Source organism: Mytilus californianus, unplaced genomic scaffold, assembly GCF_021869535.1.
Source record: "Mytilus californianus isolate M0D057914Y unplaced genomic scaffold, xbMytCali1.0.p SCAF_20, whole genome shotgun sequence".
NCBI classification, from domain to species: Eukaryota; Metazoa; Mollusca; class Bivalvia; order Mytilida; family Mytilidae; genus Mytilus; species Mytilus californianus.
The window spans coordinates 5,053,015-5,612,878 of NW_026262669.1; the positions used below are offsets into that span (position 1 = coordinate 5,053,015).

The 559,864-nt window shown below is 32.8% G+C and overlaps 5 protein-coding genes and 5 long non-coding RNA genes across 11 annotated transcripts; 1 reads left to right on the plus strand and 9 right to left on the minus strand.

Annotated features, from left to right (window-relative positions):
* Positions 1-15,761: 15,761 nt before the first annotated feature.
* On the minus strand, positions 15,762-450,014 carry LOC127731813 (uncharacterized). Its single transcript, XM_052240653.1, has 4 exons — positions 449,352-450,014; positions 264,214-264,270; positions 261,704-261,769; positions 15,762-15,786 (listed from the first exon to the last, which is right to left on the minus strand). The coding sequence occupies exons 1-4, from the start codon at positions 449,828-449,830 to the stop codon at positions 15,762-15,764; spliced, it is 627 nt and encodes a 208-aa protein (XP_052096613.1). The 5' UTR covers positions 449,831-450,014.
* On the minus strand, positions 92,857-216,821 carry LOC127731617 (uncharacterized). The gene is made up of 2 exons (XR_007995634.1): positions 216,494-216,821; positions 92,857-94,787 (listed from the first exon to the last, which is right to left on the minus strand). It is a non-coding gene; the product is annotated as an uncharacterized LOC127731617 (long non-coding RNA).
* On the minus strand, positions 200,069-201,666 carry LOC127731629 (uncharacterized). Its single transcript, XR_007995645.1, has 2 exons — positions 201,423-201,666; positions 200,069-200,556 (listed from the first exon to the last, which is right to left on the minus strand). It is a non-coding gene; the product is annotated as an uncharacterized LOC127731629 (long non-coding RNA).
* LOC127731606 (transcription intermediary factor 1-beta-like) lies at positions 336,381-345,642 on the minus strand. Its single transcript, XM_052240389.1, has 4 exons — positions 344,842-345,642; positions 340,833-340,889; positions 337,469-337,534; positions 336,381-336,412 (listed from the first exon to the last, which is right to left on the minus strand). The coding sequence occupies exons 1-4, from the start codon at positions 345,606-345,608 to the stop codon at positions 336,388-336,390; spliced, it is 915 nt and encodes a 304-aa protein (XP_052096349.1). The 5' UTR covers positions 345,609-345,642; the 3' UTR covers positions 336,381-336,387.
* LOC127731598 (uncharacterized) lies at positions 349,083-353,962 on the minus strand. Its single transcript, XM_052240346.1, has 2 exons — positions 352,275-353,962; positions 349,083-349,891 (listed from the first exon to the last, which is right to left on the minus strand). The coding sequence occupies exon 1, from the start codon at positions 353,812-353,814 to the stop codon at positions 352,288-352,290; it is 1,527 nt and encodes a 508-aa protein (XP_052096306.1). The 5' UTR covers positions 353,815-353,962; the 3' UTR covers positions 349,083-349,891; positions 352,275-352,287.
* LOC127731632 (uncharacterized) lies at positions 388,216-395,072 on the minus strand. 2 transcript variants are annotated; one of them, XR_007995649.1, is made up of 3 exons: positions 394,780-395,072; positions 391,705-391,770; positions 388,216-388,240 (listed from the first exon to the last, which is right to left on the minus strand). It is a non-coding gene; the product is annotated as an uncharacterized LOC127731632 (long non-coding RNA). The 2 variants fall into 2 exon arrangements; XR_007995648.1 differs by lacking the exon at positions 394,780-395,072 and adding an exon at positions 392,327-392,382.
* Positions 443,668-447,430, minus strand: LOC127731643 (uncharacterized). Its single transcript, XR_007995659.1, has 3 exons — positions 447,359-447,430; positions 446,609-446,674; positions 443,668-443,689 (listed from the first exon to the last, which is right to left on the minus strand). It is a non-coding gene; the product is annotated as an uncharacterized LOC127731643 (long non-coding RNA).
* Positions 450,015-463,229: 13,215 nt separating the features above from the next.
* Positions 463,230-464,711, minus strand: LOC127731637 (uncharacterized). The gene is made up of 2 exons (XR_007995653.1): positions 463,821-464,711; positions 463,230-463,344 (listed from the first exon to the last, which is right to left on the minus strand). It is a non-coding gene; the product is annotated as an uncharacterized LOC127731637 (long non-coding RNA).
* Positions 464,712-470,335: 5,624 nt separating this feature from the next.
* LOC127731607 (E3 ubiquitin-protein ligase TRIM71-like) lies at positions 470,336-481,906 on the minus strand. The gene is made up of 3 exons (XM_052240390.1): positions 481,100-481,906; positions 480,004-480,054; positions 470,336-470,453 (listed from the first exon to the last, which is right to left on the minus strand). The coding sequence occupies exons 1-3, from the start codon at positions 481,732-481,734 to the stop codon at positions 470,429-470,431; spliced, it is 711 nt and encodes a 236-aa protein (XP_052096350.1). The 5' UTR covers positions 481,735-481,906; the 3' UTR covers positions 470,336-470,428.
* A 26,085-nt stretch (positions 481,907-507,991) lies between these two features.
* LOC127731814 (uncharacterized) lies at positions 507,992-508,462 on the plus strand. The gene has a single exon (XM_052240654.1). It carries the CDS (start codon positions 507,992-507,994, stop codon positions 508,460-508,462), a length of 471 nt encoding a protein of 156 aa, XP_052096614.1.
* The last annotated feature ends 51,402 nt before the right edge of the window (positions 508,463-559,864 follow it).

The window sequence follows — 559,864 nt, forward strand, 5'->3', positions numbered from 1 at the left end:
ATACCTTCTTGCAAACAACAGTGCATTTTTTTTATAAAAAAGAAGAAATATTGACATTGTTAAACAATGTGTTCAAAATATTTGCAACGTATTGCATATATTCATTATATTTTATGAACAACAACCCATTATGATGTACAAAAAGTACAAAAATTAAAAATGGTTGTTCATGAATTCCAGTTAAACAAAACAAAAATTGCATTCTTATTTCACAAAAACAAAAGTTTAGGCAACTGTATCCTTATTGTATTTAACACCAACATAAGTGTAAGCATCTATATCCTTAGCCTAATCAAAATTTATACAAAAAAAAAGCAACTCATCTAGAGGCATTTGAAATGACTAACTGAACATAAAAGTTCATTTATTTTCATATAAAAGAAGAAATATGGCAATTTTTAAACAATTTAAACAAAATGTTACTAACTTATCATTTACATTTATTATATTTTAGGACATAGAACCCAACCTGTTGTACAAAAGTACTGATACCAATGACATATTTATAATAGAATAAAGACAAAAATGGACTCCTAATCAACAAAAACAAGGGTATAATTATCTTTACTGTTATATCATTAACATTTTGTGAAAACTAATTAACATAGTGACATTTAAATGCATGACTGCTTAATAGGGTAATAATTTCAAATGATATCATTTTATCTCTTTTAAGTGGTATAGAAACATTCTGAGCATGCTATTATTCTGCTATAATGTAATTTATTTAGCAGGAAATTAAAAGAACCGATAATGAAGCAATCAGAAATATCGCATTTAAAGTCATTTATATATTTTTGTTTTATGTTATTGCGACAAGTTTGATACACATTTTCAGGTAATAGTGTTCTCTAAGAGGTCCGTGTTTATCGCATGTAAATACTGTGGAGTTCGTTTCACATAAGAAGTTAAATGAGATAGGTATTCGCCGATCCGTGCATATAATTAATTGACTGATCGATCGATGACGGTTGTCACGATAACTGCGAGATGAGTCAAATAATCTTCATTGTATCGATCGATGATCAGTCATTGATAAGTCAAGTTCGCGTCACCGATTATTCACCGACTAGCAATGTTTACGTCAAACAGTAACACCTAAGGTTTCAAATATAGTATAAATTATTTAGATAAAAAACAGAAATCATTATTCTGATTAGTTACATTTTCAAACAGAGACCAAATAAATTTCCTCGTTTGTAACAACCCAGTTAAGTTTGAAGTCTAATTACATGTCCATTCACACATTTGAATGTATATCTGTTCAGTTTATGATAAAAATCTGTAAGCAGGTAAATAAATGTATCTCAAATATGACAAATGAACGTTTATATCCGGGATAATTCCACAGAAAAAAACAAAAACATGTGAAACATTACAGCTCACCATATGGTTTTGAGCAAAAACCTATACCTTATGAAAATATTCAGTGGAAATACAAGGATTATAATTTGGTACGACAGACGCAATCTTTGTTTATATCATATTCCTCGTTGGATTTCCATTTAAATACAAAATTGAAGAGCATTTTAAAGCAATCATTGCAAAAAAAGTGAGACCTATACGGCCGAGGTCATCTATGCCTTGAAGTAAAAAGTCTTTTAGAGCTTTGAATACTCCTTGTAAACAGTTAATTTATAAAATGACCGTATCAATAATATTTCAATTCAAAACAAAAGTACTGTCTATTGGACTGGTGATACTTTAAGGAACGAAATATCCACCGCAGTCGCATAAGAAAAGTGATTGTAAAAACACCAGGACACCTGCATATGACCATACGTGTTATGGATTACAATACCTATATAAATAACAAGATGTGGTATGATTACCAGAGAGACAACAATCAACTAGTGATCAAATGAAGAGGATGTTTAGTTACGTATTAAATGTTTGAAACAAAATTATTATTATTTATTCCAAAGGTAAATGATAACCTTTAAGATTATTTTTATTCAGGAAAACCATACGTTTACATGGATCGTTTGTCTATTTATGAGCATTATATACGACATAACTATATTAACTATACGTTTACATGGATCATTTGTCTATTTATGAGCATTATATACGACATTACTGTATTAACTATAACTATAGTAAGGATGTTCTCTTCTATTTATCATCATTTCAATGGTTATTTATATATGTGAGGGCGAACTCACAGTAAGACATTCAAATTTTTCAAAAGAGGACCAAAGCTGAGATGCGGTAACGGTATGATTGTCTACGGGTTGACTCTGTGGAATTTATGAAAATACTAGCATATTGATAATGTGATGTTCTTTTGCTGATCGCCTATTAATGAGTAGATACTGCATAATCAGGAGTATATACATGGTATGTAGCACAACATTCTATTTTTTGAAAAGCAATTAAATAATAGGTATAATCAAAAAGAATAAACAAGACTAAACATTTCAAAAAGTCAAAACTTGGACATCGGTTAACTACTGTCTCCTTACTATAAAGATAAAGACATACCAAGATGTGACACTAGGAAAAATTTGCAAATTTTCACGTAATTAGCATATCCAGTGGCTGCATAAATAATCACATGATTCAAGCTTTATAAACTATTATTCGCCTGTCATAATCAAGTCATAGTATTTCATAATGTATTCTCATATTTTAATACTTGACAACAATAATTCAAAAATACAATGTCTTATAATCTTTCCAAAAGGGTTGTTTTAAAGAAAAGCAGATAAAAGTGTTTTACCAACACATTTCTAAATACTTTTTTTCGACTATTTCTCTCTTAAAATAGTATGTTTATTGTTTTACTTTACTACATTACGTTCACCATTATATAAATATTGTTATATTATAAATTGCATATATAATTGTACGCTATACTTATCTGTTTGCTACTTGACACTTACCGGCTGAAAAATTCAAATAAATATTCATAGAATACATCATACCATTTAGCAATGAATTAATACATCGAAAATGGAATTAATTGAATTTGTAGTAAAGTGATAGAACATTTCGAGATGACAGCTCGGTCTGTCAGATTATTCAATAGTAAAGTCATTAGTCATGCCAAATATTGAAATGTGATATTTGTATGATTTTAAAGTGTCGCTTTATAAATTTAGAAATTATAAAGAAACTTAGGTTTTAACACCCTCAAGTAATGTTGACGTTAAGTTGATATAATTATTTTCGTGTATGTTCTCTATGGTCATATACTTGAACAATGTTGTTTATTATACGTCCTTTGATTTAAACATTTCTGCTTTGAGCGTTTCCCGTTAAGGTAAATTTAGAAAACAGCACATGAAATCAATCCCGGTTTTTGTTTTTTTTTTGTATACTGTTGTGTGTCGTTTTGTCCATTGAGGTGCATGCCATGGCGTTGTCAGTTTATGTTCAACTAATTAGTTTGAATGTCTGTTTGGTATTTCCTACTCTTTTGTAGACGGAACGCACGTCTATCACACATCATTTTCATGGTATGTTTATTGTTTTACGTTATTATTCTACAAACACCATTGTACTAATATCGTTATATTATGAAATTGCATATATAATTGTACGCTATACTTATCTGTTTGCTACTTGACACTTACATGCTAAAAAATTCAAATAACTATTCATAGAATACAGCATACCATTAAGCAATGAATTATAGAAACGACAATGAAATTAATTGAAGAAGTAGTAAAGTGAACATGTTAAGATGACAGCTTGTTCTTTCAGATTATTGAATTAGTATTGTCATTAATCATGCCAAATATTGAAATGTGATATTTGTATGATTTCTAAGTTTCGCTTCACAGATTTAGAAATCTTTAAACAACTTAGGTTTCAACACATACAATTAAAGTTAACCTTAGGTTGATTTAACCAGTTTTGTTTATATAAAAATAAGGAGATGTGGTATGATTGCCAATGAGACAGCTATCCACCAAAGTTCAAATGAAGTGAATGTTAGCAATTATAGGCAATCGTACAGCCTTCAACAATGAGAAAAACCCATAAAATATGGTCGGCTATAAAAGAGCCCGACATGAACAATATGAAACAATTCAATTGATAAAACTGCTAATTTATAACAAAACAATTTACGAAAAATAAATATAACAGACACGAACCAACGACAACTACTGAACAACAGGTTCCCTATGGTCACATACTTCAACTGTTTCGGTTATCATAAATCCTTGGCTTTAAACATTTCTGGTTTGAACGCTATCCATAAAGTTAAATCATCAACAAACAGTACATAAAATCACATCCGGTGTTGTGTGTTTTGTATACTGTTTGGTGTCTTTTTGTCAGTTTAGGTTTTAGCCATGGCGTTGTCAGTTTATTTTCTACATTTGAGTTTGACTGTCTCTTTGGTATCTTCCGCCTCTTTTGTAGACGAAAGGCGCGTGTGGCATACATAATTTTGATCCTGCTATTTTTCTTTTATATTGTTTTATGGTTTAATATATTACTACTGGCAGTACATATTTAATTATATGCAAAGAATGAATCAATTCGAAAGCATTTGGCCTATACAAATTTAACGATTTTGTTTTTCTAACTACATTTTTCATTGAATTTGGACACTTATTAAGTTTCGGTTTGTTAAAAAAAATAAAATTACATTGAATGTTTTTATGATCGAATTTATCACTTTAACCATGCGTGTTATAGAAGAGAGAAACAGGTTGATGTCAAACATCTTTGAATTTGTATTGTTCAATTGTTTCCGTTTGAATTTAAATTACTAAGATTTTTTAAAGTATAATACTGATACCTAATTGACCAATACTTCAGGTTATTTTGACTCATCTTATACCATCACTTTATAATCTCGTTTGGTACGATATTAGGAAACCTTCTTTTCCTAAAGAACGAATGTAGTGAACAACATTCCATTACGTTCTAGTTGATAAACAAACATAACAAAATGCAAAATGCTAGAAATGTGACATTCATTATCGAAAGTGAAGAACCTCATGCAAAACACATGTATTAAAGATACAATGCGCATACTTGTGAACCCCGAGCTGTGTGTTTCTTCTAAAAAAAAATGATGCTAGAATAAAATAAAGTTGAAAGACAAACTAAAGTATGAAGTTGATGAACATTGAGGACTTATAATCTGAACAGTTTTGCAAAATACAGCTTATCAAATACCTTCGATTTTGGTATTGTAAGTTATTGATAAGTAAAATGTTTGCTCACTTACTAATGCTGAGACGTTTACAATTGCGAACATATTAGATTTAAAAAAAAATGAAATGAAATTTTAACAACGTACACAAAACTATAGGACTTACAGACTTAGGAGTTACTGTTTCAACGATCTGTCAGCAGTCATCGATCAGTCAAGTTCACACTAAACTCCCGTCATTAATCCATTAGACTAATAGCGAAAATCTTTGACTGATCGGACCGATTTACCTTTCTGACGTTTTGAACTCTACCAGGTCACATAATGAAATTTTACAAATTAAAACGGAAAAAATAGGAAGCCCGACGAGTTAAAACTAATCACGCAGCAAAGTTATCACATTTACAATGGTACGTTTGTTAATAGTGAGGTGAAATATGTTGATAGAACTAAAATTTCAATTTTATAAAACAAAAATGCGATTGTAGTTAATATAAAGGCATTTTTTCATCAAACCCGACGAGTGCTAACAACGTTGTTTATTGCGATTGCTAAAATCAACTTAATTTGCCGAAATGCTCTAAAAAATCAAACAAACAAATATTGCAAATTTCGGTGCATGATTTTAATAAATTAAAGACATATGCAAAGGAGACACTATAAAAATGCAAACAAAATATAAAGTATGGTTTCTCTTACATTCATCATCTTTTATCAAGAACAACCAATCCTGATGAGAAAATAATTATATGGTTGATGATCTCCATTACAATATAATAAAATGAAGAAATAATTATATTTTTTATTGAACACAAAAATGTTAAGGTATCTATATCCATATACTACTCACATTTGTACTAAATTCCAATGGTGGGTCATGATTTACAACAAGATAAGGAAATAATTGCATTATTTTTCAACACAAACAAAGGTTTAAGCATCTTAATCCTTATGTTATTCAAAGTATATAAAGAATAATGTACCCAAAGTTATTTAAAAAAAAACGATTGCAAACAACAGGGAACTATTTTTGATAAAAACTAATTGCATTTTTTAACAATTCGAACAACAATTCTGGAATCTTTTTTCTGATAAAATAAACAACTGTCATACAAGTGGAAGGTTTAGCTAGCTCTAAATCAAGGTTTAACCCACCATTTTCCTCGGAAGATACCTGTACCAAGTCAGGAATACAACAATTGTTTAACACTTGTTCCGTTGATTGTTAGCGATTGATTTTGGCAGTCATTATGGATTTTTCCGTTTTTAATATGCTTTTAAGTTGTTTTTTTTATTATGCTTTTTATTGATAATATCTTATGAAAACCACAATTTTAAAATGTTACTAACTTATGTGTTATATTCATCATAATTTAAGAAATACAATAGACGTTCATTAGTTTCATTAAAATAAAGAAATAATCAAGCCATAGCCATTATGAATAACTGATTGCAAACAACAGTGCATACTGTTTTTATAAAAAAAAAATATTGACATTTTTAAATAATGTAAACAAAATATTAGCAACACATTACATAATTATTATATTTTATATAATAAAATAAGAGATAGGTCAAATAAGCTTCATTGTATCGATCAACGATCAGTCATTGATAAGTCAAGTTCGCGTCACCGATTGTTCACCGAATAGCAAGTTTACGTCAAACAGTAACACCTAAGGTTTCAAATATAGTATACATTATTTAGATGTTTTTATCAAATAACAGGAAGCATTATTCTGATTAGTTACATTTTCAAACAGAGACTAAAGAAATTTCCTCGTTTGTTCTCAACCATTCAAGTTTGAAGTTTAATTTCATTTCCATTCACACATTGGAATGTATTTCTGCTCAGATTATTATATAAAACTGTAAGCAGGTAATTAAATTCATCACAAATATGACAAATGAAAGTTCATATCCGGGATAATTCCACAGACAAAAACACAAAAATGTGAAACATTACAGCTCACCATATCGTTTAGAGCAAAACCTATACCTTATGAAAACATTCAGTGGAGATAAAAAAATTATAATTTGGTACGCCAGACGCAATCTTTGTTTATATCATGCTCCTAGTTGGAGTTCCATTCAAATACAAAATTGAAGAGCATTTTAAAGCAAATATTACAAAAAATGAGACCTACAGTTGGATGCAGACCAAGCATAACATAAAGTAAACGCACGTTAACGCCGCGTGCACATATTTCATTTGTTAACTCCAATTTTCGCGTTTACCAGTAAACGCGCGTTTACTATAATTGCGTTAATGTGATCAAAATGGAAATTTCTTATGTCTACTCGAGTAAATGTCCGTTTACTCTGTGTCCGTTTAGTCAGTAGTAAACGCGCGTTTTCTACAGATTTCACATCTTTACCTGTACGTGCACTCAGAAAACATGCGTTTACTATTCCCGTTACCTATTTATGGAAATTATAAATATACTTTTTTCTGGCTTATTGGAATATTCATATATTGTAAATGATAGATAAATAAAATATTGTTAAAAAATAGTTTCAGAAATTATTGGATAAGTAAATTCTGCAAAACTTGAAAAAAAAGAAAGTTTTATATGTTAACAACAATATTCATTACAGTAGATTTAACTAGGCAATATTTCAAGACTTGAAATAAAACACACGACATAATTGATCTATGAAACTTTGTTTTCAGACAATACACTTATTTCAAAATATTTGCCGTAGTTCATGGTTTACTGAATTTAAGAATGATTCAGTTGATCGACATTTATATATACGTTGTATAATGTCAATTTTATTACACCTGTTCATCCCTGCAGACATAAAGAATTGTTTTTATAAAAAATAAATCGTTGAAATGATTCCTTCCCTTTTATGTCACACAATCCATCCAATGATATTCAAAGAGAATTCATCCCACCAGTACAATTATATAAAAAGACATCTTTTTATTTTTTATCGGTATACATATAATTAACCGTAGACTTAAAGAGCTTTCAATTTGTGTAAACATGTCCCTCATTATGTACCAAAAGAACAGAATATTAATGCTGTAACATAATATTTTTCCAAGGTTATAATACTGACACCTTATATTGATGCAACAATAAATTCAATTTAATTTCTTCATTTTTATGTCTAACAATCAATTCTGAGGTAAAAAAAAAGTACTCAAATATGAGGCCACTACAAGAATATTAATAAAAATAAGAAATGTTGTCACTTTATATTGTTATTGACATAAATATTAGTAACTGTAGACTTATAGAGCTCTCAACTTGTGTAAAATATTCATCCTGAGGGACAAAAAAAACAGAATTCTGTTTCCGTTGTATAATATTCTAACAAAATGGAAAATATTAGCACTTTTTTTATGCGACAACACTTTATGCAATTATAAACTTAAATGTCTTCACTTTTATGACTAACAATGCATTCTGAGGTATTAAAAGTACTCAATTATCAGGCCAGTACTAGAATATTAATAAAAAAAGAAATATTGTCACTTTTTACTGTTATCGACATAAATGTTAGTAACCATAGACTCATAGAGCTCTTAATTTGTGTAAAACTATTCATCCTTAGGGACAAAAAGAACAGAATTTTAATGTTGTTATATAATATTCTAACAAAATGGAAAATATTGGCACCTATTTTTTTGATGCGACAAAAAAATTTTCAATTTTAAACTTGGATTTCTTCACTTTTATGTTTAACAATCAATTCTGAGGTATATAAAGTACTGAACTCTCAGGCCAGTACTAAAATATTAATATACAAAAAAAAAAATATTATCACTTTTTATTGTTATCGACATAAATATTAGTAAATGTAGACTTATAGAGCTGTCAATTTGTGCAAAACTATTCATCCTAAGGGACAAAAAGAACAGAACTTAAATGGTGTTGTTTAATATTCAGACAAAATGGAAAATATTAGCACTTTTTTTTTATGCAACAACAAATTTTGCAATTATTTACTTAAATATTTTCACTTTTATGTCTAACAATTCATCCTGAGGTACAAAAAGTACTCAATTATCAGGCCAGTACAAGAATATTAATTAAAAAAAAAAGAAATATTGCCACATTTTATTGTTATCGCTTTTCTGATGTTCTGATGTTCTGAAGTTTTGAAATTTTAAAATTTAATTTCATCACTTTTATGTCTAATTATCCATTCTGAGGTATAAAAAATACTCAATTATCAGGCTTATTATATTTCAAATTTGAGATGAATCCTTTGAGAACTAGGAAAGTTATAAGCATTTTCATTTTGTCCTGTCATTTTTAACGTTTCTCAGGTCACGTTTTCGCAACTTTTTCAAATATTTTTCGTTTTTTTTTTCTTTTATTTAAATATCAAATGATGAAATCTTATTATATTCAGATTTGAGATGCAACCTATTATAAATAAAAAAAGTTATTAGCATTTTCATATTGGTCCTGTCACTGTCCTGTCATTGGTCCAGTCATAAGTGTAACCCACCATGCAGTAGTAAACGTGCGTTAACGTTTTACAAAAAATAGAAGACGCGCATTTTTTACGTTAAAGAGAAAGTAACCGCGGAAGTAAACGCCCGTTTTCTATGAACAACGTTAGAAGACGCGCATTTTTCGCATTAACGCGGAGGTAAACGCGAAAGTTAACGCCCGTTTGCTTTTTATATCTACTACAATTTTTGAGTTAACGCAGAGTTAACGCGACGTTACATAAAGTGATCGCGAGTAAACGCCACGTTAACTTTTTCCGTGCGTCTACATGTAATACTTGCTCTGCACCCAACTGTATACGGCCAAGGTCATATATGCCTTGAAGTAAAAAGTCTTTAGAGCTTTGAATACACTTTGTAAACAGTTAATTTATAAAATGACTGTATCAATAATATTTAAAACAAAACAAAAGTGCTGTCTTTTGGACTGGTGATACTTTAAGGAACGAAATATCCACCACAGTCGAATAAAACAAGTTATTGTAAAAACATCAGGACATCTGTATTATAATTAGGTAAAGCAGGCACGCGTTCTGTTTACAAAATACAAATCGACTAATAAGTGTAAAAATGGCATTACCTGTCTGTGAAAAGCATGATCATATACTGTGCATAACTATAGATTTTGATAAGATATATGACCATACGTGTTATGGATAACAATACCTATATAAACAACAAGGTGTGGTATGATTACCAAACAGACAACAATCCACTAGTGATGAAATGAAGAGGATGTTTAGTTACGTATTAAATGTTTGAAACAAAATGAATGTTATTCATTCCAAAGGTAAAGGTGACCTTTAAGATTATTTTTATTCAGGAATATCATACGTTTACATGGATCGTTTGTCTATTTATGAGCATTATATACGACATTACTATATTAACTATAACTATAGGAAGGACATTGTCTTCTATTTATCATCATTTAAATGGTTATTTATATATGCGAGGGCAAACTCTCAGTAAGGCTTTCAAATTTTCAAAAGAAGGCCAAAGCTGAGATGCGGTAACGGTATGATTGTCCACGGGTTGAATCTGTATGGACACTAAGGCACTGATTGTAGACCAACAAAAAAATAGTTTCATTCTTAAAAAAACGTTGGTGTAGTGTTTACGTCGTACGAATACAATGTTGTTGGTTGCTTTCCTGGCCAGCATGAACACAAAACGCTTTCCGAATACTTGTGGTTATTTCAAATGCAGATCTTTTATCTTGTGGAAATACACTTTTAAAACGATGATACCAATTAATTCAACCTGACAAAAGTGCATCAGCTGTATGTGTTTAGCACAAGAAATGGTTGATCAGAAAATATTCAAATTATAATTTAGGATATATTTGAAAAATTAGTTACAAAAATCAAAACTCTTTAAAAAACCTTTTCATTATTTACGTCGATACATTTATCTGAATGTTCACCTGTATTTGATTTGACATTTGATAGAAACGTTTTGAAATAATCTTAAAAGTATATAAAAAAAAACTGTTTTAGTAACAATACGATCTCAATATTACCTTCTCCTTTTAAAAAGTATTTATTTGATCAAACTACCGTATCAATACGCATATGATATGAGGCATTCGTTCTGCCTGACATTTTACATTAACTAAATCGAAAGGGTTGTTACTTATGGCGTATGTATTATATTAAGAAGGACAATATCTCTATGATTCTCATATACGAATAGGTTGTATTTTTACTTTTATGTAATTGCGTCTTTATTTACTGAAAATATTACAAATTTCCTAATTTTAATAAAAATACAAAATGTACTGTATACTTATCTGTTTGGTTCAAAACACTTACAATCGACTGAAAAATAAAAATAAAAATACAAGTTTAAATAAATATAAAAAAAAAAAACACCACTTCATCAATTTTAAAAATAAATGATCAATATATTGTTTTGAAGTGTTTATGGCTTTAAAATTGAAACTGCATTTTCTAAGACGTGATAGCTAATAAAGAGAAATAAATATATTCAGATTAGTGTTAAAGAAGACAATAACATATCGTTTTATTTCATTATTTTATAATGTAATTTTGGGGAAATAAAGGTGCAATACCACAAAATCATAGTACGTCACATCTCGTGCATTCGAAAAAGGGTCGAAAAAAAAATATACCATTGACTTTGATAGTTCATTGCAGTGAAAACATTCTGAGTCATCAACATATATCTTGGGTGTTTTAAAGCACCATCCTTTTTTTTTATTTGGTGTTTCTATAAACTGTTTTGGATACTTGAAGTAACATGGTTACTAACGCTTGTAAACAGGAAAGAAAAGGGTGGACATTTGATTGGTTAACTCACAGTGATGGTTATTATTTTATATGCAATGAAATGTTATGTGAAATTTTGTCTGTAGTACTGGACAGGATAAAACTTTACTCATGCCAAGTATTTCTTTATTTGAAACAAAGAAAAATTCTGCACAATTTTTTGAAAAGTGCAAATTTAACAAAGACTAATAGGGGAAAGTCAATGGTAGTATTACACCTAAAGACATCTAACAATTAATATCACATTTGTTTACATATGATTTATGAAGCCCAATGTATAAAACAACAACAACATTGAAATATTTCAGAAGTTACAAGGAAAACAAACAATCATAATAAAGAGATAAACTTTAGACTTTATCAATTAAAATAACACATCAATTGTTTATGTATCAGACTTTCATTCTACATTGTGTACGCACGTATCACAGTATACTTATCTGTCTTGTAAATAACACTTACGGGCGGCTGAACAAATAACAGTAATATAAGTTTAATATCTGGAAAAATATGTTAAGCTACTCACGATACAAAACATTATAATCTCAGAAACATCAATGCATACAATTTATAAAATATAGTAAACAGATTGTTGTAAAAGAAGTGCAGATGTCTGTCCATTTAAATTAATCATATCAACACAGACCTCGGAAAGGATAGTATGTGTAAAGGAACACTACAAGGTATGCTAGATTATTATAGTTGTAAACTGATTTTAGAGAAATTAAGCCATTTAAAGTCGTCATTACATTTAATTATATATGCTTGTTGGAGCTTACATAATTTAGTACTTTAATAACTGAATAATTACATTTGTATAATAGTTGTTAGCAAGTTGTAAGCTTGATACTTAGATATACCAAATTGAATAATGATAAAACAGAGTAAATTTCTTTTTAGTAATTTCCTCTTTTAAAATCACTCAGTGCGAATAAAATCTAGATTGAAACATATTTAACTGATGCTCAAATGTCACTTATTCATCAAGCAAAAAAACAAAACTCTGGGATTTGCATGATCTCCAACAGGAGCTAGTCGGCGTGCGTCAATGGGACAAATGATACCTGATATGCATGTATCACTCGCAATGCCAGTCCACACTTAGTCAAAACATCACTATCGGGAATACGACACAATCGGTAAATTTATAGATCAGACGACTGTTTTGATACAAAACTCTAAGACAACCACAATATGTCGTTAGTTAGTTGATAACCATCGAACAGATCAACCAATCCGTGATAGTAACTGTGAACTTCTGTAATGTCGAATCAGTATGTTAGTGCTGAGAAATTGAAAGTTGAAATCGTTTGTCATAAATTCTCGATTATGTCAATTTTAAAGAAAAAAATCAATATATTAACATGATAAAGCAGATCTGCTTCTTTCGGTATATGAGGTGTAAGCACACGCGGGTTATTGAATTACAAAACATTTTTGATATTTCCGATTGTGGAATCAAAGATTTTTGCAAGGTGTTTTTTATCATTTTCTTTGAAATGATTTTGAAAATAAAGTTATGTCTAAGGTGCTTATAGTTGGATAAGACAAACAGCAGGAGGTGCAAATCCTGCAATGTTCTCCTGTTTTATGCAAAGACATGTGACATTTAAACAAACCATCGAAATGACAAATGTGTTGTGCTCGAGCACCCTTTGATATACAACTCAAAAGATGTAATATGATTGCCAATGAAAAAAAAACTATTCAAATGACGTGGATAAACATTATAGGTCGCTGTACGGCCTTTAACAATGAGAAAACGTATTCCCCATAGCCAGTTGTACAATGAATATTCAACTTGTAAAACCAGGTTTGTATGTGTGCAACATATCTCACGTTTTTTACTTTTTTCACGAACTTTATGATTGCTTTATTAGAGGTTTTTTTTTTTATTCATATAAAAAGCAAGGATTGTTTTGTTTTTGAATAATACCAGCCGAGAGATTAAAGACAAAAAGAAAGTTAAAACGCTGTTTGGCATTTAAATTGTTTGCAAACAATTGCTAAAAATATTTAGAAACAAAAGCAAACAACTTATCTTTGAATTCATGATCCATCCCGAATAAAATAATATAAAACAACGTTTCCTAGTTCATTTATATGATTTGTATGTTAACAGCAACTATATGCACATGATTCATTTGTTTTTTTTTTCACAGTTTGATTTAGAAGAATTATTTTATTTACAAGAAAAACCATGGTTATAAAAAACAAATAAGTACACAATAACTAACACAATTCTATATAAATAGTGTTGTAATCGTTAGAAAATACATCAAATAACACAAATTTAATCCCAATTTCATATTGTATGTTTAGAAATTTAACTGTGACGTCACTTTTTGTGGCGTTGGTACATTCGTGTGACGTACAGTTCAGTATTCTATTGTGCTGTATTTGTGTTCTGTCGTAAATTAATTTTTAGAGTTCGTTGTTATTCTGGGGTTAAAACGTTGAAATGGACTATTATATTATTTATTTATGTATTTTTCTGTCCTGAATGTTCTTGCATTTATTTGTACTTTATTCCTGTCACGTAATGTTGTCATTTTAGATTGTTTAACATTGCTATATAAGCGGGAGATTTGGCTAGCAATAAAACCAGTTCAACCCACCATTTTTTCTTAAAATGTCCTGTACCAAGTCAGAAATATGGCAATTTTTATCACATAGTCCGTTTTTATGTATGTTGACGTTTGTTTTTATAGCAGTTCAATGTTTCTGTTGTTCCGTTTTGTTTCCTCTTATAGTTGATGTGTTTCCCTCAGTTTTGGTTTGTGACCCGGATTGTTCCTTTTTTGTAGAATTCAAATATTGATACAGGTTAAGAGGAAACATTTGATATATATGTATGTATTATTGCAAATGTTAAGACGACACATCACAATTTTGAATATTGATAATGTTCCAAACAAGGCAACAATGCGTTTTGTTTAAAAATTCATATAAAGTATTTCCTAATGTATTGCAGACAGGTTGAAGACATAATGAAAAACAACATCGGTCTGACAGTTAAATCGGAATACGTATAACATGCGGTTTATATCGATCTATTCAGATGGGATTCCAGTTTTCTTGTTCACTACCAGTATACTAGATGTCAATTCAAATTTTTTTTAAAAGACATTTTAGACAAGATACAAGGGGGCACTGGAAAATCCATCAAAAACAAAAAACACCTTATCAAAAAGATAAACGATAAAAGGACAAACAACAATAACAAAACTATACAAAAAAACCTAAGACCTATTCCGTCGTATTAGTCATGAAAATATCCATTGTAAGTCTTATGTGGTTAAATAGGAAAGATTGTTGTTATGACAAGTGGAACATATTCATAGTTATATTGAATACAAATATTTCAAATATGTCAACCAAACTATGATCGCGTCCGAAAAGCCATTTAAGGGATACCACTATGATCGCGTCCGAAAAGCCATTTAAGGGATACCACTATGATCGCGTCCGAAAAGCCATTTAACATCTTCAAGGGATGCCACTAACATTAGTATTTGGATTCAATGTCTTCTGTGTTATCAGTAACCCTCTATCATGAAAGTCATGATTAAGTTAATAAATGCCTGGTTGAAATAAGATAATAGAGAAAATGGAATCTAACAAAACCTAGTCAAACACCTCAACATTGAATTGAATGACCGGAGCACATAAACAAATCTGAATCATGGTAATATATACCTTAACATAAATGTTGTGTATCAAAGATGTCTGTATTTAATGGTCATTATTATATAGTTTGTCTATAGTTACGGGGTGTCTATTATCTGAACGAGCCTAGTGTTTAAATATATGTCAAAACCATGTCTGCAGTAAATAACTGTTTTGACTATTTGTCACTTACAAAAAACGTAGATAATACTTACTTATCAGATCTCTCTTCCTTTCTGAAAGACGAAACAGATCAATGGTGTCAGTTTCACATGTATAAGTGACAGATTCACAAACAAATATACTGATACATGTGTTGTCGTTTTACTCAGATAGCATTTCCAAAGCAAAACAAATGGTTTCGAATAAAAAATGTGGTTGATTTACTTCATTTTACCACCTATTGTTGAATTATATTGTGAGTTGACCACTCAAAATCGCTATGGACAAAGATAACATTATTATGATAACACTAACGGCATTACATTTTGTGCATCTAACAAGAATTTTGTTTTGCATGCACACGTATAGAAATTGCGGTTTTTATCCAACGCAATCATAGGTTTGAACGTTGTTTTCAATTTAGACTTGTTTATATTTTTTCGTTTGGGCTTGTATGATATTTGCTTTTGGGTTTATATGATCCGTTCATTCTATTTTGACTCCTCAAAATTCAAAAGTCTATCATAAATTGAGGTAAATTGTTAGACTTTCCAAATACCGTTTCGATTCCTAACATCACTGAAGAAAAATTAATTGTCGAAATCTGGATATGGTGTACAAAAACCTTTGCACCTTTTGTTTGCGTTATACCATCTTTTCCGCAAGTTTATTGTTTTCTGTTTAGTATTTAATTTATAATTAAGATCCATTTATTACATCGGTGATCCGTTTATTTGGCAATCGCCAATGGCAGTAAGCAGGGTTTAAGAACATTTGTTGTTCGACCTGTCAGTCAAATGCGTTTTGTTAAAATATACTTTATCACTTTCTTGGTCTTTTTGAAAATGTTGTTTGTGCTGTATCTAGACCCCTCTAACAAGAATTTTGTTTTGCATGCACACGTATAAAAAATGCGTTTTTTTCCAACGCAATCATAGGTTTGAACGTTGTTTTCAATTTAGACTTGTTTATATTTTTTCGTTTGGGCTTGTATTATATTTGCCTTTGGGTTTATATGATCCGTTCATCCTATTTTGACTCTTCAAAATTCTAGAGTCTATCCTAAATTGAGGTAATTTGTATGATTTTCCAAATACCGTTTCGTTTCTTAACATCACTGAAGAGACATTAATTGTCGAAATCCGGATATGGTGTACAAAAACCTTTGCACCTTTGTTTGCGGTATACCATCTTTTTCGCAAGTTTATGGTTTCTGTTTAGTATTTAATTTATAATTAAGATCCATTTATTACATCGGTGATCCGTTTATTTGGCAAACTCCAATGGCAGTAAGCAGGGTTTAAGAACATTTGTTGTTCGACCTGTTAGTCAAATGCGTTTTGTTGAAATATACTTTTTCACTTTTTTGGTCTTTTGGAAAATGTTGTTTGTCCTGTATGTAGACCCCTCGAACAAGAATTTTGTTTTGCATGCACACGTATAAAAATTGCGGTTTTTATCCAACGCAATCATAGGTTTGAACGTTGTTTTCATTTTAGACTTGTATACTTTTTCGTTTGGGCTTGTATTATATTTCCCTTCGGGTTTATATGATCCGTTCATCCTATTTCGAATCTTTAAAATTCAAGAGTCTATCCTAAATTGAGGTAAATTATATGGCTTTCCAAATACCGTTTCGATCCCTAACATCACTGAAGAGACATTTATTGTCGAAATCCGGATATGGTGTACATATTTGTGCACCTCATGTTTGTGGTATACCATTTTTTCTACAAGTTTATTGTTTTCTGTTTGGTATTAAATTAAAATTAAGATCCATTTTTTAAGATCTGGTGATCAATTTATTTTGGCAATCGCCAATGGCAGTCAGCAGGGTTTAAGAACATCAGTTGTTCGACCTGTTAGTCTAAAGCGTTTTGTTAAAATAGACTTTTTCACTTTTTTTGATCTTTTGGAAATTGTTGTTTGTGCTGTATTTAGACCCCTCTACCAAGAAATTTGTTTTACACGCACACATTTTTTATCCAACGCAATCATAGGTTTGAACGTTGTTTTCAATTTAGACTTTATATATATATATATATATATATATATACATAATTATTCTAAATACCAGCACAACAATGTTAAATCTGCAAATTTGCAGAAGGAAATTTTTGTTCTTCCCTCGCCGGAATTCGAACTCATGTTAATGGGATATCGTGACAACACCACCTGCACTGTGTCCAGCGCTCTAGACTACAGGGCCACTTAGACTGAACTAAACATTCAGCTTTCGGTGGCCTAGTGTTACATTTCCTCGTCAGTAGAATGTAGAGTTGTAACACAGTACATGATATATTAGGCATGAAGATGGAATTGATTGCAGATTAGCTAAATTATCTGTCGTAAAGGATCGTAAGATGTAGTCACAGAAATAATTATTTGGTAAGTACGTCTAAAGAAGTAACAACTTTACAACAGATCCATCTATACCAGTGAAGGAGCTGCACGGCTGAAAACACATATCATATTCAATATTACTCTAAATATCAACACAACAATGTTAAATCTGCAAATTTGCGAAGGCAAATTTTTGTTCTTCCCTCGCCGGGATTCGAACTCATGCTATTGGGATATCGTGACAACACCGCCTGAGCTGTGTCCAGTGCTCTAGACCACAAATATATATATATGTATAAGTGTTGAAGAATATGGTGTTGATGATTATATTATGTTTATTGTGAAATTTCAGTTTCAATGCTATATTAAATACATTTTGGATTTCAAATTGTTGTTCAAATTTCTAGCCAAGGGGAATAGCTGTTGTTAAAAAAGTTCCTAAATTGATAACATACAATAGATAGATACAGACATATGTTGGTTAAGACTTGGTCGAGTATGGTTTAGACTAGGTCGAGTATGGTTCAGATTAAGTCGAACATGGTTCAGACTTGATCGATAATAGTTCAGACTACGCTCGAGTTATATCAAGTAAGTTTCACACCAAGTCAGACTGGTCGAGTAAAAATCAGTACAGTCGAGTAAAGCTATAGGCCATTTCAGATTTTTTTCTGGTTTGTAGTGTATGTTGCTAATATAATATAGATATACATATTTACGTCATGTCCATAAACAAAATATTAAGGAACTTACCCACACCTGTCACATCTGTACAGGTATTTTCCTTCCTCTTTTGGTTTCGTATCCTGTACGTAATCACTGTAAAAAACAACACAATTGATTAAAATAAAATTAGACTCTTTTAAAGTTGACGATATAAACACACGGTAGCAATGAATTAATGACATTCTTATCTATATCCAAAATCCTTATAGAACTATTTCTGCTTTGCATATACTTTTCCCTCCTTTTCCCCGTCTTTCTTACAGCAAAAAACTGCATGAACTGATGAAGTCTTTAGATTTAACAATATGCAGAACAGTTTAATTGAAGAAGCTATATATATATGCAATAGTAGTATACCGCTGTTCAATAGTCATAAATCGATTTAACAGAAACAAATCCGGATCACAAACCAATACTGAGGAAAACACATCAACCATAAGAGCAAACAAAACGGAACAATAGAAACACTGAACTGTTACAAAAAACAAACGCCAACATACATAAAAACGGACCATGTGATACCAATTGCCTTATTCCTGACTTGGTACAGGACATTTTAAGAACAAATGGAGGGTTAAACCTGGTTTTATGGCTAGCCAAACCTCCTGCTTATATATCAATGTTAAAAATACCGCTAAAATGCTACATTACGTGACAGGAATACAGTACAAATACATGCAAGAACATTCAGTACAGAGAAATACATATTCAAACAATACAATAGCCCATCCCAACATGTAAACAACAGAATAACAACAAACATCTAAGATTAATTTACCACAGAACACAAATACAGCACAATAGAATAATGCACTGTGCGTCACAGGAATGTATCAAGGCCACAACAAGTGACGTCACAGGTAAATTTCTAAAAATACAATATGAAATTGGGATTAAATTAGTGATGGTGTTATTTGATGTATTTTCTAACCATAACAAGAATATTAATATAGAATTGTAATAATTACGATTATTCCAAACATTATAAAATTAACTGGTAGTGTTCTGTTAAGTTCATTCAATGATAATATACAAACAAAACAATTTTACTAACTTCCTTTGCTATTCGTGAATGTTACTGCTAAAGTCGTTGACCCCATTATCAACAGTCGATTGTGAATGTGACTGCTAAAGTCGTTGACCCCTTCATCAACAGTCGATTGTGAATGTGACTGCTAAAGTCGTTGACCACTTCATCAAGAGTCGATTGTGAATGTGACTGCTGAATTCGTTGACCCCTTTATCAACAGTCGATTGTAAATGTGACTCCTGACGTCGTTGACCCCTTTATCAACAGTCGATTGGGAATGTGACTGCTAAGGTCGTTGAACCCTTTATCAAAAGTTGATTGTGAATGTGACTGCTAAAGTCGTTGACCCCTTCATTAAAAGTCGATTGTGAATGTGACTGCTGATGTCGTTGGCCTCGTTATCAACAGTCGATTGTGAATGTGACTACTGAAGTCGTTGATCCCTTTATCAACAGTCGATTGTGAATGTGAATGCTAAAGTCGTTGAACCCTTTTTTTACAGTCGATTGTGAATGTGACTGCTAAAGTCATTCACCCCTTCATTAACAGTCGATTTTGAATGTGACTGCTGAAGTCTAGACCTATTTATCAACAGTCGATTGTGAATGTGACTGCTGAAGTCTTTGACCTCTTCATCAACAGTCGATTGTGAATGTTACTGCTGAAGTCATTGAACCCTTCAGCAAACAGTCGATTTTAGATTATCTTGTGAATCGAGAATATTTTGAAAAGAGGTGGAAAATATCAAAGAGGACATTCAAACTCATACGTCGAAGACATACGGGGAACACTATGGCAAATAATGAAAATTGACGAAAGGACAAACAACAGTTAACATAAAACTACATATACACAATTAAAAGAAGACTACGCAACATGACTTGATAATGTCGTTTGAAAACAGTATAGTGTCCTTAGCTTATATAATGCACAATTTGCCTTACTAGTGCGGATAATTATGATGAATGCCTTTTACATTCAATATCATGGTTATATCGTAAATTTAAAGTATCAATAGGTTCCAAATCTTTAACTAGACAAGCAGAAACATTTTAACGAGCAGTATATTTACGAAAATCAAATACAACCTAATTTTAACGCTATGGAAAATAAATTACGCTATACGTTTGCACATCATTATCAGTATTAATTACTTAAACGCAATCCTACTCGAGCTAGTGCTTGCTAACGTATGCAACGCATTACAAATGACATTGTAGAAGATGTAAATCAAGCAAAACCAAAATATCTTAAAACAAAATGTGAGTTGGTGATATATGTATCAAAAAAATTAAGCAAATACGGCTTAAAAAAACTGCTACTTAGGATCAATGTAATGAAGATAAGTACATACATGTAACTAGTAAATGTGTCAACAGTAAAACGGTGCACTGGTTTACACAATATAAGAAACAAATTTACCCAGAAGCATGGAGAGAGGGGCTTCATTTCGTAAAAAAAATAATTAAGGATTACATGAAGATAATGTGTAATTCACTTAAACATTTGACGAAAAGTTTACATTGTTTTAAGCGTAAATTTAACACTGTAAAATATACAAACATATTGCCCTACCTCTTTGTTTTAGGTAATTCTTTCTCTCTGTTTCCGATATGTTGTGTACGTACTCCACTGTCAAAATAAAAATGAAGTATTTACATATGATTCCTTAAATGTATAATATCAAAACAAAACATTTTGAAAATGAGGAAAACAGATATTCTGTGACAGTTTGAAAACAAGTATTCCTGAATAACTTCATAAGTTTACGTAGTGTCGAGTGCATTATGAATGCAACTTAAAATGTGCATTATCATAGACCACATGTCTATTTACTAGAGTCCATTGTTATTCCATTATAAACTATACATTGTTAATGACCACATCTTTTTATTGAATGCATTGTCTCCCCTGCGTTTGTCATGAGATTCAATTCAGAAATACATTGATATTCAAAAACAGAACATTAATTATGCAAAAATACATGTCACTTTCAAATAATAGTTATTTTAAAGGCATGTATTACGACTGCAGAATGCAGTCTACAAAACAACACTATCCTCAGGTATTTCAGTTGATTTACCTTATTTTGAAGATGCCAAACAGTTGTTTGATGTCGTTATCTGTTCCAGGCTTAGCAGTATACTGTATGTTCGGAAATTCGGGTATAGGCTCTATCGTCAGCTTTGCAATGTCATATGTAAGCTTTTGTAACGACTGTAACAATTTGCCATCGTTTCGTGTCTTGTCGAGTTCATATTTCTTCTTTTCTAAGTCGCTTCCCGCCTTCAAATCTATTTTCCTATCTGCTATGATCTTTGTTAATTTGTCCTTTTCCGTCTTGGATTGATCCTTGACCAATGCAATCATCTGTGTGATACATTTATCAACCATATCCGTTATCTTTGTACCTTCTTCTGTAATAGCTTTGACTACTCCTTCAACCTTCACATCAAATGCCTTTAAACCTTCTTCCATCGTTTTAATGTTTTGAGTTGCCTCATGTACCTTACTACGCAGGTCTTTTGTATTCTTCTCCTTCATCTGTGTTATGTTGTCCATAAGCTTTGAAAAGGCATGCCCTGTGTGACTGCCAGTCACACAACTACTGCACACTACTAAATTACATGTTTTGCATACAAAACTTACGTCTTCGTTGTGTTCCTTACATTTCGATTTACCTTCCGGGATAATGTCCGAGGAAGACTGAAACTGGTGATTCTTTGTTACTTTCTGTCTTTTATGAAAGGTTTTACAATTTTCACAAAAGTATTGTTCACACTCTAAGCAGTATTGGGATCCATAGGCACTGACACAAATTTCACAAGTTTTAGAGGCTGCCTGTGCCATTTTGTCGCGTATCGTCCTCAATGTATAATACACAGGTAAGGTAAAAAACCAATGACAACAACGTTCTACATTTAAATCAAATAATGGTTATATACGTATGTCGTGTATTTAAAGGTAGAACTGTGAAACATAAAACTTAAGTTCTAATTTGAATATATTATGAATATTTTACATATAAGACTTCATTTTATTGACTACTGTATTATTGGCTAGTGTACGGTTTTACTGATGATATTGGTTATTGACCTGGATTATTGACTTGGTGTTTATAATTTAGATAAAAAAAAAAGAAGTATAACATTATCCTAATAATGAAAAGAGTATGTGTAGATATCACACTATGGGAAATAGTATATTGTAAGTAAGATGTGTACGAGATTCTAAAACGATTTAAGTCCATCAACATACTTTACATAGCATAAGTTTTTTTTATTCGTGAGTCCAGGTGTTTTCATTTTTATTTGTTTATATTTGTAATAAACTCTACAGTCTAATTAAATCATATCTGCTCAAAAAATGTTTTAATGGAAATGGATTTACGGTTGATATTACTGTTATATTAGCCGTTGCCAAATATAAAATTGAGAGAAAAACACGATACATATGAGGGTCACAAACATTTCTTACAGATAACAAAGAGCATAGTCTGAAGTTATTTTTAACGGATTCGAAATATCCAAATAACTATTTTGAAGTTGCCACCATAAATTGTCATCAAACTTTGAAACGTACCTATACACATGATATGAAAAAAAGTGGATATTCATACTCGTTTATGAGTAAATGTATACCATAATTCTCATTTACGAATGAGTTAATATATGAAACGAATTAATTGGCTAGCTTATTTATAACTTGTCGAGAGTGACACTTTAGATGTTTCAGGAGGGTTAGCAGTTCTGGCTACACGGTTAGCACCTTTAAATCCAAGCTACATGTAAGATTAATGCTTTAAAAATAAGGAAAAGATACCAAGTATAATCATTTAACAGTAATTCAATAAACAATGACAACACTGCATGGTAAACAATGGAAACGACCAAATAAACAAATATCACTAACAGCACATTATATAGAACAATAAAGATTTAGCAAAACGAACCGTACGAGAAACCCGAGGTGAAATACTAGTATAATTGCAATCTCAGTTTGAAGTTATTCACTTCCGGTGGAAGTTGTAAAGAAGGCATTATTATAATATTAAATGTAGATTCATAACATTGATGTTTTGTTTTATAGACTAAAAGGAAACTAATTATTATTCTAATGATTGCTTTAAAGGTCAACAGTTGGAAGGTTAATTAAGATAGTTCATCTACAGTTATCACTAACCTATCAACCTTGTTGATGTAAGCTCGAAACCCGCTTCGGTAAGACAAGTTTGATGCCTGTTTTACTAAATCGTCTTGCACTATGTCCGGCGCGCTAGACCAATCGACCATCTAGGCTCGATAAAAAAATCAAGCTTTCGGTGGCCGGGTGTTACCTTTCCTCCTCAGTTTTTATCTAGCGTCGTAACACAGTACATGATATATAAGGCATAAAGATGGAATATTACAGATCAGCTGAATTATCTATCGCAGAGGACCTTACAAATTAATGACGGATTCAGTCACAAAAATAATTATATTATAAGTACGTCTGAAACCGTGACAACTCTACGACAGATTTTATCCATCGGATCACCAGTGATGGTGATACAAGGCTGAAAACACATTCTGTAAAAAACAGCCCAACAATGTTAGATCTGTTAATTTGCAGAAGCAAATTTTTGTTCTTCTCTCGCCGGGATTCGAACTCATATATAAATATAAACAGATCAGATACACATTCATTAAAGTCCTATTCATGTAAATGAAATCATGATATATCTTTAGATTTAAAATCTATTCAAGTGTGTTATTACAAACACAAATTGCAGGTTAAAATAGATGAAACGTTGTGCATTTTTTTATGTATTTCATTGCAATAGTGTATGTTATCATACTCGAGGAATACAATCTGGAGGATTTAAATAGGCTTAATGTGTTGATCAGCAGAATCAGCAGAAACAGTATAATTTTTTTAAACATAAACTAATTCATGTGCTAAATTATACATCAACGTTATCAAGTACGCCATTAAAATTTATTATTATACACACATTATCAGGTAAAATTTACAACAACCTGTAGTTAAACCCTGCGTTTTTAAATGGCAAATCTAATTAAAAAACTGCTAATTGATTTAGTTCAAAATAATTTACAAAATACACAGTTCGACGTTTACCAGATATAATCAGAAATAACTTGTAGCCTGCATTCCTTTTATGTTCAAAATTATAGTTATTGATTCATTCCATTATTTCACAAGGTGTTTCTGTTTGGTAAATAAAACTATTTATAAACAAAATATTTCGACTGAAAATATTAATTACGAAAAAAGTCAACTAGTCATTTGTGATATAACAAAGACTGTCATGATACGCACTATTTTAATGTCAATGGTAACGAAAGAAGATACCGAAACTTGAGGAATCAAATGTAGAAATTATAGTAAATAAAATTATTTGAAAATTAAAAAAAGATACTTAACTGCTATTTAATAGCCAAGGTTTTCAAAAGTTGCATATCCTATTATGCAGTGGTAAAAACTATATAACATGTAACGATGGATACGTTTAAAATGCAAACAAAATAGTCTATAGATATAATGTTCGGCTCGGATTATAGTCGTCGACTGAATCAATTCACTTTTTCGAGTGTAGACCATTCTTCATAGAGTGAAATTACATGCAACCGAATCGATATACTCTTTTAAAATACGTAATAATATCATTTGTGACTGACATTTCAGTGAATTAACGCAAATGAAAGGATCTGATTCGTGTCTTGATGTTTAACTCGATATTGACACAAATTAATACTTTATGAAAACGTGATTATTTCAACTTTCCAATTACGAACTTCCTATTTCTCAGCAGTACAGTCCCTCTACTCTAACGTTTGGTTTTTTTTACAAATTTCTATTGATACTTTATAACGTGATCGTTCTTACTCGCATTATACAGACTCCATTGCCGATATGTGCTCCTTCCACATATACATGAGACGAACGACTGAAATAAACACAAAATAACATTCACGCTCCCCATAAAAAACAAAATTGATATCGTCCATGTTTTTTTTCCAAACTAGTTAAGGTATTTCAAAGAATATTGAGAAAAGGAGAAGGCATTTAAATCCTTTAAAAATAACTGCAGTTTATGGCAGGACAAAATAAAACCCCGGGATAAAACCTATATGAATGATTTGTTCAACTTTAATTCAAACTTAATATTCTCTAACTGTTCTGTATTGTATTGTGTAATTACGGTCATTAGTTATACAAAAAATATAAAAGAAATCCAGTGAAGAAGAAACTTGATCCTTCACTATTTCACACAACACATTACTTTAACATCAAAAAACGACTTACTAATTTTGAATAATAAAGGACTTTGGTAATACGCCAATATGTTGTTATGAGTTGTTACGATACCTTCAATCTGAATACAAACATATGTTGAGGCATACTCAACTAGAAACCAACCAATCACTAATCAAAATTTCAAAATGTCAATACAAATGGAAACAATGAAACAGAATGAAAGACTACTAGCGGACCAAAACCAAAAGGCACCAAATACAATACTGACGAATATAAAAAAAGCATACAAAATTCAGTAAACAAATCTAGATGTGAACGTATGTACTTCGAACAAATAGGTACGTTCTGCTCGTAGCTAGCAGACAATCGGCGTTCCCATGGGAACCAACTGTGCCCCTCTTCTTGCCGACTTGTTTTGATTCATATGAGGCTGACTTCATACAGGAACTTCTAAGAAAGAAAGACAAGAAGTAAACAATATCCTTTAACTTTACCTTCCGCTGTATAGCTGGTGTTCTAATGATTTCATTGACAGAGGGTTGATGCTCACAAGGAAGATATTAAACCAAGAGTTCCAAATGATATTCAAATCATCCCTTCGAAAACTTTACAAACGGCGAAACGAGTTAGTTGACCGTTTAGAATATTCGTATCACAGATGATAGCAGATATGTTCCAAATGTCGCAACTACAATCCCGTCCCATTTTTCCTTCAAAATTTGACTTATTTCCGGGTTTGTAATAACATGAGCAACACGAGGGGTGCAACATGTGAAGCAGGGTCTGCTTACTCTTCCTGAGATCACTCCACATTTTGGTGGGGTTCGTGATGTTCAGTTTTTTGTTTTCTATGTTGTGATTTGTGTACTATTGTTTGTCTGTTTGTCTTTTTCTTTTTTAGCCATGGCGTTGTCAGTTTATTTTCGATTTATGAGTTTGAATGTTCCTTTGACATATTTCGACTCTCTTTTAGTAGCCGTTTAAATTTCCGTTCAGGTACCGTCAGTAGCATCCACTGAATTCCGGAAGATTTTCCCAGTTTCAAACTTTTGCTCTCCGTTCATTTAGAGATGGCCACTGTACAAGATGAAAATGTTGGTAAAACACGGGATACACCAGTTAATTTCATCATGTATTGTGGTAATGCTTTCATCAAAAATTATTGTAAGCATATAGTAACACGGATATGATTTTAGCCGAAGCATAAACATAATTACTCTATTTCTCATAGAAATGTGTGTGGCCTGCCAGTGTTACGCATGTTACGCTAAAAAAATTATTTACCATTTGTTTCAATATGTTTACAAGGGGTTCAAGTGTTTCTCCATTTGTTTGATAGAAGGAATAATTTTGAGGTAAAAATATCTTTAAAAAATCGTTTCCTTCCCAATTGTCTAAATCGTCGTCTACAATTCTATATCTTAGTTCAAGTAATGGTTCAGGAGGGGGTCTGACAAGTAATGGTTCAGGAGGGGGTCTAACAAGTAATGGTTCAGGAGGGGGTCTGACAAGTAATGGTTCAGGAGGGGGTCTGACAAGTAATGGTTCAGGAGGGGGTCTGACAAGTAATGGTTCAGGAGGGGGTCTGACAAGTAATGGTTCAGGAGGGGGTCTGACAAGTAATGGTTCAGGAGGGGGTCTGACAAGTAATGGTTCAGGAGAGGGTCTGACAAGTAATGGTTCAGGAGGGGGTCTGACAAGCAATGGTTCAGGAGGGGATCTGACAAGTAATGGTTTAGGAGGGGGTCTGACAAGTATTGGTTCAGGAGGGGGTCTGACAAGTAATGGTTCAGGAGGTGTCTGACAAGTAATGGTTCAGGAGGGTGTCTGACAAGTAATGGTTCAGGAGGGTGTCTGACAAGTAATGGTTCAGGAGGGGGTCTGACAAGTAATGGTTCAGGAGGGGGTCTGACAAGTAATGCTTCAGGATGGAGTATGACAAGTAATGGTTCAGGAGTGGGTCTGACAAGTAATGCTTCAGGATGGAGTATGACAAGTAATGGTTCAGGAGGGGGTCTGACAAGTAATGCTACAGGATGGAGTATGACAAGTTATGGTTCAGGAGGGGGTCTAACAAGTAATGCTTCAGGATGGAGTATGACAAGTAATGGTTCAGGAGGGGGTCTGACAAGTAATGCTACAGGATGGAGTATGACAAGTAATGGTTCAGGAGGGGGTCTAACAAGTAATGCTTCAGGATGGAGTATGACAAGTAATGGTTCAGGAGGGGGTCTGACAAGTAATGCTTCAGGATGGAGTATGACAAGTAATGGTTCAGGAGGTGTCTGACAATGGTAATAACTGTACAAATTAAAATTTTCAAAAAAAACAGTAACGTCCTGCAGTAGAAGAGGAAGGCGGGAAACTATCAGACGAGCAGTAGCCTAGACCTTGTGCTCAAAAGAAAAGAAAATTGAGCCAAAAATAGCTTTATTAATGCAGCGATTTAAACCGAATCAGCTCAGCAATGTGAAATTCATGGCTAAGAACATTCCCAAAAATTGACAGCCTTGGCAGTCAGCACTTCTTCAGAATCAGACGACTAAAAACAGTATCATATACTGTTAATAAATAGCTGATTTCATTTTGAAACTAAAATCCTTTCTCTCATTGTTTTCGTTTATCAAGCATGTAGCCATATCTTTATAGACATTGTGTATTTTGAAATGACCCACATATAAATATACCTGTGATTATCATCGTCAACTAAAAAGTCATTGCGAACTTTAGTTTCCAAAAATGATTAATAGTAAATGCTTTAGTATAACATTTATTTATCAATTTTTATTATGTTCTAATGTTGGTGCTAGCCCTCATGAAATGGGCAAACACAGTCTATAGGCAAGTTCAGTTGGTTGAGGCACATACTCTAGCTAAGATGCTGCGTATTAAGTAAAAGAGGTCCAATGGAATCCTGACAACAATATGAGACAAGTTCGAACAATAATCCATGTACACTTCCTCAGACCTTCTGCGTGTATGCCATGCCGGTGTTTAATCTGAAATTTGATTTATAGAATGTATAGAGATATTTTACGATCAACTGCACTTTTAGAAATCCACGTCGTTTCAATTTCTGATTATTTCTTGTTTAAATAATAATATAATGTATGATGTTATTCACATGTATAAGATTTTGTTCGCTTATGTATTACTGGTATATAATGAGGAAGACTGACTAACTTGAAAAAAACCGTGTGTCTCATTCTTTTGTCATTGTTTTGGGCAATGAAATATGTTTAAACCATCCAAAATAATATCAGCAGTCATTTAGTGATTTTTAGATTTTTAGTTATGGTATAAATCAAGCCGTTGTTTTTTCGCTTGAATTGTCACATTATATTCTTATTATAGCTGACTATACGGTATAGGGTTGCTCGTTGTTAAACACTGAACGGTTATGTGTAATTTATTAGATAAACTCTTTGAGCAACAACACTAGTGGAGCAGGATCAGCTTAACCCTCCGGAGCATATGAGATCACCCCAGTTTTTGATTGGGTTCGTGTTGCTGAGTCTTAGTTTTTCTTAGTGTTTTGTGGAATTGTTTATTGTTTCGTAGTCGTATTTTTTTTTACAATGGCGTTGTCACTTTCTCTTTGACCTATACGTTTTAAATGTCCCCATGGTAACGAAAGCCTCTTTTTGGACACTGGTTGGTAGTTGTATCATTGACAATCACATCACATCTCCTTATTGTAACATAATGGTTATTATGTGTTGAAAATTGCCCAAAGGTTGCACTGTGTAAATAAAGCTGTTTCACAAGCCAAGCCTCTTTTGGGGAGATATATACTAATCATAGATGTTTTGTTTTGTTTACGTACTAGTTCCCAGATATGATCTCTACGTTTTATCTCATAGAGACATAACTTGGGAATGTTACCAGTAAAATACACATGGATAGAGACCGAATTAAATTCTGAGGAAGACCCAAAGTGAAGAGAGGGGTAGAACAGAATTTTAGTATAAGTTTAAACTCTTAGAAGTTCGGGGCATATAAATGTGGAAAATATGCCGCACAGCCATTGACCATTGAAAAAAATAGTAGTGTATATGAATTTTCCATTCTAGAATATAATGTGTTACGAAACTTCATAGTAAAAGTGGCAGTTTTAGCCGTAATAGATGTTCCTATGGGAATTGTCTATATTTACAGAAGTGCAACCTATAAGGGTTATGTATGTCTGGAGAAAAAAAATGGTTTCTGGATATTTCTTGTTAACGTTGAAATATTTCTTGTACTAAGAAATAAACAGCCTCTCCATAGATGAATGGTTGACCGGTCAATGCTACAAACAATCATTGTCGGTTGTGACAGGTTGTGTGTCTTTACCTTGAAGTAATTAGGAGTTTTTAAACCGGAAATACTAGTAACGGGACCATCAGTGGTGGAAAAACTTAAGAACGGAATAACTATTTGTTGTGTTTCTGATGTTTTGTGAATCGCTTACTTTAAGACGATACGTTATGGTAACTAAACGACCGGATACTGTATGCAATATCGACATAATAATTCAGACTTTAATATCTTAATCGAGTAACCCAAAGGTGACTGGGTATAGAAATATGGTCATCATTGGTCTTCTTCCGACCAGCAGTCAAACCTTGCCAAAGTGGGGCATCAATTTGGTTGTGCGGGATGTACAAGTGTGCAGCCACGTCCGGTCAGAATAGGGACGTTAAATCCGATGCCTCATGTAGAAAGAACGTCATGCTTCTTGCACGTTAAGAACACTTGTAACAACTCTTTATGGGGTCCGTTTGTTGCAATGCTAAATTTCTGTCCAATATACCCTCATTTTCCATTGGCATTCCAAATTTCCCGCCAATCATCCAGGTCGACCTCTTATTGCAAGACTTATTAGTATTGTAAATTAGTTATCGTCCTGCACATGCATGTAATATTAGCCACTGGACGTAAAGCAAATTAACCAATTAATCAATCAGAATCGAATTGTGTTGAGTTTGTTACCTTGCTTCAGTATTCATCCTAAATAATTCAATACAAGAACTGCATCAAACAACCAGCATCAGTAGAACTTTCAGATGTGTTCTTTATATTTCTTGTCAGATTTTTCATGTTTGTCACAATGTCGAAGAAAGTAGTTTATAGTTTTAACCAAAGAAAGCCAACACAAATTAATAAAACAGTTTTAATAGAAATCCATTCCTAGTATATTTCTAAGTAATGTTTTACAATAAATTATAATAATATCAATAACATTTATAAATTCTTTGATTGTATGACACAAAGTAAAATCACGTGATCACATGTAGCACTAGTATCTAATCCAGTATTAGTGAACTTATTTGGAGGCATTTTGAAATAAAAAGGACACAAACATGTAAATATAAAGAACTTTTCGATGATAGTTGATTCAAACAGAAAGTAACAATCTGTCTTCTTAATGTTAGACTATTATTCCATCTGAAATTAAAAGAAAAAAATTGAATACAATTAACACAGTTTTTTGTTTATTAGTACTTTTTAATTTTTATTACCGGAAAAAAAGTCATTTTGGCATGTATTTCAAGAAAATGTCAACAAAAAATTGTGTGTATAAAAATAAGAAGATGTAATATTATGGCCAGTGCGACAACTCTCCATCAGAGACCAAACGACATAGAATTTAACAATTATAGTTCACGGTACGTCCTTCAACAATGAGCAAAGCCCATTTCGCATACTAGTTAACTTTAAAAGGCCCCGAAATTACAAATATAAAACAATTCAAACGAGAAATCCAACGGCCTGATATATGTAAACAACAATGATCAAAATAAATATATGATATACAGCAACAAACGACAACCACTGATTTACAGTCTTCTGACTTGGGACAGGAAAATACAGAATGTGACGGGGTTACACTTGTTAGCGGGCGCCAAACCCAGCCCTTAACCTGGGACATGTTTATCTTTTCCCTGGTATGCTTTAACAAGAATTGCGAAATTCTCTGCTAAAAACCTATATACTTCTACAATACGAACTCCTCTAAAACTCGGGCTTTATATCAATATTATCATTGTTGAGGATCCTCATGTATGATTGAATCATTTTTCAGATATAACCAATCAAGTTGTTAATTCGGAAAAGTAAGATTAATAAATTCTGGCTGTGCCTTAATCCACCATTTTCTACATAAGAAAATGCCTGTACCAAGTCAGGAATAAGACTGTTGTTTTCCATTTCTTTGAATTAAATGGGCCTTTCATTTTGCCATTTGATGAGGAACTTTCTGTATTTTTGTTATTTTACTTTTTTTAAATCGTAACTAGTTGAACTTCTCATTAAATTCCTGTCTATTTTTTTATTTATAGTAAGGTGGTTTGGAAGTTCAAACAAAAATAGTAAAAATGGTTTTGAAAAAATGACACAGTCATTTTGTGTGGATTATACAGAGAAGATCATTAAGTGAATGATAGAATTTTGAAATATAATATAAGAAAGATATAAGAAGATGTGGTATGAGTGTCAATGAGACAACTCTCCGTCCAATTCACAATTTGTAAAAGTAAACCATTATAGGTCAAAGTACGGCCTTCAACACGGAGCCTTGGCTCATACCGAACAGCAATCTATAAAGGGCCCCAAAAATGACTAGTGTAAAACCATTCAAACGGGAAAACCAACGGTCTAATCTATATAAAAAACGAGAAAAGAGAAACACTTATGAACCACATCAACAAACGACAACCACTGAACATCAGGTTCCTGACTTAGGACAGATGCAAACAAATGCAGCGGGTTTAAACGTTTTAATAGACGCCAATCTTCACCCTACCTGAAACAATAGTGTAACATCACAACATAGAAAGACACACAATAAAATATCAATTGAAATGGCTTAACTCAATCAAAAGACATATTAACAAAAACAACTAAACATACACTGAACGAATAAATTTGATCTATGACACAATGTAAATACAAAATTAACAAGAAATGATTGTAACAGGATACTGTTACGAAGTCTCCCAAACGAAGCTCCCATAATTCGTAATTCCAAGGGTTGCCTGACATTGGGCAAAGTCCAGTGAAATTTGGTTTGGTCAAGTAAAGTTATTATTATTAGTGATGCCTGGGGACTAACCCTGTATATCATTCAAATCATCTTGGCATGACAAACCAGAATATATATGGTTTAGGGGTGGGGATCTCGACCATTTACAAGATACTAGAACATTGGGGGTGGGGGAACCCCTGGGGACTGACCCTATACGACATTCAAATGTTCGAGACATGACGAACAGGAATATATATGGTTTAGGGGTGGGGATCTCGACCATTTACAAATTAGAACATTGGGGTGAGGGAACCCCTGGGGACGGACCCTATACATCATTCAAATGTTTGAGACATGACGAACAGGAATATATATGGTTTAGGGGTGGGGATCTCGACCATTTACAAGATATTAGAACATTGGGGGTGGGGAAACCCCTGGGGACGGACCCTATATGTCATTCAATGTTCGAGACATGACGAACAGGAATATATATGGTTTAGGGGTGGGGATCTCAACCATTTACAAGATATTAGAACTTTCTCAAATGGCAGGGGGTCGGGATGACCCCTGGGGACTAACCCTGTATATCATTCAAACTATCTTCGCATGACAAACCAGAATATATATGGTTTAGGGGTGGGGATCTTGACCACTTACAAAATATTAGAACTTTCTTAAATGACAGGGGGTGGGGATGACCCCTGGGGACTAACCCTGTATTTCATTTGATGTGCTTTATCATGACAAACCAGAATATATATAGTTTAGGGGTGGGGACCTCAACCATTTACAAGATGTTAGAACTTTCTCAAATGGCAGGGGGTAGGGATGACCCCTGGGGACTAACCCTGTATATCATTCAAACCATCCTATCATGACGAACCAGAATATATATGGTTTAGGGGTGGGGATCTTGACCACTTACAAGATATTAGAACTTTCTTAAATGGCAGGGGGTGGGGGTGACCCCTGGGGACTAACCCTGTATTTCATTTGATGTGCTTTATCATGACAAACCAGAATATATATGGTTTAGGGGTGGGGATCTCGACCATTTACAAGATATTAGAACTTTCTCAAATGGCAGGGGGTCGGGATGACCCCTGGGGACTAACCCTGTATAACATTCAAAACATCTTAGCATGACAAACCAGAATATATATGGTTTAGGGGTGGGGATCTTGACCACTTACACGATATTAGAACTTTCTTAAATGACAGGGGTGGGGCTGACCCCTGGGGACTAGCCTTGTAATTCATTTAATGTGCTTTATCATTTAGAACATTTTCAATAAAAAAGATTGTGTCTATCACAAACGGTTTTCAATTTATAATCATTTGAAAATTAAAAAAAATAAAATCCCATAGGGTTCTTTAATAAAACCCTCCTTTCTTTTTGCCCCTCCAAATACCCCTTTATAAACCCAATTACACAAACAAAACCCTAATTGCACCACTAGTCATGTTAGTCTAGCATATTGTGAAACCCTAAGTTAATCTGACAAGCGGTTTTGGAGAACGGGTGCGGACAAGTTCAAATTTAAAAGCGGCTCAAGAGGAAGAGGAAGAGGAAGAGGAAGAAGATGAAGAAGAAGAAGAAGAAGAAGAAGAATAATAAGAACAGAGCAAAAACAATAAGACTTCGCAAACTTCGTTTGGGAGACTTAATAAAACAAGGGGGTTAGATGTTTGACAATATCAGAAAGACAACCATAACCTTGGACAAATTACCGCCAAATAAAATAACATATACAGGTAAAAAAAAATAAAGTTGTTGTAAGGTATACATGGAGTACGGAAATAATGTTTACAACAGAAGTTACTTCTTATACATGCTTTCAGAATATCAAAAGAAAAAATGGGATCAACGTACGTATGTTCCTCTATAACATGCAATAGAAAAATTTATTGTAGATTCCTTTATAAATTATACTGTTCTCCTAGACCTCCATGCCTTCCCCTCAATACGCAAAGTAAAAACAAATAAGCAAAAATATTCTACCTTAGTTTGTACAATTATAAGTAATTATTAAATCAAATAATTTAAATTTTGTTCATTCAAATGAACATTTTTATCAGTAAATTGCATTCCTGCATCCAAATTTGCTGACTTGATTGAAAATCTAGACATAAGGTGTTCTGCTTTTTTACAACTTAAGATGGCGGACGACTCCCATACCACCTTTAACTTAAAATGGCCATCACTCAAAATCGTATTGCAGTTATATGTCATCAAAGTAACTGACCCATTCACAAATTGTGTTGAAAAAGAATATCAAAGTTGGTATCCTCTATAAAGTTATACTGCGGTCCCGTGAGGTTTACCAGCTCATACACATGTAATCCCTTTCATGTATGTTTCGTTGTAGTGTTTTACAATATTGTATGCACGTAGTAGTAGTTTATGATGACATTGTCAAAGATTAAACTTTTTTGAAATACTTAGGATTTTCTATCACAGGAATAGATTATATAAGCTGTATTGGCAAACCTGTCGGAATTTAGGGTTCTAAATGTTCTTCAACTTCGAACTTTAAATTGTCATTATTTTACTTTTTTTTATTCGAGCGTCATTGGTGAGTCTTTTGTAGACAAAACGCGCGTCTGGCGTACAAAATCTTAATCCTGCTATCTATGCTGAGTTTATGTGTAGTTTTCTTTACGGAATAGGTTTTATTGAAAGTGTGTTGAGACTGTGCATTGTACGATATTTGTTTACATACTCGTCCTTTTGTCTCTGGTGGATAGTGGCATAATTGGCCATCATACTTACAATCCGTATTTTGACCAAAACTTTGTTCTCTGATAAATAAATTTTATTAGACATGCTTTTATCAAATAGTTTACAAAACCCTTTGAAATCGAGAATTGAAATCGTACTAAATATCACAGTTTTATCGTCCTTGCGACATAATATATTATATTACCATATACAGTTGATTTGCTTGCAGTGCAAAGAGAGAGTTGAAAGATACCAAAGGGACATTCCAACTCATAAGTCGAAGAAAATAAACTGACAACGCCATAGCTAAAACACTATCTGTTAGCTAACAGAGTCAGATATGGTATTGGCAACTAGTATTTTCATATCGGACAATTCTTATCCATGTATTAATTTAAAGTGCAATTTAGAATTTTAATGTAAAATATAAATATAAACACAACGGTATCTCGATCCTAAAATTCGCGGAGGGATCCGAATCCCGAGGAAAAGTTATTGCAATGTTTGTAACGGTGAGTTTCCAGATTTTACCCCCCGTTGCAAACTTTTCATTTATTACTCCTCGGGTATCCCTCCGCGGTTTCGGATCGGGATACTAGGTGTGATGAATATTTGTACCTGTAACACATTTCTTGCATGAGAACACCAATCCTCCAATACATAATATGGCACCAATTCCACAAAGAACAGCGGTAGCTACGATAGCCCCTATAGCCATACTGAAATGTTTAAGTTAATATAAATCAAATATAATGTATTTAAATTCTGTTAGAAAACATGTACATGTACATGCGGCAACCGTTATGTCAATAACGAAAGAGATGATATTGCTTTTTGCGGTCTATGTCATTTTTTTTTTTAAATAAATACATTTAAACCGCAATTTTTACCTACGGTAATTTATCAATAATATATACTGACGGACTTTGGAAACACAACACCATTTTATTAGTTTTAAATTCTAACAAAAGTGATAACATAAATTTTAATTTGTCATTTACGCCCGACCTACGTCTACCTGCTGAATAGATAAAAAGCGACAATCAGCATGATATTCTTAACGTGTGATTTCTGCTAGCTTTTAAATAATCTGTACACCTGGTTTTCTTTTTTAAAACATGCTTTGCATTAATGGCATTGGTTTAATCAATTAAACGTTTTATCTATATTTCGCAATGCCGCGACTCGGTGATGAAAAACTCAATCAAGCCTCCAGATTGTCCAGACAAGGACGAGTGCCCACACCGCATGATTGACTCATTTATTTTGTTATGTAAATGAAATGAACGTGCTTGATTAGCCCTATATACCGCCAGACACATATCAATTGAACACATGTAGGGTGAGTTGAGTCCGTTCTCGCCCAAATCCCTTGATGAATTTGGAAAGACAGCAAACCATACACGCAATGTGTAGACCATTACTTAAATACGGATAATTTGCTCATTGGTTTTGGGACTATGTAAGCAAGTGTAGATGTTTACATGTAGCTGTCTAATTTGATGTGCACAATGTAACCTTAAATTGATTTATATTGCGTAAATATATGAGTTTCTGAACAACAGTAATTAACTGTAAATGCCTATAATAAATGCATTGATGGTTCATATTTTTATTCAGTATACAGGTTTTATGGTGTGTTATAATGTTACGAAGCATGCTCTAGATAGGGGGATTCCGAACGTGGAACTGGTTCAATACGGTATGTGTTTTTTTTTTCAATGTTGAAGGCTGTACAGTTGCCTAGTTTAATTGAACACATCTTCCTAATTTGAACCTTAATGGATAGTTGTCTCATTGGCAATCGTACCACATCTCCCTGTTTTTAAATTAACCCACCCAGTTACATGCCGGCATTTTGGTAAACCTTCTGTCCGTTTTATATCCTTTTATTGTACTAACCTTGTTGGTTCGTTCGACGCTGCAGCATTGTCATTTTGTATAGATCCTAGAACAGTAAAAAATACAAGATATAGATAACCTCATCTGTATTTGACAAACCTTTTGGAATTGTGGATCCTCAATGCTCTTCAACTTCGTACTTTATTTTGCCTTTTTAACTTTTTGATTCGAGCGTCGCTGATGAGTCTTGTGTAAACGAAACTCGCATCTGGCGTATATAATTTTAATCCTGGTATCTATGATGAGTGTTTTCAAAATAGTTTAACGTTAAGCTTGATACTATTACGTTTTTACTCAGCTTTGTTCAAATGATTTGCAATAAGTAGTTAAGCAAACTAGCACTTTATTTTCCGTGGATATATTATATGTCCTGTATGGGGGTTATCTTGGACTGTCACAGTAGTGTAACAGCACACCATAAAAACAAACTGGAAAGGGCCTGGGTCAACTGATCGGTACTAAACACAAATACAACTTATAGAAAAATAGATGATAGATCAAAAGTCCTTACTAGGGGATGCACACTATTGGTGTTATGGGGGGAGTTTTCTACATGTTTGATAATTGACATTGTGCAATTTGTTGTTGTCTTATATTGCATCAGATATTGTCCTCTGGACGTTTAGCAAAACACTAACGCAAGCCTATTTTGGACGCACGATTTTGGGTTTCTAATGATGAATCTATGTCAAAATTCTACAAATGATGAAATTAATATATTATATTCTGGAGGCAAAAGGTACGATAAACTCCTACAAATATTATCCTATCAAGGAGTCATAGGATTTTTTTCTAACCAATCACAAATAAGCGGTGACTGAATAAACATATTACTACATACCTTGTGCGCGTACTTGACATAAAATAACTGCGCACAAAACAAAAACAATCAACGTCAACTTCATCATACTGTTGCTTTACGTAAAATCCATCACCCTAAAAATATATAACCTGATACAGTGACTACATATGATAACGACAAAAGGGTAGTGTTTGTATACCTTCTGTTTTGTATTGAAAACCAATTATATATCTACAAAATGTTCAAATGTTAGTAGTACATAGATATATCTACAAAATGTTCAAATGTTAGTAGTACATAGATTTATCTACAAAATGTTCAAATGTTAGTAGTACCTAGATTTATGAATTAAGATATTAAGAAATAATCATGAACTTTTATATTGACGTTGACATTGATAATCATTTTTTAAAAGGACGACCATTTGATATATTTTCAATTAATTTATTGTTCAAAATTACTTTTAAATACCTGCTTACAATGTGATGTATTTTATGTAAAAAGGTAGCTACATTGTTTGAAAAAACAATATGTATCGGTTGACAAACATGACATTACACGTTCACGCTTTTATTTTAAATAAATAATTTATACGGACAAGGTTAAATAGGAATATAATCCGACAATCATCCATATGCTTACCAGTCCCCTTCAATGTTTTACACAAGGAGATCATGCTAAAGCATGTAATGTTGTTAGTTTACACAAGGAGATCATGCTAAAGCTTGTAATGTTGTTAGTTTACACAAGGAGATCATGCTAAAGCATGTAATGTTGTTAGTTTGCACAAGGAGATCATGCTAAAGCATGTAATGTTGTTAGTTTACACAAGGAGATCATGCTAAAGCATGTAATGTTGTTAGTTTACACAAGGAGATGATGCTAAAGCATGTAATGTTGTTAGTTTACACAAGGAGATGATGCTAAAGCATGTAATGTTGTTAGTTTACACAAGGAGATGATGCTAAAGCATGTAATGTTGTTAGTTTACACAAGGAGATGATGCTAAAGCATGTAATGTTGTTAGTTTACACAAGGAGATGATGCTAAAGCATGTAATGTTGTTAGTTTACACAAGGAGATGATGCTAAAGCATGTAATGTTGTTAGTTTACACAAGGAGATGATGCTAAAGCATGTAATGTTGTTAGTTTACACAAGGAGATGATGCTAAAGCATGTAATGTTGTTAGTTTACACAAGGAGATCATGCTAAAGCTTGTAATGTTGTTAGTATGCACATAATCGGCACTACAGCATATACAGGGGGGTTAATGTTTGAAAATAACTGGATTGGACCTATGTTTCAAATATTTTGGCCTCGAGCATCACTGAAGAGACATTGATTGTCGAAATGCGCATCTGGTGCAGAAAAATTGGTACCGTTTATGTTATTACAGAGGTGGTACAAGGAGGGACGGGGCTCCGACTCCCGAATAATATAGTATGTGTCCACGCTTCGCTTTATACAAGGATCTGGCAACGCTCCGCTCTACTGTTGTTTTAAATACATTTCGGGATCCTCTGGTTTTTCCAAAGTGCAACACACCTTCGAAAAATTAAAGGCTGGCTTTTAATTGGCTGATTTAATAATCACAAAAACAGAAAATAGAATAGAGTTTTATCAGATCCTCGTAAGCAAAGCGTGGACACAAGATTTGTATTTTAATCAGATTGTCAACCAACAGGATCTGATCAGAATTTGTTACAGTAACACATTATGCAAAATCCCTTATAAAGGTGAATTGACTTCTTAGTGACAATCCTCTTGGAGAGACCTTCAGTACTTAATGCAATACCTTCCTTGTGTTTTCAAAAACTTTAAATATTTAGCTCTTATTCTTTTGATTAAGCCTATTCAAAACTTAACCCCGTCCAAACATTGCTTTGTTTTCATAATTATACACACATTTCCGATGGTAACATTAGAAACAATAAAAAAAAATATACAATTTCTTTTCTTTCTTATATATCAAAAACCGTATAGGATGAATTCAATTGATGAACGAGGAATATCTGTGACGCATTTAATCACAGAGCGAATTAAGAGTGGTTGAGGGATGTGTGCCATTTCTGTTGAAGGCCGTACGGTTGCCTATAATTGCTAACATCCACTTTATTTCAACTTTGGTGGATAGTTGTCTCATTGGCAATCATACCACATCTCTTTATTTCTATATTAGCCCGACGTCCCGAAAAGGTCCTTCCACCCCTCTTACATGTATAATGGACAAATGTTTAATGCACAATTGGTTTTGATAAATATTTGCACTATGATTTTGTAACGAAGAGTTTGAATAGGTTGTGTAATATAAGAATTGCTATTCGGTTTGGCGGTCAGTATATAATATAACTGCACGAGTTTAAAATTTTAAGTTATCGAGGATTGGGATGCGACTAAACCAGCACACGTTTTATAGTTGATAGTTGAATATTTCTTTTACAAAAATGTTTCTCATTGACAATCATACCACATCTTCTTACAATAGAATATAATAGGAATGTACTGTAATAGAGGCCGGCCCGTCAGGGCTGAAGGTCTGGGACATTTTGAACAACAAGAAAATCAGGGTATATATAGGATTGGGAGAGCCATTTTAGCTGCCAAAGGCGACGTACGAACCCTTCAAGGTCAAAGTGTTGTTGCAAAGGCTCCTATACCGTGCAGAGACTCTGACACTCTCTTTACATGAGGTATCGGATTAAACGTCCCTATTCTGACCGGACGTGACTGCGCACTTGTACATCCCGCACAGCCAAACGAACACCCCATTTTGGCCAGGATTTTGCTGCCGGTCGGATAAGACCAAAGTGACCATTTTATATTTCTCAGTCACCCTTCGGGAATATTCCATAAGAAAATGAATTTCATATTCAATTGAATTTATATAACTAAATCTATAAAACTAATCTCTTCATAACGACCCTGCTCAATAGCTAATTTAGTCTAAGATTTTACGGACGCAATCACGAGTTGGGTGACCGTTATGGAATATCTGTTTCACAAATGACGATGGAAGTGTTTCAATTATGGAAACCACAATCCCGTCCTTTTTTCCTCGAATGTGACATACTGAAATAGACTTAATATCTCCCGGTTTGTACGTACATGATCAAAACGACGGATTTTTTTTCAAAAGGAAGACTAATCTACATGTTTTGACGAATTTTGAAACTAGAAAGCACGTCTTAAAAATGAGAATTAGTGCTCATAAAAGAGAGACGAACGCTACCAAAGGGGTAATCTAACTCATAGGTCGATATTGAACTGACGGTGACATAGAAAAAAAACAAAAGACGACCAAATGACAAACAGCAGTATACAAAACACAAAATAAAAAACTAAATACTAAGCAACATGAACCCCACCAAACATTTGGAGTGATTTCAATTGCTCCGGAAGAATAATCAGATCCTACTCCACATGTGGCACCCGTCGAATTGCACACACACTTATATATAGCTGATATATAATCACAAACATAACATTATATGCACTAGACAGACACGCATGGTATTCTTTTAAAACGTTTGTAATTTACTCTCATTCAAAGTAACATTATGTAAAAGATGTTAAAAATTGCATATACCTTTTAGTTAAAACATCTTTAATTGCAATTAACATTGACAGTTGGAAAGCAGGTCACGGTTTGACCCCAAGTCTATCAGCAACAATAGAGTCACGTGACCGTGAAAATTCAGTAAAACTACGGATGAGTCAAACCTCACTTTTACTCACTAAAATACCACTGTCATAGTAAAAACTTATTGATCAAAATAATCTTGAATATACATAGTTTTAACTCGTCAAAACTTACACATCAACTCAAGGTCCTTTATTCTTTATTTTATCTTCAAACTTGAAGTTTGTGTGAAAATTGTCAAGGCTCCTGATCGAAAAATCTAAATATTTTCGAGGAAACTAAAAATGATGGGCTGAATTTAAATTTAATAAAGCATCTCATTAAGACAAACACTCGATATGAATATCTAGGCAATACAGTTTTGGATACGCAAACGTCAAGTTATGTTCAACACGAAGCGGTGGTTTTTTTGCCGATTTGTGCAAGTGGTTATCTCCCCTTGATATCACCAGTCAAAAATAAAAACCCACCAAAATGAATAAAAAGGAGTTTATTTTACAAAAATCAAGAAGAAAATAATAGAAAGTCGATTAACAACTATGTTATTATAGTATTAAGACGAGATACTTCCCTACTTTTCAGAGAAGGATTACAGGTAAAAAATAAAAGACAAAAAATTGGTAAAAATTAGATCTAGAAACCTAGCTGAATTGATATAAATTAGCTCTGGCTGATGAAATTTACTTTCAGTTTTTAATTTTTATAATGGGATATGGGATCACTCCTAATGGATTTTTTTTTAACTACTTCTAACAATGTTTATTGCAATAAAACATACTGTATACAATTTAAAAAACTTTTCTGAAAAAAAAATAGTACTGACCATTTATATTTTAAAAAAGTGGGACCAAGTGTCACAATTTAGTTTCTTCAAAGTAAAAAAGCCTTTTAACTCAAGCCTATGTTTCTTAGTTGAACAGTACAGTACTGCCTAGAAAATATCATACAGAAAAAGGAAAAGTTTACCAAAAAAATGATAATTTTTTTTTTAAAAAGTAATGCTTAAAATCATACGTGAAAGTGACATAATTTTGAATTTTAAAATCATTATTGTAAAATTCAACTATTAGATTAGCTAGCACAGTAGCCCTTGTCCAATTTCCCAGGGTATTTTATAGTTTATGAAAGTAAACTTTTTGAAAAAAAAATGGGGCTTCTTCTCTTCAGGTTGCTGTATCTGCTGCTTTACATATTTATAAACAAAGTATTGTATATATTACCTGAATAATTGGATATTAATATCAGAAATGAAAGTTGGTATGACAAATATTGTGCATTTTACTTTAATAATGATCAATGATGATTAAATTTGACAAAAATTTGCCATTTGAATAAATTCAATTTTGTAAGAACACATCTCTATGAATTAATTTCTTGTTTGACTTGAAAAGCTAGTGTTTGCTCTTATTAATATAGCTTACTTAGTAAAGATATAAATAATAAGCAAGGTTTTTAACTTTTAAAATATGAATATAATTAACTGACCTTCATTTCCTTTTTTCATGTTTTTCCTCCTGAAATTTTCTTTGCAATGCATTTTCTATTGCTATTTTTGTGCTTTTGTTTATCCATAGGCCATCATTAATTTGTCATATTTGCTTCCAGTATAAATGAAATTTTCTTAGACCTATAGTTTCAAACGCCATAAAGAAGAACTTTGTGTGTTGTTTCACTTGTCCAATGGGTAAATTTTCACTATGCACATGACCCTGACACATATTTTGTAAACGTTATATGACGTATGTTAAAACAGAAAACAATGTCACCGTCAATTTGTGTAGGGGATCAAAAAGGGTTTTAATTACTTTAAAATGGAGGTATCGTATGGAATTGTGAAAAACATCAATTTTTAATAACAATTTCATTCATATTTATAATAAAATCAGTATTTTAGAGTACTTTGGAAACAGGTACAATGAAAAGAAGTTGAACTTCACTGTTTTGAACGAGAAACGCAGCCAAAACCAGGTACAAATTGACATGACTGGTGGTCATCAAAATTGATGTATAATAGTAAAAAATGATGGCTTCAAAATTGTGTAGAAATTTGAAATAGTTTACCAAGTTTCATTTAAGATTATTACCGTTCTTTTCCGTATTTGGATACGCAAACGTCAAGTTATGAAAAATCGATGTTTTTGGCGAACAAAAAAGATGGTTGAATTTTTTTTAGAACGGACAGGATAAAGAAATAGCAATAACAAGCTATTTTTGATAATGTTTGTATGACGTATTGAAACTATATTGGTCGCAAAACCTACAAATTTTAAAATTCAAATATAATAAAAACATGACAAGTTGAAATAAAAACTTTAAACGTCAATCTTTTAGCCGATTGATTTGGCGGACTTTTTGACGTCACGGACGACTGTAGCGCCACCTAATTAATTCCCCCTGCTATTGTTGCTGATAGAACTTGACGACAACGGACGTTTCCAAGGACTTGCTTTCCAACTGTTGAGATTATTCATATCTACAGTTGGAAAGCAAGCTCTTAGGAACGACCGTTGTTGCTACTTTCTTAAGACAACAATGGGACTGATATTAAAACCCGCCATTCTGAAATTGCGTTAATTTCGCGGAAAAAATAATTTGGCGCCAATTTGGAATTTTTTCTTTTTTCTGTTTCTTACTTGCCATTAGGGTCAGAAATAGATTTCTTTCGATTTTTCAAGCATGGTTCTTATTATCAAAGAAAATAATACTTAAACATGTTATAAATTGTCCGTCTTTTAAAAATAACGTAATGCCTTTGATCGTCGTTTAAGAATTATGCGAAATTGTCTGTTATTTTTTTCTCCTTTTTTCCAGATAAACAAAGAATATACAAACTATATAAAAAATTTATAATAAGTATCTCAAAGTTAAAACAAAAATCAAATCTAACGTTCTATCACCCCTTAGGAAACCCCGTTCGAACTAAATTCCAAACGAAAGACATTTTTTGACATTGTAGTTTTTTTATCTTACACATCGATGTCAACTTGCATCTTTACACAATGTACACACATTTAGTGTGTTTGTTTGAAAAAGCAATGGCGAGTTCAGCTGTGAAGATTTGACTGGATTAATTATTCTCTTTAAGTCAGTGAATTGTTTGACTTAACTAAAACAAGGTAAGGAAATCGTATACTGTCTTTACACAACCTTAACCAAAACTCCTTCATCGTTTATAATATTATAAAAACATTTGTGATGAAGTAATCCTGCAAAACTGCCAAAGGTAAATGAAAAAGTCTTGTCCTAAATATGAACTTAAAACAATCTCTTTCAGACTAGCATTTTAATCAATCTTATTCAAGGCAATTTTTTGTTCATACTGACATGAAGTGTGACTTACTTATGACTTGTGATCTAAAACATAATATTGTTGACTTAGCACTCAGAATCTGCTCTGAAATACTTTTATATATAAAGTTAAAAAAAAATTAAATAGAAGAAGAAAAATATTAGACCCAATCTTTTTTGTTCTTATCTATTTTCAAGTTCATGATTAGAACCATTTATTTATTGGTTTAGTGGTTGTTTTTTTTTATAATTTTAGTCCATTCATTTTATGGAATCTGCATGGAATCAGTGAGACAAAATTTATTGTTATATTTAGTTTGTTCATACAAGAATTGCAAACTAATTTCCTTTTATTTCAAATAATGAAGAATTTACATTCAGAATACTTTCATTATGGTCTCGTTTAAGTTTGAATGAAAAAGGTAGGATCAGGTATCAGTAATGAAAAGGAGTTCCTGTATTTGATCATTTTAATCCTGTCTTGATCCATTATTCATGAATATTTTGGCTACTCCTTGTATGATTAAAGTAGAAATTTATTTCAGTGTTGAAATAATTTGGTTACAGCAGTATAAATACTTGCCAAATATAAATATTAAATTAACTCTTGGAATAATAATATTATGGCACATACTGACATAGGGCCTATTTGAGTATATTTCACTGAGACTGAGTTCTGAAAAGTGATAAAATGTGTTTCGCTAATTTTTTTGCACATGTCTTTAGTATCCAAATATAATCAATAAAATTATTTGAATAATATCCTCATGTAAATAACAGCATATGGTGCTTAATATAATAATAGTTTGATCAGGAGAGTGTCAAACAAAGGGACGTAACTCGTAAATTACTATCGGCACCGCTTCCTCAGAAATATCGACACATCGAAGTGGCACATTTGCGTATTACAGCGTATTAAGTGGCACAAATTTGACATATCATAGTCAAAGTTATGTTACATAACATAATTTAAATTCAGCATAGCTTCCCGAGAAGTTAAGAAAGAAAATTACGATTTTAATTTCCTGTGACCGATTTTTTTGGTCAACACCTAGACTTTGAAGACACATTTTGAGAGAAAAAATTAGTTTAATCCATAATTGAGTGGATCAATATATTTCTTATATACTCAAGAATGTTCACTTAAAAGCAAATTAGTTTTAATTCATGCAAAAAACTACAAATTCCAAAAAACGGGCTTCACTTTTTTTGGTAAAAAAATGCCCATATATGGTAATCACATGACTTCCATTGTTGCTTTAAGAAATGGGGTCAAACCGGGGTCAGCTTTCCGACTGTCTACATTCAGCTGTTTTGCAATGAAAAAAAACAATAAAAGAATAGATGCGTGTTTACTAAGGCAACGATCGTTTGCCAATTTAACACGTCTAGGATTATACTTTACCAATTAAACACGTCTAGGATTCACGTCTAGGATTATACTTTACCAATTAAACACGTCTAGGATTATACTTTGTTTATCTTTTATATTTTAGGGCATGACTGGATCAGAAATAAAAACATACTAAATCTTTCATTACAAAATGTAAAAAAAAAACATTTACTTTGTCAGTTGTTACATAACTAATTGATAATTTGAGGTTTTACAGTCAGCGGCAAATATTACATGCACATTCAGAAAGATGACACTGCGATGTCCTAATAATGTAACCTTATTTATACAGACTGACAAGATAAGTCGGGATGTTTACGTGCTAGTTTATGCTGTAACAGTCAGCAAGAAACGTTATACATACATGTACTCTTACCCGGCAATACGTTGCACTTAATTCTAAGTGCTGCGTGTTTAGCAATGAAGCGGTAAACACTAAGTTCAATTTCTGAAATATAACGAGGCAGGGCTCAAGCAACGATCGCTTTCACTCGATACCACGAGACAACCGCGGTGGTTTGGACATGTATAGGTTTGATATGTTTGACAAGTTTCAATGTCCCCGAGTTAAAGTATATCTACTGCATTGGACAGTTGTTTGTTAATAGACCGGACCTTAAACATATTAAACATTCAAACTTTAACCGAAAAATAAATCGACTTTTTGACGTAAATATTACTTTTATTTGACATAAACATAAATTCGTGTTTACTTACCGAAATGTAGTCCCCATTTTTGATAAGGTTGCATGTTAACGACTTCTAAGTAAATATATCGTTACAATCAATACTTACCGAGGCCTTCGGAAGGGAAACTGTGCATACCTATCATAATAACGGTTTAAATTATCAAAATGTTTAAACAAACTGATAAGATTATATAGATGTTCTATGCGGAAACTATTTATGATGGTTTTGGGTTTTATTTTGTTGTCCCACAAATATGGGATTTAAATACTTGTATTGTACTAAACTTAGATTTAAACATTTATCACAAATCTATCTCACCTAACGTTTTGGGTCAGTTTTACAATGAATACAGTCATCCGATAGTCGCGTCTTGTTAAAGTTTGTTTTTTATCTTAATACGATACAATACGATACATTGTAAATTGTAACGAATAACATGGTAATGACTTCAATAGATCGTTTGGAGATATACACTCTAGTCTATTATTTTGTTAATTAAACGAATTAAATGTAATCACATACAACAAACACAGTCAAATACAATGAGAGAGAGAGAGAGAGAGAGAGCGAGAGAGCGCATAATTGAATTCCCATGTGGTGAGAAGAAGAGAGAGAGAGAGGCATGTACTAGAGCGATATTATTTTTTATTCTCCATGCGCTTCTCTGTTAATTAAACATTATATACTACATACAGAAAAGCCAACAGCTTGTTAGAGTACGGGAAGGTAATAATTCAGTACCAATAATAACAATAACAATATACTTTATTTTGAAACACTCAGACCCATACATACACTTGTAACAAGAGGCAAAATACACAATCATATTTATGGTTGCAACAGAAAAATGTTAACATAATCATATAATTTAGAGTATAATTACAATATTTTAGCTAATTTGTTAATGAAAAGTGATAAATTATTAATAACTTTAATATTGCAAAATGAAAGCAGTCCTTTCATTTTCTCAACACGTGGATACCTGTTGTAATATTCTGAAATATGCTTATTTCGTATATTTTTTAGCAATAACAGTCTGAATATTTGATTAAGTAAACGGATTTTAAAAGAAATTATATGTACTCCATCGATTCTAGTACACGTTTAGCATTCAAGTATACAAAATATATTCATTTGTTTTAAAAGGACGTATAATATATTAGCTGCTTTCAAATAATGCACATCTGAGTTATCTCGCTTTTCGTATATTTTTAAAAGTAACAAATCTAAATTATACCTCAGCACTCGCATATTAGCTCTGCTCGGTCGTGCACCGCAATTAAAATCATGGAGTGCGTTAATTAAACTGTTCGGAGTCATGTCGCAGAAGTGGTCTATATATCTTTATTTCTCATCAAACCAAATTACATTGGTATAGAGATACACACAATAAATAGTACATAATGTATATGTACAGACATACAAAAATTATACGGAAGCAAGAGGGAGGCACATATCATATATTACGGTATACATATTAAACTAAATGATATCAAGTACATGAATTACCCAGGAGAGCCTAAATGCATATTCGGCTTTATCGGTTTAATTCTGGTGCATTACATTTGAGCGGGTTTGCATTAGATTTATGCGAAAAAAATGTTACATTTGATCGAGAAATATCATTACGTTTGCGCGTTTTTAAAAAAAGTAATTTAGAGGTAAATATGACATTTACAAGTGTACCGTCCCTGCCAAGGGTAGTCGTCAGATGACTTTATATAGCAGAGTTCCCAGACATTACGGTGGTAGAAAGTTCGTCAGTTCTAAGTTAAGCCTTACACGACTTCTTCCTTTTATTATTAGCGATAGTTCTATTATGTCCAAATGACACCAACAAATGAATAGATGCAAAGTCGTGAAAATGTAATATATTTTTTTCTCGGGCCTTCAATTCCAAAAACCACGCAAATGTAATACGCCCCGTATACACATAGTCGATGAGGGGGAAAGGTGTGTGTGTGTGGGGGGGGGGGGGGGGGGGGGGGGGGGGGGGGGGGGGGTTAACGACCTTGAATATCTGTGCGGGTCTTGAACAGTCGGTGATGCACAGAGGTAATAAAACATACTTCATCTGTCATCTTCAACGTGTACCCAACAACTACATAATGTCTACCGAGACTAGTTTATCCTTTCTTTACTAGAGACATGGTAGCTACTAGCTGAGACTGGCAGCATTTTCACCCGAAGAAAAGTGTTAAACATCACACGATTTTAAATGAGGGGCGGTAGCTGGAGGTGTCATCCCGAATTCCAGACAATTAAAGAATTCTTTCCCGGATCCGGAAAAAATTATCATGAATTCCTGAGTCCCGATAAGGGTTAATCCCGAATTCCTGCACTAAACTGGAGAAATAGTGCTTGATTTTATATTATGAAGACATAATCTTTCAATCAGTTTAAATGAGGTCTGGAGCTGGCAAGTCAGTAAATGCTAGTAGTCCTTTGTTAATGTATGTATCATTGTCATTTTGCTTAGTTTCTTTTATTGCCTATTCTGACATCGGACTAAGACTTCTTTTAAACTGAGTTTTACTGTGCGTATTGCTGTGTGTTTGTTTATTCTACACTGGCTAGAGGGATAGGGGAGGATTGACATCTCACAAAACATGTTTAACCCGCCGCATGTTTGCGCCTGTCCCAAGTCATGAGCCTCTGGCCTTTGTTAGCCTTGTTTGTTTTTTTTTTAATTTTAGTTCATTCATATGTTTTGGAGTTTAGAATGACGTCTATTTTCACTGAACTAGTCCACAGTTTTGTTAAGGGGCCAGCTGAAGCCCGCCTCCGGGTGTTGGATTTTCTTGCTGTGTTGAAGACCTATTGGTGGCCCTCAGCTGTTTTTTGCTGTTTGGTCGGGTTGTTGTCTTTTTGACACATTACCCATTTCCATTCTCAATTTTACAATTACTTTTGCTAAATAGTTGCCATTAACTACATGTTTTTCTCTTTTGGAATATAGAATAAAACTATTACTGTTTTGTCTTTGGTATATATATGATTTCATTGAATGTTGGCCTCGGTATATATCAGTTTTAAAAAATCATTAAAACCATATTTATCCGTCACCAAAAGACAATTATTATATATATTTTGGCAAAAAGCATGCATATTTAAGACCAGTATTAGTGATACAATACGATGCAGTCTAAAATTGCCGAATTACACATTTTTTTTCTATTTACGTTTGACAAAAGATCAAATGTCAATGATTCACACATCTTTCTTTCTAGCCATGAATGCCTGCTGAATATATCCTATAACAAACTTTTTGATTGAACTAAAATTCCGTTCAATGTATCCTTAGTTCGTGTTACCAAAAATGCTCCAATCCGACATGCCTTCGATTCTCTGTGGCAGGTCCCCTTTATCTCGGTCACTCAACTAAATTTGCAGACTTTATACCTAATTAATAATAATTTGTTATCGTCCAGAAATGTATGAAATATTTGCCGCTGTACAGTAAGCAAACAACATTCAATCAACTAAAACATTATTAAGGGATTACTTTTACGCATATACATGTATACAATATATTATATCAAGAGTATAAACGCCGTACAGTTGATTCCGAACATTGCTCCGAATTTCGTGACGGTTCGTTGTCTTTATAGTTGATTTGTTTATTTTTATTCTTGTACTGTTTGTTGTAAGTTTTGACTATTCAAAGACGATCAATATGGTAGAAAAATGGAAGTAACTGCTGTGTGACAACTTTGTAAAGCTTATTTAAGCAAGTACTAAAACTTTGTAAGGAAAATTTGCCATAATGATAATGATGAGTATTTCAAAAGAAACGTCGTATGTTCTCCTCGATGTTTTTACCATCAAGGGTTCAGTACTATAAGGAAAACGCGTAACGAATGGTTTAATTAACAATAAAAAAAAATGATGACTATTCTAGAAAATAATAAAAATTGCAATGAATAAGATGTGCCTGATATATTCCGGAGGAAGATACGCTCACCATCTTCACATGCATCAGCTGTTCTTTCAAAATATTAAATGTTTGCATGTCAAGGACTTTTGTGAGTTTTGGTGACAGATAGTAGCCAGATTTGCTTCACACGTGACACCGGCATGCAAAACATGTTCTCGTTTATATATGCATAACGTAATGCATAGTTTCAATCAATTTATCCACATTCTAGAAAGTTTGAAGTGAATGAGGGGAAACTAATAATTGATTTACCAATAATGTAGTACTACCCTCTTTACACGACGGGTGCCACATGTGGAGCAGGATCTGCTTACCCTTCCGGAGCACCTGAGATCACCCCCAGTTTTTGGTGGGGTTCGTGTTGCTTAGTCTTTAGTTTTCTATGTTGTGTCATCTGTAATATTATTTGTCTGTTTGTCTTTTTATTTTTGGCCATGGCGTTGTCAGTTTGTTTTCGATCTATGAGTTTGACTGTTCCTCTGGTATCTTTCGTCCCTCTTTTCTCTTCCAACCAATCAAACTGATATGTAAATTAGGTATAGAGTGAGACAGCAATATAACAACACACATAGCAAAAGACATCTAGAGGGAAACATGCGGTCTTCAACTATAGGCATGGTCTATACAGTTTCATGAATATATTGAGCTCTAAATAGTTACTCGAGTCATTCAAGGTATGCATAATTGTTGTCAAATATTTAGTTATTAATATAGTGATACTGTGTAAGGTTCATTTATTATATCCACGAGAGAAGCCTAGATAGATAAATCGACAGATTCACATCACAAATTGCAACTGTTAAGTCTGTTTATTTTTGGTTATTAAATGTTGATGAACTGAAATTCAAATACATTGCTCATGCGACCTCTCGGTGTGCTGACCAAATAAGCACGACTTTGTTAGATATGACCTTGCACTATTTTATAGCGTCTTAAACATATTTTATTTGAAATATTTTATCAAACAACAGAGCTGCTAAAAGTGTAAAACGAACAAGGTATTTTGATAAAAAAGGAAGGCGTGGCGTTTCAGAAATAATGCAGTACTAATGAAAGGGATCCTTTATACGGAAGTTGAATAACTAAAATAAAGCTTATTTGAACGTTTGACTGCAATGATGCACTAATCTGATTCTTTTTTTCGAAAGCAAAAAAGAACTATACGTGATTATCAGCACCATATAGTAGATGTATAATTAGTCAATAGCGATCTCAATAGCCATGGGGTAAATTGGAGTTTGATGTTGTCTTTACGTCAGTTGCAATCAAAACCGATCATTTGCTTAACATCAGCAAAGGTATTTTAAGATGAAACATATTTTTCTATAACATTATATTTTTTGCGTCTTCATTTGTTGTAAGCTGTACATGTCGATCTATCCTGTGTCCTTATATCACATTAACACCATGTGTGGAACCCAACTTGTTGCTCATGTCTAGTATAAATATTCGGTAATAAGTCTCCTTCAGTAATATTACAATCGAGTTAAAATTATGACCGAGATTGTAACAACAACAAATAAGAACATAAATGTAGTCATCTATGACACTGATATTCCATAATGATCAATCAAATCATGATGGTGTCCGTACAATTTTTGGTGGGATGACTTCTATTGACCTGGCATTGGGACGTTATACTTTTATTCGGTTAAGGAATCTTTTAAAATGTGTTATATTGGAATTCAAGTTAAACTTTGTAACTATACTTTAGTACTCGCTTTGTCCTTTTATAATGAGGCACACGTATGTCCTTAGTGCGGTATGCCTAGTGCGGCCAACGAGTTAACTATTTGCGTTCAAGTCAGATTAATAAGTATGTACAATGTAGTTAGAATAGGATGACAAGAACTAAGCATCAACTACATAAATGTCACAGTATCAAAAATGACTTTGTTAATATTGTAAATAAACCTAGTCGGACAAACAGAAAATACGTAAAATATACAGATTAAAAGTAGAATTTATGGAAACGGACCAGTCAAAGCGGCACAAAATCCAGATATTCCACCAAATGAACTCCATGCAATACCACCAGTTGCTCCAGTCGACTGCAAAATGGCAAACAAGCTTCCAGCTGGTACAGCACCGGCGTATGAAGCCATCATAGAAGCCGCCCACGATCCGGCTGCTATACCACCTGATGTGAACCCAAGCATTGGCAATACAGCTGAACCTAACAGTGTACCTCCAACACCAATAATAGCCATACAAGATGCCCAGGATATAGGGCCACCTGTAAGATCGAAACATAATACTATCAAACACGCTTTGGTCTATTGTGTTAATAAAATTCATTGCTATTTTAAACATAGCTATTTATCTCAGATGCATGATTTTGACAAATAAGTAACACAGTTTAAACAAAGCTAGGAAAATCCATGTTATTATTCTTGCAATGTTCAGACACAATTTGCAAACCAAAGCTTTGTTTTAGCGGTGTTATTATTTCAGACAAACTTTATCAAATATACTTTATTTATGTAATAAATGATTTCTTTCTTGAGTCCATAATTACTGAGTACATATTAAAATAATCAATTCAATCAAATTGTTTTTGTTGGATAAGATTGAAAACGGTTGAAATGGTCATTTTTGTACTCTTAAAATCGAAATCTGCAGATAATTCGGAGTCAGATTTTGTCAGTTATATTCATTGCAATACGTATCTTGTCATGCATGGAAAGATCCAAAATGCATAGAAATATTCATTGGATATTACAATAAAAGTTTGAGATACCACGATAATCATCAAATTAGAAAACAAAAGCCTACCTTGTTTCCGAATTATTAATAAAATATTTACTAATTAATAAAATGTTCATGGTTCATCAAACATAAGTATAAGTAAGCTTTAAATTATTCTAGATTAAAGAATATATGTTTCTCATGCAATTCTCTTATTCCTTTCCAGACGTTGACTATACATTTGTCCTTTTTGGCTCATGAGCTCTTCATTTTGTTAATTACTTTCGGATTTTCAAATATTTTGAGCATCACTGAAGAAACATTTATTGTCGAAATGCCCATCTGTAACAGTAAAATTGGCACTGTTAATATTATCAAAGTCTTTGAATATACTATTATATATATATACATATATAGTGTCTAAAAATAGCAACAATCAACATTCAATGATGAAGCTAATTTGTTTAGCGAAATATTGCGTGAATATGTAAAATATAACAACTATTTTTATATCACTCATTAGCGTGTTAAAGTTACATACTTGGGCATGTATGTTCTTATATACCACTTAAAGACATTTTTCATTGAGATTAATGGGGGTCAAACTTTGATGCCTAATATCTTTGTAGAAAATGCTCAAACGGACCTGAAAATATCTGCATTCATGTTTCAAAGGATGTTGAATAGATAAACATGATAAAGAAGAAAACAAAAAACAAAAAATGATAACAATTAGGAAGGTTAAAAAAATGCCACTAACTTTTATTTTTTATTTTGTTGGGAGTGAAATGTTTGTTTCTGGTTATATGTAATAAATCATGCCATCAGATGCATAACTTTGCCAATATTGTGCGTTGAAGAAAGTTTCTTTTAAACCATGTGCAATACATTATTCAAATTATGACTTTTTAATCGTAACCCCTTTCCTCAAAGTTTGAGACCTGTGCAGCTGTCCAACAAATTTGACTAACATAACTGTAGTACTTTTGTATAAATAAATTATTGAATATTAAGAAAACACAAACTTGAAAGATAAATCGAAAATTTGTTTAATTTTATATTCAGTCAGAAGTTGTGTTGCTAAATTTGAGTAAAATACGTGTAATTTAACTGTAAATTTGGAATTAAATGGTCAATGATATTTAAAAGTTTTGTTAAGATGGTTAGGACTCAATTTTAAAACATCTAGCTTAAACTGAAACCTAAAAGACGAGATAAAAAATTATGCAGAATATACATACCTCCAACAACTGGTGGATAGGTTAACAGCAATGCACACATCAAAACCGCTAACTTCTGGGAATCCATGATTAACTGTTTGATCTATTAAGTATAAGTAGATCCTCTCTTAACATAGTATTAAAAGACGCTCATATGTCTTTTTAGCAGCTTAGGATATAGGAATTAAAAAGAGCCTTGACATTTCATAAAAATGGAAACAGTATTTATTTTATTATTAAATTGTTAACTGTATAAACATTTTTTTTTCTTAAAGGAAAATTTTATTAACATACATTTATTTACATTTGTTAATAGATACATCAAATACCGGTACCTTATCCCAGCCTCGTTAATATTAGTATAGAACATATATTATGCAGGGGCGGATCCAGCTATTTATAAAAGGGGGTTCCTAACCCAGGATAAAGGGGGGGGGGGGGGGGGGGGGGGGTTCCAACTATATGTCCCCGTTCAAATGCATTGATCGTCAAAAAAAGGGGGGTTCCAGCCCCCTCCCCCCTCCCCCTCTGGATCCACCACTGTTATGGTTGGTTGTGTTAGTACACAAATGTTCATTAATCCGGATATAATTTATGTCTTTGATATATCTGATCAAATGGATTAGCCAAGGAATTTTTCAAAATATTTGTGTTTTGCCGGATTTTCTGTTGTAATTGTTTGATCGAAATTCATATGTGTTTTACAAAATATATCTACAGTAAAATCGGATACTATTTTATCAGATCATTCAGTTGAAGATAATATTCATTTTAAAGAGACTAATGATATACAACAACAAAAATAAAACTACAGTTGTATTAAAATACAGTCAAAGCTCTATACAAAAAATAATGAACAGGTAGCTCTTTATAGCTTGCTGTTCGGTGTGAGCCAAGGCTCCGTGTTGAAGGCCGTACTTTGACCTATAATGGTTTACTTTTATAAATTTTGACTTGGATATAGAGAGTTGTCTCATTGGCACTCATACCACATCTTCTTATATCTATATACCTATATGTAATATTATTATTTTTACCAGAATAGCAAGTTTATTTTATTATGTAAACTAGGTTCACTCCGCTGTTTAATGATGGTTATAAGATGGCACAAATAATTTATCCACATATATTAAAAATAACTCAGTCAAAGACATTGCAACTGAAAACAGTGGCTAGGTACTAAGTAATTGATACTTAAGCCAATTAATATATGTATATCAAACGAAAGAAAGAGAGGAAGAAATGGGGTGAGTTATTGAAGTTCATCTAGTCTAAGGTAAAAACGTTTCTTATTCAAATACTTATTTGTGATAATGAACTATCGCGACAACGACTTCTTTATGTAGATTTTTTTGTACAAATAAATTTCTACCGTAAATCAGGATATTTCGGGTGTTGAGCATACATTGTATTTCCATTTTGTAAAAATTGAATGCATTGTGAAAATTACAACTACGATTATTTGCCAAATACAAAGACCGATATAAAACGTATAGACGACAAAACACTTTCATAATTTGACCATAAACTGCAGGTAGATAATGAAGAAAGCGTTTCGATAATGTTCAGTTAAAAATCATGGCAATAATCTAGAGATTTTGAAATAAGTTAAAATGCATTTGAATTTCTTGCCATACAGATATTTTGTAAATGCATGTAACCGTATTTTCTCACTTAAGTCACAGATATGATTATTCGCAATTTCAATAGTTATCATTTACCATTACTAATATAACCTGTCTTTAGTGGACTTAAATTAAAGAAAAAGTGGTTTACTTATGTTCAAGTTTCGTTAATCAATTAGGAAGAGACAACTCAATGTAATAAACAGAAACAGAGTGAATCGCATAAACGATACCGGGTGCTGTATACATCACCTACCATTAGAATTCACACTCGGTAAAAATGTTACAATCGAGGACAGGACAAAATCGATACAATTACATATCAGACAAGTATATTGGTATAGAAAAATCTAAGATCGCATAAAAAAACGTGTCACTAGTGAGTTCAGACACTGATAAATCATATCGTTGTACCAATTCGATATGGTGACCAAAAAATATATGTATTGTCGATTGCAGTTGTTCTTCACGCCGGAGGGAGATGCTTCATAACACATATTTTGCCAGATAATTAAATTAGCTGTATATATTATTAGACCCACTTTTGACATTCTCTATTTTACACCTATAAATATTCGTCTAAGTACACAAAATTGTAACGGAGATGAGTAATGTGGAAACTGAAATTTCCCTTGCAAAGAGTCAATGGTAGATATGTTCATACTTCTACTTCTTCTTTTATATGAATAATCTGAAGTCGTGGAATAATGTTTAATGATATTAAAAATCAAATAATTATAGATTTTGAAAGTAAAACTTCCGGAGATATTTACAGATTCAGAATATTATCCTGGTAGCACGTTGTTTGTTCGATTTTACACATTCAGTATAAAACTAAGGAGATGTGGTATGATTACCAATGAGACAACTATCCACCAAAGTTCAAATAAAGTGGATGTAAGCAAATATAGGCAACCGTACGGCCACTGTACTTAAATTAAGATTTTATTTCATGAAGAAGGAAAATAAATTCAAGACCATCCTTCCAAAGACATAAACATTTGAACTCCCCCCGCCCCCATTTCTCAAATTAAGTGGGCGTACGTTCGGCTGTGCGGGTTGTACAGTACGCAGCTACGTCCTGTCAGAATTGGGACGTTCATTCCGATGCCTTGTGTAAAGAGAGTGCCAAGTTCTTTGCACGTTAAGAACCCCTACAACAACTCTTTGAGGGGTCCGTAGATGGCCTGTTGCAAGGTTAAATTTATGTCCCTATTCAATATACCCTCATTTTTCCGTGGCAGTCAAAACTTTTACGATCTTCATTCCGGATGGCCTATATTACAAGACCTACCTATCGTATTTATTGTTTATTTATTCTCGTCCTGAACATGCATGAAATATTTGCCACTGGACGTTAAGCAATCAATCAATCAATATAACAAAACAATGCATGCATACACTATATTTATATATTAATATTCAATAAGATATTGCATCAGTAGTGGATCTAGAGCTTCAATGGTGGACGGTGAATTCAGGGAACTTTCCTGAAAGAACTTGTTGCAACTTATGATTTAAATCTTAACAATTAAGACGAGCAGAGCGATTAGAACAATCATTTATGTTTTTCGTGCCATAATGCCATAAAGGAATTGATTTTTTCAACATGAAAGCATAAAATATATGTCTATAAGTCATTATGTCATCATTGGATCAAACCTGTGTTATAGGTTACAATATTCTTAAAATATATTTTCCAGGTCTATATTCTATCAAATCTCACTCATCTCTGTAGACAAAGAATATGACACAATCTCTAGACATTTATATTGTCAGATTCAATAGGTAAATCATTGTTTCCGTTTGAAAATCATAGTTGTAACATATATTATATAACATATTTTTACTTTTTGTGAATTGAAAATTGAACATGGTTTTTCCGAAAAGAAATATACTTTATGACCTTACATTTAAAGTAAAGAAATTATTGGTGTTGATCTTAAAGTATTAAACAATATTTCTATCACCACCCTTCACCTATGTAGGATACTGATAAATATATAATGGTACATTACAATTTTCTGAAAATAAAGTCATATATACTTTTGGAAATTCGATCATGATGAGAAGATATAGATTTAGATTTTCAAGAAAATGTTTTAAAGTAATTGAAACGAATTCCTTCAAATTATAAATGCATATTTATATACTAAACTAAGTCCTCTATCTGCACGTTTTCTTAACATTTATGATGAATCCATAACATTTATATATAATGACAAAAAACAACCTCATTCAGAGCAAACTTTCCCTTCTAATTGTGTTTTATAACCGAAGTTTACCGAATGTGATCATAATAATTAACCAATAACACAGAATCATGAACCACGTGAAATTAAATGAGACTATAGACATATTCGAAGCGTTTTTATTTGTTAATAAAAATTTGTCATAACAATTGTTAAATGACTTAGTGTAATAAATGGTTTCTTTCAGAATCAATTAACACTATATAACTTCGACTTTTGTTTACGTTCTCTTTTATCGCGGTTTATTTTTTCTTGCATTTGCGTTGTGCGGTAGCCGAAGTACTAACGAGGTCTCGTGGTTAATGTCAGTGCATATGAAAAAGCTTTCGGAAAATTAGTGTACCGAAAGACAATTGCGTAATTGCAGTACATTTCTGAACATTTTGATAAGATAGAGGATTTTCGTTTTGAAAGAAAGTCCATGTTCACGTGTTTATAGTTAAATTCAAGTCATATAAGTATATAGAACATATTATTGTTTTCTATTTGAAGTATCATGTGACTTTTAAAATTCAGTAGACACGAGATCTGTTTAAAATGTTCTTATCACCAACGAAGAGCGCACGACCTCTTTAATTTCACACATTTAGTGTTTTATTCCCCTATTTTGATGAACAATAACGAAAATAAAAAGGAAATATTTTCAGTTAGATTTTTCTACCTTTTACACAAGTAATTCCTATTTCAAACTAAAAGACAAGCAGAAAGAATTGGTCCCGCTTGGTTTCAAAGATTTGCAAACATATATAGATACACGTATTTTGACTAAGGAGGGATACATCGTACACTCTGATTCAAAACAAAAAAAAATCTCTGAAACTAACATTATCAAGATGCTTGATTTTTTGATTGACAGCATATTTGTTACGTTAGGAGGATGAATTTTTTGTCGTTACCACAATCCTGTCCTCTTTTCCTATAATATGTCCTACCGAATTAAACTTATCAACGGGTGTGCTAACATAAGCAACACGACGAGTGCCACACGTGGAGCAGGATCTGCTTACCCTTTCGAGGCACCTGAGATCATCCCATATTTGGTGGGGTTCGTGTTGCTCAGTCTTTAGTTTATTATTTATTGTTTTGTGTGTACTGTTGTTTGTCTTTTTGTTATGAGTCAAAATAACAGTAAAGGATAGTCGACTTTTGAAAATAGTTATTGCCCATAAAAGTCGATTTATTTCGGTTTTTGTGGAGCCTGCGACTTCTGTCGCAGAAAGCTCGACATAGGAATAGTGACCCGGCGGCGGCGGCGGCGGCGGCGTTAACAAACTTCTTAAAAGGTTAATATTTCAGAAGGTGAAAGACCTGGATTCTTCATAATTTGTACATATATGCCTTATGTTATGAAGTTTCCGTCTGTCATATGTCCATTGTCCTTGACCTCATTTTCGTGGTTAAGTAACTACTAAAAAAAGTTAAGATTTTTAGTATTCTTTTGACAAACATTTAAATCGAAATATACATATGGCACCGTATCAATTGTATGCAAAAATCCATATTTTCGATGCCTCTAGTTTTATGGTACATGTATTTGGGAATACAAAACTACTGATGCCTCTTATTTATTCAGCTTTGCAATGCACAGTTGAGGTTTGTTTCCAATGTTATGTGGGCTTAATTCTATTAAATATTACGTAATATTTATATACGATTCTACGTATTCTTTCTTCCTTTTGGTGTTGTTATGGGAATACTTTGATAAGTCATAGATGTATAGTAGTAACATTTAATAAACGATACGAAAAAAGTGAAACAAATGTGATATAAGAAGGCCATGATATCCATTGTAAAACATGACTCAATCACCTCTACTTGCAATTGTTTCAATGCAGAGTGTTAAATACCAATGAAAAGTGATATGTTGTTCTTAAGTTCATTATTGTTTTGGTATCTTCCACCTCCTTTTTCTGAAATTGGTACTGGTAGTTTAGGATGTTTGCTACTCTGTTTCAAAATAACAAGCTTTTGAAAAGACTATTCTAAAATGATAGTATATAAATAAAGAAAATAAAAAAGCAGAGATATAAGCCATTGAAAATTTGGCGGGAAATGATTCTCTCTTGATTTTTCACTCTTTTAACGTTGGCCGCTTTATTGTTTCAAAAACTATGAAAAATAACAAGGATTTTATAAGACTTTAAAATATGGCTTTTTAAACTATGTGTAATACAATTATGAAAAGAAAAGTAGGAGTTAGTGGGCAAACTTTTTTAATGGCAATACATGGATAAAACCTGAGGATTCCGAAAATGTGGCAAACATTCAAAAACAAGAGGAGCGAACATCATTAATACCAGGAGGAGGATGAAAATATCAGATATCTTATCCATGGACAAAAGTACCAAAAACAGTCTGCAAAACACTACACAGAAAACCAAAGAATGAGCAGAATTGATCCCTACAAAAACAAAAGGTGATCTCAGGTGTCCTTTGATCATGCTGCACTGTTGTGATCCGTCCGGTTTACATGACGTACATTAAATATTCCTTATTGAATAATCAAGACACAGAATAATATTCTAAAACATAAGGAAAATGACAACAAATGATGATAATAATAGATAATAATAAACAAAACCATCAAAAAACAATGCTACTTACAATATCTAAATACTATATTAAAGCAACAAATTATATGTCTTCTATTTCAATATTGGGCAATTGGTGATTGGGTTAAACATGTATGATTTGTTTGCAAAAAGTAAACTACAGAAAAAATGCATTGGATGTATATTAACTGTATATAGAGAAAGAAAACAAATATAGATTTACTAGAATATAAGAACAAAAAAATGATCAGATAATTGTGTATATAATATATCTGCTTATTAATTAACATTTACACGAAAGGGTGTTGTGAGTTATTGTCTCATTTTGTATCGGTCGTCCGTCTGTCTGCTGTATTGTTTCAAAACTTATCAAAAAAGAGTTCTTTATTTGTCCTATGGAACTCTGAAAATTTTAAATGTTTCCATCAATAAAGTACCGTAACACCGGGAAGGTAAAAGTGAATACTACGAAAATCGAACCCAACCTTTCTTTTATGGTCCATTCATTGCATTTAAATTTCAATCCATTTCAAAAATAGGTTTTCCATTTATAATTCGGATACCAATTTATTTTTATAACAATCAAGTAGTATAAATATGGAAGAATGAAATTCAAAACAATTAAAAATTGAACTCTACCTGCCCTTATTGGTCAAAACATTAGATTAAGATTTCGATCTATTTAAAACAAAAAAGGTCTATATTCATTATCAGACATTGTCGCCTTTTTAGAAACGTAACTACGTAAAAAGGCTAAATTAAAGAAAGGAATGATCATTTGACGTCATTATTTAATTCTGACCAATCAAGTAAACCAAACGTTTATGATAAATCATCAGCTGCTCTTGGGAAGTGTAAAACATGCTTACAATTACAGAAACATGTCATAATGATAGTCTAAAAACTGGTATGCATGATTAAACTGTTGTTATGAAAAAAGTTGTATCGAACACTTAAAATATTTTAAGAAGCTGTTTGCACCATTCTGTACCTACATACAGATATTTAAAGTACTATTTATATTTATATATTTTTTTTCAATACTAATGTAGATATTTTAGAAACGGGGGAGTGAAGTACGATAAATGACCCAAAATATGACGACATCCCAAATAACAAGATAGCTCTCATTGATAATTCCTGTTATCATTGGTTAATGGTTGATATTAAGCCTTTATTAATTCCTAATGTATTTTCTCGCCTCTAAATAATTTGAAAAAAATACATTATAAGGAATTCTCACCTTAACGCGCACATTACTGCATTAATGGAAAAAACATGACATTCTATATATATGCATGTAATATAGAAAAGTCTAAATTGAAAACAACGTTCAAACCTATGATTGCGTTGGATAAAAACCGCAATTTTTATACGTGTGCATGCAAAACTAATTTCTTGGTAGAGTGGTCTAAATACAGCACAAACAACATTTTTCAAAAGACCAACAAAGTGAAAAAGTATATTTTAACAAAACGCATTTGACTAACGGATGTTCTTAAACCCTGCTGACTGCCATGACGATTGCCAAATAAACGGATCACCAGATGTAACAACATGGATCTTAATTATTAATTTAATACCAAACAGAAAACAATAAACTTGCGGAAAAGATGGTATACCTCAAACATGAGGTACAAAAATGTGTACACCATATCCGGATTTCGACAATTAGTGTCTCTTCAGTGATGTTAGGAATCGAAACGGTATTAGGAAGGCCATATAATTTACCTCAATTTAGGATTGACTTTTGAATTGTGAAGAGTCGAAATAGGATGAACGGATTATATAAACCCGAAGTCAAATATAATACAAGCCCAAACAAAAAAATATAAACAAGTAGTGTAAATTGAAAACAACGTTCAAACCTATCATTGCGTTGGATAAAAACCGCATTTTTTATACGTGTGCATGCAAAACTTAATTTCTTGGTAGAGTGGTCTAAATACAGCACAAACAACATTTTCCAAAAGACCAAAAAAGTGAAAAAGTATATTTTAACAAAACTCATATGACTAGCAGGTCTAACAACGGATGTTCTTAAACCCTGCTGACTGCCATGGCGATTGCTAAATAAACGGATCACCAGATGTAATAAAATGGATCTTAATTATTAATTTAATACCAAACAGAAAACAATAAACTTGCGAAAAAGATGGTATACCGCAAACATGAGGTGCAAAAATTTGTACATAATATAGAGATATATACAACAGATTTCAGAAACTGAAATAATTTCCACAGCAAAAAATAACATGCAAAAATTATGTTCTTAGTTCTCACTTTCCGCATCAGTTTAAAAGGCATAGACAAAGATGGGTGGTCATGAAATAATACATTATAAATAACAGACGATGAACTCAGAGACGCTGGAATATATACATTATTTACATAAGGAATGGAGTTTGCATATGAAATATTATTATAATCAAGCTTACCTGTTCCACACTTTAGTGCACCACCAGAATACTTACAACTAAAATTTATCGTAAGTATAATGATTTGAACAAGACTCGCATTCAATTTTAATACGTTTTGTAAAACGCAGGTCAGATCTTTATGAGAATGCTTTTAAAACATGTAATTTAAAACTGAATACTTTTAAGGACAAAACATATGTAAAGCAATTTGTTAAGCAATGAGTCATGCCAAATTATTCATAGCATATTGGATCTCTTTAACCAAATTTAAACATTTGATATTTTCCAGTCATGCCTTTTATAAATTCAGTAAGTAAACCTTTCGAAAATTATTAGTTGTCACGAAACGCCTTCGAATTTTCCTTTCATAAAAAGGAAATATAGATGTTAACCTATTCTTACTATTTCTTACTTTTTGTGAAATGAAAATCCCCCAAAATGTTTATTCCGGGACATATCACGATTATAGTATGAAAAAACACATTTATTTGGGGTTTCTTGTATATTTAGAAGAGGGACGAAAAAGACCAGAGGGACAGTCAAACTCATAGATCGAAAACAAACTGACGACGCCATGGCCAAACATAAAAAGACAAACAGACAGTGGTTGTCGTTTGTTTATGTGTTACATATTTGTTTTTCGTTCATTTTTTGTACATAAATTAGGCCGTTAGTTTTCTAGTTTTCTTGTTTTACATTGTCATTTCGGGGCCTGTTATAGCTGACTGTGCGGTGTGGGCTTTGCTCATTGTTGAAGGCCGTACGATGACCTATAGTTGTTAATTTCTGTGTCATTTGGTCTCTTTTGGAGAGATGATTTATTGGCAATCATAACACATCTTCTTTTTATATAAACAATAGTTCAAATGACACAACATAGAAAACTAAAGAGTAAGCAACACGAACCCCACCTAAAACTGGGGGTGATCGCAGGTGCTCCGGAAGGGTAAGCAGATCCTGCTTCACATGTGGCACCCGTCGTGTTGCTTATGTTATTACAAATTCGGTAAATAGTTTAATTCGGTAGGTCACATTCGTGAAAAGGAAAGGGTATTGTAGTTACGACATAAGGAACATATCCGATATCATTTGTGAAACGGTTATTCCATAACGGTCAACCAACTCGTGATGGCGCCAATAAAATTTACGAAGGGATGATTTCAACTTCACCATTTGGAACTCTTGGTTTAATAGCTTCCTTGTGAGCAGCAATCCTCTATCAAGGAAATCATGATAGGAAATACAAGCCCGGGAATATCGTATCAATTGGGAGATATATACTCCGTAGGCAGGCGCTGCTGGAATGTTGCTACATAGAAATGGAAGGTTCACAATTGGGCAGCTAAAATCATCTCGTTTGTCGTAAATTTTTGTTTTCAACCGACCCTCATTGTCAATTTCTAGATGTAAGTCAAGATATGAGGCTTAACTGTATCTGTAGTATCCTTTATCTCTAGTAGATATTGACCAAAATATATTGACGAGTGGAATTTTTCTGAGATTACGGAAATTAATTCGTGGAAAATGTTAAGTGTAAAAATAGATTAAGATTGTCCATATATGTTTCGAAAAGTCATTAGCAACGAGTTTGAATTTGAAAATTTCTTATAAGCAACAGAGGTAACTTGACATGAGCAGAATAAGACAAGGGGGATCTACGCGACATCCCAAATAACCATATGTACTGCATATAACAATATAGTTCTCATTGATTATTCCTATTATTATTGGTTGCCTATCGGTCCTTAACCTTCATTAATTCATAATACATTTTCTCGCCTTTAAGGAATTTGAAACAATCAGATTAAAAGTATATTTCACCTTCACATACAAACAGCTAAAAATGTGGAAAAAAACCGTGACATTCTACATAGATATATATATATGGATTTACATACAACAGATTGCAGATGCAGAGACATTTTCGGCAGCAAAAAAGAAACATGGAACTATCATTTTCTTAGTGGTCACCTTCCAAATTAAATTAAAAGGTATAGACAAAGATGAATTGTCATTAAAGAATACATTATATATTACAGACGATGAACTCAGACATTGGAATATATAAAATGGCTATATTATATAATGGAGTTTGCATATAAAATATTATCGTTGTCAAGCTTACATGTCTCACACTTTAGTGCACGACATGAATAACTGTAATATGTTTTTCCAGGTAGAAATTTTGCCTACTACATATACTAAAACAAAAATAGAAGACGGAGTTTCTGTTGAACTATTTTTAGTGTTTTCAGAAAATACAAAGGAAATAACAGTAAACTATTTGATCAGGAATTATGTCATGATAGCATGGTAGGCGAAAGAAGGGATCCCGTAAGCCGCACTACGTCACGATTCATGAATTATGCATATTCTATTTATAGGCTATTTATAAACGATTCTGAAAATACTAATGCTAAAAATAGAATATTCTCAACATGTAAAACTATCTAAGAAAACGATGCAAAATCATTAACTTTCATGTAACACTCAGGTGAATTTGCTTTATTTATTTTTTTATCACATGCTGGTCTGCGTTTAAAGAAACGAATTAATCTGGCCTTCATTTTGATAATTAAAAAAAATCGGGCCTAGTTTACAGTTGCTCAAAGACAATTCTGAATTCATCTTCAATAAGCATGTATGATGTTGAATAATAAATTCTGGCTTTGGATTGATTGATAAACAAATTGCTAGGTTTGCATTTGAATAAAAAATAAATCTGTCTCGATATAAAACATCTATTAAAGGACGTTCAAAGGATCCCCTGGGCTGTCTACAGGACCCCCTGTTGTCTGAACATTCTACTATAGGGCGTTCTATAGGAACCCTTGTTAATTGTTTATAATGAAGCTACTATTATGGCGTTCTACAGGATCCCCTGGGCGGTCTACATGATCCCCTGTTGTCTGAACATTATATATCTACAATAGAACGTTCTATAGGATCCCTTGTTGTTTGTTTTTCATGTATATACTATAGGGCGTACTAAAGGATCCCCTGGGCGGTCTACAGGATCCCCTGTTGTCTGAACATTATATATCTACTATAGGACGTTCTATAAGATCCCCAGTTGATTGTTTTTCATTTTTATACTATAAGGCGTTCTACATGATCCCCTGTTGTTTGAAAATTATGCATCTAAGATAGGACCTTTTATAGGTTCCCCTGTTGTTTGTTTATCATGTATATAAGGCGTTCTATAGGATCCCTTGGGCGGTCTGCAAGATCCCCTGTTTTTTCAACAGTATATCTACTATAGGACGTTCTATAGGATCCCCTGTTGTTTGTTTATCATGTATATACAATAGGACTTTCTATTAGATCCCCTGGGCGGTCTGCAGGATCCCCGTTTGTTTAAAAATTATGCGTCTGAGATAGGAACTTCTATAGGTTCCCCTGTTGTTTGTTTATCATGTATATACTATAGGGCTTTCTACGAGATCCCCAGGGCAGTCTATAGGATCCCCTGTTGTCTGAACATTATATATCTACTATAGGACGTTTTATAGGATCGACTGTTGTTTGTTTTCATGTATATACTATAGGGCTTTTAGGATCCCTTGGGCGGTCGGCAGGATCCCCTGTTTTCTCAACATTATATATATACTATAAGACGTTCTATAGGACCCCCTGTTGTTTGTTTTTCATGTATATACTAAAGGGCATTCTACAGGATCCCCTGGGCGGTCTTCAGGATCCCCTGTTGTCTGAACATAATATATCTACTATAGGACGTTTTATAGGATCGACTGTTGTTTGTTTTTCATGTATATACTACAGGGCGTTCTACAGGATCCCCTGGACGGTCTACAGGATCCCCTGTTGTTTAAAAAGTATGCATCTGAGATAGGACCTTCTATAGGTTCCCCTGGTGTTTGTTCATCCTGTATATACTATAGGGCTTTTAGTATCCCTTGGGCGGTCTGCAAGATCCCCTGTTTTTTCAACATTATATATCTACTATAGGACGTTCTATAGGATCCCCTGTTGTTTGTTTATCATGTATATACTATAGGGCTTTCTATAGGATCCCCTGGGCGGTCTGCAGGATCCCCGTTTGTTTAAAAATTATGCATCTGAGATAGGAACTTCTATAGGTTCCCCTGTTGCTTGTTTATCATGTATATACAATAAGACTTTCTATTAAATCCCCTGGACGGTCTGCAGGATCCCCGTTTGTTTAAAAATTATACGTCTGAGATAGGAACTTCTATAGATTCCCCTGTTGTTTGTTTATCATGTTGATACTATAGGGCTGTCTACGAGATCCCCAGGGCAGTCTATAGGATCCCCTGTTGTCTGAACATTATAAATCTACTATAGGACGTTTTATAGGATCGACTGTTGTTTGTTTTCATGTATATACTATAGGGCTTTTAGGATCCCTTGGGCGGTCGGCAGGATCCCCTGTTTTCTCAACATTATATATATACTATAAGACGTTTTATAGGACCCCCTGTTGTTTGTTTTTCATGTATATACTAAAGGGCATTCTACAGGATCCCCTGGGCGGTCTACAGGATCCACTGTTGTCTGAACATAATATATCTACTATAGGACGTTTTATAGGATCGACTGTTGTTTGTTTTTCATGTATATACTACAGGGCGTTCTACAGGATCCCCTTGACGGTCTACATGCTCCCCTGTTGTTTAAAAAGTATGCATCTGAGATAGGACCTTCTATAGGTTCCCCTGTTGTTTGTTCATCCTGTATATACTATAGGGCTTTGAGGATCCCTTGGGCGGTCTGCAAGATCCCCTGTTTTTTCAACATTATATATCTACTATAGGACGTTCTATAGGATCCCCTGTTGTTTGTTTATCATGTATATACTATAGGGCTTTCTATAGGATCCCCTGGGCAGTCTGCAGGATCCCCGTTTGTTTAAAAATTATGCATCTGAGATAGGAACTTCTATAGATTCCCCTGTTACTTGTTTATCATGTATATACAATAGGACTTTCTATTAGATCCCCTGGGCGGTCTGCAGGATCCCCGTTTGTTTAAAAATTATGCGTCTGAGATAGGAACTTCTATAGGTTCCCCTGTTGTTTGTTTATCATGTATATACTATAGAACTTTTTACCAGATCCCCAGGGCAATCTATAGGATCCCCTGTTGTCTGAACATTATATATCTACTATAGGACGTTTTATAGGATCGACTGTTGTTTGTTTTCATGTATATACTATAGGGCTTTTAGGATCCATCGGGCGGTCGGTAGGATCCCCTGTTTTCTCAACATTATATATATACTATAAGACATTCTATAGGACCCCCTGTTGTTTGTTTTTCATGTATATACTAAAGGGCATTCTACAGGATCCCCTGTTGTCTGAACATAATATATCTACTATAGGACGTTTTATAGGATCGACTGTTGTTTGTTTTTCATGTATATACTACAGGGCGTTCTACAGGATCCCCTGGACGGTCTACAGGATCCCCTGTTGTTTAAAAAGTATGCATCTGAGATAGGACCTTCTATAGGTTCCCCTGTTGGTTGTTCATCCTGTATATACTATAGGGCTTTTATGATCCCTTGGGCGGTCTGCAAGATCCCCTGTTTTTTCAACATTATATATCTACTATAGGACGTTCTATAGGATCCCCTGTTGTTTGTTTATCATGTATATACTATAGGGCTTTCTATAGGATCCCCTGGGTGGTCTGCAGGATCCCCGTTTGTTTAAAAATTATGCATCTGAGATAGGAATTTCTATAGGTTCCCCTGTTGCTTGTTTATGATGTATATACTATAGGGCTTTCTACAGGATCCCCTGGACGGTCTACAGGATCCCCTGTTGCGTGTTTATCATGTATATACAATAGGACTTTCTATTAGATCCCCTGGGCGGTCTGCAGGATCCCCGTTTGTTTAAAAATTATGCATCTGAGATAGGAACTTCTATAGGTTCCCCTGTTGTTTGTTTATCATGTATATACTATAGGGCTTTCCAAGAAATCCCCAGGGCAGTCTATAGGATCCCCTGTTGTCTGAACATTATATATCTACTATAGGACGTTTTATAGGATCGACTGTTGTTTGTTTTTCATGTATATACTATAGGGCTGTTAGGATCCCTTGGGCGGTCGGCAGGATCCCCTGTTTTCTCAACATTAAATATATACTATAAGACGTTCTATAGGACCCCCTGTTGTTTGTTTTTCATGTATATACTAAAGGGCATTCTACAGGATCCCCTGGGCGGTCTACAGGATCCCCTGTTGTCTGAACATAATATATCTACTATAGGAAGTTTTATAGGATCGACTGTTGTTTGTTTTTCATGTATATACTACAGGGCGTTCTACAGGATCCCCTTGACGGTCTACAGGATCCCCTGTTGTTTAAAATGTATGCATCTGAGATAGGACCTTCTATAGGTTCCCCTGTTGTTTGTTCATCCTGTATATACTATAGGGCTTTTAGGATCCCTTGGGCGGTCTGCAAGATCCCCTGTTTTTTCAACATTATATATCTACTATATGACGTTCTATAGATCCCCTGTTGTTTGTTTTTCATGTATATACTATAGGGCGTTTAGGATCCTATGGGCGGTCGGCAGGATCCCCTGTTTTCTCAACATTATGTATCTACTATAAGACGTTCTATAGGACCCCCTGTTGTTTGTTTTTCATGTATATACTAAAGGGCGTTCTACATGGTCCCCTGGGCGGTCTACAGGATCCCCTGTTGTCTGAACATAATATATCTACTATAGGACCTTTTATAGGATCGACTGTTGTTTGTTTTTCATGTACATGTATATACTATTGGGCGTTCTACAGGATCCCCTAGACGGTCTACATGATCCCCTGTTGTTTAAAATGTATGCATCTGAGATAGGACATTCTATGGGTTCCCCTGTTGTTTTTCTTCATGTATATACTATAGGGCTTTTAGGATCCCTTAGGCGGTCTACAGGATTCCCTGTTTTCTCAACATTATATAATTACTATAAAACGATCTATAGGATCCCCTGTTGTTTGTTTTTCATGTATATACTATAAGGCTTTCTATAGGATCCCTTGGGTGGTCTGCAGGATCCCTTGGGCGGTCTGCAGGATCCCCTGTTTTCTCAACATTATATATCTACTATAGGACGTTCTTTAGGATCCCCCGTTGTTTGTTTTTCATGTATATACTATAGGGCGTTCTACATGATCCCCTGGACGGTCTACAGGATCCCCTTTTGTTAAAAAATTATGCATCAGAGATAGGACCTTCTATAGGTTCCCCTGTTGTTTGTTTATCATGTATATAAGGCGTTCTATAGGATCCTTTAAGCGGTCTGCAGGATCCCCTGTTTTCTCAACATTATATATCTACTATAAGACGTTCTATAGGATCCCCTGTTGTTTGTTTTTCATGTATATACTATAGGGCTTTCTATAGGATCCCTTGGGTGGTCTGCAGGATCCCTTGGGCGGTCTGCAGGATCCCCTGTTTCTCAACATTAAATATCTACTATAGGACGTTGTATAGGATCCGCTGTTATTTGGTTTTCATGTATATACTGCACGGCGTTCTACAGGATCTCCTGGACGGTCTGCAGCATCCCCTGTTGTTTAAAAATTATGCATCTCAGATAGGACCTTCATTAGGATCCCATGTTGTCTGTTTTTCATGTATATACTATATGACGTTCTACAGGATCCCCTGGGCGGTCTACAGGATCACCTTTTGTTAAAAAATTATGCATCTAAGATAGGGCCTTCTATAGGATCCCCTGTTGTTTTTTTATGTTGTACAATTAACGGGTTTTCTACAGGACCGCCTTGTCGGTCTACAGGATCCCCAGTTGTCTGAACATTATATATCTAGTCGTTCTATAGGATCCCCTGTTGTTTGGTTTTTCATGTATATACTATAGGGCGTTCTACAGGATCCCCTGTGTGGTCTACATGATCCCCTTTTTCCTCTACATTATATATCTAATCGTTCTATAGGATCCACTGTTGTTTGGTTTTTCATGTATATACTATAGGACGTTCTACAAGATCCCTTGGGCGCTCTACATGATCCCCTGTTGTCTGAACATTATATATCTACTATAGTCCGTTCTATAGGATCCCCTGTTGCTTGTTTATAATGTATCCACTATAGGACGCTCTACAGGATCCCCTGTTGTTTGCACATTGTGCATCTAATATAGGGCTTTCTATAGGATCCCTATTGTTTGTTTATAATGTATCTACTACAGGGCGTTCTGTAGGTTCCCCGGGGCGGTCTACAGGGTCCCCTTTTATCTTTACATTATGAATTTGTTATAGGGCGTTCTACAGGATCTCTTGCTGTTGGTATATGATATAGCTATTACAGGACGTTCTATAGGATCCGATAGGACAATCTGCCGAGAAATTGAGTAAAATCATCTGGAATTGCAATTTTAACTCACTTTGCTTTCTGGTTTCACATGAGCATCGGTAATTGTATTCTTAGAAGAACATGTTTAAGCATGTACTTTTCAGGAATCCCTGGTGCTTTTGTCTGAAGAGTCTTTGTACACGAGCATCGCACAAGTTGGCACTACGAGGCGGGTGGGAAGCAAGAAGGTGAACTGTGTTAATCAAAAGTACTGCTTAAGTGGACGCTGGGGGCCGTCTTGACCTCATTGTAGGGTATGAATGATTCGTTCATTGTTGAAGACCATAAATCGACTGTCAAGATGAAGAACAGGAATAAAAAATCAAAGCACTGTAAGCGCTGTAGGCAGTTAACCAAAAACCAAGGGAAACGTAATTATGAAAACTGTGGCAGTGTTGCTTCAATTTTTTGAAAAGATTTGAAAGAACAAACATTAAACATTCGTATATTGTACATTTATGTTCATTAAATGAATTGATTATTAAGGCAAATTAATTAATATTTCATCAAGGTTTTAAAAAGCAACTCATATATCAATGTAAATGACCCCCATCTTCACCCCCAAGTGCATGATGTTACTCCATATCAAGTTTGGATTAAAATGACACGTGATATTAAAACAGTTGGTCAAACATTCTCGGGCTTTACACTGCTTGAAATATTTATATGTTTCCTTTAAAATGAGCCACAAATGAAAATTATTATAGGCCCAGAAATAAATTAATAAATAATTAAAGTAAATTCAATTAACCTAGACTCATTTTTTGCATCAATTAAATTTTATAATATAAAACAAGTAATAATTGTAACAGGATGCCGTTACAAAGTCTCCCAAACAAAGCCCCCATAATTCGTCATTCCCATGGTCTCTTGACATTAGGCAAAGTCCAGTTCATATTGGTTTGGTCTAGTAAAGTGATATGCATATGTGACACCTAGGAGATTGACCCTGTATGTCATTCAAATCTTTTTGAAATGATGAACAGGAATAAATATGGTTTAGGTGTGGGTATCTCAACCATTTCCAAGTTCTCAGACAGGAGGGGTTGGGGTGACCCCAGGGACTCACCATATATTTCATTTGATTTGTTATATTGTCCCGTACATGAATACATATGGTTTAGGGTTGGGGATCTCGACCATTTACAAATTCTCAAACAGGAGGGGGTGGGGTGACCCCAGGGACTCCCCAAATATTTCATTTGATTTGTTATATTGTCCCATACATGAATATATATGGTTTAGGATTGGGGATCTTGACTGTTTACAAGTTCTTAAACAAGAAGGGGTGTGGTGTCCCCATGGACTCTCCCTATATTTCATTTGATTTGTTTTATTGTCCCATACATGAATATATATGGTTTAGGGGTGGGGATCTCGACCATTTCCAAGTTCTCAAACAGGAGGGGGTGGTGTGACCTGAGGAACTCCCCATATATTTCATTTGATTTGTTATATTGTCCCATACATGAATATATATGGTTTTGGGGTAGGGATCTTGACTGTTTACAAGTTCTCAAACAGGAGGGGGTGGGTTGTCCCAAGGGACTCCCCTATATTTCATTTGATTTGTTTTATTGTCCCATACACGAATGTATATGGTTTAGGGTGGGGATCTCGAACATTTCCAAGTTCTCAAACAGGAGGGGTTGAGGTGACCCAGGGACTCCCCATATATTTCATTTGATTTGTTATGTTGTCCCATACATGAATATATATGGTTTAGGGGTGGGGATCTCGACCGTTTACAAGTTCTCAAACAGGAGGGGGTGGGGTGACCCCAGGGACTCCCACTTTATTTCATTTGATTTGTTTTATTGTCCAATACATGAATATATATGGTTTAGGGGTGGGGATCTCGACCATTTCCAAGTTCTTAAACAGGAGGGGGTGGGACAACACCGGGGACTCCCCCAAAATATTTTCATTTGATTTCTTCTATCGTCCCGTAAAAGTATATATATTGTTTAGGGGTGGGGGATCTCGACGGTTTACAAGATAAAAATACATTTTCAAATTGAATGGGGTTAGGATGACCCCCAGGGACTCACCCTATACTTTGGTTGATTTTTATTATTGTCCTGTCCTCATTACTAAAGACTGCATGTGTCTATCACTTACTGTTTTCGAGAAATAGTCATTTGAAAATTTAAAAAAAATAAAATCCCAAAGGGTTCTATAGTAAACCCTCCCTTCTTCAGGCCCCTCCAAATACCCCTAAATAAACCCCAATGCACAAACAAAAGATTAATGGCTCCACAAGACATGTTAGTCTTATATTTTATGAAACCCTAAGTAAATCTGACAAACGGTCAAAGTTGTCTTCTTAGACGGTTTGAGTGGATTCGGTCCGACTTGTCTCGGGGACGAGTTGTCCACATTACTTAAAACATCCCATCAACGTCGATTTCCGCATCTGTTTCATGACCTCGTTTCATTCATAAAATAACAACCACCTTATTTGGCAAGATGAGTTAAAAATTACCGCCCACTTATATAACTTTATTTCCTCTATCATAGAGATTTGTTGTACATGAACAATATTCCTGCGCATTTTGCCATTTGGGAAATATAAACGACTTGTAATTACCGATTTTCGGCGATGAAATATTTCATACAATTGGTCTTTGACATCGTAGCCAAAAGCACAGGGGATAATAAACTACGTACGGATTTTTATTGAGCACTACTCCCTATGTGCAACTTCAACAGTTTTGGGTAGTTCGACGATCATTTAAGGTTTTTCTGGTCATATTTTTTGTATTCCAGAAATAAAAGTATTAAAAAAAATGTCCAATTAGTTATAAATAACATAATAGCCAGCTAGATAATAACACGTATTTCAGCATTTATTGGGTAGAACACAAATCTAGGGTGCTTGCATAAGGCAGCTTAAATGCCTAAAAACCGGATTATTGATAATTTGTATCCTTTCTATGTATTTTGTGAGATTTTGTCCCATGTACATTTACTCCACATCCTTTTGTTTTACTATGAAAAGTTGTCCCTTTGTGAAACTAATCAACTACAATATGTATCAATACTTTCTTAAAGTAAAATAAAGATAGCACCTTCGTTTGAATAGATTACTCATTTGTAACATTATGCAAAATACATGACATAATTCTACTATTTAGTAAAAAAAAAACTGCAACCACAACCTATTTGGATATAAAGCTTTGATCCAATATTCATGTATTTATTCTATTTCTAAAACACTGCATGATACACGACAAAAACAAAAGGTTTTAATTTGAAAAAAAAAACAATCTGATTAAATTATTTTTAATTATAAAGTGAGTCACTGAAATTGATACAGCTTATATCTACTAATATGATTCGTACTTTTATTACATGTTTCATAATATTTTATCATACAAACTCGACCGGTTGACAGAAATCATTGACAAAGGTTACATGTTTTCCTTCATACACCTTATTTTGTATTTGTGTATCAGAGTATTTTCGTGGAAATCCTAAAAATTACAATATGGTTGAATTTGAATCAGTAGTTCTATTTAACTAATATTCTAAAAACAAATAAACCACATAAAAAAGCATCACATGTTTCATTGTGTTCATCATTAAGTATCCATCAGTTAATTATCAGTTATATGAATTAGCGTTTCAAACTCGGCAAAGGATGAAGTAACCTGTCAGCTTCAGGTACAGTTATCTTCTTGATGTGAGAAACAACTAAGATTTCAGCTTCCACAAACAAAACATCTTTGAAATATCTTGTACCACTGTTCATATTCTGAGACATCCTATAAATATGTGAAAATGATAATTCGTATTTCGCAAAACTTCAAATCTTCAAGTTTGCTATATATATATATATATATATATATATATATATATATATATATATATATATATATTTTGTAAAACTTAAAATTTTAGAGGTTCATTTCGTACATCGTTTAAAACTTAGCACATGTTATTAAGCAATAAGAGTACACAATTAACAACAATCAGTTGGCTTTCTGTTTGACGTTTTCACTATACTCTATTAATAATGTTTACATTGGTTAAATTTTAAAAATGTATCAACCTATATCAATTACCAACAATAACCCGTTTGTTGTTTTAATAATTGTCAGGTATTTTTTTTTAACTTGTTTTGTTTTTATTCTGCATTTCCTGACTACTTGTATACAATTAATAACGTTGATACTAATCTTGTAGCCCAGGTTTTCTGGTAATGTGCTGTTGTCATGAAATAGAGGTTCCTTTATGATAAAAGTTTCACTAGGGACAGATATTATGGCCCAATTGTGTATACCAAAGCTTTCATTGGAACCTCTATTACGCACAACAAATATACGTTGACACCACGAGTGAAAGTATTAAAAAAAAACCAAGAAAAACGGAGTACGGAGCAAGGAGTATTCAATAGTTTACTTGACAATCATAATGTTGAATTTAGGTGCCGAAACTATCACCACTGGAGTCTGTTGTTCAACTTGTCGATAGTGCTAATGAGTCGTAAAATTTTCTTAATCATTGGATTAAAATTAATCATATGATTAGTTTGTTGTTCGTTAATTTAAACGCGTTGTAAAAAAATGCTAAAACTGTCGTTTGATTTAATCAACCCCATGAGGATGTATTAAATTTTAATCATATGATTAAAACATTAAACATGGCTGCTGTAGCAATGCGAACATTGGTGTGTGCTGGAAAAATGAGATATATCTCCTGAAAAGGGAGTTTAGCAATGACCAGCTATAAAAGCTCTTTAGATTTGAAAAAAAAACAACACAATAGATGTGTTAGGAGTTGAGTTGAAACATAAATTGGAAACAGATTAGACAAGACAGTGTGAAGGATCGAACGGATATATATAATAGTCATCCGATAACAGAAAGAAATTGCACTTATCGACAGTTATTCGTTTGTATGTTACCACTTACCGAGCAGTGTTGATTTTAAAATACTAAAGACGGGCAACATTATTGTGCGGAATCATTCAACAGATTATGACGAACAAGCTTTTATAAATAATAAAGGTTACCATATCATTAATGTATATGCCATAATTGATTTCCAAAGCAAGTCTTTGCTAGTTTTCCCGCTTTTTTTAAGTTGAAATTTTAGCACATTTAGTAGCGCCCTTCACTTAACTGCTTGCGCAGGTAAATTTAAACGGATACATTCGGCCCTCAGATAACACGGACCAAACGAAACTAATATTTTTGCTTAGTTTTATTTTATCACACCGCTAATTATTTCCATTTAGGAAAAATTATGAGCTTGACGAGGATAAAAATATTTATAATGAAAATTTGCTCTAGTAAGTGTTTTATGTCAGTGATTAAGTATAATATTCAGATATAGTGAATAAAAAGTCTCACCATATTTCACAGTTGACACGATATACAAAAACAAGCACCTGTTATTCAGAATTTGGAAAACCTAAGTTCAGAGAGTCAGGGATTTTTCAAAACAGGAACAGATATACTGGGGGAGGGGGGGGGGGGGGGGGGGTCCGGTGGTTGACATATAATAAATTTGATATATTACCTCCGTGAAATTACAAACCATTGATATATTTGACATTTCAAAATAGTTACCCATTCCAGCGGAACGTCTGTGTATATCTGCATATAGAAAGAGAACTCCCACTCCTTGTATATATTAATCTTTCTGTATGTGCCTGTCCCAAGTCAGGAGCCTACAATTTAGTGGTTGTCGTTTGTTGCTGTATATCATATTTGTTTTTCGTTTATTGTTTTGTACATTTATCATGGCGTTAGTTTTCTCTTTGAACTATTTATCAATGAAATCGTCATTTTTGGGCCTTTTGTAGCTTACTATCATGTTTGGGTTTTGCTCATGTTTGGAGGCGGTAAGGTGACATATAGTTATTAACTTCTACATCATTTGGTCTCTGGTATACATATAGAGAGTTACTTCATGTGCAATCATATCATTTCTTTCTATTTCTTTATTTACGCACCCCGCGTGAATATCTGATACCAAAGATATATCATAGTGTCGGATAGTTTTATTCGATTTTTTTTTATTGTTTTGTAACTGCATAAAATACTTGTTCAGGGTTTTGTTATTAAATGTAACGAACAAGTCGTAAATTTATTTTGATAAAAACAAACTATGCCGTATGATTAACAATTTATGTTATTGTTCATAGTTCTGAATTTATTTTCACCATCCATAACAATCATCTAAAATGTTATCTTGGCATGCCATACTTGATGGAAATGCGGACGTGAAAGAAAGCACTCTTCACCAAAGCGTCAATTGAGATTACATTCCACGGATGTAATATTACGATAATTTCATCATTTATCAAACAAAATACCTGGAATCTGTATCGAGTTGTACTAAATGAACAACAGAAATTACAGGTTTTTAAAGGATTCGTCATCATATTGCTAAATAGATTTAACAAAGACTTCAAATTATCTGATATCAACACTCAAATTCCGCGAAACTAAAAGATAAACTTTATACAACCAACACGGTAACAACTTTAATTAGAGATTAGCCTACCGAGGACAAACACTGACAATGTTTCCAAGTTGGAACAGCCGTTGCTGCACGGTAAAACTAGTTTGAACGATGATTAAAACTTTTTATAGAAATACAATTTTACTTAATGAATGCAATTTGTTTGTTTTTTTTTTTCTACGATCACCAAGGTCCATCATTTCAGATAACAACTTCTGTGAACAAACAAATGAAAAATTTTGGGCCTAATCCATTGTAGTCATGATCAGTAATGGGTGAATGGAGATGTTTATTATTGCAAAATGTAATCGAAAGCACATTTTGTTAAACAGCATGCAGTAATTTCTGCATTTCTTAAATCATTCTCCTCTTCAAGCACATTTAATTTTAACTCCAACAGACAATTTTGATGAATCTAAACTGTGTATACATTACCATACAAATATAAACATGTTATACGATATTTATTCAATCATATATATTTGACACCCAAAAACTGGGTAAAAAGAAGTAGGTTATAATTTAAAACAGAAAAGGAAGTTATAGGTCCTGATTTACAATGCATTGTAGGAAACACTTGCTAATTATCCAAAATTAATCATATAATTACTACAGTGATTAACTAATACAATGATTACAATCAGTCGAACAACACAATTTAATCATTGTATTTACTAGTCATGCGATTAACTTTTAAGGACTCGTTATAAATAATCATATAATTAGTTTAACGCCAAGTTGAACAACAGATCCATGGTGTCGAATTAACGAGGGCCTGATTTGACTGGGTGTCGAAATAACAATCACATGTGCCGATTTGACCAGGTGCCGATTTAACCAGTGTCGAAGTTATAAGAATTCTCCTGAATGACGTTTTAGTTTTTAATTAGCGTGAACCATGTATAGTTGGTAAATCATGAAGTCAGGGATTCCGTCACCACACGTAGCTTAAAACCTTTTTCTTTAAAATAGAAAAAAATGGGTTTAAAATTTGGCCTAACGTGAAGACCTTATTTAAAACGAAATATAGCATTCTTATTTTTATTGTGATTTTGTAAATAAGTTCGGTAAATGAACATATGATCCATGAATAATTATGAATTTGTTGAATAAACTTATTTATCAGTTTACCACTATATATGTAGTAAGTTTTTGTACTTTTGAGTTCGTCAGTACTTACATTGATATTTTGTTTCAAATGAATTAAAACATAACTTAATATGTAAGACTACATGTATACTACATGTACGACACGTATGTTACTTGCATTTTACAAGGTCTCATGACGTGTGCCCTTTAAATACATATAATTATGATATATTTATGAGTTTCAATTGACTTTGAAACATTTTTCAGTAATCTAGAGTACTTTAAGATCTCTGCCTTGCGTTGTCTTTTGTTGTTGTTGGGTAATGTGTGTGTGTTAATTAGTGCCGATCTGTTTAATCAACCCTTCGAACTGATTTTCCTAGTTTTTTGTTGTGATGTTACACCAATATCTCGGGTTATGGGTTGTACAACCCGCCACATTCTGTATGTGTTTGTCAACAGTCAGGAGCCCGTGATTTAGTGATTCGAATACTATTAAACTAACATTGACAAAACCAGCGACATTAAGGAATGAATTCTACCCCAGTGCTAGGTATATATATTTCACACTCCACTTTGAATGCCTTCATTTTATTTTAAAAAGACTAGCAATTTAAAAGCTGTAGGTCTTGCCAGGTAAAGAACGAAAGATATTTACAAACAAAGATAGTCAAATCACAAAAACTCGGTCATATTACAAAAGCACAACTTTATCTGACACAAAACTCAATCAAAGAATACTACTAGATGTTGCAATTATTGTATCTGCTGAGTCTCAAAACTGTTACTAGTATTTTAATATCATAAACATTCTACTGTTTACGTAAGCTAAACTCCACACATCCTTATTTGTATTTTTACTGTACCTTGTATCTGTAGTGAAATATACCTGGGATCACTATGAACAATAGCTTGATCGTTGTGCAGCTTTTTTATTTGATATACGCCTACCAAATTAATCAGAATAAACAATCATGTGACAATACTTTATCCTGAAGGACGATAGTACTTGTACGTTCCAAAGGCGAATAACACAGGAAACAGACTTTCTAAAAGTCATCAGGTTGATTTAATCAAGTGGAGACTTATTATCATCAGATAAAGGATACCCTTGGTGTGATCATAATTAATTGTTAGCCTTTTGAGTCAAGGACTTAATACTTGACAATGAAACATAGACTGAGATGTTTATTCGTATAGAAAAACTTCAAACGTTGAATGATGATGAATATTTTAATATATGTCCTTCTTTAATTAGTTGTTTCATATACTAATTCAAGACATCAATGAAACTAATTCATTTTGTAGCAATATTATTTACAAAATATACTTAGCCCTAGTCAATCATAGTTATCCAGAAAAACAGCCCGATCAACATAATGGTATGAAAAATATCCAAAATACATTATTCCTCACCCTTTCGTTTCACAGTCTTTAAATTTTAACTGAAACTCACATATAAAAAGTCCATGTTGTTACATGTACTAGCGTCAATTTTACATATTCTGCAGCATGAACTAAAATCAAGAAATCTTCATGATTCAAATTATCAATTTGTTTGAAGATTTTTGGGCAAATATTAAGGTGGTACCTAACACTACAAGGAGATAACTCTGTAAAATATTAAATAGTTTAATCGATAGATAATGATGAATGAGAAGGACATTCTTGTAAACATTAAAACAATAACATCATTTTTTTTAGGTAAAAATTAACTCACTGAGGTTTCAACTCCCGCAGGCAAAGTTGACCTCAGATGGATTTGGTTATTTTAGGTACTTTTGGTCATATAGCTCTATAACTGTGTCGGTTCTTGAATACCCTTGGCTTTCAAATATTCGGCTTTGAGTGTCTTGATGAAGGTTAATCCAGAAAAGCGCTTCGGACGCATTGAATGTATAACGTGTTGTTTTCATTCTGTATAGCACTGGGTTGATACCTTTGCTGGTAGACTATTAATCCCCAATGGTATTTCAAGCTCAGTAGTCAGTTCTTCGGTACTCACATGATTTGTAACAAACATTTCTAAAATTGTTCGTATATAAATTTTAAATTATAAAAAAGGAGGTTTAAACTCCCTCAGGCTAAGTTGAACTTAGATGGATTTGGCTGTTTTTAGGTATAATTTTATCTGTTAACAAAAAAAAAAAAAAAAAGGTGGAAGATACGAATTGACAAAGAAATTTCATAAGTAGTTGAGAAAAGGACAAATAGATGACAAAACATGATGAACGACGAGAAGAAAAATCACAGGCGTGAATGAGGCATATTTCACATATAGATTCACGGAAACATAAAAACATGTCTTTGTCGTTTAAGCAGTATGCAATTCATGTTATCAGATAGACGATAATTTTCATGCTCAAAATTTCGCTTCTGTTACTCTATTTTCACAACATGGCATTACTTATCTAACAGAGCAGAAAATGGTTTCGATAAACAAGTTTAACACCATATATTGCATTTAGGCCTGTTATGTTATACGCACAAAAAAAATTTCTAGCAATTACAAGAATAAAACATCAACCGGACAATACAAAAATATTTGCCACTGGATGTTAAGCAACCAACAATCGATCACTTAAATCTTATGTTTAAATCAATATATCTGGTTTTTTGTCATACCCAGCTTGATATAAACCTATATAAAAATGTAAAGATGTGTTTTTGTTTTTGTTTAGTATTTGTGTTAATATATATGACATAACTATTCATAAAGAAGGGGACACTAGCTTTGCAAAGAAGGACAAATACACAAGTTAACAATCTTAAAGAGATTAGACATGTTAAATAGTAATTAACTAATATGTTGGAAAGATAACTTGAATAATTAATCCAAGGATATGTTAGATTATACGTCACTAAAACGCCCACCTGACAATAATAAACTGTCAATATAAAAGGATTTAACGAAAGAAAAAAATAAACGATAATTGATTTGTCAAGAAACAAAAGGAGTGTTAAGAATCACAAAAATGAAACATAACAAATCAGACATTACTAGCATGCAAAAAAGGCACAATTCAATACTAAAACATCAAACTAGAACAACACGAAGTTGTTTATAAAAGTAGTTGTGATTACATTGTTCAACAATTAAAATAATAGACAATTGAAAACAAACTGAAAGTGAAAGCGTTGTTTTAATAAAATTGCATACATTATAGTAATATTATCGCATTCGACAAACGACAAATTTATTTAACTCGCGTAGTGGTATTAACCATATGTGGATTCTTAAAAATTCTTAAGAACTTCTGGACAATTTTAAATCTCGGTCTATTTCTGAAATTAATTTTAACATAACTTTTGATTCTTTAACCCTGTATACCAACATTCCCCATGTGAAATTATAAAATTGTTTTGAATAAACATTGAATGACAAACTTTTTCTGACGTCAGACACGCGAAGCAATGCATGTGGTTTTTAATTTGATAGATGCTTTTGTGCTTTTTTGTAAATAATTGTTTGTTTTGATATTGTAACACAGTGATGACTGCTGTACCCATATTTTGACTATTTTATTTATAATGTCTGTTTTGTTCACGCATCGTTGTAAATATAACGGAATTTGATAAAACTGTCGTACAAGTGAGAGGTTTAGCGCTATAAAACCAGGTTCAATCTACCATTTTCTACATTTGAAAATGCCTGTACCAAGTCAGGAATATGACAGTTGTTGTCCATTCGTTTGATGTGTTTTGTCATTTGATTTTGCCATGTGATTAGGGACTTTCCGATTGAATTTTCCTCGGAGTTCAGTATTTTTGTGATTTTACTTTTTTCTGTTACGTATGTAGTAACACGCATAATGCCACGTAGTCAATAATGAAAGGGATTTGTGAAGAAAAAAGGGACTCATCGATAAAAAAAAATGTGAGACACTTATCCACCTGCAGCGTAAAAGGCAGTCATGATTGTGTTCCAAAATCATAAAATAAGGTGTACAAAGAATTATCACAACTTATAACGTGATAAAACTTTGACAATAATAGTTGTAATAAAAAATACTAGATGGAGATTGCCTTAATTACGACATGTGGTAAATTTATAATTGTTATATGAAAAAGTGTCCGGGATAGTTCCGCAACCGATTATGAGTAACAGTTACTTATTGTTTATCGAGTACAACTAGTCTTCTTATTAATACCCACAATTAGTAATGTACACACATGTGGATATGTCCTGATGTGACCTGCACAGGTACAAATTTACCAACTAATAACCCCTTGTTTTCTTTCTTTGGTTTTTTTCAGATTTGAGAAGAAAAACGGACTACTTGATGAAAAACTGTCACAACTAAATTGTGAGACACTAATCTACCAGCAGTGTAAAAGGCGGTCATCCTTGTTTTCTAAAATCATAAGGCGATAATTCTGGCCTTGCAGTTTATTGCTACTTTTGAAAAATCAAAGATTATTTTATGTTCTGATTCGCTAACATGTCTTCATGCAATACAAAATACCAAAATTAAAAACCCGTTAATTCTAAAAATCCTTTACATGATGAGAAATTTGAGTAATAAAGAATTATATCTATAGGTGCCAAGTCATACCGGCATTCACGGAAACACAGTTGTAGATCAGGTAGCAAAGAATTCCCTGACCGACCCTATATCTGAATGTGAAATAACATATAATGATTTTAAATCTAATAAAATATGTTTTAGATGTATGGAAAAACGCTTGGAGTAAAAGGAACGACAATTAATTGCATGAAATAAAACCAACTTTATGAAAACCTTTAAACAAATTTATAAACAGAAAAGATAAGTGTGTTATTTCTAGATGCCCTATTGGTCATGCTAGAAATACACACAAATATCTTTTAAAAAATGAAATTCAACCAGTATGTATACCTTGCGATTGCAGGTATACTATTAAAAACTTTTATGTGAAGGTCTTTCTACATAAAATTTCTAAATAATTGACAAGAAGCTACTTTCAGTTTACTCAGAATTACTATTGGTGTCCAATCATAAGTTTCTTCATACTGATTAAAAACATTTGGTTTTTATAAACAATTGTCTGAAATAAGAGAGATAATTTGCTACTTCTGGTTTAGAAAATGTCACTGTCGGTCTCATATGATAGCTTTAGTCACACTGATTCCAAAAATATATGGTTAATATATATTTTTGCTTGACATAAGGATGATAAATAACAGCTATCGGTTTAAAAAAAATCACTTCTTGTACCATATGATAGGTTACCACACACTGATTCCAAAATTATATGGTTCTAGGTAAATTTAAATGAAACCAGTGCAGGAATCGGCTACTTTCGGTTTACAAAACGTCACTTCCGACTGACCTTTTCAAGGTCATATATCTACCAACCTAATGCATAAGACCCTATAGCTTTATCATGTAAAATATAAATTTGTTGCAAAGGTGAAAATCTAGAACGTCATATTTACCATTGACCTTGAACTAAATTTCAAGATCATAAAGCAAGGACCTCAAATCAAAAGACCCTAGGTCTCTACTGTATATGGTTAATGATTTATATCACAGCTACTTTTAAATATAAGAGAAAACTCCTATTAAACATCAACGTACCCTTTCAACCAAAATGTATGTGTTGCAACATGTCGCAAAAAACAATTTCGTCAAATATAATGTCGATATCTTTTACGGTTTCTGAGGAAAAGCCAAAATAAGCCATAATCAAAATTTAGAACATGACCTTTAACCTTCACCGTATTTTCATTTTTGTGGACCCTGGACCTCAAATCAAAATATCCTAGGTGTCTGTCACTTATGGTTTACCAGTTACAAATACATCTCAATTATACCAAATATATAAGGGAAAATAACTCTCGTATGGAGTCTCTGGATTGCCTCGGTCAACATTGATTTTGACAACCTGAAGATGTAACGTGCAATTTGGTCAAAAAATTTTGGCAGTTTCTTTTACGGTTACGAGTAGCAATCACAAGGAAAACAGTGTTCGGGGAGATAAATCTTACAAGGAAATGTGTTCATTTAAACAGTGTCAGTTTCAAAAGCGTAAAAACTGTTCGATATCAAATAAAAAATATCAAAGCGACATCTTGCGGAATACAATCTTCTCGCAAGAAATAAAAGTGGCGGAAGAAAAAACAAATAAGAATAATCAAAACAAAATCAATAGGTCTTTCCACGGAAAATTAAACATATTTTGATTGAATGTTGACTTTTCCGATATCCGAAAAAAAAACATTGTTATGTAAATAATGTAAATAATATGTATGATTTATTTAATAATATTCCTGTTGAAATAATTGTTTCATTTTAAAAAGAAATTTGAATATATTCCAAATTGTTGTATTAGTTTAAAACGATTTAAAGTTTTTATCAGGTTATCTTATTGATGAAATTTTATTTGTGAATAAGTAATTTCGCTTTTAACTAAAGTTTTAGTACACTGAAAGACCTTTTGTTTGATTAAAAAAAAAACGTATTGTTATAATATTTAAAATAGCTCTGGACGCGATATAACCTGTTTGTGCTGACGCGTCGTAAGTTAATCAATCATCAATCAATAAAGTAGCAAAACATGGACAATGATAATTGTCTTAAAAATACAACTAGTTGCAGATTTCTTTTTTGAGTTGTTATACAAATATTGTCCTTATATGAAAATGATTGAAGTGTCCGGTAAAGTCTCGCTATCGAGGGTGAGTTACAGTTACTTAGCATTGATCAAGTACAACTAGCCTTCTTATGAATACCCAATATAGAATAATGTACACCCGCATAGTAATGTCCTGATGTGACATGCATATGTACAAATTGGCCAAATTATACATGTTGGAAATGTTTACTCCTCCGTAGCACATGAGTTTAGAACTAGGTTATCTTTTATCGATGTATTGTCTTGATAACCACTTGGTTTCTTACATTAGGTTTGTTTGGATATCGTCAGTAGTCTCCTTCGATTGATTCTTTGTGGGGATATTTGTTCAGTCTCTGTGTTCTTGTTTTCTATTTCTCACGCCAGTAATACTCTTATTTTCGGTAAAAAAAAAATATGTTTTTAAAATTTTTATTTTCGACAGTATTTTGGGAATGGAGTTTTCACGTTCAGCAGATTTTTTCTCTCATAAATCAAGAAAAAATTCAAGATTACACATGACATCATTATCATTTTGTTACTGTTTGATGCTTCATCTTGTAAAACTTACTAAATTATAAACCATTTACACATGAAGTTGTTTTTATCATCTAATTATGATATGAATGATATATGATATTAAGTCGTACTCCTTCCATGTTATAGAGCATATGAGGACGCCACAATTGTCGATATAGATTAATTCAATAAGTTTTCCTTTTTTCGTCTTTTTTTTGCCTTTGTATTGTCAGTTCTTCTCTTAAAATTACCAATTTATCATTAATATGTAGTTACATACTGTAGCGCTTGCCTATGGAACATTTTGTAAATTTCCAATATTACAAAAGGATAGAGTTCGCCAAAATAAAAAAAAATAGCATTTAAACTTAGACAATAGTATTTCCTGAAATATTTATTAATCAACAATCACAATGAAATATGCCATCATTAATTTCTGAATTCCTTGTTTACACGATTTTCAAATATTGATTTACTTGTAAGTGTCTGCTTGCAAGGAAGCTATTGAACATTGTGTTCCTATTTGAAACGATGAGAAAATTTCTTCAAATATTCAAGATTCACTGACGCCATCTTGAAATACTTTACGGTTATGGAATAGCTTTGTCACATATGACCACGCGTATGTTCCAATTATTGTACCACAATCTCTAGTTCTTTTCCTCAGACACAAAATACAACGTATTATCGACTTTTTTTACATCCTGAGCAACAAGATTCATTTATATGTATACGACAGCAAATCACATTTCTCCGACTCATGTATGTAATATCTACCCTTTATGTTCCCTGTTAGTGTTAAAGCTAGAAAGAGTTAGAAAGCCACTGAAACTTATCTACTAATGTCTACTGGAGTCTTGGTAATATATTAAAAAACATTGTTAAGCTGTTGCTAGCAGAAAAACAAATTTGTTCCAGTTGGGTTACAAATAAGAACGACCGTAATCAAGGTTACATGGCATTTCCTCTAACTATCACATTAATGTTTGTGTGTTTAAATTTTAATTTTAGATTAAAAATATTAATAATATATTTATTTTAATTTTGAAAATTCGTACATATAAGAAATGGATGGTGTGTCACTAAGTCAAAATGAAACAATCTGACATAATTAGACGATTATAATTTCATCAGAAGAACTAAGACCGTGAAACCATGTCGCTAGTGAGTTGATACACATACATACCATATTGGTCAATACATTCTTAAAATGAATGTAGAATATAACTCTATTCGAGCAAGTTTTCAGTAAAGAGCAAACCTGTGTTAATGAAGTGTTTACAGTGTGAACATGGAAGAGCTTCAAGTGTTTACTAAGATATTAAACACCATACGATGGAGCAGATGGTGTGTTACTTCTAAGAAATTATGGGTAACATTGAGCGTTTACTTTTTATCAGATATCCGAACAACTGATGCATGTGTTTGATTAGTCAATAAGTGTCTCTTCCGTGTTTAATACAAGGCCAATACCGTGTCTGGAACTGCGTCGCTGCATACAATTATTTGGGATGACAATGTTACGGCAAGAAATCACCTTTAACTTGTAGCCAATAAAAGACACAAATCAAAAATTAAATTTAACAAGATTAATTATACACAAATTTACAAGAAATATTATACAAATTGAAATGTTAACATGACTGTTAAATTATAAGTCCGATCCTTTGTCTTTTCTTTAACCGGAATTCTTCTCTTAACTGTACGGAATATGCCCAATCTAGTATGATGTAAATAACGTAAATAAAGTGCCAATCCAACAACTCCAGAGAACTTCTGTGAATCCAAGTAAATTAATGTCTAAACAATTCTAATTTCGGTATCTGTATATATAGTTGTCAAGGAAACTTCTAGAACACTGTAGGAGGGAAACTCCTAGAAAACATTAGAACGGAAACTTCTAGAATACGTTAGACGTTTAAATTACACATCGTATATCATAATCATTCCAGAATTATTATGTAAGTCAAATAGAATAATCAATCCATTAGTATCTATGGTTGTTACAGTAATTTCTTAACTGTACAATTATACCATTTTTTTTTGTAAACAACTATAAATATGATGTAAAAATATCATACATATGATAAGGCCACAAAAAACAAATTAGGCTAAGATAGATAAACATGATAATAACAATATCATAACTCCTCCCCCTTAACTGGTTTACTCTCACCTTCATTAGTACGCTCAAAATATGGTTTTAAAATATTAATATGACACACTCTGTTTTGTTTACGCCGACCTGGAGTTCTTACAATATAATTTAAATCATTGATTTTACTTTCTATTGTATAAGGCCCACAGTATTTAGCCTGTAAAGGATATATAGGGACTGGCAAACATACAAGTACCTTATCACAATTCTCAAAACCTCTGTCCCTGGCATCTTTATCATATCATATTTTTATCTTATTTTGAACGGTTTTTAAGTTTTTCCGAGCAATTTGACAAGCAGTATACAATTTTCTTTACATCTGGATACATAGTCTAGAAGATTCAAGTCAGGGTGTTCAGTTAGCCATTTTTCCTTAACCAATTTTAAAGGTCCCCTTACAGTATGACAACATACCAACTCAAAGGGACTAAAACCATAGGAATCTTGAACAGCCTCTCAGACCGCAAAAAATAGAAAGTGAACACCATCATCCCAGTATATGTCAAATTGAAGACACAAAGTTCTAATCATGTTCTTGAATGTTTATTGGAAACGTTCTAAGGCAGATTGAGATTCTGGATGATAAGCACTTGACCTATAATGAGCAATCCCTAACTGGTAAACGACCTGCTGAAATAAACCCGACATGAAATATGAACCCAGGTCGGACTGTATAGACTTAGGAAGTCCTACTAACATGAAACATATTATTAGAGCTTTAACAATAGTTGGTATCTTGATATTCCTTAACGGAATGGCCTCAGGAAAGCGAGTGGATGTACACATGATCGTCAATAAATACGCATTTTCAGTCTTGGTCTTAGGTAAAAGTCCAACGCCATTAATCAATACTCGACTGAAAGGTTCTTCAAAGGCAGAAATTGTCAGAAGTGGTGCTGGTGGTATTTTCTGGTTAAGCTTGCCAACAACCTGGCATATATGACATGATTTGCAGCATTGTGTGACATCATCCTTAAGTCTGGGTCAGTAAAAATGCTGCAACATCTTAAGGCAAGTCTTCCTTATACCTAAATGTCCAGCCAAAGGGGTGTCATGAGCAAGACCAATAATGTCTTGCCTATAAACTTTAGGCATCTCCACTTGGTATACCACTCTCCATTCCTCCTCTGGGATAGCATCAGGGGCCTGCATTTCCTCATTAAAATGCCGTCTTGATGGTAGAAGCATTCGGCCACTTCGTCTGCTTCCTCCTGTGGTTGAGCCCTCTTGCGAAGCTGAAGAACCTCCGTGTCTTTATTTTGTTCTTCTACAAATTTTCTTCTGTCTGAATGGCTGTTCACTTCTGGCCATTGCATAATTTCATGTTTTTTTAGTACTGAGTGGTCTTATCATAGCCTTTTCTGAGCCACAGGAACCGTCAATGGAAAGTGTCAGAAATTTCCATATAATCATACTGGTCTTCTTGCAAATTCTCATTTTGTTGTTTTCTTTCCAGCGCCCTAGTAACAACACAAGCTGGATACAGTTCAGCATCATCCTCAGGTGATTTAACACCCACAACCGGTTCACTGGTAACAATTGGTTCAGCAACCACTTTGTTTCTAGCTAGATCTTTCCTAGCAATATGGGAGATTAGGACGAACACCCACAGGTCCAGTAATTAAATCTGACTTCAGATAAATACGATGGAAGGGAACATCTATAAAACCTAACTCCACACCCTGTAACAAAACGGAGGTAGCCACAGAAGTCTCCTCGGACAAAGGCAGCGCACCTTCTAATAACAAAGTCTGAGAAGCTGCAGTGTCCCATAAAATCTTAATGGGCTGAGGAGTAGTATTATCAACAATAGAAACAAACCCATCAGACATAAAGGGTTTATAATCTTCCATGTAATCACAAACACTGGACTTAAAAGCCTGACTCGCAGGACATACCAACTTATAGGTAAGAAGGGGTGTCGTACACGCACTGGGTTTGGGTTTATTATCTCTTTCATTCTTCTTCTAGAGTCTAAAACAATCAGCCATCAGGTGACCATTTTTCTTACAATAATGACAAGTTAGTGACTTCTTCTCAACAGTATAAAATTTTAGACTAGACATATTATTACTGGATTGACTCTTATTCTGTGCAACATGCTTATTATCAGTACGCTCAGTACTATGATTTTTGTAATTTCCGCTCGAAGTATAAAAATTTTGACCTTTGAAACTTCTTGTATATGAAAGGGTATAATTATCGGAAATAACAGCTGCATCTTGTAATGTCTCAACAGTTTTGTCATCTAAATGTGTTTTTAAATCTTAATGAACACACTGCTTGGACTCTTCTAATAACATCAATTGTCTTATATTATCAAAATTGTTATCTATTTTCTTCGACGTAAGCCATTTATCTAATAGAACTTCTTTTCCCCTAGCAAATTCAACATAGGTTTGTGAATCAAACTTTTTATAAGACCTAAATTTCTGTCTATATGCTTCTGGCACTAGCTTATAAGCTTTCAAAACTTCCTGTTTTACAGTTTCATAATCAGAATTTTTCTCATCAAAGTCCCTCAAAAACATTTTTGCAGCATTGTAGTCCAATAAGGCTTTGGCCATTTCAAAAAATTGAGCAATTTTCGCAAACTGTGGAAAATATTTATCAATTGTTTTTTATACAACATCTGGGAACCAAACGTATATTTTTTGCTGCATCAAAATATTCTGATTTTGACTCTACATTAGTGTTGCTTTCTACTTTGACCATTTCAATTTTTATTTTCTCCATCTCTTACCTTTCCCTCATTTTAAGTTCCGCCTGTTTTAATTTAAATTATCTTTTTCTTTTTCAAATTGTTTATTTTAACTTCGTTTTCCATTTTTATTCCAATTGTTTTAATTTAAATCCATGTTCCAATGCAAGCTGTTTTAATTTGAAAGCATCAACATGTTCTACCTCAAGTTCAAGAGCCTTTTCATCTATAATTTCTGCGTAAACTTATTTGTCTATTACCAATTTTTTTATAATCTGTTTTCTCATGGATACTCTAAAATCAATTTTTAGATGTTTAGCAAGCACCACTTATTCCTCTTTCTTTAAATTATCAAACCCTTACATATCTGGCGATTTCAAAAATGTACCGGCATCAAATGCCATTTTGTAGAATTGTGTTGGCTAATTCTAATTCTATAAATACAGAAAATTTTAATCTGATATTGACGTTTTCCCGGATGAGCCCCCAATTGCTGTTACGGCCAGAAATCAGCCAAGTAAACTTTTACGAACATTGTCTTTGTACAATCAGAGTTGTAATATTTTGAACTATTGGCAAACAGAAAGTCGCCACAACTCAACATTATCAAGCTGCACATCAAATATGAAATTATTCCCTTTCAACGAAGCCCTGAAAACTTTGACGAAAGTTTTTTATCAAAGGCATGATGATGTGGGCGAAACAGGTAAAACACATTATAGTCAAACCAGTTGCAAATTTATTTCATGATTTCCAAAGACTACACATTTAAATATAATCATAACGTTTTATAAAACAAGAAAAATAACATTCATATACATATTACAGAAATATGTATAGTAGTCTCGCGCGTTGAATATAATACAATTTCAATCTACATGTTTACTAGTTTAATGGCAGAAACAACGTATAAATCAAATGTATGTATGATAATCGAATTCACATTAAGAAATACATTGTAGGGTTATAGACATAGTGTGAACAATTTGAACAATAACTTGAAATACTAGAAAAAGTCTACAGTTTTGATTTGTTTCGAATCAATTGCTTAAAGACTATTCAGACAGTTTATAATGCTTTTCAATACGTTAAGTTCTATAATAACGTTCTTTGTAGTATAAATAGAAAAGTGAAATAAATTCGAATGAGTAACGGACACTAGGATACAAATTGTAGTTATATAATACTTGATTGGTAAGAAGTGTAGCTAATTATTATGAATTTGATATAATACTCAGTCACGAGAGAGCATTAAATAATTATCTGACATAAGAAAATATCAAAGTATGAATGATTCGTGTGATGCAACACGTACGACATAATTATTTTGTGGTTAAAATAGATTTTAGGGAAACAATTGTAAAGTTTCTATTTTGATGTATCAGAATCATATATGTTTTAAACATAAAACGTGCATGCAAATACAACAAGGAAACAGTATATTCAGATTGTTCAATATTGTTTTTGCATCGGAAGGAAGTATTTGCAATCATTTCTGTGTTTCGCCAATGTTTATTACTGGCTGTCACTATTGTCTTATCAGTTTCATCCATCTGAAGAAATAAATACAATGATTGTTTTTGTTTAACGTCTAATTATACATCATACATGTTTACAAGTGATGCTATAAATTTGTGCTATCTGCTCCCTGGATGCAACTTGTTTATCCTTCTTAAAACGCATTGAAAATTAACACTTAGTTCGTCAACGATGTAAGTGGAGGTTTGCTTAAATGTTTGCAGTTTTGTTGTCCACAACATTGACTTCCATATTTTTAGTTTTTAGATATCAAACTAGTTTATCGCTGTGTTGGTGGCCTTGGGCTGTTTTCTGCTCTTTGGTCGGGTTGTTGTCTCTTTGACAAATTCCCCATTTCCATTCTCAATTTTATAATACACTGAACAACTCCTTAAGGACTGTTATTGGTTCATTTGTTTGAACTTGTGTTTAGGCACGATTTGACGCAATAGATAATGTAAATTGATGTTGTTTACGTTCAGTTTAAGGAACAACAGTCATACAAGTCGTGTTAACATTTCAACAAGAACTGCATCTCCCCTTTGTAAAAGTGTTCTATTGATTCTCTATTAACAAACAGTACATACTAGCTCTGTATTTTGATAAATATATATAGTCACTTTATTTATTGAAATTATCTGTATATGATGAGTATGTATCCGGTCTGTAAGAGTACCAATATTTTCAAATGGAACCGATTTATGTCAGAAACGACCATACCACTTAACTAAATAAAAAGTGTTCTTCATAAGAAGAAACTTGCAAACGTAAGTTACGTTATCTCTCTACAAAAACAAGTTTAAAAGATACTGCCGCAGAAAAATGCCATTTTGTGCATATCCTTATCGATCAGTTAGTAAATAGATGTATTGTACTTTTTCATGTAAATTTTAAGTATGAAACACATTAATTGAAAATAAACATGTTATACAACGTGTAAAGCTGTCAGTGATACAATATTGTATTATCATTATATGTACTTCTTTTGATGACTAATGCATATAATGTACATCCGAGCCATCGAAGAAAAATATAAATCGTAAGCTTTATCTTCAATACTTACTCTCCACAGGTACAGCTACAATGAGAACATATTATATCATCGTCGGACTTTTGTCAAAATTTATTTACCTATCGGACCTAACAATGTAAGTTCTATAGTTTGAAATGGTTCACATATTGTCATTTTGGGAATATTTTTTAGCTTACTTAATAGACGGTATTTGTATTTCTCACTATTGGAAAAGCCGGTAATGTGACTTATTGCAACTACCATCAACATAATTTACTCTATATTTCCCGTAATGTAACTTATTGTAACAACCATCAACATAATTTACTCTATATTTCCCGTAATGTGACTTATTGTAACTACCATCAACATAATCTTCTCTATATTGGGTAGCTGTCTCATTGTCAATTCTACCACATGTTGTAATGTTTATACTATTCGCTAATAGATTAATGACTGAACACATAATTTATCAAATTAAAATATTCAAGTTTATTTGATTTTTTTATAAGCAAAGTAACAGTGTTTTTAATGTATCTTGATAACAATTTTCAAACATTGCAACTATCACCTGTTTCCACTTTTATAAGAATACTGCCATTTGTCATATGATTCCTATGACAACAAATGCTCAAAGTTTTAAGTTTTCGATTTGGTACTTGACAGTTACCGACTAAAGTTAAACAATGCATATATTTGAAATAGTAATGGTATGATATATATATATTAAATAACACAAAGGACAACACATGTTTTTGTTTTGTTTTGTTTTTGTAATTCTAGAACTATGTTTTAAAAACAGATGTCATACATTTATTATTAATCGGAAACAACTTTCAATTGCGACGATTAATCAAATAACCAGGAACTCTGGTTTACAGCATAATATGTACATATCTGTATATAATACGTTGCTTAGACATATAGATATATAACAGAAATACGGACATACTAAACATATACGATATTTGGAGAACTAGGAATATCGTTACGCAATTATACCATTCCGCTTGTTGCAACCCTGAATGAATTCACTTACTTACGACTGCAAAAAAAAAATAAAATCAAGTAAATGATTATACAATACAGCATACCATCTAGCAATGAGTTATAGGAGCCACCGTAGTATAAGTGTTATAGAAGCCACCGCAGTATAAGTAGTAAAACGATATTAGAACTGACAGCTTTTTGTTGAATGTTATAATCAGTAACTATGTCAAAAATTTAAATTTTGTGTTTGTAATATTTTAAAATAACAAACATATAATTTTTTCTGAAGCACTGGTTGAACTCCAGTCTTCTATTGCCTGTTTTATCTTACTGTCATAACAAATAACAGGTGCAACTAAATTTGACGGAAAAACATGTTTGTTCTTTTATCAATTAAAAAATATAAAACTTCCATATGTGAGTGATAATTAGTAAACTGTGCATATCAAAGGTTATAAAACTTTCAAACATTGGCCGTTTACAGATACATGTATAACATTATCAAACTGATCTCTTTGATAAGTTTCTATACTGTTTTATGAAATACTCCGTTACTACTGGCAGTATATTTGTCAGGTTATTTAGTCGTAATGATTTACCTACACACCGTTTAAATCAATTTGGAAGCATTTTATCTACATAAAGTTATCAATCTTTTTGTTTCAATATATTATTTGTTGGGTTAAAGACATTTATAACATTTATATTTGTAAAAATAACAAATATTACATTGAACATATTCACGAAAGTATTTAATACTTGAAATATTTTTTGTTATAATACTAGAGAAAAAAACAAGGTGTTGTATTGTCTATTTGTTCACGTTTGAATTTAGACTACTTAGCATTTCATTTAAAGTCATACTGCTCAAAACATCGCATTGCTTCTAATATACGAATGGGTTTTGTTACTTCTAAATTGCGTCTTTATTGATGAGAACTTATGTTATATTTTTCAACTTCAATGAAAACACCATATACAACATGCACTATCTATTGTCCTTTCATTTTTCATTTTTTGTTAAATGATCACAATATACTTATCTTTATGGTACAAAACACTTACGGTACACTGAAAAATATAAATAAAAATACAATTTTAAAATACGAGGAATAATTTAAGACAATCACGATACAGCAAATACTCATCTCAAAAACACCAGTTTATAAATATTACTGAATATGTTCAGCATATTTTTTTTGAGTGTTTTAGTTTTTTTAACTAGAAATTGTGTTTTCTTGAATGTGGTAGCTATTCAAAAGAAGTATAGATATAAAAAATGACAAACCGAGTGGTGAACACGAATATCTATATCCCAAAAATAGTTGTAAAGTCATTATCTTCTCTTTTAGAGTTTATAAAAAATCACGATAGCATCAAATTTGTCAATAGGTGTTTTGTATCTATGGTGTCCAGTAGTAAATTATATAGCAATCATAGTAGAACAAAAAATTGAAATGTATATTATGAAAATACTAGCATATTGATAATGTGATGTTTTTTTGCTGATCGCCTATTGATGAGAAGTTACTGCATAATCAGGAGTATAAACATGGTATGTAGCACAACATTCTATTTTTTGAAAACATTAAATGATAGGTATAATCAAAAAGAATAAACAAGACTAAACATATAGTCACAATTTGGACACCGGTTAACTACTATCTCCCTAATACAAATATAAGGACATACCAATTTGGATATTTTCACGTAATTAGCATATCCAGTGGCTGCATAAATAATCACATGATTCAAGCTTTATAAACTATTAATCACCTGTCATAATCAAGTCATATTATTTCATAATGTATTCTCATATTTCAATACATGACAACAATAATTTAAAAATACAATTTCTTATGATCTTTCCAAAAGGGTTATTTTAAAGAAAAGCAGATAATATTGTATTACCAACCCATTTTCAAATACTTTTTCGACTATTTCTCTCTTAAAATGGTATGTTTATTGTTTTACTTTACTACACTACGTTCACCATTATATAAATATCGTTATATTATAAATTGCATATATAATTGTACGCTATACTTATCTGTTTGCTACTTGACACTTACCGGCTGGAAAATTCAAATAAATATTCATAGAATACAACATACCATTGAGCAATGAATTATTACATCGAAAATGGAATTAATTGAATTTGTAGTAACGTGATAGTAGAACAATTCGAGATAACAGCTTGGTCTGTCAGATTATTCAATACTAGTCATTAGTCATGCCAAATATTGAAATGTTATATTTGTATGATTTCAAAGTGTCGCTTTATAAATTTATAAATTATCAAGAAACTTAGGTTTTAACCTCCTTAAGTAATGTTGACGTTAAGTTGATATAATTATTTTTGTGTATGTTCTCTATGGTCATTTACTTGAACTCTGTTGATTATTATACGTCCTTTGATTTAAACATTTCTGCGTTGTGCGTTTCCCGTTAAGGTAAATGTAGAAAACAGCACATGAAACCAATCCCGGTTTTTTTGTTTTTTTGTATACTGTTGTTTGTCGTGTTGTCTGTTTAGGTTCATGCTATGACGTTGTCAGTTTATGTTCGACAAAGTAGTTTGAATGTCTGTTTGGTATTTCTGCCTCTTTTGTAGACGGAACGCGCGTCTATCACAAATCATTTTTATGGTATGTTTATTGTTTAATTTACTACTCTACTTCCACCATTGTAGAAATATCGTTATATTATGAATTGCATAAATGATTGTACGCTATACTTATTTGTTTGCTCCTTGACACTTACATGCTCAAAAATTCAAATAAATTTTCATGGAATACAGCATAACATTAAGCAATGAATTATAGAAACGACAATGAAATTAATTGAATAAGTAATAAAGTGAACATGTTAAGATGACAGCTTGCTATTTCAGATTATTGAACTAGTATTGTCATTAATCATGCCAAATATTAAAGTGTGATATTTGTATGATTTGAAAGTTTCGCTTAATAGATTTATAGAAATCATTAAACAACTTAGGTTTCAACACATACAATTAAAGTTAACCTTAGGTTGATTTAACCGGTTTTGTTTATATAAAAATAAGGAGATGTGGTATGATTGCCAATGGGACAGCTATCCACCGAAGTTCAAATGAAGTGAATGTAAGAAATTATAGACAACGGTACAGCCTTCAACAATGAGAAAACCCTATACCGTATGGTCGGCTATAAAAGAGGCCGACATGAACAATATGAAGCAATGTAATTAAGAAAAAAAAACTGTTAATTTATAACAAAACGATTTACGAAAAACAAATATAACAGACATGAACCAACGACAACTACTGAACTACAGGTTTTCTATGGTCACATACTTCAACTGTTTTAGGTTATCATAAATCCTTGGCTTTCATCATTTCTGGTTTGAACGCTTTCCATGTAGGTTAATCATCAACAAACAGTACATAAAATCACTTTCGGTTTTGTGTGTTTTGTATGCTGTTTGATGTCTTTTTTTCAGTTTAGGTTTTAGCCATGGCGTTGTCAGTTTATTTTCTACCTTTGAGTTTGACTGTCTCTTTGGTATCTTCCGCCTCTTTGGTAGACGAAAGGCGCCTTTGGCATGCATAATTTTTATCCTGGTATCTTTTTTATATTGTTTTATGGTATAATATATAACTACTGGCGGTGCATGTTTAATTCTATGCAAATAATGAATCAATTCGGAAGCATTTGGTCTATACAAATTTGCGATTTTGTTTTCTAACTACATTATTCATTGAATTATGGACACTTATTAAGTTTCGGTTTGTTAAAAACAATAAAATTACATTGAATGTTTTTATGATCGAATTTATCACTTTAACCATGCGTGTTATAGAAGAGAGAAACAAGTTGATGTAAAACATCTTCGATAAACCCCATATGAATTTTGTATTGTTCAATTGTTTCCGTTTGAATTTAAATTACTTAGATTTTTTTAAAAGTATAATACTGATACCTAGGTTATTTTGACTCATCTTATTCCATAACTTTATCATCTCGTTTCGTACGATATTAGGAAACCTTCTTTTCATAAAGAACGAATGTAGTGAACACATTTGATTACGTTCTAGTTGATAAACAAACATAACAAAAAGGTCAAATGCTAGAAATGTAACATTCATTATCAAAAGTGAAGAACCTCATGCAAAACACACGTATTAAAGATACAATGCGCAAACTTGTGAACCCCCAGTTGTGTGTCTCTTCTTAAAAAAAGTAACGCTCAAATAAAATAAAGTTAAAAGACTAAATACAGTATGAAGTTCAACAGTTTTGAAAAATACAGCTTATCAAAGACTATTGTAAGTTATTGTTACGTAGTATATCTGCTCACTTACTAATGCTGAGACGTTTACAATTGCGAACATATTAGATATAAAAAAAAATTGAAATGAAATTTTACCAATGTACACAAAACTATAGGACTTACAACCTTAGGAGTTACTGTTTCAACGATCAGTCAGCAGTCATCGATCAGTCAAGTTCACGCTAAACTCCCGTCATCAATTCATCAGACTGATAGCGAAAATCTTTGACTGATCGAACCGATTTACCTTCCTGACGTTTTGAACTCTACAAGGTCACATAATGAAATTTTACAAATTTAAACGGAAAAAAATAAGAAGCCCGACAAGTTAAAACTAATCACTCAGAAAAGTTATCACATTTACAAAGTTACGTTTGTTAATAATGAGGTGAAATGTGCTCATAGAACTAACATTTCAATTTCATCAACAAAAATGTGACTGTAGTTAATATAAAGGCATTTTTTAATCAAACACGACGAGTGCTAAAATCTACTAAATATGCTGAGATGCTCTGAAAATCAAACAAACAAATATTGCAAATTTTGATGCATGATTTTAATGAATTAAAGAAATATGCAAAGGGAACACTATAAAAAATGCAAACAAAATATAAAGTATGTGTTCTCTTACATTCATCATCTCTTATGAAGAACAACCAATTCTGATGTGCAAAAATATTTATGTGGTTGGTGATTTCCATTACAATATAATTAATTGAAGAAATAATTGTTTTTGAATTTAACACAAAAATGTTAAGGTATCTATATCCAAATACTACTCACATTTGTACTAAAATCCAATGATGGGTCATGATTTACATTAAGATAAAGAAATAATTGCATTCTTTTTCAATACAAACAAAAGTTTAATCATCTTAAGGCATTTTAAAGAAATTATTGCGAACAACAGGGCACTATTTTTGATAAAAACTAATTGCATTTTTTAACAATTCGAACATTTTTGGTATTTTTTTCTGATAAGATAAACAACTGTCATACAAGTGGAAGGTTTAGCTAGCTATAAATATAGGTTTAACCCACCATTTTCTTCGGAAGATGCCTGTACCAAGTCAGGAATACAACAATTGTTTTACACTTGTTCTGTTGATTGTTAGCGTTTAATTATGGATTTTTCCGTTTTGAATATGCTTTTAAGTTTGGTATTTGTAATATGCTTTTTATTGATCATATCTTATACACATTAGAATTTAAAAATTTTGCTAGCTTATTTGTTATAATCATCATAATTTACGAAATACAATAGAGGTCTATTAGTTTCATTACAATAAAGAAATAATCCAGCCAGAGGCATTATGAATAACTGATTGCAAACAACAGTGTATAATGGTTTTATAAAAAGAAGAAATATTGACATTTTAAAATAATGTAAACACAATTTTAGCAACGCATTAAATAATTATTATATTTTATGAAAAACAACCCATATTGATGTTAAAAAAAACTACATTACACTATTTATAATAAGAAGAAATTTTGAAATTTTTAAACAATGAGAAAAACAATCCATCCTGATGTTCGAAAGTACCAAAAACTATTAGATTAATCATATTTTATAAAATATCTCTGAGGCCTTTGAAACGACTGATTACAAAGACAGGTGCCTTGTTTTTTACCAAAAGAAAAACAAATGAACATCTTTTCTCTAATATTCAGAAAAACAACCCATGTTGTTGTACAAACAGTACTAACATGCAATGGAAATAAAGAAATAATTGCAATCTTATTCGACACACAAAAGTGAAAGAATCTTTATTCTTCAAATATCCAGTTTATATATAGTATTATCGAAGAACTAGTTTACGATTCCATAATGTTACTGAACCAACTGACGTCAAAGGCGATATTATCAAGCCTATAGACACAGATTCCCGTATCCTTGGTATTTGCCATAAGCATTTGAAATTGAAATTAGACACGAAAGATATTGGTAGATCCCCTCCCATAGGTGAGATTAAAGACGGAAAAATTTCCACCATTGTACATTTCCTGTCGTATCGTCAGAGGCAGTTAGTTTTCAGCAATAAACGTAAGTTGAAAGGAAACATAAACAAAAGTTTCATTACTGAAAACCTTACAAAACAGATACAATCTTTTGCACAGACTAAACACATTGCGCGAGAAAGGTAAAATAAATTCGTTTTGGACACATGACGGGTCCATATTGATTAAACAATCTGAGAAGTCTCGTCCGAAAGTGGTAATTTCAAGGCAGGACATATATAAGCTTTATGGGGAAGTTCATGAAGGTGATGACCAGAAAGTTTCCATCATAGTCTTTTGGCATGTTTCGGTTTAAATAACACAATTCTTAAATTGTTTTTATCAATTTAATTATACATACAGGTATAGATATACTCATTTTCTATTTATTGCTGTAAATATTTCTTTTCTCAATACACGTGTTAAGCAACAAGTGCCTGCGTTTGTTTATTTATATTCCATTTATTTGCTATTTAAAACATGTGATATGAAATTTTAACAACTCTTTACACTTGTGTGATTAATCACTTACATACACGTTCTTGTAAATTTATCAATCGTTCTTCAAACGTTTTTATAGCTTACCTGTGTTGATTAAATGAAAAGATAGATTACTCTTTTTACCTATTTATAACATTTAACAAAAGAGCTTCTGCTTTAAAAGTCTAACTAATGTCTACCCTGTCCTAAAACTTCACATTTTGTTTTCTGATTAATTTGATTTATTTATTGTTCCCCCTAAAATGACATCGAAACTAAATTTATCGTTACCAAATTAATCTCTCTGATTTCACTACAACTGCATCAAACATTCTTTTGATGTTCCAATTTTGGCTTTTGTATATTAACTTTTGTTTTCCTTTTTTTATATTTGCCTGAATTTCATGAATGATCATTCGAATTATATGAGTTTATATCTTGCATCACGTTTTACAAAGCAGTCCTATTTTCTGATTGTCATTTACATGTATTGTCTTGTATTTGACAATGGATAATGATTTCGTAGCATATAGAATGACAATAAGACTGTTTTATCACAAGAAAAGTCTGGGTTGTTTGAGAAAAACATTTGTATCTTTCCCAGTTTATGAATTACTTGCTAATTATTTACGAATGTTTCAAGACTCAAACTATGTATTTTTAATTTATACAGATCTTGTGCTAATATGATTTCATTGTACATACTGCTATTATAATTATTGCTTATATGTGGTGACATCGAACCGAACCAGGGTCCTGAGCGCACTTGCGAAAACATTGTCAATGTTTCATGGTAATATAAGAAGCCTTAGAACTAAACTGAATTATATTGTCGATATTATTGAAGATTATGATGTCGTATTCTTAACAGAAACTCATTTAGACTCATATACTACAGATTCTGATTAATATATATCCAGTTTTGACATACCAGTTCGAAAAGATAGAAATTGTCATGGTGGTGGCATTATTTTGTATTATAAAAGTTATGTTCGCATAATTCGTCGACATGATTAAAAGAATTGCCAACTTGAGAGTATGTGGTTTGAGTTAAAAACTAAATTGCGATCGATATTGATAAACATCAATTATAGGTCTGAACTGCAATCTTCAGTTTATTTCTGGCAGTATTTTAATCAAATGCTGAAAAATGCCTTGGATGAAAATAATTTCATAATTTGCTTAGGTGATCTGAATTAAAACTTTATGTCAGATCTACCGTCAAATATAAGAGATATTTTTTTCATCAATGGCTTTATTAACATAATTGACAAAGCTACTCATTTTGATACACGAACAGGTAGCACGTCGTCACATGATTCTATTTTAGTCACTGATTCGATACCTGTTTTAGATAAAGACACAATACCTTTTGATAGAAGTATTAGTGATCATGATGGGACATACGTCACAATTGATTGTGGTTTTAGTAAAAAACGAACTTATAATAGATTGATATGGGATTATAACAAAGGTGATTATGACCTAATGAAACAAAAAGTAGTTGAAACAATTGGGAATATTTATTTTCTGATGCAAGTGACGTTCATGTTGCTGCTACTAATTTCACTAGCTCGTTTCTTAATATAGCATCCCAGTGTATACCTACAAGGGATGAAACTATAAGATGTGACGACAAAGTTTGTTTTGATTCGAATTTGCGGCGTGAAACGAGAAAACGCGACAGGCTTTGTAATTTTTTTGTTTGTTCGAATAGTACATCCGCAGAAAAGAAATATAAACAACAAAGGAACTAAGTAAATAACTTGAAAAAGCAAGCAGCTGAAAAACAATTTTGTACAAGTATAAATGAAAATTTAGATGAACTAAAAGTGACAAACTGTAAACAGTACTGGAAAACTGTTAACATGTTAATTAAAAGCGATACACCGTCTCATGATTTACCTCCCATGACGGACCTTGATAATAACTTTAAACTTGCGTACGAGGGAACAGAAAAGTCCGACATTTCAAATAAATATTTTTGTTCAATTTAGATGGCGCTAGTAAAGATTTGCCGGCATTTGAAGACCGATGTCTTGAGTTTCTTTCACAAATTGTAGTTAGTGAACAAGATGTACTTGATAATCTTTCAATGCTCCTTGTTAATAAAGCTTTTGGACCAGATATCGTTATCAACAGAATGTAACTTGCTGTCAGAAATGAAATTACCAAACCATTATGACTACTTTTTAACAAATCTTTAAATGATAGAATATTTCCAGACCAATGGAAGATTGCACATGTTATTACCTTATTCAAAAGTGGTGACAAGTCATTACCTTCTAACTACAGGCCCGTCTCCTTATTGTCATGTGTGAGTAGAGTGTTAGAAAAAAATGTTTTCAAAAATATTTTTAACCATTTACATGAAAATAAACTATCATACAAGTATCAATCCGGATTTATTCCAGGATACTCAACTTCGCATCAGTTGATAGAATTGTATAACACAATTTTGAGCGCACTTAATGAAAAGCTTTTAACAAGCATTACATTTGCTGATATAAGCAAAACATGTGGTACTGTTTGGATTAAGGTTTATTACATAAACTTGAAAAATATGGTATAAAAGGAGACTTGCTATGTTGGTTGAAAAGTTACTTGTCTGGACAATCTCAGAGAGTTGTCATAAAAGATTCATTATCAAATATTGGAAAACTAAACGTTGGTGTGCCTCAGGGGTCGGTATTAGGACCCTTGTTGTTTTGAATATACATTAATAATAGCTGATGGCATGTCTGGATTCGGAAGGCTTTTTGCAGATGATACTTCAATAGGCCATACTTCACTTTAAAAAATTCAATCAGTAGAGATCTTGATTATTTAAGTAAGTGGTCAGAAAAATGGCTAGTGAAGTTTAATCCTAATAAAACTGAAATTATGATATTCAGTTTGAAAAATATATACAGTGATATTACTTTTGATTTTGGTGGTGCTACATTAAAACCAGTTAGTGAGCACATCTAGGTGTCATATTTATTAATGATTGTAAATGGAATAAGCATGTTGATAAACTGATTGAGAAAACTACGAAGCAGCTAAATGTTTTACGCAAACTAAAATTTCGATTAAAAAGGGAATATTTTGAAAAAAAATTATATGATATTTATTCGTCCGATACTTGAGTATTCATCAGAAGTTTGGGATAATTGTGGGAGAATAAATTCTGATCGGATAGAAAATATTGCTAGCCGCAACGCTAATTACAGGGAGACGGGATGGGAAAAATTAAGCGCACGGGAGGTAAACAAGTTGGCCATGTTTATTAAAATTATTAACAATCAGGCTCCAGATTATCTTCATGACTTTGTTTCAGAATTTGTATCTGATATTAGTAATTACAATTTACGAAACAGGCACAATATCACTATTCCAGTGAATCGTTTGTCAGTTTACCAACAGTCTTATTTCCCAGCATCTATAACATTGTGGAACACTTTAGATATTATTATAAGACAGATTCCTACATTTCATTTATTTAAAAGCAAATTGCATGTATTATACTATAAGAATAAAAAACCTCCGAGACATTTTTACTCTGGAGACCGCTTACTATCTGTATTACATGCAAGGTTGCGAAACCATTGTAGCACTCTTCAATCTGATTTGTTTAATGCAAACTTAGTGATGATGCCAATTGTTTATGTGGCTTTATCAATGAAGATACTAAACATTATTTACTAAATTGAAACAATTTTTCATCACAAAGGCTTATAATAAAAATTGAAATCAATGTTTTTGCTGTCAATATTACAATTGAGATATTGATCTCTGGTGATGAGTCTTTGAGTTCTGACGAAAATGATAGTGTTTTTTCTATCTGTACAAAAGTATCTAAAAAGTACCAAGCGTTTTTCTCAACTTTGACAACCTTATTCTGTAACAGATCTTACTTGAACATGATCAACATATGCTCTTAGGGATACGATAATCGAATGATCTTAATGATTGACTATTGTATTCTGAAACGTTTCAATGGATTTAATAAAAAAAAAACAACCAAAATTGATATTTACAATTACGTGGATTATTCCATTTCTCATATTAATCCAAAACAAGAAAAGCGACTTTATATGTATAACTATGAGTGTGTAATTTACATTTAAACCAATTCACACACACATGACTTGTCATGTACACTAATATATTTTATTTTACACAGCTCGGTGTGTTTGTATTTGTTTATTCTGAAAATAGACGCACTCGATTAGTTATATTAATTGGAAAATATCCATTGATGCGATTCTTCAAATGTATATGTAATCTATTTTTATATCTTCATGCTAAAATAATAATTGGTTAAAGTCAGATATATTTTATGTTCATTCATGTGCATATTCATGTATGTATTGGAGAAGACGTTACGAAGTTGAAAACTTGTGTCTAATCCATTTATCATTTTTGAACAATAAAATATGTTTAAACTAAAACTAAACATTATATCAAAATAACTCATCAAAAGCGTATACAATGACCATTTGTCTATAAAAGTGCATTGATTTTGAAAAGAAAGAAGAAATATTAATATTTGTAAGCAATGCAAACACAATTTTACTAACTTATCTGTTATATTCATCATACTTTATTAAAAAGCAATCGTGATTCATGATTTTGATTCTTAAAATGGCAAAATATCTTCTTAATTTTGCAATTTATAAAAAAAAGGTTAATGCATCTTTATGTTTCATGTTTCCACACATCATAAAAGTTACTCATCAAAAGGAGGTTGAATACAAGTGCATTTATTTTCATGGAAAAAGGAGAAATATGGGTAATTTTAACAATACAAACAAAATTTTACTAACTTATCTGTTATAATCATCATAATTTACGAAACACAACCTATCTTGATGTTAAACAAGTAATAAAACCTAATGGTGGTTCATGATTTTCATCAAAATAAAGAAATAATCTAGCTTTGATTCAATACACACGTACGTTTAATCATCTGCAATCTAAGTTTATTAAAAAAATTAACCCATCTGGAGGTATAAGAATACCTAATTGCAAAAAACAGTGCATTATTTATTTAAAAGAAAAAAAGAAATATTGACATTGTTAAACAATGTGTTCAAAATGTTTGCAACGTATTGCATATATTCATTATATTTTATGAAAAACAACCCATTATGATGTACAAAAAGTACAAAAAATCAAATGGTTGTTCATGAATTCCAGTTAAACAAAACAAAAATGGCATTCTTATGCCACAAAAACAAAAGTTCAGGCAACTGTATCCTTATAGTATTCGAATCTTTTAAAAATAATTAATTATCCAGAAGCATTATGATTGCAAACAACGATGCATAATTGTTTTATAAAAGAAGACACATTGACATGTTTAAACATTGCAAACAAAATGTGTGTATCTTTTTTCTAATATTCGTCATATTTTACGAAAAACCGTCTAACCTGATGTACATAAAGTACTAAAAAACAATTGCAGTTCATGTTTTCATTAGAATACAGAAATTGTTGCACTCTTATTTAACACCAACATAAGTGTAAGCATCTATATCCTTAGCCTAATCACAATTGATTCAAAAAAGTAACTCATCTAGAGGCATTTGAAATGACTGACTGAATATAAAAGTTCATTTATTTTCATATAAAAGAAGAAATATGACAAAGAATTCAAACAAAATGTTACTAACTTATCATTTAGGTTTATTATATTTTAGGACAAAGAACCCATCCTGTTGTACAAAAGTACTGATACCAATGACGGATTTATTATAAAATAAAGACAAAAAATGGATTCTTAATCAACACAAACACGGCTATAATCATCTTTACTGTTATATCATTTACATTTTGTGAAAACTAATTAATATTGTATTATTCATCATAGATTTGAATACAAGTAATCAAACTACTATGGAAGAACTATAGACCCTTCCATGGTACTGATTTTCACAGCTGTTGTTTAAATTCGTGTTGCTCAATTTTTTAGTTTTCTGTGTGTGTTTATTTTTAAGAACATGGTATTATGTGTCTTTCGTAGATATAGGGTTTTCGAATGCAATTTTTAAGTTTTTTTAGGATCAAATTGTTTGACAATGGGGTCAAATGAAACAATTGAGTAAATTTAACTATTTTGTATTATTCGAGTAAAATATAGTAATGACTCATTTTACGATTGATGTTATTTGTGTAAATTGGACTATAAGATATGGTAAGGTACTAAACTATTTTGGCTAGTTTGTCAGTTGTTCAATGGTGTCGTAAAAGTAATTGACTTGTTGAGGTTTATCAATTATATAGCTTGTCGTTATTATTAGAGAATGCACAATGACAATAACCGAAAACAGGTAACTCAAAAGATTAGTAAGACAACAGCAACTACACTGTCACAAAAAAAAAAATAAACACAATAAATCGAAGAAATCCCGGATTATAGATATGGAAATCGGGTATGCGTTGATTTCAGGTTTTAATACAAAAGATAACCAGAAAAGAAACTCAGACCTCTTTGAATTGTTCATAAGTGAGATATTATGTATTTTGATAACATAACCTCGTCTTAGGGGGTAATATAGTATTCATTGAGCTTCTAGTTTCCAAATTCGCCAAAGCTTCGGATTCCACATAGTAATTGTTTTTGATTATTTGTAGGTGTAATCTATCGCCATTATACGTCGACTGGAATGTAGAAGCACAGAAATACACGCCATCAGAAGGAGCAGTAAAATGCCCATTTCGGTAGTTATAAGCGTTTCTAACAACTGTTTGAGGAGAGCTCAGTCTGTTGATCGTTGATTGGATATTTTGCGTGAAATACAACTCTTTGTACTTGTCGACCTAACAAAATAAACAGTACTTTTTATGTTTAAGTCTTTTACCTGTTAAAAAAAAAACAGGCACCCATTTTTTGTTCTTAAGAATGACATGTGTCTGTCCAATATCAGTACTTATGTTTAGATTTTGTCATACGCATTTGCTTATGGTTAAAAATGTGCATTTATGATAGAAAGGCGAATGATACCAAAAGGACATTCAAACTTATAAATCGAAACTATATATCTTAAAGAGACATTTTGTAAATTTGCTTGATACGTTTTATGAATGTATATTCGATTTGAGTAAAAAATCGTTTTTATTTATATTGTCGTTACTATACAATATTACCAAATAATGTATATGAAACGGTCATTTAAGGGTGTGAAGTAATGAGGGTGGTACAGTATTATTATAAAATGTAAAATAACAAAAATACCGAACTCTAAGGAAAATTCAAATCTGAAAGTCCCTTATCAAATGGCAACACCAAAAGCTCAAACACATCAAACGAATAGAAAACAACTGTCATATTCCTGACTTGGTAGAAAATGGTGGATTAAACCTGGTTTTATAGCTAGCTAAACCTCTCACTTGTATGACAGTCGCATACAATTCCATTATATTGACAACAATGTGTGAACAAAAAAAAATAGACAAATTTTCCCGTGCAATGCCAAAAAGTGACTAACCTGTTTTAGATTAACTTCACAAAATACTGTACGATCAACACTGAACGGGAGAGCTTTTTCGCTCTCCTTTTCCTGTGACATTACCTGAAAAATTCAAAACCTTATATATGTGGTAACTTGATTGGCACTCATACCACATCTTCTTATATCTATATAATAGGTACAAATGTAAAAAATACGGGTACAGCAGTCAACATCATGTTATAATCTTAGTCACTATAAAAACAAACAAATATATCAACACAGAAAAACAAAATGGCACAAAATAGACAAAGCACATAAGAAAAAATGAAAGACAAGAATATCAAAAATTTACCACAGCACAACAACACATTGGTGGGATGCATAAGTACCGAGCCACGCGAAAAGGATATTACAAAAATTGGACTAAACAGTAAAGATTAATAATTTACAAAGACAAATAAAGGAACACTATAACACGTAATTAAGATGATAAACAGCGTCAGTAACTAGAATCTATACTTCAAAACCATCATGTATTATTTGTGATGTTGATACGGAATATTTATCAACTAGGTCTTGAACTCCAAACTCCATATTCAACAAATATGCTGTCAATAAGAAACTCCAGTATGCTGATCACTTGGTCCTCTTTGTAGCATGTTTTACCTTTTTGTTTACTATAAACAAAATATGCCGTAAGGTATCCCAAAGTAATAACATGAACTAGTTTATAGCGTGTGCTATCATTTTTATTTTGAAAAGCATTGTGGATTATTTCTTTCAGATGATTTTTCAATTTCACAATGGGAACGGTGATATATAGGGTTGAAAAATCAAAAGTCTGATAGAATTGAAATCAGAGAAAGATTGAGATTTAAAATTATCCAGAAGTTATTTAGAGTTTTTTAGAACCCACATATGGTTAATACCACTACACGAGTTAACAGTTTTACAGTATTTCTGAAGACCCTCTTTCACTGCGGGCAGAATTTTTGTCAATCTAATGGACAATTTTGTAGAACATGCAGATGAGCCGGCAATGTACGGTTTTTTGTACGAGATTTTGTGAAGCTTATGTATCCAATTCAAACAAGGTAAGTCCTCAGATTTGCTGTTCAATGTAATGTTTATTGAAGCCATGAAGGACTTATGATTCGCCAAATCTCATCCTTGTAAAATGATATGTTTTTGTATGTGGGATTACCTGAGTGCTCATTTATTCCTAATTCTTTTACAAGACACTCGTAGTAGTGAAAACAAGGTTGAAAGCTGAAACAGTTTGATGACTAATTATATATTTCCAGTTAACACATTGTACCATGCATATTCTCCAAATGAAAAATCTGGACATGGAGGTATACTTATTGAGTTGCTACTGTATACGTAATTTGGTCTATGGTGGTTGTCTCCTTCTTTTTCTTTTTTCTTTTTTCAGTTATACAACAAAACTTCTGGACTGAAGATTACTTGTCGTTGAAGAACTGAGTCTCATTGGCAATCATACCACATATATTTAATTTTATATATATTTTGCTGTCGATAAAAAATGTGGGAGAAGATACTAAAAGGAACAATAATGCATTATAAATATCGTTTCACGATCAAAAGGACAGGACGCGATACCAACGGTCTTTCGTGAACTAACTTTGCAACTGGCTTGAACTTTTATCATTCAATTTCGATTATGTCTTATATTTATTTTGAAATACATGTAATGTAAAATAAAAAACCGATCGATGACGTCACAATTCAATCAGTATGCGCTCAAGAAATCTCAGCGTTTTCATTAAATGTACATTTTTGTAAGTCTTCATTTTTGGGCAAAAAATGACAATAAGCAAATGTCCTGTAACATTGTGTAATATATACTACTAAAACTTTATACTTATTTTGTTTAAAGATAGTAACACATATGGGTTTGATATTTGGCTTTACATGTACATCTTATTACAAACGGAATATCATACCCTTATTTTGATTCTGATTTTTAAATATACCTCGTTCATTTCAAAACGATCCAAGTAAAATTATAAATTCTTTGAAAAAAAAATGTTCCTAAAGTAAATCGATTTAACTCTTGTACAATATCTTTGACTTTTGTCTTCGTCGACAATTACATTAAAACAAAACTAAATATGTATGACTATACATTTATGCACACGTTTAGTCCTACATCCTGTCGATAAGTAAGGAAAGTAGTGAGTAAATTTTATTTAGCGTCGGACATGATATGTACAAATTCAGATGGTAACATGAGCTCTGTAGAGCTCTTAACCGACTTGATATTATAATCATAAGCACATTTGAAAGAATACACAGCACACATATGAATAAAAAACATGCATAATATAATAGCTAAGCAACAATCAAAGCAAGCTAGCTAAAAAAAAAAAAAAAACGAAACAAAAAAAAAAACATATTTCACTTTAGCAGACAATAGCACTATCAAATAGTTAAAATAAAAGCAAACAATAACAGAAAACTGACTGCAAGAAGACTTCCGCTGTGGGACAGCAAAGTTATTGTCTACATGAGCTACAGTTTTCTGTAAAAACACTATGTTGAAATAAAATCTTTGAACTGTTCCAAAGATGAGAGACTCCGTGCATGGTTAAACAGGGTGTTTCAGAACTGTGTTGCCTCAAAGCTAAAGCTCCTTTTGCCATACCTTGTAGTTCTTGGTCGTGGTAAATCAACTGGGAGTTTATATCTAAAACTATATGAGTTTTCTTTAAAATTTGATATACTGTGTAAGAACTCAGGACTGAATTTTGTCACAATTTAGAAGGTTTTTAATGCCATGGTTCTCATACGTCTGATTTTAGGTTTTGGAAGTTTAGATTGTTCAAGTTATTTTTCGGATGAGTTATTGTAGTCATTGTAGATGAATCTGAGCGCTAGTTCTTGAAGTTTTTCAGTATTTTCAGTGTTACGCTCGCTACAAAAGTGCCATTTGAGTGGACACTAACTTAGGTTCGACATGATGAAAGAATGGTAATTTGTAATTTTTGCCAGTTTATTCAAGTGGGGTCCTGTTCTTTACAGAACATTTAATTGTCTGGCTGCTTTTTTTTTTACAGATGTTTGATATGTGTTGGTTAAAGTCTAGCTTAAAATCAATGGTTACTCCATGTAGCTTTACTTCATCATCGCATTTGATGTTGTTTCCATTTAAGTTGAAGACTATGTTGTTTTTATGTGTTTTACCACCAATCGCTATGGCTTGAAATTTTTCTAGATTAGCCTGCATTTTATTTAATGAGAACAATGAAATTAGTGAACCACTTCCTCCAAGGACCTAATAACTAATGCCAAAGAAGAGCCTGATTTCTAAAGAGTATTGTCATCTGCATATTTATACAAGTCACAGTTGTTTTACAAAGAGAAAATATCGTTGATAAAAACATTAAATAAAACAGGGCCTAGTATAGAACCCTGTGGTACACGTTTATATATGTCAAGCATTTGACTGATACTTTGACCAATTTTGACACATTGTTTTCTATGAGTCAGGTAACTATTTAGTAAATTTAGAGCAAGTTCACTCAGACCATAGTGTTTCAACACCATAAGTAATAAGTCATGAGGTAAGCAGTCAAACGCTTTGCTCAGATCCATTTAAATTGATGCAATATATAGCTACTATAAGGGTTGTGTGTTGCTCATTGTTGGTTTATAGTTGTTTTCATCTTCGTCCTGTGGTCTCCGGTGAAATCATTGGCAATAATTCCATATCACCTAAATTCATAGTTGTTACAAAATAGGATTGATCGGATTTCTCATTGGCAATCATTCTACATCTTCTAAATCCATAGGTGTTACACAATACGATTGATCGGGTTTGAAATCGTTTTTATAAGACATCGATGCAAAATTAAGTTAATTTCAAATTTGAATGGACAAGCAATAAAACCGCAACATTTTGGAATGAATTCCGCTCCATTGCCAGTTAATGTCTTGAAGTTGCAGCGAGATGATCATTTGCTTCTCAGTTTTTAAGGCTAACATTTTACGTTAGAATGAGGAATAGCAAATGAAAACCTCTCGGGCTTGTCAAGTGCGTGAACAATTTTTGTGATGATTTTTTTTCGATAAGATTAATTTGCGATAGAGCTAAATGGTTATTTTCAGTATTGTTTCTCTAGTCATAAGCAATGCTAACAATTAAATCAGTTGACAAAAGCTCGGTCTGTCATATAACAAAAGCACAATTTTCTCTAACATTAAACTTCTAACATACGTTAAATCACATAATACTACTGGATAAATCAAATATTTGATCTGCTGAGTCTTAAAGCTGTTATTTAGATATCATTACTTATCTCACTTTTGACGTGCAGGTCAGTTAAATACCTCACATCCTAATGTGTAAATACTGTACCTTATATCTGTAGTGTACCACACATCTTTATTTGTATGCACTGTACATTGTATCTGTAGTGTGATACCACACATCCGTATTTGTTTTAACTGTACCTTCTATCTATAGTGTATCACACATTTTTATTTGTATACACTGTACCTTTTCTTCTGTAGTGTTCCACTCATCCGTATTTGTATATACTGTACCTTGCATCTGTAGTGTACTAAACATCTTTATTTGTATATACTGTACCTTGTATCTGAAGAGTAATATAAATACCACCTATTCTCATGTGTATATATACTATTTTGCATATCCAGAAATCAACGCCACTTTGCTTATTTGAATATTATACTAAAGAAATCGGATACGGGTCACGGAAATTATATTGAAATGCTAGGGAATTTTGAAAAAATGTATGTTTTAACTTTGATTTAAGTGATAGACAGGTTGCCGGGGCAGAAAATAAATATACACAACAATATACACCATTTAGACGAAATATAATGACTGTCGTTGCAAAAATCAAGGTTCCTGAGCTATTTTAAAAATCGAAGCGAGAGGCTTTTAACATTGCAGTATAAAATACAGGCTAAAATGGCTGAAACGTCAAATTTGCAAACTTCGTGTTGAAAATTGGCTAACAAGGTCATTAGAAATACAGGTTGCCGGGGTGAAACTTGAAACTTGAATTTCCAAAGAATAAGCAAGTCCAAACCTTGTATGTGTAGTCGTTGAACTCTAGGTTCCCACGTAAAGTTAAAATGCCTCTATTTCAAGAAGAATAAACTCACGAAAACACGAAAAATTCACTAAATTCGCGTTCATTGTTTTGATTTTGACCGCCTGACAACTTTACGGAAATATCAGAGTGATTATAAACAAGGACTCTGTGACGGGCAACTTATAATATCCGTGTTTTAAAGATTTTAATGATATCAAGCCAGTCCTGATCAAACTATTATCACGTGGTACAATTCTCATTTACATATTATGAATATTAATTAGCAAAAGTGCTACTAATTTCTGGCTATGGTATCTGTAGTGTATCACACATCCCTATTTGTTGATATTGTACATTTTATCTGTAGTGTACCACATATCCGTATGTGTATATACTGTATCTTGTATTTGTAGTGAACCCACATCCTTATTTGTAGATACTGTACATTGTATCTGTAGTGTAATACTAAATATCCTTATTTGTATATACTGTACCGTGTATCTGTAATGTACCACATATCCGTATTTGTATATACTGTACATCGTATCTGTAGTGTACCACATATTCTTATGTGTATATACTGTATACTGTACCTTGTATATGTAATGAAATACCACACATCTTTTTTGTATATACTGTACCTTGCAATTGTAGTGTAAGATAAATACCACGCATCTTTATGTGTATATACAGTACATTGTATTTGTAGCGTGCATCTTTTTTGTATATATTGTACATTGTATCTGTGGTGTATTAAACCTCATCATTTGTATATAATCTACCCGCCATCGGTAGTGTACCGCACATCATTAGTTATATATATACTGTACCTTGTATCTGAAGTGTACCACACAACCGTATTTATATACTGTAACTTGTATCTGCAGTGCACCACACATCTTTATTTGTATATACTGTACCTTGAATATGTAGTGTACCACGCATCATTATTTGTATATCTTGTATATTATTTCTGAAGTGCACCACACATCCGTATTTGTATAACTGTACATCGTATCTGTAGTCTATCACATATCCTTATGTGTATCTACTATACCGTGTATCTGTAATGTATCACACATCCTTATTTGTATATACTGTACATTGTATCTGTAGTGAACCACACATCCTTATTTGTATATACTGTACAACGATCTGTAGTGTACCACACATCCTTATTTCTATATGCTGTACCTTGTATCTGTAGTGTACCACACATCCTTATTTGTATATACTGTGCCTTGTATCTGTAGCGTACAACGCATCATTATTTGTATATATTGAACATTATTTCTGTAGTGCACCACACATCCTTATTTGTTTATACTGTACCTTGTATCTGTAGTGTAATACCACACATCCTTATTTGTTTATACTGTACCTTGTATATTGTAGTGTAATACCACATATCCTGATTTGTTTATACTGTACCTTGTATCTGTAGTGTAATACCACACATCCTTATTTGTTTATACTGTACCTTGTATCTGTAGTGTAATACCACATATCCTTATTTGTTTATACTGTACCTTGTACCTGTAGTGTAATACCACATATCCTTATTTGTTTATACTGTACCTTGTATCTGTAGTGGTATACCACACATCCTTATTTGTTTATACTGTACCTTGTATCTGTAGTGTAATACCACACATCCTTATTTGTTTATACTGTACCTTGTATCTGTAGTTTAATACCACACATACTTATTTGTTTATACTGTACCTTGTATCTGTAGTGTAATACCACACATCCTTATTTGTTTATACTGTACCTTGTATCTGTAGTGTAATACCACACATCCTCATTTGTTTATACTGTACCTTGTATCTGTAGTGTAATACCACACATCCTTATTTGTTTATACTGTACCTTGTACCTGTAGTGTAATACCACATATCCTTATTTGTTTATACTGTACCTTGTATCTGTAGTGTAATACCACACATCCTTATTTGTTTATACTGTACCTTGTATCTGTAGTGTAATACCACACATCCTTATTTGTTTATACTGTGCCTTGTATCTGTAGTGTAATACCACACATCCTTATTTGTTTATACTGTATCTTGTATCTGTAGTGTAATACCACACATCCTTATTTGTTTATACTGTACCTTGTATCTGTAGTTTAATACCACACATCCTTATTTGTTTATACTGTATCTTGTATCTGTAGTGTAATACCACACATCCTTATTTGTTTATACTGTACCTTGTATCTGTAGTGTTATACCACATATCCTTATTTGTTTATACTGTACCTTGTATCTGTAGTTTAATACCACACATCCTTATTTGTTTATACTGTACCTTGTATCTGTAGTGTAATACCAGACATCCTTATTTGTTTATACTGTACCTTGTATCTGTAGTGCACCACACATCCTTATTTGTTTATACTGTACCTTGTATATTGTAGTGTAATACCACACATCCTTATTTGTTTATACTGTACCTTGTATATTGTAGTGTAATACCACATATCCTTATTTGTTTATACTGTACCTTGTATCTGTAGTGTAATACCACACATCCTGATTTGTTGATACTGTACCTTGTATCTGTAGTGCACCACATATCCTTATTTGTTTATACTGTACCTTGTATCTGTAGTGTACCACACATCCTTATTTGTTTATACTGTACCTTGTATCTGTAGTGTAATACCCCACATCCTTATTTGTTTATACTGTACCTTGTATATTGTAGTGTAATACCACATATCCTTATTTGTTTATACTGTACCTTGTATCTGTAGTGTAATACCACATATCCTTATTTGTTTATACTGTACCTTGTATCTGTAGTGTAATACCACACATCCTTATTTGTTTATACTGTACCTTGTATCTGTAGTTTAATACCACATATCCTTATTTGTTTATACTGTACCTTGTATCTGTAGTGTAATACCACATATCCTGATTTGTTTATACTGTACCTTGTATCTGTAGTGTAATACCACACATCCTTATTTGTTTATACTGTACCTTGTATCTGTAGTGTAATACCACACATCCTTATTTGTTTATACTGTACCTTGTATCTGTAGTGTAATACCACACATCCTTATTTGTTTATACTGTACCTTGTATCTGTAGTTTAATACCACATATCCTTATTTGTTTATACTGTACCTTGTATCTGTAGTGTAATACCACACATCCTTATTTGTTTATACTGTACCTTGTATCTTTAGTGTAATACCACACATCCTTATTTGTTGATACTGTACCTTGTATCTGTAGTGTAATACCACATATCCTTATTTGTTTATACTGTACCTTGTATCTGTAGTGCACCACACATCCTTATTTGTTTATACTGTACCTTGTATATTGTAGTGTAATACCACATATCCTTATTTGTTTATACTGTACCTTGTATCTGTAGTGTAATACATCATATCCTTATTTGTTTATACTGTACCTTGTATCTGTAGTGTAATACCACACATCCTTATTTGTTTATACTGTACCTTGCAATTGTAGTGTAAGATAAATACCACGCATCTTTATGTGTATATACAGTACATTGTATTTGTAGCGTGCATCTTTTTTGTATATATTGTACATTGTATCTGTGGTGTATTAAACCTCATCATTTGTATATAATCTACCCGCCATCGGTAGTGTACCGCACATCATTAGTTATATATATACTGTACCTTGTATCTGCAGTGCACCACACATCTTTATTTGTATATACTGTACCTTGAATATGTAGTGTACCACGCATCATTATTTGTATATCTTGTATATTATTTCTGAAGTGCACCACACATCCGTATTTGTATAACTGTACATCGTATCTGTAGTCTATCACATATCCTTATGTGTATCTACTATACCGTGTATCTGTAATGTATCACACATCCTTATTTGTATATACTGTACATTGTATCTGTAGTGAACCACACATCCTTATTTGTATATACTGTACAACGATCTGTAGTGTACCACACATCCTTATTTCTATATGCTGTACCTTGTATCTGTAGTGTACCACACATCCTTATTTGTATATACTGTGCCTTGTATCTGTAGCGTACAACGCATCATTATTTGTATATATTGAACATTATTTCTGTAGTGCACCACACATCCTTATTTGTTTATACTGTACCTTGTATCTGTAGTGTAATACCACACATCCTTATTTGTTTATACTGTACCTTGTATATTGTAGTGTAATACCACATATCCTGATTTGTTTATACTGTACCTTGTATCTGTAGTGTAATACCACACATCCTTATTTGTTTATACTGTACCTTGTATCTGTAGTGTAATACCACATATCCTTATTTGTTTATACTGTACCTTGTACCTGTAGTGTAATACCACATATCCTTATTTGTTTATACTGTACCTTGTATCTGTAGTGGTATACCACACATACTTATTTGTTTATACTGTACCTTGTATCTGTAGTGTAATACCACACATCCTTATTTGTTTATACTGTACCTTGTATCTGTAGTGTAATACCACACATCCTGATTTCTTTATACTGTGCCTTGTATCTGTAGTGTAATACCACACATCCTTATTTGTTTATACTGTACCTTGTATCTGTAGTTTAATACCACACATCCTTATTTGTTTATACTGTATCTTGTATCTGTAGTGTAATACCACACATCCTTATTTGTTTATACTGTACCTTGTATCTGTAGTGTTATACCACATATCCTTATTTGTTTATACTGTACCTTGTATCTGTAGTTTAATACCACACATCCTTATTTGTTTATACTGTACCTTGTATCTGTAGTGTAATACCAGACATCCTTATTTGTTTATACTGTACCTTGTATCTGTAGTGCACCACACATCCTTATTTGTTTATACTGTACCTTGTATATTGTAGTGTAATACCACACATCCTTATTTGTTTATACTGTACCTTGTATATTGTAGTGTAATACCACATATCCTTATTTGTTTATACTGTACCTTGTATCTGTAGTGTAATACCACACATCCTGATTTGTTGATACTGTACCTTGTATCTGTAGTGTACCACACATCCTTATTTGTTTATACTGTACCTTGTATCTGTAGTGTACCACACATCCTTATTTGTTTATACTGTACCTTGTATCTGTAGTGTAATACCCCACATCCTTATTTGTTTATACTGTACCTTGTATATTGTAGTGTAATACCACATATCCTTATTTGTTTATACTGTACCTTGTATCTGTAGTGTAATACCACATATCCTTATTTGTTTATACTGTACCTTGTATCTGTAGTGTAATACCACACATCCTTATTTGTTTATACTGTACCTTGTATCTGTAGTTTAATACCACATATCCTTATTTGTTTATACTGTACCTTGTATCTGTAGTGTAATACCACATATCCTGATTTGTTTATACTGTACCTTGTATCTGTAGTGTAATACCACACATCCTTATTTGTTTATACTGTACCTTGTATCTGTAGTGTAATACCACACATCCTTATTTGTTTATACTGTACCTTGTATCTGTAGTGTAATACCACACATCCTTATTTGTTTATACTGTACCTTGTATCTGTAGTTTAATACCACATATCCTTATTTGTTTATACTGTACCTTGTATCTGTAGTGTAATACCACACATCCTTATTTGTTTATACTGTACCTTGTATCTGTAGTGTAATACCACACATCCTTATTTGTTGATACTGTACCTTGTATCTGTAGTGTAATACCACATATCCTTATTTGTTTATACTGTACCTTGTATCTGTAGTGCACCACACATCCTCATTTGTTTATACTGTACCTTGTATATTGTAGTGTAATACCACACATCCTTATTTGTTTATACTGTACCTTGTATCTGTAGTGTAATACCACATATCCTTATTTGTTTATACTGTACCTTGTATCTGTAGTGTAATACCACATATCCTTATTTGTTTATACTGTACCTTGTATCTGTAGTGTAATACCACACATCCTTATTTGTTTATACTGTACCTTGTATCTGTAGTGTAATACCACACATCCTTATTTGTTTATACTGTACCTTGTATCTGTAGTGCACCACACATCCTTATTTGTTTATACTGTACCTTGTTTCTTGTAGTGTAATACCACACATCCTTATTTGTTTATACTGTACCTTGTATCTGTAGTGTAATACCACACATCCTTATTTGTTTATACTGTACCTTGTATATTGTAGTGTAATACCACATATCCTTATTTGTTTATACTGTACCTTGTATCTGTAGTGTTATACCACATATCCTTATTTGTTTATACTGTACCTTGTATCTGTAGTTTAATACCACATATCCTTATTTGTTTATACTGTACCTTGTATCTGTAGTGTAATACCACATATCCTTATTTGTTTATACTGTACCTTGTATCTGTAGTGTTATACCACACATCCTTATTTGTTTATACTGTACCTTGTATCTGTAGTGTAATACCCCACATCCTTATTTGTTTATACTGTACCTTGTATATTGTAGTGTAATACCACATATCCTTATTTGTTTATACTGTACCTTGTATCTGTAGTTTAATACCACATATCCTTATTTGTTTATACTGTACCTTGTATCTGTAGTTTAATACCACATATCCTTATTTGTTTATATTGTACCTTGTATCTGTAGTTTAATACCACACATCCTTATTTGTTTATACTGTACCTTGTATCTGTTTACAATGCATGATGTATCCCTCCAAACGACAAGGACCAACTCTTTCAACTTGTCGTTCAGTTTGGAATTGGTTATACTTATGTAAAGCGTACGAAAGTCAAATGTTTTAATACCATTGCAAGATGACAGAAAATCAAGGAACTTATATACTGGAATCTTAATAATGTATTAATGTAATAATGTAATAATGTATCCAAAACATTTGTTAAGCTTTTAACACAATCCATATCTATGGTAAGGTTAACACTACTCCTGGCAGAACAAAATCTGTTCCAGTTGGTTTATAAATAAGAACGACTGTAATTGACACTACATGGCATTAAGTTCACCATCACAATTATGTTTTGTATTTGAACTATTATTTACCGCGAAAACATGTCTCTAGCGAGTTGAGACACAAACATATCCTATCTGTCAACCAATTCGTTAAACTTATGAAGTGTTGATTTCATTTGTTCTTTCTCATAACTTTGTAGGTTTTCAATAAGAAGCCCACCCGTGTTAAAGAAGTCTGTATAGTGTGAACTGCATACAACAGATTGAAGTAATATGTATACTGATGCATAACTAACCATTCCTCTCAATCAAGCCAAGAAAAATCTGACGAAAATATTCTTTTTACCATGAGGTATAATATTTCGAAATATCAGCAAATAGAAAGTAGTTGTGTTTTACACGATTCAAATCAACAAAATCAGGCTGGAGACCAAATTTAAATATTCCCCATTAATAGAAGTCAAAATTAAGAGTTGTAAAATGTAAATATATCGGGAAACAGGATGTGACCATTACGGCAGATATTAAGAATGCTCACATGGTTAAACTAAACATCATCAAGCTGCATACTAAATATAAAATAATTTTATTTCAAAGAAGCTACTCAAACGATATTTTTCAACCAAAGGTTTTTCTTTTGGACGGACGAACAAAATGATGGAATGTGTAATGACAGACGAAGTTAAGCGGTTACTTGACCTGTTTTCGATGTTGGCAAAGTAAGCAAAAAACATTTTAGTAAAACCAGTTGCAAAGTTTATTTCATGATGTAGAAAGAATAACACATGTTTCAATATAAACATACCATTCTATAAAACAAGAATATTAACATTCATATACATATTACTAAAATATGTATAGTAATTTCAAATGAAGAAATATGGTGTAAGGTAAAACATTCATATTGTGTATAATTTAAAAAAAAGAGTTTAATGCAAATACAAACAAAATCATTATATTCAGATTGTTTTCCATTGTTTTTTCATTAGAAGGAAGTTTTTGGTAAATTTCCGTTTCTGGCAAATGTTTGTTACTAGCTGTCTCTTTACTGGATACGGTTCATCGCTCTGCAGAAATGAATAAAATGGATGTGTTGATGTTATTGTAATGAATGCATCATAATCGTAGTATTTGCTTTCCAAAATACATGTATATTGAAGTTGTTATAAATGTGTGGTCTTGCTGTTTAAATACAATGTATTTATCCTTTTGAAATGCAATGCTAGTTAAAAACTTAATTCGTCAACGGTGTGGGTGCATGTTTTGCTTAGATTTTAGTAGTTTTTCAGTTTTCAAAATTATCTTCCGTGTTTTTAGTTTTTAAATAACAAATTGGTTTACTATATTAAACAAATCATTAGAGACTTGTGTTGGTTCATTTGTTTGATCTTGCATTTAGCCACGATTTAAATCTATGAATAGCGTGGATTGTGTTTGCTTTCGATTGTTTTATTGAACAGCAGTCATACAAGTCAAATCTTCCAATGTATTCAAATGTCAACAAAAACTGCATCTTTCCCTTGTACTAGTGGTACTATAGAACATATGTTAACAGTACATGACAGTTCTATATTTTGATTTCAAGACATAGAAGAAAAAATGGATCGTAAGTTTTATCTGCAGTACTTACCTTCCACAGCAGCTGAAATGAGACATATTATATCACTTCAAAAAGTCGTTCGGACACACCTATCGGACCTATCACTGCTTGTTTTTTCGTTTGAATTATTTCACATGTTGTCATGCAGTCATGCAGGAATCTAGTTAGCTTATGATACGGTATTCGATTGTCCACTATTGAAGGCTTTTCGGTGACCTATTGCTACGAACGGCATTAGATCTCCGCATCGTAGCTGTCTCATTGTCAATAATGTAGCACTCTTCCTTTTTACTTCTTTTTGGATGAAGAATTAGTAATGAAAGCGTTATTTATCTAAATATTCACGTATATTTGATTTCATGTAATTTAAAGTGACCTTGTTTTGCATTTTGAAATCAATTTTCCACAGTGCAACTACACATGTACCACATCTACATATTTTTATCCAAAGAATGCAATTTGTCATATATTGCCTATTACAATAAATGTTTAAAGCTATTATGTATACTTATCGGTTGGATAAGTGACACTTACCGACGAAAGGTTTTGAAAATTGATATGTTGAAATTGTTAATGATATTATACTTGTATTTGATAATTTAAAGGACAAACACGTTGTATGCAAAGACAGTAATAGGTCACACATGTATTATTATTTGAAAGTTTATTTTAGTCGTCATTGAAATGAACCGACTTCGAATGGCGAAGATTATTAAAATAACCACAAACTCAGGTTTAGAGCATAGTATGTAAATGTGGAAAATTGTTACATTTTTAAAGGCACATAGGTACTTGTATTTAACGTTATACGCATACTAAGTAGTCGAGAGTGGTAATATAACACTTAGAATGGGATATACCACAGAGGATAATAATGTGAAACGTTGTTAAACGCCATGCAATCACATATACAACAGATCCTACACATGATTATAGAGACGCTCAGGTTTAAATCACAGAAGGGCACTACAAACTCAATTCAAATATTAGATACTATTAAATTTTCCGACACTCTTCTTTCCATATGCATGATATGTTTACGAAAACACTGGTAATACACGACCCGCCATTGAAACGGATATTGTTTGTTTTTGTCATAAGGTAAACAAATGAATGCAGTATGTTTTTAAGGAGGTTTGACAAGCCATAAAACCAGGTTCAACCCACCATTTTTTCTTAAAATGTCCTGTACCAAGTCCGGAACATGGCAGTTGTTATCTACAGTCCGTTTCTATGAATGTTGGCGTTTGCTTTTGTTGTAGTTCAGCGTTTCTGTTGTTCCGTTGTTTTCCTCTTAAAGTTGATGTGTTTCCCTCGGTTTTAGTTTGTTACCCGGATTTGTTTTTGCTTAATCGAATTATGACTATTGAACAGCGGTATACTATTGTATTTATTTAAGTAACATACGGTGTGTTATACATGGGATGTGTATTTTCAAAATAGAGATTTATCATTGATTATGACATCTAACAAGCTAAATAATAATGATTTATAACATTCTTTTGTAATTGAATTATCCGCTTGATGGAAAGAGAAATTAATAGTATGTCGATAGATATACATATTGGGTTTTGAATTGTTAGGGCAAAAATATAAAAAAATAAGATAAAATGAAAATATATTGCTAATTTGATTTTCTTTTGGGGAGCACCCTTTAGTAAATGTCATAGTCAGGAGTATTTCTATTTAATGGAACACAACAGTTAGTTATTCGAAAACGCAACTATCGTCTGCATTGATATAGAAAATAAAAACTGTAATGAGAAAGAAGAAACTAGATTAAACACGTTTTTACAATTTGAACATCTGTAAACTACTCTCGCTTTAATTTACAAATAAGGAAATATAAAAAAAATGCGATATTTGGAGAAATTAGAATATCGTTACATATTTAAACACATTCAGTTTTACAGCAACCTGCATCATTAAGCACATGATTTCTTGCTTAAAAAACTGTATCTCTAATGTCCAAATCATGTGAAACTGGCAGGATGTATTATCATATTTCAACATGTTCAATAGCTCACTTCATAAATTTATGGAATTTCTCGCTACATTGAAGACCTGTTGGTGACCTTCTGCTGTTGTCTGTTCTATGGTCGGGTTGTTGTCTCTTTGACACATTCCCCATTTCCATTCTCAATTTTATGAATACAAATGCTGTAATTTTTCTGATCATCTCTCAAAAAAGGTCATAATAAAAACGAACATAAGGGTGTTTTACAATCCGATTTTGAAATATTTGTTCGCCTATTTCTTTTTTACATTCATACCTTGAGTGTTTTACTTTGAAATATTAGTAGGGGGTCTCTTCTAATAATGTTTAATAGAACGTTAAGTATGATACATATATCTTATTATGAAACAGCTCAACAATGGACGGTACTAATACCGATGTATAAATATCGATATGTGAATGATTGCGTATTAAATTGTAAGCTGTACTTCTCTGTTTAATACTTGACACTTACTGGCTGAAATATACAAACAAATAAATCATAAAATACAGCATACCATTTAGCAATGAGTTATTGAAACGACAGTGGATTTAATTGAATATGTGATATAAAGTGATAGTAAAAAATGTTGATGTGACAGCTTCATTATCAATTTTACCAAAGATTGAAAAGGGATATTTGTAACATTTTATAATATCGGAAATAAACTGTTGTCTGAACAAAATGTGGTACTTCAGTTTTCTAGTGCCTGTTGTGTTTTACTGTCATAACAAATGACAAATGCAATTTATTTGATGGAAATACGTGGTTTTTGTTTTATAATTTAAAAAGATGAAACCCTTTGATGTGTGTGTGTGTGTGTGTTGCGTAATAATCAGTTAAATGTGCCTTCCTTAATTGCCCGTTTTTTAATTAGGAAATGATAAAGGAGCTAAGGTTTTACCGCCTTCAGTCAAAGTTGACCTTAGATGTATTTGATTAGTATTTTACAATCGTTTTGGTCATATAGCTCTTCAACAGTTTTGGTTCTTATACATCATTGGCTTTGAATATTTGGCTTTGATCTTTCCTGATGAAGATAGATAAAAAAAAACGCTTCGAACGCATGCAATTTATAAAGTGGTGTTTTCATGATTCAATTTTCATTATATTTAACTTCGATCTTCGAATCGTTTTTAGTTGAGCCTCATTAATGAGTCTTTTGTAGAACGCGCGTATAGCATAAATCATTAAAAGCCTGGTATCCTAAAAACTTTTACACTGTTTTATGCTGTAATCTATTACTACTTGCAGTGCATTTTTCTATCGATCAAGACTAAACGGTTTACTTACACAACTTTTAAATCAACACGGAAGCAATGGTTTACAGAGTTAGCGATTTTTTTTTTCAAAACATTATTCATTGGACACTTATTAAGTTGCAGTAAAAAAAGGATATTACATTGCACATTTTTATGATAGCATTTATCACCTTAACCATGTGTTTGTAATAATAGAGAAACAAAGTTGATTCTAAACATATTTGGAGATACACATTTGGATTTGTATCATCTAATTGTTGATTCATGTTAATCTATTGCTTTATCATCCCGTTTTGTACAGTTTTAAGGAAACCTTATTCTCAAAAACTCAAAGGTAGTGGACAGTGTTCAATTACATTCCAAGTACACAACAAACATAAAGTATATTTTACATTCCAAGTACACAACAAACATAAAGTATATTTTACATTCCAAGTACACAACAAACATAAAGTATATTTTACATTCCAAGTACACAACAAACATAAAGTATATTGTCGTGTTGTATTATCACTTGTTGTCTTCTATATCAGGTCTATGACAGAATATCTGTTTTAAAAAAAATAATGTTGTTCGGATTAATCGTATTCACAGTTTATTGGTATACACATAAATAGTTCTTAAAAAGACGGACTAGTAAATTAATGAGGTTGTTTTCGGAAACATTCAGCGAAGCGTTCGTTCTGTCTGACAGTTTGCATTAACCAATACAAATGGGTTGTTATTCAGTTGCGTCTGCATTATATTAACAATAATAATTTGTGTAATTACGATAAACACTAATGACAAAGACTATATGATAAACAAAGTCTTAATAACTGTACGGATTTATCAGACAACTGTCATGACAGTCTACAGTATTAAAGATAAGACATATATTGGCGTTAATTTTGTTTTTGTGAAGCTAAATGTATGAACTTACTTACATTAGTTACAATAAACAAGTACAATAAAGTGCAGAGACTTGTGTTTTATGTGTTATCATATGTTATTGATGTGATTCTTCAATTAAACACGCTTTAACACTTATTAAGTCAAAATATCATACTGCTTCTAATATATGAATGGATTTTCTTCCTTCTATATAATTGCGTTTTTAGTTTTAGAACTTTTTTTTATATTTTCCCATTTCAATAAAAACACCACATACAACATTCACTATCTAATTTCCTTTCATTCTTCATTTTTTGTAAACTAATCACAAAATACTTATCTGGTTGGTACATAACACTTACGGGCAACTAAAAAAATAAACAAATACAGTTTTCAATCTGAGGAATAACTTAAGACAATCACAGCAAATACTTATCTCAAAAACATCAGTTTATTAAATGTTACTGAAAATGTTCAGCATATTGTTTTAAAATGTTAGGTGTTTTTTTAGTAGAAACTGTTTTTTCTTGAATGTGCTATTCAAACTGAGTAAAGATGACAAAAATGACAAACCAAGTGGTCAACATGAATATCTACCTCCGAAAACATTGTAAATAAAAATAAGAAGATTCGGTATGAGTGACAATGAGACAACTCTCCATCCAAATCACAATTTAAACCATATTATTATCTTCTTTTTTGGAGATAATACAAATCATAATATCATCAACCTTTTCTATATGTGTTTTGTTTCTATGGTGTTCAGTAGTAAACTATATAGCAATAATAGTAGAACAGAACATAATTAAGTATGTCTGATTTGCTCCGCTTTGTCAGGTGCACGTCACTTTAATCGAAAAAGCGCTTCGGACTAATATCTGTACTCTTATTAGGAATGAGGGATGGATAAATACCCTGCCACCTCCAGTCTCTGTTTTTGTTTGATGTTTTTCTGCTTTGTATTGAACTGATGAGTTCAGCCTTTTTCAACTGAATACTATAGTTTGTTCTTAAGTTGTGCTGTTACACCAATGTCCCAGGTAAGAAGGAGGGTTAAGCGCTCACAAATATGTTTAACCCCACCACATTCTTTATATGCCTATCCAAAGTCAGGAGCTAGTAGTTCAGTGGTTGTCGTTGGTTCATTGTTTGTCATAATTGTTTTTCGTAAATTGTTTTGTTACTAATTAGTCCGTTAGATTTCTCAATTGAATTGTTTCCTATTTATCATGTCGGGGACATTTATAGCCGACTATACGGTATGGGTTTTTCTCATTGTTGAAGGCCGTACTGTTGCCTATAATTGCTAACATATACTTATCTGTTTGGTACTCGACACTTACTGGCTGAAAAATTCAAATAAATATTCATGGGATACAGCATACTCTTTATCAATGAATAATATAAACGACAATGAAAATAATTGAATAAGTAGTAAAGTGATAGTAAAACATTTTGACATGACAGCGTGTTCTGTCAGATAATTGAATAGTATAGTCATTAGTCAAGCCAAATATTGAAATGTGATATTTGTATGATTTCAATGTGTTGCTTTATAAATTTATAAATTATAAAGAAACTTAGGTTTCAACACCCTCCAGTAAAGTTGACTTTTTTGGGGCCCTTTATAGCTTGCTGTTCGGTGTGAGCCATGGCTCCGTGTTGAAGGCCGTACTTTGACCTATAATGGTTTACTTTTACAAATTGTGACTTCGATTGAGAGTTGTCTTACTGGCACTCATACCATATCTTCTTATATCTACCTAGGTTGATTTAGACAGTTTTGTTTATGTTCTGTATGGTCATAAAATTCTTCGAGAGTTTTGGTTACATCTTGTAATATACTATTATATTATTTATTTATTCATCAGTATTTATAAAAAAACAAGCCATCTTGTAACACAACAAAGTACTAAAATCCAATAGCGGTTCATGATTTCCAGTAACATAAAGAAACAATTGCATATTTATTAACACAAACAAAAGTTTAAGCATCTTCATCCTGATGTTATTCAAATTAAAAATAAACTTATCTAGAGGTATTTCAAAGAAATCTTGCAAACAACAGGGCATTAATTTTGATAAAAAAAGAAATATTGGCATTTTTAAACAAAACGAACATCATTTTTAGTATCTTTTTTTCTGATCAGATAAACAATTGTCATGCAAGTGGAAGGTTAAGCTAGCAATAAAAAAGGAAATAACAAAAATACCGAACTCCAAGGAAAATTCGAAACGGACAGTCCTTTATAAAAAGGCAAAATCAAAAGCTCAACACATCTGGAAAACAACTGGTACAGGCATTTCCTTTTGTAGAAAATGGTGGATTAAACCTTGTTTTATAGCTAGATAAACCTCTTACTTGTATGACAGTCGCATAGAATTCAATTATATTGACAACAATGTGTGAGCAAATCAAACAGACATAACAGGTAAAAAACGTAAAAAATCGGGGTACAGAAATCAACATTGTAATATAATCTTAGTCACCATAAAAACAAATAACTGTTTCAACAAAGAAACACAAAATAACATATAGACAAAGTACACAAGCAAAAATGAAAAACAAGCACTCAAAATTGACCATAGCACAAAACACAATGGCGGGATGTAAAGTCCGATCCACGTCAAAAGAATATAATCAGATATGGATAAACAGTAAAGGTTGAAAATATACAAGGACAAAAAAGGGGAACTTTAACACGTAATGAAGATGATAAACAACGTCAGTACCTATAATCTATACTTCAAGACCATCATGTATTCTTTGTGAAGTTGATTCAGAACATGTATCAACAAGGTCTTGGTATCTTGCAATGAACCTTTTTATAAACAGGAGGAGACGTTCTTTGACATAACCTTGGCTCATCAATTTTCTGCTCAGAAACTGGTGACGTTTTATATAGTCAGAGTAGCAGCTGCAAACCAGGTTTAACTCGCATTTTTTTTTTTGGAAGATGCCTGTACCAAGTCAGGAATACGGCAGTTGTTTTTCACTTGTTCCGTTGATTAAAAGCGATTGCTGTTGTCAGTTTTTATGGACTGCCCCTTTTTGGAGTTCGGTATTTCTGTTATACTTTATTATTGATCATACATTATGAAACCCAATCAATTCTTATGTACAAAAAATACTAAAACGAAATGATTTTTCATGAAGTACATACTTTTAAAATAAAAAAAAAATAACTGCATTCTTATTCAACACGATTAAAGTTTAGTATTCAATTTTGATAAGAATAATAACTTATCAAGACGCATATATAATAACTGATAAAAAAGACGATATTTTCGGCATTTTTAAACAATGCGAACAACATTTTAGTAACTTTTCTGTGATATTCATCATGAACAAAATATACTTAAATCCAATAGTTGTTCATAATTTTCATTAACATAAAGAAATAATTGCATTCTTATTAAAAACAAACATAAGTTTAAGCATCTATATTATTATATTTTTCACATTTTATATCAAAAAGACTTATGCAGAGGCATTGCATTTTTTTTATAATTAGAAGAAATATTGCCATTTCTAAATAATGAAAAAAAAAGAAAATGTTATCATATTTTCTTTAATATTCATCAAATCTTATGGAAAACAATAATAATGATATAATTCATGAAATACATCCTTGATATTCAAAACGTATTAAATACCAATGGTGGTTCATGATTTTCATTAAAATAAAGAAATAATTTGACTCTTATTCAACACACACACACGTTTAATCATCTAGGTCTTTTGATCATTCACATTTAAAAAAAAAACATTTAGAATCTTCAGAAATGTTTGCAAATACAAGTCCATTTGTTTGTATAAAAAAAAAAATAGGATAATTTATCAACAATGTGAACAAAATATTAGCAACTTATTTATTATATTTTATGAAAAACAACCCATTCTGGTGTACAAAAATTAACTAAAAAAAATAAAAGCACTCTTATTCAACACAAACAAAAGTTTAAAGGTTCGTTATCCTTAGACTAATCACATTTTATAAAAGTAACTTACCCAGAGGCATTCAGAATAACTGATTAAAACAACAGTGCATTCATTTTTATAAATATAAGAAATAATGACATTTTTAATCAATTCAAATTTTATTGAAAAAGCAAGTCGTTCAGAGGCATTTTAAAAGACTGATTGCATATATAAGTTCATTAGTTTTCATTAAAAAGCATTTGGTCGGGTTGTTGTCTCTTTGACACATTAACCGTTTCCTTTATCAATTTTACTTTTAATCGACACAAGTAGAGCTTTAATTATGTCTACTGTTTTGTTTCAAGTATTGTATACATTATTTATGATGTTCTTCCAGTAAACAGAAATCATTATTCTGATAAGTTATATTTTCAAACAAAATATAAAACAAATATCCCCACTGTTCCTCAACCATTTAATTTTGAAGTTTAATTACATTTCATTACACAAATTACAATGTGTTTTTTTCAGTATGATACAAAACTGTGACCGGTAATTACATTTATCGAAAATATGAAAATGAACGTCCATATCCGGCTTAATTCCATAGACAAACAGACAAACATGTGAAACATTACAGCTCACCATACGGTTTTCAGCAAAAACCTATACCTTATGAAAAATACTCAGCGGAGATACCAGGATTATAATTTGGTATGCCAGAAACAGTCTTTTTTTACACAGTACTCCTCGGTGGCATCCGATTCAAATATAAAATTAAAGAGCATTTTAGAGCAAAAAAAAAAAAAAAATAAGAAATACTTAGTGGCGTCTGTAATATATTAAGACAAACGTTGGTGTTATGTAGTAACGATCAAAAACCAATTACAAAGATAATTTAACTAACACAGTTTTCATAACTGTACGGATATTTCAGAAAATTGACATGGTAATAACGAAAAAACAGTATTATTGATGCTAAATGATGCATTTTTATGTTGTAGCTATAAATGCATTAGTTTAAACGTTTTTGTGAAGGTTAATGTATGAACGTACTAGCAATACAATAATCAATTATTACCATGAACATCACAATCATTTTTGAAATGGGGAGATTAGATATTTATGTTCATCATTTGTATTTGATATGCTATCCTTAAAAAAAACACTATTTAACATTTATCAAGTCAAAATATCTCTATGATTATCATATACGAATAGGTATTATCTTTAATTTTATCTAGTTGTGTCTTTATCTACTGAAAACTTTATATTTTCCCAATTTCAATAAAACACTACATACACAATTTACTGTGTATTATCCTTTCACTCGTCATTTTGTGTAAACTAATCACAATATACTTATCTGATTGGTACATATCACTTACTATTGACTGAAAAATGAAAAAAAAAATACAAGTTTAAATAATTATAACGAAACATCACTTGATAATTTTTTAAACTATGATCTATATATCATTTTGTAGTGTATATGATTTTTTTAGTTGAAACTGCGTTTTCTTGGATGTGGTAGCTATTAAAAAGAAATTATATATATTCAGATTTGTGTTAAAGAAGATTATAACATATCGTCGATTTTGTTTATTTGATAATCAAACTTTTTGGGGGAAATAAAGACATCTAACAATTAATAGCACATTTGTTTAAATAAGATTTCTGAAGCTAAATGTATAAAATATTTTAGAAGTCTGTAATAACAAAAAAATAAGATACAGCAAAACAATCATAATACAGAGATACCTTTAAACTTTAGATTTTATCAACTAAAACAACAATTTCCCATGTATCATGCGCTTTCATTCTGCATTTTGTATGCACTTATCACAGTATACTTATCTATCTGGTAAATAACACTTACATTAGGCTGAAAAATAACAGAAATATAAGTTTGATATCAAGAAAAATATGTTTAGCCACTCACGATACAAAACATAATTATTTCATAAAATATAATCAACATATTGTTTTGAAAATTAAATGATTTCGGCTTTAAACATTATAAGAAGTGCATATGTCCAGTTATATTAATAATATGAACTGTTTTGAAGACTTCATAAAGGATATTATGTGTAAAAGAGCACCATAAAGTATGCCCGATTTTTATAGCTATAAACTATTTTTAGAGAAATTAAGTCATTTTAGATCGTCGTTACATTTGAATTGCTATGCTAGTTGAATTTAAATGTATAACTACAGATACATAGTATAGAGTTTCGTTACAGTGGCAAAACAGCTTACATAATTCAGTACATTCAATATTAAAATAGGTTCTTTGTTTAATGGTTGTTAGCATTTGCTTGATACTTAGATATAGGAATATTTTGATTAAACAGAGATAACTTCAAGTTTGCATTTTCCTCTTTCAAAATCACTCAGTGCGAACAATATCAAGATTAAAACGTATTTAACTGGTGCTCAAATCTCATTAATTCGGCAAGAAGAGGCAAATCAAGGCAAAAACAAAACTTCCTGATATACATGCATCACTCGCAATCAGCATGACAACCGGATGTGCTATTTGGCAAAAATGTGGTTCGGCGGCGGTCAGTAGTCCAACGCGAAAAAAATGGACTATTTTGCGTCGGCCGACGTCAACTGAAAAATGGCGCGTTCTCGTTTACTTATGTCATTTGTTTAAAACAAAGTACTGACGATTATGATTGTTGATTATTACACGTTTATACGTGAAAAATATATGAAAATACGTATTATCGTCATTCTAATATTCTAAAACAACAGAAAATCTTTTTTTTTTATATCTGAACATAGAATAAAGGATTTTGATTTTCTGCACTGAAAAATTAAATGGCCGTATTCAAAATGGGTACAAAAAATACATATCCTTCAATTTTCTAAAACAAATAACATACTGTTCTTGCTAGTATTTCACATCGAAATTCGTAACCAACAGGGGTTGTCAAGCCAGGGCAAAAATGTGTACTCATTTTAAAGTATGGGTCTCAATTTTTTATAGATTGTTCTTTGCATGTGCGGTAGATTTAGAAATTGGAAGAGTTTCTTTTTAGAAAGTAAATAGTCGTTCAAATCTCACAAAAAGGTGAATCCCTAAATTATTAACCCCTTTATGAATAACAATATGTATAAATAAATTGTAGATTTATAGATTTTTTTCGGGATTGAAGGAGGCACTATTTTTGTCTTTTTTTTCTATTACGTCTATAGGTCTGCTATACTTATCAGCTGTTCTCCACCTCGATTGTTTTTTGACTTTCATATAGAAATCTTTGGTACATAGTGAAAAAAAAAATTAGGCAATTAAATCGGGTAGAAATTGAGAACAGTCATCTTTATTTTGTTTGTCCCCACTACGGTGGTGGGGGGTGGTCCTACCGCAACCTTATTTCCGAAGTACATGATAGCTATTCATCTTTCGAAATTAATGATTCGATAAAAAATAAAAACAAAAACATAACAAATATATTTTAAGACATTAATACGTGTTAACTGCTAGTGACATTTTGAAGCAGAATTGCCGGAATCCACCTAACCCGAAGTTGTATCAGTATATAGACCATTGTTGCAAATTTCCGGCACCGAAAATGTCAACGTAGAATGTCATTAAATGTTGGATCCTTTTCTTCTTTTCAGCATTTTTTTTTGTTTCTAGATGAAAAGGAAGTTATGCGATATGTTGAATCCATACCAACGATTTTTTTCCCGGATTGATTAATTGCTACACATGTTTATTGTTTTCTAAATTTATTTACACTTTTGTATACAGTTGTATCCTGATCTCTCATGTATATCCTGCATTTTGAGATGCAGAATATTCATTTTGAAGCTGTCTTGTGTCAAGTTATTTATTTTCAGTTTTTACCAGGGTAGGTTATTTATCTAAAAAAATCCTCCTGATCCATTGCTTCTAGTTGAAGGCTGTCAGTCACCTGTAGTTGTTAACCTCAACGTCATTTGGCATCTGGTGGCAGGGGTTATGTTGTATGGTTGGCTGTATCATAGCTTGTGATATGATTTAGTTGTGCAGTGTTGAATGCAGGTGGCATAAACCCCTTCCCCCTCCCCCGATTGATTGGGATAAAATAACTAAATTGTTTCACTCAATCTCAACAACGGCAAACAGTGAAGGAAATCAATCCAAGCAATAGCTGCATACTAGATTAAGTATGATATGTGATACATACTCAATTCTGTATGAAATAAGTACCATAACTCTGGAATGACAAAAGTAAGCTTATTGTATCAAATATAGCCTTGTGATACAATTTCTTGAAAAAGTATCAAAGCAAAGTTGAGTTCTTGTACACCATTTGAGTAAATGTCCAATAATTCTGAAATTACAAAATTTGAATTCATCAAAAGCAAAATGAAGCTTTGTTGCGTCAAGTCTAATCTTGTGTTAAAATGTCAGGATATCGGGTTTAAGCATTACGCTGCCTCCCTGGTGCTAGAGTCGGCCACACAGGATCACACAGAAAAAGAGAGTAAAAGAGTCTATTTTGTCTTAGGTTCGACGTGTAATGGTTACCGTCGGACCAAAACACGTTACAGAAAGGGAAAACGTATATTTGTGAATATTTATATATTCTGAGTTATTAAAAAAATATCTGAATGAATACAGTTTCATATTTTATTAATACTAAATAAACAACGGAGGAGAGAATGGCTCTTGCAGGCTCTGTCATTGTTCTGGTCAGGTCCCTGTCAATGGTTGGTCTTTCATTAGAAAAACGAACTTTTGTAATTACAAGCTACTAGTATATAGATCAACAGTTAAGTAACAAGGTTGTCCATTATTTAAAATCTGTAACCCCAAATTCAAAGTTATTATTACCACCCAACATTATAAAACATCCACTTAGCATAATAAAACCAATACATATTAAGTACCTTACAATCTAAGGACTGTTTCAACCTCATCACCGTCACCGACACACATACACTTAATTTGCACCGTCAATAACTACGTTAACACCGTCCTCGGCAATCGTAAATAGCACAGGCAACTACAAACATATTTAGCACCGCCAAAAACAACTTAACCACAACCACTAACAACATAAGCACCGTCACCGACACACTTAATATGCACTGTCAATAACTACATTAGCACTGTCACAGGCAACCGTTTTTAGCACCGGCACCGACAACCTTAAATAAAAGTTAAATAGTATTATATACAGTATTAACTAACTTTCAACGCTTGGTTGTAATTATCAGACATAATTTAACTTCTACTTAAACCGTCGGTTCTGGTGTTGTTTTTGCTTTCATACTTCCGACTGACCATGCAATGACAGAGCTTTTTACATGTTGTTTACCAATCAGGAATCATGGATCTTCAAAGGGAAATTCCCGTAATGTTGATATTGTTTGTAAACATGGATTTATCTTCATCAATAAAGATAAGATTCGACTTTAAATTAATTAGTAGATCATAAGAGTTTTATTTGAGTTGATAGTAAAATCCGGTAACTACAGAGAAAATATGGAGGCAGTACGTGAAACAAAACTTCCTAACATACACAAATCTACCGCTTTTTAGTAATCACACCTTGAAAAAAACAGCGAAAACAGTAAATTGAAATTCTTTATATTACTTTCAACATTGGACATCTCACTAACATCGACCCCATATCGTCAATAATTTTAAGAAACTATACAGACATAAGTTTACCAAAAAAATGGAAAAGGCCGGCATTACATTATTGTAAGCAGTGTTGACCTTGTATGTCGTAAAACTTGTGCAGGATCATTCAAAATAAAAGTGAAACACTTGTGAGGCCAAAGGGTTGATTCACCAAAGCAATACCATTGTTATATAATTAATGTGATTCCTTATGTTTAATTTCGTTCTTTTTACAACTAACTATTTGAGTGCAAAATTGAGTGTTTTTGAAAAGTACATAAAATAAAACTCAGTGAATAATCTGAATTTATTACAAAATACATTTCACTTATCCACATCGCTATTTAAATGTTTTTGATGTGTCTCACATATCTAAAATTCCTCTTCTTACAACACTTTTGTTGTTAGTAGGAGCCCATAGTCTGCTAACGTTTCATTTATTAAATGCTGCATTAGTTCAACAAAATGTTCTGCTTATAAATACTCGTACAGCCTGGGTTATTCGGTAGGGTTACCCCCCTTTAGAAACAATTCTGCACATAAATTTATATTTCATATAAATTACTGATTCCAGGTATTAAAACTTTAACATCCAGTAAAATTATTCCTTTGACAGGATCTGTTGTTTACTGATAATACGAAAATATTTGGTGATTAAAGTAAGATTGTTAATTCAATCAAAAGTTATGAAGAATGATAATTATGATATTGTATTTCATTGTAATGTTCATCTATCACCCCAATATGTATAAAACAGAAGATGTTGTATGATTGCCAATGAAACAACTCTCCACAAGAGACCAAATGACACAGAAATTAACAACTATAGGTCACCGTGCGGCCTTCAATAAGGAGCAAAGCCCATACCGCACAGTCAGCTATAAAAGGCCCCGAAATGACAATGTAAAACAATTCAAACGAGAAAACAAATATGTAACACACATAAACAAACGACAACCACTCATGGTCTGCTCAAGTAGATTTCTTATGTAAGAAAAAAATTCAAATTGAATAAATTTTCATTCATTTTGGATAAGGTTGTTAGCAAAAATGTTTAAATTAAAATCTTTCAGAAAGCTCATTTTAACACTTCATCAGGATATGATATGATGCACATCATGTAAGAGTTACCTCCTTTATATTGTTTTCACTCATTAATATATCTATTAAATTGTAATTACTGTACCCTTCATTCTTTGCAATTAATTTTTAAATCTGAAGGAACCAATATCAAAATTTACAGAACATAGATAATAGAACAAAAAAAGACCATTGGGCCTTGAATCTGTGTAGGATTACTTGGCTCATCCTATACATTTTAAGTGCCAGCCCAAACTTATTTAATTTGGAACTTTCATGTCTGGCAGTTAAATGCAGAATATTTTCACAATATGTTTCCCTAATAAAAACAGTTTGAATGCAATGTATATTATATTTTTTTCATACTTTGGGAGATTGAAATCATAGTACATTGTAACTAGCCAACTTGTGTTACCCTAAACAAACACTTTTGGTCACTTACCCCTACTATGTTGTAGTTATATTGTTTTCAACTAACAAACATAGTTTTGCTTCCAACATGTACAAATTTTTATTATTTAATTAAAATGGGTTGTTGCAATCACTTAAACATTCCATTTCCATCTTCTTGTTACATCTATATGATAAATGTACAAACAGTTTTGTTTATATATATAACAATTCTGTTTTAATCTATTAGTGAACACATTTTTTCCATGCTGTAATACAAAGTACATACAATTACTAAATTTTTAATATGCTCGTTTGGTACGTGTACATGTAATCATGATGATAACTGAACATAATATAAACATTGCTCAAGAGTGCTGACACAGGATTGAAATGAATATTCTGTCCAATAAAGGCAGGAAATAATTGTCTAAAGTGTGTGCAGATTGAACATAAATGTTCACGTGGCAAGAAAAACTTTTTAAAATAGCCCAAGAAAATGAATAGTCTGTCCTCTTAAATTCCTCCTGCCCCACCCCGAGAAAATCAAATGGTCATCCCCTTAGGTATCTCTTGCCCTTTGTATTCTATATCAAGTTAAATGTTTGATTAAACTTTTCTATTGCCTTCATGGAGATTTTTATAAATTTTAGTGTATACATGTAAATGTATGAACTAGGGCAAATAAGAGTTATATAAGACCAGGTATACAGTAGTCAACAGTCAGTAAAGCGAATATGTCTTACATTCTTATGAGTTGGTACATGGACTTCTGAATTGAACATGAGACGTTCAGCAAATTAAAAAATAACAAATGTCCCCCCCCCCACCCCCCTTGGCATCAGAGGTGATCACGGGTGCATTCAAATTTGATTCATTTTGGTCGGTATTTGGTGTTTTAGGCTTACAAGAATGTACTATTACCTGAGCACCAAGTAAAAGTGGTAAATAATTTCCAGGGAGATAGTGAAGAACAATTTGAACAGTTTGAAAACGGATGTTGACAACTTGTGTGGGTATAATATTTCCGGAGATGAGGGCGGATATTTTAGGCCGATATCCGGATTTATTTTACCAACTTTGGGTGTAAATAGTAGATTCAATATATGAAGGGGAAATGATGATGAATGGGATTTTATATTTCAAATAATTTTACACTTTATTTTTTGCCGTTTAAATAATTTCAAGAGATAACACGTATTTGAAAATAATTAGCTAAATATCTGGAATGAGCCTTTACCTTGTATATTGTGTAGCATAAAGATAATGCATCCTAGAATGTCATGAATGCAACTTTACAACTTGGAATGCCAAAAGCAACGTCAAGCAATGGCCGCCACGTGTTGACATCGTCGTCTAGTGACCGTATCACTGAGCACAGACGCTTCCGGTTGTCCTACTGAATGCGAATCTACACTTAGTCAAAACGTCATCATCGGAAATACGTAAAAATCGGTAAATGTAAAGATCAGACGACTGTTCTTATATATAAAGACAACTAACATGTGTCGTAAGTGAGTTGAGACCAATCGAATAGATCAACCAATTCTGTGATTGTGACTAAAAACTTATGTGATGTCGAATCAGTCTGTTAGTGCTGAGAAATAGAAAGTTGAAATCGTTTGTCACAGATTCTGAATTGAATTTGTCCATCTGTGTCAATTTTGAAAATAAATCAAGATATGAAGCAGAACTGCTACTTTTTGTATCATCCTTAATTTCAAGTTTACTGGGGTTAATGTAAAAACTCATTAAAATGTAGGTGTTTGAATGACAAAACATCAATAATATATCCGACTTTGAAATCAAAGACCTTTTGAAGATATTTTTTTTTTTAAACATTGTCTTTGAGAAAGTTTTGAAATTAAATTGATGACTAAAGTGTTTTATCGATGAATTAGACATACATAGCAGGAGGTGCAAACCTGCAGTGTTCACCTGTTTTATACATAGATATGTAATTTTTAAGCAGAACATCGACACGACACTTCTATAATTGTCCTCAGTTGTATACCTCAATATGTGATAATAAAGCAGAACATCGACATGACACTTCTATAATTGAAGCAGAACATTGACATGACACTTCTATAATTGAAGCAGAACATCGACATGACACTTCTATAATTGAAGCAGAACATTGACATGACACTTCTATAATTTTACCAGAACATCGACATGACACTTCTATAATTATCATCAGTTTTATGTTTGAACACCGATTGATATAAAAATAAGGACATGTAATATAAATACAAATGAGACGACTATCCCCAAGAGTTCAAATGGCGTTGATAAAAATTTTAGGTCGCCGTACAGCCTTCAACGATAAGTAAACTAATTCTTCCTATCCAGTTTCAATGGCTATTCAACATGTAAAACCAGGTTTTAATTAATAACATTAATTTCGTAATTGCTTCATTGCATATGTTTTTTTGTTTTCTTCGGATAGAAAGCAAGGATTATTTTGTTATTGGTTAACATAATCATTTAGGATAAAAAAACGGACAACATAACTTTTTATACATGAACATCCCGAATAAAAAAAAAACAACTCAAAGTTAAACTTGGACTTAACTGTTGTCTCTGAAATGTTACCGTTTCTGTAGAAATTGAAATAGGCTTAGAGGTAAAGAGGAAACCTTTGATATTTACTTAATATGTATTAATGTATTTGTTAAGACACATATCAATTTTGAATATTGATAGGGTTTAAAACAAGACAACAATGTATTTTCTTTTTATATTTTCATATGAAGTATTCTCTAATGTATTGCAGATACGTTCACGACATGATTAAAACAATATCAGTCCGACAGTGATACAAATTTCAAAGAATCAACCAAACCATAACGACGTCAGTGAAACATGTAAGGGATGCCATCAACATTAACATGTTGGTTCAATTTCTTCCGTGTAATCAGTTACCCGATACCATGAAAATCATGATGTAGTTATTAAAAACCGGGTTGAAATAAGATAATAGAGGAGATGGAATCTAAAAAACCTAGTCAAATACCTCAACAATTGAATTGAATGACCGGAACATATAAATAAATATTAAGCATGATTATCTATAACCATTTCATAAAGCTCTTGTTTTGATATTGTATTATTACTATGTACTTAATGTTCATTTTAAATATTGAACCTATTTTTACATGTCTTTTATCAGAACGATCTAGTGACTAAGATACATTTAGAAACCTTGTTTGCAGTAAATGACTGTTTTGACTATTTGACTATAGACGTAGATAATACTTACAAATCAAATCTCTTTTCCGTTCTGAAAGATGAAGCAGACCAGTAGTGTCAGTTACACATGCATAAGAGACAGCTTTCTAAATAAACGTACTGCTAGATGTGCTGACGTTTACTCATTAATTTTTCCAAGACAAAACAAATGGTTTTCAATAAGGAGCAAAGCCCATACCGCACAGTCAGCTATAAAAGGCCCCGAAATGACAATGTAAAACAATTCAAACGAGAAAACAAATATGTAACACACATAAACAAACGACAACCACTCATGGTCTGCTCAAGTAGATTTCTTATGTAAGAAAAAAATTCAAATTGAATAAATTTTCATTCATTTTGGATAAGGTTGTTAGCAAAAATGTTTAAATTAAAATCTTTCAGAAAGCTCATTTTAACACTTCATCAGGATATGATATGATGCACATCATGTAAGAGTTACCTCCTTTATATTGTTTTCACTCATTAATATATCTATTAAATTGTAATTACTGTACCCTTCATTCTTTGCAATTAATTTTTAAATCTGAAGGAACCAATATCAAAATTTACAGAACATAGATAATAGAACAAAAAAAGACCATTGGGCCTTGAATCTGTGTAGGATTACTTGGCTCATCCTATACATTTTAAGTGCCAGCCCAAACTTATTTAATTTGGAACTTTCATGTCTGGCAGTTAAATGCAGAATATTTTCACAATATGTTTCCCTAATAAAAACAGTTTGAATGCAATGTATATTATATTTTTTTCATACTTTGGGAGATTGAAATCATAGTACATTGTAACTAGCCAACTTGTGTTACCCTAAACAAACACTTTTGGTCACTTACCCCTACTATGTTGTAGTTATATTGTTTTCAACTAACAAACATAGTTTTGCTTCCAACATGTACAAATTTTTATTATTTAATTAAAATGGGTTGTTGCAATCACTTAAACATTCCATTTCCATCTTCTTGTTACATCTATATGATAAATGTACAAACAGTTTTGTTTATATATATAACAATTCTGTTTTAATCTATTAGTGAACACATTTTTTCCATGCTGTAATACAAAGTACATACAATTACTAAATTTTTAATATGCTCGTTTGGTACGTGTACATGTAATCATGATGATAACTGAACATAATATAAACATTGCTCAAGAGTGCTGACACAGGATTGAAATGAATATTCTGTCCAATAAAGGCAGGAAATAATTGTCTAAAGTGTGTGCAGATTGAACATAAATGTTCACGTGGCAAGAAAAACTTTTTAAAATAGCCCAAGAAAATGAATAGTCTGTCCTCTTAAATTCCTCCTGCCCCACCCCGAGAAAATCAAATGGTCATCCCCTTAGGTATCTCTTGCCCTTTGTATTCTATATCAAGTTAAATGTTTGATTAAACTTTTCTATTGCCTTCATGGAGATTTTTATAAATTTTAGTGTATACATGTAAATGTATGAACTAGGGCAAATAAGAGTTATATAAGACCAGGTATACAGTAGTCAACAGTCAGTAAAGCGAATATGTCTTACATTCTTATGAGTTGGTACATGGACTTCTGAATTGAACATGAGACGTTCAGCAAATTAAAAAATAACAAATGTCCCCCCCCCACCCCCCTTGGCATCAGAGGTGATCACGGGTGCATTCAAATTTGATTCATTTTGGTCGGTATTTGGTGTTTTAGGCTTACAAGAATGTACTATTACCTGAGCACCAAGTAAAAGTGGTAAATAATTTCCAGGGAGATAGTGAAGAACAATTTGAACAGTTTGAAAACGGATGTTGACAACTTGTGTGGGTATAATATTTCCGGAGATGAGGGCGGATATTTTAGGCCGATATCCGGATTTATTTTACCAACTTTGGGTGTAAATAGTAGATTCAATATATGAAGGGGAAATGATGATGAATGGGATTTTATATTTCAAATAATTTTACACTTTATTTTTTGCCGTTTAAATAATTTCAAGAGATAACACGTATTTGAAAATAATTAGCTAAATATCTGGAATGAGCCTTTACCTTGTATATTGTGTAGCATAAAGATAATGCATCCTAGAATGTCATGAATGCAACTTTACAACTTGGAATGCCAAAAGCAACGTCAAGCAATGGCCGCCACGTGTTGACATCGTCGTCTAGTGACCGTATCACTGAGCACAGACGCTTCCGGTTGTCCTACTGAATGCGAATCTACACTTAGTCAAAACGTCATCATCGGAAATACGTAAAAATCGGTAAATGTAAAGATCAGACGACTGTTCTTATATATAAAGACAACTAACATGTGTCGTAAGTGAGTTGAGACCAATCGAATAGATCAACCAATTCTGTGATTGTGACTAAAAACTTATGTGATGTCGAATCAGTCTGTTAGTGCTGAGAAATAGAAAGTTGAAATCGTTTGTCACAGATTCTGAATTGAATTTGTCCATCTGTGTCAATTTTGAAAATAAATCAAGATATGAAGCAGAACTGCTACTTTTTGTATCATCCTTAATTTCAAGTTTACTGGGGTTAATGTAAAAACTCATTAAAATGTAGGTGTTTGAATGACAAAACATCAATAATATATCCGACTTTGAAATCAAAGACCTTTTGAAGATATTTTTTTTTTTAAACATTGTCTTTGAGAAAGTTTTGAAATTAAATTGATGACTAAAGTGTTTTATCGATGAATTAGACATACATAGCAGGAGGTGCAAACCTGCAGTGTTCACCTGTTTTATACATAGATATGTAATTTTTAAGCAGAACATCGACACGACACTTCTATAATTGTCCTCAGTTGTATACCTCAATATGTGATAATAAAGCAGAACATCGACATGACACTTCTATAATTGAAGCAGAACATTGACATGACACTTCTATAATTGAAGCAGAACATCGACATGACACTTCTATAATTGAAGCAGAACATTGACATGACACTTCTATAATTTTACCAGAACATCGACATGACACTTCTATAATTATCATCAGTTTTATGTTTGAACACCGATTGATATAAAAATAAGGACATGTAATATAAATACAAATGAGACGACTATCCCCAAGAGTTCAAATGGCGTTGATAAACATTTTAGGTCGCCGTACAGCCTTCAACGATAAGTAAACTAATTCTTCCTATCCAGTTTCAATGGCTATTCAACATGTAAAACCAGGTTTTAATTAATAACATTAATTTCGTAATTGCTTCATTGCATATGTTTTTTTGTTTTCTTCGGATAGAAAGCAAGGATTATTTTGTTATTGGTTAACATAATCATTTAGGATAAAAAAACGGACAACATAACTTTTTATACATGAACATCCCGAATAAAAAAAAAACAACTCAAAGTTAAACTTGGACTTAACTGTTGTCTCTGAAATGTTACCGTTTCTGTAGAAATTGAAATAGGCTTAGAGGTAAAGAGGAAACCTTTGATATTTACTTAATATGTATTAATGTATTTGTTAAGACACATATCAATTTTGAATATTGATAGGGTTTAAAACAAGACAACAATGTATTTTCTTTTTATATTTTCATATGAAGTATTCTCTAATGTATTGCAGATACGTTCACGACATGATTAAAACAATATCAGTCCGACAGTGATACAAATTTCAAAGAATCAACCAAACCATAACGACGTCAGTGAAACATGTAAGGGATGCCATCAACATTAACATGTTGGTTCAATTTCTTCCGTGTAATCAGTTACCCGATACCATGAAAATCATGATGTAGTTATTAAAAACCGGGTTGAAATAAGATAATAGAGGAGATGGAATCTAAAAAACCTAGTCAAATACCTCAACAATTGAATTGAATGACCGGAACATATAAATAAATATTAAGCATGATTATCTATAACCATTTCATAAAGCTCTTGTTTTGATATTGTATTATTACTATGTACTTAATGTTCATTTTAAATATTGAACCTATTTTTACATGTCTTTTATCAGAACGATCTAGTGACTAAGATACATTTAGAAACCTTGTTTGCAGTAAATGACTGTTTTGACTATTTGACTATAGACGTAGATAATACTTACAAATCAAATCTCTTTTCCGTTCTGAAAGATGAAGCAGACCAGTAGTGTCAGTTACACATGCATAAGAGACAGCTTTCTAAATAAACGTACTGCTAGATGTGCTGACGTTTACTCATTAATTTTTCCAAGACAAAACAAATGGTTTTCAATAAAATGTTGTTTGTTTACTTCATTTCAACGCTTCTTTTTGAAATATATTGTGTGTTACCCACTCTAAATATTCATGGACAAGGATAAATGTGATAATAGCACAACATTTACTGCTTCCAACGCCCATCAAGAGAAAACAATGCTCTGCTCAAACTTTTTGAATATCTAAAAGTTAGTCAACACATAAAGTGTCTAAATTTGTATTCATTTACTGTATAGATAGCTATGCAATATGTTTTTATTTCGAATTTTTTTATCAAATATGTGGCTTATTAGCGTTTTAATGGGCATTAGCTGTGAAATTAATGTTCACCAATTTGACTCACATTCTTAAATGTGATTTATACTAAAACGTATATCCGAATTATAAAAAGTCTAAAATAAACAATTTACGATTCATGGACTCGATAATATGTACCAGCATTCGTGTGCATTTTAGTCTAGATGCCATATAATTAACCAACAAGGTGATCTCTAAAGACTGCCGACGGTCATATATGTTAAAAAATAAATATAGATATAAATGAAGAGCAAACACATGCAATTTGATTTTTCTATGTAAGTTTGATTCATATTACAGGTTTTAAAACTATGTTAATCATCATTTTCATCTGTATAAGAATGTTGTTTGTGGAACCAGTCGACCAAATGGTCTACCCTTGTTTCACGTTCAATGTTGACATTTTTGTCCTTTTAATAGCTGAACGCGCCTAGTTTATGCGTAATCCATCTCTAGCTAAGGGGTTAAATTGAAGGTCACATGCATATGGATTCAATGAGGTCGAATTATTCACTTGCAAGTGAATAATTCATCATCGATGTGTATTTGCTTATTTTTCGACAAAATTGTACCAAACTGGCTGCATTTAGCGAATTAGTATTTCACAATTTCACTTTCATTAAAGATTGAATAAAAAAGAAATACTTTTTTTTAGATATCGTAGCTAATGCCCCTTTAAATATCTGAAATATAACCGTAAAAAAAATGACGAATGTCGAATTGTAGGAGATAATGGTAAAATTAATCGTAATCGTAAATTTAATTTTGTACGAATTGCGTTCATTGTATTGAAAAGCAGATTGTAGTTAATGTCCAATATTGTTCAGGAATTTTCCATTTTGCTTAATCTTTGAAACGCTTTTCTACAAAGTATTAAGTATATTGTTTGTATGTCCTCGTTCATTTGTTCTTTAAAATTTCATTGTCGTTCCCTTAACGAAATTGTGAGACATTAAGAACGTTAGAAAATTTTAGACATCCATTCATATGACAGTTGACACACGAACGTACTGAAATCGTTTCCTACAAAACAAAACAGGTGTTACACTTTGTTAACATATCAAAGTATTCATGCGTTCTGAAATGTAATTCTACTCCAAACATGTTCCAGTAAACTAAATTGTTTACGGGTTCCTGAAATAGTGCAAACATATTGGTGGTCTAAACTTAGAAAATCAACTTCAAAGTACATTCCAAGCTCAAATTACAGAACTTACTTTATTCGAAGAAAATGTGTATGACGCATTTCATGGAAACTGAAATCAATCATTTAATTTGTACTTGTGACCTACATTTGATGAATACATAGGTTCCTAGATCCAAACAATAAACAACCCTTATTCATCAAACATTGGATACACCATACATTAAAAATATCATAATCAATATTTAGTAACTTACCCACAAGTGGTACATCTGTACAGGTATTGTCCCTGCTCTTTGGTTTCTTTATCCGGTCCGTATTCACTATAATGAACAACATATTTGATTAAATCAAAATTAAACCCTTTTTAAATTGACAATACCCGCAGTCATCTTTAGTTCACTAACAAGTAGTTATAAACGAGATACAAATGGCACTAAAATAAATTTGAGGAAACCACCTCTTTCGTGATTCGCGAGTTCAAAAAAGCAGCAAAAAAGCAAAAAAAAAAAAACAAAACATACTTTAGCCAAACTTGGACATTTATCAAAGATATACACGAAGAAGGTTTTGACATTATTTTTTAAAAGAAAACAATATCCGTATGTTGATGTTAGTACCGAAGTTCTAGCTACAGAGCTGGTAGCACACTCGAAATCTAATAGTCCACCAACTGATGGAACGACCAGGTATCAATGTATTCATTGCATTAATTTCTATATTTTAATTCCCGTCAAAGTGTTTGGTTTTAAGTGACGTTATTTGATGTCATTTGTGCGTTTGTTGGTTATAACATCTACATCAGTACGTTGAGCTAAGGGATGAATATTCCAATGGGGATACATTCCATATGACTGCTTCGATAACTGTTTTTAAAAGATAAAATTAATATATTTGTTTAGGCAGGGCTGGATTATGTACATAAGAATAAAGATGGGTGCTTTAAATATGTCAGGCAGACACAATTACTTTATCAGTTTAAAGATACAGGGATCCAGTTATCCCATAAAACGTTTAATTGACGTGAGAAATCAGCGTATAGTAAAAGAGTATTCCTGAGAATGGAAATGATATGGATCAAACGTATTAGCAGCTTACCAAAATAAGTAAAAATGGGTTTAAGTATATCTCTTTCAACATTGTTCAGTGCATTACTTTTGTTGTTTTGTTTGCATTCGATGTTTTTTTTTCGTAATGCCTATTAGTATCAGTGTAAGCCACTTTGATGCAAACATGCACTGAGTTAGTATTAAAGTATGCATTACAAATGGTTTTTATTGTTGAAGATTAAGAAAAGAAATTATTGATCTGCTTTTTAAAACTTGTAAAAAAACAACATAAAAACACACAACAAAAAACAGATGTGAGTTGGTGAAAATATATTCGTTAAAACAAATACGCCTCTTAAAAACTCAAAAACAATTTGATGAAGATTAGTACTTAGTAAGTAAATGTTGCAACGATTAAATCTCTGCATTGGTAGGTACAATATAGAGAAACATACATGTTATCAGAACAATGGAAGGGTAGACTGGATCAAAGTAATGTGTATAGATTTAAATATAGATAATGTGTGAAAGATACCAAAGAAACATTCAAATTCATAAGTCAAAAATAAACTGACAACGCCATGGAATAAAAATTATGTAAGTACAAACCCGGTGATAAGTATAATTCTGTATGTTACATTCAGGGAAAAGGAAAACGGAATTATGTCTACGACGATTATAACTTGTTCGTCGTCATCTGTGAAACAGATATTCCATAACGGAATCAACTCGTGATGGTGTCCGGAACATTATCCGAAAAAATGATTTCAATGTAACCACTTGGAACTCTTGGTTCAATAGCTTCCTTGTTAGCAGTTACCCTCTAACAAGGACATTATGATATAAAACGCAAGCCCTTGAATCGTACATGTATTAATGGGAGATATAAGCAGCTGGACTGATGCTACATAGAAATTCAAAGTTCACAACTGGGAAGCTGACGTTATCTCTTGTGTCGTAAAATTGTGTCTTTATGTGACTTAAACAAACAATAGACGAAACGATTTCATCGTTAAGAGTATACATTTAACACTGTAAATTATAAAAAAAAAGATATTGCCCTCCATCTTTAGTTTAAATAGCTCTTTCTTAGAATCTCTGGTTTGTCGTGTACGTACATCACTGTACAAATAACACATTGCAATGTTTATATATAATTAAAAAAAGGATATGAGATTTCCATTCATGACACAAAATCAGTACATGAACAGCAAAACAAAACACAAAAAACAAAAGAACATCGCTTTTATAGGTTTTTTTTTTTTATCTTTATCATTATATGTTTCCTTTTATTGATGATATCAAAACAAAACATAAAACAATTGGGAAAACAGATTTGTCTGTACAAGTTTGAATACAAGTATTCCTGAATTGCTTTATAATTGTACGGAGTGTCTAGAGTGCATTGTTAAATGAATTTGACTGTGTCCATTGTTATTGACCACATCTTTCATTACTGAAGTGCATTGTTAATCCATCAGAAATAATACACTGTGTATGACCACTTCTTTTCTTATTGAATTATCTCCACTGCGTCTTCATTCGAGATTAATTCCAGATATAAGGTATTAATTTAAAACAACAAAATTTGATTAGGAAATATCTGAAGCGGATAGAAAAAAACTTGCAAGAGTAGGTGTCACATTAAAATAATTTAAACATAATAAAATATGTGTTAGCTGTTTAGCTAGCCACAAAACCAGGTTCAACCCACCATTTTGTTTTAAAATGTCCTGTACCAAGTCAGGAAAATGGCTATTGTTATCTTATAGTTCGTTTCTGTGTGTTCGCATTTTAGTGTTTCTGTTGTGTCTTTGTTCTCCTCTTATATTTGATGTGTTTCCCTCAGTTTTAGTTTGTAACCCGGATTTGTTTTACCTCAATCGATTTATGAATTTCGAACAGCGGTATACTACTGTTGTCTCTATTTACGACTGTAAAATGCAGTCGACTAAACAAATATCATCCAAACTTACCTGATCTTGAATGTACCAAAAAGCTGTTTGATGTCATTATCTGTTGCGGACTTAACAGTATACTGTACGTTGGGAAACTCAGGTATAGGCTCTATCGTCAGCTTTGCGATGTCATCTGTAAGCGTCTGTAAAGACTGTAACAATTTTCCATCGTTTCGTGTCTTGTCCAGTTCATATATCTTCTTGTCTAAGTCACTTCCTGCCTTCAAATCCAGTTTAGTATCTGCTATGATCTTTCTTAATTTGTCCTTTTCCGTCCTTGATTGATCTTTGACCGATGCAATCATCTGTGCGATACATTTATCAACCATATCCTTTATCTTTGTACCTTCTTCTGTAATAGCTTTAACTACTACTTCCACCTTCACATCCAATGCTTTTAGACCTTCTTCCATCTTTTTCATGTTTTGAGTTACCTCTTGTACCTTTCTACGCAGGACTTTTTTATTTTTCTCCTTCATCTGTGACATGCTGTCCATAAGCTTGGAAAAGGCATGCCCTTTGTGACTTCCGGTCACACAACTGCTACAGACTGCTACATTACATGTATTACATAAACAACTTAAGTCTTCCTTGTGGTCCAGACATTTCGATTTACCTTCCGGGATGATGTCTGAGGACGATTGAAACTGGTGATTGTTTGTTCCTTTTTGTCTTTTATGAAATATTTTACAATTTTCACAAAAGTATTGTTCACATTCTAAGCAGTATTGCGATCCCGAAGCACTTATGCAAATCTCGCATGTTTTGGACGCCGCCTGAGCCATTTTTTTCGGAACGAAAATATACTTATCAGACAAGGATGATGAATAACCAGTGAATCAAAAGTCTATATCTAGATTGAAAACGATTATATCAATATATGTTATATATTTGAATCTTTAAATAGACATAACAGAACCTCTGTACAAATAAAAAAGAAAACAAACAAATAAAAAGCTGTCGAAATTAATTTAGCAAAAATAAGTAAGAAATCAATGAAACCTTTACTACAGCGGAAGACACATGGAGTGCACATAAGTAATCTAAAAATGCAAAAATCAAAACATAAAAGTTATTACAGGTTTTATACATATATAGAATGATTTTTGATGGAAACTTGGAACATAAAAAGTGATGCGTTGGTAATGTCTTTATAACAAATACTGTCCATAAACAAATATATGGTAACTTCCAGCGATTTTGTTTTATATTTCATATTTATGTTTTAATGATATCCATATGTTTCTAACTTTGTGATATTCAAATTGATATACAGGTATTATATCTTTAAAATAGACACAGTGAATTACTTATATCCTGGGCCAACAAACTATACTCTTCTTCAAATTATCCACATAAAGAAATATAATTATTAAAAGAGGGACGAAAGATACAAGAGGGACAGTCAAACTCATCGATCGAAAACAAACTGACAACGCAATGGCCAAAAATAAAAAGACAAACAGACAAATAAAAGTACAGATGACACAACATAGAAAACTAAAGACTAAAGACTAAGCAACACGAACCCCACCAAAAACTGGGGGTGATCTCAGGTGCTCCGGAAGGGTAAGCAGATCCTGCTCCACATGTGGCACCCGTCGTGTTGCTTATGTTATTACAAATCCGGTAAATAGTCTAATTTGGCAAGTCACATTCGTGAAAAGGGAAGGGTATTATAGTTACGACATAAGGAACATATCCGATATCATCTGTGAAACGGTTATTCCATAACGGTCAACCAACTCGTGATGGCGTCCGTAAAATTTACGAAAGGATGATTTCAACTTCACCATTTGGAACTCTTGGTTTAATAGCTTCCTTGTGAGCAGCAATCCTCTATCAAGGAAATCATGATAGGAAACACAAGCCCGGGAATATCGTATCAATTGGGAGATATATACTCCGTATGCAGGCGTGGCTGGACTGTTGCTACATAGAAATGGAAAGTTCACAATTGGGAAGCTGAAATCATCTCTTTTGTCGTAAAGTTTTGTTTTCAACCGACCCTCATTGTCAATTTCTAGATGTAAGTCAAGATATGAGGCAGACTTAATTGTATCTGTAGTATCCTTTATCTCTAGTTCGATGGGATAGATTCGGTCAACATAGTCACCAAATTTTGTATTATTTAGTGAGAGAACATCATCTATATAGCGGAACGTAGAGTTAAAGGATATTGCTAACTTCTTATCTTTCTTCCTAAGAAGTTCCTGTATGAAGTCAGCCTCATAATAATAAAGAAACAAGTCGGCAAGAAGAGGGGCACAATTGGTTCCCATTGGAGTTCCGACAGTCTGTTAAAAAACACGTCCTCCAAACGTAACAAATATGTTGTCAATCAAGAAATCAAGCATCTTGACAATGTCAGTTTCAGAGAATTTTTTGTTTGAATCAGAGTGATTCTTTACACAGTAGGATTTATCCCTCCCCAAGACAAGATACTTGTATCTACGTTCGCCATTCTTTTTAATGAAACAAAGTAATACCAACTCTTTCAATTTGTCTTTTAGATTGGAATGGGGAATACTTGTGTAAAGTGTAGAAAAGTCAAGTGTTTTAATACTATTGCAAGATGAGGGAGTCTTATATTGTATGTACTCTAAAAGATCTTTGGAATTTTTTAGTATCCACATCTGATTCACGCCACCTCTAGAATAGGCAGTTTCACAATAACTTTGGAGTCCGGCTTTGATTGCTGATAAAATAGATGTTAATAATTTAGAAAAAAGTTTCGTGGAGCACTTGGAAAACACAGCAATAGACCGTTGTTTGTAAGGACACTTATGTAGTTTAGGTATCCAATACAGTGATGGAAGATCCAGTTCTTCATCTTTTGTTGAAATTCCAAAGGAACATAGAACAGACCTATGATTATCCAGGATTTCCTCTTTGGTAAGTGTCGTGCGGGTATATGTTGAGTTTCCAAGTGAAGTGTCAATACCTAATTCATTTATCAAGCAGTTTATGTAATGATATTTACACACAAAAACGATGTTGTTTGGGGCTTTATCTGCGGGGAGAACAATATATTTGTCATTGAGGTAGGTCAAGTGTTTTGCAACATTTGGGTCTTTAAAAATTGATGTAGCGTGGGTATTGATATGCCCATTTAGTTTCTTAATTCGGATTTGTATCAACGACCTCACAGCCTTAATCCATTCGGAAAGAGTATCTACGTCTTCTTTCTCGCGTTTAGCCCATTGCCTGGCATAATCCTCGACTGAATCCATCAGTATTTTGAAGTTGTATTTCCAATAGATGGATTTAGGCTCACGATAATTCGAACCTTTGGTGAAATTTCGCAGGGAAGTATTATTGACAATGTTGAGGTCTCAGGTAATAACGTGGCCAGCCGGATTATATATGAATTTGGAACTAGCACATGTGCAATCAGGAGGTTTAGACTTGAAGTCGTCAATGTTGAGATCCTGCAAAACGTGTTTGTAATTGAAAATTTTGGTTGCAATTGGTTTGGTATAGGTATAAGACATTATTGGTACAGACTGATCTTTAAAATAAGGAGGTATTTTCAACTGAACTAATTTATGATGAAGGATATTGCCTAAGTTGACGCCATCGAGACCTTTGTTGGCAAAGGAAAGTTTAAGAAAAGATCTTTTCTCTTTTTTATCTTTTCCAATGCGAACTGGTTTGAAAAGTCTGTAACTTGCAATATCCGAAATGATAGCTGTATTGGTTTGAATGAGGGTTTGAAACAGTGGTTTCCAAACATAAATTGAACAGAGAATGAAGTTTTGAAAGGGGCAATGAATACAGTGTCGTGCGAATGTGATGAATACCTAACGGCTTTTGTATAAATTGCAGCAAGTCATTAATAGAGACATCATGCAAAGTAGGTGATGTATAATGACGATGACCATGACTGCATCTACGTCGAGGAGTAGAGTTGAAAATATTCATCACATTCACCGAGTTACAGAAAGTACTAGATAGAATACCTATACCATCAATTTTGTCATTGCAACCATATGGTGTTGCAGTTCCCAATTGTCGAATCCAGTAGTCCTCTTTTTGTCTAAGGAGAGGTGTTGTAAATTGAGGATTGTTAGTCTTGTGGTATATCTTTTCGATTATACGAACTGTCATAGAAACGATGGAATGATCAGGCTGATTAAAATGCTGGAACAGAATGTCATTTGCATTGAGGTTGATATCTGATATATGGCCGCACATACGTTTGTTTAACCTTTCTCTCGTTTCACCGACGTAAACCAATCCACAAAGGTTACACTCTAATCCGTAGACGACATTTATAGATTTACAATTCAGATCATCGTAACTTCTAGTAAAGTAAGACTTTTTAGTTAAATTGCTAGTGAATTGAGCGTCTGTTATTAAAATTTTACAAGTTTTGTAGCCATTAGTTCCACATTTCGAAATGAGACAGTGTTGTTCAGAGTCATCAAAATCCAAAATGTCTTTAAGGAGGACTGAACATGGCTGTGTATGTGTACTATTGCTATTGTCACTAGTATGATGATCTGAATGAGTCATGTTTGGGATATTTGTCATGTCTGGTGATGAGGGGACACCTGCCTTAACTGCTACCATTGCCACATGCTATATCTGAAGTTATAATGATATTAAGATTTGTGAGAGCAATGCCAGCTTTATATATTTTATTGACACTTGTCGTTGAAAGATGACCTTATATACATTTTATATAAGCAGGTCTATAGACGATACTTATATCTAGGACGAACATCTTTATCATTGATAATAAGGGCACGTATTTCAAGCGAGAAGAGACTTCAGGATCCTTAAAGCAATTATTGTAAAAAGAGGACAATAATTTTGACGCAATCAATCAATAAAAGATCTTTGAATCAGAAAACTTCATATAATGCCTTTAATTTTGTTCCGAATAACCGGATCGGAAATAATGTTTCAACATGTATATTACAATCTTATTGATAATATAGTGGATGCATTAATGTTTGTAATCCAGATATATTGATGCTGACATAGCAGCAGTTAAATAGAAACAAAGATGTCATATTATACCACGAACGCCAAAATGTTTTGTACATTAGCATGTTTTGTATGTTAACATGTTTTGTATGTTAACATGATTTGTATATTAACATGTTTTGTACATTAACATGTTTTGTACTTGAAACATGTTTTGTACTTGAAACATGTTTTGTACATAAGTTTTTTTTTTAAACTAGCATAATTGTTTGTACAATTACATGTTTTGTACACTAGCATGTTTTGTACATTGTACAGATTATAATAGTTATCAAAGGTACCAGGCTTATAATTTGATACGCCAGACGCGCGTTTCGTCTACATAAGACTCATCAGTGACGCTCAGATCAAAATAGTTAGAAAGACAAACAAGTAAAAAGTTGAAGAGCATTGAGGACCAAAATTCCAAAAAGTTGTGCCAAAAACGGCTAAGGTAATCTATGCGTGGGATAAGAAAATCCTTATTATTTCGAATAATATATATATAAGACAGTCCAAAATACCAACGATATGTTTAAAAATTTAAGAAGTAGAAGAACATTGAACTGCAACTAAACATAGTAAAAGTTTACAACTATTGCTTCAACAAAATACAAAAAAAAAATGTCCACCTGAAGTAAACAATATGTTCTTATTCGATCATTAAAGTGTAAAAGAGAAACGCACTATCTTCCAATTTAACCGTTGACATACTGTTTCGGATAACTGAACATGCTTATATATAATAAATCAAACGAGAACTAAAGGTATAGCCTAGACAATTCTCATTTCCCAAGTCAATACGCTTTAAATATTTTGACTTTTTGAATAAATCAAGCTGTCAATTTGCAATTCTTAAAAAAATGTATCTCGAACCAAATGACATTTTAAAATATTTTATCGACAATGTTTATCGATAGGTTCTTTCAGTATATTCGAATTTTACCCGATTTGAACTCTGAACGTATAATAAATATAACAGTACTTCTACCCTTGAGTCTACCTACGTATATTACACGGGAGGGTTTATGCTGTATTCTCAGAAATAATTAGAAAATGATACTCATATTTCACCTTTTGATAAAAAAATACTTTTATGACACCTTAATAGCTTAATTTGCTACATTATTGTTTTGTTTTGCTAGTATGTTGAAAATATGAACTTTCGTTTACCAAAATAACATTTACAATTTATGATGTGGTAATCATGTGTTCAAAATCTATGTATAACAGAGTGAAAACAGAAAACTCGAAAGTGCTAGCGTGTATACAGTGTTGATTTTCTAAGCGTCTATGAACACATAAGGTACCAAAGTAATAGAGAACTTCTATTCGCCTCTTTGAATAAAACGATTAAGTTAATAAACTGACGTTTTCGTATGAACTGCGTCCTGAATACTATAACTATAACAGATATTATAACGTCTGATACTTATATGGCATAACCATCATGAACAAGATAGAAGTTGTCGTAAAATATTGTTATTCAGCTTTCTATACGTTCCTAGGACTTGAAAATGCATCATTTGTACACGCTAGCACTTTTCAATTGAACTAAATTTGTTGAACAAGTTTCTGTTCCGACATCGTCTACGAACGCACAAGCGACTTCCAAAAGGAAGTAATTCTATAAAAACAAATCAAACTTCAAACAACGTCATGGTCTTTTTTTAAATGTTCTTTTTATTTTACCTTTTCTAAATGAGTCAATGAAATTAAAGAAGCAAACTGGTTTTTTTTTTCTTTACTCAGAGAATGGATCAGATAACACAGTACACAGGCGCTTAGGGTATGAAGCCCCCTTTTCTTTCAGTTAGGTGTTTAATATTTTACAATAACTTATCTTTCTCTACAGACACTCCGGCTTCCTCCACAATTAAAACATGACCGCCATGAAATAGCACAATTGTTCTGAAAGGAGTGGTAAACACCAATCAATCAATCTATCCATTCTTTGAATAGTGTTTTATATTTTGTAAGATGAGGGTCCTTTTAAAGATAACTCTCAGGTTTGGGTTCAGTTCATTGTTAAAAAGTCATACAGTGACATCAATCGGTCTCTGTTCTCCTTGGAATGCACACCACATATATATAAAATGACAGTTTAGAATGAACCAGTCCATGATTATTTCTGTCTTAATACATTCATGACATTCTCAATATAACTGCCCTTGAATTTTTACTAGATAATTTGTTTCTTCGCTATGGAGATTCCGTATATCAACAGGTTATCGGAATTCCCATGGAGACTAACTGTGCACCACTGATTGCGGACCTGTTTCTGTATTGTTATGAGTTACAATTTATGACTAAAATCAGCAAAGACCCATCAAAACAACATCTGATTCAAAATTTTAATAACACTTTTAGATATTTAGATGATATATTGGCTCTCAATAATGACGACTTCAGTATGTACACTAAAGAGATTTATCCTGCCGAACTGACTTTAAATAAAGTTAATACTAACAATAAACACTGTCCTTTCCTGGATCTTGATATTTATATCTTAAACGGGAAGCTTTATACCAAAAGTTATGATAAAAGAGATGATTTTTCATTTCCTATTTTTAATTATCCATTTTTAGATGGTGACGTTCCCTTGTCACCATCTTATGGTGTTTATTTATCTCAAATTTTTCGATTCGCTCGTGTATGTAACAATGTATTTGATTTCAACGAAAGAAATCTCTGTATTACTAAAAAATTATAACACCAGGGTTTTCGATATCACAAACTAGTCAAAACATTTACTAAATGTTATCATCGGTACAAGGACATCATTCGTAAATATAAATCAACATGCAGACATCTTATACGTTCAGGTATTTCACATCCAATCTTTTATGGTAATATTCTTTACAAAGCACAAAAATGTCGGCATTCAACTCAAAAGCTAACCAAACTTTTAAACAGACTAATTCGGAAGGGATATAGCTACGATACTGTTGTCATGTCGTTGAGGATTGCATATTGTGTATCAATATTTATTCACTCATAGGGTCTGTGCATCGGAAATATACACATTTATTCTAAAACCAGTTGTTGGCATGATACGGGTTATGTTATTCTCATATATTTTATGATGGTATGATTCTAAACCCCTAACGGGAGGTATTGTTCTTGATTTTCATATGATGAAGACATAATCTTTCAATCAGTTTAATTGAGGCCTGGAGCTAGCATTTCAGTAACTGCTAGTTGTCCTTTGTTAATTTATGTAGCATTGTCATTTTGCTTAATTTCTTTTGTTACCTATTCTGACATCGGACTCGGACTTCTTTCAAATTGAGTTTTACTGTGCGTATTGCTATGTGTTTCTTTATTCTACATTGGCTAGAGGTATAGGGGGATGGTTGAGATCTCACAAAATATGTTTAACCCCGCCGCATTTTTGCGCCTGTCCCAAGTCAGGAGCCTCTGGCTTTTGCTAGTCTTGTAGGTTTTTTTAATTTTAAATCATTTATATGTTTTGGAGTTCAGTGTGACATCTATTTTCACTTAACTAGTACACAATTTTATTTAGGGGCCAGCTGAGGACCACCTACTATTACATGTAAATCAAGTTATACCAAGTATGATGGTCCAAGAGTAAGATAAATGAAGATATTAGGTCATATTTCCCGCCTCCCTTTAATACAGGAACCAACCCTAAATTTTACCTCTACCCTTACACAATCAAAAATCACTCTGTGTCAGAATAGAGAATAATATTTTTTTGAATAAGATTAAATAGCAAACAATAGAAAAAAGTCCAAACAAAAACATGAAAACCCTCTCCAGGAAAGCGCTGTTCCTTTGCTTTTTGTGTGTTTTTTGCTGTGCATAAACTGGTTTTGTGTTATAGATGGAAACCCCTTATCCTTTGTTTTCTATTAAATTAAAAACTGTAACTTAAACACTTTAATTTGGAAACAGTGACTTTTGAGCTACATACATTATGTAATTCTAATCTTTTTCCTTAAGGAATTTGTTATTATGATTTAATCTGTTACACTAAGGTAGAACACACATAGAATGAACCAATAAAAAACGTGTTTCACAAAATTTACATTCAACATGAATCAATGACTTTTTTTCAATCCAGGTGAGGTATTGTGAAATTTAAGGGTTTCAGATTGATTGTACAAATTTAATTTATAGAATTCTATTCAGACTATATGTTAATATCCCTGTTGTAAGGACTGTTTATAGAATAGAAAAATCACGAACTTGGACAACTTTTGTTAATGTTTCGTATTTATTGAAATTTTTAAATTTCAATGAGGTGTTAAGTTTTAAGGCTGAACAACTTGAAATAAGTAGACATCAGTATGATTAAATGTTGAATAGAATTAGACATGTTATATTATTTCTAATCTTTTTAAAGCTTAATGTAATTAGATAATAAGATTAATGATTATGACACTTACATGATACTTACTTGGTACTATCTGAAAATTCTGAAAAAAAGGGGGGGGATTTTGTATACATGGTATGATCAGTGATAGAAAAAATCACCTGGTAATTTCGAACTTGTTTTAATTAACCAAAGTCATTAGTAAACATTCACTGCTAAACACATGGTTAAAATTTATAGAAATTTGTTGAACAGTGACTTAAATTCCAAAGTTTGTTTTGTTTCCAGTACATTATTTTAATAGCAATTTCAAATTTTGAAATTGTTTATAAAATGCAGAAAAACTGACTTCCTTTCCTACATGCATAAACATAGGGAGATGTGGTGTAATTGCCAATGAGACAACTCTTCACCAGAGACCAAATAACATAGAAGTTATTGTTTTACAAAAACATGTTCCAGGTTCATTGTAGTTAGTGCATGTTTGAAATCACAATTTCCCACACATCCCCCTTTCAGTAATCCAAAATGAACTCAATATTATAGTCAACTTTTATCAAATATATTGGGATGCTATTAAGGACCAATTTACTGATTTAGTAAATGAAATTTTTGAAAGGGGTTCGCTTTGTAAATCACAAAGTAGAGGGATGACATCCTTAATGTTTAAAGGACGAACGAGAGAGCTTAACAAAATGGAGACCATTATCTGTACTTAATTGTGACTATAACATAATAGCTAAAATGTTAGCATTCAGATTAAAAGATGTCTTACCCGATTTAATACATCCATATCAAAAAGGTTTCATAAAGGGTAGAAATATCAGTGAAGCAAACAGATTAATCCAAGATATAAGACACTACATTGATGTAGAATAAAAAGAATGGGTTATTGTTTTCTTAGATCAGCAAAAAACTTTCGATCGTACAGAATGGGGATGGGTCCCAGCTTGTTTGCCAAAATCAAATTTGGACCGAAATTTTGTTTGTCGATAAACATGTTATTAAAAAATTCAAAAACATGCATTAAAATAAATGGGTCTGTTTTTAAACATGTTCCAATTTCACGATCAGCAAGGCAAGGCTCTCCAATATCACCTCTGCTTTATGTTATTCAAACTGAGCCAATGGCTTGCTCAATAAGGGCAAATAAAGACATTGAAGGCATTAAGTTACCTTCTAATACATATACTCATGTAACAAAAATCAGTCTCTTTGTGGATGACACTCAATTATTGAATAAAAACGAAAAATCGGTTGAAAGTAATTTGAAATTTTAACAATATACGAACTTGCTTCTGGGGCAATAATTAACTACGATTAAAATAAAGGTATGGTTTAGGAAGGTTAAAAGGCTAATCAATAGGTTTACTAAAATTAAACGGGCGAAAAACAATATTAAAACTCTAGGGGAACACCATGAATATGAAACAGACGATAATATGATTTAGAGTGATAAAATCAATAAAAGAAAAAGTTGTCTGGATGTCTGGAAAACCAGAAATCTGAACTTCACCGGCAAAGCTCTCATTGTAAAAAGTATGATTTTGTTCATAATAGGGTTTGAAATTGACAAGTGTGGGGTTCAAAACCAATATTTAAACGAAATTAACAAACTCATTTGAGCGTTTATTTGGAAAAATAAAGTTGTTTTTTGCTTAGACACTTAAAAGGGAGGGATTGGTATGATTAACATTTTTTTCTTTTGTAAAGAGTAGACAAATAAAATGTTCATACAAGATCATTCACTCAGATGAAGAAACTTGGAATATTTGGGGTAAAATCTGGTTAAAAACATGTGATGATATAATTGATCAGATCTTTCTAATTTTAGTCTGTCATCAATTCCACCGTTCTATGTAAATGCCATTAACTCTTTATCAGAACTAAGAAAAATGTATACTCCAAATACGAAGGAAAAAATACTGAAAACTATACTTTTTTGTAACTCTTATTTTAAATTTAAAAAAAAATCTATATATTTTAAATCGTTCATCAGGAGTAAATTAACAACTATTAGTAACATATGTAATCTTAAAACGAATACTTTTCAAAACTGTAATTGTATATATAACTTATTGATAAAAGAAATTGCATAGCCAAATATTCGAAAAATAAAAAATGCTATACCTAAAATGTACATAGATATACTGCAAACCTTTTACCGAGTCAGCAGGTTAATTTTGTTATTGAATTAGACAACTTAGATCTGTACACAATTTCAGGTATTAAAATAACTCACAAAAATATCAAACCGAAAGAGATTCAACACGTACTTAATCAAAATACCATACATAAGGCACAATTAAAATGGGAAACTGAGTTTGCTATAAGTATTGACTGGGAATCGGTTTTGGGTAATTTAAGAAATCCTTTGGAAGTCCATTCTTATCATTATGTACACCAAATCTAGATTACATCGATTTGAGCGTTCTTTGGTTCAAGGTAACTGCCTTTTTTTGCAAAAATTACATTGAAACACACAATCATCTTTTTTTTATAATTGTAAAAAGATCTACCTATTAATATTAGAATTCAAAACTGTATTCACAGAAGTACACTTGACACATGAATTAATTCTACAAGAGAGAAATATAATCCTAGGTATTTATGACAGGCCTTTAAAGGAAATTATATTTGGCAATATCCTAATATGCATAGCCAAATGGACAATATGGAAACTTTAAATCTAATAAAGTTTGAAAACATCATTTGCAATGATAATAGAATTATTAGACAATTTTATTGTGAACTAAAAGAAAATATCGTTTTACGTTTAAATCATTTAGAAAAAGAATAACCAGATACCAATAATGATCTGGTACACTTATTAGATCAGGTAATAACTAGATCATGTGTACTTTTATATTTTTAAGTTAATGTATCGATATATTCAATTAGAAAAAATAGGCGATTACAACTACTTACTTATTAATTTTCCATTGTTTATAAAAAAAAACTGATTAAAAACTTACCTTGTTGTAGACAGGTATCACTGTTTATATTTCTATTGCAAAATACCAAACTTGTGTCAGTCCTCTGAAAATTATTGGTGGTCAAAACCTTCGGACAACCACTTTTTGAGAACTGATTTGTTAAAATAAAACCCTACACCAACCTTTGTTAAAATATATATCTAATATAAAACCGCGGCAACCATAAATAATTTCCTAATCAAAACATTGAGGTAACAACATGCTTTATGTTGATTTTAGTTTTTTGTGTTGTTGGGTTACTGGCTAATAAAAAAAAACTTATAAACATGTATATTCAGAATATTTTCAATATGGTTTCAGATGTTTCAGGCTCCATTCTGTTACCTTACATATTCATCAAATACAACCTATGCAAGGTTATCATAAAAATGTGTTTGAATATACCATTTTATTCTTATATTTATATATTCAAAAAATAGTGAGTGAATATAATGTAACATAGACATCATGATTATTCTATGACGTTTTATGGCTCATAACAAATTGAAATTGATATTGACAATGAATGTTGTGTAACTCTGCAATTAAAGAGCAGAAAATAAAAAAAAATTGAGAGGTAGCTTCCTTTTATCAATGTGAACAATAATGTAAACATGGTTAAGTACATGCATTGAGCATACTAGAGTTAGTGCATATGTGAAAAATTGCCTTAATTCAAACTGTTAAAGGAACGTATGAATGCTTTTTATCGTCAAACGTCTGTTTTTCGCTACCATTAGCGTCAAATGAGTCTTAATGTTGTATCCTCATATCTTATTTTGTAGTTACCGTAAGCGTCAAAAGGAGTAATTTTTTTTTTATCTTTAACGTTATTTAAACAAATATTTAATCGTCATTTGTCATGTGGGGTACCCCATTAATACCCTCCTAAAGCCCTGTAGCTCATGAATGACACCGTCAACATTTTTCAAAAACAAAAATCCTGATGTTGTTATCAAATTTCATCAAATTTAAGTTATCTTACAAAGTGTTGACAGACAGAAGGACATTGGTAGACAATTAATATGTCCCGTCTTCGACAAGCGTATACAAAGTCATGTGTTTGAAAATTTGGTAACAGGAAAAAGTAAAATCACAAAAATACTGAATTCCGAGGAAAATTCAATCGAAGAGTCCCTAATCACATGGCAAAGTCAAATGACAAAACACATCAAACGAATGGGCAACAACTGTCATATACCCGAACCATGTCTATAGAAATCATTTTGGAACAAAAATCACACAATAAAAGAAAATTGAGTCTGAGGACACGAATGCCCCCGTTCAAGCTTTGCAATTTTCTTAGTTAAAAAGGGGCATAACTTGAGAACGGTAAATTACTTACAACCCAAATTCGAACTCTGTCTTGGTGTTGTGGTTCTTAGCATTGTGTATGAGTTTAATGACATGTGCATGAGACAAACTAAAGTTAGAGCGCGGAAACGAAATTTGGGATTGACGGACAGTCAAGGGTAACACTTATTGCCCCTGTTTACTAGGACGGGGGCATAAAAAACACCCACATATATATTTGCAATTCCTGTGTCCCAAGTAATTATTATGTTTTTCGGGAACAACCTTTACTAAGACGACGAAAAACTCCAAGCACCTATAAACATTTATAAACAAGAACTACATTTTCTCAAATCATTTAACAAAAAATTAACGTACACACTTTATGTTTCATAGTAAGGTCCAACATTGTCTGACTTTTGTCTTATTATATGGCAGCACACAATGCATTTAAGGATAGTTCCAGGCCTCATGATTAAGGACATTTTAGCGCCTGATTTTTGTTTTAATATAAAAATAATATGTGGTTTAATTACCAATAAGACAACTATCCACAAGAGACAAAATAACGTAGATGTTAGCAACTATATGTCACTGTATATCATGTACTTGTATACATTTATTCTGTAATTTTGTCGTTCTCTAGGGCTTATAGTGTTTGAGATTTTCCAACAACTATATAAAATTAAGAAGAAAAAGAAAACTACAAGCAATGTTAATTTACAGCTACCTCAAATAAAGCAAGCATAGATTGTTTGTATTGAAACCAAGACTTAACAAGCTCTGCTTCATGATTCGATCAAAAAGAAATTTGTATTGTATATACCTAGTAAAAATTGATTGTACCTAGATAGAACCCCCCCCCCCCCTCCTTCCCCCCAAAAAAATAATAAAAAAATGAATGATTGGTGTACCCAATACTTGTCAAAGTAAAATAATAAAGCTTTCTCCTGACCTTTCCTGTTAATAAATCCTGAATTTTAGTGCCCTATTTTTCCAATTTAATATCAGATATAGAAAGTTGAACATAACTAATCATGCTAGTTATAATAGTTGTTTCTTAGAATTTTTACTGTAAATTCTTAAATTATTTTGTATATATTATTGTTATGTTTGAAAGAAAGGACAAAAGCTGAGGTTTATTATTGCAAATTTAGGAAAATCTGCATATAAATACATGCATCTGATACCAAAATGTGAGTTATTCGCAATCATGAAAACCTCGCAATTCTTTCTGAATTTACAGTACTAAACAATTTACTGCGTTTTCAATGTCGGCTATACCTGAGGTACATACATTTACATGTATATAGATATCATCTACATGCATGCATTGTTCTTTTTAATTTAAATACTGATGATAACCATATCTAAAAAGAATATGTCAAGGTGGACAGTCATGATTAGCAAATTACACATTTATTAGTCCAATATTATTTTGTCATGAAAGGCTTCTTTAATTGTTTGCTGTGATGCATTCCTAAGATGGACGGTCATATGAAGGCTTCACATATTCCAAATACGTATGACGTCTTGAAAGGCTATTTTAATTTTTTTCTGTGACGCCTCCCTACGTGATTTAATTATTTTCTGTGACGCCTTCCTACGTGAATAAATTGTTTGCTGTGACGCCTTAATACGACAAGGCGTCACAAAAAAAAAATAGCCTGTTAAGACGTCATAATTATGTTTATGAGATGTCAACCCTCCCCCTATACCTCTAGCCAATGTAGAAAAGTAAACGCATAAAAATACGTACATTAAAATTCAGTTCAAGAGAAGTCCGAGTCTGATGTCAGAAGATGTAACCAAAGAAAATAAACAAAATGACAATAATACATAAATAACAACAGACTACTAGCAGTTAACTGACATGCCAGCTCCAGACTTCAATTAAACTGATTAAAAGATTATGTCTTCATCATATGAATATCAGGCACAATCCTTCCCGTTAGGGGTTTAGTATCATACCATCATAACATATATGAGAAGAACATAACCCGTGTCATGCCAACAACTGATTTTTAAATAAATGTGTTTAGTGCCGATGCAAAGACCCTATAAGTGAATCAATATTAACGCCAAAATATGCAATCTTTAATGACCTGACAACAGTATCGTAACTATATCCCTTCTTAATAAGTCTATTTAAAGGTTTTGTTAGCTTCAGAGGTGAATACTGACATTTTTGTGCTTTATAAAGAATATTTCCATAAAAAATTGGATGTGAAATACCTGAACGTACGAGAAGTCTGCATGTTGAGCTATATTGACGAATGATGTCCTTACACCGATGATAAAATTTAGTAAATGTTTTGACTAGTTTGTGATATCGAAAACCCTGGTGTAATAATTTTTCAGTAATACATAAATTTCTCTCGTTAAAATCTAAAACATTGTTACTTACACGAGCGAATCGTACAAGTTGAGATATATAAACACCGTAAGATGGTGACAAGGGAACGTCACCATCAAAAAATGGATAATTAACGATAAGAAATGAAAAATCATCTCTTTTATCATCTCTTTTAGTATTAAGCTTTCCGTTTATGATATAGATATCAAGATCGAGGAAAGGGCAGTGGTCATTGTTAGTATTAGCTTTATTTAAAGTAAGTTCAACAGGATAAATTTCTTTAGTATACATACTGAAGTCGTCATTATTGAGAGCCAAAATATCATCCAAATATCTAAAAGTATTATTAAATTTGTGTATCAGATGTTGTTTCGATGGGTCTTTGCTGATTTTTGTCATAAATTGTAATTCATAGCAATACAAAAAAAGGGTCCGCAATAAGTGGTGCACAGTTAGTCCTCATTGGAATTCCGATAACCTGACGATATACGGAATCTCCAAAGCGAACAAAAATGTTATCTAGTAAAAATTCAAGGGCATATATAGTATCAAAGCATGTCCAATTGACATAGTTTTTTTGTTTATTGCTACCAAAAAATGACCTTAAAGAGTTTGAACATATATATTCACATTCTGACTTTTTAAATGCCCATTTAATTAGGTGTGTGAATTTTTTCTTAATGAGAATGTGAAGCAATGTGGTATATAGGGTAGAAAAATCAAAACTTTGAACAGATTCAAAATCACCAATATATGCATGCAATTTTTCAAGTACTTCCAACTAGTTCTTGACACTCCAAAAGTAATTAATTCCACTATTTTCGAAGGCCTTATTTGAACAATTTATTATCAGGTTTTTGATTGTACCAAGTGTACTGGTAAGAATAATAGACAATTTAGTAGTGGAACAATGGCTTGAAGACGAAATGAATCTATATTTGTAAGGTGTTTTGTGTAGCTTCGAAAGCCAATACATAGTTGGGACTTTCATTGTATTTGGTTCTGCTTGTAAAGCGGTAGCTAAAAGTTTATGTTTGTTACAGATGTCGTTTTCTGAAAATGGAGTCAGTTGGAATGTTGGTGAATTGGTGATTTCTTTTTTCAGAACCTCAATGTAAAATTTACGTCAAACAATAATAATATTATTAGCAGCTTTATCGGCCGGGACAAAAACAAATTCCTTGGCTAGTTCTTTTAGTTTATGTTTGATACGAGAAATAGGTTTATTGTGGTTATTGTTAAGAGTAAAACGTTCTTTAAAATGTTGAATACGTATATCAACTATGTTCATTACTGATTTAAAAAAAGAGTCCAAAGATTTTTTGTCAGCTTTTTCCCGTTTTATCCATTTCAAACAGTAAGTATGGAGTGAGTCGTGGATGATATTACGACACTCATTCCAATTAATAATTGACGGGGGACGATATTTAGGTCCTTTACTGAGGAATGATTTTAACTCTCGGTCTTGAACGATGTTTAGATCTCCTGTTATAACATGGGAAATGGGTCCATAAATGTATTCGGAATTACTGCAATTACATGAAGTAGGTGTATTTTCACTGATATTAACATCTTTACACATTTGGCTATAATTAAACACAAATTTCCGGGTAGATTTCTTGTAAATATAACAAATAAGAGGGAGCTCAGTATTATCAAAATATCCCGGAATTTGTTCTTTAACAGAATGGTCGTTAAAAATACCGGCAATATTTACAAAATCAAAACCTTTATTGACATACTTTATTTTAATAAACTGTTTTTTATGATCTTCAGGGCGATTAATTTTGGGAAACAGTTTAGAATAACAATATGCCATTATAATTTGAACGATTTCATACTTAGGACTGCTATATGAAATTGTGTTGCAATCCTCTAAAATTTTATTTAACTTATTAACCGGTAATGAACAGAGCTTTGTTAACAGATAATGTCTGCCGTTGTTTTTTGAAATAGAAATTAGGTCCGAAATATTGGTATGATTGGTCCGAAATTTTCTTTGATTGCGATTTTTTCTACGACCATGAGAACGGTTTTTACGAACAGTTTTAGAAACTTTATCCAAAATGTTAACAGAATCGGTTTTTGATATATTACCAATTCCCATGATATTATCATTAAGACCGAAAGGGTAGACTGTCTGTAATTTTTTAATCCAATTTAATTCAATTATTTTCCGCGATCGTACAAACTTTGAATGAGATTCACCAGGCTGCTTATTTACTACTTCTAGAGTAGGTAGTTTACTATGCGGTTTGGTCACATTAATATGACACGTACATACGCTCATTGTTATGTAAACGTTTACAATTATTTGACAAAGTACAATGTTGGCGCATAATTCACGGTTCAATGAACATAGGATTATGCTATGAGCCATTGTGACGTTGGAGGACATAGTCTTAAAGTTCTCTACAAATCTCAATTTGCATGTAGGTTTGTTGTTTAAGCATTCCTTTTGCATGTAATTTTCGACTTTGAAATCATACTCAAAATAACGACAGACACTTACAGTCATCAATTATTTCTCTGTTTTACTTGAATTATAAACTAACAAAGTATTTCGTTTGTGGGATATATAAAAACTCGACAGCATCCAAGCAACCTAAATAACTAAAAAGTCATTAAGATTGCAGCATATTGTCGTTAATACTAGACAGTTGTGCATTCAATATGTCAAGCTCTATATGTCACCGAACCATGCAAGTTGTTACAAATTTTAACAGGAACAATACAGGATCCGTCATCAACACCAAATTCTTATTATTTGATTTAACAAATACGTGTGTTTTAACGGAGAGGTCTACTAAAACATTTACAAGGATGTTATGATAGAGAAAAATATCGTAGAAAATAGAGATATCATGTTCAAGTGGAACAGTCATTTGGCGGGACCGAAATTATTGTCATGGTTTAACATTGTGGCAATTAACGCAATCAAACAATGCAAAACAGATTATTTGAAATTTCAACTGGTGCGGAAATAATTGTTTGTGATCTTTGAACTTGCACAATGTCAAAACAATTGTATAACATACTTTAACTTTGAAATTTGTTTAATTCACACGATAAAACCACTCGACAAACAATATATTGAAATTACATATAAGTACTTATAGACGGATATTTAATAAATATAACAGACGTTTTTGTATGAGATTGATTACTTAAATCATAAACTAACAATTGTGTTCGTTTCAAAGATGTAGGGTATATACAAACTTGACAGCAACCTAACGACACACATAACTAAACGACATCTAGAGTGCAGCATACAGTCGGCATCAATATACGGGTTTCTCTTCAATGTGTCAAGCTCTACATCGCACCGGGTAAGCAATGTCTGGCATTATTTAACAGGAACAATAAAGGATCTCTAATTACGACCAAAGATTAACTTTAACAAATACATGTGTGTTACCGGATACATTGTTTACAAGTACATATTTATAATCTACTTAAACATGTTAACAAATTACAACGATTTAATAATAGAGAGAAATATCATAGATACTGGAAAATCAGGTCCTAATGTGATGTAAATTGTACGGCACCAATAATGTAGTCATGTTTTCAACATTGTGGCAGTTAACGCAATCAAACAATGCGAAACAGATTGTTTGAAATTTCCACTGGTACAGAAATATTTGTTTTTGGTCTTTGAACTTTCATAATGTCAAAACAATTTTAGAAAATACTTAAACTTTAATAGCTATTTGATTCAAATAACAAATAAACCCCTAGACAAACAATCAATTGAAATCTTAAGATTGTACTTAAGGACGGACATGTTATAAGTATATTTCTCAATGAATAACAAAAATAGAATTCCACAATGATACATAAAAGAAAGGTATTGGGTTCATATATAATAACTTCCTAACACAAACAAAAACTGCTTTCTAAAATAATGAAGAGATTGATGTTGTTGTAATAACAATATGTATGCCCGACTACGATAATAAAAATGGATTAATTGTTGTTATATATGTGCATCTGTTCGTTCGTCCGTTTCATATCTGGTTAAAGTTTTGGTTGGTAGTTTATCATAAAGCTGTGGTCACAACAACTTGTAAATTAGGCCTTTTGTTAATTATGCTGTGAACAATCGATATTGTTAGGCACTTTTTGGTTCTAACCCTGTTTGCACCGTTCACTGATATAATAATGTCGTAGTTTGAAATTAGTACATTTGCAAATTGCAGTTGTTGGTAAAGATAGTTTACCATGAATTATGGTTCATACCAATTTGAAACTTAGTATGTTGTGTTTTGTATATTTGTACCTTCTTTGTTTTTTTGCCATCACATTGTCAGTTTATCTTTGACTATGAATATCCCTTTACAGTATATTTCGCCTCTTTTTGAAAAAATAATTTCATTGTAGGGAAAACGTTTGAATTATTGGACAAAATAAAAATTTGACGTTAACTTTGCGGTTTACCGAACATGGAAATATGATAGTGCTATGGAGGTCAAATTCCTGTAGTTCTATACAAATGTCAGTGTCTATCTAGAAGGACAAATTCCTGTAGTTCTATACAAATATCAGTGTCTATCTAGAAGGACAAATTCCTGTAGTTCTATACAAACATCAGATTTCTCTTCCTTGTTTAAGCTCTGATCCTGCAAATAATTTATTGAATTAAAAATAAATCTAAAAATAACGACAACAGACACTTGCAGTCATCAATTATTGCAAAGTTTTACCATGCGTCAAAATCAAAGCAAATCACATAGCCAATGACGAATGTTTGTCAAATAGAAAGAAGCATGAACACTTTCGTGAAATGCGGTTGAAACAAAAATTTGAAACTATTGACGAGCTGTGTCTAGCCTTTGCAACTATTGATGACAGTTTACCGTCTTGCAAAAAGTAAAATAACAAAAATACTGAACTCCGAGGAGAATTCAAAACGGGAAGTCCCTAATCAAATGGCTACATCAAAAACTCAAACACATCAAACGAATGGATTACAATTGTCATATTCCTGACTTGCAAACTATCGACTGGCAGTTAATTATCTTTTGAAACTATTGACTGGCAAAAAGTCTGTGAATTAATTATAGAATATGTAGAATATGTAGAAAATTGCACAACTATACTTACTTATGTTTTTTTTTGTTGTGGGAATGCATAAGGACCCTGCCACGTCCACTCCTTGTTCTTGTTAGATGTATTTCTGCTTTGTATCGATCTGATGAGTTAAGCCTTTTTCAACTGATTTTCAAAGTTTGTTTTTATGTTCTGCTGTTACAACACTGTCGCAGGCTAGGGGAGGGTTGGCGCTCCTTCAAACTAGTTTAACACCGCCACATTAAGTATGTGCCTGTCCAAAGTCAGGAGCCTGTATTTTAGTGGTTGTTGTTGCTTGCTGTATATCACATTTGTTTTTTGTGCATTATTTTGAACATAAATCAGTCCGTTATTTTTCTTGTTTGAATTATTTTACATTTGTCATTTCGGAGCCTTTTATAACTGACTATGCGGTATGGGTTTTACTCATTGTTGAAGGCCGTACGGTGACCTATAGTTGTTAATTTCTGTGTCATTTGGTCTCTTGTGGATAGTTGTCTCATTGGCAATCATATCACATTTTCTTATTTTCATAATTAGGTATATTAATATACAAGTATTCTCTGGTTATGAAGGTAATAGCAAGTTTGTTTATTCCTTGATTTAACAATTTGTACTCGAAGCAAAGCAGAGCACATGAGGAACTTAAAGAAGGCATTTGTGTCCTTGTGTTATTGGTAAGAATCAAATATACAGTACATCAAAAGCAGAGAACCTTGTGTTAACATATGATATATGATTGCAGGTTTTGGTTTAGGTAGTTCATCATGAAAATGTTATCACAAATACTTAAAAATAAGGACTACTGTTTATACAATGTTCACCCCTTTTATTTTGAACGTAGAAAATGTGATACATTGTAGTTTAAAATTAGTGTGTTTGCAGGTTAAATGTATGGTTCAGATAGTCTACCATGTAGTGTTGTTTCCATCAACTCGAAATGTAATACATATGTTCTTTGTGAGCTGAACTTTCAAAATTACAATACATATTAAAATGTTACCGTTGATACCATGGTTAACTGAACCTGGATATAGGATAGTGCTATGGGACATGGTGTCCTATGCAGACATGTTCTTATAGTTCTATAAAAATGAAAATGTTCATGTAGAGTTGATTTTCTTTTTGAAGCAATGTTTCTGCTAAGTTATCTATCAATTTGAAAGCAGACCACCTACAAATACCAACATACAGAAAGTTATGGAAATATGATTGCACCACAACTCATATGCTTTATAGTCTTTGGAATAGTATTAGTTTTACTGGCGAGTAGTCTGTTAAAGGATTATGGAATGAAATAGCACAAATGATTCATTCTTTTCTACATTGAAGAAAAAAAAAACAGATTATGGTATACTTATTACTTAAGTTGCTTTCTTAAAAAAAAAAGAAAAATGCAATCGTGAACTTGTTTGTCTGTTTGGTTTGAGAGATCAGATAATTGATATTAAAATTGCAATATCAGACCTTATTTTTGCACAAAAGGGAACCTTACAACATGAACATTTAGCGGCAACCACTGAATGTTCAATTCTCAGTTACTGCTTTGGGAATCAGAATATCTCCTTGAAGTTAGACGAAATGCACATGTGGAAACAGTAGAAATAACAAGGCTAACGCAGTATAGCATTTGTCTAGTACGCAATTTAAAAATCCTGTTTTTCCTATCTCTTGTCCTCTAAACACAGATATTGATTTTGAACAATTAATGTTGTAAAAAGTCTTTTAAACTCGAAGATAGATGTGCTATTCTTTTTCAATTTAACAAATGTGTGTAATTAAAGGAAACTCTCTTTTTGTCTTTTTAAATATCCTCTACGGTCATCGAGACCTCTCTCATCGTATAATAGGAACGTAGGTTTTCTTTATGAAAATTTCTTAATTTAATGAGTAACGGTATTTGATATTATTTAAAAAAAATCTTATCTCTTTACATTTGAAACTATTTTAAAAACGCATACTTCATTTTCATTTCATCAACTTTTTACCGCGTAGATGAACTCCGAATGGAGCCGTTTTTCGAATGTCCCTGTTGACTATAAAACGCTTATGTGTATTCCGAAATTTGAGATTCCAAATGACTACAGTAGCTTTCGATACATATGCAATAAATGATATCCTTACAAACATTGCAAGCTTAATTTAGAGAAGGAAAATAACTTATATTGTAAATCTTTAAAATGAAGAAATAAATGATATTACAAAATGAGATTTAGCGATTACAATGTGTTAGTAGTAAATTGAGGGAATTTGTCCTTTGTGAAGCAGACATTAAAATTATAAACAGGGAATTATTATAAGTGTGTTTATATTATATATGAATATGTTGTTTTTTTTTCATTTTATGATTCTTCGGGATATGCCATTTTTTGTGTTTTGATTTTTGTTTTTTTGAAGGTTTATTGTGTAGTATGTTCATTATACCACACATCGCATATAATGGATAGGACAATTAAGAATTTAAATGAAAATTATTGAAGTGAGCAGTGAACTAAGTACAATTTGGCGGAGAATCAAGTAAAAAGAGGAGACAATGTGTGTGTTTCTTCACAGTTCTTTTAATTTAAATAAGTTTGCATTTGCTGTTTATATATTTGTATCCCTATCAAAAGAAAGAAAGATGTCATTTCTTTTTTCTGTATACATGTATTTATGTTAGATAAGGATATGTCTTTCATGTGTTTCTTCGTTTTAATTTTTATTTTGTAGTTTGTTCATTATCCCACAAACCGTAAATGATGCATAGAACAATTAAGACTTTGAATTAAAATGTATACTAAATTAATGAAGTGAGAAGTGAATTAAGTACACGAGAGCGGAAAACCAAGTGAAAGGAAGAGACAATGTTTGTGTTTCTTCATGGTTCTTCCGATTTAAATAAGGATTGCATTGACTGTTTTATCTGTTGTACCTTATCAACGAAATATTACAGAAAGCGCATCACATCCGATTAAATGACATTTAGAAAACTGAAAATATAACGCACTGTTCAAGAAAGAATTTCAAATGTTAAAACTTGGATTTGCGATATTGAATATCGCATTTGCAGTTTGAATTATAGGAGTTGTGATAATTTTTCGTTTTTTTATGATGACATTTTAGTTGCATTGTTCTGCCGCACAGCGCGTTGTGAAATCTTTAATGTATAGACAGGTTTTTCCGATTATCTGCCTTAGTTTGTGACGCGACTCCTAGGCGTCATCGTAGTAGCGTCGCCATTACAACCGTGAAAAAATGTAAACTAGATATACATCTATTTCCCAGACCGCATATAATTTAAAACGTAAACATAAGAATGTGAATGCGTACTTGACCTCGGCAAAATTATAAATGCTATAAATAATAAAGTAATTAGATAAGGAATGGACATTTAAATTATTATTGTATTGCAGGCCAGGTGTTGTCCTTAAAATATAACTGTATTTGATACGTTACACCCGGGATATAATATATACGAATACTAATCCCAGGCTACATATCGATTATTATCATTATTGATTATTATAAACACATACATAAATAAAAATAAATTGTCTTGCCGGGTCGAATGTGATATATTAGAAAAACCAGGTGCAATTTTATCAAATCATAGAAATTTCTGTAGTCAGACCTATAATGAGACAGTCCTAAACAATCCTCTAATCCGACGGTCCTATCATTCGACAGCCCGTTTTCTCCGACGCGCAGTTACTTGTCTCTGCTGAAAAAAATATACCTATAGACATGTACTGTTTGATGATAAACTTTTTCACAGAGACGAGAGTATTGTGCTTGTGGTCCGTAGGTTTTAGTAAACTATTTGATTACCAAGACCTTTGAAAAATTCTTTCTGATGTGTAAAATTTTATAAATCATGCACAGAATAATCTACTGATGAGGAAAGTTCAAATCAAGTTTCAACAGAAGTTACTGTATACGTCGTATAAAGAAAGTCAAGTGAATATATACCTTAAGCACACAGGCCTACGTTTATGGACCATTAATTAAGATGAGGCTTATAGGGAAGGGCCCTTAATAGAAAGTTTTGCTAGGATTTGTCTATGGATGCAGCTGTTTGTAAAACCTTTAAGGTTTTCAACAAGAACTGGCACCCAGGAATAAAATATTTTACAAGCCTTTCTTTTCGAAATATGAAAGCGCCGTCCAAAATAACCAAATATCATACTAAGTGTTCACCTCGATCATCAGTACGATCGAGCAACAGCTAATCTGTATATCGTAGTTGAAAATTAAATGTGTGTAGTAATTCCACTAAAGTAAAGAAAACTTATATATATATATATATGTAGTTACATAAGTATACAATAAGGCGTCAATGTCATTCATAATATTTCTATACGCTGACGTGGTTTCCCCCTTTTATTTAATTTTGAACTCCTTACTCCTCTGTTTACAATATTTTTGTCTGAGTTGATGTTGTCGGAATTAATGTCTATCCATTTTGCCGCAGCATAAAGATAGTCGTCATGAATAAAAAAGTTCGTCTCTTCATACTGGGTTGATTTACTTACAATTAAAACTACATATGTAGCCTCGGGGTAGGTTTCATTGTTATTATCTAAAGAAATGTGCAGCGGCGGATTTAGGGGGTGCCCGCGCACCCCTTATGGAGCTACATTTATGGTTAATCGAGACTTCTTACCGCTTCCAGTACGAATTTTGTCTAGTTTTGGGGCCCGCGGCACACCCCCCCTTTCAAAATCGTTGATCCGCATCTGATGTGTGGATCTTCTATACAAAAAGAGGCAGATGCACTGTAGTCATCGGATTGATTTTCACAGATTAATATAAGTTTTTTTTTACAGTCGTTTCACGACGTGTCAACATTCGTCTGCCAGTGTAATTTTACTTTCATAAATTTTACTTAAAAAAATAAACGGATTGTGTGCAGTCGGTGCACCATCCAGAAAATAAATGTCCGGACCATACAAAAACCTGTTTATTCAAAGTTTTTCTGCTTAAAGCTTTGATCCACTCAAGTTTTGTTGGCTCGTCAGAAGGCATCAAATGAGACTTATACATGTTATATGGAATCAAACAAGGGCAGAGAGGCAGTCATTGTGCAACTCGTTGTGTAATTAAAATATTGTTTTTTTTCCACATCTACGATTATTTGTACAACTATAAACAGCACAAGAAATGCCTCCACATTTTCATAACTTTCAGCAGTATCCATAGTAAAACAAATAAGAAAATGAAAGAAATACAAATGTAAACAGAAAATCGATAATGTTTTGATTAATACACGTGCGTTATTTTTCACGGTTGTAATGGCTGATCGGTCACGTGAGAGGTAAATGGATGCGTCCATGTTTTCTAGGTGAATTATAGATAAACCCGTTTATAGAAGGTTTTTAAAACCTTAAAGGGAAGTACCACATACGCAAGACAGGAAATCGTCATTAAAAATTATAAAGATTAACTTATATTTCTGTGTACGGTGAAGAGTTTAAAATGAAGAAGCAATCACTTTTTATATTTTATATTAAAGTTTTAGCTTTAACTCTTTACCGCTTGTCACACATTTGCGTCTAAGGTAGATCGAAAAAAAAAACATGTCGTGATGTGAAGGGAATGAATGTGGGTTTATCTATTAGATATGTATTCTAATTCGTTAACTATAAAGGTAAAATTAAAACATTATTGTGACGTCATTGTTATATTGTTCCAGTTCTTTATTTCAGTGATTGGACTTTAATTACCTTTTAGAAACCCTTATGTAACCTTACCTGTCCAAAAAAATCAATCAATTATCATACATTCTTCTTCATTTTGAAACAAATTACAACGAAATAACAAATGACAATTACACAAAAACCTGTTTATTAAAATCACCTTCTCATACAATAATTCTATCACTCATCAATACGGTTTCCCGAAGAGACCTAGACTATTACATTGATTTTTACACTGTCAGCGACAATACTTATTTCATGGCCATTTGTTTCAAGCTTTGAGATTGTCTTCTTTATCAACGATTTGGTTGACAATGCTCGTTGTAAGTTTTGTTTTTGGTGTGTTTAGTGTTTTTGCACACGATTTTTGATGTCCTCGTCCGTCTTTGGATATACAATTCTACCTTTGTTTTAACTCTCATTCTGTCAAACTTCATTTTTCTGTTTGATCAAGTGTTGATGTGCAAGCCACACATTGTTCTTAAGTCAAAACTGCTAATCAAGAATGTGATTAACAACGGTAACATATCCATGTGTACAAAGTGGAAATCGAGAACTTGCTTTATAAACTAGGAGGCTACAACAGGTTTTTCATAATTTTAAGGTGTCGGTTTAAATATGCAAGTTTTTTGTTTGCACATCTGATATAATGGCCTATATAGGAATATAATCCAAATATTTGCGTATCAACGACGATGAACGTAAGAAGCAGTAACAAGGAACACGTTACCGCAGGTTACAGAAATAAATCGTGTGTCCGATACACACTTCGAAGTGTTTTTTTTAAAGATCTAGTCTTTTGAAATTAAAATAACCGTAGGTGCTAGATTGAAATATATGTTTCTTGAATAGGCTTTCCGACAGTTTAAAATTGTGTTATATAATTTCGAACATTAAACCCTTTCCTAATTGACTGAAAAAGGGATAGTTATTAATAAAGGTGATTTTACAAACGCTTCACTTAAATTTAGATCTAAACAGAGAAAAATTGATTAAATACAAAAATTATATATTAATCACAGAAACAAAAGAGGGACGAAAGATACCAGAGGGACAGTCAAACTCATAGATCGAAAACAAACTGACAACGCCATGGCCAAAAATTAAAAGACAAACAGACAAATAATAGTACAGATGACACAACATAGAAAACTAAAGACTAAGCAACACGAACCCCACCAAAAATTTGGGGTGATCTCAGGTGCTCCGGAAGGGTAAGCAGATCTTGCTCCACATGTGGCACCCGTCGCGTTGCTTATGTTATTACAAATCCGGTAAATAGTCTAATTCGGTAAGTCACATTCGTGAAAAGGGAAGGGTATTGTAGTTACGACATAAGGAACATATCCGATATCATCTGTGAAACGCTTATTCCATAACGGTCAACCAACTCGTGATGGCGTCCGTAAAATTTACGAAGGGATGATTTCAACTTCACCATTTGGAACTCTTGGCTAACAAATATATGTACTTTTACAATGCTTTGTTTTGAAAGAAAAAAGAAAGCGTTTTTTGAAAAGGGAAATCGAGGGACACAAATATATCGGTAATATGAAAAAACCCACAAAGGAAAGCAATACGCAAATAAACTAAAACAAGAGAAAAGAGAAACATCACTCCACCTGTGTGCTCACAGTTAATTAGTTGAAAAAAAAAGAATTACAAATTTTAGATAATTATGTTAAATGCATGTTGTACTGGTCAAAATTTTACTAATTCACAAAAAATAGAAAAAAAAATAATTCTCCGGAATAGGAATAGCAAAGGTAATGTAAACATGATGATTATTGATACTGTACTTGTAACTACAAAATTGATAATTTGAAAGTATAGGAATGTTGTCAAATAGCAACGAAAGATACTTTCACAATCAAATATAGTTAGCATGGGTAAACGTGAAATCAAGTTTTTATATCAAACGTAGATTATGTGATGACGTGAATTCAAACATTCCAAACATATTTTGCGAGTTAATTAGTTGTGTAATTATAACAATGAACAACATAATTTAAAACATAGATGTAATAATTGTTTACTCACCACCATTAGTCTCTTTCACAAGTTCAATTCCATAAGAAGTATATAACAACATCACATAATTCGTCTTTGCACGTGTGACCTAACACACTTTTTATTCAACCGATACAATTAATAAACTTAGCAATGAAGGGCTATGTTGATTTCGTGATTTCAAGCTCTTAAATTGACTATTTGGCACAGTAAGATAACATATTCAGAATTTATTTTAGAATATTAATAGTAGTGTATTGCAAATAACGATTACACATGATTTTAACTGATCAAATTACCATCTACATAGATTTCAAGTTAATATGACCGAAATTGTTTCATTTCACTGGAAGCACATGTACCCCATTTAATGAAATAATAAATCATTCGAATTCTGTTTAACATTTTTTGCCCATTTCTACACTTTGACATCATGTCTATAGTAATAATTTCTGGGAACTAACGCACATGTTGCAAATCTGAAAAGGTATCTTCTTTTCACTTTAGAGTGTGTGTCCGGTCAAAAAATGATAAAAAAGTGAAACAAATCATCCCATATCCTAGTTAAGTAGAAATCAAGATATAACATTTGTTAATACGGAAAATGCATCTTTGCATGATGACAACTTATTTAAAAAACACAACATGCACACATTTGAAGAACATCTTTTGCTGGCGTATTTGTAAAATTAATTTGTTTGTTTTGTTTTCATTTGTTCTTATTCATTTGTGTTGTATGTCTGTGATGTATATTTTCACAGTGTTGGCTGCAGGGCCCCAAATTTTGTCACATTAACCAATTATGTATGTTGGGTTGCTCACCAATTTTTGTCAATATAACGAAACTGTAAACAACTGTCAAACAAGTTGAAGGCTTAGCTAGCTATAAAACAATGTTGAACCCACCATTTTCTTCGGAAAATGCCGGTACCAAGTTAGGAATAAGGCAGTTTGTTTTCACTTATTCCGTTGATTCATAGCGTTTAATCATGTCAGTTGTTTATGGACTTCCCATATTTGAACAGGAGTTCGTTATTTTTGTTGTTTTTTTTGAATTTTCTTAAAAATTCAGATAGACAATAGATCAACAGCAATTTAAAGAATGAACAATTGTTCGGAGATTCATGCGCTATTGAAACTACAATCTACAAATGATTACAGAAAACTATACACTACATTTCTTTTCTTTATTTCATATCCGGTCATCACTAAACAAATTAGAACTTTTCTCAAACGTTTCCATTCACATTTCTCTTGTTTTTTCAAAGTAACAATGTTATGCATATTGAAAGCAATAATCCAATATTGCATCTATCACATTCTTCCTACTTTATAGAAATACTACTACATGTCATGTATTTCCTATAACAATACATGTTCAATAATTTAAGTTACACGTATCGGGTTGGTATCTAACACTTACCGACTGAGATTTACACATTGTTAAAAGAAATGGATATTTTGAAATTGACAATGATAAGATTCATATTTAAATAATTTAAAGAACAATGAAATAGAGAATGGAAATGGGGAATGTGTCAAAGAGACAACAACCCGACCAAAAAGCAGGAAACAGCCGAAGGCCACCAATGGGTCTTCAACACACCGAGAAAACCCCACACCCGGAGGCGGGCTTCAGCTGGCCCCTAAATAAACATGTGTACTAGTTCAGTGGAAATGGACGTCACACTAAACTCCGAAACATACAAATGAGCTAAAATCAAAAGAAACATACAAGACTAACAAAGGCCAGAGGCTCCTCACTGGGGACAGGCGCAAAAATGTGGCGGGGTTAAATATGTTTTGTGAGATCTCAACCCTCCTGCTATACCTCTAGCCAATGTAGAATAAACAAACACACATTAATGCGCACAGTAAAACTCAGTTTAAAAGAAGTCAGAGTCCGCTGTTAGAATAGGTAACAGAAAACATACAAATGAGCTAAAATTAAAAGAAACATACAAGACTAACAAAGGCCAGAGGCTCCTCACTGGGGACAGGCGCAAAAATGTGGCGGGGTTAAACATGTTTTGTGAGATCTCAACCCTCCTGCTATACCTCTAGCCAATGTAGAATAAACAAATACACATTAATGCGCACAGTAAAACTCAGTTTAAAAGAAGTCAGAGTCCGCTGTTAGAATAGGTAACAGAAAACATACAAATGAGCTAAAATTAAAAGAAACATACAAGACTAACAAAGGCCAGAGGCTCCTCACTGGGGACAGGCGCAAAAATGTGGCGGGGTTAAACATGTTTTGTGAGATCTCAAACCTCCTGCTATACCTCTAGCCAATGTAGAATAAACAAACACACATTAATGCGCACCGTAAAACTCAGTTTAAAAGAAGTCAGAGTCCGATGTTAGAATAGGTAACAAAAAAAAAAACTAAGCAAAATGACAATGATACATAAATTAACAAAGGACTACTAGCAGTTTCTGACATGCCAGCTCCAGACCTCAATTAAACTGATTGAAAGATTATGTCTTCATCATATGAAAATCAAGCACAATCATTCCCGTTAGGGATTTAGTATCATATCAGCATACAATATATGAGAAGAACATAACCCGTATCATGCCAACAACTGGTGTTAGAATAAATGTGTTTATTTCCGATGCAAAGACCTTGAAGATGAACATGTTTTGTGTTTACTGCGCTTTGCATGAGTCACACCGGATGGTATAGAGTCACACTGGATGATACAGAGTCACACCGGATGGTATAGAGTCACAACGGATGGTAGAGAGTCACACCAAATAGTATAGAGTCACAAAGAATAAGCGGAAGTGTGCATGCTTGTTGATAAATGATTGTCCACAGTGTACCTCAGCGTGCATATATTCAATAAGACATGACTCTCTAGGTATCTTTTCGACTAGACATCGCATTGTATCAAGATAACATGAAATATCAGGGGATATGACAAAGGTTTATTAATTTTTTTGGGGTGGAGGGGGGTTTGCTGTATGAAGAAATAATAAGCAGTAAATACATCTGCCACTATTTTGTCTACGGGTATGAATATAATTATGATGATATCTGTTAACAAGAAAAGAGGCGGAAGATACCAAAGGACAATTAATTAAGTCGAAGAGAAACAGATAACAAAATAACAAAACACGATTAACGACGAGAAGACAAATACCAGGTGTGTATGAGACATACATTGTATATTAATTCACGGAAAAATAAAAGCAAATATCTTTCCCGTATAATCTGTATGCAATTCTTGTTGTCAGATAGTCAATAATTCTCATGCTCACGATTTCACTTCTGCTACACTATTTTTACCACATGACATTAACTATCTAGCAGAGCAGAAAATGGTTTCGATAAACAAGTTGAGCACCACAATTTCAAAACCCTCACATACAGATATGCAACCTCCATTTCAAACTGTATATGTATATAGTCCATTTATAGTATACGCACAAAAAACAAACACATTTCTAGCAATTACAATTACTCGAGTAAAGGAATAAATAAAACATCCACTGCACTGTTGTAAAATTTGGTCGTTTTGGTTTAGTTGCCGGAAATGCTAGTTTTAATTCAACACAAATATTAAGTATACAGCAGGACTGTTTGTGAGGATATTTGTTCAGTCTCTCTGTTCGTCCACGTCTTAAGCCAGTATGAATCTTGTTTTCGGTATAAAAGGAAAACTCATTTTTTAAATGTTCATGTTCCACAACGTATTAGGAATAGAGTATTCACGTTGAGCATATTTATTTCTCATAAATCTGGTAACGAATTAAAATTACACAAGGCCTTGCTATCATTTCGGCACTATTTGATGATAAATCTTGTTAATTAACCTAATTAATTTTGAAGATTTTCTTTAACAGCTGATTGTCATGAATGACATATGATATTTTGTCGGTACTCCTTCCATGTTCATGAGCATATAAGGCCACCAAGATTTTTGTTTTTGTTTCATGTTCATGAGCATATAAGGCCACCAAGAGTTTTGTTTTTGTTTCATGTTCATGAGCATATAAGGCCACCAAGAGTTTTGTTTTTGTTTCATGTTCATGAGCATATAAGGCCACCAAGAGTTTTGTTTTTGTTTCGTCTTTTGTTTCTTTCGGTTGTTTTGTACATTCTTCTTATTCATCATCTTGTCTTTTCTATGAAGTTATATACAGTAGCGCTTGCGTATGGGGAACATGGCTGTACATGTAGAAAACTTATTTCAAACGGATTAGCACATCAATAATTTTACAGTGATGTTGTTAAGCGAGCCCGGAAATTTAGATACGATCCATGTAAACTTATCCATCCTTTAAATAAACTTATTCTGCAAGGTTACCTATTCAACAATGTAATTAAATCTTAAATGTTGTTTTTATTTGTTTAATTATTAATTTTGTTATCGGTCAATTAAACCATACTAAATATAACACACATGTACTTTTACGGTTCTACAATCTGTTGATACCTATATGCCAAATGTTGGCATTGCAATAGGTCATGTTTTTCTCTGACTGTCTGTATTTGACGTCCTTACACTAAATCACTAAAAACACAACATTGGATGTTGCATGTGTACTGATTGATATGTTAGTCTTAGATACATGATTGTTTTTATTAGTTGCAATTGGCTTTGAAACTTTGTAACTGCGTTTACTTTCATATCTGTACTTAGTTTCTTTTTTGTTGTTTGGGATGAGGGATGGATATATACCCTGCCACGTCCTGTCTGTGTTTTTGTTTGATGATTTTTTCTTTGTGCCGATCTGATGAGTTCAGCCTTTTTAAACTGATTTTTATAGTTCGTTCTTGTGTTGTGCTGTTACACCACTTTCCAAGATTAGGGGGAGGTTGAGTGTTCACAAACATGTTTAACCCCGCCACATTGTTTATGTGCCTGTCCCAAGTCAGCAGCTCGTAGTTCATTGGTTGTTGTTGGTTCATGTCTGTCATATTTGTTTTTCGTAAATTGTTTTGTTATAATTTAGGCCGTTAGTTTTCCCAATTGAACTGTTTTATATGTTTCATGACGTGGCCTTTTATAGCCGACTAAACAGTATGGGTTTTTCTCATTGTTGAAGACCTTACGGTTGCCTATAATTGCTTTCATCCACTTCATTTAAACTTTGGTGGATAGTTGTTTCATTGGCAATCATACCAAATCTCCGTATGTTTATATACTGTAAATTCAATTATTACAAAAGCATAGAGTTTGCAAAAATTGAAACTGGCGTTTAAACTTTAGATACTAATATTTGGATGCAGAATTTCCCGAAATCTTCATTTTTTAACAATCGCAATAAAATCTGTTAGCAATAACCGAACTCCTTGTTATACGAATTTCCAGGAAATGTGTTTTCCTATCACGACTCGCTTGATAGAGTGTTGCTGCTTGTAAGGAAGATTTTGAGCAAGTTGTTCTTATTGGTAAAGATGAATGTATCTCTTCAAAGATTCAGTGACGTTATCTTGATAAAGATGATGGTTATGGAAAATATTTGTCACAGATGATCATGCGTGTATTCAGACTGTTGGACCTATTATCCCGTGTTCTTTTCCTTGACCACCAAATGCAACGTATCATCAGATTGTTACATTCTGAGCAACACGATAAATATATGTTAACACTGTAATAAGTCACGTTTTTTCCGCCTGATGTATGCTATCTGTACCCTTCATATAATTCTTAGTGTAAAAGCCGGTAAAATGAAACGTATATTATGTAGTGTTGATAATGTGTTTCAAACATTTCCTAATATTTTGACACAATCCTTATCTTTGATGAGTTTTTGCACTACTCCTGACAGAACCAAACCTGTTCTATTTAGTTTATAAATAAGATCGAAAGTAATGGACACTGTAACTTGTGTTTAAACTTTTATTTCAGATTCAAAATGTAAATCACACATATTTGTTTGGGGAAAATCAGTAAATGTAAGAATTGAATGCTGTATCACACAGTAACAATCGGACAAAAAAGACTACTATACTGCTATAAAAAAGATCTAAAACATATTATCAAGTAGGTTGAGACAGGAACATATATCGGCTAACCAATTCGAAAAACTTATAAAGTGTCGACTTCAGTCACTCTTGCTCGTTACTGTGTTGAAGAAGGTTTTCAGAAATTAGCAAATTGTTAATGTTAATGGAGTCTATACATGTAAAGTGTGAACATGGACCAGCATCAAGTGTTAACTAAGTAATGTAAACGCATAGGTATATGCATACATGGAACAGAGGTATGTTGCTGGTGAGAAATGATTGGTAGCTGACAACATATTAAGTTATCATCCGATATCAGTAGATAAAAAAGTACATCCAATGCATGTCCTTGAACGATTAAGTAACAATAATTTTTCGTGTTTAAAACAACATTCATACCGTAATCGATATGCGTCGGTGCATACAATTGGTTGAGGTGAAATGTATACTGTTTACATTTTTCTCGTACAACGACAGTTATAATATTTCACACTATCGGCAAACATGAGGTGGCTTCACAGCAATTATGAAAAGTAAGTTATATGGTATAACTCAGAATTAGCAAGCTGCAGATCAATTATAAAATGTTTCCCCATAACATGTATATTAGACGACAAGAAATGTTTGACGAAAATTTTCTTCGTTTTTCGATGTTTTTTTAAGAACTACCTTATAAATGTAAGTGAAGTCATACGTTATCTCTTTATACAGCAAGTTTAATATATGTTAATGCAGACACACACCATTATCTGAATATTCCTGTCATCTGTTTTGTATTTATATTAATTATAATATGGAAATTGGAAGTACGTATGTTATACTTCGTTAAAACTGATACAAAGTTTTATAAAATAAGATATATACTAATTTTCATGATTAACTCATGGCATACACTACCAAGCCATTCAAGAGGAAACTCATTTGTGTGTTTTCTTTTTAGTAATCACCCTCCACAGAGACATCTAAAATGAGAATTGTTTATAGACATAGCTAGATACTACAATTAATTATCTAATTACTACCATTTGATATTAATAAGTATTGTTATTAATATATGTAATGTCAGTATTACAAATCTAATCTTTAATCAATCCTAATCCTATCTTATTTTTGGGAAATATTTTTACAAATTCAAGTGTGACGTCACTTTGTGTGTTTTTTTAGAATTTCAAATGTGACGTCACTTTGTGCGTTGAGGCTTTGGCTAAATTGACTGTGTATTTTTTTATGTGTTGGATTAAGTTGTTTTATGTAATGTATTCGTTTTTATTCTGTAGTTAGTCCCCACTTTGGTTTTATCATGTATATCTATTATATAGTCATTTTATAAAATTTACTGTTTGCAAAATTATAAATGATTCTAAATGATAAGGATGTTCTTGTCCCAGGCAGAAAACCCTGGCCGTGTTGGGCGCAACTTTTTTGGAAGTTTTAGTCCTCGGTGATCTTCAGCTTTGTACTTGTTTTGGCTTTCAAACTTTTTTCATCTGAGCGTCACTGGTTGGTCTTGTGTGGACGAGACGCGCGTCTGGCGTATTGAATTTTAAGCCTAGTACATTTTGTTAGCTATTATTCGTGTGTTTCTTTGTCCTATATGTTCACCCATTTATTTGTATTGTGGTCCTGTCATGTGATGGTGTCGTTTTGGTGTTGTGTTTGACGTTGCCAAAAGCGGGAGGTTTGGCATGCCACAAAACCAGGTTCAACCAACCATTTTTTTCTTAAAATGTCCTGTACCAAGTCAGGAAAATGGCCATTGTTATATTATAGTTCGTTTCTGTGTGTGTTACATTTTAATGTTGTGTTTTTGTTGTGTCGTTGTTCTCCTCTTATATTTGATGCGTTTCCCTCAGTTTTAGTTTGTAACCTGGATTTGATTTTATCTCTATCGATTTATGAGTTTTCGAACAGCGGTATACTACTGTTGCCTTTATTTATATCATTTAAAACTAACTCGCCCAGACTCTTGCCAACATTTAACTACATATCGGACCTATCAGTGTGAGTTTTCTCGTTTAGACTGTTTTGATATTTTATGTACGGACTTTTTTAAGCTAACCATACAGTATTTCTAATGCGCACTCTTGAATGCCACACGGTGACCTTTTGTTATCACATGTACCACCAAGTCATTTAGTCTTTCCTGGATATCTGTCTCATTGCCAATTATACCGCAACTTCTTTTTATATTTCTTTATTAGTTGATGTATTAATTGTGAACAATGGTGAAAGCGTAATTAATCTAATTAAAGTTATCAAGTACATTTGATTTTTTTGTAATTCAAAATAGCATTGCGATGCATTTTGAAAACAATTATCTGACATTGCAACTACTCATGTACCACATTTTACTACAGTCTAACCTCGTTGTGTCGAAGTCGAAGGGACCGGACCAAAGTATTCGACTCATCCGAGCGTCGACGCATCCGCGGTCGAGTGTGTCGTCATAAATTTGGAATGCATGAAATACGGTATGAGATTTGTGAAAACAAGATACTTTGAACAGTGTGCCTTTTTTTTTAAATGACACTTTATGACTGTGTATTCAATCTTTATATTTTTTGTCCTTCATAATTTTACACACAAGTACAGATCTATTCAAATCATAAACAAATAAAATTAATAGTCTACACAAATATTTACAAAGGTCAGTCACTATAAATGATGAATTCACTTGCGGAACGAAATATATTCTGAACGGTCTCTGATGACGTCACGTGCGTCTTAAGTTCTTTAGAGAGGAGCATGCTATGAATAATTTTCACAAAAAAAGCTCAGAAGGAAACATGCACAAAACAGCACTAAACAGATCCATTTCCTTTTGTTTTGTTTTGTTTTTTTTTTCAAATAAAAAAATATACTATTATCACTGTTTGCGTTAAAGTTCAATAGTCGGAACCCTCAGTGACTGTGTGTTTTTATTACAACCCACACAGCCAAACGAACGCCCCACTTTGGTTGTGCGGGTTGAGTGAATTGAGACACACATACAGCATATCGGTATACCTATTCGTAATTGTGACTGTTAAACTAATGTTATGTCGATTCAAGTCGTGTTTGTGTCAGAAGCACAACCCTGTGAATGATGTCCGTATAATGTCCACATACATTGAGATAAGTAAACGCCGTAAGAGGGAAACAAGTACATTGCTGCTAACAATTGGGAAGTTGAAAATTGGAATGTTGAAATCTCCACTTTTTTCACAGCAATTGATTTAAGTAATTCAAGTTTGTCAAAATCAAAGACAAGATCAAGATATCATGTAGATCTTTTGTTTTCCATAATTTTCTTAAACTCAAGTTCGCTGTGTTGTTATTTACGCCGTGTGTTACATTTCACTTATTTTAGCGGACGAATATGAAACCCCAAAATAAATTCAGCCAATTCGTATGTCATGTTTATATATTATAAAGATATTAGGGACAGTTCTTTATGTAAAAGTCGGAAGGTCTATAACGGTACCTCTTTAAGCATTACCAACCACAAAACAATTCAATCAGTACCAAATTTAATTACAGTTGTTTGTCAAACATACTATACTAAAACAAAGCATATTCGTAAGTAATTAACCGTCACAATTGTACGTGTTATTTTACAAAATTGTCAAAAACCCATCCATTAACAAACTATACACGCAATGTTAAGACGGGAAATTTATCAGATGTTAAATTTGTATACTGTGGATTCATTAACATTCGTTGGATACCAATTTTCGTGTATTTTCTTGGTTACCTTGTAACCACAAATTCCAATGTCAAACTAACTACACATTTTGTTTTGGAATTTATGCAGGCTTTGGCAAAACCACGAAATCAAATATCCACGAAAATGCAAGTTTTCCTCAATCCACAAAAATAAATGAATCCACAATATCATGTATATTAAACTCAATCTATATTCATCTATATTGTTAAATAATTTACAATGAAACGTATGCGGACTCCTGCGATGTTCATGAATCAATATTGTAACTTATCCCATGTTCTTATTTCTCTCTCTTATAACAAAAAAGATCGAAGATGTATACGTACGTTTCAGTTTTTTAAACATTTTTTGCTCTGCATATGAAAAATAATTTATTAGAGAAAAACGCGAAACTTAACAGCTGCGAATGATACCATCTCTACAATATGAGATGTAGGCACCCACTGAGAGTTTGGTTTAATGAATGGCATTAAATAGTCGATTTATTTGCAAGTAAAGCAAACAATTTGCAAGCTATATTTTTCTTAAAGTAGTAACACGCCTAAATACTCAGCAGTTTGAATATTATTCGTGTGTTCTCTGTGTTTTGTTCAACATCTTATTAGGAGATTGAAATGTACAATTTTATTTTTATTTTCTAATATCCAAGACTGATTGATTGATTTTAAATGGTTGCTTAACGTCAAGTGGCAAAACCTATTGTACATTCAGGACGAGAACAAATTTACAATAAAACAATACAAACAATAGGTAGATTTTGTAATAGAGTCCGTCAGTGACGAAGGTCGGGGAATTTGGACTGCCACTCCACTGAAAAGGGTATATTGGATAGCTCTCATTTGATATACACTTTGTTTACGACTGGTTTACTAGAAAGTATGTTAAATTGTAATTTTTTATTAACTGTGTATTTGCATTCAGGTGTCACAGGTCAAATTTATTCGTTCATTGTGTGTTAATTTACGTTTTTTAATTGAGTTAAGCCTTTCAATTGATATTTTATAGTGTGTTTTCTATGTTGTGATGTTGTACTGTTGTTTCAGAAAAGGGAGAAGGTTTGGTACCAGTAAAACGTTTATTCCCGCTGCAAATGTTTGCACCTGTCCTAAGTCAGGAATCTGATTACAGTAGTTGTCGTCTGTTTATGTAGTTCATACGTGTTTCTCGTTTCTCGTTTTTATATAGATTAGACCGTTGGTTTTTCCGTTTGAATGGTTTTACACTAGTAATTTGTTGGGGCCCTTTATAGCTTGCTGTTCGGTGTGAGCCAATGCTCCGTGTGGAAGGCCGTACCTTAGCCTATAATGGTTTACTTTTATAAATTGTAACTTAGATGGAGAGTTGTCTCATTGGCACTCATACCACATCTTCCTATATCTAAATATACCTACCTATTTACACGTCTGTCTGAGGAGCAAAATACTTAAAGGGAGTAACTATTCACAAAAAAGAACTGATAAGATATGCTTAAAAATTGATGGAAAACGTTGATGTGTATTTAGGACGTGAATATGTTCATGCCAGATGCATCAAAAAACATGTTTTTCTTATAATGGCACGCTGGATTTTCAACTTGCTGACACACAAGGCAAAGCTAAGCAGGAAGAAATGCCACCAAACGCTGACACAAAAATTCACTCTTGGCCGACCAGTCTTTGCCATTACTCCTAAAAGCTGCGTTTGTTGCGGGTTTGTTCAAGCTTAGGATTGAACTACGACCTCCGGATCTAGATATATATGCAATTCTATACTTCAAGAATCTGCCACGATTTATTAACAAAGGGTGTTTTATATGTTGTATACTTTTATACTTTTATGTGAATGTGTTTTTATCAGTCTCTCATAATTCTTGTTCGAGTGGTTAGTGTATACGCTGTTGTTTACCTTTTGTATTTGATATATATGTTCAGAAGGTGTGATGTTGTTAGATTCTTTGTTAGAATTACTTGTATGTTTGTTTGACTCTTTTAGTCAGTTGTGCTGTATGTCTGTCATGTATGTGTACATATTTCTTTGATGGATGCCAATTATTGTCACATTAACCTATTATGATTGTTTGGGTTGCTCACCCAATTTTGTCAATATAACGGAACTATAAACTGATGTCATACAAGTAGGAGGTTTAGCTAGCTACAAAACCAGGTTTAATCCACTATTCTCTTTGGAAAATGCCCGTGCGAAGTCAAGAATATGGCAGTTTTTTTTTCACTTGTTCCGTTGATTGATGACGTTTGATTTTGTCAATTTTTACGGACTTCCCTTTTTTGAATTTGACTTGGAGTTTAGTACTTTTGTTATACTTATTAATACAGTATGTGTCTTTTCATGTGTACTATCTGTGAATAACAAATACATTACCTGATAGGTCTAAAACTGTAATCTTAAAAACAAGTTAGTATCTTGAAATATTAAAACAGCTAATGAAATGAACAAACAACAGAGATATTCAATTATATATAATAGTCAATAATGTATTACGCAATCAGTATTGTACTGGTACCACCTTCTCCGTAATTCGAATAATTTGAATGAATTAACTTATCCTGCATAGATATTGAATAATTCTTGGCCTTGAAAGTCCTGATAAATACGTTAACATGTTGCTCATTACTGCTATCAGAGCATTGGTTATTATATTCATTGATTGAGAACAATGTATTGCAGCAAATTGAATTCAAAGGTTTTGTTCATGTTAACTTTTCTTATGCAGCAACATATTGTTTTAAGCAAACCGTGTAAGGCTTCACAATGTAATTCTGTAAAGGTGCCGCTCTTAAATAATCAAAAGGCTTACCTCTTTGCAGAAATGGATGTTTCATCAATGAATGAACAGCTACAGGAATTTATTCAGAAAGAGATAAATATGTCCTGCAATACGTACATACAGAGAGAGATGAACGAGAAAATAGTTACTGGTTTGCATAATCTGAACACAACATTTGAAGAGATGTTTGAAAAATTAACACGTAACAACAACAATGGATTTGAGATGTTATCAAAATCGTTTGAACAGGAAATAAAGACTTTAATTCGAGAGGAGATAAACCATAATGTTAGAGGATCAGAAAAAGGTAATTTAATGAAGGAAGAGGAAAACGTAATAATCTATAAGAGAAATTTTGATTTTCTTTTTTAATAAACAACGTCATAAGGAGTGCTTCGTCTATGTTACAAAACGGCATTAAGTATCAGACTTTTTTACAGACCCCATGTTCTTTACACATGAACGTTTAAATTAAAGCCCGATTGAACCCTATAACTGATAAAAAAAATCCAACATTCATATGTGATAGCTTATTTTATATCCAATCTTTTTCGTACTTTTATTCGAACTTTATGTAAATATATCAAATAAATTATCAAAAACGTTCCCCAAAAGGTCTTATAGTAAAACCGCATTGTTCAAGCCGAGAAGCTGAAGGGGGTAAAGTATTGTTTTCCTCTCTACTATTCTTCATTGAACTTTAAATAAATTACAGAAATACAGACACATCACTAAAATGAACCATTTGGCGGTTGATATTGGGTTATTTTTTTTTTTTATTTTCAACTATTTTTTTTTATCAAAGAGACAAATAGGATCGGACACAAGTTTTATCACCTTTTAACGTCTTCTTTACATAATATAACATAATAATTACAATAATTATTACAGAGCATGTGTAGTTGAGTAGATCAACCTTAAGGTATATGCAAATAGACACAATTACACACAATGTGAAAAAACACAATTAGAAATTAGAATTGAAATGATTTTTAAGTATATAAATATGAAACAAGCATCTGGTAAGATTTGTCATCGTCATTTAATTCACTACATTGCCCATTATTTTTTTAATATATTTTTAACAGCACAATTTAAAAACAAAATGTTGTATTTCTCAACTATTACAGTTCGTTAGATCATTTTGGAAGGTAATAAATCCAACTAATTTCAATTGTCACCGGACAAATTCAAATACACAATTCATGAAAGATACAGTTTCCAAATGTTCAGTAATAATTGTTCTTTTAGTAAATATAACCTGAGTAATTACCCCGTGAACAGTTACTGGTGTTATTGATTTTTTTGTCCTCCATTCTACATACTAACAGTTACCATTTAATAAAATGTTTCCCTGGCGAATATTCATTGCAATGATTCTCTTGGGAACACGGATAAAAGTTATCACTTAGTCGAAAGTTATAAATGAGTCAACGATTTCTTTGTTGCACCATTCTCCTCAGAAATTAACAAGTCTTTATTCATGAAATATTTACTGCTAGGAGGGATATCATCTTTATCATTTTGTTATTTAAAACTTTTGACCAAATGGTTATGTTTATATGTGGTCCTCAGAAGAAAATGTTCCTTAGTTTAGAGTTCAATGTTTCCCAGGGGAATATTTCAGTAAATGGTAACCTTAATATGTGTTTTCCAGAGGCACATTAAATTGTGTGCTCCCCAGAGGAATATTTCACTTGATGGTAACTTATATAATGTTTCCCAAGATGAACATTACAATGTTCCCCGGGGTAATATTACTCTGTTCGAAGGGGAACATTTACCTAAATGGTAATATCCTTTATGTGTTCCCCAAGGAACCATTTCACAAAACGATAAAATAGATATGTATTATTACACATACAAATGCACTATTTTATATAGCTTTTTAGAGTGATTTTCATCTTGGGTCATGTTTTCTGAATGTTTTTTTAATTTAATGCAAAAACAGTCAAAATGTTATGAAAAAAAAAATATGGGTTATCGTTCATATTTGTGATAAATATACGAAATTCATGTAGAATATAAAAAACAAATTCAGCGATTAAAACAGAAAAATATATTGATACGATAACAATTTCAAAATATAAATCAAATTTACTTCGTGCATTCCTAACACATGGTTGTATACATAACCTTTGTTGTAACAAAACAGATATAGGTATAACAGGTGATAGTTCCTGGATGCTTAATTGTGAGCTGTCACTTATAGGTAGATGAAACGATGTCAACTGTCATTTCAATAATCTTATGTTTTATTTTCAGATTCGCACCCGGCCTTCTTAGCAATATGGACAGAAGATACAGTTACTTTGAGGAGAAATGACATCATCAAATTTAACCATGTTGTCACAAACGTAGGCAATGGTTACAGTCCAATAACAGGAAAATTCAAGGCCCCAAAACAAGGTACCTACTTTTTTGGAGGTACAGTAGTGTCTGCTCCTCCAAGTTCACTTCGTATGATGTTGATGAAAAGTGGAACATCTATAATGATTCCATATGCAAGCGAAACACAAGGTGATAGTTACACATTTACCGCCGTCCTGCAATTGAATGCTGGAGATACGGTTTATGTCCAGAAAGATAATAGAATGGAGAAGGCCTTTGGTCGTGACCATTCGACATTCTCTGGATTCATGATATAAAAAGCTGTAATCTGATCAGTCTGTAGATTATATACTGGACATTTGAAACGCAAAATATATATTGCTTATTTTTTCCTGTAGCCGTTAATTATTTATGTCAGTGGATAGTAATTAAAAGCAAAATTCAAGATAAACTGATACAGCTAACTGTCAAACACCTGATAATGGAAATATGAATTAGCCATTCCAGATAACAAACATTTCAAATCAAATTTAAAAAACCACACATCAGATAACAGAGATGTCAAACTGCCGCATACTAGATAATGGAAATGAAAATTGTTACTCGCCTTTAACTGAACTGGATACATCTGGATACATGTTACGTCGCTTATATATTAATACACAAATACATATTTTATTCGAAATGTGCCTGCTTGATATTTTTATAACAGCCCTTGGATGGTGTAAACTTCCCCAAAAACGTGTATGGTGTAATGGTGTATGGCATATGGTGCAATGGTAGAAGGTGTATTGTGCTATGGTGTAAGGGGAATGGTGTAATGGTGTAACGTGCGATCGGGAATGGTGTGAATGAATATAGTACGACATTTAAAACTATGCAAAATATTGATAAGAACTGATTTTTAATTTTATACATTAATTTACAATATTGTGATCAAAATTCATTTTTAAAAATAAATAAATAATTTTGTAGTCGCCCCCTTTCATTGAAATTAAATTGCATTATGGTGTAATGTGTAAGGTGTATGGTGCAAAGGTGTACCGTGTCTGGTGTAATGACACAGGGTGTATGGTGTAATGGTGTATTGTGAATGGTATAATGGTCTATGGTGTTAGTGGGAAGTTTACACCATCCAAGGACTGTAGCTGTTGTTAATTGTTCTAAATTCAGTCTTGATTAATCATTTTTGCTCTCGACGAACACAATTTTCAAGCATAAGGTTCTGTAACTTGTGTAATAATATGAATAAGAATGTACCAGTAGAAGAGATGTGTTCTCTTATTGTTTGACATGTCATTACCTTGGATGATAACCCGGACAAAAAATTATTTATTTTTGCGCGTACGTTTCACTTTATTGTCATAGATATAAGAAGATGTGGTATGAGTGCCAATGAGACAACTCTCCATCCAATATATATTTATGAGCGCATCCCACTTCCCCGGTCTAATATCTTTAAAGAACTTAAAAGTTGTCTGTTCTGTAATTCTAACCGATTGTGTCATATTTCTGATTGTGACCTTTTGCTTTATTTGAAGGCGGGTATTGCATGTGTAGCAGGATACTGTTGCCCTGTCGACGCTCCTGGTCTCACTCGTTTTAGAGTTCATGCGATTCCCTCAGTGTTTGTTTGCTGCCTTGATTTGTATCTTCCTATTCGATTTATGATAAACTACTGTTCCTTAAATATATAATATTTATTCTGTGATTGCGTTTAGCAAAATATTTCTTCAAACATATATACGTTTTTCCATAACATATCAAACGTCTTAGGGAAAAATCCCGAGTTTTGTCAGCTTTTTGTTAAAATTGTTATTTCGATTGTAAAAGCAACCATGATCCAGCTTATTTATAAATAAGAAGATTAAGTATGAGTGCCAATGAGACAAGTCTCTATACAAGTCACAATGTATAAAAAGTAAACAATTATAGGTCAAAGTACGGCCTTCAACACGGAGCCTTGTCTCACACCGAACAGCAAGCTATAAATGGCCCCAAAATGACTAGTGTAAAACAATTTCTAAAGGCCAGCATTTTACGAGGGGCTATCAGTAGAAGTTAGTTTGATCAATTTCAGCTGACATCAAGAGAAGCTTTTATGACACCTTAAACTTAACCAATTTCTGGCAAAAGCTATTCGACCATAGGACAGTTCTGGATAGGTCTTCCCTACAACATATTTTAATTTGACAGCCTTAACCTAGATACTTTTTACATTTCTACTTATTCTGTATTTATTCATGTATTTTTTATGATCATTAGGAATTTATCTTTAGTATTTCCAACAAAATAATCTTTGATATCGTTTGTGAGCTATTTTTTTTTTTTAGATTCATTATAAAATTATAAACAATGTTTTTGTTTTTTTCATGACCTGTTATTATATTATTTTAAAAAGTACAAAAACATGTTGAATTACATGATCATTACATACAAATGTGAAATATACTGAAAACCAGTCAGGATAACTCCGGTATTAAACCACTCGCACTACATTACAAACTACTTCTACTATTATACACCAAATTAATTTGATTAAAAAGATGATTTTTACGATGTAAAAATATATATCCAAGTCCAAGGAGTTTTGTTTTCGAAACAAGAAATGGTGAAGGTTCTTTTCATTTCAAACATTAGATATATACGTTAAAATAATTCTAACAGGTAATACCCATTTTTGTCCTGACTTCCACGACGACTTGAATTGTTCTAAATTTGTTATGGAACTGAACCTAACAGTTTTACATAGGAATAGTTTCTGACAGTAGTATTCTAAAACTGTGTAGAACAGTTTCTGACAGTAGTTTCCTAGTACAGCATACAATAGTTTGACAGTGGCATCCTAGAAATGTGTAAAACAGTTTCTGACAGTGGTATTTTAGAACTGTGTAAAAATGTTTCTGACAGTGATATCCTAGAACTGTGTAAAACAGTTTGTGATAGTGGTATCCAGGATCTGTTTGAAACAGTTTTTGACAGTGGTATCCTAGAACTGTATATAACAGTTTCTGACAGTAGTATCTTAGAAATAGGTAGATCAGTTTCTGACAGTGGTCTCTAAGAACTGTGTAGAACAGTTTAGCCAGTGGAATCCTATTTTCTGACAGTGGTACAATGTATCATAAAACCATGTTAAACAATTTTTGACAGTGGTATCATAGAACTGTGTAGAAAAGTTTGTGACAGTGGTATCCTTGAATTGTGTAGAACAGTTTGTGACATATCCTGTGTAGAGTAGTATCTGACAGTGGTATCCTAGAACTGTGTAATACAGTTTCTGACAGTGGTGTTCTAGAACTATGTGAAACAGTTTGTGACAGTGCTATCCTAGAACTATGTAGAACAGTTTGTGACAGTGGTATCCCAGAACAGTGTAGAACAGTTTGTGATAGTAATATCATAGAACCGTGTAGTACAGTTTCTTCTTTTCCCGAATGTGACCCACCGAAGTAGACTTATTACCGGGTTTGAACTAACATGAGCAACACGACGGGTGCCACATGTGGAGAAGGATCTGCTTACCCTTCCGGAGCACCTGAGATCACCCCAAGTTTTTGGTGGGGTTCGTGTTGCTCAGTTTTTAGTTTTCTATGTTGTGTTTTGTGTGCTGTGGTTTGTCTGTTTGTCTTTTTCTTTTTTGGCAATGGCGATGTCAGTTTTCGATTTATGAGTTTGAATGTCCCTTAAGTATCTTTCGCCCCCCTTTTTGAATAAAGGCAACAGTAGTTATCGCTGTTAAAAAGTCATAAATCGATTAAGAGAAACAAATCCGTGTTACAAACTAAAACCGAGGGAAACACATCAAATATAAGAGGAAAACAAAGAAACAACATAAAAACTGAACTGCAACAAAAACAAACGCCAACATACATAGAAACGGACTATTTGATAACAACTGCCATATTCTTGACAGTGGTATCTTGGAACTGTGTAGAACATTTTGTGGCAGTGGTATTCTAGAACTCTGTAAAACAGTTTCTGGCAGTGGTATCCTAGGACTATGTAAAACAGGTTCTGACAGTTCTATGACATATTAGTTTAATAGTTCTGAAGAACGATAAGAGATGATGGTAATTTGTCAACACAATAAATATCAGGAGACAACATTAATCTAACTAACCTTAAATGCAAGACATTACATAGTCAATAGCTGGATTTATAATACTTATATTGTTAATTATTTGAAATCCTTTTTTTTATTTTGCAATACGATATATATTATTATCTTGTTAAAAATGTTATCATCATAAACACAATCCAAAAAGCAATTCTCATCTTGACATTACCGCATCGTGATCGATAAACACAATGCAACTATTATCATCATACCTCATTCTCATCATGATATTACTGCATCGTCATTGATAAACACAATGCAAATAGCATCAGCCATTTTTATTGTGTTGACTTTATATAGTTTTTTTTTCTTTTCTAATGCATCTTTCATTTTATACTTGTATGCCAGCATAGCATCTGCTACGTATTGCACGATTACATTAAACTTTTGTTCACTCTATGCATGTACGATGCACACTGGTATATCTATAGTTATCTACATCTCAACCTTTTAACAAAAAATCGATTGCTTTACAGGCGAGTTATAAGTAACAACATATTAACATGTCAAGTGTTTCCCACTTTTAGTTGTGTCTCGATTAGATCCGGATATTGATGAGTATTATATTTGATGAAAAAACGGTATTAACGTCCATGTATTTTATCTAGTTAATATATTTGATGATGTAAGATATATGTATAATAGAAATTTCTTTTATACATTATTTTAAACTAATAGACGACATACCTCGTTATTTTGAGCATTTCTGGTAACTTCCGAAAATACAGTAACTTAAAATGACTGTTATTGGTAATTAACAGCTGGCCTTTTGATGCGCAGTTCTGATAGTTTTTGTATGATTGTGCCAAACCTGTAGTGATTTCATCTCAATATATAAAAGGTATTAGGTTAAATCTACCCTTTCCCATCTACCCTTTGCCAACTGTTTTGATTCGAGCGCCACGTTTGAGTTCTGATAGATGAGACGCGTGACGTACGTACTATATTATAAACCTGGTATATTTGAGAAACTTTTACAGCAATAAATTGTTATTTAACCTATTTCATACCGTTGCTAGTGGACTGTTAGTTGCCTATGGTATCACTAACTCAGTAGTCAGTGCTTCAGTACTAACATGATTTATAAAAACTTTATTTAAAATACGCGTTGACAAACTACTTAATTATTAAGAAACTAAGATCCATATATATATATATATTGAATATATTGCTATATTTGATTAGTTTTTGATATGTTAAAAGAATTCATTCCAAACTTAGAATTTTGAAACATTCCGAATATCCTTAGAATTTATCACAATTTCAGGTTGATTTACCACGTCAGGAATATGACATTTGTTTTCCATTCGTTTGGTGTGTTTAAGCTTTTGATTATTGCCATTTGATAAGGGACTTTCCGTTTTGAATTTGCAATGAGTTCGGTATTTTTGTTATTTTACTTTTTATATATTTTGGTTAACGAGGAAATAACCGAGATATGAACACGTGCTTATAGTTTGTATTCGAAAAATAAACCCATTGATCACGTGTTATGTCTTGATGATTCATTTTCTTAACATTTAAGTGCAGTATCTACTTATGATTTGTTTATCTGAATTTTAACCTGATATGAAACTTACCCTAAACCCTACACATTTTCAATTTTTCTGCTAAGTCCTGAAAGAATTATGATTTTTACATATATTCTGATAATATCTGGCTTTCCTCATTGGTATTGAATATACAAAATGAACATGATGAACGTAATCCATGAAATAATTTGTACTATTATCGTAACATATTGTAATGACTCATTTTACAATTGATGTGATTTGAGTCTATTGGACTAACATATATGTTAAGGTGCAAACTGTTTAGGTTGAGTTGTCATAGTTATTCAATGGTGTCGTTGAAGTAAATGATTTTGTTTATGTATATCCTTTGTATACCTGGTCTTGTAATGTTTGAGAATGCACACTTGCAATAACTGAAAACAGGTTTCACAAAAGTTTATTACAACAATACAAATCAAAGTAATTTAGAATCAACCGTATGGAAATCGTGTATTATGTGTGTTCTGGTTTCAATACACAGGATAACCAGAAAAGAAACCCATACCTTCCTGAAATGTTCCTCTATAAATTGGATTATTACGTATTTTATAGCATCATCTCGTTTTAGAGATACTATTGCAATCATTGAGCTTCCATCACTTCTTGCGCCAGCTGATGCTTCTGATAAAACATAGTTGTTTTTGACCATTTGTAGATGTAGACCATAGCTATTATATAGCATCGAATGAAATGTAGAAACAAAGACATACACCCCATCATAAGGAGCAGTAAAATGCCCATTTCGATTGTTATAAGCGCTTCCAATGTTTGTGATAACGTAATCAAATACCATTGTCGTTGAAGGCAACATAGCTTCAATCCTTGGTTGTAGTTTTGCATGAAATGCAACTCTCTTATCTTGTCCACCTGATAAGATAAACAGTATTGATCGATTGGCGGTTGCTTAATTTCATGTGACAAATTAATAAACAGTATTTATTATGTATACGTTGATAAACTAAAAAATAAACATGCACCAGCAATTATTTATTCAAGGGACATTTGTCTATCAAATATCAGTAACTATGTGTTAAATTTGTCTATCACATATCAGTTACTATGTGTTAAAATTGTCTATCACATATCAGTAACTATGTGTTAAACTTGTCTATCAAATATCAGTAACTATGTGTTAAATTTGTCTATCAAATATCATTTACTATGTGTTAAATTTGTCTATCAAATATCAGTAACACGTGTTTAATTGTCCTACGCATCTGCTTAGGGTTACAAATTTGTATATTAGAACTATAATTCAAAAAAAGAGAAATGTTGCTATTCATCTAGATATACGAAAAAAAATGATTTAAGTAAAATATATGTTGTTAATAATATTGTAGCTCTTACACCAATTTACCAAACACTGTGCATGACATGGTAATTAAAGTTGTGATGTGTGAAGTATAACCCACATGTGCTAGTTGGCTGACCATTCAATGTCATCAAGCTTATTTAATATCAGTGTCTGAATTTTAATCTGTATTCATCGTTAAACGTTTTGCCATTAACTTACTATTCTGATTGGAAAAAATACTTTACAAATTCATTGCGTCGCAGCGCTTTTCTGAATTTGTCTCAACTCAAGCCTAATGATTTGAAAGCAAGTAATGTGAAAAAAGGAAACAACCGTTGGAAGCTATATGAACTAAAATAATAATCAGATGGCTTCCATGGTCAATTTTGTCATAAGTAATTGGAACCCTATTTTCTTAAAAAATTAGGGCATTTCTTACTCTGAAGCTTCGACTTTATAGATGCTAGTTCAGACTTGATATCCTGTTTCAACTTAGTAAACTCTGGACATAGATCCATAACTGATTGATCTAGCTGCAAGGCGGGACATCCCAGGAAGTTCAAAGCGAATATTGCAGCAAAGACGTGAACTATCAACGCCATGACCTTTGGTGTGAGATTATGCAGGTGGTACAGGGATTTTTTATAAAAACGAGGTTTAAAGCTGAAATAAAAGTTTTATACATTATTTGACAACACATTATACACAGTATATTCTCTAAGTCAGACAATGTAGACATGCAGGTATAATAACTGACTTTATATTGATGTATAACTGGTAATGTGCTGTTGTCATGAAATAGAGGTTCCTTTATGTTAAACGTTTCACTAGGGACAGATATTATGGCCCAATTGTGTATAACAAAGCTTTCATTGGAACCTCTATTACGCACAACAAATATACGTTGACACCACGAGTGAAAGTATTAAAAGAAAAAAAAAACAAGAAAAACGGAGTACGGAGTAAGGAGTTTTCAATAGTTTACTTGAAGATCATAATGTTGAACTTGGGTGCCGAAACTTTCACCACTGGGGTCTGTTGTTAAACTTGTCGCTAGTGCTAATGAGACGTAAAATTTTCTTAATCATTGGATTAGTGTGTTGTTCGTTAATTTAAACGCGTTGTAAAAAAATGCTACAACTGTCGTTTAATTTAATCAACCTCATGAGGGTGTATTAAATTTTAATCATATGATTAAAACATCAAATATGGCTGCTGTAGCAATGCGAACATTGGTGTGTGCTCAAAAAATGAGATGTATCCCCTGAAAAGGGAGTTTAGCAATGACCAGCTATGAAAGCTCTTTAGATTTGAAAAAAAACAACACAATAGATGTGTTAGGAGTTGAGTTGAAACATAAATTGGAAACAGATTAGACAAGACAGTGTGAAGGTTCGAACGGATACATATAATAGTCATCCGATAACAGAAAGAAATTGCACTTATCGACAGTTATTCGTTTGTATGTTACCGCTTACCGAGCAGTGTTGATTTTAAAATGCTAAAGACGGGCACCATTATTGTGCGGAATGATTCAACAGATTATGACGAACAAGCTTTTATAAATAATAAAGTTACCATAGCATTAATGTACAGGCCATAATTGATTTCCAAAGCAAGTCTTTGCTAATTTTCCCGCTTTTTTTTAAGTTCAAATTTTAGCACATTTAGTAGCGCCCTTGACTTAACTGCTTGCGCAGGTAAATTTAAATGGATAAATTCGGCCCTCAGATAGCTCGGACCAAACGGTATTAATATTTTTGCGTAGTTGTATTTTATCACACCGCTATTTATTATCATTTAGGAAAAAATTATGAGCTTGACGAGGATAAAAATATTAATAATGAAAATTTGCTCTAGTAAGTGTTGGTTATGTCAGTGATTAAGTGTAATATTCAGATATAGTGAATAAAAAGTCTCACCATATTTCACAGTTGACACGATATACAAAAACAAGCACCTGCTCTTCAGAATATGGAAAACCTAAGTTCAGAGAGTCAGGAATTTTTCAAAACAGGAACAGATATACTGGTCCTAGTTCAAAAGAAGTCAGAGGCTGATTTGGAGATTTTTTAGGGAATTACTGAAGCATGACTAGAGCGGGCCCCCTCTTAGGCAGTCAGTGCCCCCCTCCCTTATGAAAATTTCAAAATCCGCCATTAGAAGTCTTATACCGCGTGAGGTGAGGGGTAGGGGGCCTATTACTAGTAACTTCAGGAATCAAAACACTTTCCAATCATTCATATCACCAATATATGTTTGATTTTTTTTAAACTGAACACTGCTTCTCCCATGTCTCTGGTAAAGAGACCAAGGTCCGGTTTAGATATGATAAAATATAAATTGCAGCAAATTCATTGAGCATCCTGATAGTATATAGTATCCAACATATAACTTTCACCATTTAATATTCTATCGTTATGTGAGTAATGATCGTTAAAGTTGAGATAAAAAAGAGTCAAAATGAAACGTCGTTTTTTTTCCTTTGACGTCGTTATCTGATAATGTGATTTTAAAAAAATAAAACAAATCTGAAACCTTTATAGATTCACATAAACATGCGTGTTTCTTGTGAGTTGAAAATAAAGAAATATTCAGCCATGTCTGCATGATTATACAAATTTCTTCACAATAAATTCTGACATTAGACAAATAAACACCGACTTGGTTGCAATGGCGGATGATCGAGGGATGAGGGGAGGGGAGGGGAGGGGAGGGGTGGGGTGCCGGTGGTTGACATATAATAAATTTGATATATTATCTCCGTGAAAATACAAACCATTGATATATTTGACATTTCAAAAAAGTTACCCATACCAGCGGGACGTCTGTGTGTATCTGTATATAGGAAGAGAACCCCCATTCCTTGTATATATTAATCTTTCTGTATGTGCCTGTCCCAAGTCAGGAGCCTACAATTTAGTGGTTGTCGTTTGTTGCTGCATATCATATTTGTTATTCGTTTATTGTTTTGTACATATATCAGGGCGTTAGTTTTCTCTTTGAATTATTTAACAATGAAAGCGTCATTTCAGGGTTTTGCTTATTTTGGAAGGCGGTAAGGTGACCTATAGTTGTTAACTTCTACAGCCTTTGGTCTCTGGTATACATATAGAGAGTTACTTCATGTGCAATCATACCATATATTTCTATTTCTATATTTACGCACCCTGCGTGAATATCTGATACCAAAGATATATCATAGTGTCGGATAGTTTTATTCGATCTTTTTTTTTTATTGTTTTGTAACTCAAAAAATACTTGTTCAGGGTTTTGTTAATAAATATAACAAACAAGTCGTAAATTCATTTTGTTAAAAACAAACTATGCCGTATGATTAACAATTTATTTTATTGTTCATAGTTCTGAATTTATTTTCACCATCCATAACAATCATCTAAAATGTTATCTCGGCATGCCATACTTGATAGAAATGCGAACGTGAAAGAAAGCACTCTTCACCAAAGCGTCAACGAAGATTATATTCCACGTATGTAATATTACGTTAATTTCATCATTTATCAAACAAAACACCTGGAATCTGTATCGAGTTTTACTAAATGAACAACAGAAATTACTGGTTTTTAAAAGATTCGTCATCATATTGCTAAATAAATTTAACAAAGACTTCAAATTATCTGCTATGAACACTCAAATTCCGCGAAACTCAAGATAAACCTTATATAACCATCACGGTAACAACGTAAATTAGAGATTAGCTTAACGAGGACACACACTGACAATGTTTCCAAGTTGGAACAGTCGTTGCTGCACGATAAATCTAGTTTGAACGATGATTAAAACTTTTTATAGAAATACAATTTCACTTAATGAATGCAATTTGTTTGGGTTATTTTTTCTACGATTGCCGAGGTCCATCATTTCAGATAACAACTTCTGTGAACAAACAAATGAAAAACTTTGGGCCTAGTCATGATCAGTAATGGGTGAATGGAGATGTTTATTATTGCACAATGTACCCGAAAGCACACTTTGTTAAACAGAATGCATTAATTTCTGCATTTCTTAAATCATTTTCCCCTTCAAGCACATTTAATGTTAACTCCAACAGACAATTTTGATGAATCTAAACTATATATATATTACCATACAAATATGAACATGTTAAACGATATTTATTCAATCATATATATTTGACACCCAAAAACTGGGTAAAAAGAAGTAGGTTATAATTTAAAACAGAAAAGGAAGTTATAGGTCCTGATTTACAATGCATTGTAAGAAACACTTGCTAATTAGCCAAAATTAATCATATGATTAAAAATTACTACAGTGATTAACTAATACAATGATTACAATCAGTCGAACAACACAATTTAATCATTGTATTTACTAGTCATGCGATTAACTTTTAACGACTCGTTAAAAATAATCATATGATTAGTTTAACGCCAAGTTGAACAACAGACCCCTGGTGTCGAATTAACGAGAGTCCGATTTGAGTAGGTGCCGAAATAACAATCACATGTGCCGATTTGACCAAGTGCCGATTTAACCAGTGTTGAAGTTATAAGAATTCTTCCTAGTGACGTTTTAGTTTTTAATTAGCGTGAACCATGTATAGTTGGTAAATCATGAAGTCAAGGATTCCGTCACCACATGTAGCTTAAAATTTAAAAGCTGTAGGTCTTGCCAGGTAAAGAACGAAAGATATTTACAAACAAAGTTAGTCAAATCACAAAAAGTAGGCCATATTACAAAAGCATAACTTTATCTGACACAAAACTCAATCAAAGAATACTACTAGATGTTGCAATTATTGTATCTGCTGAGTCTCAAAACTGTAAGTAGTATTTAAATATCATAAACATTCTACTGTTTACGTAAGCTTAACTCCACACATCCTTATTTGTATTTTTACTGTACCTTGTATCTGTAGTGAAATATACGTGGGATCACTATGAACAATAGAATGATCGTTGTGCAGCTTTTTTTATTTGATATACGCCTACCAAATTAATCAGAAATAAACAATCACGTGACAATACTTTATCCTGAAGGACGATAGTGCGTTCCAAAGGCGAATAACACAGGAAACAGACTTTCTAAAAGTCATCAGGTTGATTTAATCAAGTAGAGACTTATCATCATCAGATAAAGGATACCCTTGGTGTGATAATAATTAATTGTTAGCCCTTAGAATCAAGTACTTAATACTTGACAATGAAACATAGACTGAGATGTTTATTCGTATAGAAAAACCTCAAACGTTGAATGATGATGAATATGTTAATAGATGTCTTTCTTTAATTAGTTGTTTGATATACTAATTCAAGACATCAATGAAAATTAATTCATTTTGTAGCAATATTATTTACAAAATATACTTAGCCCTAGTCAATCATAGTTATCCAAAAATACAGCCCGATCAACATTATTGTATGAAAATTATCCGAAATGCATTATTCATCATCCTTTCGTTTCACAAAAGTCTTTCAATTTTAACTGAAACTCACATATAAAAAGTCAATGTTGTTACATGTACTAGCGTCAATTTTACATATTCTGCAGCATGAACTCAAATCAAGAAATCTTGATGATTCAAATTATCAATTTGTTTGAAGATTTTTGGTCAAATATTAAGGTGGTACCTAACACTACAGGGAGATAACTCTGTACAATATTAAGTTGTTTAATTGATAGATAATGATGAATGGGACGGATATTCTTGTAAACATTAAAAAAATAACATCATTTTTTTAGATAAAAATTAACTCACTGAGGTTTCAACTCCCCGCAGGCAAAGTTGACCTCAGATGAATTTGGCTATTTTAGGTACTTTTGGTCATATAGCTCTTCAACTGTTTCGGTTCTTAAACACCCTTGGCTTTCAAATATTTGGCTTTGAGAGTCTTGATGAAGGTTAATCAAGAAAAGCGCTTCGGACACATTGATTTTATAACGTGTTGTTTTCATTTTTTATAGCACTGGGTCGATACCTTTGCTGGTAGACTATTAGTCCCCAATGGTATTTCAAGCTCAGTAGCCAGTTCTTCGGTACTCACATGATTTGAAACAAACATTTCTAAAATTGTTCGTATATAAATTTTAAATTATGAAAAAAGGAGGTTTCAACTCCCTCAGGCTAAGGTTGACCGTAGATGGATTTGGCTGTTTTTTAGGTATAATTTTATCTGTTAACAAAAAAAATAAGGTGGAAGATACGAAATGACAAAGACATTTTATAAGTAGTTGAGAAAAGGACTAATAGATGACAAAACATGATGAACGACGAGAAGAAAAATCACAGGCGTGAATGAGGCATATTTCATATATCAACTCACGAAAACATAAAAAAATGTCTTTGTCGTATAATCTGTATGCAATTCATGTTATCAGATAGACGATAATTTTCATGCTCAAAATTTCGCTTCTGTTACTCTATTTTCACAACATGACATTACTTATCTAACAGAGCAGAAAACGGTTTAACACCATATATTGTATTTAGGCCTGTTATATTTTACGCACAAAATAAAAATTCTAGCAATTACAAGTATAAAACATCAACCGGAGAATAAAAAAAAAATATTTGCCACTGGATGTTAAGCAACCAACAATCGATCACTTAAATCTTATGTTTAAATCAATATATCTGGTTGTTTTCATATCCAGCTAGATATAAACCTACATAAAAGGGTAAAGATGTGTTTTTGTTTTTGTTTAGTATTTCTGTTAATATATATGACATAAATATCCATAAAGAAGGGAACACTAGCTTTGCAAAGAATGACGTATACACAAGTTATCAATCTTAAAGAGATTAGACATGTTAAAAAGTAATTAACTATTATGTTGGAAAGATAACTGGAATAATTAATCCAAGGATATATTAGATTTTACGTCACTAAAACGCCAACCTGACAATAATAAAATGTCAATATAAAAGGATTTAACGAAAGAAAAAAATAAACGATAATTGATTTGACAAGAAACAAAAGGAGTGTTAAGAATCACAAAAATGAAACATAACAAATCAGACATTACTAGCATACAAAAAAGGCACAATTCAATACTAAAACATCAAACTAGAACAACACGAAGTCATTGAAACAATTGAACGCACGGACTAATCGATAGTTTATACTCTACTGGTGTCATCCGTCGATTTGTTTATGATAGGCAAAATATAGTGACACATTATTAACAACATTATTAAATGTTATACCTAGCTAAAAACCCAGCTTGTATGTCAGTTGTCTATAAAAGTAGTTGTGATTACATCGTTCAACGATCAAAATAATAGACAAATGAAAACAAACTGAAAGTGAAAGCGTTGTTTTTATAAAATTGCATACATTATAGTAATATTATCGCATTCTGTTACGTATGTAGTAACACGCATAATGCCATATAGTCAATAATGAAAGAGATTTGTGAAGAAAAAAGGGACTCATCGATAAACAAAATGTGAGACACTTATCCTCCTGCAGCGTAAAAGGCAGTCATCATTCTGTTCCAAAATCATAAATTAAGGTGTACAAAGAAATAAAAAATATCAAAGCGACATCTTCCGGAATAAAATCGTTTCGCATGAATCAAAAGTGGCCGAAGAAAAAAACAAATAATAATAAAATAGCTCTGGAAGCGATATATCCTGTTTGTGCTGATGCGTCGTAAGTTAATCAATCATCAATCAATAAAGTAGTAAAACATGGACAATGATAATTGTCTTAAAAATACAACTAGTTGCAGATTTCTTTTTTGAGTTGTTATACAAATATTGTCCTTATATGAAAATGATTGAAGTGTCCGGTAAAGTCTCGCTATCGAGGGTGAGTTACAGTTACTTAGCATTGATCAAGTACACCTAGCCTTCTTATGAATACCCTATATCGAATAATGTACACCCGCATAGTAATGTCCTGATGTAACATGCATATGTACAAATTGGCCAAAGTATACATGTTGGAAATGTTTACTCCTCCGTAGCACATGAGTTTACAACTAGGTTATCTTTTATCGATGTATTGTCTTGATAACTACTTGGTTTCTTACATTAGTTTTGTTTGGATATCGCCAGTAGTCTCTTTTGATTGACTCTTTGTGGAGATATTTGTTCAGTCTCTTTGTTTGTTTTTTTTTACTATTTCTTACGCCAGTAATAATCTTGTTTTCGGTATAAAAAATATATGTTTTTTTAAATTTTCATTTTCAACAGTATTTTGGAAATGGAGTTTTTAAGTTCAGCAGATTTTTTTCTCTCATAAATCAGGGAAAAATTCAAGATTACACATGGCATCATTATCATTTTGTAACTGTTTGATGCTTCATCTTGTATACCTTACTAAATTATAAACCATTTACACATGAAGTTGTTTTTATCATCTAATTATGATATGAATGATATATGATATTAAGTCGTACTCCTTCCATGCTACAGAGCATATGAGGACGCAACAATTGTCGATATAGTTTAATTCAATAAGTTTTCCTTTTTTCGTCTTTTTTTTTGTCTTTGTATTGTCAGTTCTTCTCTTAAAATTACCAAATTATCATTAATATGTAGTTACATACTGTAGCGCTTGCCTATGGGAACATTTTGTAAATTTTCAATATTACAAAAGGATAGAGTTCGCCAAAATAAAAAAAAATAGCATTTAATCTTAGACAATAGTATTTCCTAAAATATTTATTAATCAACAATCACAATGAAATATGCCATCATTAATTTCTGAATTCCTTGTTTATACGATTTTCAAATATTGATTTACTTGTGTCTGCTTGCAAGGAAGCCTTTGAAGATTGTGTTCCTATTTGAAACGATGAAATTATATCTTCAAATATTCAAGATTCACTGACGCCAGCTTGAAATACTTTACGGTTATGGAATATCTGTGTCACAGATGACCACGCGTATGTTCCAATTATTGTACAATCTCTAGTTATTTTCCTCAGACACAAAAAACAACGTATTATCGATTTATTGTACAGCCTGAGCAACACGATACATTTATATGTACACGGCAGCAAATCACGTTTCTCCGACTCATGTATGTAATATCTGCCCTTTATGTTCCCTGTTCGTGTTAACGCCAGAAAGAGTTTGAAAGCCACCGAAACATTTTTACCATTATCTACTGGAGTCTTGGTAATATATTGAAAACCATTGTTAAGCTGTTGCTAGCAGAAAAACAAATTTGTTCTAGTTGGTTTACAAATAAAAACGACAGTAATCAAGGTTACATGGCATTTCCTCGCACTATCACATTAATTTGTGTGTGTTTAAATTTTAATTTCAGATTAAAAATATAAATAATATATAAAATGTAACAATCTGACGATTATAATTGCATTAGAAGAACTATGACTGCGAAACCATGTCGCTAATGAGTTGATTCACATACATACCATATTGGTCAATAAAGTCTTAAAATTTATGTAGTATATAACTCTATTCGAGCAAGTTTTCAGTAAGGAGCAAACCCGTGTTAATGAAGTGTTTAACTTGTGAACATGGAAGAGTTTCAAGTGTTTACTAAGATATTAAACACCATACGATGGAGCAGATGGTGTGTTACTTCTAAGAAATTATGGGTAACATTGAGCGTTTACTTTTTATCTGATATCCAAACAACTGATGCATGTGTTTGATTAGTCAATAAGTGTTTCTTCTGTGTTTAATACAAGGCCAATACCGTGTCTGGAACTGCGTCGCTGCATACACTTATTTAAGATGACATCACCTTAAACTTGTAGTCAACAAAAGACACAAATCAATAATAAAATTTAATAAGATTTATTATACACAAGTTTACAAGAAATATTATACAAATTGAAATGTTAACTCAACTGTTAAATTATATATCCTTTGTCTTTTCTTTATCTGGAATTCTTCTCTTAACTGTACGGAATATGTCCAATCTTGTATGATGTAGTTAACGTAAATAATGTGTCAATCCAACAACTCCAGAGAACTTCTGTGAATCCAAGTAAATTAATGTCTAAAAAAGTATAATTTCGGTATCTGTATATATAGTTGTCAAGGAAACTTCTAGAACACTGTAGAAGGGAAACTCCTAGAATACGGTAGAAGTTTAAATTACACATCGTATAATTATAATCATTCCAGAATTATTATGTAAGTCAAAAAGAAAGTTCTAATCATTCCCTCAGTATCTATGATTGTTACAGTGATTTCCAAACTGCACAATTATAACATTATTTTGTAAACAACTATAAATATGATGTAAACATATTATAAATATTATAAGGCCACACAAAACAAATTAGGCCAAGATAGATAAAAATGATAATAACAATAACATAACACCTCCCCCCTTAACTAGTTTACTCTCACCTTCATTAGTACGCTCAAAATATGGTTTTAACATATTAATATGACACACTCTATTTTGTTTGCGCCGACCTGGAGTTCTTACAACATAATTCAATCATTGATTTTACTCTCTATTGTATAAAGACTACAGTATTTAGCCTGTAAAGGATATTCAGGGACTGGCAAACATACAAGTACCTTATCACTAGGCTCAAAACCTCTGTCCCTGGCATCTTTATCATACCATATTTTCATCTTATTTTGAACAGTTTTTAAGTTTTTCTGAGCAATTTGACAAGCAGTATACATTTTTTTTTAAATCTAGATACATAGTCTAGAAGATTCAAGTCAGTGTGTTCAGTTAGTCATTTTTCCTTAACCAATTTTAAAGGTCCCCTTACAGTATGACAAAATACTAACTCAAAGGAACTAAAACCAAGGGATTCTAGAACAGCCTCTCGGACCGCAAAAAGTAGAAAGTGAACACCATCATCCCAGTCTCTGTCAAATTGAAGACAAAAAGTTCTAATCATGTTCTTCAATGTTTGATGAAAACGTTCTAAGGCACCTTGAGATTCTGGATTATAAGCACTTGACCTATAATGAGCAATCCCGAACTGGTAACCGACCTGCTGAAATAAACCCGACATGAAATTTGAACCCTGGTCGAACTGTATAGACTTAGGAAGTCCTACTAACGTGAAAAATTTTATAAGAGCTTTCACAATAGTTGGTATCTTGATATTCCTTAACGGAATAGCCTCAGGAAAGCGAATGGATGTACACATGATCGTCAATAAATACGCATTTCCAGTCTTGGTCTTTGGTAAAGGTCCAACGCAATTAATCAATACTCGACTGAAAGGTTCTTCAAAGGCTGGAATTGGCAGAAGTGGTGCTGGTCGTATTTTCTGGTTAAGCTTGCCAACAACCTGGCATATATGGCATGATTTGCAGTAGTGTGTGACATCATCCTTAAGTCTGGGTCAGTAGAAATGCTGCAAGATCTTAAGGCAAGTCTTCCTTATACCTAAATGTCCAGCCAAGGGGGTGTCATGGGCAAGACCAATAATTTCTTGCCTATAAACTTTAGGCATCTCCACTTGGTATACCACTCTTCATTCCTCCTCAGGGATAGCATCAGAGGCCTCCATTTCCTTATTAAAATGCCGTCTTGATGGTAGAAGCATTCGGCCACTTTGTCTGCTTCCTCCTGTGGTTGAGCCCTCTTGCGGAGCCGAGGAACCTCATTGTCTTTATTTTGTTCTTCCACAAATTTTCTTCTGTCTAATGAATGGCTGTTCACTTCTGGCCATTGCATAATTACATGTTTGTTAGTACTAGGTGGTCTTATCATGGCCTTTTCTGAGCTACAGGAACCGTCAATGTCGGCAAGGAAAGTGTCAGAAAGGTCCATATAATCATACTGGTCTTCTTGTAAATCCTCATTTTGTTGTTTTCTTGATAGCGTCCTAGTAACAACACAAGCTGAATACAGTTCAGCATCATCCTCAGGTGATTTAACACCCACAACCGGTTCGCTGGTAACAATTGGTTCACCAACCACTTTGTTCCTAGCTAGATCTTTCCTAGCAGTAAGGGAGATTAGGACGAACACCCACAGGTCCAGTAATTAAATCTGACTTCTGATACGATGGAGGGGAACATCTATACAACCTAACTCCACACCATGTAACAAAACGGAGGCACCAACAGAAATCTCCTCGGACAAAGGCAGCACACCTTCTAATAACTAAGTCTGAGAAGCTCCAGTGTCCCATAAAATCTTAATGGGCTGCAGAGTAGTATTATCAACAATAGAAACAAACCCATCTGACATAAAGGGTTTATAATCCTCCATGTAATGACAAAAACTGGACTTAAAAGCCTGACTCGCAGGACATTCCAACTTATAGGTAACAAGGGGTGTGGTACAAGCACTGGATTTGGGTTTATTATCTCTTTCATTCTTCTTCTAGAGTCTAAAACAATCAGCCATCAGGTGACCAATTTTTTTATTTTATCTTCGTTTTCCATTTTTTTTTCCAATTGTTTTAATTTAAATTCATGTTTACAACAATTTCAGAGAACTTCTGTGAATCCAAGTAAATTAATGTCTAAAACAGTCTAAGTTCGGTGTCTGTATATGTAGTTGTCAGGGAAACTTCTAGAACACTGTAGAAGGGAAACTCCTAGAATATGAGGGAAGTTTAAATTACACATCGTATATTATGATCATTTCAGAATTATTATGTCAGTCAAAAAGTTCTAATCATTCCATCAGTATCTATATCTATGATTGTTCCAGTGATTTCTAAAATGCACAATTATAACATTATTTTGTAAATATGATGTAAGCATATTATACATGTTATAAGGCCACACAAAACAAATTAGGCCAAGATAAATAAACATGATAATAACAATATCATAACAACATGTATACTGAAACATAACTAATCATTCCTTTCAATCAAGCCGAGTAAACTTTTACGAACATTTTCCTTCTACAATCAGAGTTGTAATATTTTTAACTATTGGCAAACAGAAAGTCGCCAAAACTCAACATTATCAAACTGTACACCAAATATGAAATAATTCCCTTTCAACGAAGCCGTGAAAACTTTGACGAAAGTTGTCTATCAAAGGCATGACGATGTGGGCGAAACAGGTAAAACACATCCTAGTCAAACTAGTTTCAAATCTATTTCATGATTTCGAAAGACTACACATTTAAATATAATCATAACATTTTATAAAACAAGAAAAATAACATTCATATACATATTACAGAAATATGTATAGTAGTCTCGCGCGTTAAATATAATACAATTTTAATCTACATGTTTACTAGTTTAATGGCAGAAACAACGTATAAATCAAATATATGTATGATAATTGAATTCACACTAAGAAATACATTGTAGGGTTATAGACATAGTGTTTACAATTTGAATAATAACTTGAAGTACTAGAAAAGACTACAGTTTTGATTTGTTTCGAATCAATTGCTTAAAGACTATTCCGACACTTTATAATGCTTTTCAATACGTTAAGTTCTATAATAACATTATTTGTAGGATGAATCGAAAAGTGAAATCAATTTGAATGAGTAACGGACACTAGGATATAAATTGTAGTTATATAACACTTGATTGGTAAGAAGTGTACATAACTACTTTGAATTTGATATAATACTCAGTCATGAGAGAGCATTTAATAATTATCTGACATAAGAAAAAATATCAAAGTATGAATGATTCGTGTGATGCAACACGTACGACATAACTCTTTTGTGGTTAAAACAGATTTTAGGAAAACAATTGTAAAGTTTCTATTTTAATGTATCAGAATCATATTTATTTTAAACATAAAACGTGCATGCAAATAAAACAAGGAAACATTATATTCAGATTATTTAATATTGTTTTTGCAACGGCAGGAAGTGTTTTCCATCATTTCTGTGTTTCGCTAATGTTTATTACTGGCTGTCACTGTTATCTTATGAATTTCATCACTCTGAAGAAATAAATACAATGGTTGTTTTTGTTTAACTTATAATTATACATCATACATGTTTACAAGTGATGTTATAAATTTGTGCTATCTGCTTCCTGGATGCAATTTGTTTATCCTACTTAAAACGCATTGAAAATTAACACTTAGTTCGTCAACTATGTAAGTGAAGGTTTGCTTAAATGTTCGCAGTTTTGTTGTCCACAACATTAAATTCCATATTTTTAGTTTTTAGATAACAAACTAGTCTATCGCTGTGTTGAAGACCCATTGGTCGCCTTGTGTTGTTTTCTGCTCTTTGGTCGGGTTCCACTCTCAATTTTATAAAATACTGAACAACTCCTTAAGGTGGATGAGTGGTCTTAATTAAAAGCCATAGAATATTTCAATAATTTGTCAAAATGTAATTTTTATCATGCTTTTTTCCAAAATATAATAAAAAAGTATGGGGACTGCACTTTTTTTCACGCTACAGGTTGTGCAAAATTGTCAGATTTTGTATAGATTATACATGGAAAATCCAATTTTGTGTCATAAAAAGAAAACTACACCATAAAATTGTAATATAAAATGTGAGAAGATAGCTCTTATCACATGCTTTCAGATAAGAAAAAGAAAAAATGGGGTCACCGGACTTGTTTTCTTGCTACATATTAAAATAGGTAAATTCATAACACTTTCTTTAATAAAAAATTACTTTATCTGAGTTATCTCTCCTTATGTGGCAAAGTTGAAAAAAAAAATGAATCAAACAAAAACAATGTGTTTTTTTAGAAAAAAAACAGCCGTAAATATGATAAACCACATAATTTTCTATATTAACATGAAAAGTCTTACACATGAATTACATACTACTCTCAAAATTTGCACATATCATTAAAGATCTAGACCAACTGTTATCTGCTGCTTCAAAATCCAAGATGGAGAAAGTCACCACAGCCACCTTTAGGACTGTTATTGGTTCATTTGTTTGATCTTGTATTTGGGCACGAGTTGACGCCATAAATAGTGTGGACTGATGTTGTTTACGTTCAGTTTTAAGGAACAACAGTCATACAAGTCGTGTTGACATTTCAACAAGAACTGCATCTCCCCTTTATAAAAGTGTGATATTGATCCTCTATTAAAAAACAGTACATGCTAGCTCTGTATTTTGATAAATATATATAGTCACTTTATTTGTTGAAATTATCTGTATATGATGAGTATGTATCCGGTCTATAAGAGTACCAATCTTTTCAAATGGAACCGATTTATGTCAGAGACGACATTACCACTTAACTAAATAAATAGTGTCCTTCATAAGAAGCAACTTGCAAACATGAATTACGTTATCTCTTTACTCAAACAAGTTTAAAAGATACTACCGCAGAAAAGTGCCATTTTGTACTTATCCTTATCGATCAGTTAGTAATTAGATGTTTTGTACTTTTTCATGTAAATTTTAAGTATGAAACAAATTAATTGAAAATAAACATGTGATACTACGTGTACAGCTATCAGTGATACAATTTTGTATAATGATTGTATGTACTTCTTTTGACGACTAATGCATATATTGTACATCCGCGCCATCGACGAAAAATATAAATCGTAAGCTTTATCTTCAATACTTACTTTCCACAGGTACAGCTACAATGAGAACATAATATATCATCGTCGGACTTTTGTCAAAATTTATTTACCTATTGGACCTAACAGTGTAAGTTCTATAGTTTGAAATGGTTGACATATTGTCAATTTGGGATTTTGTTTAGCTTACTTAATATACGGTATTTGTATTTCTCACTATTGGAAAAGCCCGTAATGTGACTTATTGCAACTACCGTCAACATAATTTACTCTATATTGGGTAGCTGTCTCATTGTCAATTCTACCACATGTTGTAATGTTTATTCTATTCGCTTATAGATTAATGACTGAACACATAATTTATCAAATTAAAATATTCAAGTTTATTTGATTTTTTTATAAGCAAAGTAACAGTGTTATTTATGCATCTTGATAACAGTTTTTAAACATTGCAACTATCACCTTTTTCCACTTTTATAAGAAGACTGCCATTTGTCATATGATTCCTATGGCAACAAATGCTCAAAGTTTTTAGTTTAAGTTTTCGATTTGTTACTTGACAGTTACCGACTAAAGTTAAATAATGCATATATTTGAAATAGTAATGGTATGATATATATATATTAAATAACACAACGGACAACACATGATGGTTTTTTGTAAGTTTAGAACTATGTTTTAAAAACAGACGTCATACATTTATTATTAATCGGAAACAACTTTGAATGGCGACGATTAATAAAATAACCAGGAATTCTGGTTTACAGCAAAGTATGTACATATCGGGAATTGATACATTTGCTTGGACATATAGATATATAACATGAACTGAATAATAAGAAAGAAGACACAACATAAAAAAATATTGTTACAATTTAGACATATTGTCACCTTTTTCGGAAATACGAACATACAAAACATATACGATATTTAGATAACTTGGAATATCGTTACGCAATTAGATCATTCCGATTATTGCAACCTGCATAATTAAGTAAATTATTCAAGTTTCAAAGACTATCGTCATGTTATAAATTGCGATATAATTGTAAACTATACTTATCTGTTTGAAACTATTCACTTACATACTGCAAAAAAAATAAAATAAAGTAAAGGAACATTCAATACAGCATACCATCTAGCAATGAGTTATAGAAGCCACCGTAGTATAAGTGTTATAGAAGCCACCGTAGTATAAGTGTTATAGAAGCCACCGTAGTATAAGTGTTATAGAAGCCACCGTAGTATAAGTAGTAAAGTGATAGTAGAACTGACAGCTTTTTGTTGAATGTAACCATACCAATTAATCATGTCAAAAATTAAAGTTTTGTGTTTGTAATATTTTATAATAACAAACATACAATGTTTTCTGAAGCTTTAACTTCAGTCTTCTTTTGCCTGTTTTGTCTTACTGTCATAACAAATAACAAGTACAACTGAAAAACATGTTTGTTCTTTTATCAATTAAAAAATATAAAACTTCCATATGTGAGTTATAATTAGTTAACTGTGCATATCAAAGGTTATAAAACTTTCAAATATTGTCCGTTTACAGATACATGTACAACATTATAGACCTGATCTCTTTAATAAGTTTCTATACTGTTTTATGGAATACTCTGTTACTATTGACAGTGCATTTGTCAGTAGATTAAGACCTAATGATTTACCTTCACAACGTTTAAATCAATTTGGAAGCATTTTGTCTAAATAAAATTATCAATCTTTGTGTTTCAATATATTATTCATTGAGATAAAGACATTTATAATATTTAGATTTGTAAAAATAACAAATATTACATTGAATATATTCAAGAAAGTATTTAATACTTGAAATATTTTTTTTATAATACTAGAGAAAAAACAAGGTGTTATTAAAGATATTTATAAATAACAATACGAATTGTATTGTGTATTTGTTCACGTTTGAATTTAGACTACTTAGCATTTCATTTAAAATCATACTGATCAAAATATTGCATTGCTTCTAATATACGAATGGGTTTTGTTACTTCTATATAATTGCGTCTTTATTGATTGGAACTTTTTTTATATTTTCAAATTTCAATAAAAACACCATATACAACATTCACTATCTATTGTCCTTTCATTTTTCTTTCTTGTAAACTAGTCACAATATACTTATCTTTATGGTACATAACACTTACGGTGGACTGCAAAATATAAATAAAAATGCAGGTTTAAAATCTGAGGAATAATTTAAAACAATCACGATATAGAGAAAAAACAAGGAACAATATGAATTGTATTGTCTTATTGTTCACGTTTGAATTAAGACTTCTTAGCATTTCATTTAAAATTTTACTGATCAAAAATATCGCATTGCTTCTAATATACGAATGGGTTTTGTTATTTCTATATAATTGCGTCTTTATTGTTTAGAACTGTTTTTAAATTGTCCAATTTCAATAAAAAAAACCATACACAACATTCACTATCTATTGTTCTTTCATTCTTCATTTTTTTTTAAATGATTATCTTTTATGGTACATAACACTAACATTGGACTGAAAAATAAATAAAAAAAAAAATACAGGTTTAAAATCTGAGGAATAATTTAAGACAATCACGATACAGCAAATACTCATCTCAAAAACACCAGTTTATAAATTTTACTGAATATGTTCAGCATATTGTTTTGAAGTGTTTGGTTTTCTTAACTAGAAACTGTGATTTCTTGAATGTGGTTGCTATTTAAACTAAGTATAGATATAAAAAATGACAAACCAAGTGGTGAACATGAATATCTATATCCCAAAAATAGTTGTAAAGTCATTATCTTCTCTTTTAGAGTTTAAAAAAATCACGATAACATCAATTTTGTCTATAGGCGTTTTGTATCTATGGTGTCCAGTGGTAAATTATATAGCAATAATAGTAGAACAAAAAATTCTGATCGCCTATTGATGAGTAGTAACTGCATAATCAGGAGTATATACATGGTATATAGCACAACATTCTATTGTTTGAAAAGCAATTAAATGATAGGTATAATCAAAAAGAATAAACAAGACTAAACCCAAAGTCACACTTTGGACATCGGTTAACTACTGTCTCCTTTATGCAAACATAAGGACATACCAATTTGGATATTTTCACGTAATTAGCATATCCAGTGGTTGCATAAATAATCACATGATTCGAGCTTTATAAACTATTAATCGCCTGTCATAATCAAGTCATATTATTTCATTATGTATTCTCATATTTCAATACTTGACAACAATAATTTAAAAACACAATTTCTCATAATCTTTTGCAAAAGGATTGTTTTAAAGAAAATCAGATATTAGTGTTTTACCAACCCATTTTTAAATACTTTTTTCGACTATTTCTGTCTTAAAATGGTATGTTTATTGTTTTACTTTACTACACTACGTTCACAATTATATAAATATTGTTATATTATAAACTACATATATAGCTGTACGCTATACTTATCTGTTTGCTACTTGACACTTACATGCTGAAAAATTCAAATGAATATTCATAGAGTACAGCATACCATTTATTAATGAATTATTACAACGAAAATCGAATTAATTGAATTTGTAGTAAAGTGATAGTAGAACATTTCGAGATGACAGCTTGCTCTGAGCGTTTCCCGTTAAGGTTAATTTAGAAAACAGCACATGCAATCAATCCCGGTTTTTTTGTTTTTTGTATATTGTTGTGTGTCGTATTGTCTATTGAGGTTCATGCCATGGCGTTGTCAGTTTATGTTCGACTAATTAGTTTGAATGTCTGTTTGGTATTTCCACCTCTTTTGTAGACGGAACGCGCGTCTATCACACATCATTTTCATGGTAAGTTTATTGTTTTACTTTACTATTCTACTAACACCATTGTATAAATATCGTTATATTATGAATTGCATATATAATTGTACGCTATACTTATCTGTTTGCTATTTGGCACTTACCCACTGAAAAATGCAAAAAAATATTCTTAGAATACAGCATACCATTTAGCAATGAATTATTACAACGATAATGGAATTAATTGAATGTGTATTAAAGTGATAGTAGAACATTTCGAGATGACAGCTTGGTCTGTCAGATTATTCAATAGTAAAGTCATTAGCCATGCCAAATATTGAAATGTGATATTTGTATGATTTTAAAGTGTCGCTTTATAAATTTAACACCCTCAAGTAATGTTGACGTTAAATTTATATAATTATTGTATGTTCTCTATGGTCATATACTTGAACTATGTTGATTATTATACGTCCTCTGATTTAAACATTTCTGCTTTGAGCGTTTCCCGTTAAGATAAATTTAGAAAACAGCACATGAAATCAATCCCGGTTTTTTTGTTTTTTGTATACTGTTGTTTGTCGTTTTGTCCATTGAGGTTCATGCCATGGCGTTGTCAGTTTATGTTCGACTAATTAGTTTGAATGTCTGTTTGGTATTTCCGCCTCTTTTGTAGACGGAACGCGGGTCTATCACACATCATTTTCATGGTATGTTTATTGTTTTACTTTACTACTCTACTAACACCATTCTATAAATATAAATATCGTTATATTATGAATTGCATAAATAATTTTTTCTGTTTGCTATTTGACACTTACACGCTGAAATATTCAAATGAATATTCATAGAATACAGCATACCATTAAGCAATGCATTATAGAAATGACAATGACATTAATTGAATAAGTAGTAAAGTGAACATGTTAAGATGACAGCTTGTTTTTTCATATTATTGAATTAGTATTGTCATTAATCATGCCAAACATTGAAATGTGATATTTGTATGATTTCTAAGTTTCGCTTAATATATTTAGAAATCATTAAAAAGGTAGGTTTCAACACATGAAATTAAAGTTAACATTAGGCTGATTTAACCAGTTTTGTTTATATAAAAATAAGGAGATGTGGTATGACTGCCAATGAGACAGCTATCCACCAAAGTTAAAATGAAGTGAATGTAAGCAATTATAGGCAACCGTACAGCCTTCAACAATGAGAAAAACCCATACAGTATGGTCGACTATAAACGAGCCCGACATGAACAATATAAAACAATTCGATTGATAAAACTAACTGCTAATTTATAACAAAACAATTTACGAAAAACAAATATAACAGACACGAACCGACGACAACTACTGAACTACAGGTTCTCTATGGTCACATACTTCAACTGTTTCGGTTATCATAAATCCTTGGCTTTAAATTGTTCTGGTTTGAACGCTTTCCATGAATGTAAATCATCAACAAACAGTACATAAAATCACATCCGGTTTTGTGTGTTTAGTATATTGTTTGGTGTCTTTTTGTCAGTTTGGGTTTTAGCCATGGCATTGTCAGTTTGGGTTTTAGCCATGGCCTTGTCAGTTTATTTTCTACCTTTGAGTTTGACTGTCTCTTTGGTATCTTCCGTCTCTTTTGTAGACGAAAGGCGCGTTTGGCATACATATTGTTTTATGGTATAATATATTACTACTGGCAGTGCATGTTTAATTCTACGCAAAAAATGAATCAATTCGGAAGCATTTGGTCTATACAAATTTAATGATTTTGTTTTCTAACTACATTATTCATTGAATTTTGGACACTTATTAAGTTTCGGTTTGTTAAACAAAATAAAGTTACATTGAATGTTTTTATGATCGAATTGATCACGTTAACCATGCGTATTATAGAAGGGAGAAACAGGTTGATGTCAAACATCTTTGAAAAACCCCATATGAATGTGTATTGTTCAATTGTTTCCGTTTGTATTTAAATTACTTAGATTTTTTTTTTAAATATAATACTGATACCTAATTGACCAACATTTTAGGTTATTTTGACTCATCTTATTCCGTCACTTTATCATCTCGTTTGGTACGGTAATAGGAAACCTTCTTTTCATAAAGAACGAATGTAGTGAACAACATTCGATTACGTTCTAGTTGATAAACAAACATAATAAAAATGCAAAATGCTTGAAATGTGACATTCATTATAAAAATTGAAGAACGTCATACAAAACACATGTATTTAAAATACAATGCTATAACTTGTGAAATCCCAGCTGTGTGTTTCTTTTTAAAAAAAATGACGATCGAATTAAATAAAGCTGAAAGACTAAATAAAGTATGAAGTTGAATAATATTGAGGACTTATAATCTGAACAGTTTTGCAAACTACAGCTTATCAAAGACCTTCAATTTTGGTATTGTAAGTTATTGATAAGTAGAATGTTTGCTTACTTACTAATGCTGAGACGTTTACAATTGCGAACATATTAGATTTTAAAAAAAATGAAATGAAATTTTACCAACGAACACAAAACTATAGGACTTACAACCTTAGACTTACAACCTTAGGAGTTACTGTTTCAACGATCAGTCAGCAGTCATCGATCAGTCAAGTTCACGCTAAACTCACGTCATAAATCAATCAGACTAACAACGAAAATCTTTGACTGATCGGACCGATTTACCTTTCTGACGTTTTGAACTGTACTAGGTCACATAATGAAATTTTACAATTTAAAACGGAAAAAATAAGAAGTCCAACAAGTTAAAACTAATCACTCAGCAAAGTTTTCACATCTACAGTTTTACGTTTGTTAAATGTGAGGTGAAATATGCTGATAGAACTAAAATTTCAATTTTATAAAAAAAACAATGCGATTGTAGTTAATATAAAGGCATTTTTTCATCAAACCCGACGAGTGCTAAAAACGTTGTTTATTGCGATTGCTAAAATCAACTTAATTTGCCGAATTGCTCTAAAAAATCAAACAAACAAATATTGCAAATTTCGGTGCATGATTTTAATGAATTAAAGAAATATGCAAAGGGGACACTATAAAAAATGTAAACAAAATATAAAGTATGTTTTCTCTTACATTCATCATCTTTTATTAAGAAGAACCAATCCTGATGTGCAAAAATAATTATATGGTAGATGATTTCCATTACAATATAATAAAATGAAGAAATAATTGTATTTGAATTTAACACAAAAATGATAAGGTATCTATATTCCATATGCTACTCACATTTGTACTAAAATACAATGGTGGGTCATGATTTACATTAAGATAAAGAAATAATTGCATTCTTTCTCAACACAAACATATGTTTAAGCATCTTATTCCTTATGTTATTCAAAGTATACAATTGATAACGTATCCAGAACAATATTTTTAGTATCTTTTTTCTGATAAGATAAACAACTGTCATACAAGTGGAAGGTTTAGCTAGCTCTGAATCAAGGTTTAACCCACAATGTTCTTCGAAAGATGCCTGTACCAAGTCGGGAATACAACTATAGGTTTACACTTGTTCCGTTGATTGTAAGCGATTGATTTTGGCAGTCATTATGGATTTTTCCGTTTTGAATATGCCATTAAGTTTGGTATTTTTATTATTCTTTTTTATTGATCATATCTAATGAAAACCACAATTTTAAAATTTTACTAACTTATTTGTTATATTCATCATAATTTACGAAATACAATAGAGGTTCATTAGTTTCATTGAAATAAAGAAATAATCCAGCCAGAGGCATTATGAATAACTGATTGCAAACAACAGTGCATAATGTTTTTATAAAAAAGAAGAAATATTGACATTTTTAAATAATATAGACAAAATTTTAGCAACGCATTACATAATTATTATATTTTATGAAAAACAACCCATATTGATGTTCAAAAAACACAAATCAACTGATTGTTCATGAATTCCTTTTAATTTTGAATAAAACAGTAATTGCATTCTTATTCAATACAAACAAAAGTGTAAGCTTCTGTATCCTTAGCATGCTTATAGTATTCAAATTTCATCAAAATAATTACTTATCCAGATCATTTAAAACTACATTACCCTATTTTTTATAATAAGAAGAAATTTTGAGATTTTTAAACAATGAGAACAAATTGTTAGTATCTTTTCTTTGATATTCATAAAATCATACAAAAAACAATCCATCCTGATGTTCGAAAGTACCAAAAACTATTAGATTATTCATATTCTATAAAATATCTCATCCTGAGTCCTTTGAAAAAACTGATTACAAATACAGGTGCCTTGATTTTTATCAAAAGAAAAAATATGAGCATTTTTTCTCTAATATTCAGAAAAACAACCCATGTTGATGTGCAAACAGTACTAAAATGCAATTGGAATAAAGAAATAATTGCAATCTTATTCGACAGACATAAGTTAAAGAATCTTTATTCTTCGAATATCCACATTTTATCAAATTAACTCATCAAAAGCGTATACAATGACCATTTGTCTATAAAAGTGCATCGATTTTGACAAGAAAGAAGAAATATTGGTATTGTTAAGCAACGCAAACACAATTTTACTAACTTATCTGTTATATTCATCATAATTTATGAAAAACAATAGTGGTTCATGGTTTTGGTTCTTAAAATGGCAAAATATCTTCTAAATTTTGTCATTTATAAAAAAAAAAAAACAAAAAAAAACAAGTTAATGCATCTTTATTCTTCGTGTATCCACACATCATAAAAGTTACTCATCAAAAAGCATTGATATGTTGATTTGCGAATAAAACTGCATTTATTTTCATGAAAAAAGAAGAAATAAGGGTATTTTTAAACAATACAAACAAAATTTTACTAACTTATCCGTTATAATCATCATAATTTACGAAACGCAACCTATCTTGATGTACAAAAAGTACTAAATGCCAATAGTGGTTCATGATTTTCATCAAAATAAAGAAATAATTTAGCTCTTTTTCAATATACACGTAAGTGTTATCATATGCAATCTTAGTTTATTCAAATAAAAAAGTAACTCATTTGGAGGCGTAAGAATACATAATTGCAAACAACAGTGCATTATTTTTTTGATAAAAAGAAGAAATATTGGCATTTTAAACCAATGTGTTCAAAATGTTTGCAACGTATTGCATATTCATCATATTTTATGAAGAAAAAAAACCATTATGATGTACAACAAGTACAACAATCAAATGGTTGTTCATGAATTCCAGTTAAACAAAACAAAAACTGCATTCTTATTCCACAAACAAAGTTTAGGCAACTGTATCCTTATAGTATTCAAATCTTGTAAAAATAATTAAATATCCAGAAGCATTATGAATATCTGATTGCAAACAACAGTGCATAATGCATAATTGTTTTATAAAAGAAGAAAATTGACATGTTTAAACAATGCGAACAAAATGTGTGTATCTTTTTTCTGATATTCATATTTAACGAAAAACCGTCTAACCTGATGTAGAAAAAGTACTAAAAGACAATGGCAGTTCATTTTTTCATTAAAATACAGAAATGTTTGCACTCTTATTTAACACCAACATAAGTGTAAGCATCTATATCCTTAGCCTAATCACAATTTATATTAAAAAAAGTAACTCATCTAGATGCATTTGAAATGACTGACTGAATATAAAAGTTCATTTATTTTCATAAAAAAGAAGAAATATGGCAACTATTAAACAATTCAAACAAAATGTTACTAACTTATCATTTACATGTATCATATTTTAGGACAAAAAACCCATCCTGTTGTACAAAAGTGCTGATAACAATGACAGATTTATATTAAAATAAAGACAAAAATGGACTCTTAATCAACACAAACAAGGCAATAACTATCTTTACATTTACATTTACATTTTGTGAAAACTAATTAACAAAGTGACATTAAAATGCATGACTGCTTAATAGGGTACTAATTTCAAATGATATCATTTTATCTCTTTTAAGTGGTATAGAAACATTCTAAGCATGCTATTATTCTGCTATAATGTAATTTATTTAGCAGAAAATTAAAAGAACCAATAATGAAGCAATCAGAAATATCGCATTTAAAGTCATTTATATATTTGTGTCTTATTTTTTGTGACAAGTTGGATACACATTTTCAGGGAATATTGTTTTCTAAGAGGTCCGTGTTTATCGCATGTAAATACTTCGTAGTTCGTTTCACATAAAAAGTTAAATGAAATAGGTATTCGCCGATCCGTGCATACAATTAGTTGACTGATCGATCAATGACGGTTGTCACAATAACTGCCAGATAAATTCTGTGAGATGAGTCAAATAAGCTTCATTGTATCGATCAACGATCAGTCATTGATAAGTCAAGTTCGCGTCACCGATTGTTCACAGAATAGCAAGTTTACGTCAAACAGTAACACCTAAGGTTTCAAGTATAGTATACATTATTTAGATGTTTTCATCAAATAACAGAAATCATTATTCTGATTAGTTACATTTTCAAACAGAGACCAAATAAATTTCCTCGTTTGTTCTCAACCATTCAAGTTTAAAGTTTAATTTCATTTCCATTCACACATTGGAATGTATTTCTGCTCAGATTATGATACAAAACTGTAAGCAGGTAATTAAATTTATCACAAATATGACAAATGAACGTTCATATCCGGGATAATTCCACAGACAAAAACACAAAAATGTGAAACATTACAGCTCACCATATGTTTTTGCGCAAAAACCTATACCTTATGAAAATATTCAGTGGAGATACAAAGATTATAATTTGGTACGCCAGACGCAATCTTTGTTTAAATCATGCTCCTAGTTGCAGTTCCATTCAAATACAAAATTGAAGGGCATTTTAAAGCAAATATTACAAATAAATTAGACCTACAGTTGGATGCAAACCAAGCATAACATAAAGTAAACGCACGTTAACGCCGCGTGCATATATTTCATGTGTTAACTCCAATTTTTGCTTTACTAGTAAACGCGCGTTTATTACAATTGCGTTAACGCGGTCAAAATGGAAATTTCTTATGTCTACTCGAGTAAATGTGCGTTTACTCTGTGTCCGTTTAGTCAGTAGTAAACGCGCGTTTTCTACAGATTTTACATCTTTACCTGTACGTGCACTTAGAAACCTCGCGTTTACTATTCCCGTTACCTATTTCTGGAAATTATAAATATACTTTTTTTCTGGCTAATTGTAATATTCATATATTGTAAATGATAGATACATAAAATATCGTTAAAAAATATTTTCAGAAATTATTGGATAAGTAAATTCTTCAAAACTTAAAAAAAAAGAAAGTTTTATATGGTAACAACAATATTCATTACGGTAGATTTAACTAAGCAATGTTTCAAGACTTGAAATAGAACAGACGACATAATTGATCTATGAAACTTTGTTTTCAGACAATACACTTATTTCAAAATATTTGCTGTAGTTCATGGTTTACTGAATTTAAGAATGATTTAGTTGATCGACATTTATATATACGATGTATAATGTCAATTTTATTACACCTGTTCATCCCTGCAGACATAAGGAATTGTTTTTATAAAAAACAATCGTTGCAATGATTCCTTCCCTTTTATGTCACACAATCCATCCAAAGATAAAAAAAGAGAATTCATCCCACCAGTACAATAATATAAAAAGACAATTTTCATTTTTATTGTTATACATATAATTAAAGAGCTTTCAATTTGTGTAAAAATGTCCCTCATTAGGTACCAAAAGAACAGAATGTTAATGCTGTAACATAATAGTTTTACCAAGGTTATAATACTGACACCTCATATTGATGCAACAACACATTCAATTTAATTTCTTCATTTTTATGTCTAACAATCCAGGTAAAAAAAAAGTACTCAAATATGAGGCCACTACAAGAATATTATTAAAAATAAGAAATGTTGTCACTTTTTATTGTTATTGACATAAATAATAGTTACCGTAGACCTATAGAGCTCTCAATTTGTGTAAAACTATTCATCCTTAGGGACAAGAAGAACAGAAATTTAATGCAGTTGTATAATATTTTCACAAAATGGAAAATATTGGCACCTTCTTTTTTTTTTTCACCAACACTTTATGCAATCATAAACTTAAATGTCTTCATTTTTATGTCTAACAATGCATTCTGAGGTATAAAAAGTACTCAATTAAAAGGGCAGTACTAGAATATTAATAAAAAAAAAAGAAATATTGTCACTTTTTATTGTTATCAACATAAATATTAGTAACCGTATACCTATAGAGATCTCAATTTGTGTAAAACAATTCATTCTAAGGGACAAAAAGAACAGAATTATAATGCCGTTGTATAATATTCTAACAAAATGGAAAATATTAGTACTTTTTTTTTTATGCGACAACACTTTATGTAATTATAAACTTAAATTTCTTCTCTTTTATGTCTAACAATGCATTCTGAGGTATAAAAAGTACTCAATTATCAGGCCAGTACTAGATTATTAATAAAAAAAAATTATTGTCACTTTTCATTGTTCGACATAAATGTTAGTAACCATAGACTCATAGAGCTCATAATTTGTGTAAAACTATTCATCCTTAGGGACAAAAAGAACAGAAATTTAATGTTGTTATATAATGTTTACAACAAATTTTTCAATTTTAAACTTGGATTTCTTCACTTTTATGTTTAACAATCAATTCTGAGGTATATAAAGTACTGAACTCTCAGGCCAGTACTAGAATATTAATAAAAAAAAAAGAAATATTATCACTTTTTATTATTATCGACATAAACATTAGTAAATGTAGACTTATAGAGCTCTCAATTTGTGCAAAACTATTCATCCTTAGGGACAAAAAGAACAGAATTTTAATGGTGTTGTTTAATATTCTAACAAAATGGAAAATATTAGCACTTTTTTTTTATGCAACAACAATTTTTGCAATTATAAACTTAAATATTTTCACTTTTATGTCTCACAATCCATCCTGAGGTACAAAAAGCACTCAATTATCAGGCCAGTACAAGAATATTAATTAAAAAAAAAAGAAATATTGCCACATTTTATTGTTATCGTTGTTCTGATGATCTGATGTTCAGAAGTTTTGCAATTTTAAAATTAAATTTCATCACTTTTATGTCTAATTATCCATTCTGAGGTATAAAAAATACTCAATTATCAGGCTTATTATATTTCAAATTTGAGATGAATCCTTTGAGAAATAAAAAAAGTTATAAGCATTTTCATTTTGTCCTGTATTTTTTAACGTTTCTCAGGTCACGTTTTCGCAAGTTTTTCAAATATTTTTGTTTTCTTTTTCTTGTATTTAAATATCAAATGATGAAATCTTATTATATTCAAATTTGAGATAAGTCCTATTATAAATTAAAAAAGTTATTAGCATTTTCATATTGGTCCTGTCATTGGTCCAGTCATAAGTGTAACCCACAATGCAGTAGTAAACGTGCGTTAACGTTTTACAAAAAATTAAAGACGCACATTTTTCACGTTAACGCGGATGTAAACGCGAAAGTAAACGCCCGTTTGCTTTTTATGTCTACTACTATTTTTGAGTTAACGCAGAGTTAACGCGGCGTTACATAAAGTGATCGCGAGTAAACGCCACGTTAACTTTTTCCGTGCGTCTACACGTAATGCTTGGTCTGCATCCAACTGTATACGGCCAAGGTCATCTATGCCTCGAAGTAAAAAGTCTTTAGAGCTTTGAATACACTTTGTAAACAGTTAATTTATAAAATGACTGTATCAATAGTGCTGTCTATTGGACTGGTGATTCTTTAAGAAACGAAATGTCCACCACAGTCGCATAAAGCAGATTGTAAAAACACCAGGACACCTGTATTATAATTAGGTAAAACATGCACGCGATTTGTTTACAAAATACTAATCGACTATTAACTGTAAAAATGGCATTAACTGTCTGCGAAAAGCATGATCATATGCTGTGTTACCTCTAGATTTCGATAATATATATGACCAAACGTGTTATGGATAACAATACCTATATAAATAACAAGCATGGTATGATAACCAAAGAGACAACAATCCACTAGTGATCAAATGAAGAGGATGTTTAGTTACGTATTAAATGTTTGAAACAAAATGAATGTTATTCATTCCAAAGGTAAATGGTGACCTTTAAGATTATTTTTATTCAGGAAAAAAACATACGTTTACATGGATCGTTTGTATATTTATGAGCATTATATACGACATAACTATATTAACTATAACTATAGTAAGGACATTGTCTTCTATTTATCATCATTTGAATGGTTATTTATATATGCGAGGGTGAACTCACAGTAAGGCATTCAAATTTTCAAAAGAAGGCCAAAGCTGAGATGCGGTAACGGTATGATTGTCTACGGGTTGACTCTGTATGAACACTAAGGCCTTGAATCTAGACAAAAAAAAATGTTTCATTCTTCAAAAACGTTGGTGTAGTGTTTACGTCGTACGAATACAATGTTGTTGGTTGCTTTGCTGGCCAGCACGAACACACCACGCTTTCCGAATACGTGTGGTTATTTTAAATACAGATCTTTTATCTTGTGGAAATAAACTTTGAAAACGATGATACCAATTAATTCAACCTGACAAAAGTGCATAAGCTGTATGTGTTTAGCATAAGAAAAGGTTGATCAGAAAATTTTCAAGTTAAAATTTAGGATATATTTGAAAAATAAGTTACAAAAAACAAAACTCTTAAAAAAACCTTTTCATTATTTACGTGGATACATTTATCTGAATGTTCACCTGTATTTCATTTGACATTTGATAGAAACGTTTTGACATAATCTTAAAAGTATAAAAAAACTGTTTTAATTACAATACGATCTCAATATTACCTTCTCCTCTTAAAAGTATTTATTTCATCAAAATACCGTACCAATACGCATATGATGTGAGGCATTCGTTCTGCCTGACATTTTACATTAACTACATTGAAAGGATTGTTACTGATGGCGTATGTATTATATTAAGAATGACAATATCTCTATGATTCTTATAAACGAATTGGTTGTATTTTTACTTCTATGTAATTGCGTCTTTATCTATTGAAAATTTTATATTTTCCTAATTTTAATAAAAATACAAAATTTACTCATTGTTACTGTATACTTATCTGTTTGGTACAAAACACTTACAATCGACTGAAAAATAAAAATAAAAATACAAGTTTAAATAAATATAAAAAAAAAAAACACCACTTCATCAATTTAAAAAAAAATATGATCAATATATTGTTTTGAAGTGTTTATGGCTTTAAAATTGAAACTGCATTTTCTTAGACGTGATAGCTAATAAAGATAAATAAATATATTCAGATTAGTGTTAAAGAAGACAATAACATATCGTTTAATTTCATTATTTTATAATGTAATTTTGGGGAAATAAAGGTGCAATACCACCAAATCATAGTACGTCACATCCCGTGCATTCGAAAAAGGATCGAAAAAAAAATATACCATTGACTTTGATAGTTGTAGGAAATTAATCCTACATTTCATTGCAGTGAAAACATTCTGAGTCATCAACATATATCTTGGGTGTTTTAAAGCACCATCCTTTTTTTTTATTTGGTGTTTCTATAAACTGTTTTGGAAACTTGAAGTAACATGGTTACTTACGCTTGTAAACAGGAAAGAAAAGGGTGGACATTTGATTGGTTAACTCACAGTGATGGTTATTATTTTATATGCAATGAAATGGTATGTGAAATTTTGTCTGTAGTACTGGACAGGATAAAACTTTACTCATGCCAAGTATTTCTTTATTTGAAACAAAGATAAATTCTGCACAATTTTATGAAAAGTGCAAATTTAACAAAGACTAATAGGGGAAAGTCAATGGTAGTATTACACCTAAAGACATCTAACAATTAGTATCACATTTGTTTACATATAATTTATGAAGCCCAATGTATAAAAAAACAACAACATTGAAATATTTCAGAAGTTACAAGGAAAACAAACAATCATAATATAGAGATCAACTTTAGACTTTATCAATTAAAATAACACATCAATTGCTTATGTTTCATGCTTTCATTCTACATTGTGTACCCACGTATCACAGTTTACTTATCTGTCTTAAAAAAAATAAGACTAAACAGCCTATTATTTTAAGATGGAATTATTATTAATTATGGAATTTTATATATTTACCAGTGCTGATCTTTTTCAATAAAAAGTACGCATCAAGCCTGTTCGTTCTGCATTATCATAGTTGTTTCATTTCTTTATATGCTTCTCTGACCATTTTAGAGCTTGATCAAGCCAGTATTTTTTTTCAGGTGATGTTGGTGCTTATATGATTTGCACAGCAGATTAATGTATTGGGATAATTCTGTCCTTTGAATAAGTCTTTTTGTTATGGAAAGTTTTGTGCGCAGCACAGAGCATTCTATTGAAAAAAATATTTTTACCACAAAGATCATCTTTTGTTATGGAAACTTCTGCGCGGCACAGAACACCCTTTGGCAAAAAAAAATTATGATGGAAAGTGTTTGCGCACAGAGTATTCTATTGGGGTAAATTCAGTAAATAAATATACGTCATCAGGGAACGCCCATTTGGGGGAGAGCTTTCTGTATAAAACTGAAGTCATGTGCTCTTCTGATTGGTAGATAATGTTTGTAATAAATATTTTTTGATAGATGGATAAAAACTAGAGTTGAAAAAAAATAAAAAATAAATGCTGAATGTACTAAATTTTTTTACTACAGGGTTGAAAAGTAATGGGGGTCAGTGAAGGAATTAAGTGCGAATCTACAGTGTTTGTAAACAAGGCCATGTGAATGCCCAAAAATGCCGCATGACCCTATGTTTTTATTGTTGCAAATGATAGGGCTACATTTGTACTTTCATGAATGATATATGAAATTTTCTAATTTCTAAAGGTAAATCAGGTATAAATTTAATTCAAGACATAGATTAGCATTACAGTCAATGGGAGATTTTTTACTGAATTTACCCCTATTGAGAAATGCTGATTAAAACAAAGATCATTTTCCAATGGAAAAGGTTGCGCGCAGCACAGAACATTCTATTGACTTTTAAAAAAGATTATATTATTATAGAAAGTGTTGTGCGCGGCACAGAACATTCTATTGAAAAATACTGTTTAAAACAAAGATCATTTTCCAATGGAATGTGTTGTGCGCGGCACAGAGCATTCTTCTGAAGAAAACAAATTATAATGGAAAGAGTTGTGCACCGCACTGTGTATTCTATTGAAAAAATACTGTTTAAAACAAAGATAATTTTCCAATGGACACTCTATTGACTTTTGAAAAAAATGTATTATTATGGAAAGTGTTGTGCGCGGCACAGAACATTCTATTTAAAAACAAAAATTATAATGGAAAGAGTTGTCCGAGTTGTTTTATGCTGTTTAAAACAAAGATCATTTTCAAATGGAAAGTGTTGTGCGCAGCACAGAGCTCTCTATTGTAAAAGTTCTGTTGAAAACAAAGATCATCTTTTATTATGGAAACTACTGTGCGCGGCACAGAACATTCTATTGCAAAAAAAAAAAAACCCAACACATTCTGGAAAGTGTTGTGCGTCGCACAGATCATTCTCTTGAAAAATGCTGTTTAAAACAAAGATCATTTTCTAATGGAAAGTTTGTGCGCAGCACAGAGCTTTCTATTGAAAAATTTCTGTTGAAAACAAAGATCATCTTTTATTATGGAAACTACTGTGCACGGCACAGAACATTGTATTGCAAAAAAAATATTATTAATGAAAGTGTTGTGCATTGCACAGAATATTCTATTGAAAAAATGCTGTTTACAACAAAGGTCATTTTCTAATGAAATGTGTTGTGCGCATCACAGAGCTTTCTATTGAAAAAATGTTGTTTACAACAAAGATCATTTTGAAACATTGAGAACAAATTATGTGCACGAAAAAGATTTTTTTTTCAATTATGAAAAGTGTTGTACACGGCATAGAATAGTGGTTCAACATTCTATTGATTTTTTTTGAATTATTGTCATTGAAAACGTTGCGCACAACAGACCATTCTTTTAACAGAAAGATTTGCAAAACAAAGATCATTTACCGCAATACAATGTGTAATTTATGTTGTGACCGACAAAGAAGATTCTTTAAAAAAAAAACTCTGGATCATTTTCTGTAATAAAAAGTTTATAGTGGTGCACAGAACGTTCTATTGAAGAAAAAAAACCAGAGATATTTTTTTTTTATTATGGAAAGAATTATTTGCTGCACATAACATTATATAGTGAAAAGGTTTTGTGCCCAACATATATCATTATATTGTAAAAAAATAATGTGCGCTACACAATTCAATGAAAATGCATGTATATGATCCTTAAAACAATTACTCTGGACTTTCAAATGATTTGAGTGTAAATGCTGAATACTGAACAGATAGGTTAGAGGAGGAAGTATGTTTTGCCATTAGCTTGATTGAAACTGGAATCAATCCATAAATGGTGCAGAACTTTTACTAGTGGTAAGTTTTGTATTTGATTTTTTTTTCTGTATTTTTATCATGTCTGTAATTAGCATATTGTGTTGCACTATGCTTTGCTAAATCAATTTTCTACACATATTATGTTGCCTAAGCTGCATGAACTCCTCTTTAGGTCTGCATTAACACATGTTAAACATTTCTCGGAGTAGTTTTCCATGCTTATTCAAGCAAAACAAAGAACATATATATATGTCTATAATGAATGGGATTTTCTCATTGTTAAAGGCTGTACAGTGAACCAACATTGCATATATCTAGGTAATTTGAACTCTAGTGGATAGTTGTCTATCAGCAATCATACCACATCTCCTTATTTTTAAATGGAGTGTTGAAACTTCAATCTTTACCTGTGTTAGTGTTAGTGTTGGTGTTAGTTCTAATCAACCTTAATTTGTCGATAATAAAATTTTGTAGATATTATCTACATCAAGAATATTGGTAACCTCTTATTGTAAACATGATACAGTTAAAACAGTAATGAGTAGGACAACAATTGTGTACTTAATGTTGTCATTTTGTTAGTTTTTGTCCTTAGTACTAATCTGATTAATTCAGTCTTATTAAACTTGTTTCTCTGTGTGTTCAAATGTGCTTTTAGAACATGTGCACTGTCCCTGGGCAGTTTGAGCTCTCCCAATCGCGTGTAACTCATGTTCCTTTACCAATCCAGGATCCTTAACTTAAGTGCAGAGTTTGTGTTTGGTTGCTGTCAAACATAAGTTTTTTTTAAACGTTATAAGTGTGATTTGACATTTTATTTTTTTAAATGTTTGACGTTTCGTTATCCAGGGGAATTTATATCTGACTCTCATTTAGGATAGTGTACATTGTTGAAGACTGGTGGGTCACCTGTAGTAATATACATCCTTGTCCTTTAGTCTGTGTTGAGGTCATTGGCAATCATGACATGTCTCCTTTTTCTATACAAATCAAAGACTTCATTTAAATTAGACATTTTAATTTAAAAACATTCAACAAATATTTCCTATTAAAGGATTCTCTGTTACTACAATTATAATTTATTTTGAATTATAATATTTCCTTTTTACAGATTTAATTTGTGAATTTTGTTACTTATTTTGTGTATTTACAGTCAAACAAGTTTTAATATGTCAAGTAATTTGCATCACAAGAAGAATTTTTTATACAGGTCAGTTGTCTCTACCTTCTTTCCTTTTACTGACACTGAACATGAATTCTGTGTGATGGACTTTGCACCTATTATTGTGCTATTTTCTTCTTGTATTTAAACAAATTTCGTAATTCATCGACATTCATCTTGATGTTCCTTTCTATTGAGCAGGACTATTTCACCAACTTCTTAACAAATTTTGTTCGTCCTTACTCTCTACACAGCAATTATCTGAAACAAAAAAATTAAAAATAAGTTTAATGACAACAACAATGATCAGTTTCATTATAACTAAGCCAAATATAGTATCACCAGTATGTCAACACTGAGGTTTTGAGTTTAAATTTTGCATGTAGCAGGCCTTGGTGGACGCAATTGCAATTTTAATTGACTAGGATTGTCAGATTTCCAGCCGAAGGTCATGGTTCTAGCCAGCTTCCTCCACCAAATTGACAAAACTACAGGTAGTCCACATATACTATAGGGGTTATGTAATTACTGGTTACAAAAAAGGCTGTGACGAGCAAAAGGAAAACAAATTTTGACTACCGGTAAACCTTTTAACTATTTGTATAAATTGCTTTTGTCTTGACCAATTTTAATGGGGTTTAATTCAAAGTCTTGAGTTCTTCGGGTTCTTTATTCTGATGAATCTAATTATCTATTTAGAATTTAGATTTTGGTCCGTGTTTTTGAATTGGTCAACATTTAGTTCCGAAGAGTCCAAAAATAATCTGTTTGATTTGATCAAAAACTGAATTATTGGGGTTCTTTGATATGCCAAATATTTATAATTCTTATTTTGGGTTCCGTTGTCAAATTGGTCACATTAAGGTCCAAAGAGTCCAAATTTAAACTTTGCTTCATTTTAACAAAAAATGTATTACATTGTGTTCTTATGTTGTGCTGTTGTACCACTGTCTCGGCCAGGTTAGGGAAGGGCTGTGTGTTTGTTTTTTCTACATTGGCTAGAGGTTCATGTATAGGGGGAGGGTAGATATCTCACAAAACAAGTTTAACCAGTCACATTTTTGCTCCTGTCCCAAGTCAGGAGCCTTTGGCCTTTGTTAGTCTTGTATGATTTTTAATTTTAGTTCACTTATATATATCGGAGTTTAAGTATGACGTCTCATTATCACTGAACATAGCTAGTACACATTTTTGTTTAGGGGCCATATGAAGCACGCCTCTCGGTGCGGGTCTTTCTCATTGTGTTGAAGACCCTTTAGTGGCCTTCGGCTGTTTTCTGTTATTTGGACGGGTTGTTGTCTCTTTGACACATTCCCCATTTCCATTCTCAAATTTATCTTGTTTTTTTTTAATTGTTTGTAGAGATGCTGACTGCAATTTATACAGCTTCCACATGTCGAAGCATCAGAATTAAATATTAAATTTTCTAATTTGTATACTCTACAGGTGTTTGTTTTATTTTAGCAGTACAGATGGGGAGATTATGTAGATTACACACAGGTACTTGTTTTCTATCCATGGCAAAATCTACTATACCTATAGGCACTTGTTTTCTATCCAAGGCAAGATCTACTATCCCTGCCATGGATAGAAAACAAGTATCTAAATATAATATATAGTGGACCTTGCCATGGATAGAAAACAAGTGCCTGTGAGATTACACTATGTTTTCAATACATTAGTGGGACAAGCTGGCAGAATTCATCAGTATTTCACCTATTTTTATAAGTGGAACAAGTTGGTAGGACAAAATTCATTGGGATTTAAATTTTACTCTTTTCATTAGTGGCTCGAGTTGGTGGGAAAGTGGGACTAGTTGGTAGTGATGTGAGTTGTCTATAACTGCTGAATCGTAGGACAGAGATACAGATTTTTAGTTTCAAAACATTTGTCGATTGTCAAAAATACCTTTAGGACCTATGGGCTACATTTCAAGAGTTACGACATGTACGAGTTGTCTTGCTTCCTATCGTGTGTCTTTTTTTACCTTAAAATTTTACTTTCAGCCGTGATTTGTTGAGATCCCATGCTATTTCAAACCACGTTTATCAATATCGAGTTATGACGATCTATTAAATAAAATGCATTTTCATTCAAGGAAAATTCAAATAGTATGTTAATTACAGATAAATCGATTCTTTTTCATCTTCTCCTTTTCCACATGAAACCGTTTCTGCGTCCTTGGTTACTTTCGGAAAGATTACTACTCTAACATCTAAACATGATCCCCAATATCATTTGCAAGATATGTTTGATTGAAATTGCTTCACATACTATTTTCTGATACTATTTCAAAGGATGATCTTAAAACGTATTGTCGAAAATAATCAAGAACTTAACGTTCGACATGGAACTATTTTTCCGAGAATATGGAACATTGCGATTTGTATTTGTCGTCTGTCAACAACAACACGTGCTTGGAAAGATGATGATGTACAACTGCTGCATTGAAAGAAGAAGGATTGAAAGATTGAAAACCGAGGTTTCACATTATTCAAGAAAAATAATCTGCAGCCGAAACCTTCACCAAAATCAATTCTATAAGAGAGAGCAAATATATTTGCGTGGTAAGATCAGACAAAGTGAAACTCACACTGAAAGTAGAAAATGGATTTGTTGAACAGTTTGGTGGGTCATAATCATAGTCAAAATTGATATACTTTTTCAGCGCATAAAAAATAAATAAGTTCGATTGACCCCTCTGAATTACAGCATCTTTCAAGGATGAAAAAAACAGGCAGGTATTAAGTGGCCATAAACGAATATCCGGGTCAGTTCGCAAAAAACACGTTCGCCCCCTTTCACTTTCGCACCCTCTTTATTGGTTTTGTGTTAATAATTTTGTTATTGAGTTTTTAAGTGTATTGCTATAAATATTTATTTTTTCATTGTTTCAAAATAAATTGAGATTTTGACAACTTTTTTTTTTGGATCTAGAATAAATCTTAAATTATGTTTTGGTTAGTGTATTGCTATACATATTTTTTTTTTCATTGTCTCAAAATATAGTGATAACAATAATAGATAAGTCATTATTTCTGTGTAAAGTGAGGGTACCCAATAGCACCTCTTTTGAGTTTTGACAGTTTTTTCACCTACGTTTTTTTTATGATCCTGACAAAAGTTTCCATTCTGTGTTTATTTTGTAGACGTATCCTTAATTACTATATAGTTACACCAATTTGATTTTGAATCTATGTTGATTCATAGAAAAATGGGTTTGAACCAATCTCCAAACGATCCATGACTCTGTAATGAGGAGTACCCAAATTGCACCCATGTTTAAATTCATATCCTTAAAAATCGAATAACAGATGTTTTGGTGTATTTTTTCAAATATTTTGAACAATTTGACATTATTCCATGCTTACTATTCATTTTTTAAGAAATGGATGCTTGTTACATGTTTAATTTGCTCATTTTTAAAAGATGACATTTTGAGAACGTTGCATGGCGACGTTTCCGTAGATTTACTTTTTCCAGGGAATGATTCATCTGTTGATATATACTGTGAACGTTCAGTGTATATTTAAATATTTACCTATGTTGAAAGACGTGCATAATGTCATATCATAAAAATACAAATTGTTTAGTCTCAAAGAAAACTTGTAAGCTTTCCGCAGCTATTTTTGTCGAATAGGTGCAATTTGGGTACTGTGACGTTATGTGATATAAACTTTTTAGATAAGATAAGTATGATGTGTAGAGTCTGTATTTCGGCGCCTTGTATATCCAACTATGCAGTATGGGGTTTGCTCATTGTTGACGGCCGTACCATTACCTATAGTTGTTAACTTCTATGTTATTTGGTCTCATCTTATTTGTATAAGCTTGTGCTCAGCTTGTGACTGTTTAACACTATAACTACCATTATTTTTTTAAGAAAAGTGACCAAATGCAACTTTAAAGTTTAACCTTGTGTACTTATTATGAGGGTAGTAATGGGCTTTACCTTCAGACGTCAAATTGGTTGAAATTTTACCTCGATTCGTCGAAATATCCTTATCCTGATTCGTCAGATGTCTCCAATAATTAACGTTAGCGTCATTTTTGGAGAAAAAAAATAACGTAAAGCGTAAAAAATTCAGTCAATTTTTTTATCGTCTACAAAAAAGTGTACATTTTACCGTCGTGCACCACAAATTACCGTTAGCATCATTTGGCAAGAAATGTTACCGTTATTCGTCATGAAGGTAACCCCCTTACTACCCTCTATTATCACACATATAAATAACATTCTTTTCTGAGAGCAGCTGGATACGACCGCAGAGGTCCAACCCTGAACAGTTGGGACAAAAATGGACACAATATTTGCTCTTGATACAGGTCTGAATTTGGATTGTAATTAAGGTCGTTTCACTGTATACCGTCATCTTGGATTGTACAATTGCAGTACACAATCGGTCTAGTTCTTTGCCTAAATCTTCAAATTTGTATACAGATTTGCAATTTATTCGTAAGACTGTTTATTTGTATTAAGGACAAAAAGTGATTTATTGCATTATCTAAAATGTTTAAACAAATACCAAATATTCGGTATGAATTTTTCAACTTAGTCACATTTAGGGGGAGACAACTCTTTAGTAGAAAATTATACTGGAATGATAGTTAAATTTTCTATTTTAACGTGTAGCAAGAAAACAAGTTCGGTGACACCATTTTTTTCTTTTCATTTTCTTAAAGCATATCACAAAACCTATATTCTTGCGCATGTCCCAAGTCAGGAGCCTCTGGCCTTTGTTAGTCTTGTATGTTTTTTAACTTTAGTTCATTTATATGTTTTGGAGCAAGGATCCGGAAATTTGTTCACACAATTTCGGTCATTTTGAGATGAAGTAAAAGTTGGTGCCTTTTTTTTTAAATTGTCGATATCACACTAGATTCATAGCATCAACGAACTTGTATTATCTGTTTCATTGCATTTACTTACCATTTTTCTGAAAACGTTCAAGAACAGTTTTGGGAAGGCAATGGTTTAAAATTGAAATGATTTTAATGACTCAAAATGCTTAATTTCTCAGACATAGCTAACGTTTCTTTCAATTTTGAAGTCGAAATTAAAACCAGAAGTTTTGCGACAATACTAAAGTACGAATAATTCTGGATTCATTTCCGGGATTCATTTTGTTTATCAAATTGACAGGAAATCACCTGCTTTTTAATTTTATCACCTTTAAAAGTGTTTTAATATAACAGATAATAGTTGCACTCGTTTTATTTAGCATGAAATCATTTTGCGTTGAAGACCCATTGGTGGCTTTCGGCTGTTGTCTACTCTTCGGTCGGGTTGTTGTCTCTTTGACATATTCCCCATATCTATTCTCAATTTTATATCTCATATTTTATTTCAAAATTCTATCTCATAGATTTGTTTTTATTCACAAAAAAGTGTTTTTTCATGAACAATCTATGCAAATTTGGCCAATTTTGCACAACTTATAGAGCTCTTGAAAAATTGCACGGTGACCCATACTTTTTATTATATTTAAAAAAAAAAGCATAGTAAAATCCTCATTTTGGCAAAGTATAAAAAAATTCTATCTGAGGAAATATATATCGATGATCCACCTTAGTATTTGACACATACTAGGTTTCTGACACAGAAGAACTGTAGTCAAAGAACTAAGAATTGGTTATATGATTTGAATTTATATTCATTTTTTTTGCAATACACAATGTGCTGTTGCGAATTGAACCCCCCCCCCCCCAAAAAAAAAAAGAAAAGAAAAAATTACCCCCTTTTTTTCTTGCTTATGTGCAAAACACTATGCTGTTGCGTATTGATCCCCCCAAACACATTTCTTTTTTAAACCCCACCCCCTTTTTATGGCAAAAAAAAAATTGAAAATAAAGAAATTTTCTTTTTAATTTCTGAAATCTGAAATGAGAAAAAAATTGCCCCGCCCCCACAATTTCTTTTTTACCCCTTCCCCCAAATTTTTTTGTCACCTCCACCCCCTTTTTCCAAAAAAACAAAAATGTTTCTCTCAAGATACGGTCATAATCTCAATTAAAATTTCAAATGGAGTTTACAACCATAATTACCAGTTTAAACACATCATAAAAGTCTTAAAATAGAAAATGACATACATAATCATGGCTAAAATTAATATTCCTTTAATAGTAACTTCTAAAAATAAATTGACAGCTAATCACCTCAAGACAATACAGCATTTCTTAATACATAATTTAAAAGCAGTGTAAAGGAGGTAATCCAAACATACACAACATTGTACTTTAAATAAGTTTGGATTACCTCCCTTACACTGCTTTTAAATTGTCCATTAATCAGGAAGCCCTTGTTTTCACCACTTTTTTGCCCCTAATTCCTAAACGGTTTGAACCATAACCCCTAAAGTCAATCCTAACCATCCCTTTGTGGTATGGAAACTTGTGGTATAATTTCAGAGATTCATACACTGTTCCACAAGTTATTGTCTGGAAACTAGAAAAAAATGCTTGTTTGGGCCCTTCTGTGGCCCCTAATTCCTAAACTGCTAGGACCATAACCCCCAAAATCAATCCCAACCTTCCTTTTGTGGTTATAAACCTTGTGTTTAAATTTCATAGATTTCTATTAACTTATATTAAGTTATTGTCCGGAAGCCAAATGTCTTCGGACGACGCAGACGACGACGTGATACCAATATACGCCCGCAACATTTTTTGCGGTCGGATTTTCAAGTTTTTCCGACAATAACTTAAAAGTACTTTGAATTGAGCAGTTTGTTACAAAACTTTGGTGACTTGTTTATATCTATTAAAATAAGTCCCCTTTAGGTTTTTTTTTTACAAATCATATTATCAATTTCTGATATATGACATTTAGGAGTTATGGAACTTTATTAGTTGAAAAAAGCAACCGGCATATCATGCACTCATGATGCAGCTGTTTATTCATAAATCACACATCTACTCCAGAATGCCTGGATTGATTTCCTCTAAAGCTTTAGAGTAAAGATCTGAGGGTTAGGAGTAATATTTATGTGTCTGTGTAGGGTGACATATCGGCTCGTGGACTGTTACCTTGTAAACCATCAGATGACAATTTCTAGCTCAGCGTGTCTGTCTAATCTAGGATTTGTATATTTGTCCCCTTGTACACTGTTTGCCTTGGACATAGAAATATTGGGCGTCTGTTTGTAGTCTTGTTAGAGCACTCACAGACACGTACAATTCTTGCCAGATTTTTATAAAATTCAATATAGGTTAATATCAGCAATATCTCAGACAATTTCTATAATGGTTGCCGACAGACTTTTTTTTAAAAGTGAGTTATGCCCCTTGGAAATATAATGTTTTGGGAAAATGGCCTTGTTAGCGCACAACAGATACAATTCATGCTAGATTTTTTATAAAACTTATATGTATGAGCAACGGGGGAGACATTGGAACTCTGTTCTTTTAGTTAATATACAATTCTTTGGCCTAATGCAAAGCAAGGGTTAAATTCATATTACATCAACATTTTCTTATCATGACTTGCATTGTTGTATTTGCCACATGACTTTAAACACATGATATATTTCTATTATTGCACCACGGATAAAATGTTACGTTGTTATTGGTTAACGTCGTCACGTGGTGACCCCCTATGGGTCTGTAGGGGGTTCATGACGTCACATCTACTGTTAATGGTGACTTCATCTATTGGTGTTGTTGTATTTCATTGTTTATTGTTCTACAAAACGCGACAGAAAAAGTACGGCATGCGATAAATTCGTTATACGGTTCGCTACTGACCTCCTACGGACCATAGAGGTTGAATAAAATCCATAAGAGATTCGGGCTTCGGCCTCACCCCCTATGGATATTACTAACCCTCTATGGATCCGTACGGGGTCAGTAGCCAACCATATAACTTATAATAGTCTGCTGAAAAAAGTGATAAAAAGTTTAATATGGCAGGAAGAACAAAATTATAATAATATCAATTAATATTTTGAAACTTAATAGCCTAAATTTATTTGAAAATAATTACCATATATACATTGAAAGTGCTGATTGTTTTATGACAATTATAGACATTTTTTTTTATTAATAATTTAAGATTTTCTTTGAACATGCAGATCAGTGTGTTCCTGTTTAAAGACCTAGAAGATGTTTCTTATAAAACTGACATGTAGTGTTAGAAGAGAAATGCATTAGGATGGTGGTTTGCAAAAATGTTGAAGCTGTGAGACATGCACTGAAAATATATCCTGGTGCTGAAAAGAGGTGGGAAAAATTTTTTGGTATGAAAATAGTATGTACATGTTTTAACTGAAGAATTATCACAGTTAAACCGTTGTGTAATTTATAGTATCTGCATTCATACTTGCACACTAACAAGAAATAAGGAGATGTGGTATGATTGCCAATGTGGCAACTATTTGTCGCAAAATAAAAATATTGGGGCTTCATATGACCTAAAACAGCAACCTGACTTGGACAGGCTGATACTGAAAGTGACTTTTTGTGAGTGCTCAAACCTTCCCCTAAACTAGGTAAGTGGTGTGTGTAACAGCACAACATAAGAAGAAAATGTAAAAAGAAGTTGGAGATGACTTGACTTTTCAGATTGACAAGAAGTGCCAAAAAACATTAACATAATAATGAAATAACCATCTAAGAGTACTCGAAGCACAGTTGGCTAGTTTAAAGCCAATAACTAATGAATAAATCAATTTCTCCCAAACTAACATTTTAATCATAACACGTCCAGTAAACTTTAAAAAGATTAGACTGATCACTATATAACAAACAGATCAAGTCACTTATATACTCAGTGGCGCATTCAGAAATTCTCATAAGAGGGGCCCATTGACTGCTAAGAGGGGGCCCGCTCCAGTCATGCTTCAGTGATTCCCTATATAATTAACCAATTATATCCCACAAAAGGGGGGGGGCTGCCCCCCCCCCCCCCCCCCCCCCCTAAATCCGCCTCTGATACTTCCTGTTTGCTGGATACATGAATGCACATTAATGCATATAAATTGATAATAGAAATATTTACTCTGAAAAAAGTAGCTTCTTGATATTTATACCCCTTGTCTAAAAGATGGGTATATGCAACTTTTTCCTCTGTCAAAATGATCCATTAAATATTCATCACATTTTTCTCAAGAACTGCAAATCAGACCTTAAGTTAATTTGGTTCAAGCTTCATGTGTCACAGTAAGCAAGCTGTACCGATGATGTGTTTTCACATCCACTGCTAATAAAATTCCTGTTAAATACCAAATACTTGTAACATTAGCTTACAATAGTACATTGTGTTGATGGCAAATTTTTAATATTGAGAATGTAAATGGTGTGCTTAGACCATGGAAATATGAATATTGGTTTCCCTTAACATGGGAAAATTATTCAGACCAAAAACATTATTTTATTTTATTTTTTGGTGAAAAATCAGATTTACTGTACAGTGAATATTGTTGTTAACCTGACAGTACATTTTTGTCTTACATTCTATATTGTGATATAAGCTATTTGAAACTGAAGGAATGATATTTGAGCAATGTTGAAACACTTTTAAGAAATTATCAGACAATTTTAAAAAGCTGCATTGTTCAAACACACAAGATATAGTTTTATTTGTTAGAAGTTAAAAAGACATTGCAGCTTAGGATTCAATTGACAATTTCAAACAGTTTTATAGACAATTTTTATAGTTGTACATGTTTGAAAAGGAACAAAGTACTTTACCACACCTTTTTATATATTTGTACAAAATGGGCTCATAAAAAAAGTGAGATGATACCAAATGAGGAATTGAAAATCATAACTCACTGGCACAAGAAGTGCTAGGTATTTAAAGTTGAAAATTAAACAGATAGTATTAAACTATCAATCTACACTACTGGTACCCTCATACACCAACACAAGATATAGAAGTGAACAAAGAACATTCGTAATCAATTGAACAATTTGTCAACAAAATTGTCACTTACTGTTATTTCATGAACAAATACATATTTTAATAAAATGTGTAGTTTTACATAATTTTACTAGAATTAAAAAATGTGTATCTATTTTAAAGCATACTTTTCATTATCTGCAGACATAAAAACAAGGAGGAAATATGTAACTGAAGATATTATTTATTCCTGCCAAGAAAAGGTCATGCAGTAAATAGCTTCCCTTACTTAAAAGAAGAAGACACAGAACACAACCTCCCGTTGACAGATGAATGTTTATGTAAAATTTTATGAAAAAACATTAATACACAAAATTCTCGACTATAAAAGCTTTCCTTAATCAACCAGACTAGAAACATGAGAATAACAGCTGTATATGAATAGAAAGCTAAACTATGTGCTGTGGTGGGGAACATTGAAAAACTTTGAACGCTATTGTTCTTTCATTTAAAAATAATTTCATAGTTTATACAGCTTTTAAGCTCACCTTTCCGAAGGAACTGTGAGCTTTTGCCATCACTTGGCGTCCGTCGTCGGCCGTCTGGTGTAAACTATTTCAAACATCTTCTCAGAAACTATTAAACCAATTCCAACCAAACTTAAGCTGCATGATCCTTAGGGTATCTAGAATAAAGTTTGTGTTTATTTTCTGTTTCGTCAAAAAACATGGCCGCCATGGCTTAAAATAGAACATAGGGGTAAAATGCAGTTTTTGGCTTATATCTCAAAAACCAAAGCATTTAGAGCAAATCTGACATGGGGTAAAAGTATTTAATAGGTGAAGTTCTATCAGCCCTGAAATTTTCAGAGGAATCTAAAAACCCGTTGTTTGGTTGCTGCCACTAAATTGGTAATTTCAAGGAAATTTTGCAGTTTTTTGTCGAGCCTGCGACTTTTGTCGCAGAAAGCTCGACATAGGGATAGTGAACCGGCGGCGGCGGCGGCGTTAGCTAACTTCTTAAAAGCTTTATATTTTAGTAGGTGGAAGACCTGGATGCATCATACTTTGTATATAGATGCCTCATGTTACGAAGTTTTCATCAGTCACATGTCCAATGTCCTTGACCTCACTTTCATGGTTAAGTGACTACTTGAAAAAAAAGTTAACATTTTTTTTAATGTTAAATTCTCTCTTATTATAATTAATAGGATAACTATATTTGATACGTGCGTACCTTGCAAGGTCCTCATGCCCGTCAGACAGTTTTCACTTGACCTCGACCTCATTTCATGGATAAGTGAACAAGGTTAAGCTTTGGTGGTCAAGTCCATATCTCAGATACTAGACGCAATAGGTCTAGCTTTTCGGTGTATGGAAGGACTGTAAGGTGTACATGTCCAACTGACAGGTGTCATCAGACCTTGACCTCATTTTCATGGTTCAGTGGTTATAGTTAAGTTTTTGTGTTTGGGTCTGTTTTTCTTATACTGTATGCAATAGGTCTACTATATTTGGTGTATGGAATGATTGTAAGGTGTACATGTCTAGCTGGCAGGTGCATTCTGACCTTGACCTCATTTTCATGGTTCAGTGGTCAAAGTTAAGTTTTTAAGTTTTGGTCTTGTTTTCTAATACTATATGCAATAGGTCAACTATATTTGATGTATGAAAATATTTTATGATGTACATGTCAGTCTGGCAGGTTTTATTTGACCTTGACCTCATTTTCACGGTTCATTGCTCAGTGTTAAGTTTTTTGTGTTTTGGTCGGTTTTTCTAATACTATAAGCAGTAGGTCAACTATACTTGTTGTATGGAAGGATTGCAAGCTGTACATGTCTGTCAGGCATGGTTCATCTGACCTTGACCTCATTTTCAAGGTTCATTGGTCAATGTTTAGTTTTCTGGGTTAAGTCTGTATCTTAGAAACTATAAGCAATAGGTCAACTACATTTAGTGTATTGAATGATTGTAAGGTGTACATGTATCTCTTGTTTGGTTTATATGACCTTGACCTCATTTACTTGGATCATGTTAAGTTTATGTGACAGTTGTAGTAAAGCTTTATATTTAGGACTATCAACATAATATCAATGATTAGTAAAGAAGGCGAGACATTTCAGCGTGTGCACTCTTGTGGTTATTATCTTGAATATTATTAATGATAAAGATAAACTGTGAACAGCAAAAATGTTCAGCAAAGTAAGATCTATAAATTAGTTTATATGACCAACATTGTCAATTGACCCCTTAAGGAGTTATTGCCCTTAAAGGACAATTTTACACAATTCGTTTATCATGTTTTCTTACTTTAAAAAATCTTCTCCTCTGAAACTACTTAACCAGTGCCAACCAAACTTAAGCTGAATGATCCTTATGGTATCTAGAATAAAGTTTGTGTTTTATTATCTGCTTCGTCAACAAAAATGGCCGCCATGGCTAAAAATAGAACAATGGGGTAAAATGCAGTTTTTGGCTTATATCTCAAACACTAAAGCATTAAGAGCAAATCTGATGTGAGGTAAAATTTTCATTGGATGAAGTTCTATCAGCCATGAAATTTTCAGATGAATCTAACAATCCATTGTTGGGTTGCTGCCACTAAATTGGTAATTTTAAGGAAATTTTGCAGTTTTTATACGACCACAAAAAAATTTTGTGGTCGTATATTGGTATGACGTTGGCGTCGTCGTCGTCGTCCGAAGACACATTGGTTTTCGCACAATAACTTTTAATAGTTTAAGTAAATGGATCTCTATAAAATTTTGCCATAAGGTCCAATACCACAAAAGGAAGGTTGGGATTTTTTTGGGGGGTTATGGTATCAACAGTTTAGGAATCAGGGGCCAAAAAGGGGCCAAAAATAAGCATTTTTGTAACTTCCAGACAATAACTTGTGTGTTAGTATATGGATCTCTCTGACATTGTACCACAAGGTTCCATATCACAAAGGGATTAATTTTGGGGGTAATTGCCTGAAAATTTTAGGAATTAGGGGCCAGAAAGAGGGCAAAAAACAAGCATTTTTCTAGTTTCATGACAATAACTTGTGTGTAAGTGTATATATATTTCTGAAATTGTACTACAAGGTTCCATATCACAAAGGGAAAGCCGGCATTGAGTTTCGGGGTAATTGCCAAAAACGTTTAGGAATAAGGGGAAAAAAATAAGCATTTTTTCTAGTTTCCAGACAATAACTTGTGTTCAAGTGTATGGATCTCTCTGAAATTGTACTGCAAGGTACCATTCCACAAACGAAGGCTGGGATTGATTTTAGGGGTAATTGCCTCAAAATTGTAAGAATTAGGGGCCAAAAAGGGGAAAAAAAACTAGCATTTTTCTAGTTTCAGGACAACAACTTGTGTGTAAGTGTATGGATCGTTATGAAATTGTACTACAAGGTTCCATATCACAAAGGGAAAGCTGGGTTTGAGTTTGGGGTTAATTGCGCTAAATGTTTAGGAATTTGGGGCCATAAAGGGGCCAACAACAAGCATTTTTACAGTTTCCAGACAATAACTTGCGTTCAAGTGTATTGATCTCTCTGAAATTGTACTGCAAGGTACCATACCACAAAGGGAAGGCTGGGATTGAGTTTGGGGGTAACGAATCATAAGGGGGTTAAAAAATTGGGGGGTCCCTTTTTTTCTTTCCTTTTTTCCTTTTTTTAATACGCCCGTCAAAATTTTGACGGGACGTATTATGGTATACAAATTCCGTCTGTCGAATCATAAGGGGGTTCAAAAAATTGGGGGGGGGGGAGGGTTCCCTTTTTTTTTCTTTTTTTCCTTTTTTTAATACGCCCGTCAAAATTTTGACGGGACGTATTATGGTATACAAATTCCGTCTGTCCGGCGTAAACATGTCGCACCGTAACTTGGGAACGACTTATCAAAATTTCATTAAACTTAACATAGTTGTTTTTATGATGGTCAAACGATCTGTATACTTTATGTTGAAAATAAGATTGCAACTTTTTGAGTTACGGGACTTAGTAACTCAAACAGGTGTGTTTTTTTTTTGTCATATATCGCGCCGTATCTCAAAAACAATTTATGATTATTGCTTAAAATTTTACACACTTCTTAGTTATATTAATCTTAAGATCTGTATACTTTTTTGTGATGATTCAAACTTTTATTTTAGAGTTATTGATTATTTTTTTTTTTTCAAAAAAGGGGTTTTCACATGTCGCGCCGCAAGACCACAAACACGATTTATATAATTATTGCTTTAAATTTTACACACTTCTTAGTTATATCAAAGATCTGTATACTTTTTGGTTTTGATTCAAAATTTTATTTTAGAGATATTGAGATTTTTGTAAAAAAAAAGGGGGGTTTTCGCGTGTCGCGCTGTATGTCAGAAACTATTTATGATTATTGCATTAAAATTCAAACACCAGACGACGGGCGTATCATGTGCTCATGGCGCAGCTGTTTATTTTCTTTAAAATTATCTATTTTAAGCTGGTTATTTTTTATTTATATATAAAAGCAAATAATAATAGTATGGGTTGATTTCATCAAAAATTGAAATAATGGGGTTCTTTTATATGCTGAATCTAACAGTGTATTTAGATTCTTAATTTTTGGTCCCGTTTTCAGTTTGGTCTAAATTAAGGTCCAAAGGGTCTAAAATTAAACTTAGTTTGATTTTAACAAAAATTGAATTATTGGGGTTCTTTGATATGCTGAATCTAACCGTGTATGTATTTAGATTTTGGATATTGGACCATAATAGGGAAATTAAAAAAAAAAAAGTTCTTAGACCACATTCATTCTGTGTCAGAAACCTATGCTGTGTCAAATATTTAATCGCAATCCAAATTCAGAGCTGTATCAAGCTTGAATATTGTGTCCATACTTGCCCCAACTGTTCAGGGATCGACCTCTGCGGTCGTATCAAGCTGCGCCCAGCGGAGCATTGTATTGGTTATTATCTTGATTATTATTAATGATAAAGATAAACTGTAAACAGCAAAAATGATCAGCAAAGTAAGATCTACAAATATTAAAGTTTGTATAACAAAAATTGTCAATTGACCTCTTAAGGAGTTATTGCCCTTAAAGGACAATTTTACACAATTTGTTTATGTTTTCCAATTTTAAAAAATCTTCTCCTCTGAAACTACTAAACCAATTCCAACCAAACTTAAGCTGAATGATCTTTAGGGTATCTAAAATAAAGTTTGGGTTTATTTTCTGTTTCTTCAGAAAACATGGTTGCCTTGGCTAAAAATAAAACATAGGGTAAAATGCAGTTTTCGACTTATCTCTCAACAACTAAAGCACTTAGAGGAAATCAGACAAAAAGTGAAAGTATTCATTAGGTCAAGGTCTACCTACTCTGAAATTATCAGCCACTAAGGCTAAAATGGAACATAGGGGTAAAATGCATTTTTTTGCTTTTGAAGAAAATATGACAGATACAAAGAACATTTAAATGGAATGTTTAAGCCACTCATTAATATATATAGAAATATTTAATCAAAAAATTACAGGTGAGCGATTTAGGCTCTTGAGAGCCTCTTGTTTTATTAGAGATATTAATATTCGGTTTTGATAAATCAGAATACTAATTTATTTGCTGCAACTCATATAAAGCCTTCTTATGTTATAAAAATGTATTGCTACAGATACTCATTGAAACTGTGTTTTTGACATAGTTGCATGTATAAAAGTAATAAGTGCATATGAGACAACTGTCCACCAGAGACCGAATGAGATAGAAGTTGAAAATTATATGTCACCATTTTGGCCTTCAACAATGAGCAAAATTTAGATGATTTTCAGGTCCTTTAAAATGCAGAAAATCTGGTTTGCTATCAATTTGACAGCTCATTTCTTGTCTTTTGGTTGTACAACAATTGTGAATTTTTGTTATTGTGATGAGTTATACAATATTAAGATAAATAAATTATCTAACTTTTTTTATTTTTTATTCTGGATATACAAGATTTGTAATACTGCACAAGCTATATATATATATATATTATCTACTGTCAATTCAGAAATTATTGCGATGTTTTTATTATTACGATAAATGCCACAGGGTTATAATCGCAATTACTTAAACTAGCATTCTGGATTTTTTTATATGAATTTAACAGGATTTTTCTCAATATCGCAAAAATTAAAATCGCATTTTAATCCAAAATGACAAAATAGCAATAATAAATGCATGCAATAAATTCTGAATTTATGTGCACAGGATTTCTCCTGTAAAGAGCAGCGAGTTTAACTTTAAATAATGGAATAAGCTAGAGATATACAAACTACTGGCTATCTTCTTAAGTAGATAATAAGAAGATGTGGTATGAGTGCCAATGAGACAACTCTCCATCCAAGTCATAATTTGTAAAAGTAAACCATAACTATACACTTTTGCATTATTATTGTGGATAACCGATTAATTGATTGATTGATGGTTGCTTAATGTCCAGTGGTTGATAATTAATGAGTCAAAGCAACATATTACGTGTGTTGATACACAAAATTTGGCATTACATTATATTACGTGTGTTGATACACAAATTTTGGCATTACATTAAGACAAATAATAGTGCAACACATATCATGCTAATATCACAGAAATGAAATAGAAAAAAATGGAAAAGACATCCACTGAATCCTTTGTTGATGGGATTGTTAAAATACACAGGTTAAGTGGTTCAATGAAAGTCTAACCAAAAAAATTAAACTAACATCATCTGCAACATTCCTAAATTGATTCCAGCTCCAACCAACCTTAACTATGGCCAAAATAATTCCACCTCCAACCATTTTGTTCAGAATACAGCATTTACTTTCAAATCTTTTGGATGTCCAGAATATTCATTTTTACTGATCACATGTACATTTTCACAGAATTATCTGTGTGGTGCACATTTTGTTCTCAATAGAATGATAAATGTGGTGCACAAACCTTTTCTCTAGAGAATGTTCTGTGCAACACTTTTTCATTTTTTTCAATAGAAAGCTCTGTGCTGCGCACAACACTTTCCATTAGAAAATGATCTTTGTTTTAAACAGCATTTTCAATAGAATGCTCTGTGCTACACACAACACTTTCCATACTATTTTTTTTTTGCAATAGAATGTTCTGTGCTGCGCACAGTAGTGTCCACAAAAAAAGATGATCTTTGATTTCAACAGCAATTTTTCAATAGAAAGCTCTGTGCACATTAGACAATGATCTTTGTTTTAAACAGCATAAAACAACTCGGACAACTCTTTCCATTATAATTTTTGTTTTCAAATGGAATGTTCTGTGCCGCGCACAACACTTTCCTTAATAATACATTTTTTTCAAAAGTCAATAGAGTGTCCATTGGAAAATTATCTTTGTTTTAAACAGTATTTTTTTCAATAGAATACACTGTGCGGTGCACAACTTTTTCCATTATAATTTGTTTTCTTCAATAGAATGCTCTGTGCCGCGCAAAACACATTCCATTGGAAAATGATCTTTGTTTTAAACAGTATTTGTCAATACAATGTTCTGTGCCGCGCACAACACTTTCTATAATAATATAATCTTTTTTTAACAGTAAATAGAATGTTCTGTATTGCGCACAACCTTTTCATTGGAAAATGATCTTTGTTTTAATCAGCATTTTTCAATAAAATACTCTGTGCGCAAACACTTTCCATGATAATTTTTTTTGCAATGAAGTGTTCTGTGCCGCGCACAGAAGTTTCCATAACAAAAGATGATCTTTGTGGTAAAAGCATTTTTTTCAATAGAGTTCTCTGTGCTGCGCACAACACTTTCCATAACAAAACAGACCTATCCAAAGCACATAATTTACTGTGCAAATCATATAAGCACAAACATCACCTGAAAAAAAATACTGGCTTGATCAAGCTCTAAAATGGTCAGAGAAGCATATAAAGAAATGAAACAACTATGATAATGCAGAACGGACAGGCTTGGTGCATACTTTTTATTGAAAAAGATCAGCACGGGTGGTAAATATATAAAATTCCATAATTAATAATAATTCCAATTTTAAATAATAGGCTGTTAGTAATACAAGTTTAATATCATTTAAAATAACACATCAATTGCTTATGTATCATGCTTTCATTCTACATCGTGTACGCACGTATCACAGTATACTTATCTGTCTTGTAAATAACACTTACTACCTGAAAAATAACAGTAATACAAGTTTAATATCTGGAAAAATATGTTAAGCTACTCACGATACAAAACATCATCATAATATCAAAAACATCAATGCATACAATTTATAAAATATAGTAAACATATTGTTGTAAAAGAAGTGCAAATGTCTGTCCAGTTAGATTAATCATATCAACACAGACCTCGGAAAGGATAGTATGTGTGAAGGAACACTATAAGGTATGCTCGATTTTTATAGTTGTAAACTGATTTTAGAGGAATTAAGCCATTTAAAGTCGTCGTTACATTTGATTTGATATGCTTGTTGAAGCTTACATAATTTAAGACTTCAATAACAAAATAATTACATTTGTTTAATAGTTGTTAGCAAGTTGTAAGCTTGATACTTAGATATAGCAAATTGAATAATGATAAAACAGAGTAAGTTTCATTTTAGTTAACTTCCTCTTTCAAAATCACTCGTGCGAACAATATCTAGATTGAAACATATGTAACTGATGCTCAAATTTCATTAATTCAATTAGGGGAGGCAAACTTGAGACTTTATCAATTAAAATAACACATCAATTGCTTATGTATCATGCTTTCAGTCTACATTGTGTACGCACGTATCACAGTATACTTATCTGTTTTGTATATAACACTTACGGGCTGAAAAATAACAGTATTACAAGTTTAATATCTGGAAAAATATGTTAAGCTACTCACGATGCAAAACATCATAATCTCAAAAACATCAATGCATACAATTTATAAAATATAGTAAACATATTGTTGTAAAAGAAGTGCAGATGTCTGTCCAGTTAAATTAATTATATCAACTCCGACCTCAGAAAGGATAATATGTGTAAAGGAAGACTATAAGGTATGCTCGATTTTTATAGTTGTAAACTGATTTTAGAGGAATTAAGCCATTTAAAGTCGTCGTTACATTTGGTTTGATATGCTTGTTGAAGCTTACATAATTTAGTACTTCAATAACTAAATAATAACATTTGTTTAATAGGAAGATGTCAGCTTGGTTCTTGAATAATGATAAAACAGAGCAAAATTGTTTTTTAGTAATTTCATCTTTCAAAATCACTCAGTGCGAACAATATCTAGATTGAAACATATTTAACTGATGCTCAAATTTCATTACTTCTCTAAGGAGAGGCAAGTCAAGCAAAAAACAAAACTCGGGGATTCGCATGATCTCCAACAGGAGCTAGTCGGCGTGCGTCAATGGGACAAATGATACCTGATATGCATGATCTCCAACAGGAGCTAGTCGGCGTGCGTCAATGGGACAAATGATACCTGATACGTATGATCTCCAACAGGAGCTAGTCGGCGTGCGTCAATGGGAGAAATGATAACTGATATGCATGATCTCGAACAGGAGCTAGTCGGCGTGCGTCAATGGGAAAAATGATACCTGATACGCATGATCTCCACCAGGAGCTAGTCGGCGTGCGTCAATGGGACAAATGTTACCTGATATGCATGCATCACTCGCCAGTCCATACTTAGTCAAAACGTCATTATCGAAAGTTGAAATCGTTTGTCATAGATTCCAGATTGTGTCAATTTTGAAAAAAAAAACAAGATATAAAGCAGATCTGCTACTTTCGGTATATGAGGTGTAAGCACACGCGGAAATGTTGGTTATTGAATTACAAAACATCGTCGAAATTTCCGATTGTGGAATCAAAGAACTTTGCAAGGTGTTTTGTATCATTTCCTTTGAGATGATTTTGAAAATAAAGTTATGCCTAAGGTGCTTATAGTTTGATTAGACATACATAGCAGAGGTGCTAATCCTGCAATGTTCTCTTGTGTTATACAAAGACATGTTTCATTTAAGCAAAACATCGGAATGACCGTAATCATTTTATTTTCCTAAGTTTTGTGCCCGAGCACCCTTTGATATACAAACAAAGAGATGTTATATGATTGCCAATAAAAACAAACTATTTAAATGACGTGGATAAAAATTATAGGTCGCTGTACGGCCTTTAACAATGAAACAATCTATTCCCATTAGCCAGTTATACAATGAATATTCAACTTGTAAAACCAGGTTTATATGTGTGCATCACATCTCACCATGTTAATTTTTTCACGAATTTTATGATTGCTTCATTAGATATGTGGGTTTTTTTATTCATATAAAAAGCAAGGATTGTTTTGTTATTGAATAATACCAGCCGAGAGATTAAAACAAAACGTTAGTTAAAACGCCTTTTGGCAATTAAAGTTTTTGCAAACAAACGCTAAAAATATTTAGAAACAAAAGCGGACAACTTAACTTTGAACTCATGGTCCATACCGAATAAAATAAAATAAAACAACGTTACCTAATTCATTTATATGATTTTTAGGTTAAAAGCAACTATATGCACAGGATTCATTTGTTTTTAATGGTTTGATTTAGAAGAAAAAGTTGGATGTAGAAGAAAAACCATGGTTATGAAATACAAATAATTACACCATAACTAACACAATTCTATATTAATATTCTTGTAATGGTTAGAAAATACATCAAATAACACCATTACAAACTTAATCCCAGTTTCATATTGTATTTTTAGAAATTTAACTGTGACATCAATTTTTGTGGCGTTGATACATTCGTGTGACGAACAGTTCATTATTCTATTGTGCTGTATTTATGTTCTGTCGTAAATTAATTTTAGGTGATCGTTGTTATTCTGTGGTTTAAATGTTGAAATGGATAATTATATTATTTATTTATGTATTTTTCTGTCCCGAATGTTCTTGCATTTATTTGTAATTTATTCCTGTCACGTAATGTTGTCATTTTAACAGATTTTTTAACATTGCTATATAAACGGGAGGTTTGGCTAGCCATAAAACCAGGTTCAACCCACCATTTGTTCTTAAAATGTCCTGTACCAAGTCAGGAATATCGCATTGTTATCACATAGTCCGTTTTTATGTATGTTGACGTTTGTTTTTATAGCAGTTCAATGTTTCTGTTGTTCCGTTTTGTTTCCTCTTATAGTTGATGTGTTTCCCTCAGTTTTGGTTTGTGACCCGGATTTGTTTTCGTTTAATCGATTTATGACTATTGAACAACGGTATACTACTATTGCCATTATTTACGTTAAGCTTGGACTTCACTAGTGTAATTATTTTCCTGGATCAAATATTGATACAGGTTAAGAGGAAACATTTGATATATATGTATGTATTATTGCAAATGTTTAAACGACACATGACAATTTTGAATATTCATAATGTTCCAAACAAGGCAACAATGCGTTTTGTTTAAAATTTGATATAAAATATTTCTTAATGTATTGCAGAAAGGTTGACGACATAATGAAAAACAACATCGGTCTGACGGTTAAATTGGAATACGTATAGCATGCGGTTTATATCGACTTATTCAGATGGGATCCCAGTTTTCTTGTTCATTACCAGTATACTAGATGTCAATTCTTCATTTTTTTAAAAGACATTTTAGACAAGATACAAGGGGCACTGGAAAATCCAACAAAAACAAACAACACCATGTTAAAAAAATAAACGATAAAAGGACAAACAACAATAACAAAACTATACAAAGAAAACTAAGACCTAGCATCCGTCGTGTTGGTCATGAAAATATCCATTGTAAGTCTTTTGTGGTAAAATAGGAAAGCTTGTTGTAATGACAAGTGGAACATATTCATAGTTATATGGAAAACAAATATATCAAATATTTCAACCAAACTATGATCGCGGCGGCAAAGCCATTTAAGGGATGCCACTATGATCGGGTCCGAAAAGCCATTTAACATGTTTAAGGGATGCCACTAACATTAGTATTTGGATTCAATGTCTTCTGTGTTATCAGTAACCCTCTATCATGAAAATCGTGATTTAGTTATTAAATGTCTGGTTGAAATCAGATAACAGAGGAAATGGAATCTAACAAAACCTATTCAAACACCTCAACATTTAATTGAATGACCGGCGCACATACACAAATCTGAATCATGGAAATATATACTTTTATCATAGAGGTTGTGTATCAAAGTTGTCTGTATTTAATGGTCATTGTTAAATATTTTGCCTATAGTTACGAGGTGTCTATTATCCGAACGAGCCTAGAATTTAAATATATTTCAAAATCATGTCTGTAGTAAATGACTGTTTTGACTATTTGTCACTTACAATACACGTAGATAATACTTACAAATCAAATCTCTTTTCTTTTCTGAAAGACGAAACAGATCAATGGTGTCAGTTTCACATGTATAAGTGACAGATTCCCAAACAAATATACTGATAGATGTGTTGTCGTTAACTCAAATAGCATTTCCAAAGCAAAACAAACGGTTTCGAATAAAATGTGGTTGATTTACTTCATTTTACCACCTATTGTTGAATTATATTGTGAGTTAACCACTCAAAATCGTTATGGACAAAGACAACATTATTATAATAACATTAACGGCATTACATTTTCAGACGTGTATTACGACAACTTATGTCTCTTAGGTGATGATTGACTCAGCAAATATGAGTATCTAAAATTAAATACAAACGTAAAATGTCTAAATTGAAAAGTATTCGCTGCATTGAGAGCTATGCATTATGCTTCTATTGAACATTTTGTTATCAATTATGAGGCTGTTTAGTGTTCTGATATTTTATAGTGTGTTCTTTCTATGTTGTAATGTTACACTATTGTTTCAGAAAAAGGGTGAAAGTTTGGTACCATTAAAACGTTAAATCCCGCTGAATTTGTTTGCCACTGTCCTAAGTCAGGAATCTGATGTTCAGTAGTTGTCGTTTGTTGATGTGGTACATAAGTGTTTCTCGTTTCTCGTTTTTTATATAGATTAGATCGTTGGTTTCCCCGTTTGAATGGTTTTACACTAGTAATTTTTTTGGGCCCTTTATAGCTTACTGTTCGGTGTGAGTCAAGGCTCCGTGTTGAAGACCGTACTGTGACCTATAATGGTTTACTTTCATAAATTTTGACTTGGATCGAGAGTTGTCTCATTGGCACTCATACCACATCTTCTTATATCTATGAATATCTGAAACATAACTGTCGAAAAGGGGCAAATGTCGTATCGTAGAACACAGAATTCACTGTTAAAATATGATGAATGTATGTACGATTTGCCGTTCATTGTTGAGGATTGTGGTTAAGCTGTTCAATGTTGTTCCGGAATTATCAACAAAACACAACTGCAATGTTTGACCAAGATATGAGTATATTATTTTTATGACCTTAGTTATTTTCAAAAGTTCGGCATCCAAGTAACTAATATACGTCCATTCATATCACTGATGGCACACGCGAATATTTGGGTATATATATATATATATATATAAAATAATCAAAATTGTTCTTTTGAAAAGGGATAAACTATAAAGTAATACCTCCTGTTTGGGGCACGCTCATTAAAAAGATCACACGTTGTCAGAGAGTAATACATTTTAAATAACATCCATTGAAAATTACACAACATCCTGTAAAACTTTAATCACAAGGCCTTTTGAATTCACTAGATAATAATACACGAGTTTAAGAAAATATGGTTTCTTTTTACATGTAAAATACACATGTACTGAGGTAATTTAACCTTATTAAAGTTCTTCTTTAATGCCATGTCTTTAATTTTGACAAAACTTAATTCATCAACCTAAATTGTAACTGCAACTTTGGAACACAATTCCTTTTTTAAAAGGCTATCAGGGATTGCTATGGAACTTCTATAATATTAAATTCTTCATTTTACAAAACATAGGTGTCATGCATATTACATGATATTTTTTTAATCCTACAAGAAATAACTTTCTTTGGTCATCTTATTTTTTTTTTTTATTTCAAAGGTTATATTCATTGTATATTAACATGCACACGTATAAAAATTGCGGTTTTTATCCAACGCAATCATAGGTTTGAACGTTGTTTTCAATTTAGACTTGTTTATATTTTTCCGTTTGGGCTTGTATTATATTTTCCGTCGGGTTTATATGATCCGTTCATCCTATTTTGACTCTTTAAAATTCAAGAGTCTATCCTAAATTGAGGTAAATTATATGGCCTTCCAAATACCGTTTCGATCCCTAACATCACTGAAGAGACATTAAATGTCGAAATCCGGATATGGTGTATTAAAATTTTTGCACCTCATGTTTGTGGCAAACCATCTTTTCCACAAGTTTATTGTTTTCTGTTTGGTATTAAATTAATATTAAGATTCATTTTGTACTAATGATCAATTTATTTGGCAATCGCCAATGGCAGTCAGCAGGGTTTAAGAACATCCGTTGTTCGACCTGTTAGTCAAATGCGTTTTGTTAAAATATACTTTTTCACTATTTCGGTCTTTTGGAAAATGTTGTTTGTGCTGTATTTAGACCCCTCTACCTAGAAATTTGTTTAACATGCACACGTATAAAAATTGCGGTTTTTATCCAACGCAATCATAGGTTTGAACGTTGTTTTCAATTTAGACTTGTTCATATTTTTCCGTTTGGGCTTGTATTATATTTTCCGTCGGGTTTATATGATCCGTTCATCCTATTTTGACTCTTTAAAATTCAAGAGTCTATCCTAAATTGAAGTAAATTATATGGCCTTCCAAATACCGTTCAAACCTATGAATGCGTTGGATAAAAACCGCAATTTTTATACGTGTGCATGTAAAACAAATTTCTTGGTAGAGGGGTCTAAATACAGCACAAACAACATTTTCCAAAAGACCAAAAAAGTGAAAAGTATATTTTAACAAATCGCATTTGACTAACAGGTCGAACAACTGATGTTCTTAAACCCATATATATGTATGTTAAAATATACTTTTTCACTTTTTTAGTCTTTTGGAAAATTTGTTTTGCACGCACACGTATAAAAAATACGGTTTTTATCCAACGCAGTCATAGGTTTGAACGTTGTTTTCAATTTAGACTTGTTTATATGTATATATATATTTAATAAAGAACAAAAGTTTGCTGGAATTCAAACTCATGTTATTGGGATATCGTGACAACACCACCTGCACTGTGTCCAGCGCTCTAAACCACAGGGCCACCTAGACTGAACTAAACATTCAGCTTTCGGTGGTCTAGTGTTACCACAGAACATGATATATTAGGCATGAAGATGTGGAATTGATTGCAGATAAGCTAAATTATCTGTCGTAAAGGATCGTAATATTTAGTCATAAAAATAATTATTTGATAAGTACGCCTAAACAAGTGACAACTCTATGACAGGTCCATCAAAAGGATCACCAGTGAATGTGATGCACGGCTGAAAACACATATTATATTCATAATAGCTCTAAATATCAGCACAACAATGTTAAATCTGCAAATTTGCAGAAGCAATTGTTTGTTCTTCCTTCGCCGGGATTCGAACTCATGCTATTGGGATATCCTGACATCACCGCCTGCGCTGTGTCCATCGCTCTAGACCACAAATATATATATGTATAAGTGTGGATGAATATGGTATTGATGATTATATTATGTTTATTGTGAAATTTTAGTTTCAATGCAATATTAAATACATTTTGGATTTCAAATTGTTGTTCAAATTTCTAGCCAAGGGGGATAGCTGTTGTTAAAAAAAGTTACTAAATTAATGAAATACAATAGATAGATACAGAAATAGGTTGTTTAAGACTTGGTCGAGTATGGTTCAGACTAGGTCGAGTATTGTTAAGACTAGGTCGAGCATGGTTCAGACTTGATCGAGAATAGTACAGACACATACAAAATTATTCAGTACTGGTAGAGTATAAGTTCAGACTGTTAAGTATAGTTCAGACTACACTTGATTAATATCAAGGAAATTTCACAACAAGTCAGACTGGTAGAGTAAAAATCAGTACAGTCGAGTAAAGATATAGGCCATTTCAGATTTTTTTTCTGGTTTGTAGTGTATGTTGCTCATTTAATATACGTATACATATTTACGTCATGTCCATAAAAACAATATTAAGGAACTTACCCACACTTGTTACATCTGAACAGGTATTTTCCTCCCTCTTTTGGTTTCGTATCCTGTTCGTAATCACTGTAATGAGCAACACAATTGATTAAAATAAAATTAAACTCTTTTTAAGTTGACGATATAAACAAAAGGTAGCAATGAAATAATGACATTCTTATCTATATCCAAAAACCTTATAGAACTATTTCTGCTTTGCATATACTTTTTCCTCCTTATTCCCGTCTCTCTTACAGCAAAAAACCGCATGAACTGATGAAGTCTTTAGATTTAACAATATGCAGAACAGTGTAATTGCGTAAGCTATATATAAAGGCAATAGTAGTATACCGCTGTTAAGTAATCATAAATCGATTTAACTGAAACAAATCCGGGTTACAAACCTAAACTGAGGAAAACATCAACCACAAGAGGAAACAAAACGGAACAACAGAAACACTGACCTGTTACAAAAACAAACGCCAACAATACATAAATTGCCTTATTTCTGACTTGGTACAGGCCATTTTAAGAGAAAAAGGTGGGTTGAACCTGGTTTTATGGCTAGCTAAACCTCCCGCTTATATAGCAATGTTAAAACTACCGCTACAATTACAACATTACGTGACATGAATAAAGTACAAGTAAGTGCAAGAACATTCAGGACAGAGACATACATAAACAAACAGTATACAATAGCCCTTCCCAACGTGTAAACCACAGAATAACAACGACAACCTAAAATAAATTAACGACAAAACACAAATATAGCATAATATAATAATGAACTGTATGTCACACGAATGTATCAACGCAACAAAAAGTGAAGTCACAGGTAAATTTCTAAAAATACAATATGAAACTAGAATTAAGTTAGTGATGGTGTTATTTGATGTATTTTCTAACCATTACAAGAATATTGATATAGGATTGTGTTACATACGATTATTCCAAACATTATAAAAATAACTTGTAGTGTTCTGTTAAGTTCATTAAATAATAATATACAAATGAAACAATTTTACTAACTTCCTTCGCTATTCGTGAATGTTACTGCTTAAGTCGTTGACCACATTATCAACAGTCGATTGTGAATGTGACTGCTCAAGTCGTTGACCACTTCATCAACAGTCGATTGTGAATGTCACTGCTGAATTCGTTGACCCCTTTATTCACAGTCGATTGAGAATGTGACTACTGACGTCGTTGACCCCGTTATCAACAGCCGATTGTGAATATGACTGCTAAAGGCGTTCAACCCTTTATCAACACTCGATAGCGAATGTGACTGCTAAAGTCGTTGACCCCTTCATTAAAATTCGATTGCGAATGTGACTGCTGAAGTCGTTGATCCCGTTATCAACAGTCGATTGTGAATGTGACTACAGGAGTCGTTGACCCCTTTTTCAACAGTCGATTGTGAATGTGAATGCTAAAGTCGTTTAACCCTTTTTAACAGTCGATTGTGAATGTGACTGCTACAGTCATTCACCCCTTCATCAACAGTCGATTTTGAATGCGGCTGCTGAAGTCGTTGACCGCTTTATCGACAGTCGATTGTGAATGTGTCTGCTGAAGTCTTTGACCCCTTCATCAACAGTCGATTGTGAAGGTTACTGCTGAAGTCGTTTAACCTTTCAGCACAGAGTCGATTTTAAATAATCTTGTGAATCGAGGATATTTTAAAAAGAGGTGGAAAATATCAAAGAGGACATTCAAACTCATACGTCGAAGACATATGGAGAACACTATGGCAAATAATGAAAATTGACGAAAGGACAAACAACAGTTAACATAAAACTACATAATCACAAGTAAAAGAAGACTGCGCAACATGACTTGATAATGTCGTTTGAAAACAGTATGGTGTCCTTAGCTTATACTATGCACAATTTGGCTTACTAGTGCGGATATTTATGATGAATGCCTTTTACATTCAATATCATGGTTATATCGTAAATCTAAAGTATCAATATGTTCTAAATCTTTAACTAGACAAGCAGAAACATTTTAACGAGCAGTATATTTACGAAAATTAAATACAGCCTAATTTTAACGCTATGGAAAATAAATTACGCTATACGTTTGCACATCATTATCAGTATTAATTACTTAAACGCAATCCTACTCGAGTTAGTGCTTCCTAACGTATGCAACGCATTACAAATGCCTTTGTAAAAGATGTAAATCAAAGCAAAATAAAACATTTGAATAAAAATGTGAGTTGGTAAAATATTTATCAAGAAAATTAAGCAAATACAGCTTTAAAAAACTGCTACTTAGGAACAATGTAATGAAGATAATTACATAATGTAACTAGTTACTGTGTCAACAGTAAAACGGTGCACTGGTTTACACAATATAAGAAACAAATTTATCCAGAACCATGGAGAGAGGGGCTTCATTTCTTAAAAACAATAATTAAGGTATACATGAAGATAATGTGTGATTCACTTAAACATTTGACAAAAAGTTTACATTGTTTTAAGCGTAAAATTAACACTGTAAAATATACAAACATATTGCCCTACCTCTTTGGTTTAGGTAACTCTTTCTCTCTGTTTCCGATATGTTGTGTACGTACTCCACTGTCAAAATAAAAATGAAGTATTTACAAGTGATTCCTTAAATGCATAATATCAAAACAAAACATTTTAAAAATGAGGAAAACAGATATTCTGTGCCAGTTTGAAAACAAGTATTCCTGAATAACTTCATAAGTTTACGTAGTGTCGAGTGCATTGTGAATACAAATAAAAATGTGCATTGTCATAGACCACATGTCTATTTACTAGAGTCCATTGTTTTTCCATTATAAACAATACATTGTTAATGACCACATCTTTTTATTGAATGAATTGTCTCCCCTGCGTCTGTCATGAAATTCAATTCAGAAATACATTGATATTCAAAAACAGAATTTTGATTATGCAAAAATACATGTCACTTTCAAATAATATAGTAATATTAAAGCATGTTTTACGACTACAGAATGTAGTCTACAAAACAATACTCTTCTCAGGTATTTCAGTAGATTTACCTTATTTTGAAGATGCCAAACAGTTGTTTGATGTCGTTATCTGTTACAGGCTTAGCAGTATACTGTATGTTCGGAAATTCGGGTATAGGCTCTATCGTCAGCTTTGCAATGTCATCTGTAAGCTTCTGTAACGACTGTAACAATTTTCCATCGTTTCGTGTCTTGTCGAGTTCATATATCTTCTTGTCTAAGTTACTTCCCGCCTTCAAATCCATTTTCCTATCTGCTATGATCTTTGTTAATTTGTCCTTTTCCGTCTTGGATTGATCCTTGACCAATGCAATCATCTGTGTGATACATTTATCAACCATATCCTTTATCTTTGTACCTTCTTCTGTAATAGCTTTTACTACTACTTCAACCTTCACATCAAATGCCTTTAAACCTTCTTCCATCGTTTTAATGTTTTGAGTTGCCTCATGTACCTTACTATGCAGGTCTTTTGTATTCTTCTCCTTCATCTGTGTTATGTTGTCCATAAGCTTTGAAAAGGCATGCCCTGTGTGACTGCCAGTCACACAACTACTGCACACTGCTACATTACAGGTATTACACACAAAACTTACGTCTTCGTTGTGTTTCTTACATTTCGATTTACCTTCCGGGATAATGTCCGAGGAAGACTGAAACTGGTGATTCTTTGTTACTTTCTGTCTTTTATGAAAGGTTTTACAATTTTCACAAAAGTATTGTTCACACTCTAAGCAGTATTGGGATCCATAGGCACTGACACAAATTTCACAAGTTTTAGAGGCTGCCTGTGCCATTTTGTCGCGTATCGTCCTCAATGTATAATACACAGGTAAGGTAAAAAACCAATGACAACAACGTTCTACATTTAAATCAAATAATGGTTATATAGGTATGTCGTGTATTTAAAGGTAGAACTGTGAAACATAAAACTTAAGTTCTAATTTGAATATATTATGAATATTTTACATATAAGACTTCATTTTATTGACTAGTGTACGGTTTTACTGATGATATTGGTTATTGACCTGGATTATTGACTTGGTATTTAAAATTTAGATAAAAAAAAGAAGTATAACATTATCCTAATAATGACAAGAGTATGTATAGATATCACACTATGGGAAATAGAATATTGTAAGTAAGATGTGTACGAGATTCTAAAAAGATTTAAGTCCATCAACATACTTTACATAGCATAAGTTTTTTTTATTCGTGAGTCCAGGTGTTTTCATTTTTATTTGTTTATATTTGTAATAAACTCTACAGTCTAATTAAATCATATCTGCTCAAAAAATGTTTTAATGGAAATGGATTTACGGTTGATATTACTGTTATATTAGCCGTTGCTAAATATAAAATTGAGAGAAAAACACAATACATATGAGGGTCACAAACATTTCTTACAGATAACAAAGAGCATAGCCTGAAGTTATTTTAAACGGATTCGAAATATCCAAATAACTATTTTGAAGTTGCCACCATAAATTGTCATCAAACTTTGAAACGTACCTATACACATGATATGAAAAAAAGTGTATATTCATACACGTTTATGAGTAAATGTATACCATAATTCTCATTTACGAATGAGTTAATATATGAAACGAATTAATTGGCTAGCTTGTTTATAACTTGTCGAGAGTGACACTTTAGATGTTTCAGGAGGGTTAGCAGTTCTGGCTACACGGTTAGCACCTTTGAATTCAAGCTACATGTAAGATCAATGCTTTAAAAATAAGGAAAAGATACCAAGTATAATCATTTAACAGTAATTCAATAAACAATGACAACACTGCATGGTAAACAATCAAAACGACCAAATAAACAAATATCACTAACAACTAATTATATAGAACAATAAAGATTTAGCAAAACGAACCGTACGAGAAACCCGAGGTGAAATACTAGTATAATTGCAATCTAAGTTTGAAGTTATTCACTTCCGGTGGAAGTTGTAAAGAAGGCATTATTAAAATATTAAATGTAGATTCATAACATTGATGTTTTGTTTTATAGACTAAAAGGAAACTAATTATTATTCTAATGATTGCTTTAAAGGTCAACAGTTGGAAGGTTAATTAAGATAGTTCATCTACAGTTATCACTAGCCTATCAACATTGTTGATGTAAGCTCCAAACCCGCTTCGGTAAGACAAGTTTGACGCCTGTCTTAATTGACTCTGAATGCTGCGGCTCGTCTTGCACTATGTCCGGCGCGCTAGACCACTCGACCATCTAGGCTCGATAAAAAATCAAGCTTTCGGTGGCCGGGTGTTACCTTTCCTCCTCAGTTTTTATCTAGCGTCGTAACACAGTACATGATATATAAGGCATGAAGATGGAATATTACAGATCAGCTGAATTATCTATCGCAGAGGACCTTACAAATTAATGACGGATTCAGTCACAAAAATAATTATATTATAAGTACGTCTGAAACAGTGACAACTCTTCGACAGATTTTATCCTTCGGATCACCAGTGATGGTGATACAAGGCTGAAAGCACATTATGTATATATAATTCGTCTAAAAAACAGCCCAGCAATGTTAGATCTGTTAATTTGCAGAAGCAAATTTTTGTTCTTCTCTCGCCGGGATTCGAACTCATATATAAATATAAACAAATCAGATACACATTCATTAAAGTCCTATTCATGTAAATGCAATCATAATATATCTTAAGATTTAAAATCTATTCAAGTGTGTTATTACAAACACAAATTGCAGGTTAAAATATATGAAACGTTGTGCATTTTTTATGTATTTCATTGCAATAGTGTATGTTATCATACTCGAGGAATACAATCTGGAGGATTTAAATAGGCTTAATGTGTATATCAGCAGAATCAGCAGAAACAGTATAATGTTTTTAAACATAGAATAATTCATGTGCTAAATTATACATCAACGTTATCAAGTACGCCATTAAAATTTATTATTACACACACATTATCAGGTAAAATTTACAACAACCTGTAGTTATACCTTGCGTTTTTTAAATGGCAAATCTAATTAAAAAACTGCTAATGGATTTAGTTCAAAATAATTTACAAAATACACAGTTCGACGTTTACCAGATATAATCAGAAATAACCTGTAGCCTGAATTCCTATTATGTTCAAAATTATAGTTATTGATTCATTCCATTATTTCACATGGTGTTTCTGTTTGGTAAATAAAACTATTTATATACAAAATATTTCGACTGAAGATATGAATTAAGAAAAAAGTCAACTAGTCATTTGTGATATAACAAAGACCGCCATGATACGCACTATATTAATGTCAATGGTAACGAAAGAAGGTACCGAGAGGAATCAAATGTAAAAATTGAAAAAAAATACTTAACTGCTATTTAATAGCCAAGGTTTTCAAAAGTTGCATATCCTTTTATGCAGTGGTAAAAACTATATAACATGTAACGATGGGTACGTTTAAAATGCAAACGAAATAGTCTATAGATATAATGTTCGGATTATAGTCGTCGACTGAATCAATTCACTTTTTTGAGTGAAGACCATTCGAGTGAAATTACATGCAACCGAATCGATTTACTCTTTTAAAATACGTAATAATATCATTTGTGACTGACATTTCAGTGAATTAACGCAAATGAAAGGATCTGATTTGTGTCTTGATGTTTAACTCGATATTGACACAAATTGATACTTTATGACAAACGTGATGATTTCAACTTTCCGATTACGAACTTCCTATTTCTCGGCAGTACAAACCCTCTACTCTAACGTATGTTTTTTTTTACAAATTTCTATTGATACTTTACAACGTGATCGTTTTTACTCGAATTATACAAACTCCAGTGGCCGCTATGTACTCCTTCCACATAGAAATGAGACAAACGACTGAAATAAACACAAAATAACATTCACAGTCCCCATAAAAAACACAATTGATATCGTTCTATGTTTTTTTTCCAAACTAGTTCAGGTATTTACAAGAATATTGAGCAAAGGAGAAGGCATTTAAATACTTTAAAAATAACAGCAGTTTATGGCAGGACAAAAAAAAACCCGAGATAAAACCTATATAAATGATTTGTTCAACTTTAATTCAAACTTAATATTCTCTAACTATTCAGTAATGTATTGTACAATTACGGTCATTAGTAATACAAACAATATAAAAGAAATCCCGCGAAGAAGAAACTTGATCCTTCACTATTTCACACAACACATTACTTTAACATCAAAAAACGACTTACTAATTTTGAATAATAAAGGACTTTGGTAATACGCCAATATGTTGTTATGAGTTGTTACGATACCTGCAATCTGAATACAAACATATGTTGAGGCATACTCAACTAGAAACCAACCAATCACTAATCAAAATGTCAAAATGTCAATACAAATGGAAACAATGAAACAGAATGAAAGACTACTAGCAGACCAAAACCAAAAGGCACCAAATACAATACTGACAAATATAAAAAAGCATACAAAATTCAATAAACAAATCTAGATGTGAACGTTTGTACTTCGAACAAATAGGTACGTTCTGCTCGTATTTGTGTCATCAGTTGTTCTTGAGTGGAAAATAGTAGTTAAACATTTTTTTCGACCCAGTTCTGCGTGTTTTATATTAATAATTCCAAGTAATTCATAATGATACAGATCTAAAAGGAGAAAAGGGTAATATCACACTCATCTATCAGTAGTGTTAAAGACTGTCATATATGCTAAGCATGATCATAAAATAAGGAGTATATCAATACAGTTGGCATATCCTGCTAAGCATGCATCAACTGCCATGCAAATACACAGTAAGTCAAAATGTTACATTTGGGAATAGGACATCATTGGCTAATTTACAGATCGGACCACTCTTCTGTGTTTAAAGATTAAAGAACGTGAAAATATGATGAAGGTAAATCCAGAAAAGCGCTTCGGACGCATGAAATTATTAATCGTGTTGTTTTCAATTTTTACTAATGAATTGAGACAAATACAAAACGTATCGGTCAATCAAATTGTCATTGTGGCCGTAAATCTTATATTGTTTCGGTTTCAGTCGTTCATCCTCATAACTTTGTCTAAGTAATTTGTGTGCAATGATCAGATCATTATAAATGACGTCTATCAATGTAAACATACAAGCGTGCAACATATTCATTGTGATATCTAAGCAATAACCGATGGAACAAAATTGATGTCGCTGCTGACAAATGTTAAGTTGGCATTTTGAAAGAAATTTAAAAGGCGTTTTTTACATGTTTTCTACATGCCTATCTTAAGCAAGGAATAAAGAGGAAGTTGAAGATCAAATTAAGAGCTTTTAGATTTTGTTCATGCCGGTATCTTGATACGATCACTGTGTGATTGAGAAACTTTTGGATGGTAACATAATATCAATCAACTAAACGACATTTCATCCTATGATGACCCATTCTTTTGACGCCGAGCAGTCTAAATTTTGTTTTAACTCAGAAAAGCAACACATGCCAACTGTTAATCTTTTAGCTTGTTGTGGCTGTGAATCGAACCAACAACCTCCGTACTCGAAGCGAATATTATACCTAGTGACCAGCGAGGCGGTAGTGTAAAAAAGGAACAACAGGGTAGTAATGTCATTATACCCTCCGGTGTTGAGGCATGGCAAAGAAATTGTTTAACAACAGAAAAAACAAAAATATTAAAACAGTACATAGCGAACATAAGACTAAGCAACCAGTACCAACACAAGCTTCATAGGCAAATTAACAGGTATTGTGTTACCATTATAACCTTGTCGAAGTTGTTAAGAATGTTCTTTTCAACTATAAGATGCTTATGCAGGCCAATTAAGTTAATTATTATTCTAATGTTTACTCTGAAGATTAAAAGTTGGAAGGTGCATTGTTGGCCGAGTGGTTTAGAAACTTCATAAACAGTGATAACTCGCTTTGGCAAGACGAATGCGACGCCTCTATAAGTTGACTAGGGCTGCTAGTTTTCCTTGTTCTCTTTGCGTTAGGTAATGCAGTTTCACCATTGTATAGTCAAGAGTGATCATATGGCGTTAAACAGAAGCCAAATTTGAAACAATCAGAGGTTGTACCATCAATATTTTAATACATTTTGCACTGATTTCTTTATCAACATTTGGACAAATTTGACTTAACTTACATTATTTGAAGCATGTTAACATACATTAAATTTATTAATCTATTAATGTATATATAACCATAGACATAACTTCTTTAATCATATATACCTCCTTTCGGTCAATTTATAATTGTAGACAAAAATAATTTTTAAACCTGTTTATTTCCTTTCAGTTTTATAATTGAATATATAAACAGAACAAATAAAAGCGTGTTAAGTCAGTATACCTTCTTTTGGTCCTTTAATAGAATATATAAACAGAACAAATAATATTCGTTACGCCTGTATACCTCATTTAAGTTCTATAGTCGAATATATAAACAGAACAAAAACAATCGTTAAGCCTGTATACCCCCTTTCAGTTCTATTTGTGTATATTTATAACGGAACCAAAACTAATTCTTTAAACGAAACAAGTCCCATTCATATCAAATAAAATCATATGAAAACGTAGGTTTTGAAATCAGTTCAAATGGTTTTAAACTGAAAATTACTTATTATAACTTGCTAGGTAAACTATTGTTAATTTGTGTGTGACTGTTAATGCATGCAATTGCAAAGTTGCAAGTTTTAATACTGTAAAAAGAAAATGTGGATGCATTACATGGAATTCGTGTATTTATCAGCATTAATGAAACATAAACCAGATTGTTTGTTAAATCGTACATCAACATAAAAAGTACAATTTATCGAAACACTCTGTACGGTAGGACTTAAATCAAGATGTATTGTACACATCGCTTTTTGTTAATATTCAGTTCAATTAAAATATATAAAAAAAAAATATAAAAACAATTCCAAGATAAATTCAAAAAGTGGGAAGTCAATAAAAACTGACAAAACGAAACGACATAATGATTTTTTTATGTACCGGTGAATGGATGATTGCCTAGCAACGGATTCACTAGATAGCTATTTTATCACTTGTAAATGGCTTTATCTGTGCAAGTTAACACAATTCCTTATTGAATTGATTGTGTAAGAATAACTTGAAATTAAGAATGAGAAGTCACTTTAGTTTCAGTTTACTAAATGCTTAGCAACAACCTAGCAACGACCTAGCAACAAAATTATTGCATATGAACGGTACATAATATTGTTTATTTTTGCCATCTGAGGTATACATACAGCAACTGTTTGAAGATTAAGCTTCCATAAATGGTATTTCAGTCTTATATGCTATTGTAGTCATCATTTTTCTTTTATGAAGTCCGTATTGAGCTTAGCAATACAAATGTTGACGAGCAACAACCAAATATAATTAAATTAAAGACAACTACAAAAATGAATGTATTTGTTATTTTATTGTACAGATAAGAATAAAAGCAAATAAGAGTGGTGTATAATCATGACAATGATAATAAATATCAGTGAGAAATAAAAGCAATTCATATTTTAGTTCATGTTTCTCAACAGCTTAGCAACAAAAATAGTGCTTAGCAACGGTTAAATAAGGGGCTTTTTATAATCTGAGGTTTGAATTTCGCAATTTAAAAAATATTTGTCATATTTTGATTACTGCTTTTTTTTGACAAAGTTAATTAAGCATAGCAACACATATGGTGCTTAGCGACTGCCAACATGTTTAAATTAAAGACAAATACAAACGACATATTACTCGACAAAATAGATTGCATGAATACAAATCCGATTGTCCGATCTGTGTAAAAAAAACTAGCAGAAGCATACAGTTCAATAGTAGTAAGCTTAGTAATTATCAACAACTTAGCAAGGGAACTAGTGATAAGGAGCGGTTCAAATTGGCTTTCTTTGATTTAAAATATGAATTTTGATTAAAAGTGTTCATTTTGTTTACATCCGATTTCATTCATACGATCGTACATAGAAGAATTGGTATTTATCTATGCCATGAACATTTTATACATTCACTTTCATGTAAACTTTTATTATTCCATCAAACAGAATTGGTGATGTTTTTCTTTAATTAACAACTTCAACAATTTATTATGTTGCAAAGGAAAACTTTTTAATGGCACTCATGGTAGTACACCTTACACAATGATTAAATTAGCAGATGTAAAAAACACATACCGTTTAAAAATACTATTGAACATTCCGTTTTTGATAAACTAGTTTACTGTTTGTATTAGAAATAAGTGTTACTTGTAAAATGTAATTGTTTATAAAGTGTTATCCTTCATTGTGAATGTCAGTTTACATATGAAACAGTATAACTGCAAGTAATTAAAATACTGAACTTTAATCTAATTCAAATGTTCAGGTAAACTCATACTTATTCATAATGTATAATATAGTTAGATAATATATTCAAATAAACAATCAACAGTTTTAATGTCAACACACATGGGAATAATATCAATAGATGTGTTATAACTTGATAGAACAAACAGCAACCGAGTCACTCTTCCTCAATAACATTGTCACTGTCAGAACCAGAATCTGTTTCCAAAGGAATATATTTATCATTTACCATATGTTCAGTATATCTACAAGTCCCAATTGTTTCTGATTGCCAACGACTATGTTTAAGGTACCACATCGTTGATGTGATGTGGGCACAGCATCCGACTACACGGGCACCAACTTTACATGTACAGTACCAACCTGTAATATCATCATTGCTGTACTCAATCCATAGACTGTGGGCTTTAGATGACGAGTGTCTTGATGATAACTTAACACGGAGTAAGTTTAGTCGGTCTTTGCATATTTGAAGTGTGTAATTGTCATAGTTTATGTGACTCTCCGTATACCGTGGAGCAAGCTTCAGCTGATACACACCCATGTTAATGTCTCTGATTTCACGAAGGGTCAACTTTATAAGTCTAACACATTATCAACACCATTTACTACGGTATACAACGCTTTCTTTCGAATTAGATTGTTATCTTCCACAATTTTTTGAACATGATTGACTTGTCTTGATTGTTGTAGCATTTGTTGACCGATTGTCATTTCCAAAATCGTTAATCAAGGGAGCACGAAAACAATTGATGAGCGCACTCACTTTCCTTACAAAATCGCCAATGTGTGGTATATAGTGGTTAGAAATAACCTTATCGAAAAAACGCCATTGCTTGATACGGCCATTCGCGCTGTTGATCACCCACCTTATTTTAGTTATCAGCCGAGATGCTTTTGCTTCCTCAGTGGGGTGTTGTTTCATTCTTTTTTTTTTTATATATAAAACGGCATCTCTACCTTTAAATTCATATTTTCTAAGATTTTTTTAGCGTCTCTGAATCCTCTATTCACCTCAAGAACATCATTCTCCTGAACCCATATGTTAAATGTCCTCAGCATTTGTCTCAAATAAATGTATTGTAATTGAAGCATCATTATTATGATAATCAGCAAAGTAAGGACCCAAGACATTCAAGATGTATCCATCTGCTCCAACAATTAACATAGGTTTAACTTAAGGTCTTCCTTTATGCATGCTATATGTCACCTTTTGAAATTGGTGAATCGAGCTTTTTTGTATATACAAGTGAGTACCATCTAGAACAAGGATAGTTGTATCATCGTGGTCATTTGCAAATAAGATTTTGACCGTTGGTTTTGTATGCTTTTGAGAAAATTTTTCATGAGTAAGGTGGTTAAAGCCTACAAATGAGGGCACGAAGCTCTGCATCAATGATTTTCTTGTTGAATGAACAGCTCGTCGTATATAGTGAGATTTTAAGGAGAAGAGTATGCTTAATATATAATTTGATAAGCCTGTGCGAAGCATCACGAGACGAATGGCAAGACATTTCCTTACTGAACGCACCTCAGAGTTTCGTAGGTTCTTTACGTGCAAAGCGACTGCATCAAATTGTTCTCGTGTTAGACCAGTCAAAATAACGTAGTCATCATCTGAAAGTTAGGACAAAATATCAAAATTAAGCTTGCAAGAATCTGTTATGACTGCCCGAGTTCTTTCCAACAGCTCTGGTATGTCATTACGGTTAAACTATGATGATGATGAGGATGGTTGTACAGTTTTCAATGACTTGTGTTTAAAATATTTGCCAATAAGATGGTCTGGACAACATCTGCTATTTGTCGATATAAAAATACCCTTATCATTAAGCGCCTGAATTGCTTCTTTTGGAACAACCACTAGTCGATGTCTCCTAGTGTTTTCCTTCTAGCAGATAATACACCTCCGATGAGAATTCGATGTAGATGAAATGCTGAGTTGTATTGTTTTCGGGCAAATAACTTCAGCAGGACCCGGCAATCCCTGTGCACAATTTTCGTCGTCATCTGTTGCAACATCTACTAATCTTTGTGATTGGAGTTCTCTTCGGATTCGCGATCCACACTTGGAGCATATTATATCATGCTCGTATACATTCCTTTTGATCAAAGACTCGATGTAGTTTTTTAGTTGTGTGTTAATGACTGGTCGTCTATTTTTTTCTTTTACGTGTTTTTTTAAACATATGACACAACTATAGTTTCGTATTCTTGGCATCTCATTTTCTGGTCAATCCAACCATTTCTTTGCAATTTAAAAAAGATAAATGAGAAAAAATATTTATTGGTTTGATACATGATTCGTGTGTTTGTATTGCCATGGGTATTATGTTACACCATGTTCCTCTATGGCGGTCTTCTTTGATTAATGATCCGCATAAAAAACTCAAAATTAAAACAGGAACATGTTCAATCTACCCAGCGGTTTCCTATAAGAAGATGTTTGAAAATTCATCCCATCAGAACGCAGTTTTTACCATGGCAGCCAAGTTGAATTTTCGATAAGCACCCAAAACTCAAAACTGTTAAGTAACAACCACTAAACTATCCTGTCAAGTTTTTTTTTTAATTTGTCAAACTATTTTGGGGAAGATTAAAATGAGAAAAGTTTACAGAAACCGCCACCACCGAATTCGACAGATGCAAAGTGATTACAAAACCCTCTTATGACCCTTAGGTCCAGGTGGGCTTAATACGAACATCACTTATGCATTCACAGTTTTGATACATGTATAAAAATAATGTAATGGAAGTTTTTATATGAATCATCAATATTAAAAATTCGATAAAGACTTCAACTGGAAAATACATATCTGGAACCAATGCGGTAGTTTTCTACATGTTTTCTATATACTGCATCCGTATGTCAGTTATTAATTCAACCATATGAGTCTGATTTCAAAAGGACACAGACACAAAATATAGAGATAAAACAATGGAAGCAAATTGGATGATTTGATTTTAATTAGATTGTAATCACTTCTCCTGAGTTTCGCCTCCCTCATCACTTCTTCCGGTTCTCGACTCCCTCAATCTGATTAAAAAATAGATTTATGATTTCACTACCAACGAGGTACTATTAAAGTTTGATTGGTCTGAATTTAAATCAGATTTTGCCTCCCTCATTCGCATTATCTCACCTTATCCCCGTCAAGCCCCTCTCTAACATGTAATGTTGATATTACTTATAAGAAAGTAATTCAATTATAGAAAGGAACAAATTATACTTCTTACTTTGCTGCGAGTATTTTTGTACTAGTTTGACTAAGCAATTACCCAATTATTATAGCGTTTTTCACATGCAAAAGAAAAATAATTAACCGAAGGTACGTGTAAGATTTGCGGAAGTTAAAAATTTACACGAAAATCTGACATGCTACCGCTACGCCACAATATCAGCTTATTTTGCATTGTCAGTACATCTATTAATAAGACACTAAGTAAACAAATCACTAAAAGAAAAAAAATGCCGTTATTCAACATTCCACATATATACACAGACCCTCCCCCCCCCTCCCCCCCCCCCCCGGAACCTCAACCAGTTGCTGAAATTAATTATTTTGACTCTTAGATAGCAAGTGTATCAGTTGTGACCGACATTTCCGTGAGTGCCTGGGTTTCAAATGTCCCAGTGGAACAGAGATATCTACTCAGACTGACAACATCAAACTGGAATATATGACACACGTAATGATTTTAAATTTCCATAGGTTAATATTCCAGTTATCACCCGTTACATGTTATCTGGCCCATCGTATATGCTCCTTACAAAAAACTGTTTCTAAAGAGTTCTGAGGAAGAACAACTAAAATCGACACTGCATAATTATTTTGTTTAATCGGTTACTATCACGAATTTGTTGTTCAATACAATATGTCTATGTCTAAACACAACAGTGACATGCTTTTGAGCGATGTTTTTTTTGTAAAGGTTATGTACAAATTCATACATTGAACAGTTTACACTGATTAAATTTTACGATTAAGTTGTTCATTTATCTATACCTTAATATTGAGTGAACGTAAATGTATAATTGCAATTCATCCACATCCGAGGCTTTATCATATTGAAAAACGAAATGCTGATTCAAACATTGAGGAATTGGGAAACTTAGTGTATACTGGTCGTTCCAGTACTATACAGACATGAACTATACACAATGTTTTAGAAGAAGGAACGAAGCTTCCCTTTAATACACTACACTGCATACATTTCTTTGAATAGTTTATGCATGTTCAGATAAATAAAGGCAACAGTAGTATACCGCTGTTCGAAATTCATAAATCGATTGAGAAAAAAACAAATCCGAGTTACAAACTAAAACTTAGGGAAACACATTAGATATAAGAGGAGAACTACGACACAACAGAAACACAACATTAAAATGTAACACACACAGAAACGAGCTATAATATAACATTGGCCATTTTCCTGACTTGTTACAAGACATTTTAAGACAAAATGGTGGGTTGAACCTGGTGTTGTGGCTAGCCAAACCTCCCGCTTTTATGGCAATGTTAAATATAACATTAAAATGACAACATTACATCACAGGCACAGAGTACAAAAGTTAATACGCAAGACGCGCGTTTCGTCCACACAAGACTAACCAGTGACGCTCAGATAAAAAAAGTTCGAAAGCCAAAACAAGTACAAAGTTCAAGAGCATTGAGGACCAAAAGTTCTAAAAAATTGTGCCAAATACGGCTAAGGTTATATGTCTGGGATAAGAAAATCCTTAGTATTTAGAATAATTCATACTTTTGCCAACAGTAAAGTGATAAAAATGACTATATAATAGATATACATGATAACACCGAAGTGGTGACTAACTACAGAATAAAAACGGAACGAGAACAAAATGACAATTAATCAAATATGAAAATCCTGGTCACATAAGGATCTCTCACAAATCTGATACAAGGGTTATGACACTTTCTCTACACGAGGTATAAGATTTAATGTCCAGGTTTTGACCAGACGTGGCTGCAAATTCGTATAATCCACACAGTCAAAAGGATTCCCCCACTTGTTCAAATTTGTTATTACAGGTCAGAAGTAGCTCAGAAGTTACCATATTACTTTACACCCAGTAACCCTAATGGTACATTTTCTGTGAACATTAAATTTCATACCGGTTGATCGGTTATGCTGTCGAATGATTATCCGAGTAACCGCTTAGATAAAAATGTTCAATGTGACAACACTACTTTAAATTTATCTAAACATTATTTTTTGCGTACTGCTGTTAATACGTCCAAGATTTTTAAGGAAACACGTTTAACAACAATAATGAATTATAAAAGGGGTGGTCCATCAAAAACAAACTTTGAAAGGCTGATCACACAGGATTTAAAGTATAGCTAAATAAAATATATAACTATAAGTTACATCCCTTTAAAAGTATGAAAACTACACCAAAATGTGTATAGCATATGGGTCTTTCACACTTGTTTTAATCGTTTGTTTTAATCGTTTATTATTCATCGTCGAGTTCTGTTACAATATGTACAAAACAAAACTAATGGATTAGTAATACAGTGGTGATTAAAAAAGCAACTCGAAATTCATCAGTGGCTCAGTGTGGTTTTGCCTTCCAGGTTTCGCTTCTTTTGGAGTTCATGCGATTCCATTATTTTGTAATCTAACCTAGTTTCTAGGTGATTTATGAGATATGAACATTGGTAAACTCCTGTTGTCTTTTAATTGTTCTATACACTATACCTAATGCGAAAGTTCGTATACAATATCTTACTACATATCATAATCTGTTAATGTGATTAATGTTTTTGAGACTACTAAACTGAGGGGGTAGGATAAACAAACAAAAGAACGGGTCTCTTCCAATTTATTTTAATAGTTTGTTTTGATATTGTGCTGTAACATCATTGTGCCAGGCTAGACAGGGATTAATCTGTTACTAAATGTTAAAAATTGCATATCGTATATGTCCCAAACCAAGAGTCTGCAATTCAGAAATTTCTTAGCCATTTTAGAAAAAAAAGTGTACATATAAAAATCACGTCGGTTGTGGGCCTTTAAGTATCAGGCGCATGTTGTTTTTTTTTTAATCTTACCATACGATGTTAAATTTGCATGCCATTGAAAGCGTAATGTTACCAGTAATGGTTTTTTTTTTCTTGATTAGATTTGGGATATATTTCTCATTATCAATTATACCTCATCTCCTGATTGTGATATCAACATCAAACCTTTTGGGTTTTTTTAATTTGACAATTTATTGTTCCACGAACAGGATCGATTTTAAATTCAAACTAAAATCATGGCATATTGTAAATATTAGTAAACAGGTAAACTGTCAATCCCTAAAAATACAATAAGTGAGAATAATCGCGTTTATATCGGTATGATGTAAATAAAATATTTTATGTGTTTTGTATTTTAGTTTCAGTTGCACAAAATGATGAATTTCACTGTTCACTGTTTAAATCGAGTGTAGGTATTGAAGAACAACTTGTTTGATGTATACAGAATCGCATCAGGTCACTCATTAAAAATCAAACCCAAGTAAAAAAAAGAAATAGTGCGACATAATCGACACAGCATGATATAAACCTATAGACTGTATACTTGTAGCGTGTGGGTACCGTTTGTATCACCTACGTTTATTTCTGACCAAGACAAAAGTTTCCAGTACGTGTTCATTTTGTAGATGTATCCTTATTTTATAAATTGATCCAATTAATTTAATTTTGAATCAATATTGACTCATAGAAAAATGCGATTGAACCGACCTCCAAACGTTCCATCATTCTGTAATGAGCAGAACCCGAATTGCACCTATGCTGAAATTTACATCCGTAAAAATAGAATAATTGATGATTAGTTTTATTTCCCAAAATATTTAAAAACGATTTGACAATAGTCCATGTTTACTATTGATATTATAAAGAATGGATGCCTGTAACATATTTTAATTGTTCCTTTTCAAAAGTTTACTGTTAGTGAACGTCGCATGCCGATGTTTCCGTAGATTCTACTTTTTTTCCATTGAATACTTCATCTGTTGGTGTATACTGAGAAAGTTTAGTTTATATTTAAATATTTTTAGCTATGTTGAAAAACGTGCATAATGTCAAATCATTAAAATACAATTTGTTTAGTTTTTAAGGAAACATGTAAGATTTCCACTGCTATATTTGCTAAATGGGTGCAATGTGGGTATTTGGTGCAATGTGGGTACTGTAACGTTACATATCAGTTATGTCGAGCTTAGCAGGTGAGGGTTATTGATGGAATTTGCTCAAAGGAGAATCATTCTATATCATACAGTTTCAAAAACTATTAAATGTTTTTAATAATCACAGGCAATGGAGAAAGAGAGGAGTTCTTGTGTCGGTAATACAATTTAAATGTAAACTTATATCCAAGTTCAAGTTTAATATTGGGATTCAAACGCTTGTCACAGGCATTATTTAAAAAATTATCTTCTTTCAACATCTTATGAATCAACTATTTTGAAATACATTTTGTAACTATAACCTGCTGAGAAATTGTTATCTACTGTTTGAAATTTTGGGGTTTGAGCCTAACTGATACAGATAAATAGATAAAAAAGACTGGGACGCATAACATTTAGCATGTGTTATTTTCATTGTTAAGTAGGTTAATATCGGCATACATATATAATGAAATATATGATTGAACTTGTTTTAACTCAACATTTGATGATATTGTTGAAAGTCCATTACATAAGGCTAGCTATATTGCAATTCTAGCCAGGGTTATATTAACCCAATCTTACTGTCATTCGTCACCACAGTGACATTTGAACAGTGTCTACTGGCATTCGTCTGCATGGTGGCATTGCATAAGTTTACATTGTCATTTGTCTCTTCCGGTATATTGTCCTTTTTGTAGATGAGGACTTTTCAAATGATTATACTGTCATTCGTCTCTATGGTAGTATTTAAGCAATCGATATTGTATTCTTTGGATTGCAACTCATTTGTACTGTTTGTTTTACTGCCAAAATTTGCAACTAAAGCCATAGAATAAATAAGTGTTTCAATTTAAAACTGTATATAAGGTCAAGTTTATGGGTTTTACAACTTACACGACCGATGTTTTACGAAATCGACTAGACTAGAGTAAATTGTTTAACCTCTATTCACTAAAGTTATAGATAATGCATATTTTAAACTTTTGTCTCGTATAACAGATTTAGAAAGTGAACAGACAAACACGGCATGTCAACACGGCTTATGTCTTAAATAACCACTAGATAAAATGTATTTATTCATGTTTATAATTCTCAACTCAAACATGTTTATCTTTCTTCCATTGGCTACTATTTACGCTCAAATACAGAGTTGATTGTTCGTAACTAAGGAGGGAGCCGCCATGTTGACTTGCTGAAATCCATAATGTTGTAAAAATGCATTAAAACAAAAACATACACCTACTTCAAACCTCCATTTAAATGCAATATTACCCGAATTTGGAGCATAAACATAACAGCACAACCTTTAGCTTGAGAGTTTTCATTCATATGACGTAAATGCGCCTAGAGCATTCATGGCATTTCGCGAAATGTTATCTAATTATCATTTTGTACGCTTTTCTTGGCTAAATTGCATTCATTCTCTTTTGAATGCATTTGAATAGGAATAAAGGTTTTTTTTGTATATTTAAATTTAAACACAGCGAAATCGACATAGTGTTTGCGATGCATGTGGACGTACTTTGGAGGTAACTTGTAACATCCATTTACATGTACATCTCCTCTGAGTCTGTGTTAATATAAAAAAGAAGATGTGGTATGATTGTCAATGAGACAACTCTTCACAAGAGACCAAATGACACTTAAATTAACAACTAAAGGTCACCGTACGGCCTTCAACAATGAGCAAATCCAATAGCGCATAGTCAGCTATAAAAGGCCCCGACATGACCTTTGTAAAACAATTCAAACAAGAAAAATAACGGCCTAATTTATGTACAAAATAATGAACGAAAAACAAATATGTAACACAGCAACAAACGACAACCACTGAATTACAGGCTTCTGACTTGGAACAGGTACATTCAGAATGTGGCGGGGTTAAACATGTAAGTGGGGGCCCAACCCTCCCCCTAATCCTGGGACAGTGGTGCAACAGAACAATAAAAGAACTGTACAAAACAATAAACAAACAACGCATATGTTAAACAGCAACAAACAACAGCAACTCAAGTACAGGCTCCTGACTTGGGAGAGGCACATATAGAACGTGGCGGGGTTAAACATGTTAGCGGGCACTCAACCTTTCCATTAAACTGGGACAGTGGTGTAACAGTACAATATAAGAACAAACTATAAAAATCAGTTGAAAAAGGCTTAACTCATCAGATGGATACAAATAGAAATACACCTAACAAACACACAGAGTGGATTTGTTAAGTATAGATATATCGAGAATGTTATCATGCTGTTGTTTGCAAAGCGAAAAAAAGCACGTTATATTAGAATGTGTCGCATGATACACCGAAAATGAGTCACACGACCCATGTCATAAGTTTAACAGGATCTTTGTACCTTTTGGTAGCATTTGAGATCATTCATAATGCTTGGATTAAATGATGCTTAGACTTTAGTTCTCAATGTAGAGTTTGTGAAATCGTCTATCTTTCTGCCGTTTTTTTTTTTTTTTTTTTGCCATGGCACGGTTCTTTCGTCATATGAGTTTAGAATACCCTCTTGGTATCTTACTGCACATCTTGTTTTTTAATACTTAGCAATTACACCAATATCATACATATGAGCCATGGGGCGCATTCACAGCTTATGTTAACTCCAACGATGCAGTGCTTGATTTATTGCAAATAAACTGTGCTTAGTGGTAGATTTTCAGATCGGATGTCATAGTGATGTTGTTTTATAAATTCTCTAGTCGTTCAGTTACTAGCTATTTAAATATTACAATTGAGCATATGATTTATAACATTATCAATATGTTAGAAGTATATTACATATCAATCAATATACAATTTAAAATCTTGAGAAATAGATATTTCACATGCCCTTCGCCTGATCCTATTGAGTTTCTGGACGGTGATATAGAACACCACAACGAAATTGTACTTTCCCTAACCCAAATGAATTTCTTAACGGTGATATGGTACACTATTGGGGAATTGATCCTCCCCTTCTCCTCATGCATGTAAGAGCGGTGATATCAGTAGCTCACTATTGGGAAATTGTCCTTCCCCTACCGCTAATTAATTCTTTAACGGTACTACAGCACACTATTGGATAATTGTCATTCCCCTACCCATAATGAATTTATGAACAATTATATAGCACACTATTGAGAAATTGTCCTTTTCCTTTCCCTAATGAATTCCTCAACGCTGATATGGTATACTATTAAAACATTGGCATTTCCCTACCAGTATTGAAATCCTGAACGTTGACATACTACAGCATTCAAAGTGATTCTTGTTACTATAATATAGTGCAAAAACAAAATTAACTAAGGATAGTGCTAAGGGAAGTTTCAAAACAAAATCTTACATTTCGACAACGCTTATTAGAAAATGGTTTACTACTAATGCATTTCTGAACGATGAAAAAGCACATTATTATACAATTGTCCTTCCCCTATTCCTAATGAATTCCTGAACGGTTATATAGTACACTATTGGGAAATAGTCTTTCCCCTACCCTTAATGAAGTATGAACGGTGATATATTACACTATTGAGAAATGTTCCTTTCCCCCTACCTCTATTGCATTCCTGATTGGTGATATAGCACACTATTAGGAAATTGGCCTTCCCCTATCCATAATGAATTTCTGAACGGTGATAAAGTACACTATTGGAAAAATTGTCCTTTCCCTACCCCTATGGATATATCTACTAATGTATGACATAATTAACAATTATACATGGATAAATCTACATATGTATGACATAATTAACAACAATACATGGATAGATCTAATAATGTATGACATAATTAACAGTAATACATGCTGTTTATTGGCTGGGTAGATCTACTAATGTATGACAAAATTAACAATAATATACGGATAGATCTACTAATGTATGACATAATTAACAATAATACATGAATAGATCTAATAATGTATGACATAATTAACAGTAATACATGCTTTTTGTTGGCTGGATAGATGTACTATTGTATGACATAATTTACAATTATACATGGGTAGATCTACAGATGTATGACATAATTAACAACAATACATAGATAGATTTACTAATGTATGACATAATTAACAGTAATACATGCTGTTTGTTGGCTTGGTAGATGTACTAATGCATGACATAAAAACAATAATACATGGATAGACATACTAATGTTTGACATAATTAACAATAATACATGGATAGATATAATAATGTATGACATAATTAACAGTAATACATGTTGTTTGTTGGCTGGATAGATGTACTAATGTATGACATAATTTACAATAATACATGGATAGATCCACTGATGTATGACATAATTAACAATAATACATGGATAGATCTAATAATGTATGACATAATTAACAATAATACATGCTGTTTGTTGGTTGGATAGCTGTACTAATGTATGACATAAGTAATAATAATACATGGATATCTCTACTAATGTATGACATAAAAGCAATAATACATGGATAGACCTACTCATCTATGACATAATTAACAATATTACATGGATAGATCTACTGATGTATGACATAATTTACAATACTACAAGGATAGATCTACTAACGATCAAATAAGTAACAATAAAACATGGGTAGATCTACTAATGTATGACATAATTAACAACAATGCATGGTGTTTATTTATCGCAAAACACTATACAAATAAGACTTTTTAATATACAAACCAAACATATCAATATATTCAACCTTTTTATTTTGATGTTATACAGACGACGAAATCCCTCATATAAAAACATGGAAGCAGTGAGTTAAAAGTAGCATATCCGAAATTCATAATAATATACAAATATTATCTATTTACGTACTACATCATTATCTGATGTAAGCAAATTTGATGCCTGTGATGCAATAAGTAAACAATTTAAACTAAAAAACATTTCTAGTAAACCAATTGCAATTGTTTAAACGATATGAGGATAAGTATGCATATTCCGATATCATAATAACATTCAATCAAACAGGAAAACGTTCAGACTTTCTTTTAAATTATTCATTTCTATCAGGAAACACTTTTTTTTTATATTTTCTGTTTCTGGGCACATTTGTTATAGGTTGTGCCTGTGCTGTTATTTATACCATGTGTATGTTGCATGTACCTCTTTGCTTCTGTGGTGTTATTTGAAACCATGTATATGTACCATATACCTGAAAAAATGAAGGAAATAAAGTTAATGCTTTGTTAAGTTCAGTCTTTATCATTTGTCTTTCATATTATCTTCGTAGATACAGTCCCTGTAACGTAAAAGTTAACACTTTTTTCATTCGGGAATCGTACGTACAGCGTTCGGGAATCGTTCGTATAAAGTTCGGTCATCGTTCGAACATCATTCGTATAGCGTCCGTACAACGTTCGGTCAGCGTTCGTTCATCGTTCGTTCATCGTATGGTAAATGTCATCGTTTAGGTTTTTGTGTATCGTATGGTTCATGGTATCGTTAAGCGTTTTATTTGTCGTATGGTACATGGTATGGTTTAGCGTTTAGCGTTTCGTTTATCGTATGGTATATGATATCGTTAAGCGTTTCATCTATCGTATGGTATATCGTTTTGTTAAGCGTCTGATATATGTTAGGCTTTAATTTCAGAAAGTTATTTCAATTATTATTTTGAGTTAAAATAAATTAATATAAAAAGATGCGGGATAAAAAAAAACCATTATTAGTTTGGATTGATTGAAAGTTGGTTGCGTACTTGTATATCCCAAACAACCAAACGGATGCCCCCACTTTGGCAAGTTTTTTTTACTGCCAGCCGTAAGAAAATCTTTAGTGACCATATTTATATCCTTTTGTCACCCGTTGGACTAAATTAGATTGGAAAGATTGGATTGGAAACATTCCACTTGTTAATTAAAGCAAATAAGTTATCTTATTTATTATATATTTTGTTTTCTACTAATTGAGTAGTTCTTGATGTCTTTTTGTAATTTTGAATCATTTCAAATTCGATCTTATAAAATGTTAAAAAAGAACTAACCTAAACAATACCCTTAGTTAATTGAAACGTGAACTATTTATTTACATAAAACATATTTAGTCGTAAAAATAGTATTGGTTGTAAACGTTTTATCTTGATTGAGAAACGTTTAGCAATGCAATAAACTTACTTTAAATGTACTATAACTTAACGTAGATTTCGAACTGTAAACCATTTCTTACCGATAGAAACAAAATTTGCAACTAATATCATTATAGAATACCCTGCTATATAAAACGAAGGGGAAACATTTCCTTACATCACATTTTGACATGAATAACATGAGACCAATTTGAAATACCGCGAAATAAGTCTCTCTCTTTCTCTCTCTCTCCTCCACCAAATATTTCCTTGAAACAATAAATTATATATAATGTTCTATAAATGAGGCTTTATATGAGATACACGTTTTATTTCTAAATGTATTTGGATTTGTACCAGTGGCACGCGCTGATTACAAAGTCATTTAACTTCAAAATAATAAAATCTATTCACACCAAACTTTATATTTATGAGTTATATACTCATATCTTCTTTTATCCATGTTCTTTGTGGTCTTAAAATATCGTTTTAGTGTCCTTTGTGCAAACACGTTGGACTTAGTACACTAAGAAGTCCTTTGCGGTATTTCTGCACACCGTTTTGATATTTAATTAATAACTGGATTCCCTCCTCCTAGCTATTTACGGGCTAGTTTCTGAGTGCTTAATGCATGTATGTGATCTTATTCACCATTCAAAATGATTGTGCACGAGTCATCTGTAAACAGCCTTGCAAAGTATGATTTAACAGCGCGCATTATGTTTCCATTTAATTTCTCCTTTTTCTATAATAAGTTCAAATGTTGCTTTATTAAATGCACCTAAGTACGTATTTGTAAACTTATGTTATTACTTTATTTCATGTATCTTTTTTGTCTTCTTTTTTGGCTTCAATTACTTACTTTTTTTCTAATTGACTTATTAGTAAATCGAAAAACGCAGAAACCTAAATAGAATCATATGGCATTGAATGATTTCTCTAACTCAAAACTAGTTATAGATGCCTCTTAAATTTTATTTTTCTCGTTGGGTTGCTTGTCCATTAATTGACGTTTACGCCGTATTCTGTTTTTCGGTATTTGTAAAAAGCCGCTCATCGATCAATTTCACAAGAAATCTAATACTCGTAAGTCATGTACATTGAAGTTTAACTTGCTAACAATTTTTCGTATACGCACAAAGATAAAATAAAAGAAACACTTTTAAGCTGTTTAAATCATGCAGTGAATTTTGAAAATATGGTTTTGAAAAACCAGTTATTTCTGTTTAATACGTTTCTGTCCCTTTTCTTAATAATTAGGACACGTGCCACTGGTTAATATAGAACTAGTCAGCCATGAATAATCCCAAACAACAAATTTTTTTATTGGTTTGTCATACTTGCTTATCAATTTCGTATTGTTTTCGGCTGAGACTACTATAACAGTTATAGTAGTCTCAGTTTTCGGCAATATTGTAACAATATCCTTTAGATTTTTAAATTGCTTTAGTCATTTAATATATAATTTATTTTTGTTGTTGTTCACGATTAATATTTTTAGATTGATAATATAATTGCATCATTTTTTAAGCATTATAGAAGTCACAGTAAACATTAAACTTATGCATGGCGGAAAAGAAATATACGAAAACGATAGGTGCAATGTTCATGCAGCCTTGCAAATAATATTTAAAAAAAAAAAACATTTAATTTATAAAACTTAAGACTTTAATTTAAGTATTTTTGATGGGATGTTGAAGTTTCCATAACATAGAAAATACACAAGAAAATCTATTAGTACACTAGTATATCAAAATGTGCTTGCTGTCCATTTTACAATATATTATTTAAGAATTTAGTGTTTTCTTATTCATTCTGACATCTGTGTCCCTGGATCTGAACAAGAAATTGCGAGGACGTTATGCTTATCAGTTTACCTTTAAAATGGTTTTTCAACAGAATGTTATCTATATTAAATTTTATTTTTTTTGTTTTTCGTTGCGAAAACAAAATGGCCCTAAAGCTAAATTTCATCGTCAGATGTATAATGGAAGGTGATAAGCACTTCAGAATATATACCACCTGCTGGTTCTTTTTACCTGGACACAGATCTTATTACGTAACAAGTACGAAGGTAAAATTATCGATTTGGTATATTCAGTCGAATATATACGGTATCTCTGGACTGGGGTTTTTAAGATATTTTGATCTGACAATGTATGTAAATTTATTTGTGCTTCAAATCACTGATTTCAAATTATAGACCAATCTCATTATTATCAACAGTGGGAAAAGTATTTGAAAAAATTGTATTTAAAATGTATTTAATCACTTAATTAATTATATTTCAAATATACAAGAAAGCGTTTTTGTTTCAAGTTCATATTCGCCTTTTTAGAATACTAATGCAGGAGTTTCACAAGGCTCTGTATTAGGTTCCCTACTATTCCTTATTTATGTATATGAGATAGCTAGTAATTTGATAAGTCTAACTCGATTGTGTGCTGATGAAACATCCCTTTCTAATTTAAGTATTATAGTCCTTACACTGTGTTTCTTTGTTCAATTTATTTAGTTTGTTAATGATTATGTAAATAAGAATAAATCTGTATAAACACTTCATACCCGTTTAGTTATTACCTGTAGGCGTTTGATTATTGTTACATTTAATATATATATAGAACCTTTCATACATCTCAAAGTAAAAGATATGTCAGTCTGATTCAAACGACATGAGAAGCCTGTAATACTAGTACGACTCGAGTATAGCATGTAAAAATTTCTACTCAATATGGTTGTATTGGAAATCTTTTCATACAGATAGATAACTCATGATCCGACATTCATGTAATATTTGCCATATGACACTCATATTTCTTTCTACCATCATCATCTTATTTATTAAATATTGCTGTAAACATCGATGGTTCACACCCAAACAAAATGGGAGTAATATACCTTTAGAGCTTCTCCGTGGTATACACTTGTGAAATATATAGGCGAAATTCTTTATTAAAGTGAATCTACATCTCACAAACACAATTTTTGAATTACGATTTTGAGTGAACACCCATCAAACCATTACGAAATTGCAAGATATAACCATGCAGGCATTTAGTTTTCGTCAGACAGAAGATAAATAATCACTCTCATAAACGTATATATATATATGCATGCAGTTTCAAATATCAAGAACAAGCGGTCGATGTCTATAGATCATTGTTAAGTCGGTTTACTAGCTGTTCAGAGTCAGACATGTCACTTGTACATTCTTGGCCTTCATATACCCCATCCGACGATGGGAACCCTTTTCTAATAGTGTTGACAACATAAGCTTGTATGGTGATTCTGTTTATCTGTACCAGTGGTTGGGCTCTACTGCCCCAAAAATAAACTAACGAAACGCTACTAGTCTGCTTTGTCTGTTAGAAAGAACCTTTGGCGCTCATCCTCAATGGCGCTAATACGTCAGGAAACTTACAAGTCTACTAGTAAAGATTGTTTCAAGAACAACGAGGTTGGGACGAACTGTTCTAAAATTGTCAATATCAGTTATACATTACTAAGATATGCCTTTTATTACAACTACTGTATAACTAATTTGAATTAATGACGGCTATCCTGTTCAGCATTGCACAAAATTATCATAGAATATAAAAAAAACTTGTTAAAAAAACTCCTCAAGCAAAATAATGTATTAGCTTAGATTTATAATGTATGTATATCCATTAATGAAATAAACGATATTTTTACAAATAATTCGTTTAAGTGATTGGCAGATTAATTTGATTATGAAAGAATGAAATGTTTAAAAGAAAATTTAAAAAATCACGCATGTTGTACTGTTGTATTTTGTTTTTTCAATTAAAAACTTAAAAATAAAGATAGTTTTACGATTGTCAGCATTTTACCATCGCCAGATTTTAATACAAGTTAAAGAAATCCGGTAAAGTAAATTAAACAGATGTGCAATTATTATTAATTGGGAAATGAAACATTTAATTTTTAAGATTAAAAGTACTATTCTTTTAACTTCATATTTTAATTTTATGCAATTTGCATAGAACGTAATCGAAAATTGTTTCACTGTAATATTGTATACAATTCCGGAATTGACAAAGATTGAATGTTTATTTTCAATTAATTTAAACAATTTAATTATTGTTTCTCTATTGGCATCGGATATTTTATCTTGGTGTATTAAACACGCTATACTCTTTCTGTCAATCCATTCAAAATGACAACATACACACCTGTGTACGCTTGAATTCACACCTGTGTACGCCTCAGGATAAATTGCTTCAAGGTAAAGTTCAAACGAATTATCCTCAAATCGAGAAATAAACTATGACTTTACAAAATAATATACACGTTCTGTTCACATATAGTTTGCATTGAAATGGTTATCAAAGTTAAAACGGTAAATAAAAACGTAAAATATTTCAGTTCAATATCAGTAAAAATGTTCAATAGATATTTTATGAAACAATCTCAACAACAATTTATGAAATTTAGATTTTTTGTCAAAAGAGAAGCACAATTACCCTAAAGCGAATTGCGAGAGGTGGTTTCGTATTTCGTTATAGAAAAAAAAAATACTAGTAGTTTATGTAAAGTAACGACTCTCGTACGGTGTCGCGTTAATATCTTTTTAATTATTTGGTGCAATTGGATGCAACAAATAATGACCATAAAATGTCAGGTTTGCGAGATCAGACAGTAACCTAACCAGTAAACAATTGAAAATCTAGGGATCAATATTTAACATTCGTCAGCAATGAGCAATTTTCATAAATAAAACATGATTTAGTCGAATACTTTGCGAGTAAAGAAAAAGAGACTACCATAGATTTGTTATTAACCCCAAATGCTTGATGGGTACAAATCAGTATTCAGGAGTTACCTTTTTTGCATTAAACCTCATTACAACAGAAATTGGAAAATAGGGAGTGGAAGTATTTCTAAGACAGTGTTGTTTTCCTGTTCTATGTAGCTTTCTTATTGGCAAACATGGTGATAGATTTTATAGATGCTGTCAGGCACCGACCATTGAAAACAATCGATCTGTTTAAAATAAGAAATGAAAATAACTGTTTGGTGTTGTTTTTTTTTTTTGGCAAATAAGAAAAATGACCGTTTGATGTAAAATTGTTTAACATTATTTTGAAATAGATTTATGAAAATAATTTACATGTGAAAAGGCTAGACTTTGTGGCGTAGGGATTTGATTGAGTGGTTTTGTTTACAATTATTTCCCATTACTTCGGCAGTGAAAATCTGCAATAATTATACACATTATAACAAAACTAAGAATATGACGGATGAATTTAGAGTGTTAGAGTAGCTGTTTAATGTCCAGTGGCAACTATTATATGTATTATTAGGAGGACATTTAAAATGTTATAAATGTGAACAAGGACATCCTTTGTTATGCAAACATGTGTATCACGGCACAAGCGATGACCTATACACCGTGTGTATCATATGTATATTTAGGATGGGGTTGCTCCGAATAAAGGAGGTATAGATACAGGAAAATAAAGAAAAAAATATAAAATTAGAATAGAGTATAACGGGAAAAATAAAGAACAGAGGAAAATGGTATAAAAAAATTAAAGAGTAGAGGGTCTAGTTTTTTTACCGGACAATTGTTGATGATAGTTTAAAGTCAAGTGCATTTATATTTAAAATAATACACAATCGTATGTACATTGGTAGGGATTTATGTTTAGGGTTGATCAGGCACATAACGAGTAATTGTTTTTATTTGAAATTTCTCGAATTTTTGTTTTTTTCGACTGATTTGATAGATGAATAAAAAAAATCTATAATCTAAAAAACTGGTTTAATACCGATATATGGATGCAACTGCTATTCAGTCGATTTTAAAATACATGCGATAAAAGAGAATACATAAAAATATTCAACAAACCTTTTGGACAAAAGGTCAACCTAAAGACCCCGAATATACTTTTGTAAGAACATTAGATTAATTCCGATTTCCATCTTAAATCAATTGTTCATTTAGGTAAAAAAAAAATGTTAATACCTTAGACTATTTTCAAAAATTGTTGACTGAATACCCTGCAGACTGCAGTTTACTCGCACATTCACCAAGTACGCATTTCTACGGCTAACTAAATTCATAATCGTATCTTTTAATTTGCTTAAATTTATTTCAGTGTTTATTTTTCAAACTTTTTATGCAAATAATTTTGGATCAACATCGAGTCAGATCAAATTATAATTTATTTAATTATTAATTAAAAACTGAAACATGCATCCAATCTAAATTTTACGCCTATTATCACCTATGTAAACAGATGTAACAGAACACCATTCATGTTTTATATTTAAAAAAAAACCATATACGCTAAACGAAACTATGCACGCCAAGAAACGATGTACGCTAAACGATACGATATACGCTAAACGAAACGATGTACGCTAATACGCTAAACGATACGGTATACGCTTAATGAAACGATGTACGCAAAACCACACGATGTACGATAAAAGGGCGCTTATGTTATCGTTTATGGTATGGTTTATGGTATATGGTTTCGTTCGTACATCATTCGTTCAGCGTCCGTACAACGTTTGGTCAGCGTTTCGTTTGCATTCGTACACCGTTCGGGAAGCGTACGTACATCGTTCGGGCATCGTCCGTACATGATTCGGGCATCGTTCGTATTGTTAACTTTTACGTTACACGGACTGTAGTTGTGGTCACTACTACATGTATTTGCATGTAATTTGAGTATTTCGAAGCACTTTGGAAGTCACAACATAGTTTGTCAACGATGTGAACGCATGTTTTGCTCAAAGGAAAGCAATTACTATTTGTTTTATTTCTTAAATAACAAAAATGTCAATTATATTGATAGAGACCTTAACATGCTTTAGGGGTATTGTTTAGTTCTTAAAGAACAAAAATGTCAATTATACTGATAGAGACCTTAACATGTTAAAGGAGTGTTTAGATTTTTTTAGTTTGACTCATTGTTATAGACTGACGTTGTTCAACTTTGGAACATCAGTTATATCGCGAAATTTTTCGATGTGTTACTATTCAAAAAGAACTTCATTTCCGCTATGGTGTACATGTATAAGATCCGTTGTGGCCAGGTTATATATTAACTTAATTTTAATTTATGGATTTCTGTAATCTTTTGTTCACAGAGAAAAATCTGTGTTAGACAAGTATGTACTCGGTAAATAAACGTATTAGAGTTAACAAGAATAACTGATTTATTTCCGTGCTAACAATAATCTTAAACGTATATGGTCCTTTATAAGAATCAACTTATATATGTGAGCAAAGTCATTCGTTATATCTTTAAGACCAAGTTCCTGTCGTTCAATATTGGAATTAATTGAATGATATTTAACAGTTTACATATTTAACATTTACTTGTTGAATTCAAATAGGAAGTATCAAACAATTTGAAAGTAATTTTATATTCACTAATGTAATGCTTTGTTAATATGTGATACACATATTTGTGAAAGGAAGAACTGTACTTCGTTTTATGACTTACTAATGGTATGCATTACCAAGCCATAGAGGCAGTATATGCACTGTTAGTGTAATTCTAAGTACTTACCCATTACAGGCATCACAGCTAAAATGAGAATATATTATACAGAATTAATAAAGTCGTGTAGACTTCTGACATAAGTCAAAGTTTACTGATACGACATATTAGACATATATCTATAAAGTATTTTGTTTATTATGTCATATTAGTATAACGTTTATTGTTTTGTACATAAATCGAATTTTCTAGTTTGAATTGTTTTACATGACCTTTTATAGCTTACTATACGATTTTGATTTGGCTCAGTTACGAAGGTCGTAAGGTGACAGATGGTTACTAACATCTATGTCATTTACTCTCTGTTTTCTTATTGACGATCATACCACATGTTCTGTCTTTATTTTATTTGTTTTATCTTTATTGGTTTCATTGTTAATGAATGGAAGCGTATTCAACCCACCTTAGTAATATTGTATAGTTTTGTGCAAGTAATACAACGTAGCAGTGTAATACATTTTGAAAACAGTGTTCCAACATTATATCTACCATATTTGCCTATTTGTATACCAATACTGCCATTTGTCATACATTTTCAAATTTTTATACCATGACTGGCATGTGTCATACATTTTCTTAAAAACTGCTTCAAAGCTATTAAGTATATTTATCGATTTGGCACACGACACTTATCGACTGAACTTAAAAACAAAAACAGAAATTAAAAAAAAAAGATAGTGATATGATACATATTTCAAATAACAGTAAGGACAGACAATATTTTATTACATTTTGTGTATTCTTATGTGTTGGATTAAGTTGTTTTATGTAATGTGTCCGTACTTATTCTGTTGTTAGTCCTAACTTCGGTTTTATCATGTATATCTATTATATAGTCATTTTATAAAATTTACTGTTTGCAAAATTATAAATTATTCTAAATAATAAGGATGTTCTTGTCCCAGGCAGAAAACCCTGGCCGTGTTAGGCGCAACTTATGTGAAGTTTTGGTCCTCGGTGCTCTTCAGCTTTGTACTTGTTTTGGCTTTCATACTTTTTTCATCTGAGCGTCACTGGTTGGTCTTGTGTGGACGAGACGCACGTCTGCCGTATTGAATTTTAAGCCTAGTACCTTTTGTAAGCTATTATTCGTGTGCTTCTTTGTCCTATATGTTTTCCCATTTATTTGTATTCTGGTCCTGTCATGTGATGTTGTCGTTTTGGTGTTGTGTTTGACGTTGCCATAAAAGCGGGAGTATTGGCATGCCACAAAACCATGTTCAACCCACCATTATTTTCTTAAATGTCCTGTACCAAATCAGGAAAATGGCCATTGTTATATTCTAGTTCGTTTCTGTGTGTGTTACATTTTAATGTTGTGTTTTTGTTGTGTCGTTGTTCTCCTCTTATATTTGATGCGTTTCCCTCTGTTTTGGTGTGTAACCCGGATTTGTTTTTATCTCTATCGATTTATGAGTTTCGAACAGCGGTATACTACTGTTGTCTTTATTTAGGCAAATATATATTCTATAGAGTATCCCAAATGTTGAAGATTGTTCTATTACATAATAGACAGCTATAATTAAACAAAGTATCCCAATTGTTTAAGATGGTAAGATAACTTAAAAAACCAAATATACAATATATTATCCAAACTGTTAAATGTTGCTAGATTACTTACGCAACTACATATATACAAAAGAGTATCCATCCGTATGTCAAGGATTATAAAAATCCGCAAACACTCAGGTTTTAAGTAAACAGAAGTTTAGAAGTTAAACAGTAATAGCAAAGTAGTGAATATATATCTGTATATAGCTATCTCAATCAAATATAATACATGACTATCCAAACCTTTTTATCTTTTCTTCATTTTCGGATATTTTGATTATCATGAAAACATACACTTTTTGCTTTATTTGTTGGGGTTTTTTGTGTCGACGGATTTCAGTAATGAAATGTCCAACAACAATAGAAGATAAAACATAACTATTAAGACTGGATTGTGCAAATCACTTTTTAAAGCAAATCAGATGCCTAAAATTTAATAGTTCTGACGCCTAATCTTTTCTCTACACATCGTTACAAAACACTGTTAGAACATGGTACAACAAGGCGAATGCTTCTTTTAGCGTACACAAATGTGTGTTTTTATGTAACATGCTATATATTATGTGTATGTTCATGATAAAGATTGATAGTGTTAATGTTATCTAACAAACTTACATTTTATTATTAGTAGCATACTGTTGTAATAAAATTTTCTATTGATGCATTGAGATTTTTTTAAAGACAAAGGTTCCAACCCCTTCATGCATAGTTGACCTTTGATAAATATGGTTATACTTTTCGACCCCTTTTAGTCATATAGGTATGCAGGTGCTAATGAAGTTTTACGTCCATGTTATTTTTTTCAATTATTGCATATGAGGGTTCTCCGGCAGCTAAAACTTGTTTGTTTTTTCATATTTTTTTTATTGTGTTGACATAATCTTGAATATCTGGTGGGATTCAGAACATACCAGTTTAGAAGACCGTAAGAGAACACCGTAATGTAGGGTTGAACCAGAATGTTGGAAAGTAAACAGCAAAAATAATACTTTAAAAAATCGTTGCGTACAAGGCGCTTTGAAGCGTTTCCTGAATTTGTACAAACGTAAGAAACGTTCAATCTAAAGAAAATTTGAAAGTTAAGAATGTCTAAATGTTTGATTACTTTATTAGGTACATGACAAAATAGAACATGGAAATAAAAGCCAAATACACCTTAGGTCAACTTCGCTAGAGATTCTTCAGAATTTCTCATTTTTTCAACGGTAAATTTCCGAGAAAAAAGAAGAGGGATATACTAAGGGGACATGCAACACTAAAAAGTCGAGAGAAACTGACAATCCCAAGGCAAAAATCCAAATAGCACCAGAATACAAAACAAGTTCACACAATCTATATAAAAAGCTGAGACAAAAAACCTCACCAGAAACCTGGGATGATCACAGGTTCTCCGAAAGGGTATTAGATTAAAATAAATGATACATATTCTATCAGCATCGACGTACTGACTATTGAACTGATGATACCCCTGAAAATATCGGAATATACCCCCAACAATGTTAATGCTTAAAGATATGGTAACTAATTTTTAGTTGGGATTTATAAACACATCCGTTTATTGAATACAGTTTTCTGTCTTACTTAAGACACAATAGCTTGATAGATGTCTGATATTATATCATATGATGGCATAATGGTTGGATCTATTTTAATTGTAATGACTCAATAAATATTTTGAGCTCCCAACGATGATTATAAATTGAAAATGCAGTTAGTTTTCTTTTTATCTCACAATCATGATTATTTTTAAATGCAGGTAATGGTGTTTTCAAGTATGTTCAACAAAATATGCCGAATGAAATTTTGAAAAGAGGCTACTTCAATTGATATCGAACAGATGCTAGATAGACTTCTCTTAAACTGCGTTTTACTGTGCGTACTGTTGTACGTTTGTTTTTTCTACATTGGTTAGAGGTATAGGGGGAGGGTTGAGATCTCAAAAAACATGTTTAACCCCGCCGCTTTTTTGCGCATGTCCCTAGTCAAGAGCCTCTAGCCTTTGTTAGTCTTGTATCATTTTTAATTTTAGTTTCTTGTGTATAATTTGGAGTTTAGTTTGACGTCCATTATCACTGATATAGTATACATATTTTGTTAGGGGCCAGCTGAAGGACGCCTCCGGGTGCGGGAGTTTCTCGCTGCATTGAAGACCCATTGGTGGCCTTCGGCTGTTGTCTGCTCTATGGTCGGGTTATTGTCTCTTTGACACTTTCCCCATTTCCATTCTCAATTTTATATGGTACAGAAATCTTGTCTTACAACAGGTCAACAACGGAATACTTACTACGTTGCATCAATATTGTAAGGGTATGCATTGCGTATAAAATTGTAAGCTATACTTATTTGTTTTATACTCGACACTTAGTCGCTGAAAATATAAAAAAAAATATGGAATACAGCAAACCATTTAGCAATGAAATAAAGAAACATCAATGGAATTACTTGAATAAGAGGTCAAATGATAGTAGAATATTTTGATGTGGCAGTTATATTTTTTTTTCAGATTATTGAACATTATATTCGCTAATGGTCATGTCAGTGATTTATGAAATTATAAGGTTTTCTGAAATACAAGGGGTATTTCATTTTTCTAGTGTCTGTGCCTTTATAATGTGAATGCAACATCTATTGATGAAAATATCGACTTTTCATTAATAATTCAAAAAATGAGAAGTATCAATTTGTGTGTATTGTAGGCGATTACGTGTAATGTGTTGCACTACTTGATTGGGTACTTTATTACTGTTGGTCATGTAATTTCCATTCTATCAATTCTAATTTATAGATCTTTATAACATGTGAATCAATTTAATGCATTTTGTCTATACATGGTTAACAATTATTTTTCAATACTCCATTGATTGGATTTAAGACACTTCCTCAGTCTTGGTATTTAAAAATAAATATTACATTTAACATTTGTATGATATGGTGTATCCCTTTAACAATGACTTTTAATAATAAAAGACAAATAATGGTTTTTGATGAACATTTGAAAAGTCAAATAACGATTTGTATTGTCTTTTTTTTTTGCCGGTTTCTTTTATGCTAACTTTTATTACGTTTTCAATCATACTAATGCCCCCATTTAACCATGGTTTTAACCATGATATGAGTTATATTGACTCACATACTATGCTGTTATTGCTTTTAAATCGCATTATTTAAGGTTTTTTTTCCTGAAACCCACATCTTACTAACACATAGGTAGTGAACAGTGTCCAATTAAATAACTAGTTATAAAGACAAACACATTAGTTATGGAACACCTACTACAAACGGAGATTATTCGATATTCACATTTTGTTTATAGTTCAAGTAGCCAATAATAAGGGAGGACCTTTATACCTTCAGAGGAGGTATTCACCTGATATTTGGTAATGGCATGATATGTCTTCTTATTTACCGTTCATGCATTTCATGGCCCCGAATGAAGAATAATCGATATTTTTTTTTAAATAGTTATAAGTAATTGGTGCACTCCCTAACACATTATTGGTTGCTCCGTCGGTCAGTGCATTGACAAAACGCTTTCTCAATACCTGAAGGTTGACAAACATTCAAATGGATTCATTAGTAACCCTTTTTTCGATATCCTAACTTGTCTGCAGATTTGAATTTCTACACAAATCATACATTCATACAAAGAACTGACCAATTATCACACAAATCAAATCAAACAGCCAAAAAAGGAGTATAACCTGTTTTTGTCATACATTAGAAAGCATTTATCAGCAAATTCAGATATAAATGACAGTCCTTATCACTTATTGAATAATTACACATTATAGAGTAGAAAATATATAAAAGTAGGGGATTTGTAAACCATAATATCGCTTCCGAATCCACTACTTCTTATAAATTCTCAAATTTAACGCGTTGTGTGTACACTTATCACCGTATACTTATCTGTCTGGTACATAACACTTACCGTCCACTGCAAAATAACAGAAATACAAGTTTAGTATCGGGGGAACATCTTATCACTAAAAGATAGATAATCGTATCAAAACAATTAATTAATTGATTTAACAAAATGTTAACATTTTTACAGCCTTAAGCAGTATTTGGTGAGTAACGTAGCTTCAGAAGTATTTTCAGTTATTTATGTCGTATCAACTCATATCTCATATAGGATATTAGTCGATAAGATATGGTGTTTTTTTACAATTGTTTTTGAGAGACATTCTGTCACGTCAAGCTGGCTATGAAATTTGATTGACACGCCTTGATACGATAGAATGGTTCATTATGATATCATCGAGCTAGGACAATACCCATTCTTTCTACTTAAAACAAAACATTCAACAGTTAAACGTTCCAAGTCCATTTGATTTGCAAGTGATTTTTTGTTTGTTTGAGACATTCAATCTATTGAGTCTTCTAGATAATGCAAACTTTAGCAAACACAGTCATGTTTCTGAATATTGCCTTCTCCTTTTTAATCAGTTATTGGGAACAAATTTCGCATTGGTACTACTAGCATTACACTTGTGGTGTTTTTCGGTCATTTGAACATTTCACATTTCCCTATACGATTGGATTGTTTATTTATTTAATTTGCAGCTGCATTTAAAAAACACCTATTCTTCTTCAATGGCAATACATAATCAATTACTAAGATAATAGGATAAACGAGGTTAAAAGGTATATGATATATGAACGGATTTATCAGAACATTGCCATGGTATTGATATGAATGACAGTCAATAGCATAATATAAAGCAACTTTAATACCATTAGCTTGATAACTTTGGTATAGCTTAATGTCTAAATATTCAAAAATCAGTGCACAAATAAACAAAGAAGACATTACAACTACAGTACTAACTTGGTGGATAGATTTACGGTGTTTTTGTTTTTTATTTGTAATTGGTTTGCTATCCAAAGGATTTTGAAAAATGAAACCAAAAGAACAAACACAATTGTGATAATACTTGTGGACAGTTGTCACATTGGCAATCATACCGCATCTACCTGTTTAAATATAATAAATCAGAGACCAAATGTACATTACTTTCTCCTTAAGAAAGCATTTGTTGCAAACATTGTTATCTCAGTAAGCCTTGCATTTCACATTAATCAATACAAATTGGTCAATAACTTCTATGTAATCGCGTCTTTGTTTATTAAACACTTTATACTCTCTCATTTACAAAATTATATATGTCTACATGTTGTTTTTTTTTCTATCTGATAGGTTATACTGCTGAAAAATTAAAGAAATACACGTTTGATATGTGATGAAATTTCTAAAGCCATTCATTTCTAAATTGTTATGCAATTTTGATTTGTTTGTATTCTTTATGAAACAACATTTAAATATAAACCTGTATAAATATATTGTAGTGTGATATTACATTGACACAATATTACTTCAACCATTGCAGATGATATAATATATAGCAAAAGCATTCTTTAGAAAAGGATAGAACATCATATTATTCTTCAAAAAGGACTCGGTACAAACATCTATATTTGATACCTCTAAGAAGATCTCAAAGATAACGCATATTTAAAGGTTTAACTTGATATATAACACACCGAGGGGTTTCATGATTGATTAAACGAAAGACCGACCTCAATGTGTGTATTGCGACAAGAAAACCCTCTGAAATATACTTGATCTGACTTATTAACCTTAAACAAATATTATTAACTGGAATTGTTTGCAAGAAATGCTATCCCATTTTACCGAGCACTTTAAATTGGTATATTCTGTTAGTATGCGTTTAGATATAAACACGTCAACGGCTCAGCTATAAGGTGAAATAAAACTAACTTATCTAGATATAAACGTAAGTTGTCATTGTTCAGTTAAATTTGTTTTTACTGTAATTGAATACAACAACAAAAAGATGAATTGTTTCAGTGTATGAAAAATAAGTCATTTAGTAGGTAACTTTTATGTTAACTTTATAAAAAAAAGGTGCTATTTTTTTCTCTGGTTTTATATTATTTTTTACCGCGGAAAGCGAAACATTTTTCAACAATCTAAAACCAACGCATTCAGAATAATTATTTTCTTTCTTTTGTCTGACAAAACAATTTCTCTTAAACAAAAAGCAGTTCCTCTCTTCTTTTGCTATTAAACTACGTGTCTACTTCCCTAAAACAGATAAACAAATTTGGTAATTTTTATACTGTTAAATATGAATGAAACAAATCACGAACTGGCACGAAGACAGCACAAAATCGTTATGTACATGTACAATGACAAAAATGGACACCAATATGTCATAGTACGATTTTCATTACGGTCAGAGTCAAACAGAATTCATAGTCATTTTTAATAACTCTAGACAAGAATGTGCTAAAATCTAGCTTGTCTTAAAAAGCGTTATAAGCAATTAAACATTATTAATGTTCTTTCACATAATTTCCATTTATTATAGTGATAAATTAACAAAAATTAAAATCAATTGTGTCAAAAGATAAATTGTGTGCAGATGACGCTAAATAGCGGAAAGGATTGTTTCTGTCCTTCAACTTTTACAAAATGGGAAAATTTTACAATAAACCCTCAATTGTCAACAACACACAATTACTATCAAATGACTTACACTGGTGACGTTTTATAACGCATGATTAGCAGCTGCAAGCACTTGCATACCGAATAAGTTTGGAACAGTATATCTCATATGTAGGTGAAGTTGTTATATTGCTGCTAAGGTTGGGGAAATTTATAATTTCAAAATTAAAATCGTCTCTTTTGTCAAAGATTCTTGTACTGAAAATCAATTGTGTCAAATTCGTGGTATTAGTCTCAATTTGAGACAGAGGAAGCCGTGTCTGTTTTTTCTTTATTTTTAGTTCAGAAGATATATAAGTGGAACCCAATCAGAAATATTTGGATTGTTAATGGAAATAACATTATCAAGTTCTGAATGTGTATTTTAGACAAGTGTCTGAAGGAACTCCGACTCATATAAAATAAGAAGAGTACCAAATTTTGTGAAGCTAGGGTATCCAATACAAACAGGGTAAGTCTTCATATTTGCTGTATACTCGGTTTTTTGTATCTTGTGTTAATTCATTCATTGAAATGTTTTAAGGATGATAAATCAAAGCAAACCTCCAAGAATTAATCTAAATATCAGTGTTTAGTTAATTATAACTTTAGCTAAAATTTTATGTTTAACGTGTTTCTGTATTGACAAATTTGTGATGGCTTATAGACTATATTGTAAAGACAACTTTTTTCGAAACTATCTAGTGCGTAATGTATACTTCAAAAAACTTTGTCAGTAATTGAAGACAGTAAGTATATGTCACATACAAAGGACGTAACACTTACTTACCGCTTAGATCTTTTCTCCCATCTGAAAGATGAAACAGACCAAATTTGACAGCTACATATACACACGACATAGCCCCCTCCCCATTAAAAACAATTATGAACTCATTGCAGCGTTTGCATCGTAAAATAATTTACTTTGTTCTAATAAACCCAATAAAATAAATTTGATTCTTCATTATAATTGAAGTTTCACTTCTTTCCTAATGTATATAGTCTGTCTACATTTTCTTTTACATGTTCGAATATAGCAGATATCTTGATAGTTTCAACAAAGCATATAACCACACTGGTGTATTTGAAGTTAGCAAATTTTGAATTTACTCGACTGGAAAAAGAGATATGCTCTGCATTTATAGAATCACATACCATCGGGGTTTTGTTCTATCTATTTGGCTATATACCATGTAATTACTTTTCATTATCATGTTTTTATATAGTTTGTTTTCGTGGTCTGTTTATTAATAAAATTCCTTTATTTAGAAATAAAAAAATCAAACATTGGAGACAAATAAAGGCAACAGTTGTATACCGCTTTTCGAAATTCATAAATCGATTGAGAAAAAAATAATTCCGGGTTACAAACTAAAACTGAGAGAAACACATTAAATATAAATACAACATTATATAGAGAGTAATACATGGCAAAATCCGTATCACATGCCGTATCATCCCGAGGGCCTTTTGGCTCGAGGGATGATATTGGTCTCTGGTGATACGACATGTGATACGGATTTTGCCATGTTTTATACGCTTTATTATATATTTAAACAGGAGAGTATATATAAACTGCTTACTGATCCAAACCACCTGGGTTAATCTGTACCTTCAGATTTTTTTTTGCCATGTTTTATAAGCTTTATCATATATAGGAACTGCTTATTCACCCTAAGCACCTGGGTTACCTTACAATTTGGGTCCTGGTGTCCATAAATATATTTTGTTTTTTGTATTTTTTTATGGTTGTATGTGTTTTGTATGGTATTTCATTGTGTTCTTTTTATCCTCCTTTAGTAATGCTGTACTATATAAAACAGATTCTGAATAAAACCTGTTAATAAAGAAAAATAGTAACAATAAACCAACACTTTAACAACAAGTATACTGTAATAAACAAGAGACTACTTAGAGACTGGTGAGTAAAATGTGCACTTTTGAAATAGCAAAGTTTAATGTTTAACAAACATCGGACTTCATGTAAATTTAGTCGGAATCACTACTGTCATAAATGACCCATTTCCGGTTTTTCTGAGTTTGTCGCTGACTATTCTCTTTTTCCTCATGCGGATTTCCATAATTGTAATCTGCTGATCCGTAACTGTCCGAGAAACTCCGTATAAAATACGAACGGGAAATCCGAGTAGGGGTGCAATAAAGGGGTGTGATGAAGGGTAGACATGTGATTAAGGGTGCTCATCAAAGTTGCGCGATACGGATTAAACAGCAGGCTATTTATCAAATATTCAAAACTACTGTATTTACTACTAAACATGTGATAAATAGTGATATATATGAAAATGAAAAAAAAGTTCATTGTTACAGTAATGTATAATTTAAAACAATAATGAAAGACATGATTATAACTATCGGTTCTTTCAGTCGTCATATCGGATCTTTAGTCAGTTTAAGGTCGTTAATATTTATGTAATGATCGACAATTTGGTTTGTGACTTCGAATCAGCAGCATTTTACCTTTTTTAACGTGACTAATATATTGTATTGCACACTATTGCTGTTAACAATTTACTTTTACTTTTGGTTAGTGAAATGAGAACAACACTTTCTAAATTATATGCGTACGAAGCGCTTATATGGGTGTATTTTTGTTAGAAACTATGACAGCCAAGGATGTATAAGAACCGAAACAGTTGAAGAGATGTATGACCAAAAGGGACCTACACTAATAGCCAAATCCATCTCAGGCCAACTTTGTTTCACGGATCTAAAACTTTAGTTTCCTAATAATTTATACATTTATAAACAAACAATTCAGAAAGGTTTGTTATAAATAATGTCAGTCCTGAATTACTGACTACTGAGTTGATAATACTCTCGAGATTGGTATTCCCCAAACAGCGCTCTATAAAATGAAAAAACAACACCGAAACAGTAGAAGTGCTACATCTTTGGCATTAAAAAATTAAGTATTTGATGTTACAATGGAAATATAAAGAACTTTGCCATTCCGCATCTGTCAAAATGTTGACTGTATGGACAATGCTGACGGAATGGTCCCTTGTTTGTTTATGCAATTGTACTCTGTCAAAGAGGTCACCTCCTGTTTCCCCTATACAATTTTGTTTTCACGTTGGGCATATTGCGCAATATACCAGTTTGCGAGTTGTCCAGTTCATTCTTGCATTCACTTTAAATGTCTCTCCAGATTGAAATATCACAGAGTCCCGTTCGTTTATATAATAGCATCCACATCCACAATCTCCGAGTCTTTGCTTCTTCACATTTTCGCCTTACGATGTGAATCTAACTTTGATAAGCAGCGGTAAACGAGTGTCAATATCTTTTTTTATTTCAGGATCAGTTCTTTTGGTCATGTAGATTGGTGTAGTATTTGATGACATTCATAGGCGGTATGTAAAATATTGTAGTTTCTAGGATAGAGAGTAATATGTAATTTTCATTAGGAATAGTTTCCTTCGGACGCTCGATTTTGTGACTTGAATTTGTGTTTTGAGTATTGCAGCAATATTTTCATGGTATTCTTGTTTCAGAAGATATTTTTTTAAGTATGCAAGTTTTTTTTTCTCGTAGTGATTCCTTGGCTACTATAGTGCATACGCGTCCGGCCAGATTGGAAGGAATATTTCTGTGTGATATATGGCATATTCTAAAATTCCAAAAATGTGATGAATTTAATTGATTCGTGTAAACCGTTGATACCGGTCAAAAATGTGTCACGGAAGCGTTTCCAGTTTCCTTCAATACATAGACTGAATTCTTAAAAAGAAATTTTGAGGCGAAGTATATAGACTGTTCTCTAAACAGTCAATCACAAGTGTTGCATACGTTTGTGCAATCTTTGTCCCCTTTATTTGCTTACTTGCAGATATAATTGGTCATCGAATATAAAGTTTGTTTTTTCCAATACAAGTTGAATCCATTTTAAAATAAATTTCCCTTATTTAATGTTGCAGTATTTTGATCCAAAATCTAACCGTCTTTAGTCCGAGTTTGTAGGGAATATTTGTGAACAGGCTAGTCATATCAAAGATCACCAGAAAGATTCCTTTATTTACCCTTTCTGTGTTGTATTTAAAAAGGCTAAATCGTCTCTTATCAAACTTTGAAACTTTTTTTCATTTATGATGGCTTGAGTATAATGTCCAGTAGATTGCTCAATCTTTAGGTATTTGATGACGGACTTGCTATTGTAGGGCGTAATTTAAGATCATTTAATATAGACATTTGTTTGTATGTTGATTTTTATCCTTCAGATTAGTTAATGATAGGCAAATCGTCAAAATTGTTTAGTTTAACTTCGAAGTTAATCAAATATTCAGCCTCATTTTATGAAAGATTTTCGTCGGATTTTTTAAATCATTTTCCGTATTTTAACGATTATTCGTTGTTCAACAGTTATGTTTCCCTTCAACTATATTTGAGTACCTTCAAGTTGCCCCATCATTATAAGATTATAATAATTTGCATCCGTTATAACTATTGCGCCGTTTTAACAGCTTCTTTGATCATAATGCTGACATGATCTTGAAGTTCAATTTCCTGTTTCGAAATATTTAAATCCACACCAGAAGGAGACATAGTTGAATCTGCGTCCTTTTGGAGGCGGTTTATATAGATATCGAAATATCTATCTCTATGTTGTGGTGGTTGCAACCCTGTCCATAATTTTGTCTAGTGATTTGTCATTATAACGGTTATTTCCAAAGAGTTCTTTCAGCCTTAACTGTGTGTGTGTGTGTGAATAATGGTCCACGTTATAGAAGTTTTATGTCCATTTCAAATAAATGTCTTTTAGAAAATTTGATATCTATTTTTATCGTATTTTTGTGTATCTTTCCTTCAATCTTTTTTGTGATAATTTTTCATATCATGATATTTGCTTCAGATAGAAAATTATCGTTATAAACTAAGGGTGTACGAGACGTTGTCAATGTTAACGTCAACGACGTCATAGGTGAAAAGTAAAATTACAATAATACCGAAACTCCGAGGAAAATTCAAAACGGAAAGTCCGTAAGCAAATGGCAACATCAAAAGCTCAAACACACCAAACGAATGGATAACAACTGTCATATTCCTGACTTGGTACAGGCATTTTCTTTTGTAGAAAATGGTGGATTGAACCTGGTTTTATAGCTAGCTAAACGTCTCACTTGTATGACAGTCTATATAGCGATAAGCAGATTATTACTGGTCTTTCAAGCTCGAGGATTTTTCGTGGTCATCTCTTATTGTTATTGGATTGAAGTTGGCCTAAAAAATGATTTCCATTGCTTTGGGTAAACACATGTTGTTTTTTTTCATGATTTTGTGGGGTCCTCCATGAATGCCTAAATGAGTTGGGTAACAAGTTAAAGTGTGTTGGTATAAAACGCTAGATTGAGATTATTTATTGTTTTGTTCATCAAGTTCATAAATCAAGCCAGTTGTATTTCTCTTTTAGATTGTTTTACAGTTCTAATTGTGAATACGTCATTGAAATTTGGTCTTGGGTGGATAGTTGCCTCATTAACAATCATACCACATATTTTTTTATATTTACGATAGTTGTCATAAAGGTGTAATAAGGGGCGGACGGACCTTTTCGTCAGAATTGGGCCTTTTTTTTGCTGGTATTCGAGAATTGTTTTTTTTTTTTGCGGTAATTCGGGATTTACACCTATTGGGACTCGGGAATTAAGTATTTATTTTTCTGGATTCGGGAAAGAATGCTTTACTTTTTTTTAACAAACATACACATTTGAGCGGAAAATGTACTTTAGCGTATTGAGGCATCGGACTTATGCGTGTTTCTTTGAAGAACAAAGACTATCGCACTTTAGCTTATCAAACCATCGCACTTTAGCGTGGACCATCGAATGTTAGCGTGAACATCGGGTTTCAGCGGCCCAATCGCACTTTAAAGTCCGATATATTTATGTATTTAATATATGACCTTTACTGCATTCCATGTGTTAAATCAGTCATCAAGGTTTTTTTAGTACACTTATGAAATGTTACATCACACACACATTATCAGGTGACATTCACAATAACATGTAGAAATGTAGAAATAACTCGTTTTTTTTTTTAAATGGCAAATTGATTAAAAAACACGATAGATTAAACCAAAACGATTTAAAAAAAACAGTTCGACGTTAACCAGTTATAATCAGAAATAACTTGTATTCCCTTTCATGTTCATAGTTATAGTTATTGATTAATTTCATTTTTCATAAGGGTATTTCTGTTTGTTGAATAAAACTATTTATAAACAAAACACATCGACTAAAGATATGAATTAAAAAAAGATCAACTAGCAATTTATGTTATAAGAAAGACCACCAGGATATGTGCTGTACTAATGGCAAATGTGACAGAAGAATGTACCGGGACATGAGGAAATAAAATGTAGAAAATATTGTTAGTAAAATAATTGAAAAGTAGAAAAGAAAAAAAATCGGAACTGCTTTTTAATAGCCTACGTTTTCAAAAGTTGCATGTCCCATTATGCAGTGGCAACAAATATATAGCAAATAACGGTGGATACGGTTAAAAGCCATTCACCATAGAAACGAATGTCCGGTTCAGATTGTATTTCATCGAATGAATCAATTCGATTTTCCCAGTGTAGTCCGAGTTTTGTTGAGTGAAATTACATGCAGCCGAATCGATTTATTTTTAATACGTAGTTATATCATTTGTGACTAATATTTTAGTGAGTGTTCCTATCTTATTTCCAAGTGGACTCAAGATAAAGAAAACGAAATGATCTGCTTTTGTCTTGATTTTTAATTCGATATTGACACAAATTGATTACTTTATGACAAACGTAATGATTTCAACTTTATAGTTACAAACTTCCAATATATCAGCAGTAAATACCCTCTGCTCCAGCGTATGGTTTTTATGGATTTCAATTGATACTTTACGATCGTATTTAAGCATACTATACAGACTATATTGTACAAATTCTTTAATTATAAAAATCACTTTTCAATTCTATACTTAATTATACATAAAAACAGGAACAAAAATGTTTAAGCCCGTTTTTCTCCTTTCATTTCTATAATCTAATATATAAACGTAACAAATAAAAACTCGTTACGCCTGTATACCTCCTTTTAGTTCTATTATTGTATATATAAACAGAACAAAAACAAATGTTTTAAACGAAACGAGTTCAATTTTTGCTTAATAAAATCATATGAAAAGCGTAGGTTTTAAAATCAGTTCTGTATGGTAAAACTTACACCAAGATGTAATTATACACTGTGTTTTTTTTAAATAGTCAGTTCAATTCAAACATTCTAAAAAAAGTATAACAACATTACATGTTCCATACAATTTGATAAATTTAAAAAGGGGGACATCCATAAAAGCTGACAAAATCAATAGTGACAATTTCAGAACTTGTGAAATATATAGTTCAATTGTCCTTTGTCTGCCCCACTTGAATTTCTGAACGGTGATATAGAAAGTAAAATAACAAAAATTCCGAGCTACGCGGAAAATTGAAATCGGAAAGTCCCTCATCAAATGGCGAAATCAAAAACTCAAACATACATTAAACGAATAGATAACAACTGTCATATTCCTCACTTGGTACAGGCATTTCCTGTAGAACACTTTGTCCTTCCGCATTCTATACTGAATTTCTGAACGGTGATACACAACACTATTGGGTATTTGTTCTTCCCATGCTCCCAATGAATGTCTAAATGGTGATATAGTACACTATTGGGAAATTGTCCTTCTTCTACTCCTAATGAATGTCTGAACGCTGATATAGCACACTATTCGGAAATTGTCCTTATTCTGCTTATAATGAATGTCTGAACAGTGATATAGCACAATATTGGGTAATTGTCCTTCCCCTTCTCCTAATGAATGTCTGAACGGTGATATAGCACACTATTGGGAAATTGTCCTTCTCCTACATCTAATGACTGTCTGAACGGTGATATAGCACACTATTGTGAAATTGTGCTTTCCCTACATCTAATGAATTCATAAACGGTTATATTGCACACTATTTGGAATGTGTCCTTCTCCTACCCCTTATTATTTCCTGAACGTTGATATAGCACACTATTGGGATATTGTCCTTCCCCTACGTCTATTGGTTTCCTGAAAAGTGATAAAGCATACTATTGGGTAATGATTCTTCCCCTACTCCTAAAGAATTTCTGAACGTTGATATAGCACACTATCAGGATATTGTCCTTCCTCTATCCCTAATGAAATTCTGAACGGTGAAATAGCACATCAATTGGGATATTGTCTCTCCCACACCCCTAATTAATTCCTGGACAGTTATATATGACACTTTTGAAAATTACCATTTCCCTACCCAAAATGAAATTCTGAACTGTGATATATAACAGTATAGTGAAATTGTTTTCTCCCTACCCCTATTGCATTCTAGGACGGTGATATAGCACAATAGTGTTAAGTTGGCCGTCCCCTATCCATCCCGAATGAATTTCTGAACAATGAAAATGCACACTATTGGGAAATTGTCCTTCCCCTGACCCAAATAAATTCCTAAACGGTGATATAGCACACTATTGGTCAATTGTCCTGTACCTACCCCGAATGAATATCCGAACGGTGATATAGCATATTATTGGGAAATTGTCCTTCTCCTACCTCTAATGCATTCCCGAACGGTCATATAGCACATTATTGGGATATTTTCCTCCACCTACCGCTAATGAATTCCTAAACAGTGATTTAGCACACTATTAGGAAATTGTCTTTCGCTACCCCATATTATTTGTACACGGCGATATATTACACTATTGGGATATTGTCCTTCCTCTACCCCGAATGAATTATTGAACGGTGATATAGTACACTATTGAGAAATTGGCCTTCCCCTACCTCTCATGGATTCCTGAACTGTGATATAGTACACAATTCAAAGTAATTCTGCTTTCTGGAATATAGTGCAAAAATGTAAATAACTTAGGATAGTGCAAGGGGATGTTTAAAATAATAATACAACGCTTACATTGGTTTGCTTATTGTTTGATTGTCGATTTTCGCCAATTACATTAAGTAATGAATTGTTATTTAAACCGAATAATAAGGTACTAGTAACCCAAATACATTCTTAAAAGTTTAGAATTAATTCCTTGACCATTAATCATGCTTTACAATACGATAAGGTCTACAGTAAGACTGATTTTAGGATTCCTAGAAATGAAAAACCAATTATAAGAATTTCATTCTAACATATTTATTGTAGTTTTGTAGCACACTTTTGTTATACAATTCGTAAATGTTGTTGACTGACTTAGACGTATATGTGACATTGGGTTAAACGTTCATTGGCTAGATAGTTCTACTAATGTATAACATAATTAACAATTAGACACGCTTTTTATTTATCGTAAAAAGCTATCACTTAGATTTTTTCGGATTATAAGTAATTCTTTTTAATACACCAACCAAAATATAAATATATTTAACCTTATTATTCTGATGTTCTAGTGAAGAAACAATCCATCAAATATAAAAATGGAAGCAGTGAATTTAAAGTAGCATATCTGAAATCCATAATCATATACACCCATTTTTCATTTATTTATTAATTTTACCTGATGCAAGCAAATATAATGCCCGTGATGCAACAGGTAAACACAATATACTGAAAAACATTTCTGGTAAACCGATTGCAATTTTTTTTAATAATATAATAAGACTTATCCCTTATTACCTAATCAATTAAACAAGAAAACGTTAGTTATACCATGTTTATGTTGCACGCACATTTTTGCTATTGTGGTATTATTTTATACCATGTATATGCACCATATACCTGTAAATGGAGGAAATCAAATTAATGTTTTGATAAGTTCATTCGTTATCATTTGTCTTGCATCATATTTTCGTAGATATTTGTGGTCCCTACTACATGTATTTGAATGTAATTTGAGTATTTCGAAGCGTTTTGGAAGTTAAAACATAGTTTGTCAACGATGTGAGCGCATGTTTTGATCTAAGGAAAGCAGTCTTGTGAAATTTAAAATCAATTACTATTTGTTTAGTTCTTAAATAACAAAAATATCAATTAGACTGATAAAGACTTGTTTAAGGAGTATAGTTTAGTTTGTAAAAAACAAAAATATCAAGTATACAGATACATGTGATAGAGACCTTAATTTGCTTAAGGAGTGTTGTTTTTTTTTTTGTTTTTTTTTTACTCATTGTTATAGACTGACGTTGTTCAATTTTGGAAGATCAGTTGTATCGAGAAAACTTTCGATGTGTTACTTCAAAGCGAACTTCATCTCCGCTATGGTATATAAGATCCTTTGTGGCCAGGTTATATCTTAACATTATTTTAATTGATGGGTTTCTGTAATATTTCGTTCACAGAGAGAAACATGCTGTGTTAGATAAGCATGTACTCCAAGAATTGGCACTTATAACTGATTTATTTCAGTGCCAACCATAACCTTAAACGTATATGGTCCGTTATAAGAATCATCTTATATATATAAGCTAAGTCATTCGTTATATCTTTAAAACGATGCGTTCAAAAGACAATTCTACAGGAAAATGAGATTCTCTACAAGTTTTTGTCGTTCCATATTGGAATTAATTGAATGAAATTTTACAGTATACATATTTAATCAACATTTACTTGTTGAATTGAAAGCGGAAGTATCAAACAGTTTGAAAGTACTTCTATATGCACTTATGAAATCTTGTGTTTATAGGTGATACACATATTTGTTTTACATTTTGTCATGTCGGGACCTTTGAAAGCTTACCATACAATTTTGGTTTTGCTCAGTGACGAATATCGTAAGGTGACATATGGTTACTAACATCTATGTCATTCACTCTCTGTTTTCTCATTGGCGATCATACGTGTACCACATGTTCTTTCTTTCTTAATCTTCATTGGTTTTAATATTAATGTATGAAAGCGTATTTAACCCACCTTAAGTATTATTGTATAATTTTGTTCATGACATACAAAGTATTAACGCCGTACTTTGACCCATAATTGTTTACGTTTTACACATTGTGACTTGGATGGAGAGTTGTCTCATGGGACTCATACCACGTCTTATTTATAAAGTAGCAATGTAATACATTTTGAAAACAGTGTTCCAACATTATATTCTATTTTTATACCAAGACAGCCATTTGTCATACATTTTCCTATTTCTATACCAAGACTGTCATGTGTCATACATTTTTAAAACTAACAATTGCTTCAAAGCTATCAACTATATTTGTCGGTTTGGCACAAGACACTTACCGACTGAAGTTTAATACAAAAACAGAAATTTAATATAAAAGATAATGACATGATGCATATTTGAGAAAGGACAGACAATATTTTATTACATGTTTTCATGTCAAATTCAAGAACTATTGTTTAAGACATAAGTCATACCATTATTCCTAACGTTGAAAAAAAAGGTGGTCGTACATTATATGCTCCTCTATCCGTCAATGACAGGAACAATTTTCAAGATGCAAAGATTGTTAATTTAACCATTAAAACAATGTCAAAATTTGTCACATTTACGAGACACTGACAAAAAACATCAAATGCCTAGTCGAGAGTTAAATTATACAGGAACTCAGTTAAACAACATATCATAATAATGCAGGGGTTTGTCACATCTTCAAGCCACACACACATACAGTATAATATGTCAATGTACAGGAATTTAATAAAACGGAAATATAAAAAAAACCACGCATATCATTGTAGACTATTGCTTGACCTAAGCGTTCGTGTTATCACCAGATATCATCAGAATCGAATCAGATAAACAATAGTGTATGACACTTTTGAAAACAACGTAAAATCACAAAAATACTGAACTCCGAGGAAAATTCAAAACGGAAAGTCCCTAATCAACTGGCAAAATCAAAAGCACAAACACAGCAAACGAATGGAAAACAACTGTCATATTCCTGACTTAGTACAGAAATTTTCTTATGTAGAAAATGGTGGATTGAACGTGGTTTTATAGTTCGTAGCTAGATCTTTCCTAGCAATAAGAGAGATTAGGACGAACACCTACAGGTTCAATAATTAAATCTGACTTCAGATAAATACGATGGGAGGGAACATCTAAACAACCTAACTCCACACACTGTAACAAAACAGAGGCACCAACAGAAGTCTCTTCGGACAAAGGCAGCACACCTTCTAATAACAAAGTCTGAGAAGCTCCAGTGTCCAGTGTCCCATAAAATCTGAATGCGCTGAGGAGTAGTTCAACAATAGAAACAAACCCATCAGACATAAAGGGTTTATAAACCTCCATGTAATCACAAAAAACTGGACTTAAAAGCCTGACTCGCAGGACATTCCAACGTATAGGTTACAAGGGATGTCGTACAAGCACTGGCGTTGGGTTTATTATCTCTGTCATTCTTCTTCAAGAGTCTGAAACAATCAGCCATCAGGTGACCATTTTTCTTACAATAAGCTCGAGTTAGTGACTTCTAAAAGTATAGAATTTTGAACTAGACATATTATTCCTGGATTGACTCTTATTCTGTGCAATAATCTTATTATCAGTACGCTCAGTACTTTGATTTTTGTAATTTCAGCCCGAAGTTTTAACATTTTGACCTTCGAAACTTCTTGTATGTGAAAGGGTTTAATTATCGGAAATAACAGCTGCATCTTGTAATGTCTCAACAGTTTTGTTATCTAAATGTGTTTTTAAGTCTAAATGAACACACTGCTTGATTTCTTATAATAACACCAATTATCTTATATTGTCAAAATTGTTATCTATTTTCTTAGACGTAAGCCATTAATCAAATACATTTTTTTCCCCTAGCAAATTCAACAAAGGTTTGTTAAACAAACTTTTTATAAGACCTAACTTTCTGTCTATATGCTTCTGGCAATAGCTTATTAGCTTTCAAAACTTCCTGTTTTACAGTGTCATAATCAGAACATTTTTTCTGATGAAAGTACTGAGTAAATTTCAGCAGCCTTGCCCTCAAAAACATTTTGCAGCATTTTAGATAAAAAAAGGCTTTGGCCATTTCAAATTTTGAGCAATTTTCTCAAACTGTTGAAAATATTTATCAACTGTTTTTTTTTAACAAAGTCAGGGAACCAAACGTATATTTTTTGCTGCATCAAAATATTCTGATTTTGACTCTACATGAGTGTTGCTTTCTACTTTGACCATTTCAATCTTTATTTTCTCCATCTCTAGCCTTTCCCTCATTTTAAGTTCTTCCTGTTTTGATTTAAATTCATCTTTTTTTCTTTTTCCAATTGTTTTATATTACCTCATTTTCCATTGTTTTAATTCAAATTCATTTTCTAATGGAAGCTGTTTTAATTTGAAAGCATCAACATTTTCTACCTCAAGTTCAAGAGCCACTTCATCTAAAATTTCTGCGTCAACTTATTTGTCTATTATCAATTTTTAATGTTTAGCAAGCACTATTAATTCTTCTTTCTTTAAGTCATCAAACCTTTACGTGTCTGGCGTCTTCAAAAATTTTCCTGCATCAAATGCCATTTTGTAGAATTCTATAAATACAGAACATTTTAATCTGATATTAACGTTTTCCCGGATGAGTTCCAAATTTCTGTTACGGCCAGAATTCACCTTTAACTTGTAGCCAACAAAAGACACAAATCAAGAATAAAATTTAACAAGATTTATTATACACAAGTTTACAAGAAATATCATACAAATTGAAATGTTAACTTAACTGTTAAATTATATGTCCGATCTTTTGTCTTTTCTTTATCCGGAATTCTTCTCTTCACTGTACGGAATATGTCCATTCTAGTATGATGTAGTTAACGTAAATAAAGTGTCAATACAACAACTTCAGAGAACTTCTGTGACTCCAAGTAAATTAATGTCTAAAAAAGTCTAATTTCGGTATCTGTATATGTAGCTCTCACGGAAACTTCTAGAACACTATAGAATGGAAACTCCTAGAAAGCTGTAGAACGGGAACTCCTAGAAAACAGTCGAATTTTAATTTACACATCGTATAATATGATCATTCCAGAATTATTATGTCAGTCAAATAGAAAGTTCTAATCATTCCCTCAGTATCTATGATTGTTCCAATGATTTCTAAACTGCACAATTATAACATTATTTTGTAAACAACTATAAATATGATATAAACCTATTGTACATAGTATAAGGCCACACAAAACAAATTAGGCCAAGATAAATAAACATGATAATAACAATATCATAACAACATGTATACTGAAACATAACTAATCATTCCTTGTACAATCATAGTTGTAATATGTTTAACTATCGGCAAACAGAAAGTTTCCACAACTCAACATTATCAAGCTGAACACCAAATATAAAATAATTCCCTTTCAACAAAGCCGTAAAAATTTTGACGAAAGTTTTCTATCAAAGGCATGACGATGTGGGCGAAACAGGTAAAACACATTCTAGTCAAACCAGTTGCAAATGTATTTCATGATATCGAAAGACTACACATTTAAATATAATCATAACATTTTACAAAACAAGAAAAATAACATTCATATACATATTACAGAAAGATGTATAGTAGTCTCGCGCGTTAAATATAATACAATTTCAATCTACATGTTAAGTAGTTTAAAGGGCAGAAACAACGTATAAATCAAATAAATGTCTGATAATTGAATTCACATTAAGATATACATTGTAGGGTTATAGACATATTGTGTACAATTTGAATAGTAACTTGAAGTACTAGAAAAGTCTACAATTTTGATTGGTTTCCATTTAATTGCTTAAAGACTATTCCGACAGTTTATAATGCTTTTTTCAATACCTTAAGTTCTTTAATAACATTATTTGTAGGATACATAGAAAAGTGAAATCAATTTGAATAAGTTACGGACACTAGGATATAAATTATAGTTATATAACACTTGATTGGTAAGAAGTGTAGCTAATTATTTTGAATTTGTTATAATACTCAGTCACGAGAGAGCATTTAATAATTATCTGACATAAGAAAATATCAAAGTATGAATGGTTCGTGTGATGCAACACGTACGACATAATTCTTTTGTGGCTAGAACAGATTTTAGGAAAACAATTGTAAAGTTTCTATTTTTATGTATCAGAAACATATATATTTTAAACATAAAACGTGCATGCAAATAAAACAAGGACACATTATATTCAGATTGTTTAATATTGTTTTTGCATCGGAAGGAAGTGTTTTCCATCATTTCTGTGTTTCGCTAATGTTTATTACTGGCTGTCACTGTTGTCTTATTGTTGATTTCATCCTTCTGAAGAAATAAATACAATGGTTGTTTTTGTTTAACTTCAAATTATACGTCATACATGTTTACAAGTGATGTTAATACTTTGTGCTATCTGCTTTCTGGATGCAATTTGTTTATTCTTCTTAAAACGCATTGAAAATTAACACTTAGTTCGTCAACGATGTAAGTGAGGGTTTGCTTAAATGTTCGCAGTTTTGTTGTCCACAACATTAACTTCCATATTTTTAGTTTTTAGATAACAAACTAGTCTAACGCTGTGTTGAAGACCCATTGGTGGCCTTGGGCTGTTTTCTGCTCTTTGGTCGGGTTGTTGTCTCTTTGACACATACCCCATTTCCATTCTCAATTTTATAATATACTGAACAACTCCTTAAGGACTGTAATTGGTTATTTTGTTTGATCTTGTATTTCGGCACGATTTGACGCAATAAATTGTGTGGACTGATGTTGTTTACGATCAGTTTTAAGGAACAACAGTCATACAAGTCGTGTTAATATTTCAACAAGAACTGCATTTCCCCTTTGTAAAAGTGTACTATTGATCCTCTATTAACAAACAGTACATGCTAGCTTTGTTTTTTGATAAATATATATAGTCACTTTATTTGTTGAAATTATCTGTATATGATGAGTATGTATCCGATCTATAAGAGTAAGAAAAATGCCATTTTGTGCATATCCTTATCGATCAGTTAGTAATTAGAGGTATTGTACTTTTTCATGTAAATTTTAAGTATTAAACAAATTAATTGAAAATAAACATGTTATTCTACGTGTATAGCTATCAGTGATACAATTTTGTATAATCATTATATGTACTTCTTTTGATGACTAATGCATATAATTTACATCAGCGCCATCGAAGAAAAATATAAATAGTAAGCTTTATCTTCAATACTTACTCTCCACAGGTACAGCTACAATGAGAACATATTATATCATCGTCGGACTTTTGTCAAAATTTATTTACCTATCGGACCTAACAGTGTAAGTTCTATAGTTTGAAATGGTTCACATATTGTCATTGTAGGATTTTTTTTAGCTTACTTAATATACGGTATTTGTATTTCTCACTATTGGGAAAGCCGGTAATGTGACTTATTGTAACTACCATCAACATAATTTACTCTATATTGTCCGTAATGTGACTTATTGTAACTACCATCAACATAATTTACTCTATGTTGGGTAGCTGTCTCATTGACAATTCTACCACATGTTGTAATGTTTATCCTATTCGCTAATAGATTAATGACTGAACACATAATTTATCAAATTAAAATATTCAAGTTTATTTGATTTTTTTACAAGCAAAGTAACAGTGTTATTTATGCATCTTGATAACAATTTTCAAACATTGCAACTATCACCTTTTTCCACTTTTATAAGAAGACTGCCATTTGTCATATGATTCCTATGACAAAAAATGCTCAAAGTTTTTAGTTTACATTTTCGATTTGGTACTTGACAGTTACCGACTAAAGTTAAATAATACATATATTTGAAATAGTAATGGTATGATATATATATATTAAATAACACAAAGGACAACACATGTTTTTTGTTTCGTAATTCTAGAACTATGCTTTAAAAACAGACGTCATACATTTATTATTAGTCGGAAACAACTTTGAATGGCGACGATTAATCAAATAACCAGGAATTCTGGTTTACAGCATAGTATATACATATAGGGAATTGATACATTTGCTTGGACATATAGATATATTACATGAAAGGAATAATGAGAAAGAAGGCACAAGATAAAAGAATACTGTTACAATTTAGACATATTGTCACCTTTTTTTCAGAAATACGGACATACTAAACATATACGATATTTGGATAACTTGGAATATCGTTACGCAATAAGATCATTCCGCTTATTGCAAACCGCATAATTAATTACATTATTCAAGTTTCAAAGACTATCGTCATAATTGTAAACTATACTTATCTGTTTGTAACTATTTACTTACCGACTGCAAAAAAAATAAAATCAAGTAAATAATCATACAATACAGCATACCATCTAGCAATGAGTTATAGAAGCCACCTTAGTATAAGTAATAAAGTGATAGTAGAACTGACAGCTTTTTGTTGAATGTTATAGTCAGTAATCATGTCAAAAATTAAAATTTTGTGTTTGTAATATTTTAAAATAACAAACATATAATGTTTTCTGAAGCACTTGTTGAACTTCAGTCTTCTATTGTCTGATTTGTCTTACTGTCATACCAAATAACAAATGCAACTACGTTTGACGGAAAAACATGTTTGTTCTTTTATCAATTAAAAAATATAAAGCTTCCATATGTGAGTGATAATTAGTTAACTGTGCATACCAAAGGTTATAAAACTTTTAAACATTGTCCGTTTACAGATACATGTACAACATTATAAACCTGATCTCTAAGTTTCTATACTGTTTTATGGAATACTCCGTTACTACTGGCAGTGTATTTGTCAGGTTATTAAGTCGTAATGATTTACCTACACAACGTTTACATCAAGTTGAAAGCATTTTGTCTAAATAAAGTTATCAATCTTTTTGTTTCAATATATTTTTCGTTGGTTTAAATATATTGATAGCAGTTAGATTTGTAAAAAAACAAACAAATATTACATTGAACATATTTACGAAAGTATTTAATAATATTTTTTGTTATAATACTAGAGAAAAAACAAGGTGTTGTTAAAGATGTTTATAACAACAATACGAATTGTATTGTCTATTTGTTAACGTTTGAATTTAGACTACTTAGCATTTCATTTAATTCATACTGATCAAAATATCGCATTGCTTCTAATATACGAACGGGTTTTGTTTCTTCTATATAATAGCGCCTTTATTGATTAGAACTTTTTTTTATATTTTCCAATTTCAATAAAAACACCATATACAACATTTAATATCTATTGTCCTTTCATTTTTTGTAAACTAATCACAATATACTTATCTTTATGGTACATGACACTTACGGTGCACTGAAAAATATAAATAAAAATACAAGTTTTAAATCTGAGGAATAATTTAAAACAATCACGATATGAGAAAAAACAAAGGTGTTGTTAAGGATATTTTAAATCAACAATTTGAATTGTATTGTCTACTGATCAAAATATCGCATTGCTTTTAATATTGGAATGGGTTTTGTTACTTCTACATAATTGCGTCTTTATGATTGGAACTGTTTTTATATTCTCCAATTTCAATAAAAACACCATACACAATATTCACTGTCTATTGTTCTTTTATTCTTCATTTTTTTGGTAAAATAGTCGCAATATACTTATATTTTAGAGTACATAACACTAACATTGGACTGAAAAATACAAAAAAAAAAATACAAGTTCAAAATCTGAGGAATAATTTAAGACAATCATGATACAGCAAATACTTATCTAAAAAAAAAACAGTTTATAAATTTTACTGAATATGTTCAGCATATTGTTTTGAAGTGTTTTAGTTTTCTTAACTAGAAACTGTGTGTTCGTCTTCTCTTTTAGAGGTTATAAAAATCACGAAAGCATCAATTTTTGTCTGTAGGTGTTTTGTATCTATGGTGTCCAGTAGTAAATTATATACCAATCATAGTAGAACAAAACATTGAAATGTATATAATGAAAATACTAGCATATTGATAATGTGATGTTCTTTTGCTGCTCGCCTATTGGTGAGTAGTTAATTCGTAATCAGGAGTATATATATGGTATGTAGCACAACATTCTATTTTTTGAAAAGCAATTAAATGATAGGTATAATCAATGAAAAAAAACAAGACCAAACATAAAGTGACAATTTTGACATCGGTTAACTACTGTCTCCCTAATACAAACATTAGGGCATACCAAGATGTGACACTAGGACAAATTTGGATATTTTCACGTAATAAGCATATCCAGTGGCTGCATAAATAATCACATGATTCAAGCTTTATGAACTATTAATCGCCTGTCATAATCAAGTCATATTATTTCATAATGTATTCTCATATTTCAATACTTGACAATAATAATTTAAAAATACAATTTCTTATAATCTTTCCAAAAGGGTTGTTTTAAATAAAAGTAGATAATAGTGTTTTACCAACCCATTTTTAAATACTTTTTTCGACTATTTCTCTCTTAAAATGGTATGTTTATTGTTTTACTTTACTACACTACTAACACCATTATATAAGTATTGATATATTATAAATTGCATATATAATTGTACGCTATACTTATCTGTTTGCTACTTGACACTTACCGGCTGGAAAATTCAAATAAATATTACAACATACCATTGAGCAATGAATTATTACAACGAAAGTGGAATTAATTGAATGTGTAGTAACGTGATAGTAGAACATTTCGAGATAACAGCTTGGTCTGTCAGATTATTCAATACTAAAGTCATCAGTCATGCCAAATATTGAAATGTTATATTTGTATGATTTCAAAGTGTCGCTTTATAAATTTATAAATTATAAAGAAACTTAGGTTTTAACCTCCTCAAGTAATGTTGACGTTAAGTTGATATAATTATTTTCGTGTATGTTCTCTATGGTCATATACTTGAACTATGTTAATTATTATACGTCCATTGATTTAAACATTTCTGCGTTGTGCGTTTCCGGGTAAGGTAAATGTAGAAAACAGCACATGAAATCAATCCAGGTTTTTTTTTTTTTTTTTTGTATACTGTCGTGTGTCGTTTTGTCTATTGAGGTTCATGCCATGGCGTTGTCAGTTTATGTTCGACTAATTAGTTTGAATGTCTGTTTTGTATTTCTGCCTCTTTTGTAGACGGAACGCACGTCTATCACACATCATTTTCATGGTATGTTTATTGTTTTACTTTTCTATTCTACTAACACCATTCTATAAATATCGTTATATTATGAATTGTATATATAATTGTACGTTATACTTATCTGTTTGCTACTTGATACTTACCGGCTGAAACATTCAAATAAATATTCATAGAATACAGCATACCATTAAGCAATGAATTATATAAACGACAATGAAATTCATTGAATAAGTAGTAAATTTAACATGTTAAGATGACAGCTTGTTCTTTCAGATTATTGAATTAGTATTGTCATTAATCATGCCAAATATTGAAACGTGATATTTGTAGGATTTCAAAGTTTCGCTTAATAGATTTAGAAATCATTAAAACACTTAGATTTCAACACATACAACTAAGGTTAACCTTAGGTTGATTTAACCAGTTTTGTTTGTATAAACATAAGGAGATGTGGTATGACTGCCAATGAGACAGCTATCCACCAAAGTTCAAATGAAGTGAATGTAAGCAATTATAGGGAACCGTTCAGCCTTCAACAATGAGAAAAACCCATACACTATGGTCGGCTATAAAAGAGCTCGACATGAACAATATGAAACAATTCAATTGATAAAACTAACTGCTAATTTATAACAAATATAATTTACGAAAAGCAGATATAACAGACATGAACCAGCGACAACTATTGAACTACAGGTTATCTGTGGTCACATACTTCAACTGTTTCGGTTATCATAAATCCTTGGCTTTAAACATTTCTGGTTTGAACGCTTTCCATGAAGGTAAATCATTAACAAACATTACATAAAATAAAATCCGGTTTTGTGTGTTTTGTATACTGCTTAGTGTCTTTTTGTCAGTTTAGGTTTTAGCCATGGCGTTGGCAGTTTATTTTCTACTTATGAGTTTGACTGTCTCATTGGTATCTTCCGCCTCTTTTGTAGACGAAAGGCGCTTTTGGCATACATAATTTTTATCTTGGTATCTTTTTTATATTGTTTTATGGTATAATATATTACTACTGGCAGTGCATTTTTAATTCTATGCAAAAAATGAATCAATTCGGAAGCATTTGGCCTATACAAATTTAACGATTTTGTTTTCTAACTACATCATTCATTGAATTTTGGACACTTATTGAGGATCGGTTTGTTAAAAAAAATGAAATTACATTGAATGTTTTTATGATCGAATTTATCACTTTGGCCATGCGTGTTATAGAAGAGAGAAACAGGTTGATGTCAAACATCTTTGAAAAACCCCATATGAATTTGTATTCTTAAATTGTTTTCGCTTGAATTTAAATTACTGAGATTTTTTTAAAGTATAATACTGATACCTAATTGACCAATATTTTAGGTTAGTTTGACTTATCTTGTTCCATCACTTTATCATCTCGTTTGGTACGGTATTAGGTAACCTTCTTTTCATAAAGAACGAATGTAGTGAACAACATTCGATTACGTTCTAGTTGATAAACAAACATAATAAAAATGAAAAATGCTAGAAATGTGACATTCATTATCAAAAGTGAAGAACCTAATTCAAACGCATGTATTTAAGATACAATGCGCATATTTGTGAACCCCCAGCTGTGTGTTTCTTCTTAAAAAAAATGATGTTCGAATAAAATAAAGCTGAAAGACTAAATGAAGTATGAAGTTGAAGAACATTGAGGACTTATAATCTGAACAGTTTTGCAAAATACAGCTTACCAAAGACCTTCAATTTTGGTATTGTAGGTTATTGATATGTAGAATGTTTGCTCACTTACTTATGCTGAGACGTTACAATTGCGAACATATTAGATATAAAAAAAAAATGAAATGAAATTTTACAAACGTACACAAAACTATAGGACTTACAGCCTTAGGAGTTACTGTTTCAACGATCAGTCAGCAGTCATCGATCAGTCAAGTTCACGCTAAACTCCCGTCATCAATCCATCAGACTAATAGCGAAAATCGTTGACTGATCGGACCGATTTACCTTTCTGACGTTTTGAAATCTACTAGGTCACATAATGAAATTTTACAAATTAAAATGGAAAACATAAGAAGCCCGACGAGTTAAAACTTATCACTCAGCAAAGTTATCACATCTACAATGTTACGTTTGTTAATAGTGATGTAAATTATGCTGAGAGAACTTAAATTTCAATTTTATAAAACAAAAATGCGATTGTAGTTAATATAAAGTCATTTTGTCATCAAACCCGACGAGTTCTTAAAACGTTGTTTATTGCGATTGCTAAAATCAACTTAATTTGCCGAAATGCTCTAAAAAATCAAACAAACAAATATTGCAAATTTCGGTGCATGATTTTAATGAATTAAAGAAATATGCAAAGGGGACACTATAAAAATGCAAACAAAATATAAACTATGGTTTCTCTTACATTCATCATCTTTCATGAAGAACAACCAATCCTGATGTGAAAAAATAATTAAATGGTTGATGATTTCCATTACAATATAATAAAATGAAGAAATAATTGTATTTCAATTTAACACAAAAATGTTAAGGTATCTATATCCATATACCACTCACATTTGTACTAAAATCCAATGGTGGGTCATGATTTACATTAAGATAAAAAAAATAATTGCATTATTTTTCAACACAAACAAATGTTTAAGCATCTTAATCCTTATGTTATTCAAAGTATAAAAAAATAATGTATCCAGAGGCATTTTAAAGAAATGATTGCAAACAACAGGGCACTATTTTTGATAAAAACTAATTGCATTTTTTTAACAATTCGAACAAAATCTTTGGAATCTTTTTTTTTTATAAGATAAACAACTGTCATACGAGTGGAAGGTTTAGCTAGCTCTAAATCAAAGTTTAACCCACCATTTTTTTCATAAGATGCCTGTACCAAGTCAGGAATACAACAATTGTTTAACACTTGTTCCGTTGATTGTTAGCGATTGATTTTGGCAGTCATTATGGATTTTTCCGTTTTGAATATGCTTTTAAGTTTGGTTTTTTTATTATGCTTTTTATTGATCAAATCTTATGAAAACCACAATTTTAAAATTTTACTAACTTATTTGTTATATTCATCATAATTTAAGAAATACAATAGAGGTTCATTAGTTTCATTAAAATAAAGAAATAATCAAGCCATAGACATTATGAATAACTGATTGCAAACAACAGTGCATAATTGTTTTATAAAAGAAGAAATATTGACATTTTTTAAATAATGTAAACAAAATTTTAGCAACGCATTACATAATTATTATATTTTATGAAAAACAACCCATATTGATGTTAAAAAAAACACAAATCAATAATTGTTCATGAATTCCTTTTAATTTTGAATAAAACAATAATTGCATTCTTATTCAATACAAACAAAAGTTTAAGCATCTGTATCCTTATCATGATTATAGTATTCAAATTTTATAAAAATAATTACTTATCCAGAGGCATTTAAAACTACAGGTGCCTTGATTTTTATCAAAAGAAAAAATATGAGCATCTTTTCTCTAATATTCAGAAAAACAACCCATGTTGATGTACAAACAGTACTAAAATGCAATGGAAATAAAGAAATAATTGCAATCTTTTTCGACACACATAAGTTAAAGAATTTTTATTCTTCAAATATCCACATTTTATCAAAATAACTCATCAAAAGCATATACAATGACCATTTGTCTATAAAAGTGCATTGATTTTGAAAAGAAAGAAGAAATATTGGTATTTTTAAGCAATGCAAACACAATTTTATTAACTTATCTGTCATATTCATCATAATTTATGAAAAACAATAGTGGTTCATGATTTTGGTTCTTAAAATGGCAAAATATCTTCTTGATTTTGCCATGTATAACAAAAAAACAAGTTAATGCATCTTTATTCTTCGTGTATCCTCACATCACAAAAGTTACTCATCAAAAGGCTGTTGAAATGTTGATTTGCGAATAAAAGTGCATTTATTTCATGAAAAAAGAAGAAATATGGGTTTTTTTAAACAATACAAAAATTTTTTTATTAAATTATCCGTTATAATCATCATAATTTACGAAACACAACCTATCTTGATGTTGAAAAAGTACTAAAAACAAATGATTGTTCATGATGTTCATCAAAATAAAGAAATAATTTAGCTCTTATTCAATACACAAGTAAGTTTATCATCTGCAATCTTAGTTTTTCAACAACAAAAAATAACCCATCTAGAGGCATAAGAATCCCGAATTGCAAACAACAGTGCATTATTTGTTTATAAAAAGAAGACATATTGACATTTTTAAACAATGTGTTCAAAATGTTTGCAACGTATTGCATACATTCATTATATTTTATGAAAAACAACCCATTATGATGTACAAAAAGTACAAAATTCAAATGATTGTTCATGAATTCCAGTTAAACAAAACAAAAATTGCATTCGCATTCCAAAAAAACAAAAGTTTAGGCAACTGTATCTTTATAGTTTTCAAATCTTATAAAAATAGTCAATTATCCAGAAGCATTATGAATATCTGATTGCAAACAACAGTGCATAATTGTTTTATAAAAGAAGAAACATTGACATGTTTAAACAAAGAACAGAACTTTAATGATGTTGTTTAATATTCTAACAAAATGGAAAATATTAGCACTTTTTTTTTATGCAACAACAAACTTTGCAATTATAAACTTAAATATTTTCACTTTTAATGTCTAACAATCCATCCTGAGGTACAAAAAGTACTCAATTATCAGGCCAGTACAAGAATATTAATTACAAATAGAAATATTGCCACATTTTATTGTTATCGTTGTTTTGATGTTCTGATGTTCTGAAGTTTTGCAATTTTAAAATAAATTTCATCACTTGTATGTCTAATTATCTATTCTGAAGTATAAAAAGTACTCAATTATCAGGCTTATTATATTTCAAAATTGAGATGAATCCTTTGAGAAATAAAAAAGTTATAAGCATTTTCATTTTGTCCTGTCATTTTTAACGTTTCTGAGGTCACGTTTTCTCAAGTTTTTCAAATATTTTTCGTTTTTTTTTCTTTTATTTAAATATCAAATCATGAATTCTTATTATATTCAAATTTTAGATAAATCCTATTATAAATAAAAAAAAGTTATTAGCTTTTTCATATTGGTCCTGTCATTGGTCCAGTCATAAGTGTAACCCACCATGCAGTAAACGTGCGTTAACATTTTACAAAAAATAGAAGACGCGCATTTTTCACGTTAACGCGGAAGTAATCGCGGAAGTTAACGCCCGTTTTCTATGAACAACATTAGAAGACGCGCATTTTTCGCATTAACGCGGAGGTAAATGCGAAAGTAAACGCCCGTTTGCTTTTTATGTCTACTACAGTGTTAACTTTTTCCGTGCGTCTACATGTAATGCTTGGTCTGCACCCAACTGTATACGGCGTAGGTCATCTATGCCTTGAAGTAAAACGTTTTAGAGCTTTGAATACACTTTGTGAACAGTTAATTTTTAAAATGACTGTATCAATAATATTTCATTTCAAAACAAAACAAAAGTGCTGTCTTTTGGACTTGTGATACTTTAAAAAACGAAATATCGACCACAGTCGCATAAAACAAGTTATTGTAAAAACACCAGGACACCTGTATTATAATTAGGTAAAGCAGGCACGCGATTAATTAACAAAATACTAATCGACTATTAAGTGTAAAAATGGCATTAACTGTCTGCGAAAAGCATGATCATATACTGTGCTTAACTATAGATTTCGATAAGATATATGACCATATGTTATGGATAACAATACCTATATGAAGAGGATGATCATATACTGTACTTAACTATAGATTTCGATAAGATATATGACCATACGTGTTATGGATAACAATACCTATATAAATAACAAGGTGTGGTATGATTACCAAACAGAAAACAATCCACTAGAGATTAAATGAAATGGATGTTTAGTTACGTATTAAATGTTTGAAACAAAATGAATGTTATTCATTCCAAAGGTAAATAATAACCTTTAAGATTGTTTTAATTCAGGAAAACCATACGTTTACATGGATCGTTTGTCTATTTATGAGCATTATAAACGACATAACTATATCAACTATAACTATAGTAATGATATTCTCTTCTATTTATCATCATTTGAATGGTTATTTATATATGTGAGGGGGAACTCACAATAAGGCATTCAAATTTTCAATACGATCTCAATATTACCTTCTCCTTTCAAAAGTATTTTGTTGATCAAAATACCGTATCAATACGCATATGATATGAGGCATTCGTTCTTCCTGACATTTTACATTAACTAAATCGAAAGGGTTGTAACTTATGACGTATGTATCATATTAAGAATGACAATATCTCTATGATTCTCATATACGAATAGGTTGTATTTTTACTTCTATGGAATTGCGTCATTATCTACTGAACATTTCATATTTTCCTAATTTTAAGTTAAATTAATCATATCAACAGAGACCTCAGAAAGGATAGTATGTGTAAAGGAACACTACAAGGTATGCTCGATTTTTATAGTTTTAGAGAAATTAAGTAATTTAAAGTCGTCGTTACATTTGATTTGATATGTTTGTTGAAGCAAATATAATTCAGTACTTCAATAACTAAATTATTACATTTGTTTAATAGTTGTTAGTCTTTGCTTGATACTAAGGAATAGTAATTGAATATTGATAAAACAGAGTAAATTTCTCAAAATCGCTCAGTGCGAACAATATCTAGATTGAAACATATTTAATTGATGCTAAAATTTCATTAATTCAATAAGGAGAGGCAAATCAAGCAAAAAACAAAACTCGGGGATTCGCATGATCTCAAACAGGAGCTAGTCGGCGTGCGTCAATGAGACAAATGATACCTGATATGCATGCATCACTCGCAATGACAGTCCATACTTAGTCAATACGTCACTATCGGGAATACGTCACAATCGGTTAGTTTATAGATCAGACGACTGTTCTTATATACAAAGCTCTAAGACAACCAAAACATGTCGTTAATTAGGTAGTTGAGAACCATCGAACAGATCAACCAATCCGGGATTGTAACTGTGAACTTCTATAATGTGGAATCAGTATGTTAGTGCTGAGAAATTGAAAGTTGAAATCGTTTGTCATAGATTTTAGATTGTGTCAATTTTGAAAAAAAATCAATATATAAAGCATATCTGTTACTTTCGTTATATGAGGTGTAAGCACTCGCGGAAATGTGGGTTACTTAATTACAAAACACCGTTGATATTTCCGATGATGGAATCAAAGAACTTTGCAAGGTGTTTTTTATCATTTTCTTTGGGATGGTTTTGAAAATAAAGTTATGCCTAAGGTGCTTATAGTTGGATTAGACATACATAGCAGGAGGTGCAAATCCTTCAATGTTCTCCTGTGTTATACAAAGACATGTGACATTTAGGCAAAACATCGGAATGACAGTAGTTATTTTATTTTCCTAAGTTTTATGCTCGAACACCCACTGATATACAAACAAAGAGATGTAATATGATAGCCAATAAAAAAAAAACTATTCAAATGACGTGGATACAAATTACAGATCGCTGTACGGCCTTTAACAATGAGAACACGTATTCCCCATAGCCAGTTATACAATGAATATTCAACTTGTAAAACCAAGTTTGTATGTATGCAACACATCTCACAATTTTTTACTGCTTTCACGTACTTTATGATTGCTTCATTAGATATGTGGTTTTTTTTATTCATATAAAAAGCAAGGATTGTTTTGTTATTGAATAATACCAGCCGAGAGATTAAAAACAAAAAGTTAGTTAAAACGCTTTTGTGCAATTAAATTGTTTGCAAACAAATGCTAAAAATGTTTAGAAACTTTCTCATTTTAAAAGTATTTATTTGATCAAAATACCGTATCAATACGCATATGATGTGAAGCATTCGTTCTGCCTGATATTTTATATTAATTAAATCGAAAGGGTTGTTACTGATGGCGTTTGTATTATATTTAGAATGACAATATCTCTATAATTCTCATATACGAATAGGTTGTATTTTCACTTCTATGTAATTGCGTCTTTATCTACTGTAAATTTTATATTTTCCTAATTTTAATAAAAATACAAAATTTACTGTATACTTATCTGCTTGGTACAAAACACTTACAATGAACTGAAAAATAAAAATAAAAATACAAGTTTAAATAAATATAAAACAAACACCACTTCATCAATTTCAAAAAATAAGATAAATATATTGTTTTGAAGTGTTTATGGCTTTAAAGTTGAAACTGCTTTTTCTTAGACGTGATAGCTAATAAGGAGAAATAAATATTTTCAGATTTGTGTTAAAGAAGACAATAACATATCGTTTATTTTCATTATTTTATAATCAAACTTTGGGTAAATAAAGGTGCAATACCACCAAATCATAGTACGTCACTTCCCGTCCATATGAAAAAGGGTCGAAAAAAATATACCCTTGACTTTGACAGCTGTAGGAAATTAACCTACATTTCATTGCAGTGAAAAAATTCTGAGTCATCAACATATATCTTGGGTGTTTCAAAGCACCAACCTTTTTTATTTGGTGTTTCTATAAAATATTTTGGAAACTTGAGGTAACATGGTTACTAAAGCTTGTAAACAGGAAAGAAAAGGGTGGACATTTGATTGGTTAACTTACAGTGATGGTTATTATTTATATGCATTGACAAGTTATGTTAAATTTTGTCTGTAGTACTGAACAGGATAAAACTTTACTCATGCCAAATATTTCTTTATGTGAAACACAGATAAATTCTGCACAATTTTTTGAAAAGTGCAAATTTAACAAAGACTAATAGGGGAAAGTTAATGGTAGTATTACACCTAAAGACATCTAACAAAAACTAAAATCACAAAAACACTGAACTCCGAGGAAAATTCAAAAAAGGAAAGTTCCCAATCAAATGGCAAAATAAAAAAAAAAAACAAATACATCAAACGAATGGATAACAACTGTCATATTCCTGACTTGGTACAGGCATTTCTTATGTAGAAAATGGTGGATTGAACCTGGTTCAATTAATATCACATTTGTTTACATATAATTTATGAAGCTCAATGTATAAAAAAGAACAACAACATTGAAATATTTCAGAAGTTACAAGGAAAAACAAACAATCATAATATAGAGATAAACTTTAGACTTTGCCAACTAAAATAACACATCAATTGTTTATGTATCAGGCTTTCATTCTACATTGTGTACGCACGTATCACAGTATACTTATCTGTCTTGTAAATAACACTTACGGGCTGAAAAATAACAGTAATACAAGTTTAATATCTGGAAAAATATGTTAAGCTTCTCACGATACTAAACATCATAATCTCAAATTCATCAATGCATACAATTTATAAAATATAGTAAGCATATTGTTGTAAAAGAAGTGCAGAAGTCTGTCCAGTTAAATTAATCATATCAACACAGACTACAGAAAGGATAGTATGTGTTCAGGAACACTATAAGGTATGCTCGATTTTTATAGTTGTAAACTGATTTTAGAGAAATTAGGCCATTTAAAGTCGTCGTTACATTTGGTTTGATATGCTTGTTGAAGTTTACATGATCTAGTACTTCAATAACTAAATAATTACATGTGTTTAATAGTTGTTAGCAAGTTGTAAGCTTGCTAGTTAGATATAGCAAATTGAACAATGATAAAACAGAGTAAATTTCATTTTAGTAATTTCCTCTTTCAAAATCACTCAGTGCGAACAATATCTAGATTGAAACATATTTAACTGATGCTCAAATTTCATTAATTCAATAAGGAGAGGGAAATCAAGCAAAAAACAAAACTCGGGGATTCGCATGATCTCCAACAGGAGCTAGTCGACGTGCGTCAATGGGACAAATGATACCTGATATGCATGATCCCCAACAGGAGCTAGTCGGCGTGCCTCAATGGGACAGATGATACCTGATATGCATGATCTCCAACAGGAGCTATTCGGCGTGCGTCAATGGGACAAATGATACCTGATATGCATGATCTCCAACAGGAGCTAGTCGGCGTGCGTCAATGGGACAAATGATACCTGATATGCATGATCTCCAACAGGAGCTAGTCGGCGTGCGTCAATGGGACAAATGATACCTGACATGCATGATCTCCAACAGGAGCCAGTCGGCGTGCGTCAATGGGACAAATGATACCTGATATGCATGCATCACTCGCAATGACAGTCCATACTTAGTCGAAACGTCACTATCGGGAATACGTCACAATCGGTTAATTTATAGATCAGACGACTGTTCTTATATACAAAGCTCTAAGACAACCAAAACATGTCGTTAATTAGGTAGTTGAGAACCATCGAACAGATCAACCAATCCGGGATTGTAACTGTGAACTTCTATAATGTCGAATCAGTATTTTAGTGCTGAGAAATTGAAAGTTGAAATCGTTTGTCATAGATTTTAGATAGTGTCAATTTTGATAAAAATCAAGATATAAAGCATATCTGTTAATTTCGAGGTGTAAGCACTCGCGGAAATGTGGGTTACTGAATTACAAAACACCGTTGATATTTCCGATTATGGAATCAAAGAACTTTGCAAGGTGTTTTTTATCATTTTCTTTGGGATGGTTTTGAAAATAAAGTTATGCCTAAGGTGCTTATAGTTGGATTAGACATATATAGCAGGAGGTGCAAATCCTGCAATGTTCTCCTGTGTTATACAAAGACATGTGACATTTAAGCAAAACATCGGAATGACAGTAGTTATTTTATTTTCCTAAGTTTTGTGCTCGAGCACTCACTGATATACAAACAAAGAGATGTAATATGATAGCCAATAAAAAAAAACTATTCAAATGACGTGGATAAAAATTACAGATCGCTGTACGGCCTTTAACAATGAGAAAACGTATTCCCCATAGCCAGTTATACAATGAATATTCAACTTGTAAAACCAAGTTTGTATGTATGCAACACATCTCACAATTTTTAACTTTTTTCACGAACTTTATGATTGCTTCATTAGATATGTGTTTTTTTTTTATTCATATAAATAGCAAGGATTGTTTTGTTATTGAATAATACCAGCCGAGAGATTAAAAACAAAAAGTTAGTTAAAACGCTTTTTGGCAATTAAATTGTTTGCAAACAAATGCTAAAAATGTTTAGAAACCTTCTCATTTTAAAAGTATTTATTTGATCAAAATACCGTATCAATACGCATATGATATGAGGCATTCGTTCTGCCTGACATTTTATATTAATTAAATCGAAAGGGTTGTTACTGATGGCGTTTGTATTATATTTAGAATGACAATATCTCTATAATTCTCATATACGAATAGGTTGTATTTTCACTTCTATGTAATTGCGTCTTTATCTACTGTAAATTTTATATTTTCCTAATTTTAATAAAAATACAAAATTTACTGTATACTTATCTGCTTGGTACAAAACACTTACAATGAACTGAAAAATAAAAATAAAAATACAAGTTTAAATAAATATAAAACAAACACCACTTCATCAATTTTAAAAAATAAGATAAATATATTGTTTTGAAGTGTTTACGGCTTTAAAGTTGAAACTGCTTTTTCTTAGACGTGATAGCTAATAAGGAGAAATACATATTTTCAGATTTGTGTTAAAGAAGACAATAACATATCGATTATTTTAATTATTTTATAATCAAACTTTGGGGAAATAAAGGTGCAATACCACCCAATCATAGTACGTCACTTCCCGTCCATATGAAAAAGGGTCGAAAAAAAATATACCCTTGACTTTGACAGCTGTAGGAAATTAACCTACATTTCATTGCAGTGAAAAAATTCTGAGTCGTCAACATATATCTTGGGTGAAACAAGGAAAACAAACAATCATAATATAGAGATAAACTTTAGACTTTGCCAACTAAAATAACACATCAATTGTTTATGTATCAGGCTTTCATTCTACATTGTGTACGCACGTATCACAGTATACTTATCTGTCTTGTAAATAACACTTACGGGCTGAAAAATAACGGTAATACAAGTTTAATATCTGGAAAAAATATGTTAAGCTACTCTCGATACAAAACATCATAATCTCAAAAACATCAATGCATACAATTAATAAAATATAGTAAACGTATTCTTGTAAAAGAAGTGCAGATGTCTGTCCAGTTAAATTAATCATATCAACACAGACCTCAGAAAGGATAGTATGTGTTAAGGGACACTGTAAGGTATGCTCGATTTTTATAGTTGTAAACTGATTTAACAGAAATTACGCCATTTAAAGTCGTCGTTACATTTGATTTGATATGCTTGTTGAAACTTACATAATTTAGTACTCCAATAACTAAATAATTACATTTGTTTTATAGTTGTTAGCAAGTTGTAAGCTTGATACTTAGATATAGCAAATTGAATTATGATAAAACAGAGTAAATTTCATTTTAGTAACTTCCTCTTTCAAAATCACTCAGTGCGAACAAAACATGGATTGAAACATATTTAACTGATGCTCAAATTTCATTAATGCAATAAGGAGAGGCAAACTTGCTGAGAAATTGAAAGTTGAAATCGTTTGTCATAGATTCTAGATTGTGTCAATTTTGAAAAAAAAAATCAAGATATAAAACAGATCTGCTACTTTCGGTATATGAGGTGTAAGCACTCGCGGAAATGTGAGTTATTGAATTACAAGACATCGTCGATATTTCCGATTGTGGAATCAAAGAACTTTGCAAGGTGTTTTTTTATCATTGTCTTTGAGATGATTTTAAAAATAAAGTTATGCCTAAGGTGCTTATAGTTCGATTAGACATACATAACAGGAGATGCAAATCTTGCAATGTTTTCCTGTGTTATACAAAGACATGTGACATTTAAGTAAAACATCGGAATGACAGTAGTTATACTATTTTCCTAAGTTTTGTGCTCGAGCCCCCTTTGATATACAAACAAGGAGATGTAATATGATTGCCAATAAAAAAAACTATTCAAATGACGTGGATAAAAATTATAGGTCGTGTACGGCCTTTAACAACGAGAAAACCCATTCCCCATAGCCAGTAATACAATGAATATTCAACTTGTAAACCCAGGTGTTTATGTGTGCAACACATCTCACAATTTACTTTTTTCACGAACTTTATGATTGCTTCATTAGATATGTGGTTTTTTTCTTCATATAAAAAGCAAGGATTGTTTTGTTATTAAATAATACCAGCCGAGAGATTAAAAACAAAAAGTTAGTGAAAACGCTTGTTGACAATTAAAGTTTTTGCAAACAAATGGTAGAATTATTTAGAAACTAAAGCGGACAACTTAACTTTGAACTCATGATCCATCTTGAATGAAATAAAATAAAACAACGTTACATTAAACTTGGACTTCACTAGTGTAATCATTTCCCTGGATTGTTTCTTTTCTGTAGAATTCAAATATTGATACAGGTTAAGAGGAAACATTTCAAAGATATGCATGTACTAATGCATTTGTCAAGACAGATGATAATATTCAATATTGATAATGATTAAAACAAGACAACAATGCGTTTTGTTTAAAATTTCATATAAAGTATTTCCTAATGTATTGCAGACAGGTTGACGACATAATGCAAAACAACATCGGTCAGACAGTGAATTTATATGTGCGTAGAACAGTACTATTTCTATATTCAAAGTAATTGTATTAAGTTGACTGTAGTAAAGTCAAATTGCAACATGTGCAATACGTACTATATGCGGTTTATATCGACTTGTTCTGATGGGACCCTTTTTTTCTTGTTTAATACCAGTATACTAGATGCAAATTGTTCATTTTTTACAAGACATTTTAAACAAGATACAAGGGGGCATTGGAAAATCATTAGTCCAAAAAACAACAAACAACACAATGGCAAAAAAAAAAACGACAAAAGGACAAACAAAAAAAAACAAGACTATACAAAGAAAACTAAGACCTAGCATCCGTCATGTTACTCATAGAAAATCCATTGTAAGTATGGCTGGTAAAATAGGAAAGATTGTTGTTGTGACAATTGGAACATATCCGTAGTTATATGGAATACAAATATTTCAAATGTGTCAAACAAACTTTGTTTGCGTCCGAAAATCCATTTCAGGGGAGTCATCAACATTATCATTTGGATTCAATGTCATCTGTGCTATCATTAACCCGCTATCATGCAAATCATGATTAAGTTATTAGTTGCCTGGTAGAATTAGATAATAAAGGAGATGGAAACAAACAAACCTAGTCAAACGCCTCAAGAATTAAATGGAATGACCGGTAGAAATTGTAAGCATGGTAATCTTTAACCATATACAGCTGATATCATAAAGCTCGTGTTTTAATGTGGAAGTATTAGCATGTATGTAATGGTCAGAGTTAAATATACTATCTGATTTTACAAAGTGTCTATTATCCGAACGATTGACTAACATTTTTTGAAAACTAATCTGTATTAGATGACTGTTTGGAATATTCGTCACTTGCAATTGAAGTGGATAATACTCACTTGTTAGTTCTCTCTTCCTTTCTGAAAGATAAAACAGAACAATGCTGTCAATTACACATGCCTACGTGACAGCTTTCTAAACAAACATACTGATAGATTTGAAGTCGTTTGATAAGTAAGCATTTCCGGAACAAAACAAATGTTTTCGAATAAAACGTTTTAGTTAACTTTATTTTAACCACCTCATGTTGAATTGTATTGTGCATTTACCACTCAAAATCTGTATTGACAAAGATAACAATAGTATTATAATATTAACGGCATCACATTTTCAACATCAGAGGTGCATTACGACTCTTAATGTCACTTTGGGGATGCATGACTCAGCAAATTTGAATATCTAAAAATAAATACAAATGTGTCTAAATCTATAGTTATTCGATGCATTACACGCTATGAAGTATGTTATCATTCACTATGTTGTTATCACATCACGAGGCTTTTTTAGCGTTTTAAATATCTGAAACATAACCGTCGTAAAATTGGAAATGTCGTGTCAAAGAATGAACAGTTCAATGTTAACATATGATATTTAAATGAACGTTTTTCTTTCATTATCAAACAGAGGACTGTGGTCAATTTTCAATGAAATTTAACTATCATGTATTACCAACATATGAGTACATTATTTTTATGATCTCATTAAAATTTCTTCCGAACATCATTTATTTCCTTTTAAATTATTTTGGTAAACTCTGTATCCAAGAAACTATTAAACGTGCCATTCATATCATTGTTGTCATATTTTACTCGTTAACTGCAGATACAGGTGTGACATTAAATTAAGATATCAGAGTATTTACAAGTTCTGGGGTTGACTTCTACTAAAAACCTGCTCTAGAACACTCTTTATGTTTTTATGTCATGCATCGTCTTATTAAAGATTGCAAGCACCTTTGTGATATTAACCAAGTCCAAATGACAGAAGTTGCATAATTCGGAAAAAAAACCAGATATTCTGGACTGCATTGAAACTCAAACATTAAGAAACTCTATTTTTTTTCAAACATAGGAGACACCATATGATATAAATATATATTACCTCATGTCTATAGAAAATAATATCTGGAAACTTACCCACAACGTTGACATCTGTACAGGTATCTTTCTTGATCTTTGGGTTTCATATCGTGTTCGTATTCACTGTAATGACCAACACATTTGATTAAATAAATCAAAACTGTTTTTGACGACATCAACATTGAACATTTATTTTAATACGTAGTGTTACGGTTAGGGTTAGGGTTAGGGTTAAGGTTATTATTCCCTAAGTGGTAAAATAAACAGTTTTTCACAATACACAAACAACATTTGAATACACTTGATGCAATTACCAAGCTCGTTATTATCGAGGTAAATAAAACATATTTTATAATGTACCTAAACCAAGACACAGATAAAGACTTTGCATCAGGAAGATATATTTCTTGAATTAAGAAAGAGGGATGAAAGATACCAGAGGGACAGTCAAACTCATAAATCGAAAACAAACTGACAACGCCATGGCCAAAAATAAAAAGACAAACAGACAAATAATAGTACAGATGACACAACATAGAAAACTAAAGACTAAGCAACAAGAACCCCACCAATAACTGGGGGTGATCTCAGATGCTCCGTAAGGGTAGGCAGATCATGTTCCACATGTGGCACCCGTCGTGCTGCTTATGTTATTACAAATCCGGTAAATGTCTAATTCTGTAGGTCACATTCGTGAAAAGGGAAGGGTATGATAGTTACGACATAAGGAACATATCCGATATCATCTGTGAAAAGGTTATACCATAACAGTCAACCAACTCGTGATGGCGTCCGTAACATTTACGAAGGAATGATTTCAACTTCACCATTTGGAACTCTTGGTTAGCAATCCTCTATCAAGGAAATCATGATAGGAAATACAAGCCCGGGAAAGATATCATATTATGTCACATGTGGAGCAGACACTGTTTACCCTTTCATAGCACTAAAGTTCACCATCGGTTTTTGGTAGGGTTTGCTGTTACGTCTTCTATGTATCTGCCGTCTCTTTTTCCAAACCTTATGACATCAGCAAAACAAAGTCCGTGTTTACACCGACTGATGTATCGACGTGCAGGTAGCAATGAATTTACGACATTCATATCTATATTCCAAGTCCTTATACAAATATTTCTTGTTTGTATATACGTTTTCTTTCTTTTCTAAGACTTTCTTAAAACAAACAATAAAACAAACAAAAAAACACTCATTAATATTGACACATTACTAGAACTTGACGCTGTATTTTGATTCAACATTACGTAGAACAGTTCAGTTATGACAATATACAAACAGAACACTTTATTAACTTCCTTTGCTATGTGTGAATGTGACTACTGAAGTTGTTGACCCCGTCATCAAAAGCCGATTTTAAATAATCTTGTGAATCGATGATATCTTCAAAAGAGGTGGAGGATACCAAGAGGGACTTTCAAATTCATACGTTGAAGACATATTGGATAACGATTTGGAATACAAGGAAAATTGACAAAATGACAAACAGCAGTTCACAGAACACCATATATATATAAAAAAAAGGAAAACATGATAATAGCGTTCGGAACACTCTTTGCTCCATCCTGCCTAAATAGTTGATGATTTTATTAAATTACTTGTTCATTCAATATCATCATTATGTCATAACTTTGAAAGCGTCACAATCTCTATCTGAACAAGAGAAAACATTTTAAATAGAAGTTTATATACGAAAATTAGATACAACTTAATTTAACGATATTGAAAATAAACTCCATATGTTTGCATATAATTATAAGTTTTATTCACTACAACGCAATCCTGCTCGAGTTAGTGTTAATGTCTGCAACACATTATAAATGTTTTTTTTTTCTATGTCAAAGATATTTCGCTAAAAAAATGTTGATCTGTTGTTGTAAGTAAAAAATAAACTCCACAAAACAACAAAACAAAACACATGTTAATTGGAAAAAAATATATATATTCATAAAAACAAATCAACAAATACGTTCAAAAGAACCTCAAAAACAATTTAATGCAGATAGGTACAAACTAAGTAAATATTTTAACCATTAAATAGTTGCACTGGTATGTACAATATAAGGAGTTTCTTATTGACACCATATTTGTTGAATTTGGAGGTAGACTTTTTTTCAACAAATTGTCGGCATTCCTATGGGAACAAACTGTGCGCCTCTCCTTGCCGATCTCTTCTTAATGTTATATGAGTTAGAGTTCCTTCAGACACTTGTCAAAAACAAGAAGATCAAATAAGCCAGATTATTTAATTTCACATTAAGATATATTGATGATGTTCTTTCCATTAACAATTCAAACTTTTCTGATTGGGTTCCATTGATATATCCTCCAGAATAAGAAATTAAAGAAACAATAGACATTGTCATCTCACTACCAGAATCTATGACAACGAGACGATTTTAATTTTGAAATTAACAATTTCCCCCCATCTTAATAGCAATATACCAATTTCACCTGCATATGGGATATACATTTCCAAACTCATTCGGTATTCAAAAGCTTGAAGCTGCTGCTCAGACTTTATAAAACGTCACCAGTGTCTGAGCAAAAAGTTGATGGACCAGGGTTATGTCAAAGAACGTCTCGTCCTTTTTCTAAAAAGATTCATCGGAAGATACCAAGACCTTGTTGAAAAATATTCCGTATCAACTTGACAAATAATACACGATGATCTTGCAGTATAGATTCTAGGTACTGACGTTGTTTATCATCTTAATTACGTGTTATAGTGTTATTTTATTTGTCCTTGTAAACTATTTATTTTACTGTTTTGTCTATTTTTGGTAATATCCCTTTGACGAGGCTCGATACTTATAAACCCCGTCATTGTGTTATTGTGCTATGGTAAATGTTTGTATTCTTGTCTTTCGTATTTGCGTATGTGCTTTGTCTATATGCCTTTTTGTTTTTCTTTGTTGACATCTTTGTTTGTTTTTATAATGATTAAGATTATAACACAATGTTGACTGCTGTACCCCTATTTTTGACATTTTACCTATTACATCTGTGTGTTTTGTTCACACATTATTGTCAATATACTAGCATTTATGCGACTGTCATACAAGTGAGTGGTTTAGCTAGCTATAAAACCAGGTTTAATCCACCATTCTATACATTTTAAAATGCCTGCACCAAGTCAGTAATATGACAGTTGTTATCCATTCGTGTCATGTGTTTGAGCTTTTGATTTTGCCATTTGATTAGGGACATTCCGTTTTGAATTTTCCTCGGAGTTCGGTATTGTTGTTAATTTACTTTATACATGTTATCGGAACAATAGATAAACAGGCTTCATTCAAATAACATTTATAGAGATAATGTGTGATTCTAATAAATATTTGATACAGGGTTTTATTGTAATGAGCATAAATTTAACACACTACATTATACAAAAATATTGACATACCTCTTTTGTTTAATTACTTCTTTCATCACGAGACTGTTTTGTTTTGAACGCATTTCACTGTAAGAAAAACCAATTTAGATTTGAACATATGCTTTCTTTTATTCATGATAATAAAACAACACATTCTAACAATTTGGGAAAACCGATTGATATGTACTGTACCAGTATGAAAACAAGTATTCATAAAACTACTTCATAATGTTATGTAGTGTCTGTAGTGCATTGCTAATTCAATACAAAATCTGGAGTGCATTGTCAATTCAATATAAAATTTGGAGTGCATTGTCAATTCAATACAAAGTCTGGAGTGCATTGTCAATTCAATATAAAATCTGGAGTGCATTGTCAATTCAATACAAAATCTGGAGTGCATTGTCAATTCAATATAAAATCTGGAGTGCATTGTCAATTCAATATAAAAGTTGGAGTGCATTGTTCATGCAAATTCAAATCTTAAGTGCATTGTCAATTCAATACAAAATCTGGAGTGCATTGTCAATTCAATATAACATTTGTAGTGCATTGTTCATGCAAATTCAAATCTTAAGTGCATTGTCAATTCAATATAAAATCTGTTATGCATTGCTAATTCAATATAAAATCAGGAGTGCATTGTCAATTCAATATAAAATTTGTAGTGCATTGTCAATTCAATACAAAATCTGGAGTGCATTGTCAATTCAATATAAAATTTGGAGTGCATTGTTCATGCAAATTCAAATCTTAAGTGCATTGTCAATTCAATACAAAATCTGGAGTGCATTGTCAATTCAATATAACATTTGTAGTGCATTGTTTATGCAAATTCAAATCTTAAGTGCATTGTCAATTCAATATAAAATCTGTTATGCATTGCTAATTCAATATAAAATCAGGAGTGCATTGTCAATTCAATATAAAATCTGTAGTGCATTGTCAATTCAATATAAAATCTGGAGTGCATTGTCAATTCAATATAAAATTTGGAGTGCATTGTTCATGCAAATTCAAATCTTAAGTGCATTGTCAATTCAATACAAAATCTGGAGTGCATTGTCAATTCAATATAAAATCTGGAGTGCATTGTCAATTCAATATACAATTTGGAGTGCATTGTTCATGCAAATTCAAATCTTAAGTGCATTGTCAATTCACTATAAAACCAGGAGTGCATTATTAGTTCAATTTATAAAATATGGAGTGCATTGCTAATGCAATAATACATTTGGAGTGCATTGTTAATTCAATATACATTTTGAAGTGTATTCTTAATTCAATATAAAATCTGGAGTGCATTGTTAATTCAATTTAAGATCTGGAGTGCATTGTCAATTCAATTTAAAATCTGGAGTGCATTGATAATTCAATTCATTATTTTAAGTGCATTGTTAAATGAGTATAAAATCTGGAGTTCATTGTTAAATTCAATAAAACATCTGGAGTGCATTGCAAGTGCAATATAAAATTATGAGTCCATTTCTAATTCAATATAAAATCTGGAGTACATTGTTAATTCAATTTGAAATCTGAAAGACATTGTTAATTCAATATAATTTCCGGAGTACATTGTTAATTCAATACACCATAACCACATATTTATTTACTGCTGCAAATCATTTTTGATCCATTATATAAATTACACTGTAATTGACCATTGAATTGTATATACTAAAATTAAAATTGAGAATGGAAATGGGGAATGTGTCAAAGAGACAACAACCCGACCACAGAACAGACAACAGCAGAAGGTCACCAACAGGTCTTCAGTACAGCGAGAAATTCTCGCACCCGGAGGCGTCCTTCAGCTGGCCCCTAAACAAATATATTTCTCTCGATAAAATCTAATACGTTGTTACATACACGAGCGAATCGTACAAGTTGAGATATATAAACACCGTAAGATGGTGACAAGGGAACGTCACAATCTAAAAATGGATAATTAACGATAGGAAATGAAAGATCATCTCTTTTATCATATATTTTAGTATTAAGCTTTCCATTACTGATATAGATATCAAGATCGAGGAAAGGGCAGTGGTCATTGTTAGTATTAGCTTTATGTAAAGTAAGTTCAACAGGATAAATTTCTTTAGTATACATACTGAAGTCGTCATTATTGAGAGCCAAAATATCATCCAAATATCTAAAAGTATTATTAAATTTGTGTATCAGATGTTGTTTCGATGGGTCTTTGCTGATTTTTGTCATAAATTGTTACTCATAGCAATACAAAAAAAAGGTCCGCAATAAGTGGTGCAAGTTAGTCCCCATTGGAATTCCGATAACCTGACGATATACGGAATCTCCAAAGCGAACAAAAATGTTATCTAGTAAAAATTCAAGGGCATTAGAGTATCAAAGCATGTCCAATTGACATAGTTTTGTTGGTTATTGCTACTAAAAAATGACCTAAAAGAGTTTGAACATATATATTCACATTCTGACTTTTTAAATCCCCATTTAATTAGGTGTGTGATTTTTTTCTTAATGAGAATGTGAGGCAATGTGGTCTATAGAGTAGAAAAATCAAAACTTTGAACAGATTCAAAATCACCAATATATGCATGTAATTTATCAAGTACTTCAAACGAGTTCTTGACACTCCAAAAGTAATTAATTCCACTATTTTCGAAGGCCTTATTTGAACAATTTATTATCATATTTTTGATTGTATCAAGTGTACTGGTAAGAAGAATAGACAATTTAGTAGTGGAACAATGGCTTGAAGACGAAATAAATCTATATTTGTAAGGTGTTTTGTGTAGCTTCGGAAGCCAATACATAGTTGGGACTTTCATTGTATTTGGTTCTGCTTGTAGAGCGGTAGCTAGAAGTTTATGTTTGTTACAAATGTCGTTTTCTGAAAATGGAGTCAGTTGGAATGTTGGTGAATTGGTGATTTCTTTTTTCAGAACCTCAATGTAAAATTTACGTCAAACAATAATAATATTATTAGCAGCTTTATCGGCCGGGACAAAAACAAATTCCTTGGTTAGTTCTTTTAGTTTATGTTTGATACGAGAAATAGGTTTATTGTGGTTATTTTTAAGAGTAAAATGTTCTTTAAAATGTTAAATACGTATATCAACTATGTTTATTACTGAATTAAAAAAAGAGTCCAAAGATTTTTTGTCAGCTTTTTCCCGTTTTATCCGTTTCAAACAGTAAGTATGGAGTGAGTCGTGGATGATATTACGATACTCATTCCAATTAATAATTGACGGGGGACGATATTTAGGTCCTTTACTGAGGAATGATTTTTACTCTCGGTCTTGAACGATGTTAAGATCTCCTGTTATAACATGGGGAATGGGTCCATAAATGTATTCGGAATTACTGCAATTACATGAAGTAGGTGTATTTTAACTGATTTTAACATCTTTACACAATTGGCTATAATTAAACACAAATTTCCGGGTAGATTTCTTGTAAATATAACAAATAAGAGGGAGCTCAGTATTATCAAAATATTCCGGAATTTGTTCTTTAACAGAATGGTCGTTAAAAATACCGGCAATATTTACAAAATCAAAACCTTTATTAACATACTTTATTTTAATAAACTGTTTTTTTATGATCTTCAGGGCGATCAATTTTGGGAAACAGTTTAGAATAACAATATGCCATTATAATTTGAACGATTTCATACTTAGGACTGTTGCAATCCTCTAAAATTTTATTTAACTTATTAACCGGTAATGAACAGAGCTTTGTTAACAGATAATGTCTGCCGTTGTTTTTTTAAATAAAAATTAGGTCCGAAATATTGGTATGATTGGTCCGAAATTTTCTTTGATTGCGATTTTTTCTACGACCATGAGAACGATTTTTTCGCATACTAATACAGATTTCATTACAGAAAACCAGTATGAATTTAAAAAAAGAGAATTTTTATGTTTCTGAAATATATGGACCGAATAAAAAAAAAAGTCTGAAAAAATACGCGTCACAGTAAATTAAAATTGCCATAATAAAGCATGTGTCACAACTGTACAAAAAAATGATCTCATGCCTTAAACCATTTATTTACCTTATCTTGAATGTGCCAACAATCTGTTTGATGTCATTATTTGTTGCGGACCTAGCTGTAAAATGTACATTAGGGAACTCGAATATAGGCTCTATCGTCAGCTTCTCAATGTCATCCGCAAGTTTCTGAAGAGACTGTAACAATTTTTCATCGTTTCGTGTCTTGTCCAGTTCATATATCTTCTTGTCTAAGTCGCTTCCTGCCTTCAAATCAATTTTAGTATCTGCAATGATCCTTTTCAATTTATCCTTTTCCGTCCTGGATTGATCTCTGACCGATGCAATCATCTCTGCGATACATTTATCAATCATAGCCTTTATCTGTGTACCTTCTTCTGTAATAGCTTTAACTACTACTTCCACCTTTACATCAAATGTCTTTATACCTTCTTCGAAATTTTTCATATTTTTGGTTGCCTCTTGTACCTTTCTACGCAGTTCTTTTTCATTCTTCGCTTTCAGACGTGCGATGCTGTCATAAAGCTTTGAGAAATCGTGCCGTTTGTGACTTCCTGTCACACAACTGCTGCAAACTGCTACATTACAGGTATTACACACAAAACTTACGTCTTCATGGTGGTCTTTACATTTTGATTTACCTTCCGGGATAACGTCCGAAGAAGATTGAAACTGGTGATTTTTCGACATGTTCTGCCTTTTATGTAAGGTTTTACAGTTTTCACAAAAGTATTGTTCACACTCTAAGCAGTATTGTGATCCTGGAGCACTAACACAAATCTCGCATGTTTTAAAGGCTGCCTGTGCCATTTTGTCTCTTATCGTCTACACTGTACAATGCACAGGTAAGGTAAATAACCAATGATAACAACGTTCTACATTTAAATCAATAAAGGTTATATATGTGTGCTGTGTATTTAAATATAGAAATAGGAAACATAAAACTTAAGTTATGATTTGAATATATTATAAATATTTTACATATAAGACTTCATGTTATTGACTACTGTAGTATTGGCTGGTGTACGATTTTATTGACTACTGTATTATTGGCAAGTGTTCGGTTTTATTGAATACTGTATTATTGGCTAGTGTTCGGTTTTATTGAATACTGTATTATTGGCTAGTGTACGGTTTTATTGATGATATTAGGTATTGACCTGAATGTTTGACTTGGTAATTATAATTTAAATAAACCAAACAAAGTACATGTATGATAATATTGTTATAATAACTGGTGTATGTATAAATATACATATGATACTGAAGGAAACTGTATATTGTATTGTCAATAAGATTTGACTATTTACCGGGTTTGTACTAACATGAGCAACACGACGGGTGCCACATGTGGAGCAGGATCTGCTTGCCCTTCCGGTGCACCTGAGATCACCCCCAGTTTTTGGTGGGGTTCGTGTTGCGTACGCAGCGAGGTTAAGGCACATTGAAGGAAAATCAATTAATTTTGGCCATAATTTGTATCTGCAAAAAACACGCTTGTTATCACCAATAACTTTGTTAAAAGTATATGCCAATGTCTTTATTTCCAAAAAACAAACATGTGAACATTTTTATTACATTGTAAGGTCTTGCAGTAAAGTGAAAGTAGTCACGTGACCACTAATCCAAAAACAACCTTAGCGATCACAAAAGTGAAAAGTGCAGGTTGAAGATAACCACGTACAAACGCCAACCAAGGAATTCTAGACACTGCTAGGTACACTTTATATAAAAACCGCTGTTACAAGTTCAATATTTACGTTTAAATTGAAAATCGATCAACTTTTACGAGTAAAATGGCATAAAAAGGCAAAAAAATACCCTCCCGATGGCGCTAGAAAAATGATCCACAACTATTTGGATTTGTAACAGCACTTTTTATAAACTGCAACATCTGTTGAATCTATACATGTCTGCAACTAAGAGGTACTCATTGATCTTCAACCTGCACTTTTCGTATAAAAAATAGTTGTTGATTGTTTTTAGTTTCCGAGATAAAATACAAACGCACAAAAGACGAAGAAAAGCAAAGACGGAATAAGACGGGCCAACAACCCGGAAACGGGGAAGTTGGGAGTATAAAATTTTATTATTACTATATTAGAGTACCATCGATGAAACATTCGTTTTTTCAATTAATTTCTATAAAAATAAAATATTTGAAGATTTGCTCAAGTTTTCCAGTTTTCTTGGAAGATTCCAATATAAGGATACGAGGTCGTACAAGCTAGATAACAGAGATAAAAATATTACCCGAGAACTGGTTGGCGAACAAAAATAATAAGATAAATATCCTAGCACTACCCCTCCTACACAGTATGTGTTCCACAAATTTTGTATACCAATGTATTAATAGCCAAGTATTTTCATGTTCGAACCTCTGGTGTATCATCGCAAATGGCAGAGGCGGATTCAGGTGGGCTTGGGCCCCCTTGTGGATCAACCATTATATGGTTAATACATACACTTTTTACATGTCCCACTCCAAACGTCGCTTAGTGATGGGGGACCCCGAGTCCCTACTTTTTTTTCAAAATCTGGATTCCACATCTGATCAGGGGTCCTAGTGTAGTTCTCATTTTGCAAATGCAAGTTCATTATACAAATTAAAAGCTACTGATGTCTCTCCTAGTACATCAAATATGTATATATTGTAAATCATTATATTATTAAAAAAAGTTGCATTTTCACAAAGAACTCACCAAATATCATGAATTCACTTGTATTATTTGTTTGCTCTTCGTCATTGATAATGTGTAAATAAATTATAAATATAAACTTCCTACCTGCATATAAATATTCAGATTTTACTTGTTGAATGTCTCAAGTGAGAACTGGTATCAATTTGTAAATCATGATTGGGAGGTCTTTTTGAATTTCTTGTGATTTTTTGCCTCTGAATATTCACCATGCAGTTACCAAGCCAGTATTAATGTACAGCTTGCACTTTTTGATTTTGTCCCCAATGATTTCCTGCATTTTGTTGGACAGAAGATTCCTTTTCATCCCATCTGAAGCAATATTTTTCTTATTTCAACATTTTTACTTGGTAAAATCATTCTGCCCTCCTTACTTATTTTTGTTTGGAATATTCAAAAGCACACAACAGCATTAACATGGGGGATACAATTCCCTTTTCCTAGAATGAGTAACTTTTAATATTAGCACTTACTATCTTTTTGGGTTAAGGACTAACAGCCGAGACATCGAGTAACCCATCCTTAAAAAAATATACCTTTATCTCTCATGCTTTATGCTTGCACTATATCATGGAGAGATAAACAGATTTGACAAATATCGAATGCAGTTACGACTAATTTTAATCGCATCTGTGAAAAAAACCCAGATTGGATTAGTTTCAGATACATGTACCTATGCTTCAATCAGCAACCTTGTCATATATATCATCTTAAATTCTCAACATTATAGTATACCATGAAGCTGCAAATAGTGATCTATTTTTTCAGCCGCTCATTACATGTTAAGTTTCTCCCTACCCGAGTGCCAACAATAAAAATGGACAGCCACCGAAGAAATAGCCAGAAGTGCTAACTGACATCCAACACAAGCAATCAATTGTTTTTACATGATAAAGTGCCATATAATTTTAAAGTTCATCGTTAAACATGTTAAAATCAGAAAACATATTTCCCATGACCTGCTGAAATTGGAAGCAACTGATTGGTAGCTATGGTAATTAAATTTTTTTTCTGTCAAAATAAAACAAGCATTCCGAGAGTATTGCATGGCAATACATAGCAATACACAAGTCCGCTACCGGTTAAAAATTAATTGTAATGGAACAAAATGCTAACCTTATCTATAACTTGTCATGGTGAAAACTATATAACAAATATTAAATCAATATCTTCAAGCATGACAAAAAAGTGCGGAAAACTGAATATTTGAGTGAATTTTCTAAGTCCAAGGACCATAACTCTGCACAAAATTATCAGACCGGAACAAATTGTACAATTTTGTTCACAAATTGGAATTTTGTGAACGTAGTTACACTTACCTGATATCCTTACATTATGGATTATCTTTCCGGTATTTGGTCACATCTCGCTCAAAACGCTTGACTGATCAAGAATTCAAATCTCTCGGTGAATCAGTCCAAGCGTGAGAACCCCTTCAGTATTCTCCGGCGAAATCCAAACAGATTGCCAAAAGAATTACTAATGGGGAGGAGGTGGGTAGTATATCAGGTAAGTGTAACTACGTTCACAAAATTCCAATTTGTGAACAAAATTGTACAATTTTAATATTACTTGTTACACTTACCTGATATCCTTACATTATGGATATCCATAGATTCTAAAGCAGTCCCAACTCAAGCGGTGGACTGTAATTCTTTTGTTCAAATAATGTACACTATATTACACTATATACAAAGTCTAAATGTTTGACTTTAAACACATTAAATAGATGTCTTTTTCATCTCACACACAAAGGTTTAAAAACTTGCATCGCATCTCGTCGGATATGAATAGTTCCAACACTATACAAACTATATTACAAGCTAAAAAACTGTACACATTTTTCTTCTTTTTTTTCGAATTTTATGTATTTTTCTTCTTTTTTTTTTTTTTTTTTTTTACTTCGATAAAACATGAGGGTCTATGTGACGTAAGTAAAATTTGGTGAATGTGGATTCCCTGCTCCAATCAGCAGCTTCCATGATGTTCTTCATTGATGCACCTTTATAAAGAGCCCAAGAAGGACCAATAGCTCTTGTCGAATGAGCCTTAACAGATTTCTTTTTGTCGTTATATGCCATCTGAATGGTACTCACAATCCATGATGAAATTGTTTGACTTGAAATTGGCTTATGTGGATTACTGATTGCTAAGAACAATTTACTATCTTGTCTGTTTTCACCACGAAAATTGTCAGTGCTCTTTAAATAGTACGTTAATGCCCTTTTAGGGTCAAGAAGCTTTTCTGCATCAAATGCAGGTACAAAAATCTTAGCACCAAAATGTCCAGGACGGTCTTGTTTTGACAATCCTTCTCTAATAAAATAAACTCCTCTGCTATGTACAGATATATTTCCATCTCCCAAACGTAAGGCCTGTATATCACTGCAACGCCTGAAAGTAGTGATAGCAATTAAAAATACAGTTTTCCATGTGATAAACTTGAGTTCAGCCTTTTTCATTGGCTCAAAAGGCTTTTTCTTTAACATTTCAAGTATTTTATCTAAATTCCATTCAGGAAGTAGTTTGACCCTGGGAGGCCTTGAATTGAAAACACCCTTCAATAAACGAATAATGTATGGGTGTTGACCTACTGGTATTTTTTCAACTGGGGGTAAAACACTTGATAACATAGATCTGTAGCCCCCAATCGTACTATACTGGAGACCACTGGTATACAGACTTGTAAGAAAATCTGCAGTTTCTGTTAAAGAGGCAGAATAGGGATCAATTTCCCTTTCACTACACCAGCCACAGAATTTTTTGAACTTACTAGAATAGTCCTTTTGAGTTCCTGTTCTCCAAGAAGCTGACATGAGTTGTCTAGTTTCTTTAGAAAAACCTCTCTTTTTGAAAATTCTGTTGATAGAGGCCATGCAACCAGACTGAATATTTCTGGGCTTGGATGGTATATTTTTGTTCTTGGCTGATGTAGTAGATTTTTTTGAACTGGTATTTTTATGGGATAATCTGATATCATTTTTAGCAGTTCTGGGTACCAGTGTCTCCTTGGCCAATGAGGAGCTACAAGAATTAGCTGGCAATTGTACCGATTCATGTGTTGGAGCACTTTCGGTACTAGACAGATCGGAGGAAAAGCATACCCGATTACATTGTCCCGCGGTATGGACAGAGCATCTATTGCATATGCTTCCGGGTGAGGAAACCATGAACAAAATATTTTCACTTTGCGATTTTCCGCTGATGCAAACAAATCTATCATCGGTCTGCCTAACCTGACAAAAATTTGTTGAGCTACAGTCTCCTGAAGAGACCACTCTGTGTGTCTTATTTTTGTCCGTGATAGAAGATCTGCTAACACATTCGCTTTGCCTGCTATATGTGCTGCTTTTATCTGAATTTTGTGTTCTATTAGGAGTTTCAACAAATCCCAAGTTTTTTGACAAAGCTGAATTGATTTGGTGCCCCCCTGTTTGTTTATGTATTGTACAACAGTCGAGTTGTCGCATCGCAGAAGTACATTTTTCCTTTTCAACTGAGGGAGAAAATGTTGTATTGTTTTCAGTACAGCTTCCAACTCTAGACAATTGATATGTTGAGTTTTCTGTATATCTGACCAGGTCCCTTGGACTATCTGGGAATCCATGTGACCACCCCAACCGTTCGATGTAGAAGCATCTGTCGTTATGGTCACATGAGTTTCCCAGTGTTGTAAAGATCTGCCCTTTGTAATGTTGGCTGTATCTGACCACCAAATCAGATGAGATTTTAGATATTGTGTAATTGGAACATTCAGTTCCAGATTTTGAGAAGTGGGGCGCCAATGACTCAGCAAATAAATTTGAATTGGTCTCATATGAAGTCTTGCATAGGGAATCATCTCTATGCAAGAAGCCATAATTCCAAGTAGATGTAAAAAATCTCTGGCTGTTGCATGTTTTTTCAAGTTCATTACTTTGACTGTTTTTTGTAATTTCAACACTCTTTCTTGTGTTGGCATTACTATTCCTAAATCCAGATGGAATAATGCACCTATATATGTTATTTTCTGTGTTGGAGTTAAAGAGGATTTTTTTAGATTGATTATGAAACCCAACTTTACCAGAAGATTCAACACTATCTCTCGATCCTGGACTAACATGAGAGATGATTGATTTACTAGAAACCAGTCGTCCAGGTATACTACTAGTCTGATGCCTTGTGCTCGTAAATGTGCTGCTACTACCGATACTACTTTGGTAAAAACTCGAGGAGCTGATGTTGGACCAAACGGTAGAGCTGAAAATTGTAAGCAAGGGCTGTTTTTTACACAAAACCTCAGATACTGTCTGTGTTTTTGAAATACAGGGATATGCATATATGCGTCCTTTAGATCGAGAGATATTGCCCAATCCCCTTGTTTTACTACATTCAAAACTGTTGACAGAGAGTCCATTTTGAAGTGTTGTTTTCGGAGATACCTGTTGAAGGGTTTTAAATTTATTACGGGTCTCATGTCCCCTGTTTTTTTCGGAACTAGGAAAAATGTGCTGTAGAAACCGTTTAAAATGTCCGCTTGCGGAACATATTCTACAGCGCTTTTTTCCATAAGTTCTTTTACTTCTAAATGTAAAATTTCTAAATCTTTTGCAGGAACAGAAGTTATTTTTACTCCTGTTTTTGGAGGAAACTGTTGAAATTCCAGTTTGTAGCCCTCTTTTATAATTGATAAAACCCACTGATCGTTTGTTATTGTTGTCCATTCCTTTAGAAATAAGCTTAAACGACCCCCTACAGGTATCTCTGGAAGCAACATTTGCACATGAAAGTTGCTTACCTTGATCTGATAGTCATTTCTTTTGTTGCCCCTTGGCATGAAATGGGTTGTTAAAGCGACGAAAAATGTTCGTTGTACCAGAACTCTTGTCGTCTTTATCTGGTCTTGTTACTGTACTAGTTCTTTGTACTGTACGCTGTGTATTAGACTTAGCACCTGTGAAAGTAGAACCTTGTGCATTGTCAAATTTTGGTTTCTTAGACCAATCATTGGAAAATTGATTGCCTGTAGCTTTCCTTTTCACTGAAAAAGTTTTATTTACATGTAATTCAGGCAGTAACTCTTTTAATTGTTTATTTTTGTCAACCCTGTCTTTAAGAGTTTGTTCCATATTGTCACCAATGACACCTGACTTTGTCAAAGGTAATGATACAAGTGGATGCTTAAGCTCTTTAATATCATTAAGACCTGTGTCCTCTAAAGTAGCTTTTCTACGAATTAAGTGGTGAAATGCACCAGCCCGTGCCACTTGGTCCAAAGATTTTGTAGACATTGCAAATATGTCTCTTACAAGTTGGATAGATTTGTCTAGATTAACTTCATTTTCTGACAAAGTATTTAACAAATTGCCCAAAGCTTGTTGGGTGTATGCTGTAGTAATTATCCCCATGCGTGCAGCTACCTGGCCTTGATATGCCAACTTTTCAAGGGATTTTAAACAAGGATTGTATAAATTGCTTTTCTGGCTTACTGAATAAGCTTTAGCACCATGTTTTTTCACTAATAAATCAGGTACCATATTATCTAGACTAGGTACTTCTAAAATATCACTAGTTTTCTCGTGAACAGGAAAACTGTGTCTATATTCATCATTATAGGCTGTCAACCTTTCTGGATTTTTACACCTCCAAGAACCAGATAAAATATCAATTTGACTTTTGTCAAGAATAAGACCTCCAGAGCTTGTCTCTTTTTTAGTCTTAACATCATCCCCAAATAAAGATTTTAAGTGATCATTATTGTTCTCATCTGAGTCACTTTCATTACCATTCACATATTTACTGAATCTTGATGAAGATTTTTGAGGATTTTCAGTTTCACTTTTTAAAGAAGACTCATCTTCTGATAGTAAACCTATGTCATGTCTTTCTCTAAGGCCTGGTGCCAAAGATACGACATCTTCATTTTCCCTTTCACGAACTGAATCTGTTGGAAAATGTTCATGGTTAGAATCCTGAACAAGTCTGTGCGCTCCTGAAGAGCCACTATCTTGTTCAGATTGATTCTGACAAGGTCTCTGCTCACCTGACGTGACAGTATCCTTGTTTATATTTATACCATCGTTTGAACTAAATAAATCAAAAAATTTATCAAACCTGGTTTCTATCTGTGAGAAACGGCTTTCCCATTTCTTATTCAGTTCCTCGACCTCGTCCTTTTTCTTGGACCTACGGGAACTGGTCTTTCTCGAGGCTTTTGGCTCCGCCATTTTATCCCGAGCATCCCCTGCCACTGATGATTTTGGACTGCTGGCAGTAGAAAATACCTCGTCTTCACTGAGCGTGTGATGAACGGTAGCTTCCGTCATCCTTGCACGCATACGAAAACTTAATTTGCAAAAACTTGTGTCTTAGACACGTTAATTCTGACGAATAAAGAAACGTGACCGCTTTGGATTTCGCCGGAAAGAATACTGAAGGGGTTCTCACGCTTGGACTGATTCACCGAGAGGTTTGAATTCTTGATCAGTCAAGCGTTTTGAGGGAGATGTGACCAAATACCGGAAAGATAATCCATAATGTAAGGATATCAGGTAAGTGTAACAAGTAATATTAAAAATTCGAAATTGATCTGTAACTTGTCATGATAAAACAATATACCAAATATCAAATCAATATCAGAAAGCATGAAGAAAAAAAGTGTGGAAAACTGATTTGCCGGACTGACGGATGGACAACAGAGTGCGGTAGGGGACTAATACATTCTATGTACCGGTATATATATATATATAATAAAATATAAATATACAGAAATGACTGACTGAATCACAATTTTTACATATACATGTAAACAATCCAAAAGTTTCAAGTGACTGAATCATGACATAGGTGACAGGGCAAAATAGTCAGCATGGAAATGAAAATATGTAAATGCTAATAAAACTACATACTAGTACTGCCTACAAATATCATTGACAAGGGTACAATCAGTGGGTAATCTTAACCTGACTCAATCACAAAAAGTAAAATGACTTAATTCATGTAATTGTTAATCAAAATTTCATTGGCAATTATACCACATCTTCTTATTTTATATTAAATTCTAGCTGTATTACCAAACATGTACGCAATTTCAAAGTTAGAAAAAAACAATTTCTGTCAGTGTTGGGGATGTTGTCTAATGGCCATACATGTAAACCTAATTTTGCTAAACAGACTAGATATAAGAATCTCTAATACTATGAAAATATTCCATCACGTTTCAAAGTTAGGTATCCTTCAAAAAGATATAACCTGATAACTATTGTAAACTCAGAAATTTTTGCGTAAATTTATTATCAAGATAATTATAATCATTGAACAATGCCAGGACAAGAAATGCGAGATTAATTATTGCAGTTTCAGAAAATGGCATTATGCTGGATACAAATAATACCAACATTTAAATAAATGATTTCCAAGTATATAGACAACCTAACATGTACATAATGGCAGCACATGATATATATACAAGCAAAGAAAATTTCCAGATTTCCTTTTTCAAACATTCTGTGGCTGTTCCAGTGGTCTTGCTCAGTATTGAAGGCCCACCTCAATGTGACTATAAGATGAACAACAACAATTGCAATAAAAACACTTTTTCTATGCTTTTGAACTTTTTTAATACCTGTATGCTGTGTTATGAAATGAAATTGAAATGTAAGTCGTTATAAAATATGACTATTTGTTATCTGGTGGAGAGTTGTCTTATTGGCAATCGTACCACATCTTCTTAGTTTTATAATTACATGTATATCCATTAGTGGTGCATCGGTAAATTGTATGCCTATATCTCATGTATATTTGTAGGTATGAGTCATGTTTAAATCGAATTGCTTCATCTTTTCCCTGTAATTGCCATAAAAATAACAAAACACTTATATAAGTCTTATAAATGAATATTTCCTTCTTCACAGTTCAACTGAAATTTATATGTCTATCTGTAGATCTCTCATTTGATAAGGTATTGCTAAAAATATATTGCTGATTTTTCAAAATTTCATGAAAGAGACGACAAATTTCATCCGTGAAATAAATATTTTTTTTAAATGAAATCCATTTTGAAACTCCAATCGTAAGAAAATTCACAAATCTCCAAACTGCCTGTATTTAGAATTCATTTTAACTCAGGTAAAAGTTTTTTAAGATGGTAAACATCAACTTCAATGACACATGAAAAAGAAGCTAAATTGTCCAGTTTATGTTCCTCTATCTCTCAGCATCAAAACACTAAATTCCAACTCTGATATTGGTATTGAAACAGCCAATGCTTCTGCTAAGTACTTTACATAGAATTGCTGTCTTTTTTCTACATTTCATGGACATATTTGGTGGCTTTCTAAACAGAATTTTCATCTGATCTGATCTTCCATAATGGTCATGATGAGTTATATGTAACTTTCTACTGCTGTCTCACTGCAGGTCATCATCCCTGAAATATGAAAATTCATATATATAATAATTATATTAAATGAAATTTTCAGCATGCGAAAAGTGATCAAAAATTCAACTTCAACAAGTTACTGTGAAAATGCTAACAAAATAATTCCCCTGTCCTACATGTCCTAAATTTAATAATGTCTTCATTCAACATTTGAACAAGTATTTAATTTCCTCATTAGTCATACACATTTTAATAAGGTGCACTACTTTTATTTAATTTTACAATTTAACACATAATACATCTTATAGGCAGCCTATAAGATGTATTATGTAATAAATTAAACAAGAATGTGTCCATAGTACATGGATGCCTCACTCGCACTATTATTTTCTATGTTCGTGAAATTAGTGTCAAAACTTTAATTTGGCATTAAAATTAGAAAGATCATATCATAGGGAACATGTGTACAAAGTTTCAAGTTGATTGGACTTCAACTTCAGCAAAAACTACCTTGACCAAAAACTTTAACCAAAAACTTAAACCTGAAGCGTGACAGACTGACGGACGAAAGAACGGACGCACAGACCGAAAAACATAATGCCCCTAGGTGGGGCATAAAAATAATGTATTAATTGTTTAACTACATTGTTTTGTATCTCCTTTCCCAAATGTAAACTATGACATGAATAAGGCAGGGTGCTATACTGCAATATCAATATCAGTAATGCACTATAAAAACCATAGCTAAGAACTTTTAGCAATCAAGCTTAGTACATTTTTTAATAATATCTGTGTAAACTAGACATCAATGAGATGAGAGCCATCTCTGTGGGCCCCGCTGTGAATAACGTGTGGTAAAAATTTGTATCTTTACCATAGGACATGGGGTTGTCAGCTGAAACCAAAGTTTTTGACCTTGACCTTTGACCTAGGAAGTTGTACAAACATTATGACACACCCTCTGTGTTGGTTAATATACATGTCAAGTATAACGTTTGAAATCATAACGGTTCTCTAGATATAGAGCGGACACAATTTGTTACAGATGGATGGACAGACGGACGGATGGATGGACGGACGGACGGACAGACTGATCACTATAGGGCGACCCGCCATTCGGCGGGGCCCTACTAAAGTTTATTGCTGGTAAAGATACGTTATTTAATTCAGAAATTATTGTGTGCATTTATTATTGCAATTTTTGAAGAATGGACAAAAATGCGAGATTAATTATTGTGATTTCAGAAAAATCTGCATACATTGTACAGTTATATGTATTGGATATCAGAATGTGACTTCTTATTATTGCGATACTCACAAAGTTGCCTTATAAAAACATTGCAATAATTTCTGAATTTACACCATACAATATTCTTACAATGTACGACAACAGAAATTTATTTGCACAAATTATAAAAGAGGAAGAAAAGCAAGGCTTGCATAGCTTTTCTCCTGTTCGTCATTTTGTTCGTAACATTTGCTTTAATGTGGACTGTAAAGAGGACACAAAATTGAGCTGTAAAATAGATTTTTTTAGTAATTTGATGACATAACTGTTTCCAATTCCAAGCAACAGAAGCAGGATACCAGTAGAATATATATATTACTATATATATAATATAGCTTTATGGCTTCAGTCAGATTATCTGAACACCTGTATTTGTATAGTAAAATGGTCAGTAATATTTAATCATGGGATTATTAATGTGTACTGATTCTTTTTGTCTTAGAAACTTGCCCCTTCTATAAGTTGTAATTAGCGTTGAACTAGCTTTCAGTAACTGCAAGTACTTTGTGCCTTTTTTTTGTGCAACATGTATGTGTTGATCTGACAAGTTAAATGTCAAGCCTAGTTCAATAACTTTTACAGTGTGTTCTCATGTTGTACTGTGACACCACTGTTGTTGAAGACAGCAAAGCAACCTATATCATGTATATATAGATGCTTTCATCTACATCATTTGGTCTCTGTTGGATAGTTTTCTCATTGCAGTCATACCACATCTTCTTATCTTTATATTAATAGATTTGGTCTTCTAACTAGTAGTAGGAAAAGATTTTGGTGCAGATTGATTTGATATACAAAAACAAGGGATAGACAGTTTTAATAGCGAGCAAAAAGAAAAAATACAACAATTTACCTGTCTAATAATAAAGCTTTCCAAATTCAAACCATGTACTTTATAGTTCATCAAAGCTGGAATAGCACTCTGAGTGACTCTGTTTCTTATATTTGACAGGTCAGCTAAAAATGAGAGAAAGTAATTTTTTTAATACAAATACAGATACTTTTTTTAAAATAAGGAGCAGATTAATTACAATGAATCATACACGATACATAAATAAATATAACATATCAAATAAAGAAATTACATCTGCCACCCAACCCTGAATTGATATCTGGATTTCCTTCATAGAAATAATGCCCATTTTTTCTTTGATTTCTAGAAGAATTGCTTCATCATATTTAAAATAAAGAGCTGCACGTCACTGCTGCACCATGAGCACATGATACGCCTGTTGTCCTTTAGCTCGTCTTTATGCCTTAAATTATTTTATGATTAACTAGAAATACTGCTCAAAATAGCCCCCCCCCCCCCCCCCCCCCCCCACCAAAAAAAGAAAGAAAAAAACACACAAAAAAACATGCACACACAGAGGCACAAATCATGAATAATTTTTAAGAATAAAATCCCATAACTCGAAAAAGTAAAATCTTAAATATATAAAAATTGTATGGGAGCTTATGTTACATTTCACCCAAGTTTCATGAAAATTTGTTAAAGCATTTTTGAGTCATTGTCCGAAAACTGGAAAAAAAAACACCCTTTTTTATGAATAAAGTCCCAATACTCAAAAGCGAGAAATCAAAAATTTAAAACATGAGGCTCTAAAGAGCCTGTGTCGCTCACCTTGGTCTATGTGCATATTAAACAAAGGACACAGATGGATTCATGACAAAATTGTGTTTTGGTGATGGTGATGGTGATGTGTTTGGAGATCTTACTTTACTGAACATTCTTGCTCCTTACTACTATCTCTATCTATAATGAACTTGGCCCGGTAATTACAGTGGAAAATACTTTGTAAAAATTTACAAAAATTTACAAAATTTATGAAAATTGTAAAAAATTGACTATAAAGGGCAATAACTCCTTAAGGGGTCAATTGACAATTTTGGTCATGTTGCCTTATTTGTAGATCTAACTTTGCTGTACATTATTGCTGTTTACAGTTTATCTCTATCTATAATAATATTCAAGATAATAACCAAAAGCTGCAAAATTTTCTTAAAATTACCAATTCAGGGGCAGCAACCCAACAACGTGTTGCCTGATTGGTCTGAAAATTTCAGGGCAGATAGATCTTGACCTAACGAACAATTTATTCCTCATCAGATTTGCTCTAAATGCTTTGGTTTCAGAGATATGAGCCAAAAACTGCATTTTACCCTATGTACTATTTTTTAGCCATGTCAGCCATCTTGGTTCGCGAGCGGGGTCATCGGACACATTTTTTAAACTAGATACCCTAATGATGATTGTGGACAAGTTTGGTTAAATTTGTCTTAGTAGTTTCAGAGGAGAAGATTTTTGTAAAAAATTACAAAAATTTACGAAAAATGGTTAAAAATTGACTATAAAGGGCAATAACTTCTTAAGGGGTCAACTGACCATTTTGGTCATGTTGACTTATTTGTAGATCTTACTTTGCTGAACATTATTGCTGTTTACAGTTTATCTCTATCTATAATAATATTCAAGATAATAACCAAAAACGGCAAAAATTCCTTAAAATTACCAATTCAGGGGCAGCAACCCAACAACGTGTTGCCTGATTGGTCTGAAAATTTCAGGGCAGATAGATCTTGACCTAATGAACAATTTTATCCTCATCAGATTTGCTCTAAATGCTTTGGTTTCAGAGATATGAGCCAAAAACTGCATTTTACCCTATGTACTATTTTTTAGCCATGTCGGCCATCTTGGTTTGCGGGCAGTCATCGGACATATTTTTTCAAACTAGATACCCTAATGATGATTGTGGACAAGTTTGGTTAAATTTGTCTTAGTAGTTTCAGAGGAGAAGATTTTTGTAAAAGATTACAAAAATTTACGAAAAATGGTTAAAAATTGACTATAAAGGGCAATAACTCCTTAAGGGGTCAACTGACCATTTTGGTCATGTTGACTTATTTGTAGATCTTACTTTGCTGAACATTATTGCTGTTTACAGTTTATCTCTATCTATAATAATATTCAAGATAATAACCAAAAACGGCAAAATTTCCTTAAAATTACCAATTCAGGGGCAGCAACCCAACAACGGGTTGTCCGATTCATCTGAAAATTTCAGGGCAGATAGATCTTGACCTGATAAACAATTTTACCCATTGTCAGATTTGCTCTAAATGCTTTGGTTTCAGAGATATATGCCAAAATCTACATTTTACCCCTATGTTCTATTTTTAGCCATGGCGGCCATCTTGGTTGGTTGGTCGGGTCACCGGACACATTTTTTAAACTAAATACCCCAATGATGATTGTGGCCAAGTTTGGTCAAATTTGGCCCAGTAGTTTCAGAGGAGAAGATTTTTGTAAAAGTTTACGGACGACGGACGCAAAGTGATGAGAAAAGCTCACTTGACCTTTCAGGTCAGGTGAGCTAAAAAATGGAAAGGAAACTTTTGTCAATAAATATAAACAATTCACCAAATTTTCATGAAAATTGGTCAAAGCATTTTTGAGTTATTGACTGAATGATTCACCAGCGATGATCTTAGCTTATTTTGACAAAATTGAACCAAACTGGGTGCTCAATGTGAATTATTTCATTATTGCACTTTCATTGATGATTGAAAAACAAAATAATCATATTTCAATTTTTTTTTTATATCTTGTAGCTAATGCCCCATTAAAGGCAGGTGTATAATGACTGCAGGCTATATTTTGAACATTTCTAAATCATTGTGTGCATTTAATATTATTGTGATTTTTGAAAGTAGGGACAAAAATGTGAGGTTAATTATAATTGCGATACTCATCAGATTAATCGCAATTCTTCTGAATTTACAGTACAATAATTTACTGCCTTGTCAATGTCTGTTGTAACTGTATATACTGTGAGGGTACCCAAATTGCACCTATTTTGACAGTTTTTTCACATACATTTATTTAAGATCCAGACAAAAGTTTCCATTCTGTGTTTATTTTGTAGATGTATCCTTATTTACTATTTAGTTCCACCAATTTAATTTTGAATCCATATTGAATCATAGAAAAATGGGTTTAAACCGACCTCCAAACGATCCATGATTCTGTAATGAGGAGTACCCAAATTGCATCCATGCATTAATTCATATCCTTAAAAATCAAATAACAGATGTTTTGTTTTATTTCTTAAAATATTTAGAACAATTTGACATTAGTCCATGCTTGCTATTCAATTTTTAAGAAATTAATACTCGTATGACGTAACACATTCTATTTGCTCATTTCTAAAAGATGACTTTTTGTGGACGTCGCATTCTGACGTTTCCGTAGATTTTACTTTTCCAGTGAATGCTTCATCTGTTGATATATACTGTAAACCTTTTGTGAATATTTAAATATATTTACCTACATGTATTAGAAAGATGTGCATAATGTCAAATAATTTAAAAAAATACAAATTGTTTAGTGCCTTAGAAAACTTGTAAGATTTTCCATGCTATTTTTGCTAAATAGGTGCAATTTGGGTACTGTGACGTAAGACATCATCAGCATGCATGCAGTGCTCTCTTTCATTTAAATACTGATGATAACCATATCTAAAAAGAATATGTCAACGTGGGCAGTCATGATATTAATAAGTCTTAACATTATTGTGTCATGAGAGGCTTCCTTAATTTTTTGCTGGGATTCCTTCCTTAGAATGACGGTCATAGGAAAGCGTCACAGTAAATCATTTACAAAGCCTTTCAAGAAAAATAATATCATTTGGACTATGTGTTCAAAATTGTTCTACATGTATTTTATAACCAACAAGTATATAAACTTTCAATTGGTCATATTGCTGACTTGGTTCTGGATTTTAAAAATACTGGTTCAAAAATAATTTATTCAAGGTGCAGGCATTTTCCAGAGAAAGACGCATGGTCCACGATAAGTCCAAATAATAGGCTGTTTTTAATGTTTTCGATAACGGGGGGGGGGGGGGGGGGGGGGGTGGCGTTGTAAACTTCCAAGTAGGGATCTATAAAACTCAAAGTTGAAATATACCGTCAGCACTCGGCAGAAATATTATACTATGGACTTCACATTTTAATTGGTTTGGGGGGGGGGGGGTTGTTACACCATATGTGACCGATCTCCAAATTACGTGTTCAGGGTTCCTTTGAGCAAGTTTTTGTGCCCTAAGCTTCAAATTAACGGCTTCATGATTTGAAGGTAGGGATCATGGCTCCAGCAACGTGGGCTCCGGACGGAAGTGAACGGTGGAGCAAACTTTGTTATAATTTACAGATGTACCCAAACAGGATAGCTGCAAAACGTAAATTAGAAATGAATTTCAGGGTAAATGTTGAGAATGGGCTCTTGGTATAATGCAGGGAACTTGTTTCATTCGATATTCTGTTCATTTACTGACAGGACTCGATAAATTATTCAAATTTCAGATATTTTTTGCAGTCTAGTTTCGTTTTGACCACGTGTATATAACATGCTTGCCAACACTGAACTCGTTTTATCTAATACTGTGCCGTTTTTCGCCTTCTGAATCGAATGATTAACAAAACAAGCAACGTATGTTTCATAAATTTTACATATTTGGTGGCTTACACTTACTTTTCTGGCTAGATTTTCACGTAGAAGTGAAAATAATTTCCGCTGCAAGGTGCTTTCCATTCTGCAAACTACAAACATCTGGTCGACAGCGATCGTCTACTGATTGGTTGATCCGCAAAAGGAGGCGGTGTCCACAAGCCGACAATCTCGGCACAAAAAACAGCTATTGCAACCGTTTACCATAATAATTAAAGCACAAACATACAATATTCGTGTTTCAGTAAACAAATTACACCATATGGATACCTACTTTTAATTAACAGGCATGTATGTAATTTGATTTCATACAGTTTTATCGATAGACGCAGCTTAGGTACTCTCCGCCATTAATGAATATATGAATACATAATGAGGTTCCTGCGGGGTTATCTGCCCCTGACCAATACTAATCGAAATTGCCTTAACATCACTGCGTAGTCTTTAGTTTTCTATGTTGTGTTTTGCGACTATTGTTTGTCTGTTCTCTGTTTCTTTTTTAGCCATGGCGTTGTCAGTTTATTTTCGATTTATGAGTGTGAATGTCCCTCTGGTATCTTTCGCCCCTCTTGTTTGTGATCATAAAAAGATAAAATCCATCAACAGACTTTACATAGCACACGTTATATTTGATACCCGAGTCCCAGTGTGTCCATTCTAGTATCTTTATCACTAATACACTTGTGGTTTAGAATTAAGTCATTCTAGAGTTAAATCGTTTGTGCTCAAACTATGTATCAATGGAAACGGATTTGCGGTAATGTCACTGTGATATCAGCCGTTACTAAATACAAAACCACGAGAGAAAACTACAGGGTGTCGATGAGGGTCACATATAATTTTCATCACCAACACATATCATAATTTAAGATAAACATTTATTTATAGACATTTATGGTTACAGTAACACCACTAATTATTAACATATACATTTCAGTACGTCTGAATGTTTTCTGACAAAATACGGGTGTGGTATATCGAAACATATATATGGAGATTTGGAATCCGTTAAAATAGAAAAATCCAAATTTGTTCTTGTATTCCAAACCCATAAATTGTATACAAAAAAAATATACGGTATGAGATGCAGGCACTCACTGAGATGTGGGTTATTGGGTGAGATCGGCAATCTCTCTGAAGTGAAGATAAAAAAAAAATAAAATAAAAAAAAATAAACAAGATGTATGTTCGGTTTGTTTTCAGTATCATGCGTAAATACTTAGATGATGGAATATTATTCGCGTGTTCACTCGAAAATCATTGACCTATAAACATTGTGTTATTTTCAGTCGTTCAGTCAAATTGATACACACAGTCTTCAGAACTGGTTCACTTTATCTTATGTGGATCAAGGAAGAAAAGTTGTAGAAAAATGACTGATGACGATTATGAATGATTATTGAGCGTCCAGTGGAAAACTTGTAATGAGTATTAAGGAAAGGGAACATTTTCTTGCGATATGAATATGAACCATGCTTGTATCAGGATGACACGTTGGAGTTACACATTACTATCTCACATGGTAACAATAAGCAAGAAGACACGTCACCCTACGCTAAACACATTACTTCAACTTCGAGTCCAACAGACTTTACATTTTGTCGCATGCATTGTAGCAAGCAGCAAGAACCAATTGTAAAGTCTTTCGTTTGTCCCAACCTTGGGAAAGAACCACAACTTGTCACGCTCGTGGAGATCACGATAACAAGGGGCCATCGAAGAGGCCTTACTTAGATAGGTAGAACTAGGAGAGAAGTTAGAATCACCTCAGGTGTGTAGTGAAAGTCAGCAGTTCTTGCTTCGGAATTTACAACTTCGTGTCATAGCTACATGTAAAATTAATGTTTCAAAAGAGAAAAAAAGGAAGAAGATATTATTTACATATCGTTACTTCAATAAACCAAGACGACAACAAAGTAAAAAACAACTGCGAAAACAACACATTGGATAACACTTAAGATTTAGCAACTCTAACTCAACAAAAAATTAGAGGTGCAATGACCTGAACTATATTTCAATATTGAATCATAATCTTCCGGTTGAACGTTATTAAGAAGGCATTGCCACAATATTAAATGGAGAGACGTGTAAGTTGTTGTTTGGTCTTTACAAACAAGGAAGACATTATTATTTCATGGTTTACTTAAAGGTCAAACGTTGGAATGTCTTCTGTGGCCGAATGGTTTAAGTAATGTGTCATCACTGATCATTTAATCTTTATTGACCGGTAGTGCCAAATTATTTGCCAAAGGTCAGTGGTTTTCACAGGGCAACTGCTATCTCCACTAATAAAACAAAGAGATGTAAAGATTCGTTAAACATCAAAAATATATCACCCGATCACATGTAAGACAATTAATACATATATTGCGTCTTCCATATTATTTTAAACCTTTAAACATTCTTTCAGTTCTACAAAAAAAAACATATAAACATTGAACAAATACAAATTGGATAAACTGTAGCGAGTAACTTTATTTTATATCTAATCTTGATTTCATGTCAATTTCTAATGTGGTTTGTTTAAAATACAAAAAGAAAAAGCACTTTTCGAAATTCTTTAATTTTACTTTCAGATATATTGATGACGTACTATTACTGAATAACCCATACTTCAGTCAGCACTTGCATCTCATATACCCTAGTGAACGTGAAATTAAGGATACTACTGATGCTAAAAGGACTGTTTCATACCTTGATCTTTTCCTCAATATTGACACAGATGGACGACTTCACACTAAAATCTATGACAAACGGGATGATTTTAACTTCCCAATTGAATTTCCCATTTCTCAGCAGTAACATACCCTCTGCTTCGTCGTATGGTGTTTAAATATCTCGATTAATACGTTATGCTTGTGCATGTTCACACTATACGGACTTCATATACAGGAGTGTGCTCCTACGCAGAAACTGCTCAAACAGAGTTATGAGAAGGAAAGATTAAAAATGACACTCCGTAAATTTTATGGACACCATCACGAATTGATTGATCTGTACGATGTCTCTGTGTCCAAACTAACATTTTTGCCACGTCTAAGATTGTGGTTTTCAATCTACATCGTCTGGTCTGCTAAGTACCGAACGTGACCTTTTCCTGAGTATGACTATTTTGCTGAGTGTGAACTCGCATTGGTATACGAAGTGTCTCGGTATTTATACATCCAATATTCATGTATTTAGTGATGATGTTTCTTTTGTATGTACGGTTTGATATTGTGTTATGTTTTATCGTTTGTGGTTTGAATTCTATATTTTCGGTAAATTTCACATATATCTTATTTGTCAGTATAGTCGAGTTAATTTCCATTTTCCATGGCTAAAGTATTGTGTTAGTGCAAATAATTATGACGTCGTCACAGCATTAATCTAAAACAGCCTTTCAAATAATTGATAATTATTTGGACTTGTCTTGTGAAAATAATTGTGTATATTTTGAATCTTGTTCCAAATAATTGTATGAATTTCAAAATTAAAATATAAGTCACAAAAAAACGTCACTTTTTGTGGCGTTGATCCATTCTTGTGACGCGCAGTTTGTGGTGTCCTATGCTGTCGTTAATTTTTGGGTCCGTTTTTATTCTGCGCTTAATATGTTGTAATGTACTATTATATTATGTATTTATGTATTTCTCTGTGATGAGTATTCTTGCGTTTATTTGTACTGTATTCCTGTCACGTAGTGTTGTCATTTTAGCGGTATTTTTTAAAAATTGCCATATAAGCGGGAGGTTTGGCTATCCATAAAACCAGGTTCAGCCCACCATTTTTTCTTAAAATGTCCTGTACCAAGTCAGAAATGTGACAGTTGTTATCAAATAGTCCGTTTCTATGTTTGTTGGCGTTTGTTTTTGTTTTTGTTACAGTTCAGTGTTTCTGTTGTTCCGTTGTTTTCCTCTCATAGTTGATGTGTTTCATCGGTTTTAATTTGTAACTCTAATTTATTTTCTCTTAATCGATTTATGACTTTTGAACTGCGGTATACTACTGTTGCCTTTATTTTTGGATCGCAAAAAACCTTTCAAGTTTGTGTATGTGAATCATCTAATAATTGACTGTTAATACATTCCAATATATGTATAATAATGCTTGTTATTATATATAATGTGTATAACGAATGCTTCTAGAGCAATTATATTGGGTTCTAGTGTTCAATAAGACAAGTTGTGTAATGTATGAAAGACAATTAAAACAGTATTTGATGAACATGTGATAATTCCTCATAACGAAAGCAATATGAGAATGTTGTTACAATATGCTATAATTCCGTTGTCAAATTATACAATAACATAAATAGTCTACCTAGAAAATTAAAGATTACACAATGTCGGTTAGATTTCACAACAAGGTGTAATAATGCATCATGTTGATTGAATTGTAAACTCAATTATAAAATCCATATGCACATGGATCAATTTGGAGAAACACAGATACAAAGTATCTAAAAGAAGTAAATCTACCTATCAGTGACGTTCAAAGATTTGTCAAAAGCACACTTAGTCAGATTTTGAAAATTTGATGTACACAATTGTGATCTTTTTTTTTTTTTTATCAAAATGATATATATTTTGAATTCCCTTTTATGATTCAAACTATACACATTGATTTTTCTGATTATTTGATAAATTATACTGATCTGTATTTTGTTGGTGACAAATAACAAACAAAATCAATCAGATAAGGATATCGTTTGAACGTAGATCAATTAGCAATCATTTTCAACAAATATTAAATTTCTTGCACTCTTTGTCTGTTTTCATTTTTCTTTGAACGACTTTTCTTAAAGATAGTTATATTTACTTTCAGGGAACTAAAATATTTTTTTGTGTACCTTACTTTGCCAATTTGAGTAAGAACAGTCCTTAATTTCAGCCCCTGTGGGAAAATATTTGCCATATCTGTGGGTACTTCTGTCAACATTGAAAGAAGAACGTCACAATCTTAATGTAACTTGGATAATTTTTTTTTAATGAATGCTCGCTTTAACTTTTCGTAGTGTCTGACACATGAATATGAACATGAATTTGAAACGAAAGATTTGTAAGTTGTCTGTACATACTGTGATTGTCACCGTAATAAAAACACAGTATATGATTGAATTATTTTTTTTTTCACACAAGTATATCAAAACTAGATTTCTTCAAGATTTTTTTGCCATCCTGTGATAACATGGAAGCATTTTGAATTGTTTTGGACCATTATGTGTTTAAGGGGTCTTAGTTATTTATTCAGCCCATATTAGGCTGAAATAAAAATTCGGATTATTCACATACTTAAAACAATTTCTTTTTTTTTTGTCAAAGAATGTATTAAACATTTTTTGTCAAATTTATTAGATAGTTATTTTTTTCCATGCAAAGCCATGAATGGCTTTAACTCTCTGACCCTGGAAATCAAAAACAAGTAAATTGATTGTATAAGGCGACACAGTTTAGCTCTATGCATAGATGAGAAATGAAAATACAGACATCTTAGTGAATAATTCTAGTACATGCATTGTCAAAAAGTTTACAAATGATAGCAAATGTGAGCAAAAAAGAGTACAAAATCAACACCAGTATTAAAAAAGCCTACTTTAGATTCATGTTAGGTTACCTACATACCCTGCAAATTTTGAAAAGCAATGTGAGGCATGCTGTAAAATGTAAAATAGACTTCACTATGATCTGTTTAAAAGCTTTAATACTTATACGGTTTCTTTCAGTCAGATTAACTATATTTGGCAATCCAATACTTCACCCTGAACATGCTGAACCACAAAAAATTTCTTCTTTGCTGATCTGAAACATTACATATTTGTATTTGGTTGTTGTTCTCTCCTTAAGTAAAAGTGGTGAGATGAAAAAACAAATACGAAAATCTGCTTGCAGGGGTATGGATACACAATGTATTTATGTTTGAGATGAAACAACGTACAGATTAATATTTTGTATTGTAATATGTGTCTAGTAATACATGTACGCATCATATGCGTCATTACTTGTTAAAAGTTTATAGTGTCTTTATTAAGGTCAAACGGTAATATTTACTTAAAAGGAACTTGCTTGCTCGTGTGTGTACCCTACTTAGGTCAACAGTATAATAAAAAATACCTCTCTCCAAGGACAATGCAAAATGGAAAGTTCAAACTGCGAAATCAAAAGCTCAAACACATCAAACGAATGGAAAACAACTGTCAAATTTCTGACGTGGTACATGCACTTCCGTATGTAAAATTGGTGGATTTTAAATCTTGTATTACAGCTATCTAAACCTACCACTCTCAGTGCATATAAACACTGTGATTGTACACAAAATACAGTATGATTTGAACAGTTTTTGTCAAGCTGAGGGATGAATTAGATGTAAACAAATATAAAAAAAAAATTACATACAGGTGAAAATGATTTTTTGATAATTTTTGATAATTTTGTATTTACTGCATAATAAAAGTCGGCATATCACTAGTAGGGTTATAGTTACAAAAATAGCGGAAAAAGCAGACAGGCTATATACATATTCACATTTATTTCTGAATGCTATGATGATAGTACTTTAGTTAACTGGGTGATTATATTCTTGGTCAGTGTTAAAAAAAAGTGAAAATTTGGGATAATTTTCGGTATCCAAAACTACAAATAATTCGGTTTGGTGTACCAAGTATTTCAATACGAGTACCACTTATCAGTCTTGGGTAGACAAAACGCGAATCATGTATACAAAATTAATACCAAGGTATATTTGATGCGTGTTTAATAAAATATTCAATTAACACAGGTACGTGCAAAGACTTTACAATGACGAAATATTAAACAAATTTCAATATAAACACAAAATGTCATTAAGATAAGTAAACTTTATAATCAAACGTTGTCTGTCATTGTTCTTTTTGTGGGCTCAGTTAATTGGATCCATATACCTGAAAACATGCATTGAAAGTTTGTACACAATGTACCTGTTTCAAATAAAATGTCTTCTAGGTTTTAATAACTAACTTTCCTAATATATGTCTGTGCTCTTTGCTTTTAGAAGGAATTTTTCTACTCGCACAGTGAACCTTATTTTGTCAATGGTTTCATTTCGTATATTGCTCGAAGGAATACAATCCAGAAACAAACATGACCTGCAACATATATTGTCATACGCATATAAATTAACTTGCGAATATAAAAAAATGTCTTCGTTATCTTGTTGAAGAAACCAATTGAGAACTTTTCGATTTTGGATCGAGGGCACAATTACCCTCATTTACCTTGAACTTTATTTTTAAGTATTAAAATGAGCAAATCCAAACAAAAAAGAGTTAAATAATAATTCAGTTGGTAATACAAATACATACGAAAGCATGACTATTCCTTTCGCATGACTACGGTAAAGCATGTGCAAACTAGGCCATATTGTTTATTTTTTCGTAGTTGAAAGCCGTACGATTTGCTATTATTTATTGGTCTGTGGAGGATAGTTGTCTCATTTGTAATCATACCACATCTCCTTCTTTTTATATCAGTATTACTCACTTTTGACAGGTGAAACAACTGAAATTAGAAAACATATATTATCATAATTGTCGTTTTTTTTATATGTAATTGATTTGGCATAAGTAATTGGTTGATATATTCAAAAACAACTTTAACTGTTCTGATCGGACATTCTAGATATCTACACAGTTATATAAATTGTAACATAGCGAGGAGAGCATCGGTAGGATACGCGGGTAGGTTAATGTTGTATTCTCAAAATACTTAAATGTCGCTTTGTTAGTATGTTGAAGATGTGAACTATCATTTTCAGATAGAACATTCACAAAATAATCAAGTGGTAAGCACGTTACATTTAAAAGCTATTGATAACAGTGAAAACAGAAAACTCGAAAGAGATAGCGTGATGACAGTGTTGTTTTTTCTAAACATTGTTATCTCATGTATCTATAGATAACTTAGGTACAAAAGTAATGTAAACGTCTATCCGCCTCTTAGAATAAGAAGACTAAGTAAATAAACTAAGATGTTCGTAAAATATTGTTATTCAGCATTTTATACATTCCTAGGACTTGCAAATCCATCATGTCTACACTCTAGCACTTCTCGGTTGAAGTTGACCTGTTGAACAAGTGTTCCCGAACAACATGGCATACAAACGCAAAAGCGACTTTTAAAGGGAAGTAATATTATGAAAACAAATCAAACTTCATAAACGGGGAACTGTTGTTGATCTTCACTTAGTATTTTTGTTGTTGTATTTTTTCATAATGAAATGATAAGATAAAAGAAAAAAAGTATTAAACATTACTTTCATATGTTGATAATGAGAAAGTCATATGTATTTGAATTTAGGACAAAACAATATTTTTAAACCGTTAACTCCCGTTAGCCCTACATATATAGACCATGAATGTCTACTGGTACGCAACTGACTCAGATAAGTGTTCGATATCAAATGTTTCATCACATACGCAAAGTAGTTGATAGCTTTATAATCTTTATTGTTGTAAAACTTTATGTACTTTATCACTTCCATAATTGGTGCATTAACGGAGATCTATCGTAAAAAATATAGGGCGTTTGTGTAAACAGATTGTTCGAAACCAATTGTACGCATATCTTTTACCTAATACTGCCAGAATGAGACTAGTTCATCGCTGACCAATGTCAATGTGAACTTCATTTACTGATTGAAACCATAGTTTGTCAATGTGAAATTTTATAAGTTTACAAAGTACCTAGATATATACTAGGTTTTGTATGTAGTATAATTGCAGAATTTGGAAAATTTCTTCACGTGCGCACATGTATATAACGCAGAATGTTTTGTAGTAATATGATGTATGTTAATTCTCTTAAAAAGGATCTTTAATCGTGTTTGATATCGAACAAGATGTATGGAATTCTCAATTGTGGATTGCCCCGATATCCATTTGTAAATAAATTATCATAAAGACAGGATCATAACAAATTATGCTTGTTCTGCAAGCATAGGTCCTACAAGATCGGTCGATCGAGATTGTGGGAGAAAGTTATGTCCCTTGATAATTCAATAGATGTTAGATGGGCTGAAATGTTGCCTTCGAACAAGCAATCTTCAGAGTGTGTAAGCAGAGATAGTTTAATCGTTATGAATGAAACTGTGTACATAAATGTAAGCTGTACTTATCTGTTTGATACTTGTCACTTACTAGCTGAAAAAAAAGGAAACCAATAAATGAATACTAGTAGCAAAATGCAAAAGACAAACAATGACTTATTGTATAAAGAAATTATAGCCAAGTTAATTGAATTAGTTGTAATTTTAATCCTTTTAGAAGAATATAGTATGGTAACAAACGTTATGTTCGATTGAATAACATGTATAATTTATAACAAAAATACAGAACAAACTAGATGCGTGCCATTTTTAGCATTAGAACTTTTCAAAGTCCAAAGCCCGTAATTTCGGAAAATATCAGCGGAGCCGAACCTAAAGGTAATTCGGTATAACTGTTATTTTGACGAAAATTGCAAAGTCCAAAAACCCGCTATTTGTCAAAAATCAGCGAGGCAGAACCAAACATAAATTCGATCTATAACACTTCATAGTAAACACACATACTACAAATTAGCTAAATATGTGAAGGCGTTTAGAAAAAAGTCCCCATAACTGTTCGTTGAGGAATGACAGAAAGACATAATGACAGAATGGCGGAATAGCAAAATAGCAGAATGACAGAGTGACGGCATGACGGAATGACAGAATGACAGAATGACGGAATGACAGAATGACAGAATGACAGAAAAGGGTAAAACTATATGGGCCGACTTAAGTAGGCAGGGCCATACAAATATAATAATTTACTCCCGATAATATAGAAATTTGAAGTATTCTTGAAATAATTTTGGTTTTTAATTCTTTGTTAATAGAAACAATGGTAAACCAATTATGGTCTAAAACAGTCATTATGATCTAAAAAGCTCTTAAAAGACTAACCTTTGATTGAGTTAAGCTATTTCAGTTGATATTTTTTAGTGTATCATTCTATGTTGTGATATTACACTTTTGTTTCAGATTGGTACCATTAAAACGTTTAAACCCGCTGCATTTGTTTGCACCTGTCCTAAGTCAGGAATCTGATGTTCAGTAGTTGTCGTTTGTTGATGTGGTTCATAAGTGTTTCTCGTTTCTCGTTTTTTATATAGATTAGACCGTTTGTTTTCCCGTTTGAATGGTTTTACACTAGTAATTTTTGGGGCCCTTTATAGCTTACTGTTCGGTGTGAGCCAAGGCTCCGTGTTGAAGACCGTACTGTGACCTATAATGGTTTGACTTGGATGGAGAGTTGTCTCATTGGCACTCATACCACATCTTCTTATATCTATAAACAACATAATATAGAGTCATTTTCTGACTTTCTGTTATTTTTCGGACTTATCTATAGCGATCACTGCAGTACTGTTCAGACAGTTTGCTTGCAGTCAATTAAGATCTGTTCAGTCTATGATATTTATCTGAACACATCAACAACATACTGAATTGTCTCAAAAGCTACCGAATAGTACTAAACTGACTGCTAATTGTCTGAACGATACTAGATTTATCTCCATTGATTAGTCTGAAAATTGACTTAAAGACTTAACTTATTGTTCAGACTAGAATTAAGTTACTAGTTAAAGAAGTCAATGTTGCCAAAATAACAGTAATTCGAATAAATGTGTAACTTATAATAAAACATGAGGACTTTTAGGGTTTACAACTATACACTTTGCGTTTTCTTATTACGAGTCAAGCTTAATGTATGGATCAAAAAGTAAATGTCATTTACATAGTTTATGTTTTATGACTTATATTTTACGCATATTTTCCATGTTATTATTTGAATATGTTATATCCACATGACGTTATGATCAATTTTAAATAGTTTGTCTCTGAAAGATAAAACCAGTTTTTTTTATCCTAAGTATCCAATAGCTCAGAAGACATTAATTAACATACGGTACGCCAAGTGATAGGATATGATTGTGTGCTTGTACAAATAATTGACTTTATTTATACAGAGTTTTGAATCAGAGATGTTTAAAACTAAACTATCAATCCTTTATACGTGTACTAAGGCTGTCAAATGTCATGTATTGAGTATAAAGATAATCACTACAAAGCTTTTAGCAATACCTAAATAAACAAGAAGTTCGGCAATCAATTACTTTAAATTGGACGATTATTTCAGTCGTATACAACATATTACTTTATCCATCAAAGACAGGACCGACTTGAACTGTTGAAGATTGACAAAATATCAAGTAACTTATGCTTAGAGGACAATATGCCAATGTTGACAACGATACCATTACTTGGGTACAAAGGTAAAAGACAGTTAGAGTTTACCCATGCATTTATGTTAGCAAAAAAAAAATGAATATTCAAGGATAACATGCTATGTTTATACTGACAATCAGAAATAAACATCAAAGTCTATAAATGTTGAAGAGTGTACAATAGTTTGTCAATGTAATAGAATATCCCAACACTACATTATGCCATTATGCATACCATTACAGACTATTGTTTGGTAACAAAGGCATTCAGAGTTTTAACAGAAGCTTATTTTCGACAATTGAATCGCATGATATTTAAGGCAATCAACCTTACAGCGCAGAATATAAATATCGAGAATTGTCTAAATATTGAGGTAAACAACAAAGGAGCGTCAATCTAGAAGATTAGTAGATTACCCGTGTGTTCACGTATTGATTAGTCCATGGAGTTTTTAATACATTTTAATTTCCCATCGATGTGTGATGGATTGTTTTCATTTAACATAACATGAAAGAGTTTCGAGGATAGTCAATTGATTACCAATTCTGTTCGATGCATTGATTGAAATCATATCACACAAAAGGTGACGATCCAATAAATGACATATGTATATGTATTAGATACAATACAAAGGTAGCAAAGAAACAGGCCGGTAACAACCGTTGCCGGATAGTTTTTCTGCACGAGTAGTCAGTTGAAGGTCCGAGGCGATAGACGAGGACTATGACCTGACTACAAGTGCAGAAGAACTATACGGCAGTTTGTTTCCGGCCTGTTTTTTTTTTTGTTACCTTTGTTTTGTATCTGAATTGTACGACGTTTCAAGAAAGAAGTAGTACATTTTGCATTTAGAAGAGGTAGCAAAATTAAACAGATTAGAAATTTAAATGACCATATATCAATTAATGTAAGTTAGAGTTTAAACACACTTTTTTTTCACTTCCCTTCAGCTGAGAGTTTTTTCTCAAGAAATTCAAGAATCTAATGTGTTATAAAAAAGAACCATGTCAAGTAAAAGGTGAATGTCGAACACGTTTGAGACTTTTTAAAATGCAACTTCGCAAGTAAGTAATGTATGAAAAACATTTCAGAGGTAAGCAAGCTAACATTTGATTTTTATTTGGGGAAAAAGGAAAAAGTGGGTTAAAATAAACTTAAATTAAACAGGCTTGATCCTTTTTTTGTTGAAAAAATGCAGGATGTGCCATGCCATTCCCCCATTCCCCCTTAAAAAACAAAAAAAAGTCGTACGTTTGCTCCCAAATATATGAATTCAATATATATGAATTAAATATATATGAATTCAACAACAATATAAATGTATAAAAAGAATGAATTTCCTATTTAATTAGTGAATGAAATGTTATGAAAAAATGGATGTTGTCTTGTTATAAGATATATATATATATATAGGCATATATTTTGGATTGTTTATTAAATGTTCATGCCTATAGGTTTTTATATGTCTCTAATAGTGTTGATCAAGATTAGACACGTGTCACAATATGATCCAATCGCAGCTTACCGTCCAAAATTGGTGACATAAGTTGAATGATTTTCTTCAAAATGTGCTATCTATTTGAACATGTATTACACGGACACTTTTTATTTATAGGATCAATCGTGCATTAGTGAGTTGATAGGGATTTTATCTTTTGATTAGATTTGATTTTTTTTTTTATATATATTTCCTGGTTTTTTTATTGAAATATAAACGTTGGCACCAGCATTTCTTTACTTTCAGCATTGTCCAGAATACTATCCATGTCCATATATTGAAAACAAAATACATTAACGAACAGATCATTTAGCTTCAAAAGGGTTGTATGTTTTTTTTTTTCTGAGTAAGAAAATTATTTCGTTTTTCAATTCTATCACCCAAATATTTTTTTTTCGAAATTATCACTATTATATACGGTCTTCGGAAAATCAGGAATCAGAACATTATTTTGTCATCTGCTTGACCACAATATATTTTTTTCTCATAAAATTGGGGATCAGAATATGTTTTTAGGAAAAAACTATAACCCCACATTTCGAAGTTAAATGGTCAATCAATTAGTGTACTGATATGAATAGTTATATACTGGAATTGTTTGAAAAAAATATAGTTATTGATTCCAACGTAAATTTTTAATAAAAAAGACAGGAAATATGTCGGTGAAACAAACAGTTCAAATATAATTTTGAAGTTTAAAGTGCTCATGAACTCACTGATCATGCACGAGTGATTCTATTCATAAAAGGTGTCCGTGTAACAACTAAAAAGTGTCCGTGTATCATCTAAAAAGTGTCCGTGTAACACCCGTTAATGTACTGTTTTTCTATAGCTCTGCTGGGGCCAAAGTCGTACAAAAAAGATATGATGTACAAAAAGTAATAAGAAATAAATACAGTTCATTATTTCTGTTAAAAGGAAGTCATAGTTGCACTTGTTGTTAGCACATACAAAAGTTTATGTTTCTTTATTGGAGAATTTCTGATATTGTTCACATTTTCTTAAGAAATAACTCATTCAAATTCATTTAAAATGACTGACTGCAAAACAGTGCATTCATTTTGTCACGGTAATTATCAAAATGAATCAGTCAGTTAAGCTAAATAAGCTTGTATCGATCAACGATGAATCACTGATCAGACAGGTTCATGTCACCGATCATTCAACAATCAGACAGGTAACGTCAAACAGTAACGTCTAAGGTTGCTGCAGGTACTGCAGATATGACATCGAACATTTTGTCTTGCAACATGTAAAGATCGAACTCTACTAACAACGTTATATGGTTATGTCATTCATTGTCTACATATTTATAAGTTATACTTATCTGTTAGATGCTTGACACTTACGGGCTGAAAATGCAGACAATGGAATTCAAAATACGATTGGGAAATGACGTTTTGAAACTACTGTGCAATTGATTGAATAAATGGTTAAATTATAGCAGACTATTTTAATATGAGAGACATATGTTTGTCAGATTATGGAGCATTATATATATTTTTAGTCATTCCAGAAGTTTTTATATACAATGTGTTAGGGTTTCTGAAATAACAGAACTATTCAATTTTTATAGTGTCTGTGCTGTCTTCATGTTATATAAAATGCAAATGCAACTTCTTTTTCTGACAATATTGATTTGTCCTTTATAATAAAAAATGTGAAACTCCCTTTTGTGTGTGTTGTGTGATATTTAGTTATATGTGCGTATTAAAGTGTGTTTTCCAGTCAATTAACTCTCACTGCTATACCTTCATCAAGTTTGAATCAATTTAAAACATGTTATCTATACAAGGTGTTTGGGTTTTGCGCAATACCCTATGCATTGGATTCTAAACATTTCTTTCAGATTCGATATCGCATTGAACGTTACTATGATATGTTTTGTCCCTTTTTCCACTGTTTTCAATAATAATAGACAAAAGGTTGTTGTTGAACATATTTTGAAATTCCCATATATACATTTTAATTATTGTCGAATTGTCACCGGTTTAATTTGAACCACACTTTATTAAACTCATGCCTTATTGACCAATGATTTAAGTTATATTGACTCATATAGTGAGATGTTAAATGAAAAGCTTTCAAATCAAATCTTTTTATCTATGAATTAATGAAGGAAACGTTTTACACAATTTGAGGTTTCTGACTTAAACATTGTTCACATTGCACCCCCCCCCCCCCCCCCCCCCCCCCCACCACCACACACACACAAAAACACATTATAAAAAAATTAGTCTTCAATTTTTTTAATATTGTATACCGTGGCTAATGTGAAACTGAAACATATTTTTCAAAGGCATTACATTTTGTTTCAATAAAAAATGTTTTGTTTGATTAATGTTGATACAAAATGACTGTAAACGTTAAAAAACAGTGTACACTAAATGTATAGTAATGACGACCGTCTTTATATTACCCTCTCCTTCAAAAACTGTTATTTAATTAAAATACCGAATTGACATATGTAGTTTTTCATTCAGTCTGACATTTTACATAAATATTTCAAAACTTGTATGTTGTTTCATATAATTGCGTGTGCATGTTATTAACATGGTATATATGTGTGCGTGTGTGCATGTGTCTGTGTGTTTCAATTTAATTTTTTTTTCTTTTTAAAGCTAACTCTGTACATATTTTACAAAAAAGATTAAATTAAAAAAATAGTCTTTACTTAATTAGAACAATGCAGTCACTAATAATGTAGGTATATTTGTTATGCATAATCATCTTTTTTTTATGTAATATCTAAAAGAGTTTAACAAACAATAGAAAATGTATAAACCAAATGTGTGCATAGAATTGAGATAGATAATTGTATGATATCTTCTTTAAAAGCACTTGATTAAAACTTTGCTATATAAAACTTATCAATGAAAGCATGGCAATGATACCTATATCATTTATAGTTTTTTTACTGATCCAGGCTAACATCTTACATGGATCTACACGAATGGTTCAATGTAGTTGTGTGTTTATTTACTTAGAATTGTATCATTTTTTTCAATACAATAAAGACAACCTTTACAAAAATCGTTATTTATCATCTTTTCCTTCTACATTTCATATACAAATAAAATTTACTTATCTGTATGGTACATAACACTTACCAAGTACTGAAAAATAACCAAAAATTCAAGATTAATATTCACGCCAATCACGATACAGAAAGTAATAATTTGAAAATCTGTAATTCAAACTATAATCAGAATATTGTTTGGAGTGCTTGAATTTCTTTGAATGCAACCCGTGTTTTTTTACGAGGTGGAAACTGTTAAGAAGAGGTAAATATATCCAGTTAAAACGGCACGTCAGAAATCATACAGAATATTATTCGTATGCGAAAACTATAAGTAGCACTTATGTACATATAGACATTCAAACTCCGATAGGAACTCCCTTTTCGGATAAATTGTGCCACTTTTTCTATGAAGTTTCAGAAATATATCCTAAAATGGAAAGTTGATATGCACTACTATTTCATTCAAAGTTCAAAACATATGGCTGTGCGGCATATTTTCAACATTTATATGCCCCGAACTTCTAAGAGTTTAAACTTGTACTAAAATTCTGAACTACCCCTCCCTTCACTTTGGGTCTTCCTCAGACATCATTTTTCGCCGCTACCATGTATATTTATATTCCCAAGTTATGTCTCTATGAGATGAAACATAGAGATCATATCTGGGAACCAGTACGTAAACAAAACAAAATATCTTAGAATATTATATATCTCCCCAAAATAGGCGTGGTTTGTGAAACAGCTGTATTAAATCAGGAATATGACAGTTGTTATCCATTCGTTTGATGTGTATGAGCTTTTGATTTTGCCATTTGCTTAGGGACCTTTCGTTTAGAATTTTACTCGGAGTTCGGTATGTTTGATAATTTACTTTTTACAAAGTGCAACCTACAAGATATGTTGGTTAATTGCACACTCTTTGGGGTGAAGAAATTCAATCGTGTCAAAATCGCTATACATTTGATGAAGTTTGCTTTGTGAGGCTTATCATGCTAATGTGCAAATAAAATACATTATTTTTCTTAGAGTTATATATAAATGACAACAAATATACCATAAAAATACAAAATACAGAGGGTTAGTAATTCCATTGGATTTATATTTGCTATCTTTTACTTGAGACTAGCAATTAGAAAAAAATGTATATTAAAATATAAAATAAAGCAACACAAAATGTTTCAGCAAATCAATTAAATTCATTCCAAAATAATTGATAATTTTAGCATATGTAGTCTGATATTTTACATTGACCAAAAAAAAATGAGATTTGAATATATGTAAGGATGTATAAGTAACTTGTTATAATACAAATAACAGTCAACACATTATTGGTGTAGAATTAGACGTTACTATATTGTAACTGTCAATTAATTGTGTCTGTGCGTGTTTGCAGCTACATTTCTAAATATTTAGAAATGAGGCTAACAGAAACAATGTGTTATTTAAAAATTGCTCAGAACAACACAGTCATTAATTAAGGGTTTTAAGTATTATCATTTGTAATATATTAAAAAATCCTTTTGGATTGCAAGTCTCAAACAAATGATACCAAATATAAATCCCATGGACTCACTTACCTATTGCATATAGTAGTTTTACAGTATATGTGTTGTCATTATAATAAAACTAAAAAAATGTTAATGATTTTTTTTTTTTTTTTTGCACATTTAGCATGTTTTGCTTCACAAAGCAAACTGTGTTACATTCTCCTTCCAAAATTAATTGTTGCTGTCGTGCCTTGTTATCAAGTACGAGTATCGCAATGATTGTCATCATTTGTAGTTTCCCATTCATAATATTTCACATCAATCATTTCGAATCGGTTTTTCACCTCTTAGAAAAGTCGTCTTTATTAATCAATGATTGATATTTTCTCAATTACAATGACACTCATCACTTTATACTGTCTGGTTAATTACACTTACTTTGCACTGAAAAATAACAGAAATACCCTTTCTCAATATCTTATTAAACAAATCACGACACCAAAAAAAAATTATCTCAAAAACATCAATTCATAAATTTTACAAATTATGATAAAAATATTTCATTATGATTGTGTAAATGTTTTTTTTTTTTTTTAATCTCTATTAAAAATTGTTTTCAATTAAAACAGATTCCTATATTTTACAAATTACGATTACAATAATTTAAATATTATGTAGATGTTTTTTTTCTCTTTATTGAAAACTGTTTTCATAGAAAATGACTACATGATTCTGCATTTTTTTCTTAATTGGCAATTTTTTATGGGAGAAAGTAAGTTATGTGATATCATTATGAAATTTGATTAAACTTTCTTTGTAGAGCTTTATGTATTAATGGTACTTCGACTGTTAGAAAAGTTATGTTACAATGAAAAAAAAATTTACTGTAAACACAGCATTCAATAAATAAATAAGTGCATTTGATTGTTTACCTGCTAGTATTTGTTCAAGATCTATCAACCAATATGATGTTGTAGAGTGATGATATATAGCGAAACAAAGTGTTTCCTAATAAAGACATAACATCTTTAAAAAGCGTACGGTGCGAAAATGAGTTTTGTCACAATATTACATGTATTGATTCTTTTTTTATTTCACAAGATAAAAGATATAGTTTGTAATGTAGCCTGACAAGTTAATAAGTAGGAGTTGCTTTTTCTTATGTTTTGTATTTTCAAACATTTACTGTTCTTTGTTCTTTTACAAATAATTACACTTACTACAGAGTACGAAATGATACCCTTATGCTGTTATGTAATGGAGATGATTCTGTTATTATGCTTGTCTTGACTTTTAATTTTTGAAAACGGAATACACATCAGCAAGCATTCTAATGTACGAGTCACAATATACTTATCTGGCTGGTACATGACACTTACTACTGACTGAAAAATAAAAATAAAAACATCAACATCACAAGGAAAAAATGTTCAATATAATACCTAAGATAAAAGTGAACTTATCTTATATGAATTTGGTTAAAAATACTTACCATGAAATTACATTTATGTTATATAGAATATGTTTGCTTTCACAACATATTCTCATCGCAATTAACTAGGTGATTAAAAATACATCCATAAGATGTACTCACCTACGTCATAATTTACCTGTGTACATACAGTAACTTCAGTTTTAATTTTTGCGTTCAAGTGAACGCATGTTTCTCGTCGACAAGGATTTTTAACAGTCTTCTATTGAAAATCCTTATGTTTTATACAAATATTATTTGTTTTAGGAATATCGTTTTACGATTAAATTGATTTACACAGCGCTTTTATCAAGTTTTTTATTTGAGCGTTTCGTCAACATTACAAGTCTGTAACAACGACGACCTAGGAACTAACCTTTGTTTAGCCGCAATTTTCGAACACTTAGTCTGGTGCGAGGAAAGGCAGAACATGTATGTCAAAATCGAACATGTTACATGAGTACTCCGTTTTTAAAAAGAAACGGATGTTAAAATTTTTCTTCCACGCTGACCGAATTTAAGCTGTTTAGAGCAACCTACGTAAGAGTCAAGTGGAAAGTTCGGAAGAGTTGATTGTTTACACGAGACGGAGTAAACACAACACTATATATTACAATCAGAATAGGTATTTTTGACCAGATTTGATTATTTTAATGTGGATATCGTCCTATATGGGAGCGTAGACCACTTTTGTCACTAGAATTAATTAGTGCAAGACATTTGTAAATATCTAAATTCAAAAATGTCACTGTTTATTTCTATTTTTGTTCATTATTAACAAAGAGTACACAAATCCTAGTCGTGTGACTATCTACATGTAGGAGAGTTTTCAAATAGATTGGATGTGATTTATCCCCAAAATTGAGGATATTCACTATTCAATTTTCATAATGACCAGAGAATTATCCAACAAAATTTCTTAAATCTTTGTATGCAGTTGCATGAACAATATTAAATATCTATCATAGAGTTAGTATCTTATGCAAGAATATACTAGACAAAATTGAAATGTGTTTATTAACAGTAGTTTGAATTTTGATTCAATATTGTTTTGTATATTGATATACATCCCATTTACTTTGTTTTGTCAGATCTTTTGTCAATTTGGACAAATGCAAATGAGTGACTTTTAGTTTAACCAAATGACTGGTTTGAAGTCACAAAATTACTACTAAAAGTGTTTTTGGTGGGTATATAGGGAACCATATCAGAATATATGGAATTCAGATACGGTGAACTGAGAGAGAAATGAAATGAGTATTTCTGATTGTGAATCCATTTCTGAAACATTTCTGAAGAACACAAAAGCAAGTTAGTACAAGTGTTTTCTATAAATATAGAACTATATTTGACAAGTTGCATGTTAGTATTTTTGATTGTGAAATAATTTCTGAAACAAATAAAAACAATTGTCAAGAGCAACAGTTCAAGAGTTGTTCAATATGTCAAACTTTTGTTTCTTTAAATTTGATACTGTGCATGGCAGTTTATAATTCAAAATTAGTCGTTGCCTAAAGGTTCACATTTTAGACAGAATACCATTGTGAGATATTAATTAGAAATGTAAAAACAACATTGACACAGATTTTTCATAGTTTGGGAAATTCATTTGTCAGTATTCTTTTTGGCTTATTAGGACAACAGTTTTGGCTTGCTCAACATCCAAATGCTCTGTAGAAGCATTATGATACCATTCGGCATTGGAAAACATGTATATTTAAACATTTCCACTGATTTGTCCATTTCTTTATTTTTACACTAGTATTCTAGTACGAAAAGAAAGATAATGTTTGTTCATTGGTGAACTGGTAGACATGGTATTCAAAGTTTCTACCAATCTTATAGAAATTTCTATCAGATTTTAAAATTTAGTCGGGTAGGAAAATTGTCATGTCATTCCTATAATGCAATACTTCTCTTGGCATCTCTATTTTCATTCTAAATCTATTAGATATTAACAAGAGTAGTATATCTAGAAGAATAAGTACTCAAGGAGACTATAATTTCTAAAAGTTTATAAATTGATCCATATTTAGCATAATCACGAAACAACTTTTGGTTGAGTCTTTATTACATTGTTTTGTTAGTACTGTTTAGGAAAGTGATTTAAAAAGTATATTTTAATTTATTATAATTCTTTGACAATTCAGCAGAAAAGAATTTATTTTGAGAGATATTGATAATGATCAGGTTATCAAAATATGATCACCAATCATATATTCTCTGTTTTTATATTAAAACCATAGAGAAAACAAAGCAAAGATAGAGAAAAGCTAAATGTTGTCAAGTAAACTAAAGTTTAGAAAAACTAATATTTCAAAGTTGAAAAGTACATGATAAAGGCAAGGTGCTTCAAAATCAAATACTAAGGTTTAATTAGTTCTTGTTAATTTGTACAAGCAATTAGAACAACCTATGCACATGCCAAATTAAAATTAAATGCACATTTACTGTTGCAATAATATTACAACACATTTAGCTCATAATGAAGGAGCTTTGATAAAATAATTTCTATACTGGCCTTCAGATTATTTATCCAAGTCTATATTTGCAAAGTTTTATTTTTTACAATCTGCAAAGTTTTGCCATAAAGTTTGGTTGATAGATATAGTTAAACAACTTAGCTTTATTGTGTAATAAATGTAAATTTTGTAGTTTTGATTTCGTCTAATTTCAGTATTTACAAAATTTCGTGGAGTTATTTTCTAACAATTTTGACATAGTTTTTATATGTTTAAATTTGTATATGTCTGAGATAATTTATCCTCCACCAAAATGAGACACTGCTTGCTAATCAGCGAATATTATATTTAATATAAATGTAATTTCATGGTAAGTATATTTAACCAAATTCATATAAAATAGTTATTTTTGAAATCTCAAGAAATATTTTATATGAATTTGTAGGGTTAAATATACTTACCACAATCCGAAACCACCCCTATAATAAATTCAGTTTTTGTTCACACAATTGTAATTATTCAATTAAACGACAAATTAAAACTGAAGTTACTGTATGTACACGGGTAAATTATGACGTAGGTGAGTACATCTTATGGATGTATTTTTAATCACATAGTTAATTGCGATGAGAACATGTTGTGAAAGCAAACATATTCTATATAATATAAATGTAATGTCATGGTAAGTATATTTAACAGTATAAATTCATATAAAATCTATTCTTGAGATTTCAAAAATAACCATTTTACAGTAATTCACAAAATTATCGATTTGAATTGTTTCCATTTGTTATATGTAAACTGTATTTTCTTGCAAATAGTTAATGGGAGCTAATATATCGAGATATTATGTCTTATCATGACATATCTCATAAAGATAAAGAAATGCATGGCTTACATCTTTTCTTGATTTTTTTACACAAGGCACAACTAATAAGACTTTTAGATATGTTAATTGTACATAACGACATGCACTAATTTGTTTATGTTAGAATCAATATCATTTTGATAATGAATTACTTTTAGCCGACTTTTCATACCTTCCCCAAACGCCATTATCCAGAAGAAAAACTTGTGACAAAAGAGATAAGAGAACGTGGATGCCCTGATAATCATTTCAAATTAAGCAAAATAAAATGATCTACATATATCTGTAGCAAACATTTCAGGGGCAAAAACTGACTACCGGAAAAAAGTCCTTGCACAAGACATCCTTGTAACAAAAGATGAACAGGTAAACAACAATGATCTAATCAGTAATTGAACATTTTAGTATTCAGATAAATACTCTGTTATCTTTATTAATTTGTAATTATAATTTTATAAATTTACAAAATTTGTTTTTTAAAAACAAATGCATATTTGTGCGTTGGGTATCTTTCACCAAATACTGATGTAGGATAACTACAGTTTTCACCATGAACACCTCCACTGACATTCGAAAAAGATACATGAACAGTCATGTGCTGTTTTTTTTTTTTTTTTCATTGCTGCATCAACTTAAGTTCGCACAGATTAGTAACATGTACCACTTTTAATTGTGTCCATGACATTGGTGACACTGGCACTTTTGACATACTGCTCCCCTTTGATTAAAGATCTGGAAGTCATATTTTAAAAATCAGTGTCAGGTTTTTTAATCTTCTTTTAACCGAATTAAACTGTCTAGAAGGTGGTGGTATATATATGACCAAAGTCTAAGTTTTGTTGAATCGGATTGATAGGAAATTATTACAAGCCTAAAACAGGGCTAGTGTTAGGTTCTTATTTTTTCTCAGCAGAACTTTCCTTTTTCACTGTCTTATATTTGGTTTTATCCCTGTTGACGCTGAAATCATTATGGACTGCTTTATCGCCGGTTAAAACATCTGTTCATCTGTAATAAATAAGAGTATTTAATACTTTTCTCTAACAATTGAGGGTACTTTCTTCCCTTATTTTTGTAATTTTATATTATTAATGTATTTATTTTAGAGAAAAACAATATTTCCTTTAATTTAACCTAAAAAGAAGTAGAAGTTATTGAAATACCACGTGAGTCCAAAATTGAAAACAAGAGAAGACTTGTCTGTTTATATTAAATTTTTAAAAGTGTAACTATGTCAATAAGAAAGATGAGTCATTGAAAAGTCAACTGTCAAACAGCACCTTCCAATATTTATATCGACTATTTGTTCGTCAGGTGGAAAATGTCAACAAAATGAATAAGCGTTTCGTAACAGGTCACCCACCTTCGTTTTCTAGAAGCTGTCATACTACGGTACTGTAACTATTTCTTTAGTTGGACATTTCCACAGCTTTCAAAATCGTTTAAATGTATTTTTGCCGCAGGAATATATTCATCAGTTAAATTAATTGTCATATAATCGTGAGAGGATGACATTGTTATTTCTGATTTGTTTGCCTCAATTGCGGTCGATTAGCAATGAATATGATTTATCAGTCATGTGACCACATGACTGATAAAAGAGGGGCGAAAGATATCAGAGGGACATTCAAACTCATAAATCGAAAATAAACTGACAACGCCATGGCTAAGAAAGAAAAAGACAAACAGACAAACAATAGAAAACAAAACACAACATAGAAAACTAAAGACTAAGCAACACAAAAATGATAAATGCACATTCAGTTCTAATTTGTGACGTGTCTACACCAATCTGTTGATGATCATCGGTGAAATAAGTACAAAATGTAGTAGCAGTAAATGCCTTGTAATACAACTTGCGATACAAAGTAGCGGAGCTGTTAAAATTACAATATGATTAGAAATGACTTAAATGTGTTGTACTCTAATGTTTTGATTCAGACACTGAAGCCGTCCTTTTTAAGACTGTTTCTTCGAAAAGAAAGTCTACGGACGAAACATTTTTAAATGTATACCTACAAAAAAACATCTGTTTCTTCCATTTGAAGAAAAAAATGCACAAATGCCAAGAAACAGAAACTTTGAAATTAAATATAAAGTTTTCGAATTGAAACATACACAAAAGCATGTTGTTGGGTATAAGATCTCAGAAGACTGTTGTATCTTGGCATTTGAATTCAGTAAACGGAATGACGAAATGACGAAAATAGAATAACGATTACAAAAAAAAAAAAAAAAACAAAAAAACCAGATCAAAACAGTTAACCTATAATGGTTTACTTTTATAAATTTTGACTTGGATGGAGAGGTGTCTCATTGGCACTCATACCACATCTTCTTTCATATATAAGTCTATGCTAGCGGCATAATATAATACAAACAGAACAATAATCATTGATACTAAATATTTAATCTTTGAAAGGTATACCTCTTTTTTATGCAAACCATGGATCATACAATAAAATTATGGCTCCTTTACGTTTGGTCAAGTCCCTAAATTATTATCTACATGTATATAACACATTATGTTCTGTCATTGTTTATTTACTAATTGAAATGTTAACAAGGGTTAGAAATTTGTGCTAACAAAATTCAATTAAAACTATGTTGAATTGATTGTTAAGTACATCGTGCGAGATTATATATGACTGTATTGTACAAAGGTGCGGAAGATACAAACACATTAGTCGGAGACAAACTGACAACGCCGTGACAAAAGAGGGACGAAAGATACCAGAGGGACAGTCAAACTCATAGATCGAAAACAAACTGACAACGTCATGGCCAAAAATAAAAAGACAAACAGACAAATAATAGTACAGATGACACAACATAGAAAACTAAAGACTAAGCAACACGAACCCCACCAAAAACTGGGGGTGATCTCAGGTGCTCTGGAAGGGTAAAAATAGAAACAAAACGACCAAAAGACAAACAACAGTCTACAAAACACAGCATAGAAAGTTAAGACTGTCAAACAACTCCACAAAACAACGGGGGTGATCCCGTGTGCTCCGGAAAGCAAATATATCTTGTTTTGCATGTGGAACCCGTATTATTGCTAATGCAAATACTAATTCGATGAAAAGTTTATTTCATTGATTTCACATTCGATGAAAGAGAACGGGATTGTGGTTATGACATTTTGAACATATAACCAGTCATATATGAAAAAGATATTTCGAAACGTTCAACGAACTCTTTATGGCGTCCGTTCATTTATTAATGGTTTGACTTCAACTTCATCATGTTCACCACTTTTAATCCTTCGTGTACTAACTTCCATGTTAGCAGCAACCTTATACCAATGGAGCTGTTGTTTAAGGTTTTCTGTATCAATACAAATCTGATGGTCTATGGTAACCATTAACCACTCTCATTAGTTAATGTATATTTTCAAAAGGATTCAGTTATTAATATATACTTTAAAACTTTGCATGTTGTTGAAGACTGTACGGATTTTTCATATAACACATATATAACATTTACTCACACATCTGATCTTTTCTCCTTCCTGAAAGATTGAGATTATCAAATTGTCAGTTACGCAAAGAGCTGATTGAATTCAATCGTTTAATTTGTTAGCATTTTATACAAATATAAAAGTATACAAAAAACAAATTGTTTTCTGAAGTTAAATATCTATTTATGAATTGTAATGTGCCTTAACCATTTTTCGAAGTGTTTAAATGTTGATTGCCTCACTATATGGAGAGCTAATTAGAAATTAATTATGATAATAAAATGCTTTCAAAGCGTTCAAAATAATCTAAAGGCTAGTGATGAAATATAATGCAACACTAAAGTTTTATGTATTTTCGCTTTGTCTTTGATTTCTGGAAAGAAAGTTTTTTTGTAATTGTAAATAGTATTCAGAACTTTTAATGATTTTCAAAGCTTGACAATAATGTTTGTCACAAGTTGTTGATAAATAGTTTTTAATAGAACACAACCAATGCGTGAAATATGTCGTAAAAAGATTGGTATCCATGGTTTGATATACTATTGTTTCAGAAAAGGGAGAAGGTTTGGTACCATTAAAACGTTTAATCCCGCTGCAAATGTTTGAACCTGTCCTAAGTCAGGAATCAGATTACAGTAGTTGTCGTCTGTTTATGTAGTTCATACGTGTTTCTCGTTTTTCGTTTTTATATAGATTAGACCGTTGGGTTTTCCGTTTGAATGGTTTTGCACTTGTAATTTGTTGGGGCCCTTTATAGCTTGCTGTTCGGTGTGAGCCAATGCTCCGTGTTGAAGGCCGTACCTTGACCTATAATGGTTTACTTTTATAAATTGTAACTTGGATGGAGAGTTGTCTCATTGGCACTCATACCACATCTTCCTATATCTATTTAAATGCAAATTCATATGCTGTTCCAAAACATTTTCAGTGTATTCAATGATTTATTGATTGGTGTTTTACACTGAAGTCTTTTATTGTCGAACTGCGCATTTAGTGCAAAATGATTGATATCGTTAATGTTATGCTTTTCAGTGGCGGCCAGTTTTTGTTTTTGTGGTGGAAACCAGAGTGCCTGAAGAGAACCACCGATCTTTTTTAGGAAAACTGACAATCCTAATCAATTAAGATGGACGTCGAGCGTGACCTGCCAGGTGCGGGATTCGAATTCACAACCTCAATGTTGACAGGCAAGTGATTCAGTAGTTTGACAACTTAAACCAGTCGGCCACCGTGTTATCTGTATACACTGGTGTTACATTTATACATCTTGTTAACAAACAAAATTGTCAGTGGATTTTGAATGTTTCTGCTTAGAACTTGACATAAACAGTTACTTTTTATTTTCTTAACTCCATGGTTTGTTTTCAAGACATTTAAACATTGTAAATTATTTTCTGGTTTTAACTGATCATTTGAGTCTTCTTTGTGTACATGTTCAGATTTTGCATGATATAATTGATATGTTCCTCATATTATGGACTCATATTTCAGGTTTTGTTTGTTTGTTTGTTTGTTTTTTTTTTTTAACCTCACCTTAAACCTTATTTGTCGTCATTATCATGTTTATATTTTAGTTGTGCATTTTTTATACGTGTGCATGCAAAACAAATTTCTTGGTAGAGGGGTCTAAATACAGCACAAACAACATTTTCCAAAAGACCAAAATTAGTGAAAAAGTATATTTTAACAAAACGCATTTGACTAGCAGGTCGAACAACTGATGTTCTTAAACCCTGCTGACTGCCATTGGCGATTGACAAATAAACGGATCACAAGATGTAACAAAATAGATCTTTTAATTATTTATTACCAAACAGAAAACAATAAACTTGCGGAAAAAATGGTATACCTCAAACACGAGGTGCAAAAATGTGTACACCATATCCGGATTTCGACAATTAATGTCTCTTCAGTGATGATAGGAATCGAAACGATATTTGGAAGGCCATATAATTTACCTCAATTTAGGATAGACTCTTGAATTTTTAAAGAGTCAAAATAGTATGAACGGATCATATAAACCACAAAGCAAAAATAATACAAGCCCAAACGAAAAAATATAAACAAGTCTAAATTGAAAACAACGTTCAAACCTATGATTGCGTTGGATAAAACCCGCAATTTTTATACGTGTGCATGCAAAACAAATTTCTTGGTAGAGGGGTCTAAATACAGAACAAACAACATTTTCCAAAAGACCAAAATGAATGAAAAAGTATATTTTAACAAAACGCATTTGACTAGCAGGTCGAACAACTGATGTTCTTAAACCCTGCTGACTGCCATTGGCGATTGATAAATAAACGGATCACAAGATGTAACAAAATACATCTTTTAATTATTTATTACCAAACAGAAAACAATTAACTTGCGGAAAAGATGGTATACCGCAAACACGAGGTGCAAAAATGTGTACACTATATCCGGATTTCGACAATTAATGTCTCTTTAGTGATGTTAAGAATCGAAACGGTATTTGGAAGGCCATATAATTTACCTCAATTTAGGATAGATTCGTGAAATTTGAAAGAGCCAAAATAGAATGAACAGATCATATAAATCCGAAGGCAAATATAATACAAGTCCAAACGAAAAAATATAAACGTTCAAACCTATGATTGCGTTGGATAAAACCCGCAATTTTTATACGTTTGCATGCAAAACAAATTTCCTGGTAGAGGGGTCTAAATACAGCACAAAAAACATTTTCCAAAAGACCTAAATTAGTGAAAAAGTATATTTTAACAAAACGCATTTGACTAGCAGGTCGAACAACTGATGTTCTTAAACCCTGCTGACTGCCATTGGCGATTGCCAAAATAAATATATATATATACTAAACAAGTCTAAAAGGGTACAACGGCACCAAAAGAATAGTAAAATCATATAGAAATGTCTGATAACTAAGATTCTTTATCAGTAAGTTGTTAAATGATTCTTATCTTGACATGAGGTAGTCGAGCTGAAATAATAATTTTGATCGTCATACAAATTATCACAAATCAATACGCTGGTAATTGTTTTCAATATTGATGGTCAGGAGGAGAAATAAATTCCTTAAAACTATGAAAGTCCTGTACTGAAGACTAAGTTAGAGGAAACAAGTGATGGTAGGGACTCATTCTATGTTTTTTTTTCATTAATGCCCTCCGAGGAAACTGTCTAAACTTTCTTATCCATAAACTTTCCCAAATAAGTCTGTCAACCCTTGACCAACCCTCGTTATGGTCTATAATAGTGATGGTAAGGTTTTTGAGTTCAGCTTTGGCGTGCCAAGGTGATCTCAAATGACGACTTATGGGGAAGTCGGGCTTGCAGTTGTAGTCACTCCGATGACCATTCGTGCGTTTGTTGAATGACTGTTCTGTCTTGCCAACATACTGCTTGCGACATCGACACATACTCGTAACAATCCAACACCCTCGTAAGAAAGATCGTTGACTAATATCTAGACGTTATATATGTTTATATATATATTTACACCATGTCAATATGAATAATATTTAATAACTTACCGACATTTTTTACATCTATAAAGGTATCTACCTTGCTCTATGGGTTGTGTATGCTGTCTTGTTGCTCTATAGTGATAAAAAGGTGAAAACAAAATAATCTGTAGTTGAATTATTATTATGATACCTATATTTTGATAATACGTAATTTAATATTACCTGGAACATTTGTTTTGATTTTTTTATATATATTTAGTATACCACAGATCAGGGGCAAACTTTTCAGAACACACAACAGTTCAGTGTGTTGTTTGTTCTATATGGTGCAAACAACAAATGATTACATCAAAGACTTTACTATATTCATCTTCGTCTTTCTACCAAAGTCTTTAATAAACTAATCATTACTTTACTATACATGCCCTTCAATTTTTCCCTAGTTTTTATGGGAATTAAATTTGCCTGAATATACTGTTCTGGAATAAATGTACTTGTAGCTGTAACTGGATTAGCTACTGTCAGCCATTACCGATTAGTCACCGATCAGCCAAAGATCACCTAGGAGTGAAAATCTTTTCTGCTGTCGGATGATGAATCTGTACATTCGACAGATCGGAATATTACGTCACAACTTTAAATAATTAAAATTAAAAAAAGGATGAAAAATGGCAATAAAACTAGTTACTTTATTTCAGTGCCTTTCTCCTTTCCCTCATACGCGTCGCATCTGACCTCTGTAATTATATATAATCGACCGTCAAACATCAAAATAAACGTATTACGAAGTCTTAGAAGGGGTTATGCAGTATTTCCAAACTGGAACAGAAACATATTGATAGTCTAAAGATTAGACAATGTATTGAGAATTTGAAAATACAACGGAGCCAATCAATAAGCCTATGTCGGGGTACCTTGGTGACAGGATGTACAAAATTAATTCGTGAACATAATGAAATGTTTAGACAATACTGGCACAAGAACATCCTACTCTTGATGAAAAAAATCATTAACAGTAATGCAAAACGCAAGGCGTGATTGAAAATATTAATATTGAATATGGATTGTCAAATTTATCAACATCAACATTTTCTTATATTTTTCAAGCTGTACGTAGATAGACCAATATTAATCAACAGTCACCCATTCAACAGCTAACATCTTTTAAAAGAAATATACTTTGTTTAAATCAAAGTTGAATGTGAATTGTAATGAATGAAAATATTTTTTTAGAACTGTATTATCACGGTTTTTAATCATAAAAAGTACCGAAATTCTTACCAAAATATAAATTAATTGTGTTGCTTACAATGAATTGTGTAATGTGTGTTAAAGATAATGCATATTTAAAGGTTTTTATTGTCGTAGAACACACCGAGGGGTGTCAGGATTGATCAAATGAAAGACCGACCGTAGTGAGGTCTTTCTTTGGGCAATCCTGACACCCGAGGTGTGTTCTACGACAAGAAAAACCTTAAAATATGCATTATCTGACTTATATACCGTCAACAAATTTTTATTTTTTATAAAGATTTGCAGAATTTAGCATCCTATTTTACCAACCACACTAAAGCCCCATTACTATGTAGCAACATTCCACCAGCACGTGTAAAATGAGTATATATCTCCTAGTTGATATAATATTCCAAGGCTGGTAATCTCTTTCATACTTTTCTTGATAGAGGGTTGCTGCTCTCAAAGAAAGCTATTAAACCATGAGTCGAAATTGAAATTATTTCTTCGTAGAATTTACGGACACCATCATGAGTTGATTGACGGTTATGGAATATCCTTTTGACAGATGATGAAAACGAATATGCGTCAATTGTCGCAACTACAATCCCGTCCCCTTATTAGAATTCGGATGTGTACTAACATGAGAACACGACAGGTGCCACATGTGGAGCAGGATCAGCTTTCCCTTCCGGAGCACCTGAGTCCATCCCAAGTTTTGGTGGGGTTCGTGTTGCCCAGTCTCTGGTTTTCTATGTTGTGTTTTGTGCACTGTTGTTTGTCTGTTTGTCTTTTTTTTCAGCCTCGGGGTTGTCAGTTTATTTTTTACTTATGAGTTTGAATGTCCCTTTGGTATCTTTTTCTTTTCTTTTACTTCCTGTTGAAATATTAATCCACCAAATTCACTGATGATATCAACCTTTGTGTACGTGTTGTTCAAACCAGTATGGTACTTCATAAACTAAGATTTCGTTACCTAAAATTTCGTAAGTGAGACAATTGTTGTTGTCTAAACCGTCGAAAAATCAAAAGTTGTGATATTACTGCAAAATAAATTGTAAGAACTTTTAGGAGTTAAGTATCTACATGTGAACGACACCCCTGGTCAAAATACATCTTATCGCAACATTTCTGAAGGCCAAATACTACTGTGTTTATGATTCAATTATATAATTGTTATCATCCTTTTTTGTAAGTATCAATGGACAGAAGAACGAAATTATGATTGTCTAAACGCGCCTAATTCGAGAATGTTGTAGAGGTAAAGGTGATATTTCAAGGTTTGATGTTTGTATATAAGAAACAATATCGTGGAAGGCTTTGTCTGCTAGATATTCAACACATTTGATATTAAGAGAGGTTAAAACATACACAACCTCATGCTTTTAAAAGGGTTAAAAATTCCTGTGATCATTGTTTATTTTAAATTTTAACTGTGCTTCGGAATGCATGAACAAACAGCTTTAATCCCTTCAGATAAATTGTCCAGTTAACGTTAAGCTGGCTCGAACCTTACCTATATGCTCTAGAAGTTACATAAACAGCAACATGCATTTTGTTAAGCAGCAGAAAATCTTACACGATGAAAAACAAAACATTCCCAAACTGTCAGATTATTTGTTGATGGTTTATTGACAAACTAAGAACAAAACAAATATTTCGACTAATTATATTTTTGTGAAAGATACAATATTTAACCTAGGTATTCCACAGTTTTAGTGATAACTGTTCAGCTTTGTATTTTCGTTCTTTCTTGCAGAGTGCAAGTAAATATGAACTGAAAGCTGTTATTTGGATACTATATATAGCAAATATACAACTGATAAATATTTGTTAAACATAAATGTAATTATGTTTTATTGTAAGATTGCATGTATAGGTGAAAGTAGTCTTTCTGAATTAATTAACCTTATCTTAAATGATCCAAACAATTGTCTGATGTCGTTGTCTGTTGAAGATTTAGCCTCGTACTTCACGGTTGGAAACTCAGGAATAGCCTCGATTTTAAGTTTTACAATTTCATCGGTTAAGTTCTTCAAAGCCTGTCTCTTTTTTTCATCGTTTTTAGTTTTGAAAAGTTCCTTGCTTCTGTTATTGAAAATTAGTGCTGCCTTTAAAACATCCTTGTTTTGTGCTATTATCGTTGTCAATTTGTCTCTATCTTTCTTGGATTGATCCTTTAAAGATTCGATCATCTGACTAATATGTTTATCAATCATAGCTTTAAGTTTCCCTCTTCGTCTGTAATAGCTTTGATTACAATATCGACCTTCTCGTCAAATGATGATAATCCCTGCTCAACCTTTTCCATGCTTGAAGATGCATCCTTTATCTTTTGACGTAGTTCTTGATCATTCTTTTCTTTTAGCTCTGAATAGCTGTCCAAAATCTTTGACAACTTATAACCATTGTGTATGTCAGTTACACATGAGCTGCATACTGGAACATTACACGTTTTACAAAGGAAGCTAAAGTCTTCTTTGTGTTCTTTACATTTCGATTTACCTGCCGGAATAACGTCCAAAGCAGACTGAAACACATGACCCTTCGAAATGTTCTGTTTTTTATGAAATATTTTACACTTTTCACAAAAGTATTGTTCACACTCTAAGCAGTAGTGGGATCCTGGAGCATTTTCACAAATCTCACATGTTTTACAAGCTGCCTGTGCCATTTCGTCACTTATCGGTTAAAATGTTTAACACTAAGGTGAGGTAAATAACCAATGACAAAAGCCATTGAAATTCAATTCAATTTTATATAGTGTATGTCTTGCATTTAAAGTGTTAACTGTGAATCATAAAACTTATTTTAAATTTTGGATATAATAAGCACACAGTTTAAATACAATACTTGATGTATTTACTATTGTTCTGTATACTACTACTGTTTTCTTAAGAATTGGTTTAAATGACTGGCTATGGTTAATTATTATTTGATATATAAGAACATGTTAAACATTTTCTTATACAAACTGTATATGTATACAAACACAAATATATTGCAAACATCTGAACCATGATAGTAAGCGGTTTAGAATATCTTGAAAGGTTTTTGAAAGTTTTCAGTATTAGGAATTCAGACTAGTATTTTCATTATTATCTCTTATTCTCTAATAACCTTGTACATTCAAAAATAAGGTTTTTATTCAATCGCATAGAAGTCATCATTTTGCTAAAATGCATATCAGTCTTCATCACCATAAAACCTTGCGAGATATCTAGTTGGTATTAATCGGAGAACGTCTATGTGGGTATTAGACATCGCCAACACCAAGTACTATATTTCAAGATACAATTTGTTTAAAGACAAGTCATTATGTGAAAGAATGACTGATTTAATTCCTTATATTCAATTTTTTTCCGAAATTAATATTATGTTATACTTTAATATTTCAATGGTAACATTTGATATCATTGTTCAATGGATATGTTATTCATGGAGAGGGGCAATACCCAACACTATTATTTGATAAATATAGAATATCAGTCAGAGGTAACATCAATGTACCGATGTGCACATTACATCAAAACTAAACAAATCAAAATATGGTAAAAACTAAAACTGAAGCAAAACCAATTAAGGGGATTGTAATGCATACATCACCCGCCAAACAAATTCACAGTCCGTCAAAATGTTTCTAATCGGGAAAAGGACGCAATTGATAGATTTAATGATAAGAAAATTATTCTGGTATTAAACGATCTAAGTCGTAACCATATCGATTGTGAGTTGAGACACAGAAACAGCGTACTGGTAAAACAATTCGTGATGGTAATCGTAAAACATATGTTATATTAATTTCAGTCGGTCGTCGGTATAACTCTTTTCAAGCAGATTCCTGTTTTTTGTATTCTGTATAGTGCAAACATTCACTAGCGCTTAGTATAAATTGAAACATTCAACCTAAAAACAAATGGGGCAAAGGTTTTAGTATTGCTGAGAAATGGAAAGTTGACAATTTGACAGTTGAAGACGTTCATTAGTGATATTATCAATGACACTTTGGAGATTTGGAGCAGATCATGTAGTTTCTAAAAAGATAATTTATCTTCAGTTCACTTGGATATATAAGATGCAAGCACTCACAGAAATATTGGCACGGAGTGAAAAGACATCGTCAGTATAATTAAAGTGTTTTAACATATGCCTATCCCATTTTCTTGAGCAACACTACTAAATAATGAGAAGGTGGAGTATTATTCGTTTGTGCTACGAAAGGTGTTTATCATCATATTCTTTGTATCTATTTTAAATATTTCAGTCCGAAAAGAGCGAGACCAGGTGCGCCAATAGGGAAGGTGTCTCCGACAATGTAGCATCAACCACGATGTAAATCCACATTCAGTCAAAATGTTACAATCGGTAAGATTATAGATTATTATTGGTATCTTAATATCGAAACAAGCAAAAATGATTCGCACAGACATATCGTTAAGGTCAACCAATTCGTGATGGTAACCGTTTAACTTATGTTTAGTCGATTTCAATCGTTCTCACTGAATACAACACAGTTCATCTGTCGTTTGATTTACACTAGAATGTCTTCAGAATGGCCTCAGTTGATAACATGTCTTGGTCTAAGATATAAAAATAACGTTCGTTTTAAAAACAGAAAAAAACAAATTAAAGTCAGTTAACATTTTTAAAAGGATAGATAACATATCTGCAAAAAAGGATGATGGTTGGTTGGCATATTAAACCCTTGCGATTCATTTAAGCTTACTTATCCTTATAGTAAACTAATTTTAAAAGGTTATCAATTAACCATTATGATTAGATCTTTGCATATTTTCGTCGGTACTAACATACATTTGCTTATCAATAAATTAAAACATAACTAATATGTATATTGCTATTCAGTTGTTTAAATCCTGTCGGTACCTATAGTTTGGTTTTGCACAAGGTCATGTTCTCCAATACTGTTTACGATGTCTTTACAATAGATCATTTGATTGTGTACTGATTGATTATTTTGTCTTGGATACATGATTTTTGTATGATTTGTCTTTGGCATGGAACTAGATTGCAGTCACTGTGGGTATTATTAGATCGGTACGTCATGTCTTTAACGTTTATGTCAGTTGTTTGTTTTGCTTTGTATCAATCTGTTCATACAAGTCCTTTTCAACTGATGTCTGTAGTTTGTTCACAAATGTGTCATATATTGTGCTGTTGCATCCCTGTTCGAATCCCTGTTGTCGTTTTTTTTTTGTATATTATGCTCGTTGTTCGTCTGTGGTTTTGAACATTTACCAGGCATTAAGTTTTCTTATTTGAATTATATTTCAATTTTGTTATGTTCGAGCCTTTTACAGCTTGCTTTGTTATATGTGTTGAGTTCGTTGTTAATTGCCGTATGGCGACATATTGTTGCTAACATCTACGTCGTTTGGAATCATACCACATCTCCTTATGTTTTGTTCATGTCATATTAATGTGAACACTGTTTGGATTTTAATGCCACAATAGCTCCCAAGATAACATTTAACTGGAAGATGTGTCACCTTACATTATTGTGACTTTGAGTCGACGAATCTTTCCTCTAACTTCTTAATGCCGTTCCGGCGCGAAAAACAGCACGTACAAAGTGTTGGTGTGTACCGGATTTGAATTGAACCAACAAATTCCCGCATACAAGTCGACGGATAACCTAGTGACTAAGGGCCTGTTTTACAACATAGGAATAATAACGAAGCAATTAAGCTAAGATTTCAAAGTGTCGAAGTTGAAATCATCCATTGTAAGAATGTACGAATGCAATCACAAGCTGGTTGACTGTTTTTGGAGGATCTGTTTTACAGATGAACACGGACGTGTTCCAATGATCGTAACCACCACCCTGTTCTCATTTCCTCAAATGTGCACTACCAAATAAGACTTATCACTGGTTTGTACTTGCATGAACACCACGACGGATGCCAAAAGTGGATCAGGATATGCTTACCCTTCAGAAGTATTAGGTTATTACATGTCATTTTTCATATCTGATGTATTATCAGCCCAATGTTCTATATCAGCCCAAGAGCCGAAGGTGCGAGGGCTTATATTGGCCGAGGGCTGATAATACATCTGATATGAAACATGACATGTACTGATCGTTTTATTGTATGCTTCAACAATGAAGAAAAATAACAGTTTAATACATTGATCCCTGTAAGTGGTTCTGAAGTAGAAGTTAAAAAAGTTAAAAGTTTACGGACTACGGACGCCAAATGTAATACATCCGATATGAAATCTTTCTATCATATGCCTAAACAGAGGAGAAAAAGAACAGTATAATATATTTTTATATTGACGATAAAAACAAACCAACAAAACATAATGAACACTGTTTTAAAAAGTCAACATTTGTAAAGTAACTTGCTAGGAATTATGCTGGAAACTTTGAAAAATGCATTTATCATGTTTATTGTATCATTTGTTTTGCATTTTACATAAATTATTTTCCTGTTTTCTAATATTTGCAATGTACAGTACTTGTTATGTTTTTCACTAAAAACGTACCATTGAGGTGTAATTTGCCGAGTAACGTCGGAATGCCATGCGATAACGTTACGGAAAGGCATGCGATAAGAGCCTGAAGCAGTTGATATATTATTCAAATCAACCCATTAAGCACCATTTCGGAAAATATGTAATTCAATTAAGTTTATGCTTTTATCATACAGTAAAAATTATAAGTTATTTACTCTAAGTATATGATAACAAGATATATCACTCACGGTAATTGGTGGGGTTTGTTTTTCTATGTTTTTAGTTTGTTTTATGTTGTTGTGTTCTGCGTACTGTTGTTTGTCTTTGGTCGTTTTTTGTTTTTTGCCATGGTGTTGTGTATTCTGTTCCGACTCACCTTTGGTATCTTTCACCTCTTTTGCAGTAGTTAATCAAGGTGGCCAGTTGGTTTATGTAGTGTATCTACAATATTGTTTGCCGTTGTAAGTTCGAGCCTATAAGTGCTTGTCAACGCCGAAGTTGTCAGTTCGAGATTGTTCGTTTGACCCCAATCCTAATTGTCAGTTTTTGTACTTAAGGTCGATTGTTTTCTCTAGGTACTTAGACCTTTTACCCCTAATAAAACAGACCTACATGGTAAAGCCAAAGAGATATGAAACAATGTTAAACACCACCAATTTATCAAGCAATCAGAAGTTCAACCAAAAATGCACATATTGCTTATTTCAAATAACATTAACCTATATAAAATTGAGAATGGAAATGGGGAATGTGTCAAAGAGACAACAACCCGACTATAGAGCAGAAAACAGCCGAAGGCCACCAATGGGTCTTCAACACAGCGAGAAAATCCCGCACCCAGAGGCGGGCTTCATCTGGCCCCTAATTAAAAATGTGTACTAGTTTAGTGAAAATGAACGTCATAATAAACGGGGTTAACCATATCTCCTTTTAGTTGTATAATAGTGTACATCATATCAATGAAAAGAACAATAAATTCAATAGGTTTTCTATGCTAAATAAAACAATTTTAATATCTATATATCGTCGGATTTTAAATCCATTTGAAGGTGATTTTGGTCGCAAACTTAAATTGTTGAATTGTGTATGTTAATTATTTTTCGAATTTTGAACTTTAGTACATTCCATTATGCTTGAAACTTTGAAAAAATGCATTTATCATGTTTATTGTATCCCAGTATGTTGTTTGTTATCCACTGACCGAATGGATGATTTAAGAGTATTTGTATATATGATTTATTAATTAATAACTTCAACAGTAATGTATGAACATTTGATAGTTCCACATGACGACGCCAATTTATCAATTTTGTTAAAATGAACTAGTTTAATTGTTAAATCATACAACGACATTAATGAATAAGATTGAACTTTATAACCTTTGAAGTAGATGTTATAATAAGATGTTATAGAACACACACTGATTAGACTGATAGTTTAAAACAACACATTAACAAATTGAAGCAAGTGCAAATTATTTAAAATTTACAAATAAATCGTGTAACGACAACATTAGGTTTTATAAATACACGCCCAGGTAGATTCAAGTGCCAGTTTTGTAAAAATTATGCAATTTAGAAAAATATCAAAACAAAGCCGAAACAAAAACCCGCTGACCTAACCATCCTTTTTTTGTAATTATCCTCATTCTGAGATCTTTCGTTTTTGCGTGTCTGGTAATATCGAGAAAAATATATAGATAACTTTTGGTTAGAGTAATAGAAAATTACTGAGGTTTCTCCCTTTAGTTGTTCTTTTCTAGTGCATTTCAAACAAATAATATCTTGAAATATCAGAACTGGAAAAGGAAACAAATTTAAAATTCGTGCACCATTATACATTCTGAACTTAAATTAATGTAAAGTTGAGCGGATTTTTGTTTGAAATGTTTTCGCCACTGCCATATTCTTAGCAGATTAGCACGTAAATACACAAACCGGCACAGAATAGATGTGCTTTGTTTTCTAATCACAATTAATATACCTTTAACATTCACAAGTAATGTTCCAAGTTATACAAAAAAATCAAAATAAAAAAAAAAAACAAAAAGAATACCGAACTCCATGGAAAATTCTTAAAGGAAAGTCCTTTATCGAAAGGTAAAATCAAAAGCCCAAACACATCAAACGAAAAGAAAACAACTGTCAGATTCCTTTCTTTGTACAGGCATTTCCTTAATGAAGAAAATGGTATATTAAACCTTGTTTTATAGCTAATTTATACATGTGAAAATATTTACCGTCCTGTACCATACGAGTTTACATCTATGTGGTCGTTCATTCATGTATTGTTTTTGATAGCCTCCCTGGTTTCTGTCATTACTTTTGTGAGGATAATTCATATCGTCTGTAGTATGTTCTGCGTCACTCTTTGTGGAGATATTTTGTTCAGTCTTTCTGTTTTTTTTTTTAATTTACACCTTTACTAATCTTATTTCTGAATAAATAAACTGGTTTTAAATTTTCATATTCGATCATGTTTTGTGGATAGAGTATTCCCCTTCAGTATATTTTCTCTTTCATACATCTGCTAATGAAATATAATTGGGCAAGAAACCGCTATCATTTCAGTACTGTATGATGCTTATCTTGTAATATGAGACAGTTGTTACCTGTGAAAAGGGACGAAGTTAGACAACCTTTAGAATACGATATCCCGTTAACAACAGATGTCTAAACACAAACGTGAATTGTGAAAAAATCCCAGGCACTTAATTACGGAAACAAATCCGATGTAATGTTAGGAATTTCATTTATGACAACATTTTCTCATTTTAAAGTAAATTTAACAAAAAACATTATAACTTATACCTAAACCAACTTCTATACAAAGTCGACGTGTTGCTGATCTGTGGACACATACAAAAGGAAAACAACAGAAGTACTGAACTGCAACAAAAACAAACGCCAACATACATAGAAACAGACATAATAGGTAAACATGTCAAAATAGGGGTACAGCAGTCAACACCGTGTCACAATCTTAATCACAACAAAAACAAACAAATATTTAACAAAGAAGCACAAAAAAGCATTTATTACATTTAACAACCTCATTCATTGCTTACTTATTCTTGTATTTTATTTATGTATGCCAAATTTACCCATAAAATATCATAATATTGTATAAAACAAGACAAATAACATTCATATACATATAACTGAAATATGTATAGTAGTTTCACGCGTGAAATATGATACAATTTCAATCTACATGTTTACTAGTTCAATGGCAGAAACAACAGATTAATCAAATAAATGTCTGATAATTGAATTTACATTAATAAATACAGTGTAAGGTTAAAGACATATGGTGTACAATTTGAATAATATTTAGAAGTACTAGAAAAGTGTACAATTTTAATTTATTTCGAATCAATTGCTTAAAGACTAATCCGACAGATACTAATGCTTTTCAATACGCGAAGTTTTACATTAAAATTGATTGTAGGATTAATAGAACAGTGAAATCAATTTAAATGATTTAGGTTTTCTTTCTATAAACGAACCCTTAAATATCAATTGTTGTTTTGTAACACTTGAATGGTATGACGCGGTACTCATTATTTCGAAATTGATATAAAACTCAGTCACGAGAGAGCATTTAATTATTTTCTGATATAAGAAAATATCAAACTATGAATGGACCATGTGATGCAACACGTACGATATAATTCGTTTGTGGTTAAAACAGATTTTATGAAATAATTGTGTTTTTTTTTATTTTGATGCATCAGGATCATTTATGTTGCAATATAAAACTGACATCAACATTAAACAAGGACACGTTACAGTGCTCTTGTTTTCTATTATTGTTTCATCAGAAGGAAGTGTTTTCTACCATTTCTGTGTCTCGAAAATGTTTGTTACTGGTTGTCACTGTCGTCCTATGAAGTCCACCAGTCTGAAGAAATAAAAACAATGTTTGTTTTTTTGTTTTACTGAAAATTAAACATCATACATGTTTACAAGTGATGTTGTAAATTTGTGCTTTTTGCTTCCTGGATGCAATTTGTTTGTCCTTCTTGAAACACATTGACAATTAACAATTATTTCGTCAATGATGTAAATTAAGTTTTGGTGACATGTAAGAAGTTTTGTTGAACACAACATGAACTTCCATATTTTTAATGTTTAGATAACAAACTAGTCTATATGCGTTAAAGACCCATTGGTGGCCTTGGGCTGTTTTCTGCTGTTTGGTCGGGTTGTTGTTTCTTTGACACATTCCTCATTTTCCTTCTAAATTTTATAATACACTGAACAACTCTTTAAGGACTTTTATTGGTTCATTTGATTGAAGGGGCCTCGGCCGAGTGGTCTAAATAGTAACTACTGTAATCACTAGCCAGTCAACTCTGAGGTTGTGAGTTCGAACCTTGCTCGTGCGGGTGCACTCGACTCCTATCTTAATTGACTAGGATTGTCAGTTTTCCTATCGAAGGTCGGTGGTTTTTTCCAGGAACTCCGGCTTCCTTCCACCAATAAAAACTGGCCGCCACGAAATAGTCCAAAAGCGGTGCTTTAAAGTGGCGTTAAAATACCCAAAATCAAATCAAATCATTCGATTGATTTTGTATTTGGTCACTATTTGACTAATAACAAATGTGAACTGATGTTGCTTACGATCAGTTGTATGGAACAGCAGTCATACAAGTCAAAGCTTCCGATGTTGTAGCATTTTAACAAGAACTGCATCTCCTCTTTGCAGAAAAAAAAGTAACAGTGTACTATTGATCCTTTTTTTACAGTACATGCTAGCTCTGTATTTTGATAAATATATACATGCATTTTATGTGTTGAAATTATCTGTATCTGAAGAGTATACCTCCGGTCTATAAGCGTACCAATCTTTTCAATTGGAAACAATTTATGTCAGAGACGACCACAACACTTAACTAGATAAATAGTGTCCTTCATACGAACCAGCTTGCAAACATACAGTATGTAATTCGTTATCTGTTCACAAAATCAAGTTTAAAAGAGACTACTGGAGCAAAATGCCAGTTTCTGCATATGCTTGTCGATCCATTTTGTAATGAGATATATTATACTTTTAAATGTAAATTTTAAGTATGAAACAAATAAATTGAAATAAACATATTATACATCGTGTAGAGATATATGTGATACAAGTTTTTGTATTATCACGATATTTACTTTTTTTCATGACTAACACATAGTACGTACTATAGCGCCATAAAAGATGAATATGGATCGTAAGCCTTATCTTCAATACTTACTCTCCACAGGTACAGCTACAAAGAGAACATATTATAACATAAATAAAAGCCGTCGCACATTTGTCAAAGTTTGTTCACCTATCGGACGGTACATATATTAAATAACACAAAGGACAACACATGTGTTGTGCAATTGTATATGTTTTAAAACTGACGTCATACATTTATTATTAGTCGGAAACGACTTTGAATGGCGAAGATCAATTAAATAACAAGGAACTCTGGTTTACAGCATAGTATGTTCATATTTGGAATTGATACATTGCTTGGACATATAGATGGGTGCAGTCCTAACCTGTACAGCAAGTTAACTTGATAACCAGTCATTTGGAATGGTCAAAGTTAACCTGTGACAGGATTTAGGACTGATCTGACCAGTTCTAGGACCACAATCAAGTTAACTTGAAATTGCCGTAAAAGTTAACTTGGAAACAGGTCCGCTACTGATATAAGTTAACTTTGAAACCAGTCCTGCTATAAGTTAACATAAGTAAACATAAGTTAACTTTGATTTTGACAACTCCGATCGAACCAGACCTGATCTCAAGTTAACTTTTGGCTGGTCTGCTTAACACTACGTTTACTTGGTACCAGGACCGCTCTATACGATTTTTGGAAAATATGTTTTAATGTCTTTGTTTCCTGGTATACAAACAGAGAAAATTAAAGTCAATATAATACTTCCGTGATATAAACAAACCAGATTAAATACATGTATTTGTAAATAAAGTACGCATAAAACTTTGCTTGTTACACAAATTTATCCGTGATCTGCCTAAAAGTAGTTTAAATTCTATAAATTTTAGTAATATTAGAACATAATGACTACAAAATTGTGTCTGCACCAATTAAGATTGCCAGCATGTCCTCTTTTTGTTCAATATTTGATACGTAAAAAAATATTTGACCGTATCAACCAAAACTGACCATATTTGCACTTTATTATGTAAATCTATATAGCCGCCTAGTAAATCAGCAATATTTTCATGTCAGGATTGAATGTTTAATACAAATGACAGCAATATTGGAACACAATGACTACACAATTTTGTCCGCATCAATTTAGAGTGCCAGCATGTCTTCTTTTTTTTCAATATATTGATACGTAACAAAATTTCAGTAGTTTTGATACCTCAGGCTGACTCGTATAGCAAAATTATTTGACTGCATCAACAAAAATGACCATATTTACACTTCATAATGTAAATCTATATAGCTGCATAATGATTAAGTAATATTTTATGTCAGGATGTATTGTATAATACAAATGACAGCAATATTGGAAAGCAAATTCTACAAAAGTTTGTCCGCATTAATTTAGAGTGCCAGCATGTCCTCCTTTTGTTCAATATATTCATACGTAACAAAATTTCACTAGTTTTGATACCTCAGGCTGACTTGTATTGCAGAATTATTTGACATTATCAACAAAAATGTCCATATTTGCTTTTTATAATGTTTATTTATATCATGTATATAGCCGCCTACTAAATTCAGAAATATTTTTATGTCAGGATAGATTATATAAAACAAATGCCAGCAATATTGGAACACAATGACAACAACATTGTGTCCGCATAAATTTAAAGTGCCATGTCCTCCTTTTATTAAATATATTGATACGTAACAACATTTCTGTAGTTTTGATAGCTCAGGCTGACTCGTATAGCAAAATTATTTGACCGTGTCAACAAAAATGACCATATTTGCACTTTATTATGCATATTTATATCATGTATATAGCCGCCTAATAAATTCAGAAATATGTTTTATGTCAGGATAGATTCTATAATACAAATGACAGCAATATTGGAACACAATGACTACAAAATTGTGTCTGCACTAATTTAGATTGCCAGCATGTCCTCTTTTTGTTCAATATTTGATACGTAAAAAATTATTTGACCGTATCAACCAAAACTGACCATATTTGCACTTTATTATGTAAATCTATATAGCCGCCTAGTAAATCAGCAATATTTTCATGTCAGGATTGAATGTATAATACAAATGACTGCAATATTGGAACACAATAACTACAAAATTTTGTCCGCATAAATTTAGAGTGCCAGCATGTACTCCTTTTGTTCAATATATTGATGCGTAACACAATTTCAGTAGTTTTGATACCTCAGGCTGACTCATATAGAAAAGTTATTTGACCGCACCAACCAAAACTGACCATATTTGCACTTTATTATGTTAATCCATATAGCCGCATAGTATATCAGCAATATTTTTATGTCAGGATTGAATGTATAATACAAATGACAGCATGACAGCAATATTGGAACACAATGAGTTCAACATTTTGCCCGCATCAATTTTGAGTGCCAGCATGTCTTCTTTTTTTCAATATAGTGATACGTAACAAATTTTCAGTACTTTTGATACCTCAGGCTGACTCGTATAGCAAAATTATTTGACCGTATCGACCAAAACTAAACATCTTTGCACTTTGATATGTAAAGCTTTATGGCTGCAGTATAAATCAGAAGTTTTTGTTTATGTCAGGATGGATTGTATAATACAAATGAAAGCAATATTGGAAAACAATGAATGCAAATTCTTGTCCGCATCAAATTAGAGTGCCAGCATTTAATCTCTGTTTTCATAATATTGAACCATCATTAAAGTTAGTAGTTCAGGATGGTGTGTATAACAAAACTATTTGACAGCATCATCCAACACTGACATGTCTGATTTCATCATTTGTACTTTATCATGTTTATAATGAAAAGTATAAGAAGTTCTTTTCTGGGAATAGTATACTGTTAGTATATTATGTCGGTTGATTGATTTTGTTTGTAGCTAAACGTCAAGTGGCAACTATTTCATTCATGTTTCGGACGTCCCATATATCTTTTATAATCGGTAAAGACAAATCTGACGAAATTGACCAGATTGTTCATATTTATACAACACCTTACGTATCCGGACACTGTACATCTCTCGTTATAATATTTTGTCGAAAACAGAATCGTATATCCAAGGCAAACAAGGTGAATTGCGATGAATTATCTATGTAATGCATAGAATTAAATTTAGGAAGAGACTGTAAAAAATGGGGAACGAAGCAACGTCGACAATGATGGTCAAGAATAATGGTGGCGGTGTTTTTATTGTGCTCTGTAAAAACTTTATTGTTTTAGCTGTACATATTGTTGGAACAAGACTTTCTGTGCATCATTGCCTGAACGAAGCGTAAATAACATCATTAGTGTCATATTCAAAAGGTATTCTGGTTATTAAACAACACACTCAATACTGATTTTTTCTTCAATCCCGGCCAGAAGACCAAGGCCACCAATACAATATGGCCGATTGAAAAAATAAAGTGCGTTTATTCTACAACTACAATATTATAAACATAGTTGTTTCCATAAACATAAAGGAACCAAAACACAAACTATCGATCCCAAGTGTACCTTTTTTTACGTCCATAACATTATAGACAAGACTCGTGAAATTTCTGCAAACAGCAAAGAAACCCCTTTCGGGTACCCAACAACTTACCCAAGCAATCCTTTCCGACAGCAAGGGGTCATACCTCAGGGACCAGGCAGTCAATAATTTTGACAGAGACATAATCTGGTGGTGTAGCGGAGGAGCGACCATTGATGACCGATAATATTGGTTGAAGTCAAACATCGGTAAACAAATTGAACAACTTGGCAACCTCAGTGTATACATATTCCTTGGCACATGTAACCTTACTTCCAAGAACAAAAAAAAGGTGAAATTGCCGTTACATCGCAACAGGAACACTTCACAGAAGAAATAATTAACAAACTTGGCCAATTTGTCACATTGATCAAAAATATCCATCACCAAAACTTACTACTAGAAATCCCAGTCTACTCTATCACAGAATGGAACAGGTACAAAAAGCATAAAAACCATGAAGCTTTTAAAGACCAAGATAACCATTTGCAAAAACAAATTGAAACCACAAACGAATGGATCCACACAACAAAACGGGAACTTGACAGTTAGTCTCCATTACTCAACCACCATTTTCGTGCTCGGAAACCAAGGCCAAGAGGGAAACACAAGCCTTGCAAAAAGTATTATAACTTCAAATTGTACAAGGAGGGTATTCACCCAAAGCAGCTGCTTGCTAAATCCTGGGTAGCAGAAATAGTTGAACAAGTCCAGAAAGACTGTTGGGCATAAGTTAGTGACACTTATATTAAAGCTTGAAGAACAGGAGGCATGGAATGACCAAGCCACACTGACACCTTCAAGTAATAAATATCAACATAATTAATCATAAACTGAACTGTCCATTAACATAACTAACAACTGAAGAACTATCACACAAATAGGAGGCATGGAATGACCATGCCACACTGTTTGCTGTGTATAGAAGTGTCTGAACTTCTTCGATAACTTCCAATATCAAAAACGAGAATGGCAAGTTCCCTTGTACAGAAAGCAAAAATAACAGACTCACAGAAAAAGGTGACGGAGCTTATAATAAGTGACTACACTCTTAATGTACATAAAACCCTGAAGAAAAAACTCGAAGCCACGAAACGTCTGCAACATGTTGAATACAAATATATACTATACCACAAGCAGACTATTGGTGAATGGTAGAAATGCGTCTGACTTTATTGATAGAGACTTGCAGTATATCCACAATACTATTTCTGCTAGTACAAGCAACAACACCAAACTTTATATTGATGAATTTAACCATATGTTGCGTGAACAGCTAACTAACATACTAGTGGCAAATCAAATGATGTATGCAGAAGTAAAAAGCCAAAATACCCATGATCAAGAGTCTGAAAACATCTCCTGTATCAAATGCAAGAAAAAATGTAGGACAAGAAGAACATATTGCTCGACAGGTAATCATTGGGTACATTACAAATGCCAAAAGCTAACACTGGAGGACATAACAGGCTGAAACATGTGAAAACAACACCTACACATGTACATTCTGTATTCAAGACTCCCAGAAACTGGCAATCCCAAATACTCTGCAAGTATCCAAAAATTAAAAGAAATACGCTCCACCAACCAACAGAACTTGATCGAGCCAATAGGGGACATATCCGAGGAAAATACAAGCACTGATGAGACAACTCCAAAAAATGTTATACTTGGTAACAGTCCTCAACCAAAAAAAAAGTGTTTTGAAAAAGATTGTATTACCAGAAAGGATAACAAAAGCTTCCCTGCAAAGTCAAGAAGAACTTCAACTCAAACATAGTGAACTCAGAGAAAAAGTGTTAAAACTTAGAAAAATTGAAGAGCAACTGAAACTTAGGGAAAAGGTGGTTAATGAATACAAAAAAAGAGAGAATACAACTAGAAACACGATGCCAGAGACTGGAGGCAAGGAACTATGAATTAGAACAAACTGTAGAAAGCTTAACGAAAAGCATTGAAATGAGCAACTTGTCAGAGGAAACTAGTCGAAATGAACCAGTTCATACAAACGAGAAGCACCCTTTGCAAACATGCAAGCCAGTACTGAATAATATGTTCAATACAATGCAAACCCAGCTAAACAAAAAGGTTCTGGCCCTACACGAAAAGCTAACTAACATAGTCTTCACTCAAATTGACAAACAACTGGACAAAATTAGCATGGTAGATACGAAAGAAATGGAGCAAATAAATCCTCAAATTAATAATGTTGACAGAACTACCACGTTACAACCAAAACAGGACTAAACACCGATTACCATCAAGGACACAGTAGAAAATGCTCCCCAATTGGGGCAACCCTTACTCAACAACGCACAACTACATATGGAACCAAGTAGTGTTGTTAGCAAATGGAACCTAGCCAAAAGCCTAACAGGTCAACCGCTTGTATACAGAGGACAGCAAAAATATAGTTCGCAGCAACCTATTGACCAAGCAGGGGTGCTGTTCAACCAAAAACAAGGCAAAGCCAACCAACATATGGTAAACACTGCAACCACAGAGAAAATAATACAATCAACAAATGCCCATTTTTTAGACAGACCAGGCCTAAAGAAACACTACATATAGCAGGAACACATTTCGATAGCAACAAAGGGATGGAACATCTGACAATATCCTCCTATTACTGTAAAAACATCAGAACCTGTGGTTATGCAATTGATGAACTGATAAAATCAAATCACTTAATCCTATTACAAGAACACTGGCTTTTTCAATCACAAATTAATATGTTAAGCGATCTGCACTAAAAAATCAACTTGGCAGGAAAATGCGTCGACATTAATAACCCTTTACTTCCAATGTATATGCCAAGAGGCTATGGCGGTGTTGCTATCAAATGGCAAAAAAGTATAGATCATATAATAAAACCACTATCCGAAAGATCAGAAAAGATATAATGCATAGAAATAATGAGCAAAGGTGCACACAACTTGTTACTGGTGTCAGTCTAACTACCGTCCAAAGGAAGTCGAGACCATATTGAAGAATTTCTGGAATGTATTAACCAACTTTACGAACTGTATCAACAATATTATGGAACACACAACATAATAATTGCAGGAGACCTAAATGAGGACTTAAACGACACTGCGACGACAAGCAAAAGAAACCGATATCTGAGAAACTTTATTTCAGAGTGTAGCTTGTCCTTTAATTATGCAGGAAAAACCTTCATCAAGGCATGTGGAGTAGAATGTTCAGAACTTGATTATTTCCTACACACTTTCAAAGACCAGAAGCTATTCACAAACAAAACGGTTCTACATTCATTAAACGTGAACGTATCAGATCACCATCCAGTACAAATGACGTTCGTGCTCGATTTCAGCAATGTCACTCTAAAGCAAAGGAAGAGTAGCAACATCACCCCTAGAATAAAATGGGACAAAATAGACATTGACCTATATAAAGCAATGGTCGATACATCAACAAAGGTGATAGTTGAAAAACTATCCAATACTCAGATAGGACTGAAAGAATCTATTCAGACGGCATGTGAGGTAATGGCTAATTCAGCCATTAACTGTTCTAGCATCAAATCCTCGTACAATGCAAAACCGAAGCTCAAGGTATGGACACCTGCAATACAGGGCGCTCTTAAAGAGATGCGGAAAAATTACAATGCGTTGTTAAATTCTGGAAAACCCGAAGATCTAGACGATGTCATTTTCTTGGAAAAACGACATACAAAACAACAATTCCGAAAAACAGTCCAGGTAGAAATTGCAAAAAGAAAAGAGGACGAAAAAGATCTGATCATGGAAACTAGAACCAGAAACATGAAACTATTCCATAGACTAGTCAGAAATACCCGTAAAAAAGGCGAAGAAATTATAATGGACTTGAATGTGAATGGACACTGCTATACAGGAGACGAAAATATACTAGCTGGTTTCAAGGAACATTTCCGCACACTGGCAACATACGATGAAAACATTAACATTGACCATGACTACCACCAAAATGTCGAACATGAAATTTACATAATACATGAGCTGATCATAGGCAGGGACATTCCCGAAGCGTCGAAAGAAGAAATTTCAAACGCAATCAAAAATATAAACAAGGTTAAATCTGCTGACTATTATGGCATCACAATTGAACATATCGTTAACGCTAGAGAAAATATGGTAATTTTGCTCCAAATTATCATAAATGAAATATTCCAACAAGGATATGTTCCAGATCTCCTAGAAATTGGACTCCTCACACCAATTTTCAAAAATAAAGGAAGTAAGAATAATACAGGAAATTACAGAGGAATAACAGTGCTGAAAACATAGACCACAACCATCAGTAAAAACCGTGCAACATAAATACCAACGTGGAATCCCAAGTGGCTCGGGACCAATGAACTCAGCACTACCAGTTGAAGAAGTGTACCGTGAAACACATGACGGTGAATCAGAGGCCCAAATAATATTGCTATATGCAAAATCAGCGTTCGACAAAGTGATACATACTCATATACCAAAAGTACGATTAAATTGGGAGGACATATGTCTGACTGCTTCCAAGTTTCACTAGGTGTACGTCAAGGCGGAATACTCAGACCTATATAAACTTGAAGATATCCACCCCTAGACAGTATGGAAAATTCAAATTTTGGTATAAGAATTGGTAATATAATATGCAATGCCAGCGCCTGTGCAGATGATATAGCCCTAATTAGTACAAAAGAAGATGATACACAAGTGCTGATAAATATGGCGCACGATTTTGCGTACATGGAAGGCTATGAGCTACAACCAAAGTAAAGTGTGGCGTTAAACCTGCTGTCAAAATCTCATACAAAGAACAATACCAACGAGTGCATACTAGTATTCAATATTGGAAATACTGATATGCCAACAGTCAAACAGGCATTACACCTGGAAATAACACGGACAACCTCAATGAATGAAAACAGTGCTATGAATGTTGAGGAAAATATCAGGAAAGCTAGAAGATGCGCATACGGCCTATTTGGTGGTGGATTCCATTGACACAATGAACTAGATACGGAAACAGTGGTACACCTGTTGAAAACATACATTAGCCCCGTGCTACTCTACGGAATGGAACTATTTACTACCAAAAACTGCCATGCTACTTGAACTAGAAAATTTCCAGAAACGAATACTGAAACAACTGCTTTCGCACCCAACAGCAACACCAGACCCGGCGGTGTACATACTATCATGAATACTACCCGTTGAAGCGCAAATTGACAAAAGAGCACTTGGGTTATTGAATAACATCTGTAACCAACATGAAAGCAGCACGGAAAAACAACTGGCGCAAAGGCAAATTGGGGTAAAGTCCCTAGACAGTAAAAGTAGCGACTCAAAAACAAGGATCGTTCCCTACTACAAAGGCCTACGGCATTTAAACAACATGGAATTTTACCAAGGGAAGCTTCATCCTTTGCGAAAAATCAAATCAGCTAGAGTTATAGGAAGAAATCCTCAAAAACTAAAAATGATAACCGGCACATACATTCTGCAGTCACACAGAATCAAAATGTATGAAAATGAAACAGACCCGATGTGTCTTATATGCCACCAAGGGGACGAAACGCTCGAACATTTCATCCTAGAATGCAAAGGTCTATCCGACATCAGGATTCCAATTACGGATGAAATAAATTCTGAAGGGTTCAACAAATGTAGACTTTCACGAGAAAACCTCAAAAGTAAAGATGCAAATTCTTCTGGACATTACGATTCTCCGGGAAAATCTGAAACTGGACACAAAATTAATGGCCAAAATTTAATATTGTAGCCGCCGCCTTCTCTTTTTGTTGCACACCACCAGATATAGTTTCTTGTCAAAAGGATGGAAAAAGGACAAGAAAAACGTAAAGGTGTAATAACCAAACAACTATGATACTGAAACTGAACACTGTGTATATAATTATATATAGAACAAAATTCACTGGTAATGGGCTGCATACTGCACTGTATATATATATAGCACACAGGTGGAGGATGCTACTGTTAAACATACTGGTGCCTCTGAAGACACTGGTACGGTTCTTTTATACAGGAGGTTAAAGATACAGAGGTAAGGTAAGGCTATCCCATTCTATGAAAATACTGTTCCGATGCGTTGGATAACTGTTCTATCCGCTTTCTAATTACAAAAAAATCCTTTCTTTTATGATTGCTGTATGTGATCACAAATGTGTTATTTAATAGCCATTGTTTAATGTATATATAAGAATATGAAATGAAAAAAAAATATTTGTTTTAATGTGTATAATATCTATAGAGTCTAACGAGTAAACGGAAATTTGCTATACTGGGAAACAAGAGCAATGCGATTATTGTTTATAATAAAAGGTCCCACATGAAAAGTTTTAAACACGATAATCTGTCATAAGCAGACCTGTCCACAGGTCTGGTCTGGGGCAGATCTGTCCCCAGGACTGGTCAAAAGCAGACTTGTCCACAGGTCTGGTCTGGAGCAGACTTGTCAATAGGTCTGCATCAGTCCTAAAAAAGAAGACCTTAGGTCTGGTCTACCAACGACGAAGTTAACTTGCTTGGCTGCTTAAAATTTCTCAAGTTAACTTGGAAAGCAGTCAACAAGTGAAAAATACTGTTACAATTTAGAAATAGGTAAACTACTGTCCCCTTATCTTAGAAATACCGACATACTTAACATATGCGATACTTGGAAAACTTGGAATATCTTTACATAATTTGATCATTCCGCTTATAGCAACCAGCATGATTAAGTACATTATTCAAGTTTTGAAGACTGTGTCTAATATATCTAAATCACCTCATATTTTGTCATAATGAACAGATCTATTCTCGAATTTCAATGTCTGATGAAATTAATGTAAGAATATACATGTTTTGGTATTTCTTATTATTTTTTAACAATGGTTATTTACAAAACGTAGTTAACAGTGTTTAACCAACCCATTTTGAAAAAAAAATACTTTTCCGACTATTTCGCAATTTGGGGGTTTCTTCTGTTAATATTTAATAGATGTGACATATGATACATATTTCTTGCGTTGCAACAGCTCATTTACGTACTTTACTATAACTGTTGTGTAAATATCGTCATGTTATAAATTGCGGTATAATTGTAAGCTATACTTCTCTGTTTGAAACTTGTAATTTTACAGACTGAAAAATTCAAGTAAATAATCATACAGTACAGCATATTATTTATCAATGAGTTATAGAAGCCACCGTAGTATAAGTAATAACGTGATAGTAGAACTGACAAATTTTTTGTTATAGTCATTAATCATGCCAAAAATCAAAATATTGTGTTTGTAAAATTTATAATAACGAACATATAATGTTTTCTGGAGCACTGGTAGAACTTCAGTATTCTATTGACTGTATTGTCTTACTGTCATAACAAATAACGAATACAACTCCGTTTGACGGAAATAGATGTTTGTTCTTTTATAAATAAATAAATATAAAACTTCCATACGTGTGTGACAATTAGTTCACTGTGCATATCAAAAGGCTATAAAACTTTCAAAAATTGTCCGTATACAGATACATGTACGTCATTATAAACCTGGTATCTTTAATGAGTTTTTTTAAACTCTTTTAGACTTATATCTCGAATTTGACATACACAGTCATCTCAGTACTAGAATCTATGACAAACGAGACGATTTTAATTTTAAAATTATAAATTTCCCCCACCTTAGTAGCTATATACCTACTTCACCTGCATATGGGATATACATTTCCCAACTTATTCGATATTCAAGAGCTTGCAGCTTCTACTCAGACTTTGTAAAACGTCACCAGAGTCTGAGCAGAAAGTTGATGAACCAAGGGTATGTCAAAGAACGTCTCGTCCTTTTTCTAAAAGAGTTCATCGGAAGGTACCAAGACCTTGTTGATAAATATTCCGTATCAACTTCACAAATAGTACATGATGGTCTATGTATAGATTATGTGTACTGACGTTGTTTATCATCTTAACAACGTGTTATATTGTTGTTTTATTTGTCTTTGTTCAATTATTAATATTACTTTTACTGTTTGGTCTGTTTTCTGTGATATCCATTTGACGTGGCTCGGTACTTATACATCCCGTCAATGTGTTTGTTTTATCTTTCATTTTTGCTGGTGTGTGTGTGCGACTTTTTGTGTTTCTTTGATTCATATGACGTGACTCTGTACTTTTAAAGATCCCGTCATTATGTTATTGTTCTATTATATGTCATTTTGTTATTGTTCTATTATAAATTTGAAAATACTTTGAACGACAAACGACAAAATTATTCTACTTGCGTAGTGGTATAAACTATATGTGTATTCTTAAAAATTCTAAAGAACTTCTGGATAATTTTAAATCTCTGTCTGTTTCTGAAATTAGTTCTTACATAACTTTTGAATTTTTAACCCTGTATACCACCATTCCCCATGTGAAATTATACATTTTTTTTTAAAATACTTTGAACGACAAAATTTCTTCCTATGTGACGTTTACATTTTCTGACGTCAGACACGCGAAGCAATGAATGTGGTTTATAAATTCTATAGATGCTTAACCATGTTGTTGTCCATTCGTTTGATGTGTTTTATCATTTGATTTTGCTGTTTGATTAGGGACTTTCCGTTTTGAATTTTCCTCGTAGTTAAGTTATTTTGTGATTTTACTTTTCTGTGCTTTTTTGTTAAATATTTGTTTGTTTTGAGATTGTGACACAGTGATGACTGCTGTACCCATATTGTGACTATCTTACCTATTATGTCTGTTTTGTTCACGCATCGTTGTACATATAACGGAATTTGATGCGGCTGTCATACAAGTGAGAGGTTTAGCGCTATAAAATCAGGTTCAATCCACCATTTTCTACATTTGAAAATGCCTGTACCAAGTCAGGAATATGACAGTTGTTGTCCATTCGTTTGATGTGTTTTATCATTTGATTTTGCCATTTGATTAGGGACTTTCCGTTTTGAATTTTCCTCGGAGTTCAGTATTTTTGTAATTTTACTTTTCACTGGAATACACTGTTACTATTAGCAGTGTATTTGCCATTTCATTAAGTCTAAATGCTTTACCTATGCAACATTTGAATCAATTTGGAAGCATTTTGCCTATACATAGCTACCAACCTTTTTGTTTTAATATATTATTCGGTAGATTTAAAACACTTATAACGATTGGGGTTGAAAAAATAACAAATATTACAGTGAACATATTTACGAAACCATACTTTTTATCATACCAGAGAGAAAACAAGGTGTTGTTAAAAATATTTTAAAACACAAATGGATTGTATTGTCTAATTGGTCAGTGTTTATTTGCGTCCATACGTTTTTCGTTTTGAGATATCAAAAACAAAAAACGAAAAACGAAAATGTTTTACATTGTACTATGTTTCCTTTCTTTGTTTCCTTTCTTTGTTCATAGCCATTAATATGCCAACGTAGTCCGTTTACATCCATGGTATTACCTCGGTGTTCTTACTACCTAATGTACACAAAATAGATCGACCGACTTATGAATTCAACTAAGGTGATTAATGAATTAAAGACTTTCAAATTTCCTTGCTTTATAATTAATAAAAAATTAAATTTTTATATTTAAATATTAAATGAATCACAAATTTAAATAATACAATGAAATATTATATAAAGATGGTAAAAATAAAAAGATTGATTACAAACATCACATTAACAAGGGAGGTTACTACTTATCTGTTAAGAAAACTAGCCCTGTCGTATGCACAGCGGTTATCTGATCAATAGTATTTAAATCGGAGATAATGTCGACGAATGGAAAAGACTTTATCAATCTAAACAATAAGGATGCATGGTCTTTACTTTTAACTTTTGAAAGGTTGGTAATCTAAGATGATTAGAATTGATGACCAAGGTCCTTCTGTCAATATAACAGGAACATTCAGGACGAAAATCTGTTTTGCTTATTAAGATCGTTTGATTGAAAAACAAATTTCTGCACGTTCACAATTCAAATTGGGGATTAGCATTTAATCATTTTGCCATTCCGGGCTTATTGGATGAGTTTTGCTCATTTGTGAAGGCCATATGGTGACCTATACTAGAGGGTGTGGATGGATTTACGGAATAGAGAATAATGGGCAAAAAATAAAGAAACGAGAATAATGAGGTGTTAACATATAAAAAGTAGTGAATAATTGACAAAAAGTATAATGATCAGAGAAAAATGGCCAAAAACATTAAAGAATACAGAAATGAAGGACCTCCTATCTATACCCTCATACTAGTTGCCTATACCAACATTTTATGTCTCCTGTCGATTGTCATTGGTAATCATACGTTTTCATTTTATTGTTATGCCTATCAATTAAGACGTGAGCTTCAATAATTTGCTTGAATTTAAAATTTGGATTTTATGCTGATCCCCGATTTGAATTGTGAACTTGCGGAAATTTTTTGTTCAATCAAACGATCTTAATAAGCAAAACAGATTATCGTCCTGAATGTTCGTGTAATATTGGCAGAATATTGGTCATCAATTCTAATCATGGTCACATACTTCAACTGTTTCGGTTATCATAAATCCTTGGCTATAAACATTTCTGGTTTGAACGCTTTCGATGAAGGTAAATCATCACCAATTGTTGCTACACATACATCCCAGAAAAACTTTGAGTCTCCAAGAGTTAACATCACTGCTGCTATACCTTTAGTTCCCATTTGCTTCCCTGCTTCGGCAAAACTAGATTTTTAGTGCTGGTTTCCACTTTGAGCTGCCTGTTTTGAAAGGCTTTTCAGTGTGATTTATCATATTGGCTAACAGTTCATCTAATCAGGGATTTGTTTGTGCTTTATTACTAAAAACAAAATGCTTGGCTGCATTTGTTACTAGGAAAATTCCAGTTTTTTTCTGGCATATAAAGAAAGAAATAGAAAAATTCCAGATTCAAAAACATGTCTTCCATAGGTATTACTTCTATTCTTTACATTAAAATTTCCAAACAAATTGACAGCATCAATATTTAAGTAGTACATATTAGCTTTTAAATGCTGGAGTTCGAGAAAATTTTAGTAAATTTTTGGTAATGGTGAAACACAAATTTCCATGGAATTGTTTGTTTTTTTTACATCTGATGTCTTCCTTAGGGGGATGGATAATTGCTGGAAAAGCCCAATGTCATATTCGCGGAAATGTATTGCGTGAATTATAAAATAGAATTGAACGCAATAATTCTTATTTATGAAAATAATAGATTCTAATTTTGCAGAACAATTACGAAAGACGTTTCTGCATGGTCTAACAAAGGGAAACAAATTATATCAGACTAACCCGTTTGAAGTATTTGTAGATATGCAAATCGTATAAGAAATCATTTAATTATAAGCCATTTACTTTTGAAGATTTTTTATCATCTGATTATCTGAATGACATATGATATTATTTCGGTAATCCATGTATGTTTCAGAGCATATAAGGCCACCATAATTTATGATAGGGTTTAATTCAATCAGTTTTCCAGGGGGGTCTTTTTTCGTTTTTTGTCTTTTACAATTTGTCATTTATATGTAGTTTCTTATAGTAGCGCTTGCGTATTGGGAACATACTGTACATTCAGAAATTACTAAAGGATAAAATTCGCCAACATAATAACTGTCATTTCAACTTTAAATAATAATGATTATATGCAGAATTCCCTGAAATGCTCGTTATTCGACAATCTCAATCAAATATGGCAGCACTAACTAAATTCATATGATTTTCTAGATTTTGTGTTTTCCCTATCATTACTCAATTTATAGATTGTTGCTGCTTGTAATGAAGCTTCTGAGCAAAGTGTTCATATTGTTAAAAATGGACTCATCTCTTTAAAGGTTAACTGATACCATCTTGATATAGTTATTCGTTATGAAACAGCGGTATGCTCCTATGTTTTACCCACAATCTCGTGTTCTTTTCCATTAGCCACCAAACGCAGCGTATCATCAAATTTTAACATCCCGAGCAACACGATCAATTTATATTTTCACGGAAGCAAATCATGTTTTTCCGACTCATGTCTGTAATATCTACCCTTTTACGCTGACTCTAAGTGTCAAAGCCAGAAAAAGTTTGAAAACCATTGGAACTTATATACTAGAGTCTTCATAATGTATTTTAACTATTTGTTAAGCTTTTTACACTATCTATTTCTTTGATGAGTTTTTGCACTACTCCTTGCCAAACAAAATATGTTCCAGTTGGTTTATCAATAAGAACGACTGAAATCGACATTACAAAGTCAAAGTCAAAGATTTTATTGATATAAAATCAAAAATCTGGATTGTAATCAACACACAAACAAAGAACAAACATAAATCATTACAATCAATTATATATCAATACAGAACATAACAAAAAATATATATATATATAAAGAGATATATATAAAATCTTGAAATTTTTCAATATATTTTGTTTCCCTTCTATCTATTTGACTGAGGGGATACAGTTTTAGATACTAGTAATACATATTATATAATATATAACATAAAACAACTTAAGTTAATGAACGTCTAAACTTGTACATCTCATTAATACCTTTTATGCAACATTTACTGACATCATAATCATTACTTCGAAATATGAAATTAAATTTTTCAATGTCTGAAAGATTATTGAAAGATGGTTAAATATTCTGAAAAAATTTATTCCTAAAATCATTGAGTTTGGTACATTTTATGGTAAAGTGTAATTAAAACAATGCAAGCATTGTTTTTCAACAAAGTATCTAGACATAAAATTTCACTACAGTAAAGAAGTATAGGTTTTACACATGAGTCAAATAATTTAAGATTTGGTAATACATTTAGTTTGTCTGAATGCAGTGTTTTGTAAATTCAAAATGATGCTTTCCTTGCTTTTTTACATAAATATTCATTTGCTTTAGTAAAGCTATCTGAAGGTTTAAATATACTCCAAGATATTTTTGTGTAATTTCAAGTGCATATTCCTTACACTACATGACATTTACGTTCATATTCACAGCTATGTTTTTTGTGTTTAAACTTTTATTTCAGATTCAAACTATTAATAATTTATGTAATTTTATTCCTTAAATCCGTAAGAAGTGAATGCTGTGCTACTACGACTTATGTAACAATCGGACAGAATCAGAAAAACGATTTTAGACCGCAAAAACATGTAGCTAATGAATTGAGACACAAACATATCATATCGGTCAACCAATTCGTAAAATTTATCAATTGGCGATTTCAGTCGTTGTCCTCTTAACAGTGTGGATCAGGTTTTAAGTAATAAGCACACCCGTGTTAATGAATTATGTATATTGTTAACAGGCACGAGCGTAAAGTGTAAACTAAGATATGTAATCATTATCCGATATCAGTAGATATAAAAGTACGACCGATCCATGTGTTTGTACGATTATTTAACAATTTTCTCTATCATATTTAAAACAAGAGAAACACCGTGTCTGGATCTGCGTCACAGCATAATGTAGACCCCTTTCGAGTTATGTTCTTCGCCGGAAAAGTTTGTCAAATATGCGCGCCTTTATGACGTCATTTTTCAGATAGAGGGGACCGCCTGTATCCCTGCACTATCAAAGTTCATCAAGCATGTTCTAGATCGTCATTATGCAGGCTAATCTAAACATTATGTTTGTTCCGTAGGTACTTAATCACAATTCCCTAATGACAACTGCGCTGATTATCAATTATAAGAATTTAATTTGCCGAATGATTCGGGCAACATAGAATCATATTTTTTAACCGCTTGCTCAACATTGGAAAGAAGTGACGATGCCCCTAAACGCACGAGTGATGTTTACTAAAACCAAAGATTTGGACAAAAATGCAACGAAATGGAAACTAGTCTATTGATTGAGGAACTTGTACACTAAAACATAACTTATCACTTCCATCCAATCAAGCCAAGAAAACTTTGACGAAAAGTGTCCTTGTAATATTTTGAACTATCGGCAAACAAAAAGTGGCTGAACAGCAGATGTAACAATTGTTTCACACGCTACAATTCAACATTATCAAGCTGCACACCAAATATAAGATAATTCTCTTTCAACGAAGCCGCGAAAACTTCGACGAAGGTTTTCTATCAAAGGTCTTTCGGACGTACGAAAGGAATTACGAAAGGACGGACTGATGGACGGAGTCAAGCGGGTTACTGGACTTGTTTTCGATGTTGGCAAAACAGGTTAAAAACATTCTAGTCAAACCAGCTGCAAGGTTTATGTCATTAAAAAGAAAGAATACGTATTGAAATATAATCATAAAATTCTATAAAACAAGAAAATTAACATTCACAAAAATTATACATATTACTAAAATACTAAATGGAAATATAATACAATCTACGTGGTTACTAGTTTAATGGCAGGAACAACGGATTAATCAAATATATCTTTGTTGATTAAATTCACATTCAGAAACACAGAGTAGGGTATCGACATATTGAGGTTAACTTGAACAATAACTTGAAGTACTAGAAACATGTACAATTTTAATTTGTTTCGAATCAATTGCTTAAATACTAATCCGACACGTTATAATGCTTGTCAATACGTAAGGTGCTACACTAAAATTAATAGTAGGATACATAGAAAAGTAAAAACTTAGAATGGTTTAGGTAATTTTTTAACAACGGACACTAAAATGTCAATAATTCATTGTAGTTTTGTAACACTTGATTTTTATGAAGTGTAGCTAATTATTTCGAAATTGATATTATACTTAGTCACGAGAGAAAACTGAATTATTATCTGATATACGAAAATATCAAAGTATGAATGATTCGTGTGATCGATTTAAGTAAACTATTTGCAAAGTTTGTCTTTTTATGTTGTCAGAATCGTACATATTTCAACATAAAGTTAATATACAAATTAAACAAGGAAACGTTCTATTGAAATCATTTTCCATTAATGTTTTAGCAGAAGAAAGTGTTTTGTATCAGTTCTGTGTCTCGCAAATGTTTTTTACTGGCTGTATATTTACTCCCATATGCGTTTCATTTTTCTGAAAAAATAAATAAAATGAATGTTTTGTGTTTTACCTTAGTATATACATCAATCTTGAAACGCATTGCAAGTTAAAACTTTGTTCGTCATAGGTGTGAGTGAATGTTTGCTTACATCTTAGCAGTTTTATTGTCCTCAACATTAACTTCCGTATATTTAGTTTTTAGAAATATCTAACTAGTTTGATATACTGAATACATCCTTAAGGACTGTTATTGGTTTATTTGTTTGATCTTGTATTTGGTCACGATTTGACTCAATAATAGTGTGGACTGATGTTGCTTACGATCAGTTTCATGGAACAGCAGTCATACAGTCAAAGCTGCCGATGTGCTATCATTTCAACAAGAACGTTGTCTCCCCTTTGTAACATTGATAGTATAGATCCTCTAATAAGAGTACATGCTAGTTCTGTATTTTGAAACATATATATAGTCACTTTATTTGTTGAATTATCTGTATCTGATGAGTATGTATCCAGTCTATAAGAGCACCAATCTTTTCAAATGGAAGCGATTTATGTCAGAGACGACAATACTACTTAACTAAATACATAGTGTCCTTCATAAGAAGCAACTTGCAAACATAAATTACGTTATTTCTTTACAAAAACAAGTTTAAAAGATACTACCGCAGTAAAATGCTATGTTGTGCATATCCTTATCGATCAGTTAGTAGTTAGATGTGTTGTACTTTTTCGTGTAAATTTTAAGAATGAAGGAAACTAACTGAAAATAAACATGTTATACTACGTGTATAGCTATCAGTGATACAATTTTGTATAATCATTATATGTACTTCTTGTGATGACTAATGCATATAATGTACAACCGCACCATCGAAGAAAAATATAAATCGCAAGCTTTATCGTCAATACTTACTCTCCACAGGTACAGCTACAATGAGAACATATTATATCATCGTCGGACTTTTGTCAAAATTTATTTACCTATCGGACCTAACAGTGTAAGTTCTATATTTTGAAATGGTTCACATATTGTAATTTTGGGATTTTTTTAGCTTATTTTATATACGGTATTTGTATTTCTCACTATTGGAAAAGCCGGTAATGTGAATTATTGCAACTACCATCAACATAATTTACTCTATATTGCCCGTAATGTGACTTATTGTAACTACCATCAACATAATTTACTCTATATTGTCCGTAATGTGACTTATTGTAACTACCATCAACACAATTTACTCTATGTTGGGTAGCTGTCTCATTGTCAATTCTATCACATGTTGTAATGCTTATCCTATTGGCCAATAGATTAATGACTGAACACATAATTTATCAAATTAAAATATTCAAGTTTATTTGATTTTTTTATAAGCAAAGTAACAGTGTTATTTATGCATCTTGATAACAATTTTCAAACATTGCAACTATCACCTTTTGCCACTTTTATAAGAAGACTTCCATTTGTCATATGATTCCTATGACAACAAATGTTCTAAGTGTTTAGTTTTAGTTTTCGATTTGGTACTTGACAGTTACTGACTAAAGTTAAATAATGCATATATTTGAAATAGTAATGGTATGATATATATATATTAAATAACACAAAGGACAACACATGTTTTTTCTTGTAATTCTAGAACTATGTTTTAAAAACATATGACGTCATACATTTATTATTAATCAGAAACAGCTTTGAATGGCAACGATTAATCAAATAACCAGGCACTCTTGTTTTGCAGCATAGTATGTACATATCGGGAATTGATACATTGCTTGGACATATAGATATAGAACATGAAAGGAATAATGAGAAAGAAAACACAAGATAAAAAAATATTGTTACAATTTAGACATATTGTCACCTTTTTTCAGAAATACGGACATACTAAACATATACGATATTTGGATAACTTGGAATATCGTTACGCAATTAGATAATTCCCCTTATTGCAACCTGCACAATTAAGTACATTATACAAGTTTCAAAGACTATCATCATGTTATAAATTGCGATATAATTGTAAACTATACTTATCTGTTTGAAACTATTCACTTACCGACTGCAAACAAAAAAAAATCAAGTAAATGATCATGCAATACAGCATACCATCTAGCAAAGAGTTATAGAAGCCACCGTAGTATAAGTAGTAAAGTGATATTAGAACTGACAGCTTTTTGTTGAATGTTATAGTCAGTAATCATGTCAAAAATTACATTTTGTGTTTGTAATATTTTATAATAACAAACATATAATGTTTTCTACAGCACTGGTTGTACTTCAGTCTTCTATTGCCTGTTTTGTCTTACTGTCATAACAAATAACAAATACAACTGAAAAACAGGTTTGTTCTTTTATCAATTAAAGAATATAAAACTTCCATATGTGAGTGATAATTAGTTAACTGTGGATATCAAAGGTTATAAAACTTTCAAACATTGTCCGTTTACAGATACATGTATAACATTATAAACCTGATCTGTTTAATAAGTTTTTATATGTTTTACGGAATACTCTGTTACTACTGGCAGTGTGTCTGTCAGTTTATTAAGTCGTAATGATTTACCTATACAACGTTTAAATCAATTTTGAAGCATTTTGTCCATCTTTTTGTTTCAATATATTATTCGTTGGGTTAAAGACATTCATAACATTTAGATTTGTAAAAAAAAAACAAATATTACATTGAATATATTCACGAAAGTATTTAATACTTGAAATATTTTTTTTTTATAATACTAGAGAAAAAACAAGGTGTTGTTAAAGATATTTATAAACAACAGTACGAATTGTATTGTCTATTTGTTCACGTTTGTATTTAGACTACTTAGCATTTCATTTAAAATCATACTGATCAAAATATCGCATTGCTTCTAATATACGAATGGGTTTTGTTACTTCTATATAATTTCGTTTTTATTGATTAGAACTGATTTAAAATTGTCCAATTTCAATAAAAGCACCATACGCAACATTCACTATCTATTGTTCTTTCATTCTTCATTCTTTGTAAAATAATTGCAATATACCTATCTTTTATGGTACATAACACTAACATTGGACTGAAAAATATATATATAAAAAAATACAAGTTTAAAATCTGAGGAATAATTTAAGAGCAGGATCTGCTTACCCTTCCGGAGCACCTGAGATCACCCCCGGTTTTTGGTGGGGTTCGTGTTGCTTAGTCTTAAGTTTTCTTTGTTGTGTCTTGTGTACTTTCATTTGTCTGTTTGTCTTTTTTATTTTTTAGCCATGGCGTTGTCAGTTTATTTTCAATCTATGAGTTTGACTGTCCCTCTGGTATCTTTCGCCCCTCTTTTAAGACAATCACGATACAGTAAATACTCATCTCAAAAACACCAGGTTATACATTTTACTGAATATGTTCAGCATATTGTTTTGAAGTGTTTGGTTTTCTTAACTGGAAACTGTGATTTCATGAATGTGGTAGCTATTCAAACGAAGTATAGATATCAAAAATGACAAACCAAGTGGTGAACACGAATATATCCCAAAAATAGTTGTAAAGTCATTATCTTCCCTCTTAGAGTTTATAAAAATCACGATAGCATCAATTTGGTCTGTAGGTGTTTTGTATCTATGGTGTCCAGTAGTAAATTATATAGCAATCATAGTAGAACAAAAAATTGGAAATGTATATTATGAAAATACTAGCATATTGATAATGTGATGTTCTTTTGATGATCGCCTATTGATAAGAAGTTACAGCATAATCAGGAGTATACACATGGTATGCAGGACAACATTCTATTTTTTTGAAAAGCAATTAAATGAGAGGTATAATCAAAACAAATAAACAAGATTAAATATAAAGTCACAATGTGGACATCGGTTAACTACTGTCTCCCTAATACAAACATAAGGACATACCAATTTGGATATTTTTACGTAATTAGCATATCCAGTGGCTGCATAAATAATCACATGATTCAAGCTTTATAAACTGTTAATCGCCTGTCATAATCAAGTCATATTATTTTATAATGTATTCTCATATTTCAATACTTGACAACAATAATTCAAAAGTACAATTTCTTATAATCTTTCCAAAAGGGTTGTTTTAAAGAAAAGCAAATAATATTGTATTACCAACCCATTTTTAAATACTTTTTTCGACTATTTCTCTCTTAAAATGGTATGTTTATTGTTTTACTTTACTACACTACGTTCACAATTGTATAAATATTGTTATATCATAAATTGCATATATAATTGTACGCTATACTTATCTGTTTGCTACATGACACTTACCGGCTGAAAAATTCAAATAAATATTCGTAGAATACAGCATATCATTCAGCAATGAATTATTACAACGAAAATGGAATTAATTGAATTTGTACTAAAGTGATAGAACATTTCGAGATGACAGCTCGGTCTGTCAGATTATTCAATAGTAAAGTCATTAGTCATGCCAAATATTGAAATGTGATATTTGTATGATTTTAAAGTGTCGCTTTATAAATTTAGAAATTATAAAGAAACTTAGGTTTGAACACCCTCAAGTAATGTTGACGTTAAGTTGATATAATTATTTTCGTGTATGTTCTCTATGGTCATATACTTGAACAATGTTGTTTATTATACGACCTTTGATTTAAACATTTCTGCTTTGAGCGTTTCCCGTTAAGGTAAATTTAGAAAACAGCACATGAAATCAATCCAGGTTTTTTGTTGTTTTTATACTGTTGTTTGTCGTTTTGTCTAGTGAGGTTCATGCCATGGCGTTTTCAGTTTATGTTCGACTAATTAGTTTGGATGGCTGACTGGTATTTCCGCCTCTTTTGTAGATGGAACGCGTGTCTATCACACATCATTTTCATGGTATGTTTATTGTTTTACTTTACTACTCTACTAACACCATTATATAAATATCGTTATATTATGAATTGCATAGATAATTGTACGCTATACTTATCTGTTTGCTACTTGACACTTACTAGCTGAAAAAAATCAAATAAATATTCATAGAATACAGCATACCGTTAAGCAATGAATTATAGAAACGACAATGAAATTAATTTAATAAGTAGTAAAGTGAACATGTTAAGATGACAGCTTGTTCTTTCAGATTATTGAATAAGTATTGTCATTAATCATGCCAAATATTGAAATGTGATATTTGTATGATTTTAAAGTTTCGCTTAATAGATTTAGAAATGATTAAAAAACTTAGGTTTCAACACATACAATTAAAGTTAACCTTAGGTTGATTTAACCAGTTTTGTTTATATAAAAATAAGGAGATGTGGTATGATTGCCAATGAGACAGATATCCACGAAAGTTCAAATGAAGTGAATGTAAGCAATTATAGGCAACCGTAGAGCCTTCAACAATGAGACAAACCCATACCGTATGGTCGGCTATAAAAGAGCCCGACATGAACAATATGAAACAATTCAATTGAAAAAACTAACTGCTAATTTATGACAAAACAATTTACGAAAAACAGATATAACTAACATGAATCAACGACAACTTCTGAACTACAGGTTCTCTATGGTCACATACGTCAACTGTTTCGGTTATCACAAATCCTTGGCTTTAAACATTTCTGGTTTGAACGCTTTCCATGAAGGTAAATCATCAACAAACAATACATACAATCACATCCGGTTTTGTGTGTTTTGTATACTGTTTGGTGTCTCTTTTTCAGTTTAGGTTTTAGCCATGGGTCAGTTTATTTTCTACCTTTGAGTTTGACTTTCTCTCTGGTATATTCCGTCTCTTTTGTAGACGAAATACGCGTTTGGCATACATAATTTTTATCCTGGTATCTTTTTTATATTGTTTTGTGGAATAATATATAACTACTGGCAGTGCATGTTTAAATCTATGTAAAGAATGAATCAATTTGGAAGCATTTGGTCTATACAAATTTAACTACATTATTCATTGAAATTCGGTTTGTTAAAAAGAATAAAATTACATTGAATGTTTTTATGATCGAATTTATCACTTTAACCATGCGTGTTATAGAAGAGAGAAACAGGTTGATGTCAAACATCTTTTCAAAACCCCATATGCAATTGTTTCCGTTTAAATTTAAATTACTTAGATTTTTTTAAAAGTGTAATACTGATACCTAATTGACCAATATTTTGACTCATCTTATTCCATCACTTTATCATCTCGTTTGGTACGGAATTAGGAAACCTTCTTTTCATAAAGAACGAATGTGGTGAACAACATTTGATTACGTTCTAGTTTATAAACAACATAATAAAAATGCAAAATGCTAGAAATGTGACATTCAATATCAAAAGTGAAGAACCTCATGCAAAACACATGTATTAAAGATACAATGGGCATACTTGTGAACCCACAGCTGTGTGTTTCTTCTTAAAAAAATTGACGCTCGAATAAAATAAAGTTGAAAGATTAAATAAAGTATGAAGTTGAAGAACATTGAGGAATTACAATCTGAACAGTTTTGCAAAATACAGCTTATCAAAGACCTTCAATTTTGGTATTGTAAGTTATTGATAAGTAGAATGTTTGCTTACTTACTAATGCTGAGACGTTTACAATTGCGAACATATTAGATATGAAAAAAAAGTGAAATGAAATTTTAACAACGTACCCAAAACTATAGGACTTACACCCTTAGGAGTTACTGTTTAAACGATCAGTCAGCAGTCATCGATCATTCAAGTTCACGCTAAACTCCCGTCATCAATCCATCAGACTAATAGCAAAAATATTTGACTGATCAAACCGATTTACCTTTCTGACGTTTTGAACTCTACTAGGTCACATAATGAAATTTTACAAATTAAGACGGTAAAATAAGGATACCGACAAGTTAAAAATAATCACTCAGCAAAGTTATCACATCTACAATGTTACGTTTGTTAATTGTGAGGTGAAATATGCTGATAGAACTAAAATTTCAATTTTATATGAGAAAAAAAATGTGATTGTAGTTGATATAAAGGCATTTTTTCATCAAACACGACGAGTGCTAAAAACGTTGTTTATTGCGATTGCTAAAATCTATTAAATTTGCCGAAATGCAAAAAAAAAATCAAACAAACAAATTTCGGTGCATGATTTTAATGAATTAAAGAAATATGCAAAGGGGACACTATAAAAAATGCACAATAAATAAAAAGGATGTTTTCTCCTACAATAATCATCTTTTATGAAGAACCAAACCCGATGTGCAAAACTAATTATATGGTTGATGATTTCCATTACAATATAACATAATGAAGAAATAATTGTACTTGAATTTAACACAAAAATGTTAAGGTATCTATATCCATATACTACTCACATTTTTGTACTAAAATCCAATGGTGGGTAATGATTTACATTAAGATAAAAAAATAATTGCATTCTTTTTCAACACAAACATAAATTTAAGCATCTTAATCCTGATGTTATTCAAAGTATATAAAAAATAACGTATCCAGAAGCATTTTAAAAAAATGATTGCAAACAACAGGGCACTATTTTTGATAAAAACTAATTGCATTTTTTAACAATTCGAACAACATTTTTAGTATTGTTTTTTCTGATAAGATAAACAACAGTCATACAAGTGGAAGGTTTAACTAGCTCTAAATCAAGGTTTAACCCACCATTTTCTTCGGAAGATGCCTGTACCAAGTCAGGAATACAACAATTGTTTTACACTTGTTCCGTTGATTGTTAGCGATTGATTTTGGATTTTTCCGTTTTGAATATGCTTTTAAGTTTGGTATTTTTATTATGCTTTTTATTGATCATATCTTATGAAAACCACTATTTTAAATTTTTACTTACTTATTTGTTATATTCATCATAATTTACGACATACAATAGAGGTTCATTAGTTTCATTAAAACAAAGAAATAATCCAGCCAGAGGCATCATGAATAACTGATTGCAAACAACAGTACATAATGTTTTTATAAAAAGAAGAAATATTGACATTTTTAGATGATTTAAACAAAATTTTAGCAACGCATTACATAATTATTATATTTTATGAAATACAACCTATATTGATATTAAAAAAACGCAAATCAAATGATTGTTCATGAATTCCTTTTAATTTTGAATAAAACAATAACTGCATTCTTATTCAATACAAACAAAAGTGTAAGCATCTGTATCCTTATCATGCTTATAGTATTCAAATTTTATAAAAATAATTATTGATCCAGAGGCATTTAAAACTACATTTCACTATTTTTTATAATAAGAAGAAATTTTGAGATTTTTAAACAATGAGAACAAATTATTAGTATCTTTTTTTTTATATTCATCAAATCATACGTAAAACAATCCATCCTGATGTTCGAAAATACCAAAATCTATTAGATTATTCATATTCATCCTGAGGCCTTTGAGACGACTGATTACAAATACAGGTGCCTTGATTTTTTTTATCAAAAGAAAAAAATATGAGCATCTTTTCTCTAATATTCAGAAAAACAACCCATGTTGATGTGCAAACAGTAATAAGATGCAATGGAAATAAAGAAATAATTGCAATCTTATTCGACACACATAAGTTAAAGAATCTTTATTCTTCCATTATCCACATTTTATCAAATTAACTCATCAAAAGCGTATACAATGACCATTTGTCTATAAAAGTGCATTGATTTTGACAAGAAAGAAGAAATATTGGTATGTTTAAGCAATGCAAACACAATTTTACTAACTTATCTGTTATATTCATCATAATTTATGAAAAATAATAATGGTTTATGATTTTGGTTCTTAAAATTGCAAAATATGTTCTTAATTTTGCCATTTATACAAAAAAAAAAACAAAAAAAAACCAAGTTAATGCATCTTTATTCTTCGTGTATCCACTCATCATAAAGTTACTCATCAAAAGGCGGTTGAAATGTTGATTTGCCAATAACATTGCATTTTTTTTCATGAAAAAAGAAGAAATATGGGTATTTGTAAACAATACAAACACAATTTTACTAACTTATCCGTTATAATCATCATAATTTACGAAACACAACCTATCTTGATGTTCAAAAAGTACTAAAACCAATGGTGGTTCATGACTTTCATCAAAATAAAGAAATAATTTAGTTCTTATTCAATATTTACGTAAGTTCAATCTTTTGCAATCTTAGTGTATTCAAATAAAAATATAATAACCCATCTGGAGGCATAGGAATACCTAATTGCAAACAACAGAGGTATTGTTTTTTTTATAAAAAGAAGAAATATTGACATTTTAAACAGCGTGTTCAAAATGTTTGCAACGTATTGCATATATTCATTATATTGTATGAAAAACAACCCATTATGACGTACAAAAAGTACAAAAATCAAATGGTTGTTTATGAATTCCAGATTAACAACACAAACATTGCATTCTTATTCCACAAAAACAAAAGTTTAGGCAACTGTATCCTTATAGTATTCACATCTTATAAAAATAATTAATTATTCAGAAGCATTATGAATATCTGATTGCAAACAACAGTGCTTAATTGTTTTATAAAAGAAGAAACATTTACATGTTTAAACAATGCGAACAAAATGTGTGTATCTTTTTTCTGATATTCATCATATTTTACGAAAAACCGTCTAACCTGATTTACAAAAAGTACTAAAAAAACAATGGCAGTTCATGTATTCATTAGAATTGTTGCACTCTTATTTAACACCAAAATAAGTGTAAGTATCTATATCCTTAGCCTAATCACAATTTATATGAAAAAAAGCAACTCATCTAGAGGCATTTGAAATGACTGACTAAATATAAAAGTTCATTTATTTTCATATAAAGGAAGAAATATGGCCATTTGTAAACAATTCAAACAAAATGTTACTAACTTATCATATTTTAGGACAAAAAACTGAAAACAATGACAGATTTACATTAAAATAAAGAAAAAAATATAAACGCTTAATCAACACAAACAAAGCTTTAATTATCTTTACTGTTATATCATTTACATTTTGTGAAACTAATTTACCTAGTGACATTAAAATGCATGACTGCTTAATAGGGTACTAATTTCAAATGATATCAGTTTATCTCTTTTAAGTGGTATAGAAACATTCTGAGCATGCTATTATTCTGCTATAATGTAATTTATTTAGCAGAAAATTAAAAGAACCAATGATGGTGAAATCAGAAATATCGCATTAAAAGTCATTTATATATTTGTGTCTTATGTTATTGTGACAAGTTGGATACACATTTTCAGGGAATAGGGTTTTCTAAGAGGTCCATGTTTATCGCATGTAAATACTGCGTAGTTCGTTTCACATAAGAAGTTAAATGAGATAGGTATTCGCCGATCCGTGCATACAATTAGTTGACTGATCGATCAATGACGGTTGTCACAATAACTACCAGATAAATTCTGTGAGATGAGTCAAATAAGCTTCATTGTATCGATCAACGATCAGTCATTGATAAGTCAAGTTCGCGTCACCGATTGTTCACCGAATAGTAAGTTTACGTCAAACAGTAACACCTAAGGTTTCAAGTAAAGTATACATTATTTAGATGTTTTCATCAAATAACAGAAATCATTATTCTGATTAGTTACATTTTCAAACAGAGACCAAATAAATTTCCTCGTTTGTTCTCAACCATTCAAGTTTAAAGTTTAATTTCATTTCCAATTCTGCTCAGATTATGATACAAAACTGTAAGCAGGTAATTAAATTTATCACAAATATGACAAATGAACGTTCATATCCGGGATAATTCCACAGAAAAAAACACAAAAATGTGAAACATTACAGCTCACCGTATGTTTTTGAGCAAAAACCTATACCTTATGAAAATATTCAGTGGAGATACAAGGATTATAATGTGGTACGCCAGACGCAATCTTTGTTTAAATCATGCTCCTAGTTGCAGTTCCATTCAAATACAAAATTGAAGGGCATTTTGAAGTAAATATTACAAAAAAATTAGACCTACAGTTGGATGCAGACCAGGCATAACATAAAGTAAACACACGTTAACGCCGCGTGCATATATTTCATGTGTTAACTCCAATTTTCGCTTTACCAGTAAACGCGCGTTTATTACAATTGCGTCAACGCGGTCAAAATGGAAATGTCTTATGTCTACTCGAGTAAATCTGCGTTAACTCTGTGTCCGTTTAGTATGTAGTAAACACGCGTTTTCTACAGATTTTACATCTTTACATGTACGTGCACTTAGAAAACACGCGTTTACTATTCCCGTTACCTATTTCTGGAAATTATAAATATACTTTTTTTCTGGCTTATTGTAATATTCATTTATTGTAAATGATAGATACATAAAATATCGTTAAAAAATATTTTCAGAAATTATTGGATAAGTAAATTCTGCAAAACTTAAAAAAAAGAAAGTTTTATATGTTAACAACAATATTCATTACGGTAGATTTAACTAAGCAATGTTTCAAGACTTGAAATAAAACAGACGACATAATTGATCTATGAAACTTTGTTTTCAGACAATACACTTATTTAAAAAATATTTGCTGTAGTTCATGGTTTACTGAATTTAAGAATGATTTAGTTGATCGACATTTATATATACGATGTATAATGTCAATTTTATTACACCTGTTCATCCCTGCAGACATAAGGAATTGTTTTTATAAAAAAAAAATCGTTGCAATGATTCCTTCCCTTTTATGTCACACAACCCATCCAAAGATATAAAAAGAGAATTCATCCCACCAGTACAATTATATAAAAAGACAATTTTTATTTTTATTGTTATACATATAATTAACCGTACACTCAAAGAGCTTTCAATTTGTGTAAAAATGTCCCTCATTAGGTACCAAAAGAACAGAATGTTCATGCTGTAACATAATAGTTTTACCAAGGTTATAATACTGACACTTTATATTGATGCAACAACACATTCAATTTAATTTCTTCATTTTTATGTCTAACAATCCAGGTAAAAAAAAAAAAGTACTCAAATATGAGGCCACTACAAGAATATTATTAAAAATAAGAAATGTTGTCACTTTTTATTGTTACTGACATAAATAATAGTTACCGTAGACCTATAGAGCTCTCGATTTGTGTAAAACTATTCATCCTTAGGGACAAGAAGAACAGAAATTTAATGCCGTTGTATAATATTTTCACAAAATGGAAAATATTGGCACCTTCTTTTATTTTTGCAACAACACTTTGTGCAATCATAAACTTAAATGTCTTCACTTTTATGTCTTACAATGCATTCTGAGGTATAAAAAGTACTCAATTAAAAGGGCAGTACTAGAATATTAATAAAAAAAAATAAATATTGTCACTTTTTATTGTTATCAACATAAATATTAGTAACCGTATACCTATAGAGCTCTTAATTTGTGTAAAACTATTCATTCTAAGGGACAAAAAAAAACAGAATTATAATGCCGTTGTATAACATTCTAACAAAATGGAAAATATTAGCACTTTTTTTTTATGCGACGACAAATTTTGCAATTATAAACTTAATTTTTTCCACTTTTATGTCTAACAATCCATCCTGAGGTATAAAAAGTACTCAATTGTCAGGCCAGTACTAGAATATTAATAAAAAAAAAATATTTTCACTTTTTATTGTTCGACATAAATGTTAGTAACCATAGACTCATAGAGTTCTCAATTTGTGTAAAACTGTTCATCCTTAGGGACAAAAAGAACAGAATTTTAATGGTGTTGTTTAATATTCTAACAAAATGGAAAATATTAGCACTTTTTTTTTATGCAACAACAATTTTTGCAATTATAAACTTAAATATTTTCACTTTTATGTCTAACAATCCATACTGAGGTACAAAAAGCACTCAATTATTAGGCTAGTACAAGAATATTAATTAAAAAGTTGTTCTGATGTTCTGATGTTCTGAAGTTTTACAATTTTAAAATTAAATTTCATCACTTTCATGTCTAATTATCCATTCTGAGATATAAAAAATACTCAATTATCAGGCTTATTATATTTCAAATTTGAGATGAATCCTTTGAGAAATAAAAAAGTTATAAGCATTTTTATTTTGTCCTATAATTTTTAACGTTTCTCAGGTCACGTTTTCGCAAGTTTTTCAAATATTTTTTTTTTTTTTTCTTTTATTTAAATATCAAATGATGAAATCTTATTATATTCAAATTTGAGATAAATCCTATTATAAATAAAAAAGATTATTAGCATTTTCATATTGGTCCTGTCATTGGTCCAGTCATAAATGTTACCCACAATGCAGTAGTAAACGTGCGTTAACGTTTTACAAAAAATTAAAGACGCACATTTTTCACGTTAACGCGGAAGTAAAGGCGAAAGTAAACGCCCGTTTGCTTTTTATGTCTACTACAATTTTTGAGTTAACGCAGAGTTAACGCGGCGTTACATAAAGTGATCGCGAGTAAACGCCACGTTAACTTTTTCCGTGCGTCTACATGTAATGCTTGGTCTGCACCCAACTGTATACGGCCAAGGTCATCTATGCCTCGATGTAAAAAGTCTTCAGAGCTTTGAATACACTTTGTAAACAGTTAATTTATAAAATGACTGTATCAATAATATTTCTTTTCAAAACAAAAGTGCTGTCTATTGGACTGGTGATACTTTAAGAAACGAAATGTCCACCACAGTCGCATAAAGCAGTTTATTGCAAAAACACCAGGACACCTGTATTATAATTAGGTAAAACATGCACGCGATTTGTTTACAAAATACTAATCGACTATTAAGTGTAAAAATGGCATTAAATGTCTGCGAAAAGCATGATCATATACTGTGTTACCTCTAGATTTCGATAAGATATATGACCATACGTGTTATGGATAACAATACCTATATAAATAACAAGCATGGTATGATTACCAAAGAGACAACAATCTACTACAGATCAAATGAAGAGGATGATCATATACTGTGTTAACTATAGATTTCGATAAGATATATGACCATACGTGTTATGGATAACAATACCTATATAAATAACAAGGTGTGGTATGATTACAAAAGAGACAACAATCCACTAGTGATGAAACGAAAAGCATGATCATATACTGTGCTTTACTATAGATTTCGATAAGATATATGACCATACGTGTTATGGATAACAATACCTATATAAATAACAAGGTGTGGTATGATTACCAAACACACAACAATCCACTAGAGATGAAACGAAAAGCATGATCATATACTGTGCTTAACTATAGATTTCGATAAGATATATGACCATACGTGTTAAGGGTAACAATACCTATATAAATAACAAGGTGTGGTATGATTACAAAAGAGATTTCAATCCACTAGTGATCAAATGAAGAGGATGTTTAGTTACGTATTAAATGTTTGAAACAAAATGAATGTTATTCATTCCAAAGGTAAATGGTGACCTTTAAGATTATTTTTATTCAGGAAAAAACATACGTTTACATGGATCGTTTGTATATTTATGAGCATTATATACGACATAACTATATCAACTATAACTATAGTAAGGACATTGTCTTCTATTTATCATCATTTGAATGGTTATTTATATATGCGAGGGCAAACTCACAGTAAGGCATTCAAATTTTCAAAAGAAGGCCAAAGCTAAGATGCGGTAACGGTATGATTGTCTACGGGTTGACTCTGTATGGACACTAAGGCCTTGAAACTAGACCATAAAAAAATGTTTCATTCTTCAAAAACGTTGGTGTAGTGTTTACGTCGTACGAATACAATGTCGTTGGTTGCTTTGCTGGCCAGCACGAACACACCACGCTTTCCGAATACGTGTGGTTATTTCAAATACAAATATTTTATCTTGTGGAAATAAACTTTGAAAACGATAATACCAATTGATTCAACATGACAAAAATGCATAAGCTGTATGTGTTTAGCATAAGAAAAGGTTGATCAGACAATTGTCAAGTTAAAATTTAGGATATATTTGAAAAATAAGTTACAAAAAACAAAACTCTTAAGAAAACCTTTTCATTATTTACGTGGATACATTTATCTGAATGTTCACCTGTATTTGATTTGACATTTGATAGAAACGTGTGAAATAATCTTAAAAGTGTAAAAAAAACTGTTTTAATTACAATACGATCTCAATATTACCTTCTCCTTTTAAAAGTATTTATTTGATCAATACGCATATGATGTGAGGCATTCGTTCTGCCTGACATTTTACATTGACTAAATCGAAAGGGTTGTTACTTATGGCGTATGTATTATGTTAAGAATGACAATATCTCTATGATTCTCATTAACGAAAAGGTTGTATTTTTACTTCTATGTAATTGCGTCTTTATCTATTGAAAATTTTATATTTTCCTAATTTTAATAAAAATACAAAATTTACTGTATACTTATCTGTTTAGTACAAAACACTTACTATGGACTGAAAAATAAAAATAAAAATAGTTTAAATAAATATAAAAAAAAAAACACCACTTCATCAATTAAAAAAAAATATGATCAATATATTGTTTTGAAGTGTTTATGGCTTTAAAATTGAAACTGCATTTTCTTAGACGTGATAGCTAATAAAGAGAAATAAATATATTCAGATTAGTGTTAAAGAAGACAATAATATATCGTTTAATTTCATTATTTTATAATGTAATTTTGGAAAAATAGAGGTGCAATACCACCAAATCATAGTACGTCATATCCCGTGCATACGAAAAAGGGTCGAAAAAATATACCCTTGACTTTTATAATTTTAGGAAATTAATCCTACATTTCATTGCAGTGAAAAACTTCTGAGTCATCAATATATATGTTTCAAAGCACCATCCTTATTTTATTTGGTGTTTCTAAAATATTTTGGAAACTTGAAGTAACATGGTTACTAGAGCTTATAAACAAAAAAGAAAATGGTAGACATTTGATTGGTTAACTTACAGTGATGGTTATTATTTTATAGGCAATGAAAAGTTATGTGAAATTTTGTCTGCAGTACTGAATAGGATAAAACTTTACTCATGCTAAGTATTTCTTTATTTGAAACAAAGATAAATTCTGCACAATTTTTTGAAAAGTGCAAATTTAACAAAGAATAATAGGGGAAGGTAAATGGTAGTATTACACCTAAAGACATCTAACAATTAATATCGCATTTGTTTACATATGATTTATGAAGCCCAATGCATAAAAAACAACAACATTGAAATATTTTAGAAGTTACAAGGAAAACAAACAATCATTATATAGAGATAAACTTTAGACTTTATCAATTAAATTAACACATCAATTGCTTATGTATCATGCTTTCATTCTACATTGTGTACGCACGTATCACAGTATACTTATCTGTTTTGTAAATAACACTTACTGGCGGCTGAAAAAATAACATTAATACAAGTTTAATATCTGGAAAAAATATGTTAAGCTACTCACAATACAAAACATCACAATCTCAAAAACATCAATGCATAAAATAGAGTATATATATTGTTGTAAAAGAAGTGCAGATGTCTGTCTAGTTAAATTAATCATATCAACACAGACCTCGGAAAGGATAGTATGTGTAAAGGAAGAGTATAAGGTATGCTCGAGTTTTAAAGTTGTTTCCTGATTTTAGAGAAATTAAGTCATTTAAAGTCGTCGTTACATTTGATTTGATATGCTTGTTGAAGCTTACATAATTCAGTACTTCAATAACTAAATAATTACATTTGTTTATTAGTTGTTAGCAAGTTGTAAGCTTGATACTTAGATATAGCAAATTGAATAATGATAAAAAAGAGTAAATTTTATTTTAGTAACTTTCCTCTTCCAAAATCACTCAATGCGAACAATATCTAGATTGAAAAATATTAAACTGATGCTCAAATTTCATTAATTCAATAAGGAGAGGCAAACTTTAGACTTTATCAATTAAAATAACACATCAATTGCTTATGTATCATGCTTTCATTCCACATTTTGTACGCACGTATCACAGTATACTTATCTGTTTTGTAAATAACACTTACTTCCTGAAAAATAATAGTAATACAAGTTTAATATCTGGAAAAAATATGTTAAGCTACTCACGATACAAAACATCATAATATCAAAAACATCAAATGCATACAATTTATAAAATATAGTAAAAATATTGTTGTAAAAGAAGTGCAGATGTCTGTCCAGTTAAATTGATCATATCAACGCAGAACTCAGAAAGGGTAGTATGTGTTCAGGAACACTATAAGGTATGCTCGATTTTTATAGTTGTAAACTGATTTCAGAGAAATTAAGCCATTTAAAGTCGTCGTTACATTTGATTTGATATGCTTGTTGAAGCTTACAGAATTTTGTACTTCAATATCTAAATAATTACATTTGTTTAATAGTTGTTAGCAAGTTGTAAGCTTGATACTTAGAGATAGCAAATTGAATTGTGATAAAACAGAGTAAATTTCGTTTTAGTAATTTCCACTTTCAAAATCACTCAATGTGAACAATATCTAGATTGAAACATATTTAACTGATGCTCAAATTTCATTAATTCAATAAGGAGAGGCAAATCAAGCAAAAAACACAACTCGGGAATTCGCATGATCTCCAACAGGAGCTAGTCGGCGTGCGTCAATGGGACAAATGATACCTGACATGCATGCATCACTTGCAATGCCAGTCCATACTTAGTCAAAACGTCACTATCGGGAATACGACACAATCGGTAAATGTAAAGACCAGACAACTGTTCTTATATACAAAGCTCTAAGACAACCAAAATATGTCGTTAGTTAGTTTAGAACCATCGTGATTGTAACTGTGAACTTCTGTAATGTCGAATCAGTATGTTAGTGCTGAGAAATTGAAAGTTGAAATTGTTTGTCACAGATTCTAGATTGTGTCAATTTTGAAAAATAAAATCAAGATATAAAGCAGATCTGCTACTTTCGGTAAATGAGGTGTAAGCACTCGCAGAAATGTGGGTTATTGAATTACAAAACATCGTCGATATTTCCGATTGTGGAATGAAAGAACTTTGCAAGGTGTTTTTTATCATTGTCTTTTTAGATGATTTTGAAAATAAAGTTATGCCTAAGGTGCTTATAGTTGGATTAGACATACACAGCAAGAGGTGCAAATCCTGCAATGTTCTCCTGTGTTTTACAAAGACATGTGACATTTAAGCAAAACAACGGAATGACCGTAGTTATTTTATTTTCCTAAGTTTTGTGCTCGAGCACCATCTGATATACAAACAAAGAGATGTCATATGATTGCCAATAAAAACAAACTATTTAAATGACGTGGATAAAAAATATAGGTCGCTGTAAGGCCTTTAACAATGATAAAACCTATTCCCCATAGCCAGTTATACAATGAATATTCAACTTGTAAAACCAGGTTTATACGTGTGCAACACATCTCACAATTTTACTTTTTTCACGAACTTTATGATTGCTTCATTAGATATGTGGGTTTTTTTATTCATATAAAAAGCAAGGATTGTTTTGTTATTGAATAATACCAGCCGAGAGATTAAAAACAAAAAGTTAGTTAAAAACGCTTTTTGTCAATTATTTTTTTGGCAAACAAATGCTAAAAAAATTTAGAAACAAAAGCGGACAACTTAAACTTGAACTCATGATCCATCCCTAATAAAATAAAATAAAACAACGTTACCTAGTTCATTTATATGATTTTTAGGTTAAAAACAACTATATATTTGGTTTTTTTCACGGTTTGATTGAGAAGAAAAAGTTTGATTTAGAAGAAAAACCATGGTTATGAAATACAAATAATTACACCATAGCTAACACAATTCTATATTAATATTCTTGTAATGGTTAGAAAATACATCAAATAACACCATTACAAACTTAATACCAATTTCATATTGTATTTTTAGAAATTTAACTGTGACGTCACTTTTTGTGGCGTTGACACTTCAGTGTGAAGCACAGTTCATTATTCTATTGTGCTGTATTTGTGTTCTGTCGTAAATAAATTTTAGGTGTTCGTTGTTATTCTGTGGTTTACATGATGAAATGGACTATTATATTATTATTTATGTATTTTTCTGTCCTGAATGTTCTTGCATTTATTTGTACTTTATTCCTGTCACTTGTCATTTTAGCGGATTTCTTAACATTACTTTATAAGCGGGATGTTTAGCTAGCCATAAAACCAGGTTCAACCCACCATTTTTTCTTAAAATTTCCTGTACCAAGTCACATAGATATAAGAAGATGTGGTATGAGTGCCAATGAGACAACTCTCCATCCAAGTGAAAATTTATAAAAGTAAACTATTATAGGTCACAGTACGGTCTTCAACACGGAGCCTTGGCTCACACCGAACAGTAAGCTATAAAGGGCCCCAACAAATTACTAGTGTAAAACCATTCAAACGGGAAAACCAACGGTCTAATCTATATAAAAAACGAGAAACGAGAAACACTTACGAACCACACCAACAAGCGACAACTTCTGAACATCAGATTCCTGACTTAGAACAGGTGCACATAGTCCGTTTTTATGTATGTTGGCGTTTGTTTTTATAGCAGTTCAAAGTTTCTGTTGTTTTTTTTTTTCCTCTTATAGTCGATGTGTTTCCCTGACTTTTGGTTTGTGATCCGGATTTGTTTTCGCTTAATCGATTTATGACTATTAAACAGCGGTATACTACTATTGCCTTTATTTACGGTAAACTTGGACTTCACTAGTGTAATTATTTCCCTTGATTGTTCCTTTTTTGTAGAATTAAAATATTGATACAGGTGAAGAGGAAACATTTGATATATATGTATGTATTATTGCAAATGTTAAGACGACACATGACAATTTAGAATATTGATAATGTTCCAAACAAGGCAACACTGCGTTTTGTTTAAAATTTCATATCAAGTATTTCTGAATGTATTGCAGACATGTTGACGACATGATGAAAAACAACATCGGTCTGACAATTAAATTGGAAAACGTATAACATGCGGTTTATATCGACTTATTCAGATGCGATCCTAGTTTTCTTGTTCATTACCAGTATACTAGATGTCAATTCTTCATTTTTTTTAAAAGACATTTTATACAAGATACAAGGGGGCACTGGAAAATGCAACAAAAACAAACAACACCTTTTAAAAAAAATATACGATAAAACGACAAACAACAATAACAAAACTATACAAAGAAAACTAAGACCTAGCATCCGTCTTGTTGGTCCATTGTAAGTCTTTTGTGGTAAAATAGGAAATATTGTTGTTATGACAAGTGGAACATATTCAGAGTTATATGGAATACAAATATTTCAAACATGTCAACCAAACTATGATCGCGTCCACAAAGCCATTTAAGGCATGCAACAATGATCGCGTACGAAAAGTCATTTAACATGTTTAAGGGATGCCACTAACATTAGTATTTAGATTCAATGTTTTCTGTGTTATCAGTAACCCTCTATCATGAAAGTCATGATTTAGTTAGTAAATGCCTGGTTGAAATAAGATAACAGAGGGAACGGAATCTAACAAAACCTAGTCAAACACCTCAACATTGAATTGAATGACCGGAGCACATAAACAAATCTGAATCATGATAATATATACCTTTATCATAAAGGTTTTGTATCAAAGATGTATGTATTTAATGGTCATTGTTAAATATTTTGCCTATAGTAACGGGGTTTCTATTATCCGAACGAGCATAGTGTTTAAATATATTTCAAAACCATGTCTGTAGTAAATGACTGTTTTGACTATTTGTCACTTACAATAAACGTAAATAATACTTACACAGCAGATCTCTTTTCCTTTCTGAAAGACGAAACAGATCAATGGTGTCAGTTTCACATGTATAAGTGACAGATTCCCAAACAAATATACTGATAGATGTGTTGTCGTTTACTCAGATAGCATTTCCAAAGCAAAACAGATGGTTTCGAATACAAATGTGGTTGATATACTTCAGTATACCACCTATTGTTGAATTATATTGTGAGTTGACCACTCAAAATCGTTATGGACAAAGATAACATTATTATGATAACATTAACGGCATTACATTTTCTGCATCAAACAAGAATTTTGTTTTGCATGCACACGTATAAAAATTGCGGTTTTTATCCAACGCAATCATAGGTTTGAACGTTGTTTTCAATTATAGACTTGTTTATATTTTTTCGTTTGGGCTTGTATTATATTTGCCTTTGGGTTTATATGATCTGTTCATTCTATTTTGACTCCTCAGAATTCAAGAGTCTATCATAAATTGAGGCAAATAGTATGACTTTCCAAACACCGTTTCTATTCATAACATCATTGAAGAGAAATTAGTATTTAATTTATAATTAAGATCCATTTATTACATCGGTGATCCGTTTATTTGGCAATCGCCAATGGCAGTAAGCAGGGTTTAAGAACATTTGTTCGTTTTGTTAAAATATACTTTATCAATTTCTTGGTTTTTTCGAAATTGTTGTTTGTGCTGTATTTAGACCCCTCTAACAAGAATTTTGTTTTGCATGCACACGTATAAAAAATGCGGTTTTTATCCAACGAAATCATAGGTTTGAACGTTGTTTTCAATTTAGACTTGTTTATATTTTTTCGTTTGGGCTTGTATTATATTTGCCTTTGGGTTTATATGATCCGTTCATCCTATTTTGACTCCTCAAAATTCTAGAGTCTATCCTAAATTAGGGTAAATCGTATGATTTTCCAAATACCGTTTCGATTCTTAACATCACTGAAGAGACATTAATTGTCGAAATCCGGATATGGTGTACAAAAACCTTTGCACCTTTGTTTGCGGTATACCATCTTTTTCGCAAGTTTATTGTTTTCTGTTTAGTATTTAATTTATAATTAAGATCCATTTATTACATCGGTGATCCGTTTATTTGGCAATCGCAAATGCCAGTAAGCAGGGTTTAATAACATTTGTTGTCCGATCTGTTAGTCAAATGCGTTTTGTTAAAATATACTTTTCACTTTTTTGGTCTTTTGGAAAATGTTGTTTGTCCTGTATTTAGACCCCTCTAACAAGACTTTTGTATTGCATGCACACGTATAAAAATTGCGGTTTTTATCCAACGCAATCATAGGTTTGAACGTTGTTTTCAATTTTGACTTGTTTATATTTTTTCGTTTGGGCTTGTATTATATTTGCCTTTGGGTTTATAAGATCCGTTCATCCTATTTTGACTCCTCAAATTTCAAGAGTCTATCCATAATTGAGGTAAATTTTATGACTTTCCAAATACCGTTTCGATCCCTAACATCACTGAAGAGACATTTATTGTCAAAATCCGGATATGGTGTACAATTTTTTGCACCTCATATTTGTTGTATACCATCTTTTCTACAAGTTCATTGTTTTCTGTTTGGTATTAAATTAATATTAAGATCCATTTTGTTTAAGATCTGGTGATCAATTTATTTGGCAATCGCCAATGGCAGTCAGCAGGGGTTAAGAACATCAGTTGTTCGACCTGTTAGTCTAATGCGTTTTGTTAAAATATACTTTTTCACTTTTTTCGATCTTTTGGAAATTGTTGTTTTTGCTGTATTTAGACCCCTCTACCAAGAAATTTGTTTTACATGCACACGTATAAAAATTGCGGTTTTTATCCAACGCAATCATAGGTTTGAACGTTGTTTTCAATTTAGACTTTATATATATATATATATATACATAATTACTCTAAATACCAGCACAACAATGTTAAATCTGCAAATTTGCGGAAGCAACATTTTTGTTCTTCCCTCGCCGGAATTCGAACTCATGTTAATGGGATATCGTGACAACACCACCTGCACTGTGTCCAGCGTTCTAGACTACAGGGCCACCTAGACTGAACTAAACATTCAGCTTTCGGTGGCCTAGTGTTACATTTCCTCGTCAGTAGAATTTAGAGTTGTAACACAGTACATGATATATTAGGCATGAAGATGGAATTGATTGCAGATTAGCTAAATTATCTGTCGTAAAGGATCGTAAGATGTAGTCACAGAAATAATTATTTGGTAAGAACGTCTAAAGAAGTAACAACTTTATAACAGATCCATCTATACCAGTGAAGGAGCTGCACGGCTGAAAACACATATCATATTCATAATTACTCTAAATATCAACACAACAATGTTAAATCAGCAAATTTGCGAAGGCAAATTTTTGTTCTTCCCTCGCCGGGATTCGAACTCATGCTATTGGGATATCGTGACAACACCGCCTGAGCTGTGTCCAGTGCTCTAGACCACAAATATATATATATGTATAAGTGTTGATGAATATGGTGTTGATGATTATATTATGTTTATTGTGAAATTTCAGTTTCAATGCTATATTAAATACATTTTGGATTTCAAAATTGTTGTTCAAATTTCTAGCAAAGGGGAATAGCTGTTGTTAAAAAAGTTCCTAAATTGATAAAATACAATAGATAGATACAGACATATGTTGGTTAAGACTTGGTCGAGTATGGTTCAGACTAGGTCGAGTATTGTTCAGACTAGGTCGAGCATTGTTCAGACTTGATCGAGAATAGTTCAGACTACGCTCGAGTAATATCAAGTAAGTTTCACACCAAGTCAGACTGGTCGAGTAAAAATCAGTACAGTCGAGTAAAGCTATAGGCCATTTCAGATTTTTTCTGGTTTGTAGTGTATGTTGCTAATATACTATAGATATACATATTTACGTCATGTCCATATACAAAATATTAAGGAACTTACCCACACCCATCACATCTGTACAGGTATTTTCCTTCCTCTTTTGGTTTCGTATCCTGTACGTAATCACTGTAAAAAACAACACAATTAATTAAAATAAAATTAAACTCTTTTAAAGTTGACGATATAAATACAAGGTAGCAATGAATTAATGACATTCTTATCTATATCCAAAATCCTTATAGACCTATTTCTGCTTTGCATATACTTTTCCCTCCTTTTCCCCGTCTTTCTTACAGCAAAAAACCGCATGAACTGATGAAGTCTTTAGATTAAACAATATGCAGAACAGTTTAATTGAAGAAGCTATATATAAATGCAATAGTAGTATACCGCTACTCAATAGTCATAAATCGATTTAACTGAAACAAATCCGGATCACAAACCAATACTGAGGAATACACATCAACCATAAGAGGAAACAAAACGGAACAACAGAAACACTGAACTGTCACAAAAACAAACGCCAACATACATAAAAACGGACCATGTGATACCAATTGCCTTATTCCTGACTTGGTACAGGACATTTTAAGAAAAAATGAAGGGTTGAACCTGGTTTTATGGGTAGCCAAACCTCCTGCTTATATATCAATGTTAAAAATACCGCTAAAATGCAACATTACGTGACAGGAATACAGTACAAATACATGCAAGAACATTCAGTACAGAAAAATGCATATTCAAACAATACAATAGCCCATCCCAACATGTACACAACAGAATAACAACAAACATCTAAGATTAATTTACCACAGAACACAAATACAGCACAATAGAATAATGCACTGTGCGTCACACGAATGTATCAAGGCCACAACAAGTGACGTCACAGGTAAATTTCTAAAAATACAATATGAAATTGGGATTAAGTTAGTGATGGTGTTATTTGATGTATTTACTAACCATCACAAGAATATTAATATCAAAATGTATTAATTACGATTATTCCAAACATTATAAAATTAACTGGTAGTGGTCTGTTAAGTTCATTCAATGATAATATACAAACAAAACAATTTTACTAACTTCCTTCGCTATTCGTGAATGTTACTGCTAAAGTCGTTGACCCCATTATCAACAGTCGATTGTGAATGTGACTGCTAAAGTCGTTGACCACTTTATCAACAGTCGATTGTGAATGTGAATGCTAAAGTCGTTGAACCCTTTTTTACAGTCGATTGTGAATGTGACTGCTAAAGTCATTCACCCCTTCATTAACAGTCGATTTTGAATGTGACTGCTGAAGTCTAGACACATTTATCAACAGTCGATTGTGAATGTGACTGCTGAAGTCTTTGACCTCTTTATCAACAGTCGATTGTGAATGTTACTGCTGAAGTCGTTGAACCCTTCAGCAAACAGTCGATTTTAAATTATCTTGTGAATCGAGAATATTTTAAAAAGAGGTGGAAAATATCAAAGAGGACATTCAAACTCATACGTCGAAGACATACGGGGAACACTATGGCAAATAATGAAAATTGACGAAAGGACAAACAACAGTTAACATAAAACTACATATACACAATTTAAAGAAGACTGCGTAACATGACTTGATAATGTCTTTTGAAAACAGTATAGTGTCCTTAGCTTATATAATGCACAATTGCCTTACTAGTGCGGATAATTATGATGAATGCCTGTTACATTCAATATCATGGTTATATCGTAAATTTAAAGTATCAATAGGTTCTAAATCTTTAACTAGACAAGCAGAAACATTTTAACGAGCAGTATATTTACGAAAATCAAATACAACCTAATTTTAAAGCTATGGAAAATAAATTACGATATACGTTTGCACATCATTATCTGTATTAATTACTTAAACGCAATCCTACTCGAGTTAGTGCTTGCTAACGTATGCAACGCATTACAAATGACATTGTAGAAGATGTAAATCAAGCAAAACAAAATATCTTAAAACAAAGTGTGAGTTGGTGATATATGTATCAAGAAAATTAAGCAAATACGGCTTAAAAAAACTGCTACTTAGGAACAATGTAATGAAGATAAGTACATACATGTAACTAGTAAATGTGTCAACAGTAAAACGGTGCACAATATAAGAAACAAATTTACCCAGAATCATGGAGAGAGGGGCTTCATTTCGTAAAAAAAAATAATTAAGGATTACATGAAGATAATGTGTAATTCACTTAAACATTTGACGAAAAGTTTACATTGTTTAAAGCGTAAATTTAACACTGTAAAATATCCAACATATTGCCCTACCTCTTTGTTTTAGGTACTTCTTTCTCTCTGTTTCCGATATGTTGTGTACGTACTCCACTGTCAAAATAAAAATGAAGTATTTACATATGATTCCTTAAATGCATAATATCAAAACAAAACATTTTAAAAATGAGGAAAACAGATATTCTGTGACAGTTTGAAAACAAGTATTCCTGAATAACTTCATACGTTTACGTAGTGTCGAGTGCATTGTTTATACAATTTAAAATGTGCATTGTCATAGACCACATGTCTATTTACTAGAGTCCATTGTTATTCCATTATAAACTATACATTGTTAATGACCACATCTTTTTATTGAATGAATTGTCTCCCCTGCGTCTGTCATGAGATTCAATTCAGAAATACATTGATATTCAAAAACGAATATTAATTATGCAAAAATACATGTCACTTTCAAATAATGGAGTTATTTTAAAGCATGTATTACGACTGCAGAATGCAGTCTACAAAACAACACTCTTCTCAGGTATTTCAGTGGATTTACCTTATTTTGAAGATGCCAAACAGTTGTTTGATGTCGTTATCTGTTACAGGCTTAGCAGTATACTGTATGTTCGGAAATTCGGGTATAGGCTCTATTGTCAGCTTTGCAATGTCATCTGTAAGCTTCTGTAACGACTGTAACAATTTGCCATCGTTTCGTGTCTTGTCGAGTTCATATTTCTTCTTTTCTAAGTCGCTTCCCGCCTTCAAATCTATTTTAGTATCTGCTATGATGTTTGTCAATTTGTCCTTTTCCTTCCTGGATTGATCCTTGACCAATGCAATCATCTGTGTGATACATGTATCAATCATAGCCTTTATCTTTGTACCTTCTTCTGTAATAGCTTTGACTACTCCTTCAACCTTCACATCAAATGCCTTTAAACCTTCTTCCATCGTTTTAATGTTTTGAGTTGCCTCATGTACCTTACTACGCAGGTCTTTTGTATTCTTCTCCTTCATCTGTGTTATGTTGTCCATAAGCTTTGAAAAGGCATGCCCTGTGTGACTGCCAGTCACACAACTACTGCACACTACTAAATTACATGTTTTGCATACAAAACTTACGTCTTCGTTGTGTTCCTTACATTTCGATTTACCTTCCGGGATAATGTCCGAGGAAGACTGAAACTGGTGATTCTTTGTTACTTTCTGTCTTTTATGAAAGGTTCTACAATTTTCACAAAAGTATTGTTCACACTCTAAGCAATATTGGGATCCATAGGCACTGACACAAATTTCACAAGTTTTAGAGGCTGCCTGTGCCATTTTGTCGCGTATCGTCCTCAATGTATAATACACAGGTAAGGTAAAAAACCAATGACAACAACGTTCTACATTTAAATCAAATAATGGTTATATACGTATGTCGTGCATTTAAAGGTAGAACTGTAAAACATAAAACTTAAGTTCTAATTTGAATATATTATGAATATTTTACATATAAGACTTCATTTTATTGACTACTGTATAATTGGCTAGTGTACGGTTTTACTGATGATATTGGTTATTGACCTGGATTATTGACTTGGTATTTATAATTTAGATAAAAAAAAAAAGAAGTATAACATTATCCTAATAATGAAAAGAGTATGTTTAGATATCACACTATGGGAAATAGTATATTGTAAGTAAGATGTGTACGAGATTCTAAAAAGATTTAGGTCCATCAACATACTTTACATAGCATAAGTTTTTTTTGTTCGTGAGTCCAGGTGTTTTCATTTTTATTTGTTTATATTTGTAATAAACTCTACAGTCTAATTAAATCATATCTGCTCAAAAAATGATTAATTGAAATGGATTTACGGTTGATATTACTGTTATATTAGCCGTTGCCAAATATAAAATTGAGAGAAAAACACGATACATATGAGGGTCACAAACACTTCTTACAGATAACAAAGAGCATAGTCTGGAGTTATTTTTAACGGATTCGAAATATCCAAATAACTATTTTGAAGTTGCCACCATAAATTGTCATCAAACTTTGAAACGTACCTATACACATGATATGAAAAAAAGTGGATATTCATACACGTTTATGAGTAAATGTATACCATAATTCTCATTTACGAATGAGTTAATATATGAAACGAATTAATTGGCTAGCTTATTTATAACTTGTCGAGAGTGACACTTTAGATGTTTCAGGAGGGTTAGCAGTTCTGGCTACACGGTTAGCACCTTTGAATCCAAGCTACATGTAAGATCAATGCTTTAAAAATAAGGAAAAGATACCAAGTATAATCATTTAACAGTAATTCAATAAACAATGACAACACTGCATGGTAAACAATGAAAACGACCAAATAAACAAATATCACTAACAGCACATTATATAGAACAATAAAGATTTAGCAAAACGAACCGTACGAGAAACCCGAGGTGAAATACTAGTATAATTGCAATCTCAGTTTGAAGTTATTCACTTCCGGTGGAAGTTGTAAAGAAGGCATTATTATAATATTAAATGTAGATTCATAACATTGATGTTTTGTTTTATAGACTAAAAGGAAACTAATTATTATTCTAATGATTGCTTTAAAGGTCAACAGTTGGAAGGTTAATTAAGATAGTTCATCTACAGTTATCACTAGCCTATCAACATTGTTGATGTAAGCTCGAAACCCGCTTCGGTAAGACAAGTTTGACGCCTGTCTTAATTGACTCTGAATGCTGCGGCTCCCCACCCACCCAACCATCAAAACCTGACGGCCGTGGTTAAGCCAGAAGTGATATGCTGATCACCTCCTTTCAATTCAATAATTGTATATAACACAGAACAAATAAAAACCTGTGCATCTTCTAAAACAAATAAAAGTCTTCCAGGTCTATAATTATATATATATTCGTCTAAATAACAGCCCAACAATGTTAGATCTGTAAATTTGCGGAAGCAAATATTTTGTTCTTTACTGGCCGGGATTCAAACTCATGCTACTGAGATATCGTGGCACCAAATCGTCTTGCACTATGTCCGGCGCGCTAGACCACTCGACCATCTAGGCTCAATAAAAAATCAAGCTTTCGGTGGCCGGGTGTTACCTTTCCTCCTCAGTTTTTTTATCTAGCGTCGTAACACAGTACATGATATATAGGCAAAAAGATGGAATATTACAGATCAGCTGAATTATCTATCTTAGAGGACCTTACAAATTAATGACGGATTCAGTCACAAAAATAACTATATTATAAGTACGTCTGAAACAGTGACAACTCTACGACAGATTGTATCCATCGGATCACCAGTGATGGTGATACAAGGCTGAAAACACATTATGTATATATAATTCGTTTAAAAAACAGCCCAACAATGTTAGATCTGTTAATTTGCGGAAGCAAATTTTTGTTCTTCTCTCGCCGGGATTCGAACTCATATATAAATATTAACAAATCAGATACACATTCATTAAAGTCCTATTCATGTAAATGAAATCATAATATATCTTAAGATTTAAAATCTATTCAAGTGTGTTATTACAAACACAAATTGCAGGCTAAAATAGATGAAACGTTGTGCATTTTTTTATGTATTTTATTGCAATAGTGTATGTTATCATACTGGAGGAATACAATCTGGAGGATTTAAAGAGGCTTAATGTGTGTATCAGCAGAATCAGCAGAAACAGTATAATGTTTTTAAACATAGAATAATTCATGTGCTAAATTATACATCAACGTTATCTAGTACGCCATTAAAATTTGTTATTACACACACATTATCAGGTAAAATTTACAACAACCTGTAGTTATACCTTGCGTTTTTTAAATGGCAAATCTAATTAAAAAACCGCTAATGGATTTAGGTCAAAATAATTTACAAAATACACAGTTCGACGTTTACCAGATATAATCAGGAATAACTTGTAGCCTGCATTCCCTTTATGTTCAAAATTATAGTTATTGATTCATTCCATTATTTCACAAGGTGTTTCTGTTTAGTAAATAAAACTATTAATTAACAAAATATTTCGACTGAAGATATGAATTAAGAAAAAGTCAACTAGTCATTTATGATATAACAAAGACCGCCATGATATGCACTATATTAATGTCAATGGTAACGAAAGAAGATACCGAGACTTGAGGAATCAAATGTAGAAATTATAGTAAATAAAATTATTTGAAAATTAAAAAAAGATACTTAACTGCTATTTAATAGCCAAGGTTTTCAAAAGTTGCATATCCTATTATGCAGTGGTAAAAACTATATAACATGTAACGATGGATACGTTTAAAATGCAAACAAAATAGTCTATAGATATAATGTTCGGTTCAGATTGTAGTCGTCGACTGAATCAATTCACTTTTTCGAGTGTAGACCATTCTTCATAGAGTGAAATTACATGCAACCGAATCGATTTACTCTTTTAAAATACGTAATACTATCATTTGTGACTGACATTTCAGTAAATTAACGCAAATGAAAGGATCTGATTCGTGTCTTGATGTTAAACTCGATATTGACACAAATTGATACTTTATGACAAACGTGATGATTTCAACTTTCCGATTACGAACTTCCTATTTCTCAGCAGTACAAACCCTCTACTCTAACGTATGTTCTTTTTTTTTTACAAATTTCTATTGATACTTTACAACGTGATCGTTCTTACTCGCAATATGCTGCCATGCAAATACACAGTAAGTCAAAATGTTACATTTGGGAATAGGACATCATTGGCTAATTTACAGATCGGACCACTCTTCTGTGTTTAAAGATTAAAGAACGTGAAAATATGATGAAGGTAAATCCAGAAAAGCGCTTCGGACGCATGAAATTATTAATCGTGTTGTTTTCAATGTTTACTAATGAATTGAGACAAATACAAAACGTATCGGTCAATCAAATTGTCATTGTGGCCGTAAATCTTATATTGTTTCGGTTTCAGTCGTCCATCCTCATAACTTTGTCTAACTAATTTGTGTGCAATGATCACATCATTATAAATGACGTCTATCAATGTTAACATACAAGCGTGTAACATATTCATTGTGATATCTAAGCAATAACCGATGGAACAAAATTGATGTCGCTGCTGAAAAATGTTAAGTTGGCATTTTGAAAGAAATATGTAAGGCGTTTTTTACATGTTTTCTACATGCCTATCTTAAGCAAAGAATAAAAAGGAATTTGAAGATCAAATTAAGAGCTTTTAGATTTTGTTCATGCCGGTATCTTGATACGATTACTGTGTGATTGAGAAACTTTTGGATGGTGACATAATATCAATCAACTAAACGACATTTCATCCTATGATGACCCATTCTTTTGACGCCGAGCAGTCTAAATTTTGTTTTAACTCAGAAAAGCAACACATGCCAACTGTTAATCTTTTAGCTTGTTGTGGCTGTGAATCGAACCAACGACCTCCGTACTCGAAGCGAATATTATACCTAGTGACCAGCGAGGCGGTAGTGTAAAAAGGAACAACAGGGTAGTAATGTCATTATACCCTCCGGTGTTGAGGCATGGCAAAGAAATTGTTTAACAACAGAAAAAAACAAAAATATTAAAACAGTACATAGCGAACATAAGACTAAGCAACCAGTACCAACACAAGCTTCATAGACAAATTAACAGGTATTGTGTTACCATTATAACCTTGTCGAAGTTGTTAAGAATGTTCTTTTCAAATATAAGATGCTTATGCAGGCCAATTTAGTTAATTATTATTCTAATGTTTGCTCTGAAGATTAAAAGTTGGAAGGTGCATTGTTGGCCGACTGGTTTAGAAACTTCATAAACAGTGATAACTCGCTTTGGCAAGACGAATGCGACGCCTCTTTAAGTTGACTAGGGCTGCTAGTTTTCCTTGTTCTCTTTGCGTTAGGCAATGCAGTTTCGCCATTGTTTAGTCAAGAGTGATCATATGGCGTTAAACAGAAGCCAAATTTGAAACAATCAGAGGTTGTACCAGCAATACTTTAATACATTTTGCACTGATTTCTTTATCAACATTTGGACAAATTTGACTTAACTTACATTATTTGAAGCATGTTAACATACATTACATTTATTAATCTATTAATGTATATATAACCATAGACATAAATTCTTTAATCATATATACCTCCTGTCAGTCAATTTATAATTGTAGACAAAAATAATTTTTAAACCTGTATATTTCCTTTCTGTTTTATAATTGAATATATAAACAGAACAAATAAAAGCGTGTTAAGTCAGTATACCTTCTTTTGGTCCTTTAATAGAATATATAAACAGAACAAATAATATTCGTTACGCCTGTATACCTCATTTAAGTTCTATAGTCGAATATATAAACAGAACAAAAACAATCGTTAAGCCTGTATACACCCTTTCAGTTCTATTTGTGTATATTTATAACGGAACAAAAACTAATTCTTTAAACGTAACAAGTCCCATTCATATTAAATAAAATCATATGAAAACGTAGGTTTTGAAATCAGTTCAAATGGTTTTAAACTAAAAATCACTTATTATAACTTGCTAGGTAAACTATTGTTAATTTGTGTGTGACTGTTAATGCATGCAATTGCAAAGTTGCAAGTTTAAACTGTAAAAAGAAAATGTGGATGCATTACATGGAATTCGTGTATTTATCAGCATTAATGAAACATAAACCAGATTGTTTGTTAAATCGTACATCACCATAAAAAGTACAATTTATCGAAACACTCTGTACGGTAGGACTTACATCAAGATGTATTGTACACAGCGCTTTTTGTTAATATTCAGTTCAATTAAAATATATAAAAAAAAATATATAAAAACAATTCCAAGATAAATTCAAAAAGTGGGAAGTCAATAAAAACTGACAGAACGAAACGACAGTATCAACTAACAGTTGAACGGCAAACGCCTGAATCTGACAGATAGAGGTCAATTTGTCGACAAAAAAAGTACCCGTATGTAAAATGTTTACGCCCACAAACAGCGCCACCTATAATTTTTTCTACGGCGTCTTTGAGAACGATGTTCCGTTCTGTAGTAAATTAAAACATTAAATTAAGTAAAACATAGAAAAGTAAGTGTATAAAACTAATTAAAAGATATATTTGCACATGACTGGTTGTGCATGATACGCTGGCAATGTGCGCAATGTCCTTTAATCCAAGATTCAAAATTAGTTTGTTTCCTATGTCAAAATGGCGGATTCCAATGTTTACATTTTTCCATCGATTTGAGAGCTGACACAAATTCGTATCCAATCATTAATTTGCATATTATGTACTGTGTAGGGTAGCTTATCCAATGGGATTTACTGTTATAAAGTGGCTATACGTTACCATCCATCGTTACAAAAGTGCCATGTGTTTTGTGTGTATAGCTCAGGAATGATGTGTATTCAATATTTACGGTAAATAATCAATGTTATGTTCATTATATTTCCATGCATACACAAGTCATAACAGCAAATGCATTTTTTATAGAACTTATTAGGTAAACAGACATGTTTAACTGTCTGCTTTAGCAAAAATTCGTGTAAATAAACCCGATGGGTCGTTTTGAATATTCAAGCACAGCAGACAAACACGTGGTAGATTATTGATGTTTGTTTACCTAAATTGCACGCTGTTGTTACTAAATACTTAGAAATAACCATTATCGTGTTATTATTGTTTAACAGCAGATAAAATTAAATTTACAATTGCATTTACTACTTTCAAGAGTTATATAATACACCTTGCCTAAGAAATATGTCTAGCTAGGTCCAGGGACCTCCTTTACTAGGTCCTTTAAAAAAGAGGCTGTAATAATGTACATGATGTAAATTACCATATTTGCATTCCAGCATTTTTTTGCATTTGATATATTTCATATACATGTACATGTATGTACATAGAGAACAATAGAGTAAATGAACATACATGGGTTTAATTCCCACCCTAGGTATTAATGTTAATACTCATTAGAGGTTGGAGCAAATAGGGCTGATTGCAATATAGGGCTGATTGCAATTGACCATAATGTAGTGTCTAAAAATGCTGATTGATGTGGCCAAGTCCTCAACATCCTTTTTTCTAAGTATACAGCAGCTCCTTTAAGGATAGTAAGGGAACACTTTACATATAGTCCAGTGGCTAAGTCCTGTCTTTTTTGTCTCTATTGTTTCCTTATTTATATTATTATATTTCTTATATTCTCTTGTACATGTAGTAAGCTAAAAAGCTATCATTGCTCTTTTTCCTCATCTGCCTGATAACAATGAAATGTATTCATTGTTGATGTCTGTAAAGTGACTTATAATTTAACTGCTAACAGACATTTGGACTCTGGTGGATAGTTTCTATACTGTTATCTCATTGGCAATCATACCACATCTCTTTATTTTAGTACAGGTTAAGTATTTAAAGTAAGTGACTAACAAACATTAAATCATTTGAAAGAAAAATTCTGCAATGATTTCAGTTTACATATATCAACAGTAAAATTTGGTTGTATAAATTGTGTCATTATGTTTATGATGACCACTGTAATTGTGAACTGCCATGACTGTCTTGTACAAAAAATATTTGAATAGGTTCCCTAATGAATAGTATATAGATGTTTGAAAAAACAAATGTATGTACTAGTTCCAGATCTATCAATTCAAAAATAATTGATGTTTTTTTTTAATTAATTGAATAATAACAACTTATTGCAATAATCATGATAATCATGATATTAAAATACAAACTAGCATTCTTATATGTGATACATATATAACTTAATGCAGCTTATTCTGAAATTGTAAGGTATGTCATAAAAAAGAGATTTTTTGTAAAAGTTACCAAAATTGTCTGTATTTCAACCACATTTAGGCCTAGGAACCTTAAATTTTTAAGTGTAGAGGTTGACAAGCTAAGTCATGACTGTAAATTCAGATATTATCATGAGGTTTTTATTAAAGTAAATAATGCGATTAAATTGATTATCTCAATAAAAAGAACTCTCATTCTGATTTGATACTATGAGATTTTTTCTGATATCAGAAAAATAAATATCTCATTGTTGTCCATTCTTCAAAAAATTTCTGAACATACTGTACATGTATTTAAGTCAGTTTTTTTTTTGTCTGAGACTACTATAGCATAAGAAGTGACCAATCTCTATGTTAATTGTTATAGTAGTCTCAGGTTTTTGTTTTGTAGTTCAATTGACTATGCATTTTAGAGCAGTTAAATATGAATTTGGATTAAATTTGAAGTTGATTCTGTATATTTTATGACATAATAACACTCTTTTATTTAAACAAAGCATTTTTAGACTTTATTTACAGCCCAGCTTAGCTAATCATTCATTATTCAATCAATAATTTAATTAAAGGATCTCAACAGTTGTTTGTAGGACTTATGAATTCAAATATAAGGAAAAAAAATCAAAACTTGAAGTAATACATGTAATAGGAATTATGAGAACTGCATGATATCAGATTGTAATACAGCTTTTTGTTCAGTTTTCTTTGTGTTGATTATAATGTTTTAAATCCCTTTCTGGCTTTTTGGATGTTCAGATTTTTTCTCTTGAGTAAGAGCGAGCAACGGAACTTGTACATCTTATATAGTTTCTTATCTCGGGGGTGGATCAAGCCAATTTTCAAAGAGGAGGAGGCATGTATTGTCTATATTTTCTTTTTTTCCATATTGTATTTTAATGTAATGCAATGTTAAATTCTATTACAACACAAGTTCTGCTGACAAATGGCTGATAAACCCCTCTTGTATGTAATTATTTGGCATGAAATGAAATATGTTTTTTCTGTATATGGAAATTAGGAATAATCCACCCTCTCTTTATAAAAGACCTGGATCTGCTTAAAAGTTCTTGCTTTTCTGAGAATTTTCCATTGTTACATCAGGAATAAAGGCTACCAATAATCATGCTTGACGATCATTGAGGTCACACATAAAGAACCCATCTCTTTGCAGATCATAGTAGAAAAACAAAGATACAATGTAGTTGGTAACATAAATGTATTTAAAAATATCAAGAGAAACATTCCCATACAGAATCTCTGTCAATAAGTTATTTTTCCACTCTTAACAGTGAAATCTCAAATATGTAAATTGATCGGCAAGCCTCGCATCTTGAAAAATAAAATGTCCGTAGGAAAGAACTATTGTTTCACAATTGATGCTGTGTTAGAATTTATAATATCACTCTTTTTTCCCCATATGATCAGCATAAAAAGTGACAAGTTCTTCAGTCTAAATAACTTTGTTAAATCTCATTTCTGATGGAACATTTTCAGTGCACCAGATTAACAACTTTCTATGTTAGATACTTATTTAAATATAAAAATTCAAGTCTAATTTTAGAGTGAAATTTTAATATATTTAAACAAACTGTTCTAAACAACCAACATGTACAAACACTGAGTTTATTTTCATATCCTTTCTAAGAATATTGATACAAAGAAAGTAAAACAAAGACTTGTATCATTCCATCTACCAAAAGGGTGTTTGAGAATATACAAATAAGTCCAAGTTTCAGAGAAAAGTCAGTTATCTATAATTTTCTTCTTTGGAAGTTTTCAAAAACCTGTTTTAGGGTACTTGAAAAAATGCCATATTCAAACATTCCATGACTATTTTAATGTTACAAGAGTAGAGGAACATTAAATATTGAATGGTTATTCAAAAAAGTGTCGAAATATAACTACAATCATTAATTTTACTCGAATTTACTGTTGTGAACTTGCAGTTTCCTACGACGCGTGTACGGAGTTATCTCCCGTTGATCTCCGCTTCGCCACGAATATGCTGACACAATTGCGTATCCGGGGAATTTATGATCTATAATTAATATATAAGATCCAGAAAATGGTTTTACTTCATATTTTATACCCCTCCATACGTTACCAAACCCATTTAAGAAATAATTTGGGATTTTCCGTAGACCTACGCAAATTTTCCAAAAAAAATTTCAACTTCCATCGTTGTTTTAGAATACTTTTTTAACACCTTCCATAAATAAGTATACATAATAATGAAGCTTATTCACTCAAAATTTGGACCCTACAAGTTTTATTTATGTACGAGTTACAATTAGACGATACGAGGTAAAAAACCAAGAGGTGTACACGTTCACAAGAAAACGGTAAACTCTGACCTTTTATCACGTGACCAATGTCTTGAACTTAGACGCCATTAAATCGTTTGCCGTTCAACTGTAACGGAACCAGCAGAGACAGCTGTCGTATTGCTGATAAAGGACAAGGTACGATAAGGGGCATTTTTAGCCTCCTCTCCAAATAAATTTATATTAATATTATTGATAGCCTTTGAATAGAACTTGAAAAAATAATGATATTTTTATGTACCGTTCAATGGATGATTGCCTAGCAACGGATTCACTAGATAGCTATGTTATCACTTGTAAATGGCTGTATCTCTGCAAGTTAACACAATTCGTTATTGAATTGATTGTGTAAGAATAACTTGAAATTAAGAATGAGAAGTCACTTTAGTTTCAGTTTACTAAATGCTTAGCAACAACCTAGCAACGAGCTTGCCAGAATCTGTTATGACTGCCCGAGTTCTTTCCAACAGCTCTGGTATGTCCGTACGGTTAAAATATGATGATCAAGAGGATTGTTGTACTGTTTTCTATGAATTTTGTTTAAAATATTTGCCAATAAGATGGTCTGGACAACATCTGCTATTTGTCGATATAAAAATGGCCTTATCAATAAGCGCCTGAGTGGCTGCTTCTTTTGGAACAACCACTAGGCGATGTCTCCTAGTGTTTTCCTTCTTGCAGGTAATACACCTCTAATGAGATTTCGAAGTAGATGAAATGCTAAGTTGTATTGTTTTCGGGCTAATAACTTCAGCAGGACCCGGCAATCCCTGTGCACAATGTTCGTCATCATCTGTTGCAACATCTGTTAATCTTTGTGAATGGAGTATTTTTAATCTCGTTTGAACTTGTTGAAAAACTATATACGATTATTCCAAAAATTTAGAAATTACTGGTGGTTCACTAAATTAAACTATACAAACGAAACCATTGTACTAAATTCATCTGCATTTCGGGAATGTGACTGATAAAGTCATTGACCCGTCACCAACAGTCGATTGTGAATGTGTCTATAGGATTCGTTAACCCCTTCATCCATAGTCGATTTTGAATGTGACAACTGAAGTCGTCGCCCCTTCATCAACAGTCGACTGTCAATGTGACTACTGGGTTCGTTTACCCCTTCATCAACAGTCGATTTTGAACGTGACAACTGAAGTCGTCGACCCCTTCATCAACAATCGACTTTGAATGGGACTACTGGATTCGTTTACCCTCTCATCAACAGTCGATTGTGAATGTGACTACTGACGTCGTCGACCCCTTCATCAACAGTCGACTGTGAATGTGACTACTGGATTCGTTTACCCATTCATATACAGTCGATTATGAATGTGAATGCTGGAGAGGTTGAACTCTTCATTGACAGTCGATTGTGAACATCAATGCTTTAATAAAAAGTCTAATCAAGCATAATTAGTTCAATAAACAATGGCAACAACATGGCTAAAAAGGGAAGCATCACAATGTATTATACATAACACTACAGATTTATCAACACGAACCTAGCGAGAAACCTGAAGTAAAAAAACATTTTTTTTTTTTCAATTTTTCTGTTTCAATAATGAGTTGTGAAGAAGGCAGTATTATGATATTAAATGTAATAACAATGAAGGTTTTTTATAGAGTAAAAGGAAATTAGTTATCCTGCTAAAAATCAACAGTTATATAGTGAATTAACAGTAATTATTGGCTATTCACATAATTGGATGTCAGCTGGAAATCCGCCTCGTCAGGCCAAGTCCAATTGAGGTCTGTATTGAATAGATTCTGTTTGGATGCATCAGCTTCCTCATCATAACAAAACCTGACCGCCGAGGTATGGCCTAGAGTAATATATTGACGCAAAGCATAACAAATATCTCAAACAATAGGGAGTTAGGTCAGCAATGCTGTAATAAATTATGAACTGATTTCTTTTGTCATCAATTAAGAGAAATATTTGGTATCTGAATTGTTTTAGTCGTGTCAATTCCGTTCAAGTTAATTAAATTATATGCCACAGAACAAAAAAAAAAAAACATAAAACAATCCTGAACGTCTGCCAAAATTTCTTTTTGGCAGCATTTTGTTCAAGGTTATATTTGTCTTTCTGACCTTGTTTTACATATAACCCCTCTATTGATTTTGTATTTACATTTTGGCAGATCATATTAATTCATTCAGTGTGTGTTCACTTGTAATAGTATGTCTTTTGATTGACTTAAACCATTTCAATTAATATTTCATAGTATGTCTTTCCATGTTGTGATGATGCACTATTGTTTCAGGTAAGGGTGATGGTATGTACCTATAGAAACGTTTAAACCAGCTGCATTTGTTTGCACCTGTCCTAAGTCAGTAAACTGTTGTTCAGTGATTTTCGTTGGTTGATGTGGTCCATAAGTGTTTCTCGTTTCTCGTTTTTATATAGATTAGACTGTTGATATGAATTCAAAAAAAGAATCAACGATTCATTTATGATAAATAAGGACCACCATGATACGCACTATACCAATGGCAATGCAACTGAAGAAGGTACTGAGATTTGTGGAATCAAAAGTAGAAAACATAATTAGTATATGTCAAGAATATTATAACGATGTTATATACAAGGCTAAAAAAACAGGTAATATTATAATTTGTCTTGCAACATACCGAACATGTGTTACTCGATCCATGTCAAATTTAGAAAACGATCTTAATATCTTGTTTGACATTTTGAGATTATTCACATTGCCTTGGTTAAGTGATTCTCAATTTTTAATTTTCTATGTAGAGTTTGTGAAACAGTCCATTTTTTCGCTGTGTTTCTTATTTGTCGGGTTCATTTGTCATATTAGTTTAGAATATCCACTTGGCATCTTACTACTTTTGTTTATACTAATTGTAAACCAATATAATAAATGAGTAACATTCAAAATGCTTCCATTGTAAGAAGGTTCGTTGCATTGATTTAATACGTGACAAATTATATACAAATGTTGAATGAGTTGTTCACAGCTCATTTTAACTCAAACGATACAGTGCTTTATTTATTGTTTGGGTGTGGATTGGCATATTATATGTCATATTGATGATGCCATATCATTTCTCTAGTTTTTCAATTGCCTTAGTATTCTGATGTTCTATGGACGATAAAATCCGTCAAATAAGCAATAAATTAAAGAAGCATACTCGAAATTCATAATAATATCTAAACATTGTTCATTTACTGATGTAAGCAAATATGATGCATTTAATGGAATAACTTGAATAAGTAAACACAATTCGATTTAAAAAATATTACTGTAAACCAAGTACATGTTTTGTTAATGTATAACTACAATTATACATAAGTCAATATCGAAATAACAAAGAAAACATCAAGACTTTTATTCAAATTATTCATCTTTATCAATATTTGTTTTCTTCCTGTTTCTGCGTTCTCTAGTGCTATTTTACACCATGTATGTGCGCCATTTACCTGAAAGATAGAGGAAATAAAATCATTGTTTTGCTAATTTCATTCATAACCTTTTACATGTTTAATATCATCTTCGGTGACCATTTGTGGTGTATACTATTTTAATGTAGTTTGAGTATCTCCGAACACTTTAAGACTGTCGAAGTGAAGGAGTCACGTGATATATTTTGCTTGAACGAAAACAGTTACGTGATATCTAAAATATATCATTACATGTATTTGTAAAGTTCTTACAACAAAAATTTCAATTATACTGATAGAGACCATAGCCTGCCTAAGGAATGTTGTTAAGATTTTGGAGTTTGACGTTGTTCAATTTTGACACATCAGTTATATCGTCAATATGTTAGATATGATCCTATTTCAAAGAGAACTTCATCTCCATTATGGCATATAATATGACAGGGTTATATAATTATTGACTTTAATTTATGTTAATTAAATGATTTTTTTTATCTTTTGTAATAAGTACTTACCCGTTACAGGTATTACAGCTAAAATGAGAAAATATTGTAATTAATTAAATAATAACAACTTGAGGACCTTCGACATGAGTAAAAGTTTACTTATACGACCTATTATGGATTTGCAATTGACATTGTTCTGTTTTTGTAAAGATTTGAATAATAAAATTGTACTGTTGTTATGTTATGTGTTGTTTCTTGAACCAAGGAAAGTACATACATTTATTTATACTCTGACGCATGAACTCTTCCTAATGAGTCGTTGTATAGCACTGTTATAACATGGTTCAACATGGCGAATGCTTCTTTTAGCGTCACTCATGTGTGTTTTTATGTAACATGCTATGTATTTTATGTATGTTCATGATAAAGTTTGATAGTGTTGATGAAATCTTACACAAATTTACATTTGTTATTTATAACATACTGCTGTAATTACATTCTCAACTGATGCATTGTGAAATTATTTTAAGACTGAGGTTCAAATCTCGTTCACGCAAAGTTGACCTTTGATAAATATTGTTTTACGTTTCGACGCGTTCTAGTCATATAAGTGTGACGGTGCTAATGTAGTTTTACGTCCCTGTTTTTTCAGTTATGATTATGAGGGTTATTCAGACGCCAAAACTTGTTTTTTTTCATATTTTATTATTATGTTGACATCAACATGAATAACTGGTCGGTTTCAGAGTATACTGGTTTAGAAGACTGTATTGGAACACTGTTATGTAGGGACCAAAATGTTTGAAAGTCAACAGTGAAATTAACATTTAAATAACAAATCATCGCGTAATAGGCGCTTTGAAGCGTTTTCCGAATTGACCTAAAAATGAGGTGGGATATACTAAGGGACATGCACTACTCTTAAGTGGAAAGAAATGACAATACAATGCCAACAAAAAACCCATCGAGTTCACAAAATCTACGTACAAACCTGTGCATGATGATCACAGTTTCTCCGAAACGGTATCAGATTAACAGAAATGCTATAAATCATATCAGCATAAAAGAACAGATTATACCCACAGAGATTACTAGCAAATATACCCCAACAGTGGTAATACTGAAAGACGTATTAATTTTTTTTAGTTAGGATTTATAAACAAATCCGATTATTGAAAACAGTTTTCTGTCATAAAATGAAGACAAAATAGTTTGATAGATGTCTGCTATCGTATAATATGAAGGCACAGTGGTTAAATCTACTTCCACATGTTTCAATCTAATGACATAATAAATGTTTTGAGCTGCCAACGATGAGTCTATATTGAAAATGCAGTAAGTTGTCTTTTTATCTTTCAAAAATCCCTCTTTGAAGGTAATGGTGTTTTCAAGTATGTTCAACAAAATATGCCGATTGAAATTTTGGAAAGTCGCTTCTTCCGTTGAACAGAAGCTAGTCTTCGTCCACAAGTATTGTCTTGCAACAGGTTGACAACGGAATACTAACTTAGGTATAGGACTATCGTAAGGTTATGCATTGCGTATGTAATTGTAAGCTTTACTTAGCTGTGTATAGTATCGTCTTGCAACAGGTTGACAACGGAGTACTAACTTAGTTATATCACTATCGTAAGGTTATGCATTGCGTATGTAATTGTAAACTATACTTATCTGTATAATACTCGACACTTACCCGCTGAAAATATAAATAAATAAATCATAGAATACAGAATACTATTTAGCAATGAAATGAACAACAGTGGTATATCTTGATTCACAGATCCGCTGATGGTAGTATATCTTGATGTGGCGGTTTTTTTCTTCCGATTATTTAACTTTATATTCGTTAATGGTCAAGCCAGTGATTTATGAAAATATCATGTTTTCTCTAATGTAAGGGGTATATTATGATTCTTGTGTCCCTGCCATTTTAATGTTAATGCAACATCTATTGAAGAAACATCAATGTGTGTGTGTTGTGTGCGATGACGTTTAATGTGTTGCACTATTTGATCGGGTACTATTGGTCATGTATTTTCCATTATGTCAACTTCAATTTCTAGATCTTCATAACATGTAAATCAATTCAATGAATTTTAATATACAAGGTTTACAATTATTTGTCAATACTCCATTAATTGGAGTTTTAGACACTGCTTCAGTGTTGATATAACACAAATAGTACATTGAACATTTGTATGATATGACGTATACCGTTAACAATGACATTTATAATAAAACACACATAATGGTTATTGATGAATATTTGAAAAGTCCAATTAAGATGTGGATTGTCTTATTTTTTGCCAGTTTCTTATATGCTAATTAAGAAATAATTCATGGAAGCCATAGATTGTTGGAAATTTACACATGGCCTGGGCCGTGATATTCGAATTTTATACTGAGCCGCCATGTCGACTTGCTGAAATCAGCAAATATGCGAATAATGCAATAGAATAGAAAATTAAACAAAACCTACCTCAAAAATCAATTTTAATACAATATTATACGAATTCACGGAACAGAAATATTCTAATAAATCTGTAGTTTGCATGGATAATTTCGTGCATTACCGCTAGAAAAAAAATCTGTTTAATTCTTTAATACCCAAACCCAACATTTGCCATTTTTAATTTACATGTTTTTCTCATAAGGTACCGTCAAATCCAAAGTTGACATTTCGTAAATATGGAGCCGCCATGTCGACTTGCTGAAATCAGTAAATATGCGAAAGGTACCTCAAAAATAAATTTTAATACAATATTATACGAATTCACGGAACAGAAAACTGTCAACTCTAGCGTTTTCATTTGTATGACGTCATGTTTTGAAATGACTAAGATGCGCCAAAACCAATAATAGACTCGCGGAATTTTATTTTATTTTTATTTTGTTGATTTTTCCGAGCTCTTGTGCATTACTTCTTTTTATTCTGCATCAGAATAAGAATAAAAGTTATTTTGTCTTTTTTTAATTGCAATTTTTAAAACAATACAATCGACAAAGGGTTTGCAAATAGGTTCAAATACATGTGGATTTACCGTGGCATAGGAAGTATATTGTTACAGCCATTATGATGTATATCTCTGAGTCTGCGCTAAATATAGATATATCGAGAATTTTATCACGGTGTTGTTTACAAAGCGAAAGAAGCACGTCATATTAGAATTTTTATTACGTTTTCAATCATTACAAATGCCCCCATTTAACCATGGTTTAAGTTATATCGACTCACAAACAATGATTTTATTGCTTTAAAATTGCTTTATTTAAGTGGGTTTTTTTTGTGAAACCTACGTCTTACAAACACAAAGGTACAATCAATAATTTGATAAAAAGACAAAGACATCAGTTATAGAACACCTACTACAAGCAGCTATTTCAGGAACATTGACAAGATATACAGCCCTTGTCCGGTCGGACTGAGAACCCAATACTGAGTGACGATCTATATACCTTAAGAGGAGGTATTCACCTGCGATTTGGTAATGGTATGATATGTCTACTTTATAACTTCAGAGGGGGTATTCACCTGATATTTTGTAATGACATGATACGTCTACGTTATACCTTCAGAGGAGGTATTCACCTGATATTTTGTAATGGTATGATATGTGTACTTTATACCTTCAGAGGAGGTATTCACCTGCGATTTGGTAATGGTATTATATGTATACTTTATAGCTCCAGAGGAGGTATTCACCTGTGATTTGGTAATGTTATGATATGTCTACTTTATACCTTCAGAGGAGGTATTCACCTGCGATTTGGTAATGGTATGATATATCTACTTTATAACTTCAGTGGAGGTATTCACCTGCGATTTGGTAATGGTATGATATGTCTACTTTATACATTCAGAGGAGGTATTCACCTGTGACTTGGTAATGTTATGATATGTCTACTTTATACCTTCAGAGGAGGTATTCACCTGCGATTTGGTAATGGTATGATATGTCTACTTTATACCTCCAGAGGAGGTATTCACCTGTGATTTGGTAATTGTATGATATGTCTACTTTATACATTCAGAGGAGGTATTCACCTGCGATTTAATAATGGTATGATATGACTCTTTATACCTGCAGAGAAGGTATTCACCTGATATTTGGTAATGATATGATATGACTACTTTATACCTGCAGAGGAGGTATTTACCTGATATTTTGTAATGTTATGATATGTCTACTTTATACCTTCAGAGGAGGTATTCACCTGCGATTTGGTAATGGTATGATATGTCTACTTTATACCTCCAGAGGAGGTATTCACCTGTGATTTGGTAAAGTATGATATGTGTACTTTATACCTCCAGAGGAGGTATTCACCTGTGATTTTGTAATGGTATGATATGTGTACTTTATACCTTCGGAAGAGGTATTCACCTGCGATTTGGTAATGGTATGATATGACTCTTTATACCTGCAGAGAAGGTATTCACCTGATATTTGGTAATGATATGATATGACTACGTTATACCTGCAGAGGAGGTATTCACCTGATATTTTGTAATGGCATGATATTTGTACTTTATACCTTCAGATGAGGTATTCACCTGTGATTTGGTAATGACATGATATGTGTACTTGTTTCCAAGTCATGCATCGCATTGGCCCGAATGAAGAATAATCGATATTTTTTTTATATAGTTCAAAGTAATTGATATACCCACTAACACATTGTTGGTTGCTCTGTCGGTCAGTACATTTACAAAACGCTTCCCTAATACCTGAAGGTTGACAAACGTTCAGTTAAATGTTTAAGTTACCCTTTAATCGATATCCTTACTTGTATACTGCTTTAAATTTACTTATTTATTAAAGTCGGGTATAAATGACAGTTCTTATCACGTATTGAAAAATTAAATAATGTACAAATGTAGAGTAGAAAAGATTTGAAAGTAGAGGATTCCTCAACCATAACATCGTTTTCAAGTCCACTACTTCTTCGAGATTCTCAAACTTAACGCAGTGTGTGTATACTTATTACAGTAAACTTATCTGTCTGGTACATAACACTTACCGTCCACTACAAAGTAACAAAGATATAAGTTTAGTTAATGGGAACATCTTATAACTAAAGTAATTAATCATCTCATTAATTCAACAAAATATTTACATTATCAAAACTCTAAACAGTATTTCGTGATTAACGTAGCTTCTAAAAAGAAGTATATATGTACAGTTATTTATGTCGTATCCACATATACATTATATAAGATACTAGTCGATAAGATATAGTGTTGTTATGTCGTATCAACACATACCTCATACAAGATATTAGTCGATAAGATATAGTGTTTTTATGTCGTATCAACACATACCTCACATAAGATATTAGTCGATAAGATATAGTGTTTTATGTCGTATCAACACATACCTCATATAAGATATTAATCGATAAGATATAGTGTTTTTACAATTGTTTTTTCAGAGACCCTCTGTCATATCCAGTTCGCTATGGAATTTGATTGACAAGCCTTGGGATAATGGAATGGTACACTATGATATCATAGAGCTAGGACAATAACTATCCTTTTTATTTCTTCAACAACTGGTGGGTAGTTGTCTCATTGGCAATTATACCACATCTCCTTATTTTGATATCATAAAAAAAAAGGCCAAATGCAAAATAAACCCTTCTCTTTCAGAAAGCATGTGTTGCAAGCATTGCTATCTCAGTAAGCCTATTATTTCAAGTTAATCAATAATAAAACCTCATTTACACAATTATCCATGTCTTCTTTTTGTTTACACTTATGAATTTTGTTTTCTATATGGTATGTAACACTTGTATATATATATGGTATGTAACACTTACTATTTGCTGAAAAAAAAGAAAAATACACGTTTAATTTCTGAAGAAATATATTAAGCCATTATTTTTTGGAAGAATTATGTATTATGTTATTCGATATTCATAAATAAACCTGTTTAAATACATGTATATTAATGTATTGCAGCTTGATTCTATATTGACACAAGATTACTTAAATCATTGCAGATAATATAAAAGATAGCTGTTTTTGTAATAGGAAAGAACATCATATTCGTCTTTAAAACGCTCTCGTTGAAAACATCAATATTGAAAACATCAATAGTTGATGCCTTGTTTAGAAGATATCAAGGATAACGCATATTTAAAGGGTCAACACACCAAGGTGTGTCAGGATTGATCAAACGACCGACATTAATATGTGTAATGCGACACGATAAACCCTTAAAATATGCAGCGTGTGGTTATAAATGACTTTAACCAAAATGTTATGTTTTAAGTGTTTCTGTATTGAATAATTTGTGATGGCTTATAGAATATATTGAATAGACATCTACGAACGAAACTATCTACTGCATAATGTATACTTCAAAATTTTGTCTGTTATTAAAAACAGAAAGTATATGTTACATACAAAGGATTTAAAAAAAGAGGGACGAAAGATACAAGAGGGACAGTCAAACTCATAGATTGAAGACCATTGAAAACAAATTGACAACGCCATGGCCAAAAACAAAAAGACAAACAGACAAAAATAGTACAGAAGACACAACTTAGAAAACTAAAGACTAAGCAATACGAACCCCACCAAATACTGTGGGTGATCTCAGGTGCTCCGGAAGGGTAAGCAAATCCTGCTCCACATGTGCCACCCGTCGTGTTGCTTATGTCATTACAAATACTTACCGTTTAGATCTTTTCTCCCATCTGAAAGATAAAACAGACCAGATTAGACAGGTACATATACATACGACATATCCCCTATATTCTTTATAGAAACACTACAATTATGAACTCGTTGCATCGTTGGAATTGTAAAGTAATTAACTATGTGTTTATAAACACAATAAAATAAATTTGATTCTTCATAATAGCTTTTACATAAAGGCAACAGTAGTATACCGCTTTCGAAAGTCATAAATCGATTGTGAGAAAACAAATCCGGGTAACAAACTAAAACAGATGGATACACATCAACTATCATAGGAAAGCAACGAAACGACATAAACACCAAAGTGCAACAAAAAACCAAACGACAATGTAACACACACAAACAGATCTAGATACGAACTACAAGATAACTATCTACCATTTTCCTGACTTGGTACAGGACATTTTAAGAAAACATTGTGGGTTGAACCCGATTTTGTGGCTAGCCAAACCTACATGTTTAAATATAGTAAATATGTTGATAGTTTCAACTAAGCATAAAACCACACTTGTGTATTTCAATTAAAAAAAAAGATTTTTCTCGACTGGAAAAAGAGATTTGCTCTGCATTTATAGAATCACATATCATCGGGGATTTGTTTATTTTTTTTTTATTTGTATAATGTGTTCGTGGTCTGTCTATAATAAAACTCCTTTATTTAGAAATAAAAAAAGTAAACATTGGAGACAACATTACAAGCATTTATCAATATTGCGCAATATACCAGTTTGCGAGTTGGCCAGTTCATTCTTGCATTAACTTTAAATGTCTCTCCAGATTAAAATGTCACAGAGTCCCGTTTGTTAATATAGTCTAGCCACATCTACAATCACAGTCTTTCTCTCTACACATTTTTGCCAAACGATGTGAATCTAACTTTGAAAAGCAGTGGTTAAAAAGAGGTTATATTTGTTTTTAACTTCAAGATCAGTTCCTTTGGTCATTATATTGTTGTAAAATTGGAAGAAATTCAAAAGCGTTGTTTAAAATATTGTAGTTCTAGGATTGACAGTTATATATCATTTTCATAAGAATAAGTTTCCTTCTGACGTCTCGATTTTGTGACTTGAATGCTCACTGCGTCGAATTTACCGGATAATCTTGTTTCAGAGAATAATGTTTTAATAATGAAAGTCCTTTTTTCCAATAATTTTATTGGCTACTATAGTACATACGCGTCTGGTCAGATTGAAAGGGATATTTCTGTGTGATAGATGGCATATTCTGAAATTCCAATATTGATAAATGCTTGTAATTTAACAATTTAAGTTCTGTTAAAATATTCGACCCTTTATTCATGTTATTATAATCAGGATTTTGAGAAAAGAAAACTGTTTCTTATCAATTTTCATGGCTAATTTCATTGATTCCAGCAAACCGCTGATACCGGTCCAAAATGTGTTAAGGAAGCGTTACAGTCATACTAAACTCCGAATTGTACACAAGAAACTAAAATTAAAAAATAAACAAGACTAACAAAAACTACATGAATAAACCATAATTAAGTTACTATTACACACATATAAACAATAGATGTAAAGTAACGGTACCTAAATTGCACCGAGTACCCAAACTGCACCTATTAGTAAAATTAGCAGCGGTAATCTTGCATATCTTCTTAGAGATGAAATAATTAGTATTTTTATTATTTGACAGTATGCACGTCTTTGAACATAAGTAAATACATGTATATTTAAAGATGCACAAAACTTAACAGTATCATCAACAGATGAAGTATAACTGAAAAAGGTAAAATGTATAGATGTGTTATACCACCAAATCATGGTACGTCATATCATGTTGTATACGAAAATAGGTCGAAAAAAAATATTCCCTTGAATTTGACAGTTGTAGGTAATTAATCCTACATTTTATTGCAGTATAAAAACATTTCTGTGTCATAAACATATGTCTTGGGTATTTCAAAGCACCATTATTTTTTTATTTGGCGTTTCTATAGAATATTTTGTAAACTTGAGGTTACATGGTTACTAAATCTTGTACACAGGTTAAATAAGGGGAGAAATTTGATTGGTTAACTTCAAGAAATGATTATTTTCTTATACGCAATGAAATGTCATGTGAAATTTTTTCTATAGACACATTTATCAAGATCTGACCTCAAAAACATGTGCGCTGCCATTAAGGCGTCACGTGGTACGTCGACCATAGCAGAAGTGAAAGATAACGCACGAGCATCAATAACAACTTTATCGATCTTTTGTTTACATTTATATTCTATACGTTTTTTATTTAATTAATTAATGGATAGTGGGAAAAAATATAAAAAAAGGTGGTGGAAGTTCTTGTGCAGTCAATGGTTGCTCTAATAACCGTCGAAAATTAAATGTATGGAAAGAATCAATGTGTGAAATACACGGACAATTTCACGAAGACTGTGCGTGTTTAATTCCATATAAATTTCATCTAATGCCGTCGGATGGTCCAATTAGAGCAGAATGGACGAAGGCAATCAATAGAAAAACTTTGCCGAAAACAGTTTTCGTTTGCTCGGAACATTTTCTAGATGGATTGCCGACGGAAAGAAATCCGTTTCCAAAATTTAAAATGGGTTATGAAACGAAAGTAACACCTGGCCGGCGCAAAATTCGTAAACATGAATCAGATGTTAAAAAACGTAAATTGATTGACTGTGATGGTGACAATTCAGATTTTGAAGAACTTGATTTAAGTCTTGAAGTAACTGACCAATCTTTACCCGAAACCGTCTGTAGTTTTAACGTTGTCAACCCAATAACTACATGTGCGTCAACCCAATATGAAGAAACTGACTTTTTACTCCACAACGACCATTCATATGCACACGCATGGACTGACTTATAGGATAAATTTGCTCCAACAACCCTTACATTAACTGAGGAGAAAGGAGTGCAAATAAAATTAGATTGAGGTACAATGTCAGCTACCCGACATATTGTGACTGATAGTGACTCCTTACTTTATACTGGTGTGACAAAGGAAGTTTTTTTCACTTTGGTCGAGTGCATGTCCTAGTTTAACACTTTCAGCTTTCAACTCGATATTGCCGATCAAATAATGTTAGTTTTAATGAGTTTAAACTTAACTTGATATTTCAAGATATAGGCCGTAGGTTTTGAATTTCTGATAGCCTTGCATGCAAAATGTTCAACTCCTGGATCCCATTGTTGCAAGCTCTTATAATTTGGCTTCCAAGGGAAATATTAAGAGACTGCTGCCCAGAATCTTTCAGAGAAAACTACCCTCGAACAACGTGCATAATAGATTGTGCTGAAACATTTATCCAAAAACCTACTAATTTGAAAAGTCGATGCGAGACATATAGCAACTATAAATCGCACAATACGGCTAAGTACATGGTAGGGATATCTCTTCATGGACAAATTATGTTCATATCAAAAGCGTTTGGTGGACGTGCAAGTGACAAATTTATTGTTGAAAAAAGTGGTTTCCTTAATTATCTGTTACCTGGTGATGAAATAATGGCCGATAGAGGCTTTACAATAGAGGATTTACTTTTCCCCCGAGGGTTAAACTTAATATTCCGTCCTTTACTAAGGGTAAGCCACAATTGAGTGCTGAGGACGTTACTTCTACACGAAGGATTACACGTGTTAGAATCCATGTAGAAAGAGCAATCAGGCGACTGAAAGTGTTTAAAATCTTGAGTGGTACAGTACCTGTGTCTTCACTAAAACTTTTTGACGACATTCTTATTGTTTGTTCTGCACTTGTGAATTTACAATCTGATCTCATTAGAGATACATTTACAAAGGAGGACACTGAATAAATTATATAAAAACCAATGTTGTACCGTATATAATTTTCTAGCAAATATGACTTCGTCCAATTGATTGTATTGTTTTGTTTTTTGTGTATAGATATAGCTGTTTTAAAAACTATTCGGTACTTGCACATCATATACATGTACTACAAAAGACTAGTGTACCAAACATTTCTTAAAAGATGCATACCTGTGTGTAATATGTACCAAATAAAACAACCACTGTGTGGATAATAATGATGAGCCAATTACCAAAAGATAAAATGTCAACTACAATATTCTCACCACAATACACCTTAGATCTTAGATATTTATGACATAACATGACATAATAAAATGTTACTTGTAAAACTAATACTTCATCACCCCATGATAAATATCAACAATGTGTAAATATTGTGTACCATTTGATCTCCAAGATAAACATTATTGATCTACATGTATATTCTTACATACTAAATTACTCAATTATCAATGGAAAAACAAAATGCCATGATTTTAAAATTGCAACTTGTATGAAGACAAATGGAAGAATATAGGCATATATTCACTAAGAAGATGCAAATTTTGCATTGCTCAAGAATTTAAGATACAATGAATAAACAAGTGTTTATTTGATTGATTGATTGTTGGTTGCTTAACGTCCAGTGGCAAATATTTCGTGCATATTCAGGACGATAGCTTGATTGGTATCTTTAGTTGTGTTAACTGGGGGCAGTTCACATTAGAAACTTGACTACTGTAAAATCAGATATTAATTAATGTTTTTATTTATTTAAAAAATATTATTTATTAAGTGATGCAATTTTAAGATACATATACATGTATATTTAATATTGAAATTTGACATGACAAGAATGAATGCACTAATTTATTTCTGAATTTACAGTATTAAATGATTTTCCTGATTAGAAACAAGAACACTTTGAGGGGGTTCATATATTTTTTTTTAATTCTGAGGATTTTCAATATCAGCAGATCTTTTCATTGAAATAATTAACAATTATACATGTAAATAAATATGAATGTTGTATCTACATTATACATTTACATGTATATTCAATCAAAATATAGAAAAGAACTTGGTATTAATGTTCTACTTGATTAGTAAACATAATGAAAATACTAAATGACTTTAAATATTAAAATCCTAATGAAATATGTATGATATCACAGTCGCATAAATCTTTTAAAAGCTTTGCTGAAAACTAATCTATCATCTTCAATTTCATCAACAATAATATTCATCATTTTCTTGAAATAAAATGTACGCAGTCTAGCAACATGCTCACATACATATTGTTCATCATATGATACTTCAATGAACTTAAATTCATCAGGATTTAGCCAAATTAAAAGTTTACATTTTCTTAGTCCAGTGCAAAACATAGTTAACTGAATTTGCATAAAAAATCATCGATTCCCTTTCACTTTTAAAACTAAAATACCATTGTTATTCATATGAACATCATATTTTTGACCTGTGAATAGTTCATTCAAAGGTGTCCACTTGACAGAAGGTACAGGGCTTTTAATTTCCAGCAATGTGTCGTCATTTAAAATGCCATCCGGACTTGCAGATAACCAGTTCTCTTCTGATGATACATACCTTCCCTTTTCAACGACATGGTATCCATTTGTCAATAAATACTCCTTAGCTGCAATTTCACCTTCTTGGCCGTGCTTTGTAAATTCATTACCTACAAACTTTGGATGAAGATGTTCACGAATAAAGTTAGTACAGTCTGTAGTTTCCTTAATCGGAACTTTGCTTGCGCTGCTTGTAGTTATTCTAATTTTTCTTGCGTCTTTCCATAGAACACTCTTTCTCTGGTTAATAGTGTCAGTTTGTAATTTTACAGCAAGATATTTAGAATAAAAGGATGAGCACCTTTGACAAGAACTTAATGAGTCATGTTCACCATGGTCTTTAGGAATGTTCTCCTTAACGGCTGGTTTGCTGACGAAACTTTTATTAATTGTTGTTCCTTTTAGTTTGAACAAGGGGAGAATGGGAGACTGTTCTACAGCTGTTCTAAGTTCTTGGGAAGAACAATACATTGGTGTGTCACAAACATCTGGAGCATTTACATTGAAATCTTCTAGTAAATTTTCACCCTGTTTTGGTTTTTTGAACACTATGTTTGACAAAGGCCTTGGCTCAATGTTTCTCTTGGTACCTCTGTTCCACATGTCATTGTCATCTGTACAGCTAGCACCAGTCATGTTATTCCTGACTGCATGTTCAACCTTCCAAAGCACTTCACCTACATGGCTACAGGATAGTCCTTTTCCTGCCATACAAGTACACCATCCTTGTTCAACGGTTCCGTCCATAGAGCAAATTACATAGGCTTGGTTCACCCTACTTACTTTCTGGAAAGCACGAACGTCTGCTTTCAAATACATTCTGCCATCCGAGAGAATGTTATGCAAAACTTTGTCAACATTGCCGCTCTGAAAATAGTTGTAGCTTTGGAGACTTTTAAAGTTTTTCATTTCTGCACCATCCACGGCTTTTGACGATATCACATAATTAAAAATGTCCCCGTACATGATGTTTGGCCACTTTCTCATGTCGTCAATCCACTCCGTTACGTTATTTAATTCTGAGGGCATTGATCTTTTCATCTGAGTAGTCATAATACAGGTAATAATCCAACAATTTTTACGCACTGATTCGCTTTGTTTACAATTTCTTTCACTAGTGCAATGGCGGACTGCTATCGTGACGCGCAAGCGGCAGTTATCTTATCAAAGGCCGATAATTGAATAAATCCGTCTATAGTACTGGACAGAATAAAACTTCACTCATGCCAATTATTTCTTTATTTGAAACAAAGATAAGTTCTGCACAAATTTTTGAAAAGTGCAAACTTAACAAAGACTAATAGGGGAAAATCGATGGTGGTATAACACCTAATATGGAAAGCTGTAAATGCACCTTTGACCTTGTGAGTACTCTCATGTGTTAAAATTTCTTGCTATTTAAGTGAAATATTACAAAAAATTAAATATTCTGAGTGGATTGAGTCTCCAAAACACATTTTATGAGGAAATGTAATTGAAATAGGACTCTACCATGAATATTCAGTTGACAGAACAAGCCATACTTAGTGTTTTGGGGAGTTGTTTTCACCTTATTTCTTATAGTCTGCTATGATAGAACATTTTCCTAGGAATTACTTTAAAATATATATATTTATAACTAAATGAAATTATTTTTAATGCTGTAAGAACAAATTGTTCACTAAAAGAGAAGCCTTTTATGTCCCTCTCTGGAACGCAGCGTAAATTTTATTTTTACGTAAGGACTTATTGAAACCTCATTGGAGACAGTAAACTTGTATATGGATTGTTCATTCTGCTTGAATACTTCAATTACTCATATTTTATAACATTTCTATGATGAATGAGTGAAAGTTACCCCATTATTTTTATTTATTGGCCTGAAAAGTTGAAATTCTGAGGAAATGAGAGGTATAAATTGACCAAAAGAGACATTATAAAGAAGACAAAGAGGTCAATTAGTGGTATTTATCTTCCTTAAATCATCTTGTGTATCATATTCAACTGTTTGTAGGCAGATGAGATAAATATTTGATCATTTATTGATCCACACTATATTCTATCTTGATGCGGCTTGGTTTGGATTTGTCGAAGAAATTTTGCTCGAATCGCTGTAGATGTCTTTTTTCATTATACTAGATTTTTCTCAAACTATTGAACTGATTATGACAAAACTTGGCAGGAATGCTTGAAATAACAAGTTTTACAAAGGAAAAAAGTCACATTTAGTTTATTAAACATAATGTCTTCTTTAGTTGTAATACCACCAAATCATGGCACGTCACATCCGGTTGTATACGGAAATAGGTCGAAAAAAATATTCCCTTGAATTTGACAGCTGTAGGTAATTAATCCTTCGTTTTTTTGCAGTAAAACATTTCTGTGTCATAAACATATGCCTTGGGTATTTCAAAGCACCATTATTTTTTTATTTGGGGTTTCTATAGAATATTTTGTAAACTTGAGGTTACATGGTTACTAAATCTTGTACACAGGTTAAATAAGGGGAGAAATTTGATTGGTTAACTTCCAGTGATGGATATTTTCTTATATGCAATAAAATTTTATGTGACATTTTTTCTATAGTACTGGACAGGATAAAACTTCACTCATGCCAAGTATCTCTTTATTTGAAACAAAGATAAGTTCTGCACAATTTTTTGAAAAGTGCAAATTTAACAAAGACTAATAGGGGAAAATCAATGGTGGTATTACACCTAGAAACGTCGCCATGAGACTTCCACAAAAGGTATCTTTTATAAATAAGCAAATGAAATATGTTACAAATAGATATAAGAAGATGTGGTAAGAGTGCCAATGAGACAACTCTCCATCCAAGTCAAAATTTAAAAAAGTAAACCATTATAGGTCACAGTACGGTCTTCAACACGGAGCCTTGGCTCACACCGAACAGTAAGCTATAAAGGGCCCCAAAAAATTACTAGTGTAAAACCATTCAAACGGGAAAACCAACGGTCTAATCTATATAAAAAACGAGAAACGAGAAACACTTATGAACCACATCAACAAACGACAACTACTGAACATCAGATTCCTGAATTAGGACAGGTGCAAACAAATGCAGCGGGTTTAAACATTTTAATGGTACCAAACCTTCACCCTTTTTCTGAAACAATAGTGTAACATCACAACGTACAAGCCTGAATTTTTTAAGAAATGAATTGTAAGCACAGGTTTGTCCAATTGTTCTAAATGTTTGAAGAAATAAAACAAGTTATCCGTAATTCGATTTGTAAAGCTGCGAATGTAAGCATGGATGCAATTTGAGTACATCTTATTTCAGAATAATGGACCTTCTGAAGGTCTATTCAAACCCATTGTTTTACGATTCAGTATAGATTCAAAATGGAACCATATAGAGAATAATGATACATCTACAAAATAAACACAGAATGGGAACGCCCGCCTTCCACCCTTCCTTTCTATTTCTAGTTTCATACAAAACCTTAATCTGAACTTACATTCTCAATGTCAGGCATGTCCATGTTAGTTGGTACATACTAAGTAACGTCATAATGCTTTTTTACTTTGCTAACATCCATACATTAGCGAACAAACGCACTTGCGCGGAAAATTTACTTTAGCGCATTGAAGCCTCGGACTTAAACGTGTTCCTTTGAATAGCAATGCCCATCGTACTTTAGCTTATCAAACCATTGCACTTTAACGTAGACAATCGAATATTAGCAGATCCATCGGGTTTCAGCGTCCCTATCGAATTTTAAAGTCCTATATTAATATTTATCTACATATAAATACACAACTTTACACCACGTCAGAACAAAAAAGTATCTGAGAGCCGTGGTGTAGTGGTTAGTGCATCGGACTACTAACACAAAGGTTCTTGGTTCGATTCCCGTTTCGCGATGAAAATTTCAGGGACTGAATGTTCGGCTCTCCCTTGACGCCATTTGCGAGTATGGTCTTGAGGAAACAATGATAGTCCATCAGAAGGGGACGATAAATGGCTGACCCGTGTTAAGAGAGAGCCATATCTCTTGCACGATAAAAACACCCTTGTAGATTTCGAAAAAGAGCAGTCTAATGCCGCTACAAGGCAACACTATCACCCGCAAAGTTGAAAAGGATTAATATAAGATGCAAAACTTGTTTCCCAATCCACTATACATAAATATGTTTAAACTAAAACAAAAAAGTATTTAGTAACGTACCCACATCGTTGACATCTGTAGAGATATTTTCCTATATCTTTCAATTGATTACTAAAAAATAATGGTTTGATTTTCTTTTAAATCATTATATTACAAATTAAAATGAAATACTAATCTAAACAGTATCAAAATCGTATTAGACAAATAAGTTAAACAATATATTAACAATGATAACTCGACCTGTAAATTGAAATAAAACATTGATTTTCACACGATACCAAGAGTTTGCAATTTTTATTTTATAAAACAAGCACTACTGTGAAAATAAACATCATTTCTTTCCAATAATCGTTCTTATATACCTACATGGAGTTATTTTCTTTCAGAACGACGAGTCATTCTTTCGAAGAATTAACCAGTATGATACCAAGTTTTTAAGTCTTCAATGCATAAAATAATTACCTGTATAAGGTCATTATTTTCTTGATTAAAATGCAAACTTAAAATTTACTTAAACATTTAATGGGTTTGATAGCTCTCGTGTGTTGTTGCCAATTTATGGTTTACTTATTTCAATTATCCATATTTCGCAGGTTTAAGGCAGAAACAATCTTTTCCTTCGTTTATTTGACTGAAATACCAAAAATGACCGTTGATGAACATTTTAACTTTCAAAACAAATAATATGAGGTCTTATCAGTTAATTTATTGCAACAATGAAGGGAATAATATTTGAGAAGAATTTAATAACTAAGGCAAAACTTTTCATAATTCAGCCAGATTTATCACATTCGTTTGTAGGATCGTTGAAATCCTATTTATTCACATTAAATTGGAAAACATACTTTGACCTATGGATACTCGTGTTTCGTGTTACATGTACATGCATCATTATTTTGCTGTCTTTTCATGCCAGTTCTTTTTTGATATTACATATTTATAGACCTTTTACTATATATAATGATCAAATGGACAAATAACATTATTGTATATAGAATCACACCGGGGGAAGGGGAGGATATAATATTTAGTGTACGTGAATTAATTTAAAAGAAGAATTGATAGTACTATATATATCAACACAAACAAAAAATTAAGGACAAAACCAGGTGACGAAAACAGAAAAGAAAGAAATTTTTTTTCCCGCGTACTTTACCTTATCGTGAATTTGCCCAATATCTGTTTGATGTCGTTATCTGTTGCTATTGTAGTAGTATAATGCTTGCTGGGATACTCAGAATGAGGCTCTATCGTAAGCTTTGCTACGTCATCTGACAGCTTTTTTACGTCATCTGAAAGCTTCTGTAAAGATTGTAACAGTTTCCGGTCGTTTCTGCTTTTTTCAAGTTCATATATTTTCTTAAGTAAGTCACTTCCAACCTTAAACACTGATTTATTGTCGGCTATGCTTTTTGCAATTTTTTCTTTTTCATTCTTGGATTGATCTTTGACTGACGCAACCATCTTGGCTATCTGTTTATCAACCATAGCTTTGATCTTTGTACCATCTTTTATAATAGCTTTGACTACTACTTCAACCATTCCATCAAATGCCTTTGAACCGTCTTCTATCTTTTTAATGTTTTGGGTTGCCTCATTTACCTTTCTTTGCAGGTCTTTTTCATTCTCTTTCAGCTGTGACATGCTGTCCATCAGGTTGGAAAATTCATGTCCTTTATGACTTCCGGTCACACAATCGCTGCACACTACTACGCTACAGGTATTACATACAAAACTTACGTCCTCATTATGGTCCTTACATTTCGATTTAACTTCCGGAATAACATCCATGGAAGACTGAAACTGGTGATTTTTTGTTACTTTTTATCTTTTATGAAAGATTTTACAATTTTCACAAAAGTATTGTTCACACTCTAAGCAGTATTGTGTTACTGAAGCACTTACACAAATTTCACATATTTTAACGGCTGCCTGAGCCATTATATCGCTTTGATGGCTGACAATGGATTATACACAGGTAAAGAAAAAAACCAATGACAACAACATTCTAAATTTAAACTTTAAATCAAATCAATAATGGTTATAATGCCGTGTATTTTAAATGTTAAACTCTTTACACACAAGTCTTAAATTCATATGAAACTTCAAATTTAAAAAAAAGTTGAACATGTTTTATATACTTGAATGGTTAAGTTTTATTCTAAAAGATGTGAACGTTAACTTTTTTTGTAAAGAAAATCCTGTATATTATCAAAATCATCATAAATGTACCGATATTGAATTATTGACTTCCCAGACAGTATTTCGCCGATATTTTCCCGTATGCAGTGACCTTTACTACGAGACCTCTCGTTATAACTTCGGCCACCGCACAGCGCAATTGCGAGGGGAAAACTGTACGTGATGAAAGGATGTTAACACACGTGCTCTTCGAGGTAATTAGAAATAACAGATTCTTAGAGAACAAATTTAATACAACAAATCATTTAACAACTGTTAAGGAATAGTTTAATTAACAAATGGGAACACTTGGAAAATATAAAAACAAATGTCATGGTTCTTTTAATTCACTTATCTGTCACGCTTTCCATGCCCTGTTTTTATTGTTTATCAATGTAACGATCCGGTAAACTTCGGCAACAACCTCAAAAGTTAATTAGTTTGCGATCAACACTCACTGAATGAAATATTATTTGTCGATAATACGTTATAGATGTGTAATGAATATAAAAAAAAAAACGTGCATGCAAGACTTTGTTTAGTATATCTGCATGCATTGGTTCAATAATTTCGATAACACTAAAATTTAAAAAAACTCGTTTCATATGACTTTAATTTTATTGACTACTGTTTTATAGACTTAGTGTACTCAAAATATTATTTATTGACTTGTGCGTGTTACATATCGCTCATCATAAGGTAAATAAAAATGAAGAAATAAATTGCAGTACAATTTAATAAATAATTCATGGAAGCCATAGTTTTGTTGGAAATTTACACATGGCCTGGGCCGTGATATTCGAATTTTATCCTGCGCGTTAGCATACCCACCCTCGCTTCAGTTTCGTAATGGCCGTGTTTGTCCTATTAGATTCGAAATAATTCATAGAAGTCATAGATTTGTTTGGAATTTACACATGGCCTGGGCCGTGATATTCGAATTTTATCTTGAGCGTGGCTGTTCTGTTTACCCCCTGTTAGATAAATCTAAAAAATTCTAATTAATCTGTAGCTTGCATTAATTATTACTTAAAAAAACGCTAGATAAATGTGTTTTCATTCTCAAACCCAACATTTACCTTTTTTATTTACATTTGTGTTCTTGTAAGCTACCGTCAAATCCACTGTTGACATTCTGTAATTAAGGAGCCGCTATGTTGACTTGCTGAAATCAGTAAATGTGCGAATAATGCAATAGAATATAAAATAAAACAACACCTACCTCAAAACTACATTTTAATACAATAGTATTCGAATTTGGAGGATTAACGCAATGGAAAAACCTTCAGCTTTGCATTTTCATTCGTATGACGTCATGTTTTGAAATGACTTTAATGCGCCAAAACCAAATTTTTCACAGCAAATAAACTATAAGTAAATATTGTCAATTTTTGGTACCTTCTTATTCATAAATTTTTTATGGACTAATTGTTTTTTCTTTTTTTAGCTTTCTTTTTCTAGGATTGTGGTTCTGCTGTGGCTGCAGAACCCACAAACCATTAAAAATGTATATAAAAAACATCATTTTACTGCCGAAATCATAATAAGTTTGAAGAAGAATAAATGACTTTGTTCTGTTATACAAGAATAATCCTAAAAGTCACAAATATATATTGAATTTTCCTGGTTGAATACAAATTTTTTTAGAGGTAACGTACAAATTTTTACACAAGTTATAATCCAATTATAAACTTTGTATGCCTTTATTTATTAAATTAACTTAGTGAAATTAGTTCACATGGTTGACAGTAAAAACAAACCAGTTAATATTTTATCTTTAAACTGTAACGTTTATCCCAATGAAGTCATCAAAATTGGTGCTGTGTGTGACGATTTGTGCGTATAAAAGTGGCAGGTACTTGAAATTACTGGTAACGTTTTGCAGTAAAACCATTGTATTTTTACTGATTTTCACAATGGGAAGTGTTACAGATTGCAAATCGTTCGATAATTGGTATCACAGTTTGATTTCTGTAAAATATTCAATAAAAACTGTTTGTTCAAATTTAGGAGGCTAGCTCGGCAGATAAAGTCGGTCGAATTCTGGAATATCTGGTTTTGAATGCACTATTTTACCCAACATATTTCTTGAGAAGAAACTTGATCATTAGCTGTTGGTGTAAACATATGTTGACTTCATTAGTATTAAAAATACCTAAATATTAAAGTTATTAATAATTTCGACAATGTCTTTTAAAAAAGAAAAGCCACATCATACCCTGAATTTTTTATTTATCATTCTAATACTTGATCATGGCATACAATTTGCATACTCCGCCTTAATTGTTCATGCGTCCTACTTTGTTGTCAATTCAATGTTTGAAAACATGTTCTATTTTTAGTTAAGATGCTAAAATAACATATCCTTTATTTTTTAAATTTACTTTTTGTCTTTTGTCATTGTGTTAGGTTTTTTTTGTGCTTGGTCCAATACTGACAAGTCAAACTTTTTTCAAATATTTTTTGCTATTTATTCTAATGTTATACTGGTACACGACACCGACAGTTCAAGGTTAGAAGAGGGGATCAGCGCCTACAAAAATATACTGAACTTTTCCAAAGCCAGGAAGATGCCTTTGGCCAAGTGGTTGTCGTTATAACCCTTTGTTTGTTTTTCGATCCTTCAATGCTCAAGCTTAACATGTCATGAACTTTCTCATTCTAATTGTTTCACATTGAATTACATGAGGGACAGTCTTGCATACATAAAAGAGAGACGAAAGATACCAAAGGGATAGTCAAACTCACAAGTCGAAAACACACTGACAATGCCATGGCAAAACACGAAAACTGACCAAAAGACAATTAACAGTACACACACACAATAGAATACTAGAGACTGAGAAAACGAACCCAACCAAAAACTGGGGGAGATCATATATACAAAACTGTTGTTGAAGGTAGTACGACGACCCGTAGTTTATAGCCTTGAACTGATGTCTTTGGTGGCTATAAGTGTCTCATTTGTAACCATACCTAATATCATGACTTTCATATCATAACGGACTTTTTCAAAATAATACTGATACCAAAAGAAAATTATGAATTGTTTACTTTCACAACCAAACTTGTTTAACAGTAGCTAAAGAAAAACAATATATAAACACGACCGGCAGTGCATGATTCTATGCAAAAGTTAAGCTAATACTAGTACTGAAAATTCAAATCCAACACACAAAATTGATATACAAGCTTTTTTTATACAGAAGTTATTAACAGCTTGTAGATTGTTTCAGTCCATCCGATCCATTAAAACTATAAAACTATTGCAAGGAATTGTATATTTATATACAATTCCTTGACTATTGTCAGCATTTTGAATCTTTTTTTGTTTTTGTTTTTTGTTTTGTAAGTAGTAAAGACTCTAGTTTAACTACTACGTATGACTATACTATGAAAAAGATCAAGATATTATCAATAGAGCTAAGGAAAAGAGATACAAGTATACAAAATATAATGGGGCCTTTCTTGTAATTCCGAGACCATAGTGTTGTAAGAAATGTGTCCGTTTGACTTACAAAAGTCCAAATCTCGAGGGAGCGAACATTTGCTGCACCACGTCCTCATCGTGATCATCTAGTCCAATAGTTTATTTTTAAATTTTATGCCAAAAGCTTTCCTTATGGTGGAACCTGAATATTGCATATAACAAAGCATTTTTTTCAGTTTTAAGAACATACAAGAAAGGGTTGATTAATTCATGTAATTCGAAAATCCTCATTCTTGTAAAAAGAGTTTTATTTCAAATTTTTCAACTGAAAAATAAAGGGTCGTCAAAAATCGTCTATTCTTCACACAAGTGCATTCTTCTTTCTAACTTTATCGTTGTACAAGGTATGGGATATGAGGATTGTTTCAACCCGGCACCATGTATCTGTGTCAGTCAACGGCGGATGTTTTCACTCATGTCAGAGTTGATTTATTGTCCAAGTCGTTGTTTTCGTTAATATTTGAGTGTTTTCTTTTATTGTCCAAGAGGCTGTGTTCGTTAATATCCGACTGCTATGTTGTTTTTTAGGAAATGAATGCCGATAGTAAATTTTAGTAGTCTCTGATAATTTATTTACAGACTATGTATACTATATCCTTTTAGTGTTTGAAATATTGTATAATGTCCGACTATCTTTTAAGACAGTAATTTGACCACTATATATCTTTGTTAGTTGTTTGTGTCCTGGAGTTAAAGTCTCATTTACATCGAGTCCGCATCTCTGTTTAAAATTGTTTAACCCATTTCTCTGACGTCAGTCTATTGTTCTTACAGTAGATTATTTTTCAAGAATCCACTGACCACTTCGTTAACTTAAGATAACTTATTTTATAACTTTAAACTTTTAACTTACGATTTTTTATCCTCTCAAAAACGAGTGGCATATGAAGGGTTCGAACTCGCGCGTATTTTCTTCATAATCAGTAGAGTCTTCAGTCTATGTATGATACCACTATACCACGAGTGCGGACATAAATCAATATTTAAATAACACTCATAAAGCGCACAACTGTCAATACATGTCAATAAACTGTATGTCTGTCTCAGAGATAATTCGCTTTTGTTATCTAATAAAATATATATACTATGTCTGGATTTGTTCATGTTCTTTTCAAATTTATTTAAATTGTTTTATTTTGGACGTTATTTTTTAAGGAAGATTATGTTCTACATTTGAACGTTATTGATTATAGTTATATAGCAGTATGGAAATATCTTAAAACAGAGTTTATTCACGATGTCAGGTTTGAAAATTTGGTCGATTTTCAACATCGTTATAATGAACCGATGGGTCTTTATACGATTGTGGCTATTACACACTAGTTCTAAACACTAGAGAATCAAGGAATTGTATATATTAGTGCAATTCCTTGATAAAATAAACACATTACACTTGTCACTTTTAACGTACAAGGACTTTTCCTTTTTATCATAGCAAATACTTACTTATGGTTTTAGTCTTATAATGATATCGTACTATCAATATTTTTTTCTTTGTTTGATTATAAATGGTCCAAATATACATCACGTCAACATTGAATGGACTCTAACTTGAATAAAGTGTGATATATAAGCTACGACCGTAAAACTACTTCTTTGATTGTAAAACCAGAAACAAAATCATCGCCTTTAAATGAAAATGAAGTATATAATACCTCTATGATTAAAACAATATTTTTGTTGAGAAAAAAATTACAATGAAAAAATTTCAATTCGGGTACAAGGTTTTAACTTGGCACTGTTAATGTCACAGTTATGTTTTTCGGTACAAACGACTAGACGATCACGGCTATGAACAGCTTGAATGTAAAAGTTTAAAATTTACATAATTATACATTGTACATCTGTAGCAAGAGCAATTCTGCTGGAGATTCAGAATGCGTACCACAGATAATACTAGTTTATTGACTGGTTTACGATGGATGCCAAATGTAATAACGTTAAAAATAATCTAAACTTAATGAAAGGGAAACAGTTTAAAAAAAATTCATGTATAATTGTTCAAAAAAGATGTCGGGATTTAAATTTTTTAAAATTCGGGACCTCGGGATTTCATGTTTTTAAGCCCGGGATTTCGGGATCAAGACCCCTCCGACCCCCCCTCATTTAAATTTTCGACTTATATAATTCTCCAAAACGCTAGACCGATTATCAAAAGTTCTTTTTTTAATTGCAAGGGAATATTGTAAAGTATTATGTATTTGCCACCTACAATTTTGGCTATATATTTTCATATCATAACGGACTTAAATTTATCTTAACTTGTCTCGACACGGGACTATTTAATATGTAAAGTTATATACATGTAGATGTGATTGCGTATTGAATGTTTGTCAACCTCTGTCATGATTTTTTTTAAATTATTGTGTCTTTTGATGTAGGCCCATACCACTTTTTTTTATCTTGAAGATGGGTTATTGAAGGTGACGAGATTCCTTTTGTGTAAATTTCTGTAGAACAATGGGGTATTGAAGGTGACGAGATTCCTTTTGTGTAAATTTCTGTAGAACAATGGGGTATTGAAGGTGACGAGATTCCTTTTGTGTAAATTTCTGTAGAACAATGGGGTATTGAAGGTGACGAGATTCCTTTTGTGTAAATTTCTATAGAACAATGGGGTATTGAAGGTGACGAGATTCCTTTTGTGTAAATTTCTATAGAACAATGGGGTATTGAAGGTGACGAGATTCCTTTTGTGTAAATTTCTGTAGAACAATGGGGTATTGAAGGTGACGGGATTCCTTCTGTGTAAATTTCTGTAGAACAATGGGGTATTGAAGGTGACGAGATTCCTTCTGTGTAAATTTCTGTAGAACAATGGGGTATTGAAGGTGACGAGATTCCTTTTGTGTAAATTTCTGTAGAACAATGGGGTATTGAAGGTGACGAGATTCCTTCTGTGTAAATTTCTGTAGAACAATGGGGTATTGAAGGTGACGAGATTCCTTTTGTGTAAATTTCTGTAGAACAATGGGATATTGAAGGTGACGAGATTCCTTCTGTGTAAATTTCTGTAGAACAATGGGGTATTAAAGGTGACGAGATTCCTTTTGTGTAAATTTCTGTAGAACAATGGGGTATTGAAGGTGACGAGATTCCTTTTGTGTAAATTTCTGTAGAACAATGGGGTATTGAAGGTGACGAGATTCCTTCTGTGTAAATTTCTGTAGAACAATGGGGTATTGAAGGTGACGAGATTCCTTTTGTGTAAATTTCTGTAGAACAATGGGGTATTGAAGGTGACGAGATTCCTTTTGTGTAAATTTCTGTAGAACAATGGGGTATTGAAGGTGACGAGATTCCTTTTGTGTAAATTTCTGTAGAACAAAGGGGTATTGAAGGTGACGAGATTCCTTCTGTGTAAATTTCTGTAGAACAATGGGGTATTGAAGGTGACGAGATTCCTTATGTGTAAATTTCTGTAGAACAATGGGGTATTGAAGGTGACGAGATTCCTTTTGTGTAAATTTCTGTAGAACAATGGGGTATTGAAGGTGACGAGATTCCTTTTGTGTAAATTTCTGTAGAACAATGGGGTATTGAAGGTGACGAGATTCCTTTTGTGTAAATTTCTGTAGAACAATGGGGTATTGAAGGTGACGAGATTCCTTTTGTGTAAATTTCTGTAGAACAATGGGGTATTGAAGGTGACGAGATTCCTTTTGTGTAAATTTCTGTAGAACAATGGGGTATTGAAGGTGACGAGATTCCTTTTGTGTAAATTTCTGTAGAACAATGGGGTATTGAAGGTGACGAGATTCCTTTTGTGTAAATTTCTGTAGAACAATGGGGTATTGAAGGTGACGAGATTCCTTTTGTGTAAATTTCTGTAGAACAATGGGGTATTGAAGGTGACGAGATTCCTTCTGTGTAAATTTCTGTAGAACAATGGGGTATTGAAGGTGACGAGATTCCTTCTGTGTAAATTTCTGTAGAACAATGGGGTATTGAAGGTGACGAGATTCCTTCTGTGTAAATTTCTGTAGAACAATGGGGTATTGAAGGTGACGAGATTCCTTTTGTGTAAATTTCTGTAGAACAATGGGGTATTGAAGGTGACGAGATTCCTTTTGTGTAAATTTCTGTAGAACAATGGGGTATTGAAGGTGACGAGATTCCTTTTGTGTAAATTTCTGTAGAACAATGGGGTATTGAAGGTGACGAGATTCCTTTTGTGTAAATTTCTGTAGAACAATGGGGTATTGAAGGTGACGAGATTCCTTCTGTGTAAATTTCTGTAGAACAATGGGGTATGGAAGGTGACGAGATTCCTTTTGTGTAAATTTCTGTAGAACAATGGGGTATGGAAGGTGACGAGATTCCTTCTGTGTAAATTTCTGTAGAACAATGGGGTATGGAAGGTGACGAGATTCCTTTTGTGTAAATTTCTGTAGAACAATGGGGTATTGAAGGTGACGAGATTCCTTTTGTGTAAATTTCTGTAGAACAATGGGGTATGGAAGGTGACGAGATTCCTTTTGTGTAAATTTCTGTAAAACAATGGGGTATTGAAGGTGACGAGATTCCTTCTGTGTAAATTTCTGTAGAACAATGGGGTATTGAAGGTGACGAGATTACTTTTATGTAAATTTCTGTAGAACAATGGGGTATTGAAGGTGACGAGATTCCTTTTGTGTAAATTTCTGTAGAACAATGGGGTATTGAAGGTGACGAGATTCCTTTTGTGTAAATTTCTGTAGAACAATGGGGTATTGAAGGTGACGAGATTCCTTTTGTGTAAATTTCTGTAGAACAATGGGGTATTGAAGGTGACGAGATTCCTTCTGTGTAAATTTCTGTAGAACAATGGGGTATTGAAGGTGACGAGATTCATGTAAATTTCTGTAGAACAATGGGGTATTGAAGGTGACGAGATTCCTTTTGTGTAAATTTCTATAGAACAATGGGGTATTGAAGGTGACGAGATTCCTTTTGTGTAAATTTCTGTAGAACAATGGGGTATTGAAGGTGACGAGATTCCTTCTGTGTAAATTTCTGTAGAACAATGGGGTATTGAAGGTGACGAGATTCATGTAAATTTCTGTAGAACAATGGGGTATTGAAGGTGACGAGATTCCTTCTGTGTAAATTTCTGTAGAACAATGGGGTATTGAAGGTGACGAGATTCCTTCTGTGTAAATTTCTGTAGAACAATGGGGTATTGAAGGTGACGAGATTCCTTTTGTGTAAATTTCTGTAGAACAATGGGGTATTGAAGGTGACGAGATTCCTTCTGTGTAAATGTCTGTAGAACAATGGGGTATTGAAGGTGACGAGATTCCTTCTGTGTAAATTTCTATAGAACAATGGGGTATTGAAGGTGACGAGATTCCTTCTGTGTAAATTTCTGTAGAACAATGGGGTATTGAAGGTGACGAGATTCCTTCTGTGTAAATTTCTGTAGAACAATGGGGTATTGAAGGTGACGAGATTCCTTCTGTGTAAATTTCTGTAGAACAATGGGGTATTGAAGGTGACGAGATTCCTTCTGTGTAAATTTCTGTAGAACAATGGGGTATTGAAGGTGACGAGATTCCTTCTGTGTAAATTTCTGTAGAACAATGGGGTATTGAAGGTGACGAGATTCCTTTTGTATAAATTTTTGTAGAACAATGGGGTATTGAAGGTGACGAGATTCCTTCTGTGTACATTTCTGTAAAACAATGGGGTATTGAAGGTAACGAGATTCCTTCTGTGTACATTTCTGTAGAACAATGGGGTATTGAAGGTGACGAGATTCCTTTTGTATAAATTTCTGTAGAACAATGGGGTATTGAAGGTGACGAGATTCCTTTTGTGTAAATTTCTGTAGAACAATGGGGTATTGAAGGTGACGAGATTCCTATTGTGTAAATTTCTGTAGAACAATGGGGTATTGAAGGTGACGAGATTCCTTTTGTGTAAATTTCTGTAGAACAATGGGGTATTGAAGGTGACGAGATTCCTTCTGTGTAAATTTCTGTAGAACAATGGGGTATTGAAGGTGACGAGATTCCTTCTGTGTAAATGTCTGTAGAACAATGGGGTATTGAAGGTGACGAGATTCCTTCTGTGTACATTTCTGTAGAACAATGGGGTATTGAAGGTGACGAGATTCCTTCTGTGTAAATTTCTGTAGAACAATTGGGTATTGAAGGTGACGAGATTCCTTTTGTGTAAATTTCTGTAGAACAATGGGGTATTGAAGGTGACGAGATTCCTTCTGTGTACATTTCTGTAGAACAATGGGGTATTGAAGGTGACGAGATTCCTTTTGTGTACATTTCTGTAGAACAATGGGGTATTGAAGGTGACGAGATTCCTTTTGTGTAAATTTCTGTAGAACAATGGGGTATTGAAGGTGACGAGATTCCTTTTGTGTAAATTTCTGTAGAACAATGGGGTATTGAAGGTGACGAGATTCCTTCTGTGTACATTTCTGTAGAACAATGGGGTATTGAAGGTGACGAGATTCCTTTTGTGTAAATTTCTGTAGAACAATGGGGTATTGAAGGTGACGAGATTCCTTTTGTGTAAATTTCTGTAGAACAATTGGGTATTGAAGGTGACGAGATTCCTTTTGTGTAAATTTCTGTAGAACAATGGGGTATTGAAGGTGACGAGATTCCTTTTGTGTAAATTTCTGTAGAACAATGGGGTATTGAAGGTGACGAGATTCCTTTTGTGTAAATTTCTGTAGAACAATGGGGTATTGAAGGTGACGAGATTCCTTTTGTGTAAATTTCTGTAGAACAATGGGGTATTGAAGGTGACGAGATTCCTTTTGTGTACATTTCTGTAGAACAATGGGGTATTGAAGGTGACGAGATTCCTTTTGTGTAAATTTCTGTAGAACAATGGGGTATTGAAGGTGACGAGATTCCTTTTGTGTAAATTTCTGTAGAACAATGGGGTATTGAAGGTGACGAGATTCCTTTTGTGTAAATTTCTGTAGAACAATGGGGTATTGAAGGTGACGAGATTCCTTTTGTGTAAATTTCTATAGAACAATGGGGTATTGAAGGTGACGAGATTCCTTTTGTGTAAATTTCTATAGAACAATGGGGTATTGAAGGTGACGAGATTCCTTTTGTGTAAATTTCTGTAGAACAATGGGGTATTGAAGGTGACGGGATTCCTTCTGTGTAAATTTCTGTAGAACAATGGGGTATTGAAGGTGACGAGATTCCTTCTGTGTAAATTTCTGTAGAACAATGGGGTATTGAAGGTGACGAGATTCCTTTTGTGTAAATTTCTGTAGAACAATGGGGTATTGAAGGTGACGAGATTCCTTCTGTGTAAATTTCTGTAGAACAATGGGGTATTGAAGGTGACGAGATTCCTTTTGTGTAAATTTCTGTAGAACAATGGGATATTGAAGGTGACGAGATTCCTTCTGTGTAAATTTCTGTAGAACAATGGGGTATTAAAGGTGACGAGATTCCTTTTGTGTAAATTTCTGTAGAACAATGGGGTATTGAAGGTGACGAGATTCCTTTTGTGTAAATTTCTGTAGAACAATGGGGTATTGAAGGTGACGAGATTCCTTCTGTGTAAATTTCTGTAGAACAATGGGGTATTGAAGGTGACGAGATTCCTTTTGTGTAAATTTCTGTAGAACAATGGGGTATTGAAGGTGACGAGATTCCTTTTGTGTAAATTTCTGTAGAACAATGGGGTATTGAAGGTGACGAGATTCCTTTTGTGTAAATTTCTGTAGAACAAAGGGGTATTGAAGGTGACGAGATTCCTTCTGTGTAAATTTCTGTAGAACAATGGGGTATTGAAGGTGACGAGATTCCTTATGTGTAAATTTCTGTAGAACAATGGGGTATTGAAGGTGACGAGATTCCTTTTGTGTAAATTTCTGTAGAACAATGGGGTATTGAAGGTGACGAGATTCCTTTTGTGTAAATTTCTGTAGAACAATGGGGTATTGAAGGTGACGAGATTCCTTTTGTGTAAATTTCTGTAGAACAATGGGGTATTGAAGGTGACGAGATTCCTTTTGTGTAAATTTCTGTAGAACAATGGGGTATTGAAGGTGACGAGATTCCTTTTGTGTAAATTTCTGTAGAACAATGGGGTATTGAAGGTGACGAGATTCCTTTTGTGTAAATTTCTGTAGAACAATGGGGTATTGAAGGTGACGAGATTCCTTTTGTGTAAATTTCTGTAGAACAATGGGGTATTGAAGGTGACGAGATTCCTTTTGTGTAAATTTCTGTAGAACAATGGGGTATTGAAGGTGACGAGATTCCTTCTGTGTAAATTTCTGTAGAACAATGGGGTATTGAAGGTGACGAGATTCCTTCTGTGTAAATTACTGTAGAACAATGGGGTATTGAAGGTGACGAGATTCCTTCTGTGTAAATTTCTGTAGAACAATGGGGTATTGAAGGTGACGAGATTCCTTTTGTGTAAATTTCTGTAGAACAATGGGGTATTGAAGGTGACGAGATTCCTTTTGTGTAAATTTCTGTAGAACAATGGGGTATTGAAGGTGACGAGATTCCTTTTGTGTAAATTTCTGTAGAACAATGGGGTATTGAAGGTGACGAGATTCCTTTTGTGTAAATTTCTGTAGAACAATGGGGTATTGAAGGTGACGAGATTCCTTCTGTGTAAATTTCTGTAGAACAATGGGGTATGGAAGGTGACGAGATTCCTTTTGTGTAAATTTCTGTAGAACAATGGGGTATGGAAGGTGACGAGATTCCTTCTGTGTAAATTTCTGTAGAACAATGGGGTATGGAAGGTGACGAGATTCCTTTTGTGTAAATTTCTGTAGAACAATGGGGTATTGAAGGTGACGAGATTCCTTTTGTGTAAATTTCTGTAGAACAATGGGGTATGGAAGGTGACGAGATTCCTTTTGTGTAAATTTCTGTAGAACAATGGGGTATTGAAGGTGACGAGATTCCTTCTGTGTAAATTTCTGTAGAACAATGGGGTATTGAAGGTGACGAGATTACTTTTATGTAAATTTCTGTAGAACAATGGGGTATTGAAGGTGACGAGATTCCTTTTGTGTAAATTTCTGTAGAACAATGGGGTATTGAAGGTGACGAGATTCCTTTTGTGTAAATTTCTGTAGAACAATGGGGTATTGAAGGTGACGAGATTCCTTTTGTGTAAATTTCTGTAGAACAATGGGGTATTGAAGGTGACGAGATTCCTTTTGTGTAAATTTCTGTAGAACAATGGGGTATTGAAGGTGACGAGATTCCTTCTGTGTAAATTTCTGTAGAACAATGGGGTATTGAAGGTGACGAGATTCCTTCTGTGTAAATTTCTGTAGAACAATGGGGTATTGAAGGTGACGAGATTCCTTCTGTGTAAATTTCTGTAGAACAATGGGGTATTGAAGGTGACGAGATTCCTTTTGTGTAAATTTCTGTAGAACAATGGGGTATTGAAGGTGACGAGATTCCTTTTGTGTAAATTTCTGTAGAACAATGGGGTATTGAAGGTGACGAGATTCCTTTTGTGTAAATTTCTGTAGAACAATGGGGTATTGAAGGTGACGAGATTCCTTTTGTGTAAATTTCTGTAGAACAATGGGGTATTGAAGGTGACGAGATTCCTTCTGTGTAAATTTCTGTAGAACAATGGGGTATGGAAGGTGACGAGATTCCTTTTGTGTAAATTTCTGTAGAACAATGGGGTATGGAAGGTGACGAGATTCCTTCTGTGTAAATTTCTGTAGAACAATGGGGTATGGAAGGTGACGAGATTCCTTTTGTGTAAATTTCTGTAGAACAATGGGGTATTGAAGGTGACGAGATTCCTTTTGTGTAAATTTCTGTAGAACAATGGGGTATGGAAGGTGACGAGATTCCTTTTGTGTAAATTTCTGTAGAACAATGGGGTATTGAAGGTGACGAGATTCCTTCTGTGTAAATTTCTGTAGAACAATGGGGTATTGAAGGTGACGAGATTACTTTTATGTAAATTTCTGTAGAACAATGGGGTATTGAAGGTGACGAGATTCCTTTTGTGTAAATTTCTGTAGAACAATGGGGTATTGAAGGTGACGAGATTCCTTTTGTGTAAATTTCTGTAGAACAATGGGGTATTGAAGGTGACGAGATTCCTTTTGTGTAAATTTCTGTAGAACAATGGGGTATTGAAGGTGACGAGATTCCTTCTGTGTAAATTTCTGTAGAACAATGGGGTATTGAAGGTGACGAGATTCATGTAAATTTCTGTAGAACAATGGGGTATTGAAGGTGACGAGATTCCTTCTGTGTAAATTTCTATAGAACAATGGGGTATTGAAGGTGACGAGATTCCTTTTGTGTAAATTTCTGTAGAACAATGGGGTATTGAAGGTGACGAGATTCCTTCTGTGTAAATTTCTGTAGAACAATGGGGTATTGAAGGTGACGAGATTCATGTAAATTTCTGTAGAACAATGGGGTATTGAAGGTGACGAGATTCCTTCTGTGTAAATTTTTGTAGAACAATGGGGTATTGAAGGTGACGAGATTCCTTCTGTGTAAATTTCTGTAGAACAATGGGGTATTGAAGGTGACGAGATTCCTTTTGTGTAAATTTCTGTAGAACAATGGGGTATTGAAGGTGACGAGATTCCTTCTGTGTAAATGTCTGTAGAACAATGGGGTATTGAAGGTGACGAGATTCCTTCTGTGTAAATTTCTATAGAACAATGGGGTATTGAAGGTGACGAGATTCCTTCTGTGTAAATTTCTGTAGAACAATGGGGTATTGAAGGTGACGAGATTCCTTCTGTGTAAATTTCTGTAGAACAATGGGGTATTGAAGGTGACGAGATTCCTTCTGTGTAAATTTCTGTAGAACAATGGGGTATTGAAGGTGACGAGATTCCTTCTGTGTAAATTTCTGTAGAACAATGGGGTATTGAAGGTGACGAGATTCCTTCTGTGTAAATTTCTGTAGAACAATGGGGTATTGAAGGTGACGAGATTCCTTTTGTATAAATTTTTGTAGAACAATGGGGTATTGAAGGTGACGAGATTCCTTCTGTGTACATTTCTGTAAAACAATGGGGTATTGAAGGTAACGAGATTCCTTCTGTGTACATTTCTGTAGAACAATGGGGTATTGAAGGTGACGAGATTCCTTTTGTATAAATTTCTGTAGAACAATGGGGTATTGAAGGTGACGAGATTCCTTTTGTGTAAATTTCTGTAGAACAATGGGGTATTGAAGGTGACGAGATTCCTATTGTGTAAATTTCTGTAGAACAATGGGGTATTGAAGGTGACGAGATTCCTTTTGTGTAAATTTCTGTAGAACAATGGGGTATTGAAGGTGACGAGATTCCTTCTGTGTAAATTTCTGTAGAACAATGGGGTATTGAAGGTGACGAGATTCCTTCTGTGTAAATGTCTGTAGAACAATGGGGTATTGAAGGTGACGAGATTCCTTCTGTGTACATTTCTGTAGAACAATGGGGTATTGAAGGTGACGAGATTCCTTCTGTGTAAATTTCTGTAGAACAATTGGGTATTGAAGGTGACGAGGTTCCTTTTGTGTAAATTTCTGTAGAACAATGGGGTATTGAAGGTGACGAGATTCCTTCTGTGTACATTTCTGTAGAACAATGGGGTATTGAAGGTGACGAGATTCCTTTTGTGTACATTTCTGTAGAACAATGGGGTATTGAAGGTGACGAGATTCCTTTTGTGTAAATTTCTGTAGAACAATGGGGTATTGAAGGTGACGAGATTCCTTTTGTGTAAATTTCTGTAGAACAATGGGGTATTGAAGGTGACGAGATTCCTTCTGTGTACATTTCTGTAGAACAATGGGGTATTGAAGGTGACGAGATTCCTTTTGTGTAAATTTCTGTAGAACAATGGGGTATTGAAGGTGACGAGATTCCTTTTGTGTAAATTTCTGTAGAACAATTGGGTATTGAAGGTGACGAGATTCCTTTTGTGTAAATTTCTGTAGAACAATGGGGTATTGAAGGTGACGAGATTCCTTTTGTGTAAATTTCTGTAGAACAATGGGGTATTGAAGGTGACGAGATTCCTTTTGTGTAAATTTCTGTAGAACAATGGGGTATTGAAGGTGACGAGATTCCTTTTGTGTAAATTTCTGTAGAACAATGGGGTATTGAAGGTGACGAGATTCCTTTTGTGTACATTTCTGTAGAACAATGGGGTATTGAAGGTGACGAGATTCCTTTTGTGTAAATTTCTGTAGAACAATGGGGTATTGAAGGTGACGAGATTCCTTTTGTGTAAATTTCTGTAGAACAATTGGGTATTGAAGGTGACGAGATTCCTTTTGTGTAAATTTCTGTAGAACAATGGGGTATTGAAGGTGACGAGATTCCTTTTATGTAAATTTCTGTAGAACAATGGGGTATTGAAGGTGACGAGATTCCTTTTGTGTAAATTTCTGTAGAACAATGGGGTATTGAAGGTGACGAGATTCCTTTTGTGTACATTTCTGTAGAACAATGGGGTATTGAAGGTGACGAGATTCCTTTTGTGTAAATTTCTGTAGAACAATTGGGTATTGAAGGTGACGAGATTCCTTTTGTGTAAATTTCTGTAGAACAATGGGGTATTGAAGGTGACGAGATTCCTTTTGTGTAAATTTCAGTAGAACAATGGGGTATTGAAGGTGACGAGATTCCTTTTGTGTAAATTTCTGTAGAACAATGGGGTATTGAAGGTGACGAGATTCCTTTTGTGTACATTTCTGTAGAACAATGGGGTATTGAAGGTGACGAGATTCCTTTTGTATAAATTTCTGTAGAACAATGGGGTATTGAAGGTGACGAGATTCCTTTTGTGTAAATTTCTGTAGAACAATTGGGTATTGAAGGTGACGAGATTCCTTTTGTGTAAATTTCTGTAGAACAATGGGGTATTGAAGGTGACGAGATTCCTTTTATGTAAATTTCTGTAGAACAATGGGGTATTGAAGGTGACGAGATTCCTTTTGTGTAAATTTCTGTAGAACAATGGGGTATTGAAGGTGACGAGATTCCTTTTGTGTACATTTCTGTAGAACAATGGGGTATTGAAGGTGACGAGATTCCTTTTGTATAAATTTCTGTAGAACAATGGGGTATTGAAGGTGACGAGATTCCTTCTGTGTAAATTTCTGTAGAACAATGGGGTATTGAAGGTGACGAGATTCCTTCTGTGTAAATTTCTGTAGAACAATGGGGTATTGAAGGTGACGAGATTCCTTCTGTGTAAATTTCTGTAGAACAATGGGGTATTGAAGGTGACGAGATTCCTTCTGTGTAAATTTCTGTAGAACAATGGGGTATTGAAGGTGACGAGATTCCTTCTGTGTAAATTTCTGTAGAACAATGGGGTATTGAAGGTGACGAGATTCCTTCTGTGTAAATTTCTATAGAACAATGGGGTATTGAAGGTGACGAGATTCCTTCTGTGTAAATTTCTGTAGAACAATGGGGTATTGAAGGTGACGAGATTCCTTTTGTGTAAATTTCTGTAGAACAATGGGGTATTGAAGGTGACGAGATTCCTTCTGTGTAAATTTCTGTAGAACAATGGGGTATTGAAGGTGACGAGATTCCTTTTGTGTAAATTTCTGTAGAACAATGGGGTATTGAAGGTGACGAGATTCCTTTTGTGTAAATTTCTATAGAACAATGGGGTATTGAAGGTGACGAGATTCCTTTTGTATAAATTTCTGTAGAACAATGGGGTATTGAAGGTGACGAGATTCCTTTTGTGTAAATTTCTATAGAACAATGGGGTATTGAAGGTGACGAGATTCCTTTTGTATAAATTTCTGTAGAACAATGGGGTATTGAAGGTGACGAGATTCCTTTTGTGTAAATTTCTGTAGAACAATGGGGTATTGAAGGTGACGAGATTCCTTCTGTGTACATTTCTGTAGAACAATGGGGTATTAAGGTGACGAGATTCCTTTTGTGTAAATTTCTGTAGAACAATGGGGTATTGAAGGTGACGAGATTCCTTCTGTGTAAATTTCTGTAGAACAATGGGGTATTGAAGGTGACGAGATTCCTTTTGTGTAAATTTCTGTAGAACAATGGGGTATTGAAGGTGACGAGATTCCTTTTGTGTAAATTTCTGTAGAACAATGGGGTATTGAAGGTGACGAGATTCCTTCTGTGTAAATTTCTGTAGAACAATGGGGTATTGAAGGTGACGAGATTCCTTCTGTGTAAATTTCTGTAGAACAATGGGGTATTGAAGGTGACGAGATTCCGTTTGTGTAAATTTCTGTAGAACAATGGGGTGTTGAAGGTGACGAGATTCCTTCTGTGTAAATTTCTGTAGAACAATGGGGTATTGAAGGTGACGAGATTCCTTCTGTGTAAATTTCTGTAGAACAATGGGGTATTGAAGGTGACGAGATTCCTTCTGTGTAAATTTCTGTAGAACAATGGGGTATTGAAGGTGACGAGATTCCTTTTGTGTAAATTTCTGTAGAACAATGGGGTATTGAAGGTGACGAGATTCCTTTTGTGTAAATTTCTGTAGAACCTCAATGTCATACAGCTAATAGAAAACAGTATGAAAGAACTACTATTATCGACAAGATCCTTTTAAGTTAAATTACACTATCTGAATTTAGCCTAAACTGAAAATTTTAGATTTTTACCTTACTTATTGATAAAATCCATAAATTTGACAGCGATACACCAAACTATCAAACAACCTTGTATTCTATAAGGTCAAAATACAATTGATATGAAAATCCAAGTGGTTTTGAAAATTTATATAAACTTTTAAAAGTGACTATCTGAAATTAGTCCGAATAGACAATTCTAGCTTTTGTATTCTTTAATTAAATCCTTAAAATTGACAGGAATTAACCAAGCTACCAGTTTGTTGAGACCATGTCTTTTATGTTTTGTGTGCCTGCAAAAGAAATTTCCTACACACCAATAAAATTGATAGCAAAATTTTTCCAAAAAAATAAGTTCTGGCCCATCCACTATACATGTAAAAAAAATCATTCATATATTTATTTATAGTGGAAATCTATATGAGGTATATTTAAGATATGGAATAAAAATAATAATAAAATGCTTTGAAAATGTCTTTATAGAATATTTTTTTGTACACGTAACTATTATCGAAAATAGTTTTAGTACCCATACTCCTTGTATTCTTCACCTGCAAAACAACTTATATTATTTCTAAATGGTATATTTTACATCATTAACCGAATCAAAAGGTTAAAAATAGTTCCAGATTTTAGAGGCCGTAATAACCGCTGCTGGTTTTGTCTAAAAAAAATTGTGCCAGTAGAGAGTGTCTCCTCTTATATATCTTTTCGTGTTTTCTTCTAACGAATGCAAAGACATTGAGTGTTCATTTTGTATTTTTTAATGTGAATCATCGCACGGAGAAATAGAGAATACTATTATCGACAAGATCCTTTTAAGTTAAATCACAAAAATAAATTTCGAACACTCGGAGAACATTCTGTTTCATCAGTTTATTCTCTATAATTTATTTATGAATATTTCATGACCAGGTCTGTGGTATCTGTTTAGTGAAATTCAAATCCCTAGCTTCTGTTAAATCCGGAAAAGTCAGACTTCAAATAAAAAATACTGGTCCCTCAGGCTTTAAAATTTCAAGCTGGATACAGATGGTGTATGCATGGCTAAAAATACCAAAATAATGTCATGAACCGGAATGTCAAAACAAAAGATCTGTAAAAGGTCTATATGAAATCTAATTAAGCTGATGCTAAATATTGATGAATAATCCCTGTTTATGATCAAGTAATACCATCTCCTTGAAATCCTATTTGAAATAGAAATACAGAACCCGTAACATCTCTTTAAAGGTTAAAATTCAGTAACTTTCTTTTTTTTTCAATAAATGATTAAAAACTTATGTGTTATACTTGTACACGAGTATAAATAAGCCAAATATAGTATTAGAGATGAGGTTTTTCACTACAGTCTAGTCTATATTTAATGATACCTTATATAGAACTGTGGATTCATTTATTTTCGTGGGTACCAATTTTCGTGGATTGAGGAAAACTTGCATTTTCGTGGATATTTAATTTCGTGGTTTTGCAAAAGTCTGTATACAATCCTATTGAAAATTAGTAATTCGTTGAACATTTAAATTCGTGGTTTCCCTGTGACCACGAAATGCACGAAAATTGGTATCCAACGAATAATAATGAATCCACAGTATTATGAATTAGGTCATTAATTTTTTCAATCGAATTATTTCACATTTTTCATTCCAGGGGCTTCTATAGGCGACTGGTGGTATTATTTTTCTCATCGTTGAAGGCCGTACGGTTGCCTGCAATATTACTGACATCCACTTCTTTTCAACTTTGGTTGATTGTTGTCTCATTGGCAGTTATACCACATCCCCTTATTTTTATATTATAAGTATGAAATATTGGTAGCTGAATTAAATGACATGCAATTAAATAATCGTCAATTCAGTTTTAAAATAGCTTTACATAAAATTTAAATTAAATATTTCGTCTATCAACTCTGTGAAGCCGACTGAAAGTGTCTGTCAATAATGCACCATATAATGTTTAATGACACGATTTCATTCTAAAATGTTTATAAAACATTTTTTCTGCGGTGTTCACACAAATAAAACAGTCGAAGTTCACGAAATATATGTTTGTAAAAAATGAAATTAACCCTTTCCTCCTTCACGGCAGCAACTCAGCTAGCAATAATAAAGAACACTTTGAAACATCAAAAGGAGTAAAAAAACACGGTTAAATTTCCATTGTCGAAAACTAATAGATACGAAATTTTGTTTATCAAATTAAAGTCAAGTATCTGTCGCTTATCAGTCAAACACCATTTGGATAAAAGGAATTCAATTTAGATAAGAAATTGTGGGCATTGGCAGTGTGTATTTTATCGACAAAGTTAGGGAATTTCTGTTGAATTCCAGGTTTAAAATTAGCGTTTTTCTAAATTTTCATAACTCCAAATCTCAATATTCTTTTAATATTTACCCGAGTCCTAACTGTGCGTTCTCCTGGGCCATGATTCTGTCATGGGTGGACCGATTTTCCGTTTCGGACTGAGAGGGTAAACACATAAACATTACTATTCGAACATATGTAATGTGAGGAACGTTCTAAAGTATTTTTCAACACACAGTCTGACGAATATGTCGGATATGCGGTTAATAAAGTGTTTTATATTATGTTAGTCTGATAAGTTACAATGCCGAAAAAGGGCGACCCGGTCTTGTTGTTCAATTATCTTGTGTTTCCAGCTCTTATGTCAATCTTTAAATCGTCAGCACCAGTGTCATGTGCGTGCATGCAAATATAAAAACCAACGTTGTCGTTTGCCTCTGGAAGACGGTTTTATTTTCAGAGAAAGAAAACTCAAGTTATTTTTGCCATAATTATAACGTCACAATGACGTCATGGATATTACGTCATTGCTCCAAAATAAACTTAGATGACCGATGGTCAACAATGTTATAAAGCATTAATTTTTTAGAGTAGTATAGGTTGCAAAGTTTTGATTTATAATATATACTTATTGTAATAGTGCTGAAACGACATATATGTCGCCTTGGCATCAAACCCCAAAACGACTTATATGTCGCTTTGGCATCAACACTGAAACGACATATGTGTCGCTTTGGCATTACTGGGGTTTTAATAGTGTTTTTGTTAAAATATGCATTGAAAAACGTGACTAATCAACACAAATTAAATTGTATCCGAAAGAAGAGACACATCTTTACTCAGTCGAACATAAAAAGTGAGTCTATTTATCAGTAAAATACAGATGTTTAAACAAGAATGTGTCCATGGTACACGGATGCCCCATTTGCACTATCATTTTCTATGTTCAGTGGACCGTGAAATGTGGGGTCAAAACTCTAATTTGGCATTAAAATGAGAAAGATCATATCATATGGAACATGTGTACTAAGATTCAAGTTGATTCAACTTCATCAAAAACTACCTTGACCAAAGACTCTAACCTGATGCGGGACAGAAGGACGAACGGACGGACATACGGACGAACAAACAAACGGACGTACAGACCAGAAAACATAATGCCCTCTACTATCGTAGGTGGGGTATACAAAATTTAAAAATTTTTCTTTAGATGCTTTTTCTTGGTCTTTGTGAGATTAGTTTCTGTCCAAGTTTCATAACAATCCATGAAGGTTTACAAACTTGTCAAAAAAATTTAATCCCAGAATGTCTGTAAAATGTTTACTGTAAAAAAAACTGATTAGTCCATCTATCAGAAAAATACCGACAATAAAAATATATTTTCAAAACTTTGCATCAGACACTATCTCAAAATCATAAAAAAAGCTTCTGCTTAAGTTTCATAAAATTCTACGAAGGTTTGGCAAAGTATTTGATGTGTAACAAACGTTAACCCCAGACTGTATCTTCTTGTTATCTGTGAAATAAACTAAGTTCATTTATGATTAAAATATGGAAAAATGAAAATGAATATTTTCAAAATTTTGCTCTGGATACTGTAGACATGATCAAGCTTCTGTTCAAATTTCATAAAATTCCATAAAGGTTTGACAAAGTTATTGATGACAGAAAAACTTTAACCTCAGATTGAATCTGAATAATAACTAAAAACAAATAAGTCTCTGTATCAGTAAAATACGGAAAATTAAAAAAAATGTTTTCAAAATTTTGCTCTGGATACTTTATTTTGGTCATATACAAGCTTCTGACCAAATAACATAAAATTCCACGAAGGTTTGACAAAGTTATTGATGACTAAAAAACTTTACCCTCAGACTGAATCTGAATGTAAACTGTAACAATAAACTAAGTCCATTTATCAGTAAAATATGGATCTTGAAAATAAATATTTTCGAAATTTTGCTCTTAATACTGTATTGTGGTCTTTAACAAGCTTCTGTCCAAATTTCATAAAATTCTATGAAGGTTTGACAAAGTGATTGATGTCAAAAAAAACTTTTAGCACAGACTGAACCTAAATGTTGACGACACTGACGACGACAACGGTATCTAGGATCGTTATGTATCGCTTTCGCATAATAAATTTCGAAGGCTCGACAAAAAGTAAGAAAACGAAATGAACATAGTTTAATTACCCGAGTATTTCGACCGGTTCTAACAAGTTCAACTTACCAATCAATTCTATTTTAATTCATTGGCAATTCAATTTTTCTTTGTTCTAAATTTCTTTATTTATATAGTGAAATGTCCCTTGGCACTTGAGATCTTAATATCAATACATATACTTGTTAAAATTGATAAAATGTTGACCGAGACTAATAAAGGAAAAAAAACAGCCTTGTTTGTGACAGATTCCGATATATAGTGGTACAAAACACTTAAAGGAGAAGTCAAAACGTACAAACAATGGACTAGAACCTCATGGACTTGTATTCCGGTATTGCCAGCAGAATACTAGGATATAAATTTCTAGCACGTACTGACTTTCAAATAATGCCATTGCCAAGTTTCAAGTTTTATGACAGTGCTTCGATATTTTTTTACACTTAAAAGATGTTTTAAACTTTGTGCGTTTTAAACTCCACATTTTATTAGCTATATTCTCTTCGAAATACTACTTCATCTTCCCCGTGGTGAGCAGGAGTAACAGATAAGATCGAGCACGGAAGAGGTTCTCCTTCGTCATTCTTAATTTTTTTTTTTCGCCCAAATGTCCTATACTTTTTTTTCTTTTCGCTCAATGGTCTTAAAATTTTGGTGCTCAAATGTCCTATACTTAAGCGCTCAAACGCCCTTTTTTATCGCTCAAATATCCTGCCATTTCGCTCAAATGCCATTTCCGCATTTAAGTATACTCATGTGAACAAAAGGATATGTGGGGTATATGTCTATCTGACAGCCCCAAACCTTTATTTTTGTCCATGTCCTGCGTATTTTAGTGATATTTCTTTAATAGAGGGTTGATGCTTACAAAATGCTGCTTGTGATTTTATCTATCATAGGTACCTTTTTGTGTTTTACATTATTTTATTGCAAAAGAGGTAAAACCTGCATTTTTTGCGAAGTTTAGTATCTTTTTTTTTAGTTTTCAAACATCCTTTTTACCGCTTACATCGCTGAGAAAAATATTCTCAGCTGAGAATATTCTCAATGTTGGGAATATTTTTTTTTTATGGCAGAGAAAAAAAGTTCTCATTTTTAGCTGAGCAATATAATTCATTCTGAGACTATTTTTTTCTAAGAAAATAAAACTTTTCTGACTTCTTGTCGGCTTCAGAATGTAATCAAATTTTATAAAAAGAAGATTTGTAGGTGCGAAATGTGCGCCTTTCCTTGCCGACCTCTTCTGATTCAAAACACATAAGCAAAAGTGAAGTACACAAATACTAAACTACCATAATACAATAACACAATGGCGGGATGTATAAATACCGAGTCACGCCAAAAAGATATCACGAAAAAACTGACTTACATGTTACACAGTAAAGGTTGAAAGTTGTATATACAAAGACAAATAAGAAGAGCACTTTAACACGTTATTAAGATGATTAACAACTATTCCTTCTGGAAATTCAAGCTCACCATTTCTACCAATCGACCTTATTTTGATATCCCAAACAAACAGGAATCAATATTACAAATGTTGCCTAAATTATCGATAACGACCTGATAGAGTTGGTCCTGCTTTGTTTCATAAAAAAGGAATAGCCAACATAGTTACAAGTATCATGTCGAAGGGAGGGATACATCGTACGTTTTAAAAAATCACTCTGATTCAAACACAATATTCTCTGAAAAAAAGGAAACAACACGTTATATATTTGATGCGTTCGAAGCACTTTTCTGGATTTACCTTGATCAGGAACGGTCAGAGCCGAAAATTTGAAAACTAAGGATGTATAAGGACTGAGACGTTAAAGAGCTAAGATAAAAAAAGGACCTTAAAAAAGCAAGATCCATCTAAGGCCAACTTTGCCTGAGGGAGTTGAAACCTTAGTTTCTATATGATTTCCAAATTTATAATTGGGCAATGTAAGAAAGTTTGTTATAGATCATGCCAGTACCGAAGTTCTGACTACTGAGCTGAGGAATCCCTCGGGGACTGATAGTCCACCAGCAGAGGTAACCACTCAGTGTTGTAAAATATGAAAACAACACGTTTTAAATTTCATGCGTCCGAAGCGCTTTTCTGGATTTACCTTCATCAAGCACTGACATAATTAATATACTTTATTTCTTGATTGACAACATATTTGTTACGTGTTTTTCAGCAGACAATCGGCGTTCCCATGGGAACCAACTGTGCCCCTCTTCTTGCCGACTTGTTTTGATTCATATGAGGCTGACTTCATACAGGAACTCCTAAGAAAGAAAGACAAGAAGTAAACAATATCCTTTAACTTTACCTTCCGCTGTATAGCTGGTGTTCTCATGATTTCCTTGACAGAGGGTTGATGCTCACAAGGAAGATATTAAACCAAGAGATCCAAATGATATTGAAATCATCCCTTCGAAAACTTTACAAACGGCAAAACGAGTTAGTTGACCGTTTAGAATATTCGTATCACAGATGATAGCAGATATGTTCCAAATGTCGCAACTACAATCCCGTCCCATTTGTCCTTCAAAAGTTGACTTATTTCCGGGTTTGTAATAACATGAGCAACACGACGGGTGCAACATGTGAATCAGGGTATGCTTACTCTTCCTGAGATCACCCCCGATTTTGGTGGGGTTCGTGATGTTCAGTTTTAAGTTTTCTATGTTGTAATTTGTGTACTATTGTTTGTCTGTTTGTCTTTTTCTTTTTTAGCTATGGCGTTGTCAGTTTATTTTCGACTTATGAGTTTGAATGTTCCTTTGACATATTTCGACTCTCTTTTAGTGGCCATTTAAATTTCCGTTCAGGTAACGTCAGTAGCACCCACTGCATTCTGGAAGATTTTCCCAGTTTCAAACTTTTGCTCTCCGTTCATTTACAGATGGCCACTGTACAAGATGGAAATGTTGTTAAACACGGGATACACCAGTTAATTTCATCATGTATTGTGGTAATGCTTACATCAAAAATGAATGTAAGCATATAATAACACGGATATGATTTTAGCCGAAGCATACACATAATTACTCTATTTCTCATAGAAATGTGTGTGGCCTACCAGTGTTACGCATGTTACGCTAGAAAAATTATTTAATATTTGTTTCAATATGTTTACAAGGGGTTCTAAAAGTGTTTCTCCATTTGTTTGATAGAAGGACTAAATTTGAGGTAAAAATATCTTTAAAAAATCGTTTCCTTCCCAATTGTCTACATCGTTGTCTACAATTCTATATCTTAGTTCAAGTAATGGTTCAGGAGGTGTCTGACAAGTAATGGTTCAGGAGGGGGTCTGACAAGTAATGGTTCAGGAGGGGGTCTGACAAGTAATGGTTCAGGAGGGGGTCTGACAAGTAATGGTTCAGGAGGGTCTGACAAGTAATGGGTCAGGAGGGGGTCTGACAAGTAACGGTTCAAGAGGGGGTCTGACAAGTAATGATTCAGGAGGGGGTCTGACAAGTAATGGTTCAGGAGGAGGTCTGACAAGTAATGGTTCAGGAGGGGGTCTAACAAGTTACGGTTCAGGAGGGGGTCTAACAAGTAATGGTTCAGGATGGAGTATGACAAGTAATGGTTCAGGAGGAGGTCTGACAAGTAACAGTTCAGGAGGGGGTCTGACAAGTAATAGTTCAGGAGGGGGTCTGACAAGTAATGGTTCAGGAGGAGGTCTGACAGGTAACGGTTCAGGAGGGGGTCTGACAAGTAATGGTTCAGAAGAGGGTCTGACAAGTAACGGTTCAGGAGGGGGTCTGACAATGGCAATACCAGTAAAAATTATATCTAAGTTCAAGGAATGGTTCAGGAGGAGATCTGACAATGGCAATTAGAGTAAAAACTATATCAAAGCTAAGTAATAGTTCAGGAGAGGGTCTGACAATGGCAATAACTGTAAAAACTATTTATACGCTCAAGTAATGGTTCAGGAGGGGGTCTGACATTGTAAAATCAACCCATAAAGGATGGAAGGTTTACATGTAAGTACTGGCGTAGAATCGCGCATTTGACGTCACACAGGTAGATATAAAATAAGTTTGTCGTTCAAAGTATGACAGGTTACATAAGTACAGAGTTAACAGTAAAAATAATATTAATAAAGACAAATAAAAGAATACTATAACACGTTATTAAGATGATGAACAACGTCAGTACGCAGAATCTATACTTCAAGACCATCGTGTATTATTTGTGAAGTTGATAAGGAATATTTATCAACAAGGTCTTGGAACCTTCCGATTAACTTTTTTAGAAAAAAGGACGAGACGTTCTTTGACATGCCCCTGGTTCATCAACTTTCTGCTCAGACACTGGTGACGTTTTACAAAGTCTGAGTAGGAGCTGCAAGCTCTTGAATACCGAATAAGTTGGGAAATGTATATCCCATATGCAGGTGAAGTTGGTATATTGCTACTAAGGTGGGATAAATTGATAATTTCAAAATTAAAATCGTCTCGTTTGTCATAGGTTCTGGTACTGAGATGACTGTGTATGTCAAATTTGAGGTATACGTGTAAAAATGAGACGGAAGAAGCCGTGTCTGTTGTTTCTTTAATTTCTAGTTCTGGGGGATATATTAATGGAACCCAATCAGAAAAGTTCGGATTGTTAATAGAAAGAACATTATCAATATAATTGAAATTGAAATTAAATAACCTCGCTTCTTTGATCTTCTTGTTTTTGACAAGTGTCTGAAGGAACTCCGATTCATATGAAAATAATAAGAGGTCGGCAAGGAGAGGCGCACAGTTCGTTCCAATAGGAATACTGACAAATTGTTGAAAAAGTCTACCTCAAAATTCAACAAATATGTTGTCAATAAGAAACTCCAGCATATTGATAACTTATACCTCTGTGTTTTACCCTTTTGTTCACTATGAACAAAATATGCCTTATGGTATCCCAAAGTAATAAATGTATAGCGTATGCTACCATTTTTATGTTGAAAAGCATTGTGGATTATTTCTTTTAGACGGTTTTTCAATTTCACACGGGGAATGGTGGTATACAAGGTTAAAAATCAAAAGTTTTGATAGAACTAATTTCAGAAAAAGACCGAGATTTAAAATTATCCAGACGTTCTATAGAGTTTTTAAGAATCCACATATGGTTAAAACCACTACGCGAGTTAACAGTTTCACATTATTTCTGAAGGCCCCTGTTCACTGCGGACAGAATTTTTTGTCAATCTAATGGACAATTCCTTAGTGGAACATGCAGATGAGCCGGCATTGTACCGTTTTTGTACGGAATTTTGTGAAGTTTATGTATCCAATACAAACAAGGTAAGTCCTCCGATTTGTTGTTCGATGCAATGTTCATTGAAGCCATGAAGGACTTATGATTCGCCAAAATTTATCCTGTCAAATGATATGTTTTTGTATATGGGATTACCTGAGTGCTCATTTATTCCTAATTATTTTGCAAGACACTCGTACTAATACGATTTACACACAAAGACAATATTATTTGAAGCTTTGTCCGCAGGAACAACAACATACTTATCATGAAGAGATGATAGACATTCCACAGCCTCTTTGTCTTTGAAAACGGACTTTGGTCGATCATTCACACAGTTTTTTCAACTTATGAATACGACGTTTTATCAGATACCTAATTGTTTTGACCCATTCCGACAAAGTGTCAAGTTCAACTTTTTCTCGTTTAGCCCATGCTCTGGCGTAGTCCTCAATGGAATCCATAATTATGTTGAAGTTATGGTTCCAATTGATGTGTTGGGGTTCTCTAAACTTAGGACCATGAGAAATCACCTTTCGGAGATTTTCATGTTGAATTATGGTTAGATCCCCAGTAATAACATGGCCAGAGGGGCTGTAATTGTAAGGCGAGTGGGAACAGTCACATGTCAGAGGGTTTTTGAGGTATTGTTCTAAATCAAGGTCTTGTAATGCTTGTTTATAGTTAAATATTTTGGGTGCAATGGTTTTGGTGTAACTGTAGGATACATCAGGAACAGACTGATATTGAAAATAAATAGAAATTTTAGATGTTATCTCATTGTGATGTAGAACTTTGCTGATGTTGATTGCATCAATTTCTCTATTGGTAACGTAAACAGGAATTTCTTCTTTTCCTAATGTAAAGGTTCCGAGCTTACTGCCTTAAAAAGACGGAAAAGAGCTATATCACAAATTATACTGACAAGTCTGTATATTGGAGAAAATGTATTTATGCATCCTTTGTCAAGTGCATAATCTCTCAAACATTTTAGAAAATTAACAGGCAGTGAGAAAAGAATAGTTCTAACGTAATGTAACCCTAGGGGATGATGAAGATGAGAAAGAAGGTCATCAAGTTCCCAGAGGGCGATCTAGATTTGGAAGACGTTTTTACATTAGGCCGATGATAATGTGTTTGCCCATGACTACGTTGGTTTTGTAAGATAGCATTAAATAAACTCATTACAATAACATAAATGCAGGCTGGACTTGACAAATTTCCTACTGCTTTGCCATTATCATTTCAACCATATGGCATTGCAGTACCTAGTTCCCTTATCCAGAAATGTTCTCTATCTTTTTCGGAAAGGAGTACTAAGTACAGGGCTATTTGTGTGGTGATAAATTATCTCGATGATGCGTACTTCCATAGATACAGAAGGATCATGTTCCGGTTGATGTTTTGTGGTTTATCGTACAAGTTACAAGTACGAACAATAAGCCATTTGCACCTCCTCAGATCTTCTGCGTGTATGCTATGCCGTTGTTAAATCCGAAATATGATTTATAGAATGTATAGAGACATTTACGGTCAACAGCACTTTTAGAAATCCACGTCGTTTCAATTTCGGATCATTTCTTGTCTAAATAATAATATTACGTATGATGTTATAAGATATTTTTTCGATTATGCGTTATGTGTATAGAATAAGGAACTAAATACAGACTTCTAACTTGAAAAAAAAACCTTGTGTCTTATTCTTTTGTCATAGTTTGGTGCAATGACATGTTTTAACTATCCAAAAAAAAAAATCAAAACAACAGCAATCCTTTAGTGACCTTTTTCACTTTCAGTTTTGTTACAAATCAAGCCGTTGTATTTTCACTTGAATTGTTTCACATTTTTTTATCATAGCTGACTGGGGTTGCTCGTTGTTAAAAACTGAACGGTTATCTGTAGTTTCTTAGATAAACTCTACTACCAACAACACTAGTGGATCATTATCAAGTTAACCCTCCGGAATATCTGAGAATACCCCAGTTTTTTTATTGGGTTCGTGTTGCTAAGTCTTTTATTTTCTTTGGAGTGTTTTGTGGTTTATCGTTTCGTAGTCGTATGTTTATACCATGACGTTGTCACTTTCTCTTTGACCTATACGTTTTAAATGTCCCCTTTAGTAATGGTAGCCTCTTTTCGGACACTGGTTGGTAGTTGTATCATTGACAATCGCACCACATCTCTTTATTGTAACATAATGGCTATTGTGTGTTGAAAATTGGTAGAAGGTTGCACTTTGTAAATACAGCTGTTTCACAAACCATGCCTCTTATGGGAAGATACTATCATACAATATTCATTGATAGTTTGTTTTGTTTACGTACTGGTTCCTATATATGATCTCTAGGTTTCATCTCATAGACACACAACTTGGGAATGTTACCCGTATAAATGCAAATGAATAGCGGAAAAATTCAATTCTGAGGATGACACAAAGTGAAGGGAGGGGTTCGTACATAATTTTAGTATAAGTTTAAACTTTTAAAAATGCATGGCACATAAATGTTGAAAATATGCCGCAAATCTCTATATTTTGACCATAGATGAAAAATAGTAGTGCATATGGACTTTCCATTCTTGGATATAATATTTTACGAATATTCATAGTAACAGTGGCACAGTTTGAGCCGTAATAGGAGTTCCTATAGGAAATTGCATTGTCTATATTTACAGAAGTTGAACCAACAAGGGGTATGTATATATGGAGAACAAAATGGTTTTACCAAGAAATAAACAGCCTCCCCATAGATGAATAGATGGCCAGCCAATGCCTAAAATAAGCAAGGTCGGTTGTAGCTGCAGCACCGTAGGTAATAAGTAATAATGATATTTGTTTGACAATTTGCGGACCATAGAGCTACGGTTTTTTCCTATTTCAAAACGTTCGGAATTGCGACCCAGGTTCAGGTCGCACTTATTTCCCAAACATTTATTGTTTATCGCCTTTGCGTAGCTTGTCAATGTATATAGTTCGTTTCGTTATATTTTTCTTTCATATGACTACCTATTTATGTTTTAATATCCATTTCCTTGACACTATTATCTAATTATTTCCTTTTGTATACATTATCGGCCTGTTATGTTCAGCCATATTGAATCTCGTCGTGACGTCGTTAAAAACATGAACAGATAACTCTTATAGAAAACACGTGTTGATTTGTTTACGTGATCTTTTATTCGATTTTCATGACTATTTGAATGAAAGAGCGTTATATTGATCATTAATACAAAGGGAAATACTAATTTGTCCCTGCTCTTTAAAAAAAAATCGTGTCAATTAGTGTTCCAAAGCCTGAAAAAACACACACATCACACTAAGTGACAAGTAAACAAACTAACACGTGTTTTTCCTATTCTGTAGATGTTATTTGTTTACTGTTGTTTGTCTGTTGGACTTTTTTGTCAGCCAAGCTGTTATCAGTGTATTTTCGATCTATAAGTTTGAATGTCCCTTTAGTATCTGTCGCTTTTCTTTTTAATTGAGGTTTATAAAGCGAAGAGAACGTTAATAACTACTCCATTTTGTTTTTAAATTTCACATACGGATTCTGCTTGTAAAAATACACCAGAAAATAAAATAGTGTCAAAACTTTGTAGACTATATTGAGAAAATCTTGAAACTTGACAAGAATTTTGACATGATCAAAATATTCTATTTTATAAGTGCATAGTTCAAAATTTGATTTTAGTTCAGAGTTTGATTTTGTCATGTTGACAGAATTTTGACTGGGTCACACACATGCGCGGGACACAACTCAGCATCTTTATTTAACAACATTTCCTGTCTCGACTGTTTGCTCTTTTTCTTTAGCTACACGAAAAAGAAAAATGGATGACCAGAGTTGCATTTGACTTATTTTGTTCCACATGCACGTTTGAAAAAGTGCATCAATTATTATTTTTAATTTTGTTTTTTGGCTGTAATAAGGTCAATTAGAATCCGAAAATCTATACAACTAAAATAACGAGGTCTAATTTGTTACAGTCAGGACGTAAAAACGACGAATCAAAGATTTCAACTTTATTTATAACTAATATAGTAAAAACAACACCATTCCAGGCCCTTTTATTTTCCACATAATTAATATTACCAATAATTAACAAGTTCCGTGGCGAATTCGATACCGATACCAATAGTATATCTCACATGTAGTTTCCGATGGCAGTAAAAACAAAACAGGACGGGTTCATACAGAAAGAATTTAAAAGCAGAGAAAACTATGAATCTTATAATCAGCACGACTTTATCAGAGGACAATATGAATAGTCAAAATTCAGACAAAAAAAATGACGTAGGTACTTTAATTCAGTCACGGACCCGCGGGTGTGTTTAATAACACTTTAACATAAAAACACGATTGTACGTTTATAATTAAACTTCCCGTGACACAAATTTTAAATATATTCAAGAGGGAAACTGAGGCCCAATGGAACACCTAATAGAACACATTAAGATCAACTTATTTAGTGTACATACAAGGCGACTGTTTATACAAGAGTTATGCTATACAAGATTAATGCTAAACCTCTAACAGTGTTATATTAATTAGGTCTATAGCGAAGAGTGTTCTAAATTTAGTAGTTTTCTTGTAGAGTTTATGAAAGTTGAAAGAAATTGTTTTTTTTTTTAAATTGAGATAAAATCTTAAAAAATGTAAGAGCTTAAATTCATTTGATATCTCATTCAACGTGTTCAATCAAATATCAAATGGACTACTTTACATTTACCATCAAGGGGTTAACAATTCAATATACAATTGTAAGATTAGTTTTTTGAAACTCATAATCTTTAAACAAAACACTACTTTCATTCACTACTTCTGTATGATACACAAAAGCACAATAAATGAAAGCAGTTATTGCTACCCATTCGAAGTTAAAATTTGAAGGTAAAGATTAAGAAGAAATGTCATGTTTTGTTTGTTATCATACGTATAACCGTAAAGTTTTAGTTTCAGCAATTTTTAGATTTTACTTTCCCCAAAAAAACAATCATATACCTCATACTCAGCTTTGTGTCGATATAAAAACAAACATTACAACGAACTTCAACACACACACACACACACACACACACACACACACATACGAGCGTTGGAATGTGAGTGGGGACACCTATAATTTACCATTCAACTGAGGACATGCATTTTTCGTCCTATTACGACAAAGACAATTTGCAGACGCTTAGCATCAGATCCAAAAAATAAGATTGTGAAGTTTAAATTGACGTTTTCAGCAGTTTTATACATGACATCGTGCACTTAATTGAGGACGCTGTTACACCGAGGACCTCTGACACACTTATAAAATTGGGGACTGTTTCACACTGGGGACTTCTGAAACATTTTAACAGTGGGGACATTTTCACACCTGGGACTTAAGACGCACATTTAAAAAATGCACGGGGACAGTGTCACACCGATGGCTTCTGACACAACGGAACAAAAATTGGAAAAAATTTCAAAATGGGGACGCTCAAAGGATATTTATTGATCAGCCACTCACCATTCGATATGATGACCTGTTCCAATAAACAAAAGTCACAGATAGAGTTATCAAGATAAAATTTGCTTCATTTACTCTTAACGAAGCCGAATATTTACCATTTAAACGTTATAGGGATTTATACAAATGTGGGTGCAATAGTGAGTTAGGTAGTAAAAAGGGGGGTTAGAGATGCAGAACCAAATGACGAGTCTAGAGATGGATGGGGAAACGGCAGCCTTGTGTTATGTCGCTGTTACACATTAGCGTATAGCTCCGACGTATACCGGGAGTATACAGGTCCCTTCACACTGGACGAAAACTCTATTTCGCTTCCTACGATCTCCACGACCGGAACAGTGCTAGCGGGATCGTGAAAAATTTGGGAAACCACCATCAGTGTGAAGACTAGAACGACACTGCTACGCTTCTACTACGCACAAATAAGCTTTTCCGTATTTTTCTTTGCGTTACAACGCCGTCCTCCTGCGCCTGCGCCATGCTCTTTACGTCGATCATCCACGACAAATTACGCTGCGAGCCCGATATTGTTACGATATCATACGTTCATGATCGGCGGACGTTTACTATATATATATATATGGGAAGTTTGTGGATCTCCGCTCTCATTTTCATATTGCTTTATAGAAGAAAGCACGTGTAAAATGTACTATCAAGTTGTACTACACCTTGTCCTATTGCAAGGTCAACAAGGCATCATTCGTATCTTTGTATCTTTCGCCTCTCTTTTAGAAGTAGAATTAAATGTGTCCAAATTAAATATAATTTGAATGAAATGTTCTGCACAAGTACCAGGGAATTAAGTCAGAATGGTTTGATTGATAAAAAGTTTTTCCCTCTGTAATTGCCATCTACTAGTATCACACATCTGAATACAGGACATAGAAAAATTAACTATATTCTTTATACATTTAAACCTTACTGCTGCAACGGTTCAATGACCTCTGTATGGAAAGTGTGAACCAGAAAATGATTGATTAGTGTTCACACTTTCCATACAGTCACAGTGGTGATAATGTATGAGAATAAAAAACTAAAATGGGTGAGGTCGCCTCATGGTCTTCTGATTGGCAGATGGATTGCATACTTGGAAACTGTTGCTGGATCCATGGTGAATCCATCGAGCCCCAGACCGAGGTCGGATTCTGTACAGGCTGCCATGGTTTTTGATGCTGAGGTTGGAAAAAAAACTCACAGACGTACCAGGATAGCTGTTGGTTCCAGGCTGACTGAATAGACCGGCAGAAGACTGACAAGGAAGCTTGTTCTTTGTCCTGAAAGCATCATTATCAATTATACATCGGTACATAACGTCGGACAGCTCCCGCTGTCATCTCCTCCAGAGGGGTAGCTCAAGATTGCGCAGTGCTGACTTAAGCCATTCTACAAATTCATCAAGCTCCCTGTCACCTTCTGGTCGGATATGATCAAAGAGCTACTTCTGCATAGTCAAAAACTGCTGAGAGCGTTCATCCAGGCTTGTAGGTAGGGTCTAATCATCTGCGGCTGCAGATCTTTTATCACGTAAAGTACTAGCATTAAGCGAATGAAGCCGCTAAAGGAACTCCATGTTCCCCACAGTACTAAATCGGTAAAAAGAGCCGTAGGAATGTTTTCTTATTATAGTCAATGGATTCCAAGAATCTCAGGCAAAATCAACCCTTTGGCTAATGCTACGCTAAATCTTTTCCGTTAGCCTCTATTGCAGTGAAAGCATTCGATGATCTGCAATCCAATCTTGAAAACGCAAGCACCAGTGCAATTGATGAAGCTATTCATTTTGTCGTAGAAACCGATGCCTCGGATTCTGCAGTAGCCGGAAGTCTCAATCAGGGCTGAAGGCCTGTTGCTTTCTTTTCGAGAACTTTAAATGCTCATTAATTAAGACACTCACCTGTAGAAAAGGAAGCATGTGCAATAGTAGAAGCTGTGGAGACACTTACTTAGTGGGAAACACTTCACTCTTGTCACTGATCAGGAAGCAGTTTCTTATATGTTTGATTCAAAGAAGCACGATAAAGTGAAAAAAGACAAAATAATTCGATGGAGAACTGAATTGAGCTGCTACAGCTATTATATAAAATACCGTCCTGGACGAGACAATGAGTCAGCCGATTGCTTCTCTCGAGCCTACTGCTCCTCCGTCAGCTCAGATGCTCTTTCTGAATTGCACAGTGCGCTTTGCCATCCGGGCATCAATCCGACTTCTTCACTTCGTCCGTTCAAAGAACTTACCTTACTCTGTTGATGACGTCACGAGAACAATCAAACAATGTCAGATTTGTGCAAAAGTGAAACCTTAGTATGCATCACCTCTTGTGAAAGCTACACAACCTTTTGAACGTTTAAGCATTGATTTTAAAGGACCACTGCCGTCTGTTAGTACGAAGAAGTACATTCTTACCGTTGTTGACGAATACTCAAGATTCCCATTTGCCTTTCCTTGCACCGATATAACAAGCGCAACTTTTATTCAGTGTTTACGACAGTTATTTGCTCTTTTTGGTATGCCTGCTTATATTCACTCGGACCGTGGTCAGTCTTTCATGAGCGCCGAACTCAAAACTTTTCTCCAATCGCATGAAGTAGCTACTAGCAAGACAACGCCATATAGCCAACAGAGCAATGGGCAATGTGAACGCTATAACGGTATCATATGGAAAGCTGTTACTCTAGCGTTAGAATCTTTTGGACTGAAAGAGAGTCAGTGAGAGATTGTATTGCCAGATGCACTACACTCTGTTCGAAGTTTGTAATGTACTTCAATAAACACTACTCCACATAACAGGTTTATCAACTTTACAAGAAGATCATCATCTGGCCAATGCATTCCGTCTTGGCTTGCGCACCCTGGACCGGTTTTAATGAAAAAGCTTGTGCGTGCGACTAAGTATGGTCCACTCGTCGAGGAAGTAGATCTTTTGGAAGCCAATCCATCTTATGCTCATGTTAGACTGTCTGATGGACGCGAAACTACTGTATCAATCCCACATTTAGGGCCAACAGGACAACAAATAAACAATGACAATCTTGATCATTCAGTTTTGAACGATAGAACCACGGACATCGGTGAATGTGTGTATTCCGGTATTGAAACTACAACACAGGAAGTTACCAGCAACATGGACAACCCTATTGAAACGTTGAGTAATGTTGAGGATGTTGTATATTATGTTTAATTTGGTTTTGTGGTAGTTAGTCATTAGTAATAGACATTGTAACAGTTTCCTTCCCTAAATAAAGCATGTATCTAGTCTACTTTTGAATCTATATAATTACATTACAATTAATTTTCTCCTGTTGCCCACGTTTTACACAAAACCAGTACACTTCTACCACGATTATGTCACGATTTTACCGCGTCTGCTATGGCACGCCGTTCTCGTCAAAACTATGTTTAAGCCAGTTTTGGAAAAATTTACACACTGAGATTTAAAAAAACACAATGAGATTAAAAAACTTAAAAACACACACTGAGAATTTAAAATTACACACTGAGAATTTAAAATTACACACTGAGATTTCAAAAATACACACTGAGATTGAATAAACTGAAAAACACACACTGAGAATTGAAAATTACACACCGAGAATTGAAAATTACACACTGAGATTAAATAAACTGAAAAAAAAGACACTGAGAATTGAAAATTACACACTCAGAATTGAAAAACACACACTGAGAATTGAAAATTACACACTGAGATTTGTGCGCACATTTTATGCGCACAAATCTCAGTGTGTAATTTTCAATTCTTAGTGTGTGTTTTTCAGTTTATTTAATCTCACTGTGTATTTTTGAAATCTCAGTGTGTTTTTCTTAAATCTCAGTGTGTATTTTTTTCGAAAAATGGCTTAAACATAGTTTTGACGAGAACGGCTTGCCATAGTCTGCCTTTAACGGTACAGCTACGATCTATACGTCTCAACCACACGCATCACGTTTCTCCTAAGTGTACCACGCGGTTGTACCACGTTCACATCGACCTCATTCTATTTTCCCGTCACATTTATGAAAAAAATCTAGTTTGCTTATCTCATAAAAAAGATAAAAAATAAATTATGTTTATTATGGAAACAAATGAATAATACAGTTTTCTTTAAACTAATAATATGCAATGAAAACTGGCCTTGCCGTTGCAATAATTTTTTGTTTATTTTTCGAGCTGAAGAAACTGTAGACGAAAGAATCACTAAATAGTTTGGATAAGGCCAAGGTTATCTTCGGGAAATTGATGCATTTTCAGAAAGTCAAAGAAAACTTGTATCACGATCGTCATACTCGTAGTAAGGACGTGGTATGAATGTGGGGGGGGGGGCGAAGTGAAAACGTTACACAAACGAGGTAAAAGCGTAGTAATATCGTACAGGTCGTTGTGCTGTCTTGGCATGATCGTAGGGCGAGCGTAATCAGAAACTGACTGAAATAATAGACAATCATGCCACGCAGACACCACGACGTTGCTACGCTATTCGCCGCTGCCACTACGATCTTTCTACGACCTTATCACTATGCTAGTACGACCACTTTTTGCCACGACCAGCCGCGATCAATGCCGAATCCCTCGGGCATGTTAAAGTGATGTCCCATTCCTTGTCAGTGTTTTTTTTTTTTATTTGTTGCAAGAATGTGAGTTCAAACCTCATATTGCGTGGGAAATTAACATTTGCGCACTTTCGTATAGCTTTTCCTTTTTTTTTTCTCGTTTGCGCACTTTCATTTTCATATCAATTGCGGCTTTTTTACAGAAAACAATTATGTTATCCCTTCCGGTAGCCTAACTTGGAGCAAATATTATACAATTATAGTCTTTTGTAGAAGTCAATATGAGATTTTATGGACCAAAGAAATTGATATTGACCGAATTAGTAGGGTGAGGTTAATATTGATTTCAAATGTCCATAAAACTCATATTGACTAATACAGAAGAATTTAATTGTTTTATTAAATAGCAATTTGATATGAAAGTGAAACCAAGTAAATCAAGATATTATGACGTCATGCATAATGTAATTGGAATGTGTTATAATTTTTTTCCCAATGATTTTGATCAAAGCCAAAAATTTCAGTCCATCTTAACTGACAAGTGGGAACACTTTTATTTTTATTTAAAACAAAATACATATCTTTAGATCCTTTTGAACTTTTTACAAGTCTTTTAATAGCAGATGCAATTACAGGTAGTTCTAATTTGTGATTTTCCCCACAAATGAATTTGATGCTTGATATGTAGCAGATATAATACTATTATATCTCATGAAATCCACATTTATCTGATACATTTCTTCTATTTTTTGATGAGAGAAAACTTGAAAGTGAAAGGTAGTCAATATGATTTTTAAAATTAAACAATATCAGAAGTTACAGAATGTCATGTGTCAGCATTTCATCCAATGAAAATTTTGAAATTTTGTAATAATAAACTATATTTGAATATGGGTAAATGATAAAAATTCATATATAATGCCATTACTCTTCTTTTCCATTATATTTACGTTTTGTTTTTCTTTTTTTTTTTCTCATGGTTCACTTGGGAACTTGTAATCGGTGGTAATGTAACTAAATAATCAGCAAATTTCTTACATTCTGACATAATATATTAGGCACAAAGACCAGAAAATTACCATTAAGCTTTAAACTTTAATGTTTAACGACATTTCGGTCGATGCACAAATGTAAAAAAAAAAAGAAATAGTGCACAAATGCAATGCGCCCTATGGCTTCGATACGTTGATCCCGCGATTTACTTTAAGCTGTGCCACAATGTCTGTCCAGATTGTCTTTTATAACACAAATTGTAGAAATTTGTAAAAGTTTAGCTATGCTCTTGTTTCACAACGTTACAGAACCTGGAACCGGACACAAAGGGGTGCGAAATAGTAAATTAAAATTCCGGGGCACGGGCTTGAATCTATATCGAAAGACGTTTACATACTAAAAATGTAGAAAATGCTTTAAAGGGATAAGGACTTTACTAAATCTATGAAGTTCGTTTTATCCTACATTACGTACTAAGTATCAAAATAGCTTTGAATCGGAATTCATTGTCCTCTGGTTGTATGATTTTGAAGTAAAATATCGTGTAAAGATATTGGGTGTTCCCCCTTTTTTTATTGAATCTACCCGGTATATATGGGTCGGTACTTAACAAGTGTTCTAAAAACTTCCGAAATTGCAAAAATTTGTTAATCCGTTCAAAAAATTATCATTGTCCTCTGGTTGTATGATTTTGAAGTAAAATCTCCTGTAAAGATATTGGGTGTTCCCCCTTTTTTATTGAATTTACCCGGTATATATGGGTCGGTACTTAACAAGTGTTCTAAAAACTTCCGAAATTGCAAAAAATTTGTTAATCCGTTCAAAAAATTATCATTTGTATCAAAGAAATTGACTTTATTGTAATCTTTTGTGTTTTGTTTTATGAAGACTAAACCTGCACTGCACTTAGGCCGTGTTCACATTGAGATAACTCGATGTGGTGTGAGTGTACTAACACTAAAACTAAACTCTATTACGTTCCTATTGATAAAAATCAATGTTTACATGCAGTTTAAATCAGATTTTGACCACATGCAGTCGATACTCAATGTAGGCCTTGTGTGGGTTAAGTGTACATAAAACTAGATATTAAGAACGTGAATTTTATTATGAATATTTAAGGAAGTTACATATATTGAATAAAATGATTATAATAATATTATGAATTAAGTGTTTTACCTATTTATATGACAAAAACTCAAAAAAATTGATCAGTTAAAAACATGATTGAATTTAAATAGCCTTAGTGGACCATTTGATTTTCAGTGGGAGGGGGAATATTTTGCTGATGGAATATTCATTTTTACACCTGTTGATAGTTCGACTTATTTATTTAGCGCGAAAAGTATTTTCGCTTTTTGTACACAACAATTTTTTGCAAAGTCCTGCATTTTGTAGGACAAAATATTCATTTTCATCTTGTCTTGGGCAAGGTTATATTTTACAGTAAGTACCAGTCTAGAATTCATTTCCAAAATCACCCCAAGAATGACTGGGTAATAGAAATATGGTCAATAAGGTCTTCTTCCGATCGGCAGTAAAACCGTTGTCAAAGCGGGGCCTCTGTTTGGCTGTGCGGGATGTACAAGTACGCAGCCACGTATGATCAGATTGGGGACGGTAAATCCGATCCCTCGTGTAGAGAGAGTGCCACGCTCTCGTCACGTTAAGAACTCCTGCAACAACTCTTTAAGGGGTCCGTAGGTGGCCTGTTGCCAGGCAAATTGTTGACCCTATTTAACATACTCTTATTTTCCAATGGCTGTCCAAATTTTCTAGATTTGTGAATTTGTTCTCGTCCTGAACATGTATGAAATATTTGCCACTGGACGTTAAGCAATCAATAATCAATCGATCAATCATTTTCAAAATCCTTTTTTTTCGCTTATTGTTACGCTGCTTTAGCGTGCGTAATCGTGACATAATTTAGAACGCCCAAAGTTCCCCAAATCAATGGAACGATTTTTTTAAAGGTACAGACCATTCTTCTTCGAAGGACAAACCAATTTTTTCACTATACTTTAATAAAAAAAAAAAAAAAATTTCTCAATAACATACTGGAACATTTTTTTTAACTCCATGTTGAATCCCCCGCCTTTATGAACGTTATCTAGGGGTCATACACCTCGGGGAACTATGTACATGTGTTATATGAACATTGTCTATCGGACCTTCGGAATACTGATATGGTTTTTATGAGATATTTTGTCAGTGCATTGGACCTATATTTGAGCCATAAATTTCATTGCTTAAAAAGCAGGGGTCGTTCGAGTCGTCTTACCAAATTCGCTCAACCAATGTATATTTTTCTCCGATTGTGACAGATGTCCTTAGTGTGTAAAATGTCCTCAGTGTGTAAAATGTCCTCAGTTTGAAAAAAGAGTCTCCATTTAACCGTATGTGCCTGTTGCCCACAGTGCCACTGTTAGCTGAACGTAACATGTTTATATCTAGGGATCCTACTTCTCGAACATTTTAATATCATGGATTATATATGTGAATGGTACACTGAAGGGGTCGAATAACTATGTAGTAATGTTATATTATTGTTATCTAACCGTCGAATGCCTTAAGTAACTCTATATAACTGTTTACAGAACTTTATCTAGGGGCCGTACACATCGAACAACTCAGTCCTAGTGTGATATGAACGTTATCTAGGGATCAAACATCTTAGTATAAGTGTTAAATGAACGTTATTAAATGATCATACACCTCGAGGAACTAAGTATATATGTTGTAGAAAAGGAGTCTGCAACCTCGGGCATCATTTTATCAGTGTAATATGAACGTTTTCTGCAGATCATAGACCCAAAGGAACACAGTAGCACTGTTATATGAACGTTATCTAGGATCTGGCACCACAAAGGTCTCAGTACCAGTTTTATATGAAGGATGTCTGTGGTTTAAACATCTCGAGAAACACCGTATAACAGGTATAAAAACCTTATCTAGGGATCAGGCGAGTCGAACATTATAGTGCCTGTGTTATATGAATGTTATGAAGGGTTATACGTCTATAGGAACTCAGTATCAGTATTAAAAAACGTTTTTATCAGCATGTAATACCAGTTTATTTAAAATGGATGTATTGCCCATGTTATAGACCAGAAATTGCATGCCGATATCACCCCGAGTTGATAACCGGTTATCGGTCCGTCGATAATACCCACGTTATCGATATCAGCCCATCGTCAATTGTAATGTCATCGGTTAAGGAAAGCAACGTTCTTACTAGAAATCTGAAAAAGTGTATATAAATGAATGAATTCGAATCAAAAACGCTTTGACGTAGTCCGTATGAGACTGCATTTTCATTGAAAATATGTGATAAAAAAGTAATGACTTTGCATTAATACATTAATACATGGCCTTTTTAATATTGCCCTTGTTATCAGCCCAAGACATTGAATTCGGACCCGAGGGCTTTAGTCCGAGGGACGATATCAGTTGAGGGCTGATAACAAGGGCAATATGAAAAAGGCCATATCGTCCCTCGCATCACACCTTGACCCATATCAGCCCTCGCGCACAGCTCTCGGGCTATATATGGGAGTCTCGAGTTGATACTCTGGCCTGTATGGAAAATGAAAAAGGCCATATCGTCCCTCGCATCACACCTTGACCCATATCAGCCCTCGCGCACAGCTCTCGGGCTATATATGGGAGTCTCGAGTTGATGCTCTGGCCGGTATGGAAAATTCAATGTTATAATCCATAAATCTAGTGGTGATATTGCTCGAGCAACTGTGTACCAGTGTTATATGAACGTGACCCAGGGGTCATAGACCTGTTGGAACTAAATTGTAAGTATTTTTGCTGTATGAAAGATATCTGGTAAAGTCACACGCCTTGAACAACTGTGTAGCAGTTTAATATGAACGTTGCCGAGGGGTCATACACCACTTTGAACACAATATAAGTCTTGTATGAACGTTATCTAGGTATCATACACCTCGAGGAACTATGTACCTGTGTTACATGAACATTGTCTATCGGACCTTCGGAATACTGATATGGTTTTTTTTGACATATTTTGTCAGTGCATTGGACTTATATTTGAGCTATAAATTTCATTGCTTAAAAAGCAGGGGTCGTTCGAGTCGTCTTACCAAATTCGCTCAACCAATGTATATTTTTTTCCGATTGTGACAGATGTCCTCAGTGTGTAAAATGTCCTCAGTTTGAAAAAAAGTCTCCATTTAACCGTATGTGCCTGTTGCCCTCAGTGCCACTGTTAGCTGAACGTAACATGTTTATATCTAGGGATCCTACTTCTCGAACAAGGGGCCTCGGTGGCTGAGTGGTCTAAGTAGTTCAACTACTGTATCGCTAGCCTGTCAACACTGAGGTTGTGAGTTCGATTCCCGCACGTGGCAGGTGCGTTCGACTCCAATCTTAATTGACAAGGATTGTCAGTTTTCCTACCGAAGGTCGGTGGTTCTCTCCGGGCACTCCGGCTACCTCCACCAATAAAAACTGGCCGCCACGAAATAGCCAACAGTGCTGAAAGTGGTGTTAAACACCAATCAATCAATCAATCAATACTTCTCAAACATTTTAATATCATGGATTATATATGTGAATGGTACACTGAAGGGGTCGAATAACTATGTAGTAATGTTATATTATTGTTATCTAACCGTCGAATGCCTTAAGTAACTCTATATAACTGTTTACAGAACTTTATCTAGGGGCGTACACATCGAACAACTCAGTCCTAGTGTTATATGAACGTTATCTAGGGATCAAAAATCTTAGTATAAGTGTTATATGAACGTTATAAAATGATCATACACCTCGAGGAACTAAGTATATCTGTTGTAGAAAAGGAGTTGCAACCTCGGGCATCATTTTATCAGTGTAATATGAACGTTTTCTGCAGATCATAGACCCAAAGGAACACAGTACCACTGTTGTATGTGCGTTATCAAAGAGTCATACACCTCGAGGAGGTCAGGATAACTTACATGAACGTTATCTAGGGGTCTTTTAACTCGAGTATTTCAGTACGAGTGTCGATCGTATGAACGCTGTCATGAGGTCAATCACCTCGAAGACTTCGTATCACTGTTATATGATCGTCATCTGAGGTAATACGCCTCAAGACATTCTTTATCAGTCTTATATGGACGTTGTCGGGGGATCAATCATCTTCAGGAACACAATATTTCTGTTATATGAACGTTATATAGAGTCTGGCACCACAAAGGTCTCAGTACCAGTTTTATATGAAGGATGTCTGTGGTTCAAACACCTCGAGAAACACCGTATGACAGGTATAAAAACCTTATCTAGGGATCAGGCGAGTCGAACATTATAGTGCCAGTGTTATATGAATGTTATGAAGGGTTATACGTCTATAGGAACTCATTATCAGTGTCAAAAACGTTTTTATCAGCATTTAATATCAGTTTATTTAAAATGGATGCATTGCCCAGGTTATAGACCAGAAATTGCATGCCGATATCACCCCGAGTTGATAACCGGTTATCGGTCCGTCGATAATAGCCACGTTATCGATATCAGCCCATCGTCAATTGTAATGTCATCGGTTAAGGAAAGCAACGTTCTTACTAGAAATCTGAAAAAGTGTATATAAATGAATGAATTCGAATCAAAAACGCTTTGACGTAGTCCGTATGAGACTGCATTTTCATTGAAAATATGTGATAAAAAAGTAATGACTTTGCATTAATAGATTTATACATGGCCTTTTTCATATTGCCCTTGTTATCAGCCCAAGACATTGAATTCGGACCCGAGGGCTTTAGTCCGAGGGACGATATCAGTTGAGGGCTGATAACAAGGGCAATATGAAAAAGGCCATATCATCCCTCGCATCACACCTTGACCCATATCAGCCCTCGCGCACAGCTCTCGGGCTATATATGGGAGTCTCGAGTTGATGCTCTGGCCGGTATGGAAAATTCAATGTTATAATCCATAAATCTAGTGGTGATATTGCTCGAGCAACTGTGTACCAGTGTTATATGAACGTGACCCAGGGGTCATAGACCTGTTGGAACTAAATTGTAAGTATTTTTGCTGTATGAAAGATATCTGGTAAAGTCGCACGCCTTGAACAACTGTGTAGCAGTTTAATATGAACGTTGCCGAGGGGTCATACACCACTTTGAACACAATATAAGTCTTGTATGAACGTTATCTAGGTATCATACACCTCGAGGAACTATGTACCTGTGTTATATGAACATTGTCTATCGGACCTTCGGAATACTGATATGGTTTTTTTTGACATATTTTGTCAGTGCATTGGACTTATATTTGAGCCATAAATTTCATTGCTTAAAAAGCAGGGGTCGTTCGAGTCGTCTTACCAAATTCGCTCAACCAATGTATATTTTTTTCCGATTGTGACAGATGTCCTCAGTGTGTAAAATGTCCTCAGTTTGAAAAAAAGTCTCCATTTAACCGTATGTGCCTGTTGCCCTCAGTGCCACTGTTAGCTGAACGTAACATGTTTATATCTAGGGATCCTACTTCTCGAACAAGGGGCCTCGGTGGCTGAGTGGTCTAAGTAGTTCAACTACTGTATCGCTAGCCTGTTAACACTGAGGTTGTGAGTTCGATTCCCGCACGTGCAGGTGCGTTCGACTCCAATCTTAATTGACAAGGATTGTCAGTTTTCCTACCGAAGGTCGGTGGTTCTCTCCGGGCACTCCGGCTTTCTCCACCAATAAAAACTGGCCGCCACGAAATAGCCAACAGTGCTGAAAGTGGTGTTAAACACCAATCAATCAATCAATCAATACTTCTCAAACATTTTAATATCATGGATTATATATGTGAATGGTACACTGAAGGGGTCGAATAACTATGTAGTAATGTTATATTATTGTTATCTAACCGTCGAATACCTTAAGTAACTCTATATAACTGTTTACAGAACTTTATCTAGGGGCCGTACACATCGAACAACTCAGTCCTAGTGTTATATGAACGTTATCTAGGGATCAAAAATCTTAGTATAAGTGTTATATGAACGTTATAAAATGATCATACACCTCGAGGAACTAAGTATATCTGTTGTAGAAAAGGAGTTGCAACCTCGGGCATCATTTTATCAGTGTAATATGAACGTTTTCTGCAGATCATAGACCCAAAGGAACACAGTACCACTGTTGTATGTGCGTTATCAAAGAGTCATACACCTCGAGGAGGTCAGGATAACTTACATGAACGTTATCTAGGGGTCTTTTAACTCGAGTATCTCAGTACGAGTGTCGATCGTATGAACGCTGTCATGAGGTCAATCACCTCGAAGACTTCGTGTCACTGTTATATGATCGTCATCTGAGGTAATACGCCTCAAGACATTCTTTATCAGTCTTATATGGACGTTGTCGGGGGATCAATCATCTTCAGGAACACAATATTTCTGTTATATGAACGTTATATAGAGTCTGGCACCACAAAGGTCTCAGTACCAGTTTTATATGAAGTATGTCTGTGGTTCAAACACCTCGAGAAACACCGTATGACAGGTATAAAAACCTTATCTAGGGATCAGGCGAGTCGAACATTATAGTGCCAGTGTTATATGAATGTTGTGAAGGGTTATACGTCTATAGGAACTCATTATCAGTGTCAAAAACGTTTTTATCAGCATTTAATATCAGTTTATTTAAAATGGATGCATTGCCCAGGTTATAGACCAGAAATTGCATGCCGAAATCACCCCGAGTTGATAACCGGTTATCGGTCCGTCGATAATAGCCACGTTATCGATATCAGACCATCGTCAATTGTAATGTCATCGGTTAAGGAAAGCAACGTTCTTACTAGAAATCTGAAAAAGTGTATATAAATGAATGAATTCGAATCAAAAACGCTTTGACGTAGTCCGTATGAGACTGCATTTTCATTGAAAATATGTGATAAAAAAGTAATGACTTTGCATTAATAGATAAATACATGGCCTTTTTCATATTGCCCTTGTTATCAGCCCAAGACATTGATTTCGGACCCGAGGGCTTTAGTCCGAGGGACGATATCAGTTGAGGGCTGATAACAAGGGCAATATGAAAAAGGCCATATCGTCCCTCGCATCACACCTTGACCCATATCAGCCCTCGCGCACAGCTCTCGGGGTATATATGGGAGTCTCGAGTTGATGCTCTGGCCGGTATGGAAAATTCAATGTTATAATCCATAAATCTAGTGGTGATATTGCTCGAGCAACTGTGTACCAGTATTATATGAACGTGACCCAGGGGTCATAGACCTGTTGGAACTAAATTGTAAGTATTTTTGCTGTATGAAAGATATCTGGTAAAGTCACACGCCTTGAACAACTGTGTAGCAGGTTAATATGAACGTTACCGAGGGGTCATACACCACTTTGAACACAATATAAGTCTTGTTTGAACGTTATCTAGGGGTCATACACCTCGAGGAACTATGTACCTGTGTTATATGAACATTGTCTATCGGACCTTCGGAATACTGATATGGTTTTTTTTAAATATTTTGTCAGTGCATTGGACCTATATTTGAGCCATAAATTTCATTGCTTAAAAAACAGGGGTCGTTCGAGTCGTCTTACCAAATTTGCTCAACCAATGTATATTTTTTTCCGATTGTGACAGATGTCCTCAGTGTGTAAAATGTCCTCAGTTTGAAAAAAAGTCTCCATTTAACCGTATGTGCCTGTTGCCCTCAGTGCCACTGTTAGCTGAACGTAACATGTTTATATCTAGGGATCCTACTTCTCGAACATTTTAATATCATGGATTATATATGTGAATGGTACACTGAAGGGGTCGAATAACTATATAGTAATGTTATATTATTGTTATCTAACCGTCGAATGCCTTAAGTAACTCTATATAACTGTTTACAGAACTTTATCTAGGGGCCGTGCACATCGAACAACTCAGTCCTAGTGTTATATGAACGTTATCTAGGGATAAAAAATCTTAGTATAAGTGTTATATGAACGTTATTAAATGATCATACACTTCGAGGAACTAAGTATATTTATTATACTTCACGTTAAAATGCCAGATTTTGATTGGTTAATACGAGGGAGACAATTTACTCTTTCCCATGGCTCAGCTGGAGACAATTTTTTGAATGTCACCCTCTCGTGTAGACCAATCAAAAATCGATAATTTAAAAGCCTGTCGCAATGAATTGAATTTAAATCAATAATTTAAAGCCAATGCTCAAGTTCTACGTTTCGACTGTCAACATAAATAAAAAAATACATCTTGCTTCACTTTTGTTGTTTTTCTAATAACTGTTACGTTTTTAAGTACATAACGTCATAGTTAATTACTTTCAATTTATAATTCAAAAGACAATAATGACAGAACATTCAGTATAATGAATTAAATAACACATAGCTGAGAGGGTGATAGAGCAGATTGTTACCCCTCAAAAAACATTGTCAACCTTGGCTTCGCCTCGGTTGACAATGTTTTCTCGGGGTAACAATCTGCTCTATCACCCTCTCAGCTATGTGTTATTTATATACTGTTGTAGAAAAGGAGTTGCAACCTCAGGCATCATTTTATCAGTGTAATATGAACGTTTTCTGCAGATCATAGACCCAAAGGAACACAGTACCACTGTTGTATGTGCGTTATCAAAGAGTCATACACCTCGAGAATGTCAGGATAACTTACATGGACGTTATCTAGGGGTCTTTTAACTCGAGTATCTCAGTACGAGTGTCGATCGTATGAACGCTGTCATGAGGTCAATCACCTCGAAGACTCCGTATCGCTGTTATATGATCGTCATCTGAGGTAATACGCCTCAAGACATTCTTTATCAGTCTTATATGGACGTTGTCGGGGATCAATCATCTTCAGGAACACAATATTTCGGTTATATGAACGTTATCTAGAGTCTGGCACCACAAAGGTCTCAGTACCAGTTTTATATGAAGGATGTCTGCGGTTCAAACACCTCGAGAAACACCGTATGACAGGTATAAAAACCTTATCTAGGGATCAGCCGAGTCGAACATTATAGTGCCAGTGTTATATGAATGTTATGAAGGGTAATACGTCTATAGGAACTCAGTATCAGTATTAAAAAACGTTTTTATCAGCATATAATATCAGTTTATTTAAAATGGATGTATTGCCCATGTTATAGACCAGAAATTACATGCCGATATCACCCCGAGTCGATAACTGGTTATCGGTCCGTCGATAATAGCCACGTTATCGATATCAGCCCATCGTCAATTGTAATGTCATCGGTTAAGGAAAGCAACGTTCTTACTAGAAATCTGAAAAAGTGTATATAAATGAATGAATTGAAAATATGTGATAAAAAAGTAATGACTTTGCATTAATAGATTAATACATGGCCTTTTTCATATTGCCCTTGTTATCAGCCCAAGACATTGAATTCGGACCCGAGGGCTTTAGTCCGAGGGACGATATCAGTTGAGGGCTGATAAAAAGGGCAATATGAAAAAGGCAATATCGTCCCTCGCATCACACCTTGACCCATAACAGCCCTCGCGCACAGCTCTCGGGCTATATATGGGAATCTCGAGTTGATACCCTGGCCGGTATGGAAAATGAAAAAGGCCATATCGTCCCTCGCATCACACTTTGACCCATATCAGCCCTCGCGCACAGCTCTCGGGCTATATATGGGAGTCTCGAGTTGATACTCTGGTCGGTATGGAAAATTCAATGTTATAATCCATAAGTCTAGTGGTGATATTGCTCGAGCAACTGTGTACCAGTGTTATATGAACGTGACCCAGGGGTCATAGACCTGTTGGAACTAAATTGTAAATATTTTTGCTGTATGAAAGATATATACATGGCCTTTTTTATATTGCCCTTGTTATCAGCCAAAGACATTGAATTCGGACCCGAGGGCTTTAGTCCGAGGGACGATATCAGTTGAAGGCTGATAACAAGGGCAATATGAAAAAGGCCATATCGTCCCTCGCGTCACACCTTGACCCATATCAGCCCTCGCGCACAGCTCTCGGGCTATATAGGGGAGTCTCGAGTTGATACCCTGGCCGGTATGGAAAATGAAAAAGGCCATATCGTCCCTCGCATCACACCTTGACCCATATCAGCCCTCGCGCACAGCTCTCGGGCTATATATTGGAGTCTCGAGATGATACTCTGGCCGGTATGGAAAATTCAATGTTATAATCCATAAATCTAGTGGCGATATTGCTCGAGCAACTGTGTACCAGTGTTATATGAACGTGACCCAGGGGTCATAGACCTGTTGGAACTAAATTGTAAATATTTTTGCTGTATGAAAGATATATACATGGCCTTTTTTATATTGCACTTGTTATCAGCCCAAGACATTGAATTCGGACCCGAGGGCTTTAGTCCGAGGGACGATATCAGTTGAGGGCTGATAACAAGGGCAATATGAAAAAGGCCATATCGTCCCTCGCATCACACCTTGACCCATATCAGCCCTCGCGCACAGCTCTCGGGCTATATATGGGAGTCTCGAGTTGATACCCTGGCCGGTATGGAAAATGAAAAAGGCCATATCGTCCCTTGCATCACACCTTGACCCATATCAGCCCTCGCGCACAGCTCTCGGGCTATATATTAGAGTCTCCAGTTGATACTCTGGCCGGTATGGAAAATTCAATGTTATAATCCATAAATCTAGTAGTGATATTGCTCGAGCAACTGTGTACCAGTGTTATATGAACGTGACCCAGGGGTCATAGACCTGTTGGAATTAAATTGTAAGTATTTTTGCTGTATGAAAGATATCTGGTAAAGTCACACGCCTTGAACAATTGTGGATCAGTTTAATAAGAACGTTACCGACGGGTCATACACCACTTTGAACACAATATAAGTCTTGTATGAACGTTATCTAGGGGTCATACACCTCGAGGAACTATGTACCTGTGTTATATGAACATTGTCTATCGGACCTTCGGAATACTGATATGAATTTTATGACATAATTTGTCAGTGCATTGGACCTATATTTGAGCCATAAATTTCATTGCTTAAAAAGCAGGGTTCGTTCGAGTCGTCTTACCAAATTTGCTCAACCAATGTATATTTTTTTCCGATTGTGACCGATGTCCTCAGTGTGTAAAATGTCCTCAGTTTGAAAAAAAAAGTCTCCAATTAACCGTATGTGGGTGTTGCCCTCAGTGCCACTGTTAGCTGAACGTAACATGTTTATATCTAGGGATCCTACTTCTCGAACATTTTAGTATCATGGTTAATATATGTGAATGGTACACTGAAGGGGTCGAATAACTATGTAGTAATGTTATACGGTATTATTGTTATCTAACCGTCGAATGCCTTAAGTAACTCCATATAACTGTTTACAGAACTTTATCTAGGGGCCGTACACATCGAACAACTCAGTCCTAGTGTTATATGAACGTTATCTAGGGATCAAACATCTTAGTATAAGTGTTATATGAACGTTATTAAATGATCATACACCTCGAGGAACTAAGTATATCTGTTGTAGAAAAGGGGTCTGCAACCTCGGGCATCATTCTATCAGTGTAATATGAACGTTTTCTGCAGATCATAGACCAAAAGGAACACAGTACCAATGTTGTGTGTGCGTTATCAAAGAGTCATACACCTCGAAGAGGCCAGGATAACTTACATGAATGTTATCTAGGGGTCTTTTAACTCGAATATCTCAGTACGACTGTCGATCGTATGAACGCTGTCATGAGGTCAATCACCTCGAAGACTCCGTATCACTGTTATATGATCGTCATCTGAGGTAATACGCCTCAAGACATTCTTTATCAGTTTTATATGGACGTTATCGGGGGATCAATCATCTTCAGGAACACAATATTTCTGTTATATGAACGTTATCTAGAGTTTGGCAACACAAAGGTCTCATTACCAGTTTTATATGAAGGATGTCTGTGGTTCAAACACCTCGACAAACACCGTATAACAGGTACAAAAATCTTATCTAGGGGTCAGGCGAGTCGAAGATTATAGTGCCAGTGTTATATGAATGTTATGAAGGGTTATACGTCTATAGGAACTCAGTATCAGTGTTACAAAACGTTTTTTTCAGCATGTAATATCAGTTTATTTAAAATGGATGTATTGCCCATGTTATAGACCAGAAATTGCATGCCGATATCACCCCGGGTTGATAACCGGTTATCGGTCCGTCGATAATAGCCATGTTATCGATATCAGCCCATCGTCAATTGTAATGTCATCGGTTAAGGAAAGCAACGTTCTTACTAGAAATCTGAAAAAAGTGTATATAAATGAATGAATTCGAATCAAAAACGCTTTGACGTAGTCCGTATGAGACTGCATTTTCATTGAAAATATGTGATAAAAAAGTAATGACTGCATTAATAGATTAATACATGGCCTTTTTCATATTGCCCCTGTTATCAGCCGAAGACATTGAATTCGGACCCGAGGGCTTTAGTCCGAGGGACGATATCAGTTGGGGGCTGTTAACAAGGGCAATATGAAAAAGGCCATATCGTCCCTCGCATCACACCATGACCCATATCAGCCATTGCGCACAGCTCTCGGGCTATATATGGGAGTCTCGAGTTGATACTCTGGCCGGTATGGAAAATGCAATGTCCATAAATCTAGTGGTGATATTGCTCGACCAACAACTGTGTACCAGTGTTATATGAACGTGACCCAAGGGTATAGACCTTTTGGAACTAAATTGTAAGTATTTTTGCTGTATGAAAGATATCTGGTAAAGTCACACGCCTTGAACAACTGTGTAGCAGTTTAATATATACGTTACCGAGGGGTCATACACCACTTTGAACACAATATAAGTCTTGTATGAACGTTATCTAGGAGTCATACACCTCGAGGAACTCTGTACCTGTGTTATATGAACATTGTCTATCGGACCTTCGGAATACTGATATGGTTTTTATGACATATTTTGTCAGTGCATTGGCCCTATTATTGAGCTATAAATTTCATTGCTTATAAAACAGGGGTCGTTCGAGTTGTCTTACCAAATTTGCTCAACCAATGTATATTTTTTTCCGATTGTGACCGATGTCCTCAGTGTGTAAAATGTCCTCAGTTTGAATAAAAAGTCTCCAATTAACCGTATGTGCGTGTTACCCTCAGTGCCACTGTTAGCTGAACGTAACATGTTTATATCTAGGGATCCTACTTCTCGAACATTTTAGTATCATGGTTAATATATGTGAATGGTACACTGAAGGGGTCGAATAACTATGTAGTAATGTTATACGGTATTATTGTTATCTAACTGTCGAATGCCTTAAGTAACTCCATATAACTGTTTACAGAACTTTATCTAGGGGCCGTACACATCGAACAACTCAGTCCTAGTGTTATATGAACGTTATCTAGGGATCAAACATCTTAGTATAAGTGTTATATGAACGTTATTAAATGATCATACACCTCGAGGAACTAAGTATATCTGTTGTAGAAAAGGGGTCTGCAACCTCGGGCATCATTCTATCAGTGTAATATGAACGTTTTCTGCAGATCATAGACCAAAAGGAACACAGTACCACTGTTGTGTGTGCGTTATCAAAGAGTCATACACCTCGAAGAGGCCAGGATAACTTACATGAACGTTATCTAGGGGTCTTTTAACTCGAATATCTCAGTACGAGTGTCGATCGTATGAACGCTGTCATGAGGTCAATCACCTCGAAGACTCCGTATCACTGTTATATGATCGTCATCTGAGGTAATACGCCTCAAGACATTCTTTATCAGTCTTATATGGACGTTATCGGGGGATCAATCATCTTCAGGAACACAATATTTCTGTTATATGAACGTTATCTAGAGTCTGGCACCACAAAGGTCTCAGTACCAGTTTTATATGAAGGATGTCTGTGGTTCAAACACCTCGAGAAACACCGTATAACAGGTATAAAAATCCTATCTAGGGGTCAGGCGAGTCGAACATTATAGTGCCAGTGTTATATGAATGTTATGAAGGGTTATACGTCTATAGGAACTCAGTATCAGTGTTAAAAAACGTTTTGATCAGCATGTAATATCAATTTATTTAAAATGAATGTATTGCCCATGTTATAGACCAGAAATTGCATGCCGATATCACCCAGGGTTGATAACCGGTTATCGGTCCGTCGATAATAGCCATGTTATCGATATCAGCCCATCGTCAATTGTAATGTCATCGGTTAAGGAAAGCAACGTTCTTACTAGAAATCTGAAAAAAAGTGTATATAAATGAATGAATTCGAATCAAAAAGGCTTTTACGTAGTCCTTATGAGACTGCATTTTCATTGAAAATATGTGATAAAAAAGTAATGACTGCATTAATAGATTAATACATGACCTTTTTCATATTGCCCTTGTTATCAGCCCAAGACATTGAATTCGGACCCGAGGGCTTTAGTCCGAGGGACGATATCAGTTGGGGGCTGATAACAAGGGCAATATGAAAAAGGCCATATCGTCCCTCACATCACACCATGACCCATATCAGCCATTGCGCACAGCTCTCGGGCTATATATGGGAGTCTCGAGTTGATACTCTGGCCGGTATGGAAAATTCAATGTTACATTCCATAAATCTAGTGGTGATATTGCTCGACCAACAACTGTGTACCAGTGTTATATGAACGTGACCCAGGGGTCATAGACCTGTTGGAACTAAATTGTAAGTATTTTTGCTGTATGAAAGATATCTGGTAAAGTCACACGCCTTGAACAACTGTGTAGCAGTTTAATATATACGTTACCGAGGGGTCATACACCACTTTGAACACAATATAAGTCTTGTATGAACGTTATCTAGGAGTCATATACCTCGAGGAACTCTGTACCTGTGTTATATGAACATTGTCTATCGGACCTTCGGAATACTGATATGGTTTTTATGACATATTTTGTCAGTGCATTGGACCTATATTTGAGCCATAAATTTCATTGCTTATAAAACAGGGTTCGTTCGAGTCGTCTTACCAAATTTGCTCAACCAATGTATATTTTTTTCCGATTGTGACCGATGTCCTCAGTGTGTAAAATGTCCTCAGTTTGAAAAAAAAGTCTCCAATTAACCGTATGTGGGTGTTGCCCACAGTGCCACTGTTAGCTGAACGTAACATGTTTATATCTAGGGATCCTACTTCTCGAACATTTTAGTATCATGGTTAATATATGTGAATGGTACACTGAAGGGGTCGAATAACTATGTAGTAATGTTATACGGTATTATTGTTATCTAACCGTCGAATGCCTTAAGTAACTCCATATAACTGTTTACAGAACTTTATCTAGGGGCCGTACACATCGAACAACTCAGTCCTAGTGTTATATGAACGTTATCTAGGGATCAAACATCTTAGTATAAGTGTTATATGAACGTTATTAAATGATCATACACCTCGAGGAACTAAGTATATCTGTTGTAGAAAAGGGGTCTGCAACCTCGGGCATCATTCTATCAGTGTAATATGAACGTTTTCTGCAGATCATAGACCAAAAGGAACACAGTACCACTGTTGTGTGTGCGTTATCAAAGAGTCATACACCTCGAGGAGGCCAGGATAACTTACATGAACGTTATCTAGGGGTCTTTTAACTCGAATATCTCAATACGACTGTCGATCGTATGAACGCTGTCATGAGGTGAATCACCTCGATGACTCCGTATCACTGTTATATGATCGTCATCTGAGGTAATACGCCTCAAGACATTCTTTATCAGTCTTATATGGACGTTATCGGGGGATCAATCATCTTCAGGAACACAATATTTCTGTTATATGAACGTTATCTAGAGTCTGGCAACACAAAGGTCTCAGTACCAGTTTTATATGAAGGATGTCTGTGGTTCAAACACATCGAGAAACACCGTATAACAGGTATACAAATCTTATCTAGGGGTCAGGCGAGTCGAACATTATAGTGCCAGTGTTATATGAATGTTATGAAGGGTTATGCGTCTATAGGAACTCAGTATCAGTGTTAAAAAACGTTTTTATCAGCATGTAATATCAGTTTATTTAAAATGGATGTATTGCCCATGTTATAGACCAGAAATTGCATGCCGATATCACCCCGGGTTGATAACCGGTTATCGGTCCGTCGATAATAGCCATGTTATCGATATCAGCCCATCGTCAATTGTAATGTCATCGGTTAAGGAAAGCAACGTTCTTACTAGAAATCTGAAAAAAACTGTATATAAATGAATGAATTCGAATCAAAAACGCTTTGACGTAGTCCGTATGAGACTGCATTTTCATTGAAAATATGTGATAAAAAAAGTAATGACTGCATTAATAGATTAATACATGGCCTTTTTCATATTGCCCTTGTTATCAGCCCAAGACATTGAATTCGGACCCGAGGGCTTTAGTCCGAGGGACGATATCAGTTGGGGCTGATAACAAGGGCAATATGAAAAAGGCCATATCGTCCCTCGCATCACACCATGACCCATATCAGCCATTGCGCACAGCTCTCGGGCTATATATTGGAGTCTCGAGTTGATACTCTGGTCGGTATGGAAAATGCAATGTTATATTCCATAAATCTAGTGGTGATATTGCTCGACCAACAACTGTGTACCAGTGTTATATGAACGTGACCCAGGGGTCATAGACCTGCTGGAACTAAATTGTAAGTATTTTTGCTGTATGAAAGATATCTGGTAAAGTCACACGCCTTGAACAACTGTGTAGCAGTTTAATATGAACGTTGCCGAGGGGTCATACACCACTTTGAACACAATATAAGTCTTGTATGAACGTTATCTAGGTATCATACACCTCGAGGAACTATGTACCTGTGTTATATGAACATTGTCTATCGGACCTTCGGAATACTGATATGGTTTTTTTTGACATATTTTGTCAGTGCATTGGACTTATATTTGAGCCATAAATTTCATTGCTTAAAAAGCAGGGGTCGTTCGAGTCGTCTTACCAAATTCGCTCAACCAATGTATATTTTTTTCCGATTGTGACAGATGTCCTCAGTGTGTAAAATGTCCTCAGTTTGAAAAAAAGTCTCCATTTAACCGTATGTGCCTGTTGCCCTCAGTGCCACTGTTAGCTGAACGTAACATGTTTATATCTAGGGATCCTACTTCTCGAACAAGGGGCCTCGGTGGCTGAGTGGACTAAGTAGTTCAACTACTGTATCGCTAGCCTGTCAACACTGAGGTTGTGAGTTCGATTCCCGCACGTGGCAGGTGCGTTCGACTCCAATCTTAATTGACAAGGATTGTCAGTTTTCCTACCGAAGGTCGGTGGTTCTCTCCGGGCACTCCGGCTTCCTCCACCAATAAAAAATGGCCGCCACGAAATAGCCAACAGTGCTGAAAGTGGTGTTAAACACCAATCAATCAATCAATCAATACTTCTCAAACATTTTAATATCATGGATTATATATGTGAATGGTACACTGAAGGGGTCGAATAACTATGTAGTAATGTTATATTATTGATATCTAACCGTCGAATGCCTTAAGTAACTCCATATAACTGTTTACAGAACTTTATCTAGGGGCCGTACACATCGAACAACTCAGTCCTAGTGTTATATGAACGTTATCTAGGGATCAAAAATCTTAGTATAAGTGTTATATGAACGTTATAAAATGATCATACACCTCGAGGAACTAAGTATATCTGTTGTAGAAAAGGAATTGCAACCTCGGGCATCATTTTATCAGTGTAATATGAACGTTTTCTGCAGATCATAGACCCAAAGGAACACAGTACCACTGTTGTATGTGCGTTATCAAAGAGTCATACACCTCGAGGAGGTCAGGATAACTTACATGAACGTTATCTAGGGGTCTTTTAACTCGAGTATCTCAGTACGAGTGTCGATCGTATGAACGCTGTCATGAGGTCAATCACCTCGAAGACTTCGGTTCACTGTTATATGATCGTCATCTGAGGTAATACGCCTCAAGACATTCTTTATCAGTCTTATATGGACGTTGTCGGGGGATCAATCATCTTCAGGAACACAATATTTCTGTTATATGAACGTTATATAGAGTCTGGCACCACAAAGGTCTCAGTACCAGTTTTATATGAAGGATGTCTGTGGTTCAAACACCTCGAGAAACACCGTATGACAGGTATAAAAACCTTATCTAGGGATCAGGCGAGTCGAACATTATAGTGCCAGTGTTATATGAATGTTATGAAGGGTTATACGTCTATAGGAACTCATTATCAGTGTCAAAAACGTTTTTAACAGCATTTAATATCAGTTTATTTAAAATGGATGCATTGCCCAGGTTATAGACCAGAAATTGCATGCCGATATCACCCCGAGTTGATAACCGGTTATCGGTCCGTCGATAATAGCCACGTTATCGATATCAGCCCATCGTCAATTGTAATGTCATCGGTTAAGGAAAGCAACGTTCTTACTAGAAATCTGAAAAAGTGTATATAAATGAATGAATTGAAAATATGTGATAAAAAAGTAATGACTTTGCATTAATAGATTAATACATGGCCTTTTTCATATTGCCCTTGTTATCAGCCCAAGACATTTAATTCGGACCCGAGGGCTTTAGTCCGAGGGACGATATCAGTTGAGGGCTGATAACAAGGGCAATATGAAAAAGGCATTATCGTCTCTCGCATCACACCTTGACCCATATCAGCCCTCGCGCACAGCTCTCGGGCTATATATGGGAGTCTCGAGTTGATACCCTGGCCGGTATGGAAAATGAAAAAGGCCATATCGTCCCTCGCATCACACTTTGACCCATATCAGCCCTCGCGCACAGCTCTCGGGCTATATATGGGAGTCTCGAGTTGATACTCTGGTCGGTATGGAAAATTCAATGTTATAATCCATAAGTCTAGTGGTGATATTGCTCGAGCAACTGTGTACCAGTGTTATATGAACGTGACCCAGGGGTCATAGACCTGTTGGAACTAAATTGTAAATATTTTTGCTGTATGAAAGATATATACATGGCCTTTTTTATATTGCCCTTGTTATCAGCCAAAGACATTGAATTCGGACCCGAGGGCTTTAGTCCGAGGGACGATATCAGTTGAAGGCTGATAACAAGGGCAATATGAAAAAGGCCATATCGTCCCTCGCGTCACACCTTGACCCATATCAGCCCTCGCGCACAGCTCTCGGGCTATATATGGGAGTCTCGAGTTGATACCCTGGCCGGTATGGAAAATGAAAAAGGCCATATCGTCCCTCGCATCACACCTTGACGCATATCAGCCCTCGCGCACAGCTCTCGGGCTATATATTGGAGTCTCGAGTTGATACTCTGGCCGGTATGGAAAATTCAATGTTATAATCCATAAATCTAGTGGCGATATTGCTCGAGCAACTGTGTACCAGTGTTATATGAACGTGACCCAGGGGTCATAGACCTGTTGGAACTAAATTGTAAATATTTTTGCTGTATGAAAGATATATACATGGCCTTTTTTATATTGCACTTGTTATCAGCCCAAGACATTGAATTCGGACCCGAGGGCTTTAGTCCGAGGGACGATATCAGTTGAGGGCTGATAACAAGGGCAATATGAAAAAGGCCATATTGTCCCTCGCATCACACCTTGACCCATATCAGCCCTCGCGCACAGCTCTCGGGCTATATATGGGAGTCTCGAGTTGATACCCTGGCCGGTATGGAAAATGAAAAAGGCCATATCGTCCCTTGCATCACACCTTGACCCATATCAGCCCTCGCGCACAATTCTCGGGCTATATATTAGAGTCTCCAGTTGATACTCTGGCCGGTATGGAAAATTCAATGTTATAATCCATAAATCTAGTAGTGATATTGCTCGACCAACTGTGTACCAGTGTTATATGAACGTGACCCAGGGGTCATAGACCTGTTGGAATTAAATTGTAAGTATTTTTGCTGTATGAAAGATATCTGGTAAAGTCACACGCCTTGAACAATTGTGGATCAGTTTAATATATACGTTACCGAGGGGTCATACACCACTTTGAACACAATATAAGTCTTGTATGAACGTTATCTAGGGGTCATACACCTCGAGGAACTATGTACCTGTGTTATATGAACATTGTCTATCGGACCTTCGGAATACTGATATGATTTTTATGACATATTTTGTCAGTGCATTGGACCTATATTTGAGCCATAAATTTCATTGCTTAAAAAGCAGGGGTCGTTCGAGTCGTCTTACAAAATTCGCTCAACCAATGTATATTTTTTTCCGATTGTGACAGATGTCCTCAGTGTGTAAAATGTCCTCAGTTTGAAAAAAAGTCTCCATTTAACCGTATGTGCCTGTTGCCCTCCGTGCCACTGTTAGCTGAACGTAACATGTTTATATCTAGGGATCCTACTTCTCGAACATTTTAGTATCATGGTTAATATATGTGAATGGTACACTGACGGGTCGAATAACTATGTAGTAATGTTATACGGTATTATTGTTATCTAACCGTGGAATGCCTTAAGTAACTCCATATAACTGTTTACAGAACTTTATCTAGGGGCCGTACACATCGAACAACTCAGTCCTAGTATTATATGAACGTTATCTAGGGATCAAACATCTTAGTATAAGTGTTATATGAACGTTATTAAATGATCATACACCTCGAGGAACTAAGTATATCTGTTGTAGAAAAGGGGTCTGCAACCTCGGGCATCATTCTATAGTGTAATATGAACGTTTTCTGCAGATCATAGACCCAAAGGAACACAGTACCACTGTTGTATGTGCGTTATCAAAGAGTCATACACCTCGAGGAGGCCAGGATAACTTACATGAACGTTTTCTAGGGGTCTTTAAACTCGAATATCTCAGTACGATTGTCGATCGTATGAACGCTGTCATGAGGTGAATCACCTCGAAGACTCCGTATCACTGTTATATGATCGTCATCTGAGGTAATACGCCTCAAGACATTCTTTATCAGTCTTATATGGACGTTATCGGGGGATCAATCATCTTCAGGAACACAATATTTCTGTTATATGAACGTTATCTAGTCTGGCACCACAAAGGTCTCAGTACTAGTTTTATATGAAGGATGTCTGTGGTTCAAACACCTCGAGAAACACCGTATAACAGGTATAAAAATCTTATCTAGGGGTCAGGCGAGTCGAACATTATAGTGCCAGTGTTATATGAATGTTATGAAGGGTTATACGTCTAAAGGAACTCAGTATCAGTGTCAAAAAACGTTTTTATCAGCATGTAATATCAGTTTATTTAAAATGGATGTATTGCCCATGTTATAGACCAGAAATTGAATGCCGATATCATCCCGGGTTGATAACCGGTTATCGATCCGTCGATAATAGCCACGTTATCGATATCAGCCCATCGTCAATTGTAATGTCATCGGTTAAGGAAAGCAACGTTCTTACTAGAAATCTGAAAAAGTGTATATAAATGAATGAATTCGAATCAAAAACGCTTTGACGTAGTCAGTATGAGACTGCATTTTCATTGAAAATATGTGATAAAAAAGTAATGACTGCATTAATAGATTAATACATGGCCTTTTTCATATTGCCCTTGTTATCAGCCCAAGACATTGAATTCGGACCCGAGGGCTTTAGTCCGAGGGACGATATCAGTTGGGGGCTGATAACAAGGGCAATATGAAAAAGGCCATATCGCCCCTCGCATCACACCATGACCCATATCAGCCCTTGCGCCCAGCTCTCGGGCTATATATGGGAGTGTCGAGTTGATACTCTGGCCGGTATGGAAAATTCAATGTTATATTCCATAAATCTAGTGGTGTTATTGCTCGACCAACAACTGTGTACCAGTGTTATATGAACGTGACCCAGGGGTCATAGACCTGTTGGAACTAAATTGTAAGTATTTTTGCTGTATGAAAGATATCTGGTTAAGTCACACGCCTTGAACAACTGTGTAGCAGTTTAATATATACGTTACCGAGGGGTCATACACCACTTTGAACACAATATAAGTCTTGTATGAACGTTATCTAGGAGTCATATACCTCGAGGAACTCTGTACCTGTGTTATATGAACATTGTCTATCGGACCTTCGGAATACTGATATGGTTTTTATGACATATTTTGTCAGTGCATTGGACCTATATTTGAGCCATAAATTTCATTGCTTATAAAACAGGGTTCGTTCGAGTCGTCTTATCAAATTTGCTCAACCAATGTATATTTTTTTCCGATTGTGACCGATGTCCTCAGTGTGTAAAATGTCCTCAGTTTGAAAAAAAAGTCTCCAATTAACCGTATGTGGGTGTTGCCCTCAGTGCCACTGTTAGCTGAACGTAACATGTTTATATCTAGGGATCCTACTTCTCGAACATTTTAGTATCATGGTTAATATATGTGAATGGTACACTGAAGGAGTCGAATAACTATGTAGTAATGTTATACGGTATTATTGTTATCTAACCGTCGAATGCCTTAAGTAACTCCATATAACTGTTTACAGAACTTTATCTAGGGGCCGTACACATCGAACAACTCAGTCCTAGTGTTATATGAACGTTATCTAGGGATCAAACATCTTAGTATAAGTGTTATATGAACGTTATTAAATGATCATACACCTCGAGGAACTAAGTATATCTGTTGTAGAAAAGGGGTCTGCAACCTCGGGCATCATTCTATCAGTGTAATATGAACGTTTTCTGCAGATCATAGACCAAAAGGAACACAGTACCAATGTTGTGTGTGCGTTATCAAAGAGTCATACACCTCGAAGAGGCCAGGATAACTTACATGAATGTTATCTAGGGGTCTTTTAACTCGAATATCTCAGTACGACTGTCGATCGTATGAACGCTGTCATGAGGTCAATCACCTCGAAGACTCCGTATCACTGTTATATGATCGTCATCTGAGGTAATACACCTCAAGACATTCTTTATCAGTCTTATATGGACGTTATCGGGGGATCAATCATCTTCAGGAACACAATATTTCTGTTATATGAACGTTATCTAGAGTCTGGCAACACAAAGGTCTCAGTACTAGTTTTATATGAAGGATGTCTGTGGTTCAAACACCTCGAGAAACACCGTATAACAGGTATAAAAATCTTATCTAGGGGTCAGGCGAGTCGAACATTATAGTGCCAGTGTTATATGAATGTTATGAAGGGGTATACGTCTATAGGAACTCAGTATCAGTGTTACAAAACGTTTTTATCAGCATGTAATATCAGTTTATTTAAAATGGATGTATTGCCCATGTTATAGACCAGAAATTGCATGCCGATATCACCCCGGGTTGATAACCGGTTATCGGTCCGTCGATAATAGCCATGTTATCGATATCAGCCCATCGTCAATTGTAATGTCATCGGTTAAGGAAAGCAACGTTCTTACTAGAAATCTGAAAAAAGTGTATATAAATGAATGAATTCGATTCAAAAACGCTTTGACGTAGTCCGTATGAGACTGCATTTTCATTGAAAATATGTGATAAAAAAGTAATGACTGCATTAATAGATTAATACATGGCCTTTTTCATATTGCCCCTGTTATCAGCCCAAGACATTGAATTCGGACCCGAGGGCTTTAGTCCGAGGGACGATATCAGTTGGGGGCTGATAACAAGGGCAATATGAAAAAGGCCATATCGTCCCTCGCATCACACCATGACCCATATCAGCCATTGCGCACAGCTCTCGGGCTATATATGGGAGTCTCGAGTTGATACTCTGGCCGGTATGGAAAATTCAATGTCCATAAATCTAGTGGTGATATTGCTCGACCAACAACTGTGTACCAGTGTTATATGAACGTGACCCAAGGGTATAGACCTTTTGGAACTAAATTGTAAGTATTTTTGCTGTATGAAAGATATCTGGTAAAGTCACACGCCTTGAACAACTGTGTAGCAGTTTAATATATACGTTACCGAGGGGTCATACACCACTTTGAACACAATATAAGTCTTGTATGAACGTTATCTAGGAGTCATACACCTCGAGGAACTCTGTACCTGTGTTATATGAACATTGTCTATCGGACCTTCGGAATACTGATATGGTTTTTATGACATATTTTGTCAGTGCATTGGCCCTATATTTGAGCTATAAATTTCATTGCTTATAAAACAGGGGTCGTTCGAGTTGTCTTACCAAATTTGCTCAACCAATGTATATTTTTTCCGATTGTGACCGATGTCCTCAGTGTGTAAAATGTCCTCAGTTTGAAAAAAAAGTCTCCAATTAACCGTATGTGCGTGTTACCCTCAGTGCCACTGTTAGCTGAACGTAACATGTTTATATCTAGGGATCCTACTTCTCGAACATTTTAGTATCATGGTTAATATATGTGAATGGTACACTGAAGGGGTCGAATAACTATGTAGTAATGTTATACGGTATTATTGTTATCTAACTGTCGAATGCCTTAAGTTCAAACACCTCGAGAAACACCGTATAACAGGTATAAAAATCTTATCTAGGGGTCAGGCGAGTCGAACATTATGGTGCCAGTGTTATATGAATGTTATGAAGGGTTATACGTCTATAGGAACTCAGTATCAGTGTTAAAAAACGTTTTGATCAGCATGTAATATCAATTTATTTAAAATGGATGTATTTCCCATGTTATAGACCAGAAATTGCATGCCGATATCACCCCGGGTTGATAACCGGTTATCGGTCCGTCGATAATAGCCATGTTATCGATATCAGCCCATCGTCAATTGTAATGTCATCGGTTAAGGAAAGCAACGTTCTTACTAGAAATCTGAAAAAAGTGTATATAAATGAATGAATTCGAGCCAAAAACGCTTTGACGTAGTCCGTATGAGACTGCATTTTCATTGAAAATATGTGATAAAAAAGTAATGACTGCATTAATAGATTAATACATGGCCTTTTTCATATTGCCCTTGTTATCAGCCCAAGACATTGAATTCGGACCCGAGGGCTTTAGCCCGAGGGACGATATCAGTTGGGGGCTGATAACAAGGGCAATATGAAAAAGGCCATATCGTCCCTCGCATCACACCATGACCCATATCAGCCATTGCGCACAGCTCTCGGGCTATATATGGGAGTCTCGAGTTGATACTCTGGCCGGTATGGAAAATTCAATGTTACATTCCATAAATCTAGTGGTGATATTGCTCGACCAACAACTGTGTACCAGTGTTATATGAACGTGACCCAGGGGTCATAGACCTGTTGGAACTAAATTGTAAGTATTTTTGCTGTATGAAAGATATCTGGTAAAGTCACACGCCTTGAACAACTGTGTAGCAGTTTAATATTATACGTTACCGAGGGGTCATACACCACTTTGAACACAATATAAGTCTTGTATGAACGTTATCTAGGAGTCATACACCTCGAGGAACTCTGTACCTGTGTTATATGAACATTGTCTATCGGACCTTCGGAATACTGATATGGTTTTTATGACATATTTTGTCAGTGCATTGGACCTATATTTGAGCCATAAATTTCATTGCTTATAAAACAGCGGTCGTTCGAGTCGTCTTACCAAATTTGCTCAACCAATGTATATTCATTCCGATTGTGACCGATGTCCTCAGTGTGTAAAATGTCCTCAGTTTGAAAAAAAAGTCTCCAATTAACCGTATGTGTGTGTTGCCCTCAGTGCCACTGTTAGCTGAACGTAACATGTTTATATTTAGGGATCCTACTTCTCGAACATTTTAGTATCATGGTTAATATATGTGAATGGTACACTGAAGGGGTCGAATAACTATGTAGTAATGTTATACGGTATTATTGTTATCTAACTGTCGAATGCCTTAAGTAACTCCATATAACTGTTTACAGAACTTTATCTAGGGGCCGTACACATCGAACAACTCAGTCCTAGTGTTATATGAACGTTATCTAGGGATCAAACATCTTAGTATAAGTGTTATATGAACGTTATTAAATGATCATACACCTCGAGGAACTAAGTATATCTGTTGTAGAAAAGGGGTCTGCAACCTCGGGCATCATTCTATCAGTGTAATATGAACGTTTTCTGCAGATCATAGACCAAAAGGAACACAGTACCACTGTTGTGTGTGCGTTATCAAAGAGTCATACACCTCGAGGAGGCCAGGATAACTTACATGAACGTTATCTAGGGGTCTTTTAACTCGAATATCTCAATACGACTGTCGATCGTATGAACGCTGTCATGAGGTGAATCACTTCGAAGACTCCGTATCACTGTTATATGATCGTCATCTGAGGTAATACGCCTCAAGACATTCTTTATCAGTCTTATATGGACGTTATCGGGGGATCAATCATCTTCAGGAACACAATATTTCTGTTATATGAACGTTATCTAGAGTCTGGCAACACAAAGGTCTCAGTACCAGTTTTATATGAAGGATGTCTGTGGTTCAAACACCTCGAGAAACACCGTATAACAGGTATAAAAATCTTATCTAGGGGTCAGGCGAGTCGAACATTATAGTGCCAGTGTTATATGAATGTTATGAAGGGTTATACGTCTATAGGAACTCAGTATCAGTGTTAAAAAACGTTTTGATCAGCATGTAATATCAATTTATTTAAAATGGATGTATTTCCCATGTTATAGACCAGAAATTGCATGCCGATATCACCCCGGGTTGATAACCGGTTATCGGTCCGTCGATAATAGCCATGTTATCGATATCAGCCCATCGTCAATTGTAATGTCATCGGTTAAGGAAAGCAACGTTCTTACTAGAAATCTGAAAAAAGTGTATATAAATGAATGAATTCGAGCCAAAAACGCTTTGACGTAGTCCGTATGAGACTGCATTTTCATTGAAAATATGTGATAAAAAAAGTAATGACTGCATTAATAGATTAATACATGGCCTTTTTCATATTGCCCTTGTTATCAGCCCAAGACATTGAATTCGGACCCGAGGGCTTTAGCCCGAGGGACGATATCAGTTGGGGGCTGATAACAAGGGCAATATGAAAAAGGCCATATCGTCCCTCGCATCACACCATGACCCATATCAGCCATTGCGCACAGCTCTCGGGCTATATATGGGAGTCTCGAGTTGATACTCTGGCCGGTATGGAAAATTCAATGTTACATTCCATAAATCTAGTGGTGATATTGCTCGACCAACAACTGTGTACCAGTGTTATATGAACGTGACCCAGGGGTCATAGACCTGTTGGAACTAAATTGTAAGTATTTTTGCTGTATGAAAGATATCTGGTAAAGTCACACGCCTTGAACAACTGTGTAGCAGTTTAATATATACGTTACCGAGGGGTCATACACCACTTTGAACACAATATAAGTCTTGTATGAACGTTATCTAGGAGTCATACACCTCGAGGAACTCTGTACCTGTGTTATATGAACATTGTCTATCGGACCTTCGGAATACTGATATGGTTTTTATGACATATTTTGTCAGTGCATTGGACCTATATTTGAGCCATAAATTTCATTGCTTATAAAACAGCGGTCGTTCGAGTCGTCTTACCAAATTTGCTCAACCAATGTATATTCATTCCGATTGTGACCGATGTCCTCAGTGTGTAAAATGTCCTCAGTTTGAAAAAAAAGTCTCCAATTAACCGTATGTGTGTGTTGCCCTCAGTGCCACTGTTAGCTGAACGTAACATGTTTATATTTAGGGATCCTACTTCTCGAACATTTTAGTATCATGGTTAATATATGTGAATGGTACACTGAAGGGGTCGAATAACTATGTAGTAATGTTATACGGTATTATTGTTATCTAACTGTCGAATGCCTTAAGTAACTCCATATAACTGTTTACAGAACTTTATCTAGGGGCCGTACACATCGAACAACTCAGTCCTAGTGTTATATGAACGTTATCTAGGGATCAAACATCTTAGTATAAGTGTTATATGAACGTTATTAAATGATCATACACCTCGAGGAACTAAGTATATCTGTTGTAGAAAAGGGGTCTGCAACCTCGGGCATCATTCTATCAGTGTAATATGAACGTTTTCTGCAGATCATAGACCAAAAGGAACACAGTACCACTGTTGTGTGTGCGTTATCAAAGAGTCATACACCTCGAGGAGGCCAGGATAACTTACATGAACGTTATCTAGGGGTCTTTTAACTCGAATATCTCAATACGACTGTCGATCGTATGAACGCTGTCATGAGGTGAATCACCTCGAAGACTCCGTATCACTGTTATATGATCGTCATCTGAGGTAATACGCCTCAAGACATTCTTTATCAGTCTTATATGGACGTTATCGGGGGATCAATCATCTTCAGGAACACAATATTTCTGTTATATGAACGTTATCTAGAGTCTGGCAACACAAAGGTCTCAGTACCAGTTTTATATGAAGTATGTCTGTGGTTCAAACACCTCGAGAAACACCGTATAACAGGTATAAAAATCTTATCTAGGGGTCAGGCGAGTCGAACATTATAGTGCCAGTGTTATATGAATGTTATGAAGGGTTATGCGTCTATAGGAACTCAGTATCAGTGTTAAAAAGCGTTTTTATCAGCATGTAATATCAGTTTATTTAAAATGGATGTATTGCCCATGTTATAGACCAGAAATTGCATGCCGATATCACCCCGGGTTGATAACCGGTTATCGGTCCGTCGATAATAGCCATGTTATCGATATCAGCCCATCGTCAATTGTAATGTCATCGGTTAAGGAAAGCAACGTTCTTACTAGAAATCTGAAAAAAGTGTATATAAATGAATGAATTCGAATCAAAAACGCTTTGACGTAGTCCGTATGAGACTGCATTTTCATTGAAAATATGTGATAAAAAAAGTAATGACTGCATTAATAGATTAATACATGGCCTTTTTCATATTGCCCTTGATATCAGCCCAAGACATTGAATTCGGACCCGAGGGCTTTAGTCCGAGGGACGATATCAGTTGGGGGCTGATAACAAGGGCAATATGAAAAAGGCCATATCGTCCCTCGCATCACACCATGACACATATCAGCCATTGCGCACAGCTCTCGGGCTATATATGGGAGTCTCGAGTTGATACTCTGGCTGGTATGGAAAATTCAATGTTATATTCCATAAATCTAGTGGTGATATTGCTCGACCAACAACTGTGTACCAGTGTTATATGAACGTGACCCAGGGGTCATAGACCTGTTGGAACTAAATTGTAAGTATTTTTGCTGTATGAAAGATATCTGGTAAAGTCACACGCCTTGAACAACTGTGTAGCAGTTTAATATTATACGTTACCGAGGGGTCATACACCACTTTGAACACAATATAAGTCTTGTATGAAAGTTATCTAGGAGTCATACACCTCGAGGAACTCTGTACCTGTGTTATATGAACATTGTGTATCGGACCTTCGGAATACTGATATGGTTTTTATGACATATTTTGTCAGTGCATTGGACCTATATTTGAGCCATAAATTTCATTGCTTATAAAACAGGGATCGTTCGAGTCGTCTTACCAAATTTGCTCAACCAATGTATATTTTTTTCCGATTGTGACCGATGTCCTCAGTGTGTAAAATGTCCTCAGTTTGAAAAAAAAAGTCTCCAATTAACCGTATGTGCGTGTTGCCCTCAGTGCCACTGTTAGCTGAACGTAACATGTTTATATCTAGGGATCCTACTTCTCGAACATTTTAGTATCATGGTTAATATATGTGAATGGTACACTGAAGGGGTCGAATAACTATGTAGTAATGTTATACGGTATTATTGTTATCTAACCGTCGAATGCCTTAAGTAACTCCATATAACTGTTTACAGAACTTTATCTAGGGGCTGTACACATCAAACAACTCAGTCCTAGTGTTATATGAACGTTATCTAGGGATCAAACATCTTAGTATAAGTGTTATATGAACGTTATTAAATGATCATACACCTCGAGGAACTAAATATATCTAAGACATTCTTTATCAGTCTGATATGGACGTTATCGGGGGATCAATCATCTTCAGGAACACAATATTTCTGTTATATGAACGTTATCTAGAGTCTGGCACCACAAATGTCTCAGTACCAGTTTTATATGAAGGATGTCTGTTGTTCAAACACCTCGAGAAACACCGTATAACAGGTATAAAAATCTTATCTAGGGGTCAGGCGAGTCGAACATTATAGTGCCAGTGTTATATGAATGTTATGAAGGGTTATACATCTATAGGAACTCAGTATCAGTGTTAAAAAACGTTTTTATCAGCATGTAATATCAGTTTATTGAAAATGGATGTATTGCCCATGTTATAGACCAGAAATTGCATGCCGATATCACCCCGGGTTGATAACCGGTTGTCGGTCCGTCGATAATAGCCATGTTATCGATATTAGCCCATCGTCAATTGTAATGTCATCGGTTAAGGAAAGCAACGTTCTTACTAGAAATCTGAAAAAAAGTGTATATAAATGAATGAATTCGAATCAAAAACGCTTTGACGTAGTCCGTATGAGACTGCATTTTCATTGAAAATATGTGATAAAAAAAGTAATGACTGCATTAATAGATTAATACATGGCCTTTTTCATATTGCCCTTGTTATCAGCCCAAGACATTGAATTCGGACCCGAGGGCTTTAGTCCGAGGGACGATATCAGTTGGGGGCTGATAACAAGGGCAATATGAAAAAGGCCATATCGTCCCTCGCATCACACCATGACCCATATCAGCCATTGCGCACAGCTATCGGGCTATATATGGGAGTCTCGAGTTGATACTCTGGCCGGTATGGAAAATTCAATGTTATATTCCATAAATCTAGTGGTGATATTGCTCGACCAACAACTGTGTACCAGTGTTATATGAACGTGACCCAGGGGTCATAGACCTGTTGGAACTAAATTGTAAGTATTTTTGCTGTATGAAAGATATCTGGTAAAGTCACACGCCTTGAACAACTGTGTAGCAGTTTAGTATTATACGTTACCGAGGGGTCATACACCACTTTGAACACAATATAAGTCTTGTATGAACGTTATCTAGGAGTCATACACCTCGAGGAACTCTGTACCTGTGTTATATGAACATTGTGTATCGGACCTTCGGAATACTGATATGGTTTTTATGACATATTTTGTCAGTGCATTGGACCTAAATTTGAGCCATAAATTTCATTGCTTATAAAACAGGGATCGTTCGAGTCGTCTTTCCAAATTTGCTCAACCAATGTATATTTTTTTCCGATTGTGACCGATGTCCTCAGTGTGTAAAATGTCCTCAGTTTGAAAAAAAAAGTCTCCAATTAACCGTATGTGCGTGTTGCCCTCAGTGCCACTGTTAGCTGAACGTAACATGTTTATATCTAGGGATCCTACTTCTCGAACATTTTAGTATCATGGTTAATATATGTGAATGGTACACTGAAGGGGTCGAATAACTATGTAGTAATGTTATACGGTATTATTGTTATCTAACTGTCGAATGCCTTAAGTTCAAACACCTCGAGAAACACCGTATAACAGGTATAAAAATCTTATCTAGGGGTCAGGCGAGTCGAACATTAAAGTGCCAGTGTTATATGCATGTTATGAAGGGTTATACGTCTATAGGAACTCAGTATCAGTGTTGAAAAACGTTTTGATCAGCATGTAATATCAATTTATTTAAAATGGATGTATTGCCCATGTTATAGACCAGAAATTGCATGCCGATATCACCCCGGGTTGATAACCGGTTTTCGGTCCGTCGATAATAGCCATGTTATCGATATCAGCCCATCGTCAATTGTAATGTCATCGGTTAAGGAAAGCAACGTTCTTACTAGAAATCTGAAAAAAGTGTATATAAATGAATGAATTCGAATCAAAAACGCTTTGACGTAGTCCGTATGAGACTGCATTTTCATTGAAAATATGTGATAAAAAAGTAATGACTTTGCATTAATAGATTAATACATGGCCTTTTCCATATTGCCCTTGTTATCAGCCCAAGACATTGAATTCGGACCCGAGGGCTTTAGTCCGAGGGACAATATCAGTTGGAGGCTGATAACAAGGGCAATATGAAAAAGCCATATCGTCCCTCGCATCACACCATGACCCATATCAGCCATTGCGCACAGCTCTCGGGCTATATATGGAAGTCTCGAGTTGATACTCTGGCTGGTATGGGAAATTCAATGTTATATTCCATAAATCTAGTGGTGATATTGCTCGACCAACAACTGTGTACCAGTGTTATATGAACGTGACCCAGGGGTCATAGACCTGTTGGAACTAAATTGTAAATATTTTTGCTGTATGAAAGATATCTGGTAAAGTCACACGCCTTGAACAACTGTGTAGCAGTTTAATAATTACGTTACCGAGGGGTCATACACCACTTTGAACACAATATAAGTCTTGTATGAAAGTTATCTAGGAGTCATACACCTCGAGGAACTCTGTACCTGTGTTATATGAACATTGTGTATCGGACCTTCGGAATACTGATATGGTTTTTATGACATATTTTTTCAGTGCATTGGACCTATATTTGAGCCATAAATTTCATTGCTTATAAAACAGGGGTCGTTCGAGTCGTCTTACCAAATTTGCTCAACCAATGTATATTCATTCCGATTGTGACCGATGTCCTCAGTGTGTAAAATGTCCTCAGTTTGAAAAAAAAGGTCTCCAATTAACCGTATGTGTGTGTTGCCCTCAGTGCCACTGTTAGCTGAACGTAACATGCTTATATCTAGGGATCCTACTTCTCGAACATTTTAGTATCATGGTTAATATATGTGAATGGTACACTGAAGGGGTCGAATAACTATGTAGTAATGTTATACGGTATTATTGTTATCTAACTGTCGAATGCCTTAAGTAACTCCATATAACTGTTTACAGAACTTTATCTAGGGGCCGTACACATCGAACAACTCAGTCCTAGTGTTATATGAACGTTATCTAGGGATCAAACATCTTAGTATAAGTGTTATATGAACGTTATTAAATGATCATACACCTCGAGGAACTAAGTATATCTGTTGTAGAAAAGGGGTCTGCAACCTCGGGCATCATTCTATCAGTGTAATATGAACGTTTTCTGCAGATCATAGACCAAAAGGAATACAGTACCACTGTTGTGTGTGCGTTATCAAAGAGTCATACACCTCGAGGAGGCCAGGATAACTTACATGAACGTTATCTAGGAGTCTTTTAACTCGAATATCTAAGTACGACTGTCGATCGTATGAACGCTGTCATGAGGTCAATCACCTCGAAGACTCCGTATCACTGTTATATGATCGTCATCTGAGGTAATACGCCTCAAGACATTCTTTATCAGTCTTATATGGACGTTATCGGGGATCAATCATCTTCAGGAACACAATATTTCTGTTATATGAACGTTATCTAGAGTCTGGCACCACAAAGGTCTCAGTACCAGTTTTATATGAAGGATGTCTGTGGTTCAAACACCTCGAGAAACACCGTATAACAGGTATAAAAACCTTATCTAGGGGTCAGGCGAGTCGAACATTATAGTGCCAGTGTTATATGAATGTTATGAAGGGTTTTGCGTCTATAGGAACTCAGTATCAGTGTTAAAAAACGTTTTTATCAGCATGTAATATCAGTTTATTTAAAATGGATGTATTGCCCATGTTATAGACCAGAAATTGCATGCCGATATCACCCCGAGTTGATAACCGGTTATCGGTCCGTCGATAATAGCCATGTTATCGATATCAGCCCATCGTCAATTGTAATGTAATCGGTTAAGGAAAGCAACGTTCTTACTAGAAATCTGAAAAAAGTGTATATAAATGAATGAATTCGAATCAAAAACGCTTTGACGTAGTCCGTATGAGACTGCATTTTCATTGAAAATATGTGATAAAAAAAGTACTGACTGCATTAATAGATTAACACATGGCCTTTTTCATATTGCCCTTGTTATCAGCCCAAGACATTGAATTCGGACCCGAGGGCTTTAGTCCGAGGGACGATATCAGTTGGGGGCTGATAACAAAGGCAATATGAAAAAAGCCATATCGTCCCTCGCATCACACCATGACCCATATCAGCCATTGCGCACAGCTCTCGGGCTATATATGGGAGTTTCGAGTTGATACTCTGGTCGGTATGGAAAATTCAATGTTATATTCCATAAATCTAGTGGTGATATTGCTCGACCAACAACTGTGTACCAGTGTTATATGAACGTGACCCAGGGGTCATAGGCCTGTTGGAACTAAATTGTAAGTATTTTTGCTGTTTGAAAGATATCTGGTAAAGTCAAACGCCTTGAACAACTGTGTAGCAGTTTAATATATACGTTACCGAGGGGTCATACACCACTTTGAACACAATATAAGTCTTGTATGAACGTTATCTAGGAGTCATACACCTCGAGGAACTCTGTACCTGTGTTATATGAACATTGTCTATCGGACCTTCGGAATACTGATATGGTTTTTATGACATATTTTGTCAATGCATTGGACCTATATTTGAGCCATAAATTTCATTGCTTATAAAACAGGGGTCGTTCGAGTCGTCTTACCAAATTTGCTCAACCAATGTATATTTTTTTCCGATTGTGACCGATGTCCTCAGTGTGTAAAATGTCCTCAGTTTGAAAACAAAGTCTCCAATTAACCGTTTGTGCGTGTTGCCCTCAGTGCCACTGTTAGCTGAACGTAACATGTTTATATCTAGGGATCCTACTTCTCGAACATTTTAGTATCATGGTTAATATATGTGAATGGTACACTGAAGGGGTCGAATAACTATGTAGTAATGTTATATTATTGTTATCTAACCGTCGAATGCCTTAAGTAACTCCATATAACTGTTTGCAGAACTTTATCTAGGGGCCGTACACATCGAACAACTCAGTCCTAGTGTTATATGAACGTTATCTAGGGATCAAACATCTTAGTGAACGCTATTAAATGATCATACACCTCGAGGAACTAAGTATATCTGTTGTAGAAAAGGGGTCTGCAACCTCGGGCATCATTTTATCAGTGTAAAATGAACGTTTTCTGTAGATCATGGACCCAAAGGAACACAGTACCACTGTTGTATGTGCGTTATCAAAGAGTCGTACACCTCGAGGAGGTCAGGATAACTTACATGAACGTTATCTAGGGGTCTTTTAACTCGAATATCTCAGTACGAGTGTCAATCGTATGAACGCTGTCATGAGGTCAATCACCTCGAAGACTCCGTATCACTGTTATATGATCGTCATCTGAGGTAGTACGCCTCAAGACATTCTTTATCTCTCTTATATGGACGTTATCGGGGGATCAATCATCTCCAGGAACACAATATTTCTGTTATATGAACGTTATCTAGAGTCTGGCACCACAAAGGTCTCAGTACCAGTTTTATATGAAGGATGTCTGTGGTTCAAACACCTCAAGAAACACCGTATAACAGGTATAAAAACGTTATCTAGGGGTCAGGCGAGTCGAACATTATAGTGCCATTGTTATATGAATGTTATGAAGGGTTATACGTCAATAGGAACTCAGTATCAGTGTTAAAAAACGTTTTTATCAGCATGTAATATCAGTTTATATTATTAATCGAATATTTTTAAGGATTTGTGATTCGTTAAACTTGATCACTTGTACAGTTGTGTTTACTCAGTTTGCACGCCAATACTGTTGTGTTTAGCTTTTCGTAGGTCAAAAACAGCATATTGCACAGGGCATACAGCATGTAACTAAACATACATTCTAGAAATCCCCAATTTTACATTGTTCATGCAATAGTTGTTTGTTGATTAATAATATAACAATTGTAGCCTTTGGTTGAGGTCAATACGATGTTATATCGACCTCCAGATGCATATCGACCTCGGACTTCGTCCTCAGTCAATATGCTTCTCTTACGTCGATATAACCTCGTATTGACCTCATACAAAGGCTATAATTGTATAATTTAAAATGGATCTATTTCCCATGTTATAGACCAGAAATTGCATGCCGATATCAACCCGGGTTGATAACCGGTTATCGGTCCGTCGATAATACTGTAAATTCAGAAATTATTGCGAGATTTTTATTAATGTGAATAATGCGACTAGGTGAGTATCGCAATAATAAGAACTCGCATTTTGATAACTAAAACATAGATCTGTATGTAGATTTTTCTGAAATCGCAATAATTAAACTCGCATTCTTGTCCATTTTTGAAAAATCGCAAAAATAAATGCACGCAATAATTTCTGAATTTACAGTAGTCACGTTATCGATATCAGCCCATCGTGAATTATAATGTCATCGGTTAAGGAAAGTTCTTACTAGAAATCTGAAAAAAATGTATATAAATGAATGAATTCGAATCAAAATCGCTTTGACGTTGACCGTATGAGACTGCATTTTCATTGAAAACATGTCATAAAAAAGTAATGACTTTGCATTAATAGATTGATACATGGCCTTTTTCATATTGCCCTTGTTATCAGCCCAATACATTGAGTTCGGACCCGAGGGCTTTAGTCCGAGGGACGATATCAGTTGAAGGCTGATAACAAGGGCAATATGAAAAAGGCCATATCGTCCCTCGCATCACACCTTGACCCATATCAGCCCTTGCACACAACTCTCGGGCTATATATGGGAGTCTCGAGTTGATACTCTGGCCGGTATGGAAAATTCAATGTTATAATCCATAAATCTAGTGGTGATATTGCTCGAGCAACTGTGTACCAGTGTTATATGAACGTGACCCAGGGGTCATAGACCTGTTGGAACTAAATTGTAAGTATTTTTGCTGTATGAAAGATATCTGGTAAAGTCACACGCCTTGAACAACTGTGTAGCAGTTTTATATGAACGTCACCGAGGAGTCATACACAATTTTAAACACAATATAAGTCTTGTATGAACGTTATCTAGGGGTCATACACCTCTAGGAACTCTGTACCTGTGTTATATGAACATTGTCTATCAGACCTTCGGAATACTGATATGGTTTTTATGACATATTTTGTCAGTGCATTGGACCTATATTTGAGCCATAAATTTTATTGCTTAAAATGCAGGGGTCGTTCGAGTAGTCTTACCAAATTTGCTCAACCAATGTATCCTTTTTTCCGATTGTGACCGATGTCCTCAGTGTGTAAAATGTCCTCATTTTGAAAAACAGTCTCTATTTACCCGTATGTGACTGTTGCCCTCAGTGCCACTGTTAGCTGAACGTAGCATGTTTATATCTAGGGATCCTACTTCTCGAACATTTTAGTATCATGGTTAATATATGTGAATGGTACACTGAAGGGGTCGAATAACTATGTAGTAATGTTATATTAGTGTTATCTAACCGTCGAATACCTTAAGTAACTCCATATAACTGTTTATAGAACTTTATCTAGGGCCGTACACATCGAACAACTCAGTCCTAGTGTTAGATGAACGTTATCTAGGGATCAAACATCTTAGTATAAGTGTTATATGAGCGTTATTAAATGATCATACACCTCGAGGAACTAAGTATATCTGTTGTAGAAAAGGGGTCTGCAACCTCGGGCATCCTTTTATCAGTGTAATATGAACGTTTTCTGCAGATCATGGACCCAAAGGAACACAGTACCACTGTTGTATGTGCGTTATCAAAGAGTCGTACACCTCGAGGAGGTCATGATAATTTACATGAACGTTATTTAGGGGTCTTTTAACTCGAATATCTCAGTACGAGTGTCGATCGTATGAATGCTGTCATGAGGTCAATCACCTCGAAGACTCCGTATCACTGTTATATGATCGTAATCTGAGGTAGTACGCCTCAAGACATTCTTTATCTCTCTTATATGGACGTTATCGGGGGATCAATCATCTCCAGGAACACAATATTTCTGTTATATGAACGTTATCTAGAGTCTGGCACCACAAAGGTCTCAGTACCAGTTTTATATGAAGGATGTCCGTGGTTCAAACACCTCGAGAAACACCGTATAACAGGTATAAAAACCTTATCTAGGGGTCAGGCAAGTCGAACATTATAGTGCCAGTGTTATATGAATGTTATGAAGGGTTATACGTCATTAGGAACTCAGAATCAGTGTAAAAAAACGTTTTTATCAGCAT

Bases quoted from the DNA above. Each gene is read 5' to 3' on its own strand.
- LOC127731606 (XM_052240389.1), bottom strand. From the start codon at position 345,608: ATGGCACAGGCAGCCTTTAAAACATGCGAGATTTGTGTTAGTGCTCCA. The intron at 337,535-340,832 runs GTATGTCAATAT...TGGTCATTACAG, and splicing joins GAAGTAATTAAACAAAAGAG to TGAATACGAACACGATATGA. The intron at 336,413-337,468 runs GTAAGTTTCCAG...TTTATCTTTCAG, and splicing joins TACAGATGTCAACGTTGTGG to AAAGGAAGAGAGAACTAACA.
- LOC127731598 (XM_052240346.1), bottom strand. From the start codon at position 353,814: ATGCGTGCAAGGATGACGGAAGCTACCGTTCATCACACGCTCAGTGAA.
- LOC127731813 (XM_052240653.1), bottom strand. From the start codon at position 449,830: ATGGACAACATAACACAGATGAAGGAGAAGAATACAAAAGACCTGCGT. The intron at 261,770-264,213 runs GTAGGGCAATAT...TGCTCATTACAG, and splicing joins GAGTTACCTAAACCAAAGAG to TGATTACGAACAGGATACGA. The intron at 15,787-261,703 runs GTAAGTTCCTTA...TTCGTCTTTCAG, and splicing joins TTCAGATGTAACAAGTGTGG to AAAGGAAGAGAGATCTGATA.
- LOC127731607 (XM_052240390.1), bottom strand. From the start codon at position 481,734: ATGGATGTTATTCCGGAAGTTAAATCGAAATGTAAGGACCATAATGAG. The intron at 480,055-481,099 runs GTAAAGTACGCG...ATTATTTTTTAG, and splicing joins TTGGGCAAATTCACGATAAG to TAATCAATTGAAAGATATAG. The intron at 470,454-480,003 runs GTACGTTACTAA...TTTATCTTTCAG, and splicing joins TACAGATGTCAACGATGTGG to ATGGGAGAAAAGATCTAAAC.
- LOC127731814 (XM_052240654.1), top strand. From the start codon at position 507,992: ATGGTTCAGGAGGGTCTGACAAGTAATGGGTCAGGAGGGGGTCTGACA.